General features: G+C 38.7%; 8 protein-coding genes and 1 long non-coding RNA gene across 13 annotated transcripts in view; 4 read left to right on the top strand and 5 right to left on the bottom strand.

Annotated features, from left to right (window-relative positions):
• The window catches only part of LOC108426553, a 3,205-nt gene extending 2,172 nt beyond the window's left edge, over nt 1–1,033 (top strand). The window contains exon 2 of the long non-coding RNA XR_001857775.1: nt 466–1,033. This is a non-coding gene — a long non-coding RNA (uncharacterized LOC108426553). The remainder of the gene's footprint in view (nt 1–465) is intronic.
• Nucleotides 1,034–133,275: 132,242 nt separating this feature from the next.
• On the bottom strand, nt 133,276–144,117 carry LOC108426607 (suppressor of cytokine signaling 6). 2 transcript variants are annotated; one of them, XM_017696232.2, is made up of 2 exons: nt 143,920–144,117; nt 133,276–142,800 (listed from the first exon to the last, which is right to left on the bottom strand). In XM_017696232.2, exon 2 carries the CDS (start codon nt 142,685–142,687, stop codon nt 141,131–141,133), a length of 1,557 nt encoding a protein of 518 aa, XP_017551721.1. In that variant the 5' UTR covers nt 142,688–142,800; nt 143,920–144,117; the 3' UTR covers nt 133,276–141,130. The 2 variants fall into 2 exon arrangements, with proteins under 2 accessions (XP_017551721.1, XP_017551722.1); XM_017696233.2 differs by having other exon boundaries at nt 133,276–142,769.
• An 8,520-nt stretch (nt 144,118–152,637) lies between these two features.
• rttn (rotatin) lies at nt 152,638–265,178 on the top strand. Of its 2 annotated transcripts, none has more exons than XM_037534205.1 (49): nt 152,638–152,788; nt 155,141–155,328; nt 160,967–161,150; nt 162,457–162,534; nt 163,012–163,102; nt 164,249–164,363; nt 164,720–164,867; nt 166,288–166,453; nt 167,492–167,673; nt 167,774–167,889; nt 172,276–172,446; nt 173,913–174,125; nt 175,203–175,315; nt 175,628–175,754; nt 183,541–183,666; nt 183,919–184,035; nt 184,526–184,665; nt 186,396–186,567; nt 188,502–188,601; nt 190,619–190,707; nt 192,045–192,162; nt 194,695–194,791; nt 195,266–195,331; nt 197,402–197,593; nt 199,318–199,557; nt 201,683–201,827; nt 202,604–202,767; nt 213,918–214,137; nt 214,957–215,085; nt 216,528–216,638; nt 217,490–217,648; nt 219,609–219,686; nt 220,582–220,753; nt 223,804–223,898; nt 224,197–224,290; nt 224,916–225,105; nt 228,822–228,912; nt 230,398–230,548; nt 232,542–232,679; nt 237,450–237,646; nt 238,234–238,339; nt 240,797–240,894; nt 247,305–247,382; nt 249,254–249,380; nt 258,906–259,105; nt 262,182–262,458; nt 263,127–263,230; nt 264,723–264,792; nt 264,973–265,055. In XM_037534205.1, the coding sequence occupies exons 1-49, from the start codon at nt 152,758–152,760 to the stop codon at nt 265,053–265,055; spliced, it is 6,657 nt and encodes a 2,218-aa protein (XP_037390102.1). In that variant the 5' UTR covers nt 152,638–152,757. The 2 variants fall into 2 exon arrangements, with proteins under 2 accessions (XP_037390102.1, XP_017551716.2); XM_017696227.2 differs by having other exon boundaries at nt 152,758–152,788; nt 167,489–167,673; nt 264,973–265,178.
• Nucleotides 265,179–266,049: 871 nt separating this feature from the next.
• cd226 (CD226 molecule) lies at nt 266,050–290,334 on the top strand. Of its 2 annotated transcripts, none has more exons than XM_017696231.2 (6): nt 266,050–266,179; nt 275,543–275,872; nt 281,818–282,174; nt 283,933–284,029; nt 287,128–287,185; nt 290,090–290,334. In XM_017696231.2, exons 1-6 carry the CDS (start codon nt 266,116–266,118, stop codon nt 290,108–290,110), a joined length of 927 nt encoding a protein of 308 aa, XP_017551720.2. In that variant the 5' UTR covers nt 266,050–266,115; the 3' UTR covers nt 290,111–290,334. The 2 variants fall into 2 exon arrangements, with proteins under 2 accessions (XP_017551720.2, XP_017551717.2); XM_017696228.2 differs by lacking the exon at nt 290,090–290,334 and adding an exon at nt 289,097–290,080.
• A 5,805-nt stretch (nt 290,335–296,139) lies between these two features.
• On the bottom strand, nt 296,140–411,787 carry dok6 (docking protein 6). Of its 2 annotated transcripts, none has more exons than XM_017696140.2 (8): nt 411,628–411,787; nt 352,417–352,524; nt 335,225–335,339; nt 320,435–320,554; nt 317,690–317,879; nt 315,803–315,941; nt 313,477–313,585; nt 296,140–296,306 (listed from the first exon to the last, which is right to left on the bottom strand). In XM_017696140.2, exons 1-8 carry the CDS (start codon nt 411,691–411,693, stop codon nt 296,161–296,163), a joined length of 993 nt encoding a protein of 330 aa, XP_017551629.1. In that variant the 5' UTR covers nt 411,694–411,787; the 3' UTR covers nt 296,140–296,160. The 2 variants fall into 2 exon arrangements, with proteins under 2 accessions (XP_017551629.1, XP_037389745.1); XM_037533848.1 differs by having other exon boundaries at nt 315,890–315,941.
• Nucleotides 411,788–433,696: 21,909 nt separating this feature from the next.
• Nucleotides 433,697–459,697, bottom strand: crispld1a (cysteine-rich secretory protein LCCL domain containing 1a). Its single transcript, XM_017696139.2, has 15 exons — nt 459,555–459,697; nt 458,398–458,707; nt 446,769–446,887; nt 443,890–444,022; nt 441,716–441,831; nt 441,296–441,396; nt 440,885–441,028; nt 439,233–439,293; nt 437,994–438,060; nt 437,784–437,914; nt 437,646–437,689; nt 437,372–437,444; nt 437,118–437,193; nt 435,365–435,498; nt 433,697–434,374 (listed from the first exon to the last, which is right to left on the bottom strand). Exons 2-15 carry the CDS (start codon nt 458,650–458,652, stop codon nt 434,323–434,325), a joined length of 1,506 nt encoding a protein of 501 aa, XP_017551628.1. The 5' UTR covers nt 458,653–458,707; nt 459,555–459,697; the 3' UTR covers nt 433,697–434,322.
• A 22,967-nt stretch (nt 459,698–482,664) lies between these two features.
• pi15a (peptidase inhibitor 15a) lies at nt 482,665–490,407 on the bottom strand. The gene is made up of 6 exons (XM_017696137.2): nt 490,296–490,407; nt 489,773–490,080; nt 486,866–486,984; nt 485,576–485,708; nt 484,746–484,861; nt 482,665–483,429 (listed from the first exon to the last, which is right to left on the bottom strand). The coding sequence occupies exons 2-6, from the start codon at nt 490,046–490,048 to the stop codon at nt 483,294–483,296; spliced, it is 780 nt and encodes a 259-aa protein (XP_017551626.1). The 5' UTR covers nt 490,049–490,080; nt 490,296–490,407; the 3' UTR covers nt 482,665–483,293.
• Nucleotides 490,408–563,057: 72,650 nt separating this feature from the next.
• gdap1 (ganglioside induced differentiation associated protein 1) lies at nt 563,058–570,752 on the bottom strand. Its single transcript, XM_017696226.2, has 6 exons — nt 570,410–570,752; nt 568,730–568,922; nt 566,996–567,169; nt 565,545–565,639; nt 565,327–565,441; nt 563,058–564,836 (listed from the first exon to the last, which is right to left on the bottom strand). The coding sequence occupies exons 1-6, from the start codon at nt 570,572–570,574 to the stop codon at nt 564,484–564,486; spliced, it is 1,095 nt and encodes a 364-aa protein (XP_017551715.1). The 5' UTR covers nt 570,575–570,752; the 3' UTR covers nt 563,058–564,483.
• A 2,463-nt stretch (nt 570,753–573,215) lies between these two features.
• jph1a (junctophilin 1a) overlaps nt 573,216–576,716 on the top strand; it is a 50,979-nt gene continuing 47,478 nt past the window's right edge. Inside the window, exon 1 of the mRNA XM_017696225.2 lies at nt 573,216–573,783. Coding sequence (XP_017551714.1) covers nt 573,405–573,783 — 379 coding nt within the window. The 5' untranslated portion in view covers nt 573,216–573,404. The remainder of the gene's footprint in view (nt 573,784–576,716) is intronic.

The raw sequence follows: 576,716 nt of genomic DNA, 5'->3' as shown, positions 1-576,716 counted from the left end.
TTGAAATCTTTGTCTAACTAAACATCTAATGGTATATGCCTTTTCCTACAATGTCCAAATTTGTTTATGAGATTACATGCCAACAGCGATAGCTAGCTAGACAGCACTGTATTGGGAGAGAAAGTGCAGACATGTGGCATCTACTGGTTGTTTTCAAAACATTCCGAATTATATCTGTTAGTCATTTGGAAAACTGACATAATATTAAATATAACTGAATATGGGAGTGACATTACTTATTGTGTAGTATTTTACAACCTGTTATCTTCATCACCTCCAAGTCATTGTTAAGCTATATTGTGAACAAGCAGTGATCTTTCTTTGCATGTGTGAATGGTGTAGGCTAACTTGTGACTTTTTAATTAACTATGTCAACTAATTTAACTTGCTGTCAATTAAATGTTTATTGTTATGGTTGTACACTGCAAAGCATATATATTGTTTTTCGTTTTTGTCACACCGCAGACAGATCCTCTCAGTGTTGCGAACTCCATCTCCCAAGATACTTTGGAATAACACGTGACTTCGGACTTTGTGACAGCTTCCATAGTGGACTCCATTTCCCAGGAGACTCTGGGAGATCACATGTCTGGTAACGATCGGCCACGAACCTTTCTCCAATCACAATCACCAGATTAATGACTCTCTACACCTGTGATAGGTGATCATATGATAAGGTCAGTATAGTTCTTAAGCCCGGGCTTTAGCTAGCGTTGTGAGGTATTGTTTCATTAATGAACTTGCTGAGCGTTTTCTTTGATTGCCTATTCCTGTATTCATGTCTGACCCTTTGCCTGATATTCGCGACCTTGATTTTTGCCTTGCCCTTTTGTATTTGTCTACTTGATCTTGGATTACTGGTTTTGACCCTATTGGATTATTTTATTATGGAGTATTGGATTACCCTCTCGTATCTGTTTGCCTGGTGAAATGATCATAGTTGTGATCATCTATGCTGTTCTGGTTTTGACCCATGCCTGCCTCTGGACTTCTCCACTGTCTCACGTAAATAAATCCATTGTTTTCACTAAGATCTGCACTCGTCTGACTCCTGCTGAACTCTTACAGTTTATATTATTCTTCTCTTTTATTCTTCATTTTCTGCCAGATTTTTGCCACATAACTCCTTCTGCAGTTTCTGAGACTTTTCCAAATCCAGATAGTCTGTTCCGATTGTGTGATTCAAATGTGTATACAGCTTTTTGATTAGATAGTACAAACTTTGTACAATCTTTGTTAAAATCAGAATTTTTTCCTACAGGAATGAATTGCATGACCATTCACTGTACTATCATGTACTATCTCAGGGCAGGCCCCTGAGCGTGAATTCAATGTAGTTCTGATTCACACTCATCTGTTTGTTGTTTTTTCATCCCTCGTCCCTCAAGTCCCATTCAATTTCGCCACCACACAAACTCTATTACTTTGTTGCTCGACAGCCACCAAACTACATGTACTCACTAAGGGTAAGACCTCAAACTCTACTGCACAGCCCTACCCACCTGCACTCCTCTATGTGTAATTCTTTTCATCCCTCAAGCCCATAGAGTCTAATTATCAAATGCTGTACACGTTACAGAAAGTACATATATGGCTCAGAATCACAAGACACAAAATTGTTGAAAAAAAAAAAGTTGCAGACATTGCAACTACAAACACAAACTACAACCCATTAATTTCAAACAAGAACCAAGTGATCAGCATGAGTGGGAGGAGCCATACATTTCCACAATAAAACCCCATCAGAGCAATTTTGTGACAACCATATGTGCACTTGACCTAGATTAAGTCTATGCCTTAACTATGATATGTCCAACTGGGGAAAAGAGAAAGAACCACTGAGAGGAACTGAGGCTCAGACTGAGAAACTCCCTATGTATGAGGAAGAACCTCTGAGAAGAACCAAGACTGCAAAGAGCATAAGGATGAAACACTCTGAGGAGCTAAGACTCAAAAGGAGAAACTCCCAAAGAACACAAGACAGAACCACTGAGAAGAACCCAGATTTCATTGGAAAAACTCTACAAAAGCATGAAGATGAGAACCACGGTTGGGAAGCAAAGCTCAAAAGGATAAACGTCTACAGAGCATGATGAAGAATCACTGATCGGAATGAAGACTCAAAAGAAGAAATCCAATGATCATAAGTAAGAATCACTGAGAGGAACCAAGACTAAAAAGCATGAGGAAGAACCACAGAGAGGAAGAACCCCTGAGAGGAGCCGAACCCTGCCCTGGTGATTTTAACTGTGAATATCTCTGTATTTTCCTCTCTTGTCATTGTTAACTAACAGTTGTTGAAGTCGCCTTGACAGATGAACCGTCCCATTGTTTTCTGCCTCTGCGATTCTTCAGACTTGATTGACGTTGCCTGAGGATCGTCGCCCAAAACTTTCTCTCAGGAGCACAAACCACGTACACGTGAGAAGGCAGGCAGGGTCCCGCAGTCGCTTTGTGGATTTTTACATATTTTCCAGGGAGACTCGAAAAAGCTCTCACCATCTCACATCCACCCACATCCAGACTACTTTTATCATAAATAATCTGCTGGATCTGAATATCATGTGACAGTGTGGGAAGAGGCACCAGTGTTTCACAGCTTTATAAATTATAAATGGTATGTTATTATCGCGAATAAATTGTGCGTTCTTCTTTTTTATTTTTTTTTCTTTGCTAGGTTTCAGTGTGATTTATGGAGAAAACAAGGCATGCAGTTATTGTTGCAGTCTCTCCCTGTCATTTGGCTTCATTGCAGAAGCCATGCGGTGCCTTCCAAGAAGACGATGTCATAACCACAACCCATAATAAGCTTTCTCCTGAGCTTGACAATGTGTTAAATGATCAAATGAGTAAAGTTAATGAATAAAGAGAGTTAAAGCTGGTGAGGTCAGTCAATCTCCACAAATTGCACATTTGCAATCAGAATCTGTTTGTTTTTTTTTTCTATTTTTTACCACTTCAATACAAATGTCGAGGAAAGCTTTCAAGGAACTCTTTCAAGAAAGGTTACTCTTCTACAATATTGCTCGAAAAATGCATTTTCACCACTTAGCACTTCAAATGGTGTGTAAAATTTACATCCCCCTGCAGCTTTAAGCAAGCAAATACTTGTAGTTGTATGCAAGTTAGAACACTCCTGGTCAAATTACATGTTCTGTTGGTTTTCAAAGTGAAAATAAAGCAACAAATCCTCTACGGAGAACACACTTGGCATTGATAGGTCATATGGTGTTGATAGGCTGTTGCTGTGGTTCCCAGGTGGTTGGCTGACTGTGGTGTAATAAGATGTAGAGGTATAAGTACTATATATTATATAAATGCAGTGACTCAGTTTCAGGATGTTGAGCATTTCCGCTTTCATTCATATGGAACAAAAATCTATTCATGTGTTCAGATTTATGATCTTTTATTTCATGGTTATAGCTCGAAAGCTGTAGGAGGAGTAGCATTTTTGACTTTAGAATAATCATATGATGCACACACAGAACAGTAAGTTGGCTTTTCAAAGCCAACTTAAAGATAAATAATGAAACCAGTGCTCTCCAAGCGGTGGCATACAAATATTAGATCAAATATCATATTACATCCACACAATTATTGCCAAAAGGAAGCAAAACAGAAAATGGCATTGATGTAATATGTTTTATTCATATGCAAACAAATTATACAAATGAATCAAGCAAATTAAATGCTGCACTTTTGCAAGGCCCCCAAATATATTTTCTGGATTCTTTATGAAGCTATTTATACAATTTCAAACTCAAGAGTCACAGGTGTCAGGACTCATGGAAAAAATCAGATTTTAAAATAAAAGTTTGAAATAGTATTTTTATATATATATATCCCTTTTTTTTTTACACTGGACCCATAAGACTCTAGTAATGCCACTGTCTTCAAGGCTTGGTATTCAGAACTCGGGGGATGGTGCTGTCAGCCTGGCCCAGCCTAAACTATACTATACAGATGTGAAAGATCAGCCATGATCATATGAAAGGCCAGACATTTTAAAGTATTACTCCAGACAGACATCGACACCATTGATCTCCCTGAGGTCTTTAAGACTGGAATATTTTAGCACTTCTGTAGCACAGTGGATAAATTTTCCTCCCTCTTGCTCTTTGAAATTCAGCTTGGGCAAGGTCAAATATTTAAGGAAGTGTCACCTGTGTGCTGCTGCATGTCACAGTGATGTAACAGAAGAATGACACAGGCCTGTTTCTTACCCTGGATGAAGAATCTTTCATACTTCCTGCTTCATTTTTAATCCTGTGAGTTTTACTTACAGTGGAAGTGTGAAGGACAGTCTCAGGGGGTCAGGAAAAAAAACTGTTTCTTTATGGGAATTCCACCAATATTGTTTTTTTTTTATTATTTCTGTATAATGGAGTGGGTGAGATGTAAAACAAGTTCGGAGATCATTGTAGAAACTCAACTTCTTTACAGGGGTTGTGATTTCTACAACAGAAATATAACCATTTTATTCACTATCCAAAGCTAGATTTTGTAAGCAATGATCTAGATGGTTAATTAGTAATAAATCTGGGTTCTATTTTGCCTCATAATACACTGCGCACCCACAAATATGTTCTTTAATAGCTATTGATGTGAAGTTGGACAGTTGTTTTTCAGATAAAAAATTAGGTTAAAACTCCAATTCTGCCTTTATATCACAATACCTACATTTAGAGTAAGTTATTCATTCAACCTAATGAGAAACTGTAGAACAGACTCAGTTTATATCACAATACCTACATTTAGAGTGAGTTATTTATTCAACCTAATGGGAAACTGTAGAACACGACTCAGTTTATATCACAATACCAACATTTAGAGTGAGTTATTTATTCAACCTAATGAGAAACTGTAGAACACAACTCAGTTTATATCACAATACCTACATTTAGAGTGAGTTATTCATTCATCCTGATGAGAAACTGTAGAACAGACTCAGTTTATATCACAATACCTACATTTAGAGTGAGTTATTCATTCAACCTGATGAGAAACTGTAGAACAGACTCAGTTTATATCACAATACCTACATTTAGAGTGAGTTATTCATTCAGCCTAATGAGAAACTGTAGAACAGACTCAGTTTATATCACAATACCTACATTTAGAGTGAGTTATTCTTTCAACCTAATGAGAAACTGTAGAACAGACTCAGTTTATATCACAATACCTACATTTAGAGTGAGTTATTCATTCAACCTAATGAGAAACTGTAGAACACGACTCAGTTTATATCACAATACCTACATTTAGAGTGAGTTATTCTTTCAACCTAATGACAAACTGTAGAACACGACAATAATTTATCATTTTAAATAACAATGGAAAAATGTATTATTTATGAAATATATTATCACCATTATTGTCACCCTCTGATGAGACAGCACATAGCCCCTCAACAATTTGATTTGTGGTTTAAAATGTTGGTTTCACACAAGACATACACTAATAGTATCAGGAATATTGATATGGTTTGTGTAAACTGACAGCTAAATTTGTTCAGTTTCACTCCTGAACATTACATACGTATATACTTGTGTAGAATAGAATGCTTCATAAGTTTATGGTGTGGATTTTAAAAAGTTTAAAAATAATCTATTCTCCTGTTTATTAACATCTTTCAACTGCTTCTGAGGATTCATCCCAAAACATGAAAACTCTGTAGGGCCAGGGCCAAAAAAGCCAATGTTTAAACAATGCTAAATAATTTGAACAATGAATGTCAATACATGATGCAAAGAACATGGTTCCCAAATCCTCTGTCTTGAATAGAATGGTTTAAAATAATCACAATGTATGAGACTATTTAGATACTATTTCTAGTATTTCCTAAGGTCTCATGTTTCAAAGCATGTGCATTGGACACTACACTGCTCTGCTCGTGTATTGTCAAGCTTATTTACACAAAAATGTCAACAAATAGCTATATATGGTAAACAAATTCCCTTCAAAAACTGCAGTAACTAAATTGCTGCAAGACCTTGTCCTTGCATGTAAAAATACAACTTTCCATTTAACACAAATTTAATGTTTAAATATTAACATTTGTAAGAATTCAGGTTTGACATGCAAAAATTGTTTTATCCAATGTTTAAATCATTTCAATTGCACTGTGTTTATTATTGACAATGCAATTAAAGCTAGAACATCCATCCTACAGTCAAAATTGAATTTTTAGTATTAAAATTTGATTTTATTTACATTTAAAATGTATTCCTACAAGTATTCATCATATTTTGCTTGTTTATATGGAATATCTGATATAAAAGTTGCGGAATTAAAACTGAAATACCTAACACAACTCAAATGGCATGATAAGCCACTGTCTACATCACAATCTGAGGAACTATTCATTTTATATGATTTTATTTTTCCTTTACTATCAGCTATTATCAGTGTTCCCTCATCTATACTTTGTAAAAACTTGATTTGCAGAGCCTCTGAGATTTGGAGGGATGAAAAATGTTGTGTTTCTTAATTTATCAGCAAAGTGTTACTTTGCTTTGTTTCAGTTATGTATTAGGCCACTTGCTACCAAATTAAGATTTTTTTTTAGAACTGGTGTATTGTACAGTGCAAAGCAGTGGCCAAGCATTTTTTTTTTAAATGTATGGTAGTACATCTCATAAGGGATTTACCAGTGATTACACTGTGATTACCAAAGGGCAAATGCAGAAGCACACTTCTGAATATACAAACATTCTCACACATCAACACGCACAAGAAAAATACATCTTATTCTATATGTAAAAATGTTTATGTGTGAAGTTTGTGTATGGTTGATAAATGAGACCCCAGGTTTCAGATACTGAGCAATTTTGCCTACATTTGTTTTTCTCATTGCTTTTAGTGATGTCTAGTGTTTGATTGCCCCAAATTAAGCTACTTCACTTCAGTGTTGAAAATGTATTTCTAAATACATTGGTTGGTATAGTGTAGTGGTTGGTGTAGTGTAGTGGGTAACTTCTATGCTGTAGACTAGGGTTCAATCCCCACTTGGGTAAGCAGCCTACACTATACCAATAAGAGTCCTTGGGCAAGACTCCTAACACTACCTTCGCCTACCTGTGTAAAATGATCAAATTGTAAGTTGCTCTATATAAGAGCGTCAGCCAAATGCTGTAAATGTAAATCTTGCCGTGGCACCTGAAAACACTAGTGAATGTGTTACTAGTATGATGTGTAACATTACATGGTGGAATGACTTTGAATAAACTAATAAGGAAATGCATATAAATATTATCAATAATTTTAGATAGCTAATGAAATGGAAGAAAATATTTTATATTTTTTATATTATTTAATGGTAAAAAGTGTGGTATTTTTCTACTTATTGCACAACTCTAATAGAACAGCATAATGATGTTAGTGTTTGTAGAGAATTCACTTCCAAATATTTTTGTGGCATCTGACAGCATAAGTTCTGACATGTCTGAAGGTGTTAGGAACATGACGTAGAATAACATGGTGGTGCAGTACAACATGGCATGATATAGAGACACTCCAACACTATAAAAGAGAATAAAACAGTGACAGTATGCCATTGAATATATGGACATACAGTATGACATGGAACAACATGGTGACACAGTATGACATCTAATAACATGGTGACTCAGTGTGACAAAATAAAATGGTAACACAGGATAGCATGGAGACACTGTGACATGGAATATTATGGTGATGCAGTATGGTGTGAAGTAATATAGCCACACAACATGACATGGAATAACATGGTGACACAGTATAAAATTGAATAATATAGTGACACTATGATATGGAACAACATGGTGACAACGTATGACAGAATAATACGGTGACACAGCATGACATGGGATTACATGGTGACACAATATGACATGGAACAACATGGTGACACAGTACTACATAGAATAATATGATAAAACAGTACGACAGTATAATATGATGTCACAGTATGACATGGAATACCACGGTGATAGCATAACATGGAACAATATGGTGACACAGTATGACATGGCATAAAGTGGTGACACCATATGACATGCAATAAAATAGTGAAACAGTATGACATGAAATGACATGGTATAATATGTCGACTTAGTATAACATGGAATAATGTGGTAATGACATAATAGAACAAGGAATTGTTCTATTAGGTCATGATATTTGATGTCACATGGCAAAACAGAGACACAGTATAACATGAAAGAACATAATAACACAATATGACATGGCAAAATATACAGACACAGTATGAAATGGTATAATGTCTGTATATAAATTGAATGATGTGGAATAATTTTTGCAGTATGACATATAATATATAATAATATATACTATAATAATGTAGTGAAACAGTACGATAGAATAATAAGGTGTCACAGTATGACATGGAATGCCATAGTGATAGTATAAAATGGAACATATAACCATATGACATGGAATAACAATGACACATCATAACTTGGTAGAGGAACAGTACAACATGGAACAACATGATGACACAGTTTGACATCGCATAAAGTAGTTACACTGTATGACATGGAATGTGGTGATGCAGCATGATGACACTATAAAACAAGGAATAACGTGATGTCACATGGCAGAGCAAAGACATAGTGTAACATGGGAGAGCATGACAACACAATATGACATGGCATAAAGTGGAGACACAGTAAGACAAAATGACAAAGTGACATGGCAAACAGATTGAGTATGACATGGAACAACATGGTGATACAGTATGGCATGAAATAACATACAAACACAATATGACATGGCTTAAATTGATGTTTGAAGTGGAATAACATGGTAAATCCTTATGACATGAAATGACATTGACACTGCTTAATTGAATTAAATTGAGCATTATGAATTGAGATATAAAGTTAATGATAATCATAGATATTGAATAATATAGGAAAATATATTGCAAATTCTTTGTCCATATTTCCCAGCCCTACTACAACAGCATAACAACATCAATGTTTGTGGATATTTCACAGCTAAATCTTCCTACATCTGACAGCAGTGATTCAGAGTAGCTGAAGGTGTTAGGAGTGAAACACCTCCACTTTTTCCTCTCTCCAGAGTGAAAATGGGGGGAATTCTTGTCGAGTTTGAGGTGCCGTCTCAGTCTGGGGTTTGGGTGAGTGACAAACACTGCTTAACATGGTGACACGTGTCTGATAGCTACAGCCACATCTTGCCTATGACATGTTTCTCTGTGCTTGAAAGCTCCTAGCACTCCTGTAGAGTTCACCTGTAGAATACCAATGCTGTGGATAAGGGGCTCCACTGCAGAGATACGGCCACTCAAGTATGACCGAGTGTCAGGAATCAGTCTCATGAGCTGCAATTACACCTTTTTCTCCCACTATTGGCAGCTCCTCACTGGCACTGGACTGCTATTCAAATTTGCATGGCCTTTTCAATGGTTGACCACAGGCTGCGTGCCAGAACAACAGAAATATGCCAATGTTGGCCACTATTATAACATCTTTACCACATTTTCTTATATAAACTTTTAGCCAATAGCACATTTTTGTTTAGAAGAATGAAAGTTGAGAAAGGCTGAGGAAATGTCATGTACCCATAGTCCTGTGCCTCCTTTTTCAATAAGAAAAAACATATCAAAACTCATTGGTGATAACAAACTAAGGGTCAGAGGTGGTAAAAGTACATAAGTGCCTTACTTAAGTAAAAGCACTAATAATCTAGTAAAACAAACAAACAAAAAAAAACATTTAAATAAATTGAAGTATGACTGATTTTTACACAGGTAGAAGTGTAAAAGTGCATGCTCATAAATGTAAAGTAAAAAAGTAAAAGTAATTCTTTTTAAACTTATTTCTAATTCAATCATATAAACAGGATATATTTTTATATATTGCAGGCATCATCCACAAAACACACTGGTACTTTAAATGCCTAAACATGTTGTTTCACATGTTTGATTTCCTTTACAAAAATTTGAGATGGACATTGATGGAATCTCTAAGAAAAAAAATGTCAATTCTTATTTTTATTTTTTGCAGTCAATACTGAGCACCAGATCAAATAATTCCTTTAAGTATAACCAGGGCCGGAGAGGGTTTTCAGACCAGGAGTTACATGATGCAGACCAGCCTACATTCCACAGAAATACACACATGCTAATGTTCTGCAACGTCATTACATCAGGCTATTCCTAACATGAGTGTAGTCATCACCCTACATATTCCAACACTTCTGTCATGACACAAAACAGTAGCAATTAAAATCAGAAAGCTAGATTCACACAAACAGTCAACACTGCATCACCTTCCGCTCACAGCTGACACAACTTCTACACAGACAAGTGTAAGTTAGCTCAAAGTAATTGGCCCAAAACCGGCACTACGGCCCCAGCGCCAATTCTAACAATTTCCCATTGCACCACTGAGTTAAGCCATGGATGCAGGATTTTTTTTTTCAAAATCGTTCACATACACTATCATTTTCTGCAGATTCGGCAGTTGCATTTGTTCATTTTTTTCCTTTCTCCCGCATATTCACTGCTGGGGCCTGTAAGCCATAAAAGTAGCCAATCACAGGTTCACTCTGCCTCCCCTTCCTCTGCTTCACATCCAGTAGGGAGCTGATTTGCACTTTATTGGGAGCCTGAATACAATTGCCTGATTAAAAATAAATAAATAAATAAGTAGATAAAGAGATAAAATAGATTGACAAAACTAAAGGAACAAGAAAGTTTTGAAAATGAAGTACAGATTTTTTCTTTTGAAAAGTAGTGAGTAAAGGTAGAAAATATTAAATGACAGAAATATTCATGTAAAGTACAGATACTGTCATGAACTGCTTCACACAAGGGGCAGGCGTCAAGTGCAAGTTTAATTTCAGGTGCAAAGTAGGTAATAACAAGCAGAGGGTCAGAAACACAGAAAAGCAGGCCACAGAAAGCAGACAAATTCAAAGAGGGCAAATCCAAAAGAGTAGTCAATAACAAAGCAAAGAGCAAGGTCAAAACACCAGAAAACCAAATCAGAAACATAAATGCTCAGAATTGTTGAAACACCAAACAAGACTTCACAAAGAACATGCGCAAATGCAGGGTGTGTATATATATATATATATATATATACAAAATGGCCAACATAAAAAGGTCAAAGGATCAAGCGATATCTAGTATTCTGGAGACAGCGACCTCCTGTGGTGGGGAGGAGAATGGCAGGCGGCAGATGTGACAGATACCTAAAATAATTACTTAAGTACAGTAATTAAGTACTTGCGTTTTGTTACTTACCACCTCTGCTAATGGTATAATTTTATAAGGATCATTTCTTACTTTCTCTTTTTTAATTATTTCATAGCTCAAACGTGAAAAGTGCATGTTGTAAACTTTCAAAACACCTTTGTGTTTAAGCACAATGGGATATATTTTAATACAATTTGAATTTGATTAAAAGTTATTTTGGTGTGTTTTGTGGAAAGACAAAAATTGTCTGCATAATACATTATATAGTTATACACTCACCAGCCACTGTATTAGGTACAATAAAATACAATAAATACAATTGCTTGTTAACACAAATAGCTAATCAGCCAATCACACGGGCGCAACTCAATGCATTTAGGCATGTAGAGGTGGTCAAGACAACTTGCTGAAGTGCAGACCGAGCATCAGAATGGGGAAGAAAGGTGATTTAAGTGACTTTGAATGTGGCGTGGTTGTTGGAGCCAGACAGGCTGGTCTGAGTATTTCAGAAACTGATGATCTGCTGGGATTTTCACGTACAACCATCTCTAGGGTTTACAGAGAACGGTCAGAAAAAGAGAAAATATCCAGTGAGCGGAAGTTGTGTGGACGAAAATGCCTTGTTGATGTGAGAGGTCAGAGGAGAATGGACAGACTGGCTCGAGATGATAGAAAGGCAACAGTAACTCAAATAACCAACCAAAATCTCTGAGGAATGTTTCCAACACCTTGTTGAAAGTATGCCACGAAGAATTAAGGCAGTTCTGAAGGCAAAAGGGGGTCCAACCTTTTACTAGCAAGGTGTACCTAATAAAGTGGCCGGTGAGTGTATATGAATCATTAAATCATGAAAATTGAACATACAGCAAAACGACAGTGATAAATACACCCATTTGTTGCTTTTTGAAGGGAAAGTAAGTTAATAACACATTCTCTAGACAGAACACACTTAAATATGGCATTATTCTTGCAATTTTAGTGCAGTAACCTTTGCACATTTTATGCTTTATTTTTTCCCATTATGTTGATTTAATAAACAGTAATTGTGCATTAAAATGTCCAGAGGTGTGTTCTCTGTAGAGAATAAGTTAACTCATTTTTAACAAAATGTGAAATTTGCCCAGAGGTCCCATTATTTTAGCAAACGAGTATATTATATGCGTGTGGCGTTTTTTGTGTCATTGTGAATGTTTTGCACAAAACAAAGTACTAAAACAGATAAACAGGCATGAATTGCTACAGTGTCATATTTTCTGATCACAACAATGCAAAGGAAAACAACTCAGACCAGATCAATAAAATCTATGTGAGCTATGTATCTGATTTACAGGCATGCCAAACAAAACAACTGTTGTTCGATCTACTCGTGTTCAGCCCACCCGTCAGTGTGTTTATTGTAAAGCGATAGAGGCTAACTGACTCACATTTAGAGCACTACCTCACTAATTTGCAGAAAACTCAGCTGAGCTCGACGAGGAATCATTCTGTGACCCCGTTTACGCTGCATGCGCCACAGCCCCCCTGGGAGAAGCCTGTGGGTTTCCTGTAGCTCTGACATGCAGCAGCAAAAAGAAAAAAACGCACTCACTCACACACAACTCAGGAGCAATCCTCGCACACACACACACACACACACACACACACACACAGAATAAACAAACCTTCCTTTTTACAGCTCAACACTGAGCACTAGACCTCACGTAAAACAAACACAAAATAACTACGATCAGAATTTTTTATTCATTTTTTTATTCATATTCATTTGTATTCATCTAATTTCTACTTTCTTTTTTGCATTTTATTTTGTGTGTGTGTCCTCAATGATATCGATAGCCAGCCATAAATCATGACTCATGTTGTAAACCTCATTATACTCGTTGTCTATCTATGTTGAAGAAAACTTCAAATGCACAGACATGGGTATTTATGGCTGATCTTAAAATTGCAATGGGTTTCCATGGTTACAACACTCCCATTTCCATGGTTTTATTCAGTGGTAGACGAAGTACACAAATCATGTACATGAGTTAAAGTAGAGATACCAAAGGTAAAATATTACTCCAGTAAAACTAGAAGTTCCTCCCTTTAGACCTCCACTAGAGTAAAAGTACAAAAGTATTTGTTTTCAAATGCACTTAAGTATCGAAAGTAAAAGTACTGAAAGATTAATTATGACTCTAATGTCCTGTTATCAGCGAGATACTCCAGTGTCTCTCTTGGTAAATATTTTAACAAAATGTCATTAATTAGTGACACTGATGTCTATTAAAATTACCATAAGCACAAAACACTGAAGGCAAACAATTTTCATCCGGTAGAACTGAGTGGCTCTGAAATCACTTTTACAAACAAGCAAAGTTTCAGTTTAAGATTTATTTGTCCCTTAGTTATGTTCAATAAAATTTGAAGTTCAATAAAAACTTGCTTAAAACTCAGATCCTTTACTATATTGATCTGTAGGTCTCTGCTCATAAACATAAACTAGCAGAAACTAATTTACTATAACATGAAATAGTGTTTGTATAAATTCAGAAAAAAGAAACATGATACCCTGATTGGTGTTCTTGCTTTGCGCTTCTTTCATTTTGACATGTTACATTTTTATACACAGTGGAGTAAAAAGTAAGATATTTCACTTTGAAATGTAGTGGAGTGAAAGTAAAAAGTTGCCCAAAATACTTTAGTAAAGTAAAAAAAACTACAGATTACATCTACTTAGTTATTGTCCACCACTGGTTACATTACACCAATTTCCATGGTTACTTTATTTGCATTAGTTTACATGGTTGAATTCCACCCATTTCCATGGTTATAGTACACACAGTTCCATGGTTACTCTACTCATCGTTCCAAGATTCATGGGTCATGCCACACTGATTTCCACAGTTACATTAAATCCAGTTCCATTATTGCGCTATAGTAATTTCCATGGATGGACTACACTCATTTCCATGTTTATGCTATACCCATGTAATCCATGGTTACATTGCTTGCATTAAATTCAGTTCCATAGTTGTGCTACACTCCTTTCCATGGATGCACTACACTTAGTTAATTTCCTTGGCTGCATTACACCCAATTCCATGATTGAACTATACCCATTTCTATGGTGACACTACATCCATTTCCATGGTAACATCACATCCAGATGCATGGTTATGCTACACCCATTTCCTTGGTTATATTACTTGTATTACATCCAGCTCTATGGTTACGTTACACTGATATCCATGGTCACATTCCACCCATTGCCTGTATTGTGCCACATCCATTTCCATGGTTGCACTACACCTATTTCCGTGGTTTCATTGTTGCACCACTCCAACTCCAGAAGTGTTCTGTTACTTCTGAATGCAAAACCTCTCCCTTGGGTAAGGTTTCACTACAGCAGCATTAACTACAGTCATACTAACCGACATGGAAACACCCCACAAATGTGTCAATACACACTACATTAGTGTTAATAAGGCTAAAATAGTTACTCATGCTTCAATATACAACCAAAATAAAAATGAATATAATTACATTTGATACTACAGTTGAATATGGAGCAGATTTGAGCAGGTTCAGTTTTAAACGACAAAAATCCTTCAGAAAGCTCAAGGCCCACTGGGTTAGTTTTCAGGCTTATGTTTCAAATTCAAGAAAAACCCCACCACACACACACTTGCTCTGTGGGATTTCTAGATGGAGGGAGGGAGCCGAAATGTCAGAAGGAGAGAGAGAGAGAGAGAGAGAGAGAGAGAGAGAGAAGAAAGAGGTGTTGGAGTGGAGGAGGAGCAAGTGAATGGACTCCAGGGGCAGGACGAACTATGGGAACAAAGTAGACAAAGAGAGAGAGAGAGAGAGAGAGAGAGAGAGAGAGAGAGAGAGGAGAGAAAGAGAGAGGAGATGGAGCGAGACAGGGGAAAGAAGGGAGATAGAAAAACAAAGAGGAAAGAGGGAGGAGAAAAAGAGTAAAAAGACAGAAACAGAAAGAGAAAAAGATACATAGAGCTAGAGAGGGATGGAAAAAGAGAGAGACAGAAGAGGCAGGGGAGAGAGAAGAAATGAGGAGAGGGATAGAACATAGGGGAAAGAGAGGAGAGAGACACAAAAGAAAAGAGTGAGAAAGAAAAAATAAAGAGACAAGGAGAGAGTGAGAGAGAAAGAGAGATACAGAGAGAGAGAAAGAGAGAGTGAGTGGTTGAGAGGGACCAAGAGTGAGCTAGTGAGTGTGTGTGGGAGAGAGTTGGTTTAATCTAAGCTCCTCCTGGCCCTCTAACACTGGAGGGCTGCGAGGACTCTCAGAGCTCATTGTGAATCACTGTGCCAATAAAGCTGAAAACTACAGCAAACAGAATCCAGATCAGCTCAGATCAGCTTTCACAATATTATTAAACATGACCACCAGCTGTTTCATACAGCACTGCTCAAAAAGCTACAATCACCTGATGAAATGTATACTCACCAGCTGCCTTATTACACTCATTATTCAATCTATCAGCTTCCCTTACCATATAGGTGCTCTTTGTCATTCTACAATTACAAATTGTAGCCCATGTGTTTCTTTTTTAAATGTCATTCAGTTTGGTTTGGTGTGAAATGGTTCATTGCAGAGACTCAAATTTCTTTACAGTGGTGGTGAAAGGAACCAGGGTTCGCAATGTCTACAACACAAATATAACTATTTTATTTACTATCTAAAACCACCAGTGAACCTACACACCTTTTGTTTTTGAGGTTTTATATGTAATGACGATGATGATAAAACAGTTCTAAAAATTTTTTAGGACTATTTATAGCCAATTTGAAAGGATTCTAAAAGTACATTTTTACCCAAAACTTCCCAGGACTATCATAAAGCAATACCTCTGACATCAGCAGTATTCATGTCCATTTCATGTAATAATGTTCTGTGAGGGTGCTTTTAGAGGTGGATGTCTGGTTCCTATCACCACCACTGTGAACAAGTTTCGCTAGAGCATTTCACACCAAACCACTCTGAATTACTTTGTTTACATCATAAAATCGGTGGAATTCCCATTTAATCAACCTTTAAGATAACAGTCAGCATTTAACCTCCAAAAAGTTTAGGATAATCAATAACTGGAGTCCCAAAAAAATAATAATAATAATCATGCCTCAGCTCTAATCTCCACAACTGATCATGCTTTTCTGGTTTCTTATGTTATCTTTTTTTTTTTCTTTCTTTAACCGTCCCTTAGGATCTAGGTGTTAGCAAAATAAGTGAGGGGTACAAACATCAAAGTGCTAGATAATTATTTTAGATAGCATGATGCTAAGTTTCAAGACAGTATAACTAAATGATTCTGAAACAGGTTCTAGATATTAACTGAGTAATGGTGAAAAAGTAACAGTACAATATTTCATTCTTATAAGTTGTTAAGTATAAACATGCACTAAATTTGGTGACACTTCATTTTGAGTGGTCCTTTTGGATGAAACACTCAATGGATTCTCAGTAACATAGATGAACAAGCATGTCCCCATTTAAAAAAGTGCTGTTGTGTTTAAATGCTATTTTTTATTGTGCCAGTTGTACAGGATTGTTTGATTTGAAGAAAGGTTTAGTTGTCTGTTTTATCTCTGCATGGCTGTCTTTGTGAAGACGTGTGAGTAGATTTTACAGTAGGGGGTGCTCAGCTCCCCTTTCATTCCTCATTGTTCACTAGCAACTCAACACAGCCATCACATTTAACCCAAAGAGCTAACAGTACCCTAATTAATCTGATATCTTAGCTACACAGAACAAATAAGTTATTTTTTTATGTTGATTACACTCATTCAAGTCCATTTCCACTGGCCACTAGGGGGCCTGCAGAAAGAAGTTAAGCAGGAAAGTAAATCAAAACCCACTCACAAGCACTGGGTAAGTTATGTGGAGAAAAAAAACAGTAAAAGCAGTAAAAATAAAAGTTTTCTTTTATTCAACCTCTTAAATAGTCAGGGTCCAGCAGCAGGTCTAAGGTTATATTACACACCTCTATAACCTAAGAATAACTCAACTAGTTTGCATTGAAGTCCCTGTACGTACTGAATAATAAGTCTTAGTATGTTATAACACTGGGATATTCAGGTGCTAATTAACCAAAATAATTATGTAGTAATTGCAGTTTGTACCTCACACTTCCCTGATAAATATGTAGAAGTTAAGGGGCTGTGTCTTTTCTTCTTCTCCAAACACCTGGGGTCAGCGCTCAGGCCTCACTTTCTGCTTCTGACCAGCTGATTCAGTGTCTGTAATTAAAGCGGCGGGTGGCCGAGCCGACACTGCCTCCTCTCAGCGTGGAGGAGAAGCCATCTGCTTCAAAGGAAGGGTATTGTATTCAAACATAACAAGGGGTTAAAACATCAAAAGGAGGAAAAAAAACTTTTGATCTGACCGAAAGGTTCAGGGCCGGAGCGGAAAAGGGCCGCTGTCGTCGAATCTTTTCTGCAACACAAAGCGTGAAATCTGAGATGATGTTAAGTTTAGGAGTGAAATGAAATCTGCTGGACTTCTCCACTTCTTACCTCAGAACCCACTGCTGATTCCCAAGAGAACTCTGAACTGACCTCTAGGCCAGTCTTCATGATGTTATAAGTCGGCTTTGTCCTCGTCCGGCAGGAATTAATCAATCATCATTAACTTTTAGAAGTCAGTTAATGCTGGTGATCACAAAAAAACATGTTGTAGTTTTATATGAACTATTTCTGACTCACAGCTCATTGAAATAAGTGGAGAAATTGTGTGGACAGTGCAGATACTAAACCTTCTATCGAGACCATGTTTGTGTTTGTAAGTAGAATAAGAGATATTTTCGGAAATCAACCATTCTAGATTTGTCCGGTTTGATTGTTTGATTAGGGCTTGTATACAACCTTTTGATTGGATGCACGGTTTTTAATACAATCCTTATTAGACTGAAATTTTATCCCATAGGAATAAATGGAGTGTATATATGAAAAATTGTATGACCATCTACCGTACTTCTGCTTGAATGAAAGACACCGTTTCACATATACTGTCTCAGGGCAGGCCCCCGAGCACATTTTCATTGTTGTTCTGACCCGCACTCATCTGGTTGTCTTTTTTTCCATCCCTCATTTCTCCCATAGAGTCTCATTCATTTTCGCCACCACCCAAACTCTATTACTTCATTGCCCCACAGCTACCAAACTACATGTATTCACTAAAGGTAGGAACTTAAACTCTACTGCACAGCCATACCCACCTGCACTCCTCTGCATGTCATTTTTTCATTACTCATTTCTTCCATAGAGTCCCATTCATTTTTGCCCAAACCCCAGCCCTGTTTTTCCTTTGCCCAACAGCTACGAAAATGGATGTTGTCACACACCCGTCAAGACGAACCCAGACTCCATCTCCCAGAACCCTCTGGGAGATCACATGACTCCTTACCTTACACTCCAATCAGCACTCTAGATCTCGTGAATACTGATTCTCTTCTCCTGTGCCTCATGTCATATGACCTTCTTAGTTTATAAGCCTGGGCTAATAAACTAATAGCTAATAGCCAACAGCTAATTGCGAGGTATTATATCTTTTGTGATCTACTGAGCATTCTACTATTTGCCTGTATACTGTTTCTGACCACTGCCTTCCATTTTTTCACTCTGTCTTTTCCTTTCCTCTTTGGACTTTTTGCCTTTCTTGTTTGACTCCTGTTTTTGACCTTTTTGCCTCTTTTATTCGACACTGCCATTTTGCTTACCCCTCTTGGATTGTTGGCCCTTGGTGATGATCGTCTGTTTGTATTTGCTGCTCCTCTTGGAATTGACCCCTGCCTGTTTTGTGATTACAAACTTGGATTCTGATTCTGACAGTAAAGCCTCAATTGTGTTTTCTAACCGCAAGCGGCTGACTCTTGTTGACACGTTACAGAATACCTCACCCAACACACAAATAGTGGATCCTAAGGTATTTCAAAAGGCTTTGGCTGAACAAGGGCAACTACTGGGCCAACATCAACAGGTCTTGTCTGGAGTTACCCAATCGCTTGAGTTGCTACAGCAGTTTGAACAGCAAGCTCAGCTGGTACAACCAGTTGCAAGTGTGAAGGGGTTAACTCATCAGCCTCAGAGTACGAGCATCACAGAGTCGGAGGTTAGCGTCCAACCCACCTATCCAGGCCGAAGTAAACCTGATAAGTTTGAGGGTGATCCTGACAAGCGTTGTGGGTTTCTACTTCAGTGTTCTGTTTTTCTTCTGATAATTCCCCAGTCAGCTCAGGTCAGGCTAAGATCTCTTTCATTGTTTCCCGTCTAGTTGATAGAGCATTAGAATGGGCTAGTGCCAGCTGGACTCACATTCATTACCTATCCTACGCTCAGTTTTTTAATGAATTCAAGACTGCTTTCGATCACCCTTACGAGGGCAAGTTTAGTGGGGAATTGCTTGCTAAACTATGTCAGGGAAATCGCTCTGTAGTAGAGTATTCACTTGAGTTCCGTACACTAGCGGCTAGCAGTGGGTGGAATGAGGCAGCTCTTTTGGTTATGTTTCACCAAGGGTTACATTCGGTCATATTAAGCGAGTTAGCATGTAAAGATGATGACCTGGAACTGGATCAGCTTATCAATTTGTCTATTTGATTGGATCATCTGCTACATAACCACAACAAACCCAAAAACAAATAAACTGCCAGATGAACACTTTCAAGAGTAAAAATAACCAACAAGCCTGTAGAGATGAGTGAATCTATGCAGTATGATTCATCCCATCTATCTCAAGTGGAGAGTCTGCGTCGGCTGAGAAACCACCTGTGTCTGTACTGTCGTAATGCTGGGCATTGTGAATGCCGAGTCAGACCACAAAAACAGAAGCACCGACCTTTGGACAGCATGTGGAGTATTCTCCATGTGTTAATGTAGTAAGTGTTCCCACAAAGGGATTGGTGTCACGGTTTTTCCTTGTTTTTGGGTCTGTTTCTTGCCCTGTGCTGTTGCCATGTGCTTGTTTGTTTTGGGTTCATGTGCTCCGCCTTTTCCCCGCCTTCCCCATTAGTATCTTTACCTGTTTGTAGTCTGTCTCCTCCCTCTCTCAGGTGTTCCCCATTTGTTGTAACCTTTATCTAGCCCTTTGTTTTAGTCAGTGGTGGTCTGGTCTACTCGTCACTCTGTTTTATGTAGTTGTTCTTTCCCTGCCTTGCGTTTTGTGCTTCTTTGTTTAAGCCCTGCAGTTTGTTACTTTGCTAGTTTGTTTTTGTTATTAAAGTCTGCTTGCAACTAAATCCATCCTCCCTGCGCATACCATACATGACAGAAGACCAGACCTTCAACATGGATTTAGCAAGCTTATTCAAAGTACAAAAGAATTCTCATTGAGGAGAATGAGCTTAGGCTTCAGGATGGTTACTATTTGCTTTGCTAGCTTCAGCCATGTCTCTCTGGTGGGGGTGAGATGGCCACCTTGCTCTTGACTCACATCTCCACCATCCTGGATGGGGAGAGAGCTGGTCTCCCACCGGAGGATAATTTTGGGGGAATGCCAATTTGGGGGATCCTCGGGGGCAGGCGGGCCTATAGATTAGATTTATCCCCCGCAATATAGTCTCACGTTCATTCCATGTGTTATTGCAGGGTCTTTGGACGAGGCCACACCAGTAATCACGCCAGTCCCTCCGGAAGGGATAGATGGGCTGCAAGTCTACACTGTCTGTAGGCTGCTGGCCTCCAGGAGACGTGAAGGGCTACAGATGTCAAATAATTTTCTTGGATGTCAAATAATTTTCTGTTACTTAACTCAGATAAAACAGAGGTCCTGCTTCTTGGTCCAAAATTAGCCAGACACAGACTGTCTAACTCAACACTAAAACTTAACAATCTCTCAGTTTCATCAAGCCTATCTGTTAAAAATCTTGGTGTCATGATAGACGCTGATCTCTCCTTCGACACACATATATCTAATATCACTAGAACAGCTTTCCTGCATCTCCGCAATATCGCTAAATTAAGAAATTCATTATCTCTACAGGATGCAGAAAAGCTAGTTCATGCATTTATCACTTCAAGGCTAGATTATTGTAATGCCCTGCTGTCTGGATGTCACAGCAAAAGCCTTAACAAGCTTCAGCTAGTCCAGAACGCTGCAGCCAGAGTCCTCACAAGAACTAGGAAGTTTGACCATATTAGTCCAGTTTTATCAGCCCTGCACTGGTTACCAGTTAAATTTCGCATTGATTATAAAATTCTATTACTGACTTATAAAGCTCTAAACGGGCTCGCCCCTCAGTACCTGAGTGAGCTCCTCTCCTACTATGAACCATCACGCCTGCTTAGATCACAAGGTGCTGGCTTACTACTGGTACCTAGAATAAATAAAGCTACATCAGGGGGGAGAGCTTTCTCATACAAAGCCCCCCAGCTCTGGAATAATCTTCCTGCCAATGTTCGGGAATCAGACTCAGCCCCAATCTTTAAGTCTAGGCTAAAAACTTATTTGTACAGTCAAGCATTTGGTGACTAGTCTTCCCTGTCAGGTCTAGACCTGCTGGAGTCTACACTGCTCTGTTTTACTGTAATCTGTGCTCAGCCACTCTTTACAGTACTAACTCTGTTTTTTCTTCTCCTTTCTCTGCCGAGCTGATCAGCTGCCCATCCTGTGCGCCTGATGCTGTTGCCTCTACTGCCTTGATTGGTGCCGCTGCTCACCAGCCTTCTGGACCGGTTTGACCACCACTGAGCTTCTTGCTGTACAGCGCTGTGCAGTCCTCACCCTCAGATCTCTCTCTTTCTTTTCCCACTTTACTATAATACTTCATACTAATAATGTTTGCTGTCCGGTGTCGACCATAGGAGGATGGGTTCCCCTTCTGAGTCTTGGTTCCTCTCAAGGTTTCTTCCTCTTTTAGGGAGTTTTTCCTTGCCACCGTCGCCGCTGGCTTGCTCATGGGGACTCAGACCCGGATTTTCTTTCTTCTTTTCTCTTCTCTCTGTAATACTGATTGTTCTGTAAAGCTGCTTTGTGACAACACCTGTTGTAAAAAGCGCTATATAAATAAATTTTGCTTGCTTGCTTGCTTGCTTGCTACAGATACAGCCCCGAGGAGTAGCATTGGGTTCCCGCACAAGAAACCTTGGACCTGGGTCTCATAGCAGATTTCCATGCTCAACACCCTGAAAAGTCGCCTTAGGGATCACCTGTGAAAGGGGCTCCCTAGTTCTCTCCTGGACTGTCAGTGGGATGCTTGTCAGCAGACCCCGTCTGTCCAGCACCTGGGTAGCTCTGGGTCTGCCCCTGTTCAGTTGTCCAGTGGTAGGTGTGGTGGTCGTCCTGGCCGGCATCGTTCCAAGGCCACCCCAGAGTCTTTGGGGGGGAGTACTGTCACGCATCCATCAATTGAATTGTTTGCCCTTGTTTGTATTTGCTGCACCTTTTGAAATTGACCCCTGCCTGTTTTGTGACTACGAACTTGGATTCTGATTCTGACAGTAAAGCCTCAATTGTGTTTTCTAACCGCAAGCGGCTGACTCTTGTTGGCACGTTACAAATGTATTAACTCAGCATGTACTAATCCACAGCAATACTGACCCACACACCTCTGTGTTGTTTTTTCATTCCTCATTCCTGTCTTGGACTTCATTTTCACCCACAAACAAGACATATACTTTCCTTTGACTGACAGCCATCAAAATGCATTCATTCCCTCAGGGCAGGTTCCCAAATTCTAATCTACAGCCATACTGATCTGCACTCTGTGTAGTTTTGTCATGCCTCGTTCCTCACATAGACTCTCATTAATTTTCAACAACATGTAGCTAGCACTTGACTCCCTATGAACAACTAAATAAACATGCCATACACCAGCTCGCAAGTGGCACAATCACATAAGCATTGACCCTATCATCAGGAGATCACGAGTTCGATCCCTGGAGATGCTACAGCCACCCAAGAGTGCAAGAGAGCACAATTGGCCTTGCTGTCTCTGGGTGGATACGGTGCACACACACCCTCTTCTCCCCCATCACTCAACGCAATGCTAGTTAGCACAGGCGTCTGTTCACTGACGTAACAGATCTGGCGGTTGTTGCTTTCCTCCAAGCATATTCAGCTGTCCAATGATGTTGCGTGAGCAGCAGTTTGAAAATATGCAGTGGCTGGCTTCACAGTTCTTGGAGCAAACCTGTGTTAACCTTCACCCTCCTAGCACTGGTATTATCATGTGACTGGGGGAGTCCTAACTAGCAGGTGGAATTGGAGACAAGAAAATTGGGTAAAAATCCCATACATCATATCAACTGCCTAGCAGCAATTTAGCAACCACCTGGGATACCATAGTAACCAACTAACAACAACCTAGCAGGAAGTGGGAACCTTTTAAGTTGTGCAACCTTTCTGTGTTCAGGAAATGCAGGTTTCTAGTTTTAAAAATGTAATTCTACAATAATGTAATCAAATGAAATATAGTAAAGGCCATTACACACTGAATGGAACATGAATAAACAACATGAAAATGTGAAGCATTCAGATGCGTTTTTTGCATCAAACCAATATACACTGGGCACAACACCTTTTTTTTGGAACTTGCCATGTTATTTGTGCCATGACAAATGGGCAAATGATGACAGTGGGTGGGCTGTTTTCCATGTTGGAAAAGTGACAGGAGCACATAGATTTTCAGTCCCTCATTCGGCAGCTGCAACATTATCAGAGCTTTCACATACAGCTTGGACATCTGTAACTAGGTTTGAGCTGCTTTTGGAGATGCAAACACTGAGGAAGCACAAGGCAAACAGATTCCTCTGACATTATAAAATAGTTCTAGATGTGGGACACACTTAGCTTGGTTGTCGTCATGGCAACAGCAGATATGACTGTGACTGGGCAGTGAGTTCATATCTCCGATGAAAGTTCACAAAAATACAATAAAGACAAAATTTGTGCTGTTTGAAAAAACGTGTTTGGTGTGTGTGATATTGTCAGTTATACATTCATACATCTCAAATTAATTTACTGTCTTCTGAATAAATCACATTCTGTGTGTAAAGGCCTTAATACTGTAGCTAATGTTCAAAAATGTTACTAGTTCATCTACGAGTCTAATTTACTCATTAATAGTCTATGAACTAGTACAGCACTTCCCAAAACGTTTAGAATCACACTCCCCCTCACACATTAAACCTCCTGCTGCATACCCCCCACTGACACTTTATACATATACTCTTAAAGTTGGTGCTTTAGTAAAGACGTGGTTCTAAACAGACCCATGAACCATACATACTGCCATGTGTATATATTGCCACGTATACACTGCCACAAGAGTAAGACATTTAGCCTTGTTAAATCAGCCCCCCTTTAAAATATCAAACATGTTTATGATGTGATGACAGTTCACAGCAGATATTCTGAGTGATATTGAATAAATTATGTTATTTACAAGTTTGAAGTAAAATGAATAGCGAGTAAGACATGTTCACTATGTACCACAGATCACACTCAGCAGAGTAACATCACTGCTTTAATTTTAACAGCCCTGCAACTCAAACCAGCTCTAGAAACACGCAACCAAAATGCTAACAGCTAGGCGCTAATCACAACGGCTACAAACTAATAACTCACTACAAGCGCAAGCTAATCTAGGTCTGTGAGGGTGAAACTGACTCAAGTGCAAAGCTTACTAGAAGTATTCATGGCTTAGCAACAACAGCACCTAATAAACCAATGAACAAATTGTAAGTGCCGGAGGTAAAGGCTTTCTTTTCCAGTACAGCCTTTTCTTCAAATAAGGTTTAAAATAAGTAAAACACAGGTTTGTCATGTGTGGGATGTTGTAAATATTTCATTACACCAGAGTGTAACGCTATTTAGAAATCTGCCTTTGGCTTTGAATTGAACTCAGAAATTCGCTGAGATCCATTGACATTCTCTTGTTCAGGAGTGAGTAGAGACCAGAGCTGTTCGTGTTGTCTGTATCAAGGAAGCATCTTTACAATTGTATAGCCGGCCAATGGAATAAACTAAAGATTAAAAAAAGTGTAAGCCTCCAGTGTCATTTGAGGTAACCCTAGGGTTACATATAGGCCTAGCACAGTTTTGATTAGCCTACTTTGCTAATGTTTATAGACCTACATCATTAACATTGTTTATCTACACTGTTAGAAATCAAGGTTCTGTTCAGGTACAAAGGAACAACAGTGGGTTAAGGTCCAATTCTTTACCTTAAATAACTTTTTACATAGGCTAAGGCTACTAGCTAGCTAGACTAACTTACGGCATGTTTTTCTATTGAACATTCAAAAACAAGAACTGACCCAAACAAAGACTTATGGTTCTAGTTTTAGTTTATTTAGCACCTGCTTCAGCCAAATGTGAAACTGTCATAATAACTGTGATTAATGATTTGATTGTGTTTTTGGTCATTTTATGTCACTTTAATTTGTCTAATTTGGCTAATTGGCCACCTTCTTGCTAGTTAGCTTAGCATACTGGCTTATATGAAGTGATACGCACTGTTCTGCTCTCAAAACTCACAAAAAGTCTACAATTACCAAAAAAAGGTGTCGAATCAGGTAATGTTTATCTTCCTGGTGTTTGGTCCACTTTTGAGCCAAAAGACTTTTACTACTTAATTAAAAAGTATTACCAAAAATAAAACATTATTTTGCGAGGTAAGGAGTCTCCTAGCTTTTGATGTGCAGTACACATATGACTTTGCTTTAAATGAAGCTAGACAGTTACTCAATATAGATGCTATTAGAAATAAAGGGTTCTTGGCTTTGTTTAAAGATTAAATTGGTATCTCTCATTTGCATAACTGCGAAACTAATACAACCCAATGATGAGATGAGAAGGGCTTTACCACTCTGTGAAAGACTGTTTGGGCAAATAGTGCAACAATTCAACATTTCTCAACATAAAATAGCAAAGAGCTTTTGCTTTTCTTCATCTACAATACATAATATCATTAAAAGATTAAGAGAATCTGGCCAAAAACAGTCTCTATGAAAAGAATTCATCGCTGCATCCACAAATGCAAATTAAAATTGTGAAATGCAAAGAACTTTAACAAACTTGAAGTGTTGAAACCCATCCATCCATCCATCCATCCATCCATCCATTATCTTCCACTTCTCCGGGGTTCGGGTCGCAGGGGAAGCATCCTAAGCAATGAGGCCCAGACCTCCCTTTCCCCAGCCACTTCCACTAGCTCTCCAAGGGGGATTCCGAGGCGCTCCCAGGCCAGCTGGGTGATATAGTCACGCCAGCGTGTCCTGGGTCTTCCCCGGGGTCTCCTCCCAGGTTGACTTGCCTGTGACACCTCCCGAGGGAGGCGTCCAGGAGGCATCCTAACCAGATGCCCGAACCACATCAGATGGCTCCTCTTGATGTGAAGAAGCAGCGGCTCTACTCGAGTCCCTCCCGGATGACCGAACTTCTCACCCTATCTCTAATGGAAACTCATTTCGGCCACTTGTATTCGCGATCTTATTCTTTCGGTCATTACCCAAACCTCATGACCATAGGTGAGGGTGGGAACGTAGATCTACCGGTAAATCGAGAGCCTTGCCTTATGGCTCAGCTCTTTCTTTACCACAACAGACCGGTAAAGAGCTTGCATCACTGTTGACCCAGCACCAATCCGCCTGTCAATCTCCCACTTCCTTGTACCATCACTCGTGAACAAGACCCTGAGATACTTGAACTCCTCTACTTGAGGCAAGAACCTATCCCCAACCCAGAGAGGGATCTCCGCCCCTTTCCGCCTGAGAACCATGGTCTTGGATTTAGAGGTACTGATTCTCATCCCAGCCGCCTCACACTTGGCTGCAAATCGATCCAGCGAAAGCTGAAGTTCATGGCCTGATGTCCCCAATAGGACCACATCATCTGCAAACAGCAGTGATGGGACCCTGAGGTCACCAAACCGGACACCCTCCATCCCCTGACTGCGCCTAGAAATTCTATCCATAAAAATTATGAATAGAATTGGTGACAAAGGGCAGCCCTGACGGAGTCCAACTCTCACTGGGAACGAGTCTGACTTACTGCCGGCTATGCGAACCAAACTCCAGGTTTGTTTGTACAGGGCCTGAATGGCTCGTAGCAAAGAGCCATGTACCCTGTACTCCCAAAGCACCTCCCACAGAATACCCTGGGAAACACAGTCAAATGCCTTCTCCAGATCCACAAAGCACATGTGGACTGGTTGGGCAAACTCCCATGAACCCTCCAGAATCCTGGAGAGGGTGAAGAGTTGGTCCAGTGTTCCACGACCAGGGCGGAACCCGCACTGATCTTCCTGGATCCGAGGTTCGACTATAAGCCGGACTCTCTTCTCCAGTACCCCTGCCTAGACCTTACCAGGGAGGCTGAGGAGTGTGATTCCCCTGTAGTTGGAACACACCCTCCGGTCCCCTTTTTTAAAAAGAGGCACCACCACCACCCCAGTCTGCCAATCCAGTGGCACCGCCCCCGATGTCCACGCAATGTTGAAAGGGCGTGTCAGCCAAGACAGCCCCACAACATACAGAGCCTTGAGGAACTCAGGGCAGAACTCATCCACCCCTGTAGCCTTGCCACTAAGGAGCTTTTTAACTACCTTAGCGACTTCAGAATCAGTAATGGACAAGCCTATTCCCATGTCCCCAGACTCTGCCTCCTCACTGGAGAACGTGTCAGTGGGATTGAGAAGGTCCTCAAAGTATTCCTTCCACCGCCCAATGACATCTTCAGTCGTAGTCAGCAGCACACCATTTCCACTATATACAGTGCTAGTGGCACACTGCTTTCCCCTTCTGAGTCGCCTGACGGTTTGCCAGAATCTTTTCGGAGCTGACTTAGTCACTTTCCAAGGCCTCACCAAACTCCTCCCACACACGAGTTTTTGCCTTGGCGACGACTGAAGCCGCAGATCGCTTGGCCTGTCAATACCTGCCAGCTGCCTCTGGTGTCCCACAGGCCAACCATGCCCGGTAGGACTCCTTCTTCAGCTTGACGGCATCTCTCACCTGGGGTGTCCACCACTGGGTTCAAGGATTACCGCCTCGACAGGCACCAACTACCTTACGGCCACAGCTACAGTCAGCCGCTTCAACAATGGAGGAGCGGAACATGGCCCATTCTGAGTCAATGTTCCCCACCTCCCCCAATATCTGGTCAAAGTTCTGATGGAGGTGTGAGTTGAAGATCAATCTGACAGGTTCTTCTGCCAGACTAAACGTTCCCAGACGTTCCCAGCAAACCCTCACTATACGTTTGGGCTTGCCTGGTCTGATTGGCATCTTCCCCCACCACCTGATTCAACTCACCACCAGGTGGAGATCAGTTGACAGCTCAGCTCCTCTCTTTACCTGAGTGTCCAAAACACATGGCCGCAAGTCCGATGACACGACTACAAAGTCAATCATTGAACTGCGGCCTAGGGTGTCCTGGTGCCATGTGCACAGGTCTCACTGTCATTGCCCACGTGAGCATTAAAGTCCCCCCAGTAGGACAATAGAGTCTCCAGGAGGAGCATTTTCAAGCACCCTTCCCAAGGACTCTAAGAAGGCTGGGTACACTGAACTGCTGTTCGGTGCATAAGCACAGACAGCAGTCAAGTGTTGAAACAACATTTGAAATTCTTTTTGGAAATCATGGTCACTGTGTCCTCTGGGCTAAAGACCACTCAGATGGGTATCAGTGCACAGTTCAAATGCCAGTATTCATGATCATATAGGGTGTATTAGTGCACAGGCATGGCTGATGTGCACATCTGTGAAGACACCATTAATGTTGAATGATATATATGTGTTTTGGCAACATATGCTGCTATGATATATCCAGATGACATCTTTTTCAGCTCATTTCAGCAAGACAATGTAAAAGCACATTTTGTATTACATTGCTCCATATTTAAACAGTCTGTGTGCTAAACTGACCTGTCTGCAGTCCAGACCTGTCACCCACTGATAACATTAGGCACATTATGAAACTAAAAATACAACAAAGGAGACTCCAAACTGTTGAGCAGCTGAAATCCTGTGTTAAACAAGAATGGGAAAACATTCCACTTTCAAAACTACAGCAACTGGTCGTTCTTATTTCCCAAAGACTTAAAGGAAGAGTGGTAAAAAGGCCCCCGTCCCAACTATTTCAAAACATGTTGTTAGCATCAAATTCAAAATGAGCATATATAATTGTAAAAAACAATACAATTTTTCAGTTCCAACATTTGATTTGTTCTCTTTATACTATTTTCAATGAGATATAGAGTTAAGTCATTTGCACATCATTGCATTTGGTTTTTATTTACATTTTGCCCAGCGTCCCAACTTTTTTGGAAATGGGGTTGTAATATTTTTTCAAAGATTTGATGTAGCATGTAAACATGGTTAACATTTCCAAAAGCTCCCCAGCCCATACAGTCCAGATAAGGAAATTAAACTGCAGAAAAAGTTCATTCATTGTTTATTATATCACAAAAAATTGGATTTTACAAATATCCACCAATCAGCCTATAGTAGTTTAGCTCCACCCACTCACGCTGAAGTTGTAGGGAGTGTTTCAGCCCAGACTACTTTTTGAAGGAGGTACAATACAGGGCCGCCAATCAGAACATAGCTTATATACATATTTTAAAGGAACACATATTCTAAGCAAGAAAGAGAAGTTGGAAAATATTCATGCAAAATGATTTTTTACAAAATGTAAGAAACTGTCATTGAAAGGTTCTTTAGAGAACTCAAAGTTGTTCTGCTATAGCATCGCTACATAAAACCCCCCTTGGCAGTTGCATCATGGGCTACAATCCACTGTTATAATGTTATTATATGCATAAGCAAAGTGAATCATTGCATGTTCACCTCTACCAGAATACATCATTTTTAATGATGGCTGAATTTTAGTGGATGATCTCCATTTTGAGGATTTTTTTTCTCCTCTGGATCATCCTTCTCAGTGAAGACGTCATTTAAAGTTTGGTCTCGATGGAGGTGATAAGGAGCCATGCAGTGTGCTTAAATCTAAGCTTCCATGAAATCCCATTGTTCTTGGACCAGCAGCGGTAATCCCTGCTGTAAAAGTGGCATGCGTTTGCCCTGATGAGATTACGCTTGTGTTTGTTTGATTTCTTGTCTTCCTTTTTTTTCTTTTTTAAGCACAGCAGCGGAGGCAGTTTCAGAGGGACTGCAGTGCTCATGAAGCAGGAACAGAAGCAGCGCATGCTTCAGCTGCCCGATTTAGTCAACGTGTCTGCAGCATCTGTTCACATCAGCATTTAATGAAGGTTTCAGAGCAGTTGAGAAAAAAAACATTTTTATTCAGCATAAATCAGCAAATGCAAATACGCCATAATTACAAATGTAAGTCTGCAGACAGTTCATTATACTCTTGTCCAACACAAATGACCCATAAACAAAGGCCAGATCATAAAGGTCTGAACAATAGAATGAGTGGAGGACTTTTACTGCAGTAGTAATCTTTTGCTCCCCTAATTGTTTTATTTCATAGATGACTTTCAGAGTAAATAAAGATGTGATTGTAATACCTTTGCCAGCAATTTTATTTGTCTTTAATTTTATTGTCTACCAGTGGCAGCAAAGTAAGGATAATTTTTTATCATCTTGCTAACATTTATGTAATGGGTTAGCTAGCCATAATTTTAGTTCCTAGCAATTTAGTGAAGTTAGCTTATGATAGCCAACATCATGTTTCAGCTTATCTTACTAATTTTGAGAATTTAGCTAGCCATGCTAAAAACATAAACTAGAAATACACTATTAGCTAGCAAGCATTTCCTGGAACTAATGCAGTTTAGTTTTTCACTAATATTTGTTGGCTAGCTAGCGTTAACGTACTAGGATTTTTTTTAGGAGTACTATGCTATAACCTATCAAAATAAATTCTCATGTGACTTGACTTGGATCTAGCATGAAAGGTTCTAACATGAAAAAAATGGTAGAGAATGTTTACTTTAGGTTCCTTAAACTAGTCTATTTTCATTTATGTGGTTTATTTAAGGAACCATCCACTATTACTCTTTACATTGTGTGCAAATTTCATGATTCATGATGAATGGACTAGAACAAATGACCCAAAATGACTTGGAAAGTAAAGTAGGAATATATATATATATATATATATATATATATATATATATATATATATATATATATAAAAAAAATGTTTTAACCTCAACACAACGCAACAAAAATGGACATACAAGGTTTTGTACCGACAATGATAATATGCACCTGTCAAGCTCCATCAACCTCATAAAGCATTACACTACACTACACATTTAATCAGAAAACAACTTTATTTATGACAGGCTTTCTGTTTGCAGCTTCTTTTAATCCGCCACCTGCAGCTCTTCCTCAAGATCTTTCAGGTTTAATTCCTCAGAGCAGCACTCAGGCTGTGGCTGTGGAATTCTGATCAGCCTGTTAGCACTGTGACCTAAAGCAGCACTCCGCTTAATCAATATCTCCATTTGCTCATGTTAACACCCCTCACCCTGAGGCCATGCCACTGGAAATGTTTCTCTGAAGCTTCTGACAGCCTCTGGACTCACAGCACTTCCAATACAAACACAAACACTGATCTGGACCAACACTCATTTTATTACCAGGGAGCAAATAACAAGGAGCTCTGTAATTTGGTGTGATCAAATCTGAAGGTGGGATGGATATAATAACTCTGATGTAGAGCTGGGTGTAATGATAATATATGACTGTCATGCTATGACTCTCTTTTCTGAATATAAGATGGGGTCAGTACTGCTAGAATACTGAACAACTGAACGGATCATGAATCTTATACTGAGATTTAAGCCAACAATAAACAGCCAGTAAACAACAACATCACATCCAGTCTATAGTTACTGCAAGTGGTCTTGCTGGGCTAGACGTGATCTCGTGATGAGGGCGTTCGTGAGTAAATTTGCACTAAATGTGAGCAGAAATGTATAAATCCAAACGCTCATGAAGGTGTTTTCTTCAAAATTGTCAGATGGACAACAAGCCTGTCACTAGCACATAGATTTACTGTAAGTTAATAAAGCTATTGGTCGCCAACATCTCCAATTAAGCATGTAGATGTGGGTCACATTACAATAAATGCAATGAATGCAATAAAACTAAGTTTTGAATGGCAGTCCATTGTTTTTATCTTATGTTATTCTTTTTTAACCAGTTGATTTTTTTTTTTATTATTCCAACTTGTTTGCAAACATCAGAGCTCAATATTATGATACATATGATATGTGTTTCATGAAAATGCCTTTAAATAACATAATATTGTAATTTTGTTGGGTATATTAGGCAGAACCAAGCACTTTATGGCTGCATTCTGTTAATGGCTGCAATTCCTCCACAGGTCAGGCAGGTATACATTATTTTCTACACAGTACCAAAAAAAAGTTTCATAATAGTAGTGGAACCTTTTTTGGTGCTACATAGAACCAACTATAAAAGCTTCTTTAAAGAACCATATACAACACATTCTTCATATTATGGATGGAGATAATAATAATAATAATAACCTTGTGGAAGAATATGTAACCTGATTACAATGCGCTGAACTGTAAAGAACCTCTTAAGTATTATTCTTTATTGGCAGCATACACAGCACAGAAGTGAGCACTTGGTGGTTAGCCACATTACTGGAGAAGTTATGGGAGCAAAGCTAGGTGTGAACTAAACCTGTCCCGCTGATGGTAGACATCAAACCAACGTTAGCGATGTCCCAGTATAACTCACACACAGACAAGCAGAAAATGAGAGCATAATGTTGCAGAATAACAGACAGATGCAGGAGCTCATGGGTATGCAAATTAGCAGCTTGCAAACATACAGGCTCAGCAACACCACATTATATATTTCTTAACTTTTTAAAAATTGGTAAAGATCACAGTTTGGATTTATTTCATCTGACAAACCCGAATCAGTAGCTAGTATAAATGGCACAGGCTCATCCATTTTCTAAGCCGCTTCTCCCTCAAGGTCGCGGGGGGTGCTGGAGCCTACCCAGTGGTCATCGGGCGGAAGGCAGGATACACCCTGGACAGGTCTCCAGTCCATCACAGGATCATGGTAAGAAAAATCGGAATTGAAATCATGAATACATTATATGATCATAACATGCACAATCGTGATTTTTTTTCTTGACGTAGGCACAGAGAACCAATAATTCTAAAAGAGTATGTGAATATTATTAAGAAGTTGTACTTGTACTGAGCAATGACAAAGTTGAATCTCTATCTATCTATCTATCTATCTATCTATCTATCTATCTATCTATCTATCTATCTATCTATCTATCATGAATGAAACCTAAGCTGAAAAAAACATTTTATTCACACTGAAGGTATAAGAAGTGTGTCAGATCAAAATCCACTGATTTTGGAATGTGCTTCAACTCATTCCAATCATGACAACCAATAAGAATAGAGCACATTTGCATATATCAGGTTTAAAGGCACTGTGACGAAAAATCAGCCTGTTTGATTCTAAGGGATCAAGAGAGTTTGTTTTAATATGAATTATGACTGTTTTTTTGGTACATAAAACCACATAAATGTCACAAGACTGAATACATAACAATCAAGTATAGTAATCGAGATATAACATTTGAGAAAGCATTTCTTTCCAGTTCTTTGATTGGTTGAAACATATACATATGACTGCGCACATAAACTGAATTCTATTGAAATGCATTTGTTAGCAACTTGACATGGTTTTAGGCGATTGTGAGATGATTTGGGCATTTAGTTTGCCCATTTCTAATTGGTGGGGTGTAAACTTCCATGTTCACTGTTTGTTAGCTACATTAGGCTCATAGCTCTAGTTCAAGACTACAGAAGCAAACTTGGCTGATCCATTTGGGGTAAGGGGGTGGGGGTTGTAAATTAGATTTTTGGCCAAACTATTGCTTTATTCGACATATTATGTTAAGAAATTATACAGAGATTCTAGCATGAGGCACTGAAAATTGAAAGAAATGCAGCAAGAAGTGTTGAGGTCTTCAAGTCGACAGTGAGGGCTGAAAATGGAATGTGATGGATGGATGGATGGATGGATGGATGGATGGATGGATGGATGGATGGATGGATGGATGGATGAGCGGAGGGCTCGGGGGGCCTGAGCCATGGTGGGGGGACACAGGTTCAGAGCCGGTGAGAGTGGATTTAATCTGATGGGAGTTCATCCAGGCAGCAGAGGCATGCAGAGATTCTGAAAGATAGCTGCAAACCATGAGGGACTTCAGAGAGAGAGAGAGTGTGAGCAAGAGAGATCGAAAAAGACTCTGACATGAGAAGAGGGACCATACCGGGTGGACAAGGGTCAGCAACAAACAGCAACAAACAGAAACAAACAGCAACAAACTCCTAAGCCTATCACATATCACACCAGGCTGTAGCGCTCACAGTTATGCTTTTATTTTCCAGCAAATACTGCATGCCAGCAGACCTCTGAGGACATGTTGTCATCTTGTAGTTTGCTGTCAGCATCCGGATGAGTCCTGGGTATAAGCTGTTTTTCTCTATGGGAAAAAATAACATTGTTTTTTGGAAATTTGGCCCATTACGCACTCACCAAAATACCCCACCCCAACAAGACAGCTTTTTAAGTGTGGTAGTTCAGTGGCTTTACAGAGATCTGCTACCCCACCAGAGCCCAACGGCACCTGACAAATCATGTGCAACATCAAGTTGGATTTGGATTTTAGTGACTGATGTCTTAAGGGGTACATCTGGTTTTATTTGATATACTATTTATTTGTGAGTTCCACCAAACCAAACTTGTCAAACCACGTTTTTATAGACATTGAAAAGCAGCACCAGACCATTATCCCTCCTCCACCAAACTTTACTGTTGGCACTATGTAGGTCGTGTTCACTAAACCTGGTGTCACTGATCTACTGTCACTGTATGTCTGTGGAGATTGTATGGGTATGTGCTTGATTCTATTCACCTGTAAGCAATGGGTATGGCTGAAACACATGAGCTTCTTAATTAGAAAAGGTGTCCATATACTTTTGGCCATATAATATATCAAATACAGTGCGTGAAGCTTTTTTGTGACATGTATATACTATTTGTTTTTTAACTCCTTATTCACTTTGTAATTCAAAAAACATAGTAATCTTTATGGAAAAATCTATGAAAAAAAAACTTGTGTTTGAATATTTTGGTTTTAGGTTAATTTTAAAAAGGTAGGTTATGTCTCCCATTTTTAAATACAATTGCCTTAAAGTGAGTAGGCCTACATGAATGTTAAGGTAACCAGAAAGGAACTAATAAGCGTCAAATGCATGAAGTCCCTTGTGGTATTAATTCAACAACAATTCATTAACAAGTACATGCACTTAAGATTTTTGTCTGTGTGACAAATGAATGTATTAATGAAATTGCAAATATAATTAATATATGTATAATACTTGTACAGCGCCAACAAGCACTTCAGAATCAGAATCAAAATCCTTCATTGATCTCAGAGGGAAATTGCAGTTGTTACAGTTGCAACCATTCATGTAAAAGAATAAACAGTTTAATAATTTAAAACAAAAATAAAGAGAAATTTGCAATATCTACACAAGATTTAAGTTCTTATGAATATAGTAAAGTGGTGGTGACTGTGATAATAAATATGAAACATCTAGTATAAAGCAGTTCAAATTATTTAAATTATTTTAATTATTGTCCCTCTGAGTTATTGCACACACAATTCTTATTATTACAGCAAATATCAATTACACCAGAAAAATACTTACCGAATATCTCTCTTTTTTTGTGTATTGCTAACATAAAAATAGCATAATAACATCCATCAGAGAATCTAATCAGCTAATTTTCACTTAATGACATATGTTCTGATGTTTATTCAAGCGTACCAGGTACATTAGTAATAAAGACACATTATAAATGGGTCTCTTAGGGAGACTGAAGGCACAAACTGAGCCCATTTCGAAAGTGGATTTTTTGCCATTCTTCTGCTGGGAGACAGTTCTGCACTGCAGTTGTAGGCCAGTCCAGCACCCACACTGCCTGATTATTCCACCATGCTGTTGTAACACATTAATACCCCTTCATACCATTTCCAAAAACAATCTGAAAGGTTAACTCGTCAGACCACAGTACACATTTCTACCAAGCATCAGTTCATTTCAGATGAGCTTAAGCCCAAAGAAGTCAGCAGGATTTCTGCACACTGTTGACATATGGCTTCCACTCTGTATAGTCTTCATTCGATTGTGGAGGCAGCGATGGAGAATGTTTATTGACAGCGGTTTTGAGACTTGACTACAACCTGCACATCAGAGATTCAAAACTTTTACTTGCATCCCAGAGATTCGAGACTCGACTCAGACTCTCACCATAAAGACTTGAGTCACAACTCTCACTCACACCTCAAAGACTCAAGACTCTGACTCGATCTCCAGAGACTTGAGTCATGACTCAGGCTCTTGCCTCAGAGACTCAAGACTCTGACCTCAAGACACTCAAGAATCCACTCACATCCCAGATACTTGAGGCTCGACTTGAACCTGCACTTCTTAGACTCAGGACTTTGACTTGCACCCCAATCACTCAAGACGCAACTCAAACTCTCACCATAGAGACTTGAGTCACAACTCAGACTTGCACTCTCACCTCAGAGACTCAAGACTCTGACTCAGTCTACAGAGACTGAAGTTACAACTCAAGCCCACTCTTCAGAGACTCAACACTGACTTTCTCCCCAGAGCCTTGAGACTCGACTCAGACTCGCACCTCAAAGACTTTGGACTCAACTTATATTGTGAACATCTCTAGAAATAATAATTAGATAGCATTGCAAGTTTTTTGGTTTGGTTTTTGTTTTGAATTTTTACATTTGATACTGTAGCACAGATAAACCATTGTATTTATTCTAATGTTTGTGGGTTCTTTTGAACAAATATATGAATACTGACCGATACTGACCGATACATTTTTTTTGTTTGTTTGTTTAATTTTTCTCAGATGTCTAAAACCTTTGCACAGTGTCGTATTACTGAACAAGCTCTGCGCTGACCATTCATGACAGCATATGACATTTGCTATGACATGTTTATGTTATGGTTATGTCAGTGTTATGTATAAGAGTTCAAGTAAAGTATTACCAAACTGTTTCCTACCAGACAAAGCCTACTACATATACTGCAAGAAATGCAAATGTATAAAGGATGCAGGAAAAGAATGCAGAGTATTATTTAAGCATATTCGCTGGTGTGCACACGCCCTGAGCTCTGAACCACTCGTTTTTTAAGTCAATGAGTCATACAGGCAGTAATAGTGCAATATCCCAGCGATGTTGCATTCAGCAAATCAATCTGAGGAAGGAGATGGAAAAGAGAGAAAGGTAAGATATTCTGACAGTCGGACAGGTAGAATAAAACTGGAGTGTCCTTGATATCAGACAGAATGCATCAAGATAAAAGTCATCTCCAACTTTCAGAGACATAAAGTAAAATAAATAAATAAATCAGCTGTTTACGTTCCCAGTGAAAGCACTGACATTTGTGAGGCTGAAATTTGTTAGATCCAGACTTCGGATTAAAAGGTGAATCAGGGTCATTAATAACGGTTTAGATATATAGCGTGCTGCTAAAGCCGTGGCTATTGATTGGAAATATCTCCTTTACACTGAGATTCTGTATCCTTTGGTTTATGTTTCTGTTTCGCTGGTTCAGTCTTTAGTCAAACCTTGAGAATTCATTACGAGTCTCCTGAACTTACAACTATTGATTTTCTCGCTCTGTGTGTTCATAAAACATTCACAAGGCCAACATTATTTAAGCCTCAATAGACTATGATCACAATACATTTTTCAGGTTAAATGTGTAAAATGCAGCACTTGTATGAAGATGATTGACATAATCAGGCTGAAGTCAGTAAAGGAACCAAACTTGGTGTTCTCTGATTGAAAATTCTATCATTTAACCCAGTAGAAGAACATTTATTAGAAATGAAAACATGGCATGTTGTATGCATAATTTACTCCTGAAACTTTCAGTTTATACCGCATTTGTGTTTGTAAGTGGAAGAGGAGATGGTGACGATTATGATTTGAATTTGACATAGTTATTGTTTTTGCAGGAAGTAATGACATTTTTACTTTTTCAGTCATTTATTGACCATACAGGTTCTCAATCATAGAGAAGAACCTTTGAACCGTGCAGAGAACCATCTATGCATTCAAAAGGAGTGTTTGAGTGCTTGTGGTTCTACATACATTAATGTCTACAGACATTAAAGTGCCAGAAAAAAAATCTTTTGCATGGGAATTTAATCTAAGAAAATTTCTGGTTCCCTAAAGATGTGTGTTTGTGTAGAACCTTTTTAAAGTCCATGTAATGTAAAGGTTCAGGAAAGAACCCCTACATTGGAAAAGACCCTTAAATTATGTGAAGGTTCTTCACACTCATACATCTCATTCACAGACATGGTTCTTTAAGGAACTAAAATGGTTCTTCAATGGCATTGCTTAAAGAACCCTTTTAGAATGTAGGACCATTGCTTTTACTAGAAAGCCTTGAGGAACCATTTACATAATCAGTAATTACAACAAGAACATCAACAATAATAAAAAAAATACATAAATAATAGTAATTAGAAAAGGCTAATAACAATATGGGATAAAATAATGTAATAAAGAATAATGACATATAATTATATACATTCTAAATAATAATATGTATATAACTATACAATTACATTGTTATAAAAATGTAATTAACTATTTGATTATGTAGTTCTTTACTCCAAATAAACATAGAGCATATAACAAGTGAATGGCAAAATGATAACACTCTTCTTGAACTTCTAAGGACTAAAAAAGCATTTCACTCACTGTGTCCTAATACTTATTTGTAAAATCATTTTGGAAATTTTGTTATTTGGATTCCGTCTCATACATATTAACCTTAAAATCATGCCTCATATTCCCTTGGTCTCTGAGGAATTGTCATCAAACTGTCATCAGCGGCACTGAACCTTGAACTAGTCTCAAGATGAAGGATTTCATTCGGCTGCATAAGTGTGCCGCACCTTCAGACTGCCAATGAGGGCTGATGAAAAGCGTTGACTTCTGCGTCAAATATTTATTAGGAAACACACGGCACAACCGGCTGCCGAGCGTTTTCCCTTTGAGCCCCGCGTCCTCGCTGCTTCACATACAGCTTCAGTGAAACGCTCAAAACAACAGCCTCTTTAGTGCCATTCACCGCAGCCAGCTCAGTTTCAGCTGCAGCAAATTTAAGGGAAAGAAGGTGAAATTCAATTTCGTAAGCACAAACATTCATAGCTGCATAGACAACCTAATTAAAACTGAATAAAAGTCCCTCTGGTGGCAATTTGTATTTGCATCATTTTTGTCTCTTTGTTCCTCATCTTCTCTCTCCGCCTTTTGCACAAAACAAGTGCTGAAGAACAGATTTCTCCAAAATGTATGATTTTTTACATTTTAATTTACACTCCTCTGATTGAATTTGAAACCTCTAAACTCTCCAAACTACAGAACTCTCAGAGCTACAGAACTAACAGATTCATTTCAGAGTAGACACTGAATAATTCGTAATAGTTGGTGAATAATTCAGAGAAGATACTGAATAATTTATAGTAGATAGTAAATAATTTATAGTACTGAATAAATCATAGTAGTTACTGGATCATGTATAGTAGATATTAAATAATTTAGAGTAGCTATTGAATCATTTATAGTGGATGCTCAAGAATACATAGTAGACACTGAACAATTCAGAGGAGATACTAAATAATACTAATAATACTGCTACTAATAATATTTTAACTAAATAATAGTCAATATTGAGTAGTTTATAGTAGTTACTGGATATTTAAAAGCACATACTAAATAATTCATAGTAGACACTAAATACTTCAGAGTAGATGCTGAATAATTAATAATACATACTAAATAATGTACATTAGATATAGAAAAAATCTAAATGTAAATACTAAATGATTCATAGTAAATATTCAAATTCAGAGTACATTCTCAATGATTAATAGTACATACTAAAGAATTCATAGTAGACATTGAATAATTCAGAGGAGAAACTGAACAATTAACAGTAGATATTGAATACTTCACAGTAGATACTGAATAATTCATAGTACTAAATAATTCAAAGTAGATACTGAGTAATTTTGAGTAGTTACTGAATAGATTATAAAAGTTACTGAATAATTCAATAGCAGAAAAAATACTAGAGTATGAATTGGTGTGAATTGCAAGAATCTGCACTTGCCACATATTTTTTTCCTCTTGTTTCAATGAGATATAAGTCATAAATAATTCATTTAAAAATACAACATGCTTCTGTCAGCATCATAGCTACACACTAGCTACAGAATATTAATGGACAGCATAGAGTCTGATAACAGCTTGAAGAACTTGCAAAAAGTTCCTTTTTCCTATATTATGATAAACATCCTCTGCACAGGCCAGTTTGAGTCAAACACCGCCCTCTGACCTCTCCAATAAGTATAAGGCCGGCTGGGTGTCCTGCTCTGTTGGGCTAAATGAATATTGTCATAGTGACCCTTTCTTTTCTTCGCTTTCGAAACTGTCCTTTGGTTAACACCGAAAACCTTGAGCGATGGGGAATTTAGCTTTGTTCCAGAGAAAAGACCCAAGCATGAGGTGGCGAACGTTTATTTAATCGTGCTGGCACTTTGACTCTGCTAGCATTATGCAGTCATCCCAAGGTCATGTGACTTTCGACATATTCATCAGGGCCTTTAGCATTAGCCCCTAGCACATGCTTCCTTTTCACATTTCTCTGTATTGGGGGGGTGTAAAGTCTACAGTAAGTGTCCTTCCATGCCCTCAAGACAGAGCCGCATATTAGTAATGTGTTCCTGGGTACCCTTACCACTGGCATCAATAAAGCAGAGCACAGCGGCGCCCCCCGCAGGCACGGAGACACTCTGAGCTGTCATAAGCTGCAGCGCTTGCAGCACTTCAAGTGTCAAAGTTCTTCAAGCAGCATACACACACCTCACTTAGCCTCGTCAGCCACACAGAACACACACAAACCCACACCTCAGAGACGGGCTCAGAAGCCCAACAAACAAGGAGTGAAAATATCATTGGATTGTACAGCTGTTCTTCTGCATTATATAACTGTACATGTTAACATCTCTCTAATGCTAATCATGATTCTATTTTATTTAATATTCATTGAATATACAGGTATATGAGTATAGGATTCATGTAGTATTGTTTTTATTCTTAAAATATAATAATAAAGAATAAATGTGAATAAAAGGGAACAATAAAGACTTATTATTCACTAATTTCTGTAATTTCATCAATAACTACTATCTTTAAACTAATATAGTCTGTTTAGGTCATAAAGAGGTTTCTGTTATTATCTGGCATTAAGCAGACACTGATCTAGAGCAGCTTACAGTTTGATCATGTAGTATGTAGCGCGTGAATGTAGTATGAGGAGTCTTTCCCAAGGACTCTTAAGGGTATAGTGTAGGATACTTGCCTGAGTGGAGAATTGAACCTCAGTCTGTAACATGGTGTTATTGCTTCTAGTCCTTATTAGGCCAATGTTATGTTATGACATATTATGCTGTATTATGTGTTTATTTATTATTTATTTATTTGTTTAATCCTTAATTTGGCCCTATTTATCATTATAACTGTCAATTATAAGTGCTGTTCATTTATTTGTTTGTTTGTTTTATCTGTATGTTTGTTTTTTTGTACCTTACTTTGTCCTTATTTAGTTATGTATTATTGTTGTCAGTTTCATAAATGCTTTGCTGTTGTTTACTTCTTTGTTTAGAACTTACGTTGGCCCTGGTTAGTACTTTAGTTGCTTTAATTTGGCCATATTTTGTATAATTGTTGCCTTATCTTATTTATACGTGGCTATTATGCTAAATGTATTCATTTTATTTGTTTATGTTTGTGTGCATGCATGCGTACATACATACATGCATACAAGCATACATATACTTTGCCCTACTGAAGAAATAAAACAGCACGATTATATCATATTGCCCATGACCTTCTAGTAGATGAATGACAGATCTAGAATAGTGTCATCAGGCAGGTCCGAATATCATTTCCCCATCCTGCTGTGAAGTTGACCTTTGACCACACTGCCCCACCAGGGCGCTCCGTCCACTTCATCAAATGAGTACTATACGAAGACAGAGTGAGAGAGTAAACTGCACTAAATTGAGCATGAATTTTTAATAACATACTCCCTGTCTGCTGCCATATTTCCAGCTCAGGAAAACACTGATGAAGTGATAAATAAAGAGGGGGGGGAAATTATCCTCAGATATAATTAACCTGCAAATCATTAAATAAAACCTTCGTCACTGACTGTCATCATCCACCGCTGTGCCAGGGAAAGCGTTCTGAAAGCCTCGGCCTGTGAGAGGATTTTTAAAATATTAACAAGTGTGTTTTAAAAGTGAGATTAAAAGGCTTATTTGTGCATTTCATCAAGCGGAGAGAAACAGACTAAATGTGAACGCAGGGCTTTTTATGGTGGGCAGGCATTATTATTTGATGTTGTAATTTGTCTGCATTTTAGTGCAGATGCCAAGGAGGACTGTTAGACCACCTTTATTCAGCTCATATTTCTGAGTTAAGCAACTGTAATTGAACTGCAGTCCAATATTTGTATCCTGACCTTTGACCCCTGAAATGTTCCCTCTTACATAAAGCACATTGATCACTTTCTGCGCATTAAAGGGCCCATATCCTAACTTTTCTTGCATTTTATAGTGTCTTTTATCGTATACGTTTGTGTTGTTTTGTGTGCCTTTAAGACTGAAATATGCAAATGAGCCCTGTTCTGATTGGCTGCCTCATTTGAAAAGCAATCCAGGATGCAACTCTACTTATAACTTTCACTTGAATGGGCATGGCTGAGGTGCTGCATAGCCCTGCAAGTATACATAAATGTATATGAATGCATTTTTCCTTGTGACATCGCAGAAATGAGCAGCTTTGTTTAGTTATGTGGGAGGGGAGGAATGGTTCATTTTGAAAGCTTAACAATGTTTACATTCTACATCAAACTCTTTCATAAAAAAGTGAGAAACATTGACTCTGTTGTGGGTCCTTTAAAGCTCCAATGATTATATTTTGAAGGCAGCATTAGTGGATCTACACTCTATACTAACATGGCCTCTAATAGAGCCAATATAGATCGGTTATATTGAATAAGATTTCTCCAGAGAAAACATTTTTCTCTTCCTTTTCTCTCTTTGATGGCATATTCAATAGAACCCAGCGGCAACATCATGGAGGCTTGGTTACGTTTAATTACATTCTAAACTGAGAGCAAAACAGGTAAATCAAACAAAATGAGTCAATTATGAGTGAAAAGGAAGCTGAACGTAATATATCAAATCCCACCTGTATTCTCACACTGAACTGAGCATTTCAGAGAAGATAAGCTAATGTAATAGTTATTTTCACTCACTCTTTCTTTTTTTTTAGCCCAAGAATGTGTTAATCGTTTTGAAAATGAACAACTAATTAGGCCTCAGTATAAACAGCTTCCTGTGCACTTTACATCCAAGACATCAGCGCTGAATGCTAATTACCACCATAATGGGGGGACAGTTTGATGTAATTAGTGCGCTGGAGGTTCAGTATGCTTGCAAAGCCAAAATACAGTGAGATGCACAACCTTTACAGCTTCCTTCAGTGTTGCATGACGCATCAAAAAAATATATGGTAAAACATTGCTTTTGACATTCTTTATTAAAAATTCACATATAATGGAAAATTGGATCTTCCTTTTTTGTCATAGGAGACAAAAAATATGTAAACACTGCAAGTTTCATACCGTCCATATGTGGACCATTCTACCAAAGTAGATCAAACAGCAGTCTCAGGATGAAAAATGTTTGTAAGGATGATGTTATAATCTATTTAAAACCAAGTCATTAATTGAGACAGTAATAAGCCCAATACATACAAAATTACCACTTGTGATGTACTTTCAGAATCAAGCTTTATTGGCCAGGTATGCTACTATTGGGAAGTGGCCATCCTAAGCTCTAACCCGTAAAAATTAACTTGTGAAAATAATTTTGACATTTTTATTGCAGTTTGTATTGTACGTTCAGTGTTTTTCTTTATCTGATTCCACCCAGTAGTTAGGACTCCCCCAATCACTCAGTACCACCAGTTCTAGTAGGACGAAGGCTAGCAGAGGCTTCCTCCAAGATCTGTGAAGCACCCGAAGCACCCCACCCATTTAGAACACAGAAGTTATTAAGAGTGTTTCAGAGCATGATGATGATGTTAGGCTACAGTATGCAAAAAAAGTATTTTTTCTAATATTTCTATGTCCACCTCTGTTTATGTCCTGTCAAGTGTCTTGAGAGCAGTAATTATATTTTCATTCAGTATTTTGGTATGTTTCTGATGCCATCTATGAAAGTCACCTTCCTGCTGAACTCCATATTAAGCACTACCTCCACCATGTTTGACGGTTGGCTCTATGCAGTCTATGCAGTGATGGTTTTGGCAAGTTCAATGGCAAATATGCTCGTTAACCATTCTGATCCAAAGCTAATCTTACTTGCATCTGACCTGAGAATGTGGAGAATGCGCTGCCAGTATTCAGTATGCTTCTTTTCGTGTTCTTTTGCAAACCTTAGTCTTGCAGTTTTGTGCCATATTAGTTTTCTTCTTGAATTCAGTCCATAGAGGTTCACTTCATGCAGTGTCTGGGCACTCACTGAGAGGCCAATTTCTAAAGATAAATCATGTGCTAAGCTGGAAGCAGTGATTATTTTTAGTGCAAGATTGTGTATGTATGTAGCAAACTTTGTCATGTTTCAAGCACACCCACTGCGCTTTTGGTTACTGGTAGTGTGGCTCTTCTGATACTTCCTAATAGCAGTCATTAGGTTTCAGCTTATGTCTAGTAGTTCTAGAGTAGTAGTTAAACAGTGTGATAAATGTTACACTATATTGTATTTGTATTTTTAAACAGTGTGATGACTGTTAGACTACATTGTACTTGTATTTTTAAACAAAGTGATGAATGTTAGACTATATTGTGTTTATCTTTTTAAACAGTGTGATGAATGTTAAACTAAATTTTATTAGTATTTTTAAACAAAGTGATGAATGTTAGACTATATTGTATCTGTGTTTTTAAACAGTGTGATAAATGTTACACTGTATTGTATTTTCATTTATAAACAGTGTGATGACTGTTAGACTATATTGTATTTGTATTTTTAAACAGTGTGATGCCTGATAGACTACACTCACCGGCCACTTTGTTAGGTACACCTTGCTAGTAAAAGGTTGGACCCCTTTTGCCTTCAAAACTGCCTTAATTCTTCATGGCATACTTTCAACAAGGTGTTGGAAACGTTCCTCAGAGATTTTGGTTGGTTATTTGAGTTGCTGTTGCCTTTCTATCATCTCAAACCAGTCTGCCCATTCTCCTCTGACCTCTCACATCAACAAGGCTTTTTCGTCTACACAACTGCCGCTCACTGGATATTTCCTCTAATTGTAAACGTTGTGATAAATGCTACACTATATTGTATTTGTATTTGTATTCCACTCACCCCCCTTCCCCTCCTGATAGCCTGGCCCCCTCCTGTGACTGTCCATCTCACACCTCCATCCCTCCCCCACCCATCTACAGTGAGTCTCACTGCTGACCAGGTGAGAAGACAACTGAAGAGACTCCACACAAACAAGGCAGCAGGCCCTGATGGGGTCCCTCCCAGGGTGCTTAAAGCCTGTGTCGTCCAGCTTTGTGGGGTACTGCAACATGTCTTCAATATGAGCCTGAGTCTCCAGAGGGTCCCCATGATGTGGAAGATGTCCTGCATTGTTCCTATTCCAAAGACGCCACGACCCAGTGATGCCGAGGACTACAGGCCAGGGGCACTGACGTCCCTTGTCATGAAGACCATGGAGAGGCTCGTCTTGGATCAGCTCCGACCCATAGTCCGGCCTTTTATGGACCCCCTCCAGTTTGCCTATCAGCCTGGGAGTTGAAGATGCCATCATCTACCTGCTCAACCGAGTAAGGATAAGCTACCTGGATAAGCCAGCCAGCTCTGTGAAGGTCATGTTTTTTTACTTCTCCAGCACATCTAACACCATCTGGCCTGCTCGTCTGGGTGATAAGCTCACAGTGATGCAAGTAGATGCCCCCCTCGTGTCCTGGATTGTTGGCTACCTGACTGACAGACCACAGTATGTACACCTGCAGCACTGTGTGTTGGACAAAGTGGTCAGCAACACTGGAGTTCCACAAGCAACTGCCCTCTCTCCCTTCCTCTTCACCCTCTACACCACGGACTTCAGCTACTGCACAGAGACTTGCCACCTTCAGAAGTTTTCTGATGACTCGGCAATAGTTGGATGTATCAGCAAGGGTGATGAGGATGAGTACAGGGTGACGGTGAAGGACTTTGTCGCATGGTGTGAGCGGAACCACCTGCAGCTCAACGTGACAAAGACAAAGGAATTAGTGGTGGACCTGAGGAGGGACAAGGCCCCCCTGTCCATCAGGGAGGTCAGTGTGAACACTGTGGAGAATTACAGATATCTAGGTGTGTATATTGACAATAAACTGGACTGGGCTAAGAACACTGACGCCCTCTAGAGGAAGGGCCAAAGTCGTCTCTATTTTCTGAGGCGCCTGAGGTCCTTCAACATCTGCCAGACTGTGCTCAGGATCTTCTATGAGTCTGTGGTGGCGAGTGCTATCCTCTGTGCTGTTACATGCTGGGGAAGCAGGCTGAGGGTGGCAGATGCGAACAGACTCAACAAACTGATCCGCAAGGCTGGTGATGTTGTGGGTGTGGAGCTGGACTCGCTGATGCCTGTGTCGGAGAGGAGGACGCTGTCTAAGCTGCAAGCCATTATGGACAATGGCTCCCACCCACTCTACGACATGGTGATGACACAGGAGCACATTTAGTGCAAGACTCATTCTGCCAAAATGACCACAGAGCGCCACAGGAAGTCATTCTTACCTGTGGCCATCAAACTCTATAACTCCTCCCTCAGTGTGTGGTTCATCTGTGTAAAACTCAATACCTAACTGTACTGTTCATATGTGTAATAATAATAATTGTGTGCAATAACTCAGAGGTGCAATAATGTTGAACTGCTGTATACTAGATGTTTAATATTTATTATCACAGTCATAGAAGTGAGATGTATTAATGTCAATTCCAATATCAGGGTCTACACAGTCCAAGGTCAAAGAGCCAAGACAGAGAGCTGGAAGGAGAGACAAAAGGAACACAGATTAAAGACACAACGGGGGCCGGAAGAAACAACACCATGCAATACAAAGACCAGCAGATTAACAGGGGAAAACACAAGGCTTAAGTACAGGAGCAGGTTAACAAGACGTAGATGGTTAAGAAAAGGGTTAACAAGACACAGCAGAGAACAATCAAGGGCAGTGCCTGTAAACAAGGGGGCAGCACAGGGAAGATTCAAAACAAAGAAGCACATGGACAACACCAAAAGGTAAAGAAAAGCACATGGAAGACTGGGAGGGGCCAATCATGACAACTATATTGTATTTGCATTTTTAAATGGTGTGATGAATGTTAGACTATATTGTATTTGTATATGTAAACAGTGTGATGAATGATAGACTATAGTGTATTTGTATTTTTAAACAGTGTGATGACTATTAGACTATATTTTATGTGTATTCTTAAACAGTGTGGTTAATGCTAGACTATATTGTATCTGTATTTTTAAACACTGTAATGAATGTTACACTACATTGTATTTGTATTTTTAAACAGTGTGATGACAGACTATGTTATATTTTAAACAATGTGATGAATGTTACACTACGTTACATTGATCATTCCATGGCCCTCTGTGTCGTTAGTAGTCGTTTTTCCTCCCTCTTCGTAGTGGCCCAGGTAAGACTGTGCCATTACACACGTTGGCACGAGTGGTCTTATCCAACTTCGCCTTCAGCACATCCTTCACCGAGTTGAACACGTTCCATCCTTATCTTATTCTTCGCGAGATTTCCTTCGTCAAGTCGCGTCTCATGTTCACCTCCTGCCCAAGGTACATGTAGCTTTCCATCTGCTCTAATTTATCACCTCCGACCACGATTTTACCGGGACCCACGCTGTCTGACCGCATGTGTTTGGTCTTGGCACGGTTGATCTTCAAGCCAACTGCCAAGCCTCTGGTGTCCAGCTTGCTCAGTATGGTCTGCAACTCCTTGGGGCTTTCTGCGATGAGCGTAATGTCATCTGCGAATCTAAGGTGGGTGAGCCGCTCGCCAATAATCTTCACTCCACCGTCCCAGTCTATGTCTCGCATGACCATCTCGAGACAGACCGTGAAGAGCTTCGGAGAGATGGTGTCTCCTTGCTTGATGCCCTTCTCGACCAGGATGCGCACAGGCGACTGCAGCAGCGCCACATACGAGTTGGCTTCCTTCAGGAGGTTCACACACTGCACCGCAACTCCTTGCTCCTTGAGGGCTTGCATCACTGCATTGATCTCAATGCTGTCGAAGGCCTTATCGTAGTCGAGGAACGTGACACACATCGGCAGCCGGTACTCTCTCGCTCACTCTAGTAACTGCGTGAGAGTGAATATGTGGTCCATCGTGCTGTACTTCTTTCTGAAGCCCGCCTGCTCTTTCAGTTGCTGTTCCTCCAGATGTTGAGACAATCGTTCAACGATTATCTTTGTGAACAGCTTGTAGATGTGGGACAGGAGGCATATACGACGATAGTTCTTGAGATCTTCTTGATCATCCTTTTTGTACAGTAGGACTGTATTCGACTCCTTCCATTCCAGATGTTGTCGTATTGCTTTGCAGAGGATAGAATACTCAACCAGGTCTGATCCATCGCATTTCATATTCCTCCGCTTCTCCATCATCTTCTTGGTCTTGAGGAAAGCCAAACTGCTGGCCCAGCTGATGGTACAGTTCTACACAGCTATCATTGTGTCCATCCTCAGCTCCTCCATCACAGTGTGGTATACTGGGGCCACTGCCAGGGACAGACAAAGGCTGCAGCGCATTGTGCGCTCCGCTGAGAAGGTGATAGGCTGCAGCCTCCCATCTCTCCAAGACCTGTACATCTCCAGGACTGTGGGGAGAGCAGATCGGATTATAGCAGACCCTTCTCACCCCGCACACGGACTATTTGATCCACTCCCCTCGGGCAGGAGGCTTCGGTCCATTCGTACCAGTACCTCGCGCCACAGGAACAGTTTCATCCCCTCTGCCATTGGACTCAAGAACAATATATAATCACGTCACTTACCTCTTTATAACCCTGCCTTGGTCACTTTACTTGAATTGCACTACTCCACCTGCACTGTTGTATATAGTACTGTTGTACATGCCTTTTGTATTTTTTATTTTTATTCATTCTATCTATATATATGCATAGAGTATTTATTTATGTGGACTTAATTTTGCATGCCCATTACTACTTGTTTTTATGTTGCACCTTCATGCCGAAGCAAATTCCTAGTCTGTGAATCCTGTTCATTGACAATGGCAATAAAACTTCTGATTCTGATTCTTCTGATTCTGATTCTGATTCTGGTCCCCTCCGAGATCCTTCCACATGGCTCCTTCAGGCTTGCAACTTTCACCTTCCTCAAGTATTCTTTCAGTTTCTGAACCAGAGAATCGTAGTCTTCACTGATCCACTGAAGCAGATCCCATTGTTCATTTGCTATGGCGTCCCTCAACTGTGCCTCATTCACGACCTTCACCTGTTGTTCCCTCGACATCAGATGCAGTGCCCTCTTCTCCCTCTGCTCATCCAAGACAATCTTCGCCCGCACCAGGCGGTGATCACTTCTCGTGTTGAACGGCGCTATCGCCGAGACCTCCTGCACGATGCGTCGCTTGTCGACAAGGATCTCATTTTTCGACCTTGCATTTGGGGCTATCCAGGTCCATCTCTTCCACGGTGCCTTCCGGAACAGAGTGTTCCCCACGTATAGCTTCTTGGCCTCCGCCATGGTGGCCAGTCATTCACCTCTCAAATTCCTTTCACAGAGCCTAAATCTTCCCACGTACTTTTTACCTTGTCTTCCTCTTCCGATCTTTGCGTTGAAATCTCCCATCATGATGGTGTAAGTGGATTTGGAGACTAGAATGTCTTCTAGCTCCTGATAGAACTGCTCCACTTCCTTGTCATTGCTGTTGGTTTGGGAGCATACGCCTGTTTTTCACAATTTTCAAGGTGGCCTTTCCTGAGAGTCGAAGATTCAGCACACCTGTTCCATCTCGCATTCAACTCCTTCCTCTGACATGTTTTGCAGACCCCCAGCACGTCGCACCTGATCTTCAACTTCTCCTCCGTCAGATAGTTCAATCTGGTCCCCCTTGCCAAAAACCTGCAGTTGTAGGTACATATGGCAAGGTTATTCGTTTTCCTGGATGGCTGTTTGACACATTCTTCACAGCCTCTCGTCATACGGATTGCGCCCCGCCATCCTGGAACCGTCTGACTGACGTGCAGGGTACTGAGGCCCATTCTTCAGTTTCGTTTTAGCCATACTTTGATGCCACCCCGCTGGCTGGGTGGGCAGGCCATTACCTCTTTGGTTTAGCTAGCCTGCAGCCTCTACCGTGTGGGCTTGTTGTCCGCAACTGCTAAGACAGCCCACCGGCATGGCCACCAGCCCGGTACCTTTTTAAACAGTGTGATGACTGTTAGTCTGTACTTTATTTGTATTTTTAAACAGTGTGATGACAGATTATATTGTATTGTTAACAGTGTGATGAGTGTTACACTATATTGTATTTGTATTTTTAAACGGTGTGATGACTATAAGACTATAGTGTATTTGTATTTTTAAGCAGTGTGATGAAAGCTAAATTATATTAGATTTGTATTTTTAAACAGTGTGATAAATGCTAGACTATATTGTATTTGTATTTTTAAACAATGTTATACTGTTAGTTTGTATTGTATTTGTATTTTTAAGCAGTGTGATGAATGTTAGGCTATATTGTATTTGTATTTTTAAAGATTGTGATGAATGTTAGACTATTGTATTTGTATTTTTAAATGGTGTGATGACTTTTATACTATATTGTATTTTTAAACATTGTGATAACTGATAGACTATACTCAATATGTATTTTTAAACAGTGTGATGAATGCTACCCCATAATGTATTTTTAATTTGGATCAGTGTGATGACTGTTAGACTATATCGTATTTGTATTTTTAAACAGTGAGATGAATGCTAGACAACATTTTATTTGTATTTTTAAACAGTGTGATGGCTGTTACACTATATTGTATTTGTATTTTAAAAGTGTTTTGACTGCTACACTATATTGTATTTGTATTTTTAAACATTGTGATGAATGTTAGAATAGATTGTATTTGTATTTTTAAACAATGTGATGACTGTTAGATTATATTGTTTTGTATTTATAAATAGAGTGATGACTGTTAGACTATATTGTATTTGTATTTTTAAATAATGTGATGAATGTTACAATATATTTTATTTGTACTTTTAAACAGTGTGATGAATGTTAGACTATATTGTATTTAAAGTTTTAAACAATGTGATGCCTGATAGACTATACTTTATTTTTATTTTTAAACAGTGTGATGACTGTTAGACTATATTGTTTTTTATTTTTAAACAGTGTGATGAATACTAGACTATTGTATTTCTATTTTTTAAAAGGTGTGATGACTGTTAGACTATATTGTATTCATATTTTTAAACAATGTGATGCCTGATAGACTATACTTTATTTTTATTTTTAAACAGTGTGATGACTGTTAGACTATATTGTTTTTTTATTTTTAAACAGTGTGATGAATACTAGACTATTGTATTTCTATTTTTTTAAACGGTGTGATGACTGTTAGACTATATTGTATTTGTATTTTTAAACAGTGTCATGACTGTTAGACTATATTGTATTCATATTTTTAAACAGTGTGATCACTGTTAGACTATATTATATCTGTAGTTTTAAAGTGTGATGACTGTTAGACTATATTGTATTTGTATCTTAAAACAGTATAATGACTGTTATACTATTTTGTATTTTTAGTTTTATACAGTGTGATGTAAGCTAGACTATATGGTATTTGTATTTTGAAACAGTGTGATGGCTATTAGACTATATTTTATCGGTATTTTTAAACATTGTGATGACTGTTAGACTGTATGGTGTTTGTTTTGTTAAAAAGTGTGATGACTTTTAGACTATATTGTATTTATACTTTTAAACAGTGTGATAAATGTTAGACTATATTGTATCTGTATTTTTAAAACTGTGATGACTGTTAGACTATATGGTATTTGCATTTTTATACAGTGTTATGACTTTTAAATTATATTGTATCTGTATTTTTAAACAGTGTGATGACTTTGACACTATATTGTACTTGTATTTTTAAACAATGTGATGACTGTTAGTCTATATTGTTTTGTTATTTTTAAACAGTGTGATGAATGTTAGACTATTGTATTTCTGTTTTTTGAATGGTGTGATGACTGTTAGGCTATATTGTATTTATATTCTTAAACAGTGTGATTAATGTTAGACTATATTGCATCTGTATTTTTAAACACTGTGATGAATGCTACACTATATTATATTTTCATTTATAAACAGTGTGATGAATGCTAGACTATATTGTATTTGTATTTTTAAATAGTGTGATGACTGTTTGACTATATTGTATTTGTATTTTTAAACATTTTCTTGACTGTTAGACTACATTGTATTTGTATTTTAAATCGTGTGATGACTGTTAGACTCTATTGCATTTGTATTCTTAAACAGTGTGATAAATGTTGGACTATATTGTGTTTGTATTCTAAAACACAGTGTAGTAAATATTACGCTATGTTTTATTGGTGTTTTTAAACACTGTTATGAAAGCTAGGCTGCATAACTTTTGTAAAAAACACAGTTTTATACTGAAACGAAACAGACTGAATTCGATAAAATCATAATTTAGCTGAAATATTTGATAATTTGGTCATTTTATTAGATAATATGGTAATTTAGCTAAAATATTAGAATTTTTTTCCTGTGTTTAATCCAACATGCACTTGTGATTTAGATGATAAGTGTTTTTAAATGTCTTCATGGGATACTCTAACATTTCCCCAACTAATCTCTGTCCTCTGGGTCTGTCTCATGTGGTCAATTAATAAATGAACAGAAAACATATTTATAATAGAAGTCAACTGACAGTTGCCCAACCAAGTAGACAGATATAGATCAAGTTGAAAAGTATTGGGTATATTGGATTAATATAACTATTGACCACAGTATCTGGTATCGAACATTGTGATGGTTGACACTTGATATGATATCAAAGATATATCTGGTGTGGCGACAGCCCTGTGACCTCCTGTGCCATGAAACAGGCGAGCTCCCAAATGCTGATGGTGAAAGAGGGACCGAGTGGTGGAGACGGAGGCTGTCTGACATGCTTTTCTTGTTGAAGTGATGGCACTATAAACAGTGTCACCGATAAAGCAGCGCGCTGTTGTGACAAGCAGGGGCAAATGTAGCATGACATGACAGTCCAGATAGGATAAGGTGACACGGGCCTTTCCTTCAGCGGTGGGATCGGCTCACGTGTGGCCGCTAATGAGGGCATGACAACAGTGCCAGACACTGCACGATCAATTTCAGGTCTGAATAGTGTCAGAAGAGTGTGTGGTGCTAATACACAGCTGCAACTCAGGGTAACTTTGCCTTTGCTCTACCAATACTGTAAAGCCGCTATGTGCAGGTGCATGAGCCCAAACCTCATATATACACGGTTCACATCAGAAATATGAATCTCGAGAGAATGGCGGTTTGTATGGAAATTCCTCAGAAACAGGGATTAGGTAACATTCTGCATGAAACCAGTAAAGAAGCATGGAGACGTTAAAGTGAAGAGAAGACGCCGAGTCTGTTTCCTGCGAGGCTGGAGACAGAGTGTGCCGGAGTGCTTTTCTATCTTATTCCCAAAACCCCCAAACGCTGCACCTGCTTCTACTGCAAGTGACATCTAGACACAACCTCTGAAAAAAAAGAAGTGAAGGGTTCTCAAAGACATTATTATCATCATCAGCACATTTGCTATGCACAGGGCTTATATTTGCATTCACTGGTGGCTTTACATATATTGTGTGTGCATATACATATATATATATATATATATATATATATATATATATATATATATATATACACACACACCACATTTTATGTTACTCATTCTACTTTTTTGTTTTTAAATAAACAGTAATTGCAATTTAAAATATGCAGAAAATATGTAAAGATGTAGAATTAAGTACATTACATCCATGCATCCATGCTGTGTCCTGTTATACTGCATTAGTATGACTCTTTTTATACATGAAATATAACTATAACCTATAAATGCTTCAAAAAACTTCAAAGACCTGCATTGTTCCCAGTCCAGAAGGAAAGATGTTCTTCTAATAGCAGCAGAAATGTATTACTTTCCTTTATTTCTATCTTTCTCCAGAATTGTGTCTTTCAGTATTTGTTTTTCTGTACAGTACACATGCAAATTAATACTACAGGTGGCTTTATATGTATAAGGCAGTAAATATTAAAGCATTCATATTGTGGTTCATTTGACTGTGTTATCATGATCTGCACGTTTTTATACACAAATTTTAACTATTGTTTCTTTTTGTCAAGACAGCTCAAAGAAACCTGGTAAAACATCCAAAAAGCTCAAACAATATTATTATATCAAGTCTAATAGCAACAGCATTCATCTGATTAGAGCAGAAAGATATTATTTTACTTAATTTCTATCTTTCTCCAAAGTTGGTGTTGTTGTGTTCACTGAGCATTGAAAATATTGCATGGAAATTACATTTACAATCAATGTTTTGGCATATTTGATTGCAATAGGGCGATTTGCACAAGTTTTATACAAAATTATTACTTTTCTTGTTACTTTTTACATTGAAACCTGAAAAGATTAAACTCAAATAGTTATATTTCACATATTCCAATGTTTCAATATATTCCAATGTTTATATACATTGTGCATTAACATTAAAACCACATATCCTTGTTGTACTTAGTATCATTAGTATCATTTGCACAAGTTTTATACAATAATTTTATCCATTCTTCTTTCTTCTTCTTTGTCCAAAACACTGATAAAATGCCTAAAACCGTAAATCTCAGGATTATACCTGGGCCTCAGCGGACAAAATTCTCCTACTTTGAGCAGAAAGCTATTATTGTCATGTATTTTTGTTGTGTGTCTCCTGATGTTTGGCTTTAAATACACCAAACATTAAAATTAAGACCATGGTTTGTTTTTCTTCATTAGCATGACCTGCACAAGTTATATAAATGAATTTGAACTATTCTTGATTCTTTTATTCACAAATTCTTCTGATGAGTGCAAAAAGATATTTTTGTCTTTTGTTTTATTTTTCAGGTTCTGACCTCCAATGTTAGGCTTTATAGACACTGAGCATTAATATTAAAACATTACATACATAATAAGGCTTGTTTGTTTTTCTGTAGTGTGAATGTTTTAATTGTATGTATTCTTTTATTATTTAATTGTTTATTTTCAACAAAATCTGTTCAGAAAAAGACAGCTCAGAAAAACTGCTAAACAATTCTTCCAATTACAGCAGAATGATATTATTTTCCTTTATTTCTGTCTTGCTCCAGAATTGTATTTTTCAGTATGTGGCTTTATGTGCACTGTGCTTTAAAAACAAAAATTACATGTATGTTGCAGCCTGTTTTTCCTTCATTAGCATGTTTTGCACACATTTTATAGAGTAATTTTCACATGAAACACCTGAAAAGCTCAAACAACTACATTGATCCCAAACTAGAAGCCTTGGCGGAAAGATGTTATGTTTGTCTTTCTTTAAAATAAGCATAAAATTATAGAATTTAGTGTTTGGGGTGGCTTTTAATATAGCGAGCATTCGAAGTAAATCCATGCAACTATATTGGGACTTATTTGATTGCATAAGTGTGATTTTTATACACACAAGTGTTATATATGTTGTTGCCCTGATAAAACACCTAAAAAGTTCAAATGACATCTATATAATCTTCTAATAACAGCAGTAAAAATTAATATCCTTTCTTCCTATTATTTCTATCTTCCTCCAGCGTTGGTCTTTCTGCCATGCGATGGACTGGCTAGGACCTGTCCAGGGTGTATCCTGCCTTCCGCCCAATGACAGCTGGGCGTGGCTCCAGCACCCCTCCGTGACCCCGAGGGAGAAGCGGCTTAGAAAATGTGTGTGTGTGTGTGTGTGTTGGTCTTTCTGTACAATGAGCATCAAAACATACAAATTAGTGTTATAGGTGACTTTATATATAGTCACCTGTATATCAAATTAAATCTATGCATTTTGGCTTATTTGACTGAGTTAATTTACTTCTCACAAGTTTTACACACTCAGTGGTACTATTCTTGCCTTTTTCGCACCAAGATAGCTTAAAAAAACCCTGATGAAATGCCTAAAAAGCTTAAATGACATCATTATACCTTGTACTAAAAGGAAGATTTTCCTCTAATTACAGCAGAAAGACATTGTTGTCCTTCCAATGTTTGGCTTGATATACATTGAAATGTTTTCCTTCATTAGCATAAATTGCACAAGTTTTACACAAAAATCGCAGCTTCTCTCATTTCTTTTTTTACTCAAAAACCTGACGAAAGACCTGAAAAGCTCAAACAACAGCATTGATCCCAGCCCAAAAAAGGGACCACATTCTTCTAATTACAGCAGAAAAGTGTTCTATTCCTCTGTTTGGTCTTTCTGCAGGGTTGTGTGCTCTAATGGTTGGATTCGACACTGAGGAGTTTGCGGGTACCTGCCGCCGCTCAGCTCCCTGAGGGAGGTCTGTTTGAACCGGCACTGCCGTGAATTAAACAGACGGAGGAAGAGAACAATGCTGCTGTGCTCGTGAACTCCCAGCAGGTTCCTCACACGTGCCTGTCTCCCACTGCACCCTGACGTGGACTGAAATATTGGTTTTCACATTAGTGACTAATAAGGAGGAGCAGCATCAGCGGCAGTCCACCCGGCGTGTGTCTTTCATCTGTCCAATTACGCAGAGATCTCCCCTCATATCATATTCCCCTTCTACAGTCTTTTAAAGGGACAATAAGCAGGGAATCTCATTAAAATGACAATGGACTTCAGAAGAATGATTAGAAATTATTTCTAAATTTGTTTATTATAAATATTATTACTTAAGAAATTACTTGAAAAAGAATATGCATTTTCATTCTAGGTATTATGAATATTAATAATTAAACACATTTTACAGTGAATACTATATAAATATCCATATTTCGCTTTCACAAAGAACACTGTTCCCTTATACTCGCACTACACACACACACATTTATATATATATATATATATATATATATATATATATATATATATATATAAACACACATACATGTGCATATATATGTATAAAATTTTAACAAATGTTATATATTTTCACATATTTTTCACTTTTGAAATCTTGATAAACGGCACTATTTTCCTTATAGACATCTTACAGGCCAAATCCCATTTCACCCCTTGCCCCTAGCACTGAGCCCTTAGCCCTCTGTTTTGCACATTCACACCTAAGGGTAAGGTGTCCTGATTTTTGTTGAGATAAAGCGGTAGGGTGAAGAGTTGGGGCTACATGGCCTTCAAACAGAGGTTTTTCAGTGACACACGCCAAACAGAGTATTCTGAGAAAAAAAAAAGACAAACCGGCAAGCTGGCTGTACAAACAACTAAAGGAACCCACAAATATGAGTATTTTCTCTGTTAAAGAATTATGATAACCACTGTATTGTCTTAATGTTGTTTCAGTGTATTATGGTCATTTTCTTCATAATAAGCATCAAAAATCACTAATAATATGCTAATGTCTCGGTAGCGTCTGCCCTGCGATGGACTGGCGACCTGTCCAGGGTGTATCCTGCCTTCCGCCCGATGACCGCTGGGATAGGCTCCAGCACCCCCCCGCGACCCTGACGGAGAAGCGGCTTAGAAAATGGAGGGATGGATGGATGGATGGATGGATGGATGGATGGATGGATGGATGGATGGATGGATGGATGGATGGCTTGGTAGCTAACTAGCTAAATTTCCTGTTCCATCTCAAATACTCCAGCAGTGCTGATGCCTGACGTGCCAGAGAGTAACTGCTGCTCCATTTATGGTGGAACAGGAAAATTCAAAAGAGAAACCAGTGAGTATCTGACTTCAGCTTCATATCACTGAAGAACTAGGGGCAGCAGCGATGTTGTTGAACTTTCCACTGCTCCTCTGCTGTCACTGCAGATTGTCAGGGTCGCCTACAGAGCATCCCTAGGAGCCTGTTTTTGAAGTAATGTTCTTTTCATTTGAGGGTCCCATTATATTGTAGGGAACAATATCACAACAGTTACACAGTTCCAAGGGGCAATGTGACACTCAAAAACAAGGGGTAGAGATAAAAACAAGAAATGGGATTGGGCCATAGACTCACACTTTAGGAGTGGCCAATCAACAATTTGGTATACTCTTAAAAAGGAATGCACAGGCAGCACCAAAAGGCCCGGAAGACCACAGACGACAACTAAAAAAGATGATCACCTTCACAAAATGTAGTCAAGGACATTCTAGACGAGATTGGCATATCATTGTCAAAGTCTACAATCAAGAGACACCTTCATGAATATAAAAATTGAGGCGTTACCTCAAGATGTAAACTACGTATAATAATAAAAGTGGAAGGCCAGATTAGACTTTGATAGAAAACTTCTAAAAAAGCCTGTCCAGTTCTTTGCACAGACGAAATTAAGATTTACTTGCACTAGAATGATGGTCAGAGAAGAGTATGGAGAAGAAAAGTAATGGCTCATGATCTGAAGTATGCCACATTATCTGTCAAACATGGTGGAGGTAGTGTTATGGCATTGGCATGTATGGCTGCCAATGGAACTGGCTCACTGCTGTTGATAATGACCCAAAACATGCTGCAAAAGCAGCCCAAGAGCTTCTTAAGGCATAGAAATAGAATGGACTTAAATGGCTGAGTAAGTCTATTGGCTTCAACCCAGCTGAGCATGCATACTGAAGACAAAACTGAAGGTGGAAAGACCCACAAACAAGCTGAAGCTGAAGGCAGCTGCAGTAAAGGCCTGGTAAAGCATCTCAAGGGAGGAAACTTAACAGTTTGTGATGCCCACGTCTTCCAGACTTCAGGCACATTCAAATGGAGGGAATTCATAGAGATAGTAATAAGCTATATATATGCAAAATCATCATCAACTTGTGAACATAATACTCCCATTTTTGTATATATTAAAAAAATATTTTTTATTTCTTTTTAAAGAGAAATTAAAAGGTTTAAATTTATCATAAACTTAGTTTCTAAATAATAAACTGCAAAAAGGCTGTCCTATGTTTTCACATCACAACAAATACACAGAGTTTTGGTCCATATGCAGAGCTTTACTTTAGCCAAGCCAAGATCATCCAGTGGGTTTTAGGGTTGCATGTCCAGGAGCCTGAGCCACTAGGGGCCCCTTTGAGCAATGATGAGTTAATCTAAGCTGTTGTTTTGATTTGCAGTGGGAACTTTAGCAACAATGCAATGGAAAAATGTTATTTATTTCACATTTTGTCACTGTGGTTTGGCTGATCATAATCCTGATACTCTCCATGTCTTTGCTGAACATTTACTTCATTTTCTGCTCTAGTCACTGCTTATCAATTATTCAACTATCCACCATTACCTCAGTCAATCTTTCACCTGTTTTATCAATGAACTAGTGTTTCTTTGAGTGTACTTTGAAATCAAAGCTCCAGATATTCATAAGATGTACCTGAGGGCCTGTAAAAGCAAGACCTGATACTTCAACAGAGTAGAGGATGCCCATTTCCAAAGCCAGAGTTGAAGAAAAAAGTTGCATCAACTTTGTCGGTCCCTCATGTCCACAGGGTGGCCAATTAAAATGGAAAATGGATTATTTTAACAAAATGAAGATAAAGAATTTTAGTCTGAAGTAGGAAATAGGTTTTCAACTCTGACTTTGACCCAGTTCAGTAGAATGATCCATATATATATATATATATATATATATATATATATATATATATATATATATATATATATATATATCACTCTCATGCAAAAACCTTGTAATGTAAAAATTCCACTTACCTTTCGATTATATTCAAATTTCATAATGAACAGACCAATAGATATGCTCCAAAATTACTTGGAAACAATACTTACACACAAACGTCCAGTATAAGTTAAGTATTTTTTACGGATGCCATGCTGCAATATGCAATTATTAAAGTAAATAAATAGAGTGGCATAAATTCTCACTACAAGTGACAAGTTGCTTGTCCAATAAAAACTGAGTCAGTATGCAAAAAAACAATGCTGCAAGGTGATGGTGGTCTGTGAGTCAGGTCTTTCTTCTTTACACCCAACAGAGTGACAGCCTGACAGGCCACATGGGCAGTAATATGACAGAAATTACAAAGCGTACAGGTATTGTTGTTGTGCCTCATTTTCTGTACCTTTAATTAGCATTTCTTGACTCTTTTCCTTGCATGTCAGACTCAGACATACTGTTCTCTCCCATTACTAAGACTGGGATGGTGTCATTAATAAAGAATAACAGTAGCCAAAGATCTGTCTGCACTTTTTCTGCTCTGTATGGATCTGAACCTCCTACTGTTTCCTTAAAAATAAGAGGCAACATCTGTGGGCTATGAGTAATGGATATATATTTTAATATATTCTATAAACAGCTCTTTGCAGGGACTCTGAAAAAAAAGATTATTGTAGAGTAATAAGCAAACTGCAGTATGATGTAGTTGTGGCGACTGATTGTAAAATTTTATTTTTGCACTATTTCAAAGAACAGAATTTAAAACTTTTTTCTTATATTTTTTTCCCCACTGAAGTCCACTTATTAAATTTGTGGTTTTATGTACCAGTGATGGTTTTCCAACCTCTCTTTATCCCTTAAACTTAAATAGGCTGTTTTTGTTATTGTGCCTTTGAGACTAATACATGTAAATATATGTCTAAATAAAGTTGTATAAAGTTGATGAGCCACACCATGAAGGTATGGGAAAGAGTTGTTGAAGCAAGGCTAAGGCAAGAGGTTCAGATCAGTGAGCAGCAGTTTGGTTTCATGCCCAGAAAGAGTACCACAGATGCAATTTTTGCATTGAGAGTGTTGGTAGAGAAGTACAGAGAAGGTCAGAAGGAGCTACATTGTGTCTTTGTGGATCTAGAGAAGGCATATGATAGGGTGCCAAGAGAGGAACTGTGGTACTGTATGAGGAAGTCAGGTGTAGCTGAAAAGTATGTTAGGGTGGTGCAGGACATGTATGAGGATAGTGAGACAGTGGTGAGGTGTGCAGTTGGAGTGACAAATGGTTTCAAGGTGAAGGTAGAGTTACATCAGGGATCAGCTTTGAGCCCCTTCTTGTTTGCAATGTTGATGGAAAGGTTGACAGATGAGGTCAGGCAGGAGGCTCCATGGACCATGATGTTTGCAGATGACATTGTAATCTGTGGTGAGAGTAGAGAGCAGGTGGAAGAGAATCTGGAGAGGTGGAGGTTTGCACTGGAGAGGAGAGGAATGAAGGTCAGTAGAGATAAGACGGAATACATGTGTGTGAATGAGTGGGAGGCAGGCGGAAAGGTGAAGATGCAAGGAGTAGAGGTCGTAAAGGTGGATGACTTCAAATATCTTGGGTCAACCATCCAGAGCAATGGACAGTGTAGAAAAGAGGTGAAGAAGAGGGTGCAGGCAGGATGGAGTGGGTGGAGACGGGTGTCAGGGCTGATGTGTGACAGAAGGATAGCAGCAAGAGTGAAAGGGAAGGTTTACAAGACAGTAGTGCGTCCTGCTATGATGTATGGTTTGGAGACTGTGGCTCTGTCTAAAAGACAGGAGGCTGAGCTGGAGGTGGCGGAGATGAAGATGCTGAGATTTTCATTGGGAGTGACCAGGCTGGACAAGATTAGAAATGAGCAGATCAGAGGGACAGTGAAGGTGGAGCAGTTTGGAGATAAAGCCAGAGAAGCCAGGTTGAGATGGTTTGGACATGTGTTGAGGAGGAATAGTGGATATATTGGTCAAAGAATGTTGGAGATGGAGCTGCTGGGTAGAAGGAGAAGAGGTAGACCTCAGAAAAGGTTTATGGATGTAGTGAAGGTGGACATGGAGATGGCTGGTGTAAAAGTAGAGGAGGCAATGGATAGGGCAAGGTGTCTTGCTCAAGGACACCTCAGTCATGTACTGTCAGTACTGGGGATCGAACTGGCAACTTTCCAGTCACAGGGCCGGTTCCCTAACCTCCAGCCCACGACTGTCCAAATGAGCTCTGTTCTGATTGGCTGTCCTGTCCTAAACCTTTTTCAAAATGCAGTCCCAGTGAGAAACACTCATAATTAATAGAGCTATCATCTCTAACTTTACATCTGCAAGGTGGCCTGACAAGGTAGGAGTGACTGATGGAGTGGACAGTGAGTGAACTCCAGCAGCACTGCTGTGTCGGATCCACTCGTACCAGCACAACACAAACTAACATACCACCACCACGTCAGTGTTACTGAAGTGCTGACAATGATCTGCCACCCAAATAGTACCTGCTCTGTGAGGGTCCTTGGGGGTCCTGACCACTGAAGAACAGGGTAAAAGGGGGTTATGCAGAGAAACAGATGCACTACTAGCCTCTTTTAGTTAGCTGCCAAAGGTTCAACTGGGGGCCCCTTGAGATTTTAAAATATCACTGACAGTGTATATATATATAGAGCCTTTTGTCAATCTGAATTATTTGAATACACTTACAGATGTGAATCTGTAGCCTCAGTGGTCAACGCAAAGGGCGACAGTGGAAAGAAAAGACTCCCTAAGAACAAGAGAAAGAAACCTTGAGAGGAACCAAGGGGGAACCCATCCTCATCTGGTCAACACCAGTTAGCAAAATGATACAGCACTGATATCCGTGCATAAACAGAGCAAGTGCTCATCGCAGTTTGACGGGGTTTATAGGAGATCCTCATGATGTGCATCTCATCTTACATAAACTGAGCTAATTGTCTTAACTGATATCAATCACCGAGGCTTCAGAAAAGGAAAACATGCAAATAAAACGGGCCTTCATTATTTGGGTGGCTCTTCATGTTTAAGTTGACAATTAAAGTCTAATAAAACCCGAAAAAGTGGCAGCATACACAAAGCTTGTCCTCAGGCTGACTAATGGCAGTCTGCCTTAAAACGAAAACACTTATAAGGATGAAGTTCTGTAAATGTTTATGCCTTTTTAGGTTTTCTTATGATGCCATCAACATGGGGCAAAATTCGTAATGCCGTAAATAAATAAATAAATAGAGTATGAGTTGATGCACTGACACATTTAATACTGCATAGATGTCATTGCGGAAAATGGCAATCAGAGTGGCATTAGAAATTCATTTCATTGATCTGCGAATGCTGTGTCTCTTAGGAAAATGAGTTTTCCCTCCCTTTTCGTCTGTCTGCTAATTACTGAAAACAGATTTGTGTCTGATTAAAGGCGCCGATCGTTGCAGGCAGAAACACATCGACAGTAAAGCACCTGAGGTTATATGAAGACTGCCATCTGTAAGCCAGGAAAAAATAGATCCTGCGATGTGAGCCTCCATGTGAGGGATTAAAATTTGTATAAACACTATGTGTTTTCACTCAGGATAAGATTGCAAAGGAAATAATGCTGCATATATAAGTCTCATGTCATGTGATGAGATTGTATCTATGACACAGACGTATTAAGCATGTTTGCAGATTACTGTGCTGATGGACGCTGGTCTTCAATTCTGATCCAGGGTTAGTTTTGTAATGCCATGTGGTTTTAGTAGCAAATCTGGCTGTATAAACAGATAGACAGATGTAGAATAAACTCTGATATATATTGTTGATTGAATAAGGTATATGTATGTATTTGAAAATGCCTGTTGCGCTTTACATTGTGTGTAAATTTCATGAAGCATGGACCAAAAGAAATAACCCTACACACACACACACACACACCAGCCACTTTATTAGGTACAGTTGCTTGGTAACACAAATAGCTAATCAGCCAATCACACGGCCGCAACTCAATGCATTTGGGCATGTAGAGGTGGTCAAGACAACTTGCTGAAGTGCAGACCGAGCATCAGAATGGGGAAGAAAGGTGATTTAAGTGACTTTGAATGTGGCGTGGTTGTCGGTGCCAGACGGGGTGGTCTGAGTATTTCAGAAGCTGCTGATCTACTGGGATTTTCATGCAAACCATCTCTAGGGTTTACAGAGAATGGTCAGAAAAAGAGAAAATATCCAGTGAGTGGCAGTTGTGTGGATGAAAATGCCTTGTTGATGTGAGAGGTCAGAGGAGAATGGGCAGACTGGTTCGAGATGATAGAACGGCAAAAGTAACTCAAATAACCAACCAAAATCTCTGACGAATGTTTCCCACAGCTTGGTGAAAGTATGCCACGAAGAATTAAGGCAGTTCTGAAGGCAAAAGGGGGTCCAACCTTTTACAAGCAAGGTGTACCTGTAGCGCCATGGAGCGAGGAGGTAAGCAACTTTTATTGAGGGCAAATCTAGGGTTGTGGTCATGACAGTCCAGGTTCATATAACCAACATGAAGAGCAGGAGAGTCAGACATAACAAAACTGCAAAACAGACAAACAATTCCAACAGAACAAACAGTACATCCAACAAGCATACATATATCAATTAACAACTAGCAAGTCAACCATCAAACAAACAAAACATCTAGCAAACAATCAAACAAATGTACAACTCAAGCAATACACCCAACAAAGACCAACACAGACCAGGGCAAAGATGGGGCTTATATAACAGGGATGATGAAGGACAGGTGGGAAACAGTGGAAACAATCCAGGGCAGAGTCACAAAACAAGGGGTCAGGACAGTGAAAACCAAAACAAAAAAGCACGTGGACGACCAGAAAGTAAACAGAAAGCACATGGAGTAGGAGAGGCCAATCGTGACAGTACCTAATAAAGTGGTCGGTGAGTGTATATATGTAGATATATACAGGGTGAGTCAAAAGTCACAGGACACCTTTTTATTTTAAATTATTTTTTGTGCCATCACCAGCCTCCACGATACGGTGCTGAAGATGGTGTTTGTTGCGGATTTATATATATATATATATATATATATATATAGAGAGAGAGAGAGAGAGAGAGATAGGCACATGGCCTACAGTTTTCTTGTACCAAACATGGTTTTATGGCCATTTTTCAGTTCCTGTATCTTAGATTTAAACAGCTTATATCTTCAACACATAAACTGTCCACAGTTTTTCCAGTATAAGTTTGATGTAGCATGAAAACATCATCAAAACTTTTAAACCATGTGGTAGCAATGGATGCTAAACTGAAAAAACAGCCTGATTTCAATTCACTGTTTTTGTGAGTTCACATAAGTCATCAGTCATAAGCAAACGTTTGAATACCCCCAGGCAAATTATATGCTTTGTTGATATTCTAAGTGAAAATAAGTTAACATATTCTGTACAGTGATATATAAAGAATATTTCAGCTAGTGAAATATTTAGTGCAGAATTTCTAAGCTACATTTTATGTCTTATTCTTTTCCAATATATTAAATTCAACCCAAATTTTGCATGTGACAGTAAATGCACTTATTTACCCCCATTCATTTCAGCCTGCTATTTGAATGGGACACAACCACAGGGCAGCCAGTCAGATCAGAGCTCTTTTACATATACCAGTCTTAAAGGCACAATATCCAAAGCAGCCTGTTTGATTGGAAGGTATGAAGAGAGGTTGGAACATGGTCATGCATTTTTGCTGCACACAATACATCAATGACCAACACTGAGAAATGAACTGTATGGGCCCTATAAACAGATATTTTTTGTTTTACTGTGCCTTTAAGAATATATGCAAACGATCTCTGTTTCTGATTGGCTGCCCTCATTCAAAAATCAGTGTGCTAGATCAAACTTGTTTTGTAAAAAGTAAGGAAAATTCATCTTTCAGTGGTATGGGACCTTTAAATCTTTAGATATCCAGGTATTGTACAAAAGGAAGGAGCAAGAAATCATGTCTCTCAATCATGGCATCAGCTTTAAGCTGCGATGAAAGACTGACCTTTTCTTCTTCTTTACTCAAGCTTTGTGGAGCTTTGTGCTGAAATGAAGCTGATGTTGGGATTGAGATGCACATGCTCAGAATGAAGGTTCTGGAGCACGCTGAAGAATGCCACCAAATTCCCAATTTTTCTTTCTGTTTAGTTGGAGGAGAAATGAAAACAGCCCATCTTTAAGGATCTGACCATTGCTCTGTCGATTATAGAGTTTATAGAACTGCTTAAGTGAATGATGAAGACAAATGATATGAAAACTTAAAAGAGCTCATTTCCTATAGTTTCTTGTACTTTTTCCCACTTTTGTGTGGTTTCATGCACCAAAAACAGACATTCATTGTAATACAGCCTTTCCAACCTATTGTTACCCCTTAGAATTGAACAGGTCTAAGCTGACTGTTACCTTAAAAACATCTTGCTTATCAATTAATTATTAAATATTTTAAATTAATGCACAGGGCCTACTCCAAACCATACTTGACATGACATAAATTGGGCAGAGTTTCCACGCCGTATTGTACTGTGTGCAACGTTGATTCTGTCAGTACTTTTCTGCATATCTTTTGCAATGAGATTAGATTAATACTGGGTCTTGTAACGTGGAGCAAGGAGGCGGACGCATGTGCTGAGATAAGCAACTTTTATTAAGGGCAAATCCAGGGTCGTGGTTGATACGGTCCAGGTTCAAATGGCCAATGCAGAGAGCAGGAGGGACAGACATGACAAAGAACATGGAAATCCAAATGCTGTACAAGCACAGGGCTTAAATAATCACAGGGATGACGAGGGACATGTGGGAAACAGGTGAAACGAATCAGGGGTGGAGTCAAACAAGGGGGCAGGACTGAACCAAAACAAACACGTGGAATGTCGAAAGGTAAACAAAAAGCACATGGGGGATTGGGAGGAGCCAAGCGTGACAGGTCTATACACTCACCGGCCACTTTCTTAGGTATGAGTGGGGCTAAATAAGTGCATTTAGAGTCACATGCAAAATTTGGGTTGAATATAATATATTGGAAAAGAATAAGACACAAAATGTAGCCTAGAAATTCTGCACTAAATATAGCAGAAATATTCTTTATATATCTCTGTACAGAATATGTTAACTTATTTTCACTTAGAATATTAATGAAGCATATAATTTGCCTGGTGGTATTCAAAGGTTTGCATATGACGACTTATGTGAAGGAACTGAAAAATGGCCATAAAACCGTTTTTGGTACTAGAAAACTGTAGGCCATGTGCCTATATATCTCTATATCTACATATATATCTATGTATATGTGTATACATATATATATATATATATATATATATATATATATATATATAACTTTTTTTTTTTTTCAATTTTATCATCAACATTTATCTCTGGGGTCATCTCAAACATGTCCTGTGACTTTTGACTCGCCCTGTATATATCTACACATATACACTCACCGGCCACTTTATTAGGTACTAGTAAAATGTTGGACCCTCTTTTGCCTTCAGAACTGCCTTACTGCGTCCATGTCATTGGCTGATCGGCTATTTGTGTTAACAAGTAATTGAACAGGTGTACCTAGTAAAGTGGCCGGTGAGTGTATATTAGAGGGATATTCAAAAGAGAAAAAAATAAATAATTTAATTATTTAAATAATTCACTGTCATTAAATTATTGCTTGGACATTACCTGGTGAGCTCAGCTTGTCTCACGTCTTCAGCTGCATCAGAAGAGGAACAGGTGCTGCTTTCTCTGCCTCAGTGACTGTGGCTGCCTCTGGAGCTAACAGAGTTTGTTTTACAGGTTAGCTGCTGGGCTAAGGTTAACTCTGTTTGGTTATAATGACAGAAATATGGTCTGTTGGCTACATCAGCTGTTTCAAAAAATGCCTACTTGCTGCATGAATCAAATCCTGTGCTTGTTTATCAGCTTGTGCTTGTTACAAATGACTGCCAATAGCTAATCGCTACTGAGCTAACCTAGCTAACTCACATTACCATGACATTTTAACAGTTTAGGCTCACCTGTTTACTGAGAGAAACAGGTCAGAATTTGCCCTCTTTTTGCCTTCTTTCTGTCTGCGGTATCTGTGGTGTGTGGTTGTTTACCATAGACATTAGTTTATCTGTATTTCTAAAAAGAGCAGAAAACTTATTGCCTTATTGCATTTTTAATAAAAGTCAGTGGACACATTACTGGCCACTTTATTAGGAGCACCTACCTTTTGCTTCCACCCGCTGACCACTTTGTTTTTGTGATCAATTTTTTATTATTATTTTTTTAATAGCTATGTGCAACTTACATTCTTGTTCAGTGTAGACAAACATGGATAAGTACAGTCAAGATTACAGTCAATATAAGTATAAATATAAACACTATAACATCAAATAAGAAAATAAGTATGGGGTGAGATTTATGGGCAATTACCTAATGTCCTAGTACCATTGTTGCCACTTTATTACTTCCGCTCACTGGCTACTTTATTTCATATACTTAATTTGTAATTCAACTCACTGGCTACTTTATTAGAAACATCCACCTTGTATATGCACTATTAAAGACCATAGTCCATCTGCTGCCGCACAACCCACAATGTTCACCAATGAGGTAGATGTGTCTGATAAAATGACTGTTCAATGGGCAGTGCACACACACACACACACACACACACACATATTTTCTAAGCCGCTTCTCCTTCAGGGTCACGGGGGGCTGCTGGAGCCTATCCCACCTGTCATCGGGCAGAAGGCAGGATAGTGGGCAGTGCAATGTTTCTGAAATACTATTGGGTAAAATATTGTTTGAATATTGGCGCCTTCAAGCGTGGTTCAGTTATAAGTAGGTAGATGCTGAATATTTGGCTCTTATGTAACTCCAGTCACTAAAGGATTTTGACATTATCTGACTTGCTAGAGTCCAGCAAGGTGAAAAATGAGCACTCCTGTTCCAGTATCCAGCGAAATATTAATGAGGGATAATCAAATGAATCAAATGAAATCTCAGTAGTGGACCGTATCGGTTTCCTCTGTTCCTGTCTTCATCTGTGTCTCAATCTGGTTCTCAAGTTGCTGGTGCAGCTCCTGTGCCAGCTCATCGTGTTTTGTTGTCTGCTTCCAGAGTTTCTGTCTCCCGGACGCCTCCTGTACCTACTCCCCAGGCAGCTCCTGTTCCCGTTCCTACTGCCTAGCCGACCTTGCAGCCCACTGCCCAGCCGCCCTTGCAATCCACTGCCCAACCTAAAAATTTTCAGTCTGTGTTTTCTCCTATGTGTAGACAATGTTTAGGTTTTGTTTCTGTTTCCATTTGTTGTATTTGTGCCTGTTAACGTTACTCTTTTAGTCCCCATTTGTAGATTGGTTTGTGTCCCTGTTCCAGTCACTATCTATAGGGACACTACCTGTCCCTGTTACTGTCATAGTCTCTGTCCCTGTTTGTTATTCAGTCCCTTGTCCAGTCCCATGCCTAGACTAGTCTGTGGCCCTGGTCTGGTGTCCTGACCCCTATCTAGTGTCACTTTGTTAGGTGTAGTTGTTGTGTAACTACCTCATGTTTGGTTTGCTCAGCGTTTCTTTGTTAAGCTTAGTAGTTTGTTATTTGATGTCCAAGGTTTCTACTAGTCTGTTTTGTTCATTAGTGTGCATCAGCTTCCTTGCTCACTACACATATGACATGGACGTGTTTGTGAGGGATGAATGTAGCATTGTGTTGTACTGGACTTCTGCTCAGGGGATTGTGGGAGTAGCTGAGGACTGACACAGGTGATGAGAGAGAGAGAAATAAACATTTCAATTAAATGTGATTAAATGTATTTCAAGAAACATAATAACATAAAGAGAAGGGACAACCAGTGAGGAACAGTGTGAATTAAAAAAAAAGATTTCAAGTGTGCCTCTCCAATATTTCTATTAAATGCATTCTGAACATGGAGGGTTGGGCAGAATACTTTGAAAAATAGTGATGGCTGAAGATTTATCAGTCAACTCAGGTTTTAGTAGAGCTCAGTAACACTAATATTAGTAACTGATCATCACATTGATTTATCAGTCTACTCAGACTTTAGCAGAGCTCAGTAACTCTGAGATTAATAATGGATCACATTGATTTATCAGTCTACTCAAGCTTCAGCAGAGCTCAGTAACATTAATATTAATAACTGATCATCACATAGATTTATCAGTCTACTCAGGCTTTAGTAGCTCTTAGTAACACTGAGATTAATTCATCAGACTACTCAGATTTTAGTAGTGCTTAGTAACACTGAGATTAATTTATCAATCTACTCTGGCTTTAGTAGAGCTCATTAACACTAAGATTAATAACTGATTACATTACATTACAGGATGGTTCGGAATGTGCTTCTTGGTAGTAGTATGAGGAAGACTGATTGAGGGAGGGGAGAGAACACTGAGCACTTGGGCTGGAGCTCTGGGCAGCCTGTAGCTAGATGTCCTGACCAATACCTCAACCCCCTGTGTATATCTGTTAACATGCATGTGTGAAAAGTGCAAAAAAAGTTAGGAAAGTTAATTTTTTGCACTCTGTAAACATGCAGTTACTGAATCTAGCCATTCTACTGAATATAAAATGAATGCAATGCAGTGGGAACGGATCATTTAAGAGTTATTGAGTGCAGTCCATTCTCTGTGATATTCCTATTTTTCTGTTTGTTTTTATAACGCTGACTTTTTATAACTGCTCCTCCGATAAAAAGCCTGAGTAATGAGCAGAATCATTGAATGCAATATTACTGAGACATAAATCACATTGTTTGTACACTGTTTTGCTCTTCCGAAGTCTGCACTGCTCTAGCGATCTGATTGAAATTCTGTTTCAAATACCTCTTTTTTTTTTTTAATATTCAACAGATAGAGTAGGCATCAGATTTCAAAGCCAGCTTCACAGAAGAAGAGAACCATCTAAAATGTTTTAAAGGCTGACGTAGCAATATTAGCCTGCGCTTTTGGCTTTGAATGGTCAATCCATGCTTGATACAGAGCTACAAAGGATGTTTAGGCACCTGCACATCATTCTGAGCAGTAATCTGTGTTCTGCCTAATTTAATCACAGAGATCTTCGGACCATCTCCGTGGAGATCTACATATTTATGCATATTTATAATACGCAGTGCCTCCGGGGCAATGAAACAATTAGCTAAATGCAGATGTTGCAAAATTTACACAATTAGAAAACGAGCCCTTCGTATAAAGTTCGAACAAAAGCTGAGAAACTAGAAATGAAAATCTACACGCATAACTTACTCTGTTGTATGTCTTTGTTTAATACATACATCACTTGGAACAGAGCAGAAATGAGTGGTAAAGGCTTTAAAACAGAAACAGGTGATTTTATGCCTTGGGGTGCCATTTGTGTTCCTTTGACATTACACTGGCTGTGTTTACATACAAAGATTTTTTAGCCAGTCTTGATTGAATTCATTCCAATTATAGATTAAGACTGAGGTGTTTAAGTGCACAATGAACGCGACAACCTGTTAAAAATTTCCATTTACAGGCATCCTACAAGTAATTAGATCCAAGAGTACATGTACAGGCAGAGTACCACTTGGTGTAGACGTCACCATGACAACGAGCATCATGTGAGTTGTTTATGCGCAGAACATACTTAAACTTTCCATTTTTGGAATGTATTCGGATAGAGGCATTGACGTGGCTATCTTCTATTTAACCGATTATTTACAGGGTTATCTACCTTGTTCATAGATAGAAACTGTATTTAGAACGGCCTCAGTAGGACTAGCCTATTCTGACTGAGGTGTATACATGGACGTATTCTATTCTGCTTGAGCTATTAGTCAAATAATTGATGAACTATCAAGTTGCATGTAACCATGGTTATTTAGTATGTTTACGTAAAATTAATGATACAATCATTATCAGACTTTGGCAGTTATCTAATTATTCAAGTAGTCATTTAAACAATGTAGTCCAATTTCTTTGATCAGATTAAGCCTCTTATCAGATTTCTAGAAATCTGATAATGTGAGCTGGATTTCATCTCAGTAATCAGGTTTTTCCTTGCATGTACACCCTTACTGATTTCTTTCCTTCTTTTCAGTCTCAGTGTGAGTGAAAATAGACTTTCGTCCCAGAAACAGATAACAGCACTTAAATTTAACACAGCACTTGTGAGATGGCAACAAAACACTTTTGGTGCCGTGATGGAACCAACTTCTTGATGAAATAAGAATTTAAATATTGTGACATCGACATAGAAGGAGATGCAGGAGAGGCCATAATTTCTGCCATGAGAAGTGCTCTTTATTTGCACCTGCAGAAAAGGGACATAAAAACAGCTGGGAATAGCAGGTAGGTCATATCTAGCCATACAGATTTACATTTACAGCATTTGGCTGACGATCTTATCCAGAGCGACTTACAATTTGATCATTTTACATAAGTAGGCGAAGGTGGCATTAGGAGTCTTGCCCAAGGACTCTTATTGGTATAGTGCAGGGTGCTTACCCACGTGGGGGATTGAACCATAGTCTACAGCGTAGAAGGGAGAGGTGTTAACCACTAAACTACACCAACCACATCTACCACATTTACTTGTGGTAGACACACTAACCCACACAATCACAAAGACCAACACAATAACACAACATTAACACACAGAAATAGTTTTAACCAACAAACATCAGCAATAATTTTCCCTTTAAGGAGGAGGAGGCTGAGCGTGCAGCATAGTTTTGCATACCACACCTCTAAAGCCCCTTCTGCAACCAAGCAAAACAATTCTTCATCTTCTAGGTGTTATATATTCATGTTTTTTTGCTAAAGTAATTTGATGTTTAAAAAACGTAGCTTGACAGATTTTTGTCAAATTTATGTCACATCTTCTCCTGTGAGTTTAGTGGCTGGTTGCAAAGCAGAAATCTACAGTTATCAGATTGTTAAGTGTATTTTAAACTGGTAAAGTGTCTCTTGCAAATTATATTTCAGATAAATAATTTTATCAGCACTTAGCCAACAGCATTTCTATATTGTCTGTCTGAGCCCACTATAGCTACACTTTACCTTGAAATGTAACTTTTTAATATTTATAAAATACATGGCAATGGATACCCCTTCTAATTGTTGAGTCCGGTGTTTCAGCCACACCCACTGGTAAGAGGTGTAGAAAATCAAGCCATAGCCATGCAAGTTCCATAGACAAACACTGGCAGTAGAATGGGTCATACTGAAAAGCTCAGTGACTTTAAACATAGCTCCATCATAGGATACCACCTTTGCCCAGTAAGCGCATCACTCTTCAAACACTCTTCGCTATCTGTCAGTATGATGGTCGAATCTGGGTTTGGCAGATGCCAGAAGAACATTAACTACCAGAATACATAGTGTAGGAGCCTAAATGCAGTTTATTTTGGTTAGAATATTTTTTTTTTTTTTTTTTTTTAAAGGATGCAAATTCATGGGTAAGATAAATATTGTTTGTAATTTCATGATTCAAAAGGATTTATAAAGATTTAAAATACTATTTACATATGTACAGTCCATTGATATTGTGTAATTAAGATCTGACTTTTATTGTGACAATTAAAAACCCACGATTTGGGGGTGATGTTGACATGCCAGGGGAGCGTGGTCAGTAGGAATCAGAAGGAGATTGGAGCGCAATAGTTTTTTGACCTCGCCCTTCCCAGTCTCCGTTGAACTTTAAAAGAATCTTTTACTGGAAATATTTTATGTTTTTGTAATGTTGTGTTAAGTTTTCAAGTAAATAGTTAAAACGAAGAAGTGGACTCGTGGATTTATTTTTGGAGTGTTTTTGATACAAGGGAGTCTGACGAGCGTCAAGCTAAAGCTTCAATAAGGACAGTAAGAACCTACACATAGTGCCAACAGTAAAGTTTGGTGGAGGAGGAATAATGATCTGGGGCTATCTTTCAGAGTTTGAGCCCCTAAGTTCCAGAGAAGGATAATATTAATGTTACAGAATACAAAGACATTTTAGATAATTATATGCTTCTACATTTGTGGCAACAATTTAAGAAAGGCCCTTTCCTTTTCCAGCATGGCTTTGCCCCTGTGCACAAAGCGAGGTCCATGGTTTGATGAGTTTGGTGTGGAGGGGCTCCAGTGGTCTACACAGAGCCCTGATCTCAACCCCACTGAATACCTCTTGGATGAACTGGAATCTCAATTATGAGACTTAGTGCTTGACCTCACAAATGTATTTTGACTAAATGTGCAAAAATTCCCACAGACCCACTCTGAAATCTTGTGAAAAGCCTTCTTAGAAGAGTGGATGCTGTCATAGCCACAAAATCAACTCCATATTAATGTTTTTTTGGAATGGGATGTCCAATAATCCCATGTAGATGTCCACATAATTTTGGTCAAGTTTGTCTTTAGTGAGGAAAGCAAGAAGATCCCAAAAAAGGAGTAAGTGTTGTTTGCTGTTGGATCCCTCCCTCTCTCTCTCTCTTTCTCTCTCTCTCATTCTCTCTCTCTCCGTGCTGAGCTAAGCTGTTTGAGCAGAGCATCATGGGAGCTGACGTCTCGCTGAGGCCGAGATGAAATCAGGTGTTCCTCACAGAGGGAGCGCGATCGGCCAGCGGCTGCCGTTTTAACACCCTCAGCAGAAACTTTGTTTCATGAACAAAATACAAACGAAGCCCTGCTTTAATAATATTTCAAGATAAATGTCTCGCTTTCTTGGGAAATTAAGCTCAGCTGGGCTAAGGTGGAGGAGGAGTGTGTAAGGGTTGGGGAGGGGCAGGGGGGGTAAGAGGGATGGGGTGGTCTGCAGCCTTGGCAGAATTTCCCAAACTGAATTATGGAGCAATTTGCGGTGTCTTTGATGTGGTTAAGATGAGAACCAACCGAAATGTATATACTTACTGCAGGGGAAGAGTGATCAAGGCTCACATTGTAGCTAAAAAAAAATTTATAAATAAATATATAAATAGAAAACTACAGCTAGATGAGTCTCCTTTTGCTGTTGGGCTTCCTCCGCTAAAAAAACTGCTTAGTTCAGGGTCCAGAAAGGAATGTTCATCGCTGCCGATTATACCGCTGTGGATAGAAAAATGTGATGACTATTCAGGAGCAAATCTGGGATGCTGACTTGGTAACCTCGTGAAGAGGACAGTAATGTCGAGGGAGAGGACACGCGGGGGTTGATCGACGTTATAATAAGGCAGGAGAAATATTGCACACATTTATCTCGCTTTTGCAACCTCCAATTACATGCTAATCGGCCCAGCTTTGTTTTTCCTCCACTTCGTCAATACGTGTCATTCTTCGTTTGGGTGAAAAATGGAGCAGTTTGTTGTTTGTGGAATTGTTTGGAGCTCAGAGATGCTTTAAAGAGCCCTTATAAGGGAAAACATCATGGTTTTCCTCACATTCCTGAAAAAAAGGATGCAGTATTAAAGTTTCAAAGTGAACCGTTCACTCTTTGTAGAAGCTACCGTGCAAAAATGACCTGTTTTAGGCTAATTGTTTTTGTGATGCCACAAATGCCAATTTCATTTGCATTTACATACAGTCATATTCAAAGGTTTAAAGTCAAATAACGCTTTGCTGATTTGTTGACACTAATTTAATACCCTACAGCAGGGGTGCACAAATCCGGTCCTGGAGAGCCAGTCTCCAGCACACAAACTGGACATCGGCCTTCCAGGATCAGATGTGCACTCCTAAGAATACACTTTTTGAATAATTTGAATACACAATTAGTGCTTATTTGCTAAATTTAACATGTGTGGGGGGGGGGGGGGGGGGAGTAAAAGATAAAATGTGGTCTCTGCAAAAGTTACAGCACATTTTACATTTTAAATCTTATTTTTCAATAAACACAAATACAAAATCAAGTGGGGTCGTTAAACAACCTGCTACTAGGACCAGTCCTATTAATTTTGTATAAAAGAATGAAAAACAACTAATTAACTCAAAGTGTTTAAAAGAAAAGTAATAAAACATTTAAAAAACGTAAATATGAAAAGCACTCAAAGAACAAAAAACGTGCTGCTTAAAATACACTCAGAAAGCATATTTCACTGTTCTGTGAAATAATGTTACGTAATCTATGACATGATCTATTAGGATACTGTTTCCATCACAGTTGCCAGATTGGGCAGACTGGGTGGATTTCAGTTGGATTTGGTGGGCAAAAAGTGCTTTGGCAGATGGACAAAATTTGAGCTGGTTTGTCGTAATTTTGGTAGGTTTTAAAAACGTATATAAAATTAATAAACTGTATTTCTTAATACTGCAGCTGAAATTAGAATAGGGCTAACTTCTCACATCTAATCAGTTATCAAAACTTTGACTGACTTACATTTTAGTCACTCCTGTGGAAAGAAGGCCATTGCCCTATGTGGGTATTTTAACTGTTTGGTATCAGTTAAAATACCCAGTTTATAATTGAAATAATGAATGTATTATTATTATTCATTCACTGGGGAGAAAGCAGCAAACAGCCTGGACAGGTATCGTTATTATTATTATTACTATTCATTTGTATTTCTGACTCTGTTAATACTGAGTTTGTGAGAGCTCTACTCATTATGAAAATAGGAGACACATCCAAACAAATCATTTATTCACCTTATTGAAATTATTTACAGTTTCCATGTCCAAGTGTTTTTAGATGTGTGATGGGGATACTAAAAACTACATAAAACATTTTTTTTTTCATAGCAATGATAAAAATCAACACATTTGTTAAGAAGACCCTCAGTGCCATCTTATCTATAAATGTTCAAAGGTAAGACATGATTGAATAACATACCCAGAAGCTTATTATTGATCGATGGATATTGATAGATCATGTTGGTAAAACAGTGTTATTTCATGTTATTGTTGAAATTAAAACTGTTTCTGGTGGGTATTTTTTTAATGTTTTTATGCATTTTGGTGAAATTTGAACACTGGTTGGCTGGAAACTATAGAATCAACTGTCTGGTTTTCACAGATGGGTATAAACTAGCAATTTAATGCAAGTTAGCAAATTGGCAATTGTCCGCTGTAAGTACCAGAACCTTCATACAACGCCAGAAAATATAAGGAATAAAGTGCTTTTTTCCCCATTGGCCAACACTCCAGGACTGAAAGTTCCAAGTTTATGGTTTTCAGTTCCTGCTCAATATTGGTACAAGACCTATTGGCACTCAAGGGTGCTCATCTCTGTCTTTGCTAACACATGCAGCTGAAGCTACAACACTTTAGTGGATTCTTTACTCTTCCAGATGAGAGGAAAGTGAGCAGGCACTATAAGACCACCAGTAAGAGCACCAGAATGTAAACTAGAAGAGTATGTTGCTGTGTCAGTGTCTGTAGTTTTATATGTATTGTGTAGAGCTAAGGTTCAGTACGCTAACGCTAACACTGTTAGCATTTACGGTAGCCTCCACAGAATGAGTGCTTTTGCTTACATCATCACATATGTGTCTCATGTACAGTACTGTGTGAAAGTTTTAGGCATCTAAATAAATTTGTAAACAATTGACCTCAGCAGTGATTTTATCACAATATACATTAGAATAAAGTCATATTCATAATTCAAATAAACATATAAACAATAAAAAGTTACAAGAATTTCTTGGGTTCATTTTTTCCTTGACACCTTCACAGCCGCCACAGAGACTTGTTAATATCATCAATTACATCATGAGCACAACTTAATGAAGCACTGATTGGTCCAACCAGGAGCTGCTTTTTAACTGCATATAATACTGGGCTTCCTCAAGGAGAGGTTTGGAAGTGTTTAAACAAACACACTAACATCCAGAAAATCACTATATACATATATATAATCATTAATTAATATTCTGTAAATTTTGTTAAATATTAACAATAAATGTGTCTTGGGTGCCTAAGACTTTCGCACATTACTGTAGGTGGAAAATAATTAGAACTAGAACCATAAGTGTTCTCATTTGGGTAAGTTCTCATTTTTCTTGTTTTGCACTGGAGAAATGTCCATAAATTCTAGTTAGCTACTAACTTTATCATATGAACTTCAGCATGCGTAATAAGGCCTGGACATTGAAGCAGTTTTTCACCAAACAATAGTTACAATAATAATAATAATAATAATAATAATAATAATAATAATAATAATAATAATAATAATAATGATGATAATAATGTTTGCAACACCACCTGGCTTGGAGGCCTAAGCAACTGCCTAAAATGCTTACAGGCCCAGTAACAAATGGCCAAACACTAGCTAATTAGAACAGAGCTCATTTAAATATGTCAGTCTTAAAGGGACAGTATTTTTTGTCATTGTTATAAGTTAAACTAACTATGCAAGGTGGGTAATTAACAGAAAGGCAATAATTGTATTTTTTATTGTGCTTTTCAGTCTCAAATGGGTGGAAAATGAACTAAAACTAGAACCATAAGTGCTTTCATGTGAGTAAGTTCTTGTTTTTCTCGTCCATAGATGATAGCTAGTTATCCATTAATTTTATCACATGAACTACACTGTTTTCCAGTACAGTGCAGCTAATCAAAACAGAGCTCATTTAAATATGTCCGTCTTAAAGAGACAGTAACACAAGTCTGTTGTTCAATTCTAAGGGGTAAAGAGACCCCACAAAAACCTCACAAATGTTAGAAGTGGACCTATAGGGGAGTGGCAGATAAATAAAATGTAAAAAAACATGGGATATGTGCCCTTTTAGCAATTGCTCCTTTTTCCGTTTCATGTGTTGGGAGCGATGACTTTCTCCATCCGTTCCATCCAGGCCAGTAAAAGTGGAGGCTGATGGCTGGGCATGGACGTACCTGGAGAGTTTTGTGTTATTACTGTCGATCAATAGGGGCTCCATCGGCGAGTCACTTTGGTATGGATGACGGCGGCTTGGCAGTTGTTTGGAATTAAATTAGGGAGGAGGGGAGGGAGAGGCCGGGTGATGAAGAATATCAATCATCCTGTCTCATGTGTGAAGTTATTTGTGGCTTAGACAGGATCGGCAATAATGAAAGTTCACTTGTTTTTGCACCACAAAGGAATTGTGGGTAAATTTTTTGCTGCTCAGGCCCAGCGCGTGATTGAGAAGGAGAGATGGGGTAGGCGGTCGAGGAGTTGGAAAAGAGAGGGAGGGAACACAAACAGAAGACCAAAAGAACTGCTGTTGAGGTTTATTTTTTTTAAAGCACCCTCCGCCTTTGTTTTCTCAGCACAAACCATTATTGCCTGCGCTCCTGAGAGCGCTAAATGGGTAAAAATTGTCCCCCAGCGGGGATAAAGACTGCAATGTCACGTCTTGCTTTATGACAGGGATTACCGTGCTGTTAGCAGCTCTTACAACAACTCTTTCTCTCTCTTCTCCCAACGACAGAGAAGCCTCTATATGATTGCCTGCCTCCAAATATGGAAAGCAATACTGTTGTTAGGCTCCACCCCTCCTTCCCAAGCACATTTAAAGAGGAGTAATCTCTCTCTCTCTCTCTCTCTCTCTCTCTCTCTCTCTCTCTCTCTCTCTCTCTCTAGAAGAAGAGAGTTTATAGTATTACTGTTGAATTGTGCTAGCAGAGAAATTGCCTGTCAGCGTGGTGCATAGCAGGAAGAGGCTGATATAAAGACTTTAACCAGGATTGATTGAGCCCAGGTGGCCAGATGTCTTTGTATTTCAAATCCGTCCAAAGAATGAATGGACTGAAGCTAATCTGGAGCAAATCTGCACAAAAGTCAGGGCTGGAGGAAGTGACGGCTCGATGGTTCCACCCTCGGGTCCGAAACGGAAGTGATTTTGACAGCTGGAGGGACATATTGCGGTGGAATACTGTGGGCCTTCTTACACTATGGCTTTGTTTCAGCCTTAAAAGGAACGAAAGCTGGACAGAACTGGACTTTTTCCTGAAAACTGGAACTCTCTGATATCTTGGCTGGACTACATGCATTCATCTGTGAGGCTAACATATGGCTGGTTGAGAAAAAAAAAACAAACAAAAAAAACAAAGAAACCAGACTTTCTGTCATAGTCTAAGCAGTCCTTTGTGAAAGCTTAACGTGTATGCTGCCTATATAAATAAACATATCGATATCTAAAAGTAGATGTGCAAGATATTTTCCCACATCGTACCAGGCTAATTGGCTCATTTTTGCTCTGATGGTGAATGTGTAACATGATCTGCAAGATTAGTCATAGCAGGATGCGTTGCGTTGTACGAATCCTTGTTTAGAAACAAGTTTGTTTGAAAAATGGGAATTCCATTACTTGGGAGATCTTAAAGGGCCTATCTGCTACACTTTTCTCTCTTTCTTTCTTTCTTTTTCAAGGTCCACTTATGACATTTGTGTGGTTTTATGTCCCGAAAAATTAAACTAATTGTCAAATAATTGTCTTTATCCACCAGAATTAACAGGCTGTTTTTGCTACTGTGCCTTTAAGACTGATATATGTAAATAAGCATTCTTCTGTTTGGCTTCCCTGCATTCAAAAAGCAGACTAGGCTAAGACAAGCCTTATAACTTGTAATGTGAATGGGAGTGACTAAGCTGCTACAGGCTGAATAGGTGTATGTAAATATGTTCAGAAAAATTCAAAGTTACCTTTACAGTTTCTTTTTTGTATATGCACTGGAGTGGGAAGAGCAGTTGGGCAATATTTTCTCAATTTTAAATAAATGGGAAATATTATATATTCTTTAGAATTTTGCATTTAAACACAGATGCATTGAACTTCTAATGTGTACATCATTTCTGCACAGACATAGTACATTTACATACCTTTGGCCATAATCATCTTATTTGTGTGGAAATGATGTACACATTAGAACCAAGTACAATTCAATGCACCATTCTTTTCACTGAGGATGTGATCAAACGATTTTCATGAAAGATCTTTCAAAAATGTTCCTGCATAACTGACCATGTACTTGGAAACTAAAACATTTGCATTTTGATTGAATGTGGCACATAAAAAAGATAGCGGAGTGTCCCTTGACCTCTAGATACCTTATTATGATCATAATAACACACAGAATTACTTTAATATCAAGAGACATTTCAGTATGGGCTTAGACCAGAATGATTATCAAATGCCATATTTTTACAGTTCTCCTTGGAATATCTTTACTTTTTGGTAGATTTCCCAACGGCTCCAGCAGGATCAAGAGGTGTGTATGAGCACCAGTCCATTAAAGGGCCCACATCCTACATTTTTCAAGCTATTTTATTTTTTGTACCTGATGTCCACTTAGAATGTTTGTATGGGCTTACGTTCCAACGCCATCCGTAACTTATTTGACATGACCATTTTCTAACCTCACTTTGTGCCCTAGAATCAAACAGGCTATGCCTTTAAGCATATCGCTGTTGTCGGAAGACAACCTTGTATCTCCCAAATGACAACTTTACAGGTAAAGGAAAAAACATACATTACGTTTAATGTAAGTCAATGGAACCAGACTTTTTTCCAGGGCCATGTCTGTTGTTCAGTTCATCATGAAATTCACACACAATGCAAAGGGCAACCAGCATTTTCGGATTATGTCATAAATTAAAAAAACAATGAAAATGGAGATATGAGGATTTTTTCTGACAGCAGCGATATGCAAATAAGACCTTTGTAATGATTAGCTGCTCTTTATTTTGACTCATTCAAAAAGCAGTCCAGACTAAACCAGTCCTCATAATGTCAGTGTGAATGAGTGGGATTAAACTGCTGTTAGAGGATATATTTAAATATGTCATTTCCTTCAAAATGGGCTTTTTTTGCAGCTTTTTGGCCATATATGGACTGGGGTCGAACACTGTGTTTGGAAACGTGTTCAGAACTTCTTACATCAGGGATCTCAAACTCAAATGGTCTTCTCTAAGCTTGACTTTAAACTACAAAACATATACACTAATATAAATGCATCTTAGTCAATGTATATCAGAAATTCTTATCACCATAAAGCTTATCAATTACTACTATATGTAATAATAATAATAACAATAATACTTTTGTGGTAGCAGTAGTAGAATTACAAGGTGTTCAATTAAATCAAGTGAACTTACATTTAAAAGTAAAGTTATACAGGACACTTATTTTGATAGAAAAATAAGAGTCCTTTAATAAAATCCTATATAGTGGATTGTAATGCTGTGGTGGAGCAATGAGGAGGTGGACGCATATGCAGAGAAAAGCATAGATTTATTTGGGGCAAATCCAGGGTCATGGTCAAAACAGTCCAAGTTCAGGGAGCCAACACTAATATAAGGAGGGACAGACATAATGAGAAAAAGAAACACAGGATAAACAGACTGCGGATGCCAGTAGAGAAACCGAACAAAACAGTACAAACAATACAAACAATACAAACAAAACATCAAACATCCAACATCAACAACAAAAGACCAGCGAAAACAAACATAGGGCTTAAGTAGCACAAGGGATACAAGGGATCACAAGACACAGGTGGATAACAGGGGAAACAAATCAGGGGCAGAGTCCGAAAACAAGGGGGCAGGACCGGGAGGTAAACACAAGCAAATGTAGGACTGGAAGGTAAACAGACGCACATGGAAGACTGGGAGGGGCCAATCGTGACATCGATTTGCTAAATAACTCCATTCATTTCTTCATTCTGATGCACCGTAACTCCTGCAGTGCCCCCCATTGTAGTCTCTATAAATCCACAGAAGCAGATTTAACTATCAATCTAAGTTAGAATAAAAGTTAGTTGTAGCTAAATTTTAGTCATTCTTGCTCAGTGTGCAGTGCTCATGCTGCATTTGAGCAGTCCCTCTTGCACACAGCACTAAGTCAAGTCAAAGTTTATTTATATAATGCTTTTTATAAACAAACATTGTCCCAAAGCAGCTTTACAGAAAAATCCGGGTCCGAGCCCTCGTGTGAAAGCCAATGACAACAGTGGCAAAGAAACACTCCATAAGAGTAAGAGAAAGAAACTGTGAGAGGAACCAAGACTCAAAAAGGGGAACCCGTCCTCATCTGGTCATCACTGGATTGCAAACAATTACAAAAGAGCAATAAGAACAGAGAATAAAGTTTTAACATTAGTATAAAATATTCAAATACAGAAAAGGGGAAAACCAGGTGAAGCAATGGCTGTGATTTAATCGCTTGAGTCTGTGCAGCAGCCCATAGTAGACAAACTGCTCCAGGAGACGGGCAAGCAGTGGGCACCCAAACAAGGCAGATGAAGCAACAGCATCAGACTGCACAGGATGGGCAGGAGTTCAGAGAGTTAGCTCCGTTTCTGCTTTTAACATTTTCATCAGTCTAAGCTGATTCCATAGAGCGCATGTTGGGTAACTAGGCTCAGTTCCTGCTTGGTAATGCAGACCTTCCCTTGAGATGAAAATATTTAGCTGTTGAAAAGTGGAACAAGAAACAATTTGTGGGCTGAATTTGGGGATAAATTCTAAATAAGTGGCATGGTCTAATCAATCTATCAACCTTTCATTAAAAAAAAATGAGAACCAATCAGTTTTCTATGACATAGGCCCTTTAAATGCATCATATTAATCTACATGTGTATTGTAACACTGTCACTAGGCATTCTGAACAAGAAAGAACAGTGTTTTTTCTTTATTTGCATTATCTTCACAACATGAATATTAACATCTTTGAAAGTAGAACACAGAATTAGCACAGTGCTAATCTAAAGAAAGCTGCTGACAGACAGTAATTGAGACACTGGTACTCTTCCCCTGGAGAAACAGAGTGAGGAGGATAGTGTTTATTATGATCAGAAATGTGCAGTCGGAGCATGTGTGGGTGAGTCGGAAGGAAGAGAAGAAGCAAGTCTGGGAGAGTTCAGCTCATATCACCTCTACACAGTAAACATAATGAACAAGTCACCCACATTAAAGGAAAAATTAAATTGACCTAATTTTCCTCCTCATACTGAATATCAGACATAAACTCAATAAGCAACATAAAAGGTTAGTTCAGAAACCAATCTCCTGTCTGGTGACATTTTTAACGTGAAATTTTCCTGCACTTTCAGACTAAAATACAGGAACAGTTGCTGTGGAAGTGTTTAGTTTGTTGCATTTGACATGGGCAACTATGTCACCTCCAAAAATGGTACTGTTTTCGAGGTATTTTGATTAACTTCTAAAAATCTGTTACTCACTGTACCCAAGTGCAAAGGTTAGTACAAAATGTTGAGATCCTGAAATTTATTAGAAGTCAAAGCCATTCTAAAAACTGCTGGCTCCATTTTTTGTGGCATCTAGGGTAGATACAGCCAAGTGAGCTCTCCCATTGGTTAGGACTTTAGAAGCTAGACTAAAGGCCTTACATGTTAGATTAACTACCAACCTAATCAAGAACAGAAAGAGGAGTCTGCAATCATGTTTTGAATTATCATGTGACCATCGTTGATAAAAAAAAATGGACAGACTAGTCCTTCTGGAAGTTCTAGATATGTCACAGACTGTAAATACATAGCAATAGTCTAAACAGGTTTCAGTCAACTGTTAGGAATGAAAAACTGCAGTGGCAGCTCTATGACAGAACTCTGAAAGCATCACTGTGAAACTGATACATACAAGCTCAAATATATGCTGTTACAAACTTCAAATAAAACATATGGAATGTTTTTACAAGCATTGAAATCTATATTTAAACTGGAATGGCCTAAAATTATTATCTAATTTGTTGACACTTGTTTCATAGCAATTTTAGTCCACAAAAACTGACATATTCTATGATAGTTTTAGACAAAGATAGAATTTTATCTATTGTCTTGTTTGCAATGATATTTGACAAATATTAAAATTTTTGTGCACCAGTCAAAAGTAATTAAATAAAGAAATTAAAATATACAAAAAATGAAGCCAACACTCACAAAATGTAGCTCTTTTGTCACATTTTGGCAGCGTAATCTTCAGTTCTGACTAGCCTATAAACATCTGTGGGTTAGCTAAGACATTTCTTGAAGTTTGTATTTTTAGTTTGAGCATTCAGCTACGAGCCGAAATTAGTTTACAAGTTAAGATAAAAACTTAAGGGAAAGGAAAGCACTCAAAGTGACCCCTGCTGTTTGTGTTCAAAACCTAGGTTAATAATGAATTAAGAGGTGATGCACTTTACAGGTTGAACAGCATTACATGCCCTTTTACTTCCATATCCTTGATGCCATTGTATTAAATGATTAATTGACCCTGAAAGAGAGAAATTCTCCTTTTCATGAGTGTCTTCCCAAAATAGACTACAAATTATTGCCCCGATCACTGTAAATAAAGTGATACAAACAAGCTGAAATATATGTTAATGTCTATTACGAGCTTTAGATGTACATGTTTAATTTAGAACAGCCAAAAAATGCACACCAGCATGTTTCCCTTTTTCACAGTATCCCCGATGGTTCAAGCTTTTTTTGAATAAGTATGAATGTATTTATTTATTTATTTATTTATTTATTTATTTGTCAGTCAAATATTTGAATTACTTCTATTTTGAACTAAAACATACAATTTTGTTTTGGATTATGTACAAAAAAATCCAGCACATTGTATATGCTGCTGGCAAAATTGCCATTCGGAGGGGTTTGCTTGGTGTTAACATACTATTGCAAATCCCTTAGGGATGCTAATGGGAACTGGCATTATTGTAAAGGAGTTTTTTGTTTTGCATTTATGGACTACTAAAGTTTGCCACTGCACTCTGTTAACTATAAAAAGTGACCACAATGTCACCCATCAAGATGATCACTACTACTTTTTATAGCTATGCAATATGTTCACCCATCACACACATTTTGAATATGAGAAAGTGTATGCACTTACATTTTCCCCTGCATGTGAGCTTTGTACTGGTTCATTTAATTACACTGCAAACACTGCACCACTTGAAGTCACTTCAGAAGATTTTTACTAATATATTTCCTTGATACATCAGAAATGGAGAAACGAAAAGCTCATCAAGGGCGAGTGAAAAAGCGAAAAACAAAATTTGCCTGAGGAGCTCTTGACACGATGCTCCAGCTCAGCTCTGTCGAATCAATAATTATGGATGCTAATAATCGAACGGAGATAATTGGACACACCATGTTAGAGAGGAGAGGGGCCGGGGGACACGAGGGGACCACTCGGACAAACAGAAATGAGAAAGGAGAGAGAGGGAAGGGGGAGAAGGAAAGCAGAGCAGGAGACACAGGGGGCCACTCGGACGGGTGGAGAGGAAAGAGAGGAACGAGGGAAGGGGCATGAGAGGGATGAGAGGAACCACTGAAGAGAGGAGAGAGATTAAGGCAGGCATAGAGGGACAGGAGGAGAGAGGAAAGAGATGAAAGAAGAGAGTGAGAGAAGGAGAGAGGGTGAAAAGGAAAGTGAAGTGCAAGAGATGGACACAGATGGAGGGTGGAGTGAGAAAGGGAAAGAAAAAGGAGAGAGGAAAGAAAGAGGAAAATAGAGAGAAGACTGAGATGGAAAAGGAAAGTGAGGAACGAGAGATGGAGACAGGAGTGAGATAGAGATAAGACAGAATAGAGAAAGAAAGAGAAAAGAGAGAGAGAAAGAAAGAGACAGAGAAAGAGACAGGAAAGAGGAGGGCAGACAGAAAGGTAGACAGAAAAGAAGAGAGGGAGAGAGGAAAGAAGAGAGAGACAGACAGAGAGAGAGAGAGAAGTAGTGGTAGTTGATGACAGAGGGTGAGGGTGCTGTGAGACTTGATCACTCCTTCAGCTGAAGAGCAGCTCTTTTAGAGAGAGAGAGAGAGACATGGATAGAATATGCTAATTAGAATAAAAGTGAGAGACTCACTTTTGTGTGTGTGTGTGTGTGTGTGTGTGTGTGTGTGTGTGTGTGTGTGTGTGTGTGTGTGTGTGATAATAGGATATGCTAATCTGAAGTGAAGTATGAGAGAAACGGAGTGTGTATATGTGCACTGTAATCATGGAGCTCTTCAGTGTCAAAATATTTTTAATGCTGTTCATCTGGAAAAGATCGGAGTCGTCACTTTATGAAAATAGCATAATATAACGCCACACTGCATCTAACCATTTACCTGCTTAAAATCTGACAGCAGCAGGTTGAGCTGGGAGAGTTCTGCTACTGTGCTTCTAATATTAATATTGTTTAAAATAGTTTTTTTTTTCCTGTGGAGTGAATAACTGATAAACCATTTAAATTCAAAAGATTGTCTGAGGGAAATATACTTCAGCGTCTCATTTTCATAACCACAGACATTACATGTTATTTTCATAGTAGATACTGAATAATTCATAGTACATACTGAATAATTCATAGCAGTTAATGAATGATCCATAGTAGATACTGAATAATTCATAGTAGACATTGAAAAGATACAGAAAACATTGGTAACACTTCATTTGAAGGCTACCTGCATAAAGTCATCATAACACATGAACAAGTATTGAATTATGTACTCACAATGGTTGAGTGTTTATGAGCAGCTTATGCTATGAATCGCAAGATTACACAGAATGTTTTATAAAGTAAATGTAGTGACATTTGGCATTTTAAGGGGTTGACATAAGGGTTATAGATATTTATTCCTTTTGTAACACCTTACAGTGGCTTTATTTACTCCTCTGCATAGGCTTGAATAAGCTCCATTGTTTGAGAAGGAAACAGTTATAACAGTGTTACAAATGAAACAGACTGTCCATCACTTTAGTTTAAGGCCCCTTATGTCAGCATAATGTCATTTACTTCACAAAAAGTCATCTTGCGATTAATACCATAAGCTGTTCATAAATACTTATGTCTTGCTTTATACATTATTCAATGCTTGTTCATGTGTAAAAGTCCTTATGTAGGTAGCCTTCAAATTAAGTGTTAACAACTAAAGTGATGGACCTTTGTTCTTTTTATAACACTGTTATGAAGCCTCATTCACCAGTAATGAAACTTCTAAAGAAAAGTCTAGTTTAGAAAGTTTTTATTAGTTTTATGCTAATAAAATGTAATTTACTTTAGTTTATGGTATCTTGTGATTAATGGCATAAGCTATTATGAATACTTAAGTATTGCCTTATAACATGTTATTCAGTGCTACTGAAAAATACATAGTAGATACTGAATAATTCATAGTAGATACTGAATATTACATAGTAGATACTGTATCATTCATAGTAGATACAGAATATTACATAGTAGATACTGAAAAATTCATAGTAGATACTGAATGATTAATAGTAGATACTAAATAATACATAGTAGATACTGCATCATGCATGGTAAATCTGAATATTACATAGTAGATACTGAATAATTAATATTAGTTGCTGAATAATACATAGTAGATAACAGATGTTATAGTACTTTATGAACACTTCATAGACGTTAATAAGTAATTCATAGTAGATACTGAATAATTCATAGCAGTTAATGAATGATTCATGGAAGGTGCTGCATAATTTAAAGTAGCCACTGACTAACTCATTTATTAATGAATAAATTTTGTATCTGCTGTTTAAGGGGTTCAGTTATAACATGCCATTGCATATATATCATGGCTGTCATATCAAAACCTCAGAGATAGTCCAAATTTACCATAAATGTAAATGTTTTTTAAATGCAATGCTGTATACTATAATATACATTAACATACATACGCCTGTGCACACTAGAGGTCTGGAGATACTATTGCTGCTGCCGTGTTTTTCTGTGTGCAGCAAGTGAAGGTTTATAGAGGGCAGTAATCTGATGTAAATGGCATCTGTCTGTTTTTCTTTCCAGTAGAAATAACAAAGAAAACCTCAAGAGAAGTTGGCTTCCCCGTGCGCAGTAATGGCAGGAGACAGCGGGGTGAAGCTCAGAGCGACTCGCATCACCACCCAAAAATATTCCGCACAAACACAGCAAGAATGCAAATAGTGTTCCAGCGTGAACGTACACACACACTGGTGAGTAAATTCTGCTTCTGCCGTCTTTGGAGACGACGATTCATAAACAAGCTCAAACAGGTCACGCCTGAAAAAACTACGCAGAGTCGACAATCCCTGGCTTCATATAAGCACACTGTACACTGTAAACACACTGCACTGGTCAAGGGCTTGAGGACACCATTCCCTATCTCTACACTTTCTCATTGATGTTTGATTTCCTCTGTTACCTTTTCAGAAATTGAGAATAAATAGTTTTTCATGAAGCAGTTCGGTGCCAGTCTGAAGCTTCATGTTCATTTGTTCATTAAGGTGATATGGAGAGCAGGTTATGTCTAAACAATGATTAGACTGTTCTCTTTTTCAAACCGTAGATAAAAGATCATGTTGAATTAAACACCTGAAAGGTTTGAGGACTTATGAGTGCTGACATCACAAGAAGGGCAGAAAATGGGCATGGCTCTTGACTTCGGCTACTGTAGGCTGAATAGACAGATGTATGAAAATATGTTGACATTACAAATGTTGGAAAAGCCTACAGGAATATATAATGACATTGAATTCAAATTAGTAGATACTGAATAATTCATATTAGATACTGAATAAATTATAGCATATACTGAATAATTCCTAGTCAGTACAGAATTATTTACAGTAGATGTTGAATAATTCACAGATACTGAATTATTAATAATATATACAGAAGGAATTACAGCACATACTGAATAATTGTAAATGCTAAATAATTTAAGATACTGAATAATTTACAGCAGATTAATTTATCATTTTTAGTACATACTGAATAATTCATAGGAGATATAGAATATTGGAGAGTAAATACTGAATATTTCAAAATAGATATTAAATAGTTCATGGTGGAAATAGAAGACTTAAAAGTAGACACTATACACAATAATTTAGTAGATCATAGATTGTAAATATTGAATAATATGCATGGAATAATTTATAGTAGATTTGAAAAAATTCATAGTATAATTCATAGTAGATACTGAATAAATCAGTCGATAGTAGATATTAAATATTGAGCAATAGGCACTGAATAATTAATAATATAGTAGATACTATATAATTCATAGTAGATACTGAATAATTCAGTAGATAGTAGCTATTATATATATTGAATAATAGGTACTGAATAATAGTATTCTATAGCATTCTGAAGCATTCATTCTAGTTACTGACTAATAACTTTTAAGACTAATAACTGAATAACTGGACCATAGTTTGAGGATTTGACAAAATAAGGATTTACAAATTGAGAAAGTAAACATTCCCATTTATTAAAAATATTTTGATGCCCCAAAACTTTGACAGGTCAGGCACACTTCATTTCAGCAGTATGAACAGAGTCGCACAAATCAAAACAAATATCAAAATACGTTGAAAAACCGTGACTCATCTGTACAACTGAGCTGCAGCTTCAAAACAGACTCCACTTCCCGAAAAACATGGCTATTGAGTTCAGGATGGAAAGATGCCCTCACTAATTAAACCCCAAACACTGTCACACAAGGCCTCTCTCTTTCTCTGTCTCTCCCTCTTTGTCTCTCTCTCTCGGGTTTGGCAGCGATTCCCCTCACAGAGAGGTTGTTTAAGAATGTGGCTGATGGCTCTGGCTCTGGGGGGAGGGGGCGCGGGGGAAGAACGATGAACAGTGAGGAAAGAGACAGAGAAAGGGGAGAGAAGGAGAAATAGAGAAGAAAAAGTAAAGAGAAAGAAAAAGAGAGAAAAGAGGAGAAGAAACCAGAAAGGTCAAGATCAAAAACCATGAAAAAGCTAAAAGATAGAGAAATTGAAAGAGAAAATAAGAGGCACAGTGAGAAAGACAGAGAAAGAGGAAAGAGAAAGAAAAAGGGGAAAAAGACTTTCAGTAGGGTGGGTTGGAGAAAGAAAGAAAAATGTGAAGAGAGAAAGAAGACCAATAAAGAGAAAGAAGAAAGTGAGAAAGAGGAGGGGGGTAGAAAGACAGAGAAAGAGAGACACAGAGAAAAGACAGAGAAACAAGAAAAAAGAGAATGAAATGAAGAGAAACAGTGGGCGAGGAAGAAAAGTGTATGTGAGAAAGAGAGAGAGAGAGAGAGAGAGAGAGAGAGAGAGAGAGAGAGAAACAGATTGGCTGTCTCCCAGGGGACAGACCTCCACACAGTCTACAGCTGGTGGTGAGGGTTCTCGTTTTTAAATATTCACATATTTAATTAGCCAAAAGTGCTCTTATTACAAACACTGTCAGGAGGCCCAGACTCAACAGCCTCACTCCATACAATAATTATGTGTTTAAGTGAAAAATCCGAGGCAAACACACACAGAGCATGGAAAAGTAAATGTTCTGAATTTCAAACTGCAGCAGCGATGCTGATTTCTGAAAATATAATTTCATAGCAACCAAGAAAACATTGCAGAGACTGTAATAATAGTCTATAATAACCATAATTATTCTTCATAGGCCTCTCCTGGTACACAATTAGCACTTGAGCTTGAAAAAACAGCCCACTGTAGCAGCACTGAACAGGTAAAATTATACTCAGTGTAGAGGACGAGGAATGTGCATGTCACACATCTGCATCTTAGTCGATGAAGAAAAAAAAAAGAAAAAAATGAGTGGACCAAGTTGGATTAAAATTTCAGCATGCGTGGTATATATATATATATATATATTTATATATATGTGTGTGTGTGTGTGTGTGTGTGTGTGTGTGTGTGTGTGTGTGTGTGTGTGTGTATATTATCAGAACAAAATTTTGTAAAAATAATTCAAATCATCATATATTAACATAAATATATTGAAAATATGACAAAATAATTTAAAACATATTAAAAGAACAGGTGGTGAATTATGTAATATATTAGGAAAGATATTGCTACACACACACACACACACACACACACACATATATATATATATATATATATGTATATATATATATATATATATATATATATATATATATATATATATATATATATATATATATATATATATATGTATATATATATATATATATATATATATATATATATGAAAAAGCTGACCAGAAATAACATTTGTTACTTTTAAATAATGTCTAAATATTATTTAAATTATTCCTTACTATACTAAAATAAATTGAGGAAGGTCTCAAGGGTGGGGGGTACTTTTAAAAGTCTGTCTTAACTTTTATTCTAAAATTAGTAAAAATATTCATAGGAAAATGGAATTCCTGACAAGATGAGTCTGAATGACTGTTAGAATATGGAAATATAGCACTGCGCAAAAGTCAGAGACCACAGTCACCAAGTACTTAGTCATTCATTTTCAGAGATTAGATGTAAGATAATCCAATTGCAATAGGAAGGAGAAAAAAATGTTTTGAAAATATGATTTAGGCCAATGGTGGGCAGTGTGTTCAAAACCATTTCACATAATATCGTTCTGTGTGAGACTTCTTAGATGTGGATATCTGGTTCCTATCACCACCACCTCTGTAAACAATTTTGATTCCATTAGTTTTTCTAGAACAGATAGATAGATAGATAGATAGATAGATAGATAGATAGATAGATAGATAGATAGATAGATAGATAGATAGATACTTTATTGATCCCGAAGGAAATTTAGGCATCCAGCAGCAACAACACAATACAGTAGGAAACATATTCAACATCTATCAAACACAGAAGAATAGAAAATATTTAAGGGTATAAAAACTTTCTGTACAAGGTAAAGAACTATCTGTAGATGGAGCAGTGCAGTAGATTTTTCTAACAGCCAATAAATAAATTCACAGAGCAAAGTGCAAGCTGTAAATAACACCAAATAACACCAAACCACTCTGAATGACTTTGCTTACATCTTAATTATTTAATTATATAGACATTTTGAAAAATCAGTGGACCCCCCTTTTTTAGCTTGTTGTGTGTGTTTGAGAGAGAGGAGAAAATCAAGCTCCACTCTTGCTTCAGATGAAAAAATCCACAGGTTTTTGTGTCCATCCTTCCACTGCGAAAAGACAACTCAATACTATGAGTCTGAAAGTGTGTGTAGCTGTTGAGAAGCTCTTACTGAGAAATGGAAAGAGACATATCAAACAAAGTAGCTGCTGTTCTTCTCAGAACACGGAACTGACCACCCCAGAGTCCAGATCTCAACATCACTAAATGTGTTTAGGATTATTTGGATGGTGAGAAGTGCACAACCAAATTCTAAGACTGAACTTTGGAGGTAAGGAGAAATATTCCAGCAGATTTCTTTGAAAAACTGAAAGTGAGTCTTCTGAAAAGAATGGAAGCTAATTAAGGTGAAGGGTGGACACACTAAATACTGAAAAAAGAGGGTTAAAGGGAAACAAAGTTTCATACCGTTACTGTAGATGTTTCTACATTTTTTCTATATAATGCAGAAATCTCCAAACATGACACCAAATTAAGCATCTCTGTGTGACCTCTTCTTCATCGCGACTGCGCTGTATTTAAAGGTTTATGTGAAGCTTCAGTGAAAACACTGGTGCAGTATGTATGCAGCACATCACTCCGGGGAATAAGAAATGTACGCACTAACGATATGAAACTTGCAAATATCTTAGATATGGCAGCACAAATCTGAGGCAGTGTCAATTAAGTGGATATCCAGGTTTAACCTGTCAACAGGAAATCATAACAGCTTTTATCATGGTGCACACTGTAGAGTGTGAGAGGCATCATCTTTAATCATTCTCTCTCTCTCTCTCTCTCTCTCTCTCTCTCTCTCTCTCTCTCTCTCTCTCTTTCTCTCGCTCTCGCTTTCTCTCTCTCTCTCTCTCTCTCTCTCTCTCTCTCACGTTCCCCTTCTTCTTTTTTGCCCGGGTAAAAATATGTCCCACACAATGCAAACTCCCCAGACGGCAGTGTTGTTTACTGCAGATTAACAAAGGAAAAGGGAAAAAGTCAAGATTCTGACACCAGCTAAGTGAACAAGGTGCCACAACAGCAGCGCGGGGAGCTCAGCGAGAATTTTAAAAGTAAAAGTTGGCTGTATTTGGAAAAATATTGACTTTTTCTACCTACCCAACTTGGAAGATATATATTTTTTTCTCTCTTTTTCTTTTCTCCTCCAACCCCCACCTCCCCACCACCAACCCCCACCCCTTCTCTCTTCACAAGCAGGGTTTAAAATAAAACTGCCACACTCCAGCCCTGGTGATATTGGCAGTGAGTCACGTTCCAGAGAGGCCGAAGGGTGACAAGAAACTTTATCAAGTAGCCTAATGTATGCAGCGGCAGAAAGAAACTGATTACATGCCCTTTGGCTCTTCTACTACTTGAGTAGATTTATTTCTTTTTTACCTGTCATTTGTCCTTATTTCAATGACAGGGCGTTCATCTGAATACAGTCTGAATGAAATATTTTACTTTGTGTGCTGCTAGTCTTCGTGTACAGGTACAGTTATGTTCTACTGAGCATTCATTGTGATAAAAATAAGCACAAAAATTCAGTTCACCCAGTTTTACTCTCTTTACCCCAAATGTAATTGGCCAACACATTCATTGCTTTTTTCAGTTTTACTAGAGCTGCCAAGGTAATGAAACTAGCAAGCTACTGTATTATGGGAGCTTTTTTATGGAGGGACAGTACAGAACTACGCCATCTGCTGGCTTCATTGGGAGGTTTTGTATTTCTGACAGTAATATTCATCTGATAGCCTCACTACTATCAATCGATCCTATAAAACAGAGGTTCCCAACCTTTTGAACAGTGTGCAGCCCACATGGATCTTCACAGACTTGTTTGGGAGGGGGGGGGGGGGGGGGGGGTTAATATGCCACATGATTAGCCCATGCAAACACACAAAACCATGCCTCACTACAGCCTCTATAATGATTTTATTAGGGTTGCCAGCAGAAAGTGCAATTAAATCTCAAGCGACCTTCTGCATTGGTTACCAGCATAAAAGGCTACCTCAATAAACATAAAAGGGTTTGCATGCATCACTTTGTACTGGCTGCATTTTAGTGGAACAGGCATTCTTCAAATTTTTCAGGTTTATGGACTTCAGATCTCCTAAAACTGCCATGGCTGGCTAAGGGTTGAACACATTAGTTGATTAGTTGACTTGTCAACTTTGTTGTTTGGCAAAAATGCTTTGAGCTTAATGTTGACTAGTTGTTGACCACATGAGAATGACACTAACAGCAAGGATGCCTCAAATAAGACAACAAGTGAAGAGCCTGGGGATTTCAGAGTCCATATCTCTGGTTTCCTGAAGGCTAGCAATGCAATCCAGGGCTCTTTAGAAAAAGCACATCACATTGTAGTTACCTATGGAGCTTGGTATCGTTCTCCGCTGATGTACAGTGCTTCAAAGATCAGATATTAAATGTCAATATTTCCAGTTTCCTGAAGACTACAATGAAAAGTGTCACTGGAGAAGCATAATGCCCTTCATCAGTTACTTATATTTTCACTGAGATCTAAAGTCCTGCAGCTCCTATGGTTAGTCCAGTTATACAGACCAAGAATCACCCGTGGCTGGTTGCATTCAAAATATTATGAATCAAGATTTTGTGAAATATTTTGTGACAACAAATTTAGAAAATATGAGCTTTTGTGAAATAATCATTTTTAGACCATCGAAGTGCAGCTAGGGTCGGGCAATATAATAAAATATAACATCATGGTACTTTAAGACATTTTCTCATATCATGATATTTAGTTTTTCTGATGTTTGATATGTTGCAAAGGACAAAAAAAGAACCAGTAATCCGAATACAGTGTTTTTTATTCTGGGTTTACATCCTGCACTGCACCAAATATTACTAAACAGAAACATGCAGTTGGTCAGTGTTGTTTAGACCTGACGCTACCAGAGTAAGAAAAGCATAGTGTGACATAATTTATCACAATACCCTTTCACCCCTAGTCACAGCACCTATGAACAATATCATAGCATTTTGTGACATAATATTACTGTAATGATTAAATTACAATTGAACTACAAACCCCATGGCTCAGTGCCATGCAAATGAACAGAATATGGGGGTGACAGGGCATGTTAACAGCACTTGTAATGTGCAATTTCTCCAATTCATTGCTAACCTATTTTCTGAAGGTGGATGGCATGATCTGGGTGATCTGACATTTTTCCTTCCTGCAAATTAGCATGGTGCTAAATGCTTTATCAAATCATCACATACTTTCCTCAAAATGTGTTGAGTTGTTAAAGGGGAATTTAACCCATTTTTGTCTGCATATTTAAATTTAAAATAAACAAAGTCATTCAGCCATTTCAACACTGAGCACCAAAATGATTTTAACAGTACTACAGCCTTTTAATGAGGAACTGTAGAACACGACTCAGTTTATATCACAATACCTACATTTAGAGTGAGTTATTCATTCAACCTAATGAGAAACTGTAGAACACGACTCAGTTTATATCACAATACCTACATTTAGAGTGAGTTATTCATTCAACCTAATGAGAAACTGTAGAACAGACTCAGTTTATATCACAATACCTACATTTAGAGTGAGTTATTCATTCAACCTAATGAGAAACTGTAAAACACAACTAAGTGTATAACACAGTACCTACATTTATTAATAATAATAATTTTATTATTATCATTATTATTATTATTATTATTTATATAGCACTTTTCATGCTGGTGACAGCTAAAAGTGCTTAACAGATAGGTGATAAAACATAGTTATAGAAGAGATCATTAGTATTTAATTAGAATCAGAAGAAAATGATGAAAAAAAATTACAAGATAACGATAAACACCACAAGACATTCAGTTTCAGTTAAATGCTCATTTAAAGACATACGTTTTTAGGTGTTTCTTAAAAGTGAGCACTGAGCTTGACTGGCTAAGAAAAGGTGGAATTGAATTCCACAGTTTTGATGCATAATAACTGAAAGAGGCCTCTCCATGTTTTCTGTATTTTACAGAGGCTATTTGTAAAAGGCCACTATCTGCAGATCTTAGATTATGTGCCGGAACATAAACAGACAAACATTCTGTGATGTAAGCAGGTGCCAGGTTGTTTTGAGCTTTACAGACTAGTAGCAGAACCTTGAAATCTATCCTGAATGATACAGGCAGCCAGTGCAGTTCCTTCAAAATGGGAGTGATGTGATCTCTCTTTTTTGTTTTTGTTAGGATGCGAGGTGTTGCATTTTGTACGAGTTGCAAGGGATGTATTGTTTTCTTGGGAAGTCCAGTAAGAAGAGCATTACAGTAGTCACCTCTGCTTGTAATAAATGCATGAACAAGTTTCACTGTGTCACTCTGAGTTAGAAAAGGCAGAACTTTAGTGATATTTCTTAAATAATAAAAAGCTACTTTAGTGACCGTGTTTACATGCAGGGTAAAACAGAGCTCAAAGTCTACAACCCCAATTCCAATGAAGCTGGGACGTTGTGTAAAACATAAATAAAAACAGAACACAATGATTTGCAAATCCTTTTCAACCTATATTCAATTGAATACACTAAAAAGACAAGATATTTCATGTTAAAACTTTATTGTTTTTTGCAAATATTCACTCATTTTGAATTTGATGCCTGCAACATGTTCCAAAGAAGTTGGGACAGGGGCAACAAAAGACTGGGAAAGTTGAGGAATGCTCAAAAAACACCTGTTTGGAACATTCCACAGGTGAACAGGTTAATTGGAAACAGGTGAGTGTCAGGATTGGGTATAAAGGGAGCATCCCTGAAAGGCTCAGTCGTTCACAAGCAAGGATGGGGCGAGGTTCACCACTTTGTGAACAGCTGCATGAGCAAATAGTCTAATAGTTTAAGAATAACATTTCTCAACGTGCAATTGCAAGGAATTTAGGGATTTCATCATCTACAGTCCATAATATCATCAAAGGATTCAGAGACTCTGGAGAAATCTCTGCAAGTAAAACCAACATTGAATGCCCGTGACCTTCGATCCCTCAGGTGGCACAGCATTAAAAACCGACATCATTCTGTAACGGATATTACCACATGGGCTCAGGAACACTTCAGAAAACCACTGTCAGTGAACACAGTTCGGCGCTCCATCTACAAGTGCAAGTTAAAACTCTGCCATGTAAAGCGAAAGCCATATATCAACAACACCCAGGAACGCCGCCGGCTTCTCTGGGCCCGAGCTCATCTGAGATGGACTGACGCAAAGTGGAAAAGTGTCCTGTGGTCTGACGAGTCCACATTTCGAATTGTTTTTGGAAATCATGGACGTTGTGTCCTCCAGGCCAAAGAGGAAAAGGACTGTGCGGATTGTTATCAGCACAAAGTTCAAAAGCCAGCATCTCTGATGGTGTGGGGGTGTGTTAGTGCCCAGGGCATGGGTAACTTGCACATCTGTGAAGGCACCATTAATGCTGAAAGGTACATACAGGTTTTGGAGCAACATATGCTGCCATCCAAGCAATGTCTTTTTCAGGGACATCCCTGCTTATTTCAGCAAGACAGTGCCAAGCCACATTCTACACGTGTTACAACAGCGTGGCTTCATAGTAAAAGAGTGTGGGTACTAGACTGGCCTGCCTGCGGTCCAGACCTGTCTCCCATTGAAAATGTGTGGTGCATTATGAAGCACAAAATACGACAACAGAGACCCCGGACTGTTGAACAACTGTACTTATTGATTGTTGTTAAAAGGAAAGGTGATGTAACACAGTGGTAAACATGCCCCTGTCCCAACTTCTTTGGAATGTGTTCCAAGCATCAAATTCGAAACGAGTGAATATTTGCAAAAAATAATAAAGTTTATCCGTTTGAACATTAAATATCTTGTCTTTGTAGTGTATTCAATTGAATATAGGTTGAAAAGGATTTGCAAATCATCGTATTTTGTTTTTATTTATGTTTTACACAACGTCCCAACTTCATTGGAATTGGGGTTGTAAGATCACACCCAGGTTTCATACTTCAGGGTTGGTATAAGAAGCTAAAGAGCCAAGTTTCTCAAAAACTTTTGCAACATCAACTCAGAAATATCTGTTACACAGCTGGTTAGTCTGTCTACAGAGTCTTGATCTTCAGAGGGAATAGAAATATATAGGTGGGTGTCATCAGCATTGCTATGAAAATGTGTACTCTGCTTTCTAATGACATCACCTAGAGGTAGCCTATACAAAGAGAAAAGCAAAGGCCCTAAGACTGAAGACTTGGGTGACTCTACAAGAAATGGCAAATCACTTTGATGAATGATTTCCAAGGGAAACCAAGAACTGTCTATTAGTTAAATATGATTTAAACCATTCAAAAACTGTGCCCCAGGAGGCCGACCCAGCGTTCAAGATGCTGGAGTAAAATCTTGTGGTCAATGTTATCAAAGGCTACACTAAGATCTAATAAAACCAAAATATGGATTTTGTGCTTCAGTGCGGAGCCTGAGGTCATTCATAAGGTGAATCAATGCTGTCTCTGTACTACGGTTGGAACAAAAACCTGACTGAAACTTCTCATATAAATTGTTTGAAATTAGATACGTATTTAGTGGGTTTGAAAACAACTTTTTCTAAGACTTTACTTGGAAAAGGTAGGTTTGAAATTGGTCTAAAATGATTTAGTATGGAAGGATCCATGCTACTCTTTTTTAGCAGAGGCTGACCAAGTCAGTTTTAAAAACATCTGGAAAAACATCTGTTAACAGAGAACAATTTACAATAGTTAGAACATCATTGTGCAAAAACATTCTTAAGGAATGAAGTAGGAACAGGGTCAAGATCACATTTGGATGAGCTTAATTTGTGTAAAATAGTTGTGAGCTCCTCATAGTTGATAACAGAAAAAGATGTCATTACTGGTGTAGTTGGCTTACCAGGAACTTTATAGGACCTTGTTTGAGTCTGCTGAGCTACACCCTATTGTACCAGGTTTATTTTATTGTAGCAATGAATTGCGAACACTACAGATTTTAGAAAATCATCATTAAATGTACTAGCAGACAAGTTAGGCTTAATTAGTTGGTCTATGGTGGAAAAAAGGATTTTAGTTTTATTTTTGTGTCTATTAATTACACTGGAGAGGTATGACTGTTTGGATATTTTCATAGCATTATTATAGACTGATAATATCATTGATGATTATCTTTGATAATATCATAATGTACCTGTAGTTAAGTTTTCCTCATAAGCAGTCTGATTTACGTCAATTTCTCTTAAGCTGGCATATTTCCGCATTCATCCATGGATCTTTAAGAGAGCTTTTCTTTTTTTATTGGGGCAAGAAGGTCAAGTCTTTCCCGTAATCTAGCACTTAGATCACAGACTAGGTCATTAAAGGATGGAGTCATATCTGGATTCACTGAACTATTATAGACCGTTTTTAAATTCTCAACTCTTTCTAAGTCAGTGTAGCATTTTTCAAAGTAACTTTCAGGTACTTTCTTCTTTACATCTAAATTGATTTGAAAGAAAATACAGAAGTGATCTGATATGAAAACATCCGAGATTTGAGACACCTTTGTATTTAAACCTTTAGTGACCTAGCTTACAGGTAGAGCTGCCTACATGCTGCTTCAAATCAAAGGTCTCTAGAAGTCTAATGAATTCTTATGAATTACTATCTGAAGGACTTTCGATATGTAAGTTAAAGTCCCCAGACAGAAGGATCTTATCGTAGTTTGTGTACGCTACTGATAAGAATTCCGCAATTTCTGACATAAATTTACTATTTTGCTTTGGAGGTCTGTACATTATAATTATTAACACAGGTGTATCATTAAAAAGGTTGATTGCAACATACTCAGAAGACATGAATTCACCAATACAGGTATTTTTGCAGATAAAGTCACTATTATAAATGCAGGCCACTCCTCCTCCTTGTCTGCCCTCTCTTATTGTATGCATAAATCTGTACTTTTCAGGAGCAGCTTTAAGTAGAGTTGCTGTGCCATCATCACTAAGCCATGTTTCTGACAGAAACATAAAATCAAGCTTACGCTCCTTCATAAGATCTCCAATCAGCAGGGTTTTGTTATTTAGTGACCTTACATTGAGTAGAGCAAGGTTTAAGTTTATGCTTGTTACACTATGTATTTGGGGCGGGGCTGGTCTTTTAAAAGTCTATGCAAATTAAAGTATCAGGGTTTTGACTGCGCATGTTTTTCTTAGATTTTTTAATTACACAGGGTTTGATGACTCTAATGATGGTTTTGGAGCAAAATCTCCCTACACAGCTAGCTTTAGTGTTAAGACAGCAGAAACAGAAAGGAATGGTAGCAATTAAGAGGACACTGTCTATATCATTAAAGGCACCTGTCTTACCTGTCTGCTGAAGCTACTACTTGCCCATCCATTGTCTACTACAGTTAAGTCCAGTCAGGCCTGGTGTACTACTTTCTCGATATTCCCGGATAAGATAACAGACCCTGCTCATATGTAGTCCGTCCCTGTGGTAGAATGCCGGTTGCTCCCAGAAAGCATTCCAGTTGCTCACGTAGCCGACGCCGTTGTTCTTACACTGGCCTTGGAGCCAGCAGTGCAGCGCATAGAGCCTGCTGAACACTTTGCTTCCTCTCCGGTAAGTGGGCAGAAGTCCCAAGATGATGACCCTGGCCTTGGTTCACTTTTTAACGGGTTCTAGAAGTAATCTGAAATGCTCCTTGAGGGCTTCACTCTGACGGGATGAGATGTCATTCACCCCTGCATGAATGACCATGTTTGCTCAGAGCTGCAGGAAACTGTTTGAAAATATCCAAGACCTGGGCACCTGGAAAACAACAGACAGCCGAATTATTTCCAGAGGAAGTTACTTTGAGATGTCTCACTATTGAATCTCCAATTATAATTACACTCTCCGGACTCTCTCTCCGAGGCACTGAAACAGGTAACGAGCTGAGGGCTTCGAACCGGGGCAGGGGGCCCCGGGCTCCGACGGTGATGGCCGCAATAGCCAGCAGGAAAGCCAGCCAAGTCGAACGTGAGGTGTAGTGAAGTGGCCTCGCTGCGTAACCGGGGGCGGGGCCCAGGCAGTGGAGCTCAGGACTCGCTCCTTGCCGGCACCGTCGTCCTCCTCCTCCTCCCGCCGTCACTCCCGTGACTCGCATCTGTTGGGGGAGCTCGGACTGCACTCCACTCCCTCCACACTTGCCTCCCTGCTGTCCTCGCCGAGGTTCGTCGCCGCTGGGTGTTCAGCCCTGCCTTCCTGCCGGCGCTCACGGCCATCACTGTCAGGGCCCGTGGGGGCGCAGGGGCATACTTCTCTTCCTCAGCCATGCTGGCATTGCCAGCCTTGTTCCAGTGCAGGCATGAAGACGGGCAATCCTGGTGTTAAACTAGGTAGGAATGCGCCATCCGGCGGAGTAGAAGTCACCACCGGGCTTGGTCTTGAAACAGCCATGTAGGACACAGGCCCATGCTGCTTCCAAATGGGTTTTCCGCTCATGGAGCTCAGTCTGCCACTTTAGGAGAGCCCTGATCTTCTGACCCAACTGCATTAGCTCCATGCTCAGCATCCGGAGCTCGCGTTCAGTGGTGGCTGCCATTTTGTCAGTGTCCAAACAGAGAAATAAGGGTTAGTTAAAACTGTCATACAGTCCATCATCACTACGTCCATCACAGTGTGGGGTAGCTCAGCTACCAAGTATGACCTCCACAGACTGCAGCGCATCATCAGGTCTGCAGAGAGGACAACTGGGGTTAAGTTACCCACATTGCTGGAACTGCATGCCTCCAGAACCAGGAAGCGTGCAGAGAAGATCTCCACAGACCCCTCTCACCGCAGACACCACCTGTTCCAGCCCATTCACTCAGGCAGGCGCTTCAGCCAGATGAGGATCAGGACATCCAGGCTACAGAGAAGCTTCTTCCCACAAGCCATCACTCTCTTGAGCAGTTACATATGTTACAAATAAAAATATTCCAGCTTCTAAAATGCACTTCTAAATATATTGGTACATATTATCACACTCAACAGTCCATTCTCTATTACTGTCACAGAGCAGTGTTTATTCTAGCACCTCCCCTCCTTGCCTTATTATCCCACTTATCGGACTGTTACCTCACTGATCCCTTTCTTTGCCACTATACATCCTTTAACTGCTGCTGCACTCTGCACTTTAATATAAGTCACATACTTTGCACATTGTAAGGTTTATAAGTATGATTGCATGTATGTGTGAGTGAGTGAAGGTAGGAATGCTTCTTTTATTTTAAAATTTAAAATTTTATTCTATTTATGGGGTGGCACAGTGGCACAGTGGATAGCGTTATTGCCTCGCAGTAAGAGGGGCCTGGGTTCAATTTTCCTGGCTCAGTAGGTAGTGCTGTTGCCTCACAGCAAGAATGGCCTGGGTTCGATTCCCCAACTGGGTGACCAGGGTCCTTTCTGTGTGGGTTTCTTCGCACAGTCCAAAGACATACAGTCAGGCTAATTGGATATGCTAAATTGCCCCTAGGTGTGAGTGTGGGTGTGAATGTATATGTCTGCCCTGTGATGGACTGGTGACCTGTCCAGGGTGTATCCTGCCTTCCAGCCGATGACTGCTAGGATAGGCTCCAGCTCCCCCCACGACCCAGAAGGATAAGTAGTTTAGAAGGTGGGTGTGTGTGTATATGTATATTTTATTCACTTCAAGTAAATCTTTGTTAGATGCTTGTGCACTAACATTAGCTTGATTGCATGATAAAAAACTGGTCCTGCCTAACAGTGTGAGCTTTCACACACATATGAAACAAAGACCATTTGAAAGTAATAATTCACTCTAAATCTACTTATTTTTGCAAAAACTTTGTAGTTGCATGGTACAGTTTCTCATTATTGTGAACTCTAGCCTGTGCTAGCATTCTGTATAGCTTCTCCAACATAGAAACAGGACACATTTGTGTGCAGAGAAATGAAATGATTGTACAGCTAACTACTCATTTCACAGCAGTTGTTTACATGCTTTACTTTTGTTATCTTGACAGATCCATAATTTGTCTCGTTCTCATTCCACCAGCTTTCCTATCCAATCTCAGAGCACATTAAATTTGAAACATATTACAGGCCTTTTTTTGACAGAATAGATATTTTAATAGGGGATGTGCCTGGGCTCAATGCAAACGGCTCTTGCAGCTTTTCAAGTTCGCCTTGACAAGCCACACTTATTGATAATTAGGTCACTATTGCAGTCCCCTTCAGAGCCAGTGTCAGTTCAGTAGAAATGGACGGCTCGTTGGCTGCCTCTTCACCGTATGGCCCCTGCTACAGGCCGCTCGTTATCTTTCCTTTACACGCCAGGCACAGAAGCCGGACAGTTTTTTAATTGCCCACATGTTGGTCCTCTCACACAGAATGCAAATGCATGCAATATGCGACATGCTACATGTAGATTGGTCTAAAAACAGAAAGCATTCACTGAATAAAGCCCAATATTGACTCTTTCTACATAAATGACACCAATACATCTTGAATTCATATGTATAGTTCTGTGCAAAAGTCCACAAAGAGACCACAAGTTATTCACTTTTAGGTGTATGTGATATGTGATATATATTTAGTGTGTCCACTTTTATTTCAGCTTCCATTCTTTTCAGGAGGCTCATGTTCAGTTATTTTTTAAGAGAATCAGGGATATTTATCCAGACCTCCAAAGCTTTAGTCCAAAGTCCAAAGTCTTAGAAATTACATCTGCATTTTCTGTGTCACAATTGGCCCCTCCCAGTCTGGTCCATATGCATTTGTTTCCTAGACCAGCCCCTTGTTTTGTGACTCTGCCCCTGATTGTCACCACCTGTTTTCCACCTGTTCCTCGTTATCCCTGTGTTTTATAAGCCCCGTGTTTTCCCTTTGTTTTCGCTGGTCTTTTTACTGTTTGATGTTTATTTGATGTTTGAATTCTTTGTAAGCCTGTTCTCATGTGCTGTTTGTATAGTTTGGATTTCGGTGTGCTTTGTCATGTCTATCCCTCCTGCTCTTTATATTGGCTACGTGAACCTGGACCGTATTGACTATGACCCTGGATTTGCCCATAATAAATCTTGCTTGTCTCTGCACATGCGTCCACCTGTCACGATTGGCCCCTCCCAGTCGTGTCCGTGTATTCGTGTTTTGGTTTAGCCCATGTGTGTTTGCTTTGGTTTAGCCCCTTCGTTTCATGACTCCGCCCCTGATTGTCTCCACCTGTTTTCCACCTGTCCCTCATTTTCCCTGTGTATTTAAGCCCTGTGTTTGCCCCTTGTGTTTGCTGGTCTTTGTTGGTTGTTGGTGTTATATGCTGTGTTGGCCCTCAATCTATCCATGTTGGCTCTATGATCCTGGACTGTCTCGACCATGTTTTTGGTTTTGCCCTTAATAAATCTCTCTTATCTCAGCACATGTGTCTGCCTCCTTGCTACCCATTACAGAAAGACCAGCCACCAAAGGATGCAGCAAGTAAGCGAGACTCTGGTATGTGGTTGTTCTGTTGGGATTAAAAACCAGCTGTTTCTAAGCAGCCCGAGTTCGATATGTCCCAATGCCACCAAACCGGAGACAGCAAATACTCTGGCGCTGAGGGTAAATGAGCGTCTCGTCAGTCCCACAAGAAGGCGAAGGACCATTCCATCTTTGATTTGGCTGACGAGACCTCAGGTAAGCGCCTTGGGTCTGCCCGTCAACGCTGCAGAGAGGAGCGATCTGCAGTGCAAGACAGGGCTAGATGGAGGGAACATTCAGAAAACCCATTTTATGGTACTCTGCTCGATTTCAAGCGCCACTGCATGCCGCCAATAGCTCGAGTGAGCACTGGGAGCGGCCGAGTGGGTTCTGTGTCTGTCTGTTCCTCCAGGTTGGAGCAGCTGTCCCCAGCCGGAGTTCCTGATCCCATAGCCACACCCCGCAGCAAGCCTGATCCCGTGGCTGCACCCCACGGCAAGCCCGCACCTCCGGACCTGCCGCTAGTCGCCGGACCTACGGACCTGCCACCAGTCTCCGTGGATGTCATTGCAGGCCCGCCTGCCACCCCGCCCATCCTGCCCTCGTCTGTGTCTGTTTCCCGTGGGCCTCCTGTTTCTTCTGTGTCTGCTTGTGGGTCTTCCATTTCTGTTCCTTCATTTCTGCCCAGTTCTGTTCTTGGTTTTGTCTTGTTCCCATCTGTTGTGTCTGTACCTGTTCCTGTGTCTCCTTTTGTTTCTTTGCCAGTTTCTGTCTGTGTGTCAGTTTCTGTTCCTGTTTCAGTCTGTGTGGTCTCTGGTCCATGGTCCATTCTTGTTTCCCTCATCCTGTTTCTCCCATTGTCTCTCATTCAGCATCTTTTTGTGTTGTGCCTCCTCGTCCTCCCTCCATGTTTCATCCTCGTTCTGTTCCTGTTTCGTCTGTTGCTGTGTCTAGTGTTGTGTCTCCCATTTCTGTGCCTGTGTCTTCTTCTGTTTCTGCTCCTGTGCCCATTTCTGCCTCTCCTTCTGTGCCTGTTTCTGCTTCTGTGCCCGTGGTTCCTGTTCCAGCTTCTGTGTCTGTGCCTGTCCTTGTCTAGTTTGGCTCTGTCCTTGTTTTTGGTCCCTTTTGTCTGTTTGGAGTTGTTCTGTTTTGTTTGGTGTGCCTTGCTGTGTGCGGCTCTGGGGTGTTTTGGTTTAGCCCCCTCGTTTCATGACTCTGCCCCTGATTGTCTCCACCTGTCCCTCATTTTCCCTGTGTATTTAAGCCCTCTGTTTGCCCCTTGTGTTTGCTGGTCTTTGTTGGTGTTATATGCTGTGTTGGATGTTCTGTTTGTTCTGTTCTGCTTCTTCTGTTGTATTCTGGTTAATGTCATGTCTGCCCCCGGATCTATCCATGTTGGCTTTATGACCCTGGACTGTCTCGACCCGGATTTTAGATTTGCCCTTAATAAATCTCGCCTATCTCAGCACGTGCGTCCGCCTCCTCGCTCCCCGTTACAGCGCCTCAACTTCGCTCCCAACCATTACATTCTGCATCCAAGTAATGCCAAATACACTCAGTGGTATAGAGGTCTGGGGTGGTCAGTCCATTGTTCTGAGAGCACCAGCAGCTTCTGTGTTTATTTCCTTTTGTTTATAACAGCTACACATCCTTTCAGACTCATAGGACTGAGCTGTTTTCTCACAGTGGAAGGATGGACAGAAATCAGATTTTTTGGATCACCATTTTTATACAAATTAGCACTTCTTTGTCAGTATCAAGTTCACACATGTAAATATTTATGCTAACATAAGTGACGGTGTTCTTTGGGAATAAAGCCGAAGGCCACGTACATTTTATCCCTTTGTAATGCAAGCGCTCATCAGCGCTCAAACTTTTCATGTGTTTAAACCAGTTTTAAGCCAGGAGTCATGTGCTTGAAAACAGGAATTCAATTTTTTTAATCCTGGATAACTTTAAGGAAATTATTCTTACCATTTTTGCAGACTATTTAGAGTGATTTTGGCAGAGGGGAATCCTCAGGGCATTCTAGGCCTTAAAGAAGGCCTAATAATTTCTGTGAAGTAAAAATTATGTATCAGTAGTTTTTAGTTTATTGTTTTATCCAGTCCATCCATCCATCCATCCATCGTCATCCGCTTATCCGGGTCGCGGGGGCAGCAGCCTAAGCAAAGAGGCCTGGGCCTCCCTCTCTCCCACCACCTCCTCCAGCTCTTCTGGAGGGATACCGAGGCATTCCCAAGACAGTCGAGAGATATAATCCTTCCAACGTGTCCTTGGTCTTCCTCTCCATCAGACATGTCTGGAACACCTCCCTAGGGAGGCGTCCAGAGGCCATTCCTACCAAATGCCTGAACCGCCTCAACTGGCTTCTCTCAACATGGAGGAGCAGCAGCTCTACTCCGAGCCTTCCTTCCTTCACTTGTGAACAAAATCCCGAGATATTTAAACTCCTTCACTTGGGGCAAGAATTCTCTCCCGACATGGACAGAGCATTCCACCCTTTTCTGACTGAGGACCATGGTCTCAGATTAAGAGGTGCTGATTTTCATCCCAGTTGCTTCACACTCAGCTGCAAACTGGTCCAGAGAAAGCTGGAGGTCCCGGTCTGATGATGCCAACAGGTCTACATCACCCGCAAAAAGCAGACATGAAATCCTGAGGCCACCATACCAGACACCCTCCACCACTTGGCTGTTCTGAGAAATTCTGTCCATAAAAGTTATGAACAGAATCGGTGACAACGGACAGCCAGAGTCCAACCCTGACTGGAAACCAATCTGACTTACTGCCGGCTATACGAACCAAGCTCCTGCTCCCTGTTTGTACAGGGACTGAATGGCCCATAACAATGAGCCCCTCACCCCGTACTCCCGAAGCACTCCCCAGAGGATCCCCCGAGGGACACAGTCGAATGCCTTCTCCAAATCCACAAAACACATGTGGACTGGTTGGGTGAACTCCCACGCACCCTCCAGAACCCCAGTGAGGATAAAAAGCTAGTCCAGTGTTCCACGACTAGTGCGAACCCCGCACTGTTCCTTGTATTCCTGCATTGTAGCTGAGATTCGACTATTGGTCGGACTCTCTTCTCCAGTACCCCTACATAGACCTTACTGGGTAGGCTGAGAAGTGTGATCCCCCGATAGTTGGAACACACTCTCCGGTCCCCTTTCTTAAAAAGAGGGACCATCACCCTAGTCTGCCATTGCAGGGGGACTGCCCCAGATGTCCATGTGATGTTACAGAGGCATGTCAGCCATGACAGCCCTACAACATTCAGAGCCCTCAGAAATTCTGGGCGGATCTCATCCACCCCTGGTGCTCTGCTACCAATGAGTTTTCCAACCACCTTGGCTACCTCAGCCCGAGTGATGGACGGACCCTCGCTCAGATCTCCAAGCTCTGCCTCCTTTAGGGAAGGATTGTTGGTGGGATTGAGAAGATCCTTGAAGTATTCCTTCCACTGTCCAATGACATCCCCTGTTAAAGTCAGCAGCCCCCCAGCCGCACTGTATACAGTGTTGGTCGGGAACAGGTTTCCTCTCCTGAGGCGCCTGACGGTTTGCCAGAACCTTCTCTGTGCCTGTCGATAGTCTTCCTCCATGGTCTCACCAAACTCCTCCCACACCCAAGTTTTTGCCTCAGCATCCACCGAAGCCATGACCCACTTGGCCCTTAGGTAGCCATCTTTTGCCTCCAGAGTCCCACAAGCCAACTAGGCCTGAAAGGACTCCTTCTTCAGCTTGACAGCTTCCTTTACCCAAGGGGTCCACCAACAGGTTCGGGGATTGCCACCACGACAGGCATCTACAACGTTGTGGCCACAGCTCTGACCCACTGCATCGAAAATGGAGGCACGGAACAGGGCCCACTCGGACTCGATGTCACTGGCCTCCCTCGGTATGCGGTCAAAGCTTTGTCGGATGTGGGAGTTGAAGATCTTTCTGGTAGGTTCCTCTTCCAGACGTTCCCAACACACCCTCACAACACGTTTAGGTCTGCCAGGTCTGTCTGTTATTTTCACCCACCATCTGATCCAACTCACCACTAGGTGGTGATCGGTTGACAGCTCCACTCCTCTCTTCAGCCAGGTGTCCAAAACATATGGTCGCAAATCCAATGACACAAGTACGAAGTCAATCAACAAACTGCGGCCTAAGGTGTCCTGATGCCATGTGCACTTATGTGTTCAAACATGATGTTTGTTATGGACAGACTGTGGTGAGCACAGGACTCCAATAACAAAACACCACTCGGGTTAAGATCGGAGAGGCCATTCCTCCCAATCACACCCTTCCGGGTCTTACTGTCATTGTCCACGTGAGCGTTGTCACCCAGCAAAACAATGTAGTCCCCACACAGGGCACTTTCCAGTACCCCCCTCCAGTATTACCATTTGGTGCATAAGCACAGACAACAGTCAGAGCCTGTTCCCTGACCCAAAGGCGCAGGAAAACAACCCTCTCGTCAACCGGACAAAACCCCAACGTACAGGTGCTGAGCGCAGCGAGCTACGAGTAAGCCCACTCCTGCCCGATGCCTCTCACCCTGGACAACTCCAGAATGGAATAAAGTCCAACCCCTATTGAGAGAGTCTGTTCCAGAGCCCCCACCACGTGTTGAGGTGAGTCCAACTATCTAGTTGGTATCTCCCAGCCTCATACACTAGCTCTGGCTCTTTCCCTGCCAGAGAGGTCACGTTCCATGTTCTAAGAGCTAGTTTCAGTAGCCGAGGATTGTAACGCCAAGGCCCCCGCCTTCAGCCGTCACCCGATCCACATTGCACTGGACCCCCATAAGTGCCTCTCCCACAGGTGGTGGGTCCATGGGAGAGTGGTCCCATGTAGCTCATTCGGACTGAGCCCGACCAGGACCTTGGGAGACCTTACCAGGAGCTTTTGCTCCAGACAACATAGCTCCTAGGATCATGTATATCCAGTACAATCATCATGTATTTAAACTCACCAAGCATTACAATATTATTTGTTTTATTGTTAAGTTCTAGGTAGAAACATAGAGGTAAATTCTTTGAGCACCAAGTGGAAAATTATCTAAACAGGATTGCTAAAATATAGTAGAGTGGTTCTCATTGGTCAGGATTACAGAAGTGCTTATGCATTATATTATATTACATTTATATTATGTATCAGCACATTTAGGAAATAACAGAAGAATCAACCACACTTTTTTAATTTTGTAAGAAAGAAATTGTCACTCTAGGCCTTCTGGAAGTACTAGCAGAAATGAGCATTATCATAGAGGTGGGTTTTTGCATTGGCTTGAAGGAGGAGGACTTGAGGACTTGGCTCTAATAGTCATGGTTCTCCAACTAGATTTTGGACATGGCTGTCCTTATACTTTTGAAGGTGGTGTATATGGTTTATTCTGCTAAACCGATTCAGAGTTCTAAACATATTAGGACTTTAAACTGACTTGGACTTTACACTTTTGCTTTGAGTGACCATGTACCTTAATTATGTTTCTTTTATTAAAATAAATGATTATACATTCCATTTTGTCACTACCAAAATTATCAATGTTCCATATGTTTCGGTAGTGACTGCTTTGATAGTGACCGTTTTAGCTCATTTTGAGCAGAACTCTTGCTAGCTTTGCTGCCATTGCTAGCTGGCATATGATTATCAAGCACAGCTTTAAACAGTTGTACACACAAAATCATGAAATTTTTCATTAAAACACGAAAAGTTTGTTCAATGTGTTTCAGTAGTGACAATTCTTCATGTTGCACACTGATTTTCAGACTTTGGGTCACATTTACTTCAAAACAATAGGATCTAACTGCTCACCATGTGGCCATGAGGGACAGGGATACAGTCTCAATTCCTGATCTAAAACGCAGGGCCATGGCTAAATTCTGGTTTTCTTTTGTGACATGAAAACATGGGAGAGCATTATTTAAATAGTTTTTTTTTTTTGTTAGATTTGGTAGATACATCAAAAAAGATGAGCAAAAACAAGATAATGAAGACGAGACAAGACAATGAACAACATTCAATAACCCAATCCACCAGCATCCTCAAGTTTTGTAATTACATCCACGCCATAACCCCAAGCACAACACCTGCACACCTGAATGGGGTAAATCAGTAGAAAAACCTAATCTCACAACAGAGGGATTCATGTGGTCGCTGATGCCTTTGTCATTAACTCATAGTAGTCAAACCAGAATTTACACAGAGGGAGACAAAAAAGTACACGTGGCTTAAGCAGCATGGAGTGGCAAAATGTCTTCTGCTGTGAGTTTACAGGCTGGTTGCAAAGCAGAAATCCAATTACTGCCTGATTCATGTGGTCCCAGAGTTCCACATTATCTGATTCATCAAGCACATATAAACTGACTTTCTGCAGTTATTGGATTATAAAGTGCATGTAAACACATTCAAAGAGAAATAGTCAGAATGGACATAATTGGTATGAGCAATGGCTTGGGGGAAAGTATATTTGAATGATGTTCATTTATTTGTTTGTTTATTTATTTAAAACTGATGATAAATCTAAACATTTCAACTTCACAATAATAGAAATTAAAAAGGTATTAAAAAGTCATTTCATAATAGAAAGTAACCTATAAATGATGATTTTGGTATATGTTTAGCTTATTACTATCTATATTAATGCATTGGGTTTAAATAGATCAGAACATAACCCTTGTAAATATTGAATCTCTGAGCACGATTAGTTTCGTTCTGTTTTTGTTTGTTCTTTACTGCGGGACAACAGTTTGAACTAATTCAGTTGAAAGGTCCATACAGGCGCTCACGTTGGAAGTTGTTGACCATGTAGGTGCTTAAAACTCCATGTGTTTCCTGATGTGAAGAACAATTCACACTTAAAACAATCACAATTTACTATCTATGAGTCAAGCCAAAATTCAGAGCAGCACTGAGCTAAATGACAGACCCAAATGCTCCTTCAGATATTTGATCTTTACATACCTGCGCCAATTAGTGTAAGTGAACATTATGCTGATGCACTTAGGAGAAAAAGAAAGAGAAGTGAAGAAAAGAAAAAGAAAGAGCCTCCAGAATTAGGAGGCTTTGCCTGTTCGTCTGGTGAATGACAGTTAAAGGGAAAAATGCAGCCAACTGCAAACTATTAGAAGTGTTTCTTCTCCAAAAGACTTAAATCAATTTCCATAATTTGCTCAAAAGTGCTTTGCTGCTTCATGTGCTCATTATCTGTATTATGGAGAATAGAGGCAGGTGAACTGAGTCATTGGGGCCATTTCAGCTTCCTTTCGCTTCTGCAGCTCTCTACTTTACCTTTCAATCTAAAACCCCTTTGTGGACTTTGATTCATGCCGTTTGACAATGGAAATGTCACTCTGAGGATGGGTTGGACCTTCGCTAGTTTAGAACGCGACAAAAATGGTCTTAGCAAGTGAAATCTTCTGAGAACTGGTCAATATATCTAATATTGCTCATTGTGAGAGTGTAAGAACATTCTAAGGATATCCAAGGTGTTTCTAGACATATTTACTTTGCTTGTATTAGTCTACTGGCAGATGCTATTGCTTGATTTAAAAAAATAATAACTGAAACAGTCATATTATCGACTAATTCAGCAAGATCATTTTACTAGATCATATTAAAGGGCCCATATCACAGGAAACCACATTTTCTTGCTTTGATGAGTTTCATATAGTATGTAAACACAGTTTTACTTATATAAATTTCAATATCATAGTTTATATATGGAAACTAAGCTGCAAAACAGGCCATTCTGAGCTAATTGTTTTTGTGATGTCAGAACCATCACATTTGCATACATCTCCCTATTCAGTCTATAGCAATTTAGCCCCTCTTATTTGTACGTGTTGCAGTCAAGATTGCTTTTTGTTGAGACAGAATACAGGACAGCAAATTAGAACAGAGCCAATTTACATATATGAGTCTTAAAGGCACAGTAACAAAAACAGCCTGTTTTATTCTAAGGGAAAAAAGAGGCTGGAAAATGGTCAGGAAACATTGAATTATGATGATTTTTGGTGCACAAAACCACACCGGCATAAAAATAATGTATGAAAATGTGAGATAAGGCCTTTTAAAGGAATATAGGGGAAAATAAGAAAAAAATAAAGGGAATATATATATATATATATATATATATATATATATATATATATATACTTATCTACTATCATGGCTACTACTCACACACTGAGGAAGCATTATTGAGAAGTCTTTAAGTTGTTGCTGTGGAATTGTTTGGATTCCCCCTCTTCCGGCTTTATTTCATTATATTTTTATTGTAGCGGTGGAGATACAGCATCTAGCAGCTCAATATTTTTGAATTATACTTATTTATATACTTTTATACCATCCACATCTTCTCCACTGCATGTTCTCCCCTCTCTCTGTCTCTCTGTCTCATTCCCTCTCTCTCTCTCTCTCCTCTCTTCTCTCTTTCTCTCACAGACAATGCGGTTTGCGGCTGCTTATAGCTCCCAACTTGACAGCTCCTCATCGTTGTGATTCATGGATCCAAATGTTGCGCATATTACATATTTTGCATTGTAAAATCAGGTTTGTTGTGCAGAAAAAGAAAAAGCACATTTTCTCTCTCTTTCCGCTCTTCATGGAACAGAATAGCAAATACAAAACATTCAGGCTGAGCTAGAAAGCTAGAATACTTTTGCATTCAACTGATGAATAATATAAAGTTTGGAAAATACTTGCAAGGTCAAAAATAAGGGCGTATTATAGAGCACTGTACATGCAGATTTCAAGGGAAATTCCACTGGCTTTTTAGAATTTCTGCATAATTCAGGGGTTGAAATGTAGAATCATTCAGAGTGGTTTGGTGTGAAATGGTTCATTGCAGAGATTTCTTTACAGTGGTGGTGATAGGAACCAGGTGTAATAATGTCTACAACATAGCCATTTTATTTACTATCTAAAAGCACCAGTGAACCTACAGGTGTCTTCTGAGGTTTTATATTTAATGTTTATGTTGGTAAAATACATTTTCTTTGGGGACTGTTTTGCCTACATGTGCTCTTCTACCATGAACAGAGTTTAGAAAATGGTTTTAGAGCTGAATTGTTTCATCCATCCATCCATCCATCCATTTTCTAAGCCGCTTCTCTGTCACGGTCATGGTGGGGGGGGGGGGGGTGGTGCTGGAGCCTATCCTTTATATTTGAAGAAAAAAACTGCACTTTAAAAAGTTCTAGATTTTATTAAACTTCGAACCATAAGCTTCCAGAATGTAAGACCACTGAGATTTTCATATGTGAGATTTTTGTTCTGCCAGTAAACTAATAAAATTTCATTTTTTATCTTCCATAATTACTATACAGCCTGCAATTTTGCATTCCTTTTCTTGCTATTTGTCCCACAATTTGCTGAAAATTGTTTTTAAAAGTAGTGAAACAGAAAGTGAGCCACTTAAAACCTGTTCAAGTCATTTAGTAGATGGCTGTTAGATTACAGATGTTTCATCTGAATGGCAAAAAGCCCTAAACTGGTTTCTATCGGAAGGGGAGTTGTTTTCCTTTGTCCAGTCCCTTGCTGAACAAGGACATCTAGGGGGAGAACACAATTATAGCGCCTCCTAATGGTGACTCCTGCAGCTAAAAATGAAATAAATAAAACAGAATCAGAGCCAGAATCAAATGACATACATCAGTGACGGGATAATAAGGCAGTAAGAGCCTTGACTAAAAGTATCCACCAGTAATTTAACTGATTATTGGCACCATTTATGCTTTCTAATTTCTTTTACATATAGTTCCATTCTGTTTTCTAATTGTTAAAAGAGTTCATCTCATGGAAAGCCAAATTGTCCTCACACCCTGAACAGAGTTTGAAATAGAATGTTGTTTAAGTTTAAAAACTGTTCTCTCATCAGTCTGTACAGTCCATGTTTATGGAAACTGAGCAGCAAAAATGGCCCATTTTGAATTCACTGTATCTGTGATGTCACAAGAACCAACATAATACATTCACCCATTAAGCCTACAGCAGTTTAGCTCCACCCTTTCACACTGAAGTCATAAGGACTGCTGCAGCTCTGAGTGCTTTATGCAAGAGGTAGCCAATCAGGACTAAATATCAGTCTTAAAGTAAAAACTGTTAACAAATTTGAAGGGGACAAAGTGAGATTAGAAAATGACTAAAAAGTAAATTATGACCATTATTGCATTTTGTATGATATGGGCCCTTTAAATTAATTGTTTTTTGTCATGTGAAAATCAGTGCAATTGCATAAATATCTGCCTTTTTACCCTAAAACTGCTTAGCCCTGCCCATTTACACAGAAGCTGTAAGTCTAGTCTGCCTTCTGCAAAGGGCAACCATTCAGAACAGAGCTCATTTACATACACCAGTCCTAAAGGTGCAGTAACAAAAACAGCCGGTGTAATTCTGAAGAATAAAAGAAGGCCCTTTAATAAATCAGCATCTTTTATATTGACTGTAACTTTACATTGTTCTCAGCCACTGTAATAGATGAAGTGCTACACAAATATACCAACAACATGTTTTAAATAACAAATGCATATGATTATTATTATTGTTGTTATTATAACTAGGTCTAGGTTACTGTGCCAAATCTGTGAAAGACTGTGAGAGACGATCAGGTTCATTTCTGCATGTTGAATTGTATAACTGATGCTTTCCTCTATTATTGCTAAACTCCAGAGCAAATATTTCCTCCCCTAACATCAATCTTCAAAGTTGCCAGAAAGATCAAGGATTTGGATAAACGATCCTATTGTAATATTAGCTCACAAAATTGCTTACAGACCCCCCCCACCCCCCACCCCCCAACCCTCTCGATACAGTCAACACATCCAGAGCGTTTTACAGGCAGAAGACAGATTTCGAGATGAATAAATAAAGAACCTATTCTTTTATGGGCCCGCCTCCCTGCAGATGTGATAGACGACAGCTGTAGATATTTAAGCTCCATCCTCAAACAGAATTATTTCACTTCTGCACACGCCGGCTCCCAAACTTCATGATTATTGCATGGCTTGTGGCTACCCAGCTTCATCTGAGCAGGTCTACATTATTTACAAACTGGAAACAATTGTGAGAAGTGAATTACAGGGCATGAGACACTACAACCAAGCGAAAAAAGAAGGAGAAAGGGATGAATAATGGACCTTTTCCATGAATATGTCGCATAAGAAGCCACTCTAGCCACCAGGACCTTGGATTAGCCGGGGTAACAGGCCAACAGTGTGCAGCGGAAGGCAGAAGGCACTGCTCTTAAACAGAGCGAGGGAGTTTAATCTACACAGTGACTCAACCAGCTTCTCAAAAACAGAAGCCAGGGATGGTTTTGGTGCAGTTTGCTCTGTAAAAGATCTTTCAGAAGAGGCACAGCGAGATGTTTCTGTTGAAGAGCAGTTTAATGTATAATGCTGCTTAATATATCGCCACTTTTTCATGATTTCAGAGCCTCATAAAAACCTCCCATATTTCTCTGTATATTTAGCTCTGTCTGGCTTTGCTGTAGTTTTCATGTTACCTGTGCCACTTATGGAACAGTTTAGCCCCCAAACACACTTTAAAACCTTTTAATGCCCTCTGTGAGAGTTACACTGATGGTTTCCTGATCTTCTCTCATCAGGCTAGAACTTCTTGGAGTCCTAGGGTGAGACTATAAAATTTTTACAACTTTTAGAAACTTTTAGAAAAAGGCTTATTTAAACAAGCATCAGCTGACATAAAACCTGCTTACATCTATTTTGATGTCATTTCACCTCAGCAAGTCTTATGACAACTTCAGAGGTGCAGCCATGCGGTGACCAGAGGTGGCCAGTGCTACCCATGCATGAAAAATTGCATCATTTTTTAACATATTTTTATAGCAGTAGCGCTATTTTATTAAATGTTTAACATTTCTGGGTAATATGTGTAATGTGTCATATTTACACTGTACCTTAGAAGAGCCTGAATGTCTCATGTTACACTGTATGCAAACATTAAGGTCCCACTTTATTTAAGTGTCACTAATAACTATGTAGTTATAAATGAATAACATATGCAACAACACTGTAACTACTGATGATTTAGTTAATGTTACAGGTGGATTACAGAAGTACAGCCTATGTAATTACACATATGTATTAACTTCAGTTTTGCCTCATGTAGTTAAACTCATGTGTAAGTGCATCTTCTACACAGGAACTTTCCTGTAGTCCAGTGTTAATGTTACACTTTAAAATAAGTGGGCAGTTCTTGTGTAGCTGTTGTGTAGGTATTGTGCAATAACAGAGTGCTAATACAGACATTGCTTTTGGGTAATGCAACTCATTTAATTAATGTCATAAAAGTTACATGTTAAGATTAGGGGACATTGGCTGGCCTGTCACATTACAGAATTGCTTATAGTTGAAACTGGTTAGTGTCACGGCACTAGCAACATAAATGCTAGATCAATTTTAGGAAAGCTGGCAGATACAGTGTAAGTAATATCTTAATGTAAGTTATTATATACTGTGTTATTACCCTTGTGTAATTACATGGGAGAGAATAGGCTGTTACAACTTGTGTAATTGTATGAGGCAAAATTTTAGTTGATACACATGTGTAATTACATAAGGTGTGCATCTGTAATCAATCTATAACAGTGACTAAATCACTAGTAGTTACATTGTTATTGCATATGTTGTTCACATGTAACTACACAGTTATTAGTGACACAATGTAAAGTGGGACCAAAATTAAATATTTCTATTTTTTGTAAGTGAAAACAACACATACTCTACACAGAACACATTCATAAAAAATTAGGCATTTGCCAGTGCACAGTTTCTATGTATATGCTGAGTGTAACATATTGGGAAAATAAGTAAATAAAATATTAAACATGCCAGGCCACGTTTTATGTTTTATGTTTTTCTTTAAACATTCAATTCAGCAAATAAACAGTATTGGGGAATTAAAATGCAAGTGTGTTCTCGGTAGAAGATGTTCAATTATTTTCACCTAGAAAATCAACAAAACATTTGCATAAGTCTGTATATGCATAAAGCAACAGCTACCAAGGCTGCACTGAAAAACCCTCCACTCTGTGGCCACGGGGCTGCCAACTATCACACATTGGCCATGAGACTCGCACATTTAGGTCTAATCTCATGGAAATATCCCCATACAATTCTAATCAAAGCCATGATAAATCATTGCTGTTTAGTTTATTTCTCAGGAATGTTCTTCCCTCTTCGGTCATTTGTGATGATGTTAGGCCTGGAACATACTAGCTGCAGTTAGAGGCTTTACACATTTGGACATGGTTTACATTCAAATTTTTTTTTCATTTCATTTGACAAATATTCCAATGTCAAAATGGATTTGAACAGCCTACACATCCGGATCTCTCTGCTGGTGGGCATTCCGGTATTGTTTCTGCTTTGTTAATGAAGGAAACAAACCAGGACCTTATCAAACATATCTGGAGTAGTCAACGCATGGTTTGCTGTTTTATTATTTTTATTAATGTTACAGCAGAGTTTAAACCAATGGCAATAAAGGTAGAGTTTTGTTTTTAATGCTTTTATAATTTTGCTGTGAATTTGGTGGGCATGTATAAGTGTTGAGTTTGGGTCAGCTGAGCCAGACTAGGCTATATTTCAGTTGTTTGGTGAGTTGAAGTTAAAATAAAAGCTCTGTGCTTCACACATGTTGGTGTCTGTGGGGGGTTCTGGTTTCTCACTGGGTTTCCCAGTCAGTTTCTATGTTTCTATCAACTTTCTGTGCACATTGCAAGTAACAAAATGAAAATGCAATTTTAAAAATTAGCAAATTTGCTGCCCAGTTTCTACCCAACTGCCTTTTATCAATTAAAATGTTAGGTAATGACATCATTCCTTGCAAAAAAAGTTTTGGTTTATCAATTGGAAATAATTTGAGTTTAAAGTTGATAAGGACATTCTGTTTATTTTATTGTATATTTTATTTCATTATTATCATCTAAGCTGTTTAAAATGATGCATTTCAAATAGTAGCAGCATCCTTAAAGCCTAAATTTATTCTTTAGAATTTGGAAACTACACAATCAAGTCTTTTAGAGATTAATTAACCCCACAGAGTTTGAGTGAAGCAATTAGGCATGTAGTTAGCACCTTGCTAATTGGTGCGGCATAAGCTTCCATTACATATATTCCGTTCAAAACTTCAGACAACATGTCTTGGCTGATTGGTTACATTTGGGATGGGAAAACTCTCTAAATTAGCTTTAACTTTTGTTAAAACCATCAGTTAGTTGTACTGTCATACTATTAGGCTGCAATTTTCTATCCATGAGGTGTTGAGGTCAACTTAGCTAGGCCCTTCCAAATGTTGAGTTACTGTGGTGGAGCTTCATTGCTGCATTTTGAGCTCTCAGTCCAGCTGTAAGGTGAACGTTCACTCAAATATGACTTTTCTGTTCCCATCAGGCTGACAGAGGTTTTTTGCTAGGTCCGCCTCTGCTTTACTCTTTGGTTTAAGTCTTTAATCCTGAACAGATCTTCAGCTCCTGCTGAGGAGAAACAGCCCAATTATCTTCTGCTTCAATCACAGCACTGCACTAAATGAATGATTCCATGGGGCAAAGAAAAATAAAGACAGTCTGTTGTAAGACTGAGGGCAGTTCATTTTTTCACTGCACACCCTGTCATCATCAGTCTTGCAATCAAATGATTCTGGAAAAGTTAAATCTTCTTGTCTAAAAGGGACCAGACAGTCATTGTTGGTGGCAGATTTGGCTGTTTACAACCTACACAGAAGTGCATTAACAATAAACAGTTACAATGCCCTAGTCAATTGTCATTGGACTATGAAGTAGTGGAATCATGGTCTCTGGACAAATGAAAATCACCTGTGGGATGAGTTGGCGTGAAGAAGTTCCATTGAATACCTTCAGGATGGATGTGAATGAAAAGCTCAACTAAACACCTTTGGGATGAATAAGAGTGGTAAGAGAGTAAGAGAAGCACTACTAGATACTTTCAAGTTGAGCTGGAATGCTGAGGCTCCAATGAACAGCTTTATTGTGAGTTGGAATGATGGTGCTCTATTAAACACCTATGGGATAAGTTGGAGTGATCATGCTTTATTGAACATCTTTGGGATGAATTTGAGTGAAAAGTTCAATTAAATACCTTTGTGATGAGTAAAAGTGAGGAAACTCTACTGGACACTTTTAGGATGAGTAAGAGTGAGGAAGCTCCAATAAACAGCTTCAGGATGAGTTGGAATGATGACACTCCACTGAACACCTTAGGCATGAGTTGAAATGATGGTATTCCATTTTACACAGTAGGGATGAGTTGGAATGATGGCGCTCCATTGAAGACCTTTGGATTAAGTTGGAGTATAGAAGCTCCACTGAACATCTTTGGGATGAGCATGAATGAAAACTCCACTAAATACATTTGAGATGAGCAAGAGTGATGGTGCTCCAATGAACACCTTTGGGATGAGTTGGAGTTATTCTGCTCTACTGAATTTACAACCTCAATATAGAGCTTTGATAGTAGAATGGTCACTTAGCACCAAGTGAAACATCATTGGGATGTTCTCTAACCATATGAAACGCCACTGAACTCGGGATAGGTTGGATTGATGAAGCTTTACTGAACTCCTCTGGGATGAGCTGGAGTGATGATGTTCCAGTTAACAACTCAGGGATAAGTTGAAGTGATGAAGCTTCACTGAACTCCTTTGGGATGAGCTGGAGTGATGACGTTCGACTGAACTCCTAAGGGATGAGTTGGTGTGAAGGAGCTTCACAGAACATTTTTGGGATTCCAGGTAATTTTGGAACATTTCTATTAGTCTATTCATCATGAAACGTGGAGTTATAAGGTTTTTAGATGACACTGAAGAGGAACAGGACATACAGAGTATACATGTGAAACAACACTATGTTCCTTGTAGGACAATGGTTGGATGCAAATAATATACCATAAAAAAAGTATTTGGACACTGCAAAATATTATTTCAAAACACAGTTGGTGGGTGTCATATTGTTATTTGCTTTGCATACTTTTGCAAGTTAGCATCCAAAATGACTTTGCGCACTTCCAAGTTTAAATAACTCCAATAATTTCCCCCATAACTTAATCTTTAAGATGTAAACAAAGTAACTCAGAGTGGTTTGGTTTGAAATTATTCAATATAGAGATGGAGACAGGAACCACGATGTCTACAACACAAATACAGCCATTTTATTTGCTATCCAAAACCACCAGCGAAACCAGCACGTGTCCCCTGAGTATTTATAGGTAACGTTGATGATGGTAAAATAGTAGAAAATCTGAAAAAAAAATTGTTTTCTTTGGTGACTGTTTTGCCTCACAATACCCTGCATGAACTCTACTGCTGTGAATGGATTTTTAAAATGTGTTTTGGCCAAAACCATCTTGCAAAGCAATGTCTCAGACATCAGGCAGTGCATTTACAACCATTTCATGTAATAACTTTCTGTGAGGGAGTTTTAGGATGTGGATGTCTGGTTCCTGTCATCACCACTGTGAACAATTCTGCCTCTATAAGTTTCTCTAGAACAGAGCATATCACACCAAACCCCTCTGAATGACTTTGTTTCCATCCTAACAATGTTTAGTAACTGATACCTTTTGAGGCCACTGGATATAGACAAAAATGTAGGTAGTTACTCTACTATAGTAAAGGCCAGATGCAATTTTTTTGTTCAAAGAACTGTATCTTATGTATGATATAATTCTAAGTACAAAATACCTGACAAACGGTACAAAGAAAAAAATGTACCAGATATAAGTTTAGTACCTTTGAGGCACTTCCAGAGACAAATGCGACAAAAGCCCACCTGTTACCTTTTTATTTCCCTCTATTAACAGTTTGGTTTGGACCTTCTTAAAGGACACAGAGCGAATTGGTCTTCCTTGATGTGTGGCTATAGAGACTTCATCAAAACGCTCCCAATCCGCTTCCTGATGGGCGCCACCTGTTCTCCTTCCAGCCTGAAAAATATGCACATCACAGAGGGAGGAGAGAATTGTCAGTGTAATAGGGCACAGAGGAGAGGCTCCCTCTCTCTCTCTCTCTCTCTCTCTTTCTCGCCTCCTCTGTGTCCTCTGCTACTGAATGTAAATTGTACTAACAGTGCGAAGGTGTAATTAAACATGTGCTCTGAGGGTTCATTTGGCCTTCCGCTTGGTTCACAGTCTTAACTGTGCATCCTTTAGAGTGGCCACAGTGGGCTTATCTCAACACGCTGAAACCAGATCAATCAGAACATCAGGTAAAGCGCAATATTTTAGCATTTTTCAAAAATAACTAAAAGTGTAAGGTAAGTGTTGGCCCTGCCATCAGTAGATTGTGAGTTTGATTTCAGTTGTCCCAGCCATCTGTAAGTGGTCTCCCCAACTATAAGCATTAGTAGTTAGCTTTCTCCTCTGAGTATGTTGAGTGCCTGTGTCATTGTGTTAGCAGCTGGCTTTACGTGACTTGGAGGGACCTCCCAGCTTGGTAGCATCGTGTGATTGGGTGAGGACACGGCTAGTGAGTATAATTGGACATGATTCAAATTGGGGAGAAAATTGGGGAAAATGCTTCCCATCCCTCCCCTCACCCACCAAAAAAGAAATTTTCAAGCAGTCATTAGCAAGATCTTGGAAATGGTGGCTATTTTAGTCAAGGTGTGTGTATTCATTTCACTGAACAAATTAGTAAAATTCTATATAATATATCTTATGTCACCACTCTCCATTTTGTTTAGATGTTTATTTTGGTACTTCATTTGAACACAGCAGCTTATATCAACCAATAGAAATGTTCCACAATTATGCTGAATCACAGCTATTGACACTAGCTTATATTAAAAGTAAAGAACATGCTTATTCCTGTAAATTTACCAATTTGGAGATATATTAAAAAAAAGACAATATATATGCTGCTGCACAAAAGCATGTGTTATCACTTTCTCCAGCAGCCTACAATGAAAACTCTTTTCTAACAAAAACACTTCATTGTTAGTGTGTTTTCATCACTGCTTCTTACTTAAAGCCAAAAGTACAGAACTGTGCAAAAGATATTTATTTATTTATTTGTTTTATGTATTTGTATTTCACCCCAGAGCTCAGACTAATGTCAGACCTCAATGTCAATTAATGTGTTTGGGATTATTTGTGAGAAGCAGAAAATGCAACCCTCTCCTAAGACTGAACTTCAGATGTGCATTTCAAGATCTTTTAATTATTATAGGTCAGTTTCGACTAATTTCAACAGGTCTGAAGAAGGCCCAATGACTTGGTGTACTTTTCTGTTTTATTAGTTGCTGGTAAAGTGGAGAACATCTAGGATCTGAAAGTGTTGCATAGCTTACAGGAGTGTCATTGAAACCCCCAAAATAGATGCATAAAAGCAAGTAGCAATTATGGGGTCCAAGCACTTTACACATCAGTAACTCACCCTCCAAATGCTAATTGACATAAAGACATTTGCTTTTGTTAATAATAAGAGGAACAACCCTCCAAAATATTGACAGAACACTTTTCAGTATACACAGCATGAAGTATACGTCTCTGTTTAACAGCAGACAATGACATTGACTCTGAACCTCTGTGATTTATGTTTAATTAAGTTAGATAAAAAAAAATGGGCTGTGTTTCAACAGTGACTAGCCCTTTGGCACTAGATCTTAGACTTTCATCCCAAAAGAACCTTTAGTACCCAACATGAAAGGACATCTGGTGCCAGCTAGTAATTCAAAGTTCATCATTATGCAGCAGACCCACCTACGGTTGTTCTTGCATGCCATTTTAAAGCCATAGTGTATACTCAGCGGCTAATTCAAGTTGTCTTCATCATCCGTTGCTTGCTGGTGACAAATGGAACTTCATGCAGAGCACCAGATGGCAAGACTAAGTCATAAATATGAAGAGCAAGACAGATGATAGATGGCGTTCCATAGAGGTCCTAAGTCAAAAACAAATAGAGTGGCAATTTCTAGCTAACTGAATCAGACAAATTGCTTTCTGAATTTATGAATCGTTTTACATGGTTGACAATATAAGTAATAAAGTTGTATATGGGTTTTTGCTGTTTTTTCTCTCCTGAAACACAAAAGCAAGCTTGCAAAATATGGTTCACAGACAAAATGTGATAAAAAAGATGGCCAGTGAGTATGAAGAACAGTAATATTCTTATTATTATTACTAGCTAATTTATTCAGCAGAGTAAAAACCTTTTGCTTGCATCAGGTTAGAACAAATAAAGGCTATTTGGAAAAGTCATTATCAGAAAAGTAATGAGAATTATTGGTAATAAATTAGAAGAAAATTGCTTTTAATACACCTGTGATTTATATCTGATTTATATGAAGTATATTTAAAGCAATATACTATATCATAAACATAATGTTTCATGGTTTTTTACCCACTGTTGATTTTATCTTGCAAATTAATTTCAATTTGCAACTTGCACACTTCTAATAATTTGTATAAAACATTGCCTTCTCAAGGCCTGCATATATCAAGAAGCAGTGAGCTGGAGTTTAACTGCTTCAGGGTCTCCCTTGCCAGACTAAACCCTCCACTTGTATGGGCATTTAGGATAGCATCAGCAGCAGATAATCATGGAGAAGACAAAAGCAAGGCATCAGCTCAACTGTACAGAAGAAGGCAATTGTAAGACACCAAGAAAGCTTCTTATACAGGAAAATGGTCTTCAGTTCCATATGAATAAAACATATGTGGACAGTTTTGCTTATTTGGATGTTATGAAATTAGTAACAAAGTATCCAGCAGCCAAGAAATATAACAGACTGGCACTCAGCAGAAGAAGGATGAAGGAGCTTGGAAAGATCTTCAAGGGCAATGACTGTACAAAGATCAGAATTGTCCAGGCTGTGGTCTTATCTGTAGTTCTTTATGGATGTGAATGCTGGACAATTAGAAATAAGGACAGGTGATGGTGAAGGCTTTTGAGAGAACCTTTGGCAGTGGATCCTTGACCAGATCAAGCCTCACCTCATTTGCAGCTCAGATAACCAAACTGAAGCTCTTATGTTGGATATAAAATGAGAATTACCAGTTAATTCCAGGTAGGAATCATGAACAAACAGTGGAGAACCTTCAGGGCCTTCAAGGCCTTCTCTGCTATTGTCTGCGATATAAAAAAAATAATTTTTTCTTTTCTGTGGTGTCTAGGTAGGACCAAATTTCTGAGAAAAAATGTCACTCTAACCTTCGGGAAGTCCTAGATACCCACTGACTGTGAGGACCAGTGGTAGAAAGAATCACTCAAAGAGTCACTGTGAAATTTACACAAGGTTATATCTGTTACAAATTTAAAACAAATAACGGAATGTCTTTTAGAAGCTTCGGTGTTCATGTTTAATCTAGGATGCTTAGCACTGACATACTACTGAAATCCCACAACAGTGCCAGCAGAGTTTTGATATTACGGCCTGAACTGAAGGCCTAGCTCTAATAGTGATGGTTCACCACTGTGAACAAGTCATTGAAATTACTGTAAATAAGTTTACAGTAACTTATTGATGGCAGCATTGCTGTAAAGAAAATTTGATACTGTAATGTTTGTTTACAGTAAAACTGTTTTATTCTTATTTTATTCTTTTTTTATTGTAAGAATACATTGCATCTTAAATACTTAAATAAGACTCAAAAGAATCATTCTTTTCATTTCATTGTATTTCAAAAATACAAACAGCATTCCATCAAAAGCTAACAGGGTAACAGGCTCCTCTAATAATATTCACATTTAGGCTTCATGTTGAAGTATTTACTAAAGGATTCACTGCAATGTACAAAGTAAAAATATAAGCTGTATAGTATTAAACTCACTGTGGGAAAGTGACTGGTGCTAGTTTGGTGCTAACATGACACTGAAACATATAGCTAGCTAAAATTAGACAAAAATTAACAAAAGGTTTCCACAATATATTCTGCTATGTCATGTCATATGACAAAATATTCAACATTTTTGAATTGTTTGCTCAGGTTGTGCTAACATAGCATACTATAAGGTAGCTAGCATCGGCTTAGCTATGCTAATGTTAACTAACCTTAACTACTGGTTAAGTATAAACTTGTTGCATTTACTCTGGTTCACATTTAAATAACACAATACTGGAAAACAGTCCATTAGAAAAGTATTTTGGCATCTAGTTTTACAGTAAAGCTGATTGTATTGTATGTTTGGATGTATTTTTGCAATATTGTTGTAGTAATATAACAGTATCCATATAATAAAGTGGTTGACAGCATAATATGTATGGACTATCATTTTTCCCCAGAATTCAACACAGAATGCTGTCTAAAACTGTAAAAAACAATTTAAAAATAATATTGTCTTGAACTCAGTAAATTACTGTAGAATTTACAGACAGTATTTACAGTCTATGGTCAACAGAAGTCAAAACCACCCTCACAGCCCTTTATATTTATATTAACAATACTGAAACACTGAGTTCTATCAGTTGTGCCTGAGTTTTGCAATTGCAGAGCTTCAGAATTCCTCAACTCTGAAAGATAAAAGTAAGCAAAGAGTGGACAGTGCTGCCAGACTGCCGCTGTGCAAATACGACTCAGTTTGACACATCATAGCACAAACCCAGGCTCTCCCTACTGAAAACAGCCAGCTGGGTAATTCCCACATATCAGGACAAACTTACAGATACTTCTTACATGGAAAAAGTTTGAATTCAACGCATTCAAACTGACATGTCATAAAGGAGGTATCGCAGTATGACAAGCGAGCACCTCCCTGTGTTATGAATAAATCATCATGCATCCAAACGAAAGAGTAAATATTTGTTGTTCAGTACTTTTAGAGCCTCAACAACACTGTCAGAATAAACTTAGCCAGACCTGTAGCTCCATTCTGATGCAAACAGCACACGCAGCTGATCAGGAGGCGAAATCTTCCTCCCACGCTCTGATGACTGAGCACATTTCAGCAGCCTAGGGAGAAAAGAGGGGGATTTTCTGCAAGGCATTTATAAACCAAGAGCCCAAAAATGCAGATTTCAGATGTAAGGCTGGGCAGAAATGTCACATCACAATAGAACTGCATTTTAAAAACAGCTACTGAAAATGAGGCCCTACTGATGTGAAACTTTTGTGCCTGAAACTAATTTCTAAGTGCTAAAATTCCAGTAATAGCAGTCAGTATAGTTGTTAGACTTGTAGAATGAATCCTCCTGGGATCCTTGGGTGGGGGGGACTATTCCAGCAGTCACTAGAGAGAAGGACTGGTCACATCAACGAGCAGACACATAGATATTCACCCCTAGGGGCAATTTAGTATAATCAATTGGTCTGACTGCATGTCTTTGCAATTCTACACAGAAAGGACTATGGTTGCCTGGCTGGGGAATCGAACCTAGATCCTTCTTTCTGTGAGGCAACAATGCCACAATACTGCCCCAGTTACTTAAATGATTTAATTTGACATAAATACTGTAATACTGAAGGCAGAGGTACCCCAAAATTCTTTGCAGTTTTGGTCTGGTATATTTTTTTCATTATCTGTCTTTATAAATCAGGGCTGGAGGGCCAGTGTGCAGCACAGCTTGGTGAATTACCTGCTCAAACACAACTCCAGGACTGAAGTGCATACCTGTTATAAATGTTTGGGTTTTTTTTACATTCTCTACTAGCTCCAGCTTTCACCTGATTCCCATCAGAAGTCCACCTGTACTTTCTTCCAAGAGTATATATTCTTGTGCTTTTCAGTGTGGAGGGTGGTGAAGTCTCTGTTATGTTTAGCTGTTGCAGTTTGAGTATTTCTAAAGTCAGAGTTTTCTTTAGTTTTAGTTTTAATATGTACATGCTTGTTTTCTGAGCTAGGATTAGTAGGCAGAGGCTGATTCTCAGATTACCTATAATAAAACTCTTACACAGGCCTCATCCTGTTTGTTACAGAGACATGTGAGTGGCATAAGTAATACAACTTATAATTAGTTAGTAACTGTGATGAGGGTTACTTTGAAAAAGTAATAATGGCTGAATACCAAACATACTGTCCTAACACATTCACTACAACACATATAGTAGCATGTTTAGAATACATATTGATAAGGCACGTAAGAATAATGCTTGTGATTTTATTTAATTCACACGGTTTCTTGTTGCTACCGGTTGACAGCTCTTCAGTAAATGTATTGGTTAATATGTTCTGTGAAAAATTTACTTATTTAAATGAAATTATAAAATTCCCAACATTTTGGATCTCGTCACCCACTTGACTGCTTCCATGATCCCTGTTTCATTAACTAAGCAAAAAATTCACCATATCCCACAATGACAAAATCTCCCAAATTTATATAGGTATGTAATTTGGACTTGTGTGTGACTTTCTATGAAATACATAAACAAGACCAGTACAACACTGATGCTAACGGTATAAGTCTGTTTAGTACAGTCATCCTTAATAGGAGTTTAGTAAAACTGAGATTAATAACTGGTCATGATTGTCATTTATCAGTCTACTGAGGCTTTAGTAGAGCTCAGTAGCACTGAGATTAATAACTGATCATCACTTTGGTTTATCAGTCTACTGAGGCTTTAGCAGAGCTCAGTAGCACTGAGATTAATAACTGATTGTCACTTTGATTTATCAGTCTACTGAGGCTTTAGTAGAGCTCAGTAGCACTGAGATTAATAACTGATTGTCACATTGATTTATCAGTCTACTCAGGCTTTAGTAGAGCTCAGTAACACTGAGATTAATAACTGATTGTCACATTGATTTACAGTCTACTCAGGCTTTAGTAGAGCTCAGTAACACTGAGATTAATAACTGATTGTCACATTGATTTATCAGTCTACTCAGGCTTTAGTAGAGCTCAGTAACACTGAGATTAATCACTGATTGTCACATTGATTTATCAGTCTACTCAGGCTTTAGTAGAGCTCAGTAACAATGAGATTAATAACTGATTGTCACATTGATTTACAGTCTACTCAGGCTTTAGTAGAGCTCAGTAACACTGAGATTAATAACTGTTCATCACTTTGATTTATCAGTCTACTCAGGCTTCAGTAGAGTGTATTGTAATGATTTACAGATCATTTGTGGAAAAAGTTGTAATGTTACTGTAACACATTACTATGCAATGCATAATCACCCCAAATATGTTATTCTCATGTTGGACACATACAGTTATGCGCAAAATAATAGCAATCTAACATCACTAATGTGTTTAATTACTGATTTTGGCAAAAAAGATAATACAACATTGGAAAAAAATCATGACTAGGTGTAGCTGAGTAATGGGCAACCAACAGAATCAACAGTCATGACATGCATGCTGCTAATTGGGTGTAATTGACTCGCTTAATGAAAGGGGCGTGCTCAAATTAATAGCAGTGTGGAGTTCAATTAGTGAGGTCATTCATTCTGTGAAGAAACAGGTGTCAATTATGGCCCTTATTTAAAGAAGGAGGGCAGCAAATGTTGTACCTGCTGGTTTTAGCCCTTGCTCAGTGAGGAAAATGGGTCGTCCCTGACATTGTACCGAAGGATAAAGAATGATTGGAGAGGGCCAAACATTTAAAGAAGTGCGGACAATAATTGGTTAATAATCAGCTAAAATGATCTGAAATGCTTTAAAATGGCAAACAAAACCCAAAACATGTGGTAGGAAAAGAAATACTACCATGCGCTTCGATCATAGAATAACAAGAATGGCAAAGAAGCATCCAATGATCAGCTCCAGGGAAATCAAAGATCTTCAGTTACCTGTGAGTACTGCGACAATCAGAAGACGCCTACGTGAAGCCAAACTATTTGCAAGAAACCCTCGTAAAGTAGCATAGTATGGAGTCAAATTAGGGTCTTTAATGGTGACGAGAAAAAAAATATATCGCAAATATAAGATTAGCATTTTGCATTTTACGTTCCTATTTTGTTTTTGCAATACTTTCCCTCTTTTGCGTTTCTTTCTTTTCTTTGCGTTTCACATTTTATGTTGCTGCTTTTTTTGCAATACTTTCTCCCTTTTGCGTTTCTTTCTTTTGTTTGCGCGTTTCGCGTTTTACGTTCCTCATTTTTTTTTTGCGCTTCTCTCTTTTCTTTGCTCCGGTTTTACCCTGTGTGGGGGCGGGGAAAGAGGCGTGGCCAAGAGCGAAAGGGAACTACTGAGGACAAGTTGTAAGCCTTCTGTGCCGAACCATGTCTAGGTAGAAAGTGGTAAATCTGCACGTTCTGGTGTCTCCTTCACATACACATACACTCGTGGCAGTAGGTCATCAGGATTGGAGCTGAAAACTACTGGTCTACTGAATCAGGCCAGTGGTTCCCAATCCTGGTCCTGGAGTACTCCTGTCTTGCACATGTTGGTGTTTTGTCAGCACCCGAACTAATTAGATGGTCATGAAGCCTTTACTGTGTTCAAGTGTGTGTGTGTATGTGAAGGAGACACCAGAACGTGCAGATTTACCACTTTCTACCTAGACATGGTTCGGCACAGAAGGCTTACAACTTGTCCTCATTAGTTCCCTCAGCTTGTATATACCTGTATATATATCATTGTATATATATCAGTGTATATAGCTGTGGTCCAGCTGGGCGACCGTCTGCCATGATACCAGTAAACCGAATTGCCGCGCTGTGTGACGGTGGCTCCAACTGATGACGCGGAACGTTCACGGCACGCCTTTCGCTCTTGGCCACGCCTCTTTCCCCGCCCCCACACAGGGTAAAACCGGAGCAAAGAAAAGAGAGAAGCGCAAAAAAAAAATGAGGAACGTAAAACGCGAAACGCGCAAACAAAAGAAAGAAACGCAAAAGGGAGAAAGTATTGCAAAAAAAGCAGCAACATAAAATGTGAAACGCAAAGAAAAGAAAGAAACGCAAAAGAGGGAAAGTATTGCAAAAACAAAATAGGAACATAAAATGCAAAATGCTAATCTTATATTTGCGATATATTTTTTTTCTCGTCACCATTAAAGACCCTAATTTGACTCCATAGCATTGCTGAAAAAAAGACGCGGTGAAAAGGTTACAGTTTGCCAAAGAACACACTGACCAGCCTAAAGAGAAGTGGCACAACATTCTACGGAGAAGATAAGAGCAAGATTGTTTAAAGGCTACAGACAGTTTGTGAGACGATCCATAAACACTGAATTCAAGCCACAGCACACTGTGAAGACATGGAGGTGCAAGCATAATGGTCTGGGGATGGTTCTCATACTTTGGAGTTGGGCCCATTTATTGCATACCAGGCACCACGGACCAGTTTGAATATATCAAAATACTGGAAGAGGTCATGCTGCTTTATGCTGAAGAAAAAATGCTCTTGAAATGGGTGTTTTAGCAGGACAACGACCCCAAACACACCAGCAACATCATGGTACTGGACCAACAAGACTGATGTTATGAAGTGGCCAGCCTAATCCTCAGACCTCAATCCGACTGAGAATTTGTGGAGTGACATCAAAAATGCTGTTTTTGATGCAAAACCCAAGAATGCAGAAGAACTGTGGAATGTAGTCCAGTCAGCTTGGGCTAGAATATCTGTACGCAGGTGTCAGATGTAAATTGACTCCATGCCACAGTTATCAGAAATAAAGGTTATACAACTAAATATTAGCTTAGGTGATTAACAGAAAAGCTAAATCTGTGAACAAATTCCAGTTTGTACTGTAAATATTTGAGTTTGCAAATGAAAATGCAGACTTTGCTATTTTTTTGAACAGCCTATTATTCTTTTTCCTTCATTTTCAGTTTAAAATGTGATATTTTGTTCATGTTTTCATTTGGAATTGAATGTGCAGTGCTCCCAGTGCCTTTGTGTACAAGGAAATAAATGCTGTTATGAGGATGGAGCTTTTTCTCATTTGTTTTAAACACACTGCTATTATTTTGCACATAACTGTACATTTTTGTTATTTTTTAACCATAACAGCGTTTTCGTGGATTTGGAGACCTCTTTGGTTAAGACGTAATTACACCCCTAAATTTTATAACGGACCCTTTCCCTGAGCTGAATTTGATGATTGCGAGCTCATTGAAAGAGTATTCAAAGAGAAATCAGCCAAAACTTAAGATAAGAGAGAAGATAAGATAATCCTTTATTAGTCCCACAGCGGGGAAATTCACAGTATTACAGCAGCAGCAGAGTAACAGGAGTAAGGCACTCAGTAATAGAAATGGGAAACAGTGTAAACAATATCAACATTATAAATAATAAAAATTAAAGCTAAATCTCTAGACTATTTACAACAAAATAAGGATAATAAAATAAAATAAAATAAGAGTTGATGGCGGATGTGTCGTCCAAGGATGTGAGTGAATTATCTACTATTGTCATCATATCATCAGAGTAACGTTGATTTTGCGTTTGAGACCTAAACATCAAGCCAGACCTTCTTTTTGAGCCTTTGAGCGTGACACTAATATTTAAAGACATACATCTGAAAAAGTCTCGACCTGACGCCTTTGACTTTTAAATTATTATTTCAGTGAAATAAATACAGTTAAACATTCTATTGCAACTTGAGTTAATTTAACCCTTTCCATATCTCCATTGGAGGAAGGCCAGAATTTGCCATCCAAATGGTAGTTTACCTAATGAATCTATAAAATTAAATCGCCTGTTCTTCTAGCTGTACTCCTCCAACCTACATATTGATAACTTCACAGACTTCACATTTTACTGTATTTTTGTTTATATGTGTTTATTCTAATGAAGTTTGTAGTATTTTACAGGTAAAAATACATTTACTACTAACATAAGTAGTGTTAAACAATAATTATAGTGGACTTTTGCACAGTCCTGTATAGGCCTAATTAGAAATGTTAAAAATTCAGAGACGGAGCCAAATATGCTTTTACATTTTTATTCATAATTTATACAAGCAGATACAAAAATGTTTTAACTGTATCCAAATGTGCAAGAAATCACTACTGATCCTTTTAAAATTCAAATAAAACAACAAAATCAATCAACTTTGGAAAACTGATTATGTAAACCAGGGCTATTGGATCACTAAATCAGTTCACTACAGAATATATCTGATTCTCCGAGCCACAAACGTACGGTGTTGAGAATATACATCATAGCAGTGAAAATCGCCCAATTTCTAATTGGAGAAAGGCAGTCATAATCATAAAGCAGCACAAAATGTGTAAAACACCTTAAAGAAAATAAAGATTGTACCAAGAACGTTGAAGAAACTGATTCTGAACAATAACTAAACTAACATTTACCAAACGTGTAAACATTCACCTTCATTTGCAGAACGAGGACCACATGCAAATATGCATCAGAACATACTCAGTGAAGCTTGGAAAGCTTGGAAATTTGATATGAAAGCTGTAAATTTGATATGCTTCAGACAGTTTACACAAAAAAGTCCCAGAATACTTGGAAAAAAAAACAGCAGATATATCAACATGTTTTCTGTATATCCATGGGGAAAATAAAGGAAATGAATAAGTTGTACATTATGACTCAACACTGGGGTCAAACTTTTCAAATCACATTCATTTTTTGCTTTAGCTCACTTGAAAAATGGGTGGACATCTCCTACCACATTTTGCTTTCTTCTTCTGCTCTCTTAAAAACATAAATCTTGCAAATAAATGGAAATAACGACCCTCAAATCTCTCTAACCTTCATTTATGTATAAAATATGAAAATACTGGTATACCAACAGCCAGGACAGTACACACATTCTACCCTAAAACAACATGAACATGATACAATAAGGAAGTATCGATTTTCAAAACATGTAAGAAATGAATGTAAACCTGTGTGGCTGACACGCCCATCACTCTCTTCTCTCAATTACCACTCAAGGAAACCACTGGGTTTTAGGGGTGTAACAATGCAAGCGTGTCTTAATGTATATTGTGTCAATATAACTTATTGCATTACATCATATTGTTATATTACACCTGATGTAAATTATATAGCTTATGGTTGGTGTGCTAGCATTAAGCTAGCTTGTGGCTACATACCAACCAAGAGCTCTATGATTTACACTAGATATAATTCAACAATACAATGTATCTTTTTTTCCATAACACATCTTATTGTATCATTGTATTACAGCTGACATAAGTAATATAACTTTATATTAGTTTGTGGCTAGCACGCCACACATACTTACATAACATACAGTAGCTATAACACAATGATATAATACAACATAAAGTACTATATCATAGCATGTCGATTTGTATTGTTGTATTATAGCTAGTGTAAGTTCTGCAGACTAATGTATTTGTGGCTAGCGCATTAGATCGAGGCTAACAAAATAGGCTGTGGCTAGTATGTTAGCCTCAGACCAATATATCAGCTCATGGCTAGTCTGTGGCTAGTCTTAGCTTGAGGCTAAGATATAAGGTCATGGCAAGTGTGCTTGAAATCAAAATATTAGCTTGTGGCCAAATATCAAAGGCAGAACTGAAATTGTGGCGTAACTTTTAAGAAAAAAAAATTCCTTGAACTTTGAAATACGTGTACTATGTACTGTTACACCCCTAAAGGACTGATAAAAATGTCAGTCTATACTGCTGCAATACTGCAAATGTAATATACTGCAATATACTGCAAATGCAAGGTGACTCTGTAGTAGTTTAACATCGCTGTCATACCAAAACCAATCTTCTGCCTACTTTTAATGTTTTACGCCATTTAAAAACCCAGATATCCTTTACATTCAGTTGACATTTCACAATGATTTCATTATTACTTGGAATAAAATCTCAAATCTCTTGTTAAGTTACTGTTTTGGAGATATGAGGTTTAATTGGACAGCGATATTATACTGCACTGGTTCCTTTAATAAAAACAATGGCTACCTTTTCAGCAGTGCCTCAAGCGGAACAGATCGCATGTTGTGTAAAAAGCACAAATAAAAGCAAACACGCACATGTTCAATATGCTAGTCAAGTATCCACCAGTTTCCATTTGTCCATCATTTCAATGCAATCTAGAGTCAAAGTGAACCGTTATATGGCTTGTCAGCGCAAATGCAAAACCTGAATTTACAGCCTACAAACATTCTAACTCAACATCAGCTTAGTCACATTCGGAGTCATTGGAACCTCTTTCAACAAATAAAAATGCAAAGGACAATTTTCTTCCTAATAATAGAAAAATCATGAGGGAATTGAAAGGTAAACCATGGATTTCGTGGCACAATCTATACATAATGTAAGCATTTCAGTATGTTTATTTTATGTTTATCCTGTTGGTTTTGGTCAAACTTTTAGTTAATCAAAGTTAATCATGTTTTTCCTTCTTCCTGTAAAATTACCATTTTGGAGATACAATGTTTTGACAGCGATGATGCCTTTATTCTTTAAGGGGAGCAAATTTACTTGGCATAAAACAAAACAGACGTGGTCAAAGTAATTAACAACAATATTCCTGAAGCATATATGAATTTAGCATCTTCCAAATCAAGCACTGCTAGTTTTTCCCCCGATTACCCCTCCTACCCACTCTCACCTCCAACAAGAACCAACAATGTGCTCACATCTTTGAAAATGAAAAGCATTGAAGGAGAGAACAATTCCTCTTCCTCAGGTATTTCCACATCAATGAACTCCTCTAATAAATGTTTGTAACCACAAGCAATTTCTAGCACTCTATTCATTCAAATTATCTGTGAGGGTGTTGTTGTCATGTTTTGCGGAGGAGACTATTGTACAAGCTTTTATCAGACAAATTTCCTTAGGAGCAATACAGGCTCCAACGTGTCACTCATTCATGTCTGAAACTGGACTCTTTTTGCAGTCTGATGTTGCTGTCAGAGCTCAAACTTGTATCTTCATTATTTATTATATCATTTGAAAACATTAGGTCCACAAAACATCATTACATTAATTTACATGAAATTGAACTGGAGTTTAGTCAGTGATTTCTCCTAATTTCTGCATAATTCAAAGGTTGAGATGTATGTAAAGTCATTCAGAGTGGTCTGATGTGAAACGGACTCATTTCTTTACAGTGGTGGAGATAAGAACCAGAGTTTGTGAAGTCTACAACACAAAAACAGCCATTTTATTTATCCAAAAAGAGTGAACCTACATGTGCCTTTCTATTTTACTGATGATGGTAAAATAGTCATTAAATTGAAAAGTAGTTGAGAATTTTCATTATGAGATTGTTATTCAACCTGTTTCTATACATTTGTACCTGTTTTAAGCAATTTTATCTTGTGAAAGGGTCTTATTCCATTGGCAGATCACTTGTTTTGGGAAATAAGATCATTTTGTTTGTGTAATGAAACACTTAAAACAAATGAAATGATCTGCCAATGGAATAATACAACAAAAAGGTCTATAAACCAATATTACAATATCCTTACAATAAGCTCATGATGAGAACTAAAAGATACACTAGATTGAAGAAATTTTCACTTACTAAACATCATTTTTTGCAGTGTGCTTATTATGTTGTGGTAGTGATATAAATTGAGATCTCCAGAAAACATTCGACTTGCCATGATAATGACAAACATCACAAGATCTTGAAAAAACACTAATGAAAATATTTCATTATCATGTCAAAACTCAGTAAAACATTATAAATCCATGGTTCTTTAGGGCTTCTGTACACATCAAACCACTCAAAATGACTTTGTTTACACAGTTTAATTACACTGAAATCTTTAAAAACCAATGTAATTCCTTTTTTAGAAAGTATTTTTCCCTTTCTTCTGAACATTTTCAGCAATGATATATTTGATCCCATATTTAGGGCTGCACAATATGCTCTTTGTTTACTGTTATCATGATATCACCCTTTGCAATACTGATATTATGCAAAAGAGCCCTGTATAGTTTACTGTGTGATGTGGGCATCCTGATCAATCACAGCTCAAGACGAGTTCCCATGGGTGTTTTGACAAATCAAGGTATTCCTATAACCCAAGAAGTGTCAGTTACTTTAGACAGGACGATCTTGGGCTACGTTCACATTTCCAGACCAAAGTAGCACAAATCCAATTTTCTGCTTTAATGTGACCCAGGACACACTGGATATTTTCAGAGCAGTGTGGACACAGAAATCTGATCTTTTCAAATCAGATCCGATTCATCTACATAAACAATGCGTGGCCATGCGACCTTAATAAGAGCAGTCATCTCAGAACTCCTGTGTTATTTCTTCACTGCACCCCGTCATTCAGTGTTAATGTGGAAGCAGCACCTAACCCGAAGTGCCAATAAACAGCATCTCAGCCTTTTTCTCCTTCGTCTCGCTCTAATAATGATCAGCTGAGAACTGCTCAGAACAAATTATCTTTGTGACGAAGGTGTGCTCTGCTGGTTAGTTTGTTGTTCATGACGCATGTGATTCATTCACCACATTAATTGGGATGAGCGCATGCGGCTTGTTTCAGGACACAGATTCCTTCACATTAGTGATGGATCTGAGTCACTTACCCACACGATTGTGAACCATCAGGTTAAGAAGATCAGATTTTAGCAAAAAATTGGAACTGAGCAATGAGGTCTTGGGCTTGTAATAATGAACATAGCTTTTAACCTTGTGACAGTGGTTTTAATCTATCGCAGCACGTAATTAAAATAAGCATAGTTAGAATCGCAATACTTGTATTATGTATATATCATGCAGCCCTACTGCCCTCAACAAGCCAAATTAAATTAAAAATTGTGCTCCTAAGGATTTTTATAGGCCGCCACTGTAAACACCCACATTTTACAATAATTTCTCTGCTTATTGTGCATCTGTTCCAATCAAAACCATTTCATTCTACGGCAAATAATGATTTCTTGGCAAGTAAAATGATCTGAGATTGATCATTTGTCATTTAGAGATTGTTGTGAGAATTTTATAACAATATCTAACCCGTTTCTAGACATTTTGTTTTACTTCCTCTTCAGACTTAAAGATGGTTCTTCAAGGGTTCTTTAAAAAAAGTTGTGAACACTCAAAGAACCCTTTCCATGATTAAAGGGTACTTTGCATCATGAAAGTGTTTTTCAGAACGATGGCGAATGTGCTGTTGAAGGTTCTATAAAGAGCCTTTTTGAAAAGGGTTCTTCAATTGTTTCATACACAATTTGTTTCCACAAAAAGATGGTTCTTCAATGGATCTTTAGTAAAGAAAATGGTTCTTTATAGGACCATGAACGCTCAATGAACCCTTTGTGTGATTTAATGGTTCTCTGCATTCGTGAAAGGATACTTCAGATTGATAGAGAATGTTTTGTATTTATGGCTGAACCCTTGAACCCTCTTTAAGAGTCCTGAAAAATGATATGTCTGTTTCAGGCAGTATTTCTGAAAACAATGTAAATTAACTGGTACTGCCTAAAACAAAAATTAACATTTAAATTTTTACACAAGAATTTCTAAATGAGTAATATTACATATTTTGACTAGAGTTCAGGTATTTTCCCTTGCCAAGAGACCATTTTTGCAGTTTAAGGGCAAACGACCTTGCACCCACTCCAGGGCTACAAGTCTTATTAAGAGTACCCCTATTTATTCTCTAACATTTTACGTTGATATGTTTGTGTGTCAAAAAAAAGGCAATATTGATCAACAGAAGATTAAAATAATTCAATGAAATACTGTTTGAAGCACAAGTGACACATATACAAACGATGTTTAAAATAAAAAGCCAGCTTTCTTTAACTGTTCCCTTTTTCCACAGTGAAATCCTTGGCATTTTCTGGAACCTTTAAAAATTCTGATTATAAACATACCAAAACAAACAGAATACATCTGCTTTCTTACGCAGCAGTGTTAAAACTTACATTTGTTGTTGCAAAGACCTGGAAAATGTAATGGATGCAATAATCAAAGAACCTCAGCATCAGTCTGGAAGGTCAGTCCGGTCTTGTTTACACCAAAATATATCAGGAAAAAAAACGCATTAAAGTCTAAATTTACGTCTAGCTACTTTTGAGGGCTTGCGTTCACTTTAGGGGAGAAGATATCAGCTCATGCGTAGCTGCCATTGAAGATTTCATATCACTTATTATTGCTAGTCTTGAAAGTCATCTGGAGCAAACGGAATGAGCAAGAAGTCCTTTTTATGATAAACAGGGAATGACTAGCATCTGTTCTTGGCTTACAGAAGGAGCAGCACATTTAGGAGGCTTCATAGCTTGGGATAACGACAAGAAGACAACATACAAGTGAAGAAAAGGAGAGCTGAAGGTTATTCGCAGTAAACCTCACTACATCACAGAAGAGCGGCTACAAGTTATTTGGGCAGAGGTTGGCTCCATATGCATGATATGTACTGAGCAGGGCTGTCATCATGACAATTAAATTTATTTACTGAATTTAATTTAATTCAACTTTACCTTCCCAACAAATCTAACGTTTACATATTTTTTTTTTATATTTTCAGTTATATAATTAAGTGTTTTTAAAGGCTATTTTCCCCCAACAGCATAGTCTGGAATCTTTTAAAACGGCTCTGAATGGTTTGTTATTATCCAACTAAATCCATTTTTATCACTTGCCCTTGTTTAAAAAATACAGTATAACTAATATAACTGACAGTCACAGCCCTCGTACTGATAACAGTAAACTTATCAAGTATCTATAATGAGAACTTCATGGGAAGCACCTTATTAGCTAAATCAGTCACGTTCACATTTAAACATCTAATAATTTTACAAGCAATCATCTGAAATGTATTTTTCAACCCCAATTTAATGAATCCGCTAAACTTAGCCTAACCAGAAGTACCGAGTTCAGCTAAAGAGGAAACTTTCCTATCAAAAAAGGCCAGAATTGGCTGACATCATCTCACATAATAGTATACAACAGCAAAAAAGTATAAAAATACGTAATACTTCAAAATATAAAGATTCCTAGTTCCTCACAGACAGCGTAATTTAACTATGTTTAGAATGACGCCTCAATGTTAGTTTAGGAACCAATCATCTTGCCCTTGTACTGATGTTTGTATTAGCAAATTGTGTGACATTAATGCAAATTAAAATCCTCAGCATCCCAAGTATGTTAAACATTTTGATATGTAACTATTGTTAAAGCCACACTCTGATCAGCCAGAGCATTTTTGCAAACATCAGCCTTGACCATATGACTGATGGTAATGCCACTGTTTATAATGACAGCATGAACTAATCTATTAGCATAAAACTGTTTAGGTTGCTGTTTGTTTGTTTTTTTAAACTGATGTGGCAGGTTCCCCACCGTATAAATAGATACTTTGGCAAGTAAATCATCTCAAATCTAGTCAATACATCTAATATTTCTCATTTTGAGGCAGGTCATGTTTTACCAGTTAAAAAAAAAATAAAGGTCTTATTTTGCTTGTAAAAAGTATCTGCAAATGGAATAAGACAATTTCTCAAGGAAAAAAACATCTAGAAGCTTCAATACCCTTACAACAATTTCAACATGGAAAATATTGGATATATTGACAAGAAGTAAGATGTTGTCATTTCCCAAGATATCACCAGCGCCCTTTTGATCCAAAAACCAGAGTGTACCTTTGAAATCACACGCAAACATCCGATACGGAATCTAAGCAACAACAAATTTCGTGCGAATCCATAATGAAACTGAAAAAGAAAAAAAAAAATGCTTCTGACACAAATGAAGCAAATGAAACCAAACATTCAAAAAAATGAAATAAAATCCACAAATGTCTTGTAAACCATTTTAACGACTCATCACTTTAACCCAAAGTGCAAGTTACTACTGTCTCCCAATTCAGTAGTGCTTTTCCTGCAAGTAATCTTTCATTTTGTTTGGTAAAGGCAGTTTCTGAATCAGATCTATGCGGGTGTACTGGCGGATGACGAATCGGCACAAGTACTGCAGCGAGCGCACTTGCATGAACCGGGAGACAGGATTGGTCAGTCGGACCGGGTACGTGGCTGACCCCGGCAGGCGCGATCTGGAGTAACAAAATGCACCATTTTCTGAGTCTTTTATGGAGTGCTCGATGAGGTCTACTATGGACGTGTGACCTTCTACGTCAGGCTGTTCATAAAAACTGAACCTGCCATTAGAATGTTCAATTCGAGTGTGGAGCGTCTTGCCCTGTGATCGAAAGCTCAGACTGAGGAGATAGCGATCATCTGAGCTGTCGCGAACCAGAAAGGAACCATCCGGAAGGTCGAGAAGCTTGTCTTCAGCTTCCCAGCGGGTTATAGGTCCCCAGTACCAACCCTGCTTGGCCAGTTTCTTCAGCTCCGCCGTAAGGCTCGTCACGACCATGGGTCCACTGCTTTGGACCGAATCGTAGACCCTGCTAACACCAGGAGCAGAATTTGGATCAAAATTAAGGTGGTGTCTCACCCTTTCGGCAACGTGTGAATCCGCAGCGCCAAAGCCAGAATAGGTTCTTGGAATTTCACTGCTGGAAAGAGGAGAAAGGGATGGGGAAAGTGAAGGAGCATCAGCTCTAGAACTTTGAAGGACTATTCCTGGGTTGCCAAGGAGGAGTCCGCTCACAGACTGGTCCATGAGCATATCTGACGACAGTAGGTCATGGTCGTCCTGGCCCTGGTCCACATTCAGCGAGTCAGCATCGACTTGTTCCATCACCTCCATGGGTGAGGAACCGTCCAAGCAGAATGAGTGAGAAGAATCAGGGTACATTCCCTCATCTAAAGGCATTGTGTACTGGATGTAATCCTGAGGCGCAAGTCCAATAACAACAGGCACATGTTCTTCGAAGTCACCATTCTGAGACTCCATGTTCTTCTGATCATTGAAAAGTCCCTCTATCTGGATGTCATGGAAATCCTTTCTGATGCCATTCAGAGAGGGGCTGGGGCTAGGAGTGTGAACCATAGCTTTTACCTTCACCTCCATCTTTATGCAGGCTTCCTCAGGGTCGACAGGCCTAATAGGCCACGGAGAAGGACTATAGTGATGGCTGCGGAGGGAGGAGGATCTTAATGGCCGCTGAGCTTTGACTTCATTAAAGCTTATGGGAACTGAAGAAGAAGAAAAATTGTCATCATCATCTCCAGAGCCCACTGAGGTTGACCCTCCTTTACCTTTTGTTTTCTGCTTAGTAGACAGCCTCCTTTTTAAAGTGCCCATAAGGCTCTCGCTCTTGGACCTGTTTTTGTGTCCCCTCACATCATCTCCATGGAGGTCACAGGCCAGCTCCTTGGTGTAGCAACCTCCGAAGAGCGAGTCGTCTTTTGTGAACTCGGAGGCCAGTGATGGTTTCTGGAGCATCATGAAATCTCCATCTTCTTTGCCCTTTATGTTGAACGGTTTTCTGAAAGTCTTAAGGCTGATCTTCTTCATCCTGATGTTGACTCCCAGGGGTGGGCATGGGAGGTGAGAGCCAGCAGATACTAACCAAAAGTACCTTCCATGTGACTGGGACCTGCCAATCACAACACAACAGCCCTTGTCAACTGTGGAGGACAAAAAAAACCAAAAACACACTCATGAGTTGAAGGGAAATTAGGCAGAATATTAACAGGGCTGTAGGTTAACATCTTTTACATAAACTAGCTTATAAAGTTCTTTATCCCTAAAGACTAAATGAACTACAACAGGAATACATTTAACAAAAAAAAATCTAATAAGACAAAGAACCTGCTTCAAATGTTGACTAAGATTAGAAACGTCATGCTTCCTTTTCATGGCTTGCTGACACAGGCTAATTCGTTTAGGTTTAAAGAAGACTTTCCTAAGAGCTGCTTTTCATAGACTTTTATACATTTAACATATCGACCTTACATATTATACACGGTTTCCAAGTGTACTTTAGTCATCTTTTCCAACCAAAGTGCCTGCAATCTAATATTAAAACTATTTGGGCCTTTCATAGGCATCAGCTTTGTGAGCTTGTAGCTAGCTAAGCTAGCCAATCTGACGATAGCTCTTACTAAGGTTAATAACACAGAAATGCTAATAAACACTTGGCTAATGTCAGTTAATCCTTCACATAGTGTAAAACCAAGAAAATTGCTGGACATATGTTTTAACAAGACATTGTTATTCCCGTAAATACGAGCAAACTGCTGGCCTAGCTAAGCACACTAACGTTAGCAAACCTAACTAGGTTAGTTAGCTTAGGTTAGCTAGCAAGGAGCAGGCCTGAAAACAGATTTTGGCGTTGTGGCTGCCTTTCTGTTATCATTTCTCTCGCAAAATAAAAGATAAACGAGTTATGTCTCTCTACATAATGCACACGTACAACAGTGTCGTTAACAAAGCAAAACCAAATTATGTAGATAATACTGCCAAAGCCTTACATATGGCTAGCTAACAAGCTAAGACAGCTAACGCCAGTTAGCAAACCCATGCTTACTCCAGCGGCTCGACAGCTTCTTTTTTTTAAAAAAGAATATCCTGTTGTACGAGAGATTCACCACAAACAGAACGAATCCTTCAAGCTACAAATTCGGCAACTTAAACAACGCAGACAGGCAAAACTGCCGGCGTAAAAATCCCAACAGGCTAAAATGCTAGCTAGCAGGCTAACATAGCCAGGTTTGCCAACATGCATTTGTTTCACATTTGCTGACCTTAAATACTCGGATGATAAACTGATCTGTTTCGTCTTGAAAGAATCGACGCTGCATTTCTCGCCCTCATCGTCCGCGTAAAGTAATCGTTTAGCCTGGCGGGTTTCTTTCTTTATAAGAAGAAAAGAAAAAAAAACTCCACTCGCTTCTTCCTTTCTTGTCGGCTTGCTGATGTTTTCTCTTTCCTCTCCTCCTCCTTTGTTGCCTGTTGCAGTGTGGAAGCTCACATCAACCGCTAATCTCAAAATTATGCCGTTATTTCAAATGAACTTATAAACTAAGTTGCAACAAACGATTCAGTGACGTCTTTAATTCAGTCTTAGCACTTTTATAAGACCTATATTAATATTTAATAGGATAATATTAAGTACATTTAAATAGAGTTAAGGAACTATTATGCATATAATAAGGGCTGTCCTCTCTAATGACTACATACTACGGGAGGCCGTTATAAAAAAATCCAGCACCTAATTATTAATTTTTCATTATTGAGTGAATTGCTATGCCATTATGTTGTGATACTAAGTCATTATTTTGAAATACTACATTTCAAAATAATGACAATGTTCCTCAAAATACTGAGAAACATCTCAAATTAATGGGGTAGTATCTCAAAACATTGACTTAGTATGACAAAAGAGTGACTCAATATCTCAAAATGATGAAGTCTTTCAAAATAATGACTTAGTGTCTCAAAATAATGAGGTTTCAAAATAATGAGAGTATTTTTTAGTATCTCAAAATGATGACATAGTATTTCAAAATAATGACTTAGTGTCATAATATAATAAGATAATATTTCAATATAATGACTTAATAATACTTAAGTGCTGGATTCGTTTAAAGCACAAGTGGTGGGAATGGGTTTCTCCAACATACAGCCCTTATAGAAGAAAAATAATTGTACATATATGTGTAATATATGCACATATGTCAATGAAATGTGTGTAATAGTGTCAGTTTTCATTGTTTACATATACAAAAATCAGACATAATATTATGACCCCCTCCTTGATTCCAGAGGTGGATGAAGTACGCAAATCATGTACTTGAGTTAAAGTAGAGACACCAAAGGTAAAATATTACTTCAGTAAAAGTAAAAGTTCCTCCCTTTAGACCTGCACTTGAGTAAAAGTACTAAAGTATTTGCCTTCAAACGTACTGTAGATTATTTTTGACTCTAATAATCCTATTCTAATTTTTGTAACAAGACTTGTTTTATCAACTCATTTTAGGTGAAAATCCTCCAGTGTCACTCTTGTTAAACTAATATTTTAATAGAATGTCATTAATTAGTCTGACACTGTTGTCTATTCAAATTATCATACGCACAAAACACTGAAGGCAAACAATTTCCATCAGGTAGAACTGAGTGGTTTTGTGTTTTTCTACACGTCTTCTGAGTTTCTATATAATGTTGACAATGTAAAATAGTGGAAAAAAAGTTTTGCCTTGTAACGCCCTACATGTACCTCTAAACCACAGATGTCTTTTAAGAGATTTCATTTCAATCCAAAACCTTTTCAAACCTATTGTATGTTTCAGGCATCAGGCAGTGTAATCATAATCATTTCATGCCCCCATTTCAGTGAGGGAGCTTTTAGAGGTGGACGTCTGGTTCCTATCACCTCCACTGTGAACAATTCTGATTCTGTACGTTTCTCTAGAACAGAGCATTTCACACTGAACCACTCTGAATGATATTGTTAATGTCTTATTGACTGAACTATCCAAAAAGTTATGGAAAAGCAGTGGAATTCCCCTTTAAAGACCTGAAAGATATATATTTATACAATGCAATAAAAGTTTGCTTCTCTTTTTTCATGTATTTAACATAAAAATTAAACAGTTCTAAGAGAAACAGACATTCCAATTGAGTGATTGATATCATATTCTCCCTATATGCACTACTCTGAAGCCTTTTAGAAGAGTCAGTAAACAGTGCTTCCTTATCAAGAAATAAAACAAAGACACCTTAGCATCTTGAAACAGGAAGAAAGAACCAAATGTGTTTCTACAGTGGGACAATGCAGTCTTGGTGACATTATCAAAGTGTGATTTTAAATGTCAACTCAGTCAGGAATAATGACTCAATTCAAAACTTAAGGCTTAAAACCTAAAGCTCAATATTCAAGTCTCTTCTGTGTCAATAATGAGAATCCTATCTTCACTTTTTAATTACTATTCTGTTCAGAAATTTAGAAAGAGCTTACCAGCTGATTTAGTGTACACTTTTAATTAAATCAGATGAGTTTGGACATTTTTGTCATTCTAAAACTTGCTATGTGCTTAAAAATAACCATGTACATGATGTCTGACCTATTTTTGCAGTCAGGCCACTTATGTGAAAAACAACTGCGGAGGTTGACTTGATGCTTCTATATTGTTAAGTCCACCCAAGGTCAGCATACAGGACAAAGAGAAGGGTCCCCATTATATAGCCCTGTGGTATGCCATAAAGAATGATGTATCTTTTGCAACATTTTCTTTAGAAAGCACTGCTATCCTGTGAAATATGAGTAAAAAAAACCTTTTATGACATCTTCCTTCAGAAATGTGTTTCCTAGAAAGATAAAAACACATCATTCTATTTTGAATTTTTTTTAGAAAGATCTAAATACAGGACAAATAGAAGGGCCCCAGTATAGAGCCTCGTGATAACAACATGAAGCATGTTGTTCTTTACATCTTTAACAACATATTTGCTAATAAAGCACTGTATGTGTAAAAAAACTATTTTATGACAATTGCCTACTTCAAAAAGATAAATACCAGTTTAAGATGGCACATATTTCTCTGTAATTCACATAATAAATGCAGCACTTATGCTCAGGCTTAAGCCTACATGTCTAGCTATTTTCTGATATTCAGAGTGTACATCTGCAGGGTAAATTTTTCTTCACTATATGCTAGACACTGTCAAAAATACTTTCAATTTTTATTGCCATTTAGTGAAGAATTAAATGTGAGACACATCTGTAGAGGTTTTTGACCCAAATAACACATTCTGATGAAATCTTGTCCATTACATATTCACATGGGATCTCTTTTTAAACCAAAAATCTACACAGACGAATTGTTTTATTTTTATTTTTTTCCTCTCATGTGAAAGCTGAATGAGCCAGAAATTATTTGCTCAATATGTCTGCAGCATCCCTCACATTGATTTAGTCCTTCAACTTGACTGTTTGCGCTGGGGGGAGGTTGTCAGAGGTCCCTGAGTGCCCACCCTAATATCCTCAACACTTGCAGTGGAGCGGAAGACATGTATTACAGGCATGTCAGACAGCGAGGGTTCCGTTGGGACCACTCGGGTTTTTGTTTTTCTGAGATTACTCAGAAAATATCCATCAACGCTGCCCGGTCCAAGGCCATTTATTAAACACATCGCGTCTAACGTATTACCTCTTCACCTTTTTGCTTCGCGTGGACTCTGATAATAAGGTGAAGAGAGAGAACCCATGACTCCATCAGTCCTCCAAGATCCCCTTCACCCTCTTCAGGCAGAGCCCTTAAGGTGCCCATAAGACTTTGCATTAATTACACCAGATAGAGTCATGCTGGATGCGATGAGTCAGATAGCGTAACACTTGCATATAGAAACATGAATATTTCCTTTTTAAAATCTTTATACATAACTTTATTTTGGTAACACTTTGCAAACAAATGTTAAAGTGATTCAAATGTGTCAGTTGGATGCACAAGAGTACAATATATTGCATCATGTGGATGTAATGTATTTTATCCTGTGCATTGTTTTCAGTGTATTTTGATGCTTCATAGGTGCACTCCAAAAGGAATGAGAAGGAACGTATTGAATTTACTTTATTCAAATGTATACATCGTTAACAAATGACATATTATATTTCATACTAATATGGTTATTACATGAAGTAAATTAACCAAAATACTTTGTGTTGAAGGGTGGTGTGGTGGGTAGCACTGTTGCCTCACAGCAAGGAGGGCCTGGGTTCGATTCCCCAGCTGGGTGACCGGGGTTCTCTCTGTGTGGAGTTTGCATGTTCTCCCCGTGTCTGCGTGGGTTTCCTCCAGGTTCTCTGGTTTCCTCGCACAGTCCATAGACATGCAGTCAGGCCAATTGGACATGCTAAATTGCCCCTAGGTGTGAGTGTCTGTCTGCCCTGTGATTGACTGGCGACCTGTCCAGGGTGTATCCTGCTTTCTGCACGAAGACTGCTGGGATAGGCTCCAGCTCACCCCCCCCACCACGACCCTGACAGAGAAGCGGCTTAGAAAATGGATGGGCTTTGTTTTGTGTCTATTTATCAATCTTTTTGTTTTTCTGTCTATGTATCCTCTGTCATTCTATTTGTCTGTCTATCTTTCAAAGAATCAGTATATTGTTGCTGTATAAGAACCTTGTAATCCATTTAATTTTTACGTATACCAGCTGAAACCATAAACCCAGCTTCTTCTTTCTTTCTACTGCGTGAGCCTCTGATAATGAATGGACCAAAAGAAATGATCCAAACTGACGTGGAATAAAATCTCTTTGCAGTAATGTCCATTTAAAGCTGAGCACGTTTTTGTCTTCTTCTGTAACCTGTTACCATTTCAAAGACATGGTGTGTGTATATATGTTTTAGGGTTTATATCTATGAAGGAACGGCATCAGTAAGTGAAGTGAACGCGCTGGCTGATCAGGTGTGTAGCTTGACTGACAGGAGGAGGCAGGTGGAAAAAGAACAGAAATAACTGTAAAGGTCACGGGGTCAGGGCGCCAAGGGCCCATTCTGAGTGGGTGCACGGAAAGAGAGAGAGAGAGAGAGAGAGAGAGAGAGAGAGAGAGAGACTGATTTGGGTGATGAAGCCCTGGTGCGAGGAAGAACATGATGAGTGAAAAAGAAGCACAGACACACCGACACTGTCCACTTCCTGCATCCGCAGTGAGAGGAATGAGTGATCTCAGATAAAGCCTGATTACTGGAGCCTCTCACACTGAGAGCAACTGCCCCTCTGACTTAATACTGGATTACAGACTAAAACCAGACACTTCGCAACAAAAGCAGACTCCAGTGTTGACAGTAATACCTAAAATTTACTGGCCCAAGCTATTCTCAAGCTTTTTTTTAGCCATAAAAATCTAGAAAAGAACCTGTGGTGTATTTGTATCAGCTATTTTTCATTACAGTGTATATTTTTAAAAAGAATTATGAATTATACCAGAAAAAAAGAATATAAATAATGCTTTCCTAAAGAGTGATTTCCTCCTTTCAGTTGCTTTGGGTGCTGGAAAAGGACTCAAAGGGGAATTTCAACCATTTTTTCAAAATTTCTGCAGAATTCATTTGCTGAGATGTGAACAGTCAGTCAGTGTGTTTTGATGTGAAACGGTTAATTGTAGAGAAACGTACTTACTGGTGGTAATAGGTGGTGAGGGTATTTCACAAAGCAGTTCCTTGATTAGCTGGAAAACTCAGCCCCAAAAACAAGCCTGTTCAACATTTCTATTGGCTAATTCTCAGCTTTAAGCTTAAGTAATCCAGTTTACTGAGAACTGTTAAATACCCTCCAGAGGTTGCAATGTACGCAACACAAATATAGCCATTTTATTTACTATCCAAAACCACCAGTGAACTTACATGTGCCTTCTGAGGTTTATACGTGACGTTAATGATGGTAAAATAGTGGTAAGTATGAAAAAATAAGTCAGACATCAAACAGCATATTCATAACCATTTCATGTAATAACCTTCTGTGAGGGTTTTAGAGGTGGACAGTTTCTAGTGGTTGACAGTAACTAAGTAAATGTAATTCTGTACTGTTTTGACCTGTTGGACATACCGACCCAGTGCAAGTAAAGTTTTGGGAGTGACTACGTAAATGATGGAACTAACCTAACTTTGTGTAAATAGTCCACAATATAGAAATATGTAGACATACGCAGTCGTGACTGACGTGTCTTTTTTCTGAATTTATACAAACAAGATTTCATTTTATAGTAAATTTGTTTTTGCGAGTTTGTTTAAGAACAGAGGCCTACAGATCAGCATGGTAAAGGAAGCTCATTTGTGATCCTGAGTTTAAAGCAAGTTTTTATTAAACTTAAACTTGGAACTAAGTTGTAAATAAATCTTAAACTGAAACTTTGCTTGTTTGTAAAAGTGATTTCAGAGCCACTCGGTTCTCCCTGATGGAAACAGGTTTGCCTTCAGTGTTTTGTGCTTATGATAATTTTAATAGGCGTCAGCATCACTAATTAATGACGTTCTATTAAACGACTGGTTTACCAAGAGAGACGCTGGGGGATTTTCACCTAAAATGAGTTCAGGAAGCGAGTCTTGTTACAAAAATGGTAATTGGATTATTAGAGCCATAATTAATCTGTCAGTACTTTTACTTTTAATACTTAAGTTCATTTGAAGGCAACTGCTTTAGTACTTTTACTCAAGTGGAGGTCTAAAGGGAGGAACTTCTACTTTTACTGGAGTAATGTTTTACCTTGGGTTGGGCATCTCTACTTTAACTCAAGTACATGGTTTGTGTATTTCGTCCACCACTGGCAGTTTCTCTAAAATGGACCATTTCATATTGAACCACTTGAAAAAAATGGTGCAATGTAAATGGACTAATTATTTTTAACATGTGCACCTATAATTTATTGGAATTTCTCTGTGTACTACAATCCCAGGTGTAATGTCCCCACATAAGCCTCAGCTACAGCAGTCAGGGCCTCACACATCGAAATTTTCAGTCGTAATGTTTAATTAAAGATTAATACTCTGACAAGACAGTCTGGATTGCTTGAATTATTTCAGCATGTGGGGAATAAAGCCCCGTCTGATCTCTCAGTATTGATCTTCAATGAAGCGAAGATCTCTTGTGTGTAAACATTCAGACTGATATTGATGTCGCAGTGGACGGTGCCATTTTCAGACACTTTTACAGTGCAAATGCCAAAAGTTGTAGTGATTTCGCTGAAAGGAGGAAGTCAAACAGTAAGGAAAGTAATATTACACAGAAAAGTAGCAGTGGTTCAGCCAAAAATGTTCCTGGTTAAATGAATATCACTGTGTAGTGTTTTTATACACACTAACCAGCTATTTCATTAAGTACACCTCCTTGTTTCTACACTCACTGTCCATTTTATCAGCTCCACTTATTATATAGGTGCACTTCAAAGTTCTACAGTTACAGTAGTCCATCTGTTTCTCTGATACTTTGTTAGCCTCCTTTGACCCTGTTTCTCCTTGGTCAGGACCCCCATCGGACCACCATAGAGTAGGTATTACTTAGGTGGTGGATCATTCTCAGCACTGCAGTAACTCTGATGTGGTGGTGGTGTGTTAGTGTGTGTTGTGCTGGTCTGAGTAGATCAGATACAGCAGAGCTGCTGGAGATTTTAAACACCTTGGTGTTGCTGCTGGACTGAGAATAGTCCACCAACGAAAAACATCCAGCCAACAGCGTCCTGTGGGCAGTGTCCTGTGGGCAGCATCTTGTGACCACTGATGAAGGACTAGAGGATGACCAACACAAACTGTAGAGCAGCAGATGAGCTATCGTCTCTGACTTTACATCTACAAGGTGGACTAACAATTTAGGAGTGTCTAATAGAGTGGACAGTGAGTGGACACAGTGTTTAAAAACTGCAGCAGCACTGCTGTGTCTGATCCACTCGCACCAGTGTAACACACACACTAACACACTTCCATTTGAGCTTTAATGAAGGGCTGAAGCTGCAAAGAGGTGTGAGCAACAGTGAAGCAGTCCAGAAGCTGAATGGACCAACACCAACAGAATAAGACCCAAAAAGTCATTCAGAGTGGTTTGATTTGAAATGCTCCATTTTAGAGAAACATACTGAGTCAGAATTTCTCACAGTGATAGTGACAGGAACCAGAATCCTGAAGAATTTAATGACTTTAAACAGGGTTCTAGCTTATAAGCAAAGGCCTGATGCAGGTTCCAACAAATCAGGAGCTCACCTGACCAGTTGATGAGGTCTGATTAAACAAGATTGGACAACCTGCTCTAAAAGCTCCCTATATATATATATATATATATATATATATATATATATATATATATATATATATATATATATATATATATATATTCTGCCATTCTGCCACTGGCAGTGCATTACATGTGTCTGGGGTTTTGCAAAAAAGCATCATGGGAGGTACATGCATAGCTCCTAAAGAAAGGACTAATTGTGTGTTTCTGTTTTCGTACATTATTGCAAGAGTGTAATGTGTTATTGGGGTTATTTTGTATTTGGATATGTGTGTTGGTGGATGTTTGGCACAAAGCCTTTGTTTAGTGGTACCAGTAGTATGTACATATATATATATATATATATATATATATATATATATATATATATATATATACACACATACACACACACACATATATATATATATATATATATATATATACATACATACATACACATACACACACACACACATTGAAGTACACACATTGACTAAGAGTTAGCTAAGCTGAGTGAAAACGACTGGAGTAATATACTTGAGTAGAAGTGAAGTCACTCAAAAACAAACACAAATACTCAAGAAGCTACAGTTGTACTGAAGAACATGTAACTTAGGAAATGGAACTGAGCATTTGTGAATACAATAATACTCGTCCGACCGTTAAGCATGATCGAAAACAGTACTGAACCGTAAAGCTGAACGTTGTTGAACGCTACTTGCCTCTCAGAGCAGGAAATGCGCGGGCTGGCGCGGGAGTTGAAAACAGACCAAAACAAGACGCAGATGCTCCCAGCAAAGTGACACTTACCTCAAATATGACTTCATTTAACAGCTTTACACCACGCTTGCCTTTTAGATAGCGCAAAACAAGGTCATGGAGTTATCGTCGCTTATTAAAAAGACAGGTAAGACGGGCTGTGTTCGCTATGGCGAGCATATTAGTTGCTAGTTAGCTACTTAACTGAAGTTGCTGTAACTGCAGTTAGCTGACAGCACTTTGTGTTGTGAGATGTTCCAGCACTGTAAGCCAAACATTTAGGTTTTTATTGTGTAGTAAACGCCTCCCAGGCATTTCAGTCAGCGTTTTCATACAGTGGTAATGCTAAAATGCTAATAATCTTCTACGTGACTAACTATTTTAAAAATACAGCCACTTAAGCTAGAATTAGCTCCAAAGGTGCAGCAGAGAAACATTTTTAAATACACAGTGACGAGTTTTGGTCAGTTAAGTCAACGCAATAACGTATAGGTTAGAACCGGGTAGTTTGAACACATTAAAAATTCAATGCTATTTAGTAACGTTGGTGGCATTATCACCATGGTACCTCAAGTGTAGATTCACTGATAGGTACATCTCGTATTTATCTAACTATATAATTGAATATTTTGCTTAATAATGCTTATAACAGGTGCCCTGGGCTTTGTCTTTTTTAACCTAGTGGTTGCTTAGTTACGGCAGAGCGTTATAGTTGCGTTCCAATAAGCTTAGCTAGAGCCTACTTGTGTTGTAGAGCTAGGTTGCCTAGGTAGTGTACACTTGCAGCCTACCCTGAAGTCCATACTTGCGGTTTGTGAATTTTGCTCACACATGTGACGTACTAATTAACTCTATATGTCTCCTCTACTTACTGTATAGGTGCACTTTATAGTTCTGTAAGCACAAACTAGTAAATCTGTTTCTCTGATACTTTGTTAGCCCCCTTTTACCCTGTTCTTCAGTGGTCAGGACCACCAGGTATTATCTGGGTGGTGGATCATTCTCAGCACTGCAGTGACAATGATGTGGTGGTGGCGTGTTTGTGTTGTGCTGGTACAAGTGGATCAGACACGGCAGCACTGCTCAAGATAAGTCACTCAGCAGTGTTTGCTTAAAAGGATCTTACAGTGAAATCTGCCACAGCTGTGTGAAATATGCTAATAACTGAGTGAAACTGTGAAATTCGTGAATAATTACCGTCATCCAAACTTAAATACCAGCTGGTCCACAGCTTGTGGCCAGACAAGGCCCTGACCACAGCGCCGTCTGATGTGGCCGACAGGGTCAGGCGGCTCCTCGGCCAGGCCTCATCGGGCTGGTGTCCGTGTTAGGCTAGTGCTGACCTCAAAAAAAACTGGCTAGTCCTTTATGTCCGCTGCCTCGAAATCAAAGTGGACTACCTCAATTGAAATGGACCAGACAGCGGGAAGTGAATGAGGGTCTGCTGCCTTTTCACTTTCATTTGAAGTGTGACTGAAGCTTCCCTGACTCAGCCACCAGCTAAATGAGGAAACATTAGTGTGGCTTCCACTGTTTGTACGTTGCGTTATCTGAATTTATTTGTGGCATACCAGTATAGCAGTTATGACAAAACTTATATCAACCAGCTACCTGCCCAAATGTTGCAGTCTGTTAAACATGCAAAAATGTTCTAAACAAGTTCTCATTTTAAGTGTAATGCAAAAGCAATTAAAGCCCTATTTGGATAGGTTTAGGTTTACGTAAAGAGGTGGTATAATGCACTTTTTACTGGCGTTTCTTAGTCATTTTAGTCCCATCCAAAAGCAGCATGTCTGACATTTTTACAAACAGCTGCTCCTGAATCAGTAAATATCCTGGCGGCTTGTACCTTCTTTAAAATGAGCTGTAGAAATAACTCCAGGTTATATTAAACCTGTGTGAAACGACACATTGGTAATTGTCATTGGTAATTGGTAAATGCTATCAAACTGATATGGCAAGGAGTTTCTTAAGTATGAAAGTGCTCAAAGGAGTGTTTACTTATGTTCTCTGTGACTAAATTTAAGTGGATGTGTACTGTCCTGCCTCAAGTGTACAGCACAAACGTCAAAAAGTTAAAATTGCAGAATAGTAGTTTGACTTATGTGGCGATATAGCTAATGAAAATAGTGAATGACACAGTGGATTAACTTAAGACAGCAAAGTAAGCTGATGAGGGTAAATGGTATAAAAGTTTTAATGTGTCGTTCATTTATTTCTGCATTAAAGGCTGTGCGTAAATCAAGTAGCCACTCCCATCTCTGTCATTTACACTTATTTCTTATCCCCTGTGAATTGGTCATATATTATTGTCCTGTGGTAAACTGGCATTACCTCACCTCCCCTAATCCCACCCGAAAGGTGCCTAAGTAACATTAGCCCAGGTAATTCTGAGAGGTATCTAGATCACATTAGCCTGCTTGAATGCAGGTCTGTCATCATATTTTGATCAGTTAGTTTTACAGCGATGTGACATTGCTGCTGCTGATTTATCCAACAGGGCATTCCTTAGTGGAGATTAGAGTGCGGGCTCTAAAAAACATTAGATCAAAGCTGGACCATGGGCTCATCTCTTCTCCTGATCTCGTCCAAGAGCAGACGCTCTTCATCAACCTTCTGGAGTGGTTCAATTTTCCTGAGGTCCCGATGCAAGAGGAGGTCTTGGAGCTGCTCAGCACTTTGTCTATGGTAGAGAAACACACGTCTATTTTCAAACGTATTGCAATATTTAGATTTTCTGTTGTTGTTTTAAAATTGTATTCAGTCATGTGACCAATAGATTAGCTCTGTGGTGTGATTAAAAACTCAAAGCCATGTAGTTTGATCGATTTGAAATATCAGATACTCATAGAACATATAGACCAAATTGAAAGTTTCACAAGTGGACGTTAAAGTTATTTGTCTTCGTTGAATTTTAGAACAATACCGATTTCAATCTGTTTTAACTGGGCTTAGTTGGGTTTTGTTCTCAGATCTCAATGATTTTGTGTTTTGTTATTTATTAAAAAAACAAAAAACAAAAAAAACAGTCTCAGTGTCTACCAAAGACTTCATTGTTTTTTAAAGCTGTATTGCCTTTTAAAAGTAACAGAGTGTTGTTTTATCTCATTTATTAATTTGACTCTTCAGCCAGTTTGCTTGTCATAGCCCTGTCACTTGAGCTCAAGCAGCAAAAAGAATGGAAAATCCCTTTTTTGAACCTCCAAACATTTGGAGATTTGTTGTGATTTTTGAGTCTGAAGCCAAGATTCAGACTTTTGATATTTTATGGGGCAGATTTACATTTGCTAACATTTGCGAGTTAAAAAGTGGCAGACATGATTTACTAAACAGGGGCAGCAACTGTTTAGTAATAAGATGAAGGGGTGGAGCTGCTGTTTTGTGCTCTTGCTTCATTTACATATACATTTATAGTAGTTTCCCTATCAAAGCACAGAATAATTATAATAATTATGAAGTACTTGTTCTGATTTTCTGAGAATGAATGATGCTGAGTGCACATTGTTTACCGCTTGAGAGAAGCTTGTCTGTTTTTGGCACTAATGTAGCTGTCACTGGTGTGGCTGAGAGAGAAAAGAGAGTGTGTCAGATACATTTATTGAATTTAACTTCAACAACAACCCAAAAAAATATATTTTATGAGTGCTTGCCATTACATTATTCTTAATTTGATTAAGGAAATCAAAAACCTGAACCAGCTGGTTTTAGTAATATAGTTATAAACACTCATCAAAGTGTGTTGAAGATGCAAGGAGTAGAGGTCGTAAAGGTGGATGACTTCAAATATCTTGGGTCAACCATCCAGAGCAATGGACAGTGCAAAAAAGAGGTGAGGAAGAGGGTGCAGGCAGGATGGAGTGGGTGGAGACGGGTGTCAGGGCTGATGTGTGACAGAAGGATAGCAGCAAGAGTGAAAGGGAAGGTTTACAAGACAGTAGTGCGTCCTGCTATGATGTATGGTTTGGAGACTGTGGCTCTGCCTAAAAGACAGGAGGCTGAGCTGGAGGTGGCGGAGATGAAGATGCTGAGATTTTCGTTGGGAGTGACAAGGATGGACAGGATTAGAAATGAGCAGATCAGAGGGACAGTGAAGGTGGAGCAGTTTGGAGATAAAGCCAGAGAGGCCAGGTTGCGATGGTTTGGACATGTGTTGAGGAGGAATAGTGGATATATTGGGCAAAGAATGTTGGAGATGGAGCTGCCGGGCAGAAGGAGAAGAGGTAGACCTCAGAGAAGGTTTATGGATGTAGTGAAGGTGGACATGGAGATGGTTGGTGTGAAAGTAGAGGAGGCAGTGGATAGGGCAAGATGGAGGCAGATGATCCGCTGTGGCGACCCCTAAAGGGAGCAGCCGAAAGAAGAAGAAGAAGAAAGTGTGTTATGAGTAGGTTTTCTCTAACTATGATTTGACAGTTTTCTTTCCCAAACTATTGTTAAACTCTTCAGCACTGTGATCGCTGCATTTTGGAAGCAGCCCCTTCAGATGTGCTCATCATGAGTTCAAATCAGAAAGTTCCCAGTCGCGCAGGAAATACTAAAATTAGGCAGGGATTTTACGATTTCACTTGAATTCCAAATGCATTTAGCATGCAATTCAAATTCAGCTCAAACCTCCTGCCGAAATTGATTGTTTCGAGTGAAGTAATGATTTGTCTCAAATTTTTATATTAATTTTTTTACGGATTTTAGTAATAAATTGAAATCATATTGATATAATAGTATTAACCAAGACCCATCGTTTAATTTTCAAATGTTATCTTCAAATGTTTTTTCTTCTTTCAAAATGTTCTTTCACTCCATCACTCTTTTGGTTGCTATTTCTTGCTGCAGCAGGAGTCCAAAAGTTTGTAGACACCAGTGTTCTTCTGAAATCAAAGGTATTAGTAGTATTCCCCCTTTTATATTAAGTTAACTAGATTGAGAGATTCTTATTAGTCCCACAATGGGGAAATTTCACCTCCGCATTTAACCCATCCGTGCAGTGAAACGCCACATACACACTAGTGAGTACACACACACACTGAAAAAAATTATGTGTAGAATTTACTCCAAAAAATTGAGGCAACAATTTTCACTCACTTTTTATGGGTAAATTTTACTCCATGTTTTTTTGAGTACAGTTTAACCAATTTTAACAAGTTAAATCTGCAATATACATCTCATAAAGCCTACCTAATATGTTTAAGTTCATTTTACTCCCTTAACTCCAAAAGTGTTTTACACCTAATTATTTTGATTTTTGAATTCATGGGCTTATTAAAATGTTTTTCTTTTGATTTTATTTAAAGAAAATCTATTTGATCTTTTATATTGACCAATTTCTCACAGTTTTACACAGCAGAACAAAATATCTCTCAGACAAACTTGTCAACTAAAGCAGCAAATGCATGCTTGAAACAGGGCATAGTAAAAAAAATATTTAGAGGATTCAATATCCCACAGAAAAATTACATCTCAAATAAATTTAAATATACATTTTTACTAGACTAAAATAAAATAAAAAACACAAAAAGGACAGCTTTAGGAGTGCCAGTGTCTGAATTATCACATTAACTTTACAAAATATCTAGGCTTTAGTACATTCTACACAGAGGACCCTTTTCTTCAGAACTATTCTCTTTAAAGTTTGAAGCCAACCTGCTTTGTGACATTTATCCTAGCAACTTGTTTTTCAGTGTGTGGACTTTTTTGAGTAGCTTTATCCCATCAAGCTCAAGAAATATTTTCTGAAATACCTCAAATGTGTACCGTAGCTTTGCTGGGTAAACAAGATTCAAGGCATAAATCAGTCCCATCAACAACGCACAAGCTTTTGCTCTGCTGCCACATTTCGATAGGACTTCATTACCCTCAATAACAATAGCAACATCTGACGGATCTTCTTCAGGGGCACCATTTACAACAAGGATCTTCATAATGTGCTGGGCCTGGCCTTCTCTGTCATGCTCCTTGTTAATAATAACACACAAACCAAAAAATGTGAATTATTCATATGAAAATTATACCTTACATTACATTATTCATGAATATACCCATAAGCCTTTACTGCATACTTTAAGAATTATCTTAAAGGGGAAGCTCTCTTCATTCATAATTGAGCCTCTAAGCACATGTAGGACGATTTCTAGGATTCTTGTATACAAGTTGCGACCTCTTTCGTTTCTGAGACCGAATTTCACGTGAACTTCAAGTTAAGAAGAACTTACGTCTTACGAGTGGGTCAGACTACTCTTACATTTACGAACGAGTTTACGTACTACGTTCGTTACAAATGCTTTCGGGAACCGTTCGTAATTTTAAGAATGTTCCTAAGTATGAAGTTACGAAGTACTTAGCGTTAAGAACGTTTTGGGAAACGCACCCCTGCTTCTTTTCCCTAAGATATCACAACATCGTATTCAATGTCTTTAGCACCTAAGAGTTCTTATGTCGTATGAATAGTCATTTGGGAGCGCTTGCGTTCCCACACAAAGTCCTACAACGCTTCTTATCGGTAGAAATATGAACGGGAGTTCTCGTAACACTCAACATATGGTCTGATTACGGAGAAAGCCCCGCACTTCAACAAAAAAGCCAGACACCTTGCGGGTTATAAACTGATAAAGTCCCAACCTTCAGCACAAAGAGCCGATCAGCTTGCTGGTTACATCGCAAGCAGAGGAGTGTTGACGTGCTAGAGGGAAAGCCCTCCTCGATGTGGAGACCTGCACAGGCGCAGTAACAAGAATAAGCTGAAAAATCACCCTTTCTGTGCACTATTTAACCAAACGCTATAATGTATTGATGAGGCTTTTTGACAGATTTTAGCCTGCTTTAAAGTATGTTTTTAAAACAGTAATTTGACCTCTTGTTTAAAGTATTTTGGTTTCTCCCCCGGTCTTTCGTCAGAATTGCCTTGTGGCGCTGCAAAGGTGACCAACGAGTGAACAAACGTTTTGGACTTTTATTAACAGTTACACGTCTTTAAATAATGCCCCTTCCATTCTGAAACACCCTACACTCCCACTGAAGCGTTAACAGTAACGTTACAGGCAGTAGATGCAGGTAAAACCATAAAGAGGTTAAACAACGGTTGGCGGCATTTTTTAAACGAAAAGCAAACATATTAGCAAACAGCTAATTTAGCTGAAGGTAAAACGTACGTTACTAAAACTGTGTTTAGTAAACCTTACTAATACTAAAATATTTAAAAAGGAGTATATTTCTACAATTGATGACTAGTTTTCAGTAAAATTAGGCGTTTGCAATGGTACAGTGTAATTAATTCATTAGACTAAACTGGTACCGAACACACATGAAGAAACTTGAACAACTCTGTGTGAACTGTATATCAAATAAAAGCTGGCAGTAAATGGACTTAATGAATTAACATAAACTACATTATTTTTCACAGAGATAAAGAACTCTTACCTTATATCTTGCGTTGTGGGAAACTGAATAAGTCCAAAAACAATCCTGGATCAGCTAAGGACGTTCCACATGGCTTTCCCTTGCATGATTGGTGATTAGTGCGCATGTCTAAGTGATGGTCATATAATTGGGTAGCATTTCTAAAACCTTTGCTGGTGGTAGATTTTACTTCATTTTTTTCACTGCACAATGTGCACAATTTTTAGTAATATTTCAATGCTTTTCTGAAGTGTTTATTACAGCCACAAATTGAGTAACAGAGTTGATTTTACCCAAAATTACCCAATGCATTTCAAGACTGGATTATTTCATGTAAATGTTAAACAATCAATTTATATTACATTTACCGACCCCAAAAAACATTTTTTACAGTGCACTAGGGGGCAGTGAGCACACTTACCCGGAGCGGTGGGCAGCCCTATCCACAGCGCCCGGGGAGCAGTTGGGGGTTAGGTGCCTTGCTCAAGGACACCTCAGTCATGTACTTTCGGCTCTGGCGATCAAACTGGCGACCTTCTAGTCACGAGGCCGGTTCCCTAACCTCCAGCCCATGACTGCCCCCTTTTTTTTGCTGTGGTCTAGCGTCAACGGCAATCAAACTCATCCCAAAAGTATTGAATTGAGTTCCATCGCTTCAGAGAATGCAGTTCCGCTACTCCATAGCACTTGCTTGGCTTTGGGCATGGTGACCTGCAGCTGCTCCAAAGCATTCTATTATAGTAGACCGTACTTCATTATGAAGCTTATACAAGCTACACTTTGAACGACTATAGAAATCCTTTTAGACATGCATGAGTATTAAATTATTATTTTTACCATATCATCCACACTGAAATGGTGTTTCTGGCTGTCCTGCCAGGTTACATATTTTGATCACTGTCTGATTTGTGTGATTTGTTTTTATGTTATATTAAAGCACCCCACTGGAGCTCGCATGCTGAGAGATGTAGGAGCGGTGGAGTTTCTAACACAGCTTTCGCCCAGCGTGGAACCTCGTCTTCAGACCATCATCGACAGCATCTTCGACCATCTCTTCCACCTGCCTATCCCTCCACCCAACACGACCCACAATGAGCAGCCAGCATCCACTTCTCAGCCTGGTATAAAAAAACACTGCTTACGATTAGTGTTGATGTTCTCCTTGATAATCATGACTATATATAAAAATAAAAATAATGATGATGATGGTAATAATAATAATAATGACAATTAGGAACACAGTCGAATCAAGCAGGTAAGTCCACTCATGCTGTATTTAAATGCAGCATAATTATTTGTGACTCATTGTGCTTAACTGCCAGTCACCTCTTTCAGTGTAGCACTTTATTTGATTCATGTTATTTATAAGTAGACAACAATACCAGTTTGGTTAATTAAAGAACAATAAATGTTGTTTTTATTGCATCATATGCTAATAGAAAGTGCTGGAAATGTGCTGGTGTGTTTCATATGTTCATTTAATCGACACAGTGTGAACAAAAAGGTGACCAAAAAATCATCACTGCAAACCAATTTGGCTGTAAAGAAATCAGAATTGGCCATAAAAATGAATGACTGGTGCATCGCTACTAGTAACAATGATAATTTATCATGAATGAATGAGTAATTCTTAAATGCTGTTCAGTTTTGAGTATAATGTGTTTTAAAAAGAATAGTAGCTGACATGTATCCACCCGATGACCGCTGGGATAGGCTCCAGTGTCCCTCTGCGACCTTGAGGGAGAAGCGGCTTAGAAAATGGATGGATGAATAGCTGACATATAATGTCACATTTTTATTTCACTTATTAAGATGGTATTAATCATAATTTGTTGTATCCATAAAGTCCGCTCTCAATGATCGATATCATGGAGAAAAGAAAATTTTTGAAAGTGGGCTATAAAGCGTTTTAGAATGAACCCCTTCAACGATTAATACTGTAGATATAATCGATATTAGTAATAATATTTATTGATAACAGTTACTGTTATTCTTATTATTGTTATTTCTATTAAGTTGCAACAATAATAATTATAGTCACTGTTATTCTTTTTAGTAATAATCATAAAGTTATTGACAATGGTTATTATAATTATTATTATGATGTCATTATGATATGTTATAACAACAATAATGATAAAATGACAACAACAATTATAATATTTGTCACTATTATTTTTTTCTAATAATAATCATCATAAACATATCGCTACTAATTTATCAATCTTGCAAGGTATATTGCACTGACAATATAATCCCAATACTAGCATTTTGGTCGTTTTGTGCTGAGCTATATGGTGGCATACTTTTTCATAGAATCATAAAGAGACAAGCTCAAACAACCATGTTAGCAAAGAATACAGGTGACCTTTCTGATATAAAGTGTGAAGTATAAAATGTCATTTAAGGCTGTTTTTCTTTTCTCAGTGGAGGAGACATCAGTCAGAGGATACTTCCAGCAAAACAAACCCAGCCAGACAGATGTTGCTCCCCCCAGAGTATCAGGCACGTCTACCCTCAAACCTCAAATCAGCTTTTATTTAAACAGATAACTTTCAAAGAATGTGCCTTTCACCTCTTATAACAGATGTTATTTTATTTTATGACTACAGTATAACCTCCTTCTCTCCAGTGTTGTTGCCATTCTAATCTGATATGGTACCCTCACCATCCACTTTATTATAAACACCTACCTTATAGGTCCACTATGTAAGTCTACAGTTACAGACTGCTGCTGCTCAGTTTGGCAGCCCTCTACTGTGTCCAGTGGAAAGAGACCACCACTGGCGATTTAATCAAATATACAACCATAAGTGGCTGTGTAGGCAGAAACAAACTATTGATGCAGGGCTGGAGGATTTCTAATGCAAACTGCATCAACGGATGAGTTGTACACTAGCACGGTGGAGCTACAATAGAGGAGTTTCTGATAAAGTGTCCAGTGACTGTATGTAATGTTTTCTTTATTCTGCTGCCTCGTAGTGAATGCTTCTGTGAGATGCCTGAAGTTTTCCGTTTTTCCATGGCTGGCCTTGACTACAACAGATAGGCATATATTGTCATCAAATGAAAGGTAAAAACCTCTTAGCAAATCAGATTTCTCGCTGTCACTGTTTTATCATTAATCTTTTCACATTTATTGTAAAGATGGGATCAATATTGAAGTCAGTTGTATATATTGCTGATCATTTTGCTCTTTCACTCAAAATATTAACAAAAATGAAACCTTTTTTGAAGTGCAATGTGCATGTGTACCGTGTACATGAGGTGGTTTTCTGCATGGCTGTCTTTATGTTCATGCCAAACCCACCTTTGCCAGAAACCTCTATTTTGGTCTCATCTGACCATCGAACATGGTCCCAGTGAAAGTTCCAGTCATGTGTGGCAAACTGTAGGTGCTTGTTGATCCTTGAGAGCAGATACTTTCTTCTGGCAACCCCCAAACAACTTGTGGTTATATAAGTGATGCTTGATTGTGATTTGGGAGACATTGCGACCCCAGGAACTGCCTCATGTCTGTAATTCTCCATCTGTGTTCCTTGGAGATTCTTCTAGTTGTGTGTGGGGTCAGTACAGAAATCCGCCCTCTTCACGACAGATTCTTAGCATGTCCAGTTGCTTGAAGCTTCTTAATATTTGCCCACATAGTGTATGTGTATGCCAGTTACATACGAATGCAAATGCAACACTGCATTTTTTATTTACAGGCTTAATTTGCATTATATATGTAAATATAAATTGTCTTTTTCAAGCATGAGTGATTTATTTATTTATTTTCCTGTGCAACTGTTTACTGTGATGTAACTGCCTGCTTCAAATGTTCTCTTTGTTAGTGGTGTAGATTATTTAGATCCATTTCTGAGCCTTTTTGCTGTACCCTACAGACCATGAGCCAATTTTTATGTGCTCTGGCTGGAGAATAACAGTGAACTGAAGTGTCAGCCTCCTCATGTGGCTTCTTGTTGAAATGTTTCTCAGTAATCAGTAAATATTAGATGATTTAGTGTAACCACATTTAGGCATTCTTTCAAACTAAGAACATCCTCAGCTAGACACAACTCCATTGGCTCTTTTTTTTTTAATCAGAATCCTAGCATTTGTGCTACTTGGTATTGGATTAAACACAAAATCAATAGTATCTCCCATCCCTGTTTTAGAGCTTGAGGATTACAGTATTTATTGTTATAACCTCTTCTTTGTTCACTGCCTTAATGTGTAGTTCCTTAAGAAGTGACAGTCATGATTTAGTGCGGACTACCTGCGAGCTTCTACGAGATGTGATCATGCAGGACTTTCCGGCAGAAATATTCCTCCAGCGACCGAGCATAGTGCAAGTAAGATGCGAATTTCGCTCCTATACCTATTAAACAACCACTGACTGTCTCTATGAGATCAATCCTGTGAGCTCTATTGAATGAGCTTGTCCCATTAGCATAGCGTCTTGACCACCTGGGGGTAGTGAATTTAAGAGTTAGTACAAATTACATTCACTTCGATATTAGGTGGCCTTTTATTTAGTACCTAATCTAATTTGCAACTGTTGTTTCCCTCAAAATGAAATTGGCCATATTACTCTTTTGGATGGTCTGGGTTTCCATTTGTGCTGGATTATTAAACTGGTCCTATGTGGTGCCCAGCATGTTGCTCATCCTCTGCTTCTGCTTTTGCTTATTTCCCTGTTTTCATCCAGAATCTTCTGTTGCTGCTGAATGTGAACAGTGAAAGTGACTCCAGCTCACTGGCGCTCCGGGCGCTGGCCTGCCTACAGCAGCTCTGCAGGAACCTGAGAAGCCGACTGTGTTTCCACAGAGATCCCAGCTTCTGCTCAGCCAAGCACGGTACCCCCCACCCCCCACACACAAACCCCCCGCGGCCCACCAAGAGCACACTCACTACACAGCAAACATCTCAGCTCTCCACAACTCTGCCCTGACTTGGTAGTGCACATGTCTTAGTACTTGCTTCATGTGTCCACTATATGTTCAAAAGTGTCCATGCCTTCTAATGAGTGAATTGAAGTAGAAAAGATTGAATAGATACATATTGACCAATAAAATGGGAATTGCTGGAGAAGGATGGTCATCATTTGGAATATTTCAATTCTGTTACTTTGACTTTGAAACCGATTCTTCAACAGTTAGTTTTCAATGCCTTAATTGAGATCCAGAAAATATTTCATTTAAATGGCAAAAAATTACAATTGTAATCATAGGAGCACTTCACAGAAATCAAGAAGCACTGACATTAATTGCAGACTTATGACAGGTAATGTACAGTACCAAGCCAAAGTCAGAGACCACCCTTCATTTATTTGAATTCCATCCAAAACAGCTATTACATAAGTGAAAGAACAGGAGTTTTCAAAACTAGAGTTCAAAAACACCCGAGAGACCACCATAAGATAAACAGTACATGAAGCTTTCATCTTTGAGATCTACAGAAATCCACAGGTATTTCTCACCGTCCTTGCCTTGTGAGAAGACAGCTTAGCACTATGAGTTTGAAAGGACATGTATTTGTCAAGATCCCCTTGCTCCGAAAATAAATAGAGAAATCAAATCATGTAGCTATTGATGTCCTCACCTCAGCATCACTGAATGTGTGGAGTTCACTCGAATAGGCAGAAAGGGCAGCCAACTTGTACTTAATGGTTGTTTTGACTGGAAATTATATAAATGAAGAGTGGTCTCTGACTTTTGCGCAGCACTATAAATGGCCAATGACTATTTAGGTACTGAAATTTCAAAAACTCAGAATTTTTCAGTGCTCAACATTATTGAAGTAATTCTGTTGGTACAATTAAAAGTAATTAGTTTTGATACCCAGCTCTTCTCTGCACCTGCTGCATGTGAGCCTAAGGTCACTGTGGGTATAAAGCTCCCCAGCATCTGACTGTGGAACAGTGGAACTGCGGTCTATGATGAGAAATGGTGCTTCATCCAAAACCTTTGGGAGGAATTGGAGTGGCGTTTGTGATCCTGACAGCATCAGTACCTGACCTCACTCTTGTGTCTGATTGCAATCAGATCCTCACAGCAATGTCTCAACATCTAGTGTGAAGCATTTCTAAAAGAGTGGAGGCTGTTGCTGATCAAAGGGGGCTAAACTCACAATTAATAGAACTACTGACTGATCTGTTTATCAACTGCTCATGCTCTAGCAGACATGTGTTTAAGATGTCCAAATGACATTTTGTTTAGCAATGTTGTGTATTAGTAAATGAGAATAAATTTCATCCAAGTTTCCCTATCTTTGTAGATCCTGTCTCTCAGAACTCCTCCATATCGTATGCTCAGGAGGCGAGAGGGACCCAGAGGTCAGGGGTCACAACCCCAGAGGACTGCTCTCCACGGCCGTCGGTGGTGGGACGAACTGGTCAGCGAGTCCGGGGGGATGGCCAGGACGGTGATGCTGCATCTGCAAGGTTTTTAATCTTGCTCTTTAATATTGCACAAAAATTAAAGGGCTCCCTCTCCAGTCCATGCAATTTGTAGAGGTAGTACTACGCTGCAACAACAGCTTATTATAAATTCATTGTTTCATGGATGACATTTGCATATATCCACCTACCCAGCCTACAGCAGTGTAGCCCAGCCCATTGAGGCTGAAGTTATGTGAGTAGGAGTGATGCAGCTCCAACTGTTTTATGAATGAGGCTGAAAACAGGGCAGCCAATCAGAACAGAGCTCATTAACATATATCAGAGTAAAAGGCACAGTAACCAAAACAAGGGATGAAGAGAGTTTGAAAAATGGTCCCATAAAAATAATTTATGTCTGTTTTTGGTGCATAAATCCACACGTTATAAGTGGACCTTGGGAGAGAAAAATGTAGGATACAGGCCCTTTAGAATCTGCGTCATTGAAAAATTCTCTGCCATTCAGTACAAAGTTTCAGTGCTTAAGTAGTCAGTCTTACCAGTATCAGTGGGCCAGTAAGCAAGATTGTTCCAAAATCTAGACTGCTGATTGGCTGAAAAAAAAAAGAAGGTCATTTCTAAAAAAATGTATTTTTGTATTTTGCTGACTGCTGTTTAACTGGGAAAAAATTATTTGTTTGAGCGACAGCTGATTGGCTGAAAAAAATTAAAGGAAAAATGCTATTTAAAAAATAATACACTATTATTTGTTTTATTTATATATTTTTCTTTGCTACGTTTTTACTGTGCTGAAATTTGGGCCTCCAAAATCATAGGCCAAAAATGACTGTCAGTTTTCAGTTGCAGATTTGTGGTGGCTCATATTTCAGTGCATCCCTACATTTTATGATTCCTGCTGTGCAGGCACAAGAAAAAGTCTAAAATTAGCCTGCTTTTGTTTATTTTTTGAAGGCAAAAAGGGACGGGAAGTCCTTGCGTAAAAAAGGAATTCATTACAGCTTTGAATTTTCTTTTAATACCGTCCCTGTCTTGGGTGATTAAGAATTCTCTTTGACTCTTTGAATTCTCTTTTGTGTGCAGCAGCACTAGCTCTCAGAGAGGGGCTCCCCCCGGGCCAGCCCCGCAGTCCCCCCTGCTACAGCCCGGCCTAGAGCTACCCCTGGAGCCGGATGGTGAGGACTCTCTGGAGCTTCAGGTACAGCAGTGGAACCTGGCCGGATTTGGTGTGGCAACTCTAGAGCACACACTTCCACTTCTCAGGACAGGTGAGAGTTCTCAAAAGCAGCTTCAGTTTGAGCTCCAGATGTTTCCCTTCCCTCTTCTGCTCTCATAAGCCTCTCTTGTGTCTCCTTATGTCCCTCTCAGGGAAGCTAAAGGTTTTGCAGCAGGTTTTGGAGTTGCTGGTGGAAGTGTTGGCGCTGCTGGGGGAGAGCGTGGCCCCGGAGCTTTGGGATGAGTTCAGCCTCACAGCGACTGAGCTGGCAAGTTCTCAAAGTTCTCACTACAGTCTCTATCCTTCAACTGCTGGGTGATATTGATAACAAATAATAGTGCACTGGTTTTTAAATATATCACAGAAACACAGTATTTGATGACTTTTCAGTAAGTGTTAACTTAGAAATATTGATAAAATTTAATATCACAATATTCTCCCAGTATATAACAGTATTTAACACCAATGTTAACAGAAATAAATGAATGGGATTCATTAAAAAAAAAAAAATAAAATATTGCACAATTTTTCAAATACATCTAGTACATTTACATTTACAGCATTTAGCAGACACTCTTATCCAGAGCGACTTACAAGAAGTGCTTTGTCAATCTAGAGAAAGTATCTTTGCTAGTTACCAATAGGTTAGAGAGAAAGCTGGTCCTGAGCTCAGATACTGCTAGAAACAAGATGTCAGACACCAAGAGAAAAAGAAACACAGAACTCTGTGCCATTCAATGCAATACAATAACAATAAGATACAATACAATACAATACAATACAATACAATACAATAAACTACAATACACAGTGCAGTACAATAAAATAAGTGCAGCTTATAATTCAGTGCTCATTTAAATGCTGTGTAAAGAGATGAGCCTTCAGTCCACGTTTGAAGACAGCAAGAGACTCTGCTGTTCGGACAGCCAGTCTAGTAGTGGGCGATATACCAGTTCATCCAGTATACTGGTTGAAAATATTAAATTAATGCAGATAACGTGATGTACAAACAGTGCAAAATATGCTGAGTCCCTCACCTCTCGTGTAATCAGTTGCAGCCTGAGTCCTCTTTACTGTCAAAGGTGGGGGGAAAACTGTGGAAGGAGAGACCAGTCTCTTGGGGTTAGCTGAAGGCATGAAGTACCTAGTTTCTAAGATTTCTCTACATTAGTGTAAAACAATCTGAGTGTCTTTGTAATGTCTCAGCGACAAATCTTAAAAGTGTCGATACCTTCATGCCAAGAGTCGTAGATTTTTGTTTCATGGCACATTTCTTTTGTACCAACCAATCACAGGCATTACCATATAGTGTTATTATTCCATGGTGTTTGTTCAGTTGCCATGTGTATAAATGGTAATGTAGGCTGTTTCTCCTTTTAAAATATGTTATGTTTTATTGTAGCCTACTGTTCCATGAATAAACATATCTAAGTTGGTTGATCAAATTAACCTGTTGAGAAAAATCTCAAATCTTAGTGCATCGTGTTGCCTTAAAATTTTGAGTTTCTCAGTAGTTTCTTTGCCTTTAGTTTTTTTTTTTTTTTTAATGAAGACAGTGTAATTTTCAGATTGTAAAAGTTTCAGATTTTATCAATGTGGTCTTCATTTTAAGTGGGGGAATTTAACCATGTGAACCACCAATCAGGAGTAGCCAAAGACCACATGCTGTGTATGTGACAACATGATCACAACAACCTGGCAGTTTGTCACACTATGTGCAGTGTTCAAGCTTCAAGCTAGAGACATTTTGGTCTTCTTGGCCAAAATAACAGCCCTGGATTTTAATTTCTAAAAAACAATTGCAATTTTAATCACAGTCACAGTATTGGTCAGAAAATCACAGTTGGACATTTTTCTTAAATCATTGCACCTAGGTTTTGTTATTATCAATCGAAATCGCTAAAACAATCAATATTGTTGTTACTCACCAATACCAGTATACTGGTATAGGCGATATATTGTCCTGCGTTAGGCTGCTGCGAGGCTCATGGCCATGTGCACACCTGCTGTTCTGGCCTCATGCTCGCTCGCTTGTCCAGTAAGTGTGCACACAGGAAGACAGATGGTCATTATAGGAGATTAAGTCATCAGTGCAGGTTCCCTCTTGATTTTGTAAAAATATGTTTTCTATGGCTTTCTGACAGCAGTGCTGCGGTAAAGAATATAAACAACAAATGTTTTGAAAGATTGTGTTCATATTATAATAAGTCAAGAATTATCTGATTCTTCATGTTTATTTCATGTTTATGTTCTCAAATCTGTCATAGAGATGCAGTGTTGTGGTTGTCGGTTGTTTTTGGTAAGACCAATTTTAAGGAGCTATATGAAGTGCGGGTAAAGAATTATTAGGTATTACGCAGGTATTAAGACAAATATTTTTGGAGGTAATTTTAAAATTTGCATTTATTCCAATTCCCTTTCATTTCTGACAGTGTTTTTGTTTTATTGTAAAACATGCGCTTCTGAAACCTTGTATCTCCAGTTTTTAATTGTTTTTGCATCGTTTTAATTGATGCCATTTTACGCTGTGCCAAAGTTTCTTGATCGACCAGTTGTCAAAATGACTTACAATAAAATCGTCTTATACTAACTTCCACTAAAACTTAAAAGAGAATTCAGCCATTGAGATTCAGCAGGCAGAATTAGGTAAATTCAATTTATTTAAATTAAAACACTATAAAGAAAAGATTTTTAATCTTTAACTTCATTATTTTTGTAAATATCTGCTTATAATGAAACTGAGGCCTGCAGTACATTCCAGGGGACAGGGACACAGGAAATTTAAGAAATTTTGGAATTAACTTCTACGAAAGGCTGAATCCTTTATAAGTGAGAATGGATCAAGGTTTTCAGCTTTGCCAAAATTGCAGGGAATGTGGAGAAATCTCTGTCCTAAAGGGCAAGACTGAAAACCACAAGCAAATGCCTGTGACCTTTGATCTCTCACAAGATGCTGCATTAGAAACCAACATGCTTCTGTAATGAATATAACCACATGGCCTCAGGGATCCTTCAGAAAACCCTTCAGTAAACAGTGATCGTTGCTGCATTTACAAATGCAAGTTAAGACTACTATTATGCGAAACAGAAGCCATGAATCAACAACATCTAGAAACACCGCTGACTTCTCTGGGCTAAAGCTCATCCAAAATGGACTGATGCAAGTGGAAACGTTCTGTGGTCTGACGAAGCTTTCTTTCAAATTGTGTTTGGAAATAATGAATAAAGAGTTGTAGTCTATAGGCAGAAACCTATTAAGGCACACCCCTTCATTTTAGAGCAGGAAGTGAGACTGCCTCTCTCTTGCTCATTGCCTAATGTTGAGCTGTTAGATCCCATTGTTTTTAAGTAAATGTGTCCCAATGTCTGTAACATTAAAGAATTGTCAGTACCGAAACACATTTTCTGCAATTAAGTAAAGTTTTTTTGTGTTGTCATGGAAGATATTATGATTTTATATGCATACAACTATTCTTAGCTGTGTTCGGTCATCATACATTGGCTAGTGTTTTTGTGTTCTGCTCAAAATTAGCTAATATTGTCACTGCCGTAAAGTCACTTTACTAATCATTTATTTTAATACAGCTAAACATAATTGGGTAAAGTGTCACTCACTCAAAGCTAAGGGTTTTAATCAAAAGTCCAAGTCAGTTAAAAGTCTGAAATAACTTTAAACCAATGTGGTAGAATGGTCCATATTTGTAAATAAGTTCTGCTCTGATTGGCTGCACCGTATTGTAATTGTGCCTTGTTCAAAATGCAGCCAGATTGAAACACTCGGCTTGGGTGGTTGGGTCTGAACTGCTTTGGGCAAAATATAATATGTACAACATTCAAATGTAATGCACAACGCACTATTTTTGCAGCTTAGTTTCCATATATGGACTGTGAGTGGTATGTTTTGAATCTCTTTAAAAACATAAGGGAGAAAAATTCAGAGTTTCATGATAATGCTTGTTAAATTGAACTTAATTAATTAATGCTGATTTAAATATTTAAATAACATCTCATAATGTGATAGTTATATATTTGGAAAATGTTCTGATGTTGAATGTTGAGTATCGCCTAGCACAAGTTTATTGTGATGAACATGTTAAAACAAGATGTTTATAATCCACATAAGAATTTGAGAATGGGATGACATTGAGCCATTTTTGTGCCTTTTTCATGCCCTGTAACTGGATGTAGGTCTAGTACAAGTGCTAGGGGTGTATTTTGCACCATTTTTTATTGCTAATACTTATTTGTTATTGTTGTTTCATAACATTGTGAAAACTGTGAACACATTTAAATGCCCAGCATCTTAAACATCTTTAAACATTGTACGCACTGTAAACATGCAGCAGCACAGAACAATTGATTTCTACCTTGCTCCTTGATTTTTTGCTCACTGTGCTGCACTTTAAAGCTCATAGTATAATAAAGGTAACTAGTAAAGGAAGTATGCCCTGCTGAATGGAATTGTGTTTTTGTAAGGCATGACCCTCTTCTTTATTTATTTTTAATGCACACTTGAATATAAATTAAGTGTTGTCATCCACTGAAACTCCCTTTGGAAAGTCTTAGGCTCTTGCTGCCCCCTGCTGGTAGATTCTTGCTATTGTGCTGCGTTATACAGTAGCTGAATCTGTTTTTTTTCTCTTTGCTGTCACAGAGAGAGAAGCTTCAAGTATGTATGGAGATCCTAGGAGATATTATGTGCCACCACAGCGGCATGGCATCCTCCAAACAGCCTGAATCATCTCTGGTTCACCATCGTCTGGCTTACATGGGCACTGCTGTTTTCACCATCCGCCTTCTGCAAACCCTCTTACCTGTGGAGAAGGTGAGTGGGCATATGGTCCTGCCAATCATGACCATTAATAAACCAGAATGGACATATGGCCATGTCCTTCAGATATATCGTTGAAACAAATGGGAACATTAAATTGATCAGAAGTGACTTAACCCATTTATGTCCATGTCTGAAGTGTAAAATTTGGGACCATATGCTTGAACACATGCTAAAGCTAGCCATTTGCTCATATTACAGGACTGATTTTTAGCAATACATGGGAAATCCATATTTGATTGTGAATAGAAGTGCATAAAATTAGTAAAACTTATTATTTGCAAACTGTTAGCTGTTAATCCAAGGTGTAAGTATATAAAATGTAATTGCTTTAGACCAGTCAGAGCATCAAAAATTATGTTAATTCAATCAGTGGCGTTTTAAAATTAAACTCTCGCGAGGCTGTTGATTTTTAACAAAACAATAGACAATTAAACTTTTTACACAAAGGTATGAAAAAAATACATACTGTCATCTGAGCTATAAGCGAGCATAACAGACGTTCTACTGCCTCATCAAACTAAATTTCATTATTGGACAAGAATGGTTTAATAGTTAAGGGTTTAATGTCAGTGCAACTTTATAGAAAGTTAAAAGTGAATTCCACAGATTTTTCAACATCTATGCAAAATTCAGTCGCTGAGATGTTGACAAAGTCATTCAGAGTAGTTGGCTGAGAAGTGGTTCATTGGTGGTGATAGGAGCCAGAGGTGGTGATGTCTACAACACAAATATAGGTGTTTTATTTACAATCCAAAACCACCAGTGAACCTACACGCTTTCTTTTGCATCACAACCTCTGCGATAAATAGATTTCAACAATACGTATTAGGCCAAAACTTTCACAAAGCTATAATAAAATAACGTCTTTAGCATTTGTTGGTGCATTCATAACCATTTCATGTAATAGCTCTGTGAAGGCAGATGGATGTCTGTTTCCTAGCATCACTACCGCTGTTAACAATTCTTAGTTAGAACAGTGTTCCACACCAAACCACTCTAAATGACTGTGTACATATTCACGTTTAATAATGAAGAAAATTTGGAAAATTTTGTGGAATTCGCTTTTAAATGGATAAGTCTTCTTAGCAAATTCCAAATCCATGCTCCCAAATGTGGACAACAGGTACTAGGTTGGGCAAGCTTTACAAAGCAGTAAACTTTGTCAGAATTCCTAAATTAAGAGTGTATAGTTCATTGCTGATGATAATTGTTTTTATTTGATAGGCATGGTAGCCAGGTCACAGCTTTTTCCAACCTGGGTAGCTTAGATTAACAACAGGCCAACTCTGTAGTGTAGCATTTTTTGGGAACTCACTATTTTGTGACTCTAAATAAAGTGCATTCTAGTTTGTCTGTTTTTTTTTTTCTTCATGCGTTTGTTGGCAGAGCATGGATAAGTTGCATTGTATGTCCATTAGTTTTGCAGATTAAAGCATGTTCATAATCTCTCCATATAGGCCAATGAAAACCTTCCAGAAAGTGCTGTAACTGCTGTTTTCCACCTTTGCCTGGACACCCCGTTCAGTCTTGCGTTTCCAAGCATTCACGAGTCAGCTGTGGCGTACCTGGAGCTCTCCAGCTCCGACAGCTACAATCTGTACAGGAGAGTAAGCCGGGCCGCTCACATGATGGAAGCTACCTGCTCTTTCATCAAAGAGGCACAGGCTGAGGTATCATTCAGACATATCCCACTCATATCCCGATATTTATTCCAATATATGTAGATTTTCTGATTTCTCCCAGAAAATAAAAGCAACAAAAAGTGAAAGAAACAAAAGAAAGTCTTCCGCATGCCATGGGGTTTTTCATGTTGCTATGGCTGTGCTACCTTCTCTTAAACACCCTCACAGTCTGATTTCTGCCAAAAAAGCTGAAGAAGAAAGCCTACTGCTTGCCATAGGTTTGTTTACATTGCAATGGCTACGCTGCTGTACCTGCAACATCCACACAGTTCTGATCTGGTAGAGCAGCTGAGTTTTTTAGACTTTTACTCTGTTTGAATTAAGGAGTTACAATTTTTATTTTTAATCAGGCTTTGACTAATGATTGTCAAGACACATTTGAGTCATTGGGGTATTTTTAGTATTTGCAACTAAGGTGACTCCCCATTTGCAATAAATAAGTGCAGTGCTTTCAAACTGCAGAACAGTTTAATGAAAAAGTCAAGAGAAATTTAGTTTTGAACATGCCCAGATCACTCGAACACTGCAGAGCACCAAAAGCAACCTAGTTGTCAGTCATATTTCTGACAGTGCTACATATTTTATTTATGGAAACACAAGTTAACAGCATGATTTCAGTGTTTTCAAAATGCTATGTTTTACCTGTCCTCACGAAAAGACTGAAAACAAGCTGAAGAGCGTTTTCAAAAACTTTTGTTTTAAATCAACACAGTTTTGTATGTTGTTGGGAGGCCAAAACATAGAAAAAATATTTTCAGAACTAGCCAAATATGTGTGGATGAGGCCTTAATTTGCCATAGCCGCTATCTAAGCTGAAGGTCATACACTGAGTCTCCAGTTTATTAGGTGCACCTGCCTTGAACCTTGTTAGGTGATTCTGATAAAATGGCCAGGGAGTGAAGGTAAGTGGTCGTTATAAACTAGCAAATAAAATGAAAAGGAATGAGAATTAAATGCTAGTTTCGTTGTTTAAAATACCCACATTTTAAATCTAAAGAATTCATAGAAGAAAATAAAAAATTGCACATTTTGAAGACATGACTCTTTTGTTTGTTCTCTCATCAGGGAGATAAGAATTGGCTGGAGTTGCTGGAGCTCGCTGACCAAGCCATAGACGGCCTTCCATACCATCAACACCTACCGATTGTCAAGCAATGCATTCAGATTTGCTCATACCTGTAAGCTTTTTTCTGTTTCTGGGATTATCTAAGGTAGTATGAGAGCACTTTTTGTGTATACTGTTGTTGTCATAGTAAAACCTTGTTTTAACATGGTAATTTTACAGGAGAAGGAACAAGCATACCTATAATCCAGTGTATGTTAATGTAATGAAATGCTATTACAAGTCATTTTGTAACATTTCAGTTCTCTTCTTCATGTAATGTAAAAGGTAGCTGGAATTTTCCACTTGTAAAATAAAACATAAAAGCAAGCAAAGCATGTGAAATGACACTGATAGTATAAAACTGAAAAATTGTTTCTGGTTGCAGGTGGAAGTCTGCTCAGGCCAGTCCGCTGCTTCAGATGGAAAGTCAGAAGATCCTTCTGAAACTTTTGTCACACCCTCTGCTTCCAGTGAAGGTGGAGACATACTTATGCATTCTGGATGTAGTGAAGGTATGCTGTGTGCAAAATCAAGACAAATTTATAAATATGCATTCATTTCCATGTAATATATGGATTAGGACTGCACAATATCAGTGAAATACTGCTATTGCAGTTATATCGCCACATGTATCACTGCTTTATAGGCAATCATGACATTTTAGCCCACTGTTATTTGGCATATAAATAATTAAAACAATTTAACTGTCTTAATTGTGTTCATTGTATGCAGCTATTAAATACAAAGTCTAAATTGGCCAAATTGGCTATTTACCTATCTCACTTCCTAGCTGTTGATATATAGTGTCTCTCAGCTCATCATAGAAACAGCTGAAACTCAAATAAACAAATGTTACTTACCACTGCCCTGTAAAGACATTATTAACAAAAATCACATACACAAAGATCACTTACAGACGCCCTCTAAAGGCATTATTAACATCAAATAAACATCACTCACAGACGCCCTCTAGAGGCATTATTAACAAACATCAAATAAACATCACTCACAGACGCCCTCTAGAGGCATTATTAACACATCAAATAAACAAACACCACTCACAGACGCCCTCTAGAGGCATTATTAACAAACATCAAATAAACAAACATCACTCACAAACGCCCTCTAGAGGCATTATTAACAAACATCAAATAAACATCACTCACAGACGCCCTCTAGAGGCATTATTAACAAACATCAAATAAACATCAGTCACAGACGCCCTCTAGAGGCATTATTAACACATCAAATAAACAAACATCACTCACAGACGCCCTCTAGAGGCATTATTAACAAACATCAAATAAACAAACATCACTCACAAACGCCCTCTAGAGGCATTATTAACAAACATCAAATAAACAAACATCACTCACAGACGCCCTCTAGAGGCATTATTAACAAACATCAAATAAACATCACTCACAGACGCCCTCTAGAGGCATTATTAACAAACATCAAATAAACATCAGTCACAGACGCCCTCTAGAGGCATTATTAACAAACATCAAATAAACATCACTCACAGACGCCCTCTAGAGGCGTTATTAACAAACATCAAATAAACAAACATCACTCACAGACGCCCTCTAGAGGCATTTTTTATTTTTTCAAAAACTTTTTATTAAGAGAAAGTGAAAGTAAGCCCAATACAACATCATGTTTATATACAGAATACCTTCACAACTTTCCCCATTTTTCCACCACACATCAACCAGGTTTTATAATAGAACACACACAAAAACAAAAATGTACCCCAAACCCCCCCCCCCCAAATGTCCCATCCCAGCTCACCACACCCAACACGCACACTGCGAATAGCGATAGCTACAGAAAGGCCACGACACTTGTATGGAAGCACACATTTAACCAGGTAATACTTTTAGGTTGGAAAAATACGATATAAAGGGCTGCCATTTCTGGAAAAATTTATCTGTACACCCTCTTTGTTTGTACCTTATTTTCTCTAATTTAAAAAAAAGCATGGCATCCCTCAGCCAGCAAGAAATAGAGGGGGGCTTGGTAGATTTCCAAAGTAACAATAAGCAGCGTCTTGCCAATAAGGATGTAAAAGCTATAGTGCCGCTTTGCATAGTGCCAAGTGCGAGAGAGCGGTCTGAAACCTCAAATATAGCAATTAGTGCACAAGGTTGTACCTGAACTCCAAGAACAATGGACATAGTAAAATAACCTGTCCAAAAACCTTTTAGTGCAGGACAAAGAAAAACATGTGGCTAAGGTCACAGGGGGAACCATAGAATTTATCACACACGTCTTTCACTTCTGGATACAATTTAGAAAGCCTAGATTTAGAGAAGTGTGCCCTGTATAAAAACTTAAACTGAATTATTCCAGGTCGTTCACAAGAGGTAGTAGAGCGTATACCATCCACGGCCTGTTCCCAAATGCCTTCTTCCATTTGAATTCCTAGTTCCTCCTCCCATTTACCCTTCAATTTTAGATCAGAGTAATCACTAATAGACATAATGAGATTATACAATTTCGAGATAACTCCTCTATGATGAGGAACCATTGAAAGCATGGTTTCCCAACACTGTACTAGAGGTAATGAAGGAAAACTAGGAAGACATTTAGCCACAAAATTGCGAACTTGAAAATATCTAGAGGCATTATTAACAAACATCAAATAAACATCACTCACACACGCCCTCTAGAGGCATTATTAACAAACATCAAATAAACAAACATCACTCACAGACGCCCTCTAGAGGCATTATTAACAAACATCAAATAAACATCACTCACAGACGCCCTGTAGAGGCATTATTAACAAACATCAAACAAACATCACTCACAGACGCCCTCTAGAGGCGTTATTAACAAACATCAAATAAACAATCACTCACAGACGCCCTCTAGAGGCATTATTAACAAACATCAAATAAACATCACTCACAGACGCCCTCTAGAGGCGTTATTAACAAACATCAAATAAACAAACATCACTCACAGACGCCCTCTAGAGGCATTATTAACAAACATCAAATAAACAACAGTTACTCACTGCAGCCTTCTAAAAGTGTAATAGCATAGGACTTTTTGACCCATTAAGTGCTTTATTTTATTTACAGAAGAAAATGCACCCAATTTATATTATGATAGTTGTAGGAAATAATTATGATAAGGTGATTATGTAATAATCTAAATGTGGCTTGGTTAAAGACATGTCCTGAGTCGACATTGTTTTGACCAAATAATTGAACTTGTGTTGGATTTCATGAATATAGTTATAGAAACTCATTTGGAACTATGATTTGTCAGGATGCTCAGAGCACATTGTAAACAGAGGGTTTCTTTGCATAGTGCATATTGCAGCTAATAGTATTCGCGATCTCGTTCTTTCGGTCATTACCCACAGCTCATGACCATAGGTGAGGGTTGGGATGTAGATCGACCGGTAAACAGAGAGCTTCGCCTTTTGGCTCAACTCCCTCTTCACCACTACAGTCTGGTACAGTGACCGCATTACTGCTGCTGCCTGTCCCAGCCTACGGCCGATCTCACGATCCCTCTTCCCGTCATTCGTGAACAAGACCCCAAGATACTTAAACTCCTCCACCTGGGGCAGGTCCTTTCCCCTTACCTGGAGTGGGCATGCCATCCTTTTCCAGGCCAAGACCATGGACTCAGACTTGGAGGTGCTGATCCGCATACCAACCGCTTCACACTCAGCTGCAAACCGCTCCAGCGAGCGTTGTAGGCATCCGTGTGATTCCACCAAAAGAACAACATCATCTGCAAATAGCAGAGACGCCACCCTCCGGCCTCCACACATAATGCCCTCCTGACCCCGGCTACGCCCGGACACTGTTCATGAATATCACGAACAAGAGTGGAGACAGAGCACAACCCTGGCGAAGTCCAACGCTAACCCTGAAGGAGTCTGACTTAATGCCGAGTATACGGACACAGCTCTCACTCCGGGAGTACAGAGATTGGATAGCCCGGAGTAGTAGCCCCGGCACCCCATACTCCTGGAGGACCTCCCACAAGATATCTCGAGGAACATGGTCATAAGCCTTCTCCAAGTCCACAAAACACATGTAGACTGGGTTGGCAAACTCCCATGCCCCCTCAACAATCTGTGAGTGGGTGAAGAGCTGGTCCATTGTTCCACGTCCGGGACGGAATCCACATTGTTCCTCCTCAATCTGAGGTTCAACTATCGGTCGGAGTCTCCTTTCCAGCACCTTTGCATAGACTTTCCCAGGGAGGCTGAGCAGTGTGATACCCCGATAATTGGCACACACCCTCCGGTCCCCCTTTTTAAAAATAGGGACCACCACCCCAGTCTGCCAGTCCAAGGGTACTCTTCCCGAGGTCCATGCAATATTGCAAAGGCGTGTTAGCCATGACAGCCCCACAATATCCAGAGCCTTAAGCATTTTTGGACGAATCTCATCCACCCCCGCTGCCTTACCACTGAGGAGCTTACCAACTACCTCAGTGACCTCCACCAGGGAAATGGAACTTGACACACCAGAAGTCTCTGGCCCTGACTCCCGTGAGGGAGGCACGTCTCCCGGATTAAGAAGTTCCTCAAAGTGCTCCTTCCACAATATCCTCATTCGAAGTCAGAGTTTCTCCACCCTTGCCGAATACAGCTTGGGCGCAGCCACCCCGACCCCTCCTGAGTCGCCGGACAGTTGTCCAGAATCCCTTTGAGGCCGAACGAAAGTCTTTTTCCAAGGCCTCACCAAACTCCTCCCATGCCCTGGATTTTGCTTCTGCCACCGTTGCAGCTGCCACCTTTTTTGCCTGTCGGTACCTATCTGCTGAATCGGGAGTCCTTCGGGCCAACCAGTCCCTAAAGGCCTCTTTCTTCAGCTTGACGGCCTCCCTCACCACCGGTGTCCACCAGGTGGTTCTTGGGTTACCGCCCCAACAGGCACCCACAAGCTTTTGGCCACAGCTATGCCTGGCAGCTTCCACAATGGAGGTTTTGAACAGGGTCCATTCAGACTCCATGTCCCCTACCTCCTCCGGGACGTGAGAAAAGCTCTCCCGGAGGTGGGAGTTGAAATCATTCCGAACAGGGGCCTCTGAAAGTTGTTCCCAGCACACCCTCACTATTCGCTTGGGCCTACCGGGTCTGACCATCAGTCTTCCCTGCCATCCCATCTGATCCAACTCACCACCAGATGGTGATCAGTTGACAGCTCAGCACCTCTCTTCACCCTAGTGTCCAGAACATATGGTCCCAAGTCAGATGAAACGACAACAAAGTCGATCATTGACCTATGACCCAAGGAGCTCTGGTACCATTTACACTTATGAACATCCTTGTGTTCGAACTTGGTATTCGTTATGGACAATCCATGCCTGGCACAGAAGTCCAATAACAACTCACCATTCGGGTTTAGATTGGGCAAGCCGTTCTTCCCAATCACGCCTCTCCAGGTCTCCCAGTCATTGCCAACGTGAGCATTGAAGTCTCCCAGTAGGACTATGGAGTCTGTAGGCGGGACCCTTTCCAGAACCCCGCCCACTCGCTCCAGGAAGGCCGAATACTCTGACCTGTTGTTTGGTGCATACGTACAGACAACAGTCAAAGTTTTCCTCTCTGCGATTTTAATTCGCATTGAGGCGACCCTCTCGTCCACCGGGACAAACTCCAACTGCCTGGTCACCAGCCGGGGACTTGTGAGTATCCCCACACCTGCCCCGTCGCCTCTCACCCTGTGCAACCCCTGAGTAGGAGAGAGACCAACCCCTATTCAGCAGTTTGGTTCCAGAGCCGACACTATGGGTGGAGGTGAGCCCAACTATATCTAGTTGGTACCTCTCAACCTCCTGCACAAGTTCCGGCTCCTTCCCCCCCAGTGAGGTTACATTCCATGTACCAAGAGCTAGTTTCTGCTGCAGGGGCCTGGGCCAACTAGGGCCTCCCCGCCATCTCCCACTGCCAATATGGCACTGCACCGCTCCCCCATGCTGGACCTTGCGGGTGGTGGGCCCACATGGCCTCCCCAAGTTGCCTCTTCGGGCTGAGCCCAGCCGGATTACATGGGCTGCCCGGCCACCAGGCGCTCACCCTGGAACACTACCCCCAGGCCTGGCTCCAGGGATAGGTCCCTCACAGACCTGTAACTTCTTCTTTAAGAAGCTCTTCTGTCCTCCACTCGTTACCTGTATTAATGGCACCTGTTTGACCTCATTATCTGTATAAAAGACACCTGTCCACAGCCTCAAACAGTCAGACTCCAAACTTAACCATGTTAACCAACTTAACCAAAGAGCTGTCGAAGGACACCAGGAAGAAAATTGTAGACCTGCACCAGGCTGGGAAGAGTGAATCTACAATAGGCAAGCAGGTTGGTATGAATAAATCAACTGTGGGTGCAATTGTACGAAAATGGAAGACATACAAGACCATTGATAATCTCCCTCGATCTGGGGTCCACGCAAGATCTCATCCCGTGGGGTCAAAATGATCATGAGAACGGTGAACAAAAATCCCAGAACTACACAGAGGGACCTAAAGAATGACCTGCAGAGAGCTGGAACCAAAGGCTACCCTCAGTAACACACTACGCCAAGAGGGACTCCAATCCTGCAGTGCCAGGCGTGTCCCCCTGCTTAAGCGAGTACATGTCCAGGCCCGTCTGAAGTTTGCCAGAGAGCATGTGGATGATCCAGAAGAGGACTGGGACAATATCATGTGGTCAGATGAAATCAAAATAGAACTTTTTGGGAAAAACTCAACTCGTCGTGTTTGGAGGAAGAAGAATGCTGAGTTGCAACCATACCTACTGTGAAGCACGGAGGTGGAAACATCATGCTTTGGAGCTGTTTTTCTGCAAAGGGGACAGGACGACTGATACGTGTTAAGGGAAGAATGAACGGGGCCATATATCGTGAGATTTTAAGCCAAAACCTCCTTCCATCAGTGAGAGCATTGAAGATGGAACGTGGCTGGATCTTCCAGCATGACAATGATTCCAAACACACCCCTCGGGCAACGAAGGAGTGGCTCCGTAAAAAGCATTTCAAGGTTCTGGAGTGGCCTAGCCAGTCTCCAGACCTCAACCCCATAGAAAATTTGTGGAGGGAGTTGAAAGTCTGTGTTGACAGCCCCAAAACATCACTGCTCTAGATGAGATCTGCAGGAGGAATGGGCCAAAATACCAGCTACAGTGTGTGCAAACCTGGTGAAGACTTGAAGAAAACGTTTGACCTCTGTCATTGCCAACAAAGGTTATGTTACAAAGTATTGAGTTGAACTTTTGTTATTGACCAAATACTTATTTTCCACCATAATTTACAAATAAATTCTTTAAAAATCCTACAATGTGATTTCCTGGATTTTTTTTTCTCATATTGTCTCCTCATAGTTGAAGTGTACCTATGATGAAAATTACAGACCTCTCTCATCTTTCTAAGTAGGAGAACTTGCACAATCAGTGGCTGACTAAATACTTTTTTGCCCCACTGTATATCAAAGCACAGTATGCCATGATGGTTAACAAATGAAATATTGTGCAGTCCTTGATATGCAATATGTTATAGGTAACGTCATCACTGTTAATAGTACAAAATAAATTTATAAAGTTGCTTTTTAGTAGAATATTCAAAATTATGATTCTGCCAGATATCTTAAAAATATATATATGTAGCTTTCTTCAGAGAACATCATTGCCCAACATCATAGAATATATTCAGAAAAGTAAACTGAGTACATTAGCAGAACACTGCAGAACAGCAGTAAACAAAAGAGCTCTATGTAGTGACACAGAACAGGAGCAATAATGTAATTTTACTGTAATGTTAGTGTACATTCCACGAATGCTATAGGGATACTTAAGGTACTAATAAAGATTTCGTAGCAGTCATGAAGGCTTTATGACTATAAATACTATAAATAATGAATGTAATTTAGATTTCTCTTGAGTAGGTTTACCATGCGCATAGTGTCATAGGCTGTTTATTCCCTGAATAGATTTGACTTTATTCATGAACACAACAAGATGTATAAAGTATTCATCTCCAAATGTGTTTTCAGTTCATTACTTTTTATGTTTATTACTCATTAATGAACATTTCAAAGTTATTATGTAATTGTAACAGTGTGTAAGAGTTCCTGTACCGCTCTACCAAATTTGTATTCATTGACTCGGTGTTGCAAATGCACACACATCTAAAAGTGCGGTCATTCTGCAGTTCAGCAGCTGCTCTTTGCCAAGATTAATGGCTCCTTTGTGGTAATTTGAATGAGAGAGGAACTACTGTGTTTCTGCTTTTTTTTATAAAACGTTTTTAATGCTCTTGACCTTACAGGAATGCTTAGGGGTTCAGAATGTGGCCAGGCCGGCTTCATCCGTCTACGCTGGAGTGCATTTTTTGCTCCACTCTCGTGTCCTTTATGAAATCAGCGCTTTTGGCCTTCAAGACCAAGCAAAAGAGGTGAATAATTCAGCTTGCAGTTTCCACACCACACTGACACAAAGACGGATGTTTTGATATACTGATGTGTTGCTTTATAATGAATAATAAAGCCGTGTTCTCTCTTCTGATGTTGGGTAAGGTCATGCTGAACGTAGTGTTTGACATTGGAAAGTGCCATTTCGGCACAGCGCTTTGTGTAGTTGTTTGGATGAGACAGCTTGTAAGTGCAATATCATAGAGCCATCAACTTTGTTTATGTGTGATCCAAAGGTGAATTCGGCTGCCAAGGATGTTCTTCTCTATCTGCTAAAGGGACGATTGATGATGACAGCTTCAAGTTGGGCTAGATTTAATGAGGCACTTTACCCGGTCATCCCTGTGCTGCAGGTACTGTCCCTCACACTTTCCTCATACGCACCCACACAGCTGCAGTAATGTGGCAGTCTATGAGGGAAAGAAATTCCAGCTTAGTTTTAACATGCTGGCAATATGCTGGAGGCTAAATTTTAATTTCCAAGTTGCATTCTATTTTAAACAAGGTTCTTTTGTACTCTCCAACTACAAAAGCGATGTTTCTTTTTTTTTTTTTTCTTTTTTTTTTTTTTTTTTTGTGTGCCTCATCCATTTGGAAAAAAAAGAGCTGGTTTGAAGTCACTGAATATTCATAGTCCTGCCAAGGTCGCCACCGCGTTTGATTCATTTCTGTTGAGGACACTCAGTAATTGGATCGTCCTGTCAATAAAGCGCAAGTGAAGTGCTCTCTAATCTCTGCACTGCATATTTATTCATTGTTGCGCTCAGCTGGGTTCCCCCTCTGCCAGTCTATTGTCTGGGCTGGGCTGAGCTCATGCCTCATATGTGTTTATGTGTTTGTTAGAGTTATGCAGGCTCGGCAGACGCCCTGGGTAACTGTATCCTGCTGATAAGCAGAGTGTCAGACGATCAGGGAGATGGTGTCTGTTCTCCAGCGGCCCGACTGCGCACCGCACTCAGGCTGCTCTTCAACAAGCAACACACGTGAGTTCCTACGGTGGGCCGATTTAGCATTCCGCACAGCAGCTCAGGAAAAGTTTGAGTACTCGTGACTTGTGGCTGTGGCTCTATTGATTTACACAGGTCTTCTGTTCCTTTCAGGTTTCACTCCTTTTGGATATTGTTTCCTTATGACTTGATGTTTTTCAGCAATTGACCACATAATTATAAGGTTAATCCCAGGCTCGTTACAGCCTAAGGCTTGTTATTCAATAAATGCTTGGAAAACAGTTATTCTGAAGATGACTTCCACCAGTCTCAAAAATTCTGCACAGTTGAGATGTAAACACAGTAATTCAGAGTGGTGTGTTGTGAATTAGTTTACTGTCAAAATTTATTTACAGTGGTGGTGATAAGAACCAGGGATTGCAATGTCTACAACACAATACCATTTTATTTACTATCCAAAATCACCAGTGAACCTGGACATATCTTGTGAGTTTTTATACATAATGTTGATAGGAGTAAATCTGAAAATGCTGTTATTTCCTCATAACTTGATGTCTTTCAGTGACTGTCTAATTAGAACATTAAAAAAACCCTTTTAGCTAGCATTTTTTGAGCATCACAACAATTTAATAGCATTAGTAATAGATAGTTGTTGGTCATAGATAATAAGATAATAAAAATGTCAGAAAAAATAACCTGTCACTGAGAGTCGGTTCACCCACAACATAATCCTTATGAGAATGAGGAAAAGACCCTTCTCGCACTTTCACGCATTTGTTATTGTGGAGGTGTAACCAGTGGTAAACAGCTTTCGGTTGTGTTCTAAACAATGGCTGAGACCATTGCCTGGAATGAATGATGTGTTCATTCAACCAAGTGGCTTTACCTGAGTTTATACCCAGAGTTTAAAAATGTCCACCTTAAGCTGAAAAGCTTCACTAGTCATGTGTCACTTTCAGTGGTAACCAATCAAAAAAGAAGGTAAAATTGATCTGGAGAGCCAATGCCAGCTGTAGAGTAGGACAGATTTACTCACATTTGTGATTATAAATGCTCAACTCAAAGATGAATATTTATTCACTGGCATATATACCATCCTGGAAATTGTCGCAGACGTTTGCTTAAAAACTATGAGAACAAGCCCCACCACTGGAGCTTGGTGAGTAGTTTACTTTAATGTAGAAATATTATGCTATGTCTTTTTGCTAGTAGTACTCACATTGCTATCGTTCACATGAGTTGAGTGGAAAGAATTATACCTGGAATTTTCTACTCCAAAATGTTGCACAGTACGTTCTAGTCCATTTAGATATGTGTGATGTGTATGTGTTGGACTTAAAGATCCACTCCAGTTCTTCTGCACTTTGCAGAACTTGTCTCAGACAGGATCCTTGCAGTTCAGATATTTTACAGAATACAGTCGGCCGTGTGAACGTTGCTGCTTTGATACAGAATGCGTAAAATTCACAGATGTGCTTTCAAACTCACTGTTTACGATGGGATGTGTGGCACAGATGTCTGCCACAGTGTAATCTGTTTACTGACCTCCATACAGCGATAAACGGAGCATGCTGTGACAGAGACAGAGTCATACACAGTTCAGATATGTTCAAATTTTGTGCACTGTGCTTCAGCCAAGTCAAACGTGCCTTTTGGTCTATTGAGTAGTTGACTCTCATACAGACCCTTAGAGTTTAAAGGGGTTGAAATATGACATTTATAGCTATATTTAATAGTTTTCATGCCATAGTTTCTCTCTTTTTCAGAGTGAGAAGTACAGCGGTTGAGGATCTTTTGCCTCACCTGACCAGTCCAGAGGGCCCCAAGAGCTCCAGGCCTGTCCTGGACAAAACTGTACTCTCATCATTACCGTCTATCTATGTTACCAATAAAAGTGTGGACATCAAACTAGATGACTCCAGCAGGTCTTATCTTAAGGTAAATTAAATCATTGTGTTCTATTGGTGTGTTAACAGACTTCTGTTGTCTTCTGTGGTGAAATATACACATAAAGTAGGAAAAGACACTTCTTTTTTGTCTAAGTATTAGGGATAGACCTGTAACAGTTGAACTTAATTCCTCAATTTAAAAACATCATCAATATTCCAATATTTCTACAGCTGCAACAAACAGAATGTGAATTGGTTTTGGGTGAGTTGAGTTCAAGCAAATAGATGTAAATAAAGTAAAACTTACTTTTTGGTACACATTGTGGATCTTACTGAAACAACAAATCATTGAACTGTCTGGTACTGTAACACCTTTAGAGGGCAGTGGTGAGTAATGTTTGTTTATTTAATTGATTATTTATGCAGCAATAAATATTTGTCTATTCAATTTATTAATTATGCGGTAAATAATCCACTGCTAGAATTATAGAGTGGTGACGGGCCTGGTTGTTTAAACAGTTCTCTATGACTCCGTGATGATAATGTATATATTAAATTCTCCTACTGCTTTCTTGTTACAATAATAAACAGAGACTAATGGGCATCCATTTTTCTATACATTTTTTTAATTAAGTCTTTTTAAAGGCTTATCTTGTTCTCTAAGGTATTATGGAGTAAATGGTATGATAAAAAAGTAAATAGTAATAAATACAGAAAGCATTGGGATTAGTAAATTCTGTTTGACCTGTATTGCATTGACAATGATAGAAAACACAATATGTTATGTTTTACCTTAACATTTTTTGTATACACACTGTAAGCCCAAATAAGTTTAGGGCTTACCAAAATTAAGCATTGGTGAGCAAACCAACAAGTTTAAGTTCAGTGTACCTAAGGTACTAAACCCTACATATTAGAGTAACAAAAATTGCTGTTAGATAAACGTTAACATGTTTGTGCAAGTCATAAAGTCAAATTATTTTAACTTTTTAAGTTAGTGAAACCTAAAATCTGAATTTAATTTAAATTTATACATTATACATACTTTACAGATAATAAAGAAACCTTTTTCTGATAAAGTGATATCAGTTATGCATAGTTGTTGAGTAACTTTAATGAGACAGAAACAGTTAAAACCAACAGTAGTGCAGTTTCGTTTTTTTGAATGAGCTTCCATGGCAATAGACTAAACTAAACTGCAGTAAACACATGCAGAATGTTTCTTGACGTTGTCATTTTGAAATAAGCATGGACGTCCCTGAAGAAGACTGCAACTAAAAGGCAACATATATTGCTCTAAAATGTGTCACAGACATTGAATTTCAGACTTTGGGCTGGTAACAATCTGGACCTTTATTTCTTTTGCCTAGAAAACATAACACCCATTAATTCTGTAAATTAGGGTTAGTCATCAAACCACAATATATACTTCCTCTTCCAGCTCAAGCCCACAGTAGTCGGCAGTGTTTCTGGACATTGATATCCAAACATTATTGCAGCACATGTTTTTGAACCCTTCACACCATTCCTAGCCTTAAACAGCCCCTGCCTCATATTTTTTGGAACGTGTTGCAGGCACCGGTTTCACTATAGTACAGTTACCAAAAACAGTGAGGTTTGTAAGACATAATATTGCATATATTGTCTTTGTATTGTTTTTGTTGAAATAAAGGTCAAAGTAGATTTATAAAGCAAAAAGACTACTAAAAAATGTTTTTTATTTGCATTTTACCTACTGTCCTAACTTTTTTGGAATAGGGTTTGTATGATCAACAGTCCTTGTTCAGCTTTGTTTTTGAGTATTAATTCCGACTGAGTTCTTTCTGTCACTGTTTCCCTCTGAGATGCTCATTAGGCGTCCCCATTAATATCTGTAGTGAAAAAATGCTATACAAGTAATAACTTATTTGAACAGAACAAATAAGCTGATTCCTAATTGCTGATCTATACGTTTAATGTTATTTTTTAACTTTCTTTGTCCAGGTGGAATCTGTGAATAAGCTTTACAGTATCCTCACCTCAGAGACGGTGGACATGGTTCTCCGGAGATCTGCAGCGGAACAGCTGGTGGTTGTTTTGCAGGGTGAGGAACCAGACGCCATCTTCATCATCCTGTCACTCAGAGACAGGCTAGAGCTGTGAAGACATGAATAGTGGATAATGTTGGGATGGTGCGAAGTGGAAGTGTTTTATTTATTATGTGTGATGTGCACTCAGACATGAAGATCTTGGAGATCTTCCAAAACATATACATAATAATAATAATAAGAGTAATAATAGGGTTATATTTATCATATGTGGTGTGCGCTCTGAAATAAAAACTTTTTAAATAATATAGTAATATTTAGTAATATACTAATTGCTATTAGTAATAAAATAATAATAGTAGTAGTGATGTAATAGTAGTAGTATTTAATTTAAACCTGCCATGCAACGCATTTGTGAGAAGATATATGAGAACTATGATTGCCAAACGATTGAAACAATTGCAATTAATTGCATCATTTTATACAGTTAATTACAACTAATTGTATTTGTCTTATTTGCTCAAAATTGATCCTAAAGAAAGATTTTATTCTCATTTTAAAAGCAGTGCATTTTGTTTTGTTAAATGAGTGGACAGAACAAGCTTAATATATATTTATTACCTTAAATTATTCAAGAACATTGTTTTCATCATGTGAATGCAGAAATAGAACATGAAAATCATGTGATTTCCATGGGGTAATGTCCAATTTTCATCACCGACAACTGCATCTGCATGTTCCAGCTCCTTCGCTATTATAGCCTCTTGCTGTTGTACCTGTACATTGCATCTTGCTTCAAGGGGCATTGGAGGTTTCCTTTTTGCAGTTGCTTTTGTCAGTAGAAATGGAAAAAACGAAAGAAAGGTTTTGTCAATATGTCTATTGCCATTTTTATCATGCTTTTGAATTAATGGAACTATGCTGCTGGTGCTGCAAAGGTGATAATCGCTATGTTGGCAAATTGTACTTAAAGAAGTGAGAGGACTAATTTAATTTTAAGCTGTTTGTTAGATGATATGAAATTGGTTTCCCAAAGTCATCTTTTTTTTAAATTACATATACACTATATTGCCAGAAGCATTCACTCGTCTGCCTTCACATGTATGTGAACTTGAGTGACATCCCATTCTTAATCCATATGGTTTAATTTGATGTTGGCCCACCCTTTGCAGCTATAACAGCTTCAACTCTTCTGGGAAGGCTTTCCACAAAGGTTAGGAGTGTGTTTATGGGAATTTTTGACCATTCTTCCAGAAGCGCATTTGTGAGATCAGACACAGATGTTGGGACGAGAAGCGTTCCTTTCAGTGGAACTAAGATGCTGAGCCCAGCTCCTGAAAAACAAACCCACACCATAATCCCCCTCCACCTAAATTAAACTTGGCACAATGCAGTCAGACAAGTACTGTTCTCCTGTCAACCACCAAATCCAGACTCATCCATCGGCTTGGCAGACGGAAAAGTGTGATTAGTCACTCCAGACAACACGTCTACACTGCTCTAGAGTCCAGTGGTTGCGCTTTACACCACTGCATTCGACGCTTTGCATTACGCTTGGTGATGTAAGGCTTGGATGCAGCAGCTCAGTCATGAAAATCCATTCCTTGAAGCTCTCTATGCTGTTCTTGAGCTAATCTGAAGGCCACATGAAGTTTGGAGGTCCGTAGCGATTGACTGCACAATCTTGGTGACCTCTGAGCACAGTGCGTCATTTTATGTGGCCAACCACTTCATGGCTGAGTTGCTGTCATTCCCAATCGCTTCCACTTTGTTATAATTCCACTGAGAATGGAATATTTAGTAGTGAGGAAATTTCACAACTGGACTGTTGAACAGGTGGCATCCTATCACGGCACCATGCTGAAATTCACTGAGCTCCTGAGAGTGACCCATTCTTTCACAAATATTTGTAGAAGCAGTCTGCATGCCTAGGTGCTTGGTTTTATACACCTGTGACTATGGAAGTGATTGGAACACCTGAGTTCAATTATTTGGATAGGTGAGTGAATACTTTTGGCTATATATATTTAAACCTTACTTTAAGTCTAACTTACATTTTTCCCCCATTTGTAGACACAGCGATGCATGCTGTACTGAAGACACAGGGATTGCCAGACAAACTCATTTCTTTCATCACAGAGAGTGTGAGCAGCCTTGCAACGGTAAAGCTTGAATCTTCCCCACTCTTTAAGCTTCTTCATACATGTGGAATCACTTAGAGCTTAACTGAGCAGTTAGATAAACACAGAGGCATGAACTTCACACAGCTTGATCTAATGGTGTCAGTCTAGAGTGAGTCAGTGTTAATGCGGTTCTGTTGTATGATAAGTGTCACCCCAGGCCGAAAGCCGCCAGTGTTGTGGAGTATTTTGGCCTCCTAATGAGGCTAATTATGGAGAATTATGCTCTGTAATGTGTGGAAATTACCTGTAGAGAAGAACCTGATAAGTTGCCTCCATTTGCTATGCCTGGTTAGCGACTATTATAATATTGTTATGGGTGTTAGACACTGTGTTTATGCTGAGGGTTTTTTATGTTTTTCTTCAAATGACTTTCTGGTTAAGTGAGTTGTAAATGAACATCACTTTGAATAATCTCATGAAGTGCTTTCTGATTGGCAGGTTATAAAATGAAACGGATTCCACATCTCAGCCCCGAATTTGAGAAAATGTTTGTTTTTATTTGCTATTTATTCAAAATACTGAATATTTTTAGCCACTGTTTATTCAGTGACAGTGTATTATAATCTGATTCATTGATCTGTGACTATGAAGCGTCCCATATATTTCAGCAGCGATGTCTATGAAGGCCTAGTGTTATAAATAAAAGTTTTATATGAAATCTGGCAGCTCATCTGGAAGTGCTCGTCTTCCAATACTGTTTTTATACTTTTTGTATGTATGTAACATTCCCTCAGCCAGCCGGTAGTATGTTATGTAAATGGACACTGTACTAAATTGCAGCATACCGATCCTTAAAATAGAAATTCCATCAATTTATCCAAATTCTCCGTAATTAAATGCTTGTGATGTAAACAGAGTCATTCAGAGTAGTTTGGTATGAAATGCTTGAATCCATAGAAACTTACTGAGTCAGAATTGATGACGTTGGTGATGATAGGAACCACAAATCCACCTCTGAAATCTCCCTCAGACAGTTATTATATAAAATGGTTATAAATACACTACCTGATGCCTGAGACATTGTTTTACGATAGTTTTGAGATAAATTTTTTTTTTTTTTTTTAATTCATTCATAACTGAGATTATGCAGGACATCACATGACCAAGCTGTTTGTGCTATAGACATTATGACCACTGGCTCTAATAACCACCACTGTAAAGAAATCTGTGTTGATGAGTTTCTCTACATTGAATGCTTTTGAATTCCCTTTTGATGAGCATCATTGTCTCTGGGTTTGCCTCTTTACTTCCCTGCCCTGTGTGTACAGCTGTGTTCTGACTGTCTGACTGGAGTATGTTTTGTAATCACATTGTAGAATATGGACTGCCTGTTGGAGCCGAGTGTTGGCATGCTGAGGAAGCTGGTGTATGCGGATCCCTCTCTGAGGCACAGTCTGGCCCAACGGTCTGATTTCCTCATCACTTTACTCCGAGGTAACAAAGCCAGCACCAATCAGAGAAACACTGGATTTACATGTATGAATTAAGATAGTTATCTTAATTTATACATTAATTAATTAAGATACTTGTGATAATAATCACAGGTAATAAAATTAATTTGCGTAGTTTATTGCAATAAATAGATTTTGTCTTACATGCTCAAATTTGAGCCTAAAAGTGTTTTCTTTGCATTTAAAAAGCAGTGCATTTTGTTATACAGTCATATGCAAAAGTATGGGCAACCCTAGTCAAGTTCCATGTTTGGTTGATTTTCTAAATGAAAATAAGTTTATAAGAAAATAAGTCTTCTACAGAGAACCCACATCTGCACAATTTAATGCACAATTACTGTTTACTTGCTGTGTTTAACATTTTTGGGGATGGGAGTAAAACATAAAAAGTGGCCTGTGCAAAGGTTGTTAAAGGTGCTGAGGTATCACTTTAAAAGGCATTAAAAAGCTGCATTTGAATGAGAGGGCTCTAATTTCAGCTTCTCTCAGGGTGGCATACAGCAAACTCTAACTGGACTTCAGTCTGCACTGCTGTCCAGGTCAAAAAATCTAACTAGAAAAATATGTTAGCAGCATTAAAAAGTCAGTGGTGTTAATAATGTAACACATTGTTCAAGTGTTGCCTTTGACCTCAATAACATGAGGTAATCTAACCTCAGAAGCAGAATGTCTTTTGCTGCTAAAAAGCAAAATGTCTTTCTCATCTTTAAGCATTTGAGGGAGGGATGTATAAAACCTGGGTGTAGATATTACACATGCGGCTGATTCCATGTTCTGCTCTATTTAATAAAGTTTGAGCGAAATTGCTGTTGCCTTTTTTGTATCAGCTCTCTTCCATCCTTTAAAACTAGATGGTAATTTGCATTAGGGTCTCAACAGACATGGTGTTGAGAGGCTTCTTTTCACAATGGCAGCAGACAACTAGACAGGGCCTTGAGCAGGCTGGGAAATTTCTTATGTGCCTTATTGTGTGTCATGCCTATGAGGTACAATTGTGGGAAATACTGTAAGTTAAGTATGCAGAATCCTGCAACAGGTGGCTAACGCAAGTAGGAAGCAGCATCTAGCTACGCCCCAAACAACAATGAAATAAACCTTTATAAAAAATATTGAAAAGCTTAAATAACTGGAGTTTTGGAGTTTTGGCTGGGGCTCAGAGCAGTCACTTTATGTGAGGAAGAGGGGCATGAGTAGCTAACGTATACATATTGCTAACTGATTGGTACTTTGGCATATCTAACATCACCTGTGCCATATTTATTCCCGCCCAACTCAAATCAAACCGAAAACGTCAGAAAAAAGTAAGTTCATGAATCTCTCAAAAGAAAAGACCAACAGCAGTCTTTCTCTGACAGTTCCTAGTAAAACTTGTTAGGATAATTTTTAGGAGAAAGTTAGGGCACATGGGCTTTAAATTCAGGCACATTGTGTCACATCAGTGAACAGTTTGCCTTGCAGCTACTTTCGTACATATATCTGGCCCTCTGCGTCTGTATGAGTCAGTTCACTGTACGTAGCTTGTACGTAGCACTGTACACAGTTTACTGTAGCTTTTCAGCCTCATGAATAAATATGCTTAAGAAGAAGCATAGGGTATTATATTTCCTGCCACAGTTTCCTTTTTATATGTAGTCACAAATAGTTAAAATGTTGATATTAAATGTTTTTTTTTCTCTGTATAATATGAAAACATGTTGGTTCTCCTTGGATAAGGGGTTGGGTTCACAGTAACTTTTTGGTGGGCTGAATCAAATGTCATCATGGGTCACATTTTGGCCTGCAGTCCACACTTTTGGTCAAAATATGCATTGTAAACCATGACTTTTCAAATTGAAATGCTCATCTAGAATTCCATGTACACTACAGCTACACTGCATATACACTACATATACAATACACCTCGCTTCTTCTTCTTCTGGGGCAGTCATGGGCTGGAGGTTAGGGAACCGGCTCGATGACTGGAAGGTTGCTGGGTCGAGCCCCAGAGCTGACAGTGCATGACTGAGGTGCCCTTGAGCAAGGCACCTAACCCCCAACTGCTCCCAAGGCACTGCAGATAGGGCTGCCCACCGCTCCCGGCAAGTGTGCTCACTACCCCCTAGTGTGTGTGTTCACTAGTGTGTATGTGGTGTTTCACTGCATGGATGGGTTAAATGCAGAGGTGAAACTTCCTCATTGTGGGATTAATATGGGTCACTTAATCTTAATTTAAGAGGAGCCAGACGTTTTACCCTGTTCACAGGAGCTTGTTGACATTTTTTCTTTTTGGCACTATTTGTTTTCTGTATTCCTCTTTCTCATAGAATTTCATATTAATGCTTATAAGCTCAGTTTGTTTGGGATCCTTCAGACATCTGACTGAATGTCTCTATTGATGTGGTTTTATGTAATTATGTTGCAGTTTCTGTCATTGAGGATTCACAGCTGCACTTGTGTATGTATTTGTGCTTAGTTTAAGGACTATATTTATCTGCATATAATCAACAGTGATCTGTTTTAATTATTCTTCTTTAAGCTTCATTGCTGATAAAGGCAAATCAGAGTGATGTGACTGAAACTGCGGTCTTGATGTGTTTTCTGCTGTTTGATGAAGTCGCCACAGTGGATGTTTGGTAAGTGCAGCCTCACTTGGCTTCTGATGCTTTAAAGAAAGTCAGACTGTCCTGTAACATCCACTGAGCTACAGAAGTAATTGGACAGCAACATTGTTTTTGATGTTTTGCTCAGCACTGAAGATTAGAAACTGCACAGCAACAACTAAGACGGACTGTCTGCTTTCATTCAAAAGTATTTCCGGCTACACTCTTAAAAATGTTGAGTCTGAAGTGATTCTTGGAAAAATGTTCGTATAGTACTAGTCTGATATATGGTTATACTCTGAAAAATACGGGATCCTTAATGGTTATGTTTGAAGAATCTGTTTACATAACTGTTATTTCATGTCTGGCATGGGTGAAGGAGATTACATGTCTGAGAGTGATTTGGTGTCTTTGAAAATAAGGTATAGTTTTGAGAGAAAATGTGTTGGCAGTTGGGAAAAACTGTCTTGGTGGAGACTACATTATATTTGTCATTTCTTTTATCAGGACTGGAAAAGCTGACACAGACACCACTTTGTCTCCTTTCTCTCTGCCCGTCTCCATTATACGAAGGTAAATCAACCCCTTAATGCAATAAATCTGCAATAAGACGATGTGTAGCGCAGAGAAACAAACAACACTATCACAGGCACATGACTCATCTATTTGTCATTTATTCTGTAGTGTGCTTCTCTTTGGTTGTTGTTTAAATGCACACCACTAAATGTGAACACTGCTTTCACCTGTCTTTGTGTTCTGTCTATTTATCCTTCTGTCTATCTGTCTATATCTATCTATCTATCTATCAATCTATCTATGTATATGTCTGTCTGTGTCTGTCTATCTATCTATCTATCTATCTGTCTATTTATCTGTCTGTCTATCTATGTATCTATCTGTGTATTTGTCTGTCTCCATCTATCTATCAGTCTATCTATCTATCTATCTACAACCCAAATTCCAAGTTGGGACGTTGTGTAAAACAAAAACAGAATACGATGATTTGCTTTTCAAACTATATTCAGTTGAATACACTACAAAGACAAGATATTTAATGTTGAAACGGATAAATTTTATTGTTTTTTGCAAGTATTCACTCATTTTGAATTTGATACCTGCAACATGTTACAAAGAAGTTGGGACAGGGGCAACAAAACTGGGACTGGGAAAGTTGAGGAATGCTCAAAAAACACCTGTTTGGAACATTCCACAGGTGAACAGGTTAATTGGAAACAGGTGAGTGTCATGATTGGGTATAAAGGGAGCATCCCTGAAAGGCTCAGTCATTCACAAGCAAGGATGGGGCGAGGTTCACCACTGTGTCGCTTCATCTACAAGTGCAAGTTAAAACTCTGCCATGCAAAGCGAAAGCCATATATCAACAACACCCAGAAACGCCGCCGGCTTCTTTGGGCCCGAGCTCATCTGAGATGGATGATGCAAAGTGGAAAAGTGTCCTGTGGTCTGACGAGTCCACATTTCAAATTTTTTTTGGAAATCATGGACGTTGTGTCCTCCGGGCCAAAGAGGAAAAGGACTGTGCGGATTGTTATCAGCACAAAGTTCAAAAGCCAGCATCTCTGATGGTGTGGGGGTGTGTTAGTGCCCATGGCATGAGTAACTTGCACATCTGTGAAGGCACCATTAATGCTGAAAGGTACATACAGGTTTTGGAGCAACATATGCTGCCATCTAAGCAACGTCTTTTTAAGGGACGTCTCTGCTTATTTCAGCAAGACAATGCCAAGCCACATTCTGCACGTGTTACAACAGCGTGGCTTTGTAGTAAAAGAGTGCGGGTACTAGACTGGCCTGCCTGCAGTCCAGACCTGTCTCCCATTGAAAATGTGTGGCGCATTATGAAGCACAAAGTACGACAACGGAGACCCCGGACTGTAGAGCAACTGAAGTTGTACATCAAGCAAGAATGATAAAGAATTCCACCTACAAAGCAGTTAGGGTCCTCAGTTCCCAAACGCTTATTGAGTGTTGTTGAAAGGAAAGGTGATGTAACACAGTGGTAAACATGCCCCTGTCCAACTTCTTTGGAACGTGATTCAAAATGAGTGAATATTTGCAAAAAACAATAAAGTTTATCCGTTTCAACATTAAATATCTTGTCTTTGTAGTGTATTCAATTGAATATAGGTTGAAAAGGACTTGCAAATCATCGTATTCTGTTTTTATTTATGATTTACACAACATCCCAACTTCATTGGAATTGGGGTTGTATCTATCTATCTATCTATCTATCTATCTGTCTTTCTATCTATGTATATGTCTGTCTGTCTGTCTGTCTATGTATCTTGTCTGTATGTCTGTCTGTCTATTTATCTATCTATTTATGTGAATTTATCTGTTTATCTATCTTAATGTCCATCTGTCTATATATGCATCTATCAGTCTATCGCTCCATCTGTCTGTGTGTCTGTCTATGCCTTTATTATCCCTCTATTCCTCTATCTCTTAATCTGTCCATCTAATGCATCTATCACTTTAAATATCTGTCTATTGATATCTATCTATCTCTATCTGTCTGTCTGTCTGTCTGATTTTCATTTCAGTAATCTAATGTAATTCATCATTCTGTGATTGTCACCGAACCCTGTCGGTATCTCTGTCTCTTTTACACCTGTTGTACAGGTATAATTTGCCATTCCAGTCTCCATCTCACCATGTGGTCAGTCCTTACTGCACTGTGCTGCCTCCTTATTCTGACCTGTTGGCCATGAGGGCGGTCAGAGAGGCGTTGCAGTTCAGCTGGAATCAAGCCTGGCACAGTGGAACTGAGGCATTACTGAAACACCTGAGGACCAGCAAGAGTCACGCACCTGAGTAAGATACGCTTGCATGTGTGAGCATTGTAGGGCTCCAGGATATGGACAAAATGCTGTTAATGAAATTATATAACTACATGATGTGATTGAACAGCACCTTGAACTAGAAATGAATGAACATGTGACACGATTAAAGATCAGTCTGCATTATTTTAACCAAAATAGTTGTCTTTTATTCTATCACCTAAATACCATAATTCAACAAAACACTCACAGAAACACAAATGGAGATGTCATTGGTCAGGATGATCACACAAACTTTGATTAGAAGGCTCATTTGCAGATTACTTTTTTATCATGACAATTTTCATCATGACAGCTAACAATATGACATGTAACCTGTGATTGGTGATGGGTGGCAGAATACAAATAGGTCTGTTCTTTTATTCTGGCGTGATGCAGGTATTTGTGACGCGGGATGGTTCACTGTAGATGCTTTGTAGATGCTCAGCTAAAAATGACAGCTGGATATCTATTATATTAATAGAAAACTGCACCTAGCACTTTTATTTTTATCATTATTCCTGATCATAACCTGAACTCAAAAGCTAAACCTAATCCTCTCTCTAAACCTCATACTATTGTTGATCAGCTGTCAATCACCAGATAGTTTGTGAAATATCTGTTAACAGCATTTATAGGTAGCTCCTTCAAAATAAGGAGTATGTTTCCATATAAAAAATTGTATGCTTCAGAAAGTTGCATTTTGATAATAATGTACAATGTATTTTGCCAAAGTTCTCTTTTTTTTTTTTTTTTTTTTTTGGAGTAAACCGGTCAGTTCTGATCTGCAGAGAGCTTGCTTAAGCAGTATCCTCACCTGTCACAAGATTGATGTTGTCTTCCCTGTAAACACAGCTTTAAAACTCATATGTCCCTACAGTCTCTCTGTGTTTGAGTCAAAGATGTCAAAGAACACATGCTAATTAGAATATAAGGCCACACCTAGTTGTGTTTTATTAAATGTATGTCTTTCTTTCACTCAGACTTTGGTGGTTGTTTAAGGTAATATGTATACAATCATTCCTAATATATCCCCAGGCCTTTACGTGCTGAAAAAATGAATACATTTCTTGGAGTAAAATAATTTTACATAAACTGACATTAAAAAGTATTAAAGTTTTTCCTTAAAAAGTTGCCATTTGGAGATATAAGGTTTTGTTCCAACATCGATGGAGTCTTACGTTCAGTACTTTAGATCCATTTTTCACTTTTCAGTAAATTTAGCTATGGTTTATAGAGGATTCTGCATTATGTATAAGGTGTCTTAATCTCGCTATATATTTTGAGCTATACAAACTCTTTATACCAAATCCATCATTTGAGAAGCTTAAGAAAATAGGTCTTCTATTTTGCTGCATGAAAACATCCCCCTTTAAAATTCTCCAGCAGTCAGGGACGCATCTATTTTTGAACAACATGGAGTTATTTTCTTGCTGAGTTTAAAAACAGGCGTGTTGGGGGGGTTGTGTAGGGTTCTCCTTTGGGTTCAAACCTAAGACTCATGCCTTTATGTGGATTTGTGCTTTTGTAAGCCAGAATTTCAGATCTTCTAAGGAAGTCATCAAAACAACTCGTGCCAGTAAATAAAATGAGGGAAAAAAAATGAAAGACAATGACAAGAAAAAGGAGAACATGCACTGCAGAATGGGGTCACTGTCTCATTTTCTCTCTTTCTCTCACTCACTCACTCGCACACTCTCTCTCTCTCGCTCTCTGCAGGTTTCATGCTGATTTGGTTCTGACGGAGACTCAGGCTGTGCTGCTGCGAGTATATGATGTTAAGACAGGCCTGCAGGACTGTATTGAAGCCGTGCAAACAGCCAGCTCTCACAGTGAGGTGACCTCTGCTCTGACCAGAATGCACCTGTATCTCCTGACCGACCGGCTGGCCCTCAAAGTCACCAACAACTGCAGCAAGAACGCACTACAGAGCCTCCACTGGCACACACCTGTAGAGAGGTACAACATCTGAACATAGAGGCTAATAAAGCTGATGTGTATATCTATTCCAAACGTGTACTCAAATACTGGTTCTCAGTTCTACCTTTTAAAATAATAATAGTTACATTCTATAAATATGTCATTTAAATACATTTGTTCATTTTACATATTTTTCATCAGCATAATCCGGTTTATGATTTTGTAACAAATAGTTTTATATACTTAGTTACGATGGACATCAGATGTGCTGTAAATTTATGCCAGGTAAGGAGACAATAGTTTTGCCTACCCAAATAGCAGCTATGACACATAAATTAAGGTGTAAATCTTTTAAAATCTTTGTTTAGTGACGTGTTTTAATGGTCAGTATAGCTACTAACTTAGTGCTCCAAGTTCAGTTATGTTGCAAGCAAAATAACTTGGACAGATAAACATAAATCTTGTTCAAGACTGACCAGGTTATTTCAGTGTTTTGGATTATGTTTTTATAGCTTTCCAGCATTTCTTATTTTATTGGAAACAGTTGGAATCAGTAAATCTGGTTTACTGGCCTGTTATCTCTGATTGTCTCCATCTCAGCTCCATGGGAACTTGGGGTAACCAGTAGCCTAGTGGTAGAAATGGTGAAGTTCAAGTCCTGGGACTGGTTATGTGTACCTGGTGGTGCCTTTTGGCAAGATACTTAACCCCTAGGCACTGCCCAAGGTGTGGAGCTGCTCTATTTGTGACGCTATGCTGCTCCTGAATTGGGCATCATTAGGCAGCAAATTGAACTTCCCTCACAGGATCAATGAAGTATATAACAAATTACTGACTCAGGATGATTTGGCTCGTAACTTCATGTGGCCTTCAGATTAGCTCAAGAGCAATATAGAGAGCTTCATGGAATTGGTTTCCATGGCAGAGCAGCTGCATCCAAGCCTTACATCACCAAGCCCAATGCAAAGTGTTGAATGCAGTGGTATGAAGCGCAACCACTGGACTCTAGAGCAGTGGAGATGTGTTCTCTGGAGTAACGAATAATGCTTCTCCATCTGGCATTCTGATGGGTTTGGTGGTTGCCAGGAGAATAGTACTTGACTGCATTGTGTCAAGTGTAAAGTTTGGTGGAGGGGGGATTATGGTGTGGGAATGTTTTTCAGGAGTTGGGCTCGGCCCCTTAGTTCCAGTGAAAGGAACGCTTAATGCTTCAGTAGACCAAGAGATTTTGGACAGTTTCATGCTCCCAACTTTGTGGGAACAGTTTAGGGATGGCCCCTTCCTATTCCAACACTGCGCACGAGTGCACAAAGCAAGGTCCATAACCTGACCTCAACCTGATAGAACACCTTTGGGATGAATTAGAGTGGAGACTGCGAGCCAGCCCTTCTCATCCAACATCAGTGTCTGACCTCACAAATGGAAGAATGGTCAAAAATTCCTATAAACACACTCCTAAACCTTATGGAAAGCCTTCCCAGAAGAGTTGAAGCTGTAATAGCTGCAAAGGGTGGGCCGACATCATATTAAACATTGTGGATTAAAAATGGGATGTCACTCAAGTTCATATGTGTGTGAAGGCAGACGAGCGAATACTTTTGGCAATATGGTGTATGTCTGCCTGTTCAGCCTACAGGAGTTTAGCCTGCCCATTCACAATGAAGTTAGGAGGAGTGTTTTAGCCTAGATTGCTAATCAGCCAATCAGAACAGAGTTTATTTAGATATATTTGTCTTAAAGGCACAGTAATAAAAACAGACTGTTAAATTCTAAGGGATAAAAAGAGAAATTGTCAAAATGAATTATGATGCTCTTTGGTATGTTTTTAGCTACTGTTTTAGCTATGCTAATGCACAGTAATCAATATTTGTAGAGAACAGTGTGTCATACAGTCTCAGAAACCACATAATCTAATCTATCAGATATTACTTAATAACTCTGCACGGTTTGAGGCAGTTGTGTGATGACTGTTGCATGCAGTTAGCACCATGCTATTTACATAAGTTTCCCTTACATGTTGGCTACATTAGTCTCACAGCTCCAGTGTAAAAATTAATAAGAAAGAAAACTTCAGACGGCAAACGTCATAGTATTAGGTGTGGACGGGTAAATGAACTTTTTTGCTCTAACAGAAAAATTGACCTGTCTCTCTCTCAATGTACAGGTTTCTCCAGGTGTGTCCAGCTTGTCCCCAAGACGAGAAGCTGCTGGTGAGCCTCGTGTCCTTCCTCAACACCTTCTTTAAGCAAAACCAGTCTGACTGTGATGATAACGACTTGAGATGGCTTGCAGAATTACTCATAAAACAGGTACCTTCCTCAAGCTCCACTCCAGTGCCTCTCTGCAGGCTAAATTTGTTCTGGATGAGTGCTCAGTGAAAACAATAAAGCTGCACATTCCACCTCACGCGATTAGATTAGCCTTTTTTTCTTTTTTTTTCCCCCTTCCCATAAACACAGCAAGCTGTATTTATTAAAGAGAGCTTGAATAAATCACTGTTTCGAGTGAGGAGAAATACATTAATTTCTTATTCTGCCTTATGGTGGAGGGCCATGCTTGAACTGTGGCCGTATTATTTATTTATTTATTTTATTATTTTTTTTCTTGTTTCATTCTCTCTTGCTGGAGGTTAACGGCTGCTGAAAGCTTCATCGCAATGTGTGCGTTACCTTTTTGTTTGCAGCTCATTAATGTGCATGTATGCAAACAAAGCCGCTTTAAAGTCAACAGACGAAGCCGGATTTGATGAAACGTCTGGCGGGGCCGGCGGTGATATGCTAAGCTATTTTGTAATTACTGGAGTGTTTCTTAAACATCTGTCGCGCCTGTGCTCGAAAATGAAGCAGAAACGAAAAGTAGAGCCGCAGGAGTTTTTTTTTTTCTTCTTCTTTCCCCCATGCATGCTTGAATATGTAGGTAAATTACATGCAGCAGCGTGATGGTACTGGAAATAGAATGTGTGATAGAGTTGCTATTTTTTACTAGTTGTGATGCTATCATCTCCAAACTGAGCACCATGAGTCATGAGGTAGTGGGAGGGAACTTGATTGACAGATCACATCATTAAGTTTGTGTGTTTTTATAGGAAACGCACGTCCTACTGGACTTGTTGCTGGTTGATGAAGTGAAGACACACACGCAAGCCCAGGGGAAGGGTGAAGAGCTTCAGGATGTTGGTCAACAACTCCAGAGAGAGCTAACAGGCCTCTTTAACACTCTGCTACTGCGGCTCACGTCCACATCCGACAGGTAACGTACGCAGTGACGAGGTCTGTCAATATTACATAAGCAACTGCTCACAATTAAGTTGACTGTAGATATTTCGCACAACTTTCAAATCACACGTCAAAGGAGAATTGCACAGATTGTTGAACAGATTTTCTTCATATTAGTCTTTGAGATATAAACATAGTCCTTCAGAGTGGTTTGATTTGAAATACTCTGTTCTAGAGAAACTCCAATTTCTTTACAGTGGTACAAATGCAGCCATTCTGTTTACTATCCAAAACAGCCAGTGAACCTACGTGTGTTTTGAGTTTTTATATAGAGGTGTGCAAACGTGTTTTTTTTAAGTAAAAATAATTCAATACATCCTTTACAGAGAGCACACTTATGCTCATTTGAATGCATAATTACTATTTATTTATAAAACAAATTTATTTATAAAACATAAAATGTGGCTTGTGCAAAAGTTAGTTTTTTTCCAGTATGTTAAATTCAACAAATATTTTACAAAAATGAAAATGGGAGAAATTGTGCACAAAAATAATGTTATGTTTAAGTGTGTTCTCCATAGAGGATGCATTATTATCTTTTTGCACTTACAAAATCAACAGATCATGTAATTTGACCTAAGGTATTCAAGTAATTCAGTGGTTCCAGCTCTATGCTGTTGTAGATTCTTACTCTTGCATAACTATGTTATGCCTTGTTTTAAAGGGAATTGGATCATTTTGTGTGTGTGTGTGTGTGTGTGTGTGTGTGTGTGTGTGTGTGTGTTTCTGTCCCATCAGTTCTGTCCAGCATTGTCTGCACAATTACTGATAATAGGCCATGAAATCTGCGCTTCAGACTTTGGTGACAAACAAGTGCGCTGCATTATAGTAGTCTGACCTTTGGTTTTATAAAAAGAGCCATATAAAACCCTATATTTGAACAAAAACACTATAGTTACAAAGTCATAATAGCACACTGCAGCTGGGCTTCAGGGTGAAACTGCTGATGGTTCAGAATGGTCAAAGTAGTAAACATGTTGACAGTATGGGTGGGTAATGTGGAAAATTAATATCATAAAATCAAATACTTTGAATTTTCACATTTACTTGATAGATAGCTTGTGCTATGCTGACTAATACTTAGTAATTACTTAATAATCCATAGAAGTTACAGGATCACAGTAGATAATGAATAATTAATAGTGGTTACTAAGTAATTCTTAGAAAATGCTGAATAATTCAAAGTAGTTACTAATTTATAGCAGATACTGAACAATTAAGTGCGCTTCTATCGTCATGTTTATTTAACATTTCACATACTGTACTGCACTGAATTCAGTTCAACAGGACTAATTATGCTGTTTTTGTAACTAAACATGCAGTTGTTTAATGTTATTACTGGCAATATCCGTTACACGCTCTGAAAAACGTATTTTTGTCACGATAACAAAATTTGTCACAGTAATCATAAAGTATCATCATATTGCTTACTTATAGAGGTGATCATTCATTGCGTTCATGCATTATTAATGCTAGGCCAACATACTTTACTCTATTTTAGTCTAAGAGTGAGTGTGTTTATGTGCAGTCTGATAACTGCAGAATGTCAGATTATGTCAGTAATCTGATCAACGCATTTATATGCCCTTAAGTAATCAGACAACTCTCTGGGTCTACATGAATCAGACAGTAATCAGATTTTTTGCTTTGCAACCGGCCAATAAACCGTCAAACGTCAATCGTCAGGAGACGACGTGATGTAAACATAACGTAAAACTCAAACTTGTTGCTGCTACTTTATTAAAAAAAAAAAAAAAACAAGTCACTTTGCCTGAAAATTTGAACACACATCATGTAGAAGATGAAGAATATTTAAATCCTTCATTTCATCAAGGATGTAGTTGGTTTTAGTGTCGCTCCAGTTTTCACAAATGCATAGACTGAGAAATCTGAAAGAAATCAGAGTAAGAGTTTACATGTGCTGCGAAATCTGATTACTAAGCTAAAATCCAGCTCTCTTTTATAGGATTGCTTATTTAGATTTATTGACCTTACTCTGACCTAAGAAATCAAAGTATGCTGTTTACATGACCATTTGAATAATCAGATAACTGCAGAAATCAGATTATGATAAGATTATTGAGTGCATGTGCACTCACTCAGTATGCTGCAGAAACCACATAACCAAGTCCAGTAGAGACTGCTCAACAATCCCACATGGTTTGAGGCATATGCATGATGTTACGCATGCAAATGTGTCTTGGCTGATCATCGACAGTTGGGGTAAGAGAGGGAAACTAAAATTGTAAATTTTATTTTTTTTCCCAAATTGTTGCTTTAACCGATTTATTTATGCGCACTCTGACTCATTCCTGCTCAGTCGCACTGCCAGCTCCAGACTCATCCACAGGCCACCTACCTACCTACACAAAAGCACACACGAGAAGTGCTCTTATCTCTTATCTCCAGTCAAGGGACTTGAAGTCATTAACAGAAAGTTTCTCCTCTTCTCTGGCTCCGCTCACGCAGCCAGACTCTTGTTGTTTGTTGAAAGAGAAGCTATATTTGATTTGCACAGAGACTGGGGGCTGAAAGAGGAGGCTAAAAGCGCTTGTGGGCGTTGAGGGATCAAACGAGCAAAGTTGATACCCTGGAAACAAAACATAAAGAAAAAGCCTAGAACAAGACAGTTACATGAAATATTCGTGCTCCCTCGGCTGCCGTTTGATCTTGGTCAGCGCCCGATGAATCCTGATCGGGAGAAGCATAATTATAGTTTTTGTTTTTTTTTCCTCTCTGCAAAGCATCAACATATTGTTGAATCACTCTGTTGATACAGAGAAACCATTGTTTATTCAGACAAACCTTTTAACCTTCATTTCTGGCTTTCCTGGTTAATTTCTTTATATACACAGAGAGGCTCTGTGTTCACAAGACAAAGCCAAACAGCAGTACAGAAGCTTTTTGGGTTGAAAACTAATAATTATTTTATAACCAGTTAATCTTTCATCTTATATTTAAGTAATTAACTGTGCCAGCCATTAAGCCTTCTGCCATTTCCTCTTATTTTGCCTGTCACAGTGCTGTCATCTTTCATTATGTTGTATTGTAGAGCACTTTTTAAATAAAACAACACAAGCCACATCGCCCCCTACACTTCCTGTAGTGTATTCCAGTCTGTCAGAATGATCATGTGTATCATATTGCAGTTGTCGGAACAAAACTTTGTATCTCCAAAATGAGAACTTTACAGGAGAAGCGAAAAACCTACTTTACTTTTAATGTAAGTCAGTGGACAGTTTCATTTTGGGCCGTTTCTTTTGGTCCATTCATCATGAAATTTACACAATGTAAAGGGCAACAGGTATTTTCAAATTATATGAAAAACTGAAAAACAACAAACATGGAGATACAAGGTTTTATTCTGAGAGCAGCGATATGTACATTGTAGGATGCTATACAATAGAAGCCTCATCGCCCCCTAAACTTATAACAGTCTGTCAGAATGACTAGGTGGATCATATGAACACATTTTTTTTTCATAATCAATCTCATCAATAACTAAATTGAGCTAGTGGAAGGGAGCTAGTGGAAGCTAGCTCCCTTCCCCGGGAGCTAGTGGAAGGTCTGGGCCTCATTGCTTAGGATGCTGCCCCCGATGGATGGATGGATGGATGGATGGATGGATGGATGGATGGATGGATGGATGGATAAAAAATACACATTTACATACATTCACCTATTCAGCCTAGAGCTGTTCAGCACTGCCCATGTGTACTGAAGTTATAAGGAGGGTTTCAGCCTAGACTGATTATCTTGAATGAGGCACATGACATGGTAGCCAGTCAGAACAGAGATGATTTTCATATGTCATTCTTAAAGGCACAGTAACAAAAAGAGAGAACGGATGAAGCAAGGTTGTTAAAATTATCATGCAAAAAACTTTACTACCTAAAACCACACAAATGTTAAAAGTGGACCTTTATTTTAATAAAATACAAGAAAAAATTAAGATATGCAGCCTTTAAATACTCATAAGCAATACTGCTTTATAGGCTTAGTTTATACTTTAACCTCTTAACTCTTAAAAGGGTCTGTATGTGGGTCCTTACATCAATTCCTTACTCCAATAACAAGAAGTTGCACATTAGTTTAATCTTAGATCGAATAGTATACACTGAATAATTTATAGTACATAATGAATCATTTATATTAGTTACTGAAGAATTCATAGTAGATGCTAACTTGTAGTAGATACTGAATAGTTCTTAGTAGAAGTTAAATAATTCATAGTGGTTAATACATCTTTTTAATATTAAATAACATTTAATATAAAAATTAAATCTTATTAATACAGTTCCTCACTCCAATAACTGCAGAAGTTACACATTAGTTGTATATTAGATAAAAGAGTAGATACTGAAACATTTATAGTAGGTAATGAATAATTCAAAGTAGGTGTTGAATCATTCTCAGTAAATACTGAATAACTCATAATAGATACTGAATAATTCTTAGAGTCTAAATAATTCACAGTGGTTGATAAATCTTGAGATTAATAGCTGAAGAGTAGTCATTTAAGGAGATAAAGTCTGGCCTTATTTCATTATTTTTGCGCTATGGTGTGAATGCTACTTTTACAACCCTGTTTTTGCTCTTATTAGAGGAGCGATTGTTGTTGAGTGATTGTTTTTTTTTTCCTGTTAACATGGCCTGTGGGTGTTAATTAAAGTTTGAACTGCGTGCTTTCAGTGGCGCTCTTAAAGCCATTTCTCTTAAAGCTCACCTGTGGTATGGAAGCACTAGAGCACATCTGTGCGCTCTCAGACAAAACCCAGTGAAACCATTTAGCCAGACAAGTCAAACATTATTATCCTGCAAAAAAGGGCCTATTGTGTTGAGCCGTGTAAGAAAACAATGTTTATCCTCTTTTCTCTCCTTCTGGAAGTGTGGAGGAGGCTACTTACATATCCTCAGAAGAAGGTGTGATCAGTTCTGCCTCCTTTTCCAGTGGATTAGTTCCGGAGATGCCGTGGAACAACACGGTGTTGATCAGACTTGAGAAGAAGGTGATAAACGAGGTTTTGGAGAAGCAGAAACAGGATCTGCTAATAGGCCCTGTAATAAACCAGATTCACTGATGTTTTTATACAATGAGGCAGAGACACCCATCTTGAACCTTCACTTGATGGCCATTTTATTGAAAACATCTATCCTGTAGATGTGTTTTCTAGGTGTACAATTGCATACTTTAGTTTATGACATGATACCACTTGTTCTTTTCTAATAACGACATTGAAATCTTGAGTATCTTGAGCAGTGCAGAGCAGTAGTACAAACTACTAGGCGATAAGATTTTGTAAGTATATAAGTACAGTTGTGTGTAAATGTTTCAACACCCCTAATCAAATGACATTTTGTCTGTCTACCTATATATATATATATATATATATATATATATATATATATATATATATATATATATATACACACACACACACACAATGTGTGTGTGTGTGTGTGTGTGTGTGTATATATATATATATATATATATATATATATATATATATATATATATATAAAATGTATTAGGGCTGTCAAACGATTAAAAAGTTTAATCGCGATTAATCTCAGAATTTCATATAGTTAATCGCCAAAAAAATTGTATCTAAATTTTAAATGTGTAAATGTTATAGAAAATAAGGATTTTTAAGTCAAAGCGAAAGCTTTATACCATTCGACATGCAGAGGAGACGAGGTTTATACTCTGAGCTTTAAAAGACGGCGGTGGGACGGACATCCAGCTTCTGTGTCTCAGAACACGACGTCTTCCTTTATAAGTACAGGTAAAGTTTTTCTGAGTCTGACGTCAGTTTAAAGCAGTTAAAACCACAAGCGCGCCAACTGGACCTCACGTGATGTTCGCTGTCATGGTAACGTTTACTCTAAGCACTACTCCATGCATGCGCGTCATTTTGCAATCTTATTACTTGTAGTGAGCATGTAAACGAAGATTTTCATCAGATTGTTGAACAGAGTGAGAATAAACATCTCAGTCTGAGACTGTATTCAGTCAGATTGGCAAAAATCTGCATGTAAACACAGACACTTCTCTACTCTTAATGAGAGATGCCTTGATAACCACATTAAATTGAGATTGCATTAATGCGTTATTATTGCGTTAACTTCGACAGCCCTATTGTGTATATATATATATATGAGTGTGTGTGTGTGTGTGTGTGTGTGTGTGTGTGTGTGTATATATATATATATATATATATATATATATATATATATATATATATATATATATATATATATATATATATATATATAGGGGGGGTGGGGGGGGGTGTGCACAACCCACAATATAGAATTTTTTTTACCGATGTGTTAAATTCAGCAAAAAGTAATTATGCATTAAAATGTGTGAAAGTGTAGAGGATGGTGTTAACATTAGCAAAACATAGTTTGATCAGGGCTGCCCAAACTTTTGCATACTGTATATTTATGGACAGTTTTCACACTCTACTTTTTCCCTCATTTGATGTTATTGTATGGTTGATGTTGTCTCGTTGTGTAGTTTTAAGCTATTTTAGATCCGATTTGTGACAGAATCAGGTTTCCTCTGATATCCAGTCTAGCATTATCTGATGATACTGGTTTCAATAAGCCCACGTCCACTTGGACTTGTCATATAAACTGCTGTTCCATTATTTATTAGCTCAAGTGAAGAGTGTTCGATAAGGTCTTCGAAGGCTGGGGATCAAACAAGCACCAGTGTGAACTTCATCAGCAGACCTTGCCCAGAAATCATTGCAATTTGACTCATTTTCCTTTTCAGTCCCCAAAATAATGGCAGACAAAGCCTTTAAACTTTTAGACTTAACATTCAATTTGCAGGGCTTTAAGTTACAAACTACTCAGTCTGCTGTGCATGACTTCTGAAATAGCACTTTATTCTGCTGGTTGTCTCAATAGGATGCTAAAGGCTAAATGGCTAAACTTTAACAGAAAGGAAGGCTAAACTTTAACAGAAAGGAAGGCACTACACCAAAGCTTTTTGCCAGACATAGTAATTACTCACACAGGTTGTACTCACACTTCTCAAAATATGTTTTTCATTGCAAAGTTTGCATGGCTAGCTGATTAGCTGAGGCTAACTTGATAAGGGCATTTCAATGTTTGAATAATAATAATCCGCTCCTCACTGTCCACTCCTCCCCTTCTGGTGTGCAGTTAGAGAGTGTAGCTCATCTGTTGGATCAACATTATTATCATTAATGTTGTTATATATTGTTATTACTTGCACAGTGGAAAATACTGTGATATAAATTTGAGTTCATATCACTTTAGCCCTGGAACTGAAATCTGGAACTTTTTCTGAAATCTTGTGATTTGAGGCAGATTCACCCCTGAGCCAAAAAAAAAAAAAAACGTAAAATTCTGTTAGATGAGTTTTTCAGTGACCTTTTTGGTCAAAAGTAAGAGTGGGCAAACCCACATACAATGCTGTGCAAAGGTCTGAAGCAGCCATAAAAATTGTTTAAAAGCATTTATATGGGGAGTAGTTTAAAGTGTGTTTTTCAGGAAAAACTATATAATATTAGAATAAATGCAAATAAACACCAATACAGTAAAACATGCTGAATAGTTATGAATATGTAGCTTAGAAGAATACTGTTGGTAGAACACCGGTTTGGTTTCTACTTCTTATTGCGCTCCAGCCAGTGCATAAATTTCTTCAGTTCCATCAGCAGCACCTGATTACATTTATCCATCCATCCATTCATCATCTTCCGCTTCTCCGGGGTTCGGGTCCCGGGGGCAGCATCCTGAGCAATGAGGCCCAGACCTCCCTTTCCCCAGCCACTTCCACTAGCTCCCTGGGAGGGATTCCGAGGCGCTCCCAGGCCAGCTGGGCGATATAGTCACGCCAGCATGTCCTGGGTCTTCCCCGGGGTCTCCTCCCCGGTGGACTTGCCAGTGACACCTCCCAAGAGGTGGGGGTGGGAACGTAGATCGACCAGTAAATCGAGAGCTTTGCCTTATGGCTCAGCTCTTTCTTTACCACAACAGACCGGTAAAGAGCCCGCATCACTGCTGACCCAGCACCAATCCACCTGTCAATCTCCCGCTCCCTTGTACCATCACTCGTGAACAAGACCCCGAGATACTTGAACTCCTCCACTTGAGGCAAGAGCTCATCCCCAACCCAGAGAGGGCTCTCCACCCTTTCCCGCGTGAGAACCATGGCCTCGGATTTGGAGGTACTGATCCTCATCCCGGCCGCTTCACACTCGGCTGCAAACCGATCCAGTGAAAGCTGCAGTTCACGGCCTGATGTCCCCAATAGGACCACATCATCTGCAAACAGCAGCGATGTGACTCTGAGGTCACCAAACCGGACACCCTCCATCCCCTGACTGCGCCTAGAAATTCTATCCATAAAAATTATGAATAGATTCGGTGACAAAGGGCAGCCCTGACGGAGTCCAACTCTCACTGGGAACAAGTCTGGCTTACTGCCGGCCATGCGAACCAAACTCCTGCTTTGTTTGTACAGGGCCTGAATGGCTCGTAGCAAAGAGCCATGTACCCCGTACTCCCGAAGCACCTCCCACAGAATACCCCGGGGAACACAGTCGAATGCCTTCTCCAAATCCACAAAGCACATGTGGACTGGTTGGGCAAACTCCCATGAACCCTCCAGAATCCTGGAGAGGGTAAAGAGTTGGTCCAGTGTTCCACGACCAGGACGGAACCCGCACTGCTCCTCCTGAATCCAAGGTTCGACTATAAGCCGGACTCTCTTCTCCAGTACCCCTGCATAGACCTTACCAGGGAGGCTGAGGAGTGTGATTCCCCTGTAGTTGGAACACACACTCCGGTCCCCCTTTTTAAAAAGAGGCACCACCACCCCAGTCTGCCAAGCCAATCCGGTGGCACCACCCCCGATGTCCATGCAATGTTGAAAAGGCGTGTCAGCTAAGACAGCCCCACAACATCCAGAGCCTTGAGGAACTCAGGACAGATCTCATCCACCCCTGGAGCCCTGCCGCCAAGGAGCTTTTTAACTACCTTAGCGACTTCTGCCTCAGTAATGGACAAGCCTATTCCCGTGTCCCCAGACTCTGCCTCCTCACTGGAGAACGTGTTGGTGGGATTGAGAAGGTCCTCAAAGTATTCCTTCCACCGCCCAATGACGTCTTCAGTCGAAGTCAGCAGCACACCATCTCCACTATATACAGTGCTAGTGGCACACTGCTTTCCCCTTCTGAGTCGCCTGACGGTTTGCCAGAATCTTTTCGGAGCCGACTTAAAGTCACTTTCCAAGGCCTCACCGAACTCTTCCCACACCCGGGTTTTTGCCTTGGCAACGACTGAAGCCGCAGATCGCTTGGCCTGTCGATACCTGCCAGCTGCCTCTGGTGTCCTACAGGCCAACCATGCCCGGTAGGACTCCTTCTTCAGCTTGACGGCGTCTCTCACCTGGGGTGTCCACCACCAGGTTCGAGGATTACCGCCCCGACAGGCACCAACTACCTTGCGACCACAGCTACAGTCAGCCGCTTCAACAATGGAGGAGCGGAACATGGCCCATTCTGAGTCAATGTCCCTCACCTCCCCCGATATCTGGTCAAAGTTCTGACGGAGGTGTGAGTTGAAGATCAATCTGACAGATTCTTCTGCCAGACATTCCCAGCAAACCCTTACTATACATTTGGGTTTGCCTGGTCTGACCGGCATCTTCCCCCACCACCTGATCCAACTCACCACCAGGTGGTGAACAGTTGACAGCTCAGCTCCTCTCTTTACCCGAGTGTCCAATACACATGGCCACAAGTCCGATGACACGACTACAAAGTCAATCATTGAACTGCGGCCTAGGGTGTCCTGGTGCCATGTGCACTTATGGACATCCTTGTGATCAAACATGGTGTTCGTTATGGACAAACTGTGGTTTGCACAGAAGTCCAAAAAGCACTCGGGTTCAGATCAGAGAGGCCATTCCTCCCAATCACACCCCTCCAGGTCTTACTGTCGTTGCCCACGTGAGCGTTGTAGTCCCCCAGTAGGACAATCGAGTCTCCAGGAGGAGCACTTTCAAGCACCCCTCCCAAGGACTCTAGGAAAGCTGGGTGCTCTGAACTGCTGTTCGGTGCATAAGCACAGACAACAGTCAGGACCCGTTCCCCAACCCGAAGGCGTAGGGAAGCTACCCTCTCGTCCACCGGGGAAAACCCCAACATACAGGCGCTGAGTCGAGGGGCTATGAGAAAGCCCACACCTGCCCGCCGCCTCTCACCATGGGCAACTCCAGAAAAGAATAAAGTCCAGCCCCTCTCAAGGAGATTGGACCCAGAGCCCAAGCTGTGTGTTGAGGTGAGCCCGACTATATCTAGTCGGTATCTCTCAACCTCGCGCACCAACTCAGGCTCCTTCCCCGCCAGTGAGGTAACGTTCCAAGTTCCAAAAGCCAGTTTCAGCAATCGAGGATCAGAACGCCAAGGCCCACGCCTTCGGACACTGCCCGATCCACAATGCACTGAACCCCTACTACTGCCCCTCCCATCGGTGGTGGGTCGATGGGAGGGGGGACTCATGTAGCTCCTTCGGGCTGGGCCCGGCCGGGCACCATGAGGCCTGGCTCCAGGGTGGGGCCCCGGTAACCCTGATCCGGGCAGGGTACACAAGTCCTGCTTTCTTGTTCTTGTCCTCATAGGGGTGATTATGGATCACACTTTGTCTGGCCTGTCACCTAGGATCAGTTTGCCATGGGAGACCCTACCAGGAGCTTTTGCTCCAGACAACATAGCTCCTAGAATCCTTCAAGCACACAAACCTCTCCACCACGATAAGGTGGTGATCCATGGAGAGGTGATTACATTTACTGAAGGCTTAATTAGGTAAACTAGGTACTGGATGGTAACTCTAAATTTTGGACTTCCTCACAAAGAAACTCACACAAACACAAACAGTCACAAAGGATTGTTTATTGTATTTATTCTAATGTTAGTATTTTTTGAGCGGATGCTGACCAGATAAATGGCCTTCTGTATAATTTTTGTAAATGATCTGTAAAGCCATTTATCTTCGACTACACAGCGCGGTTTGTGTTGGATTGAATGTTTTAGTCTTGATGGGTTCTAATATCCTGTACTCTGTTTCTCTGTTTTACAGGATGTGTAGGTTACTGTCTGGTCCGTTGGCGTCGGAGTTGGCTGTCCGTCTGCTGCAGTGTTTACGTTTAACTGACGCTCCGCGGTTCTACGGTCTTCCCTCTCTGGAGCGCGCTCTCCGCAGCATGGCGCACGCCACCGCCCTGACTGGCTGGAGCACACACACACCCAGCACGGAGCCACACACTCTCTGCCAGAAATACCTGAGCGGCCTCCTGGAGGTACATACCCAGTCATACAGCACTGTATGAAACTGCAGGTTCTAAGCTTTCAGTCCATACCACATTTGTGTTGGTAAGCATAAGACAGGGTCATCTCTGTACATTAGGGGGCCCTAAGCACCATTCTATGCAAGAGTGAAATAGAACTGATGCTTCATATTCTTTATGGTCAATAAATAAATTTCATCACACTAAAGCTATCAATGAGGATGTTCAATTAAAATACACAACTAAATCTTGTTTGTATAACCTGTATATATAAATCAAATCAATAAATGCAAATACAGTAATTTCCATTGTGTGTTTAAGTGATATGTGTCATTTTCAAGATTTTTTGCAGATACAGATATCTTCATAAGATTTTTTTCCGGGAATACAATGAAATTATATATAGAAACGTTCATACTTGTGGAGCCTCCTGTGTCTTAGGGTCCCTGAGTGGCTGCTTATAGCCAGAAATGGCCCTGGTAGATGAGATATCTAAATATTATTTTAAATTTGATGAAAAGTTATTATTGTGTGTACAGTCTTGTTGGGCATAACAGAAAAAAAATTTAATATTTTTGGTACGTTTTAGCACTTTTTAACATTAAAACAGAGGAAAAACATTAACTCATTAACTAATCATCAGGTAACAATGTAATGAATTCTGTAATTACATTCAAATAGTATTGCTAAATGACAGTGATCACTGTAAAGGGTTAATAATAAACATAAATGAGTCTCATAAATGAATCTCTAATATTTCATAATAAACAGTCTACTAATGTATTTATCTGCCTGTGTCACAGCTCATTCAATTTTAATGTATCTTCCCAGGTGATCTCTTCTTTCTACGTGGAGTGGGGAGGGAACTCCATGTCCTTCATGGGTAAAGGTGTGACGAAGAACGCTGTGATATGCCTTCTTCACCTGTCGCATGAGATGATGGCTCAGAGTAAAGATAAGGTCAGTATGACAATAGTGCCTGTTTTCCATATAGTATGAAAAACTAATCTGTATGAAAAACTTAATGAAGTTTGTATTAAATCATTGTATTATAGTCTTAGTGTAAAAGTGTGACTTATTATAGTTTCAGTAAGGGCTACAAAATTAGTCAGTTGGCCAGCAATGACAAACTTGACAAGGTGACTTGAACTGTTAATACAGTTGTTAATTGGTTGATTTTAAAGTGCTCTAAAATGCTCTGTAATGATCTATAGTATGGGTTATCACCATATAGTGACAATAATTATAATGTCATTGGAGCGTAGAAAACTAAAGTATAAAATTTTATGCTACAATGAAATAATCAGCAGTCCAAAATTAAATTCAGATTCTGCTTTAATGATTTTTTTTTTTGTCAAGTAAATCATTTGAGCAGCATCTGAAACATTTTTTTAAGTTTGGATAATCATTCCATAATGTGCCGTTCTCAGTCTGATGTAGTGAGATGTGCACCTGTTTAATACTAAAACGATTTATGCACAAATGGAACATATTGAACATATAAAAATATTTTTTGCCTAAGAAATCAAACATTCTTTTGACTGCAGTAAAAAGTATTTTCCTTAATCGATTCACTGTTTGTCCTATTTTCTTGTGCGTAGGACTTGTGGTTCTCAGTGCTGAGTGAGCGACTTCAGTGTGCCAGATTGAAAAACGATTTAAAGTAGTGATAGTGGTGAAGAATAATCTAAAAGTAATACTAAAGCAGGGCAAAATGCATGAAAAAAAGTGTTAAGTGTGGCAAACAAACCCAAATGTGAAATTTGAACTTGACCCAAGACCATATTTGAGAAGTGATGCCTGGGATGTGCTTGAAGTTCTGATTAATTTTTTTGTTTTTTAAGACGAGCTAAAACTACAGCACTGGATGTTGATGAGGACTTATCATCTTACACGAGGTCTTTTCTTATCAGTGGACAATGTACAAACATGTTTGTTTATCAGAGAAATATATTTTCCCTGTTTTTGGAACTTGCTCACATCATCTAGAGCTGTTAGCAATAAAGCTGCGCTCTATCTGCCTTCTCAGTTGCATCCTTTCACGTTTGTGCAGTCTTGTTTCCATGCAGTGTAATGTACATGCTTACTTACAGATAACAAATCAGTAATATTTTAAAGTCTTGATTGAACATAAACGAATCATTTAATTGCATTGTTGGTCTGTGTATTTTCTTTTTCTGGGATGAAACATAACAAATACCCTAATAGTGATTTCACTATTTGAATACTGGCTTCTTGAACAGTGAATAGAGTGCTTGAGTACCAAGGAAACTATAAGCTCTATTTGTAGTTAGTTATGTGTAGGTCTAGAATTACTCTGCTTTAGTAATGCAGAGGTCACTGTAGGTATTCACTAATATAGTAACACTGTTATGCATGCGTGCACGCTTGTTTCTGTCCAGGATTGGATGTCTCTATGGTCTCTGGGGCAGGAGCAGAGTGCTGATGAACCGTCTGCAGCTCAGCTCGGCCTTGCCTGGCTAATTCCCCTGTGGGTGGACAGAGACCCAGAGGTGTGAGAAAGGACACACACATCAATACACATCTTTGTATGTGGTATATGTGCTTATATTCATAAAAAGTTCCTGAAAGTAATGTAAAAAAAAAAAACACATGGAATAACGGAACCTTAAAAAAGTAAAACAAATACTATTTCTAATTACATTATTAATTATTATACTATTATTTTTAATATTAAAAAATCTAATTATACTCATACTTTGGTAAGTAGACTTAGAGTGTTGTCTTCTCATAGTGGAAGGATGGGCAGGAGCACCTGTGGATATTTTCAAATCTTAAGCAAGATTTTGTTTCTCCCCTCTCTCAAAGATGAAACCTTTCAGTGCTGTTTATCTGATAGAGACAGTTTTGGTCGTCTAGCAGGTCTTGCAAGGTTGTTAGGAGTCCCACATTCTATGTAATTCTGTGTATGTCTTTTAATAATTTTTTTTAAACTTCATTTTAGAAACACATGTTTTTCCACTTTGACTTTCTCTTTTCTTGTGTAAGCGCATGGTCTTATATCTAATCTCCTCAGAAATATTTCCTGAAAAATGAATAACTTGTACTTAGTAACTGTTTAATCTGGAAATAAATGAAGGGTGGTCTTTGACTTTTGCACAGCAATGCATCATTCATCACAGTCATTAGTTTTGTGTAGTTAGACTTTCCCTTTAATTCTCTGGCTGATGTCCCTCCTCAGCCCCCCTGGTGTCCAAGCCTCCCTCAGTTAAGCAGATGCTGCGCTGAGCTGGTCATTGAGAATGATGAGTGTAATGGGCAAGAGCTGGTGCCAGCACCGAGCGCCAAAATGCCTACGCCAGTTAAAAATGGGTGCCAATCCTGTATGTGTGTGTGGTCTCAGGTGCGCTGTGCCAGTCTGGCGGTGGGCACTGCACTCTCCTCGTTACAGAGCGGCTGCATGGCGCTGCTGGCCAGCTGCCAGAACATCTCAGGAGGCCTTTGGGCGACGTTGCTCAACATCCTGCTGGAGAAACAGGAGTGCAGCATGGTGCGCAGAGAGGTGGGTCAGCAGCACACATTCTGTACATGCTGTGTACACACTTCATACACAGTGTGAGTTCTGCACACACTGCAGCTCACAGACGTTCTCCTCACCATACACTTTCCTGTGTTTAGGCTTATGTGAAAGCCAGACACGTTTTCACACACACACAGATTTACATGCATGTTAGTCAACACCACTCTCATAATACAGAATTGACACATTAGCTCCATTAGATAGATACTGAATAAGTCGTAGTTGACACTCCATAATTTAATTAGTAACAAATTAATAACCCTACAAATGAGAGTTAAATATGTAGAAATATACACCGATCAGGCATAACCCTGACCACCTCCTTGTTTCTATGCTCATTCTCCATTTTATCAGCTCTGCTTGCTATATAGATGCACTTGTAGTTCTACAATTACAGACTGTAGTCCATCTAATTCTCTGCATGCTTTGTTAGCACCCTATTCTTCAGTGGTTGAGACACCCATGGACCCTCACAGAGCAAGTACTATTTGGTTCTACTCCAGTGCATTCTCAGCACTTCAGTAACACTGGCGTGGTGGTGGTGTGCTAGTGAGTGTTGTGCTAGTATGAGTGGATCAGACACAGCAGGGCTGCTGGAGATTTTAAACACTGTGTCCACTCACTGTCCACTCTATTAGACACTCCTACCTTGTCAGTCCACCTTGTAGATGTAAAGTCAGTGCTGATGGGGCAGTCGTGGGCTGGAGGTTAGGGAACTATTCTCAGTCCAGCAGTGACACTGAGGTGTTAAACTCCAGCAGTACTGCTGTGTCTGATCCACTCAGACCTGTGCAGCGCACACTTACACGCCACCACCACCACATCAGTGTTACTGCAGTGCTGAGAATGATCCACCACCCAAATAGTACCTGAATTGTGAGGGTCCGTGGGGGTCCTGATCACTGAAGAACAGGGTAAAAGGGGGCTGTAACTGTAGAACTACAAAGTGCACCTATATAGTAAGTAGAGCTGATAAAATGGACAATGAGCATAGAAAAAAGGAAAAAAGGTCATAATCTTATGCTTGATTAGTGTATATATATATATATATATATATATATATATATATATATATATATATATACACTCACCGGCTACTTTATTTGGTACACCTGTGCAGTTGCTTGTTAACACAAATCACATGCCCGCAACTCAATGCATTTGAGTTGAGTTTAAGTGCAGACCGAGCATCAGAATGGGGAAGAAAGGTGATTTAAGTGACTTTGAACATGGCATGGTTGTTGGTTCCAGACGGGCTGGTCTGAGTATTTCAGAAACTGCTGATCTACTGGGATTTTCACACACAACCATCTCTAGGGTTTACAGAGAATGGTCCGAAAAAGAGAAAATATCCAGTGAACGGCAGTTGTGTGGACGAAAATGCCTTGTTGATGTGAGAGGTCAGAGGAGAATGGACAGACTGGTTTGAGATGATCGAAAGGCAACAGTAACTCAAATAACCAACCAAAATCTCTGAGGAATGTTACCAACACATTGTTGAAAGTATGCCACGAAGAATTAAGGCAGTTCTGAAGGCAAAAGGGGGTCCAACATTTTACTAGCTAATAAAGTGGCCGGTGAGTGTATATACATACACATATATGCAGTACTGTAGAAAGTAATCTAAAAATAAAATTCCTTGTTTATTTTTATTATTCATTTGTGTTTAATATTATGTAGTTTTAAATGAAGACACTCTTTTAAAAAAAAATTGGTGAAGTTTCCCTGTTGAGGAATTTATGTGTCAGACACTGGTTTACCAATTAACAGTAAACCGATGCCAGTTTTTTTCATATGAAGCTGTTCCTTTTGAAACTGTAATCCTTGTGGTCACCACAAAGTGGATTCCTGCTTGTTTATGGCACCAATCCTTTTTGCAAGCACTGACATTTTTTTGCAGCAAGATGGCAGTATTGCTGACTTTTGGATTTTCTCTACTTAGGCAGCATTTCTGTTACAAAACCTGCTGGTGATGCCAATGCCTGCCAATGCAGAGGAAGCTGAAGACTGCGTGTGGCAGGTACGTTAACAGAAGGCAGGATTGAATTACCTTTTATGTGTAATTAAGACTGTCTCTTTTAATTACATTAGTAATTAAGTCATTTGGACTTAGTCAGGTGTGTGGACTTAGTCAAGTGTGAATTAGTCAAGTAACCCGTTTTTTAAAAAATGATAGAAGTTTACGTATCTGAAAAAACAAATCATGCAAAACTTTTCAAAGATACAGGTGACCTGGAAACAACAAAGGACTTCATTAAAAAAAGCTATGAAAGTACTGTGTGGCAGGAAATAAATGTACTGTGCTGTGCTGTGCAAAAGTCAGAGACCACTGTCAAAACAGCCATTAAGTACAAATTATTAATTTTTCGTATTTCTAAGCAAATAGAAGACGTAAGATAATCCACATAAGGAAAGAGAAAGTCAAATGACTTGACAAGTGCAGTCTCCAAATCTCAAAAAATGCTGTTCAAAATACGATTAAAACCTGGTCTTTATTAGATAAAGAGTACTTAAAGCTTTCATTTTTGAGAGAGGAGAAAATCAACCTCTGTTCTTGCTTCAAATCTGAAAAAATAGAGGTGTTTCTGTCCATCCTTCCACTGTAAGCAGACAACTCAATGCTATGAAATCAAATCGAACAGTGAAGCTGCAATGGACTGACCATCCTAGAGTCCACACCTCCACATTATGTGTTTGGGATTATTTGAATTATTTGAATCACTTTTGCACGGTACTGCAAGAATGTTCATTTCTTCATGCAAACTGACAACTAACTGCTGATTGATTTAGAAGTTAATATTTTAATCAGTAATATACTTTTGAGTAATTCTAACAGCCTTAGATATGTGAGTTAGAAAGTCTAACCAGTCTATGTATATATTCTCTCTCTTCTCTCCTCTCTGTCTTGCTCACAGAGTCCGTGTGTGCATGATGAAGGGTCTGGAGTGTCTCTGGTGGGCCTCCCTGCCCTGCAGGCTCTCCTCTATCACTGTCACTTTTTTGATCATGTGGCTGAGATGGTGTGCAGCTGCTACAGGGGCCGATACGCCTTCTCACTCAGCCCTCCTCCAGCGCACGCTCAGTCAGGTACAGTCTGCTGTCAGGAAACCTTCAGCTTTTGATACTGTAGTGGCATCAGTCCAATACCCAGTATTGTTATCAAGCTGATACCCACTATTGTCATGAAGTTGGTAACAGCAGCACAAATCCAAACAAAACTAACCTGAACTATCACAGAATTGCATGTAGTGCAATATAACATGAAGTAGATGATCATCAGTTGGAGTAGTTCTGCATAAAAATCAAATATGTTCAATTTCATATATACACCAGATTTAATCCATCAGCCAAGGCATATTTGGTGTCTAAATCTTGCTTGTTTAGTTTAGTGCTGGATCTACAAGGCTGATATTGCTAACAAACACTACAAGTCAATGGGCACAAAAAGCTTTTCTGTGATGCTTCCCTGAAACCTCTCTCAACCTAATCGATCCTCATCCGCTTCATCATTAAGGTGGCGTAGACTTATCTATGCAGTCTATGACTGATATAGGACTGACATATACTGATATACATAAACATAGAACAAAACTAAATAAACTTCGTCACGTAGCAATTTAGTTGTGCCAAATTAACAACACCCCCAATCCGATTCCCTTTTGTGTGCTTTTCGGTTTATAAACATCTTCAGTTTAAAAAATCAGGAAAAATTTAAACAAATCACAAATGTAATCTGTAGCAGCCATATGACTGTATGAGACGTGTACATATGGAGTTGAATTTTGGCATAATCCATGTTGTCTAAAGTGGAAAGTTGTGTACATTAGATTTTTTTTGCCTTACCATTCATTTGACATAAGAAGTAGTTAGTCGCATTATGCTATTAAATAGTCAAATATAGTGTTCATAAATAGAATTCATGGTTAGTATTTTAAACAAATTAATTTGTGAATTTATTTATGGATCTATTTATTTGTTTCTTTCTTCCCTGATTTGTTTGTTTTTTATGTTTACTTTTTTTTTTCTGGAGGAGGTTGAAGAGGCACTCAAATAAAAATCATTCAGGTTTGATGTAAAATGGCTCATTGTATTAAAACTTTTTCTGATTTCTTTACAGTGAACCTACATGTGGCACAAATCAATGTCTTAAGCATCCAGCCTTTTCCTGAAAAATACAATTAGCTGCAGTTTTGTATGTCACAAATTATTTAGCAACTGCTTGAAATAGATGTACATTTTTATTTTATGTAGTTTTTTTGTAAAAGCTCCCCTCAAATGAACAGAAAACGTGTTTTATGATCATAAACATATTGCATTATGCTTACAATTTACTGCTGAAAGCCAAAAAACTTTATAAAAATTATTTTTACGCGACCATGTGAATAGTGTTTCTCCAGAATATCCTGTCTTCTCTTTGGGTCGTCAGCCTTCTCAATGGCTGGTTCATGATTCCTCTCATGGTATCACCAGCTTGTTGCTGGTGTTTTTTTTCCTCTTTTGGTCTTTTTCAATGAATTGGCTCTTCTCAGAATATGTTCAAAGTAAGATTTGCTTTAGTTTGGTTATCTGGGCTTGGAGTTAGAGGTGAGGCTTGATTTGGTCTAGGATCCATTGGGTGGTTTTCTTTGTACACTTAAAAGTCAGAGGCTCAGAGCTCAGATGCATCTTTGTTTTTCCTGTCATGCTTGTTTATTGTCCAGCTCTCACATTCACAAAGAACCACAGAGAAAATCATCAGCCTAGACATTTCTGATGTTTTTAAAGACAAATCATTGCATTTAAATATCTGTCCAAGCTCCTTCTTTCTTGTTCTGATAATCTGTGGCGTATTTCTTGAGTGCTGGATCTTCTGTTGTTATTTATGTTAAAATACTGCTCATGAAGTTATAAGCATTGCTTTGTGTTGAATGTGATTATCAAGCCCGTTTACAGCATATTTTTGAAAAGATGCATAACTACTAGCTACAAGCAGCTAGAATGCTATACTGTAAGGTACATCTTGTATCATATATGATGAATGTAACAACTTATTGCAGAACGTTCTCAAAGCTGCACTATAAGTGTTTTTTATTTTTAGTAAAAATTGAAAGAGGCATCATTACTGATTCAGGAGAATAAAAATAAGCTAAAGTATGGTTTGCATGGGCTGCCGTGAGTCGCCCTGTGAAGCCTATAATAATAATTAAAAATTCAGAGGTGTCGATAGTAGATAATTCACTCACATTCTTGGAAGACACATCCTTCACCAAGTTTTCTTGGTTCTCTTTGACTTCTCTTTCAACACATGTGCAGTTATCAGATCCACTGCTCAGGGAAGCAGTCCAAAGCACAATCCACGTTACAGAATGTTCAACATATTTCGTGCAACTGCACATTTCCACCAGAGAAGTCTCCAAATCCCTAAAACGTACATAGTGCAGCTTTATTCCATAATAAGGCATTTGTCAAAAGGCAAATATCCAAGGTACTGGACAGTGGCCAACAATAAATTCCCAAGTTTGTGTCTTTATTGTGGTGTTATGGTTACAAGGACTTAATGGTAGATATTTACATTTTTTTATATACACTCACCGGCCACTTTATTAGGTACAATTGTTCAATTGATTGTTAACACAAATAGCTAATCAGCCAGTCACATGGCCGCAACTCAATGCATTTAGGCATGTAGAGGTGGTCAAGACAACTTGCTGAAGTGCAGACCGAGCATCAGAATGGAGAAGAAAGGTGATTTGAGTGACTTTGAATGTCGCATGGTTGTTGGTGCCGGACGGGCTGGTCTGAGTATTTCAGAAACTGCTGATCTACTGGGATTTTCATACACAGCCATCTCTGGGGTTTACAGAGAATGGTCCGAAAAAGAGAAAATATCCAGTGAGCGGCAGTTGTGTGGACGAAAATGCCTTGTTGATGTGAGAGGTCAGAGGAGAATGGGCAGACTGGTTCGAGATGATAGAAAGGCAACAGTAACTCAAATAACCAACCAAAAACTCTGAGGAATGTTTCCAACACCTTGTTGAAAGTATGCCACGAAGAATTAAGGCAGTTCTGAAGGCAAAAGGGGGTCCAACATTTTACTAGCAAAGTGTACCTAATAAAGTGGCCAGTGAGTGTAATGTGTGTGTTTATCTGTTCTATAGAAATGAATGACTCTCTGCGGCACTTGAGAGGTCCTACAGCTCAGGAACTCCATCAAGCCAACAGTTCAGGATCTGTTTCTACTTCTAGCACCCTGGTGAGTCCATAACTCCTCACTACTCAGTAAATAAGCCAATTCTTCAATCAGCAGCCTTCTAAGTTCACCTATATCTGTTACTACATGCTTTAGTGTAATGTCTTTTACCCTTTTCTTGTGTCATTTTGTTTGCTGATTCAATGACTTTTTCAAAGATAAAATCATTAAAAAACATCTTTACCTCTTACTTTTTGTTTTTGTGCTTCGTCGCTATGGAAATCTTTCACCAATCTTCCAGATGCTTTGTCCTGTTCATAATTAAGTCGTTCTTAATTTCTGTACCTTTTTCCATTTTTAGCTCCCGCCAGGAGGCTCCAGTGAGACTCGTTCTCCTGTCCTGTCCTCCGCTGGGGCTGAGGAGGACACGCCGTTCAACAGACTCACTGCTCAAGGCAAGGATTAACGCCCTCCAGAAGGATTTACTCATGCACTAGTTTAACTGAAAGTTTTTTTGTGTTTTTCTGTGACATTTTTCAGACTTAATATTAAAAGAGATTGTTGAAATTTAGAGATTTTAAAGGACCCATATTAAAAAAACAACAGCTCATTTTGTCACACAAACAACACAACAGCCATGTTTCAGCCTGGACTGTGTTTTGAGTAAAGCAAAATAAATGACAGCCAATCAGAACAGAGCTCATTTATGTATCTGATTTTAGTGCATTACCTCTTTTTAAGTGTGGTGAAGGCAGTTTGTCTTAAAATATTAAATGATATGATTAAAAATCAGTCACTCAGTAGCAGTCATACAGGCACAGTAATGAAATCAGCCTGTTCAATTCTAAGGCAAAAAGATTTGAAAATGGTCATGTAAAAATGCATTATTACTAGTTTTGCTCCATGAAGCCTCATAAATGGTATAAGTGAACCATTTAATAGACAGCGATAATAAAGCAGTCTGCATTTATTAGATGCAACAGTATCTGACTGAATATGGGAGTTCTGATGGCTGTATTTATTGTGGTAGATTAATGCTGTTGTTGTTGTTGTTGTTGTTGTTGTTGTATGTGTTTGTAGGTCAGAGTGATGCTGAAAGCTCAGACTCCTCCCTCTCTCAAGACTCTCCGGAAACGTTCACCTGTGTTGCTATGGTAACCCCCCACCTGCTGTCAGCCGTGTGTGGCCTGCTGGCCAACCTAGTGGCCGTTCTGCCTGAATTTACTCTCACCGCCCTCAGGCAGAACCACATCCTGCAGGGCGTAGTCAGGTTAGAAAACACAATGTGTCATGCACACATACAGAGAAGGTACACAGTGATGAAAATAACACCGTGATTTTTCCATAAGTGCTTACTTGATGGAATTAAACAAAAACCCCCTTCAAATTGCAAAATATGTTGTCAGATACTTTAAAAGTTTGTGACAAATAAAGCAATACGTTAATCAAGAAATGACAAACATCATTAGAGAGATATAACGGAAAGGAACATTGTTATTACAACATTATTGTCAGTTTATCACAATACAGATGCATTCTGAAATGATTGAGTAATTTGCTATTAATTTTAAAGTTGAATTTTTTTTCAAACTGTAAAAACCAGGGCTGAAATATAACAAACCATGCAAAGCCTTTCAAATCTGCGCTCACAGTACTGTTCAATGGTCAGGACCCCCACAGGACCACCAAGAGCAGGTATTTGGGTGGTGGATCATTCTCAGCACTGCAGTAACACTGATGTGGTGATGGTGTGTTTGTGTGTGTGTGTGTGATGCTGGTCTGAGTGGATGAGACAGCTGTGCTGCTGAAGTTTAACACCTCAGTGTCACTGCTGGACTGGGAATAGTCCATCAACCAAAAAATCCAGCCCACAGTGTTGTGTTTGCAGCATCCTGTGACCACTGATGAAGAACTAAAGGATGCAAACTGTGCAGCAGCAGACGAGCTACTGTGACTGACCTTATTTCTTCAAGGTGGACTAACAAGGCAGGAGTGTCTAATAGAGTGGACAGTGAGTGGACTCCAGCAGAAATTTCAGCAGCGCTGCTGTGTCTGATTCACTCGCACAGCACACAATAACACACCATGACCACTTCAGTGTCACTGCAGTGTTGAGAATGATCCACTACCCAAATAACACATGCTGTGTGATGGTCCTCTGGGGGCCCTGACTGTTGAAGAACAGGGTGTAGGTGGGGTAACAAAGAGAAACGGATGGACTACAGTCTGTAATTGTAGAACTACAAAGTACAAAAATGCTACTTCCACTTAAACACATCCTCTACAAAGAACACGCTCTTACATTTCTGCATACATCTACTGTTTACTTGCTGAAAAAACATAAGATGTGGCCTGTGCAAATGTTTTTTGTTTCTTTCCTAATATGGGAAAATTGAGTAATTTAATTTTACTTACTCTACCATTGAACTCGGGACGTGTTAAATTATTTTTACTTAGAAAATCAACAAAACCTAGAAAAAATATAGAAAGTATTTGTATTCATATATAAATATAGAAGGTACGCAACTGAAATCAATATATGAATTTAAGTGAAATAGGAAGTAAAACAGATTAAAGAATGAGAGAGTAGATATAAAAGAGTCCATGTGAAAGAAATTAAAGAGTTGAACATGTGGATGTGTACGTATGTGTTGGGTACTACCTTTATCTACTACCTATAATATGATAACAAATAGGCATTGTTTTACAGGATGATATGAATATTTGTAAAAAAAATAACGTATAGCTTTATAGTTCAGAGAAGTTATACAGCAGAGGAGGTTTGTTTCAATTTTTATATTTGAAGTGCACAGTGTCCACTGTGCCAAGTTTTAGAGCTTACTTAGCTCCCTTGATGTTATGTAGACTTTTCTTTTATGATAAATACACTCGTTATAGTTCTTACATTTCACTTTATTTACTTATTGTCAGTATATTTACAGCACTGCTCACACTGTACAGTGTGGAATGTTGTGTTGTCTGGCACCTTCAAGCATGTTACAAAAATCTGTATTCACAAGACCACATGCAGAAAACCTGTATCATGTGGTGTGTTAGACAGTAGCTTTGTTTACATTACAAGGTTCATTCAGGACCTTTTCAAAAAGGTTGTATGGCTTCAGCTGAGCTTTATCAGGCACTTGTTGTGTGCAAACCTTTGTAAAATGTAGAAAAAATAAATAAATAAATAATTGCTTTGAATAAATGTTCTCTCCATTAAAAACAGTCATTTTCCACACCCTCCCACATGCACTGTTCTGTTGGTTTACCTCCGCCACCTTTAACCACGACCACATCCTTTCAGTTATAACCTGCTTACAATGCAAACTTGCAGTGGTAAACAGGGAATGTATTAAGGCTGAATCATAAATTGTTTTGATGTAAAAATCATAATATCAAATTGCAAGAGCTGTAATTTTAGTTGTGTCCTACATTCATATTCAGCATGTCTTTGTCTTAAATGGAGAATTTCAGAAATTATTTGTGTTTAAATGTAAATCGTAATTTAATGTAACCCGATTTAGTAAGCCCTGGAACAGGCATTGGCAACTCAAATGTTAAAAAGAGACATTTTATCAAGTTTCAGTAAAACTCTAACCACCTTGGGAGCCACAACATTTCATGCCTATTTTGTTGAAGCTACTTCTTGGCTGTAAAGGTGTCTCAGTATGAGGTATTGTCCTAGTATAGTCCAAAGAATATAATATAAATGAAAACGCAGACTTTAGGCTGGGTCACCTTTAAGCTTTAGGCTCAGCTATAGTCGCTTTTCTCACGTCTCTGGCAGGAAACTTTTCCGCAAAAGTAGAATAGTGTCTTTTAAAACATCTCTTAACATTTGACTTTTTACAAGGCTGAACGAGGTTGAATTTTTCCGTTCCACCTTAAATGAAATAAATGTGGCTAACTGTTGCACCATTTAAGGTGGAACATGGAAATTCGAACAAGAAGCTGGCAAATGAGAAGCTGACTTCAGCTTCACAACATTTTAGTGTTTGACAGTTTCTCATTGCAGATTAAACACACAGTAAACCAGTTGAGTGCTTATAAATGTAAATGAGTCAGTCTCCAAATTCCAGATGTTTGTTTTAAGTCTTTCTTTTTGCCTTAGTTAGCTACTAGCTAGGCAAGAATGTCTTCTGCGCTGCTATGGTATTCGACAGTCTGTGCCCCAACCTTCAGGGTTAAAGGGTGAATAAGCAGTTATGCATACAACTCCAGTGATTGACCATTTGTTGTTGAAACTGTGTTAGAACGATTAGCAGAGCTTTATTTTACTGCCAAAGAAGATTGTTTTATTTTTGCCTAAAATCTAATTCTGCTGTGGAGCTGCAACAGGGCAGCAGAAGAGCCACGTGCAGCTCTGTGACTGCATGTTGTCAACCCCTGCCTTAGAATGTTCTATAGAGCTGCTATTCTTTTTATGAACAGAAGTATGCAAACGCATCTGAGCACTTGATTTAAAGTCAAACTAACCTACTGACCAGGGCTGGGTTTCTCAAAAGCATCTTAACATGAAAATAAGTCTGAAAAGGTGGAGCAAGCATCAGAGTGAACACTCCCTTTACTACAGTTTAGAACCATTTGTCACTGTGTTTGCACACTGTGAAATTTAACCCATCCATGCAGTGAAACACCCACATGCACATGAGTGAACACACACACTAGGGGGCAGTGAGCACACTTGCCCGGAGCGGTAGGCAGCCCTATCCATAGTGCCTGGGGAGCAGTTGGGGGTCAGGTACCTTGCTCAAGGGCACTTCAGTCATGGACTGTCAGCCTGAGGGGGGTCTAACCCGCAACCTTACGGACGCAGGGCTGGTTCCATAACCTCCAGCCCACGACTGCCCCCAAAAATTCTTTATGCTTTATTGTTTTACGTGGTCTTGGCTGCAGTGAATGTAGTTGATATGCTGTATAAATATAAGTAAAACATTTTTGTTAGGTACAGTAGTTTGTGTGTTGAGTTTGAGCTTTGTGTTGCAGTGTGTTGGATGTGGTGGAGATGGAGCGCTGCTTGGCTGAACTGAGGAATCCTGTTCTCCTCCCTGCTGATGTAGAGGAGGCCAGAAACCAGGTATGTGGCATGGCATTTTCTCCTGTCATATCATGCTGTCAACAGAGAAATTAAATGTCGATGGAAAAGTCACACCAATTACAAGTGTTCTAAGACTATATGGCTTCTATTGTTTTATTTAATGAGTGCTCTGTAATACTCTGTTATGTTCATATTATCCATACAATCATTCTTACAGACTGTCATAAACCACAGGAATTATAGAAGGTGACTAGTGATGTGCGCTTTAAATTGGGCCAAGGTAGTGTCCTTGCACAGTATTTTTTTTTATCAGTATTCGTGTGAATACCCCCCCCCCCCCCACCCCCAAGTTTGAATTTTGTGTGAATTCATGTGAATTTTACTTCAATCAAAAAACGAGTACATACCACACAAAAACTGAACATTACAAATAAACAATAACATTTTATTCACAAAATAATTCCAACCTTCGGACTGTGGTATGATAACAGATTTTTAGTCAAAATACCTGGAAAGCAAGAGAATTTCTGCAATTAATTATATTTTCTAGTATTTTATTAATGTAATTGTTAGTTGCAAATACATTATAAATAATTTTGGTCAAACACATTTTATTTGCTTCCAGAATTTACTGACATTTCACTGCATCTGTTATTCCATATACCTGTACAGTGCTTCCTGTACCACTGGCTGGCACACATTCCTCCAGACATACCTTTGGTGATTATGGCCAGAGTTCCATTTACATTTTATCCACAGCACTTGTTTCCAAAATGCCTCTTGCTTGTCTAGATGTTGTTTTGCACTTCATATGTTGACTTTTGTGATGAGGTTGGAGTCAAGCTCAACATTTCGATACCGGTTTTAACAAATTCTCCCTTCACCTGGACTCATAATTTCTTTTCGAGGAAATACCAGCGCCGTCTTAAAGTAGTTCCATTACTTTATTAGCTCAAGTGAAGGATGTAAGATAAGCCCTTGGGGAGGCGTGGAATCAAGCAAAGCCCAGGTCCACCTTCAGCAGCTGAACCTGCCTAGAAATGTTTTTGACCTGATGCATTCCCCTTTTCAAAAACATACAATGCTGTTTATCAGCTATAGCAATAAACAACTTTAAAATGCTTAACGTTTCAAACCCATAACATTCAATTTGCATGGCTTTAAGTTACAAACTACTCCATTTGTTGTGCATGCAGATTATGTTTGAGCAAACAGCTCCGCTGTGGTATGCGGGTTTTACTTTGCCTTTCTGGCCAGCATACAAGCAGTTCTATCTGAGAGTTTTCTTTGTCTCCCTGATCTTGCCATTACTTCCACAATTTTCCTTAACTGACATTTTTTAATGACATTTCAGACCATGGAAATTGTGAGCTGGCACTGTTGTGATATCTTTATTGCTTTCCCCTGCCTTGTAGGCATCCATTAGCTCCATTTTCAGATCGTCATCCAGCTGCTTAGAGTCGCCCTTGGTGATTGTGTCAGAGAATTTATTACGCTCTGGAATTCTGTGTCTCTCTCTTTCAGGTGCTGTGTGGAGTGTATTATGCAAGCAGTGTCTGTAAGCTGCTGCAGTGTTCTGCTCTCCTCAGTGATGAAGATTTCTTTAAGACAGATTTCCTCACACCTCTACTGAACACGCTCATCTCCATCCTTACCCTCCCTCTACCGCGCACAGGTAAACAACCCCATATTCTCCAAGGTTCCCTGAGACCTTCATCAAAAAGTACACCATAAACATTCAGATTTCACTCTGTGAACTTTAGTTACAAGAGCATCTTGAAACAGTAAAAGCATGGATACACATCACTGCTGTGCCAAATTAAGGGGCCCAGATTGTAAATTTTTTGTTAGATTTTATTTGTTCCATTGCTCTAGAGACAATTTGTTGGTTTGTGTTTATGTGCAAAGTGAGCTGCCCTGTATTGTGCCTCATTAAAAAGGCTGGGCTCAGTTGTGGAGTGGACTGTTAAGCTGAAATCCTCAGGGACTGGGGTGGGAGCAGTGGGGGGCGTGGTGTTATCGAACCAATGAACCATTTTCTTCCAACAGCCAGGAACATATAGCATTTAATCAATTTCCCACATTTTCCACTCCATTAACTAATTTCTGCAGGAACAAAACACTGTATCACTTCAGTGGAAATGAATGGAGCAAAACTACTTTAGCTTGAGCAGAGGTAGACTGCTGTAGGCTGAATGGGCACAGGTAACTGCTTGAGGCTAAACAGGCAGAGATAAGCTGCTGACGTTGATTGAGCATAGCTAACTGGCTCTAAGCGTACTGGGTGGGGCCAAACCTTTGTAGGCTGGGTGGGGCCAAACCTTTGTAGGCTGAATGGGCGGAACTAATGTTTAGGCTGAGTGGTCGGGGTAAGCCGCTACAGCTGTAGGCTGGCTGGCCGGGGCTAAAATGTTTTGGGCTGAATGGGTGGGCCTGTACTATTTTAGTCTGGATAGCTGTGCCTAAACTGCTTTTGATGGAATGGATGGGCAGCCATAGACTGACAGAGTGGTCATTTGTAAATGGTTATTACATCATAGTCATGGTTAATTCAAACTGTACTGCTCTTAAATTTGAATGTTAGTTAATGTGACAATTTTTATTTTGAAACACTTTATGAAGGCTGGGCTCAGTTGTGGAGTGGACTGTTAAGCTGAAATCCTCAGGGACTGGGGTGGGAGCAGTGGGGGGCGTGGTGTTATCGAACCAATGAACCATTTTCTTCCAACAGCCAGGAACATATAGCATTTAATCAATTTCCCACATTTTCCACTCCATTAACTAATTTCTGCAGGAACAAAACACTGTATCACTTCAGTGGAAATGAATGGAGCAAAACTACTTTAGCTTGAGCAGAGGTAGACTGCTGTAGGCTGAATGGGCACAGGTAACTGCTTGAGGCTAAACAGGCAGAGATAAGCTGCTGACGTTGATTGAGCATAGCTAACTGGCTCTAAGCGTACTGGGTGGGGCCAAACCTTTGTAGGCTGGGTGGGGCCAAACCTTTGTAGGCTGAATGGGCGGAACTAATGTTTAGGCTGAGTGGTCGGGGTAAGCCGCTACAGCTGTAGGCTGGCTGGCCGGGGCTAAAATGTTTTGGGCTGAATGGGTGGGCCTGTACTATTTTAGTCTGGATAGCTGTGCCTAAACTGCTTTTGATGGAATGGATGGGCAGCCATAGACTGACAGAGTGGTCATTTGTAAATGGTTATTACATCATAGTCATGGTTAATTCAAACTGTACTGCTCTTAAATTTGAATGTTAGTTAATGTGACAATTTTTATTTTGAAACACTTTATGAATTTTTGAAGATGTAAATGACATTTTTAAATGATAAAAAAATTGAGATAGAAAGTTTTCTTCCAACAGCGACAATGTAGGAACTGTGTGAGCTGGAGGGTGAATAATACATTTTGACAGTGTTTACATTTTTCTTTATGCAAGCCCTATATCAGCTGTCCAATCAATTTTTTGTTTGTTTGTTTTCTTTTCTTTATTAAAGTCTACTGCTTTTATTGAATGTGATTATATTGATTGTTGTAATTACAATTCTGTTTAAAGAAAAGTTTGTTTTTTATTGTATTTTATGTTGGGTATAATTTTAATTTCCCCTCATTCTTAGTCTTTGATGAATTTATGTATGTGCATGTGTTTTGCCTATCTTCAGACGTGTGTACCCAGGATGCATTGCTGCACACCTGGGCAGATGTGTTGATGCTGCTGGAAACTCTGCTGCTTCGGAGCCCTGTTGCAGTTGGGCCATCTGCCTGCACCGCTGTGGGGAAACGCTGGAACGGCTTCTCAGGTACAATTCACGTGGGGTAACTCTGCTTCAGAGGCTTCCGGGAGAGAAGGAAGAGGAGGAGAGAGAAAGAGGGAGAAGCAGAGAGAAGCAGACGTGATGAAAAGAGGGAGAGAATAAGGGACAAACGAGGCAAGAGTGTTGCAAAACAGAGAGGGAGGGTCAAAAAAGTAGGACAAGTGCAAATGGTGGGAATCACCATTTTTAAGTTAGTGTTATCTGTTTGCCCATGAATGTATAGAACAACTTCTGAACCACTATTAGGAAAATTAGGAAATTTTAGATATAGGATTATGATTAGAGCTGTAGATGATTCTTAAATGACTGAGAAAGGTGTAGAACAAAAAGAATGAAATTCTAATAAAATTAATAGCCGGAAGGAAGTTATTATAATTAGGATTCAGTTATTTTGTGATATGACAGAATTACTTCAGTACTACCAAGAATCGAAAAATTACAAGACATTCAGTTCCAACTTTAAGTAATCAGTTTTATCAGCATCTGTGAGCCAATAGTACATCTGGTCTGAGATCTAGGATGATGATTGGCCGTTCTTGATTCATCAGCAGTCAAGTTAATATACCCACTTACAGCAGCTCATTTCTAATTTTAAACCACACCCACTGTCTGCATCTGATTTAAAAGAAGGTACTGAAAAAAAAATGTTCTGTAGAAATCAATATCGATAACAAGATAATTATACTGGTGCCTGTATTGAACACCGTAATTATAACTCAAGTAATAATGTAATTTAGAATGCACTGTTGAATATAAACTTTTTTTAACAGAAAGACTTGTAATATCGGACTCCTTGAAATATTGATTAAAACATCTAAAAATACAGTGTGGAGTCTAGTGCGTGATGTTTAAATCTAAGTTGTATATTATATGTTATTGTATCCTGTATACAGCAGAAACCATTAGTATGATGAGTGATTCCCAACATTAGAGAAATATTGAAGGTACAGAGGGTCACAAGAATATAAAAAGACTGGTAGAATGAAACAGAGAAAAAGAAACTAATAAAAGAGAGCGAGGGAAAACAGAAAGAAAGAGGCAGGAGAGGGGCTCGAGAGAGAGGAAGGAAGGAAAAAAGAAAGGAAATAAAGACAGATAGAGTAAGTAAGGAAAGAAATAGAGACGGGGAGGAAGGAAAGGGAAGAACAGAGGGGAAGAAACAAAGGGAGAGAGGAATGATAAGAAAGATAGAGGAAGACAAGACAGAGGAGGAGGAAAGAGTGAGAAGAATGAGGGAAAGAAAGGAATTAAAGAGAGATCAAGAGGGAAAGAAAAAATATACTAAGGAAAGAGAGGAAGTAAAGAAAGAGTAGGAGAGTGAAAGAGAGGAAGGAGAGACAGAGAAAGTGGATAAGAAATGAGAAAAAGACATTACCTGAGAGTTGAGAAAGACTGAGAGAAAGAAAGACCAAGTGAGAGAGAAACGAAGGAAAGAGAGAGGAAGAAAGACAGGAAGGAAGGAGGGTTAGAGAGAGAGGAAAGAAAGAGAGAATGAGTCAGGCGAGCGAGAAAGTGAGCAAGACAGGAGAGTGAGAGTGAGTCAGTGTAATCTCAGCTCATTATCTCTATTCTGGATGTGTTGGTGTCCCTGTAGTGTATGACAGACTGGAACATAGAGAGAGAGTTGTTGTTAAAGTGATGGATGTGTTGGTGGTGGTGGAGCAGGTGGGTGGGCTGCAGTCTGAGACGCCTGCAGGTATCTGTGAGTCGGCGAGTCTGTGCAGTTTGTTTGTCCTCGAATGAGACTTTCATGCTTGATGTGAAGTTTGGCGTCCCAGTGCTTTGTCTCAGCTTTAGAGAAACTAAGAAAAATAAAAAGAAAAGTATAAGAAAGTATAAAGTATAAAAATCTAGTGTTTTCTTTTTATCAACCATTGAAGATGTGCTTGGTGTCTGAAGTTTGTAATACGCTAAAGCTGGGATCACATATCAGTTTATCGGGAAATAATCAATAGCAGCCATAAAATCTTTTTTTTTTTTTTTTTTTTTTTTTTGCCCTTTTCCATCATTTATGCATTCTGTGTTCTGTGCACTAATCTGTTGAACTGTTGATGGAATTTAACAAATCCATGCAATGGTTGGAGTGCAGAAAAAAGGCAGGAACCAAATCTGTGAATGTCTGTGTTCTAGCCTACATATCCAACAGAAAACAGCAACATACTCAACAGACCAGACAAGCACACATACTGTTAACAAATATGCAAAACATAAAAGCAGAATAAATCGAATAAAGGAGAAGAGTATAGATAATAGAGTCAATGTGATGAGCAAAAGAGATGAATATGAGAATGTGTTTGTATGTGCAGTGTCCTAGAGGACTGTAATAACTGTTATATACATGTGATATTACAAAATAATGTTATATTTGTAAAATCAGAACCAAGCTTTAATGGCCAGGTGTACTATGCATACAAGGAATTTAGTTTTGGTTACAGGAGCTCACAGCGCACAGAATCAGACAGGCATTCACATGTAGGGAATAAGATAAAATATAAAATCAACAAGATAAAATGAAATATAAAATAAAAATTAATCCTGCATTCCTATCATCACTCACACACACACACTCACACACACACACACACACACACACACACACACACACACACACACACACAGTCAAACCTGTAAACCTTACAATGTGCAAAGTATGAGACTAAAGTTAAAGTGCTGAGTGCAGCAGCAGTTAAAGTGTGTGTCGTGGCAGAGAAAGCGATCAGTGAAGTGATAGTGAGATAAGTGGGGTAATACGGCAGGTAAGTAAGATGCTAGAATAAACACTGGTTTAATACGGCAGCTCCAGAGGATGGAGTTGAGTTTGATACTATATACCAGTATTTTTGAAGTGCAGTTTGAAGCTGGAATATTGTTATTGTGTAGTATTTTAACTGTTCAAGAGAGTGATGGCCTGTGGGAAGAAGCTCCTTTGTAGCCTGGATGTCCTAATCCTCATCTGGCTGAAGCGCCGGCCTGAGTGAATGAGCTGGAACACGTGGTGTCTGGGGTGAGAGGGGTCTATGAAGATCTTCTCTGCATGCTTCCTGGTTCTAGAGGCATGCAGTTCCAGCAGTGTGGGCAACTTAAACCCAATTGTCCTCTCTGCAGATCTGAGAGTTAAAAGTTAACATGTGTACAATTGTGCAAAAAAGCATTATGGTACGCAGGAGTTCTACGGATATACAGTAGAAGATGAAGTGGAAGATGAAGTGAACTATTCGAGTAGTTACAGTGATAAAGTTGTCTTTTTTTTTTTTATAACCAGAGCCACTCAACAGCCCATTCTCCTAAACAGTCACAAACAGCATGGGAAAAGGCACTGATCCATAGGAACTGAAGCTCTGCTATGCCATACAGTGTCAGAAACCATATAAGCATGTCAATTATAGATTACTTAACAACTCCACACAGTTTGAGGCAAGTGTATGTTGATATAGGCATGCATTAGCACCATGCTAATTTGTGGGGTATTTATTAGTGCCTGCACCCACCCACTTCAACCACTGATCGCATCCGCCTGCACCCACAAAATCTAATGTCATTCGTGTCCACACCAGCCTGCAAAACAAAGCGCTACTTTTGCCCCACCCATCCACTTCAACCACATACCATACCAACCCACTTTCACCTACTTTGATCTATGCCTGTGGTCCTCGTACACGCTTATCTGCATTTGCTTTAATCTACTCCACTGGTGTAGGACATGGTGTCTAGTCCCCATGACACGATGGCAGAATAGCCAGACCCATTGTACTTCCATGCATCCAGCTGCAAAAATAAACATATCAGTGTTGCAAAATAGAAGTAAATATTTTGTGTATTTATAGACTAAACCAAAAAAGTGTGAACTTGCACAGGGCACCACACAATGAGCATTGCATTGTAACGTCACTGTCAACAGACAAATGCACAGCACCCCAGCCTAGCCAAACTGCCTGTGTCGGCATTATGCTATTATCTAATTACTCTGCAAAATGTATGTCTACAGCTCAGAAATAAATTAAAACCAAAATAGATGCTGATGTATGCCGTGACACAGGTCAAAAGCCAAAATAATTTTCTTGGAAAAAAAAAATCAGTAAGATTTTGTGCATGTGTATTTTTTTGGATGTGATAGAGCTTTGTATTTTCCATCTTCTGATAATGACTAACATGTTATTCTCTGCAGCACACTTAAAGCCTATTTGTTGCTTAACTGTCTATAATTGCCAATAATTGCCCCAACCAGCCAGCCATAATGCCACCCAGCCACCCCCCACACAAGCTCACAACCTGTTGGCAGTTTACCTTCAAATGATCACGGTGCCTCAAAGTGAATCCTGTTCACAAATTATTTTGCAGATTACACAGGTCCCGTGCAGGCCTCTACTTTCATTAGCTACATTTGCCTCATAGCTCCAGTGTACAATTGAGCCCTTGCAGTGGAACATTTTAAAAATGATAAAAGCATCGTATGGAGTTGTTTAATGCCCTGAATTTAAAATAAAGGGGTCACTAAAATGTAAACAAAGCATAGTTTGGCTTTTAATCTAAAAGGTTGTATGGCATAAAGTAATTTTTACAAAATGATAATCCAAGAAAGGTTGGTATGGTTTTTTGTTGGAGGGGCTCGATTAACGAAGCAAACTTTGCACACTGAACATGTCTTGGCTGATCGAATGCATGAGGGAGAAAACTGGGTAGACAAAGTTTTTCTATTCCCCACAAATCATTCTCTCATTGCTCCTTTGTTGTGGTATTTTTTTCTTTCTTCTTCAGACACTGTCCATGTATGTGTGGGGCTGTTGGGGTCCAAGCCTTCCCTCTACATGGCCTGCCTCCATTTCCTGTCTGTACTGTTCTCCCAGGAAGTGAGGAAAAGAGGGCAAAAGGCAGAAAACACAAGCTCCAAAGATGCTCTGTCTGCAGCCCTGAACGGGGAACCAGCAGAGCAGCTGTGCGAAATTCTGCTGGAGGTAAAATTTACACATCTACTGCAGCAAAACATCTACCTCATCGAGGCTATTTCATCTCTGGCACATTTCCTCCCGACATTGTTAAAAAGGTTGGGAACCCCAGACCTACACATTGTTGTATTTCCTATTAATGTATCATCTTTTCTTCACACATGAGCCTTCCTAGCACTAGGTATACCATGTATACCACATATATTGCCATGCCAGTCCTACCAGGATTTTGTTTTCAGCTCACATACACATTTAACTCCTTTCCATTTAATTACCGTTAAATTACTGTATAAAAGGGTATCTGGCAAGTGGGGCTATATGGTAATTAACTGGGCCTGGACACACTCATTTATATACATTTTTGCCTCATAGTTTTTAGATGGGATTGCCACATTATATAAATTAGCACTGTATCTATGCTTCTAAAAAAGATGATGCTTTGTGTCTCTTATGAAAAGCAATGTATAAATAAAATAGAATTAAATATACTAGAAAGGCGGTAGTTACATTATTGACAAATAGTGTCTTAAAGCTTTGAAAGATTACATTTGAACTAGTCAGCTGCGTAACTTTTGGTTTTATTCTGTTTTATGCAGAGATATGAGAAGACCCAGTTTCAGGATCCTCTGAAGAAGATCACTGCCAAAGCTCTGATGTCTTTGCTGGTCTGCAGCCCCAGTGCACAGAGCTATGCATGCAAAGGTGGGGAATCATCAGCCTTTAGATTGGGCTTGCACCAGCATTCAAATAAAAATACACCATAATTCATCAAAAACATTTAAATAAATATATTCTACTGAAAGTTAGACTTTGGTGCACTAAGGCCCAATCCTATTTCACCCCTTGCCCCTAACACTTAGCTTTTGCCCCTTCCTTTTACACTTTTGACACCTTAGCATGGGTAAAGTGTGCTGATTTTTGTTGAGATGGAGAGGTAGGGTGAAGTGTTTGGGCTACATGACCCTGCAAACTGAGTTTTATCAGAGATACTCTCCAAACAGTGTGTTATGAGGAAAAAAAAAAGAAAAAACAGTAAGATGGCTGCACAAGAGACCAAAGAAATCCACAAATGTGAGTAATTTCTCCATCAAAAAATTACGATATCCATTGCATTGTCATAGTTTAATGTTGTTACGATATGTTATGGCCCTTTCCTTCATAACAAGCATAAAAAATAAAAGTAGTACATAGTAGTAAATAAAAAGTAGTATGCTGATGACTTGGTCGCTAGCTAACTCAATTTCCACATTGTACCTTAAGTGGTACAGCAGTTCTGACACCTGAGGCACCAGAATGTAACTGCTGCTCTGTTTGAGGTTGAATGTTGAAATTTGAGCAAGAAGCTTGCAAATATCTGACTTCAGCTTCATATCATTGAAGAAATAGGAGTGGGTGATTATTATTAGTTGGCTCATGTCACCCCTCTTTGAAGCCATATGATTCCCTTAATTAACTGGAGACCAGCAGTGAGGAGCTGAACTTTACCCATCTCTGCTGTCGCTGCAGACTGGCAGGGCCACCTACAGAGCAGCGCTAGTAGCTTTTAATGAAGTGATGCTCTTTTTATTTGAGTTGTTCCATTTCATAGGGGAAGGTATCAACCACAACCCCTTGTAACTCAGTTCCATGGGGCACGATGACACTCAAAAACAAGGGATAAGGGTAAAAATAAGAAATGGGATTAGGCCCAAGATTCATCTTAACCAATCTATCCTCATATTTGAAATTTATGTCCATATTATATCCATATTAGTTTGCCTGGCTACTATTCCAAAGAAAAATAGCTGAAAACTTCAGGCTTCTGATTACATGGGACTACTGATTTTTAGCATAACAGTATTTTAACAATACTGTTATAATACACACATTGTACCCATTTATCTTGTAGAGGGAGCATTTATTGGTGGTGTGGGAGCTCAGCAATAGGTGGTGGTGATAGAAAGAGGGGGGAAATGAGTCAGGAAAAAACTCAGAAACTAAACATGGTAGCAGGTGAGTGATGGCTAAGAGCTACGTTTAATTTCGACTTTCACAGGGAGAAACACATTGAACACAACACAAATAAATGCCATATTTTCTCATCAAAACTATACACACCAGACATCCCACAGGTTTTTAATATTGTGCGGTGTTGTTCACACTTAGAAAAACTCATCGAAAAGATCATCTTTGTTTCTCATAAAACAGGTGAACTGTGACATGGTGTCAGATGCTTTCCACTTTGAAAAAGTGGAAGTTGAACAGAGTTTCTCCACCTCATTCAGGGGCTGAAACATTTAGTACTTTTGCACACAGCTAGCCACAACTCAGTTTGAGCTGCTTTTGGAGACGCAACTCCTCGTGAGAGGAAATATGCAAGAAATGGGCCAAATGTCTTCAAGTGCAAATAAGATCTCCTTTGTTTCTCACAGAGCGAGGAAACACTGACAATGGGCTACTTTCCATTGTGCAAAAGTGAAAATAGAGCTTTGTTGAGCCCATAAATTTCTCGGTTATTTCTCAGTTTAATGGTGTAAATTGTTAGTAATCACAGAGACCAATAGTTAATATTGAACAAATATTTATAGTCGTATGCAAATGTTTGGGCACCCCTGTGCAGAATATATAGTCTATTTTATATTTTATTTTGTTTTTTACCCCCAATGTGTTCAACTCAACTTATAAATAATAGTTGTGTGCTAAATTTACCTTGACTGCAGCTATGCTCACTGGCCATTTTATTTGAAACTCATACGGTATAGGTGCATTTGAAGCCTGCAACCCATCTGTTACTGCACAATTTATCAGCCCCCATCCACACCATTCAGCATTAAAAAGGGACCACTATAGGCCCACCACAGTGCAGGTTGTGGCCTGTTCTCAGCATAGAGAAAACATTCTTAACCCCTAATGTAAGTTAATGTAAAGACATGTTATTACAAGTAATTTTTAATTAATTCCAAAATGTAAAGGACAGCTGTTGTGATTTAATGGTGTAGAAAAATAAACATAGATAGGTAAAAAGGATTTTTTCCCCTTTTTATGGAACAGCTTCAATATCTTATGCTTTTTTTTATTTTATTAACTAATCCTGGCTTCAGATTGTTAATTGCCTAGTCCAGTCATTTAGCAAAACTGACAGCCCATTGCGTGACTTATTGTTTCTGTTATTTTCTGCAGCGGGGTTTATTGATAGTTGTGTGGAGCAGATAAAGCAGATCTACACACAGCTTCACTTGGAGTCCCTAAAACCAGGCAAAGCCACGCACAGGAAGAAGGTATGGAATGTTCTCGGTCAATAAATCAATCAGCAGTTCTGTCAGTCAGAATTTATTACCAGTCCAACTAGGGGTGAGTCTGAATAATAAAATAGTTCTAATTTCTGATGAATTGTAGAACCATAAGATGTCTGAACTCCATGCTCCACCAGAGGGTAGTGGCAAACCTGTATGGTACAGTTTCGTCAGCATTTAACCGTTTTGTCCAGTGAAAGACAGAAAAGGACATGCACTGCACCCCAGATACAAAGTGCAGCTTTAACGCATGCAACTGTGTAACAGCATATAGCGGAAGAGTGTCAGAAAGAAGACAGTTTTACACTCATGTAGATTTAATTGAAGAGAACTTTCAGCATCATTTACTGAATTTATCAGGTTTGATATCAACTAACTAACTCCTCACAAAGTCATTGTTTTCAATCTAGGAGGTCCGACGTGAAATAAATTAACGGCTAGGCTACTACTGTTAACTGAGCGTTTATTTTTGGTTTGCAGGCTTTCTCTGTGTAAATATTACACCGGTTCCCCTACACTGGATTTTTGTCCTGGTTTTAATATAGTAACGTGATCATAAGATGCTGAGTGGTACTTTTTTGGCGTTGCATGTTGTCTGATTGACACTTCTGGCATGTGGTAGCCTGAGGTCCATTTTTGAAAATGTTTTTTAAATAATGCCTTTTATTTTTGAAGTTGATTTAAATGTCCATCCCAAATACCAACAAATATACAGTACTGTGCGAAAGTCTTAGATACCCAAGACACATTTTCAAAATCTACTTATTTGTGTAGTATGTGTTTATTTGCTGAGGAAAGTGTTAATATTTGAATAAACAAAATGTATAAATTATTAATTAATGATGATTTTATATATATATATATATATATATATATATATATATATATATATATATATATAGCAGTGAAGACTGACTAGATCACTTTGACAGTTAAAACTGTGTTACTTAGATTATAAATCGGAAGAATATTATTTGTTTAATAAAAAAAATCCTTATAAAGTAAATTCTTAGAACTTGCTTAACATTTTCATGTAATTAGCATGCATGCTAGTTAGCCACATTTTGTGTATTTACTAATTCTAATGGTAAAAACGTAAACCTTTTACTGTCAACACTAAAATAACCTTTAGTCTACTGTGTTCTAACTATGCTAACTAAACAGAACATAACCATTCACCTTGCCATAAACTGCGTTTTTCTGTTTGGAGTAAGTAAAATTTCAGTATAACATTGTCAGACCTTACATAAACTGCAACAATCTACAATTAAGAAATGTTAAAAAGTCGACATGCCCCAGGTTGAGTGGGGAATGAAGCTGGCTGAGGATGAGCCCTGCTCTCTCTAAAGGCACAGACATGCCATGCACAAGTGGACTCTTGCTAGCAGCCCTAGCTGCTGGTATTTGTTCACCAGTTCATTCGTGCAGTAGTTGTGAGGTTCTGCTTGAGTTGATTCTGCGGTTTTTGTTTTACAATCCTTGTTGAACAAGATTGCAACGACAGACACATTTTCATTTTGTGGTTTCTTGGTCACCACTTTAGTCATTTTGCTTGGTTTGGGTGCAGTGCTCTCATCCACTTTAGCACTATTGCTGAAAGCTGAAAGAAGATGTCACTTTATTACTACGGCGCATTTAACTACATCTTTACTGAACCTCAAGCGCTTGTGCCTTGGGTCACAAAACAATCATTTATTTAAATAGACTAGATTCTCAAACCAAAACATGCATTTTACAGCACCCTTTGGTGGAATATAGAGCCTTTTTTGTTTGTTTGTTTGTTTGTTTGCAGACATGTCATGGTACTTAAATACAATATATATATATATATATATATATATATATATATATATATATATAGACAATAGCTAGTGGTCAAAAAGCCAATTTATTATTAAAAATTAATTTATTAATTAAAAAGCCAGTCTATAATGAAAAAACCTAATTTACTATTGGTTTAAAATTATTATTATTATTTTTCACATATTCTGACTCATCCCTAAGAGTAAAAGATATGTTTTCTTAGATTCATGTGGAAGATGATAAAAAATAAAGATTAATTCATGCATGTTACAAGTACTAAATGAATGGTCCATAACAAAAATAACAGTAAAAGCACAGACATTTCTACTAAGAACACATTTACTGTGTGATGGGCTGACAATCACAAGCCCGGTTTAATATCAGACAGCAAAAATGAGAGGTGAGGCACTGTTTTCGGTCTCTTATTTAGACTTTCATTATTTATATTTGGGCAGAGATTAAAATTTCAGTAACCAACAGGGTTAAATAAGACTCAGAGCTTACTTAAAATTGAGCTTTTTTACATTGTTAGTTAATGCCCTGATCATGTTAAAAGGGCACAACTGGAGTTATTTGTCATGTTATGCAGTTTACTCTGGCTCCCTCATCTTCATCGTTTTTCTCTCACTACAATACCCAGCAAGCAGTACACAAACACATTCTCCCATCATTGGAAATCCCTGACTGCTGTTCTAGCCACTGACCTTGCCTTGGCTGTCGAACAAAATTGTAAACAAAACAGTGGCTTGAATAATCTGTTCTCTCCACTTCACTCACTTGAAAAGCGTTGGAGTTTCTTCACAAGGTAAAGACAGGAACCCTGACAGGTCGTTAAAGAGTAGGTGCTAAGATTTACACAGATGTTTTCGATTTGTCACTTTAGATGCTGTGATTTCACATGTGGGTTCTCATCAGTTACCACACTTTCACAGACTTTCGGGATAGTGCATACTGCACTTTCATAAAGTGCTCTCAAACAAAACATCCGTCTATCAAGAGAACATATGACGTCTGTAACAAATCTATTTATTATATCGTTATAGTCTATCTAAATCTAATACAGTAATAATTCTGCATTTTCTTTAGGACCTACATGCATAGTGTGTAGTGTAGAGAGTAACAACATGACATAAAGAATATATATATAAAAGTACATACACAGAATGTGAGCATAAAAAATTCCAGGTTAATGTAACAATGAAAAAACAGTCATGTGGGGGAGCATAAGGGGGAGAAAATAAAATAAGGGTGAACAGTAGAACACGTAGGGCGATTAATAGAACATAAAGTGAGAACATAAAAGTGAAACAACAGAACATAAAGTGGGACCGTAAAGAAAACCAATAGAATATAAGGTTGGAACATAATGGGAATAGTAGAACTTAAAGGGAATATAAGTGGTATATTCTTGTATATTATCTAGGAACATAGTGGTGCAGCATGAAGGAGAAAGAAAAGAACATAAAAATGGAACAACATATCATAAGGGGGAGCTGTAGAACATTGTATGTGAAAAATAAAAATAAGAGAGAAGAAAAGAACAAAGATGGAATGTAAAAGAGGAAAGGAGCAATGGGGGTGCATTAGTACAGCAATAGAACACAAAGATGGAACATAATATAGAACATAAAAGGAGAACATAATGGTGAATAGTAGGCTAAAGAACAGAACATAGAGCTAAATGTAACTAAGGCAGAGATTTGAGTTAAAATAAGTCAGCGATAGCTGTGTGTGTAGATTAGTTTTGGGTTCTCATAATACTAAGCAGAAGCATATTAGATAACTTCCCAAAATGCTTGTGTTCATATTCTTACCAAACAGTTTTATATCCCTTTTCTTTAAAGCACTTGTATCTTCCTCTTTTCATGTACTATTACAGCTTTCATTGCAGCTAATTTGTTGGTGGTAGTGTATATCTGACTTTGTCTCTGTTCTCCTTAAACATAGAGAAGTACCTGTTCTTGTGAACTGAACAATCTCATCAAACATCTCCTTAAATGGCCTGTAATCAGACTATAAACAGTGCTTAAGAGAGTTAAAATGATATCGAATAGCTTCTTTTACAAATGCACTCCTTTAAGTTCACTTAAGAGCCTTTCAGTGGATGGGTCTTTAAAGAGCTATTTGGGAACCTTTATTTTTAAAATAAATGGTATTGGATGTTCAAGCCATGTGTTCATGGTCTTTGAAGGGTTTTCACAAATGTGCAGTGAATTTTGTTGATATCATAGTGTATGTAGTACTGTGTTGTACAGTAGTAACAAAAAAGCAAACAAACAAAAGCAGTTCTTCCCCATTCTGCGGTTCCAGGGTAATTAATATTAGCAATAAGAACCCCAGTAGAACGAAGCAATTCCTGTTTTTTATGTTCTTTCATTTCCATTGAGGAAAGTGTATGCTTTTCCCCAAAAAGTTAATGAGTAAAGCTGGAATATTTTCAGCATGCCAAAGATTTCATTAGTGGTATCCACTCAAAAGATTTTATCCACACAGTCAAACCACTACTCAACTACTCAAACCAGTCGGAGTCAATTATGACAAAGACTGAAAGTGAACACATATTTCATATTAAGGTAGTTTGAACACAAGTTTCAAACTATGCTCACCACTTTCTTAGGTACACCTTGATAGTAAAAGGTTGACCCCTTTTGCCTTCAGAACTGCCTTAATTCTTCATGGCATACTTTCAACAAGCTGTTGGAAACATTCCTGAGAGATTTTGGTTGGTTATTTGAGTTACTTTTGCCTTTCTATCTTCTCGAACCAGTCTGCCCATTCTCCTCTGACCTCTCACATCAACAAGTCATTTTCGTCCACACAACTGCCGCTCACTGGATATTTTCTCTTTTTCGGACCGTTCTCTGTAAACCCTAGAGATGGCTGGGTGTGAAAATCCCAGTAGATCAGCAGTTTCTGAAATACTCAGACCAGCCCATCTGGCACCAACAACCATGCCACGTTCAAAGTCACTCAAATCACCTTTCTTCCCCATTCTGATGCTCGGTCTGCACTTCAGCAAGTTGTCTTGACCACCTCTACACGCCTAAATGCATTGAGTTAGCTATTTGTGTTAACAAGCAACTGAACAGGCGTACTTAATAAAGTGGCCGGTGAGTGTATACCCTACCAACAACCTTGACTTAAGGAAGCTAGACTGCATATGATAAGTAATATTAAGGTTTCACAGATATATTGGTACATGCTAATAAAGTGATATTTGTAAGATGCTCTATTTGTGCAGGTAAGAGAATCATTCCTAAGCACTTCAATGTAAAGAGAAAAATAAGCATTCTTGCAAGCTCTGTTCTAAGTGCTACTGTGTTTTGAGAAGGTTTTAGCATATTCTGTCACATATGCTACTGTGTGTCATATTTTCCTGTAAAATCCCAGGTCAGATCTATACTACATCTACCGAGTCATCTGTACTGCCTGTCCAATATATAAGGTCATTCATTAGTCGCTCAGTGGGTTTTTTATTTGACTTCAGACATTTAAAAAATCTGATTTTCTTTAAGAGGGCTGATGTGGCTTTGTACATCTAGGTACAGTACATATCACCAGCAAGAGCATAAACTGAAGAACTGAAAACAGAGCTGAGTTATATGGCCACAGGTCTGTAAGCATACAGTCAAGACATCAAGTCATAAGCTAGTCTACTTTTTTCTTTTTTTTTTTTTTTTTTTTTTTTTTTTTTTTTTTGCCTTTGCATAAGGTTTGCGTATGTAAACATTTAATATTTGTGTGCGGCATTACTGATGCTACTGAAAAATTTAATTTCTCCTGAATCTGATATAACACTTGTAGATAGTGTATTGTTTTACAAGTGCAATGTTAAAACAAGATCTTTCCAGGCAACCACTTCTAGACTTATTCCTTAAAGGGCTAATGAAGGTAATTTTTTTTTTTTCCATTTTACTGCTGGATGTGCATCCTAGGAACGAATGGACAACAGACAAATAAGCTGCCTCGAAAGCTTTGTTATGCTTGCTAGGTTAGCTTTTGTTTGGTGGTTAGCTTTCTCACACTAGGTTTCTTGGACTAAAAAAAAGACCATAGAGGAGGACAGTTTTGTCAAAGTAAAGTGGGCAGTACAAACCAAATCAGCCTTCTGATTGGTAAGGGTTCTGCTTACATAAGCCTTACCCAAGTCATTTAATGGACAGGTAATCATAGAGCATAGATCAGACCTGTATATTGTGTATTCACAAGATCGAGGTTAGTCAGAAAAGAAAGCATGGAGTTCATGGGGCTTGAAATATCTTTTTGCTATCAACAACTAAGAATCACAACAGTCAGTAAAGCTCTGTTTCACTAAAACTACTAGAGTCTGTTTAATTTTTGACCATATAAAATTATATCTGCTGATGATATTATTTATTAAAAGGTTGAATCTCCTTAAAATCAATGTTGGTTACATATCAGCGGGTCAGGGTCTTCTTTCTATGTATGATGTATGTAAACTACAAAATCAGTACTAAGTATGTAAGAAATGGAGTTTCTGATGTTAAAACTCTAGGGGTGTCATTTAAGTTTCTGGGCTTTATTATCTGCCACTAATCTTATTGATTTGTTTGTTTTTTGTTTGTAAACAGGAGGAGAACAGCTTGAAGGAACTCAGGATGGTCCTTGAGATCCTGAGAAACTGCCTCTACCAGAATAACGAATGCAAAGTGTGTAACCAATCGATACCTTTTATCTTCTCAGATTAAAACAAATAATATATCTTCACTCATGGCCTCTGCATACCTTGGGCTAAAGAGCCCCCTGAAGTCGTCTGTATCTTTTTGATACCTGATAAGTGGGTATAAGATGATATTGATCAGATAGGTTTGCAAGTACAAAGTCCAGAAAGTTGTTCAGCAGAGTTGTTGTGCTATTTGTGCTACTAAGTTTCAGATTTAAAGACATGAATTGGACCTGGTCTCATTTTGCAGTGGAGCTGAATGCTGTTAATCCAATTTAGTAGTATTTTAATCTCATTTTTCTGTTGGTTCAGTTGAAGGAAATTAGGGTCCATGTGTACAAGTCTAGTACATATTTGTAAAGCCAGTTGTTTTTTGTGATTATCTGTGCTTCAGAGTGTATAACATGTATAAATAACCTAGCCTTGCAAGATAGAATTATGGTTAGAGAGCAGTATAAGTTATTTACACAGCTTTTGATTTAGTTTTGACAAAATGTCCTTAAAATGTAGTCTGTTTTACTCTGACAAAAAATGCAGATACTTTTTATATATGAAAATAATACAATTTAAATGACCGGTACATTGGTCTTACTGTAGCAGAACAAACTATTTAACCCACAATTTCAATATACAGTTATGAATGTTAGTTAACCAGCTAATAATAAAATTAGCTAGCCAGCTCTAGTTTCTCTGCCCAAAGCCCATTTTACACCAGATGTGGTAACTGGTAAGCAGTGCCACACGCAACACACTCCTGTGTTAATCCTTGTAGCCTTCCTTATGACAAACATGGCAGTAAGTCAGTTTTTTTATAGTTGTTTTCTTTATGTCTTCTACATAAAGTTTATTTAAGCAGTAAACAAGCAAAAGAGTCGTATTACGTGAAAATGCAATGCAAACACATCCAGTGTGAAATAGCCCAGCGTCTCGGAGTGGTTCTGGATGAATACAAATCTGGTGCATCACATGGTGTGATGGTGTGAAATGTGCTTGTCACTAAGTTATAAATCTGCACCTATATTGCATAGCCCATCTGGCACTTGTCTTTGGACAACTTATTTGAGCCAGACAGCTAACAGGCTGACAGGTTCCTCCAGTAATCATCAGAGACAATCTTAAAGTTCAGTGTTTGCTGAAGGAGTAGCTGCAACATGCAAAGTAAAGAATGTTACCCATATGGTCGTAAGTGGTGTTACGACCAATGTGGGAGTGTACAACTAGCATAATAGATCATACTTTGAAAACAACATTGGCTTGCTAATGCTACTACCATGTATTTCTGATTAGATTGTGGAAGTAATATATATATATATATAATATGTCATTTTCATTATATAATGTTTTCTTGTTGTGAGATTTTTTTGTTGCGTCAGTGACAGCTGGGAAAGGCTTGACCCAGAAAGATAAGCAGCTTAGAAAGTTTGTGTGTGTGTGCACGCGCGTGTGTGTGTAGAGGAATTGTTGATGTACATTTTTTTTTACAGTGGTGGTGATGGGAAGCAGGGCTCATGGTATCTATTGCACAAATATTTTATTTACTGTCCAAAACCATTAACACTCTGCCTTTTTAACCCTCTGCATATGATTCTCCACCATGATTGTATTTTAAAAAACACAGTTTATGCATAAACCTTCCCCCCAGCTGTCACAAAGCAATGTCTCAGGTATGTGGCAGTGCATTCATAACCATCTCAGGAAATAACGTTCTGTGAAGGTGCTTTTAGAGGTGGATGTCTGGTTCTTATCACCACCACTGTGAACAGTTCTCTATAGAGCAGAGAATTTCACACCAAACCATAAAAAAAGGTTTAGATGAACAGAGTTAACAGTGTAACTAACTCCGGTGTTCTTTCTTAGGATGTAGCTACGGATCTGAGGCTGACCGCTGCTCTGCTGGCTCTGTGGCCGTGGCTCCTTCTGCACGACTCAATAATGATCGCTGCACTGGAATTGCTGTGTGTGTACACAGCCAACTGCAGCACAGGTGAGAAACAGAGACGGGGGCGAAGGGACAGACAGAGAAGAGCTGAAATAGCAAAGAGGGGGTGTCAAAAACAAAACTGAAACAAGCAGTCTAAACCCATTTTCCTGTAAAGGCACTGGCTGTTGCTGCAGTGAAATATGTCTGCAGTTTAAAGTAAAAGTGCCCTTTTCCAAGAAAACGTGAGTAGAAGTACAGAAGTAGCAGCTCAAAAAGCTATTAATACTATTTAGTATTACTATTAATACTTAAACAGTATTAAAGGTGTAATGATTTCAAAAACAAAAAAACATTGAAACATATAGAAATTTAAAACTGGAAACCACTGTAAAGAAGTTAGAGAGCAGCACAGCAGACGCTAACAGACTTCTGTTGCAGAAGTTGTTAACATTTTACCATTCATATTATCAAAAATTTGGATCTTATGGTCTTTCTTTGTGGTGTCTTGTGTGCGTAGTTTGAGTGATACTTTTGCAATATTTTGCAAAATTATTAACAGAAAATTATATCAGTAGATATTACTGAAGCTTATAGCCCCTTAAAATAGGTTATTTTCATATTGTCCAGGCCCTAATCTACTTTATTTGACCATTTTAAATGGCTCTGTCCCAGCCGATGTGTGCGTCTGCACTTTTTTTGTGCTGTTGACACATTTTGTGTGACACATTTCAAGCTGCGTTCAATGTGTAAAGACCTTAGGAGGATCAGGTCAGAGAAAATAATAACATGATGGAACTTGACAAGAATGAGGCGGAGTCGGGGCAGAGCATCGCTAGCATGGGGGCTGTGTGGTGGGAGTAGTGATGAAGATTGAAAGTGTAAGGCAGGGTTTACACTGTGAAACTTTCATGCAGTTTTAGAGCTGCAGATTTGCCTTGGAGTTTCACCATGTAATCGTGATAACGTAGGAGGTGACTGAACCTACTGTAACAGAGCTGAGTCACAGCTCCGTACTGTAAGCCATTGTGGTCCTGTTGACGTCCTCCACACAGAAAAGTGACGCCAGCTTACAGGCTACAATAGAGACTGTGTTTGTTCTGTAGGATTACTGTGTTGCTGGGTGGGACTAAGCGGTGGGTTTATATAGTGAAACGTTCCACTAGAGCTGGAGAATTTATTTCCACACACATCTAACATAAACACAATATTCAGTCAAGAACTGCTGGCAGTGATGTATTAATATATAAAATAAATTATAATTGATTGTTAAGAACATCTTGCAATACAAATGAAAAAGGGAATTACACCTTTTTTTAAATACCACAAAATTCAGTGGTCATTCAGAGTAGTTTGATGTGAAATGATTCAATGTAGAGACACCTAGCAATTCCTCACAGTGGTACTGGTGTCTACAACACAAGTATAGACGTTGTGTTGGAAAAGTCTACCTCATACTGCTCGCTCACTGATTGAAAGTAGTAAGTAGTATGCCACATGTGGCCAACATGAATTGCTCCAATGCGCCAAAGATACCTGGAAGACATACTGCCCTGATTAGATCATTCAATGGGCAAGAAAAGATATATCTTTGTGATATACTTCATCCCATAATGCAAAGCGGTCATTTCACGAGGATGCAACCGTTGACGTACCCACCTGATTTGCTCTGAACTAGAGCTGATCGATTTGGGGAAAATTATATAAATGTATTTTTGTCCCAATTATTTTATATAAAGTTCAGGTCTGTTTTTCTTTTTTTTCTTCCCACTTTTTCTGGCTTTAGGCTTGACCCTTGAATGTAGTGTGCCAGACTGCCAGTAAGTTGTTGGTTGTGATGTCAACACACAGAGGTTAGGTTACTACTGATTGGTCTCACTAATCTCACTAAACTCAATCCACAGGCAGTTCATAAGCTTTATGTTATTAGGTTAGATTTCCCTTCTTAATACTTAAGACAATGTTGTTGATAATGTAGGCTATAATTAAAAAATTATACTCTTTTAAATTGCGACTTTGATATAGGAAAGAGCCTTACTTCAGAAAATTTCATAGCCCCATATTCAGCCTTTTATGAACAAATAAATGAAATGAGAGGACATGATTTGTCCTGCTGCTGCACTCAGTCACCACTTTGGTTTTACTGCTAGGGTCAATTTGCTTGCTTTGTCTATTAAATAAAGTTAGTGGTTAAAACAGTAACTTATGAAATTTGGTCTCAAAAATCTGAACAATCTTTTCAGCATCATGCCTGTCTTATGGTTCAGTCAGACTAGCTCATGTTACCAACTACAAATGTAAAAAAAAAAAAAAAACAGTGCCTCTTATATCCACACAGGTCTACTACACACACATATCCTAGCTGACATTCTTTTATATTTATTTATGGTTTGCACGATATAAAGCCTTTTGTTTTTTGGTAAAAAAAAAATCCCTTGAAACTTTTTAGCAAATTATATTGTCTGCTTTATAGGTATATGGGACAGTTCAGTGTTATTGAAAATGATAAATGTTTGTTAAGAATGTCTTTCAGTACAGTTGAAAAGGCAATTCCATCCATTTTCTTTTCATTTTCACAACATTCATTCAGAGTACTGCACACACGTGTGTGTTGTGTGTTTGTGTGTTGTGTGTTTGTGTGTTGTGTGTTTGTGTGTTGTGTGTTTGTGTGTTGTTAAAGACCTGAAAAGCAGCTAGCAATGGTTACTAAGCAGTGCTTGGAGGGCTCAGAAAAGTAGGGCAGGCTTGAGAGGGGTCAGATTGCCTCAGTCCCTGGTGTTGGCTTGTCTAATACCCCTGCCTCATAGTGCGACACATTACTTTTGTCTTCTACTGGGTCCTGTACTATGTACTGCTGTAAAGAGCAGCTATAGTATACAGTACTGATGCAATAAGCAGTACACAGTGTGCTATTTCAAACACATCTATTTTATTTACTATCCAAAATAACCATTGGGGGACTTTTTTCTTTTGTGGCTTAGCTTCAGAGTTAGGGGGTCAAGCCAACACAGACCCCCTGATAGCTACGCCTCTGACTCAAACTTACTCAGACATGTCTGTGCAGTTACATAGAACGTAGCTGTAGCAGTGAATAGATACTCAACAAACATACCTAGCAAGAATAAACAACGTTTTTTTTGTACTTTTATTTTTAGCTTGGATGAGAGAAAGTTTTTTGGTACACTCTCAAACACCCTCAACCACTGCCCTCAAAAGGCGTATGAGCACCAAGGTAGAAGTGTGATGAAGTCAAAATACTGCAGAAAATGATTGCTGTCAGCATAAGTAATTGCGATCACGCAATAATGTAACAGTTGTCCCAGGTTTACCCTTTGCTTGTGTTTTAAGCGGCTTGGGGTTGGCATATTTCTGCCTTTTGTATTTCTCAATTATTTCCATCATAAATAAAAACAGTGATGTGGTTTCTATTTACAGACTAATTTGACTAACCCAAGAAAAGCGTGCATGCTTTTATTGCACAGGCCATGTTGACCGCATATGTGTGAGCTAATGGAAAGCACTAAAACAGGATGTGGCTATACACCTGTGCTGCTGTTCACTAGAACAGTAGACTTTTATTTTTTCTTTATTCATCTTTCTTTTTAGCTCACTAGTGTGTGGGTAGACTGTTCAGAGTGATTTTTATCTCTTGCAGTATTGCGCTGCCAGTAACGGCACTTATTCAAGACAGTAAACAGCAGCAGGAAGTGTTCAAAGTTTAGGAAAAATGTTGTTTTACTTGGCCCTCAGACTGATCAGCATCATCTCTGTCACAAAAGCTGTTTATTCTTTCAAACTATTGGCTAATGTTGTTATATTTAGAAGAAACGGTGCATGTTCTTCCGTCTTCCTTCCACTACCTGACATAATGTTGATCGTTATTGTCATTTATCTTTCTACTAAGCAGTTATATTTGAGGGAAAAACCTCAGCTGGTTTACTTGTCTCTTCTCTATGTGGAAAAACATTGAGGATACTCTTTTCCTAAGCCGTTCTTTGGAGATCTAATAGATCAGTTAAAGTTACTGACATCCCCAAATAGGGAACTCTAGGTAATTTTTCCTTTCCAGTATCGCACCCTGTAGTAAACAAAAATGTTCCAAAGCAGACACATTTTTCCTATATACATTTTTCCCTCAGGATCACTGAAGTACTCTAAATTACTAGGTCATTAAGTAGTCAAAATGCTAATGACTCCAATGATAATGAAATGACAATGACTACATACATGATAATACTCCTCCACTTTGCAAAGAAACCCCATGCAAACCAGCAAAATTTGCTAATGTCACAGTCCCAGGGAACCTGTTTTATTTCTAGATTTATTGTGCTCTTGCTCTCTCCCTCTCTGTGTGTGTATATATACACTATATTGTCAGAAGTATTCACTCACCCATCCCTATCATATCCCTAACATACCTAGCTCAATGAATTCCAGCGTAGTACAGGTATAGGTATACAAGTATAAGATGCCACCTGTGCAGCAAGTCCAGTCGTGAAATAAGATAAGATGCCTTTATTGTCATTGCACAGTGTACAACGAAATTGAGCAGCAGTCCAACAGCACTTTCTACATGCAAAACAATTACACATAAGGCTAAAATTGGTTAGTGTAGTGGTTAACACCTTTGCCTTTCACACTGTAGACTGGGGTTCAATCCCCCACCAGGGCAAGCACCCTACACTATACCAATAAGAGTCCTTGGGCAAGACTCCTAACACCACCTTGGCCTACCTGTGTAAAATCAAATTGTAAGTCGCTCTGGATAAGATCGTCAGCCAAATGCCATAAATGTAAATGTAAAATATATAAAGTGCAGATTTAAGGGGGGAGTATAAAAAATTCTTAAATATAAACATAAAGGACTGTAAAACTATATATTCTACACAGACAATAGACAAGTGAGGTAGCAGTTAGTTATTGCACATTCCTTGGATAGCTTATAGAGTCATATGGTATTGCACATCTTAAGAATTATTGCCCAGAAAGAATACAGATTATATATTGCACACTCGAGAACAAATGAATAATAAATAGAACAGAGGTGGAGTGGAACACTGGAACAGTGTAAAGTGTTCTCTGAAGTCAGTGCCAGTAAAGATTTGTAGTGGTGTTCAGTTCACTTCTGATGAGCACAGTGTTCTATAGAAAGTGTGTGTGTTTGGAAGTGTTCAGTTCCCGTACGGCTCTGGGGCAAAAACTGTTTTTAAGTCTGTTGGTCCGGGATGGGATAGACCTAAAACGTTTACCAGAGGGCAGTAGGTCGAACAGATGATGTCCTGGGTGAAATGTGTCCTTTAGGATGTTGGCTGTTGGCAGTGGGCAGCCGATGATCTTCTGGCTGTGGATGTGTTTATGACCCCCTGCAGTGCTCTCCTCTCTGCCATTGAGCAGCTACTGTACCACATTGAGATGCAGTATGTCAGCACACTCTCAATGGTGGAGCGGTAGTACGATACCAGCAGCTTCTCCTGAAGGTTGTTAATTTCCTTGCTACTAAATATTCCACAGTCAACTGTCAGTAGTATTATAACAAATTGGAAGCGATTGGGAATGACGGTAACTCAGCCATGAAGTGGTAGCCCACATAAAATGACAGAGTAGGGTCAGTTGATGCTGAGGTGCATAGTGCGCAGAGGTCACCGACCTTCTGCTGAGTCAATCACTACACTCTTCCAGACTTAATGTGGCCTTCAGATTAGCTCAAGAACAGCGTAGAGAGCTTCATGGAATAGATTTCCAAGGCTGAGCAGCTGCGTCCAAGCCTTACATCACCAAGCACAATGCAAAGCGTCGAATAAAGTGGTGTAAATCGCTACCACTGGACTTAGTTCCAGTGAAAGGAACAGATTGGACAATTTCATGCCTCCAACTTTTTGGGAACAGTTTGGGGACGGCCCCTACCTATTCCAACATGACTGCGCACCAGTGCACAAAGCAAGGTCCATAAAGACATGGATAAGCGAGTTTGGTGTGGAAGAACTTGACTGGCCTGCACAGAGTCCTGACCTCAACCTGATAAAACACCTTCAGGATGAATTAGAGCGGAGCCAGGCCTTCTCGTCCAACATCAGAGTCTGACCTCACAAATGCGCTTCTGGAAGAATGGTAAAAATTCCCATAAACACACTCCTAAACCTTGTGGAAAGCCTTCCCAGAAGAGTTGAAGCTGTGAAGGGTGGGCAGACATCATATTAAACCCTATTATAAAGTCATATTCATAATCCAAACAAACATAAAAATAAAAAGTAACAAGAATTTCTTGGGTCCATATTTTTCCTTGACACCCCTTCATAGCCGCCACAGATACTTATTAATATCACCAATAACATCATGAGCACAAATTATGAAGCACTGATTGGTCAAACCAGGAGTTTTTAACTACATATAATACTGGGCTTCCTTGAGGAGAGGGCTGACAATGGTTAACACACTAACATTCATAAAATCACTATTTATTATATGTGTATATACACATATAATACACACACAGTATCTCACATTTCTTCAAATATTATTTTATTTTATTTATATTATCCTTTCGTGGGACAGCACTATAAAAATGATATAACTTAAAGTAGTCAGTGTACAGCTTGTATAGCATTATAGATTTACTGTCCTCTGAAAAGAACTGCATGAGTGCTGCCGGCACTGGGGAGATGCGGTTCATTGAGGGAAGCATGAATTCCAACATGTACTGTGACATTCTGAAGCAGAGTATGATCCCCTTCCTTCGGAAACTGCGCCACATGGCAGTTTTCCAACACAATAACGACCCCAGGATGACAGCTGCCTTGCTGAGGAAGATGAAGGTAAAGATGATGGACTGGCCGAGTATGTCTCCAGACCTAAACCCAATTGAACACCTGTGTGGCATCCTCAAGTGGAAGGTGGAGGAACGTAAGGTGTCTTAACATCCACCAGCTCCGTGATGTCATCATGGAGGAGTGGAAGAGGATCCCAGTGGCAACCTGTGCAGCTCTGGTGAATTCCATGGCCAAGAGGGTTAAGGCAGTGCTAGATAATAATGGTGGTCACACAAAATATTGAGACTTTGAGCACAGATTTAAAAAAAATAAAAATAAAAAAAGATAAAATATAAAAAAAAAATTGCAAAAATGTGAGAGGTGTATCTTACTTTTGTGAGATACTGTGTGTGTGTGTGTGTGTGTGTGTGTGTGTGTGTGTGTGTGTATATATATATATATATATATATATATATATATATATATATATATATATATATACACACCGCAATTCTTTTTTTGGTTAAAATTGACAGAATTAGACTTACTGAGGCAGAAGAGTTAGTTGTAGTCAAGCCTAATTAATCTAACAGGTCAGTCCAGCTCCTGATGTCAGTGGCAGAACTACCTAGCTACCATGGTGAAAATAATCCTGATTGGATCATTTTCCCTTATTGGATTAAGATTTTAGTCATTTGTTTTCTAAACAACACTAACCAAAACTATGAAATAACAGCATTACTACAATAATTGCAGAGTAATGCAAGTATAATCTGTAAAATTGAATAATAATACAATTTAGCTAAAAATTAGAGACATTTTCTTCTTTATTCTCAGCAAAGAGGCTTTATCTGAATAACAATGAAAAGTGTTTGGTGTTGCACAGCATCATCCCTGCCACTCAACAGTCTTTCATTCTTTGCAGTTATTTGATCATCTGTCACAATTGTCATCATTATTTTCAAGTTATACACAAGTTTTTCTTCCTCCTAAGCAACTACTCAAAAGTTTTTTCAGCGCTTATTTACCCACAGTGGTATAATCTGGCTTTTATAAGATTCGGAGCTGCCTTGTTTAATCAGAGCCACATGTACGTCATGCATAGAAAAGCGTCTGTCATGAAAGATCTCACCTGTATTTATAGAATGCGTGGGGGTAGAGGAGGTGACATTTTGCTTTTTTTCAGCAGTTATGATGCCACCTGATTCATCATTGAGTTTCCAAACTTGACGCACATACATGCTTGCTAAAATTATAGTTTTAAATGGTTATGTAAGGACTTTTTCTCCTGTATGTAAATGTCTATCTTTGTCTTTCAATACTGAAGCAGTTGAATCCAAGTTGTGACTGTAAGTCACTGAGTTTGAGCTGAGCAGTGTTAACTAACCAATGAAAAATGGGTGCACTTTGGCCTTATAGTCCTCTAGTATAGTATTTATAATTATAGACTAGTAGCCTCTGCTCCTCTCTACCCTGTTCATCAATGGAAATGGACCTCCACCAGACCACCAGAGAACAGGTATTATTTGGGATAGTGGATCATTCTCAGCTCTGCAGTGACACTGACGTGGTGCTAGCGAGTTGATCAGGTACAGTAGTGCTGCTGGAATTTTTAAACACCTCAGTGTCACTGCTGGACTGACTAACCAGAAATAACCAGCCAACAGCATCCTGTGGACAGCATCCTCGGGCACTGATGGAGGACTAGAAGATGACCAACACAGCAAGATGACCAACTGTGCAGCAACAGAATACATATTGACCGCTCTGACTTTACTACTACAAGGTGTACCCATAAGGTAGATGTGTCTAATAGAGTGGACAGTAAGTCCTGCTACCACACTCACCAACGTGCCTCCACTGCTTCGCTGTCACTGCACTGCTGAGAATGATCCACCACCCAAATAATACTTGCTCTGTGGGAATCCTGTGGAGGTCCTGACTGTTGAAAAACAGTGCAAAAGGTGGGGTAACACATTATGCAGAAAAACTGATGGACTACAGTCTGTAATTGTAGAATTATGAAGAACATCTACATGGTAGGTGGAGCTGATAAAATTAACAAAGATCATAGATACAGTCATGTGAAAAAGTAAGTGAAATGCACCTTGTGAAAGGCTTAGCTTTTTTCAGCATATTTTGACATACAGGTATCTGATCTTTATTTTTAAAGGAATTTAAAAAAACTATAATAAAAAAAAGTTAAAGCTGAAGAAGATCTTCTAACAGGATAAAGATCCCAAACCTTCATGTAAATTCACCAAGAAATTGCCTAAATAGAAGAAATGGAGGGCTGTGAAATGGCCTAGTCAAACCTCAGATCTAAATCCCATTGAAAAGGTGCTCGGGGATTTGAAACAGGCTTTACACGCAAAAAAGCCCCAAACATTGCACAGTGTAAATAATTCAGCATTAAGGGAGAGGGCAAAAAATTCTCCAGGTCAGTGCTAGAAACTGGTAGGCAGTTATAGGAAACGCCTACATAAAGTTGTTTCTGTCAAAAGGGGGCAGTACCAGGTCATGATGCCAGAAGTGTACTTTTTTTTTTTCAATAGAAAAAAGATACTTTTTTTCAGTTACATAACATTTATCTATACATACCATTTAACTCATGATCAAATACTGACATGCCTACATATATCAAAAAAGGAATTATGTCATGGGCTATACTTACTTTTCATCTGACTGTACAAAGAGGTGTATTTAAGATAATGAGATAATAACTCAACACTAAGAATCTGAAAGTGTCCTGAAAAGAATGTAAACTGTAATGATGCTAAGGTGTGGACACACTAAATACTGAAAGAAATGTCTTGTTTTCTTTCTCTTTCTCTTTCTTTCTCAGCATGCAGGGCTGTATGTGGTAGCAGCTCTAGTTCAAGTCACTCCACTGTACCCAGAGTTCCACTCACCAACTCCCTAATGCATGGGGTGATGAAGCTGGCAGCTCAGGTTGTCCCTGACTGCAGCAGCATCCACAGCCTGGCCTTCTCTCTGCTGGCCAATCTTTCTGTCTCCAGAGACTGCAGAGGTCTGCTGCAAAAGGTACTATACAGATAAGGCTAAATTTAACTTTATACCCTGTTAAAGCAATAGGTTAGCCAAAATCACATTTGCATAGTCTTCCTCTCAAATACTCCTGTTTAGATTAAGTTTTGTTACTAAATACAAATAATTTATTGTCCTCTACAAATAGCAAATCTAAATGTGGCATTTTTCTGCAGATTCTGTTGCAGTTTCTACTTATCTGACCTGTGTTATTTTCATTTAGACAGTAATTTGTCCAGCCAAACTTTGGCATTGTGAGTAAAGGGAACAATGAGTCATACTATATTAGAAACCACCTAATCAAGTCTATTAGCGACTATTGACCAACTCCACTTGGTTTGAGAGAAGTGTGAGATGATTTAGCCATGCAGTTAGCACCAAGCTGATTAGGGTAGGGTCAGTTACTTGTTAGCTACATTAGCCTTCAGTGCAAAACTAAAGATGCAAACTTCAGACACCAAACACATCTTAGCTGGTTTGGGTGTTTTTTCACTCTCCATCCCTCCAGAAACTTGGCGTAGCCCCCAAATGCTCTACGGTGGCTACTGTTGGCGGGTCGCCAGATCTTTACTTGCTTTGGTTAAAAGGGTGGATTAAGGGATGTTACATTTTGATGCAAATCACATTGCTGTTGCTGGATCTGCGAAAGCACACAAACTCTTTAATGCTGTGTATTGCCAGATAGTCTTTATACTTTTGAGTCTAAACTATCTAAAATATCAGCTTATACTGACATTTTAGTCATACAAAAATGCTGAAAATTTTGCTGTTTCTGTTTGTTTATAGGGACCATATCACAGAAGAACCTAATGTCCTCTGTTTATTTTAAATAAAACAGTTTAATGTAGCATTTAAGCATGCCATTCGTTTCCCAGTCCATACAGTCCCCCATTCACACTAAAGTTATAAGGAGTGTTTCAGCTCGGGCTACTTTTTGAATGAGGCATAATACAAGACAGCCAGTCACAATAGAGCTCTTTCATAAATATCAGTCATAAATGCACAGTAACAAAAACATTCTGTTTAATTCTAATGGATGAAGAGAGGTTGGAAAATGCTCATGTAATATGAATTATGATTCTTTTTGTTGTAAAATCCCACACAAGTATTATAAAAAGACATCAGGGGAAAATAAAATGCAAGAAAAAGATATTTGGTTAAAATGTAGTAATAGTGATTAAAAATATATGCTGTTTCCAGACTAATAACCCTGTAATTCAGAGTAATTCCGAGCTCTTTTTCTGTAAGAAGTGTTTTTTTTTCTGCTATTTTGTATTGTTTTACTTACTTTTCATTTTAAGACATAAATAGAAGAAACAATGGTAACACTTTACTCAGAGCCCTGCTACATAACAGTGTCAAGTAATATAACCGTGTCATGTTACCAGCATCGGTAATTGTCATGACAGATGTCATCATATTTCAGCTAATGGCAAGAATTATCATGTGACATAAGCTGCCATAACATGAAAAGTTATGGCATCTGTCATGTCAGGTGTCAGTAACAATGATAACATGATGTTATATTACTAAACAAAAACCATAACATGTTAATATTTATGACAGTTTTATGTAGCAGTGTTCAAGTAAACCAAAACACCAAAGTATAAAAAAAGAAAACTTTCATCGGTTGTTCTTCAGTTTCGTTTTTTGGCCGTATGTATCCTGAATTCTGGTTTTGGTTTCAACCAACAGTTTTCAATTTCAGTGCATCAGTAAAGAGCAGCATCAGACTGTCAGTACCCAACACTAGTACATCCTCATTCACTCATCCTCATTCACTCATTCGCATCGCTGTCGGAACAAACATTATAACTAATAATACACTTTCACTTTCAGACCTTCCATTGTACTAGGACAGTTTAAATAAAGTTTAATGCATAGTGAATAGACCATTTAGAAGGGTCTAACTTATGCTTTTGTTGTCAAAGAACAAGATCTAAATAATAAACCTCCAATATGTGTTCCTGCTAATAAAGTGTTACCTAAAATGTTATGGTAACACTCCATATACCAGGCATCTATAAATAGCAGCTTAATTATTATCTAGTAGTTTTTTAATGATGGTTAATCATTGAAGATTTGTTACATGTACCTTAAAAAGTGCTAGTATTTAAACTATTAACCATTTACTTAGTGACATACAAAGTGCTGTATGTTTTTCCTAAAGATTTAAGTGTAGTAATGAATATGATATAGCTTTAAATCACAGTAATAGGAGACCAATTCATGTTTATTAATGCTTAAATATATATTATAACTGCTTAGTGATTAAATAAGTGTTAAGGAAAGGTTTGTACATCACAAAGTAGCAAAATAAATAGATGTTTAAATAATCATTTGTATACTTAATCGTTTTAAACAGGATGATGCATTCATAATTAGTATAGTGCATTTTTATACAAATATTAAATGCTTAATATTTAAAGCTATGTAATTTGAGATTATCAAATAGATAATATTAACAAAATATATAGGATTATGTTTCTACAGTTCAAAGTAATTACTTCTTAAATAGGTAGTTAATAATTCGGTGGTGCTACCTATTATGCATAAGCAACATTACACAATTATGGTATGCAGTATTACATGACTATAAACAGTTAACAAACTATTAGAAAATAAGTTGCTGCATATTATTATAAAGACTCCAGTAGTATGGACTGGACTACACACTGCCTGCATACCGACTGGGCCCAAAAGTAGGGTGCATATATGACTCAAATGATTTCCCCAGTACATCAAAGATATCCGGATGACATAGAACTCTGGCCAAAAATTCCAGTATGCAGGCAGAGCTGTCTTGATAATGTACTGCATCCCAAAAGGCAACACGGCAAAACTATTTCAGAAAATGATAATGTGAAAAGGATTTATGACTGTTTTTGATACACACAACCACAAAAACTTTGTAAGTGGACCTTAAGAAAAAGAAAAACGTAGGATATTGGCCCTTTAATATCAGAGGATTTTTTTGGTTAAAATGGATGGCCCCTAATTTATGAACTTCATTGTCTATGTCTGTTTTTCCGATTCTGAGGTTGTCACTGTTTTCTTTTTCTCTTTCTCTCAGAGTAATTTTCTGCAGCACTTCCTGTCAGTCCCTGTTCCCAGGCAAGGCAGTAAAGGCAGCAGTCCTGCAGCGGTCACTCTGTCTCAGTGGCTGCAGCTGCTACTGAGCATTTCTTTTGGAAAGGACGGTCAGGTAATGATAGTGAAGCTGCATGGAGCTGTGGAGCTGCTGGCTGACCTGGCGCAGAGCATGCTGGGAGAAAACACACCCACTGCCCTCCTTGTCCTCCACAACATCTGCTTCTGTTCAGCCAACAAAGCCAGAGTGCTCGCTTGTGGTAGGAGCTCTTAGAGACTAGCGGTCCCATTTGAAAATGGAATGTACTAGAACATGTTCTCAATATGTTTAATCAATAGAACGTTCAAGGTGAAGTGTTATGGTGAACGTCGTCTTGGTTGTGATTTGGTCACCAAAGCCGAGATTTACTCACAAGAACCCTCCAGCTCCAGTGTTCTGTTGGTTTAAAGGGCCCAGACCATGTAAAACTGAAATTTTCCTCACTATTTTGTCATAAGAATTTAATTGTAGTATGTAAACAGTGTGGAAGTGTTCCTTTCTTCTCCAGTCCATACAGACCATATATGGAACATTGAGCTTCAAAACCAGCAAGTTTCACCTACTCAGTCTATAGCAGTTTAGCTCTGCCCATTCACACTAAACTGTTTCACCTTGGACTGCTTTTTGAATAAGGCACAGCCAATCAGAACACAACTCATTTACATATATCTTAAAGGCACAGTAACAAAACCAGCCTGTTTTAAGGGAGGTAATGTAAAGATGAAATATGACTGTTTTGGTACACAAATGTTGCCAAGTAGATTATTATTATTAGTGTTGAAAAATGACCATGAGAAACAGAAGTATTGTGAATATTTCATGATGAATGGACCAACAGAAATGATCCAAAAATTCTGTACAAGCTGATGTTTCTTTGTTTTCTCTCAGGTAAAGCTATAGAACTACTAGTGTCGTGCCTGGATAGCAGCTCCCTAGAGATCCGTGCTGTAGGAGTCTCAGCTCTGTGGGCTCTGCTACACAACTACCAGAAGGTATGCGCCTATTATATTTACTAATTTATCAAAGCCAGATTTCAGCATTTTTTCAAAATATCTGCTTAATTAAATAGTTGAGGTGTGAACATCATTCCGTCTTTTGCTGTGAAATGTTTTAGAGTAAGAATAGTAATAGGTACCAGGCGCAATAGGTAATAGGAACCAGGCGTCCATCTCTAAAAGCTCTCTCACAGAAAGTTATTACATAAAATGGTTATGAATGGACTGCCTGATGTCTGAAACATTGTTTTACAATAGATTTGAGACTGTTTTGGCTTAAAAGATATTTTTTTAATTCTTTCATGGCGAAGGTGTACATGCAGGGTTAAGTCAAAATAGCTCATCAAGAAAAGATCTTTTTTCAGATTCATCGCTGTATTTACCATTTTCAACATTACATATAAAAGCTCAGAAGATCTGCAGCTTTGCAGGAGTTTCTGGGTAGTAAATAAAATGGCTGTCATTGTGTTGTAGACATCATGACCCCTGGTTCCTGTCACCACAAGAAATGAGTCTCTACAAAGAACTATTTCACACCAAACCACTTTGATTAACTTGTACTTCTTAAGCGATTTAATTATGCAGAAATTCTGAAATATTGTTGGAATTCCCATTTTCAGCTTGCATTTACAGCCCATTTGAACATCTACACAGTTCCTCCGTCCCCCTCTACCTCTTTCATCAAAATCAGATATTATTTGGGCGGTGGTCAGGTCTCAGCACAGCAGTGACACTGACATGGAAGCGTGTCTGGAGCTGGTATGAGTGTCAGTCACAGCAGTTACTGTTACTGTTACTGCTAGGTTGATAGAAACTGACCTTTAAAGGTGAACTAGATGATGACTAATTGTGTATTCGCACTATCGGGTGACAGAATGACCTGTGACCAGTCATTTACTTCAGGAGTATGCAGTTTGTAACTTCTGCGGAGTTGCATTGAAATGACCTGTGGCACAGTGAAGCAACAGCCTAAACGACTGGCTCCAACAGTCTTTGAACCAATTGTAGATACAGGGGTCTGAGGTCACAGCCTTTTCTCTCTGAACTTTTTGTTCCTACCTCAATTTTGTTCCTATTCACGACAGTATCACTCAAAAGGTGAAAGAAAAACGTATTAGCTTCTAACAGTGGTTTATACTTTAAACAAATGGGCAATACATGTATAGTACATATTTTTCGATTTTCTTGTCAGAGGCACACACGACAAGAACAAACCATCAAGAAACAGACTTAGGCACGGTAATACAAACTGGGCATTAGCAGATGAGTTGCAGATTAAAGTGCATCTAAATGGTAGATGCTTCAGATAAAATGGCCAGTGGGTATAGATACAAGGTAGGTATTCTTAATAAACTAGCAACGTAATGTATATTATTAAAAATATCTATGTTGAAAAGAAATTATAATACAGTTTTGGAATTTTCCATTCACTGGTGAGTAGTAATAACTACATATCATTCTGTACCGCATCTGGTTTCCCTCATAAAAGGCAAAGGCGACTTTGAAGTGTCCCTCCATCAGGCTGAAAGTGGATGAGGCCTACACATTGACTAAGAAAGGTACATATTTATTTATTAAATATTTATTTATTTAAGCTTAGTCAGAATTTTGTAAAGAACCTCTTAATTTTTCTCTTTATTTCCATTTTCAAGAAGCTCCTACAGGTGGAGTTCCTCAGGTGTTTTTTTTTTTTTTTTTGAGGTGCTTCATATCAATTTGTGTTTTGTGTTCATTAACAGATGCACAGCAGAAGAATCAGGAGCCCTTGAATGCATATTTACTCAAATGCCTTGAACATCTCAGCAAGCTTTTAAATACCTGAGTGCCTGCAGAAACTCATGTAAACCATTTATAATTTATATGTTTCTCTTGCCTTGTTTCCCAAAACTGAGTTGTAATGTTATTTAAATCATGCCTTGAAATAAAAGTTATGATTTTCCTTTTCTTTCCTATTTGTCATTTATGTTTTAATCCCGACTACCACACCATGAGGTCAAGTGTTATTGCTGTCATTTTTCTATAATATTCAAATACAATTATGTAATTATATAAATAATTATAGAATTACATTATGAATTACATTTATGTTGTTATGTTGTCAACAGCTTTGAGTCTGCTTTGATGTCAAAAAATGACAAAAGCATACAAAAAAAGTGGAATGGGGGGTTTATATTTTGCATTTTTCCCACACAGTTTCTCCACTTGTGGGCTAAGAGTCAGAAGTTATAACATTATTTTAGCTGACTGTACGGTTGTATGCAAAGTTTGGGCACTCCTGGTCTAATGAAACGTTTTGTTGATTTTCTGATTGGAAATAAATGAGTGCTTCCTCTAAAGGAGCCCAGTTTCCACTTTCTTGCTGAATCTAACGTACTTGAATGAAATGTGACATACGGAATAGACTTAGAATGTTGCCTGGACACAAAGTTTTGCATGTGGTGTATTTAATATTTTAAGCTATATTTTTCCTATATGTTAAATTCAACAAATACAAAGAAATTGTGCACTAGAGTTTGTACAAGTGTCATTTCTGTGGCTTATTTTTTCACTCTGAGCACATAAATCAAGGGTGCCCACGCGCTTTTCTTTTCTTTGAAAAGCATATACAGAGCAGCTCATCACGAGAACTGCACAAATCAGACTTATTGTTTGTTTTCGGAGCTACGCTACGTTGACATTTCAGTTAGAGTGACTGTAAGAGTAGTTCAGAGGGGGCCTGGCCCCCCGGATTATTTAGAGTCTTTAGTGAGCGTCACGCCTCCTGCTTGAAAGCGTTCTCTCACTGGCTGAGGAACTGTTCTCAAGTTTCTGCAAACAGGAAGTTGTACTGTGTGCCTCTTCAGCCCATCAATGCAGCATTCATTTTCACTCTGCGCAGGAAGATGGAGGCAGTACAAAAGGAATACTGGTACTTCTTGGTACTTGTTTCTCTCGCTTTTCTCAAAGGTATTGTGCTGCTGTTTTTCTTTCATAAAGGACAGAAAAAGATAAATGGCATGTACACTCTTACATTGATCATGTTTGTTGAAAAGTTAGAAAAGAATTACTCTCATGTCATCGCTTTAGGCTCTTCTGACTTCACTGATGGAAAATTTACAGTAAAAGATGCTTCTAAAGCCTGTTAATGGGAGTTTTTCACAAATCTCCCATTATCACTTTTGATCTGAAACGTATCCGAACAAACTTATTTGTACTTGGGGATTTCCACCTAGAATATATGATGTTCCTTTAAACTACTTTCGGTTCCAAATTGTTTTCTCAGTGTTAAACTGACTCTCTGTCTAATACATTTTATCTATATAGCACCTTTAAAAAGTAGTTTACACTGTTTCAAAGGAAGATTAAAACAGGCAAGGTGCAAATAAAATACAGAAGAAAAAAAATTACAAAACTTAGTAACCATGTAAAGGGATAGTTGTGGTTTTAGAATGCTGGGAACTATGAGATTGGAGCCCACCCTCTCCCACCACCATTCCAGTAAACATACATCCAAAAAATGCTTATTGAAATTAGTGTTAGTCTCATCCGACATGTTTCCTACTTCACCTGATCAGTAGTTTTGAGTATTTTTAATAAATCTCTACTTCATCTTCATCATAATAGCGTTCAGCCGGTAATATTATTCTCACACCTTGCCACTAGTGTAATTAGCAAAGGACTAATGTGACTATAGGAATAGGTGTAGGACAGAGGTGTCCAAACTTTTTTCAAAGGGAGCCCAAATGGACCCTTTCAAAATATCTGAGGGCCGGTAATTTTTTTCCAAAATATTATTTTTAAGTTATTTTAAATCTTCCATATTCAAATTATGAAAAGCACAAACAGGTAGAGCAAGTTATATCCATGCTACAAACTACAGACTTTGCTCTGCCTTAGTTTTTGTTGCTATTTTGTACCTGAATATTTATTGTAATGTCCATACTGGGTTTCATAATGTGTTTTAATATTAAATTCATTGCAGTCTCGACATATGAGACATATTTTTTACAGTTGAAAAAGTATTTCATCGCTCTAAAAATAGCTTTTTGTCGCAATCAGCTGTGCTGTTTGTATTTAGTCATTTAAGTGGGTGTGGAGTAACTATGTTAATAGGCAATGTAGAATGCAAATGAAAATGGAAAGCAGTGATTAATAAGTCTATGTTGACCTGTATTTGAAGAAAACAGTACAAAAGACAAGATATGTAATTTTATCTTATCAACTGTTTTGTTTTTTTGTAAATAAATGCTTATTCAGAAGTTGATGCCTGAGACACAGGCAGTTTTTTTTTTTTTTTTTGAAATTCTTTATTTTTATTTTGAGGCAGCAAAAACAGAGAAAGTTACAGAGGAGAACAGGAATAATATTTGTCCATTTGCTGTCCTTTTTTTTGTTTACAAATTAAATATTTTGAACAATTAGGGAGGAAAAAAAAACAAAAAAACTGCATAACACAATATACAGATTATCTACATTACCTAGGACGTGAGTGTAGAGGACAAATGAGATAAAGACATAGTAAACAAAAAACAAGGCCCACATGATCATTAATTCAATACTTCTACAAAGTCCGGCTTTAAGGGCTTTATGTATCTGACCCATTTAACCCACAGATTAATAAATTTACTTTTCTTAAGGCGAATAGCAAAGGTAATTGCTTCCATTATATAGATCTCATTAACAATGTCTATCCAGGCTGAGACTGTGGGAGGCTCGGGAAGCATCCAACATCTTGTAAGTGCTTTTTTACAAGCAGATGTAAAGATGGCAAATAGGTACTTATCTGCAGATCTGGACAGGAAATCACAATTCCCCAAAAATAAGTGAAAAAACTGTAATGGTATTTTATTATTGAGTATAGTGGTTAGAATTCTGTGAATCTCTGCCCAAAATGGTTTTATTTTCGGACATTCCCAAAATACATGCCAGTGATCGGCTTCGCAAGAGCCACACAACCTCCAACACTTAACACCTACTGGGTCAAAATGTGCTTTCTGCTTTGGTGTTATAAAAAAGCGAATAAGGCATTTCCAATTAAACTCACGCCATATATGGGAATTTGTACATTTCCATTGAAACTCACACAAATCCAACCACTCTTCTGTAGACATTGTCATATTACATTCCCTTTCCCATTTTACTTTAATGTAGTCTGTGGAGTGGGTATTTTTCATCAAGAGACCTTTGTAGATCTTGGAAATAGCCCCTTTAACCGAAGTATTTCCATATACACTCAAAATTTGTTTTAATATGGGATCCTTAAGGTCTGTTTTGGGTTTAATATTATGTTCAAAATAGTTGCGTACTTGCAGGTATCTGAAAAAGTCTGAGTTCTCGAGCTGATATTCCTTTTACAAATCTTCAAATTCCCTAAATTTCCCCTTTTCTGTTAGTGAGTAGAATGTTGTTACTCCTTTGGAAATCCAGATTTTAAAAACGGTTATCCAGTAAGTTAGGCCTGAATCCAGGGTCAAAAGCACACCATTGAATTATCTGTATTTTATCATCCAACTGATACTCTCCTTTTACTTTATTCCAGATTTTTAATTGGGTTTTAATCCATGGGTTTTGAATATCTTTTATAAGCTTGTCTAAATGTGTACAAGCCAGAGCTGCATGTACAGGGGGGTCTTTCATGATTGAAAGTTCAATATCTTTCCACCTGGCATAGAATTGTGGGGAACACAGACTAAAAAGGGGCCTAATCTGGGCCGCATAGTAATATCCTTTAAAGTAAGGTAGCCCCATTCCCCCCTCTGCCTTCGACAGCTGCAGTGTTTTAAATCTAACCCTAGGTTTCTTCCCTTGCCAAATAAACCTAGATATAATTTTATCTATTTCTGAAAATTCTTTTAGTGGGATTTCTACAGGGAGCGCTTGAAATAAGAAAAGGTATCGTGGGAGAATGTTCATTTTCACACATTCAATTCTATGACTCAGACTAAGAAAGTTCCACCTATTTATATCTTCTTTAATTTTTTCCAAAAGGGGGTAATAATTTATTTCTTTAAGCCGTGAGACATCATTTGGTAGGTGTATGCCTAGATATTTCAGTGAGCGTTGGTCCCAGTTTACTTGCAATTTCTCTCTCAATAATTTTGGAGGTGAATAATTAAAAGCTTTTGTACATTCAATTTATAACCAGAGTAATTGCCAAATTTTTGTAAAAGAGTCATTAGTTCTAAAAATGTTTTAGAGGGGTCAGTTAAATATATCAAAATGTCATCTGCATACAGAGCCACTCTGTGGTCCTCCCCATTTATACTGATGCCCCTAATATTTTCTGTTTGTCTCAGCCATTGTGCGAGGGGTTCAATATAAAGGGCAAAGAGCAATGGAGAAAAAGGGCATCCCTGTCGCGTTCCTCGCCACAGCGTAATGGTATTCGAGAGGCTGCCATTAATTTTTATTTGTGCTATTGGTTTGTTGTATAGAGTCCGTATGACCCCGATAAAATCTGAGTGCAGACCAAATTGTTCAAGAGCTTTGTGTAGGAAAATCCAACTGACCGAATCGAAGGCTTTTTCTGCATCGAGACTTACCACAAGGGCTGCTATATTATTCTGCTCTATATGGTCTATAATATGCAACGAGCGTCTAATATTATCATGTGTTTGTCTCTGTAAAATGAAGCCAGCCTGATCAGTATGTATAAGCTCTGGCAATATTTTTTCTAATCTCTTAGCAAGGATAGCCGTAAATAACTTATAATCGACATTTAGCACAGAAATAGGCCTGTATGCTCCACAGTCTGAAGGGTCCTTTCCCTCTTTAGGAATAACGGAGATAACCGCTTCATTCCAGGAGGGTGGCATCTTTGAATCTTTTAATACAGTATTACAGGCTCTAAGTAGGCTTGGTAATAGCTCGGTTCGAAATGCTTTATACCAATCTGAGGGGAAGCCATCTGGGCCAGGTGACTTGTTCGCCTTCAACATGGAAATGGTGTCGTTTAGTTCTTTCTCAGTTATTTCGGCTGTCAGGATTTTATTATGTTCCTCAGAGACCTTGGGTAAATTAAGAGAATTAAGAAAGACCTCAATCTGTTGTTCATTCACCAAAGGCGGTTGCGAGTACAAAAATTTGTAATATTTCTCAAATGTGTTTTGTAACTCTTCTGGTTTATATTGTAAAATATTTGAAGCTGGATCCTTTATTTTGTATATGGTGTTATCTGCCCTTTGTTTTTGTAACCTTCTTGCAAGTATTTTTGCTGATCTAGGACCAGATTCATAATATTTTTGTTTTACAAAAGTCATCTTTTTTTCTATTTCCTGGGTATATAATAGGTTAATTTCATTTCTGATTTTCTTTATATTGATCAGCAAATTTGAGCTTGGAGTCCTTTTATGTAGCATTTCAAGATTTTTGAGTTCTTTATTAAGATCAGAAAGTCTTAATTGTTTCATTTTCTTATTATAAGCACACCAAGATATAATTTTCCCATGGATGACTGCTTTTAGGGCGTCCGACACTATTGCTGCGTTGACCTCCCCCTTCCCATTTTCCTCTAGGAACTGTTTTATTTCCTTCTCATCTGAACAACAAACTGTGGGTTATTCAAAGCATTTGTGTTTAGCCTCCACAATGTTCTACGTGGGTTCTCACTAATATGGACTTCACAGGAAACAGATGCATGGTCAGACATATCTATAGAACCAATGTCACAGGAACCTATTTTGGAGCGATCTCTCTTAAACACAAAAAAATAGTCAATCCTAGAATATGTGTTATGGGGGAATGAATAAAAGGTGTAGTCACGTTTTGAGGGATGGAAGTCTCTCCAAAGGTCTAGTATACCCAATTCCTCCATTAAATTGTTAACTTTCCTATGTAATGATGTAAGAGGTAAATTTTTGGATGCATCCAATTTAGGATCAAGACGAAGGTTCCAATCCCCTCCACAGACTACTAGTCCTGTTGCTCCTACCATTAAATCAAACATTTTCCTGTACAGGCCAAAACTACTATCAGGTGGTACATAAATATTACATATTGTCATTATTACATTATTTATCTTTCCAGTAACCGATACATACCGCCCTTCTTTATCAGACATCTCAGATATGTACTCAAAAGGTATTTTTTGTGAGATTAATATAATAACCCCTCTCCTTCGACCAGGTTTGTAAGATGAATAGTAAACCCTTGTGTATCCCATCCTCCTCATTTTTTCATGTTCCGCTAAAGAAAGATGCGTCTCTTGTAAGAGGACAATCTGACCATTTTCCCGTTTCACTTTAGTTAATATTTTACTCGTCTTGACTGGGTTTGAAATGCCTTTCACATTAAGTGATATTATTTTAATGTCCTGTATATTTGTAATATTTTACCCTGGTGGTTGCCCCCGACAACTCTCCCACTAGATCCAGTTTTGTTAAGGTTATGCACAAACAAAATCTCTCCCGAAAAACAAATACTAAACAGAAATAAACCGTGAACAGTGCTAACATTGTCTCCATGAGAACAAAATAGAACATGTGTTTCCAAGGTTGAGGCTCGTATCAAAAGAGCCCTGTGGGTCCTTGTGTAGTCCAGGTCCCGATAGGGAAATATCCCACCTCGTTGCAATGGTGGGGCCCTATACAGTGTCCACGCACTAGCAAGGTTGTATGTTAAAAAAGATATAAGCATGCCACAAATGTGGTTCTCTCGACCTTTAATTAGAATAACTAAAATAAAGTAGGATCCCTTAAATTAAAGTAAACAAAGAAGTTTTAGTGGCTCTATTCAATCACTGCCAAAATGTGTAAAAGGGGAGGGGGTGGGGGATACCACTCTTTCTTCTAGTATAACTTAACATAAGCCTTGTGGCTTGACCATGGAGCATCAATTCTTACTCACAGATAATCTTCTGAATCCCTGAAGCTTTTCCTTGATTCGTGCGTGACTGCTTTTCTGTATGCTGTCACTTGTTGCACTGGGTTCATGGCCGCCGCTCCGCACTCGCTGTCTTCCTGCCTTCTGCCAGGAGGATAAGAGCTGAATCTCCTCATGGTCCGGGGATGCTGCAGATGGTACCACGGTTACAGAAAGTCCACGAGCAGCCATATCTCTTGTCGCCTCTGCTGCATCCTGATAGAGCTGGGTGTCACCGTCGTAAAAGACCCGCATCTTTGCTGGATACGGAGTCTGAAACCTAATGCGTTCACTTTTCAGCTCTTTTTTGGCATCTGCGTATTCATTTCGTTTCTTAAGCACTTCAGTTGGGAAGTCATGGTCAACAAAGAAACGCGTTTCATCACAGTATACTTCTTTTTTCTGCCATGCTTTCCGAAGAATCTCCTCTTTAATACGGTAACTCTCAAACTTTACCACGATAGAATGCGGCTTCCCCTGAGCGCTGTCCTGCCTTCGTGTTAGTGCTCGATGTGCCCGTTCAATCCCCAGGTCGCGGTCGGATGGAAGGTCAAGTGCATTTTTAAATAAGTTGTCCAGAAAAGACACCATATCTGCTCCTTCCTTGTTTTCGGCACCCCGTAAATCCGCAGATTCTCTCTGCGTGCACGGCCCTCTTGATCTATCAGCCTGGCTTCCAGTTTAGTCTGCCGTTGGGCTAGCCTCTTAATTAACATGGATGCCGCTTGTAGCACTGTCTCCGTTTCCTCTATTCTTTCCTCCGCTTCATCCAATCTATCATTCACACCTTGTATTTCTTGTTTAATGTCCGCCAGCTGCACATTATTGTCTCTTCTAAATTCACGAAGTTCGTCAAGGATACGTTGCAGACTGGGCTCAGGTGTGTCACCGCCATGAGGGTTTAGCTCTGGGGAATAGCCTTGGTCACCACGACTCGAATTGGTCCCGTCCACCACCGAACTTGCGGTTTTCCTACTTCTAGTAGCAACTCCCCTTTCCATCTTAACAAATATTCACTGGTGTTAGCAAAAAAGTAAATTTAGGGGGGTATTTTTTAAACACCGTCGAGAGCTCGATAATTAGGCTGCCATCCTCTCGCTAGCGGAACCGGAAACCCTGGGACAGGGGCAGTTTAAGACTAGGAACATTGTGAAAGGTTAAGAAAATACTATAAAAGGTGATGTAATGGTGCTTTGGGGTATAAAAGGAGCATCCAGGAAAGCCCTTGTTCTTTATGACCAGGGATGGGTGCAGCTTGCCATTTTGCCAAAAATGCATCAGCAACAAATCCAGAAGTTTCCTCAGCTAGAGATTGCAAGGATTTTAGGTATGTCATTCTCTACAGTGCATAAAATGTGGTTGGTTCGTGTAGTGGTTAACACCTCTGCCTTCTACGCTGTAGACTAGGGTTCAATCCCCCGCCTGGGTAAACACCCTACACTATACCAATAAGAGTCCTAACACCACCTTCGCCTACTTGTGTAAAAATGATCAAATTGTAAGTCGCTCTGGATAAGAGCCTCAGCCAAAAGCTGTAAATGTAAATAATATCCTCAAGAGGTTCAGGGAATCCAGAGGAATCTCTGTGCATGAAGGAACCACAAGTGAATGCTCTTGCCCTTCGATCCCTTGGATTGTGCCGCTTTATAAACTGGCATGCTTCTATGATGGGAATCAACACATGGGCTCAGGAACACTTTGACACTGTTTCTTGCTGCATCCACAAATGCCAGTTATGACTGCACATTACACAGTGGAAGCCATATGTCAGCAGCGTCCAGAAATGCTGACTCTCTGGACTTGCTTGTCTGACAGATGCATACCAGAAACTTGTGTTGTGGTCTGATGAGTCCACCTTTCAGATTCTTTATAGGTTTAACGGACATTGAGTTGTTTGATTAAAAAAAAAAAGCATTATTAGCAGATTATTTCACAGTAAAGTTGAAAAGCCAGGGTCTGTTGTCGTAAAGGGGAGTTGGGGGGTGGGGGGTATTAGTGGATAACCTGAAAGCACCTGTAACACTAAACTCATTTTGGAGCAACATGCGCTGCTTTTGACACAGATCCTTATTACAGGATGATAGTGCTAAGCTCCTGTCTGCATGTGTTACAACAACATGGCTGTGGAAATAGAGTGAAGATGCTAGACTGGCCTGCCTGTAGTCCAGAACTGTCTCTCATTGAAAATGTGTTGCATTGGGAGATTCAAAATACTACAACAAAGGCCCAGTTGCACAGATCAAGACTTGTGTAACTGAACAATGGCAAAAAGGATGCTTTCAAAACTGGATCAGCTTGTGTCTTCATCTCCCAAACGATTAAAAAGGAAAGGTGATGGAACACAGTGGTTAACATGCTGCTGGAACATCCATCCATCCATCCATTTTCTAAGCTGCTGGAACATGTAGAATGCATAAAACTTGGAATGAGTGTATATTTTCAAAAACAAATTCACAAGGCAGAACATTAGTTATTGTGTTTTTGTACCATTTTCTGTTTAATGCAGGTCAAACAGCATTTACTAATCACTACTTTTTGGATTTGAATAGTGTTTGTAAATGAGCACAGTCTAATCTTGTAAATGAGTGTAAAGAAACTATGGTAATGCTGTAGAGTAACTATTGGAGTAGATGTAGTGTAACCATGGAGATAGGTGTTGTGTAATATTAGAAATGTGTTTAATGTAGCAGTGGAAATAGAGGTAGGGAACCATGGAAGTGGATTCTGAGTAACTATGGAAACAGATGTAATGTAACCAGTGAAATGGGTGTAGCGTAACTATGGAAATGGGCATAAAGCTTCTGCCAAAAAAGGCCACTTCGTTATCCCTTTGATCAGGACCCTCAGAGGACCACCAAAGAGCATGTATTATTTGGGTAACACTGACATGGTGGTGACATGTTAGTGTGTGTTGTGCTAGTATGAGTGAATCACATACAGCAGTGCTGCTGGACTTTTGTCCACTCACTGTCCACTCTATTAGATACACCTACCACATTGGTCCATCTTGGAGATATAAAGACATAGGCACTAGTCATCCTCTCGTCTTGAGTTCAAAATTCCAGCAGCACTGCTGTGTCTGATCCACTTGTATCAGCGCAACACACACTAACACACCACCACCACGTCAGTGTCACTGTAGTGCTGAGATTGATCCATCACCCATATAATACCTGCTCTGTGGTGCTCCTGTGAATTCCTGACCAGTGAAGAGCAGCTTTAAAGGGGGTCAGAGTATGCAAAGAAACAGATGAACTACAGACTGTAATTGCAGAACTACAAAGTGTTTCTATACGGTAGGAGCAGCTGATAAAATGGCTTTAGAAACAAGGAAGTGTACCTAATGAAGTGGCCAGTTGGTAGATATATACTAAAAATGTGTAATTATGTGTCAGATAGAAGATAGCAGTTTGGTATGGTCATGAGGTTAGAAAAGTAACTTCTATTTTTTTAAAAAAACTTGTTTTTCAGTGTCGGAGCAGCTTAGGGCACCTGACAGTACAGTCCGGCTGCAGGAGGGAATGATGCTGGACTGTTTATGCCCCTGGACTGGAAAACTCAGCATGGTCTCCTGGACTAAACAACCTGATCAGAGGCCGCTGGCCATCTACCACCCTGATCTCGGCGTTAATTTCCGTGCACCCTACGAGGGGCGAGTGGAGTTTGTCAAAGCCTCGTCCATGGATGGCAGCATCATCATAACGAATGTGACGGAGGAGGACCTGGGCCTGTATCGCTGCTCTCTGCAGACATTCCCCCAAGGCTCTTGGACCAAAGACACACGGGTGGAAAAAAAGCTGGGTAAATAGAAAATCAGGGCTGTTTGAGAAGAGAGTGTAAAGATACCAGTTTCTGTGGGAGCAGTTTCTACCACTTAGAAAAAGTCAAATAAGTCATATAGTAAATTATAATAATGATAAACTAATGCATAATTAGATGCTCTTTTATAGTTAGTTATAGCTTAGTATCTGAAAAATGAGATTCTCATAATTATGACTTCCTACCTCATAATTACGATTTGGTATTTTATCTCATGATAATTATCTCAAGCAATACTTGTCATAAATCTGATAATTCCATAATGAAACTTTCATTATGAATCATTTCAATTATGAAAAATAACATATCCAAAAAGTTTCTCGTGATTGTGAGCTACTGGGCCAGATTTATAAAACTTGGTGGTAACGACGCAACATTTGTGGCACAGTATATAAGACCTTTTCACTCTGATGGCAATTAGCGAAACAGGGTCTTTTTAACGCTGCAATATTTTCACCTTTGTCCTCGGCAAGAGTCTATCAAAATGTACATGTAAATGTGGGTACACATATTAAAGACTCACACTACAATGGACACAAAAAAGGAAAACTAAAATTCACAGAAGCAGAGCTACAAATTTTACAGGAAGAAATACTGACAAATAATAGGAAACTGGTAAATATGCTGTTAACGTTTAATCAAGAAACGATACTTTAACAGAAAATGTTGTTTATAATAGAAAAAACATTTATTAAAAAGTTTTTAATGTTAAATATTAAATGTTAAAAAGTAATTACATCTTAAAATTCAGCTTTTAATTGTAGGTATAATATTTTAGCAGGTATTTATATTTTATTTTTTATTCTGATTACCTTGGCAATCTGTTTTAGCTTTTACTTTCCATTTTTTCTTGATGTCAGGAATTCAGTTTACACATGTGACAATTATATTTCCAGTATTTCCACATTTAATTCTTGATCTCTGAAATTAGATTCATACAAGAATTAAAATTCCACTATCAAATATTAAATTTCGACTAGTAAAAATTCTGTTTCTGTTTCTGTGGTAAGTAAAAAATAATTCTCTTAAATCTACTGTAGATTGAAAAATAGGATTAAAGCTAAAATTACTTGCAATGAACTCAATTTGAACATGTGATTAGAATCTCGCCATGTCAAATTACTCTTCACTTATTTTAGTTACAAGCTAAACCTACTTTCCACACACAGGTGGAAGATTCACCACAGATGAAATTTTATTCAGGAAGTAAAGGCTGATTTAAGTCAGTGCCAGTTAAATCTGCCAGCCTGAAATCCTGCTCAAGCCTCTTTTTTTCGTCTCATGCACTCCTACAACAGCATTTAGAAGGTTTGGCATGGTGTTCAGTCTAAACAGATCAAATCAGCAAAGCAAGTGAATATGCATAATTTGTGGGAGCAAACATGGAACACTGTAGAAATGATCTTTTATTCCACATAAGCGTCTTGTCGGGATAAATACCATCAGGGTGCTTCAGGCATTATTTTATCTTTATATTATTGGTATTGTCATGAATTACTACTGCCAGGTTAAGGAAGCACATGGCCACGCATTGTGTTTACACCAGTAATCCTCATTTACTGCCAGGCTTTTTGCTCTTAACACCGCGTTATATATGACAGTTTTCTGAATGTGGCCCACTGTATCAGTTATGACTCACTGTCTTATTGCTATCTTCTTATAACTTTCTAAATGGCTTCATTTTTTCAGTTAATGAATACAGGCTTTTATAGAGTGAAGGCAAAGTTGGCAACAGAAATATAAGTACAGTTGGTGGAATAAATATTGGTGGCCTTTGTATTGGTAGGTTTAAAAAAGTATTTTTAATGAGGATTTTTTATTTATTTAGATTAATTGACATCTATTAAAGGATAGATTGTGCTACCACAGACATTTTTTTCATGACATTTTTTAAACATATTCATCAAACGTGCGAATTATTATAAGCTAATTGTATAGGCTTAACTGTAACCTTAACTTGAAGAAATCATTGATTGTTATTATTCCTAATAATTATCATCATCATCTTTGTCCAGCACTTTTTAAGACTTATTTGGTAAGTGATTTATAATCAAAGGAAAGGTTTCATGAATAAAACTAATTTTCCTATTTTTTTTTTTAATTATAGGCTTTCACATAGGATTTAAACATTGTTAAAGCTTTATAATGTACCATTCAATGCCCAGCTCATATGAAACTAAAGCCCTTTTAGAATTAGTTTTTGGAATGTCATGAAAAGCAACACATGCAGTCATATGGAATAAGTTTGAACACGCCTGGTCAGTTTGCATGTTTATTTTTTAAGTTAAAATAAGATAACACATCTTCTACAGCAAACAAACTTAAATGTGGCATTTTTATGCCAAATTCAGTGCACAATTTCTATTTATTTCAGTTTAACATCCATCCATCCGTTATCTTCCGCTTCTCCGGGGTTCGGGTCGCGGGGGCAGCATCCTAAGCAATGAGGCCCAGACCTCCCTTTCCCCAGCCACTTCCACTAGCTCTCCAAGGGGGATTCCTAGGCGCTCCCAGGCCAGCTGGGTGATATAGTCACGCCAGCGTGTCCTGGGTCTTCCCCGGGGTCTCCTCCCAGGTGGACTTGCCTGTGACACCTCCCAAGGGAGGTGTCCAGGAGGCATCCTAACCAGATGCCCGAACCACCTCAGCTGACTCCTCTCGATGTGAAGAAGCAGCGGCTCTACTCCGAGTCCCTCCCGGATGACCGAACTTCTCACCCTATCTCTAAGGGAGAGTCCAGACACCCTGCGGAGGAAACTCATTTCAGCCGCTTGTATTCGCGAACTTATTCTTTCGGTCATTACCCAAAGCTCATGACCATAGGTGAGGGTGGGAACGTAGATCGACCGGTAAATCGAGAGCCTTGCCTTATGGCTCAGCTCTTTCATTACCACAACAGACCGGTAAAGAGCCCGCATCACTGCTGACCCAGCAACAATCCGCCTGTCAATCTCCCGCTCCCTTGTACCATCACTCATGAACAAGACCCCGAGATACTTGAACTCCTCCACTTGAGGCAAGAGCCTATCCCCGACCCAAAGAGGGCTCTCCACCCTTTTCCACCTGAGAACCATGGTCTTGGATTTGGAGGTACTGATTCTCATCCCGGCCGCTTCACACTCGGCTGCAAACCGATCCAGCGAAAGCTGAAGTTCGCGGCCTGATGTCCCCAATAGGACCACATCATCTGCAAACAGCAGCGATGTGACCCTGAGGTCACCAAACTGGACACCGTCCATCCCCTGACTTCGGCTAGAAATTCTATCCATAAAAATTATGAATAGAATCGGTGACAAAGGGCAGCCCTGATGGAGTCCAACTCTCACTGGGAACAAGTCTGACTTACTGCCGGCCATGCGAATCAAACTCCTGCTTTGTTTGTACAGGGCCTGAATGGCTCGTAGCAAAGAGCCATGTACCCTGTACTCCCGAAGCACCTCCCACAGAATACCCCGGGGAACACAGTCGAATGCCTTCTCCAGATCCACAAAGCACATGTGGACTGGTTGGGCAAACTCCCATGAACCCTCCAGAATCCTGGAGAGGGTGAAGAGTTGGTCCAGTGTTCCACGACCAGGACGGAACCCGCACTGCTCCTCCTGGATCCGAAGTTCAACTATAAGCCGGACTCTCTTCTCCAGTAGCCCTGCATAGACCTTACCAGGGAGGCTGAGGAGTGTGATTCCCCTGTAGTTGGAACACACCCTCTGGTCCCCTTTTTTAAAAAGAGGCACCACCACCCCAGTCTGCCAATCCAGTGGCACCGCCCCCGATGTCCAAGCAATGTTGAAAAGGCGTGTCAGCCAAGACAGCCCCACAACATCCAGAGCGTTGATGAACTCATCCACCCCTGGAGCCTTGCCACCAAGGAGCTTCTTAACTACCTTAGCGACTTCGGCCTCAGTAATGGACAAGCCTATTCCCATGTCCCCAGACTCTGCCTCCTCACTGGAGAACATGTCGGTGGGATTGAGAAGGTCCTCAAAGTATTCCTTTCACCGCCCAATGACGTCTTCAGTCGAAGTCAGCAGCACATCATCTCCACTATATACAGTGCTAGTGGCACACTGCTTTCCCCTTCTGAGTCGCCTGACGGTTTGCCAGAATCTTTTCGGAGCCGACTTAGTCACTTTCCAAGGCCTCACCAAACTCCTCCCATACACAGATTTTTGCCTTGGCGACGACTGAAGCCGCAGATCGCTTGGCCTGTCGATACCTGCCAGCTGCCTCTGGTGTCCCACAGGCCAACCATGCCCGGTAGGACTCCTTCTTCAGCTTGACGGCATCAGGATTACCGCCCCGACAGGCACCAACTACCTTGCGACCACAGCTACAGTCAGCCGCTTCAACAATGGAGGAGCGGAACATGGCCCATTCTGAGTCAATGTCCCCCACCTCCCCCGATATCTGGTCAAAGTTCTGACGGAGGTGTGAGTTGAAGATCAATCTGACAGGTTCTTCTGCCAGACGTTCCCAGCAAACCCTCACTATACGTTTAGGTTTGCCTGGTCTGACCGGCATCTTCCCCCACCACCTGATCCAATTCACCACCAGGTGGTGATCAGTTGACAGCTCAGCTCCTCTCTTTACCCGAGTGTCCAAAACACATGGCCGCAAGTCCGATGACACGACTACAAAGTCAATCATTGAACTGCGGCCTAGGGTGTCCTGGTGCCATGTGCATGGGCAACTCCAGAAAAGAATGAAGTCCAGCCCCTCTCAAGGAGATTGGACCCAGAGCCCAAGCTGTGTCTTGAGGTGAGCCCGACTATACCTAGCCGGTATCTCTCAACCTCGCGCACCAACTCCGGCTCCTTCCCCACCGATGAGGTACTGTTCCAAGTTCCAAAAGCCAGTTTCAGCAACCGAGGATCAGAACATCAAGGCCCACCCATTGGTGGTGGGCCGATGGGAGGGGGGACTCATGTAACTCCTTCGGGCTGGGCCCGGCCGGGCACCATGAGTAAATGCCCGACCACCAGACGCTCGCTGGCGAGCCCCTCCCCCAGGCCTGGCTCCAGGTTGGGGCCCCAGTAACCCTGTTCCGGGCAGGGTACACAAATCCTGTTCTTGTCTTTTCATAGGGGTTATTATGGATCACACTTTGTCTGACCTGTCACCTAGGACCAGTTTGCCATGGGAGACCCTACCAGGAGCTTTTGCTCCAGACAACATAGCTCTTAGGATCATTCAAGCATGCAAACCCCTCCACCACGATAAGGTGGTGATCCATGGAGAGGCAGTTTAACATAGTGGAAAAAAAATTTAAATGTGCCGTACCATTTGCACAGGCCATATTTTATGTTTTATTTTTTGCTAATATTAAATTCAGCAAATAAACAGTAATTGTGCATGACAGTGTGCAGTAGTGGGTTCTTTACAGAGGAAGTGTTAACTTATTTTCACTTAGAAGCTCAACACAATGTGGAACTTAACTGTGGCCCCCTAAACTTTTGCATACAACTGCATCTTCTCATTCAGCCTGCAGCAGTTTAGCCCTGTGCATTCATGCTGAGGTTATAAGGAGTGTTTCAGTTCAGGCTTGGCTTGAATGAGGCAGCCAATTAGAACAGAACTGATTTACATACATTAGTCTTAAAAGCACCATAGCAAAAACATAAGACAAGTTTTATTGTAAAGGGAGGTTGGAAAATGGTCTTGTAAAAAAAAAAAAATTATAACTGGGGTGTTTTCTTTTGGGGGGGGGGGGGGGGGGGGGTGATTAAAAAATAACTACAAAGGAAAATGTAAGATTACAGATATGCAAGAAACTTGGCAAGAAAGTTAAGAAAATGTCTTAAGAGACATGACAATCTAATGAAATATATACACAGAGGATGATAACATTTGGTTGAAAAACCAGACTGAGACCTAATTATGTGGAATATTATTACAGTAATTATGTTGTTTCTCTGTATCCTCTGCAGTGATCTCCACCTCTTCCTCCGCCCATCCTGACACCAAACTCGTTGTTTCAGAGAGTGAAAACGTGACTATCAGGTGTGAAACTCACGCTGGAGCTGTGAGTGAGGTCAGTGTAGAGAAGCTGTGGTCAGGGCAGGAGGGCAGCACTGTGCTGGCAGTGTGCAAAGCGCTGGCAGACAGTGTAGAGGTCATTGAGTTTGGAGACAGGATCGGGGTGAACTGCACTGATGATTTAGAGATGAGTGTGCACCTGAACGACGTGATGGAGAAGGACGGAGGGCTTTATCGCTGTAACTTCAGCATGGACACTGGCACCCAGGACACCAGCCTGATCATGGTGACCATCATACCCAGTCGAGGTTGGAACTCTTTTCAGCTTAGAATAACATTCCTCACTCCTTAAATTCTAGGCTTATTCTCTGGTAACTACAAACTTCCAGAAAGGTTTGCGATATATGAAAGCAGAAAGCTTCGATTTGTGAATCGACTTTGAGCTCAAACAAAAAAACAGTACAGATGTGACGTTTCATATTTTACTTCATAAGCTTCGTCTTTTTTGTAATTATGCGGTAATTGTGAAACTGATGCCATTCCAAAAAGTTGGGAGAGAGGAAATTTAAGGCCTTTGTCCTTTGTGAGCAGGTTTTTTCAAAAGATACACCATCCATGATGAATAATCCAACATTTTAAGTTCAGCATTCTCAATGAGTGATGGCAAATATTTTAGGTATTTAACCTTCTACAGTGCATAATATCATTAAAAACTTAAAGTTAAAGGCAAGGCTGAAAAATTAAAGGCAAGGCTGAAAACCACTACTGAAAAGAATGAGTATTTCAACAGACCATTATTAAAAACATTGTTTGGAGTAATATCAACAAATGCAAGTAAAGACTATTATGCATAGTGGAAGCCATATCATAAACACCACCGTATTCTCTGGGCTCAAGCTCATCTAAAATAAACTGGAAACTGTGGAAACATGAATTGTGGTCCACCTCTGTTCTCCAGGCCAAAGAAGTAAGAAGCCAGGCTGGTTGTTACTGGCATAAAGTTCAAAAGCCAGGACCTGTATGGGGGTATTAGATTATTAATTGTTGTTAACAAGAAAGTTGTAAACATAGCTTTCAACTTTTTTGGAACATTTTGCGAGAATCGAATCCGGTGCTGGAGTGAAAATAGAAATAGTCTTTTGGTAAAAGTGCTCTATTAATATATTTTATTTGAATTAAAGAACAAATGTATTTGCTTTTAGATGCACACAAGTATCGAAAAAAAAAAAAAAGTATTGCGAGATAATCTCCCAATCCAATATTTCTTCTCTGGTGTCTTCAGCTTAGGTCAAATTTCACTCCTCATCCAAACTGCTGGGGTATTATGTACCTAAAAACACCCCATACAATGTTAATGCATTTTCTTCAGCTCTAAAAGCTTGTCACAGTTGCCCGTGCCTAGTTACACTAGCTAAGCTACGACTGGATATTCTGTATTTAGGGGAGGGGTTTAGTGAAAGGTATGCTATGACTAATTTACTTTTTTGGTGAAAGTGTGTCATATTTTTTGTATGTTATGGTGTGAAATGCAGTGGATTGTAAGTAAATCGCCTCAAAAAAAAAGTACAGATTCAAAACTTTCAGGTTTCATCCACCTTTGGATCAAAATAGTTTCCATATGAGCTTTTAATTATCATTTTGAAACAGGAAAAGTACTTATTTAGACAAATCCTGCTCTTAATAGTGACTTTGATGAACATCGTGTTGAAAGTGTCAGTACAGAGCTGATTTATGATAAACTAAATATTTATAGGGATTCTTTTCTTATTACTTCATTGAAAAAAAGACAATGAAAATAAAACAATATTTAGTGAAACTGAAAAGAAGACAAAGGTTTGATGTGCAGTGCATATATCATAATTTTATTGGTAATGACTGCGAAGATGATGAGGTGGTTCTTTGTGTAATTGCTGGCTGGTTCTTGTATTTATATACCTGTTCAAACATGAGAGGATAACATAACTTTCAGTTATTTCAGCTGTTAAACCTCTTTGATAATGTGACATTGCTGAGTGCAGATAAATTACAGTATTCTGGTTTAACATTGATCATGTCCTTTATTTTAGAAAATCTTCACAACATGATGTACATATACATCGGAGGAGGAGTAGCAGGTGCATTCGTACTGATGAGCGGAGTTCTCTTTCTGACGTGGTTGAGCAGGTGCGCTCTTTATACTACTAACACGTGTTTGCTTGTTTATCGCTTTACTAGCATTAAGGAAGTCCCAATTTTTGTGGTTCATATTTTTCATGATGGACTAAATTACAGTGAAATGACTTAATCTCTGATAGTGGTATTGATTTCAGTCCACTGTAGGGCTGCTTAATATATTTTGTTAATTGTTGTGATATTGACCTCTATACTGACATTACAAGTTATAACACAATCACCAGGTGTAGCAGTGTAATCACAGTTACTAATATTTTATATATATATAATGCAATCTTAGTACATTGCTTTTCAAGATGTAATAACTTAAACTGTGATGTGTTTTAAGCAGAAGAGTGTCTAAAGTTTCATAATAGTGTTGCACTCCCTGAAACAAAACCTTGTATCTCTAAAAGAACTTTTCAGAGGAAGGAAACAACCTTCTCAGTGTTCAGTGTAGGTTTTAAAAATGTGTGCCTAATTCAGTGGTTGAGATATAAACAGTCTTTCAGAATGGTTTGATGTGAAATGGTTCATTGTAGAGAAACTTGCTGACCCAGGTTTGTTTACAGTGGTGGTGATAGGAACCAGGGTTTGTTATGTCTACGACACAAATATAGTCATTTTATTTACTATCCGAAACCACCAGTGCACCTACACGTGTCTTCTGAGTTTTGATGGTTGATGGTAAAATAGTGAAAAACCTTTTTTCTTTTGGAGCGATTTTGCTTCACAACAGCCTACACGTATACATTTTAGGTCAAAACTTAAACCATTCTCTCAGATATCAGTGTATTCATGTCCATTTCATGTAATAACTTCCTGTGAGGGAGGTTTTAGAGGTGGCTGTCTGGTTCCTGTCACCACCACTGTAAACAATTCTGACTTGGTCAGTTTCTCTAGAATGAGGCATTTCACACCAAACCACTCTAAATGACTGTTTATATCTTAGTTACTTTTGAAACAATTTCTGCTGTTTAGCTTATAGTGTTTCAATCTAAACTGCACAAGTTACTATTGAGTAAAATAAGAACAGGTATTAATGACTTGTCATTACACCTATTGTAATATTGGTAAGCTTTAGTTTTAAGGTTATCTATAGTGCCCTACACAAATATTTGCACCCCTGGTAAACATAAACAAAACATGTTAAAAAATCTTTAATGCTGATCCCTTTGATCTTTCATTCAAAATATGTGTGTACCACAATTATTGACATTAAATACTTAGTGCAGCCTCCTTTTGCAAACACAACGTCTCTGAGTCTTCTAAAAAGCTTAATGAGACTGGAGAACACATAACAAATATTTGAGACCCTCCATACAGAACCTCTCCAGATCCTTCAGATTTGGAAGAAAAATAGCCCAACAGTATCACAGATCGACCACCATACTTCACAGTGGGGATGAAGCACTTTACTGCATGGCTGTCTTTATGTCCATGCCAAACACACCTCGTGTTTGTTGACAGAAACCTCGATGTTGATCTCATCTGTCCATAAAACATGGTTCAGAGGTCTAGTAACATTAGGTAAACTGTAGATGCTTGAGGTTGTTAGTCCTTGACAGCAAAGTCCTCCTTCTGGTGACCATACCACCCCCCACCCCCACCCCAAACAGCTTGTGATTATACAGGTGGTGTTTGATTGTGGTTTGGGAGAAACCCTGAGACCCAGTTTCTGCAACTCCCCAGACTATGATACTTGGAGATTCTTTATGCACTCATATCATCCTCCTCACCAGCAGACTCTTAACATCACCAGTTATTTTAAACTTTTTAACCATTGTCCTCATAGTGGAAATGGGCGTTCTCGACTGTTTAGCTGTTTTCTTGTAGCTGTTTCCTAATTTGTGCAGCTCAACAACCTTTTGTCTCACACCATTGCTGTTTTCTCTGGTCTTTTATATAACAATGAATTCAGCCTGTGTTTCAGCTCATATATGTATACTGAAACAGAATGTCATGGCTAACTATTGAAGTGTTCATAATCACTCAAGCGAGCTTTTAAACAAAAAATCTGAATGCAAATATAGTTCACTTAGATTTCACTCTTAAGAATTTCTAGGGGTCCCAACAATTGTGGCTTTAGATTTAAGATTTAGGAAATATATTTACTTAATGACAAGATTGTTTTTTTTCCTTAAATAAAGTTTAATTCTGTGCTGATATTTTCAATAAAAGATCAAAAGCATAGATAATTAAGAATATTTTTACAGCTCATTATGCTTGTGATTTCCAGGGGTGCCAATATATGTGGAGGGCACTGTATATAATGACTTCATAGATGTACTTCACAGGTATATTCTTTGAATAAGGTGTTAATAAAGCAAAAAAGTAGAAAAGGTAAAAAAAAAAAAAGTACTTTGGATTATGATAGATATTATGGTGCATTATTTTAATCGTACTTTCATACTTTAACTATTTTTTATACTTTAACATACATAGTGTTGATATATTCAATTACATTTACAGCATTTAGTAGACGCTGATCTAGAGCGACTTACAAGAAGTGCTTTGTCTATCTAGAGAAAGTATCTTTGCTAGTTACCAATAGCTTAGAGAGAAAGCTGGTCCTGAGCTCAGATACTGCTAGAAACAAAAAGTCACGCCTTTGGCTAACCTGAAACTAGTAATTACAGTTAAGCACTTGGTTCTACAGGACAGCCTTGTAACTAAGCAAGAGAAAGTCTCGACTGAGAGCCTACCTTTACCAGCAGAAAGACAATATTCACTTAGAAGACAAGCACACTGCTATTAACTAGGCCTTTGCCTTATTAAGTTCCATTACTTGTGAATGACACTTCATAACAGTGTTCAGTGTTAATTTAAGGCTCCTTATGTCCACATAATATCATTGACTTCAGAAAAGATGTTGTCATCTTGCAATTACTGACATAAGCTGTTCATACATATTCCAACATTGCTTTATGAATATGTTATTCAATGCTTATGCATGTGTTATGAAGTCATATGGAATTAGCTTTCAAATAAAGTGTTACCCTAATGTTTTGTATCTTGCTGTATTGAGATTTTTGACTGTGTTCTGTTCTATTTGTGGTGTCCTGTAATATCTCTGGTTTACAATGATCTCCAACTCTAACCTGTTTCAGGAGGAGAAAGAGGAGGAGAGAGGAGTACAGGATCCAGCTGCACCCCGCCAAGAAACGAGTAAATACACTAAATCAGTTCAGCTCCACCAAGCATAACGTTAAACACTGCTTACTTAATTAGCGCTGTGCCACTGTACAAAGGACACCACCGTTTTCAATGGGGTCTGCATCGCAGCATCTATATATACACAGGACGTGTTTTTGAGTTTATGTTCTGATAATCTTAAAGACATTTTAATCCGACAGCATGTAATTAAACACTTAAAACCTGTTACCTAGACAAATATAAGTAATAAAGTTAGTAGTGAACTGTTTTAATTGTGAAGAATGTCCTGTTGGAAAAGCATCCCAGGTAGCTCCTTAAGAAGCTGCTTAAGAGAATGGCAAGAGTGTGAATCAAAAAAAGACCTTTTGTTGGCTCACTGTATAATTCCATACAGTACTGTTGATATGCCAGAGATGCTTGCAGTCAAAACAGTTATTAAGAATTGTTCTTCATCTTTCAAGAGATATTTGTGAGATTAGATCCACTTGCATAAGGAAGGGGGATAGAAATTTCCAAAATTAGAGATCAAAAAATAAATACAAGCTATGGAGAAAATGGCACTCCTAACAACCCTGGTAGACCACCGATACTGTCCCCATCAAATAAACAGCGCTTAAAGCTTTCGTCTTTAAGAGAGAGAAAATCCAGCTCAACTCTTACTTCAGATCTGTGAAAATCCACAGGTGATTCTGTCCATCCTTCCATCCTTTGAGACAAGACTCACAACTCAAAGCTGTGAGTCAGAAATAGGGGTGGGTGACATGGCAAAAATATATTGTCTCCAAACTTAAAGACGTGTTAATGATACAAAATATGGATCACAGTATGTTGATGTATTGCCACCAAAAACTGTAATGTACAATGATTTTTATACCACCTTTCACTTCCAAATAAGCAAGACTCTACTCTCTTTTCAATGAAACACACAGTTGTTCAGTGTTCTTTAGGTAGACTATATTCACAGTGTACTCAGTAACCCAGATTGTGTATCATGAGAATAAATTTTATCATGATAAGAGTAATGATGCCCACGACTAGTCCAAAAGCATGAGTCATGGTTAGGAAGCCCTTACTGAGAAAAAAATAGACAACGAAACTGCTGGTGGTCTCTGAATAATTGACTGATCAGTCAATTATTGAGTCCAGACTCAATAATAACCAGTCAATTATTGAGTCCTCAGCATCACTGAGTGTGTTTGGGATTACTTGATTTTTGTGAGAAGCAGAAAATGCAAAACCATCTTCTAAGACAGAACATTGAATATGTGGAAAAATACCTGCTGACTTCTTTGAAAAACTGAAAGCAGGTATGGACACACTGTGTAGAGCGGAAACACTAAATACTGTTTTCCTGTTAAATTTATGTTTTCCGTTTTTTTTCCTGACGCTGAATAACTCTTGCTTAGCGGCTGTTTTAACTGGAAATTAAATAGATGAAGGCTGGTCTTTGCCTTTTGCACAATTCTGTATGTGTTATTACGTAGTTTTGATGCCTTCACTCTTTCTCTAATATATGTAAAATAGCAAAAATCAGGAAAACCTTCTATCAGTAGGTGTATCCAAACCTTTGACTGGTCCTGTAGATGACTGGAGGTGTATGCAGTGTATCCTTGGGAGAATGTCTCGAAGACTTTCGAAGACTAACTCTCTTATCATGAATCGGAGAGCAGAGAAAATGCCATTTTTACACACGCTGACATTTCTATCAGGGTTCAGATAATGAAGCTAATGTTGAAAAATGGCAAAATGTCCTTTTAACAGTGAGCACAGATGCCCTTCCATTGACAGCTAATGGTAGCACTCAAGTTCTAACAAATGACGCCCATCACTGCAGTCCTGGATGCCACCACATTTGTTTGCAGACGCTGCTGACATTTTCATTTCTGACAAACATAACCTCATCTTTTTTGTGTTTCCTTATAGCAGCATAATTCTTATGAGCACGGAGCAGTGTATGACAGAATGAAAAAGGAGACAAAGCACCAGAGAAAGAATAGTCCAGTGTACGTCAACCTGCAGACTGTACGAGCGTATAAGAAAAGACAACGATGACGCCTCTGACGCCTGAGCTCTGTTGAAATGTTTCCATTGACTTTCTAGCTGCTGGCAATGTTTGACCCGGGTGGCATAGAAAGTGCAAGCCTGGGTGCTGTTACTGACTAAGTCTAGCACATACTAATGTGTGAAAGTGGAGAAGAGTGAAAATATGCAGTGCTCTGGGCTCTAATGACATCAACAGCATCATTAGCATTATCACTACTGCTGGATTAACTCTTGTCCAGCCCATTTTTTGCTTTTGTAACATCAGAATCAGATATTTATGTATTATACTGAGTAGAAATAGACATTTTCTTTCCTGTTTTTCCATGACATCCATGTACCGCTCACAATCATGTTTTTTCATAGTAACTGTTGCAAGTAAGACAGTCTAGTTTTACAGAAACGATGGTCCGTATTACAGAAACATACTAACTCTGAGATCATATCTTCAGTTAGGACTGATTTTCTCTCATTAGGTTGAATGAATAACTCACTCTAAATGTAGGTATTGTGATATAAACTGAGTCTGTTCTACAGTTTCTCATTAGGTTGAATGAATAACTCACTCTAAATGTAGGTATTGTGATATAAACTGAGTCTGTTCTACAGTTTCTCATTAGGTTGAATGAATAACTCACTCTAAATGTAGGTATTGTGATATAAACTGAGTTCTACAGCTTGTCTAACCTCACAACAGTAGCTATGAAAACACATTTGTGGGCGGAGTATTTAGGTCATTTGCATAAACTAGAAGAAGCAAAGGCTGCACAATTTTAGGTTCTGCTTTAGCTTGATCAACACTAGATTCTGGAGTGGACTGATGAGTTCAGAATCACTGCAGTTTGTTTTGCTGCTGTGCTTGCTTTCTGAAAACAGAAGTGGAGAAACATGGACTGAAGGCGCGATGGCCACAGTGACGAGAGGACACATCCGTGACAGTATCACCGGCTTTCAGGGTCTTTGGTGTGAGATAAATAGTGGTAACGTTTTTTAGAGTGTAAATCTCAAGGAAAGTGTAAGTGACTTTAAATTATAACTGTAACGTACGATAGAGAACGCTATGGTACAAGATGAACAAGCTTTGACTCATTTCAAAATAAAAGTCATTTTGTTACCTCAAAGCAGTGCTGCATTAATTACAGTCAAATGAACTCTTATTGCCATCATTTAAACGGCCAACATCATGGAAAACTCCTGATTTTTTAAATAAAAGAGATATATGTAAACACAGACAAAGTTTCAAAATGTACCATTCACTCCCTCGGTCCATACAGTTAGCTGCGAAAAACAGCTCATTTTGAAAGAAATGTTTTTGTGATATCACAAAAACCAACACACTCCACAAAATCCACTTTGTACAGCAGTTCAGGCCCACCCATTCATCCTGAAGCTCTATGTGTTTCAGACAAGACTGCTTTTTGAATAATACACAATACACACACGCACACCCACACACGCACACACATTTTCTAAGCTGCTTCTCCCTCGGTGTCCCGTGGAGGTGGGGGGGTTATGGGGTGCTGAGGCCTATCCCAGCGGTCATTGGGCGGAAGGCAGGATAAACCCTGGACAGGTCGCCAGTCCATCGCAGGGCAGATACACAATACAGCACAGCTCATTTACATATACAGTTGTGTGCGGAAGCACTCTAAGTCAAATGAGATTTTGTTGATTTTCTAAGTGAATATAAGTTCATTTATCCTCTACAGACAACATACTTTGCACATTTTAATGCACAATTACAGTTTATTTGAAAAAAATAAAACAAAGCATGGCCTGTGAAAAGGTTATGGAACAAAAAAAAATTATAAAAAATTTATTAGCAAAAAAAAACAAAAACAGATTGTGCACTCAAATGCAATACATTCTCTGTAGAGGATGCATTAACTTCTAACTTAGTTTAGAAAATCAACAAAACATGGAATTTGACCAGGGAGTGTTCAAACTTTGAATGCACAGTAACAAATGCAGCCTGTTTAACTCTAAAGGATAAAAAGAGGTTAGAAAATGGTCACGGGAAAATAAATGATGACTGTTTTTGATTCATAACACAAATGTCTTAGGTGGATGATTAGTTGGGGACCGTTTAGTGACCGTTTAGCCTTTCAGACTTGTGAGAACTGCGAGATGATTCATACAAATGATTCATTACTTGATGCTTGATTAGAAGGCAAATATTAAGACAGACATGTGAAGATGTGCTAAATCAATGCTGACAGCTTATTGTATATAATATACATTGTTTTTATTTCTCTGTAAAAGTTGACATATGTACACAGGACAGGATTCCACTCTAATGTGTACAAGAAGAACAAGATGAGGAGAAGAAACAAAACAAATAAACAAAAGCAGGATTTCATAAAGCAGGGTTTCTCGGGTAGACTGACAGGCCTAAGATCAAGCTTGTCCAATATGAGAACAGCTAAGGAACATTCCTTTTGAACAATCCTCAACTTTTGGATTAAGTCATCTAGCTTACTGACAAATCCTGCTTGGTGAAATACCCCCTACAGTCATGGCACATCTATAGAAATCAAACCAGTGTAAACAAACAAAAATGTCATCATATAACAACTAATATCTGAACAAGAAAGACAGGTTTGTAAGCAGTTTATGGCCTGTTGACGCAGTATAAACGTAAACAGTTACCTCATATGACATTGTCAAGCTGCTGTTCACACATCTCTGATTGTCTTCTGCGTGTTTGGGTTACTGGATATTTGATAAGATTGAGCCTCGTTCACTAGAATCTTCCCGGTTTTTCTAAAATTTGTTCTCGAGTAAGGTCCTAAGAAGAAGTCTACGTCAGATTTGTGACATGTTCTTAAACCGCAGAACTGTTCACACCTTTGTGCTCTTCAGTGAGCATAGTTTCTTTCTTACTAAGAAAAAATGCCAATTAAGGAAACATTGGTGAATGTCACCTTAGTACAAACTGTGTAAGTGGGTTTTAAGAAGAAACTGAACCTAATAATGAATGAGGTGCAATGCTGACCAAGATACTCTAAAGAACAGCATAGTGTATCTCAGTGCAGTGTATCTTCTACAGCATAGTAGAAGATATACTGCACAGCAAAAGAGTGGACTCTTAATAAACGTGATCAAAAAAATGCACGCAATGCCTTAGAAGAACCACTCTCGGCTTCCTAAAGTTCCTTTCAACGGAGAACCATTTTTAGATGAAATGTGTGTGAAGAATTTTTTAAAGGATTAAATTACTTCTGCATAATGTAAAGGATCAATGTGCGCTCTTTAAATCTTTAAAAGGTTCTTCGCACTCACAAATCTCTTCAGACAAATTTTTCAAACATGGTCCTTTATGAAAGCTTCCTAGAACCTTTACATTATGCAGATGTTCTAAAACTTTCAAAAAGTTTCCAAAATGTTTTTAAAGAACCGTCCATTGAAATGATGGAACCAAAAGTGGTTCTCCTGTAGCACTGGTCTTTTTTAAGAGCATAGGTTCACCTCGCTTTGCTCACATTAGATTTTCTTACTGTTATTTTTCCCTTGTGTAAGTCAAACACCTTCAGTTAATGTTTATAGTTTTTCTTTTCCAGAATATGAAAAGCACGCATTTAAACCAGCCAAAGGTGGTTTAAACACCTGAAATGTTTGAGTGCTGATGAGCACTGACTTCACAACAAGGGGATAAAGTGAACATGGGCTTCTGCTTTATTCCTAAGGTAGGACTGTCGCTAATATTGGCACATGTGATATTGTTTTCCTCTAAATAAACCTAAATGGACCTTAATATGGGAAACACAAAAAGAGCCTGAAAAGCAAGGTGTCTCCAAACTTTCTAAGTACTGTAATCTCTTCTACAAGACAGTAAATATTACACTGTACTGTTTGTGTTACTGATGGGCGATGAGGGACCGTTTCTTTTTTCTGGCTATTATTCCAGAATCTGCATCAGAAGGCACTTTATAGCTGGCATGAGAGAAATTCTGCATCATCAGCTACAATCTGCGTCCTGACATGACCCATATATCTAAATGATTGAAGAAGATGCTACTTAGATTCATCACGGTCAAAAAAACGTTGCAAGCCAAAGTACATTATTGTGTACAGACATTAGGTCTACACAATATATATATCAACATCACTTTTGAGTTCTTACTGCGATATCAGCTTTCATCATACTGATTCCACAATATTTAATATGTAAATGAGTCCCTAACCAATCACTGAATGTTTCACAACGTGCTCTGAACAGATCCTAGATGTCTGTGAGGGGGGGTCTGGATGAATCACCATCTGTATATGATTCAGCAAAAGTAAATTAGGGTAAAAATGATGCAGGTCAGTCTTTCAACAACGTTCACTGTTTGTATTGGAAGATCTATTACAGTCACAGTATGCAGCAGTTTAATTGCAATATGGGTATTTTGTCTGAGATGTTTTGCTCTAATCAGAATATTGAACACCTGCCTTAATTAAACCCAACCCAAACATTTTCAAATGCTGCAATTTTTGGTAAACACTTTCTTTTACAGTCCCCTTAGTTCCAGGAGGGTGTGAGGTACAAACTCCAACGTACAAGATCATTATTTTGGGTAACAGGACGGTAGGTTGAGAGAAATTGCACTGAAATGACAGGTTCTAGCTGTTAAAGTGATATAATAGAATAACAAGGTTGTAAATACAAACATACACTAAATATCAATTTTAATGTTACATGTTTAAGCAAGAAAGTAAATGGTAAACATCTCCAAGTACTCTGTAAATTGATAGCACAAAATACAAAGATTTCTGAAGTAAACAGCTCAGAATCAATTTTGTTTATAAATAATAAACATATACAGTACATAATGTATATTAGAGTCTTTGTACTTTATTTGTGTACAGTATTTAGTCATATAAAGTATAGCTACTTTTTATATGAAGTAATTACACAGTACTGTGGAGTTTCTTATACCTTATACTTACTCAGATGATATCCAGAACCTGTCAGGCATTTCAGTGTAATTTAGTTCGACTGTTTTGAAACCTACTGTCATGTAACCTAAAATTATTTTCTGGTACTCTGGTGTTTGTACCTCCCATTCACCTGGTTAATATCTGGAGTTAGGAGACGGTAAAAGAAAGCGCTACCCAATTTTTAATATTGCGAAAACTTAAAATATCTCGATGTGACTTTTTCTCCAATATTGTTCAGCTCTAATAATAGCCAACACTGTAAACAATGCAGAATTACACACAGCACTGCTTCAGATCTCTGGATATTTCAGCTTTGTCATATTAGGTGGCACAGTCATAATTATAGATGTACAATGCTAACAGAATCACATCAATACCAGCAAATAACTACATCAGACAGATATTTAGATTTGACCGGATATTTCAAACTGATATATGATAATGTACTTATTGAAGAGCAAAATGTTAAGACGATTTTGCCTAAAACATCTGCATTTCATCCCTTTTACTGTAATGTAAGTCTACATAAATAAATGTTATTTTCTTTAATGTTAATAAATCTAATGTTAGTTCAATTTCTATTTTTTTAACAAATGTTTGTACCAGCATTGGCATTTCTAATATCTGAGTTATCCTTAGACATAATAATTAGTACTACTGAGTCTGATTGAAACATCTGTCCAATTTCCAGCCACATTTCAGTTTGAAGTGAAACAATGCATAATGAAATGATCACAATGGAAAGTCATTCATGGTGGTCGGACGTTCTAGAAAAACGTTCTATAGCTTGAATTCCAAATGATTCTTACAAACTGGTTAGCCTTAAAGGGGAATCAAACTGATTTTTCTAAAGTTGATGTAAACAAAGTCAGAGAAGTTTGGTGTGAAATGCTCTGTTCTAGAGAAACGTACAGAATCAGAATTGTTCACAGTGTTGGTGATGGGAATCAGACGTCCACCTCTAAAAGCTCCCACACAGAAAATTATTATTATGAATATGAATTCACTGCCTGATGTCTGAGACATTGTTTTACGGTAGTTTTGAGAAAATTTGGCTTACTCCCCAAAGAAGGTTGAGTGCTGGTTTTGGATGGTAAATGAAGTGGCTACATCTGTGTTGTAGACATTGCGACCCCTGGTTCCCATCATCACCACTGTAAAGAAATCTGAGTCTCTACAATGAACTATTGTAAATAAATGACTTTGTTTACATCTCAACCACTGAATTTAGAAGGAAAAAGGTGGATTCAGTTTACAGTCGCATTTATGAGGTGCAAAAAACGGCAGCGTAGTCACTCATATACAAACTCTGAGGTGAGAAATGCAGAAAATAGTGTGAACTACAGCAGGTTTGGTTTTTACAGCGTCGCTGCTTGGTTGCCGATTGCTGAACCGGGCTCTGAAACTGTTTCTAGGAATCAATGAAAGTGAAAAGCCACCAATGAGCCTAAGCGAGTTGGTGGCTACAAGTTTCCTGTCACTGTTAGCCAGAGTAGCATGTTTTTTCAGACTATTCCTCTGAAACATAAGGAAAGTAAAGGAATCAAAGGAAACATTTTCCATATTACTTCACACACCACGGAGCTGTGACAGCACGACAGAACACACACAAACACAAAGAACAAAAAACCAAAAGGTGCAATGCCTGATTTAAAAGTGCCGGGTGCAAAACCACACAAACCGTTCCTTTAGCGAGACGCTAACTGTGCACATCTAGGAGGAAAAACACACAGAGATACAATCAACCTGATGCGCAGGAAACTTTCCAGTGCTGAACTGATTTCCACTACAGCAGAAATATGAAAAAAGAAGAAATGAAAAAGTGCAAAATTTAGGCATTTGTAGTTTTACAGCATGTACAAAAAAGAGGCTCCTATATTTCTCCGAGTTCTGAATACATACAGCTCTACAGGGAGTAATTCATTGTACATCGGCCCTATACTGTACATGTGTCTATCAGTTGTCTAAAGCTGTGAAATGTCTTTGTTTGTATTTTTTCCTTCTTTTCTCCCAGTAAGCGCACGTCAATGCAGCATTGTGGAGCTGTAATGCTTTCCGTGTCCACTAGAGGGCGAGGCTGCTCTCTCGCTGCTCTCCTCTTCACTCTGCTCGTTCAGAAAGCTTTGGAAAGTCTGTGCTCGAGGAATGAGTGTCATTTTGGAGCTGGTGCCTGGAGGAGAGAAAGTGAAGTCATTAGAACGGCCATTATAGCACAGATGAGAACAAAAAGTGCTAAATACCTCAGGACCAAGTCGTTTTGCCCCCAAAATCTGGCAACCAGCTACAAAAACTGCTACACCCTTTACACTTCATACTGAGACACTTATTTTGAGACAGTTGAGACATCACACACTGTCATGTTTTTCAGTGTTGTCTAATAGACATGACGATGTATGTGTACATGGACTACAGTACATCAGCTAAAACAGTGTCACGCAATATGTTTGACTTTTCCCTGAACTAATTAGTCTTGTTACAGCACAGCCTGGTGTTCAGAGGCAACTGCCTGTGTGTTCTTGAAATAAAGAGAGATGTGTGGGGGTGAGTTAGGGACATTTTCTCTCTTAGTGGTTTATCTGCATTTTCCACAGCACAGATTTTACCAAATGAATGCACTGCTGCGAACAAGCACAAATAACTGCAGAACTTCCTTTCATAGCAGTTACTGAATAAATATTAGCACTAACTATAATTCATAATACGTAACCTACTAATTTACAGTTTTTACTAACTCATAGTAAATTGTGAAGTTCAGAGTAGTTACTAAATAATTCACAATGAACACTGAATAGTAATATAATATTTATACTAATTACTGTAATTTGTTATTTATTTCATTTATTAGTTATAATTTATAGCAGTTGCTCAATAATTCATAGTATTTATTATAAATGATATAATAAAATTCACTTTTTTAGTGAATAATTCATAGAAGTTTACTGAATAATTTACAGTGGATACTGAATTTCATAGCATTAACTATAATTTATAATGTGTAGTTTTACTAAATAATTCATAGTAGGTAATTAATTTGTAGCAATAATAGTCTTAATTAAAACCCATAATATATTCTAATTTTGTTTTAACTGAATAATTAATAATAGTTACTGAATATTTTTTTAAATAGTCAAATAATGTTAATGTTGCCCATTGCTGGCTACTAACTTCCATTCTTTGTTGGCAACATTAGCACATATGGTTGAGCTGTTTCTTCTGGATTAACATTATTTTAAAAAAATAAATAAATAATAATAATGATAAAAATAATACATTATGACTGGTCACACGGTTAAAGTGCTCAACCTGCTCTGTGTGGCTAGAGCGTCACTCAGCCTCAGCAAAACCACAGTGGAGGTTTTTGGAAACACTGAACCAAGTTCAGGTCTCTTAGAGCAACACTGACCCACACAGAGGCTTTAACACTTCAGCCAACTCGCACACAGTCAGGGCTGTGTGGATATGTGTCCCTACATTTTCTGGACAGGAAAAAAAAAAAAAAGCTCAATTCAGTTATTTAAAACTGTAAGAGTAACATTTTTTTGGTTCTTAAAGTCAAGAGTACAGTCGGGTGTACGACTAGTCTATAATTACATATAGATACTTGCATATATATAAAATTCTAGTATGGGGAATTATTAAATAGTTACTTACAGTCATATGTAAAAGTCTGGTTACTTTGGAGGATTAAAGTGAGGTTGATAAATGGTCAAGTAGAAATAAATTATGACTGTTTGTGGTCCCAAAAACAGCACACGTACAAAAACATACACAGTGGAACAAAGTGAAGCTCAGTGAATTACAGTATAAGAAAACACAGGCCCTTTCACAGCCCACTGAAACAAACGGAGATATTGATTCCATTACCACATCTGTGTATGTAGGTTGAAGAGAAGATATTTGATTTGATTGAATTTGCTGAAATGTTATTGTAGTGTTCAGTCTGGTTTGTGAAAAAAAATCCATAATTAATTTTGCAGTTTGTATTCAAATATTATAGCATAACAACGATAAAGTAGCAATCACTCTATATGTCTATGGGTTAACTGTAATTATTAAATAAAAGTATATGCATGTATATAAACACACACACACACACACATATATATATATATATATATATATATAATATTACACTCATCTAGGCTTTGGTCAGGCGAGTCTATGTAGGTCGACTGCATGCATTTTCAATCACACACACACCAGTTTAGATCATTAGCAGATGATAAATTCTCATTAATAGTTAGATGAATAAAAATTTTATCCATTTCTGAAGGATAAGCTGAAACCAGTCATTTCGTTACATACAGAAGTAGCTCCCGATGCAAAATCCAGCTCATACATGCTCATTTTAATGGACAGATTAAGGTCATGTTCATAAAGAAACTGAAATAAATGACATTTAAGCAACACACACATTTTAATTAATACAATATTAATGCTTAATAAGATTCAAGGCAGTTCAGAAAGACATGGTGAAAAACTTCCTACATATGAGAATGTTTAAAAAAAAAATCAGGAACAGGGAAACTGTTTCTCAGTCATGTGCAAAAGTTTTGGCACCCCCATAAAACACAATGTGGCCTGTTCTAGAGTTCTGTTCTAAAGTTACATTTTATATAAAGATAAAATCTAACTTTTTTGTTTTCATTTTTACACATAAAAATCATTAAGTACATTTATCTGCAACTAAATTGTTTTTCTATGCTTGAAAACGGCGTCCAAACGTTTAAACTTTTCAGTTACTTCTTATATACAGTAAAAAAAAAACTCTGCAAAGACAAAGCACGACCGTAAAAAGAGAAAGACAATCGTTTTCTAATTCATCATTAGTTTGATGTGAGAGTAAGACGTTCTAGCTCTGCTGTCGGGCCATGAAAGAACAGTTTAACAGACATTATTAAACAGCTGCTGAACAACAGAGCTGATCTGAGAGACAACAAATAAAATCATTAACTAAAGCCGTAAACAAGCTCATCTGTCACTCAGACCCACTCGGTCCCTCCTGAAAAATGACTGATCTCTCTGAGCCTCATCATTACAGCACAAGGTCACACCATCTTATCTTACGCAGCAGCTGCCACGTACGAGAAAGAGAGAGAGAAGAGAAAGAAAAGTGGAGTAAGGTACAGAAATGAACTGAAATAGGACCGAGCAATAGTCCTGCAACACTTCACACAAGCCTAATTATTATATTATACATATATAATAAAGCAGACATACCCTAAAATTCTGCACAGGCAAGGGTGAGCTATGACTCTTAAGACTTCAGTTCAGGCTATAAATGACAAAACTCAGTTAAAAAGACAGAAAAACAACTTTATGATAATGCTAATGTCTCTTCCCTATGGGGTACCAGTAGTACGCTACCACTAAGCTAACAGTGATGAACATTTTTTGAAAGACACTGACATGAAAATGTATTCTGGATTCCATTGGCTGTACACATAAAGGCAGTAATATGACATAGTTCCAAAAGAGAACAGGAAAATAACAATAAATCACACAGTGAAGACATTTGATAAAGAAGGAATACCTGGAGCGTACTGATGGAAAGAAAGCTTCAGCTACCCGGCTTGCTATTTTTTTATCATCCATCACTCAGTGTACCAAAAAAACATCGGGCCTCATTCACCAACACCTTCAGAGGTTTTTTTCTTAAATTTGTTCTTTAGAAAAAGTCAGAATCATTTTGTGTTCTTAAATGGCAGAACTGTTCGCTACTTCGTGCTCTTGAGAGTGCACACTCTTTTCTTACCCAAGACCAAATCCTGAATTAGAAGCTATGCGAATGCCAGAATCTTTGTGAAAACTGTAAGTGGTTTTAAGGAGAAATTTCTTCCTGTCATGATTGGCCCCTCCCAGTCCTCCATGTGCTTTTGTTTTGTTTCGGTCTTGTCCATGTGCTTTCTTTGTTTTGATTCTTCCCTGTCCTGCCCTCTTGTTTCTAGACTCCACCCTTGATTGTTCTTACCTGTGTTTACCACCTGTGTCTTGTTAACCCTGCTGTATTTAAGCCCTGTGTTTTTCCCTAGTTGTTGGCTGGTCTTTGTAGAATATTTTTGTGTGTTTTTGTGCTTAGTCTGTGTTCCTCGTTGTCATGTCTGCCCATCATTCTATCCGTGTTGGCTCTCTGACCCTGGGCTGTCTTGACCCTGAGAATGGATTTGCCCTTAATAAATCTAGCTTCTCTCAGCATGTGCATCCACCTCATCATCGCTCCTCACTCACATCGCTACACTTCCTAAGAACAGCTGGTGAATGAGGCCCAATGTCTCTTTAATGCAAGTCAGCTCCCAACAGTCACCTAAAACGGCCAGCTCTTTGCAATAAAGATGCAGACAGGTACAAACTAAGGACTCACTCCAACTAACAAATATTTGATTGTTCCTTAAGTGTTTATTTTACTTATAAGCCTGGACCACTTGGAAAATAATGACTGAGCACCCATTCTTGAACAAAACATCAAAGTGTTCTTGTTTTTCGAAGTTCGAGACAAAGGCCCCTAAAGAAACAAGGCTATTCAACAAGAGAACTTGTGGCTTTGTAGAAAAAGCACTGAGTAGAAATAGAATTAACACAAAAGTGTGCTAGTTTTTAAAATATAAGGGCCTCTACTCCTGCCTAACCCCTCCTGTCATCTCTCATTACGGATGTAGCAAAATTCATATTTATTAAAAAGCTTGCAATTGAGAGGATCCGGCGAGATTTGGGGGCAAAATATATGTTGGACAAAATGTATCCAGTCTAACATTTTTGCTCACCACAGGAGCAATTTTCAAAAATGGCATCTACTTTTCCTATAAAGGAAAAAAAGCATAGACCCTGCATAGAGTTCCTCATATGGACGTCACCTACTACAAAAACACTAAATAGGCCTGTATTTTATGATAAATGGGAAAAAAAAACATGGGCAGGTTTTGAAACAACAAGCTTCTGACCCTGATATACAGCTCGTACCTTTGAGCTGCTCAGCCTCATGACCAACCTTTAGTGTTTGGACATTTGATTTTCTAGCTCTCCAATGGAGACACAAAAAATATAAACCCTTTACGTAATTAATAAACACTTGATGTCAAAGAATCTCACAGGTGGCCTGGGGTTTCACTTTCTTTTTTAAGTGGACCAAACTCAGGACTATCACCATGAACATGAAAGGGACACAGTAGCAAAAGACCAATTGAAATGAATGTGTTTAAATGCACTTTAAAGGAAACTATTTTATCTTTTAGGTTCTCACTGCTGAGATTTCAACAATGTCGTTACCCACTGAGTGTATGGCTATGTATTTAGTAAGCCTTGAGGTTCTTCAGTCAAAAAGAAATTACCTTCATGTGAGCCACACAGAGCACAACAACAAAACAGATACTGTACTATACTGATGTAAATGTAAACTGTTTTCACAATGTATAAAACTAATGTAAAATGTTTGTTGTTTCATTAAGCAAAGGGACAAGCTCTAAGGTTTCGACCAGTGTTCTCACCGATTTGCTCAGTCAAGTAGTTTACAGTAAGAGGTACTGATTAGGGACGTATCACTGACAGTACTAGTATGGGGTATGGGCTGGATTCAGAGCTGATTCACTCACACTCGCAAATAATGCACTGATCCTAACATCCAATATCCTCGTAAGCTTAGTATGCACTGCTGTGCTAATGAACAAACAACTCAGTGAACAAGAGTCTGTTCACACAGCGTAGTGCTGTTGGTGCTATAGTAGTTGGACAACAAAGTTGCTGGTCACTTTTAGCCAGAGGTGGACGAAGTACACAAATCATGTGCTTGAGTTAAAGTAGAGTTACCCAAGGTGAAATATGACTCCAGTAAAAGCAGAGGTCCTTACTCTAGACCTCAACTTGAGTAAAAGTACAAAAGTACTTGCCTTCAAATTTACTTAAGTCAAAGTTAAATCTAAAGTAAAAGTACTAAAAGATTAATTATGGCTTTAATGTCCTGTTATCATTTTTGTAACAAGACTCGCTTCATGAACTCATTTTAGGTGAAAATCCTCCAGTGTCTCTCTTGATAAACTAGTCTTTTAATAGAACGTCACTAATTAGTGACGCTGACGTCTATTAAAATGATCATAAGCACAAAACACTGAAGGTAAACAGTTTCCATCAGGGAGAACCGAGTGGCTCTGAAATCACTTTTACAAACAAGCAACGTTTTAGTTTCAGATTACTTTGTAAATTGGTTACAAGTTGAGTAAAAACTGGCTTTAAACTCAGGATCACAAATAACCCAGGCCCTCCTCGCTGTGAGGCGACAGCGCTACCCACCACGCCACCGTGCCGCCTGTTCATAAACATAAACATAAACTAACCAAAACTAATTTACTATAAAATGAAAGTGATTGTATGAATTCAGAAAAAAATATGCCAGTCATGACTGCATGTGTGGACATATTTCTATATTGTGGTCTATTTACACAAAGTTAGGTTAGTTCATTGTTTAGGTGACGTATGTGCTCCCAAAATTTTTAAACTGCTGGACTGACGTTGAACTGTGTGCTTGCACTGGGTCGGTATGACCAACAGGTCAAAACAAGCTCAGAACAAAGTGACCGCTGTGCCCTGATTGGTGTTCTTGCTTTGCACTTCTTTTGTCTTTGACATGTTACGTTTTTATACACACAGAAACCAAAAGGCACGACAGATTTCTCAAAATGTAGTGGAGGAAAAAGTAAGATATTTGACTTTGAAATGTAGTGGAGTGAAAGTAAAAAGGTGCCCAAAATGGAAATACTTAAGTACAGATACACAAAAAAACTAAATTACATTTACTTAGTTACTGTCCACCACTGCTTTTAGCATCCTGCCTAGGCATATTCACACAGTGAAAAACACAGTCACAACAATTTCTGCCATAACTGGTAACTGCAAATAGCAAGATGTAAATGTTAATCTGTTGATTTTTTTATTGTTTTTGTAAAATAGGCTGTAGAGAGGTCATATCATTATACTCAAGTACATCACAACCTGGTTTTAGTTTCAGGGCACAGTGGGACACAAGTAAGCAAAGCTAAAAAATCAGTACTCAGGTTTGCAGTGTGTTGTTTGGAATAAAACAGCTTAAATACAACATATTGTGTGAGTCACCAAAGAACAAGGTTACTAAAATCTTACAGTGTATGTCAGGCTCTAGTGGACAGTTTTTCATGAAGTTAGCATTTCTTCTGAACCTTTTTGCCTGTAGTGCAGCTCTAAACAGAGTGCTGCTGTAATGTATCTGATAATTGAGAGGATGATTAAAGTGAGGCCCTGAAACATGTCTGTGTACAGACTGGCAGATTAGTGCAGTCTAATGAAGACGGCTCATAGTTTACACAAACACAAACCACAGAAACAGAATCTCTCACTGTAACCCTTACAGCTATAGCGGTAGTGTGTTTGGGGAAACCGGAGAACCCCGAGCAAACCCACACAGACACAAAGAGAACATGCAAACTCCACACAGAGAGGACCCCGGTCACCCGGCCGGGGAATTGAACCCAGGCCCTGCTTGCTGTGAGGCGACAGCGCTACATAGTATGCCACTGTGCTGCCCACTTTATAAATCATTTTAATGGAAATGAAAATGAGAAGCAGTGATTTAAAGATCCATTTTTTTTCTTTACTCTCCTGTGCCAGTCCACATGCATTCAAACAGCAAAATCAGTTAAATATCAGAACTATTTCACAGTTTTAAGTTTTACAGATTTAAGATTCCTTATTTTAATATTTTCCTTTTGTTTCATCACTACATAAACACACATTTTCATAATTAAATAATAAAAACAGTGATACTTGGTCGTCCGTGTATCAATACTATATTTAACCCCAACATATTGCGAAATACCAATATTATATTATTTTTTCTCCAGCTCATAATATTTATGTAAGTGCATGAAACGGCATTGTTTGTTACATAACGAATTACATTTATATTCTGACAGGTTCTGGTTTGCAACACCAAAAATTGACAAAAATGTGGCAAAAATGTAAAGGATGGCTTTTTTCTAGTTAAAGTAGAATATCAGGTTTACTGCAATGCTGCTTTTGTCTCACCATGTAACACAGGTGAGGAAGAGGCAGGATGCAAGTGCATGACGGGCACTTTATTTAAAGGTTTTTTTCCAAAAACCATGGTCTTCAGTACAAGCAGGGGTCAAAACATATGAAGGCAGAATATTCCACGACATGATGAACAGACAAAATAGGCAAAAACAAGAAGGAATCCAAAAACAGAAAGTTGTGAAAAACCTGATTAGGAAAACAAAAAAATTACTAAAAAATAAAATAGTAAAATCTAGGACTGGCTCAGAAAACAACGATGACAGGCAGGTCCAGAGGAGCTAGAGGCGGGGAAGACCAATCCTGGTTGGACTAGTCCAACTGAAGATTCCCAAGACACACTGTTACCTTGAGAAAGTACAGTTGTATCCAAAGATTTGTTGATTTTAATTGTGCATTAAAATGTGCAGAAGTGTGTTCTCTGTAGAGGATGTATTAACTTACTCTCACTTAGAAAATCAACAACACGTGATTAGACCTGGGGCATGCAAACTTTTGCACACGACTGTGTAATATAGTGCGGCTGCCCCATTTTCTCACTGTTTAAAGTGATGAAGTGTGTAGAAAGTGCACAGATCATATATCAGCAGAAACGCGGCACTTTCATTATCTTCTACATCTGTGCCGTCCATCTTCGACAAAGCATGAGTCAGCAAAATCCTCTCCACTGATTACTAATTCATTTACTGGTGGCTCATCCAGGATCCATTTTCGGTTCAGACAGTCATCAGTAATCTGTGGAACGTTCTACCACACGTATTGTTTAGGCATTATTAGTGTCTGTTCATAAACGAATGAAGTTAAGATGAAACAGAGTCTAATCACTGTAGCCTGTCGTCAGTATTAATGAGCAGCTCTGACACAATGAAAAGTGGGCTTCATTAACGTACACCGCTGTAGACGAGCTGATGGAACTGCTTTAGTCCTCAGTTTCTTCACTCTTTGTACAGTTCATAGGACACTACACTGTTCAGTATGGCTGTGATGGCACCATCACTGCATTACACAGCCACATATTTTCCACTTACTCATAAAACAAGTGTGCCAACCTACCCCTCACTACTTTTCCCTCGTAGCATCCAAGTACTTGCTGTATTAACAATTTTTGTCATTTTATATACTATAAATCCACATTGTATAATAAATGAGTATTTTTGGATATTTTATTCACCATTCCTGGAATTCAGTGAACAAGAATTTATTAAATGTTAAGTAATATATTATAATTATCGTTTTTGTCAAACTATCTGTCTTGAAATTTGATCTCCACTTTTGAAATATGATGAATTTTGTATGTTAATTTCAGTAGAACTTTATTCTTTATGTTCTATCACGTGCTACAGCATTTTCAGTCGTCATTTACAGCTCTGTTCATTTTGGACAAGTCAACATTTTTTTATAGCTAGTAATTTACTACTTATTTGAATATTTTTGTATTTATCTGCAACCAAATTGGTTTTATTCCACTGAAAACTGTGATTGCACTGTAAAGGACACTGCAGAATGGACACATTAAGCCACAAAACATAGCAGATACAGTGCTATACTACAAAGAATATGTTCCAGTGAGCGCTCCAATACATGTCAATTTGAAGTTCATTTTTATACTCCTAAAAATGTAAATATGTAAATACAATGTACCTCTCGCCTCAATATATAGAGTTCTTAACATATTCATATTAACATATCATCATGACAGTTTTTATAGATCTATTTCTTAATAGTTACTCTGATTGGCCTCTAACTGCAGTGAGTGACAGTAAATGTAACATTTACATACATGTGAATGTAACACTAACACTAGTCAGTAACAGTGACTGCTCTGATTGCTCTGTTTCTCATATTTTACTCTGATAGGCCTATAACAGTAACAATCGGCCATTATTGATTCATCTAAATGCTTCTGTCTTTGTTCTGCTTTGTTTATATTTAGTATGGTACATTACATGTAAGATCTTATCATTTATTCATATCCCTCTTTTTGTGTTATTGCTTTGCTATCTAGGGTCAAACATAGCAGGATGGGTTCCCCTTTTGAGTCTTGGTTCTTCTCAGTGTTTCATCCTCTTACTCTCAGGGAGTCTTTCTTGCCTCTGTCACCCTGGGCAACACTCATTTTCTGTGTTCCTGTATACCTGGGTTTTCTGTAAGGCTGTGTAACTGACCTCATTGTAAAAAGAAGAACTATATCACATACATCATTTTGAATCGTGTTTGGCATCCGTTCACTATCGATACGAGGTGAAAATAAGACTAGGCTGAGATAACATACTGTTAGCACTTGTCTGTTCATCTAACATCTAACTGTACTCTGTAGATTTCAGATTCATCTATTTGGAATTTCTGTTGATTTGATATTTTTATTTAAAGCTGTAACGGTAAAGTGCTGAGTGGTATGCTATCGTGTACTAAGAAACTGAACAGTGCAGTCACACCAATGCTAAATGTGCATCTTCATAAAAAAACAATGTTTTTGCATTTAAATTGGGTTTGAGGTATCTCTAAGACCATCCTGATTGGTCTATCCATTTATATTACCTTTTTTTTTTTAAAAAAAATGCATATTTCCAGAAGAAGTACTCCAGACACTGTCTAATTTCTTATAATAACTTTGGGCTCACAATAGTGTGAATTTTGATGAATAGGCATGGCTAAGTATCCAAATCCTTAATGCTTCGCTTGATCCTTAGCAAACTTGACACACAGGCACAGGACATAGCTCAGTGTCAGATCAATAAAATACAAAGATCAAATTATGACAAGCCGTACATGTAAGAACCAGCTATTATTTATTCATAATAATTCCATCTTATCCTCTTCTGGAGGGTGTATACAGCTCATATCTTCTGTGGTAAGGAATAGTGTTAATCATTATCACTAATACGATAATAACCTGACTGTAGAGTCTGATAAACACTGAACCATGAAATATAGTCATGAAATAGAGGTAAAATATCTCTCCAACTAATTAGTCTACATAATTTATGTTTACATAAACAGTAGACAAAGGCTGTAATCACTGTGAACTGTAAATCTGGTTACAGCACGTTTATCCTCCTTCTCAACTGACTTGCTTGAGAAGCAGGATAAACAGTGAATGACCACTTCAGGTTGAGAAGCACTGACCCTAGCCGCAATCAAAGCTCTAACCAAGTGTTTCTCAAACCTGGTCCTAGAGGCCCACTGTCCTGCACATTTTAGTGCTTTTCCTGCCACTTTACCTCAATAATGGGCTGTTAACAAGCTGATTAGTTAGATCAGGTGTATTGGGAGCAGAGAAAACATTAAAATGTACAGGGTAATGGGCCTCTAGCACTCTGTATACTATATACTGCATACTGCTGCACTAGTATATACTCAATACTGTGTGATACTCTTCATCAGTAGTATACAGTACAGTATCCAGTATACAATACAAGGTGTGTGCCATTCTAAAGGGAAGGGGTGTGATTAGACCGCCAACATCAGAGACTGAGCCAATCAGACCACCTCAGCCCTCCAATCACTGCTTAGCAACCATTGCTTGCCTTCTTTCAGTGTGTACTTTGTACTTTGGATGTAGTTGGTATTCAAGAGATGTGCCTGCATGACTTTTAAAATATACCCCACACCACATCTCCAAAGCCACAAATAAACTGTAAAAATGTCAGCTTTGGATTGATCTGTGTAGTAAACCTTTTTGGTTTCCAAACACACCTGTTTTCCTCTTTTTGCGAGTTATTTCATTTTCCCTACACTCATAGTGGGTAATATGAGCTAGTTTGACTGAATAATAATCAGTGTGTCTCCACATGTGAGCCTGAATAGCTGATGCTAAGCGGATTGTTTGAGACCAACTTTAGTAAGTTAGCGAGACAACCTCAGTAAATAGATGGAGTAAGTAAACCCACCTCAAGACCAGCAGAGACAGATGGTATGGCTTCAGTATTTGGACAAATTTCTTCCATTTTGCCGTTATTGATCTACTGAAAGGCTGAATCTAGAGCTATTAAACATATCTAGATGGTTACGTCAGAGGTTACATCTTGCTTGAATGACTGCTTTGCAAATTGGGATGCAGTATACATCAACAGTACTTCTGAAGGGATTTAGTGCAGCACAGTATGTGAAATGCTCAATAAAAACCACTGTACTGACAGTGGCACCACTGGTTCTGTACGTCCATTCCAACTTAACTATTAAACTATTGTGATATTATATTTTTACCATATTACACACCTTTGTTTGCTGTTTTAAGCACTTACTGCACACAGAGCTGTTCTCAAGTGACGTTAACTTTTACAAAATACCTCCAAAGCCAAGACCTCTGCTTTGCATTGAGCTCTCCATGCATCAACAGGCAAGTCAAACTCAGATGTCACCTGATGTTTTTTTCTCGCTTCCTTTTCTTTCTTTTTATTTCATATCGTAATAATTTTTATGATGTCGTTTTTCATCCAAAGATATTTTTTTAGATGTCTCAGTACTTGGTATTACCGTGAGGTTTCGGCCGGAACCTTTCCTTTATTTATATATTTGTTTGTTTGTTTGTTTATTAATTAATGAAACAATAATTCGGGCAATTCAAATGAAGCAGCAGCATTCAACATTTAATTGCCCAGTGTAGTTGATTATTGTACATGATCAATCAGATAACTTGTGGATGGATCTCTGAGTTTTCTGATGACAATCAGAATATTAATTACAGTTATGCAGATTTGCTTGTGCCCCACGTTTGCACGGATTTCTTACTCCAATAATCTAATTTTACATTTTCAGATTTTTGAAAGATTTTTTTTTTAACAAAATGTACTGCTCTACACAACCATCTCCCCTCATACATTTAAAAATCAGTAACTTTCCTTGTACAATTTAATATAAATACATATATGACTATTTTCCAATGACCAAAAATTTGTCTCCAAAACATTTCAGGGGGAAAAAAAATCCCAAAAATGCAGTGATACAGATATAATTGCAAACTAAACTAAACCACTGTCATTTAGTAAATGTGTTTAAAAATCATCTTACAATTCCAATTTTTCAGTAAAGGAGATTCAGCAAAGTGATTCATAGCGGTTTGATGTGAAATTTCCCGACTCAGATAACCAGATGGGAACCAGGGATTGCGATGTCTACAACACAAATATAGCCATTTTATTTACTATCCAGATCCAGTAGTAAACCTACAAGCACCTTCTGAGCTATTATATGTAATAATAGGTTTTGTTTTGGGACTATTTTGTTGTACAATGACCTGCATACACATTTCCACCATGAAAGAACTAAAGTTTAACTGATACTTTTTTAATCCCACAAACGGGGAAATTCCACCTCCGCATTTAACCCATCCGTGAGGTGAAACACCACAAACACACTAGTGAGTACACACACACTAGGGGGCAGTGAGCACACTTGCCCAGAGTGGTGGGCAGCCCTATCTACGGTGCTTGGGGAGCAATTGGGGGTTAGGTGTCTTGCTCAAGGACACCTCAGTCATGAACTGTCGGCACTGGGGATCAAACTGGCAACCTTCCGGTTACAGGGACAGTTCCCTAACCTCCAGCCCATGACTGACCCTAAAAAATATGTTTTAGAACAAAACCTTCTCAAAACCGTCTAAATATCTCATCAGGCTGCATCTTCACAACCATTTTATGTAATAACCCTCTGTGAGGGAGGTTGGCGTCTGGTTCCTATCACCACCACTGTGAACAGTTCTGAGCCAGTAAGTTTCTCTAGAACACAGCACTTCACTCCAAGCTACTCAATTACTTTGTTTACATGTTAACCATTTAATTATGCTGTACTTCAAAAAAAAAGGGAATTCCTCTTTAGTCATCCTCAGACATGACAAATATGTGCAAAAATGTGCACCCTTCATGCTTGAGCACGCAGTGCCGTTCATTATTACTACAACATTTTTTTTCCATTCACTGAAATCACAAGCATGGACAACCCGGTTCTCACTAACATCCATATCGTCCTTTTAACATCCTGATGCATTCAATTTATTCATTGAAAAAGAAATAAAACAGCAACAGCATTGTGCTGAATTGGTATTTTTGAGGCGAGTAAATGAGATGGACGAATGCTCACTACATCAAATGCTAACGTCTCTACAATAGAAATGCCACGATGATGAATGAGGAGACGTTTTAAAGGCATTTTAAAGCAGCCAGTTTAAAAAGCCCTTTCAGTTCAGTCAGACTTTACCACCATCTTTCTCTGATTAGCAAATCAAATAACATACAGCAATCGTAAAATGACCTTTCAGTGGAAAATGTTACGACTTGAATTCACGCTGGAACAGAAGTCAATATGCATAACTGAACAGAGGGAAATCCTCCTAGGCCTTCAGAAATTTCTAGGAACTAAAAATACATGTTCAATTGTTAACAAGTTCTCTTCCTCAAAACTCTTCACTTAGCACAACAACACTCTGCTTGGACCACAAGTCTCAGCCTTTACCAAAACTGTGCATTTCTACAGCTTAAACTACAAAACTGGTTAGCCTTAAAGGGGAATCAAACTGATTTTTCAAAAGTTGATGTAAACAAAGTCATTCAGAGAAGTTTGGTGTGAAATGCTCTGTTCTAGAGAAACTTACAGAATCAGAATTGTTCACAGTGGTGGTGACAGAAACCAGACGCTCACCTCTAAAAGCTCCCACACAGAAAGTTATTACATGAAATGGTTATGAATTCACTGCCAGATGTGAGAGCCTCTGTTTTACCACAGCTTTGAGAAGGTTGTTGTCGATTCATGCTGCAGAGGTACATACCGGATGTTGTGAGGCCAAATAGACCCCAAGATCATCATCATCAACATTACATATAAAAACTCAGAAGACACATGTAGGTTCACTGGTGGTTTTAGATAGTTAATAAAATGTCAATATTTGTGTTGTTCCCCTGGTTCCTATCATCTCCACTGTAAAAAAAAAAAGTCTCTTGAATGAACCATTTCACATTTCACCACTCTGAATGATTGTTTGTATCTCAACCACTTGAATTATGCAGAAATTTAGAAGTGTTGTTGGAAATCCCTTTAACTCCAAAGTGGAACATGGAACATAAACTGTGGACCAAGTTGCTAAATTACAAATATAATATTGGGCAACAGTTAAAGCCCAAATAATGTAAATGGGTATTGAAACAAACTGCTGATAGAATGAATGTAAATAGGTCCATCACAACTGATTCTCATCTGTGCCGAAGCTTTACCCAGGTGCTATATTTCTAAAATCTTTGCTAAATTAAGTAAAGTACTGGATTGGTTTAGTTTCTTTTACTTCATTTTTGTCCTATATAAAGATTTTTTTTTTTAATGTAATAATTCTCTATGTTCACTTGATATTTCATGTGGTAACAAGCAATTGAACTGGTTTTATTCTATTCAAAAAATACTTTCAATGAAAAAATGTAAATTTTAAGTTTAGATGAAGAAAATTAATATTTTATATCAATTTATAACAACATTTGTCCCATTCCTCTTTTTACGGTGTTGTTTACATGATCAGCCAAATATTAACAAACTAATTACAAAGCACAAAACAAAACTACAGAGCAAATAACTCTTTACTACTTTAATTTACATAAAATAATGGATTTACCTTAATGCCAACAGTTGTCACTGTTTCTAAGGTGAATATGCTGCAGTTGGCAGAGTATTTCAGTTGAACAGTAGCATTAATATTTTGACAGAATGAATTTATTTGTGTTTTTGTAACTGTTGAGTTATTTGGGTAAAACTAACTGTCATGCTGAACTGCATGCTTCAGTGGAGTGTGAAGAGTTTTGAAAAAAGGAACCTGGCACTGAAAAATGCTTCTTAGAGGCTGTAAGAAACTGTAATATAATCATAATTGTTGCAAGTTTTGTAGTGAAACTTAATAATATTATCAATTTGAATATTAGAAATAATTAATTGTTAAGCACTCTCTAGGTAGATAAGGCCAAGCGAGCTTTCCCACTGGTTAGGACTTCAGGAGCTAGATAGAATTTCATCACCTTCATATACACGTTTTGATTTACAATGTTACAAGAGGTTCTAGATATGTGACTGTGAATATGAGTCACAGTCACTACATCAGGTTTCAGTTAGTTGTTAGAAACAGCTCTGAACCAAAACTCTTTACTGAGTCACTGTAAAGCTGATACATACAAGCTCAAATACATATCAGTGTCTGTTACAACCTTCAAATAAATCATATGGAATGTCTTTTACAAGCTTTACATGTTTGTTTTGGTCCAGAATGGACAAAACGTGTGGGCGCTATCAGAAATTAGCATTATTGTAGAGGCATTTTTTGGCCCAAACTGATTGCTTAGCTCTAACAGTCACTGTTCATCACTGTGACTGTATATGCAGGGGAACATTTGTGTAAATGTGTACTTGATAAATCTCTCCAAATATGAGTTTTTCCTCAAAATCCATAAATTACAAAAAAGCTTTACTGTCCTCCTGCTCTAAAGCTCTCTGGCTGAACATACACAATTCTCTATAATGAAATCACAATCTGTGTAATTCCAAACAGTCCAACAGAGCCAGGACAGATCCTCAATCAGCTAAATAACTCTAATCCCCACAAGCAGAGAGAGAGAGAGAGAGAGAGAGAGAGAGAGAGAGAGAGAGAGAGAGAGAGAGAGAGAGAGAGAGAGAGAGAGAAAGACAGAGATAGAGACCGAGAGAGAGACAGAGAGAGAGACAAAGAGAGAGAGAGAGAGACAGAGAGAGACAGAGAGAGACAGATAGAGAGAGAGAGAATAGTGAATGAAGAGAGAATATCAAAACACAAAGTGAATAGTGAAAGAGAAATAGAGTGGGGAGAAAGAGAATGAGAGAAAAAAATTCAGAGCTGGGAAAAGAGACAGCATGAGTGGGAGGGTGAGGAGAGAGAGGGAGAGGGAGAGGGAGAAAAAAAGAGAGAGAGGGGTTTAGCCCTAATACTGGGCTTTTTTTTCTTTGTCTTTTTCTTGTTTCTGTAATCTGTACATACACAAACTGTAATAAGGATTCGACCTTCCACACAATTTCTCTGCTTGTTTCAATGAGCTATGAGTCAGAAGTAATTCATATCAAAATTTGATATCGCCAACGCTAACTGTGACTGTATTGTACTATAGCGTCAGTGCTAACCTTTGGAAAGCAAGAGACTGACACCAAAATCTGCAACATTATTACTGCATTTCCTTTTTAAAGATATAATAAACAGAACTAAAGAAGCAATTAACACTCTTATAAAGTGCTACTGATGCCTAAAGACATGACGCAGGTGTCTGTGAGTTACACTTAGTCAGTCTTACCTTGGTAACTGTAGATGTCTCCTACGCTGTTCTGGCGCGTGATATGATGCCAGTAAGCGCTCCGAGGAAGAGATATTGACTTCGTTAATGTGTTCTCGCTCGAAAGGGTCTAGAAACAGAAGCATAAAATCATTACATCGCATTAATTGCATCTCTGGTCACATCAGCTTCTGAGGGCCAGCACTGGAGTGATTTCAAAAACCACCGGACACTCAATATCGCTCCATTAGGCTGCTTTAATCATGTCTTAGAAGAAGCTGGAGAGTAGTTACAAGACAGAAAATTATTATTTATTTTTTGCCTACTTCTGATATTTAACACATTAAAAGTTGTAAATACACATGCAGAAAATAAATATATTTATCAAGCGCATACATATATTTATCAAATGCATATAAACGTGTGAAAATGGCCAAAATAGTTTTAGTTTTGATGTATGCTAGTGTTTGTAACACAATTTGGAACAAAATATATTTTATATTGTGTGAATTATTCAGTATAGTCTAAACAATTCAGTATCTACTATGAATTATTCACTATCTACTATGAACAACTCAGCATTCACTATGAATTAAGCAGTGTTTATTAGGAACAATTCAGTATCTACCATAAATAATTCAGTGTTTATTATGAATATTTCTGTCACAATTCAGTATCTACTATGATTTATTCAGTATCTACTGTGAGTGATCCAGTATCTACTATACATTATTCAGTATCTACTATGATTGATTCACTATCTACTATAAATTATTCAGCATTTTCTTTTAATTATTCAGTATCTACTACAACCCCAATTCCAATGAAGTTGGGACATTGTGTAAAACATAAATAAAAACAGAATATGATGATTTGCAAATCCTTTTCAACCCATATTCAATTGAATACACTACAAAGACAAGATATTTAATGTTCAAACAGAGAAACTTTATTGTTTTTTGTAAATATTCACTCATTTTGAATTTGATGCCTGCAACACGTTCCACAGAAGTTGGGACAGGGGCATGTTTACCACTGTGTTACATCACCTTTCCTTTTAACAACACTCAATAAGTGTTTGGGAACTGTTGAAGCTTTGTAGGTGGAATTCTTTCCCACTCTTGCTTGATGTACAACTTCAGTTGCTCTACAGTCCGGGGTCTCCATTGTCGTTTTTTGTGCTTCATAATGTGCCACACATTTTCAATGAGAGACAGGTCTGGACTGCAGGCAGGCCAGTCTAGTACCCGCACTCTTTTACTATGAAGCCACGCTGCTGTAACACGTGCAGAATGTGGCTTGGCACTGTCTTGCCGAAATAAGCAGGAATGTCCCTGAAAAAGACGTTGCTTGGATGGCAGCACATGTTGCTCCAAACCCTGTATGTACCTTTCAGCATTAATGGTGCCTTCACAGATGTGCAAGTTACTCATGCCATGGGCACGAACACACCCCCACACCATCAGAGATGCTGGCTTTTGAACTTTGCGCTGATAACAATCCAGACAGTCCTTTTCCTCTTTGGCCTGGAGGACACGACGTCCATGATTTCCAAAAACAATTTGAAATGTGGACTCGTCAGACCACAGGTCACTTTTCTACTTTGCGTCAGTCCATCTCAGATGAGGTCGGGCCCAGAGAAGCCGGTGGCATTTCTGGGTGTTGTTGATATATGGCTTTCGCTTTGCATGGCAGTTTTTTAACGTTCTTAAACTGTTGGACTATTTGCTCATGCAGTTGTTCACAAAGTGGTGAACCTCGCCCCATCCTTGCTTGTGAACGACTGAGCCTTTCAGGGATGCTCCCTTTATACCCAATCATGATACTCACCTGTTTCCAATTAACCTGTTCACCTGTGGAATGTTCCAAATGGGTGTTTTTTGAGCATTCCTCAATTTTCCCAGTCTTTTGTTGCCCCTGTCCCAACTTCTTTGGAACATGTTGCAGGTCAAATTCAAAATGAGTTAATATTTGCAAAAAACAATAAAGTTTATCTGTTTGAACATTAAATATCTTGTCTTTGTAGTGTATTCAATTGAATATAGGTTGAAAAGGATTTGCAAATCTTCGTATTTTTATTTATGTTTTACACAACGTCCCAACTTCAGTGGAATTGGGGTTGTATGAATGAGTCATTATCTACTATGATTTATTCAAGATCTACTGTGAGTGATTCAGTATCTACTATGAATTATTCAGTATCTTCTATGAATTATTGGTCACACTTAATTTGGGTGGCCCCCTATACATATACCCCCTACAGGTCCTTAAATCATTAACAAACCTTCTGGTGATACTCAGTAGTTTATCAATATTACTGGTGAATATCTGTAATATTTGCTGTAACCTGCGCATTTTTCTCCATCTCCAGCATCATTCTCTCGTGCTGCTCAGCAATGCTCAGTGTGGCGGCATGAACTCTCTGATATATCACCTCTCCCTCTCGCGTCTGGAACGTGAACAATCCTTCTCCCGTATCGCACATCCTGCAAAACATATGCAAGAAAGGCAAGCGCTACAGCACAAATTCACACTTCCTCTTTAAGCCAGCACAGAGGTGGCATTTCTTCAAGTGACAAAAATCACACAAGCTCTGCAAGCATTGCTCAGAATGTGGCTGCACAGCTTACTAACTCAACAGAGGGTCTATTTATTGTGACGTTCAGTTCATTTACACTGCAGTTAAAGCGCAGTGGAGTCAGCTCTTGGCCCAAGGGTTGAGCAAGGTCAGATAATTTATGCCATCTTCACATCATGACACAGAAAATGAGCTCATATCAGAGCGGCTTCATTCAGCAGTGCTTTACCGCACAGTTCCTTCATCCTAGTGTTTAATATTCTGTCCTTCTTCCCCTCAAGTGCCCCTAAACTGGTCTGAAAGATCGTTATGACACTAAGTCGCTCAGCAGTGATTTAATACTTAAAAACAGGAGAAAAGCAGCTTCATGTAGTCTGTACTAACGTCACTGTTTTCTAATGGGTATTTTTTATGTAGTAGATTTGATTTCATTTAAAGGAGTATGCCTCTGTAAATTTTGCATTCTGTCATGTATTCTCTCTCTCTCTCTCTCTCTCTCTCTCTCACTCTTTTTCTCGCTGTCTCTCTCTCTCTCTCTCTCTCTCTCTCTCACTCTTTTTCTCGCTGTCTCTCTCTCTCTCTCTCTCTCTCTCTCTCTCTCTCTCTCTCTTTCTCTCTCTCTCTCTCTCTCTCTCTCTCTTTCTCTCTCTCTCTCGTTAATAACATTATAGTCTAAAGGTAACAGTACTATAGTAAAGCACTGTTAATTCTCCAGTCCATAAACTCCTAACCAATCAGAACAGAGCTCATTTACAAATATCAGTCTTAAAGTAACAACAAAAACATCTTGTGTTATTCTAAGGGATAAATAGCAGTTGGAAATTGCCACGTAAAAATGAATAATGACTTTTTTGTTACATAAAATCTTTATTAAAAAATTTTATATAAAATTACATTACATAAAAACATTTGACGGTCAAAATCAAGCTAGCTAGAGAAACACTATGGATAATTTAACTGATTTTCTCTTGTAAGAGGTAATGTTTATTTTTACAGCATGCAATGCATTCTCTGTACCTGCCACTCACACCTACATGCTTAACCTCTTACAGGCTAAGATCTGCCTACAGGCCTAAAGTTTTATTACACACTTCTATGACCTAAGATTAGCTTGACCGGTTTGCATTGCAGTCTCTGTAGTTACTGAAAAATAAGAATTACTATGTAAAAGCCTGGAATTTTAAAGGGTTAACTGGGTTAAAAGGGGTTTTCTGGGGAGCTTTTCAGCCATGCTAACTTATGCTACATCCATGAGCTAATGACAGGCTTGCTGTCCACCAGACAATGTTGATGAATGTATTGGCGCCTTCTACTGTAAGCTCCCTGGTAAAGGAATTTCACACTCTTTTCACACAGTTTGTTTTCACCCTAATAAGCCTACGTTCACTCACATTTAGCACAAAATTACTCATGGCTTCCTCAGACGTTCATGTTATGAGATCACACCTGGCTCAGCGAGACCAAGACTCAATTATCTAACGTCGCCTTTATGACTTGCGTACCACTAGCCAACTTTAACCTGTTTGTTTATTCAGCCTAACATAATAACTTAATGCTAACATGAGCACTAGTCACAATTAGCTTTATTGCAGTGGAGGAGTTACAAGGTCTTGTTATGAAGTTAATGATATGAGGTTTGGACTGTGTATACTGTACCTGCCAGACTCAAAGGTGAACCAGGTGGAATCTCGGCCGTACCGTCGTAGTGAGCTGAGCGGCCACATGACTAATTTAACCCTGGCATTGTGAATGTCCCACAGGTAGATGTTCTCATGTGTGATTTGCATAGTGCACTCTCCATAGATGTCCAGGTTTGGAGTGGGCATCAGATAAACATTAAATCTCTCTGGAAAACAAATAAAACTCACAGTCAACGACACTGACAATTTCAATCTACCTTTATGTCTATTTGTCTGTCTGTCTATCTGTGCGCCTGTCAGTTTAACTCAAGTTTTTTATCTTTAATTGGAACACACAGTGTAATCTTCTCATATTGTTAAACTGCTTTGAGAACAAAACAAATTGAATGGTGGAAAACCTTCTATTGATGTTCATATTTACCCAGGAAGCCCTACTTAATCAGCTGCAGTAAATTCTGTGTATAAAAGAGAGAGCAGAAGAATTGCGGAGAAAACATGAAGAGCTTTCTTCACCTCCTTTGAAAACTCTCCACACGCGTTTCCTCAGAAAACCAACTAATCAAACATGATGAATATTTTTTTGCTGAATTATTTCCCCTCACAAAAAGTGGCCCTTATGCAGACGACAAATTGTGAAGGTCAGCGAACTGTTGCTATGGAGCTTCCAGGGGGGGAAAAAATGTTAAAAAATGCAGCGAACCATACCAGACTCATCACGCCATATCAATTAGCTCAGAAAAGAATAGAGTGCACTTCATAATCCAAATTAATCGCTACTAATTATCCCTAATGTTTCAAAATAAGCTATGTGTCTTTCCACAGAAAGGCAACGTGATATAGGAGCTATTTTTAGTGACTTGTGAAAATGAAATCTGATATAATTATCAAAGCCCCAACATTAGGGACGTCTACTTTGAGCACAAAGTGCTAAAGCCTCCCTCTCTTCTGTAGAATGAAAGAAAATGACTGTCAGCCTGACACATGAGGTTTTGTTATGAAAGAAAATCAATATTTTCCAACCTTAGGGAAAAAAAAAATCTGAAAAGGGACGGAAAAATATCATCTGAAGGTTAATGCTCAGATGAGTCCTGTACGTGTTCTATTGATTTTCTAGATTATGTTAAAAGTGTGCACACAAACAAATGCAAATTAATGTGGAAAAGTCAGAGACCACTCTTAATTTGTTTAGTTTATGGCAAAACAGCCATAAAGCACAAGTTATTCATTTTTCAGAAGATATTTTTGAGATTAGATGTCAGATTCAAACCACTTGAATCAGCAAGCAGAAATTCAAAAGGAAAGGGAAAAACAGGAGTTTCCGAAACTGAAGTTCAAAAAATGATAAACAGCTACAGAGAAAATGGGACTCTTAACAACCACCTGCAAGACTTGATACACACCAAAACTGTCCCCATCAGATAAACAGTACTTAAAGCTTTCATCTTTGAGAGAGAGGAGAAAAATCAAGCTCCACTGTTCCTTCAGATCTGAAAAAATCCACAGCTGTTTCTGTTCATCCTTCCACTGGGAGAAGACAACTCAACACTAGGAGTCTGAAAGAATATGTAGCTGTTAAGAAACATTTAATGGGATAAGGAAAAACACCAAAACTGGACATGGAGTGAGGTTTTATGGACTGATGGGAATAAAGTTTGTTATTGGGATTGCTCAAAATTTTGAAGCAGAAGCTACAACCAACTTCTAAGACTGCACTTTGGCAGTGAGTCTGATTCCTTTGGAAAACTGAAATAAAGGTGAACACACTGAAAATTCTGATGTTATTCAGTTTCCGAGGCTTCTGTGTAATTTCCTGTTTTTTTCCTGATGCTGACAAATGAATAACTTGTACAAAATGACTGTTTTGACTGGAAATTAAATGAAAGGTGGTCTCCAATCTTTGCACAGTACACAAATTTCATTTAATCTAATTTAAGCACTTGTCAACAATGTAACTTTACAGGAGAAGGCAAAATGTTCTTTACTTTTAATGCAAGTTGATGTAAAGAGATTCTATTGCAACTAATTCTGAAATCTATTGATCCAAGTCAAGTCAAATCAAGTCAAAGTTTATTTATATAGCGCTTTTTACAACAGGCATTGTCACAAAGGAGCTTTACAAAATAATCTGGGTCCGAGCTCCCATGTGCAAGCTAATGGCAACAGTGGCAAGCAAAACTTCCTAAGAACGAGAGGAAGATACCTTGAGAGGAACCAAGATTCAAAAGGGGAACCCATCCTCCTCTGGTCGACACCAGATAACAAACAGTAACACCGGAGCAATATGAACAGAGAATAAGGTTTAACCATTAGTATAAAGTATTAAAATACAGATAAGGAGAAAAGCAGAATGAGCACCTGCTGTGGTCAAATAATGTAGGAAAATAAAAATGGTCAAAAACAGATATTTGGGAGTTTATTGGACAGCTGTGTGTTTAAACACATGTACAGTACTAGGAAAGGAAAGTGTGTTTTCTTTCATGTGTTGTTTGTTGTGTCTTTCCGTGCAGCCCTGCATATTTATTCTGCTTTGTTTAAGGCCCATAATCTCATCCATTTTTGTGACAGGCTTCATTACGGTCTGACCCACTGAAGCGCTGCCGCTTTCATTAGCATCCAGTACAGAACCTCCGGACGGCACAAAAACACCGCCGGCCGGGACTGTGTTTAACAAACACGTTCTGGAGCTAGTAACAGAAACAATTAGTGAGTACAGCGGGAAAAAACTGCCTTAAAAAAGGAGTGTGTCTAATTGGACACTGACCGTTCTGTTCCCTCTGAACTCCCGCTGCTAACAGGTCCGGCTCACCCAGGCTGATGTCATTAAGCCTGCTGCCCAAACACTCCAAACACAGCAACTTACACCACTCCTCTGCCTCTAGCTCTGAGGAGAAAAACATAAAGAACACATACAGGCTTGTTTTTATACAGAGTCAGGTTGTGAGTCATGTATAACTACTTTTCCATAATAATTACAATAATATCTCCAATATGTCTTATATATACAGTGCTGTGCAAGGTCAGAGACCACCCTTCAGGTATTTAGTTTCAAGTCAAAATGGCCATTAAGTAGAAGTACAAATTATTCATTTTCCAGCATGTTTCAGCGTTCAGTGTATCCGCTCTTTGCCTTTATTGGAGTGTCCTTTCTTTTCAGGAGACCTCTGGGGATATTTTTCCACAACACATAACAGATCTAAACAGGAGTAGAGCTTCATTTTCTCTGCTCTCTTAGTTTGGTGGTCCACCAGGTCTCACAAGTAGTTGTTAGTGTCCCAGAGTCCCATTTTCTCTGTAGCTTTTAATCACTCACTCCGCTTTGACTTTCTTCTTCTTTATGCAAGGGGATTATATTATATCTTATCTTCTCAGAAATATCTTCTGAAACAAAAATAACTTTTAATGGCTAATTTGACTGGAAATTGAATAAATGATGGGTGATCTCTTAGATTTGTACTGTATGTAAGCATCTATATGTAATGTAATATATGTGATATATACACTGCTCAAAAAAATAAAGGGAACACTCAAATAACACATCCTAGATCTGAATGAATGAAATATTCTCATTGAATACTTTGTTCTGTACAAAGTTGAATGTGCTGACAACAAAATCACACTAAAAAATCATCAATGGAAATCAAATTTATTAACCAATGCAGGCCTGGATTTGGAGCCACACACAAACTTAAAGTGGAAAAATACACGACAGGCTGATCCAACTTTGATGTAATGTCCTTAAAACAAATCAAAATGAGGCTCATTATTGTGTGTGGCCTCCACGTGCCTGTATGACCTCCCTACAACGCCTGGGTATGCTCCTGATGAGGTGGCGGATGGTCTCCTGAGGGATCTCCTCCCAGACCTGGACTAAAGCATCCGCCAATTCCTGGACAGTCTGTGGTGCAACGTGGAGTTGGTGGATGGAGCGAGACATGATGTCCCAGATGTGCTCAATCGGATTCAGGTCTGGGGAACGGGCGGGCCAGTCCATAGCTTCAATGCCTTCATCTTGCAGGAACTGCTGACACACTCCAGCCACATGAGGTCTAGCATTGTCCTGCATTAGGAGGAACCCAGGGCCAACCGCACCAGCATAGGGTCTGAGGATCTCATCTCGGTACCTAATGGCAGTCAGGCTACCTCTGGCAAGCACATGGAGGGCTGTGCAGCCCTCCAAAGAAATGCCACCCCACACCATTACTGACCCACTGCCAAACCGGTCATGCTGAAGGATGTTGCAGGCAACAGATCGCTGTCCACGGCGTCTCCAGACTCTGTCACGTCTGTCACATGTGCTCAGTGTGAACCTGCTTTCATCTGTGAAGAGCACAGGGCGCCAGTGCCGATCCTGGTGTTCTCTGGCAAATGCCAAGCATCCTGCACGGTGTTGGGCTGTGAGCACAACCCCCATCTGTGGACGTTGGGCCCTCATACCATCCTCATGGAGTCGGTTTCTAACCGTTTGTGCAGACACATGCACATTTGTGGCCTGCTGGAGGTCATTTTGCAGGGCTCTGGCAGTGCTCCTCCTGTTCCTCCTTGCACAAAGGCGGAGGTAGCGGTCCTGCTGCTGGGTTGTTGCCCTCCTAAGGCCTCCTCCACGTCTCCTGGTGTACTGGCCTGTCTCCTGGTAGCGCCTCCAGGCTCTGGACACTACGCTGACAAACATAGCATACCTTCTTTCCACAGCTCGCATTGATGTGCCATCCTGGATGAGCTGCACTACCTGAGCCACTTGTGTGGGTTGTAGAGTCCGTCTCATGCTACCACGAGTGTGAAAGCACCACCAACATTCAAAAGTGACCAAAACATCAGCCAGAAAGCAGAAAGGTACTGAGAAGTGGTCTGTGGTCCCCACTTGCAGAACCACTCCTTTATTGAGTGTGTCTTGCTAATTGCCAATAATTTCCACCTGTTGTCTGTTCCATTTGCACAACAGCTGTGAAATTGATTGTCAATCAGTGTTGCTTCCTACGTGGACAGTTTGATTTCACAGAAGTTTGATTTACTTGGAGTTATATTGTGTTGTTTAAGTGTTCCCTTTATTTTTTTGAGCAGTGTATATTGCTGATGTCAGAAGAAAACCTTGTATCTCCAAAATGGTAACTTTACAGGAGAAGGAAAAAACATACCTTATTTTAATGTAAGTCAATGGAACCAGACTTTTTTCCAGGCCATTTTGTGTCATTTCTTTCAGTCCATTCATCATGAAATTTGCAAACAATGTAAAGAGCAACAGTCATTTTCAAATGATGTCAGAAACTGAAAGTGGAGATACAAGGTTTTCTTCCAACAGCAGCGATATGTAAGTATCTGTTTCTACTAAACTGTGTTTCTAATTCTAATCCTAATCTTAAAGGGGAAATAAAGTCATTCAAGTGGTTTATTTTGAGCCATTTTAATTACTATCCAAAACCAACAGTGAACATACATCTGTCTTCTGTGGTTTTAAAGATAATGTTGATGATGGTAAATAGTGGAAAATGTGAAAAAAAAAAGTTTTCATTGGGGGCGATTTTGCCTCACAAGACCCTGCAGGTACCCTTCCACCATGAACAAATAGCAAATGTTTTAGGCCAAAATCTTCTCAAAACAATCAGAAAACAATGTCTTGGGCATTGGGCAGCGGATTCCTAACCACTCCGAATGACTGTTAACGTCTCAATCATGGAGAAAATTTGAAAAATCAGTGTAATTCCCCTTTAACTTCAGGAACCAAGAAGAAATGGTTTTACTCTTTCAGTTGTACAAAATGAAACAGGGAGTTTCAGCAAAAACAAAAAAAATACTTTAGAAAGTCAGTAGCATTTGTTAGTCCTGTGTGTTATCCTTGCTTTTCTTTTTGTATGATCAGTAGTTTTATTGCTTTCTTTGGCATAGTATACATCACAGTTTATAGGCTGCAATAAATCATGGACCATCCCCATCCCCTCACATAACCCCCATCCCCTTATGCCCCCTGAAAGAAATAGTCCATTTTTGGATTTTTATAGTCTGCAAATAAAACTTAAACAAGGAAATACATACAGCCATTAATAAATACATACATAAATAATTCAATACAAATGAAAATAAATAGATACACATCATCTGTGAGTAAACAAAGATCAAAAAGGAATGGCTTTTTAGTGAGGATGTAATAAAGATTCCAGAAGTTTAGTCCTGTTTTTCTCTGGTTCTCCTACAGGTCATTCAGAGCAGACAGCAACAAACCATGCACAGGTAACAAGAGCACTAGAAAGAAATCAATATCATCGACTGAACGCTGATGGAAAGTGCTTTATGAACAGCAAAACTTTTGATGAGTGTTGATTTTTTTTTCCTCCTACTTTGCTGTCTCTTACACATATAAAATGCTGTACTTGACCTTTTTTACATACACATGGCTTGTGCATTAAATTCAGAACAATCAATAGTCTATTATCCCAGAGAGAGCATAAGAGAGAGAGAGAGAGAGAGAGAGAGAATGACAAAGTTACATACGTCTGTAAATGAAAAGACATTAAGGAAGTGATGAGTGGTCAGTACACACTTCATCAGCATCAGTATAACAGGTGATGCCAATATGCTGTTGTCCCATTATTTAGATTTTACTATATTGTGAATGTTATGCTAAGCCTAAAAAGCAGTAAACCACAAGTAGCTCTGTTCCCAAGACATACTAACCTCATGTCCCACAACTCAATTTAGCATGATGAGGAAAAAAGCCACAAAATTGGCTCTGATTCTTCAATGTTTGGCTGCATATTCTTTTACACTTTTAGAGTACTTTCTTTTATACTTTTGCCAAATAAGGAACAATCTGGAAATAAAATGATCTAAATACAGACAGCCTACCAACTCTTTGTTCTGGTTGGGGTGGCTCATTTAGTGGATTTATTGTATCTCCTAAGAACTTCCATGCAAATGAACAGAGGCACAACCTTTTAATTAACATAAAAGCAGCACAATATGCACTGTTAGAAATAAAGGTACATTTTTCATTCATCAAGGTACAAACAATGTAATCGTATCCTCAAAGGTACAGCAGTGGTTTTAAGGTCCAAGTTTGTTCCTTAAACAGTTTTTATGAACAAAAAGCATAATACACAGTAAACATTTACTCCACTGTTAAGAATGTTGGGCCAGTTTACTTTGTTATATGAAATAAGTTTCTTTCTTACTTTTGCACTCATATTGCACATTTGTTGTATAAAATGCTGATCACTACGTGCACAACACTTAACTTGACATGCTAAAAACTGTAAGAGAAATAAAGTACAAAAATGAAGGAAATGAAACAAATATTTATTAGTAGCAGTAATAGTAACTTCTGCACATCACATGGTTATTGCCTTAATAGTGTAAATTATCATAATTCAAGTCTGAGTTCGTATTGCTCACTCCTAGAAACATCACTCACTCGCTGTATGAGTCAGCAGGGTGTTTAAAGTGTTTTAAACCCCAGGGTGGGTCGGCCTGTCTACCCCAGTGCTGCCTGCCTGCTGTCACTTTAATAAACACGGCCTCATTAGTAACACAGAGCCGTCCCGCTCTGACATGTCCTCATTCATTACAGCAGCATTTTTAAACATGCATTCTTGGAATACATGCAGGAACACATGGCTTCCTGCAGGAGGCAACGTCCAACCAGTGAGGTCAGCTGAGTTCAGCATGGGTCTCTGTTAAACTGTTTTAAATAATGATATAAAATAGTATTCATTAATAATAATCAGCAATGTTATAATTAATTATATTATTATTAATAGTGGTTATTAGTGCTATGTATTTTGTATTGTTGGTATATATTATTGTTATTATTATTATTATTATTATTATTATATACATTACCATATTAATATACACCAACTGGCCACATCATTAAAAACACCTCCTTGTTTCTATGCTCACTGTCCATTTTATCAGCTCCACTTACAATATAAGTGCACTTTGTAGTTCTACAATTACAGATAATAATCCATCTGTTTCTCTGCATACTCTTATCTTTCACCCTGTTCTTCAATGGTCAAAACCCCCACTAGACCACCAGCAGGTACTATTTGGGTGTGGGATCATTCTAAGCACTGCAGTGACATTGATGTGGTGGTAACTATTTTTTTTGCAGGAGGAAGTTTGCACCATTTATTAAAAGGCTCATAAAGTTTTGTCTGATAGTAGTGCTGCTAAAAATAACAATAAAAATGTTATTATAATAATAATTATAATAATAATAAAAAGAAGAAGAAGAAGATAAAGAAGCAGAAGAAGAAGAAGTTCAAAGTCACAATTCCACATACACTATATGGCCAAAAGTATGTGGATACCCCTCCTAATTATTGAGTTATTGCTGACAGGTGTATAAAGCCATTATCAGTGACAATAGAATGGGTCGTACTGAGGAGTCCAGTAACTTTAAACATTGCAATGTTATGGGATGCTACCTTTGCCACAAGTCAGTCTGTGAAATTTATGCCCTGCTAAATCTGCCCCAGTAAACTGTAAGTGATATAATTTTGAAATTCAAGCATCTAAAGAGCAGCAACAGCAACAACAGCTCAGCCACAAAGTGGTAAACCACGCAAACTCACAGAGCCAGACCGCTGAGTGCTGAAGCACAAAAAAAATCCTGAAATGGGTTTTCATAGCCAGGTAGCTGCTCACAAGCCTAAAATAACTATGCACAATAACAGAAGTTGACTGGAGTGGTATAAAACACAACACCACTGGACTCTGAAGTTCCCTGGAGTGATGAATCATGCTTCACTATCTGGAAGTCTGATTAATGAATCTGTTTTGGTGAATGTCAGAAGAACACTACCTACTGAAATGCATAGTGCCAATAGTAAAGTTTGGTGGAGGAGGGATAATGGTCGGGGCTGTTTTTCATGGTTTGGGATCCTTAGTTCTAGTGAAGGGTAATGATAAAGCTACAGCATACAAAGACATTTTAGACAATTATATGCTTTCAAATTTGTGGCAACAGTTTGGGGAAGGTCCTTTTCTGTTCCGGCATGACTGCCCCAGTGCACAAAGCTAGAACCATAATGACATGGTTGGATGAGTATGGTGTGGAAGAATCCAGTGGTCTTCACAGAGCCCTGACTTCAACCCTACTGAACACCTTTGGGATGAATTGGAACATCGATTGTAAGCCAGACCTTCTCATCCAACATCAGTGCCTGACTTCACAAATGTTCTTTTGAATGAATGGGCACAAACACACTTCAGAATCTTTCCAAAAGCCATTCCAGAAGAGTGGAGGCTGTTATAGCCACAAATGACTTCATATTAATGCCCAAGGTTTTGGAATGAGATGTCCATCAAGCTCATATAGGTATGACGGTGAGGTGTCTACATTCTTCTGGGCATCTAGTGTAAGCTGTCCATGTTTCTCTATTTACCTGCTAAAAGGAAAAGATCTATTTTAGTCTATGGATCACTAATGCTTACATAAAAACACTATTTGGATAAAAGAAATTGACAGATGCTATATTTGTTCATTTGAAAGATAAACCTTGACTACTCAAGGAGGATTCCCCTCTGGTTAAATCACACATGATGAGCTTGTTAACATGACCCCATCATCTTCCTGTCTGGAAGTCTTTCTGCTGTCTATATTTAGTCCTGTATTTTTTCACTGTAGTTAGCGAGGCCTGAAATGATCCAGTATATTTATATATCTTGTTCTGATCCCTGGTGGAAAAGGGTCTCCATCCTTCACAGACAAAAATGGCAAGCTTGTCGAGACTGAATTCATTGGCTCATGCTCCGATTAGCATCTTCTCAAACAACAGACAAGTCATCAATACAGCTCTGATAATAGATAATGCAAAGCTAATCCACCTCCGTACTGCCGAATACAAATAAATCTCAGCACTAGTTCCCATCGCGACTCCCTCACCGACACACTGACCTTTAAGTTAGCATAAATGAACACACACTGTTTTAGGGCTCACTGAGTGGAAAATTGGATAAACAAACACTTCATCATCTGCTCCTCCACCGCAACGTGCTGGAGCTGCACAATTAATCGTATTAATCAAAATCGCAATTTTGGCCTGAGAAAATTAGTTCTACACTAGAAGAGTGATTCCACAACATTGGTGCCAAATGGACCTTTTTTTTAAATGATGCACAAAAAAGAAAGATAAGGTTATTGTATATATAATTTGCATTTTATTAATGCATTTGAATGCTAAAGATGCTTCATATGTGACTGCCATGTTGGGAGGGAGAACTGAGAGAACTAGAGGACAAATTTAATTTGAAACAGTTCACTAAATATTATTATAAACATATAATACTGTGTTTTCCCAAACATCTCTAAATCTGAATTCCAGACAGTCTCCACTATAACGACAGAAAACACCTTGTTTTTTTAAGTGTAAAACATGTGGGTGTGGTTTTGGAACTGCCCTCTAGTGGTCTTTTTCAGCAGGGGGTATTATTAGCACACAAATCACTTTAGTTTTCACCATTCAGAGAGGAAACAGCCATGAACCCACACCAGCAGGATCTAACCAACACACATATTTACAGTAACTTTCAAAGCTAGAGGTGGAAAGGTTCATTACCAAAATATGATGAGTTACTGTTATTTACAAAGGTTTATGTTACAAATAGAGCATATAGCATTTCACAGCCCATTTATTAGAGACTGCGCTAGGGAGTGTAGCTCATCTAGTGACACTACATCCAAATATCGTCTGGTCAGTGGTGGTCCTATAGTGGGTTGAGCAGGGGCGATAAACAATGCAGCGACAGATAAACTACAGTCTATAACTATAATATCCACCAATGTGATAGGTGTATCTCATAAAGGCCAACGAGTTTGTCTGTGTGTGTGTGTGTGTGTGTGTGTGTGTTCTGAGGGTTGGAGGTGTTAGACCTTGACAGCCTCAGAGGGAGGTGAGGAAGTCAACCATTGTGGGAAAATCATTTCTGCTTGTTTGGAACATGAGAGTGACCTGAGCTCCATATGGACACACAGCAGAGCCAAGAGAAACACACAGGTCAGCATAATTAACACTATAGATGGGGATTTTAACCATTTCTGCTTTTCTGTTTTGTGTTTTTTTTAAAGAGGCAGTATTTAAATATCACAGTGTGAAAATATTCATACTCATATAAATGAAATGCAAAATGAAACAAAAAAATAGGTTTGGGTTAACATTTATTTAGTTTATTTATTTAGTCCATGCAGCTAGTATGGTGAACCGTATCCAATGGTTGGGCCAATTAAATGATTTATCTCTGTGTTTAGACTGATTTAGTGATTACCTTTGTGTTTTAGATTGGTTTAGTGATTTTACTTCATGTTTTAGACTAGTTTAGTTATTTATCTTTGTGTTTTAGGTTGGAATTAGGTTGGAAACATGTAACTATAGTAACTGTCCTTGTAGCTTACCCATATACAGTATTTTATAGAGCCAGATTTGTAGACATAAGCCTATTCCTAAACCAAATTGTGATGTCAGTGGTGTTTCACCATTAAACAACTCATTTAGTCCAAGCTTAGGGTTAAACTGGGTCAGAGAAACTGTCTCATAATGTTTAATTCATTTTCATCTGTCTAGACTTCGAGAAACCTAAAAAAGGTCACCGAGGAGCTGGCGCTCTTTCAGAATGAAGGATGCTAACCTGTCCAGTGCCCTTTACAGTGACCGTCTTAATATTCAGGGTTTACAAACATCTCGAGAACCTTGCCTTGTACTTGCAAACTCTAAATAACGATTGGACAGCTTTACTGTTTCTTTAGCATTTCAGTCTGGACTGCTTTTTGAATGAGGCACAGCCAACTGGAACATAGCTTATTTACATATATCAGTCTTCTGTTGAATTCTAAGGGATAAAGAATGGATGGTCATTTTAAGATGAATTATGACTGTTTTCAAAACCTAAACCCAGACATACATCATAAGAGGACTTGATAAAATACAAGATAAATGTAGGGCATGGGCCCTTTAAGTAATAAACTGCAATAAGGCAATAAACTTGACATTACCTAGAACCTATAGGAATAAAATGCTGTTGAGTATACACAGTATTAGAAATAAGGTGATCATTTACATTCACTAACTTTCATTATAAGGTGTTAACAAAGTGTTTATTGTTCAAAATTATAACTAATTATGCAGTTATTAGTGAATTTCACAGATTTTTCATGGGTCTCCAGTAATAAAGGCTTATGTACAGTAAAGAAAATGTTTAGAAGTGTCTAATTTAGGGTTTATTGAAGAACAAACTTAAGCAACCCCCAAATATGTGCTCCTTAAAATAAAATAATACAAACAGTCTTACTATGTGCAAAGCCCAATAACATATATCATGAAAAAAATACATTTCTTGAAATTGGTCTTTATTGTGTTTTGTAATTAAACCCTTCATTTAAAAGTGTGGCATTGTTTTACTCTAAATAAGCCTTCAATATGTTTATACATTGCCTATATTATGTCTGACAAAGAAAACATTGTCATTAGTATAAAAAATGAAATGCAAGGTGCCCCCAAATGTACCTGGCAGTGTATATAAATAACATAAATAACACCAAATATAGATGTAAATCTAACCATCTAAACGACTTTTTACTGATTGCTCTTACTCCACACAGCTCAGATTCATGTCCTTCATAGTGTTGTGTTGATGACCGTTCCACCCAGTTCTCATTAATATCCCTTTCTCAGGATGGATGGACTCCCTGTGGCTCAGACGGAGGAGAGGTTATTGTGCTAAACGGATTCAGGAGAACATTCCTCTCCATGCTGCAGCAGAACGGAAGACCCGAGAGGTGCTAATGATAAACCCAGCAGGTGTCCCACCCGGCGTCCTCCCCTCTCTCGGCGTCCTCCCCCTCAACACCCCCTCCCACACAACCCCCCTGTCCTACTGACCCAGGCTTTACAGACACATTTCAGTGCAGTACAAACATTAAAGAGCTAATATCACAGAAAACCTTTTTTAAATAAAGGAATTTCAAAACAGCATTCACCTCCCAGTCTATACATCGTGATAACTATCCAAAAACGTATCAGTGTTTTTAGAATTTTAGACACAATTTCTCCTGTAAAGTTAATAAAGATACATGGTTTTCTTTTTGGACAGCAACAATATGGAAACTAGGCTGCAAAAATTGTATGCATTACTGTGATGTCATGACCATGTAACATATATTTCTTTGGTACAATCTAAGGTAACAATCTAAAAGTAGCACGCTCTGCTTGATTTACAACAGAGCTGGTTTAAAGGGAGCCACTTCCTATTTTTCCTGTTGTATCAAAAACATGACTGAAAAATGCCTCAGCAAACAGGTTTTAGCAATAGAACCTTAGCATTACTGCTACTGAGTGGTGATTGGCTGGCAAACGAAGCATCTCATTGGTGAAGTGGTTTGCACTGATTGATTTCATGAATGTACATGATGCACATGTACACAAATGCATTCTTCTATATAAAAATGTTTACTCATTTATTTAATGCTTCGATATAAAAACGTTTAAGCATTTCAATTATGATTTTGTTCAAATGCTCCATAATATTAACCCATTCATGTTGGGCTCAGAAGTGCCCTGTAGTGTTTGACAAACCTGGGAGACATCACAGTGTCATTTCAGTAAACATTCTCTGATCTACACAACCCAGACTAGCGAGTCTGCCTCGTCTTGACTCCTTTCAGCAGATTCGGAGTGGTGTGGTGACTAATAAGCAATATTGTTTCTTGCACAAAGACGAATTAGCATCACTATGGGCAGTTTAATTTTGACACTGAATAAAAATGGGCGGGAACTCAACAGGCAAGAAAGAAATGTCCTTGCCTTTGAGATTTATAATGAGTACTCAGAAGCTCTAAATGAATGTACTCAAAGTAAAAGTCATTTCGATTGTGCTTCTAAAGTACAAATCATTCAAAAAATAGAGAAAAATAGAGACACCTCAGCCGAAATGAAAAATGTAGCCTTCACTACGTCTGCAGTAAACAAACACCATCTCCGGTGGTGGGAATTATATAATAGTATAATTAAAAACTGCTTTAGGGTGGGTTTGCTTAAAATGCTCTTTTTTTCCATTATCTAGTGAATGCCAAAGGAATGCAGATAGCGACCTATGGCATCTTATTCTGGACATTTTTCAAAATCAGATGCAAATTTGAAAATGTTCATGTAATTGTGTATTCAATATGCATTCAGGATTGCATTTCTCATGCAAGAGTATTTTTTTAAGACAATTAAAATACAAAATTTCTATTTGTATTTGCATTTATGTGTATAATGGCTGGAAAGAAAAACTAATATGGAAAAGCAAAGTGCTTTTGACATTGCATTTTCACTGTCTTAATGGTCTGACAGTCTGAGTCTGACTCCTAAAAGGGAATATCAATTGCTCATTTGCAATTGCATTTCATACACTATAGCACTTCAGCACTGCCAAACTTAAAATTTACTTGCAACCCGATTTGCAATTGCATTTTCACTGTCAGTTGAGCAATACAGTCAGTCAAACCCTGGGGTTCGGATGTGGAGAGGAGCTTTTTAGAGCAAAGCATGTTTTAAGAGGCAGTGACAAAAAGTCTAAAAAGTCTAAACTCGGGCAGCTCTGGCACAGAGCTGGATGCTTGTATACTATACAGAGGTAGCAATGGCAAACTCCGCTAGTGACATTTTAACACTCGCCAACAAGGCCGAGGATAATTCTGTCAAAAGTGATTGCCTGTTGTTTTGTGCGAAAGCGATTGTTAACCAAACAGGAAAGCTTGTAGCTGTCACATGCTCTCCAATGTTAGCGACACTGTGACTGGCTTCAGGCAGGTTTTGGAGTGTACCTCGCACATTTTTAGTGCTTTCTCTGCTCTAATGCCAGTGCAAACAGTCAGGGGTTGTTGACTAGTTGGACCCAGTTTTCCATCATGGAAATGGTTGTTGGTGAGCTTGGTCAAGCTGGCCATGCTAGTAATGCTTGGTTATGTTGGCCGACCAGCTTTTTCAAGTTGGTCATGCTTGTAGGGCAGCTAAACCATTAAATTCAGAAGGTCTAAGAGTTTAACCAACCAGCTTCAGTTTTTCATGCTGTTTTTTCAGCAGCGATATTAGCATATAGCTCAGTTTCTAGGCTTGCAGAAAGAACTCTGTGAGAATTGCCAATTGTTATATGAAGTCTTAGCATAATGTATGCTGAGTATTGTATTAGGAGAACACTATGAACGTAAACATGAAAAAGATATAAATCCGTGATTTCTGTCAAACTGTTGAGGCTGAAGGATATAATGCTGCATACACAATATGCATAACACAACAAGTCTTAGATTTAAACTCTTGGCCGGAATGCCCTTTTTAAGTATTTTCCACCCCTGCTGATCCAGCATTTTACGCAGTACTGGATTGGTGCCATCTCTATTTAAGGCATCCCCAAATAGCCCCAAACCTGCAGCCCTACAATCTGTTCTCCTCTGTTTTCAGCTTGTGTCAGAGAATGAAAGTGGATGCTTTGCCTGAGGACCAGAGTGTGGATTCAGAGCCTGGCTAATGGGCAGCAAAGAATCATTCATATTTCATTCAAATGGTAATGCTTGTTTTGTTTTCTTCTACTCTGACCAACGCCTTTGGCCATACTTGTTCTAACCCATGACACAGTCTAATAAATCCTCTCTGTGATCCACTGTGACTTAATTATTTATGTTTTTAAGGTAGTTTATTTTGAAATCTCAGGACACTAGTGATGTTTTGGGAAGAAAACTGCATAGTTTTCCCCTGCTTAACCTTAATGTAGTTAATCAGTCAAGACTAAGTTTTAGCACTAGAGCTCCAACTAGTAATTGAAGGTTATTAGCCATTAGCTTGGCACTAACTGCATGGCTAAATCAAGGCATGCTTGCCTCAAACCATGTAGAGATGTTTGGTAATCTTTAATAGACTTGATTATGTGGTTTCTGACACTGTATAACACACTGTTATATATATAAAGATGGACTAAAGTATATTAGCACAGCTAAAAACAGTAGGAAGCCAGAGCTGTTTTACAGAAACTTCCTATCTTTTTGTTTAAAGCTAAGATCTGACAGGTCAAGATAAGATTTTTCACAAATTCATATAACAGAAGCAAATCTTAATTTAGGCATTTTATATCATCTTATCTCCAGTTAGGAAATCTTAAACTACTTAGAGATAATCAACTGTCAGTGATGAGGGAGTAGCAAAGTAGCATGCTACTTTTTGTAGTCAACTACAAAAGATATAGTTAATATATATAGTTTTGTAGTTAATAGTTGTAGCCGCTACATAAATGATTGACTTTGCCTTTAGTCTTAATGTTTGTTGGATATCATGCTTTTGGTTGTGTATGTTTGACTGTTGGTCATACATAAACTCACTTTTTGGTGATCTTTTTGTATATTTGCAGCTTTTCAGTTGTATGTTTTTTTTCTAGCACATGATTAAATACAGTGTCTCAAACATTCTGACAATCGCACTTTGAAAGAAGCTAAAATGTAATGCATTATTTTTCAAAAAGTAACTATAAAGTAGCCACTACCTTTTCTGGAAAAGTTTAATTACTAATTTTTCAGTAGCTATCCCAACCCTGTCAAATGTCTGTTACCAAGCAACCGACAATACGTACACAGCTGAAAAACATGATCAAAATAATGTTAAAAATCTAAGTTAGTTAGCGAGACAGCTACAGTCACCATTGTTTAAAAGGACAAAACAAAACTAAAGTTCAATCAACTGGATTTAAAGAACACTGTAACGCCACCTCCTGCTGTTTATTTGGGCATCACCACTAATGTCATGCTGGTAGTGAACTGCATCAAAGGGCAGAAACAGATGGTTAAAACAGAGGTTAAGACATCGCTGGGGTGTCTAAAGTTAGGACAATGTGTAGAGGAACTATTGTCTGGTTAGGATGTGTCTTAAATACTGTTTTCTTGTCTGGAATGAGGATTATATTATGAACTTATGTATGTACTGTTGTTCTGTAATAGCTTCTGTTCTAAATTCAGTCCTGAAGTTGTCATGGTGACTAAACAGATAGGATTTCAGAGTTAGGATGTGTCTGTAATATCACTTTACTAAGCAAAATTAAGCAAGAGCATTATGGGACTAAGCAGTTTCTAAATAAAAGTCACTGTGAATTTGAAATTTTAACTCATAATTCAGGGTGAAACATGATAATATTGGTTGATATTATTTTTTCCACTCACTGGTGCACAGTGATATCAAAAATCAGAACCCTTTCAGACACAGGCAAAAGTCAATACATTTTGATTGAAGACAACAGTAGAACAAGAGTTTAGCCCGGAACATGATATATAACGAACATGAGCAGGGACATGAACTAACAAGATAAAAAAATAAAAAAGTAAAGTACATCACATATCCAAAAACAGTGCTACTCATCCTGTAGTATGAATTTTGCCTGCACCTTTGTATGCGTGTACATGAAATCATGTCCTCAAACTATTGTTTTAATAACAAGAACAGATTGAGGTCATCTTAGATGCTCACCTGTACCTTTCTCTCTCTCTCTCTCTGCAGCTGAACGGGATTGAATGAAACTTTCCGAGGATGAAGAGAATGCTTACCTGACTCACAGGCAAATGTCTTTGACGTTTCATCGCAGAAGATAATTGCCACTGCATGTTTTTTAGTCTCCCGGGGCATTCTGGTAATGTTCTTGATGTTGTGCAGCTCGGTTATCTACAGAAATAAAAGACAAAACTCATTACCTAAATGAATGAAGAAGAAAGAAGGAACAAAAGAGAACGACAAAAGAAAGATGATGCCAAAGTAATGCGTGTATTGTTATCTGCTGAAAAACAAAAACGCTTCACCAAATGAAACGACTGCCTGCTAGACGAGGGAAACAAAAGCTCAGTGTAAATCTCTTGCACAGCAAAGAAACATCCAAAAGTCACAGGGTTCTATGTTATACATGTACACTAACTGTGCTGTACTTGCAGAAAATGTCATATTTAAGTGTATTCACTGTATATTTAAGTGTGTTCACTTACTTTCACTTAGAAAATCAACAAAACATGACCTTAAAACTTTTCCACGCAACTGCAAGTTAAAGTAACAAGATTTTATATCACATATTACTGGACAGTTTCTGTTGGTCCATTTGTCTTTAAATGTTGACACAATGTAAGATCAGCTGGCACTTTCAAACTACCTTCAAAGAAATAAATAAAACTGAAGTGGAGACGGTTTTGTTCACACAGAGATGATATAACAATGAAAAAAATGAAATTTATTTCATACAATCCACCCCAACCTGACTTTAGCTCAGTTTAAATAGCCTGTGTCACTCCTGTCCTCACACAGGGCAACAGAATTTAGTCTTTTATAACACAAAAGCCTAAAGGCTTATTCCCATTGTTTTCCCCACACAAATAATGTAAATCCACAGATTTATAGACAACTGTGTAGTAAACCTTCACAAGAAGCTCTGCAGCACTGAAGCACTGCACCTTTAGAAAAGCTTAAATAAGCTACTTGGAGTTTTGGCTGGGACTGGGAGCAGCAGGAGAGCAGTCACTTTATGCAAGGGAGGGGAAAGTGAGTAGCTGGTGCATATGTATTACTGACTCTCATCGGTATTTAGGCAGGTCTTATGTCACCTGTGCCAAATTTGGTCCCACACAACTCACATCAAACAGAAGTAAACGGCAGTAAAGGTCATTTCAAAAATCTCTCAACAGAAAAGACCATTCAGCATTCCTTCTCTGACAGTTTGTAATAAAAACACCACAAAAATACAGATAACAGTTAGAGGAAAATCATGAAATTGAGTAGACAGGGGCTTTGAAATTTTTAACATTGTTTATACATACAAAAAAATATAACTGAACCTTTTAACCCTTTTTCCTCTAAAACAGCATGCCAAAAGTCAAAGGAGCACTGTTCCCACACACTTTGGGCTACAGTACTGATCTTGGTCTCGTTTAAAAGGTAACACTCTCAAGACCAACTTTATCTTGGTGTTTACTATAACTGTCTACCAGTTTCTGACATCTAATTGAAGATATTTTTGTCCATGTAGAATTCTGTGCTATGTTTGAGGGGTTTCATGCATGTACAGCCCAACTTAAATCCCCCACAGCATTTCTAGGGAATTTGGGTCTGAGCTTTGATTAGGCTACTCCACAACATTCCATTTCTTCCTTTTGGGTCATTCTTTGGTGGATTTACTTGTATGTTTGGGATCATTATCCTGTTGAAAGGTCCACTTTTTCAGCTCCAATATTTTACAGATGGTCTCACATTCTCTCCGAGCACTCTCTGGTACGAAAGAGAACTCATAGTCAATTCTATGATTGCAAGTTGGCCAGGCTCTGAGGCAGCAACACAGCCCTAAAATAGCATTCCCACCATCATGCTTTATGGTTGGTATAAGCTTCTTCTGATCAAATGCAGTCTTTTTGCCAGATACTGATTAGCAAACTTTAGTCTTGCCCTGTCGTTCTTTTTAGACAGCAAAGGCTTCCTCCTGGCGCACCAAAGGAAGATGCATGCACTTTTACATCAACAGTGACAAAACCTACCTGCAGACCCTGTGATGACTTTAAGAATTCTGTCAGCATCTTACAGTCTGCTCTGGAGTTTAAATTTACTGGGGTGACCTGGCCTGGACATGCTGGCAGTGGTTTAAATCTCCACTTGTGGATGATCTACCAGACAGTGGAATGATTGATTTCCAATATTTTGGTTATCTTCTTATTTTCCTCCCAGACTCACAGGCATCTACAATTTTAACAGTAATTGTGCCCTAAAACATACAGAAGCGTGTTCTCTGTAGAGCGTATGTTACGTTATTTTCATTTAGAAATTCAAACATTTATACACGAATCAAGCAAAACAAGCCTGTCAAAATAAAAGTCCTGAGATAGCAACCTGAAAGCAAACAATGTAGGGCGTTTATAAATGTGTCATAAATGTGGTCGACCCTAGTGATATCGCAACTGCTTTAATGAATAAGGTTAACAGATGGAATATATGCAGTATGAAGGTTCATCATTCATGATTCAACATGAACTACTTCCATAATAAACACTAACCTCGCAGCCTTGATACTGACAGCTACAACATAAAAGAGTAAGAAGCTTTCTTTGTATCCGGTGTCACGACTTCCTTCGGGACAGGAAGTGACAAAAAAATCTCCTTAACTCCTTAGCCACAAGTTTACGAACACTTCTTCGCTAGCTCTGCTAAAAGAACATTCTGACAGCAGGCATTGTACTCTCTCCCCTCAGAGCCTGCCGGTGGGGGATTTAGAGGCTGTGAGTGAGCGCCTGTTTCTATATGGGTTTCTCTCAGAAAGCAGCAGAGCTCTCAGTTCTTTTGGGGAAAACATCCATTTCAGCTCTAATTCGCTGAAACTCTTCTTAATCAAGCGTTTAGGCAGCGGAGACTGAACGGCCGCAGGGTGTCTGCCTCGTCCTCTTCCTCCTCTTTCCTGTCGCTAAAAGTAGCAAAACTATTAATTTAACTATTTTTCCCGGTAACATGGTGCAACCGTCAGAGAATGTCTTATGAGGACAACTGACACTCAATAATGTCTCCAAGCTTGGTCACACACTAACAGATGCTCCAAAATAATGGATCCAAAATAAATGGGCTCCTATTAGTAGTAATGATAACCAATCAGGAAAACATAAGCAAATACAATTTATACAATTTGTTCGGATCTAGTTTTGAAAATTGAATGACACACAGCGTGAGGAAGCTAATTAGCCTCAGTTTGGTCAGTGTAGCTGAGAAACTAAGACTACTAGAAATTGGAAAACAGAGATATCTAACCAGTTTATCTGATTAGTCAAGGCTATAAAAAGCTCCCATATGGCGAAACAAATTAGTAACAAGCATAGAAATAACACGCTAAGTCATTGCTCCTGAACACGATTCATTTTCCAAAGTTTTCTCACTCGCATTAGAGCACAAACCTGGCTAAAATAACTTTGAAACACTTTGCAAAACAAAGACTGTTTTGCCTCTTGACCTTATTTCCATATCATTGTTGCTGACTAGCAGAGCTGAAATCCTATCAAACTGCTCTGTCTCCATATCTGATAAACAATACTTACAACACTCCCCTTCTTGGGTGATTCTTTGCAAAGTGGAAATTGTTTTATTGCAGATTGAAAACTGTAATATTTTTATTACAAAAAAAAATACATAACCACCTAAAATGTAATCTCTGTCAAACATAGTTTTCTGTCAGAATTCACCTCATTTAACCTCATTCCACCAAATCTCACAGCCTTCCACAGCCTTTACAGTGAAATGCAGAGCTGGTTAGCGTATATATGAGCTTGTATGTATCAGGTTTAAAGTGTCAGTAAAGAGTCCTGGCATAGGGACAACACTGCTGTTTTTCATTTCTAACACCTGGCTGAAAATAGTATATGGCATTTTTCTGCTAATTTTAGTGCAAAATTTCTATTTGCTGAGCTTCACATATTGAAAAAAAATATAACACATTGCAGTCACTTTCGCACAGGCTAAATTTTATGTTTCCCAATATGTTCAATTCAGCAAATAAACAGTAACTGTGCATTAAAATGTGCAGAAGTGTGTTCTGTGTAGAAGATGTGTTCACTTATTTTCACTTAGAAAACCAATAAAATATAGTTTGAGCAGGGGTGTCCAAACCTCTGCATATGACTGTTTATAAAAGGTTGATTATTTATTGCACAAAATAAAATAATGATTACTACATTATTCATTTGTCCTACAGAAATAATGTGATGGCATTTGAAAAAATATATATATTATTATTACTCTTATTATTATTATTCAGAACTCTCTTTTGCCCAACCCCAGTGATCTTCAAACTCTTTCTTTTCAAAAGCCTTTCTAAAGCTCTTACTGCTGAAGCAGACTCCGACTCATCTGCTTTTCCTTTCTTTCTGCTAACCTGCATGTGACTGCTCTTTTATTTTTGGCTGAGTTGTTATGGTGTTTGTGGCCCCTCCAGGGAGTTATCTTCACCCTCCTGTTGGAAACTAAATAGCCACCGGACTACCCACCTCAGAAACATCCCGCTGCTGTGTGCCGAGAGCTCACCCTGACCGGCATCGGCAACCTACTTCAAAACATCTTCAAAAAACACAAACTCATGGCCTCAGCCTGAGGAGCGCTGCCTACGGCGGAGAAATATCATTATTCCAGCCACCAAACCAGACACACTATAAAGATTTTTGAGAGAATAAAGGATTAGTGAGTTTTTTTGACTGGAAGAAAAGGGCATGCATTTATAAACACGGTTGCCAGATACTTACTTTTCCAGCTAATTCCATCAGTGCTGGTTTATTCTTTGTATTTTCTTATTGAGATTTACAATAAACCCATACACTAAATTATACTTGTAAAAAAAGTCAAATATTTTAACTCACACTGCCCTGATTTATGCCCTTAAAGCTAACTGCATGAATGCATGCTGATTCTGGCTTTAAAGAAAAAACTTGTGGGCACTTTTAAAAGAATAAAGAAATCAGGAGTTTTTGAGTTGAGTTGACTGGGTATTTCCATTCATGCTGGTCGATTTTTTGAATGTCTAATTTAATTTTTGGAACTTTTACAATAAAGCTATACAATATGTTTGGCTTATAAAAAAGCATGTTTTTAATATTTTTATGCATTAACGGTGATGAGGATGCCAATACTTGTGACCAATGCCTTGAAGTAATTTCTGATTCACACCCAAGCTGCAGTGACACCAATATTATTAAATGCACTAATCTGCCATGAATAAGCCAACACAACATGCATACAGTGTAAAACATGATAACAGTTTCCCTTTACTTGAATGTCTGAGTCAGGGATGTCTCAGTAATCCCCCATCCCCTGCTGTGTAGTAACTTATGGTCTGAGTTAATGTTAGTACAGGTTGTTACTGAGGTAGCAAAAGTTAGAGAGACATGTTAAAGGACCTACCATTCTGTTGGGGGTTATGATGCCTTTAGCCTTGATTTACTCTTTAGCATGGAGATATATGCAGGTATACATATACACACAATATCGGTCAAGACTTAAGGACCAGGCATCGATAAGGGAAGGGAAAAAGTAATATCTACAGTAAAGGCTTTGCTTAAATACTGTATCTTTATAGGGCCGTTTTCTTCCAAATGGTTTAAGTCTTGCCTCAAACTAAACTGTAATGTCAGCAGTGTTCAAAAATCTCTTTTAGTCCAGGCTTAGGCTTAATGTGAGTTTTTGAAACCCACACTGGGGAAAAAAGAATGTTCTGTTCATTGCCATCTTGGCTTGCAGAAGCCTCAAGCAGTCCACAGAAGAGCTGGTGCTAGTACTCTAACCTGTCCAGTTAATTTTGTGAAGAACACAAAGAAATCACTGTAAATCTTTTGTGATCATAAATCAGTGCTATGCTAATGCTCTGTGTATATTTATCTTCAACACTCTTCAGTATCATCTATGCTTCATGTTCATCAATGTGCCTTTTTTAATCTGAAGAGCAAGAATGAGACTTTCAAATAGAGATTTAATCATTAGATAGCATAAAAGATTCACAGCAATAGCTTTCCAAGATTTTCAAGAGACTTCTTTGAAGTATTCCGTACCTCTTAATGCCCCTGTCAACACTGTTTCAATTTTATTTTTCATTTTGTATACAATAAAGATATGCTGTAGAAAAAGTGTTTCCCAGTGTTATACTCAAAAAATAGATAAATTAATACCATTTTGCATGAAATAAATGCTCCAAACTTTTCAAGCTGTTGCCTGTTCAGAATTGTGTGGGTGTGACAGAATACATAATGACTGACAGCAGCCAGCAGCTTCTTCCAGAAAACAGACCCCTCCACTCGTTTTGTAAAAAAGTCAAAAGTAAAAAGTGCAAAACAGAGAACAAGCTGTCAAATGGTCATTTTAGGGATCTAATTCATTTTTGCAGCTAATGTTGAAAATTTCACACTTTCACCATATGATGGGTAGATCCCAGACATATCATGTCTGTTTTTTGAATGGTCAGCACTTACATCATATCAGTAACCTATAACTAGGTAGCTAACCGCTGGACCATGCTTCTGAAACAGAGGTCACACAAGCTCCCATTATGAGTTGACTTGTTCATATATGCGGACATGGTGGAGATATTTCTCATGTGCCTTATGAGTGCCTTTCTCGTGAGCCATGATTTTGCAGGGGTAGCTAATGTAATACTAAGCTAGTATATCATTTTATTTCTAAAGTAGATCTCTAGCTATGACATTCTCATGAATTTAATTGCTCATACTAGGTTCCTGCAACAGGTGGCTAATGCAAATACGAAGCAGCATCTAGCCATGCCAAGGCTGAAGATTAATCCTTTTTATATCAACATTGCAATTTTCAAATTGCAAAAACTGTTGCTAAACTATAGTTTATATAATCAAGTTGTTTTTTTTAATGAGGGGGTGTTTAACCCAACCACAGAGCTGATGAACTGCCTGTAGATGACCAATCAATGACATCACAAAACTGGCAGTACATCTTGGGTTCAAACTCAAGACAGAAAAAGTGGACATGTCCATAGTGGACAGGTCTTCCTGGCTGAAAACAACAGGGTTTGCATGTTAAAAACAGGATAATTACAGATTTAACAGATTTCCAAACTATTGTTAAATTAACATGTTCACAAGTCTTTTGGCCCTCAGGTGGTTTAAACACCTGAAAGATTTGAGTGCTGACAAGTGCTGATGTTACAACAAGGGGAAAAATGGGCACGGGCTTTGCTTTATTTACAACGTAGAGCTTATAACAGCTGTTGCTTTGGTTGGCAGGTAGACTATGTCCAAAATAAGACAGCTTTAGTTTGGTTATCTGGACTTTGACTAAGAGGCAAGACTTGATTCAGGATCCATTAGTTTGTTTTCTACATTTATCTACATTTTCCTATCTTACTTGTTTATTGTCTATCCAGACAGAACCAAATAGAAGACCACAGTATGGACAATTTTAATCTTTTTTTGTAGAGACAAAGCGCTGCATTTGATCTTTTCAACTTCTTTCATTTTTTTGTTCGGCCGAGTGCCAACTTCTGCCATATTTCTTTCATGCTCAGTCATCTATTATTAATAATTGATACTTGATCTGAGTAAGAAAAAGCCATTCTTGGCAGTTTTTAGCAAAAGAAAACAGCATGAAATCAAGAAAACTTTCTATACAATAAGCTGTTGCAAACTAACAAAGAAAGCATGCAATTTTTTTAAACCATGAAACTCTGGGTGTCCCCAAACTTTTGATGGGCAGTGTATATCTTGTGGTGTTGTGTTCTTCCCTGATGTTTATATTCAGCAGCAGACCATTTCATCCCACTCATGCTTATTCATTCTGAATAAACTGGTCCCTCCTCTGCAACAGAGCCATTTGCCTCAAGCAGTTTCAGAACCTGGAACACCAGCACTTAAATACTTTTATAAGCACAACACAGATGTATTCTGCACCACCACTGAAATAAACAAAAGCCCATCTCTCCAAACCTGGATTTCCAGATTTTCCGTTAAAAAGGAGAAGCAGTACATTTTAGCATATATTTGTTAAATCTGAAACAGCAAAAGGGGAAATTCACTGACATTTCAGTCTTCAGTCTTTCTTCTAAAAGCTCCCTTACAGAATGTTATTATATGAAGACACTGCCTGATGTCTGAGACACTGTTTTATAAGAAGGCTTTTGGCCTAAAACTTGCTAATTAAATCCATTTACGGAGGAGAGGTGCATTTTCTACAATGTAGTGGTTGATATAACATACTGCCTTCATATGCATATGAACTTGAGTGACATCTCATTCTTAATCCATAGGGCTTAATATGATGTTGGCCCATCCTTTGAAGCTCTAACAGCTTCAACTCTTCTGGGAAGGCTTTCCACAAGGGTTAGGAGTGGGAATATGGGAATTTTATGGGAATTTTTGACCATTCTTCCAGAAGCGCATTTGTGAGATCAGACACTGATGTTGGCCAAGAAGGCCTGGCTTGCAGTCTCCGCTCTAATTCATTCCAAAGGTGTTCTGTCGCGTTGAGATCAGGACTCTGTGCAGGCCAGCCAAGTTCTTCCACACCAAACTCGCTCATCCATGTCTTTATGAACCTTGCCTTGTGCACTGGTCCGCAGTCATGCTGGAATAGGAAGGGGCCATCCTCAAACTGTTCCCACAAAGTTGGGAGCATGAAATTGTCCAAAGTCTCTTGGTCTGCTGAAGCATTAAGGGTTCCTTTCACTGGAACTAAGGTGCCAAGCCCAACTCCTGAAAAACAACCCCACACCATAATCCTCCCTCCTCCAAACTTTACACTTGGCACAATGCAGTCAGATAAGTACCGTTCTCCTGGCAACTGCCAAACCCAGACTCATCCATCGGATTGCCAGACCGAGAAACGTGATTTGTCGCTCCAGAGAACACATCTCCACTGCACTAGAGTAGGCTGAGTTGCTGTCATTCCCAATTGCTTCCACTTTGTTATAATACCACTGACAATTGACTGTGGAATACTTTGTAATGAGGAAATTTCATGACTGGACTAGTTGTACATGTGGCATCCTATCACGGTACCTCCTGAGAGTGACTCAGTCTTTCACAAATGTTTGTAGAAGCAGTCTGCGTGTCTAGGTGATTGGTTCTATACACCAATGTGGAATGGAAGTGATTGGAACACCTGAATTCAATGATTTGGATGAGTGAGTGAATTTTGGCAACTTAGTGTAAGTATGAACATGAGCATGTGTAAGCAACTTAGTGTAAGCATGAACATCTGCAGTCAAATTTTATGCTTTGGCAATTTCCTAAGTGAAAAACATGGCAGACAACATGCAGATGGGTGTTCTTTGTAGAGGATGAGTTGATGTTTTTTCATTTTTTTCTTATTTTCACAAAATCACTAAGACATGGAATGTTACCAGAGGCATGTGTATATATACACCCTATATCATGATTTATATCGAAACCATCAGAACTTTTAATTGTACTTTTATATGTAGACACACGGCTTACAAAAAACACATGGCATTATTTTTTACCATTAGGAAACTTGTAAATGTGTCTTGAAGGGGGTGTTTCATGCTGTAGTTTGGTCCATACATGCTGGAACAAATGTAAACTTTCACACCTACTTTGCGTGTTGGGGACCAATCAAACTTTTAGTTTGTTAGTTAGTTCGGCTTGTGTTGACATGTGTGAACATTCCACTCATACTCCAGTGCACAAAACAACAACTGAACAGTGGTCTTCCAAAACGACAGGCCTCGGTCTGCTTTCAAGTGAGCCCTAGTTCTATTCACCTCTGGCAAAATGCCTTTTTATGATGATCCACATACAAACAAGGGCATTCAACATGAGAGCCTGATTTCATTTTCTTCTAGCAGCACCTTAGCGTTATATTGTCTACATAATCTGCCTGTTTAAATGACCAACTCTTTACAGATGCTAATTTAATGCCTGCAGCATTAGGGGCTGCTCCTAATAACAACAGATTAGCAGTAATACATAGTAAAGAAGTGCATTTGATTTTGGCACATGGACCATCAGTAACCTGGCTGGTTCAGTTTAAAGGCCGTAATATGAAAGTAACTAAGCTCTATTTTCCTTGCCAAACATCTGATCAGTTCCCCAGCGAAAATGTGTGTAACTGGTACTTTAGCTTTAGCCATTGCAATGACAAACCAACCAAACCAAATGAAAAAGGTACCATGTCAAAAAAGAACTCTAGACTTTAGAAGACAAACAAGGTGTGAAAACACCTTTGGTCTTGGTTTAGTCCTGTTTCTTAAATTAAGAAGTTCGGGCTATTGTGTGCATGTGAATATAGTGATTGTTCAAATAAGACTGAACTGGTTTCTTTTCCATCTGCTTGGTAGGAACTGGCAATCCTGCCTGTCAACAGAAATGGCAAAAGACTTTTCTCCCTCCCCTCACTGCAGCTTTATCCTAAGCTCGCCTGCGGGAGCTTTCACTATTGCTGAACAAAATTAACCATCTGCATAAAATTCTCCAACAACAAAACTTTCCTGTAAATATCTGCCAAAAACTGGAAGCAGTTATTCACTTCTTTTAGATACAAACTGACAACAGCTTTGAGGAATCTACTTTTACTTTTGAAGTGAGCTGCATTACAACATTTCTGAGAGCCACCCTCGGAGAAATGTGCTGCTAAGCAGGATGCCTGCAGGAGCGGCCCATCTATTTCTGAAGCAAAAAAACTTTACAAGGCAGAAATGTCATATTTGCATCCATTGCTTTCCTCTAGTCTGAATCACTCTTATATTTAGCTCTTTTTTGTAAAGTAGAAACTGCTGTGCTGGACGATACTTCACATTTGTCTTGTACTCTGCTTCTTGGGTGATTTTGAGCTCGACATAAGCATTGTTTCGATTCAGACTATTTTCATCCCTCCACTTTCAAACTGATCTAGAGGGGAAGTCTGTAAATAGTGCAGTACTCCTACTGCACAGCTCTCATAATCCAGATGACAGACATGTAATTAAATTATAAGCTGATTGATAACAATCCATCTGAAGTACAATTATTCCACTGATATATGGATCAATGGGCCACACCTGTTGCCATGGTTATGCTACACTCATTTCCATGATTACACTACTACCATGTCCATGGATACACAATGCCTATTTCCATGGTTACAATATGCTAATTTAGATAGTGACACTACACTCATTACTATGGTTACGCTATATTCATTTCCACATGTTCCTTGGTTATGTTATGGTCATTTGAATTAATTTCCTACATCCATTTCCATAGTTACGTAACACTCATTTAGATGGTGACACTACACTCATTAACATGGTTATTAATTTTCACAGTTACATGATACTTTCCTTGGTGCTCTTATGGTAATTTCCATTAATACGTTACATCCATTTCCATGGTTACACTCATTTAGATGGTAATACTACACTTATTTACATGGTTACACTACATTCATTTCCACAGTTATGCTACACTCATTTAGATGGACATTATAGCCATTTCCTCGGTCACCTCATTAAATTAAAAAAGAATGGGGTTTTACATTTTACAGCTTAGGTGACTGCATTAGTGCCAATTCACTTACATTCTTCAAAAACTGTCCTCTGAGTCATTTCATGGAGTGGCGCTGTTTTGTTCTCGTATGGAACAATTAACAAATTGAGGCTTTAACTGCAACCACGTCCAGACTGAAATAGCTATCTGGCTTCTTGTGAGGTGAGAAAAAACACATAGAATGAAATTAACAACCAAATATTTCAAGCTCTAATTCAAAGCGCTGCAAATGCAAGACTTAGTATTGATGCAAGAGAGAAATGATGCAACATTACAACAAGACTGGCGGGAATTTAAATGATCACATTAATACATTAAACCCTGCACTCTTCATTATGTAATTTTGCTTTCAATACATCATGAATAAATAAAGAAGAGATATATTTGTCCATCCAAACATTTACATTTGTGAAATTGTAATAAACATTTGATTAGAGTTGCTGAGTACATACCAGACTGTGCTTAACTTTTAAAAATCATTAAACACTTCAATGAGATGAAAGTAAAAGGGTTTTCAACCTATTTAGCTTATAGAGACCCATCAGGCATTTCGCATTAAAACCAGATAAAGTCTGGATATCCGTTCTTATACACTCCTGATGATAAGAGCAGTTGTTGCTTTTGTTCTACACTTGATAATCTCCCTGCATGTCTAATGAATAATCTAATTAGAGAGTTGTTGATCTGATAACAGGACATTTACACAAAGCAACAGCTCTAAAGTGGGATATCACAGTTCAGATCTGCAGCTCATTATTCTACAATACCCCACATGTTCATCAGATATTGCTCTGATAACAAGCCTTAAGTGAAAAACATTGAAACAATGAAAGAATAAAAGAAAGATTTCATATTCAGGGCCAAGCACATTTATACATACAATAAACAGAATTACCTCCTTAAGAGTAAACAAAATCTTAAATTTCTTCTTTTTCTGTTGTTGCACTTATTTTTGTGTGTTTGTTATCATGCAAATTACTTCCTAATGTCCAATAAATGGATGATGAATTTTGTCAAAATTCCTCTTCTGATGTAAACTGGACATTCCTGATCTTGGGTCACACACAGATAAACAATATCCACATCAATCACAAGGCTGATGTGGTATGTCCCACCCATACATCTTTACTAAACCTGTGTTCCCCTGCAATCTCTCTGTGTTTAAGTGACTGTGACTCAAAATCAGTTTATTTATATAGTGTTTTTTACAACAGGTGTTTCAGCTTTGCATAAAATCCAGGTCCAAGCCCCAGTGAGCAAGCCAACGGTGAAAGTGGCAAGGAAAAAAACTCCCTAAGAGTTGGAGAAACATATGTGAAAGCTAAGCTGTCTGTGTGTCCATTTGTTCAACAGGCCACGTCTGCAATCCCCCGAATGCAGATACAGCAGTAAAGTGAACTACAAGAGGAAAGTTTGTGAGCAATCTTTAAGTTGGCTTGACATCACCATTGCTATCAAATCCCAGGTAGGTGCTGGGGTGTTACTATGGTTTCCCAGGTGGTTGCCAAGTCATTGTTAGACCATTTATATAGTATCCCAGGTGGATGTTAAAGTTTTGCTAGGCCATTGCTATGTTATCCTAAGTGGTTGCTAAGGTGTTGCTAGGCCATTGCTATTTATCACAAGTTGCTAATATGTGTGTATATAGGTGCTAGTATGTATGTGAGTCTGTATGTAATGTTGATGAGGGGCAGCATCTGAGATGTCCTTTGTGACATTATTTGTGTCAGTAAGATTTAATTTTCTCAACATTCAAATGAAGAACAGAAATTTGGCTTTATCAAGCAACCTTCATTAATATGTTGCCACAAAAAAGCTGGATAATGTTTCTAGTCAGTCATGGACACAGTGGGGACAGTCTACAGCAGAGGTTTCTGGACCCATCCTTTGAGACCCCATGCTCTGTGAATTTTTGTTTTTTCGCTACTCTGCACACCTGACCCAGTCCACAAGGAGCTTATTAAATAGTGGCAAGGACTGGGATTGGGAACCCCCCGCTCTACAACCCTACTTATATATGCAGAGCCAATTTCACTCATTTCTCTCCACTTCACTCACCCTGTTCTGTTTAGTTCTGCTTCAGCGATGTAGCAGATTAGGAACATTTAACTGAGGGCTGTCAATCACAGGCACTCATTAAAATACCAGGTCATGACCAGAGTCATCAGAGAGGTCTGATCTGTGTTTTTAAACCAAATTTTATTGTATTTCTATTTATATATCTATTTTTTTTTATTCCAACTTTATTGAATATTTAATCTTACACTGCAGTTTAGTATTGTACAGGGTACCAAGCTATCTCTACTGCTATGCCAAGGTTTTCTGTGTTTTCTTTATTTCGTTGTTGGTTGTTTCTATATATTTTTTTACTTTTCAGTCTAGATCAGCTTGTATGTATCTGCCTGCCCCACTTTTGACCCCTGCTATTGGTAATGCTGCTAATTTTTGGAGTAGCCCAAATAGCTCCTGCATCCTCTGCCTGTGCCTCCACCACAGCGAGCCAATTTCTGATATAAATAGCAGAGCTCAAACTGACAAGTATCGCTGTGCATTCTGCAGAAAAGGTACTCCTGTAAAACTCCTATAAAAGCTCAAATAGAGAACAAAAAAGTCATTCAATTCAGAAAACACCAATAATATTTCATAATATCCAATCAATAATCAATAGTATAAAATAACAAGCTGCTCAAATGAAGTATTTCTAAAAATTCTTATTTACTATAGACTACTCAAGCTCAATTCAACATCAGATTTCCGTTATCTCTCTCTTTCTCACAGGGCAATCAATAAACATGCACTGCTATCATCTCTCCTTCACAAGACGGAATAAATTCCCATCATTCCTCTCTTCCAAAAATCACTGTCACTACACAAACGCTGAACAGGATATCAAACGCCGCCAGCAGAATAATAACACTGATATCAGTGAGTATAAGATCAGATTATATCCCCCCGCCGAAACTATTATATGAAGAAATAAATACGAAACAGCCTCAGAGAAAGCGTTTACTGAGAGCTCTTCACTACAGACATACAAGTGAACATTACAGTAAATGGAAATATTAATCAGTATTCCTGAAAAGGATGGGGCAAATGTTCCACTTTCTAAAATTACAAAGGTCAAAAACCCTTTTGAAAATAGCCATAAAACCATGTACAGCAAACAATAAAGGGCCCCAAAAAGAAACTTGCCTTGCTTTTTTTCTTGAACTGTCACATTTTCAAAATATACCATTATCCTCATTTTAAATTCATCATAGTTGTGACCTCACCACCATGAACACATCTCCATGCAGAAACACAAGTGGTTTAGACCCACTAACTTAGGCTCCAGGAAGATCATAGTAATGTAATGTGCGGCAGAAGATTCAACGTTGTGCTGTTCCTGGCTGTCAGGAAGCAAATGGAACACTGCAGCTTCCAGAGGATCCACAAATCCAAAAGAAGCAGCTGAAAGTGGGGTTAGTTTAACCCACTGTTACAACTAAGACCCCCAAAGGAAACATTGAGAGAACTCAATATACTCTTTATACATTCAAAACAGATTTTGTTCATAAAATACATTTTATTGTTCTGATATCTGCTCTTCACTGCAAAAATAGTTTCTTGGCAAGTGAATTTATTTTCAATTTAGTTGGTAAAATTTATATTTCTCATTTTGAGACTGTTGTAAGCTGGTTATAAGATTTTTTTCTAGACAATTTTCATCTGTTTGAAGTAATTTTGTGTAATAAAGTCATCTCACTTTATTGCCAGAACATTTTGCTTATTTCATGAACTATGTTTAGAACAAGCAACATTATCTGCCACCTAATAAAATGACTTAACTTCTATTTTTAAGGACCTGACCCTGCAAGAAATTTTTGACAGCGCCAACTACATGTGTTACACTGGGCTGCTTTTTTTTAAGCACTTTATTTATAGATTTTCATTTGACAGACCAGATAAGAAGAAACAATCCCTTTATTTATAAATCAGTCCCTGATTTCCACCCCCGGAGAATCAGTCTCTGGGTCAGCAATGTGGCAAAAGCTATAACATTTGCTTGGAGGGCAGTAGATTGTTCTTCTAATGGAGAGACCCCAAAAACTGCAATTGTGGGATTAGGGTCCACTGTCCCCTGATTTATATAGGAGACTGCTTCAAAGATCTTCTCCCAGAAGTTAGTTAACAAATTGCATGACCAGAACATATGGCCTAGTGCAGCTGGCCTGTGATGGCATCTTGGACATCCAGGATTGGTTCCAGGGAAAATTATGGCCAGTTTCACATTTGAATAATGAAGTCTATGAATAATTTTAAACTGAGTGAGTCCATGTCTAATGCAGAGAGAGGTGGTATGTGTGCGTTTCAAGCTGCTTTGCCAAGTTTCCTCAGAAAGCTCGATTTCCAAGTCCTCCTCCCATGCCTGTTTCATAGCCTCAGTAGTAGGGGGACTGATCTCCTGAATTGATAAGTTTTTGATACTATCCCTTTTCCATATGGATCTAATTCCAAGATGAAGTCTATTGCATGTTTGGGCGGTGTAGAAGGGAATGAGAGGTGTTTTTTTGTAAAACTACGCACCTGAAGATATTTTAAAAAGTGGCTATTTGCAATATTATGGTCTCTCTGCAATGCATCAAAGAAGGCAAATGTACCTTCTATGTATAAGTCACCAAAGAATATCAGTCCATTCCTGTGCCATAATTTGAAAGCAGTATCTGTTCGAGATGGAGGAAACAAGTGACTGTCTATTAACAGGAGAAAAATAATTGCTTGGTTAAAATGGACAAATGAACCATATCTTAAGAGAGTTCCTATTGACTGGGCCCAAATTTTGAAGACTTAGACTAACAGGCAAGGCATAACTTAAGAGGAAAATAGGGGAAAGTTGTGAATTGGGTGCGAGTTCCATAGTAGCCCACATTGGACCTTGGTTATGCCTACACACCAAGATCCAGTAGTTCAGCTTAGAGATGTTAGCAGCCCAGTAGTAGAATAGAAAGTTAGGCAAGCCCAGTCCCCATTTGCTTCTGGGCATCTCTAAGTAGTTTCTTTTAATGCGCGGAGTTGCTCCAGATAAATATAGTGATGTAGCTATTTAGAGTGTTGAACCAGGACTTAGCTAACAGAATTGGGTTCATCTGAAATAAATACAAGAATCGTGGCAGTACTGTCATGTTTACTCAGCCCGCCAATGTAATGGGAAGCCATGACCAGCTTTGAAATCCTGCTTGGTGTGCTCTAAAACTGTTTTAAATTTGTGGTCATAAAGGTCTTCATATAGTTGTGTGACATTAATACCCAAATAGGTGAAAAAGTGACGTTCTAATTTAAAAGGGAATTCGCTATAATCACAGGATGCTGTCTGTTGATTTATGGGGAAAAGTAAACTCTTAGAAAAATTTAATTTGTAGCCCTATAGTCTTCCAAATAGTTGTAATATATCTATGAGCTTGGGAATGGATTCTAACAGTTCAGATATAAACAATAAAAGATCATCTGCATATAGCGATACCTTATGTGTTGTTTGGTTCCTATTGATACCTGCTACACTGGACTGCTTTTTGCATGAAGCACAACACAGGACCACCAATCTTAAAGGCACAAAACAGCCTGTGTAAGCGTTGGTGATAAAGACAGGTTGCAAAACTAAATTATGAGTCTTTTGACCAAAAATCCACACTCGTTCAACAGAGAGAGAGAATAAAATGTTTGTAAAATGACTGTAAAATAGAGGTAGCAGGATTTCTTACCTTATGAAAACTTCGAAAGTAGGCAGCCTTTTCATCAGGATATTTCTCTAATCGCCGTGGTCCTTTACTGGACGCCTTTTTGAATACAAGCCAGCATCGTCTGAAAATCTGTCAAAGAAAACAGCACGTTTTACAGTGTATCATTTGAACCTAGGATATAGTTAACATGAGCCATTAAGCTATTAATATGGCCACCAGAACAGCATCAGTAAATAACACTGATTCACCCAAATTAATAGTTGAACTTCTTAACACAGATGTTAAATCATTTTGGAACACAAATACAACACAACTGAACCTCATATGCATAAAAAACCTCAAGCAGAGCAAAAGATTTGTTATTGATTGGGCTTTGACTCTGACTTCCCTCTTCTTTCATTTCTGTGAGTTTGCTCCCTGCTCCCTCATCGATTAAAGCAAAAAAAAAACATTTGTTGGTTGTAGTAAATGTACTATTCACTGCTCAGTTCAAGCAGTTCATATACACTATATTGAAAAAATATTTGGACGTCTGCCTTCACATGCATATGAAATTGAATGAGACTCTTAATCCATAGAGTTTAATGTGATGTCGGCCCACCCTTTGCAGCTATAACAGCTTCAACTCTTCTGGTAAGGCTTTACACAAGGGTTAGGAGTGTGTTTATGGGAATTTCTGACCATTCTTCCAGAAGCGCATTTGAGGGTCAGACACTGATTTTGGATGAGGCCTGGCTGGATGAGGCCTGGCTCGCAGTCTCCGCTCTAATTCATCCCAAAGGTTTTCTATTGGGTTGAGGTCAGGACTCTGTGCAGGCCAGACAAGTTCTTCCAAAACAAACTCGCTCATCCATGTCTTTATGGACCTTACTTTGTGCACTGGTGCGCAGTCATGTTGGAACAGGAAGAGGCCGTACCCAAACTGTTCCCACATAGTTGCGAGCATGAAATTCTTAGACTTAGACTTAGACTTACACAGAATTTGTCATTCAAATTAACACTGAACAGTGCACACTAGAACGAAATTTTGTGGCATTGGCTCAGAGTAGATCAGTAATACAAGTAATACAATGTATTGTACAATGCAAAGTACAATGTAGTGCAAAGTGTAGTGCATATGTAAACATATGTATGTCAGCAGATAAATAATTTTTAAAGTATATGTACAAGAGTATATTTCACTGGAGGTCCCATGTATGAGGTAATCAAAAAAAAGAAAGAATTGGAGCAGCATGTTATTTAGAGGTAAGCAGTTTTGGCATGTGGGAAGAAGCTGTTTTTGAACCTGGCTGTTCTGCTTTGAAGGCTTCGGAACCTCCTTTCAGAGACCAGCAGCAAGAACAGTCCATGGTGGGGGTGTGAGTGGTCTCTGTTTATGTTCTTAGCTCTGGTCTGGGTTTTTTGAGCACCGGGTATCATGGTACGACAGCCTGTTTCAGCGAGGTGTTGAAGACGTCCGTGAGAACCCCGGCCAGCTGATCGCCACATTCCTTAAGCACCCATCCGTATGTTGTCGGGGCCCACCACTTTCCGAGTTTTTCCTCTCCCCAGGGTTCTCCAGACATCCGCCTTATCCAGGCAGAGTATCTGCTCATCAGGGCGAGGAGTAGATTTCACCACAGGAGTGGTGTTCAGTGCCTCAAACCTTCCGAAGTATTTATTTATTTCGTTGAGAAAGTTGATGTTATTTTCACAGGGGGAGAAGTAACTTTATAGTCCATGACTATCTAAATGCCTGGCCACATTTATCTTGTGTTCGAGGTATTCTGGAAGAAATCTTTTGACCATGAGTCGCCATGACTCTTATGGCCTGGTTCAGGTTTGCTCTCGCTGTACTGAGTGCCACCACATCACCAGATTTGAAAGTGTTGTTTTGTGCTTTCAGCCTCGCACATACCTCACTAGTCATGGTTTCTTGTTGGCCCGTGTGATGTTTTTAATCACACTCACGTCCTCCATGCACTTCTGGATGCATGCAGACACAGACTCAGTATACCAATCCACCCGTGTGTGATGATTTTCGGTGGCTGCTGCCTTGAACATGTCCCAGTCCTTGCACTCGAAGCAATCTTGAAGTCTTTCCATGGCCCCTGCAGGCCAGACCCTCACCTGCCTCATGGTGGCTTTTTTCCTGATCAGCAGGGGCTTGTATGCTGGAATTAGCATCACAGAGAGATGGTCTGAGGAGCCAAGGTGGGGGAGGCCTTGAATGCCTTTTTGATGTTACTGTATGCCAGATCTAGCATGTTCTTTCCTCTGGATGCAAAGTTCACATACTGATGTAAGTGGGGAAGTACAGTTTTCAGATTGGCCTGATTAAAATCCCCCGCCACAATGAAAACTCCCTCTGGATATGTAGACTGCAGTTTGCTGATGGAATGGTAGAGAACATTCAAGGCTTCTCTGGTGTTTGCGCTGGGGGGGATACACACAGCTATAATGTCCAAAATCTCTTGGTGCTGAAGCATTAAGAGATCCTTTCTCAGAACTAAGGGGCCGAGCTCAACTCCTGAAAAACAACCCCACATCATAATCCCCCCTCCACCAAACTTTACACTTGGCACAATGCAGTCAGACAAGTACCATTCTCCTGGCAATCATCAAACCCAGAGTCATCCATCGAATTGCCAGATGGAGAAGCATGATTTGTCACTCCAGAGAACACGTCTCCACTGCTCTAGAGTCCAGTGGTGGTGCTTTACAACACTGCATTCGCCGCTTTGCATTGCGCTTTGTGATGTAAGGCTTGGATGCAGCTGCTCAGCCATGGAAACTCATTCCATTTCTTAAGCTAATTTGAAGGCTACATGAAGTTTGGAGGTCTGTAGTGATTATCTGTAGCAGCCCTGCCTGTTTAACCTGCAGTAGTTTAGCCACACCCATTCAAGTGATGTGTTTCTGAAATTGCACAATATATTGTTTGTTGATCAATATTGGCCTTTGCAATACTGATATGACAGGAGGCAGAGATATAAAAATGAACTTCTAACCAATTATGTGTGTTATGAGTATTCTGACACATCACAGTCCCACATGAGTTTTGATAAATTAACATATTCATGTAATCCCAAAAAAAGGAAATCCTTTTGTTCCAAATAATGCCAACCTTAAACCATGTCATATTACTGATTCACCAGTGTGTTTTTAATATGTTGTAAGGAGAACTGCAAACATGGCATGTAGCAATATAATAACAACAATATTCTTTTGGTCTTTACTGTCCAGCGTTATCCATCAGGGAACCTATAAAAACTCATGGATGCTGTGCCTTAAGTGGGTGCGCACTCTGCAGACTATGTTGTCCATGCCTTTATGAAAACAGAGGGATAAAAGCAGTAAAGGAAACTCCTCTGTTTTATTTTTGCTACCACAAAATACTGCCTGCAGAACCTTTTCCATTGCTAGAGTCAAAATTACTCCATTTGGAAAAAAAGTTAATTTGGGTCTAACAAATCAAACAAAGAAGCTGTTGCTGGTGTCCAGAACATCTTGTTTCACTTTTTCCCTTTTTGTTTTCACAGTGTTTGTCACAAAAACATTATTGCAAAAACACAGGGAGATTCACTTGAAAGAGGCCCAGAATATTCTGTAATAACTCTTGCTAAGACGATGCAATCTGAAAAAAACAACATTTAATGTGCTCCGGGATGCCCCTGCGTCAGAGCGATGAGGTAGGCGCCGGACAGCTGTCACAATGTTTAACTTCTGTTTTCATCTTCCGGGTGCATACCCCTGTACCCCTTCAAGTGTCTGGCAGAAAACGAAGATCACTTACAGCATCACATGTAATGCACTTGATTACACATATTTCAAGGTATGTAGTGTATTATTTTGGTTCAGATTGTTTCATCCTAACAGGAGTTACAACAGAATATTCAGGGCCTCTTTCAAGTGAATCTCCCCGTATTATCGCAATGTGACTTTTCACCAAAGTCATTCAGCCCTAAAAGCTAATCATCACAAAGGGTCCTCTTAGCCACGGTCTCAGGCTTAGTCTTGGACATTCAATAATTCAACACTATCATAATTAATGATGAGGTTTGAACCACTATTTTTCAGAAGGACTGTTAGCATCTGTTTAACATCTCTGATTTATTTATATAATGAATTGTCGTACATTAAAGACTGGCAGCCATTTCCACTAAAGCCGTTTACGATGCACTGGGGGAGGGGGCTGAATAAGAGATGATCTGGAAGACAGCCAGGCTTTAATATCTCATGATTTTTACTACTTTAACCCTTTCAACTCCAATTTAATTAATGCTCTTTTGAAAAGTACCTCCACCATTCCACAAGATACACCAGCCATACATCTGTATAAATACATCTATATAGCTACATACATATCTATATATTGTTGCTGTCTTCAAAACTCTTTTTATATAATTTACAAATGTCAGCTGACCCAACAGAAATGTAATGGACAGTTTTTCTTTGACAAATCCCATACATTTACTATGAACAAATAATATATTCTTACAATATATACAGACCACCCATCATAATTTTCTGTCAAAACATTGACATGACATTAGATATGAGATAATCCGCTTGCACAAGGGAGGAGAAAGTCAAAGGAAATTAAGTAAAGAAACAGTACTCAACTGCAAGACCTGATAGACCACTCTCTATCAGATAAACAGCACTTAAAGCTAGACCAATGGACTGACCCACCCAGAACTCAACATCACTGAACGTGTTTGGGATTATTTGGACAAGAAACAGAAAATGTAAAGCCAATTTCTAAGACTGAACTTGAGGTGTAGAAAAAAAATATCCCTGCAGATATCTATAAAAACTGAAAGTGAGTCTCCTGAACAGAAAAGGCCTATTTTGACTAATAATAAAAACAATGAAGGGTGGTCTCTGACTTTAGCACTGTAGATGTTCAGGCATTTAACTGAAAGTGAAGATCTGACTATCTTCTGTCTATAGCTTTTATTCTTGTTGTGTAGATGATATCAAGTACTTCCCTTGTCAACTAACCGAGATTTCTTCAAGGCCCCCTACAGCTGTGCAGTGACCTGAAACTGAAGCTCTGAGAAAGTATTAAATCAGCCATTAGTGGCTTGGATAATGGAAATGTTGTCAGATGGCTATTTCCAAAAACATAGCAGGAGAATAGTTTTGTAAATAACCCACATGGCCTGATTTAGGCTGGAAAACAAATTAAAACAGAATCTCTGTCCACCTACTCGTGCTGCGGGACAGCAAGAGACTATACTATAAATGTGTGGTACCTTTTAGGAGGATTAATTTTCAGAGGGATTCTCTATTTCCTGGCGCTGACAGCCAATATTCATTTGTGTGATATATGTGCGTTTTCCGCTGCGCTTCAACAGGATTTGTATCCATGGGTAAGATTAATTTGTTTACCCAGCTGGTACAAAGCATAAAACAGGAACAATGCCTTTGTTGGCATGCAGTATAATTGATCTAGGTGAAGTTCTCTACCTATGGCTCTTAATCTGTTCCAGAGCCATATTTCACCAGTATTTAATGACATAACATAATGGAGATTAATGCAATTAAGATTACTCAATCTGCTGTTTTATTGCATGTATGAGTTTTTAGATGAATGTCAGCATAGTTAGACACCAAATGATATCCGTACTACTGCACATATATGTAGAGGCAGGTATAAAACACAACTGTGTGAAGAAACAGGATGTTCTAGATTTCTGTTGTAGATTTAAGACCGACTCCCCTCCTACAGCTCTTTTACAGTACCTTAAATTCTAGGTATTAACCAGGAAAGTGTGAGGTACTAACTTCAAAGTACTAGGCAATTATTTTGAGTCCCATGATATTTAGTTCCAAAGCACTCTAACTAAATTACACTGAAATGCCCAACAGGTTCTAGATATTAATTGGGCAAGTATGTGGAATAAACTCTACAGCACTGTCTATTTTGGGTAAAAAGTAGCAGGTAGTTAGATATTTACAAGGATTATATTCTAATGTACTTAAACCCAAGACTTTAACTGAGATAGTATTAGGCTATAGTGTTGTGAAAAAGTATTTGCACCCTTCCTGGTTTCTTCTATTTTTGCATATTTGTCACACTTGAATTATTTTAGGTCATCAAACTACATGTAATTTTAGACAAAGATAACACAGTACATGTAAAATGCTGTTTTTTAATTATGGTTTCATTTATTAATGGAAAAAAATGGCTCTATGTGAAAAAATGACTGCCCCCTTAGCTACTTCATCAACCAATTAACCAAATTCAGTTGACTACTGGGTTCAACTTCACTGATCACGCTCAGGCTTGATTACCTGTTGAACCTAAACATCACTTCAGTAGAACTTGTCTGGCAATATGAAGCAGGCTAGAAGGTCCCAAAAAGCAGCACATGATGCCACATTCTAAAGGCATTTAAATACAAATTTGAAACAAAATTATTGAAATCTACCAGTCTGGTAAGGGGTACAGAGCCATTGCTAAAGCTCTGGGACTCCAGGGAACCACAGTGAGAGTCATTATCCACAAATGGAAAAAACTTGGAACAGTGGTGAACCTTCTCAGAAATGTCTGGCCTACCAAAATTTCACCAAGGGCACACTGACAACTCAACCAGGAGGTCACAAAGGAACCCAGATGAATGTCTAAAGAACTGCAGGCCTCACTTGCTTCAGGTAAGGTCAGTGTACACAATCCCACAAAAAGAAAGGGCAAAAATGGCATCCACGGGAGTGCAGTTGGGTTCTTCAGCAGGACAATGACCTGAAGCACACAAGTCCACCTCTGAACGACTCCAAAGAAATAAAACTGGAGTTTTAGAGTGGCTGAGTCAAAGTCCTAATTTGAATCCCATTGAGATGCTGTGGCAAGACCTTAAATGGGTAGTTGATGCTTGAAAACCCTCCAATGTAGCTGAATAAAAACAATTCTTCAAGGAAGAGTGAGACAAAAATCCTCCACAGAGATGTAAAAGACTCATCAATGTTTGACTGCAGTTGTCACTGCCAAGGGGTTGGCACAACTAGTTACTAGGATTAGGGAGCTATTACTTTTTCACACGGGTGAAAAATAAATCTTTATCTTCAACAAATGGATCGATCATTTTAAAGCTGCATTTTGTGTTTACTTATGTTATCTCTGTCTTATACTAAAATAAAATGATCTCAAAACATTTAAATGTGACAAATGAGCAAAAATAAATAAAAATGAATGGGGGCATACTTTGTGTACTTCTGGTGCCGGTCCCAAGCCCGGATAAATGGTGAGGGTTGCGTCAGGAAGGGCATCCGGCGTAAAACTTGTGCCAAAACTATCATGCGGATCACAAATATGATTGCCATACTGGATCGGTTGAGGCCCGGGTTAACAACGACCGCCTCCGGTGCTGTTGACAAGCAGGGTGTTGGTGGAAATTGGACTAGTGTAGGTCGAAGACCATCAAAGAGGAGAGGAGGAAGGCGGGTTAGAAGGAAGCGAGAGAGAAGGAAAGGCTTTGATCAGCTTTGAGCCCCTTCTTGTTTGCAATGGTGATGGAAAGGTTGACAGATGAGGTCAGACAGGAGGCTCCATGGACCATGATGTTTGCAGATGACATTGTAATCTGTGGTGAGAGTAGAGAGCAGGTGGAAGAGAATCTGGAGAGGTGGAGGTTTGCACTGGAGAGGAGAGGAATGAAGGTCAGTAGAGACAAGACGGAATACATGTGTGTGAATGAGAGGTAGGCTGGTGGAAAGGTGAAGATGCAAGGAGTAGAGGTTGTCAAGGTGGATGACTTCAAATATCTTGGGTCAACCATCCAGAGCAATGGACAGTGTAGAAAAGAGGTGAAGAAGAGGGTGCAGGAAGAAAGATAGCAGCAAGAGAGAAAGGGAAGGTTTACAAGACAGTAGTGCGTCCTGCTATGATGTATGGTTTGGAGACTGTGGCTATGTTTAAAAGACAGGAGGCTGAGCTGGAGGTGGCGGAGATGAAGATGCTGAGATTTTCGTTGGGAGTGACAAGGATGGACAAGATTAGAAATGAGCAGATCAGAGGGACAGTGAAGGTGGAGCAGTTTGGAGATAAAGCCAGAGAGGCCAGGTTGAGATGGTTTGGACATTTGTTGAGGAGGAATAGTGGATATATTGGTCAAAGAATGTTGGAGATGGAGCTGCCGGGTAGAAGGAGAAGAGGTAGACCTCAGAGCAGGTTTATGGATGCAGTGAAGGTGGACATGGAGATGGTTGGTGTAAAAGTAGAGGAGGCAGTGTATAGGGCAAGATGGAGGCAGATGATCCGCTGTTGCGACCCCTAAAGGGAGCAGCCGAAAGAAGAAGAAGAAGGGGGCAAATACCTTTTCACAGCACTGTATATATATATATATATATATATATATATATATATATATATATATATATATTAGGGGGGCCTAGAAGAGTAATATCCGTGTAAACGCCTGAATCCGATTACACTCCAATCGGAGTGTAATTCTGTCCATGCGCGGCGCGTTATAGCGAAAGGTTTATACCGTTCAACACGGCGGGAGCAGAAACTGGCCTGCAGAGGAGACGAGGTTTATACTCTGAGCTTTAAAAGATGGCGGTGGGACGGACATCCAGCTTCTGTGTCTCAGAGCACGACGTCTTCCTTTATAAGTACAGGTAAAGGACGTTTTTCTGAGTCTAACGTCAGTTTAAAGCAGTTAAAACCACAAGCGCGCCAACTGGACCTCACGTGATGTTCGCTGTCATGGTAACGTTTACTCCAATCGCTACTCCACGCACGCGCGTCATTTTGGATTGGATTACTTGTAGTGAGCATGTAAACGAAGATTTTCATCAGATTGTTGAACAGAGTGAGAATAAACATCTCAGTCTGAGTCTGTAATCCGGTTATATTCAGTCGGATTGGCAAAAATCTTTGCATGTAAACACAGACACTTACTCCTCTACTCTTAATGAGAGACGCCGCGCACGATCAAGTCTCAACATGAACTACGGATGACTCTCAGGGCCAAACAAAATTTGCGTTAACGGCACTATTTTTGAGATCGTGTTAATGCGTTATTATCGCGTTAACTTTGATAGCCCTAATACATATATATATATATATATATATATATATATATATATATATATATATATATATATATATATATATATACACACACACACCACAGGTGTATGAAAGCAGACTGCTTCTACAAATATTTGTGAAAGAATGGGTCGCGCTCAGGAGCTCAATGAATTCCAGTGTGGTACTGTGATAGGATGCCACCTGTGCAACTCACTACTAAATATTCCACAGTCAACTGTCAGTGATATTATAACATAGTTCAAGCAATTGGGAAACTCAAAGTGGTCAGCCACGTAAAACAGAGTGGGGTCAGTGGATGCTGAGACGCATAGTGCGCAGAGGTCACCGACCTTCTGCTGAGTCAATCACTACACTCTTCCAGACTTAATGTGGCCTTTAGATTAGCTCAGGAACAACGCGTAGAGAGCTTCATGGAATGACTTTCCACGGCTGAGCAGCTGCGTCCAAGCCTTACATCACCAAGCGCAATGCAAAGCGTCAAATGCAGGGGTGTACAGTGCTGCCACTGGACTCTAGAACAGTGGAGACATGTTCTCTGGAGTGATGAATCACACTTCTCCCTCTGGCAATCCAATGGACTAGTCTTGGTTTGATGGTTGTCAGGAGAACAGTACTTGTCTGACTGCATTGTGCCAAGAGTACAGTTTGGTGGAGAGGGGATTACGGTGTGGGGTTGTTTTTCAGTGTTGATCTCGGCTCCTTAGTTTCCGTGAAAGGAACTCTTAATGCTTCAGCAGACCAAGAGATTTTCAACAGTTTCATGCTCCCAGCTAGTGGAGACTATGAGCCAGACCTTCTCATCCAACATCAGTGTCTGACCTCAAAAATGCGCTTAGGGAGGAATGGTCAAAAATTCCCATAAACACACTCCTAAACCTTGTGGAAAGCCTTCCCAGAAGAGCTGAAGCTGTTATAGCTGCAAAGGCTGGGCCAACATCATATTAAAGCCTATGGGTTAAGAATAGGATGTCACTCAATTTCATATGTGTGTGAAGGCAGACAACCGAATACTTTTGGAAATATAGTGTGTGTGTGTGTGTGTGTGTGTACACACACAAATATACATGGTGAGCAGTTAGATCCTATTGTTTTAAAGTAAATGTGCTCCAACATCTGAAAATCAGTGTGTACCACTGTAATTGTCATTACAGAAACAGATATTTTCTGCAATTTAGTCAACTTTATTGAGTGTTAATAATAAAAAAATACAATTTTATCTGTGTACAGCTGTTCAAAGCTGTGCTTACTGGTCATGTACTGTCTGTCACTACTGAAACATTCACTATCAAAACATTTGGTAATGTACACATAGGTAGTGTTATAATTCTTTTAATAGTGATGAAATAGAATGCTCAATCATTTGTTTTAATAAAATAGACATAATTAAGGCACAGCAAAAGTATTTTAGTGTAAAGTCTGAAATCTGAACTTTTCATTAACATTTCATGCCCTATAAGTTTTCTGGTGCTTGGAGGTGTTTATAATTTTCCTTCCTGCTTAAATGTGTGACAACACAGTGGATTTAGAGTGAGTCTGTTTGTACTGGTAATCTTGTAACTTCAAATATTTATGAGGTATTTTATTACAGTATAATTTGTTTAGAATATCTTGGTAATAAATAAGACCTACAGTCTTAAAATAATGACCATTATTGTTCTTTTGACTCCTCTTACAGCTAAACTTTAGTGGTCAGCAACATTTTAAGATGTATAGTACTGTACAAAATTCAGAGATGCTGTCATTCATTTAATTTCCAGTAAAACGGTAAAAGTGTAAGATATTAATTTTTCAGCACCAGGACAAAAAACATATACAACAAAATATTACACAGGTGCCTCAACAACAATATAATATTACATTTGTCCACTCTTTACTAAAGTTCAGTCTTACACTCTTAAAAATGATGTCTCATCAAGGGTTCTTTTGTAAAGAAAGTGTTTCTATATAGAACCATGAATACTCCAAGAACTCTTTGCATGATTAAAGGGTTCTTTCCATCATGAAAGGGTTCTTCAGACTGATGGAGGATGTGCTATATAGGACATAGGATGTGCAGTACTATATAGAACCTGAACCTGAAGAACTGTTTCACGATGGAAAGAATCTTTTTATCATGCAAAGGGTTCTTTGAGTGTTCATGGTTCTATATAGAACCATTTTCTTTATAAAGAACCCTGTGATCTTTTTTTAAGTGTGCTGGAAGTTGGTTTTCCATTTTCTGCTTCTCACAATCTAAGCAATCCCAAACACGTTCAGCGATGCTGAAATCTGGGCTCTGGAGTGGTCAGTCAATTATTCTGTGAACACCAGCAGCTGCTTTGTATGATTTGCCTATTTCCTTTTCTAAGTAAGGGCTTCTTGACAGCTACACATCCTTTCAGATTCATAGTGTTGAGTTGTCTTCTCACAGTGGAAGGATGGACAGAAACACCTGTGTATTTTTTTCAGATCTGAAGCAGCTAGATTTTTCTCCTCTCTCTCAAAGATGAAAGCTTTAAGTGCTGTTTATCTGATGAGGACAGTTGTAGTGGTCTCCTAGGTCTTGCAGGTGGTCGTCCCATTTTCTCTGTAGCTTTTTGAACTCCAGTTTTAGAAACTCCTGATGAAAGCTAGTCTCAGATTTTTGCACAGTACTGTAGATCTGACTGCTTTGTTTACCTCCTTTTAATTTTTAGTACAGTGTAGGCTGGCTTACAAACCAAAAAACATCTATCAGTGGAAATTTCAAATAAAATGTACAGATATTGTTGAATTTCAGAGGCAGCTTCTGACTGCTAGATGGGTCCTTCTTTTATACTTGTAATGGAACATTTCTTTCAGGCTAATACTGACTCATTTCATAGCTTTTATAGCACTGTACTGTTGCCAAACCCACCTCACCAAGGTAACATGACAGAGTGACTGTAAATGAATGTGTAATTAGCCTCTCTCTCACTCGCTCTTCAGCACTAAAGACAGACCGTATCTCTGAGAGAACACTGATTGCATACTGAAATTTCAAAGCCTGATTAATGAATAAAAGCCCTTTTCTCTGTAGAAGACTATTTAATTATGAATCCGACAGCAACGTTCCCTCCAAAAAAGACAGAATCGAGAGACATCCACGAGGGCCCTTCAGAGCCAGGTAAATTTAGTCACTTAATTAAAACTACACACAACAGACAGTGTTTACATCAAGTGAAGCAGCTTTGATATAAATCATATGAAGCACAGAACACCCAGACACTGAAGGATGAGGTAAGACAGCACTGCCCCATATCACAGCTGATAGACTTTAAATATTGAGCTTCCTCTGAAAAAACCCTCATAATGTGACTGTAAATAAAAGATGAATTAACTCATAAATGTGTAAATGGTATATTGTGGCCACACCACAACACACTCAATGGCATTTTACAGAGGGGGTCCGAGTGGGGCATAGAATCAGAATGCAGCTATGAATAACGCAATGTGACTTTGTGGCAGTGGCACAGCCACATTTTCATCTTGGTGGGCCTGGTTACAGGCTGAGGGCACCTGGAAGTATTGTGTACCAGAGATCACTTTAGTTAGGAGGAACAGTACCAACTCACCAACTTTACTGTAGCGACATTGTTAGAAACTGACCAGTTTTGTTACTAAACATGCACCAATACCACGATTCTGATACCTGATGGTTAAGTATCAGCTGATACCCAGGGTTCACAACACATTTTGGACTTTTAACTGAGCTGGACTTTAGACTTAAAATCATTTTGCTTTGATTGTTCAACAACCAAAACAATCATTACAACACAAAAATTGACCAAATTAGCTAAAATTGTCACTGCAGAAACTACTAAAATCGCTACTAAAACGTACACTGTTAGACATAAGTTGTTCCCTAAACCAAGAGCCTTCTTGCAGTTCAGGCTGATGCAAGCGCTCAAGCCGAGCTTGTCGACTTGTATCGCAATAAGGAAAAGGGTAAACGTAAAACGAAAACAATGCATGAGTTGAGGTGCTTTTTACACAGAAAAGGTCAAATCAGGTCACATCTGGTCAAAGGGGAATGTGCTTTAGTGAAAATGGGAATGTGAATAAATGGGATCCAGCCAAAATACCTCCAGACCCCACCCAGACACAAAACACATGTTAATGCCAGGTGTAAACAGGCCCTCTGTGTGAAATGTTGCCACTCTGTGTTGACCTGCTAGTGCACAATGAGGAGTGAAAGGTAGGGGAGAAATCACCCCCCAACCCCCCCCAGCTATGAAAACTACTAGCATCTATTTCTATTCCACAGATGGCCATGCCAAGATAAAAAGGACAGCCCAGCTGCAGCTTCTTCATATCAAACAGTTCTGCACAACGGACACTAAAAACGGAATTTCTATTTGTTGGATTACACAAACACGCTGGTTCACCTAAACACCCAGAGAAAGTCATCTGGAGCTGTGAACAGTCTGGGTGATGACAGCACACTGTAAATAAACTCTGATTGGCTAGAGGTTCATTTTGATAATGATTAACAAACCATATACTGTGCATCAATACTTATAAATGCTGTCCTCTAAATTGAAGCTACTTTTCCACAAAGAATGATGGGGAGTGTTTGGACAGAAATAGCAAACGTTCCTCCTTCACAGCAGAGGGCTCTGATGGGTTTCAACAGAAATGATCTGTGGCTTGACCTTCAGAATAAGCAGCCACATTTGATGCACTGCACAAAACGCTGTTTTCCAAGAGAAATCATCTTAAATCCATCCAACATACCGTCACTGTTGGAATAACACCTTATTTCCAAAATGGTCACTTTACAGGAAAAGGAGAAAGAAACTTCCTATCGTTTTTTGGATGTTACTGAAAAAGATTTTATTCCAAGTAATTGTGTTCATTTAATGTATGGTAATTGTTAAATGTAAAGAGCAGCTGGTATGTTAAGTTTTTCTTGTTTCAAAAGAAAAAGAATCAACAAAAATAAAAATAAAAAGTGATATGTAATATTTATCATTATTCCTTTTATTCTATGAGTAAACATAAAAAAGAAAAATGATTTTATTCCATTGGGAGATACTTTTGTTTCAAGAATGAAAGTTAAGGATAAAAATGTCTTGAAATAGGCAGAATAATTGTATCCTTGACTAGATTTAAAAGGCATCATGCAAAATCTCACTTTTTGGAAAAAAAGAGTTGTCTAAAGTTCCAAATGTACCTTTCACCCCTCAGGCCATACAGTCTACCTATGGAAACTAAACTACAAAGCAAGCTCCAAAATAGCTGGGACAGTGGGTAAAATGCAAAATAGGGAATGGTTTCCAAATCCTTTGTGACCTGTTGTCAATTGAAAGAAGTACAAAGATGAGATATTTGATATTTGAATAAAAACTTTTTTGGATAAGTACACTACTTCAGTTCTAAATTTGAAGCCTACATAATGTTCCAAAAGAGCTGGGACAGAGGCATGTTTACCACTGGGTCACATCACTTTCCTTTGAACAGTGTTTCATAATCATTTGGGAACTGAGGACACCAATTGTTTTAGTTGTGCAAGTTAATTTTTTTCCCTTATTTGCTTCAGTTGCTCAAGAGTCCCGGGTCTACGGTATCATTTATTTTGTTTTATAATGTGCCACATGTTTTCATTGGGAGACAGGTCTGACTGCAGGCAGGCCAGTCTCGCACCTGCACTCTCTTGCAACAAAGCCATGTTGCCACTGGCTTTTGAACTTTGTGTTGCCGACAATCGGAATGTTCTTTTTCTATTCTGGCCTGAAGAATATGATGTCTATTAACCAAATTTCTAAAACACAATCTGAAAGGTGAAATTGTTAGGTCACTTTGTGTCAGTCCAGAGAACTTGGCGGTGTTTCTGGATGTTGTTATATAGGGAACAATAACAAATGTGATCTTCAAAAATTACAATTTCAAAATATCTTATTAAATTGGACAAATAATGTGCTTTTTTGTATCTGTTATCATAAATATAGTTATCACTGTTTATAATTTCCTATTTCAGTTATTAAAACTGTATTGGTCTGGTTACATCCTTTGACATTTACTGGTTGTACCACCTGACATTTCAGACTAATTTCAAATTAAACAAGAATGTATAAACACCTGTAGAAAATGTTGTCCTTGAACCTGGGTTTAGATGTAAATTTTTTCAAACTAGCATTTTTATAAGGTCACTTGGGATTTTTTTTATAATGGAATACCCTGGCCTGATTTGGTAAAAGCATGTTAAAATAAAGGTCCTTTGTTTTTGGCCTTTGTTTTTGTTGTGCAGCCTGACATTTGAGGAACTAAGAACTTGCAGAACTAAGAACTAAATTTCATTTTGTAGTTTGGTTGCACCACCTGACAATTTTAGATTTTTGGATGAATTTTATATGAATGCCCTGAAAATGGTTTCACATGAAAGAGGTATTGTTAAATAATTTGATATATGTCATGTATTTATTAAAACTATTGTTGGAGAAAATAATGAACATGGAAATAATGTATGCCTTGTCAATGACCCATATGGCTTTCACTTTGCAGAGTAGAGCAGATTTACATTGGTGTGACAACATTTGGCAGACGCTTTTATCCAGGATAATAATTTTATAATTTTCAAAGGTAGGCAAAGTGTTAGGAGTAAACCAGCCATTAGGGGTGCACTTTGTGTACATCTGGTGCGGTCCCAAGCCCGGATAAATGGTGAGGGTTGCGTCAGGAAGGGCATCCGGCGTAAAACTTGTGCCAAAACTATCATGCGGATCACAAATATGATTGCCATACCAGATCGGTCGAGGCCCGGGTTAACAACGACCGCCTCCGGTGCTGTTGACCAGCAGGGTGCCGGTGGAAATTGTACTACTGTAGGTCGAAGACCATCAAAGAGGAGAGGAGGAAGGCAGGTTAGAAGGCAGCAAGAGAGAAGGAAAGGCAGGAGTGTGGAGGTTAGAGTAGGGACTCTGAACATAGGGACAATGACTGGTAAAGGCAGAGAGCTTGCAGACATGATGGAGAGAAGGAAGATAGATATTCTGTGTGTCCAGGAGACCAGATGGAAAGGAAGCAAGGCCAGGAACATTGGAGGTGGATTCAAACTGTTCTATCATGGTGTAGAGAGGAAGAGAAATGGAGTAGGGATAATCTTAAAGGAACAGCTTGGGAAAAGTGTTCTGGATGTAAAGAGAGTGTCAGACAGGATCATGAGCCTGAAGTTGGAGGTTGATGGTATAATTTTGAATGTGGTCAGATCATATGCACCACAGGTTGGTTGTCAGTTAGAGGAGAAAGAGGAATTTTGGAGTAAGATGGATGAAGTGGTAGATGGTGTCCCTAGAGAGGAGAGATTAGTGATTGGTACAGACTTCAATGGACATGTTGGTGAAGGGAACAGAAGGGATGAAGAGGTGCTGGGTATGTATGGTGTGAAAGACAGAAATGTGGAAGGTCAGATGGTTGTAGATTTTGCAAAGAGAATGGAAATGGCTGTGGTGAACACGTATTTTCAGAAGAGGGAAGAACACAGGGTGACATACAAGAGTGGAGGGAGGTGCACACAGGTGGATTATATCCTTAGCAGGAGATGCCACCTAAAGGAGATTGGAGATTGTAAAGTGGTACCAGGGGAAAGTGTAGCAAGGCAGCATAGGGTGTTTGTCTGTAGAATGAGATTAGAAACAAAGAAGAGGAAGAGAGTGAAGACAGAACCAAAGATTAGATGGTGGAAGCTGAAGGAGGAGGATGGTTGCAGGCAGTTCAGGGAAAAATTGCAACAGGCCCTTGGGGGCAGTGTGGAGCTGCCCGAGGACTGGGAAACTACAGCTAAGGTGGTGAGAGAAACTGGCAAAAATGTGTTGGGTGTTTCGTCTGGTCAGAGGAAAGAAGACAAGGAAAGTTAGTGGTGGAATGAGGAAGTCCAGGAGAGTATTCAGAAGAAGAAGGCAGCTAAGAAAAAGTGGGATAACCAGAGAGATGAAGGAAGTAGGCAGGAGTACTGTGAGGCTAGTCGCATAGCGAAAAGAATGGTGGCAAAGGCAAAGGCTCAGGCCTATGATGAGCTGTATGAGAGGCTGGACAGTAAAGAAGGAGTAAAGGACTTGTATCGTTTGGCTAAACAGAGAGATAGAGCTGGAAAGGATGTACAGCAGGTTAGGCTGATAAAGGATAGTGAGGGAAATGTACTAATAACTGAACAGAGAGTGTTGAGTAGATGGAAGGAATACTTTGAAGAACTAATGAATGAGGAAAACGACAGAGAGAGGAGGACAAGATAGGGGGAGAGATAGTGGATCAGGAAGTGCAGAGAATTAGTAAGGTGGAAGTGAGTGCAGCTTTAAAAAGGATGAAGAATGGAAAGGCAGTTGGTCCAGATGACATACCTGTGGGGGTATGGAGATGTTTAGGAGAGAAGGCAGTGGACTTTTTAACCAGGTTGTTTAACAAAATCCTGGAGAGTGAGAGGATGCCTGATGAGTGGAGAAGCAGTGTACTGGTCCCCATTTTTAAGAACAAGGGTGATGTGCAGAGCTGCAGTAACTACAGAGGTATAAAGTTGATGAGCCACACCATGAAGGTATGGGAAAGAGTTGTTGAAGCAAGGCTAGGGCGAGAGGTTCAGATCAGTGAGCAGCAGTTTGGTTTCATGCCCAGAAAGAGTACCACAGATGCAATTTTTGCATTGAGAGTGTTGGTAGAGAAATACAGAGAAGGTCAGAAGGAGCTACATTGTGTCTTTGTGGATCTAGAGAAGGCATATGATAGGGTGCCAAGAGAGGAACTGTGGTACTGTATGAGGAAGTCAGGTGAAGCTGAAAAGTATGTTAGGGTGGTGCAGGACATGTATGACGATAGTGAGACAGTGGTGAGGTGTGCCGTTGCAGTGACAAATGGGTGAAGGTAGGGTTATATCAGGGATCAGCTTTGAGCCCCTTCTTGTTTGCAATGGTGATGGAAAGGTTGACAGATGAGGTCAGGCAGGAGGCTCCATGGACCATGATGTTTGCAGATGACATTGTAATCTGTGGTGAGAGTAGAGAGCAGGTGGAAGAGAATCTGGTGAGGTGGAGGTTTGCACTGGAGAGGAGAGGAATGAAGGTCAGTAGAGACAAGACAGAATACATGTGTGTGAATGAGAGGGAGGCAGGTGGAAAGGTGAAGATGCAAGGAGTAGAGGTCGTAAAGGTGGATGACTTCAAATATCTTGGGTCAACCATCCAGAGCAATGGACAGTGCAGAAAAGAGGTGAAGAAGAGGGTGCAGGCAGGATGGAGTGGGTGGAGACGGGTGTCAGGGCTGATGTGTGACAGAAGGATAGCAGCAAAAGTGAAAGGGAAGGTTTACAAGACAGTAGTGCGTCCTGCTATGATGTATGGTTTGGAGACTGTGGCTCTGTTTAAAAGACAGGAGGCTGAGCTGGAGGTGGCGGAGATGAAGATGCTGAGATTTTCGTTGGGAGTGACAAGGATGGACAGGATTAGAAATGAGCAGATCAGAGGGACAGTGAAGGTGGAGCAGTTTGGAGATAAAGCCAGAGAGTTGGAATGTTGGAGATGGAGCTGCCGGGCAGAAGGAGAAGAGGTAGACCTCAGAGAAGGTTTATGGATGTAGTGAAGGTGGACATGGAGATGGTTGGTGTAAAAGAAGAGGAGGCAGTGGATAGGGCAAGATGGAGGCAGATGATCCGCTGTTGCGACCCCTAAAGGGAGCAGCCGAAAGAAGAAGAAGAAGAAGAAGAAGGCAAAGTGTTAGGAGTCTAGCGTTATGAGTCTTGCCCAGAGACTCTTGTTCACAGGCAGTCAATTGTGGTTTTAAACACAAGTCATAATTTATTTACAAATCACTGCCTTCTGTTTTTATTTCCATTTAAAATATTGGTCCAACTTTTTTGTGACAGGGTTTGTAATAAAACAGCCCGTTTTGAATCCACTGTTTTTGTGATGTCAGATAAAGTGAAGCGTTCACATATACCCACCTATTCAGCCTGTAGTAGTTTAACCCTACTTATTCACAACATTCACAAGGAGTGTATTATCTTGGAACTTTTAGAATGAAGTACAACACAAGGCAGCTGATCAGAATAGAGCTCATTTATCAGTTTTAAAGGCACAATAAAAAAGGGCATGTTTAAAGCATACAGAGAGGTTGGAAAACGGTCATGTAAAAATAAATTATGACCACACAATTATAAATTACATTTATAAATGTAAATATGGAGAAAAATAAAATACAATACAAATGTAAGATTTGGGTTTAAGAGTATTTCACTTCCTAAGATATATATATTTTTGCCAATGGTCAGATAACAGCACACAGCAGGGGAGCTAAATGACCTTTTCATCTGCCAACACCTGCAAACCTGTGTGTGCTATGATCCACCAGCTGCTACAGGTGAAGGTATCTCATTAGTTACATAACACTCTACAATGAACAGCAGTGGTCCTCACATTATTTTTTAGAATGTGGAAAGCCTCAACCTCGCCCTCACCTGGTGAACAAAGAGCTGTTATCATTAACTATGGTCTTTAATAGCCTATAATCTACTCCAGTGGCAAACTGTGACTATTAGAGTAAGGCCATCAGTTTGGCCTCAGGTTATAAATGTCAAGGCATCTTTATGACAATGCTAATTCCTTGCTAGCACCTCTGAGGGTTTTTAGTTTTACGCTAGCACAATGATAACAGCGATTCATGTGAAATATTTTTGTTCTAAATTTAACATGGATGTCTGAAGCTTCCATAAGTTTAACCTGAAGCTTGTAACAGACAGCTGCAGATGCTGTTTTCCATTCCAAACAACTGACTGAAACCTGCTTAGACTCAACTAGTCTGTATTCACAGGTAGTGACTCATCTAGAACTTCCAGAAGGACTAGTGTGGCAGAGTGTCAGTTCCTAATTACATTGATAGTTAATCTAGCTAAGGCCTTTAGACCAAATTCTGAAGTCCTAATCAATGGGAAGTACAAGGTAGGTGTTTCCAATAAAGTTGGCAATGACTGGAAGAGCAAGGTAGGTGTTTTTAATAAAGGTGGCCAGTGAGAGGAAGTACAAGGTAGGTTAGTTTTTCTAATAAAATGGTCAGTGAATGGAAGCACAAGGTAGGTGTTTCCATAAAAGTGGCCAATGAGTGGAAGCAAAATGTAGGTGTTTTTAATAAAGTGGGCAGTGAGTGGAAGCACAAGGCAGCTGTTTCCAATAAAGTGGCAAATGAGTAGAAGAGCAAGGTCAGTGTTTCTAATAAAGTAGCCAGTGAGTGGAAGTACAAGCTTAGTGTTTCTAATAAAGTGGTCAGTGACTGGAAACACAAGGTAGGTGTTTCTAATGAAGTGGCCAGTGAGTGGAAACACAGGGTAGATGTTTCTAATAAAGTGGCCATTCAGTGGAAGCACAAGGTAGGTGCCTCTAAAGTGGATAGAGAATATAAATGTATTTGCACAAATGCATTTGAGTTTTTATTTTTGTAAACAATTAATGTAGTGCCATTATATTTCAAAATATGCACTTTTAGCAAATATGGTGTATCCTATTTCAATATTTCATAAAGTCAATATTATTTTCTCTTTGGTGCATTTATACTCATTATTTTGCAGACATGCAAACAGAAGATGGCATAGCAACACAAACACACAGATATTAAAAAAGACGAGAGATTTTTTTAGTTTCTTTCAATTCTCAACAGTATAGAGTGGCACATTTTTTACAATCTCAATCAGAAAACATAGCTGTGAAAATAAATTAACAGCAAGTGAATCACCAGGATATGCCCAGATTGAATTAGTCATTTATTATTATACTATAATACAGTGCATTACCTATTAAACCCATTCATATATTTCAAAGCCTTTCAGCAAAGATGAATCACTGCAGTGCTTAAAATAGATTGCTTTTACGACTGAAGTGAGAATTTGTTAACTGAGAAGCAACAAGGGAGAGATGAAAGGAACTACACAGACAACCAGTAATGCAGAAGATGTGTTAAAAACATGAAACACATCCAGCTTATTGGACGCAATGATGGATAAATAGTAAGGCATGATTATATGTGTGTTGTGCCTTCTTACAGACCAAAATTTCATCAGCAGGCCTGTGGTTTCTTCTGATCAGCTACAAAAAAGTGGCATAATTTGATATGTTATCTAGTTGGGCAGTTAAAACGGCTATCATTAATGCAGTCATGCCTACATTTTTTTTTTTAAAGAAGAAGCATGATTCAAGTTTAAGGTGCACCCATAGCTCACCCAGCTTGTACAATGTCCATAGAAAAGCAGTGGAGCAGTCGCACATGAGCCTAAGGTCAACATGTCCACAGGAAGAGTCTGTGGTTTCATTCTGGGAGGTCAGTTTGGTGTGGATGAGAGGACATGCAACATATTTTATTTACATGTATGTAAATAATATCCATTTCTATAAAAATATATATTACAGAAAAATACTTGTGCTCTTCTCCTGTAAACTTTCCATTTTGGAGATGCTAGGTTTTGAAAATACCTATAAAATCAGTTATTTGCTCTCTCTCTCTGTGTGTGTGTGTGTGTGTGTGTGTGTGTATATATATATATATATATATATATATATATATATAGAGAGAGAGAGAGAGAGAGAGAGAGAGCATGTGTATACTTATAGTGTTTATTGAGTTTTTTGGTCTGTATCTACAGCTGTTTGTGGAAAGTGTGACAGATTCAACAGAGTTAATCACAGATTACAGTATCTGGGGCATTCTAAATGTAAAAAAGGACTGCAGCACCTCCGCAATCCGTAATCAAAGTACTCCTCCCAGCATACACTCTTCATTTAATAAACCATCACAGACTCACCAACTAGGCTGTAAATCTAATAGAAATGATGGGCAAAAAAGAAGTGACTGTGACACAGCAGTACATACACACACCAGACACTCTGTGCCTCTTTCTTACACTACACACAGTCTTACACACACACACACATAGCCTAATGAGGTCACACTGTGACAGTGAAGGTCTAATACAGCACCAAGACGTTCTAATATCTACAAAAACGGCTAGAGGATCACTAGAGATCTGTAGGAAATCACTGAACATTTGACAGTTACGTCTACCATCGGTACTACTGTATCGCTAAAGGGAAATTCCATCATTTTTACATAAATTCTGCATAATTCAGTGGTTGAAATGTAAACAGCGTCATTCAGATGTGACATATATCAACGTAGAGAAGCTTACTAATTCAGATTTTTTTACAGTGGTGGTGATAGGATCCAGCGGTCGTGATGTCTACAACATAAATATAGCCATTTCATTCACTATCTAAAACCACCAGTGAACCTACACATCTTCTGACTTTTGACATAGAATGATTAATAAGCCTGGGACTTTAAGGGGTTAAACTCTTCAGATGTCAAATTCATTTCACTCTATTTCTATTCATATCACATAAACCACTTATTATGCAGACATTTAGAAACATCTGTCAAAATCCCCTTTACGCCTGCTGCAATACAATTAGCACTACGCATTCCCTGTCCACTTTATCAGAAACCCCTTTTTTGTAGCTCCACCTAGCTGGTGTACAGTTACAGTCTGTAGGACAAGTGGTGTTAGCCATCCTCTAGCTCAGGGGTATCTAATCTTATCCATAAAGTGCTGATCTGTTGTTGAAGACTGATTACGCAAGTGGAATTTATTTAATTGTGCCCCTGAATGAAAACCTGCAGCCACACCAGCTGTTTATGGATAAGATTGGACACCCCAAGTCTAGCCCTTCATCTAGGGGTGGGAGATATGGCAAAAATATAACATCATGATACATGATATGTATCAGAATATTTAGTTTTTCTGAGGTTGAGCCAGTTAGAACAGACAAAAACAGAACCAGCACCACTTTTTTAAAAGGCCATGAAATGCATTAATCCTATAAATTAAGCCTACCACAGGCTTATTATATACTAAGATTTATTATTTAGTAAACTACAGGTACTTCAGTGCCAACTGGCTGAGCTATTCTTAGGTCATGGAAGTGTGTAGTAAAACTTTGGGCCTGCCAATGGACCCTGCCCTGCCCTGCCCTGCCCTGCCCCATTATTAGCCAGTGTTCAGCACTGGCTAATAATGTTCTCCTTGTGATGAAACATGTAGTCGGTCAGTGCAAGTCCTGATGAAAGCTATGATATGCTTGCGAAAGCATATTGTGGCAGTGTATTATGATAACAATATAATATCATCACCCCATGGATACTTTCATCAATTTTCAGTCTCTGAACATAGAGCTACTCTTGGATGTATAGTGTTACGCTCCACCTAGAATGGTCCAGCACCCAAGTAATATCTGGTCATTGGAGGTTCTGCGGTGGTCCTTTTCTACTGATGAATAGGGTAGAGGGGGGCTGATAAATTGTGCAGTAACAGATGGCCTACAGTCTGTAAAAGTAAACCTACAAAGTACACCTACACTGTAGTTCAAGAGCTTGATAGCACTTCCCACATTATTAGTTGTTATTCAATAATAACAATAATAATATTAATTGTACATAGTAGTGTTATAAATTAAACACCAAAACATAAACTGATTGCATTTACAGCTTAAAGTACTCTGGAAACAACAAGTTAGAAGGTAACAGAAATAAATGTTATTGAATAAAAACTCTATTCATCATCATTTCTTGTCACAAAATTCCTGTGGTCAGCTATTTAATTAGCAAAATTTGGTCACCGCTTCTTGAATATGAAGCATCTTGGACATGAATTTCGCTGCCTGTTCTCAAAACTATATAGTTATGTTAGTTATCATTCAGTCTACAATCTACAGCTGTGTTCATCATCAAATATGTCTTAATGTTACAGCTTCCACCCAATAGTTAGAAATTTTGAATACTAGCATCATATTTTAGTCTGTAAATGTAACAAAAGTTTAGTTTGTATCTGCAACAAAATTGTTTTTTACTAATGAATAAAAGGGGATTACAAACTAGGGATGCACCGATGCCACATTTACCTTCTGATAAAAAAACTCGATCCTTGAGCATTGGCTGATATGAAGAACTGATACTGATATAAACTCTTTTTAACCTAACAAGCTTATAAGTCCTGACATTTCTACAGTTTCACTTTTTAAATGTTTTATTTTGGTAAAGGCTATGCTCAATGTCAATGTCAGGGATGTCAAAAACTGAACAAAATCAAAAATGGAGATGTGGTTTGTTCCAACAGCAGCTATATAATTTTTTATTATTTTTATTATCATAATTTTTTTTTTCATTTTATGACATAATCTGAAAATGCCTGTTACGCTTTACATTGTGTGTAAATTGTTGAAATCATGATGAAAAATTTACTTGAAAAAAATATCTGGTTCTATTGTCTATTGTAAGGTTTTTTCCTTCTGTAAACTTGTATACGTATATACTTTTCAGTGGTCTGTACATGGTAGAGGCTATGGACATGATTGTACAGTGCAGCTCCATTATGTTGGTGTACAGTTACACAGTGCATCAAGATGGAGCTACAGAGTAGGGATTTCTAATAAAGTGACCACAATGTGTAGACACTAATACAAACGGTATTCAGCTTCAGTTTGACACTCTCTCATCCAAGGTGGGCGTGGCCAAGACGGTCAGAAACTCGGGTCACATTCAGCAGGTAAGCATGACTCATTAACTTTTGATATTACACCCACTTCCTTGCTGCTAATGTCGTTACTAGAAGGTCATGTTATATGGCCCGTCCAGCCTATTAAAACACGGAGGGCTTAAATTCACTCTACCTGAACCAACAGTCATGCATTTTGTTCTACTACACCCTCAACAGAGCCACTTAATTTAAATGCTAAGTAGCTTCCCCCCACCCCCTCCACTGTAACGAATTGTTTAGCTGCAGACGAAGCCCATGGCTAAAAAAAATACTCTACAGGGAGCATGTAGGTCACAATAACCTTTTGCAAGGAACATTAGTTAAAATGTCAAATACGAGGCAGGCTCTGCACACACAGGCACATTACAAAAATAGCAGCAAAAATAATGTCAAAAAGCAAATGTAGGTCAATATTGGAGTTTCTCTATATTAAAGGAAAAGCAGCAGTGCTGGAGAATGCTTGGGTGCTAAAGCTGCCATCATTAAGGAAGAAATAAAGGATATTATGAGATATTTTGCTGGTGTAATGTTATGATGTTATAATAAAACACATATTATAATAATAAGAGTTGCACAATACATCATTTGTTAATTGTCATTGCGATACTGGTGATTTTTTTATATAAGGTTTTTTATAATCTTAGGTTTTCATCGCAATCATAATCACAGCTCCAAATGAGCTTCTGTGGACACTTTGATGAAACTATTCTGGTGAAATGAATGGCAACCACATCACATTACTGATTCAAGAATGTGTCTCCGATATACTGCAAAGGTATCATAATTGCAATTAGGGATGAGTCAGAATTTTTTTTTAATCTGAAATTTTACTAAGCAATGAATAAATATGATTAAATATGAAACTATCCTCCTTCTTCCTAAAATTGAAAGAAGTAGCATTACTAGTCAGGAGAATAAAAACAAGCTAAAATATGCAGCACACATGCTGCTGTGAGTCGCCCTGTAAAGCCTGAAATAAAAGTTTCTGACATTTAAAAGTCCGAATCGCAGAGTCTGATCTTTTTGGATCACGATTCAGATTAGGTCACATGCACAGACTCAAAAAGGGGATGGATCAATGTTTAGGTCTTAAACACAAATCAACATCATACTGATGAAGTTATGGTGAGAATATTAGCTAATTCATTTACATCCTCGGAAGACACCAGGACTAAGTTCTTTGAATTCTCCTTCAGCGCGCTCGCAATCATTAAAACTTACATAGTGCAGCTATAGGACACCAGATCCACCAGAGGGCAGTAACAGCTTGCCTCTTACCTATTGGTCAGAGGAATAAAACTAGGCACCAATCATAAATTTTTATGGCCAATTCCAAATAATTAAAAAAAAATAGCCAAGAACTTTTTTTGCCCTTTTTTTTAACTAAAGCTCGCATTGTGTCAAATAGCTTAAGACATGAAACACAGCAACACATTTTCAGAACTCTCCATTAGCCAAAATCAAAATATGACTAAATATTTTTTTCCTCATTAATAAGTCAACGTGTCGTTTTAATTTCTCATCTGAATTAAAGTGCTACATTCAAAGTAAGAAGTGACTGGCTGTTTAGCACAATGAGTCAGGTATGATTATGACACGTTGGTGCCATTGTAGCAACAGCCTCATTAACTTACCTCATAAAGCTGAACACCAAAATGAAAATATTAATCAGGCTGATCCTAATGGCGCTGGCTAGGCTGGTAGCATTAACGTTGTTGCAATATTACCTATGGATTTTAGTTCTGGATTTAATATAATGCAATGGTAGTAAATCATTCAATAGTGCTTTTTTTGGTCAGTGTATGTCATCTTCCTGAAGCAGGCGGTGTCCTATGGCCTCCTAAGAGTCATATGTGGGACTTTTATCTTTTGTTTTGAGATTTTCCCTAATATTTTTTAATAAATGCCTGAAAAAGTCAAACAGATAGTCTTCAATTGACATCAAACTTATTGCAACAGCAGCGCTCAGAGCCAACGTTTGTACACCATTTCTTAACATCCTGACAGATAAAATACAAAAATGCATATGCTAATTCAGTATGTATAGAACATTATTGATGTCCTGTTATATTATCACAGACAATAACGCATAATTAAGGCTCAAAGGTAACTTATCAGATCAAAACCTCAGATTAAAGTGACTTTTCCTTTTACCTCCGATTAAAGTGACTTCCCCACTCTTTACGTGGGTCCTTCTCCCCGTCACTCAGCAAGATGCCAAGACAGGCATCTGTTAGTTGACATAACAGAATTGGTGGTAAAATCTTCGCCTCCAAGTGTGGTGAGTTTTGATGACTTTGTGTTAGTGGCAGTTGGAAAAGATACAGTCACTGACATCACATGATTCGGAAAAAGCATGTGCTTGCCTTCACCCTCCTAGTGCTGGTAGTAGCATTTCATGATGGGGCTAGTGGGTGGAAACGAACATGGATAAATTGGGGAGAAAATTAGAGAACTTTGATATATTTTGACACGTTTTGACAGAATATCAACAATATGTCGGTGGGATCTTTTTCCAGGTTACTATCTGTAATACTATTTTTGTGTTCCAATTAGGGCTGAACATCCATCCATCCATCCATTATCTAAGCCGCTTCTCCGTCAGGGTCGCGGGGGGGTGCTGGAGCCTATCCCAGCAGTCTTCGGGCGGAAGGCAGGATACACCCTGGACAGGTCGCCAGTCCATCGCAGGGCAGACAGACAGACACACAGACAGCCACTCACACACTCACACCCAGGGGTAATTTAGCATGTCCAATTGGCCTGACTGCATGTCTTTGGACTGTGGGAGGAAACCGGAGAACCCGGAGGAAACCCACGCAGACACGGGGAGAACATGCAAACTCCACACAGAGAGGACCGCCCGGCCGGGGAATCGAACCCAGGCCCTCCTTACTGTGAGGCGACAGCGCTACCCACCATGCCACCGTGCCGTAGGGCTGAACAATCTTAGCAAAATATCTAATTGCGATTTTTCTTCCCAATGTTGCGACTAGGATTTAAATTGTGATTGTTTTCTACAAAGTGAGGTATAGGCCGTTTTTGGCTAAGAAGACCAGCGCAAACTTTTGTGGCTTGAGTGCTTAATACAGTATGCCAGGATGTTTGGTTGCTTCTGATTTGTCAAATTAATCTAAAAGCAGTTCACAAGCTCCATGTTAACATCATTTTCCCTACTTAAAACTTGCAATGCATCAATGGTGATGATGGTAGATTATAAGACTATAATAAAAATTATAGCTCTTGTGATTTGAAAATTGCACTCTTTCAGACTGTGATTTTGATATAAAAATGATCAATCTACATTGCTACTACAGCTGAAAATCACAATACTAGTCAACATCACGAAGCTGGGCTTCCAAATATATCACACTAGTCCACAATCACATGAAAAGAGGTTTCACAAGAACATACATGAAGGGTACATGAAGGTACATTGTGAGACAAAATAGTCTCCAATTAACTCTTATTTTTTAGATTTTACAGTAGTTTATAAATCATTAATATTACATATAAAAACTCAAGACATATGTAGGTTCAATGGTAGTTTGGGATAGTAAATAAAATGACTATATTTATACTGTAGACATCATGACCTCTGGTTCCTATCACCACCTCTGTAGAGAAATCTGAGCTGGTAAGTTTTTCTACTATGAACCATTTCACATCAAACCGCTATGAATCACTCTGTTTACATCCCAACCACTGAATTATGCAGGAACTTTGAAAAATGGGTGGATTTCCCTTTTAAATCCATGAGTTGTTAGTGTATCTGCACCACAGAGGTTCTTTTTCAGTGGAATTTGCTTCTCTCGCTCCTACTGTTCTCAGTGAAGTGGTCTTTGGTCTGTAATCCCAGAAAAAAAAAACCCAATCTCCTTTCAATTTACAGGCTAAGACTTCAAAGATCAGTGACAAAACACACAGACACAGGATTTTTATAAATAATATATTATATAATATATAATCTACTGTGCCTCTCCTTGGATCACCACCTTATCGTGGTGGAGGGGTTTGCGTGCTTGAATGATCTTAGGAGCTATGTTGTCTGGAGCAAAAGCTCCTGGTAGGGTCTCCCATGGCAAACTGGTCCTAGGTGACAGGTCAGACAAAGTGTGATCCATAATAACCCCTATGAAGACAGAAAAACAGGACTTGTGTACCCTGCCCGGAACAGGGTTACCGGGGCCCCACCCTGGAGCCAGGCCTGGGGGAGGGGCTCGCCAGCGAGCGTCTGGTGGCCGGGCATTTACTCATGGTGCCCGGCCGGGCCCAGCCCGAAGGAGTTACATGAGTCCCCCCTCCCATCGACCCACCACCAATGGGAGGGGCAGTAGTAGGGGTTCGGTGCGTTGTGGATCGGGCAGTGTCCGAAGGCGTGGGCCTTGGCGTTCTGATCCTCGGTTGCTGAAACTGGCTTTTGGAACTTGGAACGTTACCTCACTGGCGGGGAAGGAGCCTGAGTTGGTGCGCGAGGTTGAGAGATACCGGCTAGATATAGTCGGGCTCACCTCAACACACAGCTTGGGCTCTGGGTCCAATCTCCTTGAGAGGGGCTGGACTTTATTCTTTTCTGGAGTTGCCCATGGTGAGAGGCGGCGGGCAGGTGTGGGCTTTCTCATAGCCCCTCGACTCGGTGCCTGTATGTTGGGGTTTTCTCCGGTGGACGAGAGGGTAGCTTCCCTACGCCTTCGGGTTGGGGAACGGGTCCTGACTGTTGTCTGTGCTTATGCACCGAACAGCAGTTCAGAGTACCCAGCCTTCTTAGAGTCCTTGGGAAGGGTGCTTGAAAGTGCTCCTCCTGGAGACTCTATTGTCCTACTGGGGGACTTCAACGCTCACGTGGGCAATGACAGTGAGACCTGGAGGGGTGTGATTGGGAGGAATGGCCTCTCTGATCTGAACCCGAGTGGTGTTCAGTTTTTGGACTTCTGTGCAAACCACAGTTTGTCCATCACGAACACCATGTTTGAACACAAGGATGTCCATGAGTGCACATGGCACCAGGACACCCTAGGCCGCAGTTCAATGATTGACTTTGTAGTCGTGTCATCGGACTTGCGGCCATGTGTTTTGGACACTCGGGTAAAGAGAGGAGCTGAGCTGTCAACTGATCACCACCTGGTGGTGAGTTGGATCAGGTGGTGGGGGAAGATGCCGGTCAGACCAGGCAAGCCCAAACGCATAGTGAGGGTTTGCTGGGAACGTCTAGCAGAAGAACCTGTCAGATTGATCTTCAACTCACACCTCCGTCAGAACTTTGACCAGATATCGGGGGAGGTGGGGGACATTGACTCAGAATGGGCCATGTTCCGTTCCTCCATTGCTGAAGCGGCTGACTGTAGCTGTGGCCGTAAGGTAGTTGGTGCCTGTCGGGGCGGTAATCCTCGAACCCGGTGGTGGACACCCCAGGTGAGAGATGCCGTCAAGCTGAAGAAGGAGTCCTACCGGGCATGGTTGGCCTGTGGGACACCAGAGGCAGCTGGCAGGTATCGACAGGCCAAGCGATCTGCGGCTTCAGTTGTTGCCAAGGCAAAAACCCGTGTATGGGAGGAGTTTGGTGAGGCCTTGGAAACTGACTTTAAGTCGGCTCCGAAAAGATTCTGGCAAACCGTCAGGCGACTCAGAAGGGGAAAGCAGTGTGCCACTAGCACTGTATATAGTGGAGATGGTGTGCTGCTGACTTCGACTGAAGACGTCATTGGGCGGTGGAAGGAATACTTTGAGGACCTTCTCAATCCCACCGACATGTTCTCCAGTGAGGAGGCTGAGTCTGGGGACATGGGAATAGGCTTGTCCATTACTGAGGCCGAAGTCGCTAAGGTAGTTAAGAAGCTCCTTGGTGGCAAGGCTCCAGGGGTGGATGAGATCCGCCCTGAGTTCCTCAAGGCTCTGGATGTTGTGGGGCTGTCTTGGCTGACACGTCTTTTCAACATTGCGTGGACATCGGGGGCGGTGCCACTGGATTGGCAGACTGGGGTGGTGGTGCCTCTTTTTAAAAAAGGGGACCGGAGGGTGTGTTCCAACTACAGGGGAATCATACTCCTCAGCCTCCCTGGCAAGGTCTATGCAGGGGTACTGGAGAAGAGAGTCCGGCTTATAGTCGAACCTCGGATCCAGGAGGAACAGTGCGGGTTCCGCCCTGGTCGTGGAACACTGGACCAACTCTTCACCCTCTCCAGGATTCTGGAGGGTTCATGGGAGTTTGCCCAACCAGTCCACATGTGCTTTGTGGATCTGGAGAAGGCATTCGACTGTGTTCCCCGGGGTATTCTGTGGGAGGTGCTTCGGGAGTACGGGGTACATGGCTCTTTGCTACGAGCCATTCAGGCCCTGTACAAACAAAGCTGGAGTTTGGTTCGCATAGCCGGCAATAAGTCAGACTCGTTCCCAGTGAGAGTTGGACTCCGTCAGGGCTGCCCTTTGTCACCGATTCTATTCATAATTTTTATGGATAGAATTTCTAGGCGCAGTCAAGGGATGGAGGGTGTCCGGTTTGGTGACCTCAGGGTCACATCACTGCTGTTTGCAGATGATGTGGTCCTATTGGGGACATCAGGCCGCGAACTTCAGCTTTCGCTGGATCGGTTTGCAGCCGAGTGTGAAGCGGCTGGGATGAGAATCAGTACCTCTAAATCCGAGACCATGGTTCTCAGGCGGAAAAGGGTGGAGAGCCCTCTCTGGGTCGGGGATAGGCTCTTGCCTCAAGTGGAGGAGTTCAAGTATCTCGGGGTCTTGTTCACGAGTGATGGTACAAGGGAGCGGGAGATTGACAGGCAGATTGGTGCTGGGTCAGCAGTGATGCGGGCTCTTTACCGGTCTGTTGTGGTAAAGAAAGAGCTGAGCCATAAGGCAAGGCTCTCGATTTACCGGTCGATCTACGTTCCCACCCTCACCTATGGTCATGAGCTTTGGGTAATGACCGAAAGAATAAGATCGCGAATACAAGCGGCCGAAATGAGTTTCCTCCGCAGGGTGTCTGGACTCTCCCTTAGAGATAGGGTGAGAAGTTCAGTCATCCGGGAAGGACTCGGAGTAGAGCCGCTGCTTCTTCACGTCGAGAGGAGCCAGCTGAGGTGGTTCGGGCATCTGGTTAGGATGCCTCCTGGACGCCTCCCTCGGGAGGTGTCACAGGCGAGTCCACCTGGGAGGAGACCCCGGGGAAGACCCAGGACACGCTGGCGCGACTATATCGCCCAGCTGGCCTGGGAGCGCCTCGGAATCCCCCTTGGAGAGCTGGTGGAAGTGGCTGGGGAAAGGGAGGTCTGGGCTTCATTGCTTAGGATGCTGCCCCCGCGACCCGAACCCCAGACAAGCGGAAGATAATGGATGGATGGATGGATAATCTACTGTGCTGGAACTAAATAAACAGAATAACTAAAAACAAAAGCAAATAAATATCATCCATAATAAAAGAGCTTTGAGAGAAAAAAGCTGAATTAAGACTTGTTTCTTGAATAATCTGAGCTATATCTCCTACGCTGTATATGAGTATTAGTGTTACATAACAAAATTGACTTTTAGTTTAGCATTATTGATCGATAACAGATAGAAAAACTGCATTGTGTCTTTTTCAGGGAGCTTCACATAGTATTAAAACAACAGTTTAAAATCATTTTAAAAAACAGTCCTGCATAGGATTCCCCTTATTGTAATTCTAAAGAGGGAAACAGTTCAACTAGAACACCACTGTCAGGTTTATAACCCAATATAAGGCATTTGTGCAGAGCAGCAGCAACCAGAACAAAAGGCCTCATTTACTTTATTAATGCCAACTTATTAACTGTATAAATTAAGAATGTGCTTGAGATGCCACCACTATGTTAAGGTTACGTTTAAACCGTCTTTTTAATTCTGGACTATTTTATATGAATTTAATCCTGCTGTAACATTGCTTTGAATTTAGCAGTTAAATTTCATTCAGTGATAAATTTAAACTTTCAACAGGTGGTTTAAATGAACAAAACATGGGTGTTTGTAAAACTGTATATAAAGTACCTCAGAGAATATATACCTTGCATCCTCAACACAGATAGTTAACAACTTTCCCCACAAGGAGGAGCTTTAAGTATCTTTATTGTGCACCACTGACAGAAGAAAACAATACACCAGGAGCATCTCACTAATGTTTTGCAGTTACAAATTGCCTTCATATTAGGTGAACAGCTGAAGACGAGCTAAATATACCGTTTGTTGAACTACATGATCTAGAACGAACAGCCAAAGTCCTTATAGGAAACTCTGTCCACTCAATGGCCATCTTGGCAACGCCTCTGGGCAGTTATTTCCAGCCAAACAAGTACTTATCGATACTAACTTATTAACTTCATTATTGCTAACTTAACTTTATTAGTGTTTACTAATGTCAACTAAAACATCATCTGATACAGTAATATATTTGGAAAATATTGTGATATTGAATAATATTTTATTAATAGTATCAGTACTAGTCTGAGAACAGAGAACATTTTCATTTTGAAGATGTCTTCATGTAGGACAGTCAGCAGCATGCACTCCATAAGCTCAAACATAATGATGTTGTTTGCATCGGTGCTGCTATGACACTCATTTCCCTTGTGTTTGTGATCAGATGTTAGTGCTGACGAAGTGCACTGGGACAAGGCTGTTAATGCTATTTTTGGACCAGCTGTATATGCACTACCCTTATTTCCTTAGACTATATGTCTTAAACTGTGATACAGGGGAGCGAGAGGCAAGTCATGTTTATTTGGGTAACTTAAGTTAATGATAATAGAGTTTAATGTACTTAGTGTGTCCACTTGTTGCCTTTATTACAGCTTCCATCATTTTTTTCAGGATATTTTTCCACACCTCCAAAGTTCAGTCTTTCATGTTGGTTCATTCATTGATGGTAAGGTCTGTATGCTTCTGAGAACACCAGCAGCTCCTTTATTTGATAAATACTATACCTACAGCATTGTGCAACAGCCATCATTTGTTTAAAGCTGCGCTTTGTACAATTTCTTTGTGAAAGAAGTAGCATTACTGAGTCAGGAGAATAAAAAACAGGCTAAATATGGTGTGTGTGCGCTGCTGTTGCTCACCCTGTAAAGCCTGAAATAATCATTTAAAACTGAGGGGCTATGAGTTTTATTGGACCACAACATTATACTGATGACGATATGATGACAATAAGAGATCATTCACCTTCATCCAATTTTGACTGAGTTCTCTTTAAATTCTCTTTTAATGATCTTGCAATCATTAAATTCATCCTTTCCGGGAAGAGAGTGCAAAGCACAAGCCCCCTTTCAAAATGTCCTTCTGCACTTTCTACCAGAGAGGTCTCCAAATCCAAGTATAGCTTTACTTCCCATTTAAAATGGCCATTAAGTACAAGTAGATCTGGAGTTCAAAAGATTATTAAACTTTTAAGAACTTAAAAATATTTAAGGGGAACTCCACCATTTTTTCTGAATTTGTATATAATTCAATTGTTCAAACATAGACAAAGTCACTCATGTGAAATACATTCTGGAGACTTTTGGACTGAGATTTTTTTACAGTGGTCATGATAGGAACCAGGGGTCATGATGTCTACAACAGAAACATATTCATTTTATTGACTATCCAAAACCACTAGTGAATAATGTGATCATCTTGTGTTTTCTGAGTTTTTATATGTAATGTTGATGACGGTAAAAGTTTTCTTTGAGAATCATTTTGCCTCACTACACCCTGCATGTGTTCCTCCACCATGAATGGGGTGAAAACGTATATGTTTTAATCTAAGAATGTCTCAAAATTATCGTAAAACAATGTCTCGGACGTCAGGCGGCGTATTCACAAGCATTTCATGTAATATCTTTCTGTGAGGGAGCTTTTAGAGGTGGACTTGCTATCACCATTACTGTGAACTATTCTGACTCACACATTTCCCTCCAACCCACTCTGAATGACTTAACTATTTAATTCCTAAAACTAAAAAATCCCCTTTAAGGTAAATGACTGCTTTCATTTTTTTGAGTTCTTTTTTTTTTAATACAGTTCAGACTAACATTCAACAACAGAAAGCTTTTTTTTTTAACAGCTTTACAACACACTGTAGTCACCCGCTGAGAGACGTTTTAATTGAGTGTCATTTGTGACTGATTTGGAAGGCATTCAAATAAAAGCAACAGATTTGACAATTCTGACATAACAGCATTAGGAAGAATGGAAGTGCGAGCCGACAGAAGTAAACACTAAAAGACAATGAGGGCAATTCACTGCAATCATCTGTTTAGCAATAAAAGCAGTGCGGTCAGATACGCAGTCAGGGGAAGACGAAAGATGGACGCTAAGAGAGAGATGACCCCACAAAAAACAAGATCTATATGTCTATATTTCTGCAAACCATACGCGAGTTTGCATACCAAACTCAAATGATTTTCCTTTCTGAACAATTTATTTCATAATATGCAAAACATCTCATTTCATTCTCCAGAATGGACCCATGAATTGCATGTTTTCATTATTATATAAGAGCAATTCTGCTCCACCTTTATGACAAAAAAAGTGATTTTCAAAAGTGCTTCTGCCAAAATTGGTTCTGCACTTACAACCTATTCAGCTGGAACCTTTCTCCAAAATTCATTCCTCCCAATGAAAACTCCACTCCTGAGGATACAACGTACTTAATGAGCCCACTGCATTTTTTTAAAGAGCTGAACAGTCTGATATGTGTCTGCCCACAGCATCATTTTTTAAAGTAAGCTTACATTGCCAGTCAGAAGTTTGGCAACAACCTGCCTTCTATCTTACTATATTTCTGTTCCTCTTCAAATAAACAGCACATATGTTGTATTTTTCTTCTATTTTTCCCTGAGCTCTACTTATAACACTTATGTTGTTTCATGCATCAAAAATGACCATAATTCATTTTTCTGTAACCATTTTTCATTCCCTCTTTTTCCCTTACAGTTAAACATGCTGAGTCTTTATGACTGACGTATGTAAATAAGCTCTATTCTGGTTACCTGTCCTGTATTGTGCCTCTTGGAAAAAGCAGTCTGGTCTGAAGCACTCCTTCAGCATGAATGGACAGGGCTTAACAGATGTAAAAATGTTGGTTTTCGTTACATCACAAAAACAATGAGTTCAAAGTTAGCTGTTTTTACAGCTTAATTTCCATCTATGAAATGGGGAGTAAATGGATTGTTTTGAAACTTTTTATACTCACTGTTTTATCATACAGGCCCTTTAAAGTCCAAGGGAACACAGAGTAAACGAGAAATTCACAAACTTTGAGTTGGCTTTGCAAAGCTGTTGTGAAATTCTAGGTGTTTGCTAAGGTGTTGCTATGCCACTGCTATGGAATCCCAGATGGCTGCTAAGGTGATGCTAGGCTGTTACCATGGTATGCAAGGTGGTTATGCAACCTAGGTTAGCTTTCGCTTGGTTGTTACCTTTTGTGCAGCAAGTTTCTCTGAGTCGAACATTAAGTGATTGCCATAAAGTGAAATGCCTATTTTTGCTAAAGCTGTGTAGTAAGCAATCATTTATTAAAGGAAACGGCATTTACTGGGCTGTGAAACACTGCTGTGAAAAAGTATTTGCCCCTTCCCAATTTCTTCTATTTTTGCTTGTTTGTCACACTTGAATGTTTCAGATCATCTCCTTTTAATATTAGGCAAAGATAATTCAAGTAAGTTTAGCCCTACCTAGCCCTACATTGCCACTAAATCAACTAGTTAATCAAATTCAATTAACTACAGGGTTAATTTCACTATCCACACCCAGGCATGATTACTGCAGACCTGCTGAACCTAAATATCATTTAAACAGAACCTGTCTGGCAAGGCAAAGCAGGCTAGAAGGTCTCAAAAACAACACACAATGCCACATCTAAAATAGATATAAAAATAGATGTCACAGATAAAATACAGATGCCAAACTGTCACTGAATCACTTAAATCTACCAGTCTTGAATGGGTTACAAAGCCATTGCTAAGGCTCTGGCACCCCAGCGAACTACAATGAAAGCCATTATGCACAAATGGAGAGAACTTGGAAGCCCAAGAGTGTCTAGCCTTCCAAAGTTTCACCAAAAGTGCACCAACGACTCATCCAGGAGGTTACAAAGAACCCAGACTCACATCTAAAGAAAGGCCTCACTTGTCTCAGTTAAATCAAATTAAATCAAATGTATTTGTAACTCATGTAAATTTGTAATTTGCAACTGATGTCACAAAGCAGCTTCACAGAATTCCAATAAAGACAAAGTTTTAATTGGAATGTAAAAATCTGTAACACAGAGTGATGAGGAGGCGGACGCATGTGCGGTGAAAAGCAGGATTTATTGAGGGCAAATCCATAATCAGGCTCGAGACAGTCCAGGTTCAGGGAGCCAACACAGATAGAGCGAGGAATAGGGGATAAACACATAATGAGGAACACAGGATAAACACAACGGAGAAACACACCAAATAATATCCAACACTGTAAACAAATCAAACGAAGACCAGCAAAAACACAGGGCTTAAATACAAACAGGGATAATGCCAGATAACAGGACACAGGTGGAAAACATAGGTGGTTACTATCAGGGGCGGGGTCTCAAAACAAGGGGGCAGGACCAGGAGGTAAACGCAACAAATGCACGTGGATGACTGAGAGGGACCAATCGTGACAAAACCCCCAGGTGAGCAAGCCAGGGGTGACAGTGACAAAGAAAAACTCCCTCAGAGCTGAGGAAGAAACCTTGAGAGGAAACCAAAGCTTACAAGGGGGGGACACAACAAATGTACGTGGATGACTGGGAGGGGCCAATTGTGACACTAAGGTGCACAGCACCAAAGCGCGCCAAATAACAAACACAGACACCAAGGACAGAACTAAACCGGAACAGGAGCCGGGGTGAAAAGAGCAGGGACAGGACATGGGACACAAGGAACAGACGATGGAACAGGCACAGGAACAGGCACAGAAACAGGAACAGAAACAGGAACAGAAGCAGGAACAGAAGCAGGAACAGGAACAGAAGCAGGAACAGGAACAGACACCAGAGCAGAGACAAGAAAATGCAGAACAGAAGCCAAAGGCACAGGCACAGATACAGAAGAGGAAACAGAAGACATAGTACCAGACACAGGAACAGACAAAACACAAACAGACGGAGGAAGAAACAAGGGCCGGGAGGGATGACAGAAGGAACAACAGGACGAGGAAAACAAGAACTCAAGACAGACCACACAAAAGATAGGGAAACAGGAACAAGAACAGACAGAGGCACCGGAACAGACACACAAACAGACACCAGGACAGAAACAGAAAGAGACACAGGAAGAGGAATCACAACAGGAACGGGAACGGGCACAGACACAACAGTAGGCTACAAGACAACACCAGGAACAGAGGAGGGCAAAACGAAGGAACCGAAAAAACGGGACACAGAAGCAGACACAGACGGAACAGGGGGCCCACGGGGAGCAACAGACACAGACGGAACAAAAGGCCCACGGGGAACAAAGGGGCTGCGACGTCCACAGAGCCAGGCGGACCTGCAGCGACGTCCACAGAGGCAGGCAGCGGGTTCAGAGGCGCGGCGACAGGTGGCGGGTCCGGAGGCACGGCGACTGGCGGCGGCACAACGCCAGGAACAGACTGTTGCACCAACCTGGAGGAACAAACAGAAACAGAACCCACTCGGCCACTCCCAAAGCACACTTGAGCTATGGGAAGCTCACAGTGGCGCTTGAGAGCAAGCCGAGTACTGTATAAAGGGTTTTCTGCATGTTCCTTCCGTCTAGCCTTGTCTTGCGCCACAGGTCGCTCCTCCCTGCAGTGTTGCTCAAGGCGGGCAGACCCAAGGCGCTTACCTGAGCTCTCATCGTTTAAATACAAAACGGGGCGGTCCTTTGCCTTTTTACGGGAACGATGAGAAGCTCGTGTACCCTCAGCGCCAGGAGATTTGCTGTCTCTGGATTGGTGGCGTTGGGACACTGGTAACTGTGAGTTTTGTCCCGAAGGAATAACCACATACCAGAATCTCGCTTTCTTGCTGCGTCCTTTACAGCAGCTTACTGTAACGTGGAGCGATGAGGAGGCGGACGCGCATGCGGAGAAAAGCAAAATCAATTGAGGGCAAATCCATAATCAGGGTTGAGACAGTCCAGGTTCAGGGAGCCAACACAGATAGAGTGGGGAACAGACATAACGAGGAACACAGGATAAACACAATGGAGAAACACACCAAACAATACCCAACACTGTAAACAAATCAAACAAAGACCAGCAAACACAAGGGGCAAACACAGGGCTTAAATACAAACAGGGATAATGACAGATAACAGGACATAGGTGGAAAATACAGGTGGATGCTATTAGGGGCGGGGTCTGAAAACAAGGGGGCAGGACCAGGAGGTAAAAACACAACAAATGCACGTGGATGACTGAGAGGGGCCAATCGTGACAAAACCTCCAGGAGAGCAAGCCAGGGGTGACAGTGACAAAGAAAAACTCCCTCAGAGCTGAGGAAGAAACCTTGGGAGGAACCAAGGCTTACAAGGGGGGGACCTAACCTCCTCTGGTCAAAAGTGGTCAATTAAGGTGAATGTACACGATTCCACTGGGCAAAAATGGCATTCACGGGAGAGTCGCACAGTGCAAACCACTGATGACCAAAAAGAACATAAAAGACTTGTCTCAATTTTCCAAAAAACATCTAGATGACCCCCAAGATGTTTAGGATAATATTTTGTAGAGTGATGAGTAAAAGGTGGAACTTTTTGGAAAACATGAGTCCTGTTACATCTGGCATAAAATTAACACCGCAATCCACCATAAGAGCATCATACCAACCGTCAAACATTGTGGTGGTAGTGTGATGGCCTGTGGCTACTTTGTTTCTGCAAGCTCTGGATGATTTGCCATAATTGATGAAACAATGAATTCTGCTTTCTATCAGAGAATCCTGAAGGAGAATATCCACCTGTCAGTTCATGATGTAAAGCTCAAGTGCAGTTGGGTTACACAGCAGGAAATGAATCTGAGGCAAACAAGCCCACCTCTGAATGGCTCAAAAGAAACAAAATTTATATTTTGGCTGAGTCAGAGTCCTGACTTGAATCCCATTCCGATGCTGAGGCAAGACCTTAAATGGCAGTTCATGCTGGAAAATCGTCCAACAGAGTTGAATTAAAACAATTCAACACAGGAGAGTGAGCCAACAATCCTCCAGGGTGATGTAAAAGACTTATTGCAAGTTATAACAAATGTTTGATTGTAGTTTTTACTGCCAAGGGTGGGACAATCAATTATTAGGTGTAGGGGGGAAATTAGTTTTTGGGTTATATAGGTTTTAAATAAATCTTTATCTTCAATTAACAGAAAGATCATATAAAAGCTGCATTTTGTGTTTACTCGTATTGTCTTCGTCTTATATTAAAATTAGTTGGATCATCTTATGTAAGTTGAATAAATTAGCAAAAATAGAAAATCAGGTGAGGGGCAATTACTTTTTCACAGTACTGCATTGTATTTATATATTGTGTCCACAACAATAAGATTAACCTAATTAACAAGAAGCAGTATTAGGTGTTTTTTTACATCAGCACATTTTATTTCAGAATATTCAGTTTAATTCAGTTTATCATGATATTGGCCCTTTACATTATTGCAAAATGACAAACTATGATCTTCTGCATTAAAAAAGGCCCACATTTTTTTACACTGCAGAATGCTCCATAAAATGTGCAGTGAGAAATCAAAGGGGAATTAGAATTTTTATGTTAAGTTTCCGTGTGGGCTGTGAATGTAAAAAAGCTGCCGAATGCTTGTGAACTCCTCGAAGAGGCACAAAGCCCCTTGCCACGTGTAAATGATGTGTTTTAAATGGTTGGACAACATTTCTGCAGCTGGTTTAGGCTTCTATTGAGCGTGAGCATGGCGTCGGAGAGCGCCCTCAAATCCGAGCCTTACTGACAGCATTATGGATTTGGAGAAAAGCTGTTTGCATAACTTACTGAGGGATCAGGTGCTTAGTGAACACACTCCAATTACAGCAGAGCTGGAGAACTCCCACACACACACACACACTCTCACTAATCTACACCACATTACTGAACACATTTCACTTTAGCAAATGCAAAAAAAACAATATTAACAGCATTCTACATACAGTTCAACACGGTGCAAATTAAAGCGTGGGCGACATCGTAAGAAAATATAATCATAGTACCTGAAAACAGTGATTTAGATCTGCGAGTCCTCTGTGGGGAAACTTACAGGAAATAAATGGGTAATCATATCAAACAGTAGAGACTGCCTCAAAAAAGTGGAGCTATTACCGTTATTTTCATTATTTTAATAAAATGACTATGACAATGACAATGATGTCTATAATTGGGTCTTTTGGTTATTCATGCAGTTGTTCAGTGTGTAAGATGTAGTCAATGTGTCCGTCATATATACTCAGCAGCCCTAGAGCCACTTTACATTACATTTCTTAAATATCTATTTATTTCCTCCAAACATTTACGTGATTTTATGTACCAAAAACAGCCCATATCTTTTAGAATTAAACAGGCTGTTGTTGTTACTGTGTCTTTATGACATATGTAAATGAGCTCTGTTCTGACTGGCTGAAACACCTTTTATAACATCTGTCTGAATGGGAAAGGCTAAACAGGTGAGGTTAAACTGCTGCTGGCGGTGAAGCTGGATTCAGTGACTAAAAATAAGAAAAAATCTCTTTAGCCTGGAGTATAAAATAAAACATGAGCATAAAATAGAACATGAGTGACTTGTCAGAGACACAGAGAGAGAGAGAGAGAGAGAGAGAGGGTGATGAGAAAAATTATAGAGAGAAAAGAGATGAGAGGCATGCCTGAGAGAAAGAATGAATAAAAGTGAGATGTAGAAAACATAGAAAGAAAGTGAGAGAGAAAAATACATAGAGAGAAACAGAAGAGAGAGAGGAGAGAGAGATGGTGGAAACAGAGAGAAAGAGAGAGGAGAGCGAAAGAAGAGAGAAAAAAATGAGAAGTGAGATTGAGAGTAGGAAGAGAGAAATAAGGAGAGAAAGAGAGAAAGAAAGAGAAAAGAGAGATAGAAGAGAAAGAGAAAGAAAGAGACATGAGAGACAGAGACAGAGTAAAAGAGATAGAGAGAGGGAGAGAGAAAGAAGAGGGGGAATAGAGTCCAGGGGATTGGTTGATGATTAATATCTGACGAATGATGAGGGGATAAAAGGCTGAGTAAATGGAGTTATGATAGATTCATCTGCAGTTGGATTTTTTCCATGTAAATCTCAAGTGTGTCCATATTATATCACAGCATGGCCTATTTATTATACAAAAGCATGCAATTTCACCTTCAATCCTTCTGATATGTCCTCAGTGCCGGGAAGCAGGACAGATCTGGAATAATCTGGGGGAGACCTTGTACATTAGTGCCTTAAATCTATAAAAAGGTACGGAAATTCAGTCTCCATGATGCTGCTACTGCTGATTAAGGTGAGATACTTTAGTCCATGTTTACAGAAAACAGTGTCACATGAAGAAACTACATAAGCATGAGATTGCTCAGCAACTCCACATGGTTTTGTCTTATAAATGTCATGCAGTGATTTCAAGTAAATTCTAAATGTAAAATCTCAGAGGCAGGTTATACATACTTAAGAGTTTAACTTACCTTTAGTGCCAACTTTATCTAAAGTCCCATTTAGGCCCCATACCTAAATCCCAAACAATGAAATTCAGTAACTTCTACCTGCACATTCAGTGACTGCCTCTATGAAAAATAAATATATTGCTATATGTTGTCAGTACAAAACATTAGTAAGGACGTAACAGCATAGCACAGCCATTCAAGAGAACACACTCCATTCAAAGCTCACAACCATCAAATAACAAACTCAACAGGCTGCAGTAAATCAAACTGCTCGTGGTTAGCACGTTAGATTGGTGCTAACATTAGTTTGCGGTTAGCACGTTAACTCGGAGCAAGGGTGTTACACGGTCTACGTTTTGCAGGTGCCAGGGATTTTGTCAGAGACGCTTTATGAGTTTTTATTCACTACAAGTTTTAAAAACTACGGTTTTATTCACTTCAAGTTCTCTGGTTTTGTCTGCAGTACACACGTTAGCTATGAGCTAGGGCGTTAGATCGTGGTTAGCATGTTAGCTCAGAACTAGGGTGTTAGTTTGCGGTTAGCATGTTAACTTGGAGCTAAGGCATTGTGATGGATAGGGGGTTAGATATTTGATTTATTTCTGATTTTATTGGATTATAAAGCACAATGTTTTTTAGTGTTTCTGTACTGCTGAGAAACCAGTTAGAATGGATCCACTGTGTGTCACGGTTGGCTCCTCCCACTACTCCATGTGCTCCTTTGTTTTGATCTTCCATGTGCATTTGTTTTGGTTTTCTAGTCCTGCCCCTTGTTTAGTTATTCCTCCCCTGGTTGTTTCCACCTGTTTTCCACCTGTCCCTCATTATCCCTGTTGTATTTAAGCACTGTGTTTGCACCTGGTCTTTGTTTGTATCTTTGTTTGCTGTATTGGTGTTTGCTTTGTTCGATTGTGCTGATCTTTGATCGTGCTGTTTGTTTGATCTGTTTGAACCGTTTGAACCTGTTTATTGTTTGTCGTCATGTCTGTATATCGTTCTACCATGTCTATCCATGTTGGCTCTATGATCCTGGACCGTTTTTGAACATGACCCTGGATTTGCCCATGATAAAAGTCGCTTATCTCAGCACGTGCATCCGCCTCCTCGCTCCACTTTACACTGTGCAATTCTAAAGGATTTAATGTTCTTCTTATTATTATTTTTCTGTCAGATTTTTGTTCGCTAACTCATCCGACTGTTTATAAGATATCAACACCATTCCAACTCCAGAATATTTGTTCTGATCGGGAAGGTTGGGGTTACATACAGCTTTTTAATGTATGGTTTTCATCCTAAAAGACAAATATCTTCCCAATAAGCAAAGAATGGGGAGCAAAAATTTGTCCACCCAACTTATGTTGATACAAGTCTGTTAGCAACACCTTATTAACCATGTGGGGAACCATAGTAACCACTAGCAACATCCTAGCAACCAGCTGAGATATGATAGCAACCACAGAGCAACATCTCAGAATACAATTAAATAAATGAAATCTTTCTTTAGTGGTGTTGTGTTTGAATGTCATGCCATAAGAAAGTACAATTAAATTGTCTAAAATTCTAATTATAATCACAATAATAATGATTATTTCTTGCTCTCACTCCCTCTACCTCTCTCCTCATACGTCTCACTTCTTCCACCATCTTCTGAACATGCTCTTCCACATTTTCTTCTCTTTCTTCTCTTTTCCACTGCATGCTACCATGGAGCTTCTGCTCTGGCTCTGCTGGTCTTCTCTTGCTCTGAGGTTCACACTTTCAAGGCTCTCTCTGTCCTCTTTGATCCTCCTCTCTCTTTTCCTCTGTTCCTCAAAGGTTCTCTCCTTCCATCCCACCAACATTCGTCTCCACAATTCCTTAGCTTATGCCTCCACTTCAGTAAACACCTTTACAAACTTTGCCTGTACCTGCAGTTGGTGTTATCTCTTTCTTCTCTCCAGCTTCTGTTGCTCTTTCTCATGTTCCTCCTTCGTCCTCCTTCCTTTCTCTACCTCCATTCTGATCTTCTCCAACTCTATCTGACTCTCCATCCTTATCAACTCTTTCTCTCTCTCTCCCACTCTCACATTCTCGCCTGCTCTCTCTCTTTGAATTCACTCTCTATCTTCTCTTTCTGTATCTACAGCTTTTCATTCACCTCTCTCCTCCATCTCCCTCATCCACACTTCCAGACTCTCTTGGTGGATATATAGTTGTTTTTTTATCCTTGTTTCTCTCGGTCCTCATGCACCAAATCATTCTCCTCAGCTCCAGCTTGTCAGCCTCCTCCTCCTGCATGTACTGCTACATTCATTTCTTCTCTTTCATCCTCTCTTCCTCCATCTGTTTCCTCTTCTCCATCATCTCCTTCTCTAGTTCTTTTTCTCCTCTATTTTAACATATTTAGCCTTCTCCTTTCTCTCTTCCACTCTTTCTCTCTCCATCTTCTCCCTGTATTCCTTCATCTCCTCTCTCTCTATCTCACTTCATCTGCAGCCTCCTCCTGCATTCTCTCACCTCCTTTCTCTCTCTTTTTCTCTCTCCTTCAATCTCTCCTCCAGCATCTTTTGTTCCTTGCTGCTGATTTTCTTATCTTTCTTTCGACTCTCATCCTCCATCCTTTGGTTCTTCTCCTCCATCATCTTCTCTCTGAGGTGTTTCTCTTTCATAACCATCATTCTTCATCTCCCTCATGGAGTCTGCATTTGTTCTCATGTCCTTCGTACAGGAGTCTTTCTCTTTCTTCATCTTTCTCTTACTCTCTCTGTACCAGTCTTTGAGAATTTCTTTGGACTGGACTTCAATTTCAGGCCTGTCAAATTCTCTCTCTTTCAGCAGTTTTGTGAGGACCCCTGCTTATCGTGTGACATCGCTGGTTAAAGAAAAACAAATTTAGTATAAAAAAAAAACTGTCCTTCATAACTTCAATACAATAAAAAAGAGCCAGGTGTGTCTTTACCTAAAGGAGGCTGTAATTTTAGCATCTCTCTCTCTCTTTTTCTTTCTTTGTGTTTCTCTCTCTCTCCCTCACTCTCTCTCTTCCCTTTCTGTCTCTCTCCCTATTGCTCTCTCTCTTTTCCCTTTAAAAACTTAAGAATATTCGGGCAGAGCTCCTTAATGATTGAGAGGGTCTGGTCTCAGTGATGTATGAGCAGCTGAACAGTGATTTATTTATAAAAGTGAAGGTAAGACTGAATTCTTTTTTCCACATTCTAATCCAGTTGTTCCTAATGGGCAGAAACATCAGCGATTGGATTATAGAATGTCAATCACATTTAACAACAACAGCTGCTATAAGGCAGCCTAGGCGTCCAAAGCGCTGGCGCCACAATGAGAGATGGGTCTCCTGGCCAGTAAAAAATAAATGTATGCAAAAGTCAGAAGGTTTTAAAAAGTAAAAGCAGCCATTTTTTCTAAAAAAAAAGGTTTTAGGTTTGAGATCCAGGTCCCACAAACCTAATTTAATTTAAAGGGAAAATCCACAGATTTTTCTAAATTTCTGCATAATTACAATGTAAAAAGTCATTCAACATTTCACACCAAATCACTCTGAATGACATTACATAGAAATATTGAAAAATTGGTGTCATTTCCCTTTAAAGGAAGGAGTAATTAGAGAAACAAGTTGGAAGGCCCAATCCCATTTCTTCTTTTTACCCCTACCCCTTGTTTTTGAGTGTGACCCTAACCCCTTGTAATCTCTTGTAGTGGTTGAAATCTTGCCCTACAAAATGGGACAATCCTCAAATAAAAAAAAATAAATAAATAAATAAAAACATTACTTCATTAACAGGCTACTAGAGCTACTTCAGTGATAGCAGAGGAGGGAAATGTTCAGCTCCTCACTGCTGGGCTTTATTTACATTTAAGGCATCATACGCTTTCAAAGAGGGGGGCAATTATTTACTATCACCCACCACTAATTCTTTGGTGATGTGAAGCTGAAGTTATCTATTTGTCAGTTTCTTGTTCGAAAATTTCCAGTTCTACCTTAAATGGTGCAGCAGTTACATTCTGGCGTTTCAGGCGTCAATCCTGCTGGACTATTTAAGGTGGAACGGGAAAGTTAGCTAGCTAACTACTGAGACATTAGCATGCTATTAGCGATTTTTGTGCTTGTTATGAAGAAAATGACCAATAACACATTGAAACAACATTAACTAAGATAATACACCAGTTATCGTAATTTTTACAGAAAATACTTACATTTGTGGGTCTCGCTTGAGCAGCCATCTTGCCGGATTTTCCTTTTTTTCACATAACACTCCGTTTTGAGTGTGCCTCTGAAAAACCTCCATTTGGAGGGCCATGTAGCCCTAACATTTCGCTCTACCCCTCTAGCTCAACAAAAATTAGGACACCCTTACCGTAGATACAAACACGCAAAACAGAGGGCTAAGTGGTAGGAGCAAGGGGTGAAAAGGAATTGGGCCTTATACTGGACTTTGTTAAGGAGAGGTTTGGAAATGGTCACACTAACATCGCAATATACTCAGTAGAAAAGCATTGACCAGTAGAATGGGACCCTCTGGAGCAGCTGAAGACTAAGGTCATGCCTGGGGTATAAAGCCTCCCAGCACAGGGCTGTGGAGCAGTGGAATTATATTCTCTGGAATGATAGAGCTCCTTCCATTACCATTGGCATGAGTTGGAGTGGCATTTCTGATCCAGAACCAACTATACAACAACGGTACCTGACCTCACTTGTGGGTGAAAGCAATCAAATCCTCACAGTAATGTTCCAACATCTAGCGTGAAGCCTTGCCAGAAGAGTAGATGTGTTACTGCAGCAAAGAGGGCCAAAATCACTATTAATACTCTTCATTTCAGAACAAATGCTGTAACTTGTGGACACCAAAAGACAAGCACATACAGCCTTTTTCCTAATCAAAATCATTTTTCATTCTTTCAACTCTCCAAGTGCAAGATCCTCTTGCATTATTTATTTTCTCTCTTGGGCACCTTAACAATCAGCACTACAATCATTAAAACTCACAAAAGAGTTCAATACTTACATTACTCTCCAATCGCATGCCTCTGATGGTGACAGCATAACGGTAGACGCATTACGGAACACAACATATTCTCCACTAATAAGCATTAAATGGGACTACATCATCTCACCGCAGGCTTTGTTACTCACGCTGACATTTTTATTTTATAGATGGAAGAGGGTAAATCTCTGCTCTGCATTAATCTGTGGCTGAATGTATAGCATCTGCTTTTACAGCGCAGTGATAAAACATGCCGAATGTGGGTCAAGTACAGGCCAGCAACAACGGCACAAATAAGATTACACTTCCATCAGAAGTGTTAAGAAGCAAGCAGGGCTTAACTTGTCTTCTCGTGGGTAAGCCGAGTTTAGTCTCTGTGGACTCACAGAACTCATGTCGATCTGAATGTGTTAAAATGTGCTGAGTTCAGGTTTAAGAAAAACTACAGCATTTTCAGCCTGGTGTCTGTCTGCTGCATCTGTAGCAGTTGATTTTAAGGACAATATTTTAGGTGTTCTGAACTTAGAGAAGAATGGAACCCCTGTTATTTTGAAATAAGGGTGGGCAATATGATACCATTTCACCGTTATCTTGATAAATCATGTCACAATATACTTTTCTGAGAATATTGCAGATATAGTTAATACTTAAAGAACACTGACCACGTTTCTTTACAAAGTGAGCATAGACAGGCCTGTTTCACTCAGTTTAGTTTTTAAAATCTGGAATAAAAATCATTAAAGTTGTAAGTTTATTATTATTGTTATTGCTATTATTATTGCTATTATTATTATTATTATATGTGGCACTACAGCTGCTATTGTATCTGTTCTAAGATATTACATTTTAGAAAAACTAAATATTGCGATGCATATCATGTATTGTAAAAATGTCTTGAAGTGATATATTTTTGCCATATTGCCCACCACTATTTTGAAACTCACTTATAATCAAGGGTGGAAATTAACAAAGAATAAGTACTTTGCTACTGTACTCAAGTAAATTTTCAGGTATCTGTACTCTGCCAGTTTCTGCCGCAGGGGCCTAGGCCACCAAGGGCCTTCCCGCCATCTCCAACTGCCTATAGGGCACTGCACCGCTCCTCCATGCTGGACCTTGCGGGTGGTGGGCCCACACAGTCTCCTCACGTTGCCTCTTCGGGCTGAGCCCAGCCGGGTTATTGGGCTGCCCGGCCACCAGGCGCTCACCAAGGGATGCTACCCACAGGCTTGGCTCCAGAGGTAGGTCCCGGTGACCCTCTCCCAGGCAGGGTACATGGTCATCTGTGTTTGTTTTTCAAGGAGAGTTTTTGGAGTTAGTCTGGGTCTTCACTTCACAGATAAAGGTTGGCAGATCTAGGGGTCCATGGACACAGGGAATTATAGTAAACTGAGACGCTGGTGCTGTCGTCCCACCGCTCGTACGCGGTCACTCAGGTTTGTGGACGGTGGAGCGGAGGGATGCCAAACTGTTTCAGAGTGCTCCTGTGTCTGTGTGTTCTTCTGGTTCTCTCATTTTAGTTAAGCTGTTATAGTCAGATCTGCCCGGAGTCATTAGTCACACTCTGGAAATGTTCACATTCTTTGTTTTACAGACACCAAAACAGAACAAAACTAATTCCATCTCCCTGCCTTTTTCCAAGTATATGACCACCCACCTGTCCGGCCGTACACTGAAGGACGACTGACTGTCGAGCTCTCCTTCTTCCCGCTTCAGACCAGCTGCCCACACCCCAGCTACTGCCACCTGCCTTGGACTAGCTGCCCACAGCACACTGAAGTTTCTCATGGACTCCTAGCTACTCCTACTACTACTACTAATACTACTACTATTAATATAATATATAGTAGTATAATAACTTTGTACGTAGCTTGACCAGAGGAGGAAAGGTCCCCCCTTGCGAGCCTTGGTTCCTCCCAAGGTTTCTTCCTCAGCTCTGAGGGAATTTTTCCTTGCCACTATTGCCCCTGGTTTGTTCACCTGGGGTTTTTTAACATTCATGTTAAAACTTTGTCTTTACTGGAATTCTGTGAAGCTGCTTTGTGACATCAGTTGTAAAAAGCGATATACAAATAAATTTGACTTGACTTGACTTCACTCCAGACCTGTTCGCCCAGGGGGACCCAACCAGGAGCATAGTGCTCCCGACGACTTAGCTCTGAAGATTCACACAAACCCTTCCGCCACGGCAAGGCCCCGATCTAGGAAGGGCCGCATTGAGAGGAGCCAGCTGAAGTGCTTCGGGCATCTGATCCGGATGCTCCCTGGACGTCTTCCCTTGGGGGTGTACCAGACACAGCCTACCAGGACAAGACCCCGGTGTCGTCCTAGGACCTGCTGGAGGGATTATGTCTCCGGCTTAGGGTCCCCAGGAATGAGCTGGAGGAAGTTGCGGGGGACAGGGTCTTCTGGGATTCTCTGTTCTCCTTATCTGAACTAAGCGGTTAATGATGATGATGATGATGATGATATACTCGGCCTGTCACAGTTACTGCATAACTGCCTAATCACAATTCATTTTAAGCTGATTACAAACATTTTATTTCACACTCATTAGGTTTCAGAGTTATATCATGCTACTACAATCACAATGTGCATTAGGTTTGATGGGATGAGAGAAATAAATGTTAATAAATGGAAACAGAAAATGCATTTATTGAGACATTATGAGGCTTAAAAGAAAAAAAAACTTTCCAACTTGGTGCTTAGATGTTTAAATGACAACACAGAGTGATACTTGCTTATTTGTTAGCTAGGTAACTAATTCTAATGTGTTTAGCATGTATGCTGATTCAACAGTACATCCAGTGTTAACTACTAAATAAACACAGCTAGCAAGTATGGTTTGGTCAGTTTAGGCTTGTATTTAAATACTTGCAAATAACGAACAAGAAAACAAAATGAAATTGTTAATCACAATTATTTATACATCACTTAATCAGCACTTAAAATTTCATGATCGTGACAGCCCTAATCAGAGATGCAGGAAGGTGTTTTGTGTTGGGGGTACTAAATTTTAAACAGCATATGTGTGATGTGAACGGTGATGTCATGCAAAAACCAAAATCAACCAACCATGAAATCTACACTTCCCACGTCCCTGGCTCTAAGATGTGCTTTACTTGAAGATTACTCTCATTTAATAGTTTTTCATTTTATTCACTACATTCCAGAAGAAAATTCTGTATTTTCTACTCACTATATTTTCAAACCAGGCTTGTTACTTTTTATCTATATGTATATTTTTTAAACCAGACATTGTATTCAGGTGCGTCATCAAGCACCTAAGCGCTCGCAAATTGAAATCCAACAGGATGTGAACCAGAACGGGGGTGGGCAGGTGATCCCTTGAGATATGTCTGCACAGTTCTGTAGATCATCTGTGACTGGCTGCTTCCACAGCTACCAAGAACACAGGAGAATAATGAAAAGAGAAGTAGCGGATGAGCTGAGTAAGAAACGTGTACTTATGCCTCCTCTGCTTATAATACAAAGCAATGGGCAGTTGTTGAAAAAATGAACACTTGCAGCACTGAAATGAGAATCTGTACAGCCAATACACCCTTCATTCTCATCTAAGCATCTCTTATTCACCGCCTTTCATGGAATCCAATGTCACCGATCAAAACTGGGCGGCCGAGTGTTAGGCCTGTTATTTAACATACTGTAATTAGCACAATACTGCCTGCTTTAAAAATAGGGATTATCAATATATTACCAGCCCACTGCAGGTTAAACTAATTTTTTACCTTATTGCCATATCAGCCCCTGGGGATTCCCTGCCTGGCCTCCAGAGGTCACTCTCAGCTGAATTCTTAGAGGTCTTTTGAACAGCTATATTGTGCCAAGCAATAAGCCCTTTTCAAAATAAATGGAAGTAAAAGAAGTTCCACTAATGCCTTACAGACAGTTATTATCTTCAGAAATACTGCCAAGATTGCAATTCAAGGATGTGTCCAGAATTGTTACAAAACATTAACACAACAAGGTGGGAGTCCAAACTGAATAAAGGATATTTTTGTGGAAAAATTCCTTTACAGTTATCAGAGTATAATAATACATAGTATAATATGTCTACACAGTGATAAATTGGTGGGTAGTCAAAATAACTATAACCAAAATGCTGAATTAGCCATGTGAGCTGGAGATATTTAAACAGTTTGGTAACAATTAGTTGGCAAAAACCTAAACGCGTACACATATACCTGCTGGGGGAGTGCCATGGTCTATCACCACTGTACACGCTTTTCACATCCATCAGTTCCAGTACACAAACATTTACTCCTTGCCAAGCACTCGCTCTCTCATATGCTGACAGTTTTTGAGGGAGAAAATGAAAACTGTTCCTCTGAAAGTGGCTGCAGCACCAACTTTAAAGCACAAACTGCATTCAGTATAATGTTAACTGTACAACCCCATTTTTCCTCATCTCGTTGTCAGCTGAGGAACTACTGAAAATGAGATAAGGCTGTTTAAGTTTCAAGCTCAAACACTTGACTAAGGTGTAAACACTCCACTCGCCATCATTGTTGGTGGTGTTGCTTTAGTCAAACTAAGTAATCGTTACCCTGCAACGATTACTTCTAGCCGAAACACGTAGAAATGTGGAAAGATTCTTTTGGATTATTACACCTGGACTGTGTTTTAGTTTTAGTTTTTAGTCAACACATTTCAACCTGGACTGTTCTTGATTACTGTTTTGCAAAACAGTAATCAAGAACAGTTGTGTAAAACATAAATGGCACGTTGTGTAAAACATAAATAAAAACAGAATACAATGATTAACAAATCCTTTTCAACTTATATTCAATTGAACACACTACAAAGACAAGATATTCAATGTTCAAATGGATAAACTTCATTGTTTTTTGCAAATAATCACTCATTTTGAATTTGATGCCTGCAACATGTTCCAAAGAAGTTGGGACAGGGGCAACAAAAGACTGGGAAAGTTGAGGAATGCTCAAAAAACACCTGTTTGGAACATTCCACAGGTGAACAGGTTAATAGGAAACAGGTGAGTGTCATGATTGGGTATAAAGGGAGCATCCCTGAAAGGCTCAGTCATTCACAAGCAAGGATGGGGTGAGGTTCACCACTTTGTGAACAACTGCATGAGCAAATAGTCCAACAGTTTAAGAACAATGTTTCTCAATGTGCAATTGCAAGGAATTTAGGGACTTCATCATCTACAGTCCATAATATCATCAAAAAAAAATCTCTGCAAATCAGAAAACCAAGATTGAATGCCCATGACCTTCGATCCCTCAGGCGGCACTGCATTAAAAAAACGACATCATTCTGTAATGGATATTACCACATGGGCTCAGGAACATTTCAGAAAACCGTTGTCAGTGAACACAGTTCGTCGCTCCATCTACAAGTGCAAGTTAAAACTCTGCCATGCAAAGTGAAAGCCATATATCAACAACACCCAGAAACGCCGCTGGCTTCTCTGGGCCCGAGCTCATCTGAGATGGACTGACGCAAAGTAGAAAGGTGTCCTGTGGTCTGACGAGCCCACATTTCAAATTGTTTTTGGAAATCATGGACGTCGTGTCCTCCAGGCCAAAGAGGAAAAGGACTGTCTAGATTGTTTGCAAAGATTGCAAAGTTCAAAAGCCAGCATCTCTGTTGGTATGGGGGTGTGTTAGTGCCCATGGCATGGGTAACTTGCACATCTGTGAAGGCACCATTAATGCTGAAAGGTACATACAGGTTTTGGAGCAACGTATGCTGCCATCCAAGCAACGTCTTTTTCAGGGACGTGTTGCAAGCATCAAATTCAAAATGAGTGAATATTTGCAGAAAACAATGAAGTTTATCCGTTTGAACATTAAATATCTCGTCTTTGTAGTGTATTCAATTGAATATAGGTTGAAAAGGATTTACAAATCATTGTATTCTGTTCTTATTTATGTTTTTCACAACATCCCAACTTCATTGGAATTAGGGTTGTAGTTAGCAGCACTGTTAATTTAGATTTTAAAATAACTCTTTTTCCAGTAATACTGTATACTGCAGTAATATTTTTGCTGCATACCTTAAAACTGTCTAGTATTAAAACTAGACAGTTTTAAGGTATTTTGTTACATAACTTAAAAATAGACCGTTTTAAGGTATGGATCAGATGGATGCCATACAACCCTACTGGCGATAAGGTATAGCTGACGATGAGGAATTTAATAGTGGACCCATTTACAAACTTTTATTTTGAAAGAAATTGTCAAAAACCAACAAAAAACAATCTGCAAGGAGAAAAAGTTCAACAATAAACTACTCTTCACCATCTTCACTCTACTCTTCTTAAAACCAGACATAAAGAAGGCAAATCTGAAAGAACGAGAGACAAGAGACATGCCAGGGAGGGGGCAGACAGAGGGAGAGAGCGAGAGACAGAGAGATCAGAGGGAAGCTAAAAGCTAATCCCGCTGCTGAAGCTGCTGAAGGTGATTATTGATCTGTAAATCCGAGACAACACTTGTACGAAACAGAGGAGAAAACAGTGACAGATCCAAACAACATCCAAGAAAAAAGTTCAGATTACCTCTGTAACTTCATACTGAAAATGTATACCTTTGCTGTAAGTGTGGAAAATTGTGAAAATGATATGGTGAATGATGATGAATGTTACTAGTTTATATTAAGTTGTGCCTGTTGATGGGTTTATGAGATTTTTTCTTTGAGTTTATTAGTTTCAATAAAATTTTTAGCACATTTTAAAAATGTATATGCAATTTATAAGATTTTTTATTGTTAGTTAAAAGATAATAAAACAGCTGTTCACAAAAAAAGATTTTTTTATTGCTTTATTTAAAGATTTATATCACTCCTCTTGGAACAAAACCTTGTATCTCCATTTTTGTTATTTTTCAGTTTCTGACATCATTTGAAAATACACATTCCCCTTCACTTTGTTTGTTAATTTTAATGAAGAATGGACCAAAGGAAATGGCCCAAAATTACTTGTACCAAAGTCTGGTTCCATTGACTTACATTAAAAGTAATTTTTTTTCCTTCTCTTGTAAAGTTCATCATATTGGACATACAAGGTTTTGTTTCAACAGCAATGATATGCATTTTATGAGATTTTTTTATTGAGTTTTTATTGAGCTTTTTTCTTTTTACTTTTTTTACTGAGTTTATAAGTTGTTTCATAGTTTCATGTTTAGCATTAGTTCTATATTATTGGATTTACCCATTTTAACCATTTCCTCTACACTGTAAAATCTATATCATGGACAATATCACTCCATTATTCATTTTTAATCCAGTAAACCAGTTTTTGCACCAACATGCACGATGACGCACTTTTGATATCAGTGCGGTCATACTATATTACACTTTAAATACAAAACTGAGTGAAGTAAATAAATGTCAGAGGTGGACGGACAGCAGGTTGAAAGGGCAGTAACGTCTGTGTGAGAAGGTCAGTTAATGTCACGGGCGCTGAGATGTAAACGCACCATGACAGGATTTTAAATAGAAAAAAAAAAAAACAGAAAAAGAGCATTTATTCTCTCCAACTAATCACAGTAAAGGCAGTGTCAGCAGTCATTTACAATACAGACACTGAACCCTTTTCTGCTCACCATATGTGTCATTATATAACTAAAATGCTCTAAATATCACACTGATGTACAGATTTCTTTCCTCATCTCTTCTTCATCTCAGTTTCTGTCAGATGTGACCTTTACTGAATATGTGCGAGCTAATGCAGTCGTGAAATAGAGGCCACAGATATTAGCAGGAATGCTACATGCTAGGAGAAAAAAATGATAACATATGGCAAAATAGCACAAAAACGTCTCATATATTTATCTTGCATAGTCAGTTTGTAGCACTACCCTGGGCATAGGCAGGAATAACAATACTACTGTGCCATCTTAAAGGGGAATTCCACCACTTTTTCAAAATATCTAAATAATTACATAGTTCTTGATAGAGAAAACAGGGGTCGCAACAGGGGTGTCACTTGCAAATTAACAGACAGGGGTGCCTTGAGTAAGGGGGTCTGGAGAATTTTTCATTTTTAAATACTCCCAAAATATCTGTTGCTTATTAAGGTTTAGCATTAAGTATAAGGAAATAACATTTAGATAAATAAAGTATTCATTTTAAGTGAACACTTAAACAACTCCCACTTGCTTACTGCCTGACCATTAAAATTCATCAGACCTGCTCCTCCAGCTCCGTCAGTCTCCTTCAGTTTCTTTCTCTCCCCCTGCCTGTGTTTAGTAACAGCTTATGTTTTATTAAACCCAGATTTACAAGAGCTCTGGGCTTAATTAAAGACATAAAAAATTAAAAAGATTAAAAACACTCTTTTTTTTTCTTTGAACTGGCTAAATCCTCTCACCTCATGAGCTGCTTCCTCTTAATTTCATATATCCATCTACAGAAAAAAATTTAAGCAATAGATATTAGCAAATAACATCACGACTGAGTTCTGGCCAAATGCACAAACAGAACGCGATAAGTTAATTTATACTTGGGCTCAATGTCAAATGGCTCCTTACTCCCTAAGTTACATTAGTCCTGACACTGTGCCTTCTGCACCCAAATAGCGCAATAAATGTTAAATATGGAGCCTTACAGCCTATGACTGAATATAAAATGGCTTTCTATTAGACATATAATGTGTTATTTGGGAGCAAAAACTGTTTCATGATTTATATAGTGCACTACGTAGGGAGTAAGAAGCTATTTGAGATTCAGCTTAGGCTAGGTTAAAATAGTAGGCTCATCAGCTGGTTACCGTTAGTAAATATAGCCTAATCCCAATTTACTTACCTCACATAAATATTAATGAACTACTTAATTTAGTTAACTAAGTGACAAGTTAAACTCTACAGTCAGCTATACTGACCAGAATTTTTTCACAAATCCATATCACAGGTAGGGATCTTCAGTCTGTAACTACTTACACATATATGTATATATTTGAAGATATTTTAATGAATTTTCATAAGTCATATTTTTTATTGTAATATCAATCAAACTGCAGTTGGGTTATTTTGATTAAGCAAAAATAACTAAACAAAACACAGGTAGCTTACAAAACTGAACTTTATTGAATTTAAATTTAGTTTTTTGTGAAAAGCAGGTAACTCCAATGGCCATTTCATGTTAAACAAAGCCAAGTAATGGACACAAGTTTCTTTTAAGTGCAATATTTAACATTCTTTAACAGAAAACAAGCAGGTTAAGTGCTGAAAATTGCAACATAAACAATGGGCAATATTAAACATCTATAAGATCATACCTTGGAAAATCCAAGGTAAAGGCTGAAAAAAAGGCTGAATCTCAAATGGCTTACTGCTCCTCATACAGTGCACTGAATAAGTTATGAAATTTTGTCTTTGACTCCCAAGTCCAGTATAGAATTGGGCTCACATGGCTGAATCTAAAGTTGTTCTTTGTTAGACACACTGTGCTCTGTTTAGATGCAGTAGCAGTTATTTAAAGACCTACGTACTGCACTTCGTAGATTCGGCCTAAAAAAGTTTGGCAGTGTTGTGTCACCTGACTCTATGAATACTACATGCTGATTTGCTGAACAGATTTATTGGGTTTTGCTCTAATACAGCAGTGGTGTTTGAGTGTTGCTGCTATAAAATGTAACCTTGCTATGCCTCAACAGTGGACAAAAACTGCCTTTGAGTCAAACCGTATTTAGGGTTCAGAATGTGCTATATGTTAAAATAACTCATGACTGTCAGCTCATTTTTTATTGATTTTGGCCAACGAACTCTTCGTATATGTACATACAGAATAAGGTTTAATGTTTATTTATTTAGTTGCCAACCAACGTAACTTTGCAGAGAAAGCAGCACTCCCGAGGCACTCCCCTACATCTGATATGATTGGCATACAACATACAAGGTCTTATATGATTGGCTGAGCCAGGACTGTCCCCATCAGAGGACTGCTCTCTCCTCTTATGTATATACCTCTGGCAGCTGATCCAGCGCTGGATTAGAGCAGCAGTAGCACGTCCTCATTTAAGCTTTCTCTGCTTTATTGTATTAAATGTGAATAGAATAGTTCAAAGTTGTGCAACAGCTTTTCTTCAGAGTGAATATTGGTAGCAGCCAAGGAAGCCAGTTCACATACGACCACACAGACAGCTGAGTTCAGCTCCAGAGCCTGCGGTAACCTGCCAGTGTAACTGCAGCAGCTCATTCATAACAGACTGAGTGGATGATAAATAGATGAGATGATGCTGCTGAAGGTTTGATCTATTACCCAGCATTTATCTACTACTATCAGCTATTATTGGTTAACTTTTCTCACTTGTGAAAAAAAAGTAAAAAACAAAACATTCTTGTTTAATGACACAGAACTATTTAACCCCTTTAAACCGTAAAGTCCTGTATGTGCCCATACAAATAAACAGTAAAACATTGAAAAATGATACCATCATTAAGCTTTGGTGCATAACAATTACAACAATATATTCAGTTGTCATAAGGATAGGCCAACGTCAAACCCTCACCAACATAACTTACATATGTTTTCATAGTTACTGAATAATTCACAATATATATTAAATAACTCATAGTAGATAACAATTCACATTGGTTCCTGAATAATTCATAGTGGTTTTGGAATCATTTATTGTATACTAAATAAATCATAGTAGAGACTCACTAAATTATTTATAGTAGATACTGAATAATTCAAAGTAAACACTAAGTAACGTATAATGGTAACTGAATATTTCATAGTAGTTGAGAGTTACTGAATAACTCACATATTAAATAACTCATAGCAGATAAAACATTCATGATGGTAATAATTTATTGTAGATGATACTGAAGAAATCATAGTAGATCCTAAATGATTCATCAATTCTTACTGAAGAATGTATAGTGCTTACTGAATAATCCATTGTAGTTGCTGAATAATACATACTGGTAACTTTACAATTCATAGTAGTTGCTAAATTATAAATTCATAGTAGTTACTGAATAATTCGAAGCAGTTGCTGAATAAATCATAGTGGCAACTTAATAATTCACAGTAGTTCCTGACTAATGCATATTTGTTACTTGAGTATTTATAGTAGACGCTGAATAATTCATAGTAGATGCTGAATAATACATAGTGGTAACTGAATAATTCACAGTACATACTGTGTTGAGATTCAGAACCCAATAAAAAGTCCAGGGTTCAATGTGCAATCAGTAACTAAAGTAATAAACAGGTCAGAAAGTGTCTGTTTAAGTAAAACGCTCCTAAAATGAATCCCTGCCGTCACAGATCCAGCATCAGATTGATCAGGCTTCCTGTTCTGATTTGTCATTTCAAACGCAGCTAGTTCTGCTTGGATGCACATTTTAGAAAGATTTTAGTCCACAGAGTGAACTTAAAGTTCTGCTACAAATTATGAAAGTAAATTATGAAAATAACTCACAGTTACATATGACTTTAATTCTATGAGTAGACTTATGAGCACCGTTTTTTATTGCATGGGTGCTATAAAACCAAAAGCCAAGCTCACAACATGTTTTCTGTCCATTCTGCTGTGTTTGCCATGCCAGCCTCACCTATTTGCACCATAAAATGACAGAAAAACAGGCAACCACAACTGAAATATGACTGAAGATAGTTTGCCATTTGTTCACTGGTTTTAGGGTACTGGTATGTGTGTATGTATATATATATATATATATATGTAAGTATGTATATGTATACACACACACACACACACACACATTTTTATATATATATATATATATATATATATATATATATATATATGTGTGTGTGTGTGTGTGTGTGTGTGTGTGTGTTATGAGTCTTTAAAAAAAAGAACAAAAAAAAAGCACAGTATTAAAATGAATAAAAAGAAACCCCTGCCTGTGCAGCTTATGCTGAGGGCATTTTCTTTGGCACTGAGGATGCCCAGCAGGATGCCCGGCAGGATGCCCATGCCTCTAAGACCTATTAAGGCTTTTTTAAATCCAGATGCTACTGCGGCAGCTGTTGCGAGCACTTGGTCTCCAGCTAAGCAAGCAAAAAAATATAAACAGGTAACTCACCCCCAGTTTCTTACTCCGGATTCTAACGTAGCCCTGCTTCACTATGTCGTTGAAGTTAGAAGCCATGTCTTTCTTTTGCTTTTTTCTAGCTTTATTTTGGTCGTTAAGTCCCCCTGCAAGTCAGTCCCAGTCTCCTTTCGGCAAACCTGCTACGGACACTGTTGAGCAAACCGGCTCCAGTGGTTTATTCCACCTAGAGATTTGAAGGGAAAGCGTTTTACTTTTCCACCTGTATTCGGACAAGCCACGCCCTACTCTGTTAGGATTGGCTCGTGAATTCATGAATTACTAGCCAGTCGTGATACAGGAGGCGGGATCACACTCGTATAAGCCAATCCCAGCACGATGGACGATGTTATTATCCAATCATTGTGCGCGGCTCACCGGAAAACGGGTGGCTATAAAAGCAGTCAGCTGATTTCATTCAGTATGAGCGCAGTTTCCTGGATCGTACCACTCTCGCTGCATCAGAGGGGGGTTCTGAAAGCAAATTCTGCTTTTAAAATGCTTTTTTTTATTTGTTTGTTTTTTAAAAATACAAATAGATAGTTTTAGCAAGTTTCAGCAAAGATGTAAAATAAAAAAATATATAAACAGGTATGCGAATGTTATGAGTTATAGCCTGTATGTTAGTGGATTTTGTCTAATAATGATGTCCAGAAGTGCCAGTTCTGCTACAAACGTGATACATTCACGAAAATATACTGCCAAGGTAGCAAAGATGGCAGATTATTTATATATATATATATATATATATATATATATATATATATATATATATATATATATATATATATATATATATATATATAATAAACACATTAAAAAAATCTTGTGATAAAATGTTCATGTATGATATCACAGCAGCCTTGTTACATGAAAATATACCTTATAAGTAATTTACACATGCCAATTCTGGCCTAAATATGATGTATTGCCAAGAATATATTGAACATATTGTAAGTATTACTATATTTAGGTGTAGAGAGCTGGAAGAGGTTCATTGTTTTTGTGAGGTCACAAAAATAATGCATGTACACATAAACACCTATTAGGCCTACAGCAGTTTCTCCACCCATAGAAGCTGAAGTTAAAAAGAGTGTTTCAACCAGACTTTTGGAATGAGATACAGCCAATCAGAACATAGCTCATTTACATATATAAGTCTTAAAGGCACCATGAAAAAAACAACCTTTTTTGGAAAATGTTTATGTAAACATGAAAGATAAATGATTTTTTGCACATAAAACTAAATAATTATCATGAGAAAAAAATAAATAAATGAAAAATGTAGGATATGGGCCCTTTAAAGGAAAACTGTAACCAGATATGAGCTCCTTTATTATGTTTTCCCTCCCAAATCCAACAACTTAAAGTGGCCAGTGTAATTTCAGTTCTCTAATTTATACCCTTTGTGTGCATTGTGTTATTGCTTTAATCTGCTTTGCATTTCCACACGTTTGAGCTACATGTTACTCATATTGAATTGCTATTGTTAGAGTTTAGAGCCATTGGTCACTGTATAATTAGACCTCTGCATTTAACCACCCACATACATATATGCACACTAGTGAACACACACACTAGCGAGCAGCCCTATCCACGGCGCCCAGGGAGGTTAGGTGCCTTGCTTAAAGTCACTTCAGTCATGGACTGTCAGCCATGGGGATTGAACCAGCTACCTTCTGGTCAGAGTTCTGGTTCCCTAACCTCCAGCCCATGACTGCCCCGTAAGTCCCCCAGAACTCTTGTTTTCACTCCGCTCAGTAATAAAGTGCTGATGACTAGGGCGCATGAGCTTCTGCGCTGCTTTGTGATTGGATCTTTGGGCATAAAATTATCAAGTGATGTGAATCAGAAGTGAATGAGGGCGGCGGAGAAGTGGATGTTGCTGAACATAAAAGCTTAAAGCCATTTTATACTTGTGGAATAAAATAATATTGATGTGTCTAATCCCACCTTTTTACACTTGAATGTTGAAAGCTAGCAGATGGTGTAGATACTGTATAGTGTGGATAAAAGTGGACAATAGTTGCTAGTGGATAATAGTTTATAGTGGATAAAAGTCTTTTGCATAACCAAAGTTATGTCATATATCTGCTAATATCATTAAATCCCAGTGCATGGGAACTCTCTGAGCACTTCCTTTTATTCTCTTCAGCTCTGATAGCTCTGCTTCAGTCGGAAGCTGAGGGGTTTTCTTTAAAAAGCAAAAATTTATCAGGGATTTGGTTCCCTTTCCTCACTCTAATCTTTTCCGGCAGGTTTGATTCTGTGCTGTAAATGTACAATGAGATTGAAAGGGCCTGTACCATGAAATTTTATTTCAAATAAAAATACAGTTCATTCATACAGTCCAAATATGGAAACTACACGGGGAAGAACAGCACATTTTGAATGAAAACTAGGCAAACACTCATACCTATGGGCAATTTTGCATGTCCAATTGGTCTGACTGCATGTCTTTGGACTGTGGGAGGAAACCAGAGCACCTGGAGGAAACTCACACAGACACGGGGAGAACATGCAAACTGCACACAGAAAGGATGCTGGTCGCCCAGCTGGACCCCAACCCATTCTTGCCATGAGGCGACAGCACTACCCACAGCACCACCGTGCCACCCCTGCAGCCCACTTGCACCGTTTTATGCAGTTTTATGTAGTAATTCTACCCCTTAGGTTTAAACAGGCTGTTTTTATTATTGTACCTTAAATACAGATAAATTATCTCTGTTTTGATTGGTTGTCTTGTGTTGAGCCTCACTCACTCCTTATAGCTTCAATATGAATGAGTGGAGCTAAATAGGCCAAAAAGGCAGAATAAGATGTTTAAACCACTCTGAATGACTATTTACAGCTCAACCACTGAAATTCTGAAAATTTGCTGGAATTCTCCTTGATTCACACGGGGAAGTGTAACTTTTCAATGTTTAACTTTAAGAAGAGAGCAAAAGCTCAGTGTTTTAGTTTTTCCATCTTGTTTCTGTTATTTTGACCCCCTTTCCATTTTTAGTTTTGTTTTTTCCCCATTACAGTTTTTTCCATGTTTCTGTTATTTTGTCAGTCGTGGGCTGGAGGTTAGGGAACCAGCCCTGTGACCAGAAGGTTGCCAGTTTGATCCCCTTGGCTGACAGTCCATGACTGAAGTGCCCTTGAGCAAGGCACCTAACCCCCAGTTACTTCCCGGACGCCCTGGATAGGGCTGCCCACTGGTCCAGGCAAGTGCGCTCACTGCCCCCTAGTGTGTGTGTTCACTAGTGTGCATGTATGTGGGTGTGTCACTGCACGGATGGGTTAAATGCAGAGGTCTAATTTCACAGTGTGCAAAACACAGTGACAAATGTAAATTCTAAGCCCTTTATTTCTCTTTTTCTGTACATTTTGGTCCATTTTCCACCCTGATTTTTTTTCTAGCAATGTTTCTTTTATTTTGTCCATTTTTTCTTACTGTTCCTGTTTTTTCGTATTAAACATTTTCATTAAGCTAAGAAAAAGAAACAGAATTAAACATCCCAGTATAATCATATCCCATTTTCACATCTTTAAATGTCCAAGGATGGGCTATTTTATCATTTCTAATTTTAAAAATGGCATCGGGCCATTGAGTCTCGTTGATTTTCTGTTGTTTTTTTTCATTCTCTCTTCTCCTTTTCTCTCTTTTTCCTTTTAATGTCCCTTTTTCTTTTTTCAGGTCTGTCACTTTTTATTTATTTATTATTATGCTGTCCTTTTTTCAGCCCTAATTCAGTTTTTTTGTTGTTGTTGTTCTTTTTATCCTTTTTTTGTCCCTTTTCTTCTTGTCTTCTGTCTGCTGGTGTCTCCGGATGTCTCCTTAGAATAAAAAAGCCAGGCTTGCTTGTCATCTCTCCCTGGGGGTCTCTTCCAGTTATGAAGCTGTCAGCGCTGCTTTGTCTGTTTAATCCCATCGTACAACACACACACACACACACACACACACACACACACACACACACACACACACATACACACACTCATCAGTTCCCATCCTCGTCCTGTCAGAGTGAACCAACCAGCGAAGTGTGTGTGTGTGTGTGTGTGTGTGTGTGTGTGTGTGTGTGTTTATTTAAGGCATCATTTAAGAACAGAGTGAATGGTGTAAACATATGATGTCTGTCTGAGGGTCTGGTTTGATAGAAATCGGAACCAACCATTCACACTCAGCACTGAAGTTGGCTGTGACCTGTGAGAGGCGCAGGTTTCTCTGAGGATGGCTCAGTGTAAGAGATGAAGTCACTGCTACTCATTTCCAGCCACTTTATCAGAAACCCCTCTCTTTAAGCTCCACTTTGCTGCTGTTCACTTAGAGACTGTAGCTTATCTGATGATGCACAGACACACAATCATCCTCCAGCCCTTCAATCTGGCAATAGTATTTTAAAAATCCTACTTAGTATCTCGAAATAATGATAGAATGATATTTTCTTAAAATATCCACTTATTGTGTAAACATAAGTCAAAATGTTTATTTTTTATGTGAAAGTCATCACTTACTTTCTAAATATTTAAGGACTTATTATTCCAAAATTATTTTGAGAGAGAAAGAAAGAGGGAAAGAGAGGGGGAGAAGGAGAGAAAAAGAAGGAGAGGGAGAGAGAGAGAGAGTAGAAAGACAGCAAGGAAGAAAGAAATAGAAATAGAAAGTCAAAATTTTGAGGAAAATCGTCTTTTTCGAGATAATGAGTAAAATATTTCAAGAAAAAAGAGTACACTATATGAAGTACACTACATGTCCAACCGCCTGTAGATATTCATTATTTAATAGAATCATCATGCTTGTTGTATTTAAACTCTGCAAGTATTGCAGTAATACTTGTTTCATTAAGTTTTGGTTGGCTCGAAAAATTTGATTTTGATTGTTCTGTGGTATCTAGGTAGATACAGCTAAGTGAGCTCTCCCATTGGTTAGGACTTCAGGAACTGCACTGAAGGCCTTACATATTGGATTAACTACTAACATTATTAGGAAATAACAGAGGAATCAACTGATCACACTTTGATTTACACCAGGACCCCAAAAAACATTACTGTAGACCTTCTGGTAGTTCTAGATACATTACTGACTGTGCAAACAAGTTCCAAATAAAACATATCTAATGACTTTTAAAAGCTGTTTAATCTAGAACCAAAGAATGGTCAAATCTAGAATGGCCAAAAATTGGTCAGCATTGGCTTAGCGCTAACATACTGTAGTGTTCACCACTATTCAAAGACACTCAGCTTTCACACAAGTCATGTGCTTTGTTTTCCAGCTGTTGTTGGCCACAGCTACGGCGTACATAAGCATAAGAGTTTTCTTTCTCTAACAGCTCACTTGCTAACCAGAATGAAAGAGAGAGAAAGAAGAGATAGATGAAAGAAAAAAGTGAGGGAAAGAGAAAGAGAAGGAAAAAAGAAGAGAAGAAAGAGAAGAGACAGAAGAAAGGGAGAGCCAGAAAGAGAAAAAGAGAGGAGAGAAGAGAGAAACAAGAGAGAGAAGAAAGATGGAGAGGGAGAGAGAGAGAGATGAAAGAAAAAAAGAGGGGAAAGAGAAAGAGAGGGGGGAAGAGAAAAAGAGAGGGAAGAAAAAAAGAGACAGAGGAAAAGAGGGGAAGAGAGAGAGAAATAGAGGAATATAGAGAAAGAGAGAGAAGAGAGACGAGAGAGTAAAAGACAGAGAAGAAAGAGAGAGAGAGACAAGAGAGAGAAAGGAAGAGAAACATAAGAAAGAGAGAGAAGAAAAGGGAGAGATGGCATGAAAGGAGAGCAGGGAAGAAAGAAAGAGAAGGGGAGGAGAGATAGAGAGGGAAGAAAGAAAGAGAAAGAGGGTAAAAGAGAAAAAAGAGAAAGAGTGGGAAGAAAGTGGGAGGAAAAGAGAGGGGTATAAGAGAGAAAGAGAGAGGAAAACAGAAAGGGAGAGGAGGAGAAAGAAAGAGGAGGAAGAAAAAGAGAGAATGAGAGAGGGGTAAAGAGAGAGTGGGGAAAATAGAAAGAAAGGGCAGTAAGCGAGAGGGGAAGAGAGAGAGGGGAAGAGAGAGAAAGAAAGAGAGGAGGCAGAATGAGAGTAGAAACACAAAGGGAAAGGAAAGGAGAGAAAGAGAGGGAAGAAAGAGCAACAGAGACAGAGAGAGGGAAAGAGAGAAGGGAAGAAAAAGAAAGGTAAAGAAAAAGAAATAGCAGTGTGTAAAGGGACCATTTTGAAAACTAAGCTGCTGATTTTGAATTCAGTGTTTTTGTGATGTCATAAAATCTCATATGCACATATCCACCTTTACACATGTTAAAAGTGGACAACAAAAATGTAGGATAGGGCCTTTAATGAAAGTTTTGAATCAGTTGTCAGTGCAGACGGTGAGTGCAGTAAGTGACCACCAGATGGCGCTGTTGTGCTGGTTTTGCTTGTGCTCTCTGCATGTGCAGCAGCTTCACTTCCTTCGCTTGTGCTGAAAATGTTTGTTCTGGAAATGAATGAATACAGAGGTGTCAAAATTCACTACTTACATTTATTTTAGAAACAAATTTCCAGCTTTAGATCAAAAAGTTTTTAAGATTATACATTTTTTTATCAGATGGGTCCAAATTCTGACTGCTGCTGGAAATGTGCCTCACAGCTATCAGTTTAAAAGTGATTTGCAGGGCTGTAGATTAAGGAACATGATTCTGTAGTGAATCACATGAGGAAATAAACTGATTAACCCACATATATGTGTGACATTTTCAATCTGTATGTCCTGAATCTGAGCACAAATACATCAAACTGCAGGTATTTTTGTCATTAAATAAATGGTTGATTAGTGTAGTGGGTAACACCTCTGCCTTCTACACTATAGACTGGGGTTCAATCCCCCACCAGGGCAGGCACCCAACACTATATCAATAAGAGTCCTTGGGCAAGACTCCTAACACCACTCCTAAAATGATCAAATTATAAGTCGCTCTGGATAAGAGCGTCTGCCAAATACCGTAAATAAGCTTAAATAAATAACAACATGAAAGAGAGACAGAAAAAAAATAGGGAGGAGCGAGAGGAGAAAAAGAAAGGGAGAGGAGAAGATAGAAAGAAAGGGAAAATGAGAGCAAGGAAGAGGAAGATGGTAAGAGGGAAGAAAAGAGAGGGGGAAAGAAAGAAAGAGAGAGAGAAAACTGAAAGGAGAAACAGAAAGGGAGAGGAGAAGAAAGGGGAAAAGAGAATGGAAGAAAGATAGGAAAAGAGAGAGGAAGAGTGAGATGAGTAATAGACAAGGGAGAAACAGATGGAATAAAAAAGAGAGGGGGAAATAGATTGAAGGGAAGATAGAGAGAGGAAAAGAGAGAGAGTGGAAGAGAGAGAAAGAGAAAGGGGCAGAGTGAGAGGAGTAACAGTAAGGGAAGGGAGAAAAGAGAAACAAAGTGAAGAAAAGGAGAGCGGGAGAGAGGGGAAGTGAAGAAGAAAAGGAGGGCATGAGGGAGAAAGCGGAAAGGGAAGAAGGAGAGAGAGGAAGAGAGAGAAAGAGAAAGAGAGGAAGAGAGAGAGGAGAACATAGAAGGAAAGGGAAGAAAGGGGAGGAGAAAGAGAGAAAGGGCAAGAGAGAGAAAAAAAAATCAAATACATCAAACCATAATTGTTTTTTTGTCACTTTATCAGTAAATAACAACACATAACAACAAAACAATACAACGTCCACATTTCATTGTAAATAAAAGTATGGAAACCATTAAAACTCAAAAATTCATGGGGGTACTGTCGGGTCTTTATCCAAGCAATATGCGGAGGTGGGATTAAAAAAAGTATTGCTTACTTATATACTCTTACAACGCTACTATTAGGTCTGTGCCAGTATTTCTCATCAAGCTAAATATGTTTGTTGAATATGAATGACTTCAATGAACTAACATTAACAGAAAAGTGAACTGTTGTAGGACTGTATATTATTGACTGTGTGGGTTAAAGGGGAGCTCCTTTTTTTAAAATTTCTGCATAATTCAGTGGTTAAGATGTAAACAAAGTCATTCAGAGTGGTGTGATGTGACACTGTGATTCACAGTTAAGTGATACTTATTTAATCCCACATACGGGGAAATTCCACCTCCACATTTAACCCATCCGTGAAGTGAAACACCACATACACACTAGTGAGCACACACACACTAGGGGGCAGTGAGCACACCCTTGCCCGGAGCTGTGGGCAGCCCTATCCATGGCGCCCGGGGAGCAGTTGGGGGTTAGGTGTCTTGCTCAAGGACACCTCAGTCATGGGCTGTCAGCTCTGGGGATCGAACCGGGACCTGGCCTTGTAACCGGAAGGTTGCCGGTGGTGATATGGACCAGGGGTCACAATGTCTACAACACACATACAGCCATTTTATTTATTATCTTAAAGCACCAGTGAACCTACACGTGTCCTCTAAGCTTTTATATGTAATGTAGATGGTGGGAAAATAAAAGATTTAATGTAAAGAATTTTCAAGTAATGTAAAGATTCTACATGACAGCGTTTCTTTTTTCTTTTTAGAAATGTATGTCCAAGCCAAGAACCATTAAAGGAACATTTAAATTTAAGATTGTATGCTTTTAGATGGTCATGAAGCAGAGACTAATGAAAGAAGTCTTTGGAGGCATTACATCTTAACCATACATTTTGAAAACGCGATTCATTTCCCCTTTAAAGTGATGCAGCTGAAATCCAGGCGCTCTCTGGTGGCCGTAGGCGGAAACGTGGCAGTGCAGCAGAGCAGTTTCAGTAAAACAAAGCTGGTCTTTCACCCCCTGTTTCTTACACAGCGCAGAAAAAAGAAAGCTGAAGTGAAAAAAAAACCTTCTCCAAACACAGAAAGGTCAGTGATGACGTGGGATGAGACTGCCTGACCCCTGTGAGTAGAGCTGTGACTCTGGAAATGGGGGCTGACATGGCTGTGGGCCCAAAACCACAAGCGAGCTGCACGGGCAATTTAAACCGCCTGTGTGTGTGTGTGTGTGTGTGTGTGTGTGTGTGTGTGTGTGTGTGTGTGTGTGTGTGTGTGTGCGTGCTTGGGGGGGCCCTGAAGTAAAAATCTAATCAAACACAGGATACACAAACACACACACACACACACACACACACACACACACACACACACACACACACACACAGTATCCAGGCTTTACAGCCTCATGCACTTAAAGAGAAAATCCACCAACTTTTCAAAATTTCTGCACAATTCTGTGGTCTCGTTGTGAACAAAGTCATTCAGTCATTGGTTTGATGGGAAATGAGAAGTTCTTGGGGTGCATTTATGTGTAACGCGGAGCGACGAGGAGCACGCATGAGCTGAGAAAAGCAAGATTTATTCCGGGCAAATCCAGGGTCAAGGTTGAAACGGTCCAGGTTCAAATAGCTAACACGAAGAGCAGGAGGGACAGACATAACGAAACAAAACACCAAATTCCAAACAGCACAAACAATACATACAATACAATAAGCACATCAAACATGCAGACAGCACGTCAAACAAAGACCAACACAGACCAGGGCAAACACGGAGCTTATATGAGAAAAGCTCATGGAGGAGTGGGAGGAGCCAATCATGACATTATGGAAAAGATTTGGGTGAATATTGACGTGTAGTGTTTGTTTGCTACATCAGCCTAATAGCTCCAGCTTATTACTAAAGAAGCCAAATTTGGACACCAAAAATATCTCTGTTCAACTACATCTGCAGTAAGTGGAGCGATGTGTGAATTTGATTTTCCTGATTTTCCTGAACCGTTCCTTTAAGAGTTTAAATTCGAGTCCTGTAGAGATTAATGTTTTATTTCTAAGACTGAATCCAGCTCCTGAAGGTTTTGGCCGTTTGAAGAGCTGAATCAGGTGTGCTTAATGAAGCAGAAGGTTAAACACTGCAGTGCTGTGAAGATGTTCAGCTCTTACTTGACTAATTTCCCTCTCACTGAGAAAGTTTACTCCACACATTTCAGTATAATGTGTTGTATGTTTTAGTCTTTGTTGTTGTTACATTACCTCTAAGAATTTATATTTACACCTCAGTACATACTGCTTATTGGGGCCATATACTACATTTTTCTTGTATTTTATCTTTTTCTTGAGGCCCACGTATAACACTTGTGTGGTTTTATAGACTAAAAACAGCCAGAATTCATTTTTACATGATCTCTCTTTAGTTCTTAGTATTAAACAGGATGTTTTCGTAACTATGTCTTTAAGCATGTATGCAAATGAGCTCAGATTGGCTGCCCTCTATTGTGCATCATTCAAAAAGCACTGAGGTGAAACACTCCTTAGAACTTCAGCATGAGTTGGCGGGGCTAACCTGCTGTGGGCTGAATAGGAAGATATATGTAAATGAGCTGGATCTGATGACATCACAGAAACAATGGAATCAAATTAGGCTGTTTTTCACTTTAGCCTTCATACATGGACTGAATGGGCTAGAGAGTAAACAGTACATTTTGACATTTTAACAGTGTTTTCATGCTACATTATTTCAAAAAGGCCAGGGAAATTCAGATTTTCCATGATTTCGGCACTTTAAGAATGTAGGATACAGCGCCACTCTTATGCTAATTTGCTCAAATAAAGAACAAAGTCATTAGCCACGTTGCAGTATTGAATACGTAGTCTGCTTTTAATAGCTTGACTTGGTAGTGTGGATGAAAATGTACACATTTCTATTTTCTCTACTGAAATTAGCTAGAAATTCAAAATTCTTGCATGGTTGCTAATTCTACTTGCCTAGTCTGTATGCTAGCATGGCTCTCAGCACAGAACTCACTGTGCTGTGTCCCAGTTTTCACAAAAGCTGGACTCAGCCCCATTAGCATTCCAGTTTGCTTGTTTTAGGAAGGGTTTTACATGTGGTGCACAGCTGAAACCAACGCTTGTAAGAGTTTCTGATGTCCAGTCACAGTGTAACTCCACTCAGTAAACGCCTTTGTGTGCTCAAACTAGACGCATAGTTCTGTAAAGTGAAAGAAGCATTCATGTTTTGTTTCGCATCAAATGCACAGCGAGAGAAACAGTGATAAACGTGTCCATGTAGAGAGAGGGCATTCCAAGCCCCGTCCACAAATCTGTTATTTCAGTTTATATCATAAAACCTACATTTAGAGTGAGTTATTCATTCAACCTAATGAGAAACTGTAGAACAGACTCAGTTTATATCACAATACCTACATTTAGAATGAGTTATTCATTCAACCTAATGAGAAACTGTAGAACAGACTCAGTTTATATCACAATACCTACATTTAGAGTGAGTTATTCATTCAACCTAATGAGAAACTGTAGAACAGACTCAGTTTATATCACAATACCTACATTTAGAGTGAGTTATTCATTCAACCTGATGAGAAACTGTAGAACAGACTCAGTTTATATCACAATATCTACATTTAGAGTGAGTTATTCATTCAACCTGATGAGAAACTGTAGAACAGACTCAGTTTATATCACAATATCTACATTTAGAGTGAGTTATTCATTCAACCTGATGAGAAACTGTAGAACAGACTCAGTTTATATCACAATACCTACATTTAGAGTGAGTTATTCATTCAACCTAATGAGAAACTGTAGAACAGACTCAGTTTATATCACAATACCTACATTTAGAGTGAGTTATTCATTCAACCTGATGAGAAACTGTAGAACAGACTCAGTTTATATCAAAATACCTACATTTAGAGTGAGTTATTCATTCAGCCTAATGAGAAACTGTAGAACAGACTCAGTTTATATCACAATACTTACATTTAGAGTGAGTTATTCATTCAACCTAATGAGAAACTGTAGAACAGACTCAGTTTATATCAAAATACCTACATTTAGAGTGAGTTATTCATTCAACCTAATGAGAAACTGTAGAATACGACTCAGTTTATATCACAATACCTACATTTAGAATGGGTTATTCATTCAACCTAATGAGAAACTGTAGAACAGACTCAGTTTATATCACAATACCTACATTTAGAGTGAGTTATTCATTCAACCTGATGAGAAACTGTAGAACAGACTCAGTTTATAATAGAGTACCTGCATGAAGAGCCTGTTTACACCTTGTGTTAGTGTGTGTTTTCTGTCTGGATCACATCTGAATGTACTTTGGCTGGATTCTATTTACACTAAAATGCGTTCCCAGTTTGGTCATACAAGCTCTAAGCCAAATATTCACAATGCGTGCTGGGGGTGAGGAATTGCTCTACTTTTTTGAATTTTTGTTCCAAACGTAATTTTTGACGTGTCATCTTTGTATGTACATACAGTCAGTGGGGAACTGTGACTACTAGACCTAAGCCTTTAGATCAAGCCACAAAAATCAATACTCAAAAAATAAGAAAAAAGACAACTCTGCAGTTATGCTACTTTCTGCTAACGCTACTATGGGATTTCTAATAATATGCTTGCACTAGGGAGGCATGGTGGCGCGGTGGGTAGCGCTGTTGCCTCACTGCAAGGAAGGCCTGGGTTCAATTCCCTGGCTGGGTGACTGGGGTCCTCTCTGTGTGGAGTTTGCATGTTCTCCCCTTGTCTGTGTGGGTTTCCTCTGGTTTCCTCCCACAGTACAAAGACATGCAGTCAGGCCAATTGGACATGCTGAATTGCCCCTGGGTGTGAGTGTCTGCCCTGCGATGGACTGGCGACCTGTCCAGGGTGTATCCTGACTTCTGCCCAATGACCACTGGGATAGGCTCCTGCGACCCTGAGGGAGAAGTGGCTTAGAAGATGGATGGATGTTTGTGCTAAGCTGTTGCACATGAACATTTTTTGGCTTTTCTAGATTAAACACAGACATTTGAAGCTTGTAAAAGACATTCCATGTGTTTTATTTGAAGCTTGCAACGGCTTATAATGGTGACATTATTTCTTAAAATACTGGTCACAAAGCATGATTGATGGATTTCCCTATCACTTCTTAATTATGTTGGTAGTTAATCTGAAGTGTAAGGCCATCTTAATGCAGCTTCTGAAGTCCTAACCAATGTGAGATCTCGCTTGGGTGCATCTATCTAGATACCTATTGATATTGATGTGGAGGTGGTTGGGATGTACAAATATCTGGGTGTGCACTTGGACAACAAGCTGGACTGGAGCTGTAACACTCTCGCAGTGTACAAGAGAGGCCAAAGTCATCTCTTCTTCCTGAGGAGGCCGAGGTTTTTGGTGTGTGCACTAAGCTCCTGTGGATATTCTACCAGTCTATTGTAGCTAGTGCTCTATTTATATACTGTTGTGAGCTGGGGCAGCAACATTAACAAAAGTGCTATGAACAAAATTAACAAACTTTTTAGGAAGGCTGGCTCTGTTGCAGGAGTCAAGCTGGACTCTTTGGAGGTTGTAGCAGAACAGAGGACGCTCAACAAGCTGCTAGCCATCTTGGACACCTCACATCCTCTGCATGCTACACTGGATGAACGGAGAAGCACATTCAGTGGCCGTCTGTTACGGCTGCGCTGTGTTAAAGAGCGCCGTGTGAGATATTTCTTACCTACTGCTATAAGGCTCTACAACAATTCTCCTTACTGCAGAGATGGTACTGATCCTCTGCTGTCTGAACTGTGCTGAACCACCGCACTCTATCTCCTCTTTGATTAATACACACTGTGCAATACATCACTATTACTGTTATATATCACAATTATTACTGTAATGACACTTTTCACTATGCACTTTACACTACAATATTGATGCAACTCAAAGTCAGTCATGTCTATAATATGTGCTGTTAGACTAGCTCATACAACTCAGTGCCTGCTGTCTGTAAATATGCCATGTAAATATGACAATAGATTTACTTTTATACTTTATTTCTCTTGTACTTTAACTTATGCCTAAATTTATTTCTATTTTGTATTTTTCTGCATAGTTTATGTAAGCCTATGTGTAATTATATGCCTTGCTACTGAAACTTTGCAATTTCCTAATGGGATTAATAAAGTTCTTTCTTTCTTTCTTTCTTTCTATCTTTCTTTCTTTCTTTCTTTCTTTCTTTCTTTCTTTCTTTCTTTCTTTCTTGCTTTCTTTCTATCTATCTATCTATCTATCTATCTATCTATCTATCTATCTATCTATCTATCTATCTATCTATCACAGAGACAACTATTCTGATTGGATCACTTTTTTTGGTGACAATTTTAACTTGCTTCCAACCAAAACTTATTATTATTTATAAAGTGCTTGCAGAGTTTAAATATAACAAACATGATGATTCTATTAAGTTAAAATGAACTAAAAATGACAGATTAATGTCTTTTGCAGGAGTCATTAGGTTCCCCACTGCATGCAGCATGTATTCAGACTGAATATACTGACAGATGTCAAACAGTAAAAGCTCAATAACTTACTTCAGTTCTTCTTCATCCTGTACCGTTTTTTTTTCTGGAAACAATATAAGTGCTGTTTCAAAGGCCAGGAAAAAGAGATCCAGGTGGTAATTAAAGGATATTTCAAATGACTACAGTAACTTTTTAAGTAAGATTTGACAGAGAGCTCAAAGCTAAATATCATAAAGCGCCAGAATAACTCATGCATAATGACTCATTTGGGGGAGACTGAGTAAACGTTTTAAAATTCAAAAGTAGCTTCTCTGTCCACATGAAATATATTCAATGAGCATGTGTGATATTTTTAGTGCTGTGAGGGGAAAAAGCACTTTCCACCTCAAACACGTGCTGAATGCTGATGCCAAAGTAAAGGCCGGAGTGAAAAGGCAGACATTACCTTTAAGCCGCTACAGTATTTCAGCTCAGCGCTGACAGCTGTGAGGCAGCGTCACAAACAGCCCAATGTCTAACACTGAGGTCAACACAGTAAATAAATACAAGAGTGCAAACATAAAATAAAAATAAAGCATGGTTTGGGGCTGTTTGGAATCAGTGACAAGAGTGAGGTACACAGTGCGGATAAATGCAACTCTGCAGATTTTAGCTGTGATCATACCAGCTAAGCACTAGCATTGAAGGGACACTCCAACCAAAATGAAAAATTGAACCATCACATCACATTTGATGTAAACATGCCTAGAATCCTTCAACAATGGTGCTGCAGTAAGTGGTGCAGCAAGCATTTCTTATTTAAACATGTGAAAAGCCCCCTTCTGATGATGTATCTTGAAGGTGGGAGGAACTGCTGCAAAATACAACTGCTTTGGGGTGAATTTTTGAGGACTGTTTTGAGGAGTTTTTTCATTATAGTGGAGGAAATTGATTACTTTGGTAAGGAGGTACCTGGCTATCTAGATAGCTTACCTCAGTTTGGCCCCTCTTCTCTGACAGAAAGGGTAAAAACTCATCTATAGTGTTCATTTTAAGCTGAATAAAGATGGAATTGTTGTTTTCTGTTCAGTTTTATTCAAGAGATCATAATCCCACAATGCTACAGGCTTATTAATAAGCCTACAGTGAAAATTTACACCACAGAGATTCCCAATGGTCATATGATGTATTTGCATAATGCACGCTGGATGCTGTAGTCAGTGAACTGCTGAATGAAAACATGAAATTCTGTCAAACTGAAGCAGCTCTACAGAATCCTGCATAATATGACAAATTCATTTAATTTCATTTCATTTTCATTTACAGCATTTAGCAGACGCTCTTATCCAGAGCAACTTACAAGAAGTGCTTTGTAAATCTAGAGAAAGTATCTTTGCTAGTTACCAATAGCTTAGAGAAAAAGACAGTCCTGAGCTCAGATACTGCTAGAAACAGAATGTCACTGCAGACACTGAGAGAAAAAGAAACAGAGTTGATCGCAGAACTCCGTGCCATTCAATGCAATACAATAACAATAAGATACAATACAATGCAATAAACTACAATACAATAAACTACAATACACAGTGAAGTACAATAAAATAAGTGCAGCTTATTTTGCAAATAGTGTATTAAACTCCATTGAAGGCCAAAATGCCCAATGATTGGAGCTATTATTTCTAAACATCTATACTTAAGTGGAGACATGCTGAGATGAAGATTGTCATACATGTGTTACATTTTTTGTAATAATTTTCATGTAAGGACACTTTTGAAGGCAATAAATACTTCAGATGTCTGGTTCCTATTACCAATGCTGTGAAGAGTTTCTCTAGATTGACACATTTCACATCAAATGTTGTGTTGTAAGTTTGTTTACATTGCAATAACTGAATTATGCAGAAATTTAGAAAAATCACAATTAGAATTTCCCCTTCAAATCTATGAAAGACAATGCAGTACTTGTAAGTCAGAGTTGCCAGACTGGGAGGGTTCCTACAAAATTGAGCTGAGTTGGATGGATTTGGATAAAAAGGGCTTTGGTGACAAAATATGAGCTGGTTTGTTTAGACTGCATTAGTTAAAAATGCAGCTGAAATATGAGCAGTCCACATCCATTTATCAAAACTTGGTTTCACATACATTTTAGTATAAAATATGAGGTTTCAAAAACACTGAAACTAAAAAAAACAAAACTAGAATGTCTGCTGCAAAACTAGATTTTAGATGTGTGTGATTGAGCTCAGTCTACTGTTACATTTCATTTTCTTCTGCTGTTAACAAGTATCGACTATCACAACATTTATCATAATACTAAAACCTAAAACTAACAATGAAACCGAATAAAAACTAAACTAAAACTATTATAAATAGTTTTATTTTATTAGTTTTATTTATAAAATAAAAAAACATAATGAAAATCTATATGAAAATAAAAACTAATGCAATTTAGTGCAACCCAAAAAAACTAATGCAAACTACAACCCAAAAAAGTTGGGATGCTGTTTAAAAAAAAAAAACAATGATGAGCAAATCATTTACACCCCATATTTCATGAAAAATTCTTTAAAGACAGCATATCAAAAGGCAACAGGTCAGTAACATGATAGTGTATAAAAGGGCATCCCAGAGAGGTTGAGTCTTTCAGAAATAAAGATGAGGGGGGGTTCATCACTTTGTGAAAGACTGCATGATCAAATAATGCAACAATTCAAGAATAAGGGCTCTTAACATAAAATGGCAAAGAACTATCTATGGGGATAGAACTATGGGTTCTATCATATGCAACATGTTAAAAAATGTTTACACTCTGAAAACAGTGATGAGTTTGTGAGAATTAAGGAAATAAAATACACATCCATTCATCCATCCATCCATCCATCCATCCATCCATCCATTTTCTAAGCCGCTTCTCCGTCAGGGTCGCGGGGGGGTGCTAGAGCCTATCCCAGCAGTCTTCGGGCGGAAGGCAGGATACACCCTGGACAGGTGCTTATATTGAGTGACGTCAGGTAAATAATATATTATTTCATATTATGGTTCTGATCTGGCAACCCTGTTGTCAGTGTCTTGACTGAACATGACTGACAAATCAGCAGAGGTCAGTCTTGCAGTGTGGTCTTATATGATAAGGCTTAGCAGGAAACAGGGCCACCGAGGGCAGAAATGTGGAACTGTAATTCTAATGCCACATGTGACTGAGCTATGTGATGAAACAAGCTGGCTATTTTACTTAACTCAGTGCCCTGAACTTTATGCGTTTGTCCTAGTAGTGCACCACCCGCTTTTGTTATGTTAGATCTAGACTGCCCTCTTTACTGACCTGCAAAAGTCAGTCATGTAAACTGATCAAATTTAAAGTCTCCCACTTTTATGCCAAATTTAATAATCTGTCAAGAGATGTTTGTTGTCTGAAGTTTGCTTTAGTTTTAGGACTGGAGCTACGAGGCCAATGTAACTAAAAGCGATGGATTTTAATGTATACCAGTTAGCATGGTGCCATCACACACTTCAGTCATATGGATAGGAATGCAATCACTACGGTGGGAAAAGATGAAATTCAATGTACCAAAAATGAACAAACGGACAAACATTCAGGCTATACGGTAACTACTATTGTTTTAGGCTATGGTAATGTCCTTTAGTCCATTTTTATAGGTAACAGTGTGTCATATAGTGAAGCTGTGAACTATAAGGGGTCATGGGGGTTCTGGAACCTCTGAATTATCTGCTACGGAAAAATAGATGCTCAAACACAAATTCAGCAGAAGGTCATTGTTTAGCTGCTTCACCCACAATCGCCATGCGTCTGTCTTTGATATTCTGAACTAACAATGGTCTGCACTGATCTGCCTCAGGGTGGCACTATAGCAAATTGGTTCACCCAGTTGCCCCTTCATAGTCTAGCAACTGTAACTTGGGATACATCTGAAAAACTTTGCAATATGCCATAGCATATATGAAGATCTGAAATGAATATCTTAAGAGACTGATAAAAACAGTGAATTTTTTTATTTATTTCCCAAACTGAAGACAAAAGAGGAAACGTGTAAGATTGTGTGTGGAAGAGTGCATTACTAAACTAGAAAAGAGCATTTAATGCAATAATTACAGTGCTAATAGTGAAACGCAATGCACAAATAGAATTACTTAAAATTCTGTGATATGCAAAAAATGTGCCAAAATGGAAAGCAAAAGCTTCAATATTCTCATTAAACATTGCTTAACTGGCCATGGAGTGGAAAGAAATATAGTTGTGTGTTGATTGTAAATTTGATTAAATTCTGACGCCATATAAGCATTTTGTTGTTGAAATGCAAATCTATACGTATTGGTTATCAGCATAGAGGTCAAGCAGGAGTGTAATAGGGATTTTACTTTTCATTGTGGCACATATTCCGCATGTCACTACTGGAAAGTAACATCAAGTGTGCATTGCATTTCATCTTTTTCCACTGTAATGATTACCTTTCAGCATTAATTTCTCTCTATAGGTTCTCAAGATGTTACTGTTCTTAGCTTTGCTAATATATTTTAGTCCATGTTTATAGATAATAGTGTGTCATATAATCAAGGAGTGAAATTGACTTGTGTAACATACAATCAGAAAGCAGACATTTGCAGTTAAGAAGCAAAACAGAAGCTTTTATGGGATTGATTGCAGAGAGTAGTCAGAAGACAGGCAAGGGTCAAGTCCAGGGCAAGCAGCAGAATAATACAGGCAACCATAACAGGTGAGGCAAGGCAAGACAGAGTCCATGTAACAAGCGAAAAGTCATCAGGCAAATAATCCACTAATCCAAACAACAGTACCAACAGGGGAAGTCCAAAAACAGGGTCAAACAGATGCTAAAGGTCATAACAATCAGAGAATCAGTAATGGAAAAATTACGCTCTGTAAGGCAGATCAGACTGGCAATACTTCTCATCTAACTAATGCTAAAGCCCGGGCTTAAATACTAACTAGGTTTGTCAGGTGATCGTAAACAGAGCTGCGTATAGTTAGTACTCCGGTGATCGGGATCTCTGATAGGAGAGTGAGGAGAGTTCTGGAGTCATGTGACTGTGCTGGGCATTCTGGGAAGTGGAGTTTGAGTCCGAGAACAAGAGCGAAGGGAAAAGCTCCTCCTCATGTGACTGTGACGGATTCTGGGTGATGCAGTTCTCATCAGCAGGCATGACAACTTGGCTGGCCACACAATGGAAAGCAATATACAGCAGTTGTGTGTTGATCATATTTCATGATTGTAGTTTTTACCAAATTCTGACACCAAATCAGCAGTTTGTTTTTTAAGGCTTTGTTTTTGCAAATATTCATGTAGTCTCATAATATGAGGAGTTGTTTAGTTGTTCAAATAGACTTATTATTATTATTCTTATTATTAGATTATGTGATTCCTGATGCTCCAGGACACAGTAATCTAGAAATGTGTACTAAAATATATTTACAATGCTATAAAAATCTTGAAGCCTGACTTCAGTATATTTTTATAAATAACAGTATGTTATCTTCGCATGCAGTTTGCATAGTGCTAATTGGTGAGGTTTAAGCTTCCATTACTTGTTGGCTACATACATACATAGCTCCAGTGCTAAAACTAAAGAAGCTAAATTCAAACAGTCCTGTATGATCAGTTTGGAGTAAGAAGGGAGAAAGTGTGAACCTGATTTTTGGCCAAGCTTTTGCTTTAAGTGGACAAAAAGACTAATTAGTACATATGGGGTAATGTAGTAGCTTTTCCTCAGCTTGGCAAGCTGTTCCTCTCTTTTGCTCCTTTTAATAGTCTCATTATTTAACTATTTTCTTTTTCTCCGTTTCTGGCAGTTTTGCCTCTCTAAGCACATTTCTGACATACAATCATGCTCAGTTGTATTGGTATTTTAAATAAAATAATAATAATAATAAAAAAAAAACACCACCCATGTCTGGGATTACTGAAGTTTTATTACAAAAAGTTTCTGAAAGAACATTATGTAAGAAAATGCTATGTATACATATCATGTGTAATATTTATAGAATATGCATTGGGTAAAAAAGTACAATACCATATGTTTGTAATATAAATGAGCGATTCTTCCTCATTATTTGTGACCATATAAAAATGCATAAGATTATAAATATACTATTATTTACAAACGCTTTAATGTTGTTGAAGTCATATTACTACAACTACTATAACTATCTATAGAATCCTGCCCTGCAGGTCATGTGTTCTTTTACACAAAATATTTAAAATGAAAAGTCCCCAGACAAAAACATCTCAGCAGCTGTCCTTTTCTTATCCTAACTGATATAAAAAAATACATAAACAATGACAAAAAAAATCTAAAGTTTTTGACAAAGTATGTTTAAGAATAATTCTAACCATGTGCCGAAATTGGAGAGTGCCACACAGACATCCTCCAAAATACAAATGTGATCTAAAATCTCAAAAGCAACAGAGGAAAACTTTACAATATGTACACATATTGTATACAATCTGATATAAAAAGTCCAACCCTGTAAGAGGAATACATCACCTTGTAGAGAAATAAGTTTTGATGTTATCAAAAATCAGAGGTGGGGCAAAAATCATTACATTTTGATAGATTAAAGGAAAACAAGAATTTAAACTCCTTAAAAACCTAGGCTTATCAAGGCTTGGTATTCAGTTACTACAGGGATTTCAGTGCAAACTGATTGAGCTATTCTTAGAAGCGTGACATAAAACTTTGGGCCCGCTGGTTTATGGGATTCTAATAGGACATTCGCTCTAAGCTAACAGTGATTCACATGAACATTTGTGGGTTGTTCTACATTAAACACAGTTATTTAAGGCTTGTAAAAGATATTCTAGATGTTTCATTGACAGAAACATATATTTGAGCTTGTATGTATCAGTTTTACAGTGGCTCTTTCAATAAAGAGTTTTGGTATAGAGTTGCCGCCGCTGCAGCTTCTATTAACAGTCAGTGCAATATCTGACTACACTTTCAGAAGGCCTAAAGTCTGGATAAAGGATTTGAAGAAAATATCTAGCACTAACTTTTACAACCAATATTGTGATTGTAAATTAAATGTGATTTTGATTTTTTATACATTAATTTTCTATTTTTTTCTTCTCTGTACAAAGAAGGCCAGCCCATTTGTTTGTTCAGTCCTGTGGCTTGAAACAGTAACTGAGCTCTGATATTCGTTTAAATTTCCCCACTTAAAACTGAAGACAATGTTGATATCATCATGATCATATAATTAAAATGACAGTTTTTGCAATATAAAAATTGTGCTCTTTCAAATTGCAATTTCAATATAAAAATCATTCAGCACTAGACGCTTTTCTCATGAAATTGATTTCATCCATTATAAATTAAAACATGGTTGGCTGATTCCTACATCACTTCCTAATTATGTAGGTAACATACGTAACTGAGAAATCATAAAAAATTTTTCTTCCATATCGTGACATACTTGATGAACTAACAAAGTATTTCAGGTTAACTTTAATGTCTAAGGCTTTGTGCTTGTAGTTGGAGTTTAAAGGGGGGGCAATTAGTGCACTGCTCCCCCTACTGACCCAACTTTATAGTGTTCAAATTCATCTTTTTTTAAAACTATAGAATTATATGATTATTTTCCTAAATTAACATATTCAAATATTGCATTATTGCAGTGTATGACATGCTTCTGTCCTTGTTATGTTTTGTATTGTTTATTTTATTTTATATATATATATATATATATATATATATATATATATATATATATATATATATATATATTGATATATATATATATTGATATATATAGATATTGGTAATAGTTTTAGTTATTTAACTGCAAAAAACATTTTTTTAGGTCTTTGAACTATCATGCTAAAAGTGTACATGTGCTCCTAGTAGATGATGTTTGATTGTACAGCTTTGCCAAAGATGAAACTGATGAAAATAACACTGTTAAATTTGCATGCGCTCATTTTATGAATAATGATGAATATGAATATTAATGAAGGCCACTTTTTTGTTCCTAGAAATCATAAGGCTTTCTGTAAAGAACTAGAAGGCCCTGAGGGTTCAAAATCCTATAAATGTATAATTTCTTCTGTTTATAAGTAACATCCTTGTTCAGTACAACTTTTAAAAGTTTCTGGCCCATGTAAGTGAGTAATAAGCTATACAAAGTGAATTATTCCTTTAAGTTAATGTACTAATTTCCATATCATATTCCCTGTACTGCCCGCTAGTTACATGCCTTAAAGGTAAGAAGATGATAAACTGAAACTGCCAGTTCTTACAGCAGTGTGCATCACTAAACAGGTACAAAATGTCTATGAAGCAAAACTGCCCAGCCTCCTGCTGTTTTAAGTGTACTTAGCTCAATAAGCTGTTACATCAATGTGCCCCAGACTGGATCTACAGGTCCAGCACAAATGCTCTACTGCAACAGTAAGAGTCTAATCAACAGCAGTCTGAGACTCTGGAACAGATTCAGATCAGATCACAGCAAATACACGGAACGCTTTTCCTCCGGGAGGATTCTGCAAACTGAGAGAGAGATGGGGGTAGAGAAAGAGATTGAAAGAGGAGAGAGAAGAAGAGAGAGGAGAAAGAGAGACAAAGAGATTGAAAGAAGACAAATGTGAGGAGAAACAGGGAGAGTGCACAAGACAGAAATACAGAGACATGGAGAGAGGAGGAGACAGAGAGAGAAACAAATAGAGAGAGAAAGAAGAGAATGAGAGAGAAACAATGCTTTAATACATTTTACAAGCAACCTCTAAGTGACATTTGATCCAGAGCAGTGGAGTAGGTGAGTAGAAGAGAAAATATATATGTGCTTTGATTGGCTGCCCTGTATTGTGTCTTATTCAAGGCTGAAACATTTCTTATAACTTCAGTTGCTGTGGGCTGAATAGGCCAATGTATGACATCACAAAAACACAGAATTTCTAACTAGGTTCCTACATACTAACTAGGTCTGGGGAGTGAACAGTATGTTTTTTGAAACTTTTGTATTGTTTACATACTGCTTCACTACTTCATTTCATTTTTGAGAAGTCTCCAAACTTTTGACCATCTGTGTAAATATGCTGAATTGGCATTTCAGCGATATGGGCACACTGGGCCTCTCTGGCTTTACTCCACTGCTCTGGCTGGTACTGTTCTTTTCTAATCAGCTTTGTGGGTAAAGAGCTATGCTTTCAGAGGCTTAGAAACTACACTGTACCCTGACTTACAGTGTGTTTCAAATAAAGCCTGAAGGCCCTCACGTGCTTATGGTGCTGCTGGTTTAATGTTAGACGTGGTCTGAGTTTAACCCTTAAAATACTAAAATCATGCTGTAATTTTTTCTGATTCATAGTTCATAGAATCAAGTGGAAATTATGTGTAGATACTAAACTTTCAATCCAAACCACATTAGTGTTTAATACAAGAGTATAAGATATTTTATTATGTAAGTATATGTATTTATAATTGAATGACATTTAAATAGAACAGCAAAACAACAAGACTAACTGTAGACTACTGTATTACCTTTCTGAGTAAATTCCATTCTGGTAGGAGCTGAAATACTGTTTTCTGTTGTTGGTGGGCATCACATCCACGTATCCTCCCAGTTCATTCTTTATCACACCTGCATGCACTGCTGATCTGCATATGCTGGATTTCTGGAGAAAATAAGCAGAATTCATTATCTACAAGATGATATATGTATTTTTAATACATATACATATTAACAGTTTCTTCTGTCAAAAAAAATAGTTCCAGTATCTTAAAATAACGTAAAATAACACTGTTGTTGTTTAGTTACTTGTGATCAGTGGAATGATAGTGGTAGGGTTAAAAAAGCAGCTGTTATCAGATATAAAATTCAGTCAGATTGTGTTCTATAAAACAGTACAGAGCCACACTAGTGACATAATACTGGTGACATAACTTCTTAATAAAAATAAAGCATGGTCACAAGGCCTCGATACCGGATCCAAATGCTTGGGAACTAAATCATTTAATCAAGCCATGACTTAAGGTGATCAAACATGATAGTTAAATTGTAACATAGTGAAGTATGAGAACAAGAGAATCAAGTTGCAGCTACAAGACTAAAATATATAATTAAGCTGTAGCCATAAGCCGTCTTATTAAGCCACCGGAACAATGTAATTCATTAAGTCATAGGAAGATGAGGCCAAATTATAATGCAGGTGACAAGTGTCACTCGACATATAAAACTGTGGTCAACAAATGCCGCAGTGCTGTAGACAAAATTTCAGAACATTGTCTGTAGTTTCAATGAAAACGTGTATGACAATGCAACTAATTAAACAGCAGCAAAAGAGCACACAACAGTCTGGAAACTGCTGTAGTGAAAGTGCACTAGCAGTAGAATTTTAAGCTGCAGGGTTGTGATGGCTACCAGAAACACTATTTGTTTTTTACACAGGTTTCACTCACAAGTTCTTTCTCTGTCATGCAGTGTTGCCAAATTTGTGGTTTTCACAAACATTTAAGTTGGTTTTAAAGTGCAGTTCCAAGGGGGGTGGGGGTGGCGGGGAGCGACTACTTTTTAAAGTAATCGCAGTGGTTGAAAAAGGAAAATGAAAACAAATCAACTTAGAAATGTATATTGATCCTAGTAGCTGGCAAACTGGTCTGTTTCTGAAAGCTGCAGAGCAGCAAGAAAGTAAACACAGCCGCACACCGTGACCATGGCAGCAATCCATAACAACAATTTTTAGTTTCTATCCAATCCGAGTGTGTGACAACGTCTGTGCCCTTTCAATTTTTTGATGTATGTGACAAGGTCTGTGACACCCTAGCAGACACAAATTTTGAGTTTTATGTCATTTTTTGTCCAGTGATGCTTCTCATCTGGACTGTAAATTGGCTTTTAGTTAGGCATGGAAAGACAATGTGTTGGGAATGATACACATAAGACATAAAAAACAATATTAAATTGTAGCAGAAACTTAGAAAGGAGTGGGAGCAATTAAATCAAAGTCACGACTTAGTAAGACACATGAATTAAATAATCGTATCATAATCGTAATGTCGTAATAATGAAGTCGTTCCTGTGCCTTACTAAGCTATGGATACACCTTAATTATATAGCTCCCATACCTTTCTAAATTGTGGCCATGAATTAAAATTCCATTCCCAGGTCTTAGTAAGGCACAGCCACACTAATTTTATTGAGAAGGATAGTCACCAACAGGGTCCACAAGTGATGCCATGAACATTTTTCACTTTGGTTTTATTATTTTAGAGAAAAATACTATTTAATACTCACATCTGAATAGGTTCCGGTCCCAATTACTCTGGATATCTGATGATTTTCTTGCAGGCAGTTTTGAGGACAGTAGATTCTAGAAAGAGTTGGTGCAGATATTAATGGGCTGTTTTCTTCTTATATTAATTTAAAAAAAAACAACATGGCTTAAAGAATGCTATTTCTATTTTGCATTGTAGATCTTATAGATGAAATTATGTTATGAACTGGAACTATTACTGAACTGGATTTACAGCAGGTTAAAAGGTGATTACCTAGGACAGTGTCTGGCAGGTTTCTTGTACGGACACAGCATAGCTACTGTGGTCTCACACGTGATCACTTTTACTGCAAAAAAAAAAAACACAGGAAAGTTCAACTTATTTGTGGGTGAAAATATAACAGGATGTACATATAGTAAAGATATGAAAGGGAAAATAAACAATTATGGGAAAAAAATAATAATAATGGTCTGAATAAGAAAAGTATAATGAGTAAAATAAGTTACAGTAAGGATGTGAATAAGAGTCTGAGTCACATCAAACTTACCAATTACTTTGGACACTATGAAGGCATTGGCACTCTGGTACTTTCTGCGAATGGCACATTCATTATATTAGGTTATAGTGCCTCATAATAACTTATTTTAAATATCTTGTTTTAAATATAATTTTCTGACTGCCTTACCCAACAGACTGGACTCCGTTTTTGTTGGATTTGATGAAAAACTCCTTCCTGCCTTGTCTTGTGACATCCATCCAGCCTCCCTCATTGTCAATCACTCCATGATGGATGCCTGCTCTGCAGATGCTGGATTGCTAGAAAATAAAACAGCATTTTCAGTTAAAAAGCTTCTGGAAAATGACTGTAAAAAAACATAAATTGCAAGCTGCTCACCATTTCATAGTAAACTGTTCCAACCACTTTTGCAGTGCTTTCCAAACATCCAGCTGGACACTCATATCTGTAGAGAAAGAAAGAATTCTACAATATTTGCAGCTTAACTTTTTAACCTCTCTATATTCCATAGGCCATTTCTTGTTATTGTACATTATAGTATTAAAAAAGAGTAACCATAAGCATCTGTAAATGGTCTGTTTTGACAGTGTCCTATACTGAGCCTTCTTCAAATAGTAACTCAATATGAATGGGTGGGGCTAATGTGCTGTAGGCTGAAAAGTTTTTTTTTTGGAAATGAATCAGTTTTTGTGACATCACAAAAACAGCAAATACAAAACGATCTGATTTGCACCTTGGTTTCCACATAAGAAATAAAACTTTAACAATGTTTACATATTACAGACTATAATGCTTGCATACTACAGTATTTACATACATATTAATTACTTCTGACTAGTAGCTCATTGACATAAGGAGAGAAATTATGCAAAAAGCAGATTATAAACTTTTCTCAATCCACATTTGTGTTTCTAAGTATAACACAAGGAATTATATTATGCTTTGAATTTAAAGTTATTATTTCAATAACAGTATAACATTTGCAGATTAACAGGGGAGTTCACCATCTTAGCCCTGGAGACCCCTGTGCATGTTTCTGTGTTTTCTCTACTGTATGCACTTGACCCACCACAGCCCCTCCCAATAAAGCCTGCTGAAATCTCCAAAATGTAAAAGCTGGCAGCCCTGAGCTGGATACACTCTCTCATAATGAAAGTGCAGTTTTCTGTTTTATTTTTAATTTGAACCAAATTGATAATGAACTTGAAAGATGGGGTTATAATCCCAGAAAACTTTATTAAGAGGTCATTCTCGTCATGACTTATTCTCCAAGATGGAGAAGTTACAGTTACAGTGAAGTGCAGAAATGTAAAATTTCAGTTTAAACTATCATGGAAGAATAATATGTTGCCTTTTTATTAATGTTTTGTTACTGCTTCTTAATAATTTTAAGGTGTTTATGACCTAGTTAATAAACTCATCTTAACTCATCATGGACCCTTCATACAGTATATGTACACTAGTATGATATGTCTTTATATATATATATGTAGTAAGTACGTCTTATTTTAAAGTGGTACAAGATTTTTATATTGCCACATTCCTAGTCCAAACTCTTCACTGGACCTGTGTATGAAATATCTTCTTTTGTAAAAGAAGATGAAATGTTATTCGTACCTGTTACAGGTGGTGCCTTTACACTGGTCTCGTAGTTTTGTATCACATGAAACAAGCTGAGCTGCAAAACAAACCAGAAGAGGCTGCTGAGTCATCCATCAGTCTTGCGTCTAATGTACAACTTGAAGAGTAAACTGAAGAAATTACAGTAGATAGATTTGAAGTTGGTGAGCAGTGGTGAGGGAATGAGGGGGGGGGGATTCACCCACAGAACAGGAAGTAATTTTAAATCAATTTCTCAAGCACACACAGTGCAAGGAGATCAGCATTAAGTGGCAGTTATACAACAGTTATTTCCGGCCACACAAGCTGATTGGTTGAGAAGCATTCTAACCGTTCCTGTTATTTCACCATAACATCACAGGTTTTTCAAAAATACTGTATCACTCCACTGAGATGCCGTTGCTACGCAACGAGTTTGAAAGCTGTAGGAGACTCTCAAGCCATTTGAACACTTTTTCTTACTTTGCCACAAACAGAAAACTGACTCCTTTAAGATTTGACTTATTTGACTGACAGCCGATTTGGTCAGACTCAGAAGATGAGACTACACTAAACTCCTAAACTGTCATCACCACCGAGTAAGCTTTTCAGTTGGCAGCTGTGACAGGATCACAGCTAAAAAATCTGGAATCACCCAGAAATAATCCAAATAACATTCGTCAAACGTGTAGTCTCATCTTCAGAGACTGACCAAATTTGGACTGACACTGCCACAATAAAAAAACAAAAAGCTGCTCAGTGGTGATGACAGTTTCGGAATTTATTGTAAGGAGGTGGAGAACGAACTGCCGGCTGTGCAGCGAGTGAGCAGAGCTCGTTACTGTGACGTAGCAAAAAGCTGCTTGTTAAGGAACTATAATTTGGCGGAAGGAATTGCCGACATTAAAACATATTAAATGCCGCATTCACGGCTCAATTTATTAATTTTTTGCTTTATTTATTTAACTGTTGTATAAAAGCAATAGAACACTAGAACTTGTGTGTTATCGCTACGGCTGTGATGATCTACGGCACTCACCTATGGACTGTACGGACTGGAGAGTGAATGTCACGTTTACATACATAATGAATTATTTCTGACTTGTAGATCACTGAAACAAGATGAGAACTTGTACATGAAATGCAGATTCAAAACTTTCCGTTCCTAACACACTGCAGCATAGGTTTTCAGGTACAGATTCTGCAAAATTTTGTTCTAGCTCAAAAGCTGTCAGAGGATTAGCGCTGCAAATTTTTGACAGTAGAATAAGAAGAAAAGGAAGAACAGCAAATAGGCTTTTCCATCCAACTTACTTATAATCTGAATATTATAGTACAGTAATAATTCTCAATTTCTAAGTGCTAAAGAAGATTTTTGAATGTCACTCCACTGAGCTTTTACAGATGCATGGCTGATAAACATCAAGGAAATGTGTGCTGATCTGGCAACATGTTTTCTCCAAACATTTGCAAGCTGGCACTCTGAACATGTGAGGGAAGCAGTTTCTGGCTGAAAGAAAATTGCTTTCCAGGAATGTGTCGAGTTTCTGTGCTTTTGCACGGTTCAGGTTTGGTTCAGGTTTGAACGGCTCAGGTTTCGGGGTGCGTTGGCCCCCCGTCAGGCTGAAATATAACACAGAATAAACACACATTAGAGAAGTAAAGCTTACACATCTGTTCTGTGCTCTCCACCCCGTTCCTGTCCCCCTCTGTGTCGGGCCATCTGGGTGTTTTTGGGCTGCGGGGGGCTTCAGGCTCTATAGAGTTATTTTCCTCAGTCTCAACATGAGAATGTTCTGTAGATCTGCTATCATCTATATATCAAACACAAAGCAAACGGAGCAAATTTACTTTTTTCATTCAAACATTGTTATGAGCAAAGTCACGAAACATACATAATGTGTATAACTTCCTCTCTTTTAACCCAATTATCCTGAGTGGAAGCATAAGGTGGGTGTTTCTAATAAAGTGGCCAGTGACTGTAAGCATAAGGTGGTTTCTAATTAAGTGGCCAATGAGTGGAAACACATGGTAGGTGATTGTGATGAAGTGGCCAGTGAGTGCATACTGCAGTAACATACCTTTGTAACAGAGATTGTTTCTGCACCCTCCTCCGTAGCTGGGTGGGCAGGCTGAGCACGGGGTGCCATGTTTATATGGTGCATGTCCCCACCAGTTCCCTCTACACAAACCACAAAAGGGATTGTATATTTCACTGTACATTATAAAAAACAAATAATTCTGCTTCCAAGTAGCTGAGCTCAAATTCAAATTATGTGGGTAAATTACTCAAAACACAAACATAAAACTGCACATATAAACTGAATTCTTAATTAATACACCAACTTTTTAAAAATCTTTGTACTATGAATTGAATTATCTTGTATCATAGATCCCAGCCTACTGTTATTTTTATATTTTTAATCATTCACCATCATTATTCAAATATAAAAGTGCAATCATGATATGAACAAACATGACAAATCAAGAAAATCACTTACTTTGGTGAGTAATTGCAGACCAAATAAACAGCTTTTGCCCAAATCTGTCCCCATACATTCATATCGTAGCACACGTTGATGGCACAGCCAATCCGACTACTCGTTGCCCACACCAGCTGCAGATAACAACAAACAGCAGAGAAGATAAACACTGTTATATGTCATGTAATGCTTGTGAAAAGTTTCAGGATAAAAATTTCTTTTGAAAATTTGCCAATAATGATTGAATTTTACTGTTACTATTTTATTGTGCTATAAAATTATCCATATCAAGAGTTAGATTTAGTTTTTTTGTAATTTATGCAAGTATTTTCTTACAATTTAAATCTGTACCATTCAGTAGAGATGGGCACTGTGCCAATATTTTATTGTTATTGTGATTAATTTTCATTTCACAGTGTATATGGACATGGACAGTTCTTAAAAAACACTGAATAACTGCATGTTTCATCTGCATTTTTCAAGAGAATATAATTGGGTCTGTTTAATATGATTTAGTGAAGTACAATATGTAAAATGCTAAATAAAAATATGGCAAGAAATTTTGAAGGCTGTTTTCAAATATGGCACTAACAGTGCACTATGTCTATGTACAATTACTATTATCATATTTTATACTGTATTATGAATTGTAATATGCTATTTATGCCATTATCAGCCATTCCTACTGTTCTTTTCCCAGTACATACAGTTTACACAGTCTCCAGAAATAGACACCCCTAGTAAGCAGGAGCAAAACGGGCAGAAGGAAACATTCTTTACTGCTTATCTTCTTGATTTTTCATTCAAAATATTTTCAAAATCGAACCTTCATTTGAATGAAAAAGCTAAATCTTACCAAGAAATTAATTGTTTTCTTAAACCTTTGTGTAGCACAATTGTTGTTGTCCCTTCATTCAATACTTTGTGTAGCCTCTCTTTGCAAAGATAACAGCTCCTTTTAATGCTTAATGAAACTGGAGAAAACAAGGCAAGGGATTTGAGACCATTCCTCCATACATCCTTCAGACTCTGAGGTCCACACCGATTTTCTATGTGGTTTAGGTATATGGTGTCCATGGCAAAACCTTTGTTTTTGTCGTCAGAGGAGGATTTTTGTGTTAATTTTGTGGTGTGCTTTGGATCACTGCCCTGCTGCAAGAACCAAATTCTGGCCTGATTTAAGCCTCCTGGTTGAGGCAGCCAGGTTTTGATTTTATTTCCGCTGGTGATTGATGGAGGGCCTTTGGAACAAAAACAGCGAAATGCCTGTATTTTGGTCTCATTTGATGGACAGTTCCAGTAATGTTTGGCAAACTGTAGGCGCAGAGGTTTATTGGCCCTTGACAGCATAGGCTTTATTTTGGCAACCCCTGCCCCCCAAACAACTTGTTATGTAGGTGCTGTTGATTGTGGTTTAAGAAACATTCTAACCTATTTATTAGTTCTACTAATTAGACCTAACTCATTTCTGAGACATGTTGATTCCTCATCTGTGATCCTTGGGGATTTTTTTGTCCACTCAAACCTCATTGTGGATGGGGTCAGTATAGACATCTGTCCTCTTCTCAGCAAATTCTTATCATCTCCTTCAACTGCTTAGCTATTTTCTTGTAGCAATTTCCTGATTTTTGCAGCTCAACAACATTTGTGACACATCATTGCTGTTTTCTCTGGTCTTTCTCATAACGATGGAAGACTTAGGGCACTTGGCCTGTGTTTCATACCATATATAGTCCCTAATCACTTAGATAAGTTTTAAAACATAAAATCTCAATGGGAATAAAGTAAAAAAACACACATATTGAAAATCTTTTGATCCCAGGGTGGTCTGAAAGGTCGAATGCTGAGGAATGCTGACATCATAACAAGAGGGTTTGGCAGCTTTTCCTTCAGCAAAGTAAAATGGCTAAATCAAAACAGCATTTTTAGTGTTAAGTTTGCAAACTGCCAGTGAAATCATTTGTATTAAAACATTCTGAAAACTATTGATGGGCATGGTGCACGCTAGACAAAAGAACACTTGGGTGATGTGATTACTCATGCTTTCAGCTATGTATAATGCTGTAATCTTATTTAAAGTGTGGCAATCGCTGCTTTAATTGTGGTGTTATTACAGACACGAGGTGGAGCAACGCTGTCTTTCTGCCCTAATGGGATTACTCATGCTTTACTGCTGAAGAGGAAGAGTGTACCTGAGTGTAATGCGTGCAGACTGGGCCTGTGCAGGTGAACGGGCAGTGAGGGTTACACTCCTGAGGGTATGGGAAGGAGTAATCTTTCACTTCGTCATACCATGCCTGAACGTGAGAGGTGGGGGGGCGGTACCTGCAGATAAGCGCACACAAAAGAAATGACATAATGAATCAGACACATTTTTGAAGCTTAGCTTCCTCCAGTAGGTCCAATACAACCTAAATTACAAAATATACAGCAGCAATTTGTGTCTTTCACTTCAACTTTTGTCTGCCTTTTTCCAGCGGAAAATGAACACTAGAGACGACTTTTATTCTTTCAGGCAGAGAGAAGTTAAAACAGAAGAAGTCAAGGTTTTCTTGTAAATGCCATTCAGAATTCTGTTACTTTTTGAATTTTTCAGAAAAAAATTATTTTCTAATATGCTAAACAATAAAAGTTCACTCCTTAAAATAAATAACATCAGTATTATTTAAAAAGTTGTGAACGGTGTGTAGTAAACATCATTGTTAAAAAGGAACTTAATAAACAACTCTACAAACACTGTTGACTGATAAATCAACTGATAATCTCTTCAATATTGAAGTGAACACTATTAAGCATATATAAATAATTTCATGAAATGAGAAGCTTTATTTACTTAATTTAACAAAATGAAAAAAGCATAAAATGTAGCCTGTGTAAAAGTTATGGCACATTTTATATTTTATGTTTTATTTTTTTTCAATTTGTTATACTCAAATAAACAGAAAAAGGCATTTATTTGTGGCTTATATAGAGGATGTGTTAAGCTATTATCACTTCAACCAAGTGTATAAAAAAAACATGCCATTTGACCAGACGTTTTCAAACTTCTTCATACAAATGTATATTTAGGGCAGTGTACTCTGTAGGAAATAATTGCAATCAGTTTCAACAATTCTGATCAGGCATGTGTCAGGGTGGAGTTCAGAGGGAGCTAAAGGACACTAAAGCAGTAGACTTAGGAACTTTACAGGCATGTTAGGATATTTCGAAAAAACCTTACTGAAGGGAGCCTATTTTTCTCTATTTTTCCTGGAAGGTATCTGGATTATTGCAAACAGAAGAACTTTGAGTAGGGCCTGAATTTTGTAAGTGATGACAAAGAATTTTGATGAACTTTTTGACTAGTTTTTATTTCCAGGAAAAAAACCAGACAAAATACATCACCTCATGCAACACTCAAACTGAAGTGTTGTGCATGTGCTCTGGAAAAACATAGGTGGGGCTCTTGGAATCTAGATTAGCCATCTCCTAAAATGTATAGAATGGACCAGTTACAATGTGTCTGTCTTTACTGAGTGAGAAATGGAGCTATTTTACTTGCACATTTGACTGTCTCACAGCTGGAGCTCCTAATTCACTGTTACTAAAGGCGTTCTACTTCAAAGAGCCTTTGATATGAAATAAGCCTCAGAATTCAGCAAAATTATACTGTTTAATGTTGTCAAAGTGGTTCAAAGCCCTGCAGTTTGATCAGTTCACATGGGGTCTACATGGATTATTCATGGATTATAAAAGTAAAACATTATTTTATATTCATTTTAATCTTGTACTTGCATTAGTTTCATTAATATGATTCACTGTGAATGAACCGTTGGCCAGTTTTTGTAGTGCTACCAGTCTATCAAAGATACAATATACAGCACATACATCAAGTTAATTAATGGGTTAAGTCAGTTTGGAGACTTTAGTTCATCAAGTATAAAGTAACTGAACATTATCAATTGCACATAAATAGTTGTTGCAGACGTTTTCTTATTTCAATTTAAAAAATGAAGAAAATATCAAATTTTTCCATGTGTGCGTTTGTGTGTGTTATACACTATATTTCCAAAAGTATTCGTTAGTCTGCCTTCACACACATATAAACTTGAGTGACATCCCATTCTTAATCCATAGGGTTTAATATGATGTTGGCCCACCCTTTGCAGCTATAACAGCTTCAATTCTTCTGGGAAGGCTTTCCACAAGGTTTATGAATGTGTTGGAATAGGAAGGGGCCATCCCCAAACTGTTCCCACAAAATTGGGACCATGAAATTGTCCAAAACTTGTCCATCAAGAATTCCTTTCACTGAAACTAAGAGGCTGAGCCCAACTCCTGCAAAATAACACCACACCATAATCCCCCCCTCCACCAAACTTTACACTTGGCACAATGCAGTGAGACAAGTACTGTTCTCCTGGCAACCACCAAACCCAGACTTGTCCATTGGATTGCCAGATGGAGAAGTGTGATTCGTCACTCCAGAGAACACGTCTCCACTGCTCTAGAGTCCAGTGGTGGCGCTTAACACCACTGCATTTGATGCTTTGCATTGCGCTTGGTGATGTAAGGCTTGGATGCAGCTGTTCGGCCATGGAAACTCATTCCATGAAGCTCTAAATGCTGTTCTTGAGCTGATCTGAAATCCACATGAAGTTTGGAGTTTTGTTAGCGTTTGACTCTGCAGAAAGTTGGCAACACCTACGCACTATGCGCCTCGGCATCCACTGATATTTTACATGGCCTACCACTTCGTGGCTGAGTTACTGTCGTTCTCTGTCTTCCACTTTGTTATAATACCACTGACAGTTGAATGTGGATTATTTAGTAGTGAGGAAATTTCACGACTGGACTTGTTACACAGGTGGCATCCTATCATGGTACCATGCTGGAACTCTCTGAGTTCCTGAGAGCAACCAGTTCTTTCACAAGTGTTTGTAGAAGCAGTCTGTATGCCTGGGTGCTTGGTTTTATACACCTGTGGCCATAGAAGTAATTGGAACACCTGAATGATTTGGATGGGTGAGTAAATACTTTTGGAAATATGTGTATATACATAAATATATATCTGTGTTTGTGTAACACAGACCTCCCCCAGTGAACTCCCAGGTTCTGTCCAATCTGAGGCAGTAGGCCTGCTGGGCCGTGTTCCCACAGACACGTCTCGGCCCATTCCTCTGCAGTCCGCTCCAGCTCAGTGTCCCACACCTGTGTGCACACGCGCAAACACACACACGCACACACACACACACACACACACAGAGTAGCTTGCTTAAATTTAACTCCAGCAAAGAAAAAGCCCTGATGACATCCTGTATAAATAAAAATAATGCATGACCATGACTTAGTAAGGCATAAGAATGAGATAATTAAGTCATGACCACAAATAATGCTACATTTACACAGCAGGTTAAAATGGCCCAAATCTGTTTTTCTCACCTAATCCGATTTTTTGTTAGGCTGTTCACAATATCTTTTAAATGTGAACTAAATCTGCTATCTTCTCCAAAAAATCTTATCCAAATTACCAGTAAACAATTTCTTAGGCATTGGTCAAAGCATTCATAGTCATTTCTGTGAGTGCTGCTACTGTTGTACTGGGGAAAAAGCGAGCAATTTTCACTATTCTTTCAAATCATCAAATTCTCTACCAAGTTTGCTGGTAGATATGCGCTGAGCGTGCATAATATTGAGAGTAATGCATTCCTCATAGACAGATAGTGGTTTAGTATCTGGCACTTAACAAGATCCATCAAGGAAAGTGCTGCAGTTGTATCTGTTCCAGCCCTACACAGCATCACCTCATATTACTAATGATAGGCTATTACTCTTGCAATAAGAAAGGCAGTATGAGAAAGCTGGAGGCTAAAAGGTTATATTTATTTGCCAGCTGCCACTGATAAACTGAACAAACAGAAATTGACACTAGATTGTTACACAGCCTGATTTCCCCTTAAATCCCTAGGTTTCTTATCCAGGACAGCTGGGCTGTGACGGGTTTTATTGCAGTTAGTCTAGGAAATGAGCAAGTTCCTCTGCAGACTTTATTTAAGGGGACACTGTGTGATTTAAGAAAAACAACGTGGTGACCTTGACCATAGATCTGCTAGTGTGAAGCTATAAAAGGAGTTTTCATTATGTAGATGCCTTAAATTCGCAGGCAGACTGTTCAAAATTTCTGCATATTTCAGTGGCTGAGATGTAAACAAATTCATTTAGAGTGGTTTGATGTAGTTAAATAGTTACTTGTAGAGAAACGTATCGACTGACTGGATTTGCTATCCAAAACCACCAATGAAACTACACGTGTCTGACTTTTAAATGTAATGGGGATGATGGTAAATCTGGAAAAAAAATATGTTCAGTACCATTTTGCCATGGGTGTACCCCTTCGTTATGAATGAATTATTCATTCATTCATTCTTTTTCCGAGCCGCTTCTCCGTCAGAGTCGCGGGATGAATGAACAAAAAACACAAATACTATGTAGGCTAAAATCTTCTCAAGGCTTTCATAAAACAGTGTCTCAGACATCAGGCAACATATCAATCATTTAACGTTCTATGAGGAAGCTTAAACAGGCAATAAGTGCTTTTGATATCTTTTTTCTGTCACGCCACCACTTAAATTTCTATAAAACTGAGCATTTCACATTAAAACCACTCTGAATGACTTTGTTTACACCTTAGTCATTTAAGTATGCAAAAGATTTTTAAAAATCGGTGGAAATCACCTTTAAGAATGACATTAGGGCTACACAATATGGACATAAATTGATAAACCTATAGGATATCTCAATACTACTATAAGAAGTGATAAATTATAATTAAAATAATGTGGCTCTGACTGGTTGTGCGGCAAGTACACACTTTTTACAGAAATCTAAATATCATCTCCTTTAAGCAAACTGCTTCACTCTGGAAATGAGACTCACCACATTTTAGGCCTTTTCACAGGCTAGTAGTTCAGGATTGATTCAGTTTTTGACCCATGCATTTGGTTCACTCTGGCACTGAAGAGCTGTTTTTAATTTTGACAGCGTGTCTCTTTGAGTAATCTCAAATAGACTTGCTTAAGCATGCACTTGCATCTTTCGCCCAGGCTGTGCTGTCTGTAATTGCCACCTTAAACTGGACCTCAGCTATCCTGCACATTGATTTTAGATGCACCTCAGCTTTCCTTTCTCTAATGCTAACCATATGGAGGGTCTTCCGCAGTTTTTGTTTGTTCTGTAAGCATAGATTCTCTTTGAAAAGTAAATTTCACATTCCTGTTCAGGTCCACTCAAGAACAGACATGCTTCTTCAAACAGCTGGCCCACACTCTCCTTCTTCATTAACAGTTAGAAGTCAAGAGTTATTATTGCTCTTTTATTTTACTATCAATTTGTTATGTTTAGGTTTAGTGTTTTTTGTAATTATTCTGGGGATCATTTACTTTAATGCTAAACTCTTATTTTCCTAAGAGCAGGCGGAGACCTGAGCGGTCACCCACTGCACATTTCACACGTTTGGCCCCAAACCATAAACCAATTGTAAATCTACCCTAATAACTCCCTCTAAAATAGCTGTTGCCTGCCATAAAGACCTGTGTAAAACATTAGCCCTGCAGCAGGTACCGAGTAACAGGAAATCTGCTGGTTTGCACTCTCACAACTGCAACCGTAAGTGGCGATTGCTGAGTGCCTTCCATTGTACCAGAACATATTAAATCGAGTGCTGACAATAACGACTCCATGCTGCATTCATTATAACACGTTTTACATTGTCACACCATCTCACTGCACTGCATTTTGGAATAAAGAACTGAACATGGTTCTCTTTAGCCTTCACTTCAATTAGAAAACAGTTTCTGGTTTTAGTGAGTCAGAAATTAAGGTGCTTTTTAAGGAATTCGCTAAGCAAGCTGGGTAGCTTATGCTAATGTTATTGTTACAGTACTGTGCTAAAGACAATGACCCCCCCTCCCCCCAATTTAGTTAATCCCCTGTCAAAGGGCCGTTAAATAACAATTGGTTTTTTTAGGGAGACACTTCTGAGCAGATTAGATATAAGGTAATGAACTTGCATAAAGAAGGAAAAAGTCAGGTGTTTCCAGAACTGGAGTTCAAAATGAGTTTACTAACAAACATGCAAGACATGTTAGACCACCAAAACGGTCCCCATCAGATAAACAGATAAACTTTAAGCTTTCACCTTTGAGAGAGAGGAGAAAATCAAACTCCACTTTTGCTTTAGATCTGGTGTTTCTGTCCATCCTTCCAAGAACTCAATGCTATGGGTCTGAAAGGATGTATAGCTGCTAAGATGCTCTTACTGAGAAAAGGAAATAGACAAAACAAACAAAGAAGCTGCTGCTGTTCTGAGAACAATGGACTGACCACCCCAGGGTCCAGAGTCCTCAACATTACTGAACATGTTTGGGATTACCTGATGACTGAGAGAAGCAGAAAATGTAAAACCAACTTCTAAGACTGAACTTTGGAGGTATAGAAGAATATACCTGCTCATTTGATATATCTGCTCAAAAGATGAAAGCAAGTCTCTTGAAACGAATGGAAGCTGTAATAAAGGAATGTAATTTTTGATGATATATTTAGTTGTCAGGGTTTCTGTGTAATTTTCTCCTAAATATGTGTCCTAACACTGAAAAATGAAAAATTTTCATTTAATGATTGCTTTGACTGAAAATAACATAAATAAAGGGTGGTCTCTGACTTTTGCACTTGCTGTATGTATGCTAGCTTCATCCTAATTCTGTCCCCTCAATCACAAATTCTGATACCAGCCTTCCCTCTGAGGGTTTCTGTGAAATGGTTGTTTTAGTTATTTTAATGTACATAACCTATTTGCAAACTGGATGTTGAGTTAATGGGAGCAAAGTAGTGCAAAAAGACTGGATGTTTTACACATATTTACAGTTCAAATGAGCCTGTTAACAGTACGAATACTGCACATTGCTAATAGCAACAGCTAACTGCTAAACTGCAACTTAGACCGCAACTTATTTTAATGCTCATATCAGCTTAATATTTGGCTTATGGGCTGAAGAACAGGTTTTTGAGTGATTGTTAGTGCTAGTCTGGTCTGTACAGTGAAACGTGAATGTAAAATGATTGTTTTCACAGCCTCAGCAGGGGAGGCCCCCCAAAACCTGCCGGCACTTATCCTGGGACTATAAAGAAAACAAACCCCTCACTGCAGGCTCTCACACTCATTCACACACTGCTGTTTATTTCATTTAACACCTCATTTGCATCGAGTGTTTCGTCGTCTGGTCAAATTCCAAGAAAGTTAAAAAAATCCCAAGAACCCATGGGAGCTTGTTTCTCCATTCAGAGAGGAAACGGTGAGCAAGCCAGTGAATGAGAGTTACACAGAGTGAACAGGTGTGTGTGTGTGTGTGTGTGTGTGTGCGCAGGTGTGTAAAAAATAAAGCCACACAGCAACCAAAGTATAAAGAGATAAAAGATAAAGGATCTATATCTTTTACATTTATATATTACATGTATATCTAGTACATTTTTCTTGTATTAAATTGTTGTCCTACCCTGTATTGTAGCTTATTCAAAAAGCAGTCCAGGCTGAAATAGTAACGAACTTCACAGGTGGAGGACTGGGAAGTGAACATTTTGAAACTTGAAAGAAATGTGAGAATAATGCCGTGTTCTATTATATGGGCCCTTTAAAGGTAATTCTGCTTAAGCAATCTGGCTGGCTAATAGGTACCAAGCAGCATGGTGCTAACTGCACACAAGATTAGAAATGAGCAGATCAGAGGGACAGTGAAGGTGGAGCAGTTTGGAGATAAAGCCAGAGAGGCCAGGTTGAGATGGTGTGGACATGTGTTGAGGAGGAATAGTGGATATATTGGGCAAAGAATGTTGGAGATGGAGCTGCCGGGCAGAAGGAGAAGAGGTAGACCTCAGAGAAGGTTTATGGATGTAGTGAAGGTGGACATGGAGATGGTTGGTGTGAAAGTAGAGGAGGCAGTGGATAGGGCAAGATGGAGGCAGAAGATCCGCTGTGGCGACCCCTAAAGGGAGCAGCCGAAAGAAGAAGAAAAGATGGTGCTAACTGCACACCTAAATCATCAGACACAATCATCAGACACTTGCCTCAAACCATGTGAAGTTGTTAAGTAGATGGACAGGTAATTTTGGCATTTCTACTTTTATGTTATTAACGTATATGGTAGCAGAGTTAGCCAACACGCTAACTGCTAGGTTAGCCTTTTGGTTAAGCACATGCAGGTCACCCTACTCGCACCAACTTTGCAAGTTATCCACATGGTTTTGCTACAACTCAGTGTGCAGCACTGAGCATAGGTTAATATATAATTTAGATATTCAGATTAAAAGGTAGTAGAATGTCAATTTTAAAGGGAACTCTAATTTGTCTAAATTTCTGCATAATTAAATGGTCAACGTGTCAACAAAGTCATTCAGAGTGGTTTGATGTGAAGTGCTTTGTTCTAGAGAAACTTACAGAGTCAGAATTGTTCACAGTGGTGATGATGGGAACCAGATGAGGAGTTTAATGCCTCTAAAACGCCCTCACAGAAAGTTATTACATGTTATTAAATGTTTATGAATACACTGCCCAAGACTCTATTTGTTGAAGTTTTAGTTTAAATAAATTTTAATCAATTCACTTTAATCCAGTCATAACAGATATAAGATATAAGAAGGGTGTTCTAAGGCAACTGACCATCATCATCATTACATATAAAGGCTCTGGATAATAAACAAAACAGCTAGATTTGCATTCTAGACTTTCACCACCACTGTAAAACTGAGTCAGTATGTTTCTCTACAATAAACTACTTCACATTAAAACACTTTGCTTCTATCTCAACTACTGAGTTGTGAAGAAATCTTAAAAATACTGTGGAATTCCCCTTTAAAAGCATCCACAATGCTTCTACAGCAACAGGTTATTTGCAGTTTCACTAAGTGAATTCCTCTGTTGTACTGGAAGAGCCAGAAGTGTCTCATTTATATACACATATTCAAAGAATGGGCAGAGAGTGGGAAGAAAATCTTGAGAGGTGAACCAGTTCAAAGCTATCAGTGAAATCTAGAAATGTCCTGCCAGGACTGAAATGGCTGGTTAACCACAAAATATAACAAACCTCTGAATGCCTGAATCACTTTGTATATGTTAAATATACATAATCAGTTCAATGTGTAAGCATACATTACACTGAATAACCACACTGTGTATAAACCTGGCATACATTATACTGTGTATCTATTATGTTCTGTATACTGTATTATGTGTAGATTATATTGCATAAACCAATGTGTAAACCTAGTGTATATTAAAATAATAAACTGTATGTGTATGTATACTGTTTATTCTTAGCTATTACACATGAGGTACACAGGAGACCAGTCAAAATACAAGTATGTGTGGTCTCCAATACCCTGAACTAAACACAAGCACACATAGCCAATTACTGAAACATTTAAGAGAAGCTGATATCAGTCAAGCTGACTGACAAGAGTCTTTCCATGAAAAGAATGTGGTTCGAATCCCAACATTTGATGCTGTGAATGAGACAAAAATCTTATTAAATATATTAATCTACAGTTCATCATTAAAGGAGAACTACTAAAAAAATACATTTTTAACTAGTTCACCAAGTCATCATATCTACCATCTAAGAAATTTTCTCCACTCAGCTCTCCCACTCTACAACAGCAGGAGAGAACATTTCCGCATACATGAGCTTGTTTTTGAGCCTGCTGAGTGACATTTTCAGGAGTAAGGGCAACTGTTAATGGTCTACCATGGATCTAATAGAACTGACCATAAATAATGGGATATTACAGTGTTTTAATGACCTTTTTCATTTTGTTTATGCTGTGAACTAGTTGTAAAATCATGAAGATCTTCTCATGAATTCGATGCTAGTAACACATTTCAAACAAAGAGACAGCGGCTTCAAAAAGGCAAAGTAAAGATGCTCCACCAGGTGTTTTTTTGCATTAGTTAATTAGGTTAATTGGCAACAGGTCAGTAGTATGATTGGGTATAAAAGAGCATCCCAGAGAGGCTGAGCCTTTCAGAAGAAAAGATGGGGAGGGGTTCACCACTCTGTGAAAGACTGTGCAGACAAATAGTGCAACGATTTAAGAATAACATTAAATTAGCAATGAACTTGGGCATTTCATCATCTACGGTACATAAAATAATTGAAAGATTCAGAGAATTCAAAGAAATCTCTGTATGTGAGAGACAAGGCTGAAAACCAATATTGGCTGGCTGTGATCTTTGGACCCTCAGGTGGCACTGCATTGATAACAAACATGATTCTGTAGTGGAAATCACAAATATACACAAATTCAAGTTAAAACAGTACTACGTGAATAAGAAACTATATATAAACAGGATCCAGAAATGCCACTGGCTTCTCTTGGCTCAAGCTCATTTAAGATAGATAGAGGTGAAATGGAAAAGTGTCCTGTGGTCTGATAAATCATGGATTCTGAGTCCTCCAAGCTTTAGAGGAAAGGGACCGTCCAACTTAATGCCAAAGATAATGCCAAACCACATTGTGCACTTATTACAACAGCATGCCTCTGTACTAAGACTCTGGGTGCAAAACTGACTTGCCTGCAGTCAAGACCTGTCACCTACTGAATACATCTCATATGAATATCAATCATATCAATTGATCTCATATGAATATCAATCATATCAATTATGAAATGAGAAAAAAAAACAGAGAGCCGGTATAAAATGCCAAAACACACCACTATTAGCTTGATGCAAACCTAACAGGCAAATCCCTTTTGTCAGGCTAGCAAAAATGAGCATTATCTTAGAGCTAAACACAAACAACAGCTAATTTCTTAGTGAATTACAAGGTTTCTGCATTAAACACTGCACATAGTGGCACTTTCACTCACTGAGTAATGATATCAGGAAAAATGATCTTAATGAATTAGCAGATATTTTTTTTGCTTCTACAATAGTATTTCCTGGGAGTAAAATTATCTGCCAGTGCAGTGAGATCATTTTACTTGATAAGATCGTTTCAATGAAGTAAAAATGTCTGGGAATTCTGGTGGGAATGGGCTTCAAGAATTTCACAGATTACTGTATGTCTATAAAAGTTTGTAGACACCAATGATTTTTTACTGAAATTATGGGTGTTAATAGGGAGTCTGTGCCCCATTGTAACAGCCTTAACAGTTCTGGGAATGCTTTACACTAGCTATTGGGACACTATGAGAATAGCTATGAGAATAGCTATGAGAATTTGATTGTATTCAATAGAGAGAGCACTATTGTGGTCAGGTACTGACTTTGGATGATTATGTCTATATCATAAATGCCACTCCAACTCATTGGATGGAGCTCCATCTCTCCAGAGGATGCCATTCCCCTGCTCCAGAGACCAGTGTTGTGGGGGGGTAGCTTTATTTCTCATTAGAAGGACTGTCCAGATACTCTTGGACATCTAGTGTATATAATAATCTCGTATTCTTATCCCAGTCTCATAATGAGTAAAAATAGGCAGATGACCTACATTTAAGATGTGCTCTCTCTATGCTTGACTTTTTTCTTTCTTTTCTCCACCATGGCCCATATTTCCCCACTGACTCCTCCACCCTTTTAGACAAAAAAAACCCCAATCACTGGAGGTTTGCTGACTTAGCATTTGTCTTCCCTCTCTTTTTTCCCCTCAGAGTCTTTATAACAGGCAGAATTCTCACTGAAGCTGCTTCACCTTTTCAGCCAAAATCCTTTGCAACTTCATTACCTTTAGCAGCCATTTAACCCAGCAATGGAGCCTAATCGCATCGGCCCTGCTATTCTTCACAACTTAAAACGTCGCATAATGGAGATAAAGCTCATTTATGTTATGAATGTGTGATAATTTCCCATTCAGAAAGGGCAGACTCCTCTGGCCTGCTAAGTAGAGCCTATTAACAGCAATGGTAAGAGCAAATGAATAAGGCCATATTATCTGTTCTTTTCGTTCATGTACGGATTTGGCAAGGAGTCCGTCTTTAAATGTTTCATGACCCGAATTATGCAATACTGAGTGCTGAGCCAGGGTTTACTTTGTCTTTGCAGAAAGCTAATAGAGGTTTGCTGAATTGTACTACAATAGCTTTAATTTGCAAGCAGGGGTTGACAGAGGCAAGAGATGCATGGATCTAGAAATCTCAGTAAGAAGTGTCTATGCACCTCTATGAGAACACCTCTGTGCACCTCTGTGCATAACCATAACTGTCTCGCAAACTGAGTTCCAGCCCAGCAGAATGGGAAAACCATTTATGCAATGCAAAGTAGCTATGATAACTTAATAATCCCGGAGGTTCACTCTTCTAACTACTTGTGGGGCGGGGGGGTGGTAATGACAGATGGGCCTATGACACACGTGGGCCTATGATGACCTGGCCTCTTAAAATCTTGAGGCCCTCTTATAGACACTGAAAAATTCATAAACTGCACACCCATGACTAACAGCAAGTTTCAATTTCTGTTCTTACCAAGCCAATAATTCACCACTTCATTGCGGGGTTAGAAAAACAGCATTCACTTCATAAGAGTGTTGCACATTCAAAAATAACAACTGGCCCAAACATGAACCAACTGAATCAATTGTTTTCCACCTGCTCAAGAGGCAGCTGGAACTGCTACACCCACCATTAATTCAATGATCACTTTAAAGCATCTAGCTTTGCTTGCTAGTAAGTTAGTGGTCTACACACATATTCACATAAATGTGTATAATAACACAATCAGGTATATAATCAAAAAAGCTTCAAAATTTCTCTGTCAAATGTATAAATATGAGTAATAACACTCGTCCTATGTCTGTTAGCATGAGTACTATTGTTAGCTCCTTAACTAGCATGTGTTGGTGTATTTCAGACAGCAAGAAATAACACATCAACATACTGTCCTAGTTTATATTCCTGTGCTCTTACTGGTCACGTAACAGTGCTAGGTGACTTCATCTTCATCTGGAAGTGTAAATGATTTGCTAAACTGTCAACATCTTCAGCTGTGTTACTAAACACAGAGGATCTTTCAGTTGGGTTAATACTATATCTATTGAAAACCTCTTCTGAAAGCTGGAAAACAGGAAAAATGGAAGTAAGATCCATTGCGTACTTGGGTGAATTTGACATTACAGCCTCAAACACACCAACATTTTACCGCCATTACCAATGCATTGTCTGCTTGTGCTTATTATAAATTGTGCTGTTTCCATATTTTTCACAAAGAAGCACAGCTTACAATTTACAAACATTCTGATATGGTCAATACACAATATTTTTCAAGTGACATCTGTTTTTTCAAGATGCATGAAAAGGTATGAAACATATGTTTATGAACGGAAGAGTCATTAAACATTGTTTTGGCAAAGCCAATGTAGCAATGCTAGCTTTTTTAATGCTTGTTTTATTTTAGGCTAAGAAAAAAAGTGAAGGAAAAAGTGCCTTTTAGAAGTTCACGGGCTACACGCTCGTTTCATGGTTGTCACCAGAGTCAAGCAAAGCTAAATCAGTGGCTGGAGACAGAATGCTTCGATCATAAAACACTAAATCACATCGCATCCTCCACCCTTCTATAGTAGAAGGATAAGGTAAATAAAATCACCTTGGTTTAATGTTGCATTGGTATGCTCCAACGAGTTTGTTCTTTGCAAGCGCATTTGTTTATGTATCTTTGGACATTTTGCACATATTTCATGCAAGGCACACAGGGCTTAAGAATATTGTGGATAAAAAGCAAGTAGGCCTCCAGGACCACGGTTCAGAAGCACTACATTAAAGCTCCAACTAGGTTGAGACATAGCAATACTGAGTAAACAATCAAGTAGTTTTTACACTGAAGCCCACAAGATCATACTTATGCCACTGCTTCCATGCACCTCTTTTCATATCTCTGTTAACCCTTTCAAACCAAATGTGCTCTCTGACCACTCTTATCTATAAAAATTCTGATGGACTAAACTTGAACTTCAAGTTGACTGATACTGTGTTTATGTATGTGACATACTTTAGTTCTATTTATTGTTGTTTACTGATAGCAGTGTCACACAGTGTAGGACACCACATAATGAAATCTGTTAAACATTGCTTAAAGGGCTCGTATTTTGAAAATAAAAGAATTTGATGTAGTCTGTAAACAATGTTAGTTTTAAAATGTGCCATTCAGTCCATACACAAAAAACTGTTCTTGTGATGTCACAAAAACCAACACTTTACACATATCCGTCTATCTGGCCTACAGCTATTTAGATAAGATGCCTTTATTGCCATTGCACTGTGTACAATGAAATTGTGCCTATTTGGCTCCACGCACTCATGCTGACGTTATAAAGAATGATTCAGTCTGAACTGCTTCTTAAACAAGGCAGTCAATCAGAACAGTGGTGATTTACATACATCAGCCTTATAAGCATAGTAGCAAAAACAGCCTGTTTTATTCGAAGGGATAAAGAGAGGACATGCAGAAATTAATCACAACTGTTTAGGTACTTAAACCTGCACAGATGTTATAAATGGACTGTCGATGTTATAAATGAATCTCCTACATTATTTTTTTTATTTTAATAAAATGGGAGGATAGGGGTACTTTTAGCAACTCAGTACAGTTTGACACTTGATGCTAACGGCTGTGTATGCTTGATTTAAGCATTAAGCTACAGCATAACAACCGCATTCACATTTCTACTGCATTTTCTTACCATGTACTCCATATTAGATGCAGGGGGGTAGACCTGAGCCCGCAGTTTGTTGTGAAGGTCCAGGATGGCCTGCATATCGCTGGAGCTGATGGCTCTCTTTCTTCTCGGCTTCATCTCTCTATCCTCATCCTCATCCATATACTTCTTCAGCAGAGCGCTCAGGTCAGTGGAGTTAAAGAGGGCCATGGGGAGCATGCTCGGAGACAAAAACACTAAAGCTAGTCCTGTCAGCCATGTCTGTGTTAGGAGACTCATAATGAGCGATCTCTGACCTCCCAACGATGAACTGGATAAGGAGATGTCTCGAGAGCTGTGGATGAAAGTGGAGAAGACAGAGATATGAATGGTCCAAAGCACTAACAGAAAGTATTCACAGCCACTTTATTCCTGTGCCCACTTTATCAGAAACCCCTCTCTTGTAGTTCCACCTTACTGGAGTACAGGTACTTGTAGTCCATCTGCTGCATGATAATTTCCATAAGAGATTCTCTGATCCTTCAAGTACAGTCTGTTTCTGACCACAGAGCTACTCTTGGTTGGATATTTTTGGACGGTGGTTAGTAAGTAAAAGCACAATGTGAGTGTTTCTACTTAACTGGCCAGTGAGTGGAAGCACAAGGTGGGTGATTCTAATAAAGTTGGCAGTGAGTGGAAGTACAATGTTAATGTTTCTTATAAAGCAGCATGTGAATGAAAGTGAAAGGTAGGGGTTTGTAATAAAGTGCATGATGAATTTATTCAAAATAGCTAAGAGTATGAAGAACATTTGGCTCATCTTGGAGTTTCTTTTACAGAAAGCCTTGGTAGCCAGAAGTAAAATCCTGATTGAATGTCAAATCAAGAGGCTATGCATTTTTAATTACATTTAGCAGTTACCAGTTTTGTTTTTCAAACATTATATCTCAGTTACTTTTATTAACAGTCATAATATGTAATGAAAAGGTGCATTTGCATCCACTTGAATCCATTCATGTACTAACCCAGTGAAAACCGTTTGCAGAGTTGAGACATTAATACAGTTAACACTGCAAACGAATCATAATGTAGGAAACTGATGCAAGTTTGAAAACAACGTGAATATATCGTCCATTCTTGCAGCAGATTTGTTTAATTGCTAAAATTACCATTTAAAAGACTGTATATAACATTATACTCACTTATCTCTTCAGTGAATGAACAGAAACAACTTGCAGCACATGAGCAAATCTCTGATGTCCAGCAGCGAGTACAGAAGTTCTGCAGACTGGCAGGAGATTTAAATGATGCCTTTAAAATGGAGAGGTGAATAAACGGTCTTTGTTCTCCTCTGATCTGCTAAAAAAAAAAGCTCAGAGTCACGGTTACTGCTTCAGAAAGTAGCGCTGGATGAAGTTTGCATTTTATGCTGGAGTTGCACCTCTGGTGTCAAATTGCTATGGAAACCACTCCCCTCTATCCACCCTGCTCGGCTTCAGCTGGACTAAGACCAACTGCACTACTGACCTGGAATACATTTTTGTATGTGTTTGTTTTCATATATTTTTAGGACAAAAATTGTCCTGTCTATGGTAAAATGAGAGAAAACAGACATGCAGACATACCTACAGTTAAGATTAGAATTTAAAGAATGTTTTGATTCTTATTCCAATCACAGACACATACTCATGTACATAGATATAATCTCATGTCCTGAAACTGTATAAAAACCAATTTGTGTGTGTGTGCTGGATTTGAGTCACTCTGTGTGTTTGTAGTGAAATAATTCTCCATGATCTGCTACTATTATTGGTTTAAAGTTTCAAATGGTGCATTCACTGCTATGCAAGATGCAAGGAACCTTGAAAATTGACCCAAGTGGAGAGATTTTAGAAAAAGTGTTATTATTATTGCTCTTTATTTCCAGTAAATTATGAATTATAAGTTATACTACAGTGCACACTGTAGCTTACGCATGGCTGCAGCCGTCACAAAATTTACTTCGGATTTCCAAACAAACCAAAGCTGTGTAATGTCTGTGTCCATTATTTAAGGTGGTGAACAGATTTGTGTATTTTTAAAGATGGAAAGTGTAATGATCAGCCTTTCCCGCTGCAAAACCTTTCCACACAAGCGCTTATGATCAACGTGCGTCCAAACCAGGCAAAGCGGTCACTCTGAAAAACCAAAAGGCCAGTTCACCCCAATGAAAACAGTATTTGTATTTAGACTAGTAGGATTTGGAAATGTTATGAGCACTGCACTTTTTGATTACATTCTACAGTCCTCTGTAACACTAACAAAACTCTAAACTCGGCCTACAATTCAACCACAGCTCTCTCAGCCACAGAACTAGCTTCAGGAGCATCGGTTCTAGCGTTGACTTGCAAAATTAAATAATTATTTGACAGCTTTATTTTCCAAACTCTTGTTAAAAGCACATGTTGAAACTCTTTTGGCCAAATTGTGGTTTAAACACACCCCTAAAAGCTCCTTCACAGAAAGCTTTTACATGAAATGGTTTTAGGCTAAAACATCATTTGTAAAATCAGTTCATGGTGGAGGAATCCATGCAGGGTGTTGGAAGGTGAAACAGTCACCAAAGAAAACTTTTTTTTTCCAATAATATTTTACTATTGTAAACATTATGTATAAAAACTCAGAGGACATGTAGGTTCACTGGTGGTTTGGATAGTGAATACAGTATCTATATTTGTGTTGAAGACATTGTGACTCCTGGTTCCTATCACCACCACTGTAAAGATATCGGAGCCAGCAAGTTTTACAATGAATCATTTTACATCAAACCACTCTGAATGACTCTGAGCCACTGAATTATGCAGAAAATTCCTTTTGGAATTCCTTTTCAAAAGACAATGAAGCTAAAATATGAGATTATATAAGTCAAAAAAATAATGCAGTATTAATAGTTTGAGATACATTTGAGGATGCTTTAGTCTACTGTTTAAGGGGTTTCTCATTATGTTTTGTGTTTGAATGCCAGCAAAACATTATAACAGTACTTAAATATGTAACTAATACTAATACTCGGTACAAACTTTTGCAGTTACAGTTTATGCTGTCCTAATATTTCTGTCCTTTTGGTCGACCCAAACTTTCCCCCACCATAGCACACTCTAGGCAAGTGTGCGCATGATGTTGGACTATTAGGACAGTGAAGCATTTAAGTAAGTGTCCTGAGTCTATTCACTGCCGTGTGCACTGGATGAAGGAATAAATCTGTCTCACTTCTGTCCCCTGCTGGTGAGTTTAGGGCTGCACAGCTACATTTTAATGGAGAACATGATTTCTTTTCATTTCATTTGCATCAGAAAGAACCAAAGCATACATTTAAAGGCTATTGCACCCATTTTCAGTTATTTTTTTCACAGAATTCTGTCGTTGCGATGTAAACAGTCATTCAGAGAGGTTTGGTGTAAACGTTTTTGGAAAAATTACTGGAGCTCATCTTTAAAATGAGTTGAGATTCTTAATTACATTTTAAAACAGCTTGTTTTCTAAACTGGCCACTTTTGCAGCTTAGTTTGAATATGGACCAAGGGCACCACCAGGGATTAACACACCCTTTAAAAGATTTTTTAATGGCCCTAAAATGTCCATCATGAACTTTTAGAGTAGTATTAGTTCTTAAATTGATATTTTAAAAAAAGATGAGTATATATGGTAAACCTATTTCTCTTCAGTTTGTAATAAGCATGGATCTAATATGACTTAAATGTTGAAGTCAGGCAATTTATCTCCTCTCAGATAAGCTGCAGGTCCTAAACATGTTATTCAATCACTCAGACTACAGTCCCAGATCAGACCTCCTTCAGGTCTTCTAATTTGATAGTCTCCAGTACTGAAAGATATGTGAAAACAAAGAACATAAAGTGCTGTCAGTAACGTTGCTTCTCTTTTTCTCTTTCACAATCTCAGTATCAGTGAACGTTATTAAAATGGTCGGCTAACGAAGCCGGCATATCCCCTTTCATTAGCTACCTCACACAAACCTAAAACTAGCTAGTCAACCTTACATTTACATTTATGGCATTTTGCTGACGCTCTTATCCAGAGCGACTTACAATTTGATAATTTTTACACAGGTAGGCCAAGGTGGTGTTAGGAGTCTTGCCCAAGGACCCTTATTGGTATAGTGTAGGGTGCTTGAACCCCAGTCTACAGCGTAGAAGGCAAAGGTGTTACCCACTACACTATCCAACCTAACCTTGCTAGGTTAAGTTAGCTGAACTAACATGCAACCAGTAAAAACTCGCTAGACATCTAATTTATATTGACCATAATTTGTCACAAATCCAGACTGCAGGTAGAGCCCTTCATTCTGTAACTACTTAACATTTCACTCTACATATCACACATTTCTGGAAAAGGTTTAATGTTTATTTCAGACAGCTTCTAGTAAATCCTGACCCAAATTCAGCAGTTGTCCACTGACGCTCTGTAGGGCGAGGAGCACCAGAGCCCCTCCCCCAGGTCTGATATGATTGGCTAACATCATAGGAGGTCTGATATGATTGGCTGAGCCAAATCACAAAGGATTGCCTTCTCCTCTTACGTTGTTAGAAAAATGTAGTTTTTCTTAGAAAATTAACATTCATAAAAAATGATGAAAAAACATAGGATATAAAACCTGTATATGAGTTTTTTTACGTTCAAATTTGCTGTTTTCACTTCTTAAAATATTTGATGTTAAAACCACCACCAGATGGCAATCCTTCTCCAGGCATGGTTCTCCTGTGACAGGCCTTACAGTTTCTGTCCCTGCAGTTACATCGTCTGCTGTATTACTCAGTACTTAGTCACCCTGATATCAGATCAGATTTTGTATATTGAGCGTAGTTGAGTTAGATAGGCCATTAATAGTTCTGCTAACACCTAGTAAATCTTAAAGGGCCGCCACATTTGTCTTGCATTTGCATTCTTCCACTTACAACATCTGTGTAGGGTTATGTGCCAGAAACAGTCATAACTCTTTTTTGACCTTTCTTTGTCCCTTGGAATTAGACATACTGTTTTTTTTTTATTATTGTGTCTTTAAGACTGGTATATGTAAATGAGCACTGTTCTGGTTGGCTGCTGTAGGCTGAACAGGATGATATATATATATATATATATATATATATATATATATATATATATATATATATATGTATATATATATATATCGCTGCTGTCAGAATAAAACCTCTTTACAGGAGAAAGAAAAAACCTACTTTACTTTCAATGTAAGTCAATGGAACCAGAATTTTTTAAAATTTATTTTAAAAGAATTTAAATTTAAAAAGAATTAATTTTTGCCCATTTATTTTGGTCCATCCTTCATGAAATTTAATAACTTAATTAACCCTTATTAGTCCCACAATGGGGAAATTTCACCTCCGTATTTAACCCATCCATGAAGTGAAACACCACATACACTCTAGTGAGCACACTTGCCCAGAGCAGTGGGCAGCCCAATCAACAGTACCCGGGAAGCAGTTGGTGGTTAGGTGTCTTGCTCTAGGACACCTCAGTCATGTGCTGTCGACTCTGGGGATTGAAGCGGCGACCTTCCAGTCACGAGGCTTGGTCCCTAACCTCTAGCCCATGACTTCCCCATGCAATACTACACACAATACTAAAGCCCAACGTGCATTTTCAAATTATGTCAAAAACAGAAAAGCGACAAAAATGGAGATACAAGGTTTTGTTCCAACAACAGTGATATATTGCGACTTAGTTTCCATATGTGAACTGGGGAATGAACGGACCATTGTTAAATGTTAACAGTGTTTGCAAACTTTTGATTTCAAGAAGGCTTTTTGTGGGCCCTTAAGACTTAGTATTCAATAAGTACTTTTGAAAATTCTGAACACAACCTTGTTTGAGCCATAAGCTGTGTAAGCAGTCGCTTAGGCCCCCCTGAACATGCAGTGTTAATTTATTTACTTGCTTACTTAATTTATGTCCATATACAATATAATGATTATATTTCTTCTGTATGTAGTTTTTTAATGTTTTATTGTCCTGATCAAAATGGTCATAACTTTAAAATGAAAGAAGTTAACTTCAGACACCCAACATGTCTTGGCTGGTTGACTACATCTGGAGTAAAAGGGTGGAAATTGGTCAATTTAATCTAGAAACTGACACATTCTACAGTAAACAGCTGATCCTCAAGAAGTGTAAGAAGAGCAGTCTACTAATTAATAACCAAAATACATTAACTTTTATTACATTGGAATTTGAAATGAAAACTGATATCCTGCAAAAGATAAAAAAATTCTCAGAGTACTCAGAAAAGTCTACAGCATGAAAGTATTTAGACCTGCACTTCTTCTGCCAGTGCAGTCCATCCAAAGAGAGAGACACAGAGACAGTATTGTTCATCTAAAGCATGTGATATACTGCCTGGGAATGTGTTTCGGAGGTGACAGGCCGAGCATGCGACACCACACCATATGTGGAGATTCAGTATCAAAGCTGTCCAGCGTAGGGTGTTTCCATTATAGAGGCATGATGAGGGTCCACTGTCGCTCTCTTGGTGTAGTGTTACTACGTGAACATTGATTTTGGCGCGATTGGTTACTTCAGGAAACCTGTGATGTTCTCCCAATGTAAGCCCTGTGTTTCTCTCAACAATGGCGTCCAAGACAAAGACAGCAGACATTCAAGGTAAACACTAGACACCACCGTCATTTACATATAACAGCCTTAAAGGCACAGTAGCAAATAGCCTGGTCAATTCCAATGGATAAATAAAATTCCAATGGTCCATAAAACCACACTAATGTTATAAGTTGACATCAGGGGGCATACAAAGACAACGTAGAATATGGATCCGTTAACAGACAAAATGAAAAAAAGTTAACGGACCCATATTCTATATTTTGCACATTTTATTTTTTTCACTCATAAAATTTGTGAAATTTTACATTACGCAAAAACTGTCAATGTAATTAATTCATTTCACATTACGTTTTTTTCCAAACTCTCCTTATTGATTTAAATAAAACCAGCTGGTTTTGTTACTGTACCTTTAAGACTGAAATATTTATTTAAATAAGCTCTGTTTTCATTTTCTATGCCTTATTCAAAAAGCAATCTGGGCTGAAATGTGGGATCAACTGTTAAGTTAGGACAGCCACTAACTGCTGTAGGATGAATGGGCATGGCTAAACTGTGGGAGGCTTAATGGGCAGGGCTAAAATGCTGTAGGCTGGATGGGTGTGGCTAAACTGCCTAGGTTGAATGGGTTGGGTTAAAGTGCTGTAAACTGAATTGGTGAGGCTAAAGTACTGTAGAATTAGTAAACTTACATAGGCCAAATGAACGCAGCTAACTGTTGTAGGCTTAATGGGTGGGGCTGAAGTGCTGTAGGCTGAATTGGTGGGGCCAAACTGCTGTAGAATGAATGGGTAGGGTTAAACTTCTGTAGGCCAAATGGGTGTGACTAAACTGCTGCAGGCTGAATTGGTGGGGCTAAACTGTAGGATGAATGGTGAACGCTTGTAGACAGAATATGTGGGGCAGAAGTGCTCTAGGCTGAAAGTATGGAGTTGGCCATGTGGGCTGGACTAAATTGCTGCAGCCCATACTGGCAGGGCTAAATAGTTTGTGGGCTGAAAGGGCGGGGCTAATTGCTCTAGACGGAATATGTTGTCATATGTAAATGTGTTGAAGAATGTGATGTCACAACCACAATGGAATCAAAGTGGGCTGTTTTTGCAGCTTAGTTTCCACATATGGACTGTATGAACAGCACACTTTGAAACTATAACTATGTGTACATAGTACATCTTTATTTAAAATGCAAGAAATATTCACTTTTCCAAATTACAGGCCCTTTAATATATATTTAGACACATGAAACACTTGTGGGCTGCACAGTCTACACTGAAGTGCATAAAACCTCTTAAGAATTCCACAATATGCCCTTGATATTACTCTACAAAAACTACAGCCAGACTGTAGATATACATTTCATTGTTACAGTAATAAGCATTGCAGTTTGAGCTGTTTCTACTATAGAAAGTACATAGGCGTGAGAGTTCCTTTAAAGCAGTGGGACATCTGGCTTAAATAAGCAAGACTGTCGCTCACTTACACACCATGTCATCATGTGAGCTTGGCATGCCACCGCCACAGATTATTTTTCTGTTTGAAACTGACCCAACTCATTCGGAAGTGTCCCCAGACTCGCGGCAACCGGTGGTTCAGCAACATCCCAAAGATTTACAGCTGCAAATGCAATAATGTCCACAGGCTGTCAGAATCTCCAAACATGCTTACAATCAGATAGTCTGTCCAACAGATGTGAGCGCAAACCCAAACTGTAAGAAAATGTCTCCACTGCTATGGTTTCAACAGCTCATCACCTCTTTAAAACAATAGTTCAGCAAAAGATTACGTTTACATAGCTTTCCCTGCTTACTCCATGTGCAGTCTCCCTATCCAAATGTACTCTACAAGTCTGGTCTCTTTAGTTTTGCACTAGAGCTACAAAGTTAATGTAGCAAACAAGCTAACATGGAAGCTGGTGTACTTCACTAATTAGCATGGTGCTAAATGCATGTCTAAGCCATCATGGACTTGCTTCAAACCATGTAGAGTTGTTTAGTAATATTTAATAGACTTCATTATGTGGTTTCTGACACTGTATGTTATACTGTTACCTATAACTGTGAACTAAAATATATTTTATAATAAAAATATAATACAAATGATATTTCTATAATATATTTTTTCTGTGCTTTTGTCCAGGTTTAAAGATAACAGTGTGTCACAGAGTGTTAGAAACCTCAAAAGCAAACTTATAAGGGAATAAACTGAAAAAAACATCCACATATGACCATCCCCATGTCATACGACAATCATTTCTGTTATGTCAGTAATCTACTCTAGTTACTGTAGCAGCTGTAGATTTGAATACTGTACACAATCTTTTGTGAGACTGGGCTTCCTAGCTGTAATGTTAGGTATTTGGCTTCCTTGTACACTAGTTGGCTAATGAAATCAAAAAATGCCCCCTACACCCCAAAACAGCTTTAATTGTACAAAAGATGCTCGCTTCTTCAAAATATATAATCAGTAAAGGGTTGTTGAAGTCTTTAAAACAGAAAGTCGCACTCAGGGTTCTGCAAAATATTTAGTAGTGAGGGCTGAATACTGAATACATTGTCTCAAATGTATCCAGTAAAAGAATTCATGATGCATAAAAATGCAATATATTCAGAATATATATTCATAAAACAATTATATTAATAAAACTCTTTCACTTAATTCAAACTGTTACTTGCTGGCAGTTTTCTTCCTGCAATTCTTCTATTAATAGGTTTCATGAACATTTTTTCTTATCATTTTTATCATAATTTTTTTTTCTCTCTTATTGCTTTCTACAGTCTACTGCTCAGTGCTGAAATTAGTAACTAACTGTTACACTGATTTATCAGTCTGCTCAGGCTTTAGCAGAGCTCAGTAACACTGAGATTACACCTGATCATCAGATTGATTTATCAGTCTACCCAGGCTTTGCAATAATAGCATCAGCATGCTTGCTACACACCATGCACTGATTTTAAAATAATAAACAAGCATCAATGGTCTTTCTTACTCATGGTAGGTACTCTAAGTATTATCCTAAAAACATTAAAAGGTAACTGTGTTCTGAATACTGCATTTAAGAAATGTAATTTGGTCTGAACCCAGATACTTAATTTCTGTGCTGTGAATATTTATTCTCAGTACTTGTATTCCTTGACATCCCAGCCCTGACTGCACTTTAGAGAATACTGCAATGCCATTGTTGGTGGAGAACAGGCACATTAAGCAATGATTAAATGTTTCAGTTTGGCCAGACTGTTTTTTTCACAACTTGACACCATAAACAGAAATTCATTACTTATTAGCTTTAGCCTTGAAGCTCTAGTGCAAAACTAAAGTAGCAAATTTTATATACTAAAGATGTATTGGCTTATTGGCTACATTAGGGTGTGGTGAAAATTTTCATAAAGTTGACTTTGCTGAACAATTCCTTTAAGAAGCAGCAGTGAGCAATCATGAAGATGGAACTCACAGTAATTTGCGTCAGCTGCTTTCACCCTCCATTACGACAAGAGCTGTTTATTAGCCCTTCCTCAAGAATGAGGATGTGAGTATTGACAGCAGCCTTGAGTGAAATTACATGCTGGTAAATAGTGAGACATAGTTGGAATTAAAAGAATAGAATTTGAGGACCCACCTTAGGCAGCAATTGGCCGATGTCACACTTATCGGGACCACCATATTGCTGACCACCGGTCAGATCACTGGAACAGCAGGGCACATAGAGCCACCGTTTATACACTGTTAGTTAATACAGCATCCTGACAAATAAAAAAAAAGCCATGGTTTGTGTTTTATGTGTGGTTTATGGTTGTAGTTACAACAGCAACACAAAACAAAATGGTTTAAGTATCCTGGCTCTGTGACATCATGAGGGGAAAGAGGCCTAAGAGCTGAGCCAACAAAGAAGAAATTTTCAATAGTGAGAATAAACAGAAAACCTTTGAACTTACACCAAAGTCTGCTCTCCTTTTCTCACGCCACAGGTAGACAGTTTGGTGAAGGATGAATTCCAAATTTTTGTCTTTGATCACTGTGTTGAAAGTGGTTCACGATTTGGCTAATGAATGCAATTACTGGCAGTACACTAGCAGGGCTCATGTAACTCATGTCAGGCTAACACTGATTCCCCCATCAAACAGAGATACATAGTTCTTATTCCTATTTGTAGTTTATGGTAAAGACTCAATATCGCTGACCCTTCCATATGATTCTAGTGATTTGTATGCTTTCAGCTACTTTATGTTGATACTGTATTTATAAGAAATGTATCTGTATGTTAAGTGATAAATTTTTAATTCCATAAATGGGGAAATTCCACCTCCATATTTAACCCATCCGTGAAGTGAAACACCACAAAAACACTAGGGGGCAGTGAGCACACTTGCCTAGAGTGGTGTGCAGCCCTATCCACGGTGCCCGGGGAGCAACTGGGGGTTAGGTGTCTTGCTCAAGACACCTCAGTCCTGGACTATCGGGTATTGAAGCGGCAACCTTCCGGTCACAGTGCCAGTTCCCTAACCTCCAGCCCACGACTATTGTCAAAGGCAGTACTAAACAATTAGTACTCAAAAATGACTAAGTGATTTGGTATCAACACCTCAGATAAAACATACTTTTTTCTTGATATTTTGATTGGGAGGCCATACCTGATTACCTACTCACATTATGCTGACAGAATGACAACAATGTAACTGTGAAATGCTATTTCCAGGTTTTGCAAACACTACCTACACTCTCTTTCATTAATAAATTACTCTTATATGGCTAACGTTAGTCAGCTGACCATGTAGATGAGTCCTTCTTGGCAACACCCCCAAGCAGTTATTATCTCCTCTTACTAGTTAGCATCTCTTTGAATTAGGAGAGACCTGAAACGGAAAGTAACATTAGTGTTCATCAGCAAGCCTACAGGCTTTTTATTGATGGGAAGAACAACAAGACACCGTGTTGAGGATTACAAGCTTTTCCATTCTGCTTCCAACTAGTGAACTGTCCATTCTTTATCATAGAAAAAAAAATACTATTCTTTATAATAATTCTGCAATTGGCGCCATGCCCATACAACAAATTCTGGGTCTAAAAGGAAAATTTATGGTTTTGGCAAGTTTTCAAAAACTGCCTCTGTCATGTCCTGTGGCAATCAAAAATTTTCCAAAGCTGATACATTTTGTCCTACGAATATTTTCTCTGGAATGTCACTGGATCCTCTGAATTACAAGGTCATTAAAGATTTGAAATATGAATACTACTGCACAGTGAACTGACATGTTTAGACTAGGAGACTCCTTAAAAAACACACACAAACCAGCACGCTTTGCCAGTGTAGTAGTGAATTTCCTTGTGCAGAATGAGAGCAGATAAAAAGAAGACAGAAAAAAGTTATTACACAGTTACCTGTTCTTCATCTGAAACTCACTGACACGCGGGTAACATTAACTTATTTTGCTTTACAGCTATTGTTTTGCAGAACCAGTGGGTCAGTATTTTTTTGTCCAGTTAGTGATAGCTAATCACAACTCTCTTATGTTAAGAATAGTTGTTACATGGCCAACACAAGTTAGCTGATTGAGAGGATCGTTAGTAATAGCTGATATAGCGCTAACATTAGCTAACTGATCAGGATGATCAATATACTGTACTCAATTGTCAGGAACAGCTGTTACATGGTAATTGAGGGGACTAGATGAATAGCTGATGTAGAATTAGCTAGCTGACGTGGAGGGTAACTCCTATCTCTCTTTATGAACAACTGTTGTATAACTAATATTAGCTAGCTGATCTGGAGGATCACTCTGCTCTCTCTTGTTGGAATAGCTAGCTAAAGTCAGCTAACTGATCAGGTATGCTCCACCCTCTTTTGTTAAGAGCAGCTTAAAGGTTTTAGGCATCTAAGCAAGATTTTAAACAATTTACCTTAGCAGTTAGTTTATCACAATAAATATTACAATACAGTCATATTTATAATTTAAATAAACATAAAAACAATAAAAATTAACAAGAATTTCTTGGGTTCATTTTTTCCTTGACACCTTCACAGCTGCCACAGAGACTTGTTAATATCATCAATTACATCATGAGCACAATTTATTGGTCAAACCAGGAGTTGCTTTTTAACTACATATAATACTGGGCTTCCTTGAGGAGAGGTTTGAAAATGGTTAAATAAACACACTAACATCCAGAAAATCACTACTTATTATTTATATGATTATATATATATATATATATATATATATATATATATATATATATATATATATATATATATATATAATATCATTATATGATTATATCAATATCATTATATTATATATATATATGATGATTATATCAATCTCATTATATGATTATATATATATATATATATATATATATATATATATATATATATGATTATATAAATGTTATATATATAAATGTTATAAATGTTATATATATATGTCCAGTTAGTGATAGCTAATCACAACTTTCTTATGTTAAGAATAGTTGTTACATGGCCAACACAAGTTAGCTATATAGTTTTATATATATATATATATATTAGTATTTGAATAAACAAAGTGTATAGAATATTATTGAATATATATATATATATTCAATAATATTCTATACACTTTGTTTATTCAAATACTAACATTTTTCTCAGCAAATAAACACTACTACACAAATAATAATAAATTATAAAAATTATAAATAATAAATACTACTACACAAATAAATAGATTTTGAAAATGTGTCTTGCGTGCCTAAGACTGTCACACAGTACTGTATTATGGCTAACTTATGTTAACTGATCAAGAGAACTGATGCATAGGTAACGTTAGCTAGCTGATCTGGAGGATCACTCTGCTCTCTCTCATTACAATGGAGACACAATTCTATTATTTGCTCAAAATACTTTATTCTTTAAGTTAAATTACTTTAAAATGATCATTTTTTTTGGCTGTTCCTAGCTGTACCCACAGTATCCCCATGTCCCAGGAACTAGATAATTAGACACTGAGCTTTAGCTGCAATGTCTTATCTAACCAAACAGTGGTCATATTCTCATGCACAACACTCACACAGAAAAGTTAGATTGTAAGGGCAGTTTGAGGACAGCAGAGTCCAGGCTGAACCGAGACACCTCAGCTTTTGGACTAGGGGGAGGGGGTGTCGGACAAACAGATTTGTTGTAGGTTCCTGCAAAGGGGAAAGGGAGATTGAGCAAGAGAAGCAGAAAGAGAGCGAGGAAGCATAGAAAGACCCACAGAACAATATTAGCTATAGCTCCCGTGAGACCGAGAGAAAAAGAGACCATAGCAGCCAAGTTTTCATTAGTAAGCTGTTGCAGTGCCATATCCAGGCCTAAGCCCAGGCTCAGTCTGCTGGCTGGCTGAAGGATGACACCATCTTTCTTTTGGCTTTCTATCTCAGCTGTCCATAAGCCACGTTCACCTGACGTTTAGCTGGAAGGACCCTGGGCTGAAAGAAAAAAAGTGGCTGCTGAAAGCTGACGTACTCCCATGGCAATTATTCACCTGTTCTTTGTGGTTTGGAACCACAAATATCTCTTCGCCTGCTTTTTCACCAGAGAGACCACTGTGCTTCAACATTCACACTTCATTTAACAGAACATTAATTAGAAAGCTAATTGATACCACAGTTCAATGTGAGAGTTAGTGCCTCACTTGTAGTGTAGTCTTTTGCAATAAGAAGATAGCTTTTTTAGCAATGGGCATTTTAAAGTGATAGTTTGGTGAAAGGTCTAATTCTCTTAACCTCAAAGTGATGAGCCAGGACGTGTTGGCAAAAACATTCACCGGATCAGGACGATCTGTACTCTTGTTAGCAGTAGCTGTTGTATATAAAAATTTTACTAAAGGAAGTTTAAGTGATAATGGTTGAAATCTGAGAAAGCAAAGTCCAGTGCCTGGCCAGAAAGCCTAAATTAAACCTGGTGTTAGGATCTGCAGCCTACTAACCATGCTAATGCTAGCCAGCTCCTTTCTTCTAGCTAGCTTAACCCAGTATGGGTTCAATTTTTCTAACTGGTGCTCTGCTATCACAAGTATAGACGTCAAACTTATATCAGCGAGAGCAAAGTCGACTGATTGGTGCTGAATTTGTAGAAAGCTGAAATCAAACTTGTTCTGTACTGTTTTAAAGTGCAGCTTGGCTAAGCTAACAGGAGCATATAATGCCTTGAACCACAGTCCAGGCTTGTTTCTAACTAACTGATGTTAAAAAAAACACCTGTTTACAGGATAAACTTATGTGTGAGGGCACAAATTCTAATGACTGGTGTTGAAATGACAGAAACAAAAAATAGACTTGTTCTTTGGTGCTTAGAGCCCTGCTGGGCTCCATTAATGCTAGCATATAGCCAGCTACAGATGCAACTCACTGTAGTACAGGCTCAGTTTCAGTAAGCATTGCTCGAAGAAGATAAAGAATCTAACAGCATGTTGAGAGACTGGTGTTGAAGTGACATACTGAATCAAACATGTTTTGTGGTGTGTGTAGGTATTAGGCTGTATTTCCTGGCTTTGATTTAGCAGCACACATGGAAAAAAGATCAGAAGCATCTTGTACAGCTAACATTAACAATTAAAACGGAGGTTTTTGGCTTCTACTGTTTTTTTAGCTGTGCAACATTTGTACAATGTTTGTATGAAGTTTTGTAGCCTAGCACTGGGACTACAAAGCTTATGTAACTATCCAACAAATACGCTAAATTAATAGTCACCCAGCTAGCATTGTGTACTGCCATATTAAAGTGGTTAAACTGTAAGACATTCTGTTCTCTACAAACATAAGTTAGCATAGCATCTTGAGGTCTGGACTTTCATCCATTTTCAAAGATAACGTAATATCATAGAATATTGCAAACCATACTAGTCTAGATTACTTAACGACACAGTTTGTGATGATTTACAAATCATGCTAATTGGTAAAGTAAAAGCTTCTGTTATTTGTTACCTACATTATAGTTCCAGTGCAAAACTTTCAGCTGATCAACTACATTTGGGGTTAAGAGAATATTTTTATTAGAGGGTGTGAAAAAGCGCTCTATTGTTATCTCTCATACTTCTTATTCTTCCTCCACACTCTTCTGTGATTAATACAGCCCAAACCGCTTAACGTACAGACTCCGTTCAAACTGCGTTTCGAAGGTCTTGGCGCTGTGACTTGTGCTATGTACTGTTGGAGTTGATCGGATTGGTAGTTTTTAATAAAATTAAGTTTAAAAATTTAAAAACTCCCATAAGAATGAATGGCGCAATGTTCAGAACTTCAAATTCTGACATCAATGTTGTCACAGCAGGCCACTCAGTCTCACAGACAAAGCTGATCACGCAGGGAATCTGCTTTATAATCCTTAAACTTTCACCTAGAAACTCCATTTCAGTTTTAAATGGTAGAGAAACTTGTCCTTTCTGAAAGCTCAAAATATCTCATCATTTTAGCAATTAGCTTTAGAGTTATGAGCATTTGTTTGGCAGTTGGACTCAAACAAGGTTTCTCCACTAAGAGCTGCATAATAACAGAGTGACAGTTCATTTGAATGACTCCCCCCCCCCAAACACATACATCTCTTCCTCTCACACACACCACACAGACACACACACACAGGCGCATACCTAAGGAGGTGTTGTTCACCTACACAGAAACACACACAGACACACACACACACACACACACGTAGCTCTTTTCAAGCACCCTTGCAGTTCCTTCAGGAAATGCACATCTAGTTTCATTTGTTGTTGCTCTTGCTGTATCGGTATAAAAGTCATACTGTTTCTGATGATTTGCACGTTTTTACACAGAATGTTTCCCAATTTACCAATTTCATTAGAGCTCTAATGAACACAGGACTGACCTAGTTAGTGAAATAAAGGCATAAAGATGCATAAAGGCATAAAGAGAGGAATCAAGCCAGAATTACACTGAAATGAGCCTAAAATTCAGGTTAATAATTCATTAATGACTTTTCTCCGAGCAGGTAGATCATTTGCACTTGTTGTATCCCAGACCAGGTGCACTGAAAGCTTACTAATCATCTTTTTGGACATAATTGCTGTATTTTCTCATAACAGACAGCTTTTTCTACATAAATACTAATTCCAGGCCCTGCATTCCTTTGTGTTTCCAGGCAGTATGATGGTCTGCTAGCCCTGGTATGGTGCTGGCTGCTTTCCCAGCTGCAAATCTGCAAAGGAACTGCCATCTGTCCAACTGATCAAAACATTAATGGCATCATATTTTCTGCTGATTTTCACACACTGTTCCTTAGTCTGAGGTAGCTGTGAGTGCTGCCTGATTCTGACATCAGCTGAGTGGTGCAACCCTCTTAGCATTGGCCCAATTCAGGAGATCATGAGTTTAATCCTTGGTGATGCCTCTGCCAGCTGGGAGTATATTGACCTCACAGTCAATATAGGTGAATCTCCCTCTTCCCATAGCAGCATGGGCATTTGTTAGTTAACAGAATTGGCAGTTATCCTTCTTTTCCAAGCATTGATCAATTACTGACCAATTACTTGATGTCAGCAAAACTGTTAAGCAGGAGGTACTTGGCATGTCTCAAAAAAGCACATGCTAGCCTTCACCCCCTAGCTTGGTAGCATCATGTGTGAAAGGGTGAGCTCTAGTGGGTGGAATTAGCAATGATAAAATAAGGGACAGTTATGCATCAGTCAGCACAGACATATTTGATGTGGTCAAACCATTTGATGAGCAGATAAATATTGCACTCAAACTGCAGCTGCATTCTATGTGCTCTTCAACTTCTAGCAACTGATTTAATTAAATTCTTTAATAGAAATCACATAAATAAGACAGAGTAACTCAATATCTTTTGATGATCGTTTTTTCATATCTGGTTTTGAAAGCTGTTCCTGTAAATACCTATGTTTGACAGACTTGCATGTGGGTTCATGGCTGTGTCTTCTCTAAATGATGAACACTAAAGTTGTGTGCTAAATGCACCCCCTGTTGGAGAGACTTTAGACTGCTTGATGAGAGTTTCAAGCCCATGCACTTTACACATTAAAAACTACCTGTTTTCTGTCGTTATAATGGAGGAGCTCTGGAGTTCAGCTTTTATATAATTTCATTTTTATTGTGTACTATATTTCACTTTCAGTCAAGAAATTTTATTGTATTAGCTAAACTGATTGCAAATTTACACTTCACAGATTGTGTGTCATTTTGTAGCAAGTGTCCTGGCTAAGTTATTTTTCTGTAAGGGAAAAAAATATACATTGTTACAAGCTACTGCAACCTGAATTGATGCTGCACGAAAGAAAGGCTACTATAGGCCAAATCAGAATGTTTGTAAACATAATGTTGGCTGTACTTCCATGTGAATAACTTACATCTAGTCACCACTAAAGCAATGATTTTTACAACATAATTTACAACAAATTCAAACATAACAGACAAAACATTGGCAATAACAGTAAAATATTTTTATGTTTGAGGCTGTGATGTCAAATATATGTAAAAGATCTTATTTACATTCCCCCTTTTTCCAGCTTTTAAAAAACAGGCACAGTTGTTATAAATAGTATTAACCTCACTGAGAGATCCTTTGTGTTTGGTAACCCTTGCCGCTGAAGTCAGTGACAATTTGCAAATCCTATACTCTTCCAGATGTAGTTGGCAAATTCTATTTCATTAATGCATCAATAAGAATATTATAAATTTACCCTGTAATGAAATGTTTGACTGGTGCCTGTTCATGGTTATATGGTACAAATAACCTTAGAAGTCACAAAGCTTGGGAAGATCAGTTTTTAAAAAAAACTTAGTTTGTTTTCCAATCTTTTGGTTAAATAAGTCTCAGAATTAGTATATCATTTTGTACCAGTGCATTGCTACCTGAATTATTCACCCAGGGTTACGTTCTTTGCTGTAGTGAACTAGTGCTGATTTATGACACTATATTTTATATCGACGCAAGATACTCAAAATGTAGCCTAAAACTGCCAAAGCCTCTTAACTACCATGCTAGACAAAGTTTGCTGGTCTGTGTGAGGTATTGGGGTGAGGTCAGTCCTAAGACGCTATCTGCTTAATGAACTCATAATTCAGGGGGTTTTCACACTTAAAAATCCGGATCAAAGTTCAATGTCTTTGTTATATTGCATACATTTGGTCAAGTTAGTTTTGGTTTCACATTAGTGCAATTTAGTAACTGCACTAAAGAACTCTGCATGACACACCTACGTCCTGTCATCATCACCTGCATGATGCTACGTCTCCCCATACTTGACAGGTTGGTTTGGAGAAGAGCGTGCGTCTGGCGACAGCATATTGAATAGACCACTGTAGTTGTGACGTCATATTGTAGTCAGCACCATGCTCTTATGCCCATATTAGGAACTCCAGGTCAAAGCTCGATTTCTCTATGGCCAGAATGAATAGAGTGTTCAACAAATTGCTTCTATCACACCCTGTGCAACATAAACATCTTCAGAATGTGTAGATTTTTCTTTCAAATGTCATGGCATCCATGTGATTCAGCCAAAAGAACAGCATCGTCTGCAAATAGCAGAGACGCCACCCTCCGGTCTCCACACATAATGCCCTTCTGACCTCGGCTATGCCTTGACACCCTGTTCATGAATATCATGAACAGGAGTGGAGACAGGGCACAACCCTGCCGGAGTCCAATGCTAACACTGAAAGGGTCCGACTAAATGCTCAGTATACGAACACAGCTCTCACTCCGGGAGTAGAGAGATTGAATGCCCCGGTACTCCATACTCCCGGAGGACCTCCCACAAGATATTTCAGGGAACATGGTTGTAAGCCTTCTCTAAATCCACAAAACACATGTAGACTGGGTTGGCAAACTCCCATGCCCCCTCAACAATCCGTGAGAGGATGAAAAGCTGGTTCATTGTTCCACGACCTCAATCTGAGGTTCAACTATTGGTCGAAGTCTCCTTTCCAGCACCTTGGCATAGACTTTACCAGGGAGGCTGAACAGTGTGATACCCCAATAGTTGGCACACATCCTCCGGTCCCCTTTTTTAAAAATAGGGACCACCACCCTGGTCTGCCAGTCCAAGTGTACTGTTCCTGAGGTCCATGCAATATTGCAGAGGCGCGTCAGCCACGACAGGCCCACAATATCCACATCCTTAAGCATCTCTGGATGAATCTCATCCACCCCAAGTGCCTTGCCACTGAAGAGCTTGCCAACTACTCCTGATTGGCCAGACAGTTGTCCAGAACCTCCTTGAAGCCGACCAAAAGTCTTTTTCCATGGCTTCACCAAACTCCTCCCACACCCTGGATTTTGCTTCTGCCACCATTTCGGCTGCCACCTTTTTCACCTGTCAGTTCCTATCTGCTGAGTCGGGAGTCCTTCGGGCCATCCAGTCCCTAAAGGCCTCTTTCTTCAGCGTGATGCCCTCCCTCACCAGGGGGTTCTTGGGTTACCTCCCCGACAAGCACTCACAGGCTTTTGGCCACAGCTACGCCTGGCAGCTTCTACAATTGAGGTTTTGAACAGGGTCCATTCACACTCCATGTCCCCTACCTCCCCCGGGACATGAGAAAAGCACTACTGGAGGTGGGAGTTAAGTCAGAGCTGTAATATCTATCCAATGGATCAATTTATTTTTCATCACATTTCTCCACCGATTGTTACACTCTGAGGTATCTGAAGGTGCTGCCTGTGTCTGACATGGCCAAAAGAAAAACAAACTGGAGCTAAAGGTTGTAGAGTTCTTCCACTGGATCATGTAAATGTGCTTTGTTTAGACAGTAATCAACCAAAGCCAGTGTATTCTTAATAGCTTTCAGTTGTAGCCAATTATAGATGTCAAGGACAGGCACTAATGTTAGCAAAGCTCAACTGGAACAGGCGATAAAAGAAGCAGCGATGAGGCTCTTAGGTCTTTCAACAGCTTGAGAGAAGAAGAAAACAAGGGTATTTGATTGTTTAAAAGAATGGTTCAGCAGAAAATCAAATTTTCCCAATTTCTTTTCAAATGTAATCAGTCAGCCAGGACGCGTTTAGTGTCTGCTTTTCCAGTTTTCTGCTGGAACCATGAACAGTGAAAGCTTGTGCACTTATCCACCATTGGAAAAATAATGACTGACATGCCTCTCAGCCAGTCATTATTGTCTTACAATTACATTCCTCAAGTGAAGGAAAAAGAGCTCTTCAAAACAAACCTGCAGTGAGAACAGCAGTAGTGGTAAATTAGACAGAATGTTCAGAGTAAGGAATGGTGGAAATAATATATAATGCCTGAATGCCTGTATAATGGCTCCAAAAGCTGCAGGATGAGGTGAAGAGATTGGACCTTCTGGCCTCTCAGACACCTATTGATCCAATGATTAAAGAACTAATGAAAACTAAATACGAACTTAATAATATACTACAAATGAAGACTGAACAGGCTTTGCTTAAACTTAGACAACAGCCATTTGAATTGGGAAATAAAACTGGAATATTTTTAGCAAATAATTTTTAGAAATCAATAATAACAGCAATCTCAGATCCCTCTTGTAGGATCATTCAGGACCCCCTAGCTATCAATGATGCATTTAGGTCTTTTTACTCTAATCTCTATAGTTCTGATAAGAAAGCCTCAACAGAAGAAACTGAAGCATTCCTGAGCAGTGTCTCCCTACCTACATTACCTACATCTGTATCAGAATCAGTGGACAGACCTCTTTCCTCTAAAAAAATCACCAAAGCCCTCTTGCTAATGCCTACTCATAAATCACCAGGACCTGATGGCTACCCAACAAGAATTTTAAAGCAATTCTGGCCTCTTATTTCACCACTCTTTTTAAAAGTAATCACAGAAATGTTTGAAAATACATCCATACACTATCATATGAATACTGCTCTTATCAACAAATCTTAAAACCAAATAAAATATCTACAGATTGCTCCAGCTACCGTCCCATTTCACTGATCAATTCAGACATAAAAAGGTAGGTAACATAGGTAAAGCTTTATCAATCATATTGTAATTGGTCATACCCACGCTCATAAGCGGAGATCAAACTGGGTTCATCAAAGAGACACAGTCTTCAGAGAACACACATAGGTTACTCAGCCTAATTCATATGTATAACAGCAAAAAATCTCCATATATATCACCATCTCTGGATGCTGAAAAGACATTTTATAGGGTAGAGTGGTCCTTTCTCTTTGCTTCTCTTGAACACTTTGGATTTGGCCCATACTTTACCAACTGGATAAAAACATTATACAAGTCACCTACTGCCTCAGGGTCAAAAAACAGAGATATATCCAGACCCTATCATTATATTCACGATTCTGACTGGAGTCCAACTGCAGATCACACAGGGCCTTTTCTATGTCTCTAAGCCAGAACAAAGAGGACGTCGACAAGGATGTGCTTTATCACCTTTAATGTTTTGTCTTTTTATTGAACCCTTAGCTGCTTCTATCAGCTATAGAATCTCAGGTATACAATCAAAGTCATACCACCAAAAAATCAGTCTATATGCAGATGATGTTTTACTATATATTACTAACCCTTCAGTTTTCCTTCCATCAGTTCATGATCTGATAAATAAGTATAGCAGGGTGTCTGGCCATTCCATTAACTGGTCCAAATCTGAGTTTCTGCCTCCAAGTCAATTCAACTGGGATGACGAAGTCTATGATATACCATCTGAACATATCACACAGTCTATTAAATAACTTGGTATTCATATCTCTTCTAACATAAACGACTTGTATAAACTTAACTACATACCTTTAATGCAAGAAACAAAGGATTATCTAGAAAGGTGGAATAAACTACCATTAACTCTAATTGGCCTGATATCAGCAGATAAAATGAATTTCCGCCTTAAAATCAATTATCTGCTCTACTCTCTGACCCCTGTTACCCCACCGTCAGGCTGGTTCTTGTCTCTTAACAATGCAGTTACTAAGTTCTATTGGAAGCACCAAAAGCCTCGAATCAATTTAGCTACCCTCCAGAAACCTTAACCTCTTGGAGGACTTGGAGCTCCAAATTTCTACTACTACTTTCTGTCACATCAATTACTTTACATTAGACATTGGACAAGTAGCTCAAACCAACCCTGCCAAAACACTGAGGAAAGTTTAATTCTAGAACTGGACATTAATATTCATAGACAAAGCTATAAAAAGGATTGCAAATAAAGTTTTTTTTTTTCCCAAAACAAATGCACAAACATGAATGTAGCATTAGCTTTGTAGCTCCTATGAAAAAATGAAGCTAACCAATGGTAAAGAGTGCAATTTCATTTTTTTATGTTAATTTTGCTGCATGGAACACAGTAAAGGTAGAGTACATTTCTTGAAATGCTATGGTCAGCACTTTTGCAAGAAACAATGACAATTGCATAAGCAAAAAAACTTTGACTTTATTCAGCAGTATAAAATACGACAGGAAGCACAGTTTGATATAAAATGATAAATACAAAATGAATCGAAATTCAGTCAGTGCTAGTGAACCTATGACAACTTTCATCATTACAAAATCTAAAATCACAACTAATGCTAGATGCACATGTTGGTTCGGTTTTCCTTTCAGCTCTTCCTCCGATTCTGACTGGAGTCCAACTGCAGGACACACAGGGCCTTTTCTATGTCTCTAAGCCAGAAATGACTGAACAACGAAGCAGCTTGTTCCATTTAGTCACAGGTATTGTGGGAGTGCTATAGCTATAACAGCAACAATACAATCTAGTCTTACAATGAAAAAAGACACTTAAATAACAAAGAAATGGAAACACAATCAGTTTGCTTATATCAAAATACATATAAAAGATTCTTTAAAGCAAAATCATACAGAATTCTATTTACATGTGACTTCAGCCGATAAATAGTTTTAACTCTGGGGCATCTAGATTTAAACATCAGATTGCACTTATAGGTTTACATTTTTGTTAGGCACTCATTTCTTAACACTATATATAGTGATGATAATACAATATGTGTGTATTTGGAAAGTTAGCTTATGTTTGAATTTTTTTTTTTAATTATTATATTTCCCTTCGTCCCCAGTGTGAAACACTAGAACGCATATACAGATATTTATGAGGATTTAACAGATAGGGTTGTCTGTTGACATAAGTAGTCATAAATATATATAGTCTATATATATATATATATGTATATATATATATATATATATATATATATATATATATATATATATATATATAAACTCACTTTACTAGTGCGTTATGTATATACTATGAATGTGCAGAGTAGGGTTTTTCAAATTGTTACAGGTTGTTAAAGAGCAATGCCAGCTGACACATTTTCTGAATTAACAACAACCATAACATTACTGGCTAGATACAGTCACTACTTGCACCCTTAAAAATGGGTTCTTCAAGCGTTTTTTATGAAAGGCAATGATTAAATACAGAACTGTGACAACTGAAAGAACCACTCAAATCCATAAGTAGTTCTTCTGAATAGCCAAATGGTAATTCGCTATGATGGACAATGCCTTTTTAAAAATGATTCTATATATCACTAAAACGGGGTTTACTAAGATTACTTAAGATTAGCAGAACAAAACTGGAGCAAGTTAGCTAACGTTACCTATTGAGATTTTGATAATGATTTCAAATTGTTCTGATATCACAGCAAATGACTTAAATCAAACACCCCCCCCCCCCCCCCCCCCCCCCAAATAAACACTTTTTTTCAGCATTAAACTGCTGAAAAAGTATTCTTGTCTCTGTGATCAAAAGAACATATAATAAAGTATCAGATTGTATATTCCTTAAATTCTTCTGTCATTCCATTGGCGTTACTCTTTTAGGACGGCTATGCTGACATCTAAATGTTTTATGTTTAAGTGCAGAGATGTATAGCGATCACATTAGAGTGACCATTTGAAACTAATTTGACTGACTGCGCTGTAATACTCAACTTTTCTATGCATTCACTGAACATGAACTGTCAAGAGCCATACCCGCCCCCCCAAAAATGAACTGATCAGAATGAGTTCACGTATAATGTCCATAGCACCACATAATAGTTAAAGCAGCCACCAACCCTTAATATCGAGCTAATGTTGACAGAGCATAATGATGAATAAACCTATGAGCACCATTCATGCTATTATACACATAACCCTAAATGACAGTTTTATCCCTATAAATGAAAATGATATGATGATCTCAGTACCTGGTATAAAAAGTAAGAAAATAATTTATGATCTTGAAATAAGATAAAAAGAAACATAAAAGGGTATATTTTAAATAGCACCATATATACAAATCACGGTAATTCAGATATGTTGTGCAAAAAAACCTCCGTGCTGGAGAGCCTCTCTGTGACATGCGTTCTGCTTACTGGTTTATTTGAACCAGTGCAGGTAGTTTGAGTTCACAGCAGGGACGCACATGTTATTGCTACACGACCCTCCATAGCTGGGGGGGCACATGGAGCATGGCACGCCAACTTTATATGGAGCTTCACCAATCCAGTTACCCCTACAAACAACCACAGAAGCAGCAACAATGTTAACAATATTACCTTAAGATGATGATAACTGCCTGTTCTGTGTGCATAATTTCAACTGTAATGCCTGTAAATTGTTGCTGTCATGTAAAGACCTTGTATCTCCAAATGTTTATTTGAAATCTTCAGTTACCCTTTACATTGCGTTCCAATTTCATAATAAATGGACCAATAGAATCCATTTTAGAGATACAAGGTCTTCTGACAGTGACAAAACACTGTTTTAATTGATGCATTGTTGGCTATGTGTACCATTAGATGAGCATTTTGCTATTACGTATGTTAACATTAAATTTAGATTGAGATGCATAACGTCAACTAAAAAAATGGCAAAATCATCCCGTGTCTATTGGGCAGAAGGTCACCAGTCAGTCTAATTTTTGGTTTTGTTGACACTGTTTATGGCTGGGCACTGTCCCTGACAAAAAATAGTAAATAAAAGTAAAGTAAAACATAATATCGACCATCTTTTTTGCAACCCAGCTAATCATCTGCCAATCTTGAAAAAGAGCAAGCAACATAAAAATGAAAATATAGTAAGAATTGTGAAGTTTTATCAAATATCTGAAACCTTGACATCTTCCAAAAAATGATTCCATTGGTTGCAAGTACAGCTTAAAAAACAGCTTGTTCATGTAATGTTTATTTTTTGCACATGAAGCAGTGCCCGAACCTTTTGTCTTGAGGGCACTAAAGTTAATGTTTGTGATGGTGGCCGTGTTTTTAAAAAGGTATCTTACTTAAAATTACAGTTTGTTTTCATTTTATTAGTAAAATACTATAAAACATACACTTTCAGTGAAAATAAAGATTTGAATAAGCTATTCACAAGTATAAAAATATGTTTGCTGGAGGGACACAAAATATGTTTATTGGGGGACACTTTCTGGTGGAGCTAATCAAATGTCCACATGGTCCAGCCTTCACTGGACTGGATGGTGCTTTCTGCCCTATGGCTGAGCTCTTAGTTAGACTAAACTATTTTGCTATGCTTTTCTCAAGCCTGCAGTTCAGTGGGATTAAAATAAGTAGGCCAGAAGTCAGTCATGAGTAGGGTTATACATAAATATTGGTGTGATTCCAGAACTGGGGTGAAATTCCACTGATACTCCACTCGTGCCAGGAGCTTTCATTCCAAGGCATGCTGTACAAGTTTGTGCCAAAGTGTTTTGTAAGTCATTTCATCTTACTTTGGAGCTAAAGTTCAGCAAAAAAAGGAAAAGGTGCATGTGAACTGTGTATCTGCTATATAACCTTATGAGAAGATATTGTCTGTATGTACACTTACTTTGGTGAATAGTTGCACACCAAATACGTCGCTCTTTTCCATACCGCCCCCCACACATTCATATTATGACATGTATGGATGGCGCATCCAATTTTATTTGATGTTGCCCACACCATCTGTCCAAACATAACCAGAAAAACAATCATGAATAAAACTGATTAACTGTGGACCCCTGGAAAACAATGGAGGCTATTACACAGCGAATGTTATTATAATATAAGCCTCATAAAATCAGCTTAGACTGATGATTGCAATGTTAAAAGCAAAGACAGAGCGCTGCATGCAAAACTATTCAAACAAAAACCTGACACAGCACGAACGCTGCACATTGAGCATGCATGACTAATTCAGCTACAACTAACTTAGCCATTATTCTAATTTAGATTGATAGTTACATATGTACTTGTGGATTCACTCAGGACAGATACAGCATGTCAGCATTAAGAAATGAACAAAATGATCAAACTCACTGAAATTCACTCAAAACACAGATCTAACTGCTTAACACTTCACTCACAATAACTTCACTCATGTTCAGCAGGAACAATCAAAATAAGAGTCAAAGATGCACTTAAAGGATTGTATATGTTTTGTAATTAAAATTAAAATGTATGCTTGGGAAAAATTATTGGACACCTTTTCCCATATTTTTATTTATGAATCACATTTGAAAACTTTATGTAGTTTAAATATCTAGCTACAAAAATAATGAACACTTCTTTTTCCTGCATTTTTACAACTGGCCACCCTTACAGAAGACCACCTGGCTGGTGGCCCCCAGTGTACTATGAGTTTCTGACCCTTGTTGGAGACTATCATAATCAACTCACTTGAGTATAATGTGTGCACATGGGCCCGTAGCACCTCAGAGGACATCTGGGGTTGCAGTCACGAGGGTAAGGGAAGGAGTAGTCTTTCACTTCATCATACCACGGCTTTACCAGCTGCAGAATGGATCTGTACCTATATCCAATCCACAAACCACAATGTTACTGAGCACCACTGAGGAAACAGATGTTCATTAAATAGTACTGCCCTATCCAAGCCCTCCCCACAACTATGTGTGTTTTTGTAGCTACTGTTGTGAGGTTCCACAAGCTTTACAAAATGCTGTTCAACCTAATGAGACACTGTAAAACACAACTCAGCTTATATTAAGTTTATGTGTATCTGGGGTGCAAGCCTGAGTAAGGTCTTAAGTTTCTGGTAGAGTCAAGTCTCTAGGGTTTGAGTCTAAATCTGAAGTCTCTGGAGTACGAGTCTAAATCTGAAGTCTCTAGGGTTCGAGTCTGAATCTTGAGTATCTGGGGTTCAAGTCTGAGTCCTGAGTCTCTGGGGTGTGAGTCAATGTCGAGTGCCAAGTCTCTTAGTCCGAGTTGAGTCTTGAGTCTTTAAAGTGCAAGTCCAACTAGGGTTTCAAGTTTCTGGGTTTCAAGTCTGAGTCAAGTTTGGAGTCTCTGAGGTTTAAGTCTAAGCTGAGTCTCAAGTCTCTGGGGCGCAAATCTGTGTCAAGTCTATGAGGTTCGAGTCCAAATCTTGAGTGTCTGTTTGAGTTAAGTCTCTAGGTCTGAGTCTTAAGTCTCTGCAGTGTGAGTCCAAGTCTTGAGTCTCTGGGGTGTGAAAACAAGTCAAGTCTCTGCAGTTTGAGTCGAATCTTGAGCCTTGCATATGTGAGTCCGATTTGAGTAATTAACAGTAACATTCAGTATCTCTAGGACAGTTTTCATTTGCGCCAGAGCGGGGCGACAAAATCTTCAGATATTTTCACACCGAATCTGCACTGGCTTAAAGAAAAAGAATAACTTCCTCACCATTACTACTTGATGTAGCAATACTTTCTTCCTCATCATCAAAATAATAGCAAGAATGGACAAGCTTTACAGAACATTGACAATTGACCACTTAACTGACCATTCTCCTTCTTCTGCCACAGCAGACTGGTAATGAAATTACTTTAGTTCCTGTTTATTGCATTTTTCCCCTGAAACCTTCATTACATTCCAAATAAAACCAAATCTAGTGACCATTCACACATAAGATCTTTACTCTTACAATGTATGTATTTTGACCAAAAATGAGTATCTGTTTAGGATGAATGGATTTATGTATGTCATACAAACCTTCCGGTTCGAACAGAAAGGTTTTGCCCCAAAAACTTGAGAAGGTTCTGAGGCCCGTGCTCCCAAAGACACGTCGCAGCCCACTGCTCTGCTCTCTTGGCTAGGGTTTCATCCCAAATCTGAAAGTATTGAAGGACACGAGATACACCAAAACATGCCTTAAGAGTTATTCAGACTGGAACAATCAATAACTTTGATTACTTTTTATATGCACAGTGTTTCTTGTGTTCCTTAAAAAATGCGTTAGCAGAATAAAATGCAAAATATTTGAGATTCAAAATATTTGAGAACTCATATGTGAGTTTTCCCACTCTCATAACTACAACAACTACTCATGAACTTCATAGTAGTTACTGAATTATAAACCTTAAAGAGCCTATGTGACATTGACATGCTGTTATTTATCAAAAACAATAATCATTCATCTTTACATGACCACTTTCCATTTTTTGCTTTTATTACTGTGCCTTTAAGGCAGATATATGTAAATGAGCTCTGTTCTAATTGACTATCCTGGATTGTGGGCGGCATGGTGGTGTGGTGGGTAGCGCTGTTGCCTCACAGCAAGGAGGGCCTGGGTTCGATTCCCCGGCCGGGCGACCAGGGTCCTCTCTTTGTGGAGTTTGCAAGTTCTCCCTGTGTCTGCGTGGGTTTCCTCCCACGGTCCAAAGACATGCAGTCAGGTCGATTGGACATGATAAATTGCCCCTAGGTGTGAGTGTCTGTCTGTCTGCCCTGCGATGGACTAGCGACCTGTCCAGGGTGTATCCTGCCTTTCGCCTAAAGACTGCTGGGATAGGCTCCAGCGACCCTGACGGAGAAGTGGCTTAGAAAATGGATGGATTGTGCTTTGTTCAAATAGCAGTCCAGGTAGAAACACGCCTTTTAACTTCAGTATAAATGGGCGGGGCTAAATGGCTGTAGGCCAAACAAACATATGTAAGAAAACAATTCAAAACAGGCCGGTTTTGCAGTTTGGCTTCTGTATATAGACTGTAAGGACTGGAAAGTGAATGTCTTGCTTTGTAATAATTCCACACAATATCAAATTATTTTATTTCAAAAGTGATATGGAGCCCTTAGAAATGTATTACCTGAAAAATAAGATCATGCTTTAAGGGGTACAGCTTAGAATCTTAGCAACAGCACTGCTAGGTGGATATTTATTAAGAAATCACTACTGACATACAGTATTAGCCCTTAAACTTAGCATTGCTCCAATTCTAATATCTGATTTTAATATGAATAGTAAGGTAACTTGTGTCATTGCTAACTGTAGATGCCAGGACATGCATTTTTAAGGATGTAATACTAGCTGTTGGAGAGCCGGCAAGCTTAGTAGCTTAGTCTGACAAAATTGGCAAAATATATACCATTAGCAGACGCAGCGGGGCTCAAAATGAAAAGGCAGCATCTGGCTATGCAATGAGAAGGATACCATCTGGCTATGCTAAATCTATCCTACCTTACTTTCTTAATGTAACCTAATCATGCCCTCACCATTACCAAATTCACAAGCCATAAAATGAAACCTTAAAACTTGCCCGTGGTTGTATTATCAGCCACATGTGGCCAAGAGATTGAAAATACAGTCAAAAGAAATGAAATGGAAGAAAAAAAAAGCTGCTTCCAAACTCCAAATCTGCTGATATCATCTGCACCATTGGTTTTCCAGTGAAGACCAAAGTAGACTAATAAAGTAAATGGATGCTTGGTAGAGCCCACCACTGCACAGCTTGTAGCACAGATCTCTGTAGGAAAGGACTGTCTCGTGGTGGGCCGGGCCTACTTCAGCACGCCAAATTTAGCTGCCTGTTCCAACAGTCCAGGAGACATAAGTAAAGGCAGCATGGCCACCATGTACCATCCAAATGCTGAGATAACTGGAGTAGCACTAAACCAAACCTGAAACCTATGCAAGCAAGGCTGAATCTCAGAATTCTCCTTGCTCCCACTATGTAGGCCATGAAATAATGGCTTTGACACCCAAAGACTGAATTATATGTCTGAGGGAATGAAATTTGTATCCAGCTTAAACCACACGGGTCTAACATCTGTCTAACATTTAGTTTGCTGTTTGGCTGTGGATTGCAACAGTTTCCTGACCTATGTAGTGCACTATATAGGAAATACGGAGCCATTTGTGATTCAGCGTTACAGCAAATATTTGCTATCTATCACAGTGCACTTCTTTTTTATCACTCAGACTTAAAGCCCGTCCCTGTGAGCTGTACTGCAAAGCTGGCCTGCCATCTTTGTACATAAGAAGAAAGCAACATTTGGTTTTTATTTACAAAGCTCTAGTGAAACAGTTTCCAGCCTACATTTCATCTTTCCTTACAGTCAGAACAAATGACTGACTGGTTCTGAATGTACCATTCTCAACTAAAGGATTTACAATATATGCAAGCATTTTCATGCCCATAGAGTCCTAAAATGCTTCATATTTCACCTTCTAGCCAAGCTGTTTTCATTTTTATATCTATTCTCTGCCTTGTTTTCTTTACACTGATGTCTATTATATTACTACACTGTTTTTTATTGTGTGTCTTACAGAGCATCCGACTTGATACACTGGACACAGTGGGCTTACCTGTCCATGTATAAATGAAATAAAACAAATAATGTATAAATCATCTTCATAAAAGCTTTTGATTTTTGGGATAAATCCTCACGACACCCAGACATTCGTGCTGTCACGACCGTTGGAACATGTGGTCCCTACAAAGTGACAAATACCAACGCAGAGGCACACACTATGGGAGGAATCTGAACCCGGTGAACTTTCACGAGGTCGCCGAGCGCCCCGCGCGCACACGTGCTAATCAGCAGCGCTTCATTTTAGCTAACAGCACTGGCAAATAAACGACAATAAAAAGGCTTTAAAAGCTCCAAAGAGCGGCTTACCATGTACTCCATGTTAGAAGCAGGAGGGAAAACCTTTCCGCGGACTTTGTTGTGGTAGTGCAGGATGGCTAGCATGTCCTCCTGGGAGATGGCGCGCCTCCTTCTGCCGCGCGGGAAAAGCGCCGTGTCGGAGCCGGCCAAGGGTGCGCCGAGGCCGCCCAGAGTCAGCGAGGGAGCCGCGGTGGAGTTCAGGGCGTACGCTCCACATACTCCACACCACAGGCACAAGAGCAGCACTTCCACAGCCACACACGCCTCATTCATCATCAGCTTCATTGGATTTGACTCCAGAGGGCTTCTTTACTTTTCTGCAAAGTTGCAAAAAAATATAGTATCGCTCTATAAAAGCCAGTGTAGCAATGCAATACAACACGAAAAGTGTTCTGACATGCGTGCTGTTTTTGTGAAAATATCATAAATGTGCAAAGACAAAATCGTTTCAGTAGTAATCAATTAGAAATCAATGTCATGCATTGGCCTAATCTGTGGATAATGAACGCTGCTACAAAATAAAAGTCTCTACCTTCACTAAAATGCTGATAAGTTTGTTGGTTTTGCAGGAATACAAACTCGTTCTCCTCTTTCTCTGTGTATGTGCAAGGCTTGCAAAGCTCCTCCTGTCCTACAGCTCTGGATGACTCCCCCTTCAGAGAGGGACTGAAGGCTTTATATACCCCCGAGGTACCAGTCATAGGAAGTCTTTTGGCTTGCTTTAGAAGGTGCACGGAGTCCCACCCCATCACCTGAAACACATCATTTGGAGACGTAATGCCTTGTTTCTTTTATCAGTTTCTTGGCAGATTTTGAGTGGGCTTAATCAAAACATCTGCTTTTGGTTTGCACGGCTGGCAACGGTAGAAAAGAAAACATAAGATAAGCAAGAGAATAAACCGTTGACCCCGAAAGTACAGATCAGCACAGAGAGCAGGGCTATAGACTTGCTGAGTTTGTGCCAAATGTGACGGTGAAGATCAGAACAGAAAAAGAAAGCTCGTGCATTGTGCATGGCTTGTAATCCGTTTATTATGACATATATAATGGCACAAATGTAGGCACTGTGGAGAACATGTAAAAGGAGCTCACTTGCTGAGGGCTGCACACTGGCTTTCAACTGAAGACCTGTACTTAGCAGTTTAGAGGGGATTTTTTTCAAAATTGAATGATTTCAGCATAAACAAAGTAATTCACAGTGGTTTGATGTGAAATGATTCACTGTAGAGAAACTTATTGACTCGGATATTTGTGTTGCAGCGATATCTACATCACAGATGTACCCAAAAGTATATTATGTTTCCTATGCAAAACCACTAATGCATGGTAAAGTAGCAGAAAATCTGAAAAATTATGTGTTCTTCAGGGACTGTTTTGCCTCATGATGCACTGCATGTTCCAGCATAAATGGATTTTAAAAATACATTTTAGGCCAAAATCTTCTCAAAGCGATCGTAAAACAAAGACTAAATCAGGCCGCATATTCATACTGCAATTAGTGCAGTTCCCCTTCAAGTGGGTTTATTGAAGCTGGGTGATATGATAATATATTGTCATTATGATGTTAACTTACATCTTGATACTCTTTTCTGATTATATAATGGGTGCAACTGCATGGATCCTACAGAGACACATTGAAACCAATTACAGAGAGCTTGTAAACAACAACAACAATCAGTGAGTGACTGTATAAAATCTAAGTATCTCATTGGATGGCAGCCCCTTATGACATCATCTTTCTCATTTTTGTCCTGCCATCTTAAATAGTTTTACAAATGTTGAATTAACTTATATAATAATTATTTCATTATTTCCAACTTCTTCACAAGCTAAATGTCATGTATCATGCCTTCAAGTGTTGTGATGTTTTTTGCCATATCGCCAACCCCTTAGTCTGCACTTTCATAAATGCCTCCATACAGGCTGCAGTGCAAAGTAAAGATTGTGTAATTGTCTGCAAATGACATTTGGGTTGTATTTATTAGGTTCACTGAGGTGTACTTCACTTTGCCAAATCCCACAGGGACATAAAGCTCCATATGATCACTCCGTAATATAAAAAATGTGCAATAGACAATGATTATTTGAATATTTGTGGACACTTGAAGAAGCTCCAGCAGCTTTTACAGCTTTGGGGTTAGAGCTGGGTCTCTCACCTCTATTTATTTTCTTTTTGGAATTTATTATAATTCACTGTACTGTAAAGATTACACTTGTTCGGTGTTGGACTCTAGCAGCTGTGGCTTTGCCAGGACGGTTGCGGTGCCAGCAGCGGAGCCGCTTCAGCAGGCCATAATTTTTTTTGGCAGCTGGCGAACAAATTAAAGCAATGTGACGCAGGATTCTGCCCGCGTCACCCCCCTCCCCCCCTCCCCCCGGTGCGTTTCTCTCTCTAAAAAACAGCTGTTTCCAAACTTTCTTGGAAGTGATGGACTTTTGGCGCTGGAGTGAGGCCATTGAAGTGATGGACTTTTGCCGCTGGAGTGAGGATGAAAACTCTCTGTGCTGCTGTATACTGAAGCCTTACAGCCTATTAGTTTATCTCTATGTTGATGGGAAATATCTGCTTTTGTGCAACGGGAAAGAACATAATAAAAATTAATCATTGTGCAAATGCTTACACAACAGAATTAATCATCCTTTTCATGATCCACCCTCACCCTTTACAGAATGTTTGCAAAATTCTCATCCAACCTAACGTGAAACTATAGATCACAAAGTTTATATCACAATACCAACATATAGAGTGAGTTATTCATTCAACCTAATGAGAAACTGTAGAACATGACTGTGAGTTATTCAGTACATTTAAAAGCTGACAGGCTCCTTCAATAATACTCAAAGTCAGGCTTTATTATGAAGTATTTACTGAAATTTTTAATAAAACTGCAGTATACAAAGTAAAGAATATGTAACATTCATTACTTACGAACTCCAAGAAGCTAGAACTGTGTTATGTTTAAACTTAATGTGGTAAAGCAAGTGTACACAACTATTAGCTTGGTGCTAATATGACACTTGAGACTGAATCTCATAGCTAACTGAAATTAGCATTATCGTAGCAAGTGAGAATCACATATTTTCAAAAAAAGGACAGAAAAAGGTTTCTGTATTAAATCCTGCTGTATAATGACATTTTACAAAATAAATAAATAAATGATATCACTTTAATATCCCATGCTTTTATTATGGTAAGGTATGCTAGCATGCTATTAGAAAGCTAGCAAGGTTGAAGTTAACTACCAATAGTATAAACTTGCTGCATTTACTCTAGATGTTAGCGCAACTCAGCAGCTCTTTGACATTTAAAATAATGGAAAACTTTTGAACAAAATTAAGTTGCAGTGGAGACGATAATCCTTTGCTGCTTCAGAAAAGTGGTTTTGACCAATATGCAGCAAGGCTGATGATACTAAATGTTTTGATGTATTATTACAATATTGTTACAGTAATATTAGCCATACAATAAGACGATAATCTGCCTGTACTGTAACTATTTTCTCAGTATTCATAATGGAATGCTTCAACTCAATATTAAAGTGTGACTATTCAAGACATAAGACGGTGTACCAAATCTTATAGCTGTTGTAGCTGTGTTATTTAAAAAAAGCAGTTCAACCCAAGAGAAGTAATGTAACAGAAGGAAGTTTGTAGTGAGTGTGTTGGCTGAATCTGTGTGGTCAGTCTGAGAGCTTGTTTTCAAAGCCAGATTTTCACTTGTGCTGTTGAGCCACTTGTCATAGCTATGGGTGCAAAAGTAAATGATTCTTTAAAGTAATAATTTTAGCATCAGAAACTGTAAAAGATACAAAGAACACAGAGAACTTGGACCTGTGTTTCAGGGGACTTCTGTTTGATTCTAATAGAGAGTGGAAAGATGGAGAACATGCAGAACGGGAGGTGGCAGTGTGGGAAAATTCATCACAGTACCAAAGAGATGAAACTTAATATCTCCAAAATAGAAATTTTCAGGAAGAAAGAAAAAACTCTTTTGGACTTTTTACAGACTTTTGGACAATGTAATCATTTTGTACCATTTATATTGGCCTATTCATCATGAAATGTTCACTCAATGTAAAGGGCAACTAGCGATTTCAAATAATGGAAAAATAATATTGAACATATATTTTCAGAAGAGGGAAGAACACAGGGTGACACACAAGAGTGGAGGGAGGTGCACACAGGTGGATTATATCCTTAGCAGGAGATGCCACCTAAAGGAGATTGGAGATTGTAAAGTGGTACCAGGGGAAAGTGTAGCAAGGCAGCATAGGGTGTTTGTCTGTAGAATGAGATTAGAAACAAAGAAGAGGAAGAGAGTGAAGACAGAGCCAAAGATTAGATGGTGGAAGCTGAAGGAGGAGGATGGTTGCAGGCAGTTCAGGGAAAAATTGCAACAGGCCCTTGGGGGCAGTGAGGAGCTACCTGAGGACTGGGAAACCACTAACTAAGGTGGTGAGAGAAACTGGCAAAAATGTGTTGAGTGTTTCGTCTGGTCAGAGGAAAGAAGACAAGGAAAGTTGGTGGTGGAATGAGGAAGTCCAGGAGAGTATTCAGAAGAAGAAGGCAGCTAAGAAAAAGAATGGTGGCAAAGGCAAAGGCTCAGGCCTATGATGAGCTGTATGAGAGGCTGGACAGTAAAGAAGGAGTAAAGGACTTGTATCGCTTGGCTAAACAGAGAGGTAGAGCTGGAAAGGATGTACAGCAGGTTAGGCTGATAAAGGATAGTGAGGGAAATGTACTAGTGAGTGAACAGAGAGTGTTGAGTAGATGGAAGGAGTACATTGAAGAACTAATGAATGAGGAAAACGAGAGAGAGAGGAGGACAACAGGGGGAGAGATAGTGGATCAGGAAGTGCAGAGAATTAGTAAGGTGGAAGTGATGGCGGCTTTAAAAAGGATGAAGAACGGAAAGGCAGTTGGTCCAGATGACATACCTGTGGAGGTATGGAGATGTTTAGGAGAGAAGGCAGTGGACTTTTTAACCAGGTTGTTTAACGAAATCCTGGAGAGTGAGAGGATGCCTGATGAGTGGAGAAGCAGTGTACTGATCCCCATTTTTAAGAACAAGGGTGATGTGCAGAGCTGCAGTAACTACAGAGGTATAAAGTTGATGAGCCACACCATGAAGGTATGGGAAAGAGTTGTTGAATCAAGGCTAGGGCGAGAGGTTCAGTGAGCAGCAGTTTGGTTTCATGCTCAGAAAGAGTACCACAGATGCAATTTTTGCGTTGAGAGTGTTGGTAGAGAAGTACAGAGAAGGTCAGAAGGAGCTACATTGTGTCTTTGTGGATCTAGAGAAAGCATATGATAGGGTGCCAAGAGAGGAACTGTATGAGGAAGTCAGGTGTAGTTGAAAAGTATGTTAGGATGGTGCAGGACATGTATGAGGCTAGTGAGACAGTGGTGAGGTGTGCAGTTGGAGTGACAAATGGTTTCAAGGTGAAGGTAGGGTTACATCAGAGATCAGCTTTGAGCCCTGTCTTGTTTGCAATCAATGGTGATGGACAGGTTGATAGATGAGGTCAGGCAGGAGGCTCCTTGGACCATGATGTTTGCAGATGACATTGTAATCTGTGGTGAGAGAATCTGGAGAGGTGGAGGTTTGCACTGGAGAGGAGAGGAAGGAAGGTCAGTAGAGACAAGACGGAATACATGTGTGTGAATGAGAGGGAGGCAGGTGGAAAGGTGAAGATGCAAGGAGTAGAGGTCGTAAAGGTGGATGACTTCAAATGTCTTGGGTCAACCATCCAGAGCAATGGACAGTGTAGAAAAGAGGGAGGCCGAGCCTCCTCAAAATTTAGCTCTAGATAAATGTGAATAAATTATGTATTGTTCTTTTATTAGTCCCTAAATGTTTGTCGTATAGGGATAAACACATTACCATTGCTGCTCATGTTGACTACCAGAGAAAGTTAAGAACCTGTAGCAGGTAAACAAGCTGACCAATAAGAATCAACATGCAAATTAAGCAAGTTCATTCACTTCTGTCAAAAAAGACTAACACAATAGATTTGCCTTCTTTTATATTAATCTTCTTCTTCTTTCGGCTGCTCCCTTTAGGGGTCGCCACAGCGGATCATCTGCCTCCATCTTGCCCTATCCACTGCTTCCTCTACTTTTACACCAACCATCTCCATGTCCACCTTCACTTCATCCATAAACCTTCTCTGAGGTCTACCTCTTCTCCTTCTGCCCGGCAGCTCCATCTCCAACATTCTTTGACCAATATATCCACTATTCCTCCTCAACACATGTCCAAACCATCTCAATCTGGCTTTATCTCCAAACTACTCCACCTTCACTGTCCCTCTGATCTGCTTATTTCTAATCTTGTCCATCCTTGTCACTCCCAACGAAAATCTGAGCATCTACATCTCCGCCACCTCCAGCTCAGCCTCCTGTCTTTTAGACAGAGCCACAGTCTCCAAACCATACATCAGTCCTGACACCCATCTCCACCCACTCCATCCTGCTTGCACCCTCTTCTTCACCTCTTTTCTACACTGTCCATTGCTCTGGATGGTTGACCCAAGATATTTGAAGTCATCCACCTTTATGACCTCTACTCCTTGCATCTTCACCTTTCCACCTGCCTCCCTCTCATTCACACACATGTATTCCATCTTGTCTCTACTGACCTTCATTCCTCTCCTCTCCAGTGCAAACCTCCACCTCTCCAGATTCTCTTCCACCTACTCTCTACTCTCACCACAGATTACAATGTCATCTGCAAACATTATGGTCCATGGAGCCTCCTGCCTGACCTCATCTGTCAACCTTTCCATCACCATTGCAAACAAGAAGGGGCTCAAAGCTGATCCCTGATGTAACCCTACCTTCAGCTTGAAACCATTGCCTTCTTTTATATTAATAACTGCTCTTAATCAGTTACAGTAACATTACATATGATCTTACAAAGTAGTTCTAAGATTTATGCTACAGCATATAATAACATGATTAGAATCTTTTCTCTCTGTGTTTTTTCTTAGTAGGTTATTCTTGCTCTTGTGGGCCACAATATACAAATTATGTCCTGTGAATAACCTTCTAATGACCCATAAATCAGCAGTGTAATTTTCCAAAATTCTCCATTTTTAATTTATACTGAGCAGTCCTAATCTTACATATGGAGTACCCTCATCAGTCACAAGGCTGATGTGCTTTATCCCACCCACACATCTGTGTCTCAGTACAGACTGTCTGTGTTCAAGTTAGAGAATCCTACTGAGAGAAAACTAACCACCAAGTGGAAGCTAACCTAGCAATCATAATGGGCTATTGAGAATGTCTGTACGTTAGTTTGTTAGGTTAGCAGGCTGGGAGTGTTGGACTGAGGGCTGTCAACCATGTATGTGCATTAGAATATTAAGCCACATTCTGCACGTGTTACAACAGCATGGCTTCATAGTAAAACAGTGCGGGTACTAGACTGGTCTGCCTGCAGTCCAGACCTGTCTCCCATTGAAAATGTGTGGTGCATTATGAAGCACAAAATACGACAACAGAGACCCCGGACTGTTGAGCAACTGAACTTGTACATCAAGCAAGAATGGGAAAGAATTCCACCTACAAAGCTTCAACAATTAGTGTCCTCCGTTCCCAAACGCTTGAAACATGCCCCTGTCTCAACTTCTTTTTATTTATGTTTTACACAACATCCCAACTTCATTGGAATTGGGGTTGTGTATATGTATATATATATATATATATACATTGTTGGAAGCTATACATGGTAAGTAGCAGGGTTGGGCAGTACCTAAATACAAACATTTACAAAGGCTTTATGTAATTAGGATATAAAAAGGTCATTGTATTCCCTTACAGTTGTAGAAATTATCAATGGTCAGAGTATAAGTACATCATAACAACAGACTGATTACAGGATTACAAGAAAACTGCATACACACAAAAAAATTGCAGTTTTAAGGAAAAACATCACATAAATCGTGTTATTTCATTCTTTTTGTCACAATCAGCCCCTCCCAGTCCTGTCCATGTGCTTGTGTTGTGTTTACATTTTAGTCCTGTCATGTGTCTTTGTTTTGAGTCTATGTCCTGCCCCCTTGTTGTCTGACTCCACCCCTGATCATTGCCACCTGTTTTCCACCTGTCCCTCGATGTCCTTGTTTTGTATTTAAGCCCTGTGTTTGCCCTTTGTGTTTGTTGGAGTTGTTTTGATGTGCTGTTTGTATTGCTTGAAGTGTTTTAGTCTTGTTTGAGATTCTGTGTTCATTATTGTCATGTCCGTCCCACGATCTCTACATATTGGCTATATGAAAATGGACCATTCTGACCATAACCCTGGATTTGCCCTCAATAAAACATGCTTATCTCAGGACAGGCGTCTGCCTCATCACTCCCCAGCATTGCACTTTTTTTTGTTTTTGTTTTGTTTTGTTATTTCTTTCTTGTTTAAAAAGCAGAGGGGAGGGCCTTGCTGCTAGGAGAGTTCTAAAAAAAACCCTCTTCGGCAGCAGTTCGGTGTGTTTTATTCAGCCCATCACCAGAACTTTTCATATGTATTTGATTTTTATTGGCGGAACTAATATTTGCAGCAGTTTCTGACGATGTTTGAATTGGACGTGTAACTCTCATTTTTTATTGCCTGATTCTACAGCAGCAAACTGATCTGATCTGAAAGTAAACTCTGTTATTCTTGTTTTTGCTCCATAAAATTGTACAGTTTGACTAATTATAAATATAACCTTTGCTAATGTTAACATGCAAGATTTTATGAAGTGAAATGAAAGTAACAGTTTTGCAATGTGAAAAGAACGCAAAGTCTCAAGTTTCATTTTCGCATGTATGATTTTTTTCGTCAATAGTTTTTGAATGATTTGTGCAAAACGTTAATATGTGTGAATGATCATCATTTGTTTTCAAGACAATCAGGTCCTATTTAGTTTTTGTGTGAAATTATTACCTTTTTTAAACTCAGGACACATTGATTTATGTGTACTACCGAAACCAATGAGATCTAAAATCAAATTACAGTCATCAAAATCCAAACACAACGTGCCAATATCCTTTTGAACTAATACGGGCCTTTTAGCAGTTAGAACACAAATGATGGCTAGTCAAAAGTTTTTAGTCTGGCCTCTGCATATAATTATCGTTGATGAGGAGTCTCAAAAGAAGTTAATCTTGATATGGTAAACAACAGATTTTAACAAATAAGGCAAAATCCCAGGACAGCAGTATGCCATAGTTTTAAACTATAATGCATTTGCATATTGAACTTAATGACCTGTATCATTCTGTGTCAATTAGTACTTTCCCTGTGTTTTAGTCCCAGACGCTTTAGTCTTAGTGTGTTAAATTTGTTCATTATCCTGTTAAAATCATACAGATTTACTCCTGGGAGCGATGCCTTGATTGCTGAACTTGCCACATTTTTCACAAGTATACATGCCTAAACTCAGACAAAATATACAGTACAATTTTGGCACCTTTATGTTTGAAGTATTTCCATATATTGCTCTACTTACAAGAGTGTTTTGGGGTGAATGGTTTGTGTCTAAAGTGAGTGTGGCTTGGAATTGGAGTTAGAGAATCAGTCAGAGACCTCTGACTGTCGACAGGCTTGATCATTATTAATATGTGCATCAGCTTTCACAGAAATGATCCCTTAAGAAGAGTTTCAGGTCCAGTCAGTTATTGCATAACTCCATGTCATAATGTGACTACACTTTATGCTTCAAAATAAGGCTGCTGTAGCAGTGGACCAACTCTGATTATTCTGCTGACAGGTTGACCCTCTAACACGCTCCCTCTGAAGCATAATCATAAACCTCTCTGACCTCTCCACACCTGCTCCAACTTTACTGATGCACATACCTGGACAAGCTCTGATTCCGATCAATGAACTCCAGATGGTTTTGATCTGCTCAATAAATGTTAAGGAAATTTTGTTCCGATGCTAAACAGAGAACGTGTGGCATGATTTCAGAACGTTTCTTGAAATTAATAAAGGTTGATGTCAATGAAACTGCACATCGTTGAAACACTGCCTGGCCACTTTATCAGAGCCTATGGATGAGACTCCATTTTGTAATATTTGAAAAGTCATGGAAGTTCATCAAATAGTGAATTAGAATTCAAGTTTCTCTTTAAGGTTATACGTGCTTGGCTCAGAAACATGAGTTATCTGAACTCTATACTGTTCCAGAGGGCAGAGACTGCATCTCACATTTTGGTCAGAGATCTGTTTACTCCAAAGAAGGAAGCATAGGCCTTTAAAGGCTACTGCACATTGGACAAGAAGCACAGCTCTAGCACATAGGAAGTGTCTCAGAACAGTGCCAACAAACAAGAAAACTCAAGCTCATTTTACTTGATTTAACGGAATAACACTTTCAACATCTGGTCAATTATTATGTAACAGCTAACTAACTTTTCACATACTCACTGTTTTCCAGCTAAACATGGTGAAGTAAGGTCTACCATGTTTTTTATCTTAAAGACTTTAGATCGACACCTTTCTAAGTGTAAATTTGAAGTCCCATATCATCCACAATGGTCTCCATCTGGATTTAATATAGTATAGTAATAGGGATGTACTGGCACAACTCAGTTTATATCACAATATACACAATATACTGCATTTAGAGTGAGTTATCAATCTATCTAATGAGAAACTCTAGACCTCAAGTCAGTTTTTATTGTAGTACCTACATTTACAGTGAGTTTTTCATTTTTACATTTGTGTGAAAGGTCACACTGGATGGATGAAATGTAGTTCATTTTGTCATTTAATTGACCTAACATCGCATGGTGGAAAGCCCTATGTACTTTCCATCATGTCTAGTTTCAGTTGCTGCAGCATTTTAAAGTGGAAGCTCAACACCACATAGCAACTAAACACAGATCACTGTATTTCTAATTAGGTTGAAAGTGATTTTACAGCTTGCCCAACCTAGCAACAGTTGCTATGAATTGATGTATTTGTGGGTGGAGCATGAATATGTCAATTGTACACAAATGTAGTGAACCTATAAGGTCTGGGTTTCTAATAAAGTGGCCAAAGAGTGGAAGTAGAGGGCTTAATAAAGTGACCAGAGAGTGGAGGCTACAAGGTAATTTTCTAATAAAGTGGACATATGCTGAGCTTCTGTTAGTGTGATTTTGCATGACCTCCCCCAATTATTTATTGGCATGATTCCAAACTTAATCTGAGTTTCTGAACCCTAGAGTTAGCACAACAAGTCGATTTGTCTTGACTCTCACATCCAGATGTGTGTTTTGACACCAGCATTCACTTTTGCTTGATAAGTATCCTGACAGGCCATGTGTTATCATGCAAAGAAACAAACGACCAGACCAGCTCTTATTTGGAAAGGCCTGGTCAGAGAGTGCAGCTCCACTATAAAAAGGGCCTTTTTTCAGTCAGAACATTTATTTACTTGGAGTGCAGCTCTAATTTCACCCCTACTCCCTCTCTGTGGCCTCACGGAAAGGCCAGCAAACGCCAACATGGACAGAACAGATGTAGAGAATACACATCTCTAGCTCCAGCAACTTCCATCAGCTCAAGCAATCAAACCCAAACTCACCCAAACTCACAGCTGTGAGCTCCACCCGAAGGTTTTGCTTTCTCTTCTGGCACAGATCAGTGTGTCTAGGAAAATCACTTAAGAGTCATCTGCGTGTGTGAACAGTGAAAAACTTTGGCTCTAAAGAAGTCAGCAGAAATGAGTTTTAGCTCTTAGTTCTCATCATAAGCTTTAAGCACGTGTTGGGGTTGTTTTTTTTGCCACTAAAAAGCCAAAGCTTTTACAGAATTGTTAAAGAGAGTTGATGCTTTAGCCATTAATCAAATTTACACAACCTCCTCACTTTCTCCAAATGGAGTCAATATTCCAAACCATGTTTGTTGTCTGAAGTTTGCACCTTTAGTTTTATCACTGACCTGAGACCTGAGGCTAACAAATAGTCAAAGATTGTGGTAATCATGAAAACCTGATTTTGTTAAACAATCTCAAATAAACTTGCTTATGACATGCTGTTATTTATAAAAATAGAGAAAAATACTAAGAAAATGTATACCTCAAGATGGCTAGAACTGGTTTTAGCGATACTAATGTACACTTTCAGTGTGTCCCTATTCCGGGGCTGGATCCTTTGAGGCAGAGGGGTTCACTTTTAAATGAATGTATTGGGTTTAAACTGATTCAAATAGCTAATGATGTCAAAAAAAACAATAAATGTGGTCTGAAGCAAAACTTTTGCTAATGTTTCATTTTGTTTTATGGAGCAAAGTGCAGACAGAGAGAAGCATTTCCAGCTCTAATAAATGGAAAAATAAAAAAATATAATCAAAGTTTCTGGCTCCATCTTCATAGATCAGTTTCTGGTCTACGAAGGCATGTCCTCTGAGGGACTCGCGAAGGCTGAACTGAAATGAGACGGCGGATTTTCTGTTCCTGCTGATCCCACCCTTGCCAGTGCATCACGAAAGGCTGCTCCTGTCAAGTTCTTTTAAAGTTCTTTAAAGATGGAGCCAGAAACATTGATTGCAAGCCAGGTTTTCTTGACCAACATCGGTGCATGACTTTACAAGTGCTCTTTTGACTGAATGGGTACAAAAATTCCACAGACACACTTTCCAGAAGAGTGTCTGTTTTCATCACAAAGTGGTGGGAGGCAACTCCATATTAATACACATGGTTTCGGAATGGGATATCCAGCAAGCTCATATAGGTGTGATGGCTATTTAATATATGTTAGTCCATTTTTATAGAGCACTGTTTACACCTGCCATTAACATTCATCTTGGGTTAGCTGATCATAAGTGAACAGTGCTAAGTATCAACAGGGTCCAATGAGGCTGCATTAGCATGGGTTTCATGGCTGAATTGTATCTGAAGATTACTTGGCCTTTTCACTAAAATGCAGCTACATTTCCACCCATAGGATGTTTTAACTCTTTAAAAAGTTTGTTGATGCAGGCTATGGAAATGTACACTGATCTGCCATAACCAGCTCCTTTTATCAGCTCCACTTACTATATAGGTGCACTTTGTAGTTCTACAATTACAGACTGTAGTCCATCTGTTTCTCTGCATACTTTGTTAGCCCCTTTTTATGCTGTCAAGACCACCACAGAGCAGGTATTATTTGGGTGATGAATCATTCTCAGCACTGCAGTGACACTGACGTGGTGGTGGAGTGTTAGTGTGTTGCACCAGTACATGTGGATCAGGCACTGCAGTTCTGGAGTTTTTAAACAACTCACTGTTACTGCAGGATGGAAAATAATCCATCAACCAATAATATCCAGCCAGCAGCGTCCTATGGGCAATAACCTGTGACCACTTATGAAGGACTAGAGGAGGACCAACAGATGTGCAGCAACAGATGAGCTATCATCTCTGACATGACTTAAGTTGAATTGGTTCAAATGGCCTTCCCTCAATAAAAAAAAGAAAGAAAAAAAGAAAAAGTATTCGGACTTTAGATGGTCACAAGGGTTATGTTATGATTTATACCATGAAAGCATTAATAAAGATATTACTTAGCTAAATATATACTAAATCATCATTTATAAGGTACTTTCTGTTGGGAGGTGTCTGTCCATATCAGTTACATTAGTACCTAATCTTTTCTAAAAACTTTTCTAAAAACTCTTCCTCCAGTCATGAAATCTGATCAGAAGTGTTCACTAGAGATGCATTCAAGACTCAAGGAAATGCCGTTATACAGCTCACTCTCCCCTTATTACCAGATCAGACAAGATGATGCAGTGTCATGAATCACATAAACAAATCTGTTTTAGATCACTTAACAACTGGACACAGTTTGAGGCACATGTTCAACCTGGTATCTATTATGTTAGCTGGATACTTGTTAGCTACATTAGCCTCATAGCTCCAATGTTAAAACTAAAGAAGCAATCTTCAGACACCAAACATGTGTTGATCAACTACATTTAGCATAAAAGGGAAATTCAGTTGGATTAAAACCCAGTGTTGGATTATACCCAAGTCTTAAAAAGTGTATAAGGTATCAGGAAGTCTTAGGCCCAATCCCATTTCACACATTGCCCCAACCACTTAGCCCTTAGCTCTTCGTTTCGTGTGTTCGTGTGTTCCTAGGGACAGGGTGTCACATTTTTTTTGAGATAGAGGTGCAGGGCAAAAAGTCAAGTTTTTCAGGGGTTTTTTTTTGAGAAAAAAAGAAAAATGGGCAAGATTACCCCACAAGCGACCAAAGAAAACCACAAATGTAAGTAATTTCTCCATCAAAAATTTACAATAACCATTGTATTAACCTAGTTTAATGTCATTTCAATGTATTATGGTCCTTTTCTTCATAAGAAGCATAAATAATGTTAATGTCTCTTGCTAGTTGGCTAAATTTCTGCACCATTTAACGTGAAATGGGAAAATTCAAGCAAGAAGCCAGTGACTATCTTCCATTTCTTATCACTGAAGAATTAGCGGTGGGTGATAAATAATTATCTCATCCTCCCACTTTGAAGGCATATGATGCCCTAAATTTAACTAAAGACCAGCAGTGAGGAGCTGAACATTACCCTCCTCTACTGTCACTGCAGACTGGCAGGGTCACCTGCAGAGCAGCGCTAGCAGCTGTTAATGAAGTAATGTTCTTTTATTATTTCATAGGGGAAGATTTCAACCACTACCCCTTGTAAGGGACAAGGTAACACTTGAAAACGAGGGTTAGGGGTAAAAATAAGAAATGGGATTAGGCCTTAGTTTGTGAGATTAAAAAAAAAAGAAAAGTTGAATTTAACTACTTTTCAATGTAAGGAAATAGTGAAGGCATCCATCCCATTAGAAGTGTAGAAGATATTGGGAAGTGCAAGTTTGTTCTATGAATAATCTTTTTATACAATTACAACATTAACTTTTGTATTGACATCATGGATTTGAATTGCTTATAAAATAGCATATTTATGGAGCAAATAAAAAAGGTATATTGAATTTACGATTTAAATATGTACATCAGTACTACTGTTGCCAAAATCAAGCTGAAAGACAAAACTGTTAGTAATTCTGTACATCACTTTTTTCACAGAAAAACCTGTATAAACTATTTTCATTGCCATGACCTTTGACTTTTTCAGTTGTTCTATCTCTCTGTACACCTTTGCTCTCTGTATGGCATGTCTTATTGAAGTATCTGTAGAGTTTCTGCAGGAGACTGTGGGACTTTGTCTGTTGGAAACTTAACAGCGAACCGGTGAGGTCACTTATTTGTTGTTGTTGGCCTTGCAGCAAAAAGAATCTGTGTGACTGACCTCTGTGGTTTATGGTGGCTTCCTGCCAGCCACTGTCTTCAGCTTTACCAGAAGCCTCTGGCTAAACACGCTATCAAAGCCAGTGCAGTATAAGATTAATGTGCAGACTTTGTATGTTTCACAATGCAGTGTAAAAGTTTCAGCTCAGCCTCAAAGCCACAGGCAGGCATTCGCAAAGCCATCAAATTTATAGTATTCCCATCAACTCTCGAAGATTACACCTCGTTTTCCAAATATAAACATTCTGCCCCCTTTGAACAAAGATAGAGACATTTTGATTCTGTTTGGAAACAGAAATATGTGAAGTATATGCAAATACATAAAAGCAATGTAAAATCAAACATTTAGAACACAAGTTAGTTTTAAATGTGGTTTACATTGTTGACACGTTATAGTAATGCCAATTTATAATACATATAGGAGTATTAACATTATAATTAACTAAGATAAACGAATAAGGTATTTAAGACTAATAAGGTATTTAAGTACATAATAATACATAATATATAATAATATATAATATAAATAGTTAACATACAATATGCAAAAGTTTGGGTGCCCTGTTAAATTCCAAGCGTTGTTAATTTTCTAAGTGAAAATATGTTAACACTGAATTAAATTTCCTGAATTTAACATATTGGAGGGGGGCTATGAAATGTGGCCTATGCAAGGGTTTTGTGTCATGTATGGCATTTTGTATTATGTTTTATTTTTTACCAACACGTTTAAAATAAATAAATTGTGTATTAAATTTTGCAGGACACAAAATGCCATATTTAAGCTCTCTGTCAAGGGTGTATTCACTTATTTTCTCTTAGAAAATTAACAAAACATGCAAATTACTGCATTAATATTTAGCTATTATGTATTAATGCTGTATTAGTGAAATAATCAGGAATTCAGTAATGCAAATAATCTACATTATTGTTGTGAAAGTCTCCCCTAAAAGTTGGTGCCCTACTAAATCAGTATTAGTGCAGAACATGGTTTCTTTCTAAAGCATTTTAGCACCTCTTTAAAAGTTAGCATTAGTAAACATGTCCAGAACAGTCTATATGCACAGCTTGCAGGAGTCTGCATGTTTCCCACTCTGTTGTCTAGATACACTGTCCTATGTGGACTTTCAAAGCCCACTGGGGGGTCTAAAGGAGATTTTTTGCTTTACATTGTCAAGTGCAGAAAACGATTTGAAGCCCTGGAGTGCAAACAGTGGGCCACAGCATCTGGACACCCTGAGGGAAATCTGAAAAAAAGTAGATATCAAGCCACATGTGATTTCACCACTAGATTATAGATTCTGCTACAAATATCACTTTTTAACAGTCATGTCACAGACAATCATGCAATCAGGTGACCATGCCTTGATGTGAATTTTTCCCTTACCTCAAATTCAATCCCTTAGCCAAGTTTGCTGTTTTAGTTTTGCACAAGAGATGTAAAGCTAGAGTAGCTAACAAGTAATCTATGCTAACCCATGCTCATGGCTAGAATTTAGAATCTGCTAACTGATGGCCACGTCCAGCTATTAAGTACTCTGAAATATACTTGATTATGTGTTTTCTGACACTGTATAATATATTGTTATCTTTAAACATTGACTAAAGTATTTTAGCATAGCTACAACAGTAGTGCAACTAGCTAGAAGTCTTAGCCTGGTCTTTTTGATAGATAACAGAATGTCACACAGGTTAACTGCTTTAATCTAACAGTTAACATGACACCCGTGCTATTAGCTTGGATTACGTTTTAGCTACAGGGCCCTTATTGCTCTGATATAGTCTAATATATGGCTAATATAATAATAATTGAAGTCCAGCAGCCAGATCACATTACTCCAGAGGTGTAACCAAGGGATGGCCAGGAAATGAAGCATGGCTACCCTTCTGTCCAGCCCAGTTAAGAAAAGTAAGACAGTCAGACATCATCAGTCAGTCATCATTAATAAAGCATCATTTATAGTTTATGGTGAAACTATAGAAACTATGGAGTCTGATGATGCTGCATTTAATAAATAGCATATCTTGCTGTGATTAGGCCAAATTACTCAGCAAACAGGCTGGTGATTCATATACATCCTTTGCTCATGAATGACTAAAATATGGTACATCAACACAGTTTATTTTTCCATTTACTTTCAGAAATAGTTTATATTTTTTATGTGAAAATGATATACTGATTTAAGTATGTACAGAGAAAAAACAACACAATCAATGTACATGTAATTTTAATACAGGAACAGCATTTTATTTATTAATAGAGGTTTTTTTTTCTAGCAGTGCAGCACCCCAGTCTGGATCTTCCCTGACCTCACCATTCTAAATGTTCTAGCTACGCCCCTGCATTACTGGACAGAGTTTACCTCAGAAGTAAGTCAGATGCCCTCCCCCAACCACACACACACAGTACTGTATCTATTTCTAACATGCTACATTCCTTTCCCACCAAAACATTCTCACTCATATATAAGACATTTATGGCCATCTTTGATCCCTGGGTCTTATAAGCGAGGGAGGGCACTCAGCTTTGCAGCTTCACTCAGACATTTCACAAGAGGTTCTGATGTAAACGCCACAGAAACAAGCAAACATGAAGTGCACTGCAGGTCTAAAGTTGGCTGTCACGACTTTTTTTGGAAGATGTTATTAAACCATGGTAGTCAGGTTAACAAGCATAAACAGATTTCTCTTTTATAAGGAACAATTCTGCAATACATAAAAATGATTGATTACAAATACAGGTGGCGATCCACTTGCATAGGTTTTGGAAGGTTATAATCGATTACAATAACTTTAATTGAAGAACGTGTCAATTTGTCAGTCAAAAATATTGAATTTCAGACCAAAATAATATGATCGAACTGAATTGTGATGAGATTTCATGATGCATTAAATCATTTTAATTGATGCGTTAAATCAACATAATCAATTTCAATTATTGTTAAGTAATAGATTTATAATAGTAAACCCAGAAATGTTCATCATGTCCTGCTCTTGCATGGTGCTTTACTCTGGTAGTACACTGAGTAAAAGACAGGATGCTCTGTTCTCCAGAGTGTTTTTAAACATACACTCACCAGCCACTTTATAAGGTACTGATGCCTGTTCAATTGCTTCTTAATACAAATAGCTAATCAGCTAATCACATGGCTGCAACTCAATGCATTTAGGCATGTAGAGGTGGTCAAGACAACTTGCTGCAAAGTGCAAACCGAGCATCAGAATGGGGAAGAAAGGTGACTTAAGTGACTTTGGACGTGGCGTGGTTGTTGGTGTCAGACGGGCTGGTCTAAGTATTTCAGAAACTGCTGATCTGCTGGGATTTTCATGCACAACCATCTTTAGGGTTTACAGAGAATGGTCCGAAAAAGAAAATATCCGTGAGTGGCAGTTGTGGGGATGAAAATGCCTTGTTGATGTGAGAGGTCTGAGGAGAATGGGCAGACTGAGATGATAGAAAGGCAACAGTAACTCAAATAACCACTTGCTACAACCAAGGAGTGCAGAATGCCATCTCTGAACACACAACATGTCAAACCTTGAAGAAGATGCGCTACAGCAGCAGAAGACCACACCGGGTGTCACTCCTGTCAGCTAAGAACAGGAAACTGAGACTACAATTCGCACAGGCTCACCGAAATTGGGCAATAGAAGATTGGAAAAATGTTGTCTGGTCTGATGAGTCTTGATTTCAGCTGCGACATTCAAATGGTAGGGTCAGAATTTGGCGTAAACAACATGAAAGCATCCATCCATCCTCCGTTGTATCAACAGTTCAGGCTGGTGGTGGTGGTGTAATGGTGTGGGGGATATTTTCTTGGCACTCTTTGGACCCCTTAGTACCAATTGAGCATTGCTTAAATGCTGCAGCCTACATGAGTATTGATGCTGACCATGTTAATCCCTTTATAACCACAGTGTACCCATCTTCTGATGGCTACTTCCAGCAGGATAATGCACCATGTCGCACAGCTCATATCATCTCAAACTGGTTTCTTGAACATGACAATGAGTTCACTGTACTCCAGTTGCCTCCACAGTCACCAGATCTCAATCCAATAGAGCACCTTTGGGATGTGGTGGAACGGGAGATTCGCATCATAGATGTGCAGCCGACAAATCTGCAGCAGCTGCGTGATGCTATCATGTCAATATGGACCAAAACCTATGAAGAATGTTTCCAACACCTTGTTGAAAGTATGCCATGAAGACTTAAGGCAGTTCTGAAGGCAAAAGGGTATCCAACCTAACAACCTAATGTACCTAATAAAGTGGCCAGAAGTGTTTCTTCTTGGGACAGAATTTTGGTCAGTATGCATGTCCATTCTTTGGGTTTTGCTGGAATCTGCAGGTCACTCTCAGTTGTGAATGTACTCTATGGCTGTAGAAAGAGAACGGCTGTCTAGACAGATGAAAGATGAGTGCAAGTCTGGCTCTGCTGACCACATTCCTGACCTAAGATCATCTTCACTTACCGCTTTTTACCATTGTTTTACCACTCGTACACAAAGTGGGCAAAGATTTGTCTTAAAGTGATAGTTTGGTGTAAAATCTCATTTACATGGCTTCCAATGCAGTCAATCAGTCAAGATATTTTTGATGTCTGGATTTTACTTCTTTAGTTTTAGCGCTGGAGCTACGAGAAGAATGTCACTAACGGGTAATAGAAGTTTTTAAAATTGTCAATTAGTATTGTGAAAACTGCATACCTAAATCAACACACTGTTGATTGACTGCACTTGGCGCTGGGGGATAACTGTGTCAACTTGATTTTTGGCCGAACTGTCACTTTAATACAGCTACACCCAAATAATCTTGAATCTCAACCAGAGGCAGGAGATTTATTAATATAGGGACATCTGCAGAAGAAATCAAGAAACTCTTGGTTTAATAAATCTGAATCACACTCCTGCAGATATAATACACAAAGACAAACTATTATCTATAGAAATGGACTAAAGTATGTCACACTTGAAGCCCAAATTTAATCTTCACTTTAGTCCACACACTGTCAGGAAAAAAAAGTACTGTGCAGGTACACATTTTTGTTAATCAGGGTACAAATGTGCAATGCACAAAGGTACAATAGTGGTTTTAACATCCATCTATGTACCTTAAACAGGTTTTTCCAAGGGAAAAAGTACATATTTGTACCCTTCCATAACCTAATGTTTTAAAACAGAACAATAAAATTTAAAAAAGCTGAAGATGAGACAAGGTGTGTCAATACAACCTGGAAAATATAATTGCAAAGAAATGTGGTGCAATGATGAACCCAAACTAAAGATACTGAAGACATAACTTTGAGGGTACCACCCCAGTGAAAGTTTAGGACTTTTTTACAGAGAGTTCACTTAAAGATAACCAAAAAATAGCGCCATTTGTTCCAATGAACCACTAAATGTTTTGTTATAATTTCATTGTAAATGCTCTTTCTTTACCCAGGGTGCCAATAATTATGGATCTGCTTGCAAAACAGTGGGTAAGGGACGAACTTCAGACAGCAAACATGTCTACGTTGGGATATAGGGAAAACTGTGATATTTTACTTTCCCCCAAACTGTCACTTTAAAGAGGCTCCTTTAATCATGCTGAAATACTTGTATAACTGTATTAGATGCTGCAGCAGCAGGATTCACCTGCAATGGTACAGTTTTTATCATCCCAGACTGATTATACGACCCTGTTATACGACCTGTTAAGAGTGGAGCGGATTTTAAAAGTTGATAATTTGCAGATAACTATGTTGGACAGGAAAAAAAAACACTCCAAAACTTTCCATGTACGTTCCTGCTGTTTCTCTCACTCAGTTGGAAATTAATTTACATGATGCAGTGATTGATGCAGCAGATGTGGTTGCTCTTTGCTGATTCTCCTCAGTCCAACCCTGAATGGGCCTTTCCCCCTTAAAATCATGACTTGCATAAATTCTTTTTCTATAATCCAAATGTTTCTCGAGATTTATGCCGCCACTGTGATTTTCATTAGGCAGCCCCTGCACAAGCGGCAGTGAGAAAGATCTGTGCAGGGACACCGGTGGGTGGTTCTGAAGTCCATATTTGCTGATTTGGCATGTTTTATGGGTTTTTAGGCTTTTTGCAAGGCAAAGAAAATCCTGTGTTGGGTTTCATTGGTCATTCTTATTGTCTGAGAAAGGAACATAGAACAGCGTCATAAGAATTTATGGATTGAGGTTAACGTTTACATTTACATTTTGCCTTAATTATTTTAGCAGACACTCTTATTTAGTGTAACGTACAGAAGAATGCAGCTGTGACATGCATAAACAAAGAGCAAAAGATAACAGCAAAACCACTGCCAGAAATCACATTTTTTCACTTTCTCTCTCACCAGAAGTGGTTGACCAGCCATGACATGTTTGATTTTGCATTGGATCTACAAAGCTAGCTAGCAAGTAATGGAGTTGTTGAGTAATCTCCAATAGATACGCTTATTTGGTTTCTGACACTGACTAAAAAAATGGACAAAAGTATAGACAAAACTCTGGGTACTGCTACTGTTTTATTGTAAGTTGTGTAAATTTGATTTGATTTGGCTGAAATATTATTTATGCTGCATTGAAGTTTGTGAGTTTGGTTGTAATTTTGAATTCCATTTATGGTGGTATCATTTATGCCGGTCTGGTGCTGATTGACCAACATGTTAGCAACCAAAACACAACATATGCTGGTTTTTCTACTAGAGTTCTCCAGGAAGGAAAACCCATTCCCATAAACAGAACCCTGAATTTGTGAAATGGATGCTTATTAGATAGCTGGTATCTGTCGGTTTTGGCCTACACTCTTAAAAAAGATGGTTCTTCAAATGTAAAAGTAATGGTTCTGTATAGAACCATTTCATGCTTAGTGCTTCTTAGCAGGGTGAAATGTTCTTCAGATGGATGGAGAATGTGTTTTATATGGCTCTATTTAGAACCTTTTTGAAAAAACATCATAGCCATAGAAGAACCCGTTTTGTTGCTCTATAGAGCGATTTTCAAAAATATATACACATTCTCCATCAATCTGAAGAAAAATTTCATCATGCAGAAAACTATTTAAGCATGAAATGTTTATAAATAGAACCATTAACTTCAGAAGAATCTTTGAAGAACCATCTTTGTTTAAGATACACATTTAAAATTTACCATACTATTACCATTTATTGTATTTGTAAAGTTTATGATTGCTTTGTATTTCAAAAGTTGAAAATGAAAGTGCAGATGTTTACAGCTGGTTCTTGCTGTAACCAAATGATTTATCTCGGCAGAAAAGTGATGTAAATTTCTGTGGGAAGTTGCAGACCAGGCAACCTCTTGCTTTGCGTATGATTTTTATGAGCTGGAGAGTTAGAAAGACAAATGACTAACAGTTGCTGTATTGTGGGGTTTCCCATCTCCACTCCTCTAGATCCCGCCTATTCTGCACATGTTTGCTTTCATAGTTTTAACCATTTGTTTCGACTTTAATACTTTTTCAAAATCCATTAGCTGATTGATGAACATTCCCTTACAGAAAAAAAAACATTTCATATGTTAAAAACATGCCCCATTACAGGCTGTATGCTATGCTGGTTAATATGGAGAGGCAAAGGAATGTGTTGAAATACTCTATTAATCAGTTAAAGAAGGAAGATAATTTGATGAATGCCATTAACACTGACTTCAGTCATGTTGAAGCTAAGCTATCATAAGCATTAACATTAAGCTGCCCTTAGCATTAACTTCAGCTGTTGGCATAACCTGATTGGGTTACCCAAGTGTTAAGCTATTTTATGTACATTTACATTTACTTTTACAGCATTTAGCAGACGCTCTTATCCAGAGCAACTTACAAGAAGTGCTTTGTCTGTCTAGAGAAAGTATTTTTGCTAGTTACCAATGGGTTAGAGAGAAAGCTAGTCCTGAGCTCAGGTACTGCTAGAAACAAAGGTCACTGTAGATACCCAGAAAAAAGGAACAGAGTTGAATACAGAACTCTGTGTTGTACAATACAATACAATACAGTAAACTACAATACACAGTGCATTCAACTATAAAGTTAACTACAATACACAGTGCAATACAATAAAATATAATATATAAGTGCAGCACAATATATTGCAAACATACTTAATTCAATGTTCATTTAAGTGCTGTGTAAAGAGATGAGTCTTCAGTCTACGTTTGAAGACAGCAAGAGACTCTGCTGTTTAGACAGCCAGTGAGATTTCATTCCACCACTTGGGTGCCAGTACAGAGAACATTCTCGACGCTTGTCTTCCACGTGCCTTGAAGGATGGCGTGTCAAGCCAAGCTGTGCTCGAAGCTCAAAGGGCTCATGGTACAGTTTGAGATTTCACCATTGCCATCAAGTAGGTAGGGGCTGGTCCATTTTTGGCTTTGTAGGCAAGCATTAGGGTTTTAAAACTGATGTGTGCACAGGAAGCCAGTGAAGGGAATGCAGCAATGGGGTGACGTGGCTGTACTTGGGGAGAGTGAAGACGAGCCATGCTGCAGCATTCTGGATTAGTTGCAGAGGCTTGATGGCCTGCATGGGAAGACCAGCCAAGAGCGAGTTGCAGTAGTCAGGCCTTGAGATGACGAGGCGGCCTCTCGGGTGAGGAAGGGTCAGATCCTATGGATGTTGCACAGGAGATATCTGCATGACCGAGTTAGGTTCGCGATGTGAGTCGAGAACGATAACTGGCCATCCAGAGTCACACCAAGACTTCTTGCATCTACAGACAGAACAATCAGAGAGCTCTCGAATGAGATGGCAAGATCATGATGAGGACCTGTAGTTGCAGGGATGAGTATTAGTTCAGTCTTGCTAGGATTGAGCTTCAGGTGGTGAGCTGCCATCCATGAAGAGATGTCAGACAGACATGCCGAGATGCGACTGGAAACCTGTGTGGCAGAGGGTGAGAAAGAAAACAGTTGAGTATCAACAGCATAACAGTGATAAGAGAAGCCATGAGAAGATATTACGTCAACAAGAGAGCTAGTGTAAAGAGAAAAGAGAAGAAGACCGAGCACCGAGCCTTGTGGGACACCAGTGGAGAGCCTGCATGGAGAGGATGTGAACCCTGTCCATGTTACCTGATAAGAGCAATCCTCTAGATAGGACTTGAACCACTTCCATGCATAGCCAGTGATTCCAAGGTTGTTTTATGTAGCTAAATGTAGCTTGCTAACATGTATAGTAAGAATTCTTGCTATACTATGTGTATGAAATCATGTCAACAATGACATATCACTGAATATAAAGCGATTTAAAGCTCTTTGTCGTAGTAGGGTCGCCAAGTGTCCAGATAGTCCAGCTTTGAGCTCCTGGTTGGTACTGTAGTCCAGATGTTAAAATGCCCAGTCAAATTGTCAAATTAATACACCACCAATGTTACAAGTACTGTTTGGAATGTACAATTTAGTACAGTAGCATTTGTGGCTTGAGATACATTGAATGTTTTTGTAGCCTGAGACTGACTGGAGATGGATTTGATGGCTCTCTAAAAGGATTTAAAGGTTGTACAGGAAACTAATGGCCTTTAATGGTAATCATTAAGCCAGTTCCCAATTGGAAGCAAAATCACCAGCTTTTAATCCTCATGGTTCTAGCCAAAAGAAGATGCAGTGAAAAAATTATTTTAGGAGCTTAGTAATGATAAAAATTCACTTCCTAATTTTATGGTGCATGAAGAACTCTGTTTACGTATATATATGTGTGTGTGTGTGTGTGTGTGTGTGTGTGTGTGTGTGTGATGTATGTATGTGTGTGTGTGTGTGTGTGTGTGTGTGTGTGTGTGTGTGTGTGTGTGTGTGTGTGTGTGTGTATACAAACACAGAATCAGTTAGTTTGCAAATGTTAGAACAAATGTAGAATTTCCAAACATTTACTTTTATTATCTGCTCTTTCTACTGGTTTAACACTGATTTTAGTGATGCTAAGATTGTTTTAGGCCAACTAAGTATAAAAGGTCAACATCAGTATCTGTAAAGATGTGACAGGATTAATGTATCAAATGGTATCTATTTACCAGAATTGCAGTGGTCATATGCTCTTTGTTACAATTTCCAGTTCCAATGACTCAAAGTAAGCTTTTTACATAGTAACTTTTAACATAGTAAATTCTTTACATAGTAAAACATTGTCAAAGCCTCCTGGGTTGTTTTTTTGGCTGATCTGTAGCTGTTACTGTGGTTGTCTGCAAACTCAGTCTGGGTTTTACGATGTGTTAGTGGTAAAAGCAATCCCAGCGTGGAGGTATCTGAGGTTGCTGTAATTTGTGTAGAGTTGTCCAAAATGTGGGCTGTAATTCAGGACAGGTGCTGTGTCTGTTGGAGTTTATGGCCCGACTCATCTGCTACCAGAAGAACACTCTGCTGGGCTTTTAGCAGCACTGAGAGGCCTTTGTTATAAACTGAAATTTTACTTGTTTCAAGTGCAGCCCTAAAAGGCAGAATGAGACTGGACTTCTGGACTGCTGAATTGTCTCACCCTGTAGGTTTGGGGAAATGCTTCCCAGTATTGCCAGACAGGGTGGATTCAAATGGTTGCATTTGGAGGGGATAAAATGCTTTGGTGAGTGTCACTACCAGGCTGAGAATAGTCCACCAACCACTGTGGGCAGCGTCCTGTGTCTCCTGATGAAGGACTAGAGGACAACCAACACAAACTGTACAGCAGCAGATGAGCTACCTTGTCTGACTTTACATCTACAAGGTGAACTGACAAGGAAGGAGTGTCTAATAGAGTCGACAGAAAGTGGACACAGTGTTTAAAAACTCCAGCAGCACTGCTGTGTCTGATCCACTAGTACCAGCACAACACACACTAACACACCACCACCACCACGTCAGTGTTACTGCAGTGCTGAGAAGGATCCACCACCCAAATAGTACGTGCTCTGTGAGGGACCATGGGGGTCCTGACCACTGAAGAACAGTGTAAAGGGGGACTAATAAAGTATCAGAGAAACAGATGGACTACAGTCTGTAACTGTAGAACTACAAAGTGCACCTATAGATTAAGTGGAGCTGATAAAATGGACAATGAGTGTAGAAACAAGGAGGTGGTCATAATGTTATGCCTGATCAGTGTATGGAATATAATAAATAATAAATTCATAAACTACACAGAGAACAAGACATTCTGTATGCTTGTAAGAACACTAGTCTATAATCCTAATACAGGCTATGTAGTTCACAACTTGCACTCAGCATCTACCTGTTCAAAATGTTTTTAGCCATTTATGGTCATGTGTTTATGTATCATTCTATTTTATTACATTTGTGTGGTAATTACATTATTGTGAAATTACTGCAATATTGGGTTCTACCGAGTGGAAAAGTTGACCTAACAATGATATTACAAGGCAGCATGTTTACCTGGAATTGATGTCACAACTATGGTTAATTTATTTCTCTCTTGCTTGACCTTCCCTGTGCTATATGATAATGTTTTTGTATGAAATAAAGGAATCTCCCTGTGTCTCATTTGAACAAACAGCAGACAGGGCGTCTCTCTGTCTCTGATTTCTATCACACAGAAGCTGTGATCCTGGCCTGTTTAACGAGATGAGTAAATCCTGGCATGGTGAGTGGGGCTAAAGCTAGAGATGGACATGAGAATGTTTTTTCAGGTTTGGTCTGAAAGGTCCTGAGCTTTCAGCCATGCTCCCTGACACATATGGGGTTTGTTCTCACGCTTCTGAATCGCAATCAAGATCAGACAGTGGTGAAGGAGAAATTGCCAGGATTTGCTTATCAGTGATGTCTATCTCTCTCTCTCTCTCTCTTTGTTGAAAGAAATGTCCACAGAGGCATCTGTCTGATGCAACTGCTGCTAAAGTTAATCATCACTCCCTCTCTTTTTGGCTGGAGGCTGTTAATTCACATCTGTTCTGTTTGGAATCTCACGACTGTAGACATGAACATGGCACAGGTTTTAAGGTGGCGCCCGCTCGAATGACCTACATTACACTGAGTTTCCAGGTTATAGTTAACCATATAAGTGCACTTTGTAGGTGTAGAGTTACAGACTGTAGCCCAGCTGTTGCACAGTTCATCAGCCTCTACCCTGTCCATCGGTGGTCAGTTTCTGACAACAGGACTGCTGTCAACTAGATATTACTTGGGTAGTGGATTCATTCTGAGTATAATATTTTGTCATGTCTACACTTGTAATCAGTTATTCATAATCAGTTGTTTGTGAGCTGTTCTAATGATCAAATACCATTATGAAACACACAACTGCCCAAGCCATCTGTTCAAGCGTAGTCCTGCAAGCTACAATGCAATTACTGTTCTTACTGTTTGCAGTAGTTGTAGTTCATTAGAAGATGCAGACACTACAGAACAATTCCAGATGTTTGTAGACAGAGGGCCCCTTAATATATAAAATTGTTATTAATATATAAAAAAAATTGTTATTAATATATAAAAAATGTTTAATTTTTTATTCAAAAAGTTTGCTTATGGCCGACAGCTTTGGAATGTCTTCTTCAGAATCTGACCAAACGGGATGCAGGAAACATTTTGTGTTATTGATGTTATCTAGTTATCTACTGTTCATTTTGTTTCTTTCTGAGCTAAATAGAAAGTAGTTAAACAGTAAGGCTAGGCATGGTGAAACACAAAGCAATTAGCCATATTAGCAACTTGTGTTTTTGATACATAAACTGAAAAAAAAAAAAAAAAAATATATATATATATATATATATATATATATATATATATACATATATATTTAATTTATATAGTTTATTATAAGATTCAAGCAAATAAAGTTGCATGAATGTCTCATTGTATAAATTCAGACTTAAATTTACCTTTAAAGGCAGTTGGGTATAGCATGATACCTATATATTTCCCATCAAAATGCTTAGTGCTTAGTGGACTGATACAGCAATTGTGAAAAATGGGTTCTCAACCAGTCAAATTGTGTGGTCGGAACTAACTGTGGTATAAAATGATTAATATCCAGAATGCTGATCAAATATGTAGTTCTGTGAAAAGAAATTACTATAAATAAATAGTTATGACTCATTATGTAAAAAGAACTGCTATTTTTTCACCTTATTATTCTTGTTGTTCCACAAAATAATTTTATTAGTTAATAAGCCATTGGTTTACATTTTGGTGACTAAACATTTTTGTAATGGGGAGCGAGGAGGCGGACGCATATGCGGAGATAAGCGAAATTTATTATAGGCAAATCCAGTCAAGACGGTCCAGGGTCGTAGAGCCAACACGGATTGCTCGAGGGGCAGAAATGACAGACAAACCAGAATCCAACATACAAACAGTACAAACACCACAGCACATAACAATTCAGACAAAGACCAGCAAACACAAAGGGCAAACACGGGGCTTAAATACACAGGTTAAAGGAGGGGTGGAGTTATGAAACAAGGGGACTGGACTAAACCAAAACAAAACGCACATGGAGTGGGAGAAGCCAATTGTGACAATTTTACTCTACACTGTACAAGTCATTATTATAAACCCATCATTAATATGACAATATGACAACTTTTTTAACAGTGGTTTAATAAATTGTAATAATCTTCTCTAAATATTGTGCCAAACAGAAACAGTACTTTTTGGACAGGTTTCAAATGTATTTTAGATGCTAATGGATTTACTAATGGATTTAAAGGTTTTTGACTGTAATTTCCTCTCTATAATCTTCACTCAGAAGAAAGCGGGTGAATGGAAATATCTCATCACTTGTTGTCATGAATTTGCATGTGTGTTTCTGTGTTTCTGTCATAGTTTACTACTTAGGCCGATTTATTTTGACTTCTAACGACTTGCAGACTGAAAAACATTGCATCATCTTATTACATCTCTGTAGTTTGCAGTGCATTTGATCTTCTTGGATTTTTTACCAAAAGCTTCCACTCTTTGTGTTAGTCAGCACACCAGGCTTACGTCAATATGCCGAAAAACACTTCATTCTGCCAATAAGCTTTCAGTGTCATGGCTTCACCTTCTGACTCCTAAGTCTTGTGTCAACAGCCAGACATTGTTACTGTTTCACAATACATTACACCATCATTACACCATCTGTTTTCATCATATCAGTTTATTAGATCAAACTGCACTCCCATTTCAGTGTTATTTTATGCAGGCCGTTATTATAAACGGGTTAGTTTTCAGTATTGCATTGTCACTTATTTTACTGGTTAAAGAAAGGCTGAGTGGCAACTTTGTGTGCTTACCAGTCTTCCCCAGAGCTCAGTACATCAAAAACAGTGGAGATCATTGTGTGCTATAAAATGAAATAGGATTTCTGCATATTTAATGCTCCAACAATATTCCAAATATTGGCTTATTTAAAATCATATCAGGTCTAAAAAAAGAAATCAGATATAACAACACAGTTGGAATGTTAGTGGGGCAAACTTTTGTATATTAAAGACATGTTTAATTAAGCAAATAGGACCATTTTATTAAAAATACCAAAGATTCTGGACAGAAGGTCTCAGAAGGACAATATATTGCGATCAACTGACTAACTGGAGAGATTTCAGTGTCTTGTGTTGTTCTGTGGTTGAGGCCTGCAGTAGGGTATTTCCTCTATAGAATGAATGCATGTTTGAGTAGAATATAAAGTCCAGTCTGTACTGTCCTCCACCAGAACATGTGGTTATAATTCATTTTCCTGCATTGCAGTGTCTCTTTAGTCCTTTAAAAAGGTTTTGAGGAGCCCCTCGAAATATATAGCAGACTTGATGCAGTTAAAGAGAAAGTGCGCTTTATAATATGGCCTCTCTAAACAAAACTTAAATTCCCAGAATTTCAGGGCTTTTTGAACACTCATTAAACTAAACAAGAATTTATTCTGCCTAAACTGCCTACATTGTACACTGCCTACATATTTTTTATTTAAAAAAATCAACTTTGGGTCAGTATCCATGAGCAGCACTGACCAACTTATCCACTGATACTTAAGCAATGCAGATTTATCAGTGTTGGTGCAAATACAGCAGTTCTAGGAATATGGCTGCTATATCTGATCATTCACACTTTATTATTAACAATCATCACTGAATAAATCTGTGTTTTCTTTCTAAGTGTGTTAATGTTGCTGTTGGTAGTACACAATGTACAGGTACGAAGTGTGTCCTGTGAATGGACGTAGACTTTCATATGTCCACTAAATGGCCGACATATTTTGCCAAAATACCTTTGCTGTAAACTAGGTGGTATTAATCTTGAGTAGCACCTAGCAGTCTCCTGTCCAATCACAAGGCTGATGTGATTTATTCTGGCCAAACAGCTTTAACAAAACTCTGTTCCCCTGCAACGTCTTTGTGTTCGAGTTGGAAGAACTTACCGAGAGAAAGTTAACCACCAAGCGAAAGCTAAATTAGCAGGCATAACTGAGCTATCAGACCAGCTTTCATCTGACTGCTCCTTCGTTTATCTGCTTATTTGCTCAGCTAGCATTCCCTGGATGCACATCCAACAGTGCAGTTAATTAGAACTTTCTTTAAAGTAACAGCTGGATTATCTTTTAGTGAGTGGACTCAGCAGCATCTACAACACCATCTATATATGTAGATCGCGTTTTAGACATTCCTCTCCAATTGCGCTTTTGTGTTTACTTTGACTTCGGTGGTGTAGAAGAGGTGAGTGCTGTTAATCAAGCATGTTCGTTAGAATATATATATATATATTGGACCTTGCTTTGTTCTCTTGGTTTTTAATCACGGACTCCTAATAAAATTACTCGTACCTGTATTTCTCAAAGCAGGATTTATTGTTTATCCAGCTAACTAAGCTTAGTTTGATTTAACGACTTATCTGGGTTTGTGGAGTTTTTTAGTAGAAAAACTGATTTCTGCTCTCCCTTCCTGTCAGTTCAGTGCTGTTTTTTGTGCCACTCTGTTTCAAGGATTGTTTATGACTAGTTGATGCAACCCTTAGTTCTCATAAATGTCAAAGTTGGTTTAGTCAAATGGATCAGCATGTGGAACTGGAGCTTTCTGTGAGTTAATGTTTCCTATCACTGCATAACAGAAGCTGCTTCTCTGGTTGTTGGATGGTTTTTGAAAGTTTCTGAGATTCAATTCACATAACTTTAAAAATGACTTGATCTGCTTCATCAGAGAAACAATAGAAGTGACGTATATTCTCAAAGTCAAGCTCAACAAATTTTTGGCTCTGTTTAGATCATCTTTTCAAACTAAAGTCAGTCTGTCAACAGCAATGGGAAATTATGTTGCTAAAGGAGAAACATCGATATAAAGGTTAAAAAAGTATTAAAGGATTTATGTGAGCCACTGAGTTGAAACACAGAAGTCATTATGCACTGGAGACCAAATCTCCTACATGTGGAATATTTTGATTAGCAATTGTACTCAGGAAAAACTAGTGGTTTCTGATCTTCTGGTGATGCTATCTCGGTTGATGGCGTTTGCAGAAGCTCTCTGTCCTCATTCCCATTGCTAAATAAACCTTTGCTTACTGTACTCCTCCACACTGCCAGGAAAGCGGCTCCAAAAATGGTAAAAGTACAATAATAAAATTGAAAAAGCTCATCAGGGAATATAGGAGAAGGTTTGGGAGTGCCTTTCCAGTGGCTGGCCCATAATTTGCTGAATGTCATACAAACTGACGTTTACTGTTGACCTTTCACCCCATGACAAACAGAGACTTAACATAGTGGGTTATAACAGACAAATTAATTGTCTCATCATAGGTTTGGGATTATTCTTTACATGCAATACTATGCAAAACTTGACAAAGTACATTTTATATAAAAATCTGTTTTGTGGTAAGTGTTCATTTGCACAAAAAACACTAGCGTTAGATTAAATACAAATGATAATTATTCACTTTTGCTTGCTTTTTCCAGGGGACTTGTGGTCTGGTAATAAGAATGTGTGTGTACAGTCCTGAGAAACTTTGGGCTAAATGCAGTCGGGAACGTAGAGTTATTAGGGTAAGAACAAACGGAATGTTAAATTTCTAAACCAGTCCAAAGGTCTTGTGAAGGCAGAGAGTGAAGTAGGGGCCACTGGTTCGGTTGGCCACCAGTGTTGCCAGATTGGCTGGGTTTCTGACAAATTGGGCAGATTTGGGTTGGATTTGGCTGGGAAAAACTGCCTTGGTGGATTGACAAATATGACCAGGTTTGTCATTATTTTGGTGGGTTTTAAGAAAGTATATGTAGCATGCCCTGTGCAACCCTGGGCTCTTTAAGGATGTTGGAGAAAGGGTTCAATGTTGCAGCAGTGATTATATTATAACTTTTTAGTGGCTTCAAACTAGACTCTTTAGACAACAGCCTATCGCTAGCTAGCTTGTTTTGCTTGTGTTATTGATTGTACTCCAGGTGTTAAAAGATTCAATATAACATTTTGGCATCTCAATACAGCAAAGTTTCAATACAACATAAATGAGGAGTGCCTGAATGTGTGCCAGACACTGGTGGAGCTTGATAAATATCACATTATTCATACTCGCGAGAGGAAACATAAGTGCAGAAAGAGGCTGGTGTCTATGCTAAGCTACAGGCTAACCCCGAGAGACAGACCGTTCCTTTTATATATCACTTTAATGTTCGATTTATGTTGCCCCAGACCGACCACACAGCCAGAGGTGAGTGATTGCTAAAACATCCCTGAGTCATCCAGCTAAATGAGTTAGCCTTAGCATGTTGTTGCACTGTTAGTTCTTGATGAGCCGGTATGTTGTCTGTCTTAAGTCTTTAGCATACTAGTATGAACTAAGTCTCGGGTCCTTATTAGAGCTTTTTAATTTAGTCTCATTATTGACTGCAGGAACTGCATTTAACAAAAGTAAACCTCCTAAAAGCCCCAAATAACGAGCCTGAAGGAATGAACTGAAGCGCTACATACAGTAAATGCAGTGTTATAAGGAAAGAGCCAAAAGAACCTGATACAGCTGGTTAGTCTATAGTTTATATACCACATAAGCTAGCTGAGGCTTTCTATGAAATGGGTGCCATTTGTGTTTACAATATTTGATGAGATGCATAAGTCACAAAAATGTGACAAAGTGTGTTGTCAAAGCCTAAAGCTACTGATTCAAATTGTTAACATAATAAACTAGAAATATTTTTTCATTTTTAATTTGCCCATGGCCATTTTCAACTGTCCATATTGACTGACATCACATTTGCATCAAAAATATCATTGTTTATTTAACCTTTATTATTTTCTAGATTAGTTGTGTGTCACTGTTTACATAAGATACACTATGTAGTCAAATGTTTGTGGACACCTGGTCATCCAATGTTTCTTTTAAAATCACGAATGTTAAAAAAAAGTTTTTCCCCCCTTTTTTCCCTGTAAGTCTGAGATGAGTTGCGAATCATTTCTGAGTCAGTCTAAATTGAATATGAGTCTAAATTGTGAGTCTAAATTGAATCATGAGTCATTGAAGGGTGAGTCTAAGTTGAGTCATTTAAGGGCAATTCTGGGTTGAGTCATAAGTAATTTAAGGGTACGTCTGAGTTGAGAGTCATATATGGGTGAGTCTGAGTTTAGTCCTGAGTCATTTAAGGGTGAGTCTGAGTTGAGTTGCAAGTAATTTAAGGGCGATTCTGTGTCGAGTCCTGAAACATTTAAGTGTAAGTCTGAGTTGAGAGTAATTTAAAGGTGAGTCTGGTCATGAATCATTTCAAGGTGAGTCTGAGTGGAATCGTGAATCACTTAAGGGTGAGCCTGAGTTGAGTCATGAGCCCTCAGGCTTTCCAGTCCAGAAACACACTTTGGAGCATAAAACGATTTCTACACGCATTTTGCGCTCATACAGGAGCCTTAAGTGATGCACCATGCATCGTTATAGTAGACCTTTAGTCTTTGTCGTTTCTGAAAGTGTATTTTTCCGCCATGAATTCCATAAAGATGCATTAATCAGGATGAGACGATGTTAGTGGAACGCACAGCGTGTCGCAGGTGCCAGCAATCACTCACTACAGAGTGTGCTGTTGAAAATGGCACATAACACTGGCATATCGGCTGGAAAACTGTAATCCATTACACACGTTTCTGAAGGACTCCCTCTTAAAAATGACTGCTTAAATCATCCCAATTCACTATCATGATTTGAGTGATGTCCAGCTTCGTTTGTTCACATCCCTCTCTGCTTACAGAAAAGCAAATAAATCCTCTCCAAACTATTTGCATGGAGGGAAAATGCTGTATAGGCACAGAGGAATAAAATAACATCTCTCCACCACCTCATCCCAGAAAAACAGAGTGAAAACATATACTACCTGGGCCTACAGTCAATGACTAATTATAACACAGACCAGTGACTAAAATAACAAAAAACTGAAGTGTATAAGTCTATTACCAACACTACACTATGGCCATAGTTTTAGTGAAGTGTAAATATATAATAGAATTCACATTAGAGTAATATAAATAATAGCAAGTGCTTAAACTTGGCATCTGTGTTGAAATACATAGTCTGACAGGCTCTTTGTTTTGATTGGCCCTTTTTTTTACCCGCCTGACTTCTTCACCATCTGGTGCTTACACCTCTTCACTTTTACCGGCAAACAAATCCAGGGAAGATTTAATAAACATTATTTCACCTTTCTCTCCCTTCTCAAGTTTTTTTATATTATTATTTTGAAATGTTAAAAATATTTAGTTTGTTTTATATATATATGTATATATATATATATATATATATATATATATATATATGTGTGTGTTTGTGTGTGTGTGTGTGTGTGTGCATGTGTGTGTGTGTGTTTATTCATACTTTGCAGAATATTAATATTGTGTGTACTACCAAAAACTATCAAGATTACTAGACAATATGTTCCCTATTTTATTTGTCTTCAGCACACAGCCAGGACACAGCAAGTGCTCCAAAATCTTCCATTCTTTACTGAAGATTTACCGTCAGCCTTTGTTGTTGTTATAGGCCTGTGTCATTGCTGGGTCTTCGGCCATATGTTTTCAGCAGAAAGGCTGTGAGTGAAGTGACCCTTGTCATCAAGAGGCAGGCGAGGAAACGCACTCCCTTTACTCCTCCATATGTGGAGGAAAACTGTGGGTGGCAGTGACGTAAAAAGAAATGAAAGAGCGTACTATTAACACCCCCCAAAGCAACATTCCATTCATTCTGAACACCCTTGCTTTCACCATGTAATGTGGGTAACTGCTACTGACCTAACCAACACCATCTTAATTGTTGTTGAATAACCCAGTATATCAACATATAGTGCATAACATACGAACTGCACTCCATTTTCACATGTAAGTTTCAAAAATTTGTCTACCGATGTACCACTATTACATTCCTACAGTGAATAGCATTCATTATATTTGATAATGAATTCCCACATTGTTTAATCTCCTCAGGGAAATATAAAAGTGAACAGTTGCTGTTTTTCAAGGGCATTTTGATGAGATCTGTTGGCTCTTTGACCTCCATTAATGGTAACCACAGCAAGTCTCAAACTGCAGAGAAGCTTCACTAAAACTCTACAAGAAAAGCAGCTGGTATCTCAGAGGAGCTGCCAAACACATATCAACATTGATTTTACAACTTTACTAGTTGTGTCATTTCTGAACTTCTAGCATCATAGGCTGAAGAATGTAATTAGCCAAGTTAGCAAACAATCAACCTACCCTGCTAGAAAAAAAACAGTACAGACCAATGTTTTAGAGGCTGGTATGCTGGTCAACCAGCATGACCATGCTGGTTGACCAACTAAACCTGCACCAGACCAGCAATAGCTGATTTTTTTTCAGCAGGATAACAATGAAATAATATTGAATGTGATATGAAGTTGATGTACAGAAATACAGCCAAAAAATCTTGCCCAGTGTGACTGTAGATAGAAATGTTTCATCTGTTGGAAAAAAGTGTGGCATTTGAGAAAACTATGGCACATTTTATAATTCTATATTTATTTTATATTTTCCTATAGACCAGAGATTAGAAGCCATATGGTGATTCAGAATTAATTAAATAAATAAATTCAGCAAATAAGTAAAAATTCCACACCGATGAGCCAAAAAACTATGCTGATTATGCTGTTGGTCTTCCACATGCCACTAAAACAGCTCTGACCTGCCGAGGCATGGAATCTACAAGACTTCTGATCTGGTCCAATGTGGTACCCGGCTCAGTTGTGAAATGGAGCCGCCACATATTGGACTTGTGGTTATAGATCATCCCACAGACGCTTTATCAGATTGAGATCTGGAAAGTTTTGAGGGCAGAGCAACACCATGAACTCTTCATCCTGTTCCTCACACTGTTCCCGAGCAATGGCCATCTTTGCTATGAAGGGGTGCAACACAGTCTAGGAAGGTGGTATGTATCAAATTGACATGCACATGAATGCCCAGATCCAGGATTTCCCAGCAGAACGTGCCCAGAGCATTACATTCCTCTCACCAGCTTGTCTGCTTCAGACAGTGCATCCTGGTGCCATCATTTCCCCAGGTAAATGGCTCACACCTACCTGGCCCTAAACATGATGGTAAAGAAAACAAAACTAGTTGCACTCGTCTTCTGTTGGACCAGACCGGACAGGATAGCTTTTGTTGCCCATGTGCATTGATGAGCTGGCAGACTCAGTATTTCTGTAGACTTTGTTAAAAATTAGCAACCATGCAAATCCAAGCCTTAACACTACCTCCACCATGCTTAACCAGTTAGCTTGTATTGGATCATGAGCAAATCCTTTCTTTCTACACACTTTGGGCTTTCTATCATTTCAGTAAACGTTAATCTTGCTCTCATCAGTCCGTTAAAATTCTGTTCCAGAACATTTGTGTTTCATCTCTGTATTTCTTTGCAAATTCCACCATGGCCTTCTGATTCTTATTGCTGATGAGGGGTATGCATCTTGTAGTATGGCCCCTATATTTCTGCTCTCAAAGTCTTTTTTGAATGGCAGAAGGTGATACCTTCACAGCTGAGGTTGTTGGTGACTGCTGTTTTTGGGTTTTTCTTCATAGCGCTCACAGTGTCACTGTCATCAACTGCTGTTGTTTTCCTTGGCTGGCATGTTTGATGTCTTATTGTTAGAACGCTAGTAGTTTCTTTTTTTCAGGACATTTCAGATTGTTGTATTGGCTGTTGTCACGATTGGCACCTCCCAGTCCTGTTCATGTGTTTGTGTTTTGGTTTAGCCCATGTGTATTTGTTTTGGTTTTTCTAATCCTGCACCCTCCTTTTGTGACTCCGCCCCTGATTGTTTTCACCTGTCCCTCGTTTTCCCTTTGTTACTCATGCCCTGTGTTTGCACTTTGTCTTTGCTGGTCTTTGTATCGGTCTGTGTTGGATGTATTGGTCTCTGTTTGATGTTTGCGTTGTTTGAATCTATCTCTGGTTTGTCATGTCTGCATCCCGTTCTCTCCGTATTGGCTCAATGACCCTGGACCGTGATGACCCTGATTTTGGATTTGCCCTCAGTAAAAGTCGCTTACCTCCGCACATGCATCTGCTACCTCGCTCAGCATTACAGCTGTGTCCAAAGCTTGTTTGATGGCTACGATTCCCTCTCATCTCAGCTTCAAAATGACTTGCTTTTTCAATTAGACAGCTCTTTGGTCTTTGTTTTGGTTACTTTTTAACATATGTAGTATTTACATATGAAACCCAAGGCTCAAACCAAGAGTAAAACGTTATGTTAGAAAACAAACATGTAAAGCTACCAAAACAATGACCCACCACTTTTTAAAGTACTAGGACGATGCCCCACCACTTAACAACTTCTTTACTGTTAAAACACTAAGTTAAACATAACTTGACTGGGGGTGTTCAAACTTTTGCATGAAGTTTGTTACCACACTGTGTGACATTTATTGACTTTCAGTTTCAGTATTTCCTACCTTGCTAACTTGTTCAGGGGTGCTAGCAACAACTTTAGCCATCTGAATGGGGAAAGTCATTAACTTGAGCACCAAAACAAGCACTGACACTTTTCATGTAATAGCTTACAGAGTGATGTTATTATATGTTATAGCTGTGGCATAGTGTACATGTAGTGCTGAAAGTTTAATAGATCAGTCAGTGGCAGTTTTTTTTTGTCAGGTAGTTAGCTGTTCCACCAATAAAATTTACCCCACCACTTTTGGAGGTGTGGCACCATCCCTGCCAACGCGTTTTATTTTTAGAAATTAAATGAGGGTAGAATTCAGTTAATCCCAGCAATAACAGACTGTGCAGAGTTTTGTCCTTATAATTTTAGTGGATGTCAGTATGAAGTGCATTGAGAAAATGACTGGCTTTTAGATTTAAAATCTAAGGGCTCAAGGTACAGGTTGGATTAGACGGTCATCCAAGGCTTATTATTAAATATTATCCTCCCTCCTTTGGCCTGAGCCTCTCTGACATCACGACTTAATGCATCATCCACCGTTATCTTGGAGAGCCTCTCTGTACTTTTATGTGTGGGCAGATCATGGCCGCTTGTCAAAAACAAAGATTAGCTTTATTCCCTCTACCAGTATTTAACATCACAGCTGTTTTCTCTGGTGAATAATGCTTTTGTTGCTGTTGGTTTGCAACTTAAACTGATGTAACATGTTTTACAATGTTACATTAATTTTTGTTAGGTCATTTTATTTATTCTCCTAAATTCTCCTTAATAAATAGGCCAGTTTTTTACACCACTGACTTGCTACTTCCAGCCCCACAATATTTCATTCTACATTTCATACTTTAATAACTTACCATAACATTCAGAGAATAACAGATCATAAAACACGAGCATAGTGTACGATGACGTTATTTGTGTGAATGTAAATTTTTCATGTCATTTTTATGTGGAGGGAGTTTGGTTCCAGGTTTGACTCTGTCCAGCTAACCGAGGTCAAATATGGTCAGGATTGTGGCAAAACTGGTCATGGTTTGAACGTGATCTAGAGGGGATATCTGTAAATAATGCAGTACTCATACTGACCAGCAGTCATAATCTGGATGATAGAAATAGAATTATAAAATGTGCTGGTTGATATAAATTAACCTTAATCAGAACTACACCACTGATATATGGAACAGTGGATTACAACCAGTTGACATGATTGTTACACTACTCTCAGTGTACACTGTTATGCTACAATTTTCATGATTACACCCATTTTCATGGTTATACTACACCCATTTCCATGGTTACACCAAGGTTGGGATAGCTACTGAAAAATTAGTAGTTAGCTACTTTGTAAACACTTTCCCAAAATTTGTAGCTAGCTACAATTTAGCTGCTTTTCTTTTCAAAGTGTGATTTTCAGAATGTTTATGTATCTCTACGCAACACACTAAGCAAGCCTAATTAATAGTGTGAACAAGACACTGCATTAGTCATGCGCGAGAAAGAAACATGCAAGAAAAGCTGCAAATATACAAAAAGATCACCACAAAGTGAGTTTAAGTGTAACCAACAATCAAACTTACACAACCAAAGGTGTGAAATCCAACAAAAGTTTAGACTAAAGGCAAAGTCAATCATTCCAGGTTTTTGCTCCAATTTAGCATTTCAGCAAGATACAGATATGACATTCAGAGTCCCTAACCCTTTTTTAAACTTCAGCAACCCTTTAGCCTCAAAATTGTCATCAGTGACCCTGGCTCTGCGCAGTACTGTTAGCAATAGACTAATTACGAAAATGTTAATTCACTGACTTTTTACCCTGAAGGTTGATGCGCAGACTGCTGGTCACAGCAATGCAGTTAACAGTCTCGACTAGCTAGCAGCTAACGAAATGGCAAAGAGAAAGATTTAAGACAAACAGCAGTACATTCTGGTTAGCAGTACATTCTGACACATCAGGTACCATTTAAGGTGGAACATGAGAATTTGAATAAAAAGCTGGTGAATGAGAAGCGACGTCAGCCTTGTAAAATGTCAAAAATTGAGAGATCTTTTACAAGAAACTATTTCACTTTTGAGGAAAAGTTTCCTGCCAGAACATGTGAGAAACGCAACTTAGCTGAGCTAAAGGTTAAAGCAGAGGAAAATAAGTCTGTGTTTGCATTTATATATCTTTAGTCTATACTAGCATATCAGCACATACTGAGACAGATTTACAGCCAAGATGGTAAAACAGACATAAAATATTGTGGCTCCCAAGGTAGCTTGATTTTTGTTGAAAGGACAAAATGGCTAATATTTTGGTTGCCAACCCCTAAACTAAGTCTACTAATAAGGGGTGATCAGTGTGTCAGTTTGCTTGAACTGTCTGCAGCTCAGTCAGCATTGCACAATCACCAATAGCCCAGTTAATGACCGTGTTCTATGGTTCAAATTTTGCACAAATTACCTGAGGCAGAAGCCTGTAGCGAAATTGTAGCTACACAAAAAAATTGTAGCCGCTACAGCAGCAGCCATAAAAGAGTAGCGACTACAGCTATAAGCTACAAAAATGTGTAGTTTGCTACACAATTTAGGAGGGCTACTTACTCCCCCCCCATCCCTGGGTTACACCCTTTTCAATGGTTATGCAATGGTTATGCATTACATCCATTTCCATGGTTGCACTAAACCATTTCTGTGATTGTATTACACAGTACTATTCCATTATAATTTCCATTATAACACACCACCCATTTCAGTGTTTACACCTGTTTTTGTAGTACACCCATTTCCTGGTTTATGGTTGCACTAGCAGTAATGGGTTTTAAGATACATATGGAACATATTATGATACTGCAAGATATGGTTTTATATGCATCAAATCATTTCATTAAAATAATGAGTTGAATATTTCACTGACACGGTGGCATGGTGGCGTGGTGGGTAGTGCTGTCGCCTCACAGTGAGGAGGGCCTGAGTTCGATTCCCCGGCCGGGCGACTGTGTGGAGTTTGCATGTTCTCCCCGTGTCTGCGTGGGTTTCCTCCGGGTTCTCCGGTTTCCTCCCACAGTCCAAAGATATGCAGTAAGGCCAGTTGGACATGCTAAATTGTCCCTAGGTGTGAGTGACTGTCTGTCTGCCCTGCGATGGACTGGCGAGCTGTCCAGGGTGTATCCTGCCTTCCGCCCGATGACTGCTGGGATAGGCTCCAGCACCCCGCCGTGACTGTGACGGAGAAGCGGCTTAGAAAATGGATGGATGGATGGATATTTCACTGAGGTTTGACAAGCTGGATCTGACAAAAAAGAGCCAGTAGAGCTTCATTTAAAAATACTATGAATGCAATGATCAAACAGGACTAACTATACTGTCTTTGTAATTAAACATGCAGTTGGTCCATGTCTAAGGCTAAGACATGCCCCATTACTAGCTGAATGCTGTTACAGTGAAGATGAAGAGGCAGTGAAATTAGTTTGAAATATTCAGAGCTCTAAAGCAGGTACAGAATACATTACCAGATGAACAGTGAATTAGGGTGAGACAGTTAGCTAACATTAGCTCCAGCTTCACAGTCCTCTGAACCCAAAACTACAACATTGTGGGCTGGTGTGGGCAATGTGTCAGTAGGAAAAGCTGAAAAACTAAAGAGGGAGGAGATGACCGAATGTTTGGTCTGTGGCCTACCCTGAATGGGGTACTATTACTCTGGCCAGTGTCACTGTCCCCAAATGTGCTAAAATGAACAGAATTATTATGTTCATTGAAGTAATGAACTGTCATTACAAAATGTTCTCTTACAGCTGTAAAGGTGTATGTGCTAATGATCGTGCTCTCTCTGGCAGTAGCAGTGTGCTCCTACACTGAAAGCTAGCTTGGCAGTGTGGTCAACACAAGGGCACAGAGTTTATTCAGAGACATTGCTAAACAATGTGAACAAAATGTTAACAGTAAAATGCTTTGAAGTAAACAGCAAACAGCTTAAGTTATGTGACGCATAGATGATCTGTGCTCATATTGTTCATGGAGTGTTCTGCGGTTTCATAAAGGCAAACATTTTATGACCCTGTTATTTTGTAGTCAAACTTAAAAATGGTACCACCTGCCGTTATAACAACTCCCAGCTTGCTAACCGCCCTGCAGCAGTAACCATGCCTGAGATCAGACCATGTGCAGGCCATTGAATATCTGTAGAACAGTTAACTGCAGTACTGTGCATAAAGCGGTTTTCTGCTCTCTTCCTATGACCAAGGTAGACAGTGATGAAATGTCTATAGGAAGAAGTATGAATTTGTTTTTGGAGTATTTTATGCCTTTACTGTGTATTTTCAGCTTAACTCCTGTCTATGGACAAGCCTCAGGGCCACCTAGGCCTTTAAAGAAGGCCAATTGATTGATGGGAACTTGATGCATAATTTTTTAAAAAGCAAAAAGAGTAAAATATTCAAAAGAAAATTGTGCAATGAAGGTTTTTTCCTCGTCCATTGATTAAAACTTCAGAAACTTAATGGAAGGCCTTACATGTTAAATTAACTACCAGCACAACTAGGAAGTGACAGAGAAATCAACCAACCAATTTAGATACATCACTCACTGTGAATACAGGTCGTAAACTAAACATGTTTCAGTCCGTTTTTACTAACTAATTGAAACAGTCACTGTAAAACTGATACATACAGTCTAAAATAGATGTTAATGTCTGTTAAAAGCTTCAAATAAAATATATGGAATGTCTTTTAGAAACTTTTATAAATGTCCAGATTTAATCTAGAATGACCAAAAATAGGCTAACTTACTATTAGAAGTTCCACAGGTGAGCTAATTGAGATTATCATTATCATAGTGCCAAGAGCTAGTTTCTGCTGCAGGGGCCTAGGCCCACTAGGGCCTCCCCGCAATCTCCCACTGCCAATATGGCACTGCACCGCTCCCCCATGCTGGACCTTGCGGGTGGAGGGCCCACATGGCCTCCCCACGTTGCCTCTTCGGGCTGAGCCCGGCCGGATTACGTGGGCTGCCTGGCCACCAGGCGCTCGCTGTGGAACACTACCCCCAGGCCTGGCTCCAGGGGTAGGTCCCAGTGACCCTTTCCCGGGCAGGGTACACGATTTCTTGTGCCCGATATGCATGGAGAACTTTGGATCGTGTTAGTCTGGGTCTTCACTCCAGACCTGTTCGCCCTGGGAGACCCTACCAGGAGCATATTGCTCCCGACGACTTAGCTCTGAAGATCCCTAGACCACACAAGCCCTTCCGCCATGACAAGGCCCCGATCCAGGATCCAGTGGGCAGGGAAGACTGATGGTCAGACCCGGTAGGCCCAAGTGAATAGTGAGGGTGTGCTGGGAACGACTTTCAGAGGCCCCTGTTCGGAATGATTTCAACTCCCACCTCCAGGAGAGCTTTTCTCATTTCCCGGAGGAGGTAGGGGACATGGAGTCTGAATGGACCCTGTTCAAAACCTCCATTGTGGAAGCTGCCAGGTGTAGCTGTGGCCAAAAGCTTGTGGGTGCCTGTCGGGGCGGTAACCCAAGAACCTCCTGGTGGACACCAGTGGTGAGGGAGGCCGTCAAGCTGAAGAAAGAGGCCTTTAGGGACTGGTTGGCCCGAAGGACTCTCGATTCAGCAGATAATAGGTACCGACAGGCAAAAAAGGTGGCAGCTGCAACGGTGGCAGAAGCAAAATCCAGGGCATGGGAGGAGTTTGGTGAGGCCTTGGAAAAAGACTTTTGTTCGGCCTCAAAGAGGTTCTGGACAACTGTCCGGCGACTCAGGAGGGGTCGGGGTGGCTGCGCCCAAGCTGTATTCGGCAAGGGTGGAGAAACTCTGACTTTGAATGAGGATATTGTCGGTCGGTGGAAGGAGCACTTTGAGGAACTTCTTAATCCGGGAGACGTGCCTCCCTCACTGGAGTCAGGGCCAGAGGCTTCTGGGGTGTCAAGTTCCATTTCCCTGGTGGAGGTCACTCAGGTAGTTGGTAAGCTCCTCAGTGGTAAGGCACCGGGGTGGATGAGATTCGTCCAGAAATGCTTAAGGCTCTGGATATTGTGGGGCTGTCATGGCACGCCTTTGCAATATTGCATGGACCTCGGGAACAGTACCCTTGGACTGGCAGACTGGGGTGGTGGTCCCTATTTTTAAAAAGGGGGCCAGGAGGGTGTGTGCCAATTATCGGGGTATCACACTGCTCAGCCTTCCTGGGAAAGTCTATGCAAAGGTGCTGGAAAGGAGACTCCGACCGATAGTTGAACCTCAGTTTGAGGAGGAACAATGTGGATTCCGTCCCGGCCGTGGAACAATGGATCAGCTTTTCACCCTCTCACAGATTGTTGAGGAGGCATGGGAGTTTGCCAACCCAGTCTACATGTGTTTTGTGGACTTGGAGAAGGCTTATGACCGTGTTCCTCAATATATCTTTTGGGAGGTCCTCCAGGAGTATGGGGTGCCGGGGCTACTACTCCGGGCTATCCAATCTCTGTACTCCCGGAGTGAGAGCTGTGTCCGTATACTCGGCATTAAGTCAGACTCTTTCAGGGTTAGCGTTGGACTTCGCCAGGGTTGTGCTCTGTCTCCACTCTTGATGGTGATATTCATGGACAGAGTGTCAGGGCGTAGCCGGGGTCAGGAGGGCATTATGTGTGGAGGCCGGAGGGTGGCGTCTCTGCTATTTGCAGATGATGTTGTTCTTTTGGCGGAATCACATGGATGCCTACAACGCTCGCTGGAGCGGTTTGCAGCTGAGTGTGAAGCGGTTGGTATGCGGATCAGCACCTCCAAGTCTGAGTCCATGGTCTTGGCCCGGAAAAGGATGGCATGCCCACTCCAGGTAAGGGGAAAGGACCTGCCCCAGGTGGAGGAGTTTAAGTATCTTGTTCACGAGTGATGGGAAGAGGGATCGTGAGATCGGCCGTAGGCTGGGACAGGCAGCAGCAGTAATGCGGTCACTGTACCGGACTGTAGTGGTGAAGAGGGAGTTGAGCCAAAAGACGAAGCTATCTGTTTACCGGTCGATCTACATCCCAACCCTCACCTATGGTCATGAGCTGTGGGTAATGCCCGAAAGAACGAGATCGCGAATACAAGCGGCGGAAATGAGCTTTCTTCGTCGGGTGGCAGGCTACACGCTCTGCGATAGAGTGAGGAGCTCGGTCATCCGGAAGGAGCTCAGAGTAGAGCCGCTACTCCTCTGCATTGAGAGGAGCCAGCTGAGGTGGTTCGGGCATCTGATCTGGATGCCCCCTGGACGCCTCCCGGTGGGGGTGTTCCAGGCACGGCCTACCGGGACAAGACCCCGGGGTCGCCCTAGGACCTGCTGGAGGGATTATGTGTCCAAGTTGGCCTGGGAGCGGCTTGGGGTCCCCGGGAATGAGCTGGAGGAAGTTGCGGGGGACAGGGTCATCTGGGATTCTCTACTCTCCCAACTGCTACCGCGACCCTGTTTGGACTAGCAGGCAATGATGATGATGATGATTATCATAGTGGGTTTTTATACTTGTTTTTCAGCAGAGTTATGTTTCTTATTGCACAACTTTGAGACCTAGCAACCATCACAGTTTGCCACTAGTATAAAATCATGTTGACTGGAGATAAATAACTGTGCACATCTTATTCCTGTAACACCAGGGAGCAATGATGATGTGGACACATGCGCTGAGATAAGCGAGATTTATTAGGGATAAATCCATACTCATGGTCAAAATGGTCCAGGGTCAGAGAGGCAACACGGATAGATCGGGGAACAGACATGACAAAAAGAAACACAGACTAAACACACAATGGAAGCCAACAGAACAAACAATCAACAATACACAATACAATATAATACATACAAAGACCAGCAACCTAACAGGGAAAACACAGGGCTTAAATACAGGAACAGGTAACAAGACACAGGTGGATAACACAGGTGAGAACAATCAAGGGTTGAGTCTAGAAACAAGGGGGCAGGACAGGGAAAAAACAAAACAAGGAAGCACATGGACAAAACATGGAAGACTGGGAGGGGCCAATTGTGACAGTACACATACAGACAGACACAGGGACAGAAACAGAAGCAGAGATAGGGACAGAAACAGAAGCCGAGACAGGAACAAAACTAAACCAGGAATAGAGGAGGGAAAAAACAAAAGAGCAGGCAAAACAGGGGACATAGTAGCAGACACAGGCGGAACAGGAGGCCCACGGGGAGCAGCAAACACAGGCGGAACAGGAGGCCCACGGGAGCAGCAGACTCAGGCAGAACAGGAGGCCCAAGGGGAGCAGACACAGGCGAAACAGGAGGCCCATGGGGAGCAGCAGACTCAGGCGGAACAGAAGGCCCATGGGGAGTGGCAGACACAGGCGTAACAGGAGGCCCATGGGGAGCAGCAGACACAGGCGAGGGTGGGACAGGTGGGAACAAAGAGGCTTCAACATCCTCAGAGGCAGGCAGGCCTGCAGCTACTGGTAGCGGCAGGTCCGGAGGCGCAGGCATGCCGTGGGTTGTGGCCACAGGAACAGACATGCCGCAGGTTCTGGCCACAGGAACAGATGTGCCGCGGGGTGTGGCAATGGGATTAGGACCTTGAGCAACGTCCACAAAGCCAAGAACAGACTGCTGCATCAACCTAGAGGAACACACAGAAATGAGACCCTCTCGGCCGGACTCACCCAAGCTATGAGAAGCTTGCAGTGGTGCTTGAGAGTGTGCCGAGTGCCATTCACTGGGTTTCCTGCATGTTCCTTCTGTCTAACCTCGTCTTGCACTACAGGTCGCTCCTTCCTGTAGCGTTGATCAAGACGGGTTGACCCAAGGCGCTTACCTGGAACGAAGGGATGCCCGTGTCCCCTCAGCGCCAGGGGATTTGCTGTCTCCAGCTTGGTGGTGTTGAGACATGTCTAACTCAGGCTGCATCGAAACAGCCGGAGTTTTGTCCCAACGGATCAACCACATACTGGAGTCTCGCTCTCTTGCTGCGTCTTTGGTACTGAACACAGACAAAGAGACTAAACACACAACGGAGGCCAGCAGAACAAACACCCAACAATACACAATACAATATAATACATACAAAGACCAGCAACCTAACAGGGGAAAACACAGGGCTAAAATACAGGAACAGGTAACAAGACAAAGGTGGATAATACAGGTGAGAACAATCAAGGGTGGAGTCTAGAAACAAGGGGGCAGAACAGGGAAGAAACAAAACAAGGAAGCACATGGACAAGACCAAAAGGTAAACAAGCACATGGAGGGGCCAATTGTGACAATTCCACTGGTTTGGCTGTCAAAGTATTTTGTGAAGCAAACTCAAATAATTAGCCTCTATATATAGTACATTTTCTATGTGCAAAATTTGAATTTGGGGCTAAAGTGTTCATACAAGGTTAGTGTGTTATAGCTATAGTTCAGGGCTACAGCATTAACTTGTAGTTAGAGTGTTAGTTTGGGGTTACAGCATTAGTTAGTTAGTGTATGAGCTCAGGGCTACAGGTTTAGGACCGTTACACACCAAACCAAAATTTCATCCAAAAATGCTACATATTTGTATGCATTTTTTTTTCTTTTGAATAATACACACTGGACAGATTTTTATTGTTATTCAGGCCATGCAAAAAAAAACCTTCATAAAGGTGATGCAGCTTCACAAAGAACGAAGCACTAAACAACCACTGGAATATCTTCAAGTGTAAGTATGCGTTGCTCCACACAGAACAAGCAAACAGTGACAGTGGGCTAATTTTCATTTTGGAAAAGTGAAAGTAACATGAAGAGCTCCATTGCTTCATGCAGAAGATTACACTTTGAGTGATTCCACATGTAACTCGGATGTTCATAGCCCAATTTGAGCCAAGTCATCATCTTGGTTGTCATCAAGTCAACAAAGACTGCAAAAATCAAACTTACATTAATACAGCAAACTTGGTTTGCTTAGGGGCTAAGACCATGTTTTTCAGTTTACACTTTAGCACATTAGCCCATGGTTCCAGTGGCCATCAAATTATAAATATTGTGAATCATTGCACCCCTAATAAACAATCAGGTTTAAACAGCAATACACTTGTACAGCAAAACATATGAACCAAACTGAACCTCATCGAAACTTTGAATATGTCTTTTACTGTGCCTAAAGCTCTTTTGTAAAGAGGTTAAGATAAATGAGGAGTGTTTATATGAGTCATGGTTAATGCGTATATCCTCAGCGGGCCTCATAGGGTCTGCAGTTTATCCCGTCTGAATCCTCTGTATGATTTTATTTGCTTAGGAATCTCTGTGCTCCATATTTATGCTTGCCAATCTGCAGAGAATAGACAGAAATACTCTGACATACTGCCTTCAGATGGAAAGAGGAGAGAAATTGTGTCCAAGATCGTGCAGCTTGGCGTGTGCTGTGAATGTTTTAGTGAAGAAACGTGAGCAATCAGCCTCAATAACCCGAATCGGTGGGCTGTGTTTTTATAGAACTTTCTGATTCACTGAATCAACAAACCTCTGAAAACTTAGACAAATAAGAAATAAAAACTATATCACTGCTGTTGTAAAACCCCTATATTTGAAAGCTTACTGTAATGTAAGGCGCTGTACACAAATCTGAGACAACCCCAAATTTTTTTCACTTCCAGTCAAAACAGACAATACGTTCACATTATTGATGTTTCAAAAATGGGACCACATTTTTAATAGAAAATTACACAGAAACCTCAACAACTACAACCCCAATTCCAATGAAGTTGGGACGTTGTGTAAAACATAAATAAAAACAGAATACGATGATTTGCAAATCCTTTTCAACCTATATTCATTTACATTTACAGCATTTAGCAGACGCTCTTATCCAGAGCGACTTACAAGAAGTGCTTTGTCAATCTAGAGAAAGTATCTTTGCTAGTTACCAATACCTTAGAGAAAAAGACAGTCGTGAGCTCAGATACTGCTAGAAACAAAATGTCACTGCAGACACCAAGAGAAAAAGAAACAGAGTTGAACGCAGAACTCTGTGCCATTCAATGCAATACAATAACAATAAGATGTGACACATGCAACACAGTGAAGTACAATAAAAATAAGTGCAGCTTATAATTCAATTGAATACATAACAAAGACAAGATAAACTTTATTGTTTTTCCCAAATATTCACTCTTTTTGAATTTGATGCCTGCAACACATTCCAAAGAAGTTGGGACAGGGGCATGTTTACCACTGTCTTACATCAACTTTCCTTTTAACAACACTCAATAAGCATTTGGGAATGGAGGACACTAATTGTTGAAGGTTTGTAGGTGGAATTCTTTCCCATTCTTGCTTGATGTACAACTTCAGTTGCTCAACAGTCTGGGGTCTCTGTTGTTGTATTTTGCGCTTCATAATGTGCCACACATTTTCAATGGGAGACAGGTCTGGACTGCAGGCAGGCCAGTCTAGTACCTGCGCTCTTTTACTATGAAGCCACGCTGTTGTAACATGTGCAGAATGTGGCTTGGCATTGTCTTGCTGAAATAAGCAGGGACGTCCCTGGAAAAGATGTTGCTTGGATGGCAGCATATGTTGCTCCAAAACCTGTATGTTCCTTTGAGCATTAATGGGGCCTTCACAGATGTGCAAGTTACCCATGCCATGGGCACTAACACACCCCCACACCATCAGAGATGCTGGTTTATGAACTCTGCGCTGATAACAATCCAGACAGTCCTTTTCCTCTTTGGCCCGGAGAACACGACGTCCATGATTTCCAAAAACAATCTGAAATGTGGACTCGTCAGACCGCAGGACACTTTTCCACTTTGTGTCAGTCCATCTCAGATGAGCTCGGGCCCAAGGCGGCGTTTCTGATGTTGATGATGGGTGTTGTTGATATATGGCTTTCACTTTGCATGGCAGAGTTTTAACTTGCACTTGTAGATGGAGCGACGATCTGTGTTCACTGACAGTGGTTTTCTGAAGTGTTCCTGAGCCCATGTGGTAATATCCGTTACAGAAGGATGTCGGTTTTTAATGCAGTGCCGCATGAGGGATCAAAGGTCACGGGCATTCAGTGTTGGTTTTCTGCTTTGCTGCTTACTTGTAGAGATTTCTCCAGATTCTCTGAATCTTTTGATGATATTATGGACTGTAGATGATGAAATTTCTAAATTCCTTGCAATTGCACGTTGAGAAACGTTGTTCTTAAACTGTTGGAGTATTTGCTCACGCAGTTGTTCACAAAGTGGTGAACCTCGCCCCATCCTTGCTTGTGAACGACTGAGCCTTTCAGGGATGCTCCCTTTATACCCAGTCATGAAACTCACCTGTTTCCAATTAACCTGTTCACCTGGGGAATTTTTTAAACAGGTGTTTTTTGAGTATTCCTCAACTTTCCCAGTCTTTTGTTGCCCCTGTCTCAACTTCTTTGGAATGTGTTGCAGGCATCAAATTCAAAAAGAGTGAATATTTGCAAAAAACAATAAAGCTTATCTGAACATTAAATATTTTGTCTTTGTAGTGTATTCAATTGAATATAGGTTGAAAAGGATTTGCAAATCAGTGTTCTGTTTTTATTTATGTTTTACGCAACGTCCCAACTTCAGTGGAATTGGGGTTGTAAATATAATGTCACATTTTTCACTGTGTACACTCTTTATCATTATTACAGCTTTCATTCTTTTCAGGGGACTTACTTTCAGTGTATCAAAGAAATCTGCAGGGATTTTTTTCCACACTTCTGAAGTTCAGTCTTGGTTTGGTTTGCCTTGAATTGGTTGATTCATTAGGTAATGCCAGTCCATTTCCTAAATGATGCTTGAATCAGCATGATCTGAATGAAATCTAAACCCAGAATCAATCACATGCAACAAGAAGAGTTTTGCTGTAAGTGTAGTGAAATTTGGATTCTATTGCACTACTTAATTCTCCTCTGCTTTAGCCAGCAGGCTGACACAATGTGAGTTATGCAGAACGTTGTGTTAGTCTGGGTTTCCATTAGAAAGGGATATCAGTACCAGAACTCTTGGAAAGTAATAGAAACTGATGCTTTGGTCGACTAGTGACTGCATTTAGTGCATCATGAGATTTTATATCACAACACTGATATTTAAGAATATAGAGTGAATTTATTCATTCAACCTCATGAAAAACTGTAGAACAGCCTCAGTTTATATCACAATATCTACATTTAAAGTGAGTTATTCATTCAATCTAATGAGAAACTGTAGAACAGCCTCAGTTTATATCTTAATACCTACATTTAAAGTGAGTTATTCATTCAATCTAATGAGAAACTGGAGAACATTACTCAGTTTATATCACAATACCTTTGGTGGACGAAGTACACAAATCATGTACTTGAGTTAAAGTAGAGATCCCCAAGTTAAAATATTACTCCAGCAAAAGTAGACCTCCCTTTAGACCTCCACTTGAGTAAAAGTACAAAAGTATTTGCCTTCAAATGTAATTAAGTATTGAAAATAAAAGTACTGTAAGATTAATTATGACTCTAATGTCCTATTTTCATTTTCATAACAAGACTCTTGCCTCTTTAACTCATTTTAGGTAAAAATACTCCAGTGTTACTCCTGGTCTTATAATAGATTCAATATTTTAATAGAATGTCATTAATTAGTTACTGATGTCTATTAAAATGATCATAAGCACAAAACACTGAAGCCAAACAATTTCCATTGGCTCTGAAATAACTTTTTGCAAACAAGCAAAGTTTCAGTTTAAGATTTATTTGCAACTCAGTTACAAGTTTAAGTTTAATAAAAACTTGCTTTAAACTCAGGATCACAAATGAGATTTCCTTTATTATATCGCACCTGTTGGTGTCTGTTCTTAAACATAAACTAGCAAAAATAAAAATTTACTCTAAAATGAAAATGTTTGTATAAATTCAGAAAAAGATGCGTCAGTCACGACTGCATATGTGGACATATTTCTATATTGTGATCTATTTACACAAACTTAGGTTAGTTCCATCATTTATGTTGAATAGACTCTCTCAAAATTCCATGCTGTTGCACTGACGTTGAACCGGATGCTTGCACAGGTCGGTTTGTCCAACAGGTCAAAACAAGCTCAAAACAAAGTGCCCTGACTGGTGCTCTTGCTTTGTTCTTCTTTCATTTTGACATTACATTTTTATACACACACAAACCTAAAGGAACAACAGATATTTGACTTTGAAATGTAGTGGAGAGAAAGTAAAAACTCACCCAAAATGGAAATACTTCAATAGAGTACAGATACATGAAAAAGTACTAAAGTACAGTAATAACATTTACTTCGTTACTGTCCACCACTGCACAATACCTACATTTAGAGTGAGTTATTCATTCAACCTAATGAGAAACTGTAGAGCTAAAAAGTTATTTCAGAATACCTAGATTATTAGTTATTCATTTAAAAGATTATTTATTTTTTATATACAAAATAACACTGTTAAGTCAGACCAAGGGTTTTTTGTTGTTGTTGTGTAACCAAGCTAATGTTAACATGGTGGTTAATCTGTCATTATTTCTTGCCTGTCCAGTTTTCATTATCTATAGTATCACAGTTAAGCTTGGTAGTGCAGCCTTTTAAAGAAGAAAATTGACATTATGTAACAACTCTAAACTCCAACTTTCACTGGGATTTAGAATATTTTGTGTAGCATATCCAACCTTGCAACAGTATCTATCAAGTAAAGAATGCATATGTGGGCAGGATATAGATAGATTAGATAGATCAGTTGTGCTCAGTTAATAAGGCCCAGCAACACGTTTTCTGGTTTAGCAAGTTGGTGTGCCTGAGCTCCACTCGCACAGAAACGTCAAATGTTCAATAAGGTGGTTTACATTCAACAGTGGAAAATAGTTCTAAGGGTTCAAAGGGTACTAAATGCCGGAGTGACAGGAAAACATTGTATTTCTTTGCAAATACCTTCTGTTAATAAAACTCTCTGCCATCCTATTTAATATCCAAATGCTACAGTGAATAATTGTTAAACTACCTTAACTACAGCTCTGAGGGGCAGGTCTTTTATAACGCTTCAAAGCTTCCAGCTTGCCCTATATAAACACCAGCACAATAACTCTTACCTAAGCAGTAGCCCTCCTGCAACGTTGCTTCAGCTAAAAAGGTGAAAGAAGGGATTTAGATGAGTTACATTATGAACAGAACCAGCATGGAAGCAAATATACTTAGCATTTGTTTTCAGTGTGGTTGGAATGCAGTTAAATCACTTAAAAAGGTCATCAGAAAACATCTACTTCAGCAAAGCTGTGTCTTTTATTAATGCTCAAGTTGAATAACGAGGTTATGTCATAAAAAAACTAACTGCACTGTGTTTGGCTTATTGCCAAAACAACATAGTGAAAGAAGAAATTGGACAGAAATAAATTAGACAGTTTACGAGAAAACTTTAAGTTGGCTTGACCAAGCCAAATAATAACACTTCAAAATGTAAAGCATTTGCAATACACTCTGGATTGTTTTCACTAACTTAATTTGGCTTATATAGTAATTCCAGACAGTTATTATGGCTGTACTATGAGGCTTCTATGGTATTCCACCTTTCTGGCATAAGAATGTTGCTTGGTGATTGCTAGGTGGTTGCTGAGCTCTTGCTAGGGTGTTGCTATGGTATTCCAGGTGGTTGCTAAGGTCTTGTCAGATGGTTGTTATGGGTGTCCAAGGTGGGTGCTAAGGTGTTGCTAGTCTTTTGCAGTTTTAGCTCAGGTAGTTGCTAAGGTGTTGCTGGGATACCTGTATGATTCTGACATAAGAGTAGTATCAAAAACATTTGGCTACAGAGTGTATACTGACTGTGGTGGAATAAGTGGCAGAGGTATAAACATTCTGTATTACAGAACTGGGATGATTCAGTTTCAGAATGTTAAATATTCCTGCATTCATTCCTATGGAAAAAATTAGAAATTAGTGTTTAAACAAATGCTGCATGAATACCGTAATTTGTTTAAAAAAAAAGCACAAGCAGCCTATTTGTGTATTTGCTTTGCCATCCTGTAAAATTTCATGGTTCTACTTTGAAAGCTGTAGAAAGAAATTTTGAATCATGAATAATAATAATAATAATAATAATAATAATAATAACAATAACAACAACAACAACAACAACAACAACAACAACAACAAGAGGAAAAGAACAGTTAAGTTGGCCTTTTCAAGCCAATGTAATAATTAAAAAAAAAAAATTTCAGTCAATATAGAGTATTTCAGTTTAGGCCTATAGAGCAGATCTTGTCTGAATCAGAACTGTAACGGTGGGGAGCGATGAGGCGGACGCACGTGCTGAAATAAGCGACTTTTATTATGGGCAAATCCAGGGTCATGGTCAAAATAGTCCAGGTTCATATAGCCAACACGAAGAGGAGGGACAGACATGACAAAAACGAACACAGAACTCCAAACAGCATAAACATAAAACCACCAGCACACTCAAACAGAACATTCAAACAGTACAAAGACCAACACAGACCAGGGCAAACACAGGGCTTAAGTACATGAGGGCTAACAAGGGATCACAAGACACAGGTGGAAACACAGGTGGGACCAATCAGGGGCAGAGTAACCAAACAAGGGGCCGGACTGGGCTCAAAACAAAAAGCATGTGGACTAGACCAAAACACAACACCAGCACATGGGGGAGTGGGAGGAGCCAAACGTGACAATAACCTTTAAATAAAAACTTTTACTGGTAGGACATTTTTATACCCAAAATTATTTTTTTGTGGTTTCAGACTGTATCAACAGATAAATTATGTTATTTCTGCAAATAAATGCTTGTAATTGACCTTTTTGATTGCTTTTAATTGCATATAAAAGCAACTAATTTGTCTGTTCTTTTAATAATCTGAATAATATTTGTCTAATCTTTTTTATATGAATTGTAAAAAATACTCTCTTACACATAATCAATAATTTTCAATAGAAAAATAATGCACTGAACTTACCTGTATCAAGAAAGATTTCTCAAGATATTTAGAATCATACATCACTGAAGTATGCATAATGACAGTGAAACAGGCCTTATAACTATCAACTACACATTATAATATTGAAATGTGCACTATAATGGTGAACTATGTATTATAATGGTGAATTATACATTGTAATGGTGAATTATACATTAATATTTTTAAAATATGCACTGCAATTTTGGAAAATGCTCTACTCATTATACAGGTAAAATAAGCACTGGAAAGATCAATTGTGAATGACTATGGTAAAATATTCACTATAGTAGTGAAATATGCATGATATCGGTGAACTATCTACTGTAATGTGGAAGTATTAATTGTGACAGGGAAATATACACTATAAAGGCAAAATATGTATATATGCATTATAACCATTAAATGTGCACTATAAATACAAAATCTGCATTATAACTGTGAAATATGCCCCATAAATACAAAATATGTATCATTTAACTAATTTATGCATTTTACTGATGAAATGAGTGCTGTAGTTATGAAATATGTTACATATATATTATAATGGTGAATTATACACTATAATGATAAAATATGCACAGTAACTGTGAAATATTCACCATAATAGTGAAATAACGCATTGTAACACTGATATGTGACTGACAAACGATTTAAAGGTTCTGTCACTGATGAGCTCAGGCCATAACAGAAATTTTGATTCATGACAGAAATCTTACCTCCATTCAGGACAGTGACTGACTTTCTAACACTTGATGAGCTCAGGCCATAACACAAATTTTGAGTCATGACAGAAATCTTACCTCCGTTCAGGACAGTGACTGACTTTCTAACACTGAGCCGTGAAGCCTGAAACTTTGACCTTCCACAGCTCCAGGAATGTGCTTCTGAACTTTGACAATGTCTACAGAGATATTTACAGAAGTTCTCACGTTTCACTTAAAAATAGTCATTCATCACCCAAAAAAGAGCGGTTCGACACACAAAACATCAATCTAACCCAGCTAACCTACAAAGATGAATTACCACCGTTTTATTTGATGTCTTCCACCTGTCCCTTTTAGTTTGTGTTGACTGCGCTGTTCACATGCTAAGAGGCCTGAAACATACGTTTTAATAATAAGACAAAGGCTTGATTTTGAAATCTCTGAAAAGTCTAGAGTCATTATTAAGTTGGTATCAAAGAAAAAAACTTGGCAACGCGACTCCTCCTACAGCTTTAAAACTAGAACCATGTATATAATGCTTGTAGCTCTACTTCTTAAGTCACCATCATACATGTATGCTTGCAACCACCTGGGATAACACAGCAACAGCCTGGCAACATCTTAGCACCCACCTGGGATACCACAGTAACAGTCTAGCAATACTATAGTGACTGCTTGGGATACCATAACAATGACCTGGCAACACCTTAACAATCCACTGGGATATCATAGCAACAGCATGACAACACCTTAGCAACCATCTTAGCTAGTTAGCAACTGCAAAGCAACACCCCATTGACCACCTGGGATGCCACAGCACCTTAGCAACCACCTAAAAACGACCAAGCATCATCTTAACAACAAGCTGGAATGTCATAGCAACCTTGAAGCAACACCAAAGTAACTATCAGGATTATTATTGTTATTTTAAATAAGTCAATAATTTTTTTACACACTTGCCCTTTCTAGCTGTTGTTTTGCTATACTGGTAACTAATAATAAGTACTTAATAACATTATTCATCATATTGTTATTCACATAATGAATTTTGTTTGGATTCTGTATGGACAGGTTTGAGTGTGGACTTCTGACTTTTTCCTGTTGCTTTGACATCAAAAATGGCAAAACAGCACAAAAAGGTATTTTTTTTGTCTTTTGACAAAACTGTACACACAACAGCATAACCTTTTATCAAATGTAAATCATAATAAAAGTATTTCCTCTTCTGTTTACAAACACATAAGTGGTATGGACTGAGGGTTTAGAATCTGCACTTTCCACACAATTTCTCCACTCGTTTCAATGAGCTATCAGTCAGCATAATTTTGTTATTATTGGCACGAAGCCTGACTTCTAAGGGTTAAATGCAAAGTTAAAGACTGACCCACTTTTCTCTGTCTCTCTTTTCTTTGTCCTCCACATTTACATTATTATATCTTCCCCTCAGGATAACTATTTTGATAGCTAATCCAAAGCTAAGGGGAAATGCTACATACATCAACATCGAGGCATCTTTCTCCATAATGTTGATGGATCGCAAGCGCGGGTACAGTTCATAGTTCAGGCTTTCCGCACCCGGCCTATCGTGTGTGCTATTGATTTGAGGCAGACTCCACTCAGTCATTAGCCTTATTACGAACTGATGGGCTATAATGAAAGGCCTATGAAAGGCATTCTAGGTTTCCTGCCAAACAGAGCACGCAGCCAAGGTCCCAGAGCCACTTTAGCCAAGAAAGCATGGCTGTTATCTTTGGAGCCTCAGCTAATTCTATTTGTCTCTGAGACCAAGAGTTTCTCAAGCACAACCAAAATCACCAAATAGTAAGTGAATCAGCTGTGCTCATTACTATGGGCTTGTTGTGGAAACAGAACCACAACTATAGATAGTAGATGTGAGCATATAGGCCTTTTCCATTAATTCTTAGCAATTTATCTACACAGCCTCCACCCACTACTGTGTACTGTCATAGCTATTGCTGTGAGGTTGTGCCAGTAAAATCTCATTTAACATAATGAGAAACAGTGCAATTTATATTGTAATACCTACCTCTTCAAATCTAATGTTAGCATTGTGGCTAATTTGCTAGTTGCGCTAAGCTACAACCACCCATTCCGATTAGGTAGCATAGCATTTTAAACTGGTAACACAACATATTGTAGCAAACCTAAACTCGAACCTCAGTCTAAATTCCTGAGGCTTATGGGATTTCTGCATAGATCAGACAGGTTTTTTGTCATGTAATTGAGCTAATATTAGCAGGGTGGCCAAGGCTATTTTGTGCTTGAACAAGTTGAATCCAAATCTGGCACATCCCAGATTGAAGCACCTACTTTGCTATTTTATGAATCCTGCGCCTCATTTACATAGTAAACACATTCATATTTGAATCTGTAGAGCTGCATCAAGAAAAATAATGATAATACTAAATAATAAAAAAAAGTAGTATTGTAGCACCTCCTGTTTGGATATGTGGTGACAAAAACAGCTTTAAAACAAACTCTGACTCTGTTTATCACTCGCAAATGTGCTGTGATTGTTCATCCTTCAATAGAGCTCAGTAATGCTGAGCTAAACCACTTGCCTGTGACATTGATTTATGAACTACTCAGCATTAGAAGCTGTTTGTTTACATTTGGGATACACACAGATGTGCTTTGACATGTAACCTTATTGATAAACTCATTAGTCATATGATCCAACATTATGGGGATATAATTCTGTTATATATATATAACTCTCTGTAAAACTCTTTAGCTGATTCACCTTTTTTTCTGTTCTGGGACCTCCTTACCACATTGACCTACTCAGTGTTCCGGTACCTCATCATTTACAAATGAACCCCTATGATGCCTAATTCTGTGTTGTTTTCTACCGGTTCAGTTTTGAGTGGCTATAACAACACAGTAAATCTCACTAGCATAGCGTTTTAAATAGGAAACTCAGCATTATGCAGAGAATCTAAACAAGAATTGCTGCAGTTTTTCATTAGGAAATGTTGTCATGTACAGGTTGTCATGTGATGATGACAAATAACACATTAATGATGACCTGAGCAGAACTTTGGCAGTCTCTTTGATTTGTTTAAGCTGAAAATAAAGGAATGAGGATGCAAGAACTCAGCACCATCATGTTCAGCCTGTGCTATAAATACACAAAATTACATTTTGTAGTATTTCCATTGGCATAAGATAACTTTAAGCAGTCAGACATCTGAGAGGATTCCCCAGGCCCTCTGTAGCAACTACACTCATATATAGAGAAAAGTATATAGAGAATATAGAGATGGTATATGCAGAACTATATCTCAAGCATATAGAGCAAAGTATAAAAAGAATCAGATGAATATACATGAGTCATTCTACTGAACTGGTTTAAAGTCAACGTTTAGCACACATAACTTATGCTACTTATGTTTATTTTATTAACACTAATGATTGAACCCCCCATTTTTGTCACTACCAAAACAATCATAATATACCCAAAATGTTTGGGAATGTTTCAGTAGTGTTATGATTGTTCTGGTAGTCAAACTCAACGGAACTCAAAATACTAGCCAGTATGTGACTAACACAACTTTAAATAGCTGTTCATGATATTATATGAGTTTTCATTCCTATACTAAAAGAAGTTGACTTAATTGCAGAAAATATGGGTTTAAGGAGTGACAATTCTTACACATCAATTTTCACACTTTAGGACACATTTCCATTAAAACAATAGAATGTAACGACTCACCATGTGGCCATGAGGGACAGGGATGCAGTCTCAATTCCTGCTCTAAAATGCAGAGGTGTGGCTAAAATAAGGCTCCGCCTCTGGACTAAAACTTTGGAAGAGACACTTTCCAATAGAAAGTGTTCTACAAATGAAGATTTTGTATATATTTAGCTCATTACTATCTCAATGAATGTGTTGGAGTTAAACAGATCATTACATAGCCCCTGTAAATATTTAAGATCTGAATATCTGATTGTTTTTTGTTTTTTTTTTATACCACAGAACTAATTTGGTATAGAAGTCCATATAGATATGTATATAGAGAATACAGAGGACTGTATGTAATACCCCTACTGTCTTGTATTTCCTTTTGCCAAGTCAACCATTTTGTAATGAATCCCAAAAAAATTATGCATCAGGAGAAACTCTGGGATACTCATTAAACAATGCTGCACAGTAGCTACCCAGTGCTATTGCATTCCCTCCCTAGTCCTGCAATATCTAGGAGGATGTCTGGTTAACCTGTTTTCACATTATTCTTGTCCTTGCTTTGGCAGAACATTAAGGTCAAGTTCAGGTTTCTGGCTGCAGTGCTGTGGAAGTGGGAGTGAGTATAAGTTTCTTTACACTGTCTGGCTAAACTTTACAGACAGTTTTTCTTCTTTTGACATCTGAAAAGCCCCTTTAAAGGTAGAGGTTTATCATAACACAGCTCTGTCCTGCTGCTTTTGTATATTTAGTGTCTTCCTTAGTATGAAGTGCAGGTTTTGTCTAAATAATAATTTCCAAAATTTTGTTTGTTCTGTTCCCTCCAGGTTTTTGTCTAATTCTAGCAGAATTTTAAATCTCACAACACATTGACTTATTAGATTATAATAATGACTTGTTATGTCAAAATGACTTTCTGTGTCAAAATAATGGCTTATTATTCCAAAATAATTAATTACTTTACTGAAAAATAAAAAAACATTTGTACATAGTGTATTTAAAAAATAAGTCATCTTAAAATCTTGGAAAAAATGTGAATATTCTGAGAAACTAAATCAATAATTTGACAAAATATGTCAATTTGGAATAATATGTAGATATTTTGAGAAGATAAGTCATTCTGAGATACAAATTCACCTTTCACAAAAACTAAGTTTTTTTAAATACTCAGTAGATATTGAGTCATTATTTTGAGAGGCTAAGAGAATAGTTTAAAATATGTAATTATTTCAAATATAAAAAGTCAATATTTCATGAAACTAAGTAATAATGTGGGAAAATATGTCATTATTTCAATATACTATATACATTTCAATATAAAGTCAATATTTTGAAACAAGTATTTTTTATTCTGATAAATATGCCAATAGTTTGATAAAATAAGTAATTATTTCAAGATATTAAGTCAATATTTCAAGAAAATTCATCATTATTTCAAGATACTATATCAATTTTTAGAAAAAATAAGTCATTATTTTAACATATTAAGTCAATATTGTTGTCAGAAACAGAGAAAACACTGATGATATATGGGCTTCTGTACATACTGAACCTCCTTTAGGTCCAAAAGTGGTGTAAACATCTGAAAGGTTTGAGTGTTGATGAGTGCTGATATCACAGCAAGGGGAGAACATGGACGTGGCCTTTGGCTTTAATCCCAAGATAGCCAGTCATTAATATTGGCATTAATGAAATTCACTTATGACAATGTTGATTAGTAAGCCAGTGATGATTTGCTGTAAAAGAAATTCTGAGACGTCTATAACAGCACAGAGAACTGGGGCAGGTCTGTATGTGACACCAGAGCTCAAATCTTTTAAGAACGTGTGAAATGTGTGTTTTCACCACTGAGATATCCTGGTTTATCATGACAACATACTGTAAGTCACCATTTTCCATGATGCCATGCGGATAGAACTCCTTTCTCAATCTCTTAACGTATTGTGAACTGAAGGAGGTGTCCAAGAAACCTGTTTTTGTTTGACAGGTGAATTCCATGGCTACCTTCTACATGAGGAAATCCCCTCTGTGTCATATTTAAAATGACCTTTGCCTTCTGTGCATTTGTCTGGCATGTGTCTAACTGTTCCATGCTAGCCTGCCTTTAGCGTCTGGCTTGTCGATGCTTCGTTGAAGGCTCATCGAGCTGTGCATGAAAAGTGGATCCATGTGATGTGACTGTTGAGTCTGTGAATGTTTATGCTTCAGCCCATCTGTGCGAGAGTTAGCTGTTGATGGCCTGAATGTGTTAAAAGCAAAAGTTTAGAACGCTAACCCACATATTTTCACTTAGGTTGGAAAATCACATGACTCTTCTATCTTGTGTTGAAATGTAGTGTAACACTATGACAGCTGTTTTAATATTTTCATCAACACTGAAACATTTTGAAACCTCAACAGGTTCATTCATTCTCTTTGGGTTGAATGAATAACTCTCTCTAAATGTAGGTATTGTGATATAAACTGAGTCTGTTCTACAGTTTCTCATTAGGTTGAATGAATAACTCTCTCTAAATGTAGGTATTGTGATATAAACTGAGTCTGTTCTACAGTTTCTCATTAGGTTGAATAACTCACTCTAAATGTAGGTATTGTGATATAAACTGAGTCTGTTCTACAGTTTCTCATTAGGCTGAATGAATAACTCACTCTAAATGTAGGTATTGTGATATAAACTGAGTCTGTTCTACAGTTTCTCATTAGGCTGAATGAATAACTCACTCTAAATGTAGGTACTGTGATATAAACTGAGTCTGTTCTACAGTTTCTCATTAGGTTGAATGAATAACTCACTCTAAATGTAGGTATTGTGATATAAACTGAGTCTGTTCTACAGTTTCTCATTAGGTTGAATGAATAACACTCTCTAAATGTAGGTATTGTGATATAAACTGAGTCTGTTCTACAGTTTCTCATTAGGCTGAATGAATAACACTCTAAATGTAGGTATTGTGATATAAACTGAGTCTGTTCTACAGTTTCTCATTAGGTTGAATGAATAACACTCTCTAAATGTAGGTATTGTGATATAAACTGAGTCTGTTCTACAGTTTCTCATTAGGCTGAATGAATAACACTCTAAATGTAGGTATTGTGATATAAACTGAGTCTGTTCTACAGTTTCTCATTAGGTTGAATGAATAACTCACTCTAAATGTAGGTATTGTGATATAAACTGAGTCTGTTCTACAGTTTCTCATTAGGTTGAATGAATAACACTCTCTAAATGTAGGTATTGTGATATAAACTGAGTCTGTTCTACAGTTTCTCATTAGGCTGAATGAATAACACTCTAAATGTAGGTATTGTGATATAAACTGAGTCGTGTTCTACAGTTTCTCATTAGGTTGAATGAATAACTCTCTCTAAATGTAGGTATTGTGATATAAACTGAGTCTGTTCTACAGTTTCTCATTAGGCTGAATGAATAACTCACTCTAAATGTAGGTATTGTGATATAAACTGAGTCTGTTCTACAGTTTCTCATTAGGCTGAATGAATAACTCACTCTAAATGTAGGTACTGTGATATAAACTGAGTCTGTTCTACAGTTTCTCATTAGGTTGAATGAATAACTCACTCTAAATGTAGGTATTGTGATATAAACTGAGTCTGTTCTACAGTTTCTCATTAGGTTGAATGAATAACACTCTCTAAATGTAGGTATTGTGATATAAACTGAGTCTGTTCTACAGTTTCTCATTAGGCTGAATGAATAACACTCTAAATGTAGGTATTGTGATATAAACTGAGTCGTGTTCTACAGTATCTCATTAGGTTGAATGAATAACTCTCTCTAAATGTAGGTATTGTGATATAAACTGAGTCGTGTTCTACAGTTTCTCATTAGGTTGAATGAATAACTCGCTCTAAATGTAGGTATTGTGATATAACTATAATTACTTTCTACAGTTTCTCGTAATATTACATGGGATTTTCACAACTGTTCTGTAAAGTTTGTCCAACCCAGCAACAGTAGCTATGAAAGCAAAAGAAATACAGAATATAGACCAGTTTTGGCATGTGTGCTGAAATAGGTCTGGAGTGTGGTGGATCTGCATCCTCATATGCCCTGATTGCTGCTAGATCAAAGCCTTTCAGCACTGACAGCTTCGGCCTGTTTGTGCAGCAAACACATGAGTATTCACAGAGCAGTGTGAGGAGACACAGAGACTAAACACACACACACTCAAAGCCGGTCAGGGAGCCTGAAAGAATCAGCACCTCATAAGAAACATCGCTGAGGCATGCCCGGAGCGGTGGGCAGCCCAATCCGCAGCGCCCGGGGAGCCGTTCGGGGGTTAGGTGTCTTGCTCAAGGACACCTCAGTCATATGCTGTCTGCTCTGGGGATCGAACTGGCAACCTTCCGGTCATGAGGCTGGATCCCTAACCTCCAGCCCACGACTGCCCCCATTAGCAATAAAACAAACTTTTCCTCCGGGAAGATCACTGATTTCCTCTCAGTGGTGCCATACTGCATGCTGGAAACTAATGCTAGCCTAATGCTAATCCTTTATCAGAGAAACTGATAGACATCAGAAGGACATCTTCTATTAGCCTAAATACAGGAATGGACTAGCCATTGGGAGGACTATTGACAATTCTCAGAGAGAGTAAGGAAGAGAGAAATGCATGGTTTCTAATGTGGACCTATATAAATGAATAGAGACGGCATGGAACAAATGGCATGTGCCTAGCAAATACTGTAGTGTACATATCTACATGTGTTAGTTGCCCATCACATTCTCAGTGTGTGGCTATTGGCCAGTTACGCAAATGCTGCCACCTCCAAACCAAGGCATAATGATAACAACCATGAAAGTTAAACAATGAAGGGTAGTTAAAGAGAGATGAAGGAATCTCCAAAAAGTGTAAGGGTGAAAGAGGTGTGGTTTTTGAGGGTTGTGGTAGGCAGAAGGTCACTGTGGTTTAAAGTTTGCCCACTAAAAATTTGCAGTGGCACTTTCAGTTGTTGGCACAAAAAGAAAACAGGCAGAAAGGTTTGGTTGAAAAGAAGCAAAAGACTAAAACCGTCTACAATGAGGTGTCAAAATCTGTCACTTCACAAACAATCTGTATGGTGATGAAAATGAGAAATAATGATTAAAACTGTCTGTGTTTTGTCCCGGTAAGCACAAACACATTCAAACTGCATTATCAGCGAATAAATAGTGTAACTAAAAGCTGCAATCAATACACTCTTTAATTGACATGCTGGTTAGACTAAAGTTCTTTAATGAAATTCGCATAAATAGAGTAACTCAGTATATTTTGGCAATTAGTTTTTTTCATCTTTGGTTTTGAAAGTTGTTACTGAAAATGTGTGTGTTTGCTAGATCCTTCTGGTGTGGGTTCATTGCAGTTTGTTCTTTAAAGGATGAACACCCAAGCAATTTGTGTGCTAATAGCACCCCCTGCTGGAGAAACTTCAAACTGTTAGTTGGCACTTCCAAAGGCCACTTTCACATGCTTTGTCATGACATATTATATTTTCATAATTTTACAACTTTAAACATTTCATTTTTATTTAACAAGTTGTTTAAAACTAAATTCGTTCTTTCAGCTCTCTCAGTTCTCTTTCCCAACATAATGATTGCTGCCAGCATTACAGTAAATTAAACGCATAAATAAAACTGCAAATTATGCATAACAAATGCTTTTATTTTCAGTTTAACATGTTTTTGAATTTCAGTTTTGGGCAATAATTTCAGTCCAGTTCATAACCTTTTTCACATTGCCTTGCATGTACAGCACCCTGCATGTACTCAGAGAGCTTGTAGATCATGAATGGTTTTAAAAATATGTTTCTCAAAATTATCATAAAACAAAGTCTATGTCATCAGGCAGCATGTTCATAACCATTGAAGGAGCTTTTAGAGGTGGCCGTTTGGTTCCTGTCATCACAATTCTGACTTGGCAAGTTTTATAGAACAGAGCATTTGACACCAAACCACTCTGAATGACTTTATTTACATTTTAACCATTTAATCGTGCAGGGATTCTGAAAAATTAATAGAGTTCTCCTTAAAAAAAATATTCCTTTCCCTATTCAGAGTTTTATAAAACTGAAATGAAATGGTTGTGCAATAGTTGGACACTTTGTAAGTTTTGTCCATCTCAGGTTACCAGAATATTCATTATAAAATGAGCTAGTGAGCTTGGCTTTGCTAAAGCAAAGCAAGACATTACAGTGTTATAGCTCAACGCTCGTGTTTATGCTGAGCCTGTCTAAACATTTGAGAAGCGCATGGTCAAATGGACCATGGCAGCAGATTTTATCATAAACCTGTTATGTGCAAACTTTGCAGGAGGGCCATTTGGACTCTCCTGCCAACAGAGTGGGACAGTCTGAACTGTCCAATCAGCAAATACCATAAAACACAGTCTGAAAGGCTTTCTGGAAGAAAGGCTTTTTCTCAGAATACCTTTACACAGAGCCAGTTACTTTAAAGAGCCCATATCACGGGGAAACTGATTTATAAAAATGTAATATGTAGACATTATGAAAGTTTAGAAATGTATTGTTCACTCCCCTGTCCAGGTGAAAATTGAACTACATAACAGGGTGTCACGATTGGCCCCTCCCGGTCCTGTCCATGTGTTCGTGTTTTGTTTTGGTCTAGTCCACATGTGCTTTGTTTTGGTTTCCTAGTCCGGCCCCTTGTTTTGTGAGACCACCCCTGATTGTCGCCACCTGTTTTCTGCCTGTCCCTCATTATTCCTTTATAAGCCCCGTGTTTACCCTTTGCATTCGCTGGTCTTTGTACTGTTTGTTGTTTGTTTGTGCGGTTTGTTGGATGTACTGGTCGAAGTGTAAGTGTTGTTTGAAGAGTTTTGTTTATTTGTGGTCTGTTTGGAGTTCTGTGTTCATTTTGTCATGTCTGTCCCTCCTGCTCTCCATATTAGCCATTTGAACCTGGACCGTTTTGACCATGACCCTGGATTTGCCCATAATAAAAGACACTTATCTCAGCGTATGCGTCCACCTCCTTGCTCCCGCGTTACACAGGGTGTTCTTTTTGTGATTTAACAAAAATATAAAAAAATTACATATAGTCATATGCAAATGTTTGGTCAAATTACATGTTTTGTTGAATTTCTATGAGATAATAACTGAACCCCTTAAAATTCCAGCTATATTACATACTAAGGTCTATTATTAGTAAGGTATTATGATATAAACTGGGTTGTGTTCTACAGTTTCTCCTTAGGTTGAATGAATAACTCACTCTAAATGTAGGTATTGTGATATAAACTGAGTCTGTTCTACAGTTTCTCATTAGGCTGAGTGAATAACTCACTCTAAATGTAGGTATTGTGATATAAACTGAGTCTGTTCTACAGTTTCTCATTAGGTTGAATGAATAACTCACTCTAAATGTAGGTATTGTGATATAAACTGAGTCTGTTCTACAGTTTCTCATTAGGTTGAATGAATAACTCACTCTAAATGTAGGTATTGTGATATGAACGGAGTCTGTTCTACAGTTTCTCATTAGGCTGAGTGAATAACTCACTCTAAATGTAGGTATTGTGATATAAACTGAGTCTGTTCTACAGTTTCTCATTAGGTTGAATGAATAACTCACTCTAAATGTAGGTATTGTGATATAAACTGAGTCTGTTCTACAGTTTCTCATTAGGTTGAATGAATAACTCACTCTAAATGTAGGTATTGTGATATAAACTGAGTCTGTTCTACAGTTTCTCATTAGGTTGAATGAATAACACTCTAAATGTAGGTATTGTGATATAAACTGAGTCTGTTCTACAGTTTTTCATTAGGTTGAATGGGATTTTCAACCCAATGAAAGTGTACTGTAAAGCTTGTCCAAACTCAGAACAGTAGCTATGAAAGAACACGTTTGTGGGCGGAGCCTGGAGAGATCAGTTGAAAAAAGTCTGTAGCCATATTAACAGGGATAAAGTTAAACACTGTGTAATTCACACATTGCAATGGAGAACAAGGATCCTCTGCCTACCCCTCTCTCTCAGCATGTATTGCCTTGACAAATCTCCCTGGAAGTTTCCATGAACCCCACCCACTCTGAGACTGGACAGCCGCTGCTCTGAGCTGTGGGATGATATTTACCTTTCTATCCGAGCCAAAATCTCTTCTCTCCTTCCCTCCTCACCGTCTGTCTGCAAGGCAGTTTCCCCTTCTACTAGACAGTGTAGAGGACACCTACTTTGCTTCAAAGTAGATTGAGTATTGCTCCTTTTGTGTCAGTCTAAAATCTGATGCCTCCCCATATCTCTTTTTTTAATGAAAACCGTGGCATAATTAAGAAGGAAAGGTGTAAACAAAGTAGCTCATAGTGGTTTGGTCTGAAATGTGCTGTTCTAAAGTCTCTATTATAGAGAAATGAGACAAAATTGTTTACAGTAGTGGTGATAGGAACCAGACATCCTAAAAGCTCCTCACATAAAGTTATAAAAGTCTTTCATGACAGAGGGGTACATTCAGGTCGTTGTTAAGCAAACAGATTTTTTTTTCGATTTACCACCATCAATACTCAGGAGACACAGGTACATTCATGGTTTTGGATAAAATGGCTATATGTGTGTTGTAGACATCATGACCCTTGGATGGTAGGTGTACCTATAGTCAAACATTTCTCACCAAAACATTATGAATCAGTTGTGTACATCTCAGCCAGTAAATTATGCAGAACTTTCAAAAAAATGGTGGAATTCCCCTTTTAAACCAAATATGGTATTGCTAGAAAAGTGCATTTCCTGAAGAAAATGCAGAGTGATCAACAATTTGCAATTGATTGCTAGGGTGGTGATAAGCAGTTACTGTGGTGTTTTAGGTTTTTGCTAGGGTGTTGCTAGGTGGTTGTTATGGTGTTGCTAGGAAGTTGCTATGGTATTCTCAGTGGTTGCTAGGATGTTGGTATGTTGTTGCTATGGTATCTTAAGTGATTTTTAAGGTGTTGCTAACTGGTTGCTGTGGTATCTCGGGTTGCTAATGTGACCAAGGTGGTTTCTAGAGTGTTGCTAGGTTGTTTATATGGGATCTACAGTGATAAGGTGATCTAATATTTGAAACTATATAAATAAAAAATATCTCTCAATCTATCCTTTACGTGGCTGCAGGTCACGTGTGCCCATGAAGGGATTCTGTTTTGGCGGAATTGAGCACAACAGCTGTCTAAAATAGCTATCTGCAGTGTTCAGCAATACAGGGGGATTTTGTGCCTCTATATACCTCACAATAAGTCATGCTGACCACTTATGTTATGCCTGACATGGAGTATTTGTCATCCTGGCAGTAGGTGGTGCCCTGACAGTGTATGTGTTCAGGGCTACCTCATGCAATGTGTTTTATTAGTCAAATGTGAACAGAAGGAATACTTATACAGGTCCATTACAGCACACTACAATTCTCTGCTCTCTTTCAAGCTACGCAAGCACAGCTCATTAGTGGGAGGCTACTTTTATCGTTGAAAGCTTTCTCAAAATTTGGGTTATTTTTAAAGTGTAATTATTGCAAATATTATGCAAGCAAGCTGATATCTCATAAGAAATATACTCAAACAAGCCAGGTGTGTTGGGACGTTTAGGAAGTGCCATTGGATTTTGGACCTTTCATATTGTTGAGATGAAACCGGTTGCTGAATATACACGTTTGGATTTGGGCAGTAGTTCTAACAAACTGACTGCATCAGCAAAAATGGCTCCAACTCAACCGCAGATAAACATTTGGCCATTTTGCCTCACTTTTTGCACTACTTTCAGTTTCTCTGCCGCTATACAGCATTTGTTATCGAAATCCTTTTCCTTTTAACAGCAAAATCCAGATTTAGAGTAGTGAACCCTCTTTCAAAGGAATAACAGAAAATCTAATTTATACAAATCTTTAGGATATTAAATTCAGGTTTCAAGAAACTACTATTTAGCTAACATTTATTGCTAACATACTTCAGTCCATATTTCTTGAAAACTGTCATACAGAGTCTGAAGCCACATACTCAAGTGTATTAGAGATTACTGAACAACTCTACATGGTTTGAAACAAGAATCTAATGATTTAGGCATGCAGTTATGCTCATTTGTTGCTGTAAAATCTTGTTATATTCATGCTAGCTTGTTAGCTGTATTAGCCTTGTGAAAATAGATTGATGTAATATCTACAGGGAACAAAAGTAGTGTGCATTTTAGAGCATAATTTCAATTTAGTTGCTGCAGTTTGGTGCAGTGTGTAGCACTGTTGCCTCAGAGCAAGAGGGGCATGGGTTTTATTCCCCCGGTCGGGCGACCAGGGTTCTTTCTACGTGCAGTTTGCATGTCCTCCCCGTGTCTGCATGGGTTTCCTCCCACAGTCGAAAGATGGGTAGTCAGGTGAATTGTAGATGCTATTTTAGCCCTGTTTGTGAATGTCTGTATATCTGCCCTGTTATGGCTGGTGACCTGCCCATAATGTTTCCTGCCTTCCACCCAGTGAGTGCTGGGATAGGCTCCAGCACCCCTTATGACCCAGGAGGAAAAGTGGCTTAGAAAATGTGTGTGTGCACTCAAACTTTTTAGACTTTTGCACAAGTCTAAAGTTTCAGTGCAAAACCAAACAAACTTCTTGACACTAAACATCTTGGCTAACTGACTATATTTAACTTAATTTAACTGATTTATTTTTCAAATCTGCATAATTGAAATTGACATGAAATTGTGAAAGAAGCCAGAGGTTGTGTGAACACAAATATAGCCATCTCAGACCACCAGGGAACTGGTACACCTCCTCTGAGGTTTTATATGTAATGTTGATGATGGGAACATGGTGAAAAATCTGAAAAAAAAAAGTTTTCTTTGGGGACTATTTTGCCTCGCAGGACCCTGCATGTATCGTCCCCCTGAATTGAGTTTAGAAATACATCTTAGGCCAAAACTGTATCTCAAAAGTATTGTAAACGTTTCATGTAATAACTTTCTTTGAGGGAGCTTTCAGAGGTGGACAGATAGATGTCTGGTTCTTCACCACCACTCTGAACAAGTCCGGTAAGTTTCTTTAGAACGGAGCATTTCACACCAAACCACTCTAAATGGCTTTGTTTACATTGTAACCATTTATTATGCAAAATTTTTTAAAGATGATTCCTCTTTGAGTTGCAGTTGTATCAAGTAGATTTAATAACACAATAACTTTATTCTGGTGGCAGAACATTCAAATCATTTGTGAGAAATATTGACATTTTCAAGGTTCACTACAGTCTGTGTTTGAGTTATTATGGGATTGAAAAGCAGCTGTATGTGACTCTGCCCTGAAAACTCTCATGCGGTTCAGACTTTTAGTGCAGCATCCTTTTTTGGCCGACGTTTGAACCATATTGTTATTCTTTAGTTTAAGGTTTAGTGGAACTTTCAGATTTACACCCTGCAGATCACTTCTCTCCGTATGGCTGTGAAGCGTATGTGGCTTTCTTGGATCTGCACCAACTCTAATAAAATTATTCAGATTCCTGAAAGACTGCAATGGAAAAATAAGCTCTCCACATTTTGGATGATGAGGAGCACCTCATCCAATTACTGCAAAACACCTGTTGAATTTTAAACAACGGAATAGCAAGATGTCGAGTCCAATCAGTGAAACAATAGACTATAAACCACGTGAATCCGGCATGTGGTTTGTTTAGCCAGCTGTGTGACTGGACACGTGCACAGTTTAGCTGTGGTTCAATCTATGCTGAACATAACTCTAACTGAAGGAACAATGAGGAAACTGCCCACTGGGTTTGTCGGACACTAGAGGACGCACCTGAATGAGTCCCAATAAATGTGGAGCAATTGTACATTTTTATGCAAAACTACTGTTATATTTTGAGTGTTATAACACCACTTATAGGACTTTAAAACAGTGTTATATTTTCACTCATGTAATTAGTGCACAAATGCACAAACCGCTTTACTCAGCCAATGAGCTGATCAGCTCACCAAGCAATTAGCACTTAGAAACAGTAATGCCAACCAATCAGCAGTCAGTAGCAGTAAAGCCAACAAGACAGCACTCAGTAGCATTACTGGCCAACCAATATGCATTCAGTAGCAGTAATGATAACCAATCAGCACTTAGTAGCAGTAATACCAACCAGTCACTACTCAGTAGCAGTAATGCCAACCAATTAGCTCTTGGTAGCAGTAATGATAACAAATCTGCGCTCAGTAGCAATAATGATAATCAGTCAGCATTCAGTAGTAGTTTCACCAACCAATCAGCACTTGGTAGCAGTAATGACAACCAATTAGAACTGTGTAGCAGCAATGCTAACCAATCAGCACTTAGTACCAGTAATCCAGTAATTTTTTTGTTGTTGTTGTTTTTTGTAGCTGTTTAGCTCTCTGAGGACTTGCTTGTGGGCATCGACAGTTTAGGCCAGATCGCCCTTAAACTGACTCTGGATAAAGCAAACCAGCAGAGAGCATTATAGAGATAATTATGGACCTACTGCCTCCTAGTGGCCATAGGCCAAATGGCTACAGAAATGGGGTATTTAGGCAATTATTTGAGGTATTTAGATAATTAGTCATTCTGTTCAGTAGTCAAGAATGCATTTTGAATCCAGTCTAATAATAAACCAAACTACAGTGACAAACTGCAATCAGACAGAATCTTGTTTCATTACAAAATGCCCCTAAGTAAACAGGACATTTGTCCTGTTTAAAAACATGCAGTCATCCTAGGTAGAAAGTACAGTCCAATTACATTTTCTTGGTATGATTCACCTTTATATATTTCTGTGCTTATGTATGTATGTATGCTTACTGTATGTGCATTAATAACTGGACAGTGACATAGGTTTTGTTTTTTCTCTTGACTTCAGCAAACCTACGTTTCATTTTTTACTGTGCAGTGAATGTAAATGATACATTGAGTTCACTTTAATTAATTGTGTACATAACTACCGCATGAATAAAGTATATTACATCAACACAGTTGTTTTTCAGTTTGAAAATAATTTTGCAAATGTATTATGAATATTAATATGTATCTAAAACACATACATAGAACAAATGTAGAATAATATTATATATAGGTTTTGCATATATATTCAAATGCAAGAGTCATATAGCATGTTGTAATATTGTAGTACTTACATTGAACTATCAAGTATGTAGTGTTTATGTATATCATCGCTTCTTTTGATTTTTACGTTTCTACAGCATTTGAATGTGGCATTTGCCCTTTACACTGTCTGAAAATTTCCTGACTATTGGACTAATAGAAATGTTCCAAAATTGTTTGGAATAAATTCTCTTTACATTAACTTACATTGAAAGTAATGTTCTTGCCCCTTCCTATAAAGTTACCATTTTGGAGATACTTGTTTTTCTTTTATATATATATATATATATATATATATACACTGTCTTTTAAAAATTTTAGAGAATACTTTTAGAGAAAACTTTACACTATCAACACTATCAATTGTTGCTTTCTAACTACTTTAACATCACCAGATGACACGTAGCAAACATACTTGTCAGACTCTAAAGAGGAACTCAACAAACGGCTTCTTTACAATCAATGAAGTTCCAGCTAAAGCTCAAGTTGACCGATTAATCAATGATATGTATGTGATTCAATGTGTGTCAGTTATTCAGAATATGTTTTTGATGTATTGAAAGGGAGTACAGTACTGAATACTTTCAGGACAGAGTATTCAGTAATGAGCCATCATCAGCCAAATTTTTTTAATTATTATTAAGTATTCTGTTGAGCCCTGCGATGGACTGGCGACCTGTCCAGGGTGTATCCTGCCTTCCGCCCGAAGACTGCTGGGATAGGCTCCAGCATCCCCCCGCGACCCTGACGGAGAAGCGGCTTAGGAAATGGATGGATGGATGGAAGTATTCTGTTGAACTCTGAATGTGTAGTTATATAACAATCTGTGCTACATTACATTCTGTATTTACTCAGTAACAGAAACACCTCCGTAACATTAAAATGTATTTTATTATATTTAATTTATGCAATACAGCATACAGACTGATGTGTAATGTGTATCTATTATCCTCAATAAACAAGAGTGACAGAGAAATGTATTCTATGTCATAATATAAAATCATTTAAATTTAAGCATACATAAGATCACAGTCATTTTATATACAGTGTCACCACAAAGTAAGATGGAAAACCAGTGCAAACAAAAGAAGCCTTTTACATTAAAGAATATGGCACACAAAGCAGAACTGACCAAGCTGTTAAAAGCCATGATGGTTTTATCCCATTTGACTGTTAACTGCTGTCTTCTATTGAAACACATGCTCAATTATCCTCTCCAGGCTCCATCCACAAATGTGTTCTTTCATATGTACTGCTGCTAGACTGGACAAGCTTTCCAGAACACTGTTAAAATCCCATTCAACATAGTGAGAAACTGTAGAACACGACTCCGTTTATATCACAATACCTACATTTAGAGTGAGTAATTCATGGTATTCACTTTGCATGTGTGTGAAAGGCCACACTGTTAGAATAGGTTACAATATTATGATACTAAGGCTGTTTCCACAGCTAATTTGTTTTCTAATGTCCACACTGACTTTGAATCATTGTAAAATTGCATCTTTTTAATTTGGTTGGACCCAATTATACACGTGGGCGTTCTCTGATTGGTCAGGAATTTGGCAAGGATGCTGCCACTCTTTCATGTTTGCTCCCATTAGTGCCAAAAAAGCCAACATATTTTACTAGCTTCTTTAGCACACACAATAAAATCTATCTAAATAAATCTATCTATATATATTCTTGATAAAATGTATAATCAGGACGCATGGAGGTGGCTTATGCCTAGCACAACCACAAAAATATGATCCTTGATCCATCAAATGCAATCATTTTATTGCTCATCTGGCATTATTGTGCATCAAAAAAACGATCGAGCACCTGAAAAAGAGTTTAAGTTTAAAGCAGGAAACTTGGCAAGCCTCTAGATGAACCAGAATTCATGCCGATATTGAATTTTCCCATTTTGCTGTGGACCACCATAAGAATGTGTGCCTACCAGCAGCAAACTGAATAAAGGTTTCATTTGGAAGCAGAACAAAACCCTCACATTTTGACAGACCATGATTTAATTGTTTTGTGAGCATGGGTGGGGTGCTCAATCCTGTCAGACTCAACAAAATTGTCACATGATCCCTGGGATGAATGGGGATTTTGCAAACCATCTCTAAAACTTGTCCAGTGTAGAAAACGGTTAATATGAAAGACCGCATTTTTGGGCAGAGCACTGATGGGTCATTTATGAGTGAAAAGTGCTTAATGTGCAACATTCTTCACAACTGTATGCATAGGACTGCTAATTAAACCAATGAGGCCATTAGGTAAAATGGTAGTGAGTGAATCACTGCAGCTGCTTCAGGACACCAGCAGGCGCCTTTTGAAATAGTGAAAAGCGAAATATGTGGCACCTCCCAGCATCCCGATCAGTACAGTCATCCCTATAAAGGACGGGGCTCTTTTCTTGGCCACTCTGAATGCTGTGGGCAGCACAGCAGATATCAGGATGTTATTGACGTGTCCGAGAACCCTGCGGAAAGTGGGCCGGTCAAGGACTCGTTCGTAGTAAGTCTCCAGATTGACTCGGGCGCCATTGCCCCAGTAGCGGCGGGACAGACCCAAGAACTTCAGCCGGTGAAGAGTGACGGCAAGGGAAACGTCAGCCATGCTGAAAAACTCCCCACACAACCAGGCCTGCTGACTGCCCTCCTCTACAGAGAGAGAGAGAGAGAGACAGAGAGAAAAGCAGAGAGAGAAGAAGAGAAAGTGAGAAAACAAAGAGAAAAGGAGAGGGGGGAAACAGAAAAAACAGAAGAGAGGAGAGAGAACAGAGAAAGAACAAGAAATTGAGAGAGGCGACAAAGAGAACAAGAGAGAATAAGACAAGTGAAAGAGAGGGAGAGAAAAGAGACAGAAGAGAGAAAGAATGAGAGAGGGTAGAGAAAGAGAGAAAATTTCAGACTGTAACCCATCTATTCCTGGAAAATTTACCAGATTCCCTCTAACAAATTAATCATTGCAAAGGGACCACCTTAGGACCACCACTGAAGGAGTTCCTAATGTGGCCAGTGAAGTAGATGTTTCTAATAAAGTGGCCGCTGAGGGAAACTACAAGGTAAGACTTTGCCTAATAATTTGACTAAGCAATCAACTTCGTGATGAAGTGTGGACACTCCTAGATTTCCGTATGGGCTGCGTTACCTGGTGTTTCCTCTGCTCTCCTCTGCAGCTCTGTCTCCACCTGGTCCATAACGTTCTCCAGCTCATCCAGAATCTTCTTCAGGAACTTCACATTATCATGGTCAAACAGCTTTGTCTAAACAGGTCAAAACAGATTTCAAGTTTATTCACACAGTCTGGCTTGCTGGTCAAGAAATGATCATTTTTTTGCCACAGCACTAAAGAGATACAGTACTTACTTTTAGGCGTCTTTGTTTTGCGATGTAAGCGTCTTTAAGCTCTGGATTGTCTTGAGCCAGTTTCTTCAGTTCTGACTCCATACTACCAATCTGTGCTGTGGCAAAGAAAACATTGTTCGGTTGAGCTTTTTTCCATTTAATTCTATCTCATTATTGAGCAACACCATTAAAACCTGACTGTACACAGTTATATTAATAAAACTATGGAACAGTAGCATTAGCATTAAAATCACACATTCTAGTTATCAAACATCTGTTTTGAATGTATTCATGTGATTAATGTGCTCCTAATAGACCAAACTGTGGGATAAAAAATGTATATGACATGCATACTTATGGTACATTTTAAAATATACAGTGCCCTCCACAATTATTGACACCTCTGGCAATTGTGAGAAAAATGAGCTGCAAAAATATTCTTAATTATTTAACCTTATCTTTCATTCAAAATATTAGCAAAAATCTAGCCTTTACTTAAGGTATAATGACTGAAAGAAAAGTTGCCAGAAGGAGGTGTTTGCTGTCAAGAACTCACAAAGTCAAGCACATACACTTTCCAAATGTTACTAGAACTTTGAGTGGGACAGACTGAGTGGGGAAGAAGTTAAGTGGGAAGAAACAGAAGTTTCTGGCAACAGGCACCAGAAGTGAGTTTGCCAAGGACATAAAGTGAGTTTGCCATGGACATAAAACCAAGTAGAAAAGTATGTTATCCCCACTGTGAAGTATGGTGGTGGATTTGTGATGCTGTGGCTGTTTGTGGCCCTGGGCAACTTATTCTCATACATAGTATCACAGTCTCCATCAATTACCAGGTATTAGTAGGTACTAAATCAAAACCTGATTGCCGCAGAAAGGAAGCTCAATCTGGGCCTAGTTTCCAGCAGGACAATGACCGACAGCGCACCTCAAAATCAACACAAAAATGTTTCACTGACCATTGTATTAAGGTTTTGCCACGGCCACCACAGTCCCGACCTGAACCTCATAGAAAACCGGTGGGATGAGCTGAAGAGGGGAGTCCACAGTGAATCTCAGAATCTGAAGGATCTGGAGAGGTTCTCGATAATCTAGATCCTTTGCCATGTTTTCTCTGGTCTCATTAAGGGTTATAGGAAAAGACTTATTAAATGTATTAAATGAAGGGGTGCCAATAACTGTGGAGAAAAATATTTATCTCTTAATCTCTTTTTCTCACTGTATTTCAAATAAAGGTTAGTTTGACTGAAAGATGAAAAGGACAAGCAATAAAGAATATTTTTTGCAGCTCATTTTGCTCATGATTACCAGCAGTCCCAGTATTTGTGAAGGGCACTGTATATATGCCCGTTACAGCAGTAACTATAAGCATTGCTCCTGTGTCCTAGTTTCATGGCCTTTATCGTATTTCAGTGCAAAATGTTCTCATATATAAATAAATCTATATTTTTATTATAAGTTCTATGCATTACCACGTATGCGTGTGGTGGCGTAAGCCGGGATGTGAGAGTCCACAGTGATCTCTGGGTGGAGGATGCAGCCATGAGTGTATGCGTCCATCGGCAGCGAGTCCAGCAGTTCTCTGTAGTGCTGAACTCTGTGATAGTACGTACTGCCCAACTCTGGGATCAATCTCGGAGTCTTCTCTGATTCACAGGACAATAACAAAAACAGGTACAAAAGGAAAGTGTTAATGGCTGTTAATGTTCATGAGAAACATTTTAACTAGACTTTCATAAAGCTATTCTCCAAAACATCAACATCAACACTCACCACTGTGTTTTCTGTCATCTTATCCACATTTCTGCACATGCTGAACTTAAAATGGGGAAGCCAACACAAACGTCATCAACAGAAAATGACCTAAAAGAAACACTCTGGCTGATGTGTAATGAACATAAAGAAACAAAAACAACATAAACATAATAAAACAGTGGGTTTCACGGAAAAAAATAAATGATGGGGATGTCTGAAAAAATATTATTTGCCCTTGAAAATTATTTATAATATGGCATGCAATTGTAATGAGACTCTTCTATGACTACCAGTTTTCCACGAGATTATATCTTTGTATTAATGATTAAAGTCAAGAGTACTATCCATCCATCCATCCATCCATCCATCCATTTTCTAAGCCGCTTCTCCCTCAGGGTCGCGGGTCAAGAGTACTAGATTAACCAATTAGTCCCTTCCACACAGCTGCATAACAGCGTGCTTTTTCACCATACTTGTTCCATTGGCAGCAACAATAATTGCTGCTTTACCCTAAGTCGCTGGAACTACATTTTTTGGTGGAAGAAACTGCCATTATTAAAAGTAACAGTTATAATCTGCAGAATTTTGGTGATAAATGATATCATTATGATCATAATTCAGTTATTAACAGTGTCTTACCCTATAGCTGCATGTTGTCAGATATAAATATAATTGCCATATCATTAAATAAGTGTGTTAGCCTCTAACATTACTGAATTATTTATAAACCCAATTCCAAAAAAGTTATGTGAAATACTATAAAACAACAAAAAGCAACGATCAGTATATTCTGTTTGACCTGTAATCTGATTATGCAGCCATGTTCTGTAACAAGTGCTGAATGTTTCTTGCTGTTGTCATGCTGAAATAAGCATCAACATCCCTGAAAAAAGCAATAATGTATCTAAAGCAACGTATGTGCACCAAAATGTGTTCAGCATTAATGGTACCTTCAGAGGTGTTGGATGCTCCTCCTGTATCCAAGCGTAATTGCATCACCTGTTTAAGATGTTTTTTGAACATTTCACAATGTTCCTAGCCTTAAATAGCCCCTGTTACAACTTTTTTGAACGCTTTGCAGACATCAATTTCAGAATATGCAGATATTTACGATTTATTTATGATGAAGCTGATTGGATAAAATGTTGCATATCTTTGTACTGTTTTTGTTCAAATACAGGTCAAGGTAGATTTATAAAACACTGCTTTGATTTGCATTTCACCTACTTGGAATTTTGGAATTTGGTTTGTATATTGATGACTACATTCCACACTGTTAACATGTTACATTAACAAGCTTGTTCATTTTACTGTCTACTGCAGAGCAGATCTCACAGACTGGAGCTCCATGGTTTTCCACACTTAAAATCTGTTATAATCTTTCCAAGTGACCAAATCACAAGCATGATCTTATTCACCATAACGCAATATTTTAACTGTAGCATGTTTACCATCCTGGAAGGTCTGCTCCAGGTAGTCCAGTATCTGGGTGGGCTCACAGATGATCTGGTCATCGTGGACGAGTACAGGAACCTCTCCCGTGGGGCTCAGGCGCATGAACCAGGGCTCGTTATGTTCACTCAGCGGCAAACTCACGTCATACTCCTCACATTTCAGACCTTTCTCAGCAATCGCCAGCCTCACCTTTAACAAACACAAACAACAGCCCACGAGTGATTAGAATAATGATTTAAAGTAAGGTGGGTGTAAAAAATATATCAGTTAAATTCCAACTTTACTAGAGTGATTATCTGGAACTATTCAGGAATGTGGATGTCCTTGGAAAGGTCTGTATACCATTAGACATAACTTTAGAGAAACTCAGCCTATGGACCATGAGGTACCTTAATAACTAAAGGTTGATGGTTGGTTAGTGTAGTGGGTAACACCTCTGCCTTCCATGCTGGAGACTGGGGTTCAATTCCCTGCCTGGGTAACCACCCTACACTATACCAATAAGAGTCCTTGGGCAAGACTCCCAACACCACCTTGGCCTACCAGTGTTAAAAAAAAAAACGATCAAATTGTAAGTTGTTCTGGATAAGAGTGTCTGCTAAATGCTGTGAATGTGATGTTATTATTTGGTCATAGATTTTAAGACATATTATTCAGTATCTACTATAATTTATTCAACAATTATATTTTTTATAGTAACAACTGTTCATTATTTAGTAATTACCAAAAAATGATTCAGCATCCCTCCAGAATAATTTTGTATGTACTGTGAATTATTCAGCGACTAATATTTATATAGCAACCACTGTTAATTATTTAGTAACTGCTATAAATTACGTCAACTATGAAATATTCAACTACTATAACTTCTTCGATAATTACTATCACGTATCCAGCCAATACTATAAATTGTTCAGTATCTACTATAAATTATTGAGTAACTACTACACATTTTTCAGTATCTACTAAAACTATTCAGCATCTAATATGAATTATTCAGTAACTACTTATAAATGGCAAATCATAACACATTTTCAGGACGTATTTGAGTGCCACTCGTATAAGGGATGGTCTCTGAGCTAGCTGAGAGCTTTCTCTCCATGATAGGTTGGGATGGTGGGAGGGGAGGTCAAACATGGTATGATTACTTAATATTATTTTGGTAGACAGTGACATCATCAAGAAATCAGAAGACCTTTAAGAGCCAGAACAAAAGTCATTGCATTTTGATGGATTTCAGGTTGACTTCCAATTTAACTTTGGGAAACTGTCTGAAGGTGCTTGAATATCCAGCTGCTTCCAGCTTAAATACTTCATCTCATATTCTTTTAATATAAAGGCGTGGAGCCAAACTAGGAAAGAATCGGTGCTTTAGATTGACATTAATCTAATGTGTGCATCACTTCCACATATTACATCAGCACAATGATGGCCAAATGGGATAATTTGAAAGAAGCATAACGGTGCTGATGTCATGTTGTAGGGATGTAGAGCTGATGTAACCTAACACATTTACGTCGAGCAAACGCAAAACACTGAGATTGTAAGCCTGGGTCATTAACTTATCATCCAGTTTTTACTGTGAATAAATCCTGCTCTGACTGGACATCCATTCACCAGGCAGCATCATCAGAGCACCCTCAGTCAAGCTGACTGTAAATATCTAAATATCTTACCTTCTGCGAGTTGAAAGACTGAGTCCAGTGATACAGAACCAGTTTGCACTCTTTCTTTTTCGTGCTCTCTGGTTCTGCCAGCATCTCCAGCCCTTCTTCCTTCTTTAGCAGCATTTCTTTCTCGTCCTGAGCTTCATTGCTGCTTACAGTCGCCATTTTGAGCATCGGGGATGTACAAAGCGCCGCCAAGTGGACTCTGCAATAAAACTAACATAGAGGCGTATTTAGCACAATTTCAGCTATTTTGTTGCGTTTTACCACCTGGTTCATCGTTTAGTCCATGTAGTTGACTTCATAGTTCATTTCCTTTGGAAATCTACTGTCGTTTAAGGTATATTTTAGAAGTGCGCAACGTTTTGAAGTGGATGAAGTTGATGTAGTGCAATACTTTAACCCACCGGTAGATGGCACTGCATCCCGTTATTCAAAACAGCGGAGGGCTTAACTTTAACGGAACAGCTCAGGGAAGGGAAAGCCCACCGACTTTTTCAAATTTATGCGTTGTTCAGTCATTACAAAGTCATTCAGAGCAGTTGGGTGTGAAATGCTTGGTTGTGTAGAAACTGTTCACAGTGAACAAGCAGTTCATATAGGAGCCAAACGTCTGCAGCGTTAAATGCCTCCTTCAAAGAAAGGTATTCCATAGAGTGGTAATGACTGCGCTGCCTAATGCCTGAGACACTGTCTATACAATAGTTTTTAGAAAAGATCTTTTTAGCTCATTCATGGCAGGGAGTGTTTATCACTATTTTACTGTTATCAGCATCACATTTAAAAACTCTCATCTAAAAATTCTCTACAACGCATCATTTCACATCAAACCATCCTGAATTAATTTGCCGAAATTTTGGAAGTTTGATGGAGAAGCACAACACAAACTTATACCATGATGTTTACATACTGTACTACCATTTTGATCATCGCATGATGTAGATCTTTGATATATAACATGGTTTAGTCTGCTCAATACCGAAACTGATTGGACGCAAACATTTTTGTCCTGGTTTATCACATATTTGTATATATATTAATGAATAATGAATTTAAACATCAGGTTTTTGTATTAAACGTAGTATATATAGTATTATATATATTATTAATATTATTATTATTAAAGCATAACACATCACATCTCTGTATATTGCAACAGCGGTTTAGGTTAAACATATGGAAAATAGTCATGTCTGAATTGTATTGTACATACACATGCTAATTAAAGAAAAAAGTGAATTGTCCTTACTTTATTTATTAAACAAAAAAAACTATGCAGTATGTAAACATTGTTAAAGTTTATTCACTCCTTAGTCCATATATGTAAACTAAGCTGCAAAAATAGCCTGCTTTGAATTTACCACATTTGAGATGTCATAAAAATCAACATATTTCCCTGTATCAACGTGCAGCTCTTTTTCTGCCCTGTTACGGCCCTACAGCAGAATTACATTTTCAGGTAAAAATAAAATTATCTTCCTTTGCAGTAAAATAAAGCTCTGATGATCGTTCTAACACAGATTTAACACTAAATTATCTTAAATGCTGGAGTTAATGCATGACTGCTTATTCACCCTTTACCCCTGAAGATCAGCGCACAGACTGCTGGTCACATACCAACACAGACAACAGTCATGCTGAGCTAGTAGCTAATGAAAAGGCAAAGAGAAAGATTTAAGATGAACATCAATGATTGATAATAGACTTATTTGCAGTTATAAGCACTACCGCTTGTTTCCTGATATGTTTAATTTGCAATGAGAAACTGTTAAACACTAAAAAGTCACAAAGCTGAAGTCACCATCTTATTCAGCAGCTTCTTGTCTCAATTTCAGGCTCGCAAAATGGAGAGAAATGTTAAGAGACTATTCCCCTTTTATTTCCTGCCGGAAATGTGAGAAACTGGCTATATCTAAGCTACATGTTAAAGCAGAGCAAAGAAAGTCTGAGTTTTTGTTTACATTAAATTTGTTAGCCTATATTGTGCTATATAGTGCTGCCTAGGGTCTAGGAATTGAACCGGTGACCTTCCGGTCATGAGGCTGGTTCCCAAACCTCCAGCCCATGACTGCTCCAAAACTTAAGCCCAGACAGTTTTTTGAAAGAGACACTGCCAATCAGAACAGAGCCCATTACACAAATCAATCTCAAAGGTACAGTAACAAAAAACAACAGCAGTTAGAAAATGGCAGTGTAAAAATGAATTACAAAAGTTACAATGGAATAACAAAGGCATGGCAAATGTCTTCCTACTCCATTTATAGTGCACTCTTAGTATGTTTTGAAAGTTTGGCTTTCATGCCGAAATAGTGTGTATAAAACTGCACACCTGACTGAATCTTTAACAGCTCTCTGTTAGACATATTGCTCATTGTTTTCAGGAGCCGTGATTTTAGGATGTACAGAAGTGCGTTCTCTGTAGATGTGTTAACTTTTTCACTTAGAAAATCAACGAAACCTGATATTTGACCAGAAGTGTTCAAACCTTAGCTTATGACAGCGCTACATGGGGAGCCTTTCGAGAAAAAAAGTGCAGTGCTTTAGCTTAGCATGTGTGCTTTTTCTTATCCTCTGATGTGATTATCATCATTTTCAAATCCATAATCAAAGACTTGGAGAAAGACTCTGGGAAATCTCGAGTGAAACGCCAGTAAAAATGAAGTAAATAAACAAAGCGTTTTTTGGTTTAGACTCTCTCAGCTGATTGGTGGAGGTTTTCTGAGGGCGGGGCTACACACACTGACGCCAAAGCAGAGGGCGTGGCCTCCTCTCCTGGCGCTGTGGTGCGCGGTCTCCGTGCTTGTGTGCGGTGCGCGAGGAGGAGTGCATGTCGGGGGCAGCTGTTCGTGGCTCCTGTGGGTGATAACTGCCCTCTCCTGCCTGCTGCCCATTCATGCTCGGGCTGACCACCTGCAGCACCGTGTCCGCGCGCTTCAGGCTGTGTGTGTCTTCGCCAGAAAGCAAGAACTCCGCGTGCGTGCTGCGCGTGCGTATGCGCCTCTGAATGACGGGCGGACGGTTTGATTTTGACGATGGAGGCACGTACTGTGGAGGCTGGGAGGACGGCAAAGCCCACGGTCACGGCATCTGCACCGGGCCGCAGGGTCAGGGCGAGTACGCCGGAGCCTGGAGCCACGGCTTTGAGATAGTCGGGGTTTACACCTGGCCCAGCGGGAACACCTACCAGGGCTACTGGTCACAGGGGAAGCGCCATGGGCTCGGAGTGGAGACCAAAGGCAAGTGGATTTACCGGGGAGAGTGGAGCCACGGCTTTAAGGGCAGGTATGGAGTCCGGCAGGGCAACAACACACCGGCCAGGTACGACGGCACGTGGAGCAATGGACTTCAGGATGGGTACGGAGTGGAGACTTACGCAGATGGGGGTAAGTACACCTGTACACCTGTACACCTGCCTATGTGTGCCTTCAATTCCAAATAGTTAAGCGGTTCAGGTGTAAAAGAGTTCAGTGTTGGTATCAGGTAAAATGGTTCATTGTAGACTCTTTACAGTGGTGGTGATAAGAACCAGGGGTCATGATGTCCATGATACAGATATAGCCACTTTATTTACTTTTTTACCCCACTTTCTGCCGTGAATAGAACACTTTCACATATCTATGGTAAAACAGTGTCTCAGGCGTCAGGCAGTGTATTCATAACCTTTTCAAGTAACAGTAACTTTCTGCGAGGGAGCTTTTAGAGGTGGACGCCTGGTTCCCTTCACCATCCGCTTTGAACGTTTATGACTCTGTAAGTTTCTCTAGAATAGAAGTATCTCACACCAAACCCCTCTGAAGGACTGTGTTTACATCTTAACTGTTCAATTATGCAGACATTTTAAAAGTTCAGTGGTGTTCCCCTTTTAGTGTCCCTCCTAAAAGGATATTTGAGCAGGTGGTAGATTGAATGATGTTAATTGCAGCCTATAACAACATCTATAGTACTGTAAAGCATGTGTAATAATAGCAATAATACACACACACACACAAACCCACACACACATATTTTCTGAACCGCTTATCCTCCTGGGCCATGGAGGGTGCTGGAGCCTGTCCCGGGAGTCTAATAACAATAATAATAATGATAATAATAATAATAATTTTATTTGTAATATGATTTTTAATTCACAAAGGATATCTAGTTTATATAGCTAATAATACTAATTTCTATAAAGCTGTATATAGTGCTGTAGTCTATAGATCTGGTTATAGTACTGCAGTATATTGAGCTGCCTATAGGACTGTAGACTATAGTTATCTATAGTACTATAGTCTACAGAGACATTTATAGTGCTGTAGTCTATAGAGCCATCTATAGTCTGCCATCTAAAGAGCCAACTATAGTACAGCAATCTATTGGGCTGACTATAATGCTGCAGTCTATAGAGCTGATTACAGTACTACTGGTACTACTATAGTACTGTCTGTAGTACTGTAGTATATTGGGTGTCTATAATATTGCAGTGTATATGGCAGATCATAGCACTGTAGTTCATAGAGATGTCAGTAGGACTGGAATCTATAGAGCTGACTATAGTACTGCAGTCTATAGATTTGTACAGTAGTCTATAGATTAGTATACAGTACCAGTACTATAGATCTATAGTACTGTAGTCTATAGATGTGTATATAGTACCGTAGTCTACACAACTGATTCAAGGAATTACCAGTGTGTTGTAATGTATTGTAAGGAAACGAACAGTTGCAGTTATGTTGTTCATGTTGTGTAGCCTAAAACATCTGTGCATTGTGATGCCTTTAAAGGGTAAAAGGGCCAAAGTAGAAGGCCATTTTACTGTCACTTCACTTCACTCACTTTTACTGCCATTAAATTCATTTTAAATTTGTTTTTGCTCTAAAACATTATTTGAGGTTTCTGTCAACAAGCCCTGTGAATCCGGTCTGAGAGGAAGCGTAGATTAAAGTAGGCTGATGCTGATCTCTGAGCACCATAATCCTTGGATGCTGCTATCATGCGTCACTCATCAAGTGATTTGTGTAACTGTTCCAAAGGCACTCAGAAACTTTGGTTACTGTGTTGTATGTATCTGCTATTCTGACCCAGTTATTTCTCACAGTGATTTTATTTACATGTATAGATTATAGCTGGTCACTTTGAACAAAGCAAATAAAGTAGAACTGCTAAAGTGCTTCACTTGGTATTTGATTTGTAATACAGCAGTTTAGGTATTGTAGTTGTTTCTGTAGACCGTCGGTTACTAGTAATATGTAATCAGTCAGTGATTTCCAGGGCCCATGTTCTTTATTTTTGTTGTAAATTCCTGGAACTCCACTGATGACATTAGTGTGGGTTTAAATGTAAGTGCATTGTTTTTGGTGACATCACAAAAGTAGTTTTTGCAACTTTGCTTCCAAATATCGACTGGAGAGTGAACAAAACATTTAGACATTTAACAATGCCTACTTTTTATATCAAAAACAAAAGATAAGAAAATTTGTTTTTTCCTGCAGTGGACACTTTAATACAATATAGAAATAAGAGAAAGCAGTTTGCTTTCACTGTCTGTTTAATGTGATGGTTTGATGTTAGATAAATATATTAAGCTATTGGCTTGTTATTCAGTTATTCCTCTTAGTCTAGACTTGTAATAACTATAAGTCATTGGGTTTAGTTACTGTTAGATGAAAGTTTTGTAATTATGGGAGTGAGGAAGGGACCTTGTAAATCCGACACATCAGTACCATACATACTTGTTCACATATGTGTGTGTGTGTGTGTGTGTGTGTGTGTGTATGTGTACACTCACTGGCCACTTTATTAGGTACATCTGTTCAGTTGCTTGTTAACACAAATAGCTAATCAGCCAATCACACGGCCGCAACTCAGTGCATTTAGGCATGTAGAGGTGGTCAAGACAACTTGCTGAAGTGCAGACCGAGCATCAGAATCAGGAAGAAAGGTGATTTAAGTGACTTTGAACGTGGCATGGTTGTTGGTGCCAGAAGGGCTGGTTTGAGTATTTCAGAAGCTGCTGATCTGCTGGGATTTTCACACACTAGCAAGGTGTAATAGTAATAATAAAGTGGCCGGAGAGTATATGTATATATATATATATATATATATATATATATATAGAGAGAGAGAGGGAGAGAGAACTTTACAGGAGGACAAAAATGGGGATGGAACAAGATGAATTTATTTTGGATTATTTCTGTTGGTGTAATCAACATGACAGGCTGGTGACTAGCAATAATATGTAATAAAATACATTATTACCACTAAATCATTTTCCAACATGACAAAACTATAATTCTGATTAATTCAATGAAACATGAAAATAAATAAACCTACTACT

Source organism: Pygocentrus nattereri, chromosome 24, assembly GCF_015220715.1.
Source record: "Pygocentrus nattereri isolate fPygNat1 chromosome 24, fPygNat1.pri, whole genome shotgun sequence".
In the NCBI taxonomy this organism is placed as follows: Eukaryota; Metazoa; Chordata; class Actinopteri; order Characiformes; family Serrasalmidae; genus Pygocentrus; species Pygocentrus nattereri.
Note: the sequence above shows the minus strand (reverse complement) of the source record. Positions and strands in the feature narration are given on the sequence as shown.

Coding starts and splice junctions, on each gene's coding strand:
- LOC108426607 (XM_017696232.2), bottom strand. CDS start 142,687: ATGAAGAAGATCAGCCTTAAGACTTTCAGAAAACCGTTCAACATAAAG.
- rttn (XM_017696227.2), top strand. CDS start 152,758: ATGGAGTTATCGTCGCTTATTAAAAAGACAG. Junction 202,768..213,917: donor CTCACGTCCACATCCGACAG/GTAACGTACGCA, acceptor TCTGTTTTACAG/GATGTGTAGGTTACTGTCTG. Junction 259,106..262,181: donor GCAGAGGTCTGCTGCAAAAG/GTACTATACAGA, acceptor TCTTTCTCTCAG/AGTAATTTTCTGCAGCACTT.
- cd226 (XM_017696228.2), top strand. CDS start 266,116: ATGGAGGCAGTACAAAAGGAATACTGGTACTTCTTGGTACTTGTTTCT. Junction 282,175..283,932: donor GACCATCATACCCAGTCGAG/GTTGGAACTCTT, acceptor CCTTTATTTTAG/AAAATCTTCACAACATGATG. Junction 284,030..287,127: donor TTTCTGACGTGGTTGAGCAG/GTGCGCTCTTTA, acceptor AACCTGTTTCAG/GAGGAGAAAGAGGAGGAGAG.
- dok6 (XM_017696140.2), bottom strand. CDS start 411,693: ATGGCTTCTAACTTCAACGACATAGTGAAGCAGGGCTACGTTAGAATC. Junction 315,942..317,689: donor TTCACCTTTGAGTCTGGCAG/GTACAGTATACA, acceptor TATGTTTTGCAG/GATGTGCGATACGGGAGAAG. Junction 296,307..313,476: donor AGACATCTACAGTTACCAAG/GTAAGACTGACT, acceptor TCTCTCCTCCAG/GCACCAGCTCCAAAATGACA.
- crispld1a (XM_017696139.2), bottom strand. CDS start 458,652: ATGAGTCTCCTAACACAGACATGGCTGACAGGACTAGCTTTAGTGTTT. Junction 437,915..437,993: donor GAACAGTTTACTATGAAATG/GTGAGCAGCTTG, acceptor TTTATTTTCTAG/CAATCCAGCATCTGCAGAGC. Junction 437,690..437,783: donor AACGGAGTCCAGTCTGTTGG/GTAAGGCAGTCA, acceptor TGCCATTCGCAG/AAAGTACCAGAGTGCCAATG.
- pi15a (XM_017696137.2), bottom strand. CDS start 490,048: ATGAAGCTGATGATGAATGAGGCGTGTGTGGCTGTGGAAGTGCTGCTC. Junction 485,709..486,865: donor CTTTCTGTTCGAACCGGAAG/GTTTGTATGACA, acceptor GATTGGATATAG/GTACAGATCCATTCTGCAGC. Junction 484,862..485,575: donor TGTGCACACATTATACTCAA/GTGAGTTGATTA, acceptor ATGTTTGGACAG/ATGGTGTGGGCAACATCAAA.
- gdap1 (XM_017696226.2), bottom strand. CDS start 570,574: ATGCTCAAAATGGCGACTGTAAGCAGCAATGAAGCTCAGGACGAGAAA. Junction 567,170..568,729: donor GGAGCAGACCTTCCAGGATG/GTAAACATGCTA, acceptor CCTGTGAATCAG/AGAAGACTCCGAGATTGATC. Junction 565,640..566,995: donor CGCCACCACACGCATACGTG/GTAATGCATAGA, acceptor TCTTTGCCACAG/CACAGATTGGTAGTATGGAG.